The sequence below is a fragment of the Perognathus longimembris genome, chromosome 3, assembly GCF_023159225.1.
Source record: "Perognathus longimembris pacificus isolate PPM17 chromosome 3, ASM2315922v1, whole genome shotgun sequence".
NCBI lineage: Eukaryota > Metazoa > Chordata > Mammalia > Rodentia > Heteromyidae > Perognathus > Perognathus longimembris.
Genome location: NC_063163.1, coordinates 12,948,513 through 13,525,228, shown reverse-complemented (window position 1 = coordinate 13,525,228; position 576,716 = coordinate 12,948,513). Strand labels below are relative to the sequence as shown.

The window sequence follows — 576,716 nt, the reverse complement described above, 5'->3', positions numbered from 1 at the left end:
TCAAACAAAGGTCACCTATCACAAGCTAGAGAGACACTCCAGTTTATTTCCCTTTGGCCTAAAAAAAAATAGGTAGTGTGAAAATTTTTATGTCTTTCCATTGTGCCTTGAGTGTTTCATAATTATGTGCCCAACTAGGAGGAACGGTGCTTTGCAGGAATTCAGAATGAGGAGTTTTCTGTGCAAAGAAATAGAAGTTGGCATTAATGTATTCCTTGGGTGACATTTTTAATCCAATGGCACTATTCAAAGGTAGGGCTTCAGCCTATCATTAAGAGCTGGAAGCAAATACCTGGCATAGAATATAAGCAAGTTTGTGTGGAGGTAACACTGCTTGGCTTCTAGCCTTAGACACTAAATATTTAATACGCACAGCAGTACTTTCGTTCATGACTGTATCTTTTTTTCTCTTTTGCCAGTACTGGGCCTTGGACTCAGGGACTGAGCACTGTCCCTGGCTTCTTTTTGCTCCAGGCAAGCACTCTACGACTTGAGCCACATTGCTACTTCTGGCTTTTTTCTATTTATGTGATGCTAACTAATCAACCCCAGAGCTTCATGCATACTAGGCAAGTACACCACCACTAAGCCGCATTACCAGCCCATGACTGTATCTTTGTTCTTGGTTGGGAAACCCTAATGTCTTCTTTTTTCAATGACCATGTTTCATTGGATTCCACTTGAACTTTGTATCTCTGACCTGGTTGTGAGTGTCTGCAGGTGTTGCATAAAAAATATAGAAAACAGGTTTAGAGAAAGAACTCCAGAATCTTCAGCTATTACCTAAAATTTCCACACCAAGTAAAAATGGCTAGACATTATTTAATGAATACATATTAAAGAAATACTATATATCATATAAGTATATACACATGAATTCCCTGTTAAGAATTTGTTGAATTGCACAATGGCACCATGATTTTTAATACAATTAAAATTTAAGGTGATAATTATGTTCTTTTTTTTTTTTTTTCCCAGTCCTGGGCCTTGGACTCAGGGCCTGAGCACCGTCCTTGGCTTCTTCCCGCTCAAGGCTAGCACTCTGCCACCTGAGCCACAGCGCCCCTTCTGGCCGTTTTCCATATATGTGGTGCTGGGGAATCGAACCGTGAGCTTCAGGTATAGGAGGAGGCAAGCGCTCTTGCCACTAGGCCATATTCCCAGCCCGATAATTATGTTCTTATGCCACTATATTGTACAAAATAATCTAGAACAAATATTCAGATGGGTCTGGTATTCTTGGGTAGAATTCAAATGGAAATGACTGCCCAAATGTTTAGAAAATAGTGATAGTTGATTTTTATTGCTCTTTAATGTAGCTCATCCTTGTAATATTCTTCATTAAGAAAAGAACTTTGTTTTTATTTGATGTAGTAGGTCTAGTAGCAAAAGTATCAATTCGTAACAAAGTTTTAAATGAAACCTTAATACACTAAATATGTAAAGGCAAAGCTGCTGTTTAGAAAGAGAATATTTGAAAAAGAAGTCTTAGAACAGTCTAAGCATAGAATTTAGAAGATATTCAAGGACTAATATTGACAGTAGCATTCTACAAGGTCTGGCCCAAATCAATGAACTCATTGAACAATCTGAAGAAGTGGATGTAACATTTTTCCTCAATGATTCCCATTAAAATTCATCATTTTGTAATTTCCTGTAAAACGAATCTATACCTCACCTTTTCTACTGGTAACTAGCTGACCTGGAGATTCATTGAGGCATTAGTTTAAAGTTCAACTTTTAAAACTGAATTTCAAAAGTCATCAAATTTATTCTCAAATAATAGTCATCAAATGATCACATTTATGACTTATTTTAGTTATAAAAACTTTCCTGCTGTTTAGTTATACAACTGAATGTATTTACTAAATTCTCTTTTATGATAAATAATTTTCCATAGAAATAAGTTGAAGTAAAAATAAATTGCATTAGGTTTTATCTTTCCCTTTAATAACTCTAAAAATAAGTACAAACATTTTAGCCTAGTCCTTTCATTAGGGTTACTTATTTGAGATCACTTAGGCAATGTTCAGGTGACTCCCCATGATTACATGAACGTAGAAGACAAACAGCAATTAGCATGATAATGGCTAGGTTTACTTTTGCATAGTTAATTGAATTAATAGATACATAGTTGTTTGCCTTATATTCAGTTGAACTCCATAATACTTATCCAGATTTAATGTGTAGGCAAAGAATGACACTAACAACACTAAACTGCTTCAAAGTTATAAAAAGCATAGAAAATATTATTTAGAACAAGCATCTTTCTCCTATTTTTCTCCAATAATGAGGAATACCATCTATTTACAATGAGTTCCTTAGGAACTTGCCAATATAAAAGCCCAGCAAAATCACACCCCCTTTTACAAGCTGCCAGTTACCTAGAAGTATTGAAGTATGTCTTAGACTTCATTCCTAAAAAGGGTGAAATATTGTCCATAATAATTAAAAATACTTGCTTTATTTTAACTTACTAAAAAAAATTTAACAGAAGTTACCAAAGATTTTAAACAGATGTAAGTTAGATCTACCATATCCTATGTTTATGAATATGGCCAAGAAACTCTAAGAGAAGCTTTTAAGCAGTAGCAGATAACACAAGTCCATCTGCTTATGTCATCTGCTACTCTTTATGTCACATGGAAAGCTTATAAAAGGAAAATCAAATTCACATAGCATATATCTAAGTAGATTCTAACATCGAATTCTTGAAGGGTTTGTTAAATTTTCTTTTTCTTTCAGTTCTTCTACTTAAAACAGTCATCTGTTTTAATAAATAATCCTTGGCTTAATGCAATTTTTATGTTTTTCATTAATACACTTGTGTGTTCAAATTTAACTTCTATAAATTTTCATTGTCTTTCAGTACTTATAAGTACATACCGGTTGGAATGAGTCTTGTGTTTTCTGCGATTTTAAGCTTAATATTTGCATTCCATGGTACACAGATGATTAAAAGTATAAAGAAAGAATACTCACCACTCTAATTTAGAACCTTATCAACTTGTCTTTTATCCATTGCACTTTCTAACAATTTTCCCAGACTACACCTGTAGTAGTCTCTCCAGCACAAACCATGGCCTACCTAGACACCCCTTACCGTATAGGGTACACTGTGACACCAGAGGTGTCTTTTCCTCTCGTGCCCCACTAAAGGATCTGAGTCATGAGGCAGCAATACAAGGAGATGGTGCATCACACCCCACACTGGAGGAGGTCAGTAGTTTGGAGCCAGTATGGAGTCACCTTGTTTTTCATGAGCCTCGTAAGTGTGTATATCAAACCGATAAGGCATTCTGTGAAACTAGAGGATCTTCCTGATAGAAAGGGGCCTTCCATCTTTTCAAAGTCAAGGGGACCACCCCAATAAAACCAGGTAAAAACAGATGCCTTGCCTAAGTATGCAACAGGCTTTGGGATGTCCTTTTCACCCTTTTTATAGGTTTTCATATATATATATATATATATATATATATATATATATATATGTGTGTGTGTGTGTGTGTGTGTGTGTGTATTTATAAAACATATACATATATATGTAACATACATATATTTTCTTTCTGTCATACGTTTTTCTTCCCTCTCCTCCTCTTTTCTTTTTTCATACATTTTCTTCTATATATTCATCCAACAAATACTCATGCAATGATGCCAATGTTGTATAGGACATTGTGCTAGACACAAGTATAGGTTGATAAACAAGACATGCATAATCCCTTCTCTCTTTCACTTGAAGAACTTTCTATGCATCATTTGTCTGTCATGCAGCTTGTCAAATAACTGCAAAACTAGAAGGAATAAAAATGGAGGAAGGTGAGAATGTGATGGTATCAATAATAAAATCTCTGTTACTGCATGCAAGATCACTTTGCAGAATTGATTCCTGTGCTGAAATCTAAAGATGAAAGCACGTAACCGAATGGTATAGATGGGGGGTGGTGTGTGTGTGTGTGTGTGTGTGTGTGTGTGTGTGTATGTGTGTGAAGGAGTACAAGGGGAAATGTTTCAGGCAAAGGAGTCTGCCAGAAATCATAAGATGGACAAGAAAATGAGCGAGAGAGAGAGAGAGAGAGAGAGAGAGAGAGAGAGAGAGAGAGAGAGAGAGAGAGAGGAATAAGTTGATAGTTACCAAAAACAGAAACAAAATCTTCAACTAGCAAGAAAATAGTGTACACTAAACACAAAATGAACACAGAAGTTCCGGGTAGAGTAGAAAGTAACTAATAGTCGTGACAAGGTCTAAAGGACAACTAATTGACATGACTTTCCAAGAAAGGAACACCTCTGTCAGTGTGACAGGAGTAACAGAGAAAGAAACATTTGTAGATTTGTGAGTGGAGAATGGAAAAGGTATCTCTCTTGGAAACTGTAATTTGTTTAATAAGATGGTGTGAGGTCATTTACTGAGTGAGGGGGTGGAGATTGGAATAATTATTGTGGAATAGAGGTGCCGAAGCCAATTGGGAAATATATTAAAATTTCCAGGCAGTGTTGCGAGCCCAGGTGAGGTGATGACTATAAATTAATAATGGTATAAATCTTCCTGGTTATGTAATTTTCTCTAGCAAGTCTTATCAGGCAGAATAGTGTTGCTGAAGAGACAGAATTTAGATTAATCCAGGAATAATGACTTGCTAAAATAGTGTGATTAAAAAAAAAAGAGGCCAGAACAATTAGTAGGAAAGCAACTGAAGTGATAATCAAGATAATTACATGGAGAAATAAAAAGGGGATGGTGGATCAATTGGCTAAAGAACTAATGTAATTAGATGAGCTGATAATTCTTGTTGCCAAGAGACATACATTCTACCAGACAAGTAATAAAACAAATAAATAAAACCGTGAACAGTGAAAATGTTAATAAGCCCCATGGATTTACAAAGTAAGAAATAAAGAGGAAGAGGCTAGTTACTTTATTGTGAGTTTGCGGTCTCTGTGGAGACATCTTTTAAAGTGAAATTTATAGTGATGATCAGAATGCTAACATTTGAAGAACTTAGATGTAAGTTTAAAGACTATGATAAGTGTGTATGTGTCCTTATGCTCCATGGAAGCATAGGCAAGTTATATTTGTTGGTCAATTACTACCCACCATTTGTTTTTGGAAGTAAAGTTTATTAAAATCCAACCACGTTCTTTTGTGTGCATACTGTCGATGGCCACCTTGACACCACAGTAGCCAAGACAAGTAGTTGTGACAAGAATCACATGGTCTACGGAGCTGGAAAACTTTATTACCTGACACTTTACAGAAAAGGCATTACAATTTCCTTACACATTTTTCCTCTTGGGTTGCTGGATTCCACCAGAAATTAATCATATCTTTACACAAAGAATTCAAAACAAAGTCCCAGATGCTGCCAGCTCTCAGATTCTATGTTGCCTAAGTCCTATGTTGTCACATTTTCAGAAAGAATATAGAGGGAAAAACATTCTTCACCACAATATTCAAGGTCCTCTATAACATAATTTCAACAAATTTTAAGCATGTCTTTAGTTATATTCTACTCCACTTGATCAGAACAGCTACTGTACTCAAAACTTATTATGCATTCTAATCTTTATATTGTCCTTTCAGCAGTCTAACTCAGTTATACTATGCTGTTCATATGACCTCTTCAACTTTATTGCTCTGTGCTTCTGAGAGGTGTTTTTTTAGTACCTCTGAGTGTATTTAATGTCATCATGCAGTCTGAGTTCCCAGAGAATCGTACATTAAGATAAGATGAAACATGCAAAAGTTTCGCTTAGGGGAAATGCCTGCAAAGGAAAAAGGAAACTAGCTGAGGAAACTGGAAGCATCATCCAAAAACAAAGCAAAAAGAACCTGAAAATAAGGGAAGGTTGGGTGGAAGCCTTGTAGACTTCTGTTACTGATGGAGGAAAGCCCACCAATATTCACACACAGGCTACTTCCAGCCCAAATGGATTCTCTTAGAGTGGATCAAGAAAATGTGGTACATAAACACAATGGAATCCTATGCCACTATCAGAAAGAATGACACCACCTCATTCATATGTAAATGGAAAGACTTTGAAAAAATCATACAAAGTGAAGCAAACCAGACCAAAGAAACATGGACTGTATGGTTCCCTTCAGAGGGAATAATTAGTACATGTCTAGGACAGTCCTAGAAGATTACAATAGCTTAAGAGCTATGCCAGTATGAACACATAAGATGATCCTAAGCAAAATGAACTTCAAATTATTTAAAAAAAAGTGTATATCACTGTTGTAGTTATTTTCAACATGCCATGTGAAACCATGCCCTTCTTTTTTTCTTCTTTTTCCATATTCCCTTCATGTGTTTTTACCCCTGATAGCACTGTAACTGATTTTAATACCCTGGATAGTGTATATATGTGTATTGGAATTAGGAAAGGGAAAGGGAACACCAAAATCGAGCAACAAAGGATAAAAAGGCAAACCAATGCAACAGCAATACATATAAAACCTTATGATAAAAACCAATTGTATAACTCATGGAAGGAGAGGGAAATGGAGAGGGGAGGTGGGGAAAATGAGGGAGGAGGTAACAAGTTGGATAAGAAATGTACTCACTGTATTGTGGATGAAATGGTAACCCCTCTCTACTTCACTTTGACAAAATAAATAAATAAGAATTTCAGGCAGCTCAAAATTAGACCTACCTTAGTATCTCAGCTCTGCTAAATTTCTGACTAAGAACAGCTTTCAGGAAGTGTGGACTTGGTGTAAATTTGGCATGACAGACCTCAGAAGCAAGACAGACACATCCTCGTGAAATGTACTGCTTATAGTGGCTGCCATTGAGAAGTTATCCACTTTAAAGATAGAATGTGTACCCGATATGCTTTTTCTTCCAAACAAATCAGCAAATTGCCACATTCAAAAGAACACATAGATATATAAGATAATGTATCTATTGAAATAGTTTACATATCCATAATCCATATATATGATATATATACAATCATATGTATATACATAACTATAAAGAAATAGTTACTAGGTATATTTCAAGGTCTTAGATTTAGGTACAACTTAATTTTATTCTGTTTTGCTAAAATGTTGAAATACTGAAAGTAGGGTTATATTCTCTCTGCTTGTAAAGTTACTTTATTCATCAAGTTTTGTTTCTTGGGTGTCATATCCTAAAATCCCTCCCAATTTCTTTACAGCTAGAAAATCCAGCAAGCAACAAGTATACCATCTATATGAACTAAAAAAGCTGCCTTGATTGTTAGCAAGAATTATTTACTGTGTCAAATGTGTACCCTGAAAGAACAATCAAACTCAAAAGAATGTTATACCTTATTTGAGGTATCTCAGTAAAACACACAATCCTTGAGCATGTATAATATGGCAAGTTTTTCTTATTTCTTTTAAGTTTGTGGTTGTGTGTGTTCCTTCGTTTTACTTAATCTATATGTAGAGGTCATCACAATATCACTTAGATTCTTACTGCCTACTTCCCACACTTTCATTAAACTAATTATCTTAAAATATAATTAGCTAATTACTGAGAAAGGCAGATAATGATTGTGAGTGGAATGTAAGATAAGCATTAATGAACAACAACAGGATCCAAATATTCTACTCAGGGAGAAGACATTCAGTGTTGGCAGAGAAGGGGGAATATTCAATAACCTTTTGATCAGTTACACTTGAATCAGAACTAACAATGCTACACTGTGCTACTGCAACTGGGTAGGAGTCCAAGTCCTCAATTTTTAAATTCTAACAAAGCTCCTTTACATTTCAGCAATGTTGAATAATGTACTAAAGTATCTTAGTTCAGACTGAGTGCAATTTGTCAACTGGACTTCTTCTCTTCTCATTTTGGCCTGCTTAGAATGTAATATGTGGGAAAGACTTGTTTTTATTTGCAGCTATTGTCAAAGCAATGAAATATATTATAATTAAGTTAAAACATGTTTTTGAAGGGCCAATAAAATTTAAATTGTTTACAATATGATTAAAGCATATTTCTTTGAAAAAATTAAAAGAGAAAGTTGGAAATAGATTTTAATTTTCTAGCTCAAGTTCATAACCCATTTTAAATAAAAATACAATAGGATATCTAATCAGACTGGTTATCTGCCCAGAATAATTGATTCCATGCTATTGCAGTCTTTCAAAATGTGATTTTGACTAAAATATGATATAAACTAATGTAACAGGTAGCATAGATATAAAAAAAAATCTCTGTAGAATCAACAGATTCATCTATAGAAGAACAAGCCAAGAACAAGACCCACCAGGAGATCTCACCTCTTCTATCATTACATGAGTACTGGGGTAGTATAGTCCTAAAACTCTCTGCATAGTTGATTTATCAAATTACTCCAGAGAAATCTGCATCTCTCGATTCTCCATTAGAGACTGAATTGCTTCTGAGAGAAGAGATCTAGATGAACTCACATTTCTTCCCACCGCCTAATATCTAGTTGACTATCAATCCATATTAGTTGATTTAAAATGTAAACAGCGCAGAAGAACATTAAGACTAATTTAATTCAGTGCATTATTTATTAATGTCATACACAGCATGAAGCTGGCTACAAATGAAGGAGAAACCATAGGTATCATCTAGTAATAGGTAATCTTCTTGAAATGGATTATCTGAGCATGTATAATCTTGGAAAGAAAAGACAGACCCTTATGTATTATTAATAAACTAAAAAGAAGAGTAGTAAAGTTTCTGTTGTAGTGAGTGTTATACAGAATAAATGCTGATAGAGCTCAGAGAAAGGAGGAATCTGAGCAGGTTTAAGGAACAGCGTATACAAGCACTATACTTATGAGAGACCCAGGAGAAAAGGGGAAGGTACACAATTTTTATGGAAGAAAGTAAGTCTCACACATTAGAAACTGAAATCTTCATCTGTCTGGAGTAGATGATTCATAATTAAGAGTAAGGATGGAGAAATAAGGTTGGAAATAATGGTGAAGACTTCTTAAATCCATTCTGAATAGTATGAACAATATAGTGGGAAAACCACTGAACTGAATCCAAAAGAACTTGCTATGGGCTTTATTTTCCCTAGTTCATTCTGAAATTGAGTCAAGAAGGAAACCTTTCTCACTTCAGTTTCCTAATGCAGAACTTAAACTAGACCGAACAACCATTGTGACTCCAAAGTATGGTGAGACAGGATTTTACGAAGATATGTTAGATAGGAGGAAGTGACAGGAAGGATGGAAGGTTCTCATAACAATCAATGGACAGAAATGGCCAAGTTAAGATTTGCAATAGTTTACCAGATTCTCCAAGGATGAACTGCTGGAATTGTATTTAACAGAGAAAATAGGGGAGAAAATGGGAATGTCAGTTGACCAATCAAGAAAAGATACAAGCACTGACTCAACTATATTTTATTATAGTCTAATTGGGAAAATGTGTAATATAAATCCAGTGTGAATACAAACAAATAAATGTTTGCATTAGCTCTAGCCAACCCCAGTCTTTCTTCCATTGAAAAAACTGTCCTGGAGTTTTAGCCTGAAGTTCAACACTCCAAACTGTCGGATCATGAACTTGCCAGAAATCTTCAATATCTACTCTCGTTGCTGCTCCCTCCCATCTCATCATCACCTCTCCTCTTCCCGTGTCCCTCACATTCCATCTTCTTCCAGATCAGTTTGATTTTCCCAAGAGCAGTTCTTCCTGTGAAGCCTTTCTGCCATCTTAGATCCCCATTCTCAAGGTACTGAAACAAGCTTAAATATATGTTTTCTTGGGGAAATCCTGACTTTATGAGTTATGGATACTTGATTGTCACAACCATCTTTGAGATACCATATTATTTTTCTCTTGCTGAGGAACAAAATACCACAAATGCTTAAAATGAAGAGCTATTACCTTTCCATCTTTAGGTGAAGCTATGGCTTAGTTCTCTATCAGAAGCTCACAAAGTTCAAATCAAGATGTTGACTAAATGGTGTGTTCATCAGAAAGCTATAGGGGGTAATTTTCAATTCCAAAATATGCAGGATTGTTGATTAATTCTTTGTGTTTATAGGAATGAGGTACACATTGCTTTTGTGGTTATCCGCCTAAGGTTACTCTCAGTTCTAACAGACCTTGCCTATTTGTGCCCACATAGCTCTTCAGCTCTTCTCTACCTCAAAACTAGACATGGAGAATCTCTCTCACCATAAATTCCTCCTTACATTGCCACTATTCTGGCTTCTCTATCCCTGATCCCTGAAAGCCTCTATCTAAAGGGCTGATATAATTAGCTTAATTCCATTTGGACAATCTCCTTTGTAGTCACTTACCTGTGTCATACAATGGAACCCAATCCTAGACATGAAATTCTTTGCAGTAATGACCTCCCATTACTTAGAGATGAGACTTTTTCTTTTTAGTAGGGGAGATTAAACTGAGTCTCACAACTACTAGGCAAGTGCTCTGTCACTTCTTGGGCTTTTGTTTGTTTGTCATTTGTTTGTTATATAGTCTACTGAGCTTTCCCTGATATGTTTCAATTTCTTGATTCTCTTGTCTCCACCTACTAGTAGCTCAGATTATAGCTGTACACCACTACGTATGACCGCTGCCTCCTGAATAGTGAAGTTCATAGACATGTATCACCACACAATACCCGGAGGGCATTTTCAGTGAGTCTTCCATGAGAATGTCTCAATCCTCAAATAGTACTGAACACCAAAGACAGTATTATTGTTCTCTATCACCTGCAACATTACCATATAATATCAGAATGATCTATCTATATTTTATACCCTGGTTTCTTCTCTGCAGCATTCCTTTTGTACTTTGAGGCCATAATTAGGCAAGCTAAAGGTCATTTAAACATAAGCACTTTCATACCACAGTAGCTGACCCAAGGACCACTGAGGTTGCTGTGTGATGAGTGTGGACACTATGGATAAAGGGATGATTCATAACCACGTAAGACAGAGGGGAATGCTGCAAGATTTCATCACATTATTCAGAATATGACTAATGTTAAATATCTTAAAAGACTTGAATTGTGTGTTTCTACAAGTTTCTATTTAATATGTTTAGACCACAGTCTACAGAAATCATAGGCAGTGAAATCTTAGCTAAGGGGAGATTACTGTATTCATCATCTCAGAAATAACACCAATTTCCTACTCCAGAGGGCTCTGAATATCAAAAGCAATTGTAGCATTCTGTCTGGCACTAAGATGTAGATGATACTCAAAGTTGTCTTAGACATTTTCAAATATTTCACTGAAGCTCTGCCATACCCATGATGTTCATAAATGAGATTACTTACTTTGGAATGTAAGGACATAGGTAGTGGGATCTACCTTTTCTAAAGCAGAGCTACAGTGTTGTCTCTTATTTCATATATGATTCTAATCAAGGCTCATACCACTCTCTCAAATTCAGTTTACTCATCAGCAAGATATGGAGTAATAAGAATTTGCTTACTTAATATATTATAAAGAGCAAATGAAATAATTCAAAGTAAGATGTATCACAAATGGGCAGATTCCTAGATTACAAATAATGGTCTTTGTTTCTTCTTCTATATGAGATAATTATGTTTCTCTATTCTTTCTAACACATACTATGTGTAGAACATAATGGAAATAATATGAACATTTGTCTTTCATCCAGAAGTAGTCTATTCCACCTGTATTCATAGGTAAATGCTATCTAGGATGAACCAGGTTTGTGCATCATTCCAGGTACAGAATAGAAGGTACACATGGTTCTTGCTTTGCTTTGTTTTGAAGCATAAGAACTAACAAAATATAAAGATATGGAGATCAGCAATAAAAGTTCAATACTCACACTCTCATGTAGGAATTGTGTGGTGCGAGTTAGGAATATGATGGATGGCTTCTCTTTGAAGGCCAAAGAATTGGTCTTACAGAATTGAGGATATATAAGCTAATTTCTGGAAACATTTGTTGATAAGACTGAAAGCATGTTATTAGTAAATATTTATAATAATCTATCCTGGCTATTATAAAACAAGTCAAAGGCTTTTATTGCCTAGAAGGCAAAAAAAGAAGCATTGGATAACTTGAAATCGGAGAAAAGAATAAAAGAAAAGAATAAAAGAATAAAATACTAAAGGTTGGATTGAATTAGCAATTGTATGTAGAAAAGTGATAAAATTCAAATATATTTATTTTAAATGTCACTGAACTTAACTAAATAAATCATGCCCAAATCATTGCCAAAAAACTTATGTATGTTTTAACTTGAAAATCTAGTTGTTGTTATTTTTTCTTTCAGAGTCAACAACACTCAGATATTTTTGCTTACTTTAAAGGTGAACAAAGAAGTGATGTATATTGTAGTTAATTTTTTTCCCTTTTCATCACATAATGTTGTGTGCCTCCAAGTTCATTTCATTAAGTAAATTATGATGGCGCATGTGCCATTCACATCAAGTTGAATATATCAGGATAACCCATGTCTAGTTTTGTGGAGAAGATAAGATCTTTATACAGATAACTAATATACAAAGTGGCAAAGGAAAATTGTACTTTAGAAATAATCCTAAATGTTATGGAAATGGAGACTCAGAACATAACGGATTATTGACAGGCCAATTCAGTTTGCCACATATACAAATAGAGAAAATCTAATTACTAAAACCTTCGTGAATTTAAAAGAAAGTTTAAATGTCTAGGCTCAAGGCAAAAAACAATCTTCAAAGAAGCCAAGAATATAACAAGAGAATTAAGAAAAATGATTACATAAGTGGCTTTGTTTCTTTGCTACTGAGACTGAAGGTAGAATGTCAGTAATGAGGATTAAGAAAAAGATGACTTGTTATATTTTCAGCAAAATTAAGAGGTTATTAATCTTCAGGTGTAACTGTAAAACATAAACCTAGGTTAAAGAGCACTCTGATCTTGCAATACTAAAGCCGATTCATCTGTCTTTGAACATTTTCTGACAAAATGTATGCAGAATACAAAATCATAAAAGAAAACAGACTTGTTTGAGATACTTTTATTGTTAGTTAGCACATTTTAAGGACTCAATTTGTCTATTATCTTTCCTTAACATAGTAATATGAAAATTAGAAACCTGTCCATATTTAATCAAATAAAATATTCATTATACATATGTTCTTCCTCTACAGATTTTAACAAGAAAAATTTCATTTCTAGCAAGTTATATGAAAATGGAAATCAAATCTCAGTCTGATTCTTTATAACATAGTGCCATCTAGAGATTAAAGTTGATGTTGCTACAATCTACACTAACTGCAACTAGCTTCTAAAATATGATGTTATATTTTATAGCTACTAAATCCAGCAGCATAGGTTACATTTTCATTAAAGTACATCTATATGAAGTGCTTTCTATATACATTAATGATTATGAATTTACGTATAGTATACTGAAACCAGATATTCTCAGTGTACAGCTTTTCTTCTGAGTTGGTAGTATTCGTCCATATATAATATCCTGATCTAGCTTATAAAGATAGTGTGTATTTATGTATATATACATATCAATTTTTATATATACATTTTATATTATTGTATTATATATTATATATTCTGTGTATATGCAATATATATGATAATGTATATATGCATTATATATGATATATCATATATGTATAATACACATACACATATAATACATATATAACATATATACATATATGTATTATATATATACGTAACTGTGAAGACTTATATGGAAGTAAAAGAATGTTAATTTTATTAACTTTTATAAAGAAAAATAATTGAATTTCCATGAAGAGGCAAGAGAGTTTTCATCATAAACATGAAATATTTATAATGAAGTATTAAAAGCACATAAAATGATGTAAATGTATCTCAGTTATTTGAAAAGTTCAAATCATGGTTAATTTGAAGTTTAACTTGTCATGAACATCACAGCACCATGAAAAATGCTGTCCATTAAGTCAACTATAGGTAGAACTATCTACCTATAATGACAGTAAGAAAGTGAATACTTATATATCAACAAGATGCCAGACTGATCATTTTAGGGAATAATACCATAACTTGAGAATCTAAAAAACGAGGCACTTAAAAACACTCATTCCAGCTGGGTTCCAGTGGCTCAGGCTTATAATTCTAGCTACTCCAGATGCTGAGATTTGAAGATCACAGTTCAAAACGAGCTGTTGCAAGAAAATCCACAAGACTCCTACCTCCAATTAACCACCAAAAAGCCATACATAGAGCTGCAGCTCAAATAGTAGAGTGAAAAGCTCAAGGATGCACCCAGGGCCTAACTTCAAGCTCCAGGATCAAGACACACACACACACACACACACACACACACACACACACACACACACACACGCATGCTCACTTGCTCACATACACATACATACAAAGGCCACAACCAGAAAGGGTTGAGACTCCATATCTCCTTATGTCTTTAAGGATAGAAACATTATGGGCCATCTTCAAGATTTAAGAAACTCTGGAAATACTACCTTTTATGCCAAATAATCTGACTTTAAAATGTTAACTCAAAAAACTTCCAGAAAGCATCATACAAAGTAGAATAGTTATTACTACTGACTGGGCTGAATTTGTGCCATCTTTCGTAGTTTTTTTTTTGTTTTTTTTTTGTTGTTTTTTTTTTGCCAGTCCTGGGGCTTGGACTCAGGGCCTGAGCACTGTCCCTGGCTTCTTTTTTGCTCAAGGCTAGCACTCTGCCACTTGAGCCACAGCGCCACTTCTGGCCATTTTCTGTATATGTGGTGCTGGGGAATTGAACCCAGGGCCTCATGAATACAAGGCAGGCACTCTAGCCACTAGGCCATATTCCCAGCCCCATCTTTGGTAGTTTTGTTACTGCTGTTTTCTACTTAAATTTTATTTAAAAGTATAAAATATGATTATAATTTCATATGTGAAAAGTTCATATCACTTTTTATATGTAAACAGTATAGCCTTTCTAGGATAGCTGTAAATGAAACTAGTGAAAACTCACAACAAATCTTTGTAGCTGCCATTAAAAAAAATATTGATTGATTCAGCTATTGTGTGCTGAATGTCTGTTATCAACAAGGCTCATCCTAAATGCCTGCTACATACAAATAAAACAATACATGGATCACTGATTTAACCTACAAGATAAAGTGGTAAAATAAGTGGTACTTACATAATTTAATATGTCATAAAAATTAAGAGTATGTTGAAAGTAGCAATGCATGTTCAGAGATATGATTATCTCAAATAGAAGAAAATGTCTTTTAATAGTTTCTTTTAAAACATCTGCTTAGATAACTGATGTACTTAAACATCTAGCAATGGCAGATTTTGAGCACCACATATTTTTACACCATGTTTATACAAAGAAAACTGACATCAAAGAGAAAGAAAATGATACTAGTCTTGAAGCTGTTAAGATTTTTCTGACAACTTTTGTACAACTCATGGAAATAAAGTTTTATTCCAATAGAAAGTTGACATTTCCTTCTGTTTTATCACCTTTCACAAAATCCATGCACATAAAAGACAATGGCAGGATATATCAAATAACTTTGCCTTTCGTAGTGCAGATTAAGTGACTGGAGAAAAGGTAAAGCAATCTCAAACCCTTAAAAGAAGGAGAGTGTGGGGGAGGGGATGTTGACAGTTTTGGACCTCTTACTTGCAAAGGCTACTTAGAAGATTTCTGAAGAGCAATGTTTTTGGTCAAACAGCATTTTATAGCCAGCCAATAGATCCCTCTTGCTTCAATGTTTGAGTAGGACATCTTGCTAAAGAGTTTTAATGTCATATAGATAGGATATTGGCTTGTGTGGCCCCATTTTATACTATGCTTCTTTGGCAAAGTTTAGGATCAGCTCAAGTAATTTGGGGGAAGGAAACTATGGGGTCCTTTAAATATGGAATCATGTCATCTGCGAAGAAGGAATCATTGTACTTCTTCCTCTATATGGCTCCCTCTTATGCTTTTCACTTGTCTTATTGCTCTTGCTAGGCATTCCAGTACTATATTGAAGAGGAAAGGAGAGAGTGGACATCTTTGTCTCATTCCTAATTTTACACAAAATTGTTTTAGACTTTCACCGTTAAGTATAATCCTGGCTCAAGATTTGTCGTATACAAATTCTGTGATGGTTTTTGTTGTTGAGCTCTAATTTTATTCCATGTGGTATGACAGGATACAGGGAATTATTTCAATTTTTTGAATTTGCCAGATTTTCTTTGTGATATAGGATATGATCTATTCCAGAAAACATTCCATGGGCTGCTAAAAAGAATACATATTGTGACATTGCTGGGTGAAGCTGTTGAAGTGATGAAACAGGTCAAGATGTATTATTGCATACATAAACTGCTTTGCTAAATGGCAAAAAATGCATAATGTAAAATTAAGATTAGTATGAGAAGAGATGAGTTGGGAGGGGTGGGTAAGAATGTTGAAAGAGGTGACATTGATCAAGATGCACTGTATTCATAAACCTCAGTTGTGCATGGGACCTCTTTTGTACAACTACTTAAAAATAATAAGAATATTCAAAAAGTCGAATTATAGACTGTGTCAAAGACAGTCCCATTTATTCCACTGAATATTTTCTAGATTATGTGAAAAAGAACTTGAAAGTCCAAAGTTATCAACTCATATCAAAACAGTCTGCTATGCCCACTGGTTCTCACACAGTTCAGTTATCTTAGTTAAAATTGATTAAAATAAATTACAAAGTTCATTGTCACATTTATGAGTGACGAAACCCTGACAGTTTGAAAATATAAATAGTTTTCTGTTCTCTTTATGAAAAAAGAATTTAAAAAACCCAAAATACGTGTAACTCTAAATATAGTCCTTGAGACTCAGTTAAGTTCATTTCAATGATTCTGGGCTTTGAATTAAAAATGAAAAAAAAAGAAAAGAAAAATGTAATGTCATAGAATAAGTTAAACTGAGGTACCAAAATTGAGCTACGTTGGAAAAGACAACATCTCTTAGTAAATCATCATATTCACCTTCGTCATGCCTTATTTGACCCGCTGAATATCAGGCCAGACATGGAAGATGACATTATATAAAATAAACAAGTTTTACTTTCTTAGGATTTTGTTTTGATTTGTTTGTAGGAGGTTGAGACAGGGTCTGATCATTAAGTCCAGCTCATTCGAACTCACTATCCTCTGTTGCTTCTGCCTCTCAAGAGCTGGATTACAGCCTTGAGCCATCATGCCCAGCTCTCTGTAGGTGTTCAAAGAAAATTTGCAGGGAAGATCCACATCTTTTGGCTAAATTACTGTCTTGCTTCACATCTCCTTCAATACCTTATAATCAGTAAGATTATTGCCTATGCATGCTTAATGTGTGACGCCATTGTAAAAAATAACCTTATCAGAAAAATAATGAAAATCACTTTCAATAAGTGTCTCAAAACTATTGATGAGATTATATTCTCAATAGGAGATTCTCTGTTATACAGTAGTCCCTTAATAAATTAGAGCTGTTGGACCATGTGTGGTGTTGTAAGACTATAATCCCATCTACTCAAGAGGCAGAGATCCAGGAAGATTGCACAACACCCTGAGCTCAAACTCCAGCACTGCAAAAGAAAAATAAGATAAAGTAAGTTAAAATTAATTAAAGTAAAACTCAGTCTAGATAATCAAAAACTTCCTACATCAATGGGTAATGATAAACACCAAGTATTCCCTTCGAACTTTGAGAGTAAAAAAGTCTTCTGTCTCGAAATATATATAAAGCCATTTTCATAAACAATGGGTCCAACCAGTCTTTTGTTTAAAAAGGATTCTCTGATAGATTCTCTTCAAACTTCACTTTCTTTCTTTTCTAGCCAGATTTGTATTTGGAAAGCTGGCCTTGAACTTCACTAACTGGATTCCCGGGCTTCTCTGGCTTTTGGTAGGAGTTTGCCCCAATATAAAGCACTAGCAGGAGACAGGAGAATTTAAATAATCAGGGTCCATATTTGTCCCACCTTTCCCCTTGGGCCCTGGTTCAGCAATAGTTCCTCTACCAGTGGCCACATGTCTCGTCACCAGGCTTCTTACAGCTTGAACTCTCTCTGAACTTTTAGTTGGGGCTTCTTCCAATGCCCTGCAGGTAATCACTCTCCTTCATGGCATAAAGATGGATTACAGGTAAAGAAGCAGGAAACAGAGAGAAGTCTGTGAATATACCCACAGTTGGCAAAAAAAAGAAAACGTGGGATGAGACCAATAATGAGTCAGGGGAAACAAAATCAAAACCAGATGAACTTACATAGATGTTCCATATATGATGGGAAAGAAGCAATCACTATGAAATTGGATGAAAGAGTAAAGGAGAGATTAAAAATCCAAAAAAAGAATTTCACTTACCAAAGAAGTACTAATGGCATTTACAAAGATAGGGAAATAATATCAACCTGTCTTTTTCCTTCATCCTGGTTTCTATTCTTACTCATCTGGAAATTGAGTTCTTTGAAGTACTTTTAAAAAAATTGCACCATATTTTCTAGGACGTCACATAGTATTTTAATGAGTTGGGTATAGAAATATATTTTTGAGTAGTCAGTCACTATTTTATGTTTTTGTTCATTTATGTATTTATTTATTAACGTTTTTACAACAATGTTGCATTACGTAGCCTAGATAGGACTGGGAATTGTGATTCCCTTGTCTCACCCTCCAATGTACTGAGAGAGACACCATGCTCATTGAAGCTCTATTTTGAAACTCAAAAAAAAAATCACTAGTGTGGGCTAGGAATATGGCTTAGTGGTAGAGTGCTTGCCTTGCACGCATGAAGCCCGGAGTTCGATTCCTTAGCAACACATAAACAGAAAAGGCCAGAAGTGGTCCTTGGGCTCATGGGGTACAGTGTTAGCCTTGAGCAAACAGAAGCCAGGAACAGTGCTCAGGCTCTGAATCCAAGATCCAGGACTGGCAAGAAAAAAAAAAAGTCGTATTGAGGTAATATTGACATGAAACAACCTATGCTTATTTCTAATGTACAACGTTGAAGTTTTTGTTGGGTCTGCTTTCTCTGCTCCGGCTCAAATGCTTATTTTCTCTCTTATTACCCTCGTATCGTCCTCTCCCCTAACCCTCGGCCTGCAGGTCTGTCAGGGTGAGACGTAGGGGCGTCTCCGTCCTGGCGTGCACGCGACCGGCGTGGCAATGTGACCGCTATCCTACCCTGGGAGCTAACGTACATAGACCACGGAGTAAGCTTCTGAGAGCGAACTAACTTTATTGAGAGAGGGACAAGGGGAGATGATCCGGGGGAAGGGGGTTGGCCAGGATTCCCATAGGCCACGAGCTGTCACGTGACCTCCAAGGGGCTGGTCACTTGACCTCCAAGGGGCTACGTCACTCTGAGCGCGCCAAACCAGGGCGGGGCTGGTAGGCGCCAGGCTGGCTGCCAGCTAAGTCGGGGGTCTGTTTGCCCAACCGGTTTCTCCGGATTCCAATGTAGAGAGGATGGAAGGGCCGCATTCCCCAGCTGGGGGAGGTGCATCAGGCCCCTTCCATCTAGGGGGGAAGATGGACCCCAACAGTTTTGACTTCCAGGCTTGTATGCGTATGACCCCAAGAAGATCATTAACATAAGCATGATCCCTAAACTTTCCCTGGTTTTCTTTAGAACCTCATTTCCCAGATCTTCTTACCCTACCTTTTACCCAGGCAACATCTGATCTGCTTTTTGTCACTGTACACTAGATTTCATTTTCTATAAATTTATACTTTACACATTTACAAAGAAAAGCACATTTGTACTTAAAATTATATAAGTACAGTTATTCTGATTTTCTAGCTTCCTTTAATAAACAAAGCGAGTTTGATATTCACCCATGCTGACGTACACATTCCTTATTATTTATGGATTGTATTATATAAATAACCTATTCTTCTGTAAACATTAATCTGTTCATAAAGTCATCTGTTGATGGAAGGACAATGAAGTTATTTTGAACTCTTATGTATCACAAATATGGTTGCTAGAACATTAACATGCTTTTACTCACTTAATGGCTATGTTGTACATAAGTATACAGGTACACGTTTAGGTGTTTAAGAAACTGACACATGGTTTTCCAAAATGGTTACATAGGTCCCACCTCCTCATCTTCTGTGAATATGGCCATCTGTTAAATATTAACAATTCTAATAAATCTTTAAAGATACCTGAGTCCATACTTATATTTCCTTCCTCCAATGTACAGCAATGCCAAGCATCTTTTATTGTGTTCATTTTTATATCTATATACCTTAATGAGGAGTGCCTTCACACCTCTTGCTCATTAAATTTGTTGTCTTATTGAGTATTCAGAACCCACTAAAATTCCAGGCATGTCTTTATCAGAAATATATGATTTTCAAATATTTTCTGTCAGGACATGGCTTATCTTTACAATCTTTTACAATGTCTTTCAAAAGGCAGAAAAATCTTAATTTGGAACAAGCCCAACTCATCCATGTTTTGTTTTAGTCATGCATTGGCATCATACATAAAAATTATTTCTGTAAATAAAGAAGAGAAGAATTGTATTGAAGGGCACTGGTGACTCGTGCTTGCTCCCTTAGCTTACTTGGAAGGCTGAGATCAGGAGGAACAGAGTATCAAGTGAGCACAGACAGTAAAGTCCAGGAGACTCCATGCCAACAGAAGAAAACTGAGTATGCTGGCATACATCTGCCATCCCAGCCACAGCAAGAAACCTTAGATAGTCAGAAGACAGTCCAGAAATGTTTCAAGGAAAAAAGTTAGACCTTGTTTCAAAAATAACTGGCACAAAATTAGAGGTGGAAGCATGGCTTAGTAGTAAAGCACACGAACCGAAATTCAAAGTTCAGTAGGTGAATAGATAAACAAACAAACAAAATCTTACATTTACTTCTACAAGGTTCACAGGTGTAGACCTTATATTTTAGTCAATGATAAATTTTGACTAAAACCTGGAAGTAACATGAAGTAAAATTTTATTTTATCTGTTTTTCTGCATAAGGATATTGTTGCTGTTTTTTTTCCATTTTTTTAAAAGACTATTTTTTTTTTCTTGGCAAGTCCTGGGTATTGGGACTCAGGGCCTGAGCACTGTCCCTGGCTTCTTTTTGCTCAAGGCTAGCACTCTACCTCTTGAGCCACACCACCACTTCCAGCTTTTTTCTGTATATGTGGTGCTGAGGAATCAAACCCAGAGTTTTATGCCTGCTAAGCAAGCACTCTACCGGAAAGCCACATTCCTATCCCCTGAAAGACTATTTTTTTCTCTACTGAATTTCCTTTATACTTTTTTACACAATCAATTGTCAATGTCATATATTTCTGGATTCTATATTGTGTTATATATCAGTTTTTATATGAGTATTTAAGTTTGAGGATAATAATTTCAGACATACATGGAACTATTAATCTTACCTAGTGGTAGATCGAAACGGCTGGAAGTGGCACTGTGTCTCAAGTGGTAGAGTGTTAGCCTTGAGCAAAAAAACAGAAGCCAAGGACAGTGCTCAGGCCCTGAGTTCAAGCCACAGGACTGGAAAAAAGCAAGGCAAAACCAAACAAGAGTAAGTGAATATATGAAAGTTGGCTGTTCCTTTAGAGGAAACTGAATTTGTGTCACCTGGCACTAAGGTTCATTCTAAACAAAAACTGAAAAAAGTACACCATCACTGTCCTAGTAGCCTAAAAGTACTATCAACTAAAATGAAACTATGTGATTATTGCCTAATCTTTTAAGTTTTACTTCCTCAGTATGGCCTTCCATTCACAAGGAGTTCTATATTTTGTAGGAAAATGTTCTTATGCTTTCAGTCCAATAACATGAAAATAGTACCCCAAAAGACAACAATATCATGAAAAATAGAAAGAAAGCAAAAATGAGAAATATTTTGGCTTAAGATTTACAGGCATATGTAAATGTTTGTAGTATTAAATATTGAGAGATTGTTTAGAGATTACAATTGAATTTCAGTATAATTTCATGTTATACTATATACTTCAACGTCTAGACAGCTCTTGATTTTTTTTTTGTTCAGATTTCAAATTCCAGAAGTAGTTATCTGGAGATTGTTCTGCAAAGAATCCTAGATCTAAGGAAAATTATATCAGCTTTTAAGTATATATTTTCTTCTGGGTAGTTTTCAGAATGATTTTCCTCTTTGCCTGTTGAGGTGAAAGAAAAATTCCCTGAGGAAATTCACCTAACAGGAAGCCTGGAGAAATACCCCATGTAGCTATATGGTCATGTACAGCTTCTTGTTGCATTATGGGAATCACTTTTTGGTGTAAATAGTCATCTTCCAGAGAGCAGGTCATGGCTGCATCTGCCTATCATTGTACACTTGTGAAGCATATGAGCTATTTGTCTAAGAGCTGTTAAATGAATGCTGACATAAGAGAGTTTCTTTGTGCTGAATGGGTCAGATGTTGGCCTAGGTCCTTCAGACTAAAAATTTCAGACAATCAAATTTTCATCTGCGTCTGTGCATTTTACCCAAGGAAAGCATTCTTCAATTGATTGGCTTTACCATATTGAAAAACATGTTCACTAGGGAATTTATGTAAAGCTATTTGATCTTTCTGGCATCTGCCAGACTTAAACACAACAAATAAATTTCTATCTATAAAGATGTACACAGTATCCTATGTTCAGAATATAAGAATATTTTGCTTGAGAAAATGAGACACACTTTTCTAAATAGCACATATTATAGCCAATATTAGTTAGTATTTACATATAAAGATTTAGGCAAAGAGGGAATACAGGGGAAACCAATATAAAAGTTAATTAAATGTTTCTATTTTGTTGTCCAAAGTGAGAACTACTAGCCATGTCTGGGTAGGTATGTCATTAAATAAAATTACTATTCAGTTTCTCAGTCTAACGATGTATATTTCCAGGTCTCAACAACCACATATGGAGAATAGCAAAGATACAGAACGTGCCCAACACCACAGAATTTTTTATCTTGAGTGCTCAAATTATTTTATTTTGATTGAAGTTGAGATGCATACATCACACAAACAGCTTTTCATAGTGTTCACAGGTATATGCCCCACAAACACACATTCTGACAAATTCTCCACTGTGTAATTCTCTCAAATTGGAAACATTATATATGATATATTGCCTACTGTCATGTAGCATTCTTTGTTGTGGTTTTGGTTTTTTTTTTTTTTGTCAGTCATGGAGCTTGAATTCAGGACTTGGGTGCTGTCACTGAGCATTTGTGCTAAGTCTTAATACTCTACCATTTTGAGCCACAGCTCCACTTCCGGTTTTGGGGTGGTTAACTGGAGATAGTTTCATGGACTTTCCTGCCCAGGTTGGCTTAGAACCATGATCCTCAGATCTCAACCTCTTGAATAGCTGGGACTATGGGAATGAGCCACCAGCACTCAGCTTCATATAGCATTCTTGATGTGGGAGAATTCTCTTTTTTTTTTTTTAAGAATCTCCTTCTTTGCTTATAATCATGTACATCTAACAAATGCAAAAATTCTCCATGGATTATTTTCTGAATTATAACTTTTACTAATCACTTTTCCTTGTTTCTAATACAAATTCAGTAGCAAGTACCTCATCTAAAGCTCGTATCATTTTACACTAAAATAGCTCCTTACGGTTGGGTAACTATAAAACATTAAACCATACACTGTGTGTCACAAAAAAAATGTCCATTATATCCATGTATACCCATTAGTTAGCACTCATCTTCCCCTCAGCTCAATTTCCAAAATGCTCGCAGACATCCTACTGCCACTTAGGCAAAAAGGGAAAACATAGCAATGATAACTAATAGTCTGAGAGCAAGGAAAATATCATAATTCTGTGTACTTCATGAAAATATATGGCAATAAAAAATTTTGGAGTACTTCTTATGTGTTTAAAGAGCTTCCACACAACTAAGAACTAAAAAAAGAAACAGCTCTGTTGAAGAAATGCTCAACAACTCTATCTATAGATAATGCACATCAAAACAACACCGAGATTCCACCTCACCCCAGTTAGAACTGCATTGTCAAGAAAACAAACAACAACAAATAATACATTGTTGGTATGAATGTTAAGCTTCTTCACTCACTTTGGAAAGAAACATGGAAGTTCCTTTAAAACAATAACAACAACAACATATAGAACTTCCCTGTGACCCAGCAATTCCACTCCTGGACATTTATCCAATAGACCACAAACAAGGTTATAGTAATGTCACCAGCAGTACTATTTACCATAGCCAAGATGTGGAATCAGCCCAGATGCCTCTCAATGGATGAACAGATCAAGAAAACATGGTATATATACACATAATGGAATTTTACTCTCATCTATTAGCAATTTGTAAGGAAATGAAAAGACTTTAAAAATATCATATTAAGTGAAGTCAGCTAGACCCAGAGAAACAAAGGTTGCACAATTTCCCTCATTTGTGGTAAATAGGAAACATCTATAAATCTGTAAGTAAACAAGCACAATAGATGTATTAACCGAAGTACAATAAACTTTATAAAGAGCTCAAATATAATTTTTAGAATGACTAGGTCAAGGCCAAACAAAATCAGAAAATGGGTACATCAAGAGGCCAAGGGAAGAGGGGTAAATGAAGGAAGAGGAAATGCAGTCAAGAATTCACTGTATCTATGGGCTGGGAAGGTGGCTTAGTGGTAGAGTTCTTGCCTAGAATGCATAAAGCCCTAGGCTCGATTTCTCAGCACCACATACATAGAAAAAAAGCCAGAAGTGGCGCTGTGGCTCAAGTGGTAGAATGCTAGCGTTGAGCAAAAAGAAGCTCAGGGACAGTGCCCAGGCCATGAGTTCAAGCCCCAGGACTGGCAAAAAAAAAAAAAAAATCACTATATCTACTGCAAAATTAAGAAAAGTGCGGGAAGGGATAGGTAAAAGGGAGATTAGAATGTTGAAGGGGGTGACACTGACCAAGATGAATTGTAATCATAAACTTCTGTATTAAATAGCACTTCCTCTTTACAACTACTTAAAGATAATATTTTTAAAAGAAACAATTCTGTTAGTTTCATTATAAATTTCTCTCTTACAAAGGATGCATTCTTCATCAACAACCAAGAACTGGAGCTATCACTGTATCTCATCTGAATACACTGGATACTATATATACTGGTATTAGAACTAGGGAAGTAAAAGGGAATATCAAAATCGAGAGACAAAGGATAAAAAGACAAACGACTCCAAAAGCAATGCTTACAAAACCATTTGGTGTAAACCAACTGAACAACTCATGAGGGGAGAAGGAAAAGGGGAGGGAGAAGGGGGGAATGAGGAAGGAGGTAACAAACAGTACAAGAAATGTACCCAAGGCCTAACGTATGAAACTGCAACCTCTTTGTATATCAATTTACAATAAAATAAAAAAATTTTTTAAAAGAACTGAGAGATTCAATTTTGAATATAGTCACATTAAATGTAAGTCCAAGTCTAGAAATGTTGAAGATGAAAAGTGCAATAAATTCAATTTTAAAAAATGAAATAATATTATCAGCAGACAAGACCCACAAAAAAGCATATCGGGGATGAGGATAAGATTTTTAAATGCTGCACATTCAAACAATAATTCCAGAAAATATGAACAACCATCTTCACAACATTCAGTAATTCTGAGACAATATCAAAAGATCAGACCAAAGTGTCCATGGGATATAAGAAAAAGAAGCAGCTAAAATGCAAAGTGAAGGCATAGAAAACTTGCTCAACAAAATTATAGCAAAAAAAAAAATCACAAACCTTTGGTAAGTTATAGACACCCATGTATAGGAGGCATTTTGAGACCTAAACAGTCATAACCAGAGAAAAAAGCTCATCACATAATATTGTAATTAAAATGCCATGGATAGACAACATAGAAAGGGTATCAAAGGCCTGTACCACAGAAAACATTGAAAGGAATACTACTTATAGAGAAAGAAGAAAACTCATAAGCATGGGAGCCTAGAAAAAAGAATAAAGTTCAAAAGAGAGTAAAAGAACATATGGGAAATACAAAAACATCAAAAATAGCAATTTCAACAATCCAACCAAAATTTCAAGTCAAAGACCACAAAAGAATAAAGAAGGAACACTGGAACTGATCTGGATGCAATTGAATAGATAAATACTTTATTTGTCAGAATTTACTTTTATTGTTTACTTTTATTTATTCTAATAGATTATCTTTTAGAATAAATAAATATCAACAATAGAACCACAGAAGCAATAAATACCTCTTAATCAGAATCATAAATGTAAATAAGTTCAACTCTCCATTCAAAAGTGACAGATTGCCTTAGTGGATTGGATTATATAACAAGACAAAACAATTTGTTTCCTAAAAGAACATACTTCAAAACCAAAGACACATATAAACTGTATGCATAATGTTGGAAAACATAGGCCAAGGAAACTGAAGTCAAAAGCAAGTAGGATTCACATATATGTGAAATGTGAGTGAAATTAAGGTACCATTTCAAGAGATAAGGAGAAGAAAGAACAGAGAATGTTGGAGGGTAAATAATATCAAAATGTACTAGTGTTATATTGATGTATAAAGATGGCATATAAAACTCACTGAAAACAGTTGAAAACAGGCTGGTTAGGAAACAAGACATCAATAATTAAATGTAACAGATGTGTGACAGTTCACAATGAAATCTGTTGGTACTACATATATATATATAATAGATATGCATATATATATATATATTTAAAGCCTTCTTTGATTCTTTAGTTTTATTTAGATGCCTCTCATTTATTTTCCCAAGGAATTATTTGTACATTAAACAGAGGGCATTTATCTTTCCCTTTAAGTTATTCAACTTGATAGATTTTTGAAATAAAAACACAAAACTGGTATTTATCTCAGGTTATATCTGCTGCTTTGCTTCATAGATTCTTCTTGATAAACAATACTGACCCAATGCTTTATCACATGAAATAAACAATTATACCTGTATACAAATAGAGGTGTGACAGAAGATAAAAATTAAAGAGCTATAAACTTGTAATGGGAATGGATTTATGGCAGGCAAATGGTTGAATGCTTTCCTGCCCAGGTGGTACTTTCCTATACAAATTTGAAAGATTAGCTTGGAATAAGACAGGCACAGGTAAGTTTGAAGGAAAGCTTGCTGGTATGTATTAGTATATTCATGATGAGGAAATACTATGTGTAATGGCACGGAAATGAATGACTATGTAACCATTGTGTATGTAACCATTGCCTAAGGGCAATGACCAACACCATAGAAATATCTATCTCAGGACTTAAAGTAGATGATACAGTTACAGCTTCCTTTTGGCCATCACCAATATTAGGTTATGAGGGAGAACCTAGGTTAGGTTAGCATTTCTCTACTTCTCCCTATTCTTTCATTCTTTTCCAGTCCTTCCTTACCTGCCTTTATATTCATCATTCTCTCTTCCTAACTCTCTTCCTCTTCTTAAATTCCTCCTATATCTGAAAGCAATAGTTACGATTACTAGCATTTTTAAATCAAAGCTCTTCTTGACTTACTCCGTTTTATGAAAGAGAAACATACAGCTCAAAATAGATACAATTGGTTTAGTTTCTTACAGTAATCATCCTTAGACTTCAGCAAAAATAGGACCCAGTCTCTTAAATTCTAATATGATTGTTTCAGAGCCTCTGCTCTCAAGTAGTTACAATCTCACTCTTACAGTGTTTTTTAAAATAACCTATGTAGGGGGGCTGGGAATATGGCCTAGTGGCAAGAGTGCTTGCTTCCTATACATGAAGCAGTGGGTTCCATTCCTCAGCACCACATATATAGAAAGTGGCCAGAAGTGGCACTGTGGCTCAAGTGGCAGAGTGCTAGCCTTGAGCAAAAAGAAGCCAGGGGCAGTGCTCAGGCCCTGAGTCCAAGCCCCAAAACTGGCAAAATAAATAAATAAATAAATAAATAAATAAATAAATAAATAAATAACCTATGTAGATCCAAGAGGATAATTTCAAAATACTACTTCCCTACAGCATGGCAACAATTTTTCCTCATATGGACTCTTTGGTTATTGACTTCCTGAGGATTGCAATCATGTGAATAAAGAATATATTTGTTTTAAACAATGTATATGTGGAACATGAACATTTTCTTCTGGCTGAAATATTCTATGTGAAAAATTACTTGATTAATAGCTAGCAAAGACATTCTGCTTAGGAATTTTGTATTTGATAAAGTAGTCCTGTTCATGTGAATTCAGGATATAGTCTTGAATGTTTTGTTAACTATAATCAAATTTCCAAGCGTGAATTCTTTATAAAGCAAACAAGTTCATTCAGCTTGCAGTTTGGGAGCTTTAAGGGAACAATACTTGTATTGGCTCAGCTCTGTTGAAACCCTCATGATAGAACAAGTTGGGTACTAGTGGCTCATGCCTGTAATTCTAGCTACTCAGGAGACTGAGCTCTGAAGAATATGGTTTCAACATCAGCCATGCAGGAAAGTCTGTGAGGCTCTGATAGCCAATGAACTACCAAAAAGCCAGAACTGGAGCTATAGCTCAAGTGGTAGAGTGCTATCCTTGAACAGAAGAACTAAGAGATAGTGCCCATGACTCTAAATTCAAGTCTCAGGACAAGCACACACACACACACACACACACACACACACACACACACACACACACACACACACAGAGAGAGAGAGAGAGAGAGAGAGAGACAGAGAGACAGAGACAAAGACACAGAGAGATAGAGACACAGAGAGAGAAACAGAGAGAGATGGGCAGAGTAGAGGAGAAGAGGAGAAAGAGAATAAATCTCATGATAAGAGAGGAGGCCAAGCTGTTTCTTCATAAAATCCTTCTTGCAAACACTATGCAGGGTCCCAAAAGTATTATAGTAGTTCCTTGTGAAGGCATGCTCACTGTGAAGTGATTACAACCAATTCAAGCCGTCTTTGAAGTGCAGTACTATCTTCCAGTACCCATACACTGAGGTTCAAACTCCCAACAAAAGACCTCATGATTAAGGAAAACCATGCTCAAACCACACAACCAGCATAAAGAAGAGTAACAACTCAGGCTTGCATGACATCTGAGAAGCTGCCTCATTCCTGACTTCACTTCAGTTCGTTCATAACCCTTGGAATATTTGTTGTGGAGTTATCTTGAATGGAAACTGATGAATAACAAACCTAATAGTTTGAGATGGTTTAAGTTTGCAAGAAGGCATGCACTGTGGCAGCCTATAGTAATTCCTTTCTCATATTCCTGCACTTCTGACTGTTATTAACTGAGCCTTATGCCTTTTATCAGAGAGAGAGAGAAAAAGGTGCTCCTAAACCCAGTCCATACCCTTGAGACACAAGTGATGATTGACAGGGATTCTTGTTTCCCAATGTAAGTGCTTCCCCAATTCCTCCTTTGCCATTTCTTTCCTACCAGGAATGACATCAAGAGATTGAATAAAACAGAGAACTTGTACCCAAGAGAATAACAGCAGCAGGATAAGGATTTAGGAATGCAAACCTGAAAAGACCTTGAGGCTATGATAATGTGGTGGAAATGGACCAAAAACAAAACAAAACAAGTGGAAATGGATCAAAGACCTCGAGATAAAAACAGATACTCTGAAAACACTAAAAGAAGGAGCAGGAGAAACACTTGGGCTCCTTGGCACAGGATGAAACTTCCTTAACAAAGACCCAGAAAGGCTACAAATCAAGGAAAGGATGGACAAATGGGACTGCATCAAACTCCAGAGCTTCTGCAGGGCAAAGGACATAGTTCGCAAGATAAACAGAAAGCCCATAGATTGGGAAAAGATCTTTACTGGCCATACAACAGACAAAGGCCTCATATCTAAAATATATGCAGAACTAAAAAAATTAAATTCCTCCAAAACAAAACCGCAAAGAACCAACTGCCCCCTCAACAAGTGGGCTAAAGACTTAAAAGGAGACTTCTCTGATGAGGAAATGAGAATGGCCAAGAGGCATATGAAAAAGTGCTCTACATCACCGACCATAAAAGAAATGCAAATCAAAACAACATTGAGATTCTATCTCACCCCAGTAAGAATGTCCTTTATCAAGAAAACTAACAATAATAAATATTAGAGGGGATGTGGCCAAAAGGAAACCCTACTTCATTGTTGGTGGGAATGTAAACTGGTTCAGCCACTCTGGCAAGCAGTATGGAGATTCCTCAGAAGGCTAAGCATAGAGCTCCCCTATGACCCAGCAGCCCCACTTTTGGGCATCTACCCAAAAGACCACAAGCAAGAACACACTAAAGCCACCAGCACAACAAAGTTCATCGCAGCACAATTTGTCATAGCTAAAATATGGAACCAACCCAGATGCCCCTCAGTAGATGAATGGATCAGGAAAATGTGGTACATATACACAATGGAATTTTATGCCTCTATCAGAAAGAATGACATTGCCCCTTTTGTAAGGAAATGGAAGGACTTGGAAAAAAATGATACTAAGTGAAGTGAGCCAGACCCAAAGAAACAGGGACTCTATGGGAATAATTGGCACAGGTTTAGGCTAGTCACAGCACAGGATCACAAGAGCCTAATAGCTATGCTGTTATGAATGCATACAATAATGCTAAGTGAAATGGACTCCATGTTATGGAAACAACTGTTATACCACTGTTGTAATTACTTTTAACATGCCATGTGAAACTGTAGCTTCTATTGTTGATGAACCTCTTGTATCCCCTTCCTGTGATTGTACCCACACTATCACTGTATCTCATCTGAGTACACTGGATACTGTATATACTGGTATTAGAACTAGGGAAGTGAAAGGAAATATCAAAATCGAGAGACAAAAGATAAAAAGACAAACGACTCCAAAAGCAATACTTACAAAACCATTTGGTATAAACCAACTGAACAACTCGTGAGGGGAGAGGTAAAAGGGAAGAGGGGAGGGGGGAAGAAGGGAGGAGGTAACAAACAGTACAAGAAATGTGCCCAAGGCCTAACACATAAAACTGTAACTTCTCTGTACATCACTTTGACAATAAACAAGGAAAAAAATTTTGATTGCACAGTGTACATTATATTCTATTATGTACTGATAACGCAGATAATGACTAAGCACATACAAAGCTATCAAAAGGGAGGAACAAGCCCATGATATAGTAAACAAACAAGGAGGAAACTTGCAAAAAATCCTAAAGAGAGCAGTGAGTTCTTCCAGACCAAGAATCAGGAAGTTCCAACAAATTACATTCAAAATCAAAGTAAATGGTCATTCCACTGTACATACTTGCAGCATTTACATAGCAATGCTCCAAATTTACATTTGATCAGTACTTCTCCTATAACCTGGGTGTATCTAGGCAAGACAATGTGTGTGTGTGTGTGTGTGTGTGTGTGTATGAGTGTGTGTTTTAATAAGAAGGAATAATGGGATTCTATTTGCATGACACTACTACTACTGTAGTAATGACAAGGCCACTTAAAAGTTACTCTTAGGGGAAAAATACACTTGTGCAGGATATTGGTTCAAAGATAAAAGAGTTGTAATCAGTAACAAACATCACACACTATATTTTGGTGTATAATTGCCTTCGGGCTAAATGCCTAAGGATTCTTCTCTGGGCCAATGAGAAGGAGACTACAGGAGGAAAGGGTAAACCTAAAATTCACTTTTTAAAAATCACTTTCACTGACATGTTTAGTACCTAAATTTTCAATGTTCTTAACATTACAGTATGACTGATAGTGTCACTGCAGTTTTCTCAAATGGATGGGTAGAAGTGACTGGCACTGTAATGTGAACTTCATTGCCCTCATAGGCAAAAGCTTATAAGGTTGCCTCTACACAGCTATACATAATAACTACAGACATAATTCTAAGCAGGTCCTCTTGTCCTAAGATCCTTTTCAGGGAGTTCATACAACAGACCACCCTGAGGTCTTAAAAGCAGTAGAAGAATTAGTGAATTGAGGTAGAAGAAAGGAGAAGATAGGATGTATGAAAAGGATTTGGCCTGTTCTTTCTGGCTGTATCAACTAACAGCGCCATAAACCAGGGGATACAGGTGGTTTTGGAAGCTGAGATTGACCCCAAATGCCATATAGTTTTGAAGAATATTTTCAATGGCCACCTAAAACTAAACATTGCTAACAAGCAAAAAAATAGCTTAGAAGCAAATTCAAAAGCAGAGGTCCTAATATTTACCCTCTCAATACTTTGCTTTAACTCCCAAAGAAGACAATTTGAGGCTATCATGTTGTGAGACAATAAATTGCAACTTAAGCTGATAAATTTGTAGTAATTGATAATATTCAACTAATGACAACAGGAAACCAATACATTGCCCTTTGTCGTTGTATATACTTGTCTGTTTATCTCCTGTACTAAACTATTCTGGTATGACAAGGTGTCTTAGTGATCTTGTTACTGTTTGTTGATTTGCGTGCCTATTTGTTTGTTTTGACCGGGTTCTAGGGCTTGAATTCAGGTTCTGCATGCATTCCCTGACTTTTTGTGCTAGCAATCTACTACTTGAGCCACAGCTCCACTTCGGGCCATTTGGTGGTAAATTGGAGGTGTGAGTCTCATAGAATTTTCTGCCCAGGCAAGCTTTGAACTGTAATCCTTTGATCTCAATCTCCTGACTATCTAGGATGTCACATATGAGCCACTAGGCCTTGACCTGTTATTGTTTTTGTTAGTCTACTTATACTCTATTATTAATTCTTTCTGGTTTGTTTTCTGTTTGATATAAAAAATTTTAGTGCTTTTTCTCTAAAATATTCACAATTTCTCTTGAAATATCTTTGCAAGAAAGATTATTATAATAAATTATCACTAGGTCATTTTACACCAAGTGGAAACCAAGTGGAGCCTTTCTTGCATCTCAGATGAGTTACAATTTAAAGAGGCATGCATATCTATGCTCATCTACTGTCCTGATGATGCTTATGCTAGTAGCATTGGATATCTTTTACAATCATGTTTTGAAGAGGTACAAAGATAGAATGCCTCTTTCAGCCCTAGGTGACATAGACTTGTTATGATACCTTTTCATTACCATTTGTATTTTTTTTTTTTTTTGCCAGTCGTGGGGCTTGAACTCAAGGCCTGAGCAATGTCCCTGGTTTCTTTTTCTTCAAGGCTAGCACTCTGCCACTTGACCCACAGTGCCACTTCCGGCTTTTTCTACATATGTGGTGCTGAGAAATCTAACCCAGGGCTTCATGTATGTGAAGCAAGCACTCTACCACTAGGCCATATTCCTAGGCCACCATTTGTAATTTTATTGCACATACAATTATATTTAATTCTTTCCTCAGTAGAGAAAACCTCTTAAAACTCTTGTTTTGAAAAATAAAACCCACAAAACTGTAAACTGCTTTCAGTTAATTAGTGTATATATATGTAGATGTGTATATTCATGTATATGGGTTTTATTGTGATCTTGCCATACGTGTATGATTTGTACTTTGAACATGTTCACTCTTTATTATGCTCTTCATCTCCCTTTTTCAAACAAGTTTTAGTGAGTTCCATTAGGTTATCTTCCAACACACAGACACACACACGAACACATGCTCACTCATATGCACACAAATGTCCTTTCATTCTCTTATCTTCCCCTCCTCCTCCTTTCTCACTCCTGCTGCTCCTTGCCCCTCATCTCCAATGTGTTGTTGTTGTTGCTGCTGCTGTTCTATACTGAGACTTGAACTAAAGGACTTATGCTCTTTCTTGACTTTTTCAATCAAGGCTCATGTTCTATCACTTGGACCATATCTCATTTCATGCTTTTAACAGGTTTGTTGGTTGACTTTTACCCACAGTCCATAGACCTCAGTTTGCTAAGCAGCAAGGGTTACAGGCATGAGCCGTGTGTGCCCTGCTACCTCCAACAGTTTCTTGAAAGGAAACGGTGGTAGTAGTGGTGGTGTTGGTGGGAATCAAACCCAGGGCATAGAACATGCTGAGCCTGCACTTGACCTTTGAATGACACCCCCAATGCCAAAGAATTTTTCTAAGATAAAATAATGTAGATAAATATAGGCACATATTAAAGATTTTGGCTTAAGTCTCTATTGATGAGAAAATTGCTAAGATGTTAACTCCATTCGAGATCAGAAATAACATGATGGATCAAAAATATTGAAATGAATATGTAGATAAAGCAAAATTACGTTCTGTAATAGGGAGCAGGGATTCTTAAGCATCCACCTGATGGAAGTTGTTTGCATCCTGATGGTTAAGAATTATTTTATATTGCTAGCAGTTATGTGCAATAACTGTGAACTATCTCATAAGTTAGTTCAAAGACTTCAAGAACTGAAATGCTCTCACAGAGGAAGAATTAGTAAGGAATACATACTATGAAAAATGCATTAAATTACAGAGACATACAATTCTACCTCCTTTTTATGCATCTACATTGCAAAACATGATTGAAACAATAGAAATAATAATATGCTTTTGAGCAAAGCTATAGGTGACAAATCCAATACTAAAGGTTTATTCAAAAGATCTATATATTGAAGTAAAAAAGTGTAACGACAGTAGTTGGTGACAATATCTTAAATTCTTTAAAGAGGCTCAAGTACAAAATGGTAACAAATATAACTAGCAATGAAAGTAATAGACAAAAAGATAATCTCACTGAGTAATTAGCCATTTTTGGTCTAGATTAATGAGAGGAACCCCCAAGTCAATGAGTCTGATGAGTGTATAATTAAAAATTAGGGGGCTGGGGATATAGCCTAGTGGCAAGAGTGCCTGCCTCGGATACACGAGGCCCTAGGTTCGATTCCCCAGCACCACATATACAGAAAACGGCCAGAAGTGGCGCTGTGGCTCAAGTGGCAGAGTGCTAGCCTTGAGCGGGTAGAAGCCAGGGACAGTGCTCAGGCCCTGAGTCCAAGGCCCAGGACTGGCAAAAAAAAAAATAAAAAAATTAGGGAACATTTGTGTACTATTCCTAATAATAATAGAGTAGGGTACAGAGTAGGGTAGATCCTTACCAAATGATAAAGAACTTAACTTTTGTTGTTTTTGAGAAAAATATATAATATCCATATTCAAATTTCTTAAGGACAGAAATAATTTGGACCTGGGTTTGTAGAGCTATCTAATCTTATAGCTACAGGTTTGGAATCCCATTTTTACACCCACTTTAATGCATATCTTCTAAAAATTCTCTATCAGTAAAATTGATTTGATGTTTGAGATTTGAATTCTTAATAAGTTTAGATAACTAGGTCAAAAAATTTAGAAGGCTCATTATGAGCTCCTCAGATTAAGCACAAACATTCAAGATAGTGATTTGTTATTTTTAAAATTTAACCATATTTTAAAAGTTTCACTTTTTCATTTCAAATGCCACTTTTGAGGGGAACATAATGCATTTTAGGGTTTATTTGTTTGGGCATACTAAAAAGTTTATTTTATGCTATTTGCATTATCCTATATCTCTATGTATTCAATACCCAATCAGTTAAATCAGACTCGTGTTTTACACTGTATTTTAATATCCATTCTAATATTTAAATTAAGGGATTTCTATTAAGAACATCTAAGTGGCCTCAAGTAAAGCCCTAAAGGTCTCTAAGCATTGTGTTTATGTATCAACAAGATTATATCTGCTTTCTTTCATCTCTTAGATTGTTTATTAGGATCAATGAAGAAGACAGGTTGGTAAACATATTCCTCAAAAGTTATTTTGGCTAAAGATCAGTATGACTGCCCACCTTCTACAATCATCCCCATGTGCCTGGCAGAATGTTCATATGTTCCATTAATGGGAGCTTAGCTGATTCTACTATTTCATTCCAATAAGTTAATATCTAACTTGAATCACCTGTTTAAACCATGTATTAGTATGGACTATCAGAGACTAATATTATATTGCAAAAATTAGTGTTGAGGGGCTGGGAATATGGCCTAATGGTAAAGTGCTTCCCTCATATATATGAATCCCTGGGTTCGATTCCTTAGCACCACCTATATAGAAAACAAAAAAGCTGGAAGTGGCTCTGTGGCTCATGTGGTAGAGTGCTAGTCTTGAGCAAAAAGAAGCCAGGGACAGTGCTCAGGCCCTGAGTTCAAGCAAAAAAAAAAAATAGCATTGAGTACATGAATGATCTAATTACAGTATCAGTAATCTGTGAAGTCCAACTCTCATAAAAGATTCAATGATTCGAAATCCATTTGCTCCAACAATTGCAACCCAATTGCAAAACTCTCAGCTTTATGGATTACAAACAGTATTCAGAAATTAATTTTAAGGGGAAAATTATCTCTGATGCTAGGTACATTTTTAAAGTAAATTCATTTTTTGAGAAGTGAAATGTACCATTATTTATCTCAGACCAAAAAATGTGAAAGTAACCGTTCTATCTTGCCATCTGGTGACCTTCTAATACAAAACATCTAGAAATTCCAAACTGATCCATCAAGTTATATAACCAGCCATTAAATGAATTCACTCTTCACTCCTGAAAACATGGCATAAATACTATTTTTCTTTTTGTCATAGTTAAATTGTTGGTGAAAAAGAATTTCTGTTTTACTGTTTAGTTAACAATTTTTAGCACCTCTTTTGGTTGGGCTCTGAAGTTGTGATTGCCAAAATGAAATTTAATTTTAAAATCACAGAGACAGTTTGTGGGACTCTCTTCTGATAATGCAATCATCTTTTAAGTGGAAAGATAGCACCTTATTTTTTTTTTTGTAAATGGCCAAGTAGCAAAAATGTTAGGCTTCATAGATTGTGAAGTAACTTCTGCCACAGTTACAATTAGACAGCAGAAATGGTATAGTTGTGAGCCAATAAAGCTTTACTTACAAAAACAAGTAATGGATAGAATTAGCTTACATGATGTAGTGTGTAGAGCCTTAATTTAAGCCAAATTGTGTTTCTGAGACTAGCAGCATTAGCACTACCCCTCCCTGGGAGACAGAAAAATATATGTATCCTAAGACCCAACCTCTGATGTACCAATCAGAATCTCTGAGAAAGAGGCCAGAATCTGTATGTTAAGTCTCCCACAAAATTCAAAGCACTAGTAAGTTAAATTATTGGTGTATGTTACCTAGACTTCCACCTATACATGGCTGTTTTGTTTAGATAATATTGATTATAAATTTTCAAAGAAGCAATTTCGGTTTCATAAGAAAATATATAGCAACTTTACATTATTATCATATTGCTTGAACCAAGATATTATACATATAAATAATAAGTTCTACACAAAGATTTTGGCTTATACTTTTTGTAATGCCTAACATATAGTACATGTTCAAGAAAAACATTTTTTTTTTTTTTTGGCCAGTCCTGGGGCTTGGACTCAGGGCCTGAGCACTGTCCCTGGCTTCTTTTTGCTCAAGGCTAGCACCCTACCACTTGAGCCACAGCGCCACTTCTGGCCATTTTCTATATATGTGGTGCTGGGGAATTGAACCCAGGGCCTCATGTATATGAGACAAAGCACTCTTGCCACTAGGCCATATCCCCAGCCCCAAGAAAAACATTTTTGAACAAGCAAAATTTAAAATAAGAAGAAGCATATGTTTATTGATTGTTCTTCAAAGACTACATTGGCAAGGAAAATGATCAAGCATGCTATGGCATTTCGTTTGCTTTCTAAATATTGAATGAATGAATAAATGAATGACTGAAAGAGGAAGTAAGAAAAAAATGATCCTTCTGTGAATCTTAAAATAATATTCTCTATGTTTAAATAAGTTACAAGTAGAATAAAGAGAAATATGTATAACTTCAAGCCCCGGTGGGGGCTTATGGAAATTATTCACAGTCATCCTTTCCATTTGAAAATTAATGGTTCTCTATTTCTAAAAAGTGAAAACAAAGTAGTAGGCAATAAGGGATACTTCCAAAATGTTAGAGTAATGTCAGAACAAAGTTACTGAAGGAAGCCGGGCACCAGTGGCTCTCGGCTATAATCTTAGCTACTCAGGAGGCTGAGATATGAGGATTGTGGTTCAAAGCAAGCAAGGACAGGAAAGTCTGTTAGACCAACAGGAAAATTGGAAGTGGTTCAAGACAAATTCTAAGAGTCCCATAGTGTACCTGTCTCTTGCTTTTGGGAGTGTCCCAACATTAGGAAATTAAATAGGACACTCACGAATGCACTCATTTGGATTCTGATTTGCAAGACTCGTACATTCTTTCAAACATGGGGTAATAAATAAAAGAGACAAAGATGCCAAGCAAAAACGCATACATTCAAATATAATATCATTTTACCTGCAAAAATTTAATACTTTTAAAGAGAACTTGATGAAAAATAAAGCAGTGTAATGATTTTGCCTCACAGTTTTAAAATTGAATTGCAACGAGAAAGATAGCAATGAAACCATACCACTACTCTGCCCAGAAAGTAAATATAACAGTATTCTCTCTGTTCTTTTCTATAGTCTAATTCTAAACAACTGTTTTCTGAGAAAAAGGAAATGAAGTGTTATTTATGGTTTAATTTGAATTTCAGGAGACATGTCAAATAATTTTCAAGAAAATTCTTTTTAATCATGCCTTTTGTCTGCCCTATAGGAAAGTCTGTCATTATTACCAACAAATGCCTGGCACTCTGAGATATCCTCAGACACTACGAGACTGAAGGCCTGGATGATTTCATTGCTTCTTCATATATACAAATGCATTTGTGTGTATTTGAGTGTAAGTGAGTGTGTGCATGGTGTGTGTGTGTGTGCATGTGTGTGTGTGTGTGTGTGTGTGTGTGCCAGACCTACAGCCAAAACCCAGGGCCTCATGCTCTAGCTTGTCTTGTCATTCCTGCTCAAGGGTGCAGCTCTACCACTTGAGCCAAATTCCAGCCAAACATTTTGCTGGTTAATTGGACACTGATTCTCAAAGACTTTTTTTTTCCTATGCTGGCTTTAGACGTCATTCCTCTAGGTCTCTACTTCCTAACTAGGATTACAGAAATAAATCACCAATGCCTGAACTGCACAGGCTTATTCTTTCATTTGACTCTCAAGAGTCAACAAGTTTTGGATGAAGGTAATTGTTTTAGTTCTGCATGTATTTTAGATATGAGGCCTTTGTTCGTTGAATGGCCAGTAAAGATCTTCTCCCAATCTGTGGGCTTTCTGTTTATCTTGCGAGCTATTTCCTTTGCCCTACAGAAGCTCTGCAGTTTCATGCAGTCCCATTTGTCCAACCTTTCTTTGATTTGTAGCCTTTCTGAGTCTTTGTTAAGGAAGTTCCGTCCTGTGCCAAGGAGCCCAAGTGTTTCTCCTACTCCTTCCTTTAGTGTTTTCAGGGTGTCTGTTGGATTTTGAGGTCTTTGATCCATTTGGAATTGATTTTGGTGCAGGGTGATATATAAGGATCTAGTTTTAGTTTGTTGCATGTGTTGAGCCAGTTTTGCCAGCATCATTTGTTAAAGAGGCTATCTTTCTTCCAGACTATTGTTTTAGCTCCTTTATCAAAGATTAAGTAGGCGTAGTTCTGTGGGTTCGTTTCTGGGTCTTCAATTCTGTTCCATTGGTCTTCAGGCCTGTTCCGGTGCCAATACCAAGCTGTTTTTTTTTTATTACTATAGCTTTATAATACAGCTTGAAGTTGGGTATTGTAATTCCTCCAGCACCGTTCTTTCTGCTTAGGATTGTTTTTGCTATTCTAGGTCTTTTATTGTTCTATATGAATTTCAGGATTGCTTCCTCTATATCATTGAAAAATTGTGTTGGTATATTAATGGGTATTGCATTGAATTTGTAGATAGCCTTTGGCAATATTGCCATTTTGATTATATTAATCCTCCCAATCCAGGCGCATGGGAGGTTTTTCCATTTCCTTAATTCTGCCTTAATTTCATTTTTCATGTTTTTAAAGTTGTCATCATAGAGGTCTTTCACTTCTTTGGTTAAGGTTATTTCTAGGTATTTTATGTTTTTTGAGGCTATTGCAAAAGGAGTTGCTTTCCTGATTTCAGCCTCGGAATAAATTGAAGTCGCAACAGCAAAAGGGTAAGGTACCTTTGAAATATGTATTTGCTTTAACACTGGCTCTGAAGGCCATGGGTTAGGTACTGGGAAAAATATTATCATTAAGAATCTGGGAAGTACAGCAGGACAAGAGGAATAAAAAGGGAAAAAATAGTTTTAGAGAAATTATATTCTTGGAGAATATGAATAGTTAGGAATATGGTGGCCAGATAATTAGTGTAATCTTCTTTTGATTTTTCAAGAATTTAACAAAATGTTGTTTTGCCTCATTTTGATCCTCACAGAAACTTATTGTGAGATGAGTTTAGTCACTGTAGTTACCTTCAAGGTAGCTGCAAGAAGTCTGTGGCTAAGTGACATGAAAAGATTTATTCATTGAGTATTAAGAGACTTCCCCAGATTTACCTAGCACCTATCCCCGGAGTCAATGTTCAATTGTTAGAAATGCATGACTAGCACCATGGTACTTAACCTGGCATTGAGCATGAAACTAAAGTAGAGCTGTCTCAGGGTTCCATTACCCAGAAACATATTGCAAATTGCAAATGAACCAATCAGTAAACACTTTTGTATTCTGTGGGTCTAGCCACCTTTGTAATTCACCAAGAAAGCAGCTATTTCTCTCCTCTAATAGTATTTGAGAGATTTCCATTCTTCTTCCAGCACACACACACACACACACACACACACACACACACACACACACACACACCCCAAAACAAACTACCCAGACAGAGATGGAGGTCATTATATAGAAACATTCTAGGTCTAGTTGGAAGCAGTTTTAAACCTTATAGATTAGCCGGTACCTAAAAATTTTAAATTAAAACATTTTTTAGTCTTTTAGTTTGAAATACTTTAAAGCTAAAAAATTAAAATACATAAAACCTAAAAAAATGTTTTGTGAGCATACCATATAAAATTTGACCATTAAACATGGATGATGTTAGCTCATGCCTGGAATCCTAGCTAGTTGGGAGGGTGAGATCTGAGGATAACAGTTCAAAGCCAGCTTAGGCAGGAAAGTCCATGAGACTTTTATCTCCAATTAATCACCACAAAACAGGAAGTGGAGCTGTGTTTCAAAGTGGTAGAGTGCTAGCCCTGAGCAATAAAAGCTCAAGAACAGAGCTCAGGCCCTGACTTCAAGCCCCATGATGGACAAAATAAAAATAAATTTGACCACTCACTAATAATTAGATTTGCTATATGTTAATATGCCTGACATTTTTCCTGACTCAATGACTTGCTTTCTGGTTTAGTAATTTTTACTGCCATGTAGTTAATGCTATATTTGATCCATTTAGTTTTTCAAACTTTCTAAAGTCTTCATTTCTGCTAATAACACACGGCTGTATTTAAATTATGCATGTAAAAGAACACAATAGACTTACAGTAAAAATAAATAAATAAATAAATAAATAAAAATTTGTTTCTGCCTAAAATATCCAGATAATTTATTATTCTCCAGCTGGAGAATAACATCTCCAGGAAGTTATCAAGATACCTTATTCTGCTTTCAAAGTCTCTTTAGATCAGCTCTGAACAATTACCATCCACTGTGGGACTGCTGGATTTTTCAAAGCTTTTGTTGAGTATTTGTGTCACAATTAGACTTCGTCAAGGCAATCGATTTCCAGCTTAAGTGTGAAATGTATCCTATGCCTTTTCTCTCCCTCATTCTCTGGCAGACATTCCATTATTACTAAATATCACCACCAGAGGGTAGGCAGGATAAGGGTAATCAGTGCAAGTTTAAATCGCTACTTGAAAGTATCTGTGGTAAATACTTTAGAAAGCAGTTGAAGACAGGCATGGCAAAAATTCTCTAGTCGAATGAACAAGAGCAGAAACCATTTACAAGTTTAAAATCTTCCTTTATCCAAATGAGTGGAAAGAAGAGGAGGAAGAGAAATGAACAAAGAACATGTTTTCAGTTGTTCCTTCTTTCTCTCTTTATGATTTTTCTTTCCTATCTGTATAAATAGTAAGCATCATATTCAAAGCAAAGTATAATCCTAGCACTATTTATCACAAGTTTTTTTTAAATTAATTTGAAAACCAAATGGCTTTAGAATATCTGGGACTGAACATGAAGGAAGCACTTAGTATGGGATGTAATAGACTTATTTTTTTTTTAATTGTGCTGTTAAACACTTTCAGGACAAATGCAATGTTAGAAACAGGAGGGGTAGGCAGACAGTTAATACGGACAACTGGTTCAGATAATAAAGAATGACACAAATTAGTTTTGTCACGGAAAATATTTTTTGTAAAATAAATGGAACAAAAGTTACTGCCACTACAGTGGAACAAAAACCAACTCTCCAGCTTTTCATACTAAAATCAGAAGACATTTAAAAAACACAAACTCAGCAAGAGAAACCTGAGGGCACCGGTCTGTGTTGTGAAAGATAGCCACTCCATCACCCTCCACTTTGGCTCCTGAGATGCTTTTCAATCTACCCTGAAAAAAAAAAAATGCTATCCTGTTTCTGTTAGATGATATCTCCTTCTTTTAAAACCGGTTTTTAAATCTTTTGTACTATTTTTTTTATCAATACAAACCTTAATTTTATTAAGGCTGCAAACGAAATATTTTCTCCCAAGAAAAAATATAGGGTTTTACGTGAGATAATTTTCTTTCTGTTTTCTGATAAAATATTTGCAACTCCATTGTGTACATTCACACAGTGAGACCAAAGGAGGATATTCTTAGGAGATCATAAAGCCTCAATAGCTATGTGCATAAATAATTTTTATCAAAATGGAGTGAAAGAAATGGAAATGCATTTTTTATTCTTTGTTGCTGTTTTTGTTTTCTTTACTTTTTGTCCTGTTTGTAAGTCTGTCTTTGGGAGGGCAAAGGGGGGGGGGAAGGGTAGGACAAAAGGTCAACAAATCTAGCAACTATACTCACTAGAAATTATGTTGAAAATGAACTATACAATTTGTAGGTGGGGAAGGGAGGGAAAAACTGGGAAAGAGCAAAGGAAGGGGTATTGCTGTTCAAAAAGAAATATGCTATTCTCTGACTTATGTAACTGTAACCCCTCTGTGCATCTTCTTTATCACACACACACACATACACACACACTCTTTGTAACTGATTTAAAAGTGGCCAGAAATACTCAAACAGTCCCTTGACTCTTCCTACAGCATCTATAATTTTAAAGATTACGTATAATTCATGCCATATCTTACATCAGGCAGGGACTACTTTAAAAGTAAAAAGTGCTTAGTTATGTACACTCTCTAGAACTCAGTCATTGCTAATTCTGAGCAATTCTGGACCAAAACCTATTTTCGATTAATGTCTGATTTCATTATTATTACTAGAGAAATTTGAGTAATAATTATTAATGTAAAAAATCGTTAAGTTTACAATTCTCCATACAGGGGAATGCATTGATTTTGTTTCTGAAGACACAGTTTGCTGTAGATAAATGGATCTCACTTTTGCTTGTGTACTTATTACTAATTATTTAGAGTCAGTAAATTTAAAATAATTATTTTACAGTTGTATTTTGTGGATCACCATGAGAATGTAAGCAAAGGAAGCACAAGGAGATTCAGATATAAATACTTGGCGTTATTTTGGTTCTTGAAGAAAATGTAATTTTAAAGGTTTTTTTCGTATACAACTCTAATTTTACAAAGCATTTACATTGAGATTTTAAGCATAATATATCCTATCCTTTTCTTGACTAGTAAAACCACTAATTACCAGATGTTCAGTTTTTCAGTAGTCAAAGGTATGTCTCTACATAGGAACAGAATGTACAAACAAAAGAAAACTAGTAGTAAATCTATTGTTTTCCTTTTAAAAGACAGTTGTTAAATGGGATCATATGTCTTGGTTCACTGTCACAATGTGACTGTGGATCTTGCCACAAAACAGTAAATTCACCAAAACATTTCAAACATAATCATATATTGGCAGTATTAAAATAATTAGAAAAGACCAAAGCTGAATATCCATAATAATGGCTGATTTAGTACCAATTAGTAAATACAAAAATTTCTCCTTCATGGTTAGCATCATTCCAGGTAAAGCTAAACTGTAAAATATGGATTCTTATGTGAATCATTTTATAGGAAATGGTTGAACTGGTTAAGTAATACCTTCATAGCTAGTAAATAATCATTCTTTTCAAATTATTTATCATTTGCTAAATAATTTTAATGGCTATTATATTTGCAAAAATAGTATCATTTGAATATATATGGCAGAAACATCAGTTAAGAATTTATAACTGGAAATGGTTTTTTTCTTTCATTTCCGTTTAGTCAAATAATTTTGTTCACTATTTTGTAAGTTTATTAGAATAACCTTTTATGGTAATATGAAAGTTAAAAATGAAATATCAAGATATAATGGGAACTTGAAAAGTATTTGACAGGACAATTAAACCTAGGCTCTCTGAAATATAACATCACTTTTACATATTTCAATCTATCCCAAATACTTCAAAGATATTTTGTTAATATACTTTGTGATAAGGAAATAAAATTATTTTACATTTAAAATGTAAAACACTTTATTTCCTATGTAAAAAACATCAAAACCAATTCAGAAAATAGAATAAAATTTTTAAAGAAAATTTTACGATAGAAAATGTTTAGGAATCTTAAAAATCCAAAAATAACAATATTTTGGGAGAAAAGTCCCTCTAGTTAGCCCTCAACTTTATTGCAATTCTTGCAAAAGAAAGACAAAATTATATTGGGGAGTATGACCAGGTATAATATATAAAAGATAGCATATCTGTTTAAGAATTTAACCTTTACATTAAGCAATTAAATTCAAAGACTTCATTAAGAAAAACAAGCAAGTGCTGTCCTTTGCTTTTTAAGAGTTATTATTTATCACTTCCCAATTTCACCAACAATTTAAACGAGCATAAACAAAATTACTCCTGGGCTATTATTTTCCAGTGAGATGTAAGATTTAATGGACTGAAAATCAAGACTGTTATATCTAACTATATCTCTTCAGCAGTAATTCAAGACAGAAAAATTTACTAATGTCTATGTCTTGAAACTTAAGTTCAAACATCCACACCACTGGTAACAGAGTAAACTGCTAAAAAAAAATGTGTAAAAAGAGTTTAACTTTACTTGATGAAGATTAATATATGCAAAGCATATAGCCTTCCCTGTGTATAATATTGTTGTCTGGAGAAATTATTTCAGCTATGTACCAGGAGGCTCATCCATTCAAGTGTATAGTGATATTGTTCACAATTTTTAAAAAACTATATGTTTTTATAATAATCAGTCTTGTGTTCAGTGGATAAGAGACTTGTGGAAACTCTATATGCTAAAATGCTTTATGGAAAGTGAAAATTAATGAGTTACATTTATTGACACCAATAAGGAAGTATCTAAAAAGAAAGGTAAATGTTAAATTTAGAAGTAGGTAATAGAGGAAATACAATAATTCAATGGATTTCAATTTTCTACAAACAGCCAAACTAATCAACATATTGTTTAGAAATAAATCTAAATTTGTAAAATTATAAGAAAAAAGAGACAATAACAACACACAGATTCAGATGGAGCCTATTTCTGTGGATGAAGGAAAGAAATGCAAGGTGAGAGGGTTTGCACTTAGCTTCAGAGATTCCTGTGATGTTTTGTTTTCTCAAGCTCTGTTGTGGATAGAACCCACTTCAGTCATTTGTTTGTTTTTTAAATCTGAAACTCTGTTTTTCTCTATAATGATACTTCTTTACAAATTTGTACTATATTTCCCAATATAGAAATAGCAATTTAAAAATTAAATTTAGTCACATAACTGATTAAATTGCTAGTAATCTTGTTGGTTTCAAAACAGCCTATTCCCTTTCTTCTTCTAGTGCGTTAAAGTTTAGAGAAATCCAGGAGAATTATTAATTCAGGTGTACAAGAAACTGAATCTAAACTTGTCAGAAATAAATTACAATATGGATGAAAATTTCAAGGAACAATTTTCAACAAAAATGCAGTAGATCTCAGTCAAAAAACAGAAGTGAAAATCAGAAGTAACAAAACACATGGAGAGTTAAGTATCAGAATGGTTGTAGGAGAGAGTTTGAAAACTCAATCTCACAAGTTGTGCTATGCCTTAATTCACTTTGATTCATTCTTATCCACTTCCAATACCAAAATGCCTTGAAATGACCTGGAGGAAAACATTAAGTATGTCTTTTATCTGCCAAATTAAAGAATATTCAAATATTGATATATTGAGCATCTACCACTCTCAGACATCATTTCAAAATTTTGAATGTTTTCTTAAATGAAGACTATTGAATTAAAACAGGAGTCACATAAGATACGATTAGCACCATTGTTTTAGTCTGTTAGTAGAACACCATATTTTCATGTACTATAAAATACTTAACAGTATATGGTGTAGATGGTAAGCGCATACCTTAGCTGCAGTAGCAAAGGTGAGTAAACTTACCTATGTGAAAGAATCTGCAGCCTATTTCATGAAACAAAAAACATAAATGTTTCTATTTTTTTTCTTTCTGTTGTCGTGCCAGTCCTGGGCTTGCACTCAGGGCCTGATTGCTGTCCATCAGTTTTTGTGCTCAAGGCTAGCTAGCACTCTTACTTGAGCCACAGTTTTACTTCCTGCCTTTAGTGGTTCATTGGAGATAAGGGTCTCATGGACTTTCATGCTTGGCTGGCTTTGATAGGAAGATCTCCGCCTCATGAGTAGCTAGGATTATAGGCATGAGCCACTGGGGGACCCAACAAGAAATTCTTCTGGGGCTGGGAATATGGCCTAGTGGCAAGAGTGCTTGCCTCATATATATGAAGCCCTGGGTTCGATTCCTCAGCACCACAGATATAGAAAAGGCCAGAAGTGGCGCTGTGGCTCAAGTGGCAGAGTGCTAGCCTTGAGCAAAAAGAAGCCAGGGACAGTGCTCAGGCCCTGAGTCCAAGCTCCAGGACTGGCAATAAAAAAAAAAAAAAAAAAAAAAAAAAAGAATTTCTTCTGACCATCAATTAGTAGGCCAGATGTTATAAAGATTATCAAAGTAACAATGATGATAAAAGCAAATAATTTTGAATGAAGGAATTAAAATTATAGAGAATTCCAGTATGAAAGATATTATCCGCTAAGTTTAGGTTAAGGGGGTTTTCAAATTTTAAACTACTTGTATAGGGAAAATAATCCCTGCTATGTTGTATACAATAATAAATAATAACAATAAATTAATAATAATAATAATAATTGAGAAAGGACCTATAAAAGCATAATGACAGTGTATCTGATGGATTCTGAAGGAAGAGTTGATGACTTTTCTTAGCTGCTAAAAATAAGTTCATTTCAATACTATTGGCATTACTCATAGTGTAAAAAGTATGCACTGGAAAATGAAAACTCACATTATTTTTAGTCTTATTCTAACAAAAATTCAGAGTAACCAAAAATTATTAGTTTTATTTCTTCCTTTTTTGTTCTTGGCAGTACTGAGGTATAAGCTCAGAGCCTTACACTTGCTAAGCAGGTGCATCACTACTTTGATATGCTCCCAATTCTTGAGCCTGGAAAAAAAAATTTTTTTTTAAGGTTTTATATTCTCTTCTTACTCCTGGTATCACATGCACACAAAATAACGCATCTCATCCTGTAGACTATTTATCTGAGATTCCTCACGTAACTCTCTAAGATTCATCTTAATTTTTCTTTTTTTCCTTAACCTAGGAGGTTGCAGAGCAATGGTGCTCACCACTGATATAAGGACAATAAATATTACTTACAGGCTATATTGTTATATGTCATTCTAGGACCATGTACACTGGGACCTGGAGTTTCTGTGGCCTCTGCAGACTGTGAAGAGGAAGCTCTAACAGGCCAGTTCAACTCAAATCTAAAGTGGACACTTTGGTACTAATCTGCCATCATATATACACAATAGACTACCATGGTGTGAGTGACCAGTAATTTCCACCTGGAACTTTTAAAAGTTTTAAATAGCACTTTTTAAATTGAAAAAACCATTTAAATAACTTAGTGGAATATCTGGAGACAAATTTGTCTTATAAAAGGAACCTGGCAGGGAGGAATTCAAGGTTTGAAGGCAATATTATACTCAATTCTGTGTATTTGGTTCTCACCACTGTCTTATTTTAGTATTTTAAAGTAAATTTTTGGGGCTTATCAAAAAGCAATATTTTGAAGTATTTTTATTGTGTTAGAGAACTGAGGCTATTAATATTAAAGGTCATTACTGAAAGACATAGATTCATCTTGTATTTTGTTCATTTTCTATTGTTTGATTATCTTCTGTTCCTCATTTATCTACTCCTTTAGTGAGATTGATTTTTTCCCCCTTATTCTCATAGTTGTGTTTGTTTGTCTTTTCTGAATATAGAATTCTCTTGTATATCTTCTACAGTGCTAGTTTAACGGTAATAAATCGCTTTAGTCTTTTGGGGTATCACTGAAAGTTTCTATTCTTCAATTATGAATTATAGCTTTCTTTAGCAAAGGAATGTAGGTTGACATGTTATTTGCTTTCCACAATTGAAATGCATCTTTTCTTTTAAATTTCCTGTTGAGAAATCTGTATTTCTGATGGGTTTGCCTTTCTAGGTTACATGGTTCTCCTTGTCTCATTCAATAGTCTTTCCATGTCCTTGATATTTAAAATCGTAAATAGTAATGTGATGTGGGGTAGGGATCGATTGTAGAATTATCTGTCATGCAGGTTCAAGACATCGTGAACTTGTATGGTGATCTTATTCTCAAGATGTGGGGAATTTTCAATACTACTCTCCTTTTCCTATGCCTATAATTTTTTAACTTGGACTCTTAACAATATCCTCAGAGTTCCTTTTCATTTTATTTTTGCCAAGTAGTTGTACAAAGAAGTTTCAATTCTTTGTCAGGTTATGACAATGCATTTCGATCAATATCACACCTCAGAATTTTTGTATATTCAATTTGTATATCATTTTTTCTTCGTTGTCATATTTTCTTTCTGTTGTATCTATTTTAACTTTGCACTTGGATGCTGAAATTCTATCTTCCATTTGCTACAATTTATTAGGAAATATTTCAACTAATATTTTAATTTAATTTACAGAGCTTTTCATTTACAGAATTTCATTCTGGTTTAATCCACCCTCAACCCCCAGGATTTATATATCTTTATTGAATTATTTTCCTGTTGTGTAATATCTTCTGTACTTCATGTAGCTAGTTGTTCTCTCTTTAATTCAATTAGCTGTATTATGTTTGAATGCACTGGAGCACTTATACATGGTCTATTTCGATTTGCTGATCATTGTTACTATTTTGAGTTTCATATTGGAGATTTCATTCACTTGACTATTATTTAGATTCTTCATGTTATAACTATTTCTTGACAGGACATGTTGCCTTGTCATTTTTTCATATTTTTCTTTTTGTATTGAGATTTGTTCATCTAAACTAACATGGTTGGTTACAGGTTTTAATCACCCGAAGATATTCAGTTGTATTATTTTATATGTTCTGGCCAGACTTGATAAACCTCAGCAGATTGATACACTGAAGGATATAAATCAGCAATAACAAATCCACCAATTTGAAACTAAGCCATTTATATGAAGCCAAAAGGTGATATTAACTATATCATCAATCTTATTGTTAAGAAAGAGAGACCTCCTTAAGTAGGACCATAGGGGATTAGAAAAAGCAAAACTATTTGTACAGGAGTTAAAAATTAAATAGTAGTAAAAAAAATTAAATAGTAAAAATATGACTGTGAGAAAAAAAATAAAGAAGAAGATGTGGACAAGAGAATTAAGTGTGTGAGCCGAACATTAACAAAATAATAGTATGTAGGAATAAAATACAATTAGTATGGAGAAGGACACTATAGCCAGGTATTGAAAAGTGGTAGAAACATTCAGAATAGGAAAGAAAGTACAATAAACTACCAATGGAAAATTAGCAAAAGAGAAATGATAAAAATAAAATTCACTATTTCTTCCTTGAGGAGACAAAGACAGTAAGTATACATGGTGAGACCCAGTACAGTGATAGTCTCCTCAAACTCTGATCCCAGGTTTCTATCTAGGTTTTCCTGTTGTGCTTACTCACACAATCACTCAGGGCCTGGGATCCCCCTCTGGGTACAGCCTAAATGTAGTGTTCTAAGTTGGGTAAGGCTAACAGGAAAGAGCAATAGCTGAAGTTTTATTTTTGGTTTTAGGAGACACAAGATTGTGGTGGTTGTCTGCAATCTGTCACCCCCAATTTTCCCCTTCACCAATAATTATAATTTTATTTAAGTAACAAAAACAAATGCCACTCCTTAAACATTCTCATGGCAATAATATCTAAAACACTAGAATAATTTAAACATTTCCAAAAATCTCTCCTTGCTGTAATGCTTGTCTACTGCTTTTGCTACTGTAAACTTTAGCAGTGAATAGCACCAGTGAGCATGTATATGTGTCATTTCATCTTAGATCTTAGCTCTAGGATATATCTTTTCTTTGCCAGCCCTGGAGCTTGAACTCAGGTCTGAGCACTGTCCCTGGCTTTCCTTTTCAAGGCTAGCACTGTACCACATGCCACAGCATCATTTCCAGCTCTTTTATATTTATGTGATGCTGAGGAATTGAACAGGGCTTCATGCATGCTAGGCAAGCATTCTACCACTAAGCCACATTCCTAGTCCTCTGGGATATATCTTTACCCATTATTCTTTTGTGCAAGCTATCCTCACTGAAGAAAATCTCCCTGTTTTCAATTTTTATAACAAACTACTTGAGGCTAAGTATTGTATAAAGAATAAAAGATTGCTTAGCTCACAATTTGGAGGAGGGGGGGCTGAATTCTCAGACCAGCCCTATTTGCTTAGCTTCCATTGAGCACCCCTAAGCTGATCAAAATTTTGGCAAGATTCACAGAGGAATTACATAAGATAAGAAGCCAGAGAGAATGCAAAGTTAGGTATTATTCTTTTACACCAACCTGGAAAACATCCTGGCATCCCAAGAGTAACTTTGTTAATCCCTTCCCTAGATGGACAGCAATGCTCATGCTCATCATCTAATTACTATAAACTCTACCTCTGAAAGGTTCCACCGTATCTTAGCATGATCACAATGAGAATCAAGCTACCAACACATGAATCTTTGGGAGACACTGTCAAACTGGATCCAAACTGTAGCAGTTCCTTTCTCCTCTTCCTAAATACAGGTATAAGGAGACTCATGGAGGAAAAAAAAAAGAAAAGACTAGAAATTAGGCTGTTTTCAGAAATTGCTTCTTTGTCTATCTTGTCGATGATGAATGATTAAAAGGAAAGACATCTTTAGTAGATGTAACTGACAGGGTGTTGTCACTGCACTGTTTTCCATTAGGAAAAATTTAAAAATGGGATCACTTCAACACTCTGCAAGGCAGCATGACATTTACACAGTGCAAGTGGAAATGAAAAGGACTTGTTAGCAGGACAACTTAAGAGTATTCTATGGATTCAATGAAGAAAGGTGACTATAATATGCATAGAATAAACTATTGCCCTTGCAGCAGGAATACATATAATATTCTTTTTATATGATACGTCTTTATGTATAATGATTCTGTGAACAGATTCATTAACATCAGTAATACCAAAATGGAACTATACAAAGTTTGAGTCTTCTTTCAGTAACTTTTGTGTTGAGACTCAAAATAAATTCTATCATTTCTCCCAGCATGTTAGTAGTCTCTATTTTAGTAAGTCATCATAAGAATTGAAAATGCTAAATGCTATATGAAGGTTATTTCATGAACATAAATATACACTAGGAAATATGTATATATAGATGTAGTAAATTAAATATAAAATTTGTTTATAAAATGAGGAGGAAAGGAATTGTATGCTTATTGTTTGTATATGATATGATGGTATAGCTGGGTTGAGAATAGTGGGAAGTCTTAGAATATGATCTCCCATATCCTTGCCTGAATGTAAGAACTGGGTTCCATATTCTTCCTTGGCTTGAGTCTGAAGAATCAGAAGCCAGAAGAGGAAGTCTCACATATGAAATAAATGGGCCAGCCCATCGATATTAAAAGTAAGTTGAGTTCTTAGCTTACCTTCACGTTTTAGGGGGAAGAATAAGAAAGGAACACTACTGGATACCCACTATGGGAATGATAGTTCCAGAATTTGTGGCCAAATGGCTTGCCCTGGTCAGTGTATATACAAAAGGTGAGCACCTAAGGTCACAGAAGCAATTGGCTTCATGTCTACTAGTGACAACATTACTCACTCAATTCGTTGAAGGCAAGAACATGTTGGTCTCAACAACCATATTTTTTTCCTGCCAGTCCTGTGACCTGAACTCAGGGCCTTTAAGCTTCTTTTGCTCAAGGCTAGCACTCTACTGCTTGAGCTAGAGCTCCATTTGTGGCTTTTTCTGTTTATGTGGTATTAAGGAATCGAACCCAGGGTTTCACGCATGCTAGGCAAGCACTCTACCACTATGCCACACTTCCAGCCCCAGCCACATTCTTTAGAAGAGAAAAGGAACACAGACTCTGTAGGATGACCGCCTGAGAGTGAATATTGGCTCCATCCCTTATGATCCATGTGATCTGATACATGTCAATTTCTCTGTGCCCAGTTGATATATCCATAAAATGAAGCCATGACTTTGAAGAGAGTTCTCTTTTATAGAAACTTTTGTTTCATTCATTAAAGATACTTTACAAATGCTTCTATAGTCTTTTTAATAGGCAATTTAAAAATAAAGGAATATTATACTCAAGAATAAATAATAGAGCAACATGCAATGCAATTAGGATTTTTAAAATAATTACATTATCCTTAGTTTTTCATTCTTTTGTGTTAAGAAATATTATCTGTCCAGAGATCAGAGTAGGAGGCATTGTTGTGGACCATAGTACCTATCATACAGCTCTACCTCTCCTGAGAATTTGTATTTCTTCCCTTCAACTTGCAATATATCAAATCTGACAAAGTGACCTTGATTTTAGGAAACAGCATAAAGAATCTGTCTACTGTTGTATAGATCCCAGTTATTCTAATTTCCTATAGGGCTTAGATATTAGCAAGAACTTCATTAAGAGCTAGGATAATCAATGTTTTATGTTGCCTACTTCATATCAGGTTTCATGAAAATGTGGAACGTGAGTTAGCAAATGAAACAAAATATGTGCAATATCAAGAGAAATGAAAAAATGTCTATCATGTCCGCTAATGTTAGCATTTCATTTAAAAAAAACAGTAACATAAAAAATATATTGTTGTTCAAGAAGAGTTTCACTAATTGTAATTTCATCAATCAGAATGTATCATTCAAATAGACCTAAATCATCCTGTAATTAATTTGCTAATATATTACTTCTTTCAAAAATAACAGCAAAGAGTGTTAGAAAAAGTTTTACAAAGCGTATTAGCGAATCATATGAGAATACTAATAGATATGGAGTTAGCAATAAATCAACCCTATATAGACAAATATTGGCTCCTCCAACTTGCCCTTCATGTTTGACTTTCAGAAGTCACTTTTCTCTTTCTTTCAACCTCATAACAAATTCATTAAGCTGCTTTCTAGCTAGTATGGCATCCTTAATTCTTGATTTTCTACATTATTCACAAAGTTACTGATATCAAAATTTTTGTCCTCACTGTATCAGCCCTTAGTTTCTGCTTTGCTAAACTAGTTAGGAAGGAAGTTAAATTAAAAGTCTTAATGAACCTAAGAACATGAGGGTGTACAATATGCTAATGAGTTGCTGTGGTGCTTTACTAACATAAATTTTAGCAGCAATTTAATGGAGATAACTGCTCACCAAAAAACATGTTGTTAATGGTAGAAGTTTTAGTAGATGGTATGGAAGTCTTAGGAGTTGTGAGAGAATTTTAATATCTCTCATAGTCTTTTAAAAAGTAGTCTTTTAGAGTTTGTTGAATCATTGTAATCATTAAGGATAACTTCTATTATGTTCTATGTGGAATTGTCACACATTTCTATGTTTTTGCTCAAGGCTAGCACTCTACCACATGAGCCGCAGCACCACTTCTGGCCTTTTCTATATATGAGGTGCTGAGGAATCGAACCCAGGGCTTCGGGTATACAGGGAAAGCGCACTCGTGCACTAGCCCATATTCCTAGCATTTTCTTCCTGTTTCTCAAATTATATGAGCTACACTTTTGATCTGTGTATGTGTATGTGGCATGTGCCTGTCTGTGCATCTATTTTTCCCATGCTTGTTAATGTGTAAGTTTCTGATGGAAAAGGGGCTTACTACAAACACACACACACACACATACACATACATAAATATCTTAATATATATGTGTATTTATATGTGTGTATACACACACACACACACATTTCCTAGCAGAGCAGTGATCCCATTTTAGACCTTGCAAATGAGGTTATTCTCAACAAACCAGCTAGAGTGACACATTTATTAACAGGTATCTAGACAGCTATAACCCACAAGCCACTGGCACCATGTTTCTCTCAAAGTTTGTCTGAAGCCCTTCTTCCCCCACCTCTTCCCCAAACTCCATAAATTTAGGGAAGGAAATGATTCATAGGCCATGTCCCTGTATGGGATGTACAGTAGAATCCTTGTTATGTTGGAGATAAAGTCTAGGTTAAGAGAGCATAGGACAGAGATCCCTTAGTTTATGTGGTAATTCTCATACATTTCTACAATTTTCTTCCTTGGTTTTCAAATTATGTAAATTGCACTTTTAATCTTTAAAAATTACTTTGCACAGTCTGACTAGTGAAACAACTTTTTTAAAATAAGTGTGTTATCATTTCCTTTTCAAAGTTGATTTTTTTCAAAAGCTCTTTTTGGGTCTTAAATTATTTCAGAAAAACCTCAGTTCATACCTACCCAATCATGATTTCTTCTTTAAAAGAGGTCTGCCACTTCTCTACCATAAACTTACAATGTAACAAGTATGTAAAAATGCATGTGTATATATTATTGAGTTGCTGTGTTGAAATAAAATAACTGTGATTTTGGTTGTGTTTTCATTTTGTTTATTAGTTTTAAATGTAACTCCTGAATTCACCCTGTTTCTATATTGGTATTCTATATTTGCATGTCCCATGCAAAGAATTAAGCCTCAGTCCTAATAATTAGGGATCTAACAAAGTATACTTTTGAATTGTCTTGTTTTCTACAGTTTTGACATTTTAGAGAAAGATTATATGTTTTCCTCCATGTAAACCACTAAAGGTAATTATAAAATTGGCATTTTTCTAAAGCCTCTTTTAAAATGTATTGACACTGTGGCTGATGGCTTGCTTTCTAATGGTCTAAGGAAGATCTGCAAAGATAGCTGATTATACAACACCGTTCATTTTAGAAGACTATTAAATGCTTCTGGTTGGTAAAAATGCAATGCATTTCTAAAAATACTTAGGAGAGTCAACTAACACAAAAAAGCATGGTTAAGGAGCATCATTGATCCAGAGTCCTACATTCTATCAGAGTTTTTCTTGTCCCTGCTTGTTTCATTGCATAACTAGATTTCCCTTGGAATATCAGAGTCATGGACAATAGGAACAGTGCCACAAGTAATTTTGACAATTAACTGAGGTGTTTTTGTTTTACTTGTAGTGCTATGAGTAATAGTAAATTAACATCTCCCAGAAGGAGGTTAGGATCTTGGAAATAGTTTAGTTTTTTTTTTCTTTTTTTCTTTCGTTCTTTCATGCACCTGCATTAATTTCAGAATAGTTTTAGGAAGTTTAACTAAATAACAGTGTTGTTTCTTTTCTATTTTTTTTTTTACTCTTACCTGCTTTTCCTTGGCTAAGAGAGAGGATCATGTAAAAAATCTTGGGGAGACTGAGAAGAAATGACTTAACAGTAAAACAAAATTGTAAGTGAAAAGATCAATGAACAAGGATCTGGCAGTAAAAGATCTACAAAAAGATGGTGGCCATGGTATGCCATATTTCAAAAGACAAGCAAAAAATAAGTAACAGCCACAATCAGAGTAAATTAAATTTTATGTATGAAATGCCTTGAAATAGAAGAACAAGTACAAAGACCTGAAGAAGATTTATTTAGTTTTAAATGTATTCTACCAAGAATAAAAAAGGAAAAATCGCATTCGGCTCCAGAGAGTCAGGGACAAATCCAGTGAAAGAGCCTCGAGAGATGAATGGATAAGATGGAGCTCTTAAATAAGTGTGGAATGAAATAAGTACTCCCTGTCCTGTTTGTGGCTACCCTCACTCACCCATGGACAAATGCTAGCAACTCTCTCAACCTCAGCTCTTTTTACCAAAAAACACTGAGTGATACAGACAGACCAGTGAAGATTCATTTTCAGTATATTTATTTTAGAATGTATAGAAACATACAAAGAAACCCTGTACCAGCTATCTTCTCACTGGAAGACATTGTGCTGGTTCTCTTCCTATACAATGCTAGCATACATGTCCATTCTATGGATATTTCTCCTTGAAAATAAGCTGTCTGTGTTACACAACTCTGTGCCCTCTCAAGGATTACTTGTTGAATGGATAAATGAATGCATTCATTTACTCATTCATTATTGAACCATTAGATTTGGCCAAAGGAAACAAAACAAAACTAGTGCTATTATGCTCTGAAGAACAATAATATCAAATTCCATCTAGAGCAAGTGTACCCATTTAGAGGTGATTTTGAAGCTTAGTTATCATTCTCATAATTCTATACAAAAAATAAACTTCATGATAAAAGAAAAGTTCTGCTTCCCTTGTGTACTAATTTTATAACTCAGATCATCTACATTGTTCATTTTACTTCATAAAAACACAGCCTTCCTAGTACTACATCTGTTGTACATATACATGTTTATATATTGATACATAGACATTAGTCTAAGTAGGAAGATACTCAAGTATCTTAAAAGTGAAACAGATAGCATGGTGAAATAAATTTCTACATTTTCTAAAAATATAATACACTCTTAAAAATGAATTCCTTGAAACTGTATATGTATATACATATGCATACATACATATATCTGTGTGCGTGTGTATGCACATATGTGTGTGCATGATTTACTTTTCAACAATGAAAAGAACCTAATTGTTGACAAAGAAATTTCATAATAAATTTAACTTTATGTTCATTTAATATTCATTTAGTTTTTTTAAAATTTAATTTTATTGTCAAGGTGATATGTAGAGGAGTTATATACATAAGGTAGTGGGTACATTTCTTGTTGAACATTGTTATCCCCTCCCTCGTTTTTCTCCCACTTTCCCTTCTCCCCACTCCCCAACCCCCAAGTTGTAAAATTCATTTCCAACATATTGTCTTATGTTGCATTGGTTCAACCTTTGTCCTTTGTCTCGCCATTTTGTTGATCCTCTTTCCCTCCTCAGTTCAGATAAATGTATATATAATATACCAGGTACCAAAATCAAATACCATTTTACATACATTAGCTCATCTGATTCTTAAATGCAACCTGATAAAATAGGTATCATTAATGTTCTGACTTTAGAAATGAGGAGCTTGAGAAATCAAAGGTTGTCTGCCATTACAGACCAGTGTGTAAAAAAGGTGTGATCCCGTAGACGTGCTGTGTTAGATTTCTAAGGCTCAAAATCTTATTCCTTAAACACCAGTGCATGTTATTTCTAATTTAATCAGGCAGCTATGTAAATGCCAGATATTTTGCTGAGCAACTAGAAAGATTTGAAGATACAGAAGAACTGGGGAAAAGTTGAAAGATGTTACTCAATCTATGTTGTACTCCCTTCCATTGCCTAGAAATGACAATAAGAGGATAAATATGTCTTCTATTTTTTCTAGCAATCAGAACAATGGAAACTTTTGATTTATTCAATCTCTTTGGAACTGAAAAAAAATGAGATTTTTTTTAATGAATACATTTCTATTATGTCTCTCAAAGATGTACTGAAGGAAGGTTTTGTGCCCTAGAAATGTTAACATCGAAATCATTAAAATATTCTTTAGTACATTCATGCTAATTTCTAATGCTAGCCATTCCATATAAAGCTAACTATATTCTTTCACTTTGCCTGGCAGTTATTAGGTCATCAAAACACAGGATATTCCTAACAAGTGAAAGTGAAAATGAAAAAGACATTGTAAATGTTTTGCAGCTCAAAGTTTTTTTTTTTTTAATGTAGTTTGGTTGGCATTGTTTGAATGTGCTCCAAAATATATCAAATGTGCTAATATGCCTATAAAGATTTAGCAAATTGTGTTTTTTCAATTGTGACTGAGGAGATTAAATAAAAGGTTATTGTGATGATCCTGATTTTAAGATCAGGGAAGAGGATATTTTTGTCTACAGTCCAGACACTCCTAGTTTCTTATCATTCTTCTAGTAAAAACTTTGCTTATTTGATCCTCCTTACTGATTCTTGACTGCCAGTGGTCATAATCTCTGATAGAGACTATGATAAAATAAACAATTTAATATATTCCTAGATGGGACAATCCTACCAGATAGTGTTGTTTTGCATGGACATTTTTTCCCTTCTGAAAGTATTACTGTTTTTCACTGTTCCACAAGAGACACCAGACAGAACTGTCCTAAATCTTTACATTCATTGACATGGTTACGTTCTCAGCATGTGGTTATCATTATCGGTTGTAAATGTTTCCCCGAGAGAACCTAGTCTTAAATATTCAATTGGTCAAGGAGAGTATATCATCTATAATATGTTAAAGTTTTTTCTAAGTTCCAGTCAAGTCTGTCAAGAAACATTCTTATTCCACAACAATTTTGGCTTATATCCCTTAGAAATGGGATACATCAACCTACAAAACACTCATGGCTGAAGTTTCCCCATTTATACACTTGGGGTAAAGAGTACCTGATACCAGAATGCGTTAGTGACTGGTGTTCAATAGGAGAAAGCAATGACCATTGATCTTTACCCAGGGGATTTGTACCTGGGAGTGTCCCACCAGGGACATTTTGGTAGTCACTGACTCATCACACATAAAATGTGTTTCCTAAGGCCCACACAGGATGCGAGCAGCTGATTCCACCCTTCACATTGATTTCTGTCCCCCTGATTCTAAGCCATCTCATTAACTATTATCAGTGTCCCTTGTACAAATTGTCTAACTTTGTGAATGTATGCCCTGCCTCCTACCATTATTAGTATTTCGTCCATTGGTTTCAATTCACTTCTCAGAAAGTCTGGACAGATAAATCTAACAGAACTGGACTATCTGGACCCCCTTGAGCACACTATATACAGACTACTCTATTGTAAATAAAACCAACAAAAGCTGTCACCATTTTCAGATAGATTATAAGACTTATGAACTATGTTATGAAGTATCTAGTACTGTAGTCATGATGCTAGAGAATTTTCACATCCACTTTTTGAGTAATATAATACCATCTGAGCACATACTCTGCAGCTCCCATTTTAGTAAACATACATTAGACTTCACAACAGCTAATTCATTGTGTCAATATGAGGTACTAGTCTCTCTTGAACACCGAATATTGAAATAATCAGCTGCAATAGCTTATGGTCAAAGAGGTTCTGCACTGTACAGCACTGAAGCAGTGTAAGGTATGTCATCTCTTAAATATATAGTGAAAAGGAGAATTCTCATAGCTAATGTTAGAGGCTAGTCTTTTCTTAAATATTTGGTATCATAAAATCCAGTTCTTATGACTGGTAAGCATTAGTCATTTCTTTAATATTACCTGACTGATTTGTGCATTCAGTCCTTCACTGTAATTCCTACTGCCTCATCCATGTACAATCACTAAAAAAAGCACAAACACTAGTAACAGACGAGTTACTTATCCACACTTCCTGTTTGTGTCTCACTAATCCCTAGATTCTATTTCCCTTCAGGTTCTTCTTTTATTGTAAAGATGATGTCCAGAGGGGTTACAGTTACATACATAATAAGGTAGTGAACACATTGCTTGTCAAACTTGCCCCCCCTCATTTTTCTCCCAATCCCCTCATAACCCGCCCCCCAAGTTTCAGTTAATTTTCAACATATTGTTTTGTGAATTTCATTGTTGCATTGCTTCACATACACAATACCCAGGGTATCAAAATCAAATATAGTGACAACAGGGGATAAACTATAGGAAAGAAAAAAAATAAAGAAATAAGTTCACAATGTATATTAAAAATAGCAACAACAATGAAAACCCTCCTGTTTCCTTATCTTAAGAGTTTCCTCATGTTCTTTCACTGAGTCCTTTCTTTCCTCGGGTTGTTGTTACTATTATTCCTGGCCACCATGATAGTCTTGAAATTGAGAAATAATATATAAATAAGGAAGGATATAAATGGAACTAATTTGTGACTACTGGTGATTTTTTTCTTTGCAACCATGTGGTATTATATTCAAATACAGAATATTACCAACATTCACCTTCCCAGGATTTTTGTTTAACATTGGCCCATCCTTTGGGTTACATTTTCCTCTGCTTTGGTATTTATGACTCCTAAACTTCAGCATTCCTCATCCTTTCTTATCTTGTCTTAGATTTACATACTCTATAGGATTAGTTCTGCTTGAGGCTTTAATAATAGCTACCATGAATTCCTCACCAGAGAACAATAAACTATCTAATCTAAATATTTTAAAGCGAATGTTAACACTGGCCAATCAAAGTATGTGTAGCTACACCTATTTTAGATTTGACCTGCTTTTAAATTTATTTTCATATAATTTCAGAAAATTTCTTTAAACAAATATAGCAATTATAGCTATTCTACCAAAACCAATGACACAGGGCATAGTTCTCTCAGAAAAAAGGAAATAATTCACACTGGGTGTGATGACACCCATCTATGATCTCAGCTATTAGGGAGATAAGGGCAGTAGGTCTTCAAATTCCTGGACTATCAGAGGTAAGGAAACCCTATCGCAAAGTCAAGATAGAGGGGAGGGGGGGAATGCAAAATAAAAAGGGCTGGCAGAGAGGCTCAAGTGGAAGAGAGAATACCTTGTAAGCTGGAAGCCACAGGTTCCATCCCAGTACCTCAAACATCAAGGTGATTTTGGAGACTTGGGTGGGTATGGAAAATCATACGGCATAATCGCTACATACTCTCAAATGACATTAACTCATGACAATAATCAATTCAATTTCATCATTTTGGACATTAAAATAAATGTCGCCACATATTCCAGTTCAGTTTTGTGTTTGCCTATTTAACTTTTACAGTTATTTAGATTACAGTTGTTTTGAACACTGGTATATGAAAAATAAACTGGCATATGGAATGTGCTAACTGCATAGGAAAAAGGCTTAACTGCTATTTAGTAAAATTAAAATGCACTCTCAGTAGGGCTATACAAAAATGTATTCCTTAATTATTGTAAGTTTCATGTATACATTGATTTTAATTTATATAATGTACCAGATTATCTTTTCATTATGAACTTTAATAAGTCTAGCAACTGGACTGTTAAAAACATTTGATCTGAACACATCTTTTACTAGACTTCTAAAATGCTCCAGAAAAGGCAAATTACCAAAGACACTAACACTAACATAACATGAAATAAAATTTTACCACTTTGATATACATACAAAAATTTGACTTCAGGGTGAAAATAAGCACAAAATTGTGATTTTCAAAATAACTTAACTATGAAGTTTGTTTTTTTGAAATTTTTAAGAGAAATGATATAATCAATGTCTTAAATTATTCCTGCAATATTAGCTAGTAGAATGCATCTAGATACCAATCTTTATCAATTTATTTCTTCTGATGTACATTGAGGGTTAGTTTCCATATTTGAAAGCATGGATGTAAACAAAACCTAAGAAGCTTATTGAGGAATTGAATATGATTAAACCACTCGGTAATATCTTTTAACTCCAGACTGTTCTTCTTATTCTCTTTTGTTATTTTTAAAAATTTACAAAAGACTCATCGTATCAAATAAGCACATTACAATTTTTTTCCAAGCACAGTTCATGTGAGGAATGATTTTCATGCATAGATTTGTTAGCTAAACTAAACAGCAAATCCAGACAACAAACATATAGAATAGCATTTTCAAGTTACTAGTGTGCCTTAAACACTAAAGTTATGTTTTTCAAAATGATCTTCAAGATTTGTCTTCTTTTTCTCTTAACTTTAGCCCTACAATCCTCGATGAAATGTTTAGAATATTCTAGGTTTTCTTCACTTCTAGGTGTGGATCACAACATACATATGACATTGGCATACATATGATTGCACACCCACCTGTCAAGATTAAACAACTAAAGAGAATTGGTTGCACATTTTTTATGTTATTTTGTTAGTCCTGATTTCACATAAGCATGACTTGAAAATTTCTTAAAAACAAATTTGGAATGGCTTCTGACTAAGTTAGAATATTTAAGTTCTTAGGGCCAGCCATTTTCATGTTTCAATGGTTCCTTGGGTGATTGTATAGTTGAGAAACACTGATATAAGAACAAGAATTTAAAACAAGCCCATTCTAATTTTGATGTTTCATACATTTAGCAAAATTATGCAGAAAACCAATGAAATATTTTTACTATATAATGTACTCTAAAGATACATTTCCTTTGTTTCACTCAAAGTATATTAGGTATTTTCTTTTTGTAAAAGTTGGACACTTTTACATATATTGACAAACATCTGTACATACTTAGTTGTAGCTGTCTCTTTATTGGGATAAATCTTTTTTGGTATGACTGTTTTTCTTAATAAAAACCATCAACACTTACTTCCACCTTGTTCTAATAGTGACAGTTTCAAAGATACAATAAAAAAGGAGGAAAGGAGGGAGGGAGGGAGGCGACAAAGTGAAAGGAGGAAAAAGTAACGAAATTGTTAATTTTGTAACTACATATTTACTCATGCTTCCTTATAAAATTTATAATTTCTTAATTCCCAAATAATAGATGTAATTATAAAGGTAAATGATTAAAGCACTGTAGACTTTGTGTTCACTATAAATTTATTGTCCTTAATAGTGTCTTGGAATATAGCCCATATAGTCATATTAATCATAATTATCAAAAAATACATATAATGTAGCTGTTCTAAATAATTCATTGGAGAAATTATTTGATTCGGCATTGAAAATAATAAATAAAGTAAAACCTTCCAGCAGACATGAACCTTTATGCTTATTTGTAAAAATATATTTGGCAATTATTAATACTCTGTAGTTCTTGAAGTTTTTGTAAGCATTTGCTCTCAAACTCCCTATCACAAACTTGACTAGTATAAGACACTTAAAATTTTAATTCAACTTTATCTTACGTAATAAATTTGAAAGAATTAGTATGACGGGACTAGATTATGCATTTTTAGACATTTACAAACACATAGTGTAAGAATTGCTAAAACGGATCATTCAGTTTGTGTCATTGGTTAGACGTTTGCTACATAACAAAACACATGTTCAAAATTTTTTCATTTCTAAAATTCAGGGTGGTACTTAAAATTGTTTCCCATTCCTATTCAAGTACAAGAAAATAACTTTAGTATAGGCGTCTATGATAAAAATGATAATTTGCCAACATACAAGAGTATTCAAAATTGCTGTTGCTAACTATTCAGACTACCTCTGAATTATATTCAAATTATTTATATATGTACATATATAATGATAATAGGGAGTCTAATTGAAATCTTAGATTCTAATATTCCTAAATTTTCACTTACATGATATAAATGTGATGTTCACCTTTTTAGTTTCTTGAAATTCTATATTCACACTAAAAAGAACACTTTCACTAATCTTATTCAAAAAGTCAACTGAATCAAGTCAACTGATATTGACAAACAGTAAAAGGTATGAAATACAAATCTCATTGTTATTAACAAGAGCAAGAACGCTTCAGATTACCTCAATTTACAATACCTGTATCTATGAGACTCTGAAACACCTGAGTGCAAAATGAAAAACATGCATTTATTTGCAAGTCCGCATATATCATGTGAAGCTGTTTTGAGGATGTTGAGTTGAACTTTGCATTTCATCTGAATAGTTCTGGATTGTGTAAAACTGGACTGTTTTAGCTGACTTGAGAAGGCTATGTTTCTACTTTGGCATTTCAGAGCTTTATTTATATAGTCTTTGGTTGTAGAAGTCATTTTATAGCGGTACAGACATTTTTGTGACTTCCAAGTTATATTCACAACATTTTCCTTTAGTTTTAAAATCTACCTAAATGTGAAATTCAGGAAGATCCCTGAAATTGAAAATAATGAATTCTTAATTACTAGAGATTTCAATGTTTTATATAGGTATATAAATATGTACCTAGCTGATATACCTATATAGAGTTGGATAAGCTGTAACTTCACGGAGATTGAAAGTTTTCAACTCTTCTAATTTTCATTCAAATGATTTGTTAATTTTGAAAGGAAATATGAACTCATTATTAAAATACCTACTAATTCTGAAACTTTCTGGGATTTCCAGGTCAGGAAGTTTAGATGAAATTACATCTCCTAAGATAGTGATTACTGTAAAAAAAAAAAAAAAAGTTACTTGTTAATAAGTAAATCCCTTCTGTATGGAGCACTATTGCTAGTTTACCTAAAACTGCCTTTTTGTTGTTGTTTTTTTTTTTTTTTTGGCCAGTCCTGAGCCTTGGACTCAGGGCCCGAGCACTGTCCCTGGCTTCTTTTTTGCTCAAGGCTAGCACGCTGCCACTTGAGCCAAAGCGCCACTTCTGGTCATTTTCTATATATGTGGTGCTGGGGAATCGAACCCAGGGCTTCACGTGTACGAGGCAAGCACTCTTGCCACTAGGCCATATTCCCAGCCCCTAAAACTGCCTTTTTAAAAGTAGTACTTTATGACTGATTTTAATTGGAAAGTTAACCATGAGATAAATTTCTTCCACCACCCCCCCCAAGAAACCTTGTCTATAGCTGGGATTTCCCATGATTCACAGAATGTGATGAACTTAAAAGGCCACCACACCCCAACCATCCTATTTTAAAGCAGAAGATCAAGTTGTAAAGATAAGTTTTAACAGTACCAGTCAAAAAGCAAGCGAGGCTTTTAATGAAAGGAGCCCTCTATTTTCGCCTTGGGGAAGATTGCATAAATGTGCGTCGCGCAGCAATGTTCAAGTGGGGTAAAACTTCTGCTTTAGCCACGTCTCTAGGTTTATTTAGGAAGGAAGAAGCACCTAGAAGAAGACTCCACAGCATTGCTCCTGACTGAATTCGAGTAAAGGCTCCGGAAGAGAGTAACATGGCAAAGCGGTCACCAGGTCCGCACGTGCACACTCCACGTCTTCGGTGATACCTTATTTATAAAGGCTAGGTGGCTATTACACCCTCGTGGTCCCATAAAGATCACGAAATGGTGTTGTGTACTTTCTCATGAGTACTTACTGGCTGGGGCGATAAACCCAGTGGTAAATGACTGTTGGCAGCCCAGGTTAGGAATCCCCGGTTCTCTTTAGTGGGGTTTCTGAGAATTCCGGAATTTCCTGACCCCGCCGCTCCCCGCTCTCGCGCGCGCGCGCGCACGCGGCAGGAGGGGCTGGGTGGGCTCCGTGGCCGGGCGCTGCGGTTGTTTACGAGGTCGTTTCCAGGGACGAGCGGGAGGGGGGGAATGAGCGCTTCCCCCCCCCACCCCCAAACCCCGCACAGCCCGGCCGCGGAGGCGGCGCAGGTACCGCGGCGGTGGGGCGCGTGGTGAGGAGCGCGCCCTCGCCCCAGTTTCGGGTGGGGAGCGCTTACTTCGGGGGTCTCCACGCCTTTCAGGACGGGCTGATCTGGTTTCCACGTCGGAACTAAGTCACGGGACTTTTTTTTTTTTCTTTGATAAACCCAACCCTGGCTTCCCCCCGCCACTCCCCCGGGGTAGAACGCAGGCCGCTCACGCCCCACGTGGCCCACCCAGGACATGCGAAAGTCAGGAGCCGCGGCCGCGCAAGGGCGCCTCCGTCGAGTCGTGGAGACCGCGCCGGCTGGCGGGGAAGCCTCCGAGCCGCGTGCGCTTCCAGGAGGGTGCGCGGCGCGCGGGGCGCGCGGGGGTCCGCACGCGCGCGGGGCCGGCACCGCGAGGGCGTGCCGGAGGCGTGGCGCGAGGTGTCCCGGCCGAGCGCTCCGCGCGGCGGGCGGCGGTGGGCGGGCCGCGGGGGTGGGGGGGTGGGGGCGCGCGGCCGGGGGTAGGCTGCGCGGCGCCGCCGGCGGCTCCCGGATCCCGCTCTCCCGGCCGCCAAGAACGAGCCGCCGTGGGCGGGGCCTGTGGTGATTGGCGGGCCGGCGGGGAGGTCGGAAGTACTTTGTTTTTTATGCTAATGAGGGAGTGGGGCTTGTCCGTATTTACGTTGAGGCGGGAGCCGCCGCCCTTCATTCACCCACATGGTCCTTCGAGGTGCCGCCGCCGCCGCCGCCTGGCCCGCGCCTTCGCGCCACTTCGCGCCCTCCGGCGAGGCTGAGGGGGTGGGGACGACCCCCGCCGCGCCGCCCGAACCCGCGCGCTCCCCGGGAGAAGCCCCTTGAGCGGGGCGGGCGGGCTGGCTGGCCCGTCGCAACCCCCCCCCCCCTCCCGGCCTGGGGCCTCCGGTCGTAGTAAAGCGGAGGCGGGTGGGGTGGCGGGAGCGTGAGCCCCGCGACGGGCCCGGCGAAGATGGTGGCGGCTGCTCCTCCGGTGAGTGCGCCCGCCCCTCTCCCGCGGAGGGAAACCTGTTGTGTGCGGCCGGGCTGCGGCGGGCGGGGCGCGGTGGCCCGGGGCGGACGGGCGCTGGGCAGCGTGGCCGGGGTGGTCGGGCCGGTCCCGGGCCGTTAGCGGGGGGTGCGTGCGGCATCCGCCCGGGCCTCCCGCACGCGGGCGGGCCGGGGGGGGCGGAGGGGGCCGGGCCGGCGGGGCGGGAGGGGGCGGCGGCCGCGCCCCGGACCCGCGCGGGCTCTGCCCGGGGCCGGCCGTGGAGGGTGGGTGGGCGCGCGGGTCACACAATGGCCCTTCGGGGCGGGACGGGCAAGGCCCGTGCCCCTCCCGGGCTGCGCGGTGCGCGGGCCACGGGGTCCGCGGCGGGGGAAAGTTTCTCCCGGGGGCGAGAGTTAAAGCGCCTCAGAACAAAGCGGCGGCGGCGCGGCACATGGGCCAGGCCGCGGGCCGGGAGGGGGCGCGCCCACGCGGGACCTGCGCGCCGCGCCGGCCGCCCGCACTCCCCCAAACTTTGTGCGCACCGGGGTGGGCGGCGGGGCGCGGGAGCTTCGGGCGGCGCGGCCCGGGCGCCACCCCGGCCCCGCGTGGGCTTTGTTACCCCCGCGTGGGCAGCCCCCGGGGCGGGGCTCACAACTTCCTCCGACCGGGCCCGCCAGGACCCTGCCGCCCTTCTCGCCGGCGGCGTGTAGTTTGTCTGCGCCGCTCCAGTGTTCCGGCCCCCGGGCGCGTGAGGGCCGGGACCGGTTCGGCGGGAGCGGCGTCCCCGCCGCCATGTTCCTGCGGGGCGGGCTGCGCGGGGCTAAGGGCGGGGGACATGGCGGCGACTGCGCGCCGCCGCCGATTGTTCCCGGCTTAGGCCTCTGGCCGCGTGCGACGGGCACCGCGATCGCGGTTCCCCCCCCCCTCGCCCCTCGGGGCCAGGCTGGGGGAGCCGTGGGTACACAAAGGAGGGGGGGTGCGCCCGCGTTCCTGCCGCGCGCGGGCCTCGGCGCCGCCGGTCGCCGCGCGGCTGCCGCCGGGAAACCGGGCGTAGGGAGGGGGGGGAGCGGGGGTTGGCGCGTCCGGCGCAGCCTGGCTCTGACCCATCGCCCCCTGGCGGCCGCGCGGGGACCCGCAGGCCGCGCGCCTCCTTGTGCGACATGTGCTGCCCGGCCTGGGCTCCATGAGCGTGCGTGGCGGGCACTTTGCAGCGTCGAATGTTCCTGCCCGGGTTTTCTGGTCCTTTGCCGGACAAAAGGAAGGAATCGAGACGAGAGAGTATTCTTGTTCCTGCCTTGTCGCCCAAAGCAAGTCGTAGCACCCTGCCAAGAGGACCTAGGCAGTTGGGGAAGCAACTCTTTTATCCAGCCCTGCAGCCACGAGGTCTTGATGGGGGGAGGGGTGGTGAAGAATAGTCACCGGGTCGCCTTCTCCCCACTCACACTGGGGCTGCTGTATGGTCGAGTTAATGATTGCTGCAGTCATGCCCAAGTATTTCAGGAGCTTATTAATTGAGCCGTGTGTCTTGGTACTTAAAGGGCGTCCCCCCCCCCCCCCCTCAACTTTGTTCTCTTCCACCTCTTTCACACACATTGTTGGTTGGGGCTTTTAAATCCTGGTCTTACGAGCCCACGTTTGTTTCCCTTAGTTTTGCAATCGGGCAGAATTGTCGTTAAGGGGGTTGTAGATGAAGAAATTTAAATTGATTTCGCTTGAGTGGCTCTAATTCTGAGCAAATATTTGTATCCTTTTTTTTTTCCCCATCCAACCCCAGTTGTACCACGTGGACCTCAAAGCACCCAAAGCTTTCCTAAGGATACTTGGCTGAGAAGGAACTTTTCCCAAAAGGGTACGTATATCCTAACTTACTAACATAAGTTTTTTTTTTTTTATAGAATATTTCTTTTGCTTTTATATCTGAGTTGATTAAATGCCATAGAGCTGTGCTTTTTAAGTATGACACAGGTGTTTTAGACATCAAGCTTACTTTTTCTGGAGAAATAAGTCATGTAGCATGATTACCTAGTCTTCAGTGTTTTAAAAAGTACATTGCAAGTACTGTTAAGCATCTTTGGAAGTTTAACAGAATGAGAATTTAAGACCTTTTATATTTGATAATGTAAGACATGCAATTTGGAGTAATAAAACTAAGCTTGTAAACGGTATTTTGAAGCTACATAACTAATAAACTTGAAATTTAGTCTATACAGTAATTTCATTAATCATTTCAAGTATTTGCTAATTGGGAGCCAGATGAAAAAAAGAAATGTTTTGCCACGTGGATATGAAGATTTCCTCGAAAAGGTACTTATGAGTCAGACTGTCCTGTAAATGACAGTAACGTTCTAATGTATGTGAAGTGTGATTTTGATTTTACTTCACTATGCTTTTTGTGAAAGGCCAGGTAGGTATAAGGAGAGCCACCACAGAGTGCTAAGATGGTGGCTGGTTATGTCCTTCTGTAGAGAATTACCTATTTGAAGACTGAAAGTATTTCTGAAAGGAACTTGTAGCTCTCTATAGCTTTGAGATAAAGTAAATTTCCTTGGTAGTGGTTGTGCTGATTTTACCTGTTTCACAACATTAAGAGTTCCAGGTGCATACTCTTAATTAATTTCAAATTTAGCAGGAGTAAAGAGGACATCACCTTGTAAATCTGAAGATGGTGACCAGTCAGAATAATGTCAAAGTGCTTACAGTGCAGGTAGTGATATGTGCATCTACTGCAGTGAAGGCACTTGTAGCATTATGGTGACAGCTGCCTCGGGAAGCCAAGGTGGGCTTTTAAAGGGCAGGGCCTGCTGATGTTGAGTGCTTTTTGTTCTAAGGTGCATCTAGTGCAGATAGTGAAGTAGATTAGCATCTACTGCCCTAAGTGCTCCTTCTGGCATAAGAAGTTATGTTTTCATCTAATTCAAATCAAGCAAGTGTATAGGGGTCTTAATAGTTTTTGTTTGCAGTCCTCTGTTAGTTTTGCATAGTTGCACTACAAGAAGAATGTAGTTGTGCAAATCTATGCAAAACTGATGGTGGCCTGCTATTTCCTTCAAGTGATTTTTACTAATTATTGTACTTTTATTGTCGATGTAGAATCTGCCTGGTGTATCTGATGTGACAGCTTCTGTAGCACTAAAGTGCTTATAGTGCAGGTAGTGTCCAGTTATCTACTGCATTACGAGCACTTAAAGTACTGCTGGCTGTAAAACTTCAGCTTCGACCTGTTGCCAAACTGCCCTGTTACTGAACACTGTTCTATGGTTAGTTTTGCAGGTTTGCATCCAGCTGTGTGATATTCTGCTGTGCAAATCCATGCAAAACTGACTGTGGTAGTGAAAAGTCTGTAGAAAAGTGAGGGAAAATCAAACCCCTTTCTACACAGGTTGGGATCAGTTGCAATGCTGTGTTTCTGTGTGGTATTGCACTTGTCCCGGCCTGTTGAGTTTGGTGGGGATTGTGACCAGAAGATGTTGAAAAGTAGTATTCCTGAAGATTCTGATATCTACTGTAAAACACTCGAGATGTGGAGCATGTGGAAAACCTGTACCCTGTAGATTATTTTGTTAGTCAAGCAGATAACTTGCTTTGCTTCTTGAACTGACATGTTGTCTTAATTTTTGTACCATTACGTTTCACTTTGTTGCATGTCAGAGTTAACCAAATTTTTTATTGCTTCTCAGAGATTTTATAATTGTGTCCATACAGAAATTTTAGCATAAAGGCATGGCAATCAGTGAAGTAAGAATGCATATATATGTCCTTTTGCTTTTTATGTTCTCTATGCTGTTTACATTGCTCTAAATGTTTATTTCTTACACTATATAAATGAGTAAAAATGTTACTTATGGTTATGTATGTTTATTATTTAAAGCATGATATTTAGAATGAGGCCTTGTCTAGTATATTATATTCCTAGTATTGGATGTATAACAACTGGTAATACACTAACTTCACTTTGGCTTGTTAATGTGTGTATTCTGTAAGTAATTGGGGATTTCAAATTGATATCTGGAACCTAAAAAATAGGAACTAAGAAGAACAAAAGGACACTTAACACTGAATGGAGTGAGAAGTATGGGGGTCTGTTTATACATTTGCCTACTGCCAACATAGCAATTGTGTTCAAATCTACAATTAATTTTTCTCCTGATTTGTTTTTCTGTTCTCTCCTTTCACAAGCTGGAGTTGGACAACAATAAATTGATATCCAGGCTGGTGACTTATGTCATTGGAGTGAAACCTAAAAAATGCAGTTTAACAACTACAGGTCATGTTTTTTTGCCTTCTTAATTTAGTCTTTGTGTTTAAATAAATGACATACAGGTTACTGTATGACTAATGTGATACAGAAAATCTAGTTAAAATAGCAAAATTGGTACTTGGTAAGTTGACATTGTATTTTTTTTAATTTAACTTTCATAACCTTACCAATCATACCACCTGATAGGATTAGAGAACTTTTCAAAAACACACTGGGTGATACTAAAACAATTTCAACTTTAATTGATCTGCTTGAAAATTTTAAGCTTAAGTCTTGGATTCCTGAATAGAAAGGTAAGAGTTTCAGTTGATGGCATGATAAGCTTTCAGAAGAGAAAATAGCAAGAATTGCAGTGATTTTATATATCATTGTTCTTTACTTGAGTCCTTGTTTGGCATTGAAGATTTAAAATGTCTTTGTTTACTTAAGGGAAATAGTTTTCTGAAGTTATATAGGGTGATTGGGAAACATGCCTGCTTGTCTTATGTCTATCAGAGGATCTTTTTGGTAACTTAAACATACCTGTGTCTTTTACATAGAATTAATGATAGAGCCCTGTCAGATGGTTCTTCTAAAATGTACTTTACAGATTAAAACTTAAAAGGCTTATTTGGTACTACTGTGTACAAAACCTGAATTGAGATTTAATTCTGATGAGCAAGTACATAGCTGCTTTGTAGGGCTGTCAGCTAGTTGATTTGCAAGGTTTAAAAAATGACTTTAAAGTGTGTAGCACATTTTATGCTTGTCCTCAAGATTTTTTTTTTCTTGTACACACAGCTATATAACAGGTATTTTAATGTAGCCATTTTGAGATAGATGAAAATGATTGGGTTGGTTATTGTCACATCTTTAAGGGACCTGGGGGAAAACAGCTTTGACTTTCCCACAGTACAGTTCTCTACTTAGGTTGATCTTACTAGGTTTTAAGAAAAAATGACTTAAGTTTCTCGCATGTTACACTTGTGTAGTTCTCAAGTCTAATGCTATATTTAGAAGAAGAGGACTTAACCTTTTATGAGTTCTTTTTAAATCTGCTTGAGAGTATTGGTGATATTACTGAAAACTTTTTGAGCTCTCCATTTTACAGGTAAACCTAAACGTGACAAGACTTGTTTTCCCTGTTGATAGTTTGAAGAGTTCTACAGATTGATTCCTGATGAAATGCAACCCACAACTACCCGGACGTGCATTGTCACATTAAACTTGTTTTGTTATTGTACATGTAGTCAAAAACTTGTAGTTTCTGTAATTTGTTGTTTATACAGTTTGTCTGGCATTAGAAAAGTAAGAGCTGTATAGTAAACATTAAGGGACAGCTCAGTATATACTTAGATCCATTTCTGCAAGTGTCATGTCTACTTTGAGATTTAACACAACTTGGATTAGAGAGTAGTTTCTGATTTTAGTAAATCACATTAAGAAAATGTATGAGCTTCACCTTAAAGGTTTAGTTTTCTGTCATGACAACACAGATTTTGGAAGTGCCCAACTACATTTTATCATACCAGTTGATCATATCATTTTAGTGTACTTAATGTTAATAAAAATACAGCTTAAATTGTACATGAGCTTAATGAAATAAAATCATTGTAGGTTTTTGGTGGTCTGTTTTGTTAATGTAAATGGTCCCAAAATTTCTGTTTAAGAAATGGAGGAAAGTATCAAGGCTTTGATAATCCGGTCTGTATTGTATCCCAGTTACAGGGGGTGCAAGGATAGAAGGTGGTTAGTGGACTATGAATTCAAACTTGTCAACACCCAGTTCAATAGGCTCTCCCTATTTTATTGAATAGAAAGCTTTTGTGCTTGAATTCATTGGTTTTATTATAGATTTAGTTTCTTTACATGTGCCACTTGGCAATAAGGTGTCAGCATGTGAAGTTTAGCTGGTGGATTTGAATCAATTTTTGTCTGAAATAGTGTGCATCATCTAGCATATTTTATAGTGATGGATAGAAGAGCAGGGACCATTCTGAAGTGTTTTGCTTAATATATATTGAAGACAGTGAGGTTGTGTTAGAGCAAGCTTTCAAGTTCAGTATCAATACTTAAAACAACCTGACATTGGCACTTGACCACTCAGCCTCTTCCATTGGTTATGCAGTTTGGGATGAGAGCTAGGTCCTGCTCTCATTAAGTATGAAGTAATGTGAGGCCCAGACATAGTAGATGTCAATATTCTAGCAGATGTGATTAGAACTTTATTCCGAAGGTCCTAGGGATAATGGTGTTAAGCTGTCAAGTCTTAAGCAACTGTTAATGGCTAGAGAGCATAGCCAAACTGCCCTGTACTATGTGGTGAAATTGTCCTTTGGCACCCTGGGATGGACAAAATAGTACAAGGCAGTATTGATTGGTTAAGTCCAATTAACTGTAAAATGAGTTGGGTACACCAGTGTTAACAAAGTTTTGTGGATACCAGCATCCTCCTTTATACTTTAGGAAAACAAGGCTTGGGTAGCGATTCCTGTCTTGGTGAGATGTTGCAGTTATTTCACCTTGAGATGAAAACAAGCTGCAATTTGACCTAACAAGGTTTCAAGTTAACAAATTTGGGTCTGAGGTACACTTAAGAGCCATCTGAGGGATAAAATTGTGACTGGGCCATGCATTTCTCCCAAGGCACACAGGTTAGGTTACCTAGGCAGGTTGATGCATAGCTAAAAGATGAGAAGTTTAAACATCTGAAGATATGTCATGTTGGCAGTTGAGGGTGGAAAGGGAAGGGACAGCCCTTAAGGCTTACACCAAGAATGTCCTAGACACTGTTGGGCCAGGAGTGAGTGGTGTTTGCCTGCAGTTGCAGTCATCCACGAAGCAGCTGCTTTTGCTGCTGCTGTTTAAAGTGTCACAATTTTGTTGATAAATCTTGTCTGTCACACTACCACTGGTGAGCTAATGCAAGCTCAATGGCTTGAAACTACCTGATTGTCTTACAGTTTTGTATGTTGGGACTCCTGATACATATCAAGTGATTAAGTATTATTAAGTATACATATTAAGATTAAGTGATTAAGGTATCAAGGCTGTGTTTCTGAATGTCCTGGAGGAGAGAACTTTTTCTGTTCTTTTCTACTCTTGACAATGCGTCTTCACCATTAGATCCAGCAGCTGCATTTGTAGTCCTTACATTGTACCTTTCTAATGTCATTTTCTATCCTTGACTCATTTTCAAGGACCCTTGTGATTATGCTAAGCCCACCCAGATTTATTTAAGGCCAATGAACAGCTGCAATTCCTTTTGCCACCTTAATGTCCCTTTGCTATGCCATTATGCTCCAGGAGTAAAACTGCTTTGAAATAATTTAGAAAAAATGTTAAAATTGCCCACAAGACAAAACACAAGAAGAAACATTTTATTGGAAAATAACAGTGGGAGGTGTTTGCTGTTTCTTTCAAATCAATAGTTGGTTTTGGCCTTTGGGAATGTAGGCAATTGGTGATTTGTTCATGATTGAACTCAGTCTTGGCTCTTGTCTTGCTATTCTTTGGCTCTGCAGTAAAAGTCTTCATAAAACCTATTAAATCTTAAATGCTTGAAAGCAAGAGGAGATCTTGTTTTGAATTCTTTAAAATGTCTCCAAGGTTATATATTGGTATGTCTCTTAATATTGCCTTATCATTAGAGTAGTTTTGTGCTAGTCTATTTCTCATCTGATGACATTTTATCCAGGGTTGACTTCAGCGAGAAGATGGCTGGGTCACAGTGAGGTGCAGTGGATGTAAAGAGCTATCTGCATGCTTGTGTGTAATTTGATCTTTACTACTTGGTCTTAATGTTTTAAATATTCAGAACAGATCTCAAGAATTAGCAATCAGGGGCAGCAGTATTTAGCAGTCGTGAAACAGCTTTACATGTTTCTTGCACAAATTATTGAGTAAGTGATAAGGTCAAGAAAAAGAAATTAGTGGAGAACCCGTAAAAACGGTCTACCAGGTAAATGTGAAAATAATACTTTCATGATTCAGTGGGGTTATACTAGCAATAAAATAAACATGTATAATGGCATTTTAAACAGCTGAGAGTGACTACAATGTGACCTTTTCCCACTTAAAAAGATACAATGCTAATGAACAACAGAGTAGTATGATGCTAAAAAAAATTGAGAGTAAGTTGGATTCAACACATTAACCATGATGTCTGTTAATAATAGTCTTAAGTGCTACTGATGCTGTTTTGGCTAATACTCATAGAATAATCACAAGTTTGAGGAAATCAATCTACTAAATAGTTAACTATAAGGTAAGTTTGCATTAGCAAAGAAAGCTTTCAAAATGTTCTACTTTTGAAACTCCATCTTTCATGTTGACCCAGTGACTTTGTTAAGGTAAACTGAAGTAGAGTTAAGCAATTCTTTGGCAGATTTGAACACTGCAAATAACCATACAGGGTAAAATTAATAAAGTGATTTTTAGAAGATTTATTTAATGATGCCAGATCTTAACATCTTTAGGAAGTTTTGTTTATTTGAGTAATCGTTAGAGTTAAATTGTGCATGTTTACTCCCATTTTTCAGTTTTCTTCTTTCTCTTTCCCTTCATTTCTCTTCCCTATTCCTTTCTAACCATCTTCCTGTTTATCCATCTTTCTCCCCATCTGTTTTCATCTTCAATAATATGTTTTTGTTTAAGGAGTTTTTCTAGTAATTATTAACCCTGTCCTCATGCAATTTTAAGTATTTATGAACCTGTCATTGTAATCAAAATATACTTAGTTTTAGTTGGGTATTTTTCATCATATGGAAAGCTCAAGGATGAAAGTATTAAAATAATGATAAATTTTGAAAAAAAAAGTGATGAAAGCAGATTACTTTCTGGCAATAGTGAATTTACAACAACTTGAACTTGGGTGCCTGCTGTTAGCCCTGTAATCACAAATAATTTTTCATATTTTATACATATCTCAACTTCATTGTCTAGAGTTTGCATGTTGTTTGCTGTATCTTGACGCATCTTAACCTGAGAGGTAAATGAGGAACTTTCAGATTCTGTCTCCTGAGCCTGTAGTACAAATAAGGGTGTGTTTAGTCATATATTTAAAACTGGAGAATTTTACTCAGGCACTTCCTTTGGTGTACATTCTTCATTCCATCTAGCTCTTAATCATTCTTACAAACTGAAGAGAAACTCGTTATCTTTGCTTGACTTTTCTAATTTTTACCAAGTATTATCTCTTAGAAGAATGAAAATACATACACAAGAATGTAGAAAATTTAAAGGATTTCTTAGTAATCCCTGTGTAACTGACAGACTTACTCAAAAAGATCTTTAGTCCCGAATAATAAACAGCGTATTAATCCAAAGACCAGAATGTGAAAGGGGCGCGGGGCGGGGGAGACTGCCTGTGTTTGTGGACTGAAATTCAATGTAGCTGTATCTTAAGACATTAAAAATGGAAAATAAATGATTGGAAAAGTTTGGTCTAGAGTCACTTAGTGTGTTAGACAAGAGGTGGTAGCTAGCTAGCTTTAGGAAGAGGGAATAAGATTGGATTAAAAAGCAAGTCTATGTCCAAATAAACTTCATCTTCTGAGCCCACTATCAAGTGAGAGGAAGCCATAGCTGATTGCTAAAAGCAAACAAAATAGTCTAGTGTGGCTCCTTTTCTAGATCCTGACCCTGCAGCATAGGTTCCTTGGCCTTATTCATTTGGTTCCTTTAGCAGGAAAAAAAAAAAGTCAATCTGCTCTGCTGCAGAATTACATTGAGCAGTAGAGTAGCAATGTCTTTCAATAGGAACTGGAAGGATGATTTTACTAAAACTCATATTGGCTTGAGTTTTTTTTTTTTTTTTAATGAATTTAGCCCTCTAACCCTTCATGAAAGACTAGTGTTAACTATTTGAAATTAACCTTGCTAACTAACAGGATCAAGCATTGGAAATTCACTTTAATCCACAAGATCACTAATTACTATAAGGATTATTCCCATGTTATAGATGAGGAATCTGAAGCAGTGGTACAGAAGACAAGACAAAGCTAACAAGGGGAAAATGAAGGCAGGATTTAAATGTAAGTCGTTATAGGGCCAGTTTTCTAAACTATTATGTGGCCTTTAAAGCAATGATAATTGTGTTAGCAAAATTCAAGGAAATGGAAAACATTAGCATAGTTATAACTGAACAGAAAATTTGAGAGGATTTTAATATTTCAGTTTAATCACAAGTGTTATAATAAAATTAAAATTTTACAAATATTTTCACAAAATATCAGAATCTGGGAGACATACACAGTATCTCTAACATTACCTTGGTGGTTGGTATCTTCAGTGATTTATTATCCTCTTTTCTGTAATTTCACTTTATTTTGGGTATTTGGTTTTAAACCTATCCTTTAATTTAAAAGTAAAAATTGCGTGTAGATTTATATACCAAAAAAATTATATCAGTTATTTTCTGAAGAAATTTTATTTCAAAAAAATTTAGAAAATTTGCCGGGCACCGGTGGCTCACGCTTGTAATCCTAGCTATTTAGGAGGCTGAGATCTGAGGATTGCAGTTCAAATCCAGCCTGGGCAGGAAAGTCTGAAACTTTTATCTTCAACAAATTACCAGAAAAGGCACTGTGGTTCAAAGTGGTAGACAGCTAACATTGAGCAGAACAGTTCAGAGACAATGTCCCAGAGTTCAAGCCCCAGTACCTGACAGAGACAGAGAACCTGGACAATATCAATAAGTAAAAATAAGCACATTAATATGTACTGTATTTTTATCAGTCTTAAAGTCTGGAGAATCTGGGCTATTGTGTTATTTTAAGTTTCTAACAATGAACTTGTTCCAGTGCTGTAAAGACAAAAGAAATAGAAAAGTTAACATCTATACAAAAATTAAATGTAGGAGAATAATCTCTGTGCCAGATACAAAAGAGCTACATAAAAGTAACTCAGGTAGTATCACAACAAGGCTAATAGCATTTTAAGATAGCTTCTGTCACCACCATATCTCATTCCCCTTTGGTAAATTAATAAATTTCGTGAAATGGAACACAGAAATAATTGTCATAACTATTACAAAAGTGGAGGCAAAATTGTCAATATTAGTGTTACAATTTGGATACAAAATGTTCCTCAAAGGCTTATGTGTTAAAAGCTTGGTTCCCAGTGTTGAAGTATTTGTAAGTAGGGATGTTGGAAAGTGATTTGCTGCACCACGAAGGCTCTTACTTCATCAGTGGATTAATCTGGTAATGAGTTCATAATCAGATGGTGTTATTAGTATTATTTCCTTGTACCAGCTGTTACTGATTTAAAAAATTAGTAATTAAGGCCTGGTTCAAGGAAATAACATCATGGGTGAGTGAATCCTGAAGGCTGTTTTCTTGCACTGGTTCCTTCCTGTTGGTCTTTCTCAGCTTGCTGGCCACCATGAGGTGAGCAACTATTTCACATACCTATCTACCACATCCAGGACCAGAAACAACAGCCTGCTGAGTATGAAACCATGATTCTGTAAACCATAAACCAAATAAATATTTTCTCCTTTTAAATTGACAAAAGCAATTAGCAATCAAAATAGTAGTCTTCCCAGAAACTTCTGTGTTACTGGTACTTCTTATCTAGAGTTGACTATACAGTTATAATACTTTCACAAAAATGTGAAAGTTTACATCTGTGCATATTTCTATGTGATGGTTACAGTTCAATAAAATTTCTTTAAAACACTAAAAAAAGTTGTCTCCCTTTGAAGACTCTAAAAATAGAATTATTCAAACAGTACAAATAAGAGATTTCAGTGAGGTAATTTAACACAATTAAAATATAAATACCATTTTTCCTAGATACTAACAAATACAATGTAAAAATGATGAAATTGCAAAACAGCAGCATAAATTGTCAAAAAACCATTTAACTTGCAGAGTAAAAGACACCATGCTAAAATGTCTATAAGTAACAGGCTAGGTAGATTTTTATATAAGAAATCAGTCTCGGGCTGGGAATATGGCCTAGTGACAAGAGTGCTTGCCTCCTACACATGAGGCTCTCGGTTTGATTCCCCAGCACCACATATATGGAAAACGGCCAGAAGGGGCGCTGTGGCTCAGGTGGCAGAGTGCTAGCCTTGAGCGGGAAGAAGCCAGGGACAGTGCTCAGGCCCTGAGTCCAAGGTACAGGACTGGCCAAAAAAAAAACAAATCAATCTCTATAAAAGCTCAGAAGAATTTTTTTTATATTTGAAAAAATCTAATTTAGTTTTAGACTTGGAAAAATAATTCTAGTGTACATATGAAAAAGTATTAAGTAAAAGCTGAATAATATGGGAAATGTACTAGATACTAAATGTTCATAAAATAAAATGAATATAACAAACTAATGAAATGAGACAGTGAAAAAATAAATTATTGGGACAAACTAAACAGGCCATTTCTAAGCAAGCCCTATATCACTAAGCCACATTCCCAGCCCTGATAGGCCATTTCTATATAAAAGAACCCTAAAATTCTTAATTAAGAAAACACTAAAACAAAAATTAAAATAAATTGCATGGAAGAATGTGAAAAGTGAGATTTACTGTTCATAGTTTGTAAAGCAATCATAGTAAATGTAATCAAAATTTCTGTAAGAAGTGAGCAGGAAAAAGATAGCTAGTGATAATTTGGAGAAAATGAAAAGTAAATGCCAAATGCAGTATTTAATAGCTGAGAGGAATGGTATAAAGAGTGTCAATCCGGAGCAATGTTGAGATATGACCTGATACCCAAGAAGTTTTACTTAGGAGTGAAGGGAACATTTTTATAACATACTTGAACAGTATTCCTATGTTTTCCATATAGTTTTGTGGAAGAGTCTGCTTGTATTACCCTCATATTTGTCCCATTCCTCATCATAGAACAGAAACAGCCAAGTTTACTCTGGGGAAGTGGCTGGAAATATGGGTGTTTGGGGCTCCTTTGCAGGAAGAGTATGTAAGATGTCAACTGAGAAGTAAAAGAGATATGTGTTACTTTGAGGTTGCTTGCTTTAAAGGAATATACTTTGTTTCATTAACATTTTCTCTCATTCTTTAAGATGAGATGCAGAGCTAATACTTATAAGTATCTTTATCCACTGGCAGAAATCAGCAGTGTGGGAGAAAGCAATAGGGTGAAAGGAAATGAATCCCTAGTTAACCTTTTGAATCACAGTCTTCTTTCATGAATAGAATTGCCTCCACTTCAGAGTACCAGACCAAGATGTACATGTAAGTATGTAGTTGATCTCAGGAACAGCAATGAGAGTGAAACTGGGAAAGAGTCCTAAAATCTGTCACTACAAAAGTTGCCCAGTGTTCCCTTGCACAATCCCCTGAGGATTTAAAAAATTGCAATTATCTAGGGAATTCTTAATGAAATCTTACTTTCACCAACAAGTAAGTACTGTGAACAACTATTGTACATTCTACATACTGGAACTACACTCTATGTTAGCCATTGATTTCCTGCACATTCTTCATACTGGACCATCTCAATATAGTAAGGATTGTATTTGAGCTGGTACTTGTCTGAACTGTAAATAAGTGATCATTGTGTTATTTACTTGTATGTTTGTAGTGAAGAGCAGTATTTAAGGTCCTTGCACAATGTGTCAGTGCCCCAAATCCCTTAACATATAGTGAGTGTGTTAGTTTAAATTATGTGGGATATTGTGCTAAATTGTATAATGTGTAAGTCTACACATGGTGATGAGTTCTTGTGGGAGAAAAACTGAGCAGAGAGAAATTCATTTCTAGTGAAAGTGTCTATAGAAGAAGGGACAAATAAAAAAAGGGACAAAGTATAGTTACTTTCTAAGTTTAAATTTGAAGCAAGATAAGCAATTTATCTCCCAAGTGGTTGGTTAATCTCGGTTTGTGGAAGGTGACTGGTACGCCTACCCTAGACAGACTGACTGCTCTAGACTATAATGTGAGTGAAGAGCAAAGTTATTATTCAAACCACTACTTGATTGCTATAATAAAAACTTAAAATGGGTGGCAATAGCTTATCATCTGCTGGTGGTTCACACCTCTAATCACAGCAACTCAAAAGTCTGAGGTATAGAGGATTATGGTTTGAGGCCAGCCAAGGCAAAGACATTAGCTAGACTCCATCCCTAAATTAATCAGTGAAAAAAACAGGGTTGTAGGTGTGGCTTGAGTGGTAGAGTGCCTGCCTAACAGTGCAAGGCCCTGAGTTTAAACCTCAGTACTAAAAATAAAACAAAATGAATGGAGAGGGGAGAGGGGAGGGGAAGGGAAGGGGAAAGGAAGTAGAAGGGGGAGAGGAGGGCAGAGAGGAGAGGAGAGGGGAGAGGGGAGGGGAAGGGAAGGGGAGAGGAAGTAGAGGGGGCAGGGGAGGGCAGAGAGGTCTGGGGGAAGGAGAGTAAGAGGAATTGATATGACAAGCTAGACAGCTTGTCAAGTTGTCCTAACATTCTGTGCCTATACAGGGAGAGCCACCTCTACAAATAATGGAATAAGGACATTCCATGCACTTCTGCAAGGTAGTTATTCTAAATTAATATTACTAAATATTAACAGATTAAACAGTCTAAAAACTTTTGGAATTGTACCAATGCAAACGTTCACATTGCTTTAACAAGGATGTGACTGGAAATAAGTAGTTAGCAGACTAATAAATTCAGAGACAACTTATTGTTCAAAGAAATAATAATCATGGTACCTATCTCTAGGAATCTACAGCTGGAAAGTACCAGTAGAATGTCTACTACAAAAGTGTGTGCTGAGAGTACATGTAGAACAGAGAGTGACTCTCAGAAGTTACTTCATATCAGTGTCACTTCACTGTAGAGCATTTCATCTCTACCATTATTCTATCATTCCTGGCCAGCTGGCACAATGTTAAGCTTTATCCGCAGATAGTACTAGATTGCAGAAGAGAGATTGCAGGATGAAGATAGTTTGTTTCTTGGTTCTGCTGTACTTACCTGATGGTCTTCTGAAGCCTCTTGTGACTTCACTGACCAATCCTTTAGGGCATAACAGAGCATCAAGAAGCAGCAGTATCACAGTGGTATGTCTATGGTAAGGCACTGCCCCACAAACATAGTTTTAAGGTAAATGTCATTGGTTCAACCCTGAAGGACTTTGCTGTCATGCAGTAATCCAAGTGATGCTCCTTTGAGGACTACATTTCAATCTTTACCCACTTTGTTTCTCCAACATCTCTCTCACCCTAGGGATATTGGCAGCTCCTTATCTGCCTGACCTCTTCCCTAACTAACATTGTCTTCTTTTACATACTTATTTCAAATTAGCATAGCATTTTCTTTTCATCATTTGATTTTTATAGTACTTATTTTCCTGGATTCTATTTTTTCACACCCTCTCTCCCCACTACAGACACACTTTCTCCTCCCCAAAAAGGAGTATTTGCAGAAATCTTTGGCTTCATCTCATTACTTTTTATGCCTGAAGGCAGAGCCTACAATGTAAATGTAAAATTCTGGAAAGCACAGTTCCCTTGAGTATGTAATTATAATGCATTCCAGGGTGCACCTAAATAGGAAGAATCTGCTTCTCCAACCTATGATTGCTTTTGGTGTCAGTCACACAGTATGACATAGACAGAGACAATAGCTGTAGTAACTAACACTAAATGAGGCAGAACACAATATCAAACATTACCCACTTTCATTACTAATGACTGGGGGAGAATCAAGAGAAGGCCCTAAGGGTAGAATGGGAGAATTGTAATATGATTCAGAGATGTGAAAAATATTTTATAACAAAACAGTTTTGTTTGTCTTCAAAAACACCATTGATTTAGTCCTATTTTTCTGCTGAACATGGTGGATGATTAACAAAACATTGCCATTTTCTATTATCATATCATAAAAGCAGAAAAGGTATCCAACTGTTTCAGTTATTTTACAGTCTATGAGAACTGAACATAAATAAAAACATGAAATCTTTTAATCTATATAGATATAGTAAACATTTTAATATAAAACTTTATGTATCTGTAAAACTTTAAGCCATAAAGTAAAAGCAACAACTGTACATGTGATTAGTTGTTGATCAATTTTTATTTGCTACATGAAAATATACTTCAAAAGTCAAATTGTTGAGAAAAGACTATTCTGATTAAATCTTTAAGCACATGACACAAGATTCAAAGTGGTGTAGATCTGGGACATTTGCACAGAAGAAAGTTAGTGAATCAGATAATAAAAAGATCAAGCTATTAAAACTAAATACAGTCAAATAGGCAGCCAGAGAGACACACACCTGTAATCTTAACTATTCAGAAGACCAAAAATCAGTGATCTCAGTTTAAAGCTAGCCTAACCAAGCTTGATAAATCCAAAAAAGACTCTTTATCATCAATTAACCAGCCAAAGGTAGAAGTGTGACTCAAGTGGTAGAGTGCCAACCATGAGCAAAATGTGAATTGCTAACATTAACTGGATGCTTTTTCAAAATATATATTTGGAGAATTTCAGAGATAAAATTAAAACAGAAACTAGTACTCAAATAGAATAAAATATTTAGATATAAAACACTGTTTCCCAAAGTGTAATTACTTTTAAATCACTTTTACAAGTCTTATTATACCCATATAATATCTAATCATTTTATTATATTTCATTCTATTTTTAAATTTATGTTTATTTAAGGTACAGCAGAATAGTCATTCCTTATGAAAATATTATGTCCAACATATGAAATTTTCCTTAAATAGGAGGAATCAGTACATTAAATAATCAACTAATTAGGTAAACATGTTTTTAGATATGCTATGTATAAAATCATCTCATTTACATATTCTTTGTCTAATGATTGATACAACATCTAAAATCTTCTAAAATTTAGTACATAATTAATTTTAAAAACCTTTTGGACCTGAAATCTCCTCATAGCAAAAGTGTATTTATGTCTTTGTTGTTCCTTCTGCCATGAGTGGTAAGGGGTGTTTCTTTCCCATAGTTTTGAGAAACTGAAGAGATATAAGAAATGGGGAAGACCTACTATTTATGATTACATCCCTAACATTAAATTTTGATCAGTAATTACATTAGTTTTAAGAACTTCTATGTGTTATGGCCAAGAATTTAATAATACATAAGAATTTAATAATACAACATACATTTTTTTCTGTAAAAAAATAATATCAGCATGACATTTCACAGTGCTTTTTGGATATTTGTAAAGTGCTAGTTTACAAACAAGAATTCTCAAAATGTTGAAATTTATTAGGAATAAAACAATTATAAATCCTAATTATTGTTAAAAATCAGCTCATTTTCATTAACTATGACAATTGTCATGGAAGTAGTTTGTTACAAAATATCAATGATAGAGTTATTCTACCATCCTGTATCTTTGGCTAAAATATACTAACAAACTTGATTATGGACCAAATAGTGGAGACAGAACTAAGTTTCAAATCCATATAAGTTCTGGAGTTCACCAAGGTCAAGTATGTGCAGTAAATCTGGGTAGTATCCTCATGTTGGTGATGGTCTACGGTGAGTAGAGTAACAACACCTCAATATCCCTAAACCTTAGAGAATGGTGGAGAGTCATAGCACGATTGTGTGGAACACACAAAAGTCACCCCATGTTGTACCACCCCATGTGCAGCCAACATCAGAAAGGGATGTTATGTACACTTCCAATTGGCCAGCACAAATTTTAGCCATTTATAAGAATACTCACAATTCTGTGTATCAAAAGCGTGTCTGGGTTCTTGTCAGCCTAACAGCAGGCTGTTAGCCAGCTGAACTTTCAGGTGTAATCCAGAGTCCTTTCCTGACCTCACTCTTGTGGAAGAGTTGGGCTCCCTGCAGTTTAAAGACTGAGGTCCCTGATTATTTTCTGGCTGTCAGGTGGAAAGAGCTCTAAGCATCTAAGGGACTGTCTCTTGATTGTCTTTACTATGAAATAACCTTGGTCTCAGCAATTGAATTCTGTCCTTTAAATCTCACTAACTTGTCCATCTTTGTGTAGTTGGTACGAATTTTGTTTTAAAGTGCCATTTGAGTTGGGTACCTAGAGCCCCAATACCTGCACATACACAAAAACACATATACTCACCAAAAATGGATAAAATAATTTAAATTTGATAATATTTAAAGAAGTGTTATTATTAGAATTTGTTTTTACTATACTTAAGTGTATCTACCCAACATGAACAAATAATTAAATGTCTATACTCTTAAAAAATCTTTTAAAACTTACATACATTTTTAAAAATAGGGATAATCTGCTTCTTGTGAAAGGAACTATTGGTATCTACTGATTTCTGCTGATTTAAATATGCTTTTTTGATAGACAAATAGCATTAATTTAAAATAGAAATCTGTATATTTTTTTCATGGTACTGTCACTCATTTTCACCTCTAGAACCGTGTTGCTCACACATTGTTATTTCTCATTCTGTACAGGATTCGTTCTGGGTATTGCCACTTTTGAACAGTTGGTGGCTCCAGTGCTTTGCAACTGTCTCAGAAGTGTGGTTAAAAAAAATAAGATGACTGTCTTTAAAAATGTTCAAGACATAATTAGAAAATGATAGTACATCTGAGTAAGTACTAGTACATTTTTAACAGAAACTGAAGAGTTTTATCAGATGTGGGTTCTGGAGATATTTGGGCATTATTTTGACTATACAGTATAATGTGAATACCTATGACTAAACACACTATGTACAATTAAAGATTCTAAAGTATTCCAACCGAAATATAATATGAGCTACATTTGTAAGTTTTCTAGTAGCCACATTAAAGAGATTAATATTAATAATTAATTTTAATCAATATGCCCCAAATTTAAAAATCACTTAAAGAACACATTGTAAAAATGAGTGGTTGGATATTTTGTATGATTTTTGTTTGGTTGTTATTAAGTCTCTAACACTCTGGATATTTTTAGACTAGCACAATTCAACTGCTGTCAGTACCTTTATGTGGTGAGTGGCTACCATAATGGTTAGCTCAGACCTAAAGTAACTAAAGGAATCTTTTCCATTCAGATTAATCGCACTTTATGAATATCTGATGGAATGTAATTTTTATAACATACATTATTAGAGCTATTTTCCACAGAGAATTACCTAGGAGACTTGAATCACGATTTTGATGGTTGTGTAGGATTGAAACATGTGGCTTAGCTAGGTAGTATTGTGCTTAGCTATTTACTATGTTAATACCATGTTACTGGCATTTTTACAGCTTTGCATTACTAAGTAATTCTTAAGTCTCTCTAGAGCCATTTGTCTCTTAGCGATTGGGACTGTACAGTCTCCCTGTGCTTGTTGTCTTCCAGTGCTGACTCTGCCTTTGCATATTCCTAGAATACATAGTCTTTTTTTTGGCATTTACAATGTCTACTATACCCTTGATCTACATTAGGTCTCTTTTTTGAGGAAACTGTAATCTCTCTGTTGTTAGAAGCTTTACCCATGATGTCAAATGGGTTGTATTGCAGTCAGTCCTGGCTGTACCTGTGCCAGTGTGTCATGTAACACCTAAGCATAGAAAACATTATAATAGCTGCTTATGGTGAAAATTACTCTAGATATAATAACACTAGATAAAAACTGTTTTCCATGAACAGTAGTCTACATTGGCCTAAGTGCTGTGTATGGATTCTGTAAAATATACCAGTGTCTTTGTAAGTTTTATACTATTTAATAAAGTGACTGGACATTAGACCTTTATTATATTGTCATGGTGTGAAGCATTTCATTGGAAAGTGTTTGTAATGTACACTGACACCTTAATAAGATACACTCTGAGTCAGTCTTCCTCAGAGTAGAAGGTAAGAGCTTCTGAATCATTTACAAGGGAAATGCTGGGGGAGCACAAAGACTGGGGCGTGATGTTCTGAACAGCATTTTGGAATTGATTACAATGCATAATTATCTCAATTCCCTGTGATGTTAATTATCTCTTATAATACAGAAGGCAGGATATCACCTTTATAGGGTGTAGTTGCTATATGTATCTATGCAATATGTGTGTCTAATATGGTATGCAGGCCTTATGGTTGTGATATTGGAGGACAGAAGTCTGAGTATAGCAAACTATCTGTAGATCTTGTGGAGTAAACTCAAAGTTATTTAAATAGTAGTAAAACTTGCTACCTAATTTCATATAAATAGAATATGTTTTGAAGCAAATTATGGCTGTTTATTACTGTCTCTTGATAGTAAACCAACTTTCACTTAAAGTATCAGTAATATCTAGAAAAACAAGTAACCAGTACCATCTGCTATTCTCTAACTCAGAAACAGTGATATGTGGGTAAAACATGAGAAATGAAAACCACAAGCTGGTAACAATTCCAAAACAACTGCCAAAAAACCCCATCAATAGCTATGAATCTCAACAGATAAAATTTACCAAATATGGCACAGTTGTTAGCTCTACTTCGGAAAGAATATATATATATATATATATATATATATATATATATATATGTATATAAAATTAGAAACTGGAAACATGCCATGAATGATATCATATAGAATAATTTAGAAGGCCATAAAAGAGATGCAAATCAAAACAACATTGAGATTTCACCTCACCCCAGTAAGAATGGCCATTATCAGGAAAACTAACAATAACAAATGCTGGAGGGGATGTGGCCAAAAGGGAACCCTACTACATTGTTGGTGGGAATGTAAACTTGTTCAGCCACTCTGGAAAGCAGTATGGAGATTCTTCAGAATGCTAAACATAGGGCTCCCCTACCACCCAGTAGCCCCACTCTTGGGCATCTACCCAAAAGATTATAAACAAGAACACACTAAAGCCACCAGCACAACAATATTCATCGCAGCACAATTTGTCATTGCTAAAATATGAAACCAATCTAGATGCCCCTCAGTAGACAAATAGATCAAAAAAATGTGGTACATATACACAATGGAATTTTATGCCTCTATCAGAAAGAATGACATTGCCCTATTTGTAACGAAATGGAAGAACTTGGAAAAAGTTATACTAAGTGAAGTGAGCCATGGACTCTATGGCTTCCCTCATAGAGAATAATTAGCACAGTCTTAGGCTAGTCACAGCAGAGGATCACAAGAGCCCAATAGCTATGCCCTTATGAGTACATAAGATGAAGCTAAGTGAAATGAAATATCACTGTTGTAATTACTTTCAATATGCCATGTGAAACCGTAAGTTTTTTGTTGTTGTTGTTGAAGACCTTCTTATATCATCTTCCCATGGTTGTCCTCACGCTATCCCTGTAGCTCATCTGAGTACCCTGGATACTGTATATACTCGTATTAGATATAGGGAAGGGAAAGGGAATATCAAACTCGAGAGACAAAAGATAAAAAGACAAACAACTCCAAAAGCAATACTTACAAAATCATTTGGTGTAAACCAACTGAACAACTCATGGGGGGAGAGGGGAAGGGGGAAGAGAAAGGGGGGAGCGGGAAAAGGAGGGAGGAGGTAACAAATTGTACAAGAAATGTGCCTACTGCCTTATGTATGAAACTGTTACCCCTCAGTACATCACTTTGACAATAAATAAGTAATTACTCAGAAAAAAGGCACAAATATAAATTTCAGAGCTACAGAAAAAAGAATAATTTAAGATATAATTATGTTTTAAATTTCCATTCTGTTAAGCATATGAGTGAAAACACTATATCTACATTCAACAATGTATAGACACTTCTTATTCCTTTCAGAAATCTATGTAGTTATATAGAGGGATTTCAGTTCAACATGTCATTTTGTTAGTACAGTGCGTGTAACCCCTTTCATCATTCTTCCTCATTCTTATCATATTTTTAAGATGTCAGTTATATTCAACCATCATGTTCCTTAGAGGACCAGGTTTCACACTGTAGTTTATATATAGGTCTGTGAAGAATAGATGAGCTTTAAGTACTTGAAATGTGGATTAGTGTGGAGGTAAGAAGACTTATGGAGCATAGATTTCAGAAAGTTTCTGAAGAAAGAATGGATGAAGCACTCTCCTTGAAGGGATATTTTCCAAGAGTCTTCCAGGTGGGTATCTGAAGTTACACATAGGGCCAAATCATATAATTTAATGATTAAAAATCTTAACTAAACATTCAGGCACTATAACTGTATTTTTTACAACTTGTTGTGTGACCCAAAGAAAATATAATGAATTTCTTTTTCTTTTGCACATACCATAGATCTTAGCAACCTCAACATGCAAATTATCTTTTTCTTAATAAATTGAGAACTTAACCTTTTTCTGTAAAGGAAGTATTGATGGTTTCTCTTTGCAGAAGCCAGTTGTCAGTATCACTGCTGGGAGATTTTGAAATCATTGTTAAGTAAAATAAATAACACAAGCACAGTGATGTTACATCAGCACAGGTAGGAAGTAAGAGACTAAAAGGCAGAGAGAGTATACAGTATGGGTACTGTTGGTAAAAAGGGTGAGTTTTAGTCTGGGTAGAATAGTGAGATCTCATCGTACTAATTAGAACGGTATGCAGTTTCAATTATAACTGTATGTGCTTAGAGCTTTCTACTTAACAATTTTAGACCAAGGTTGATCTCAGCTCACTAAAATAATGGAGAGTAAACCACAGGTAAAGAAAGACTAGAAGGCTGATGGATTCAGCTTGAAGAAATTTCTAGGGAAGTGAAGCAGACAGGCAGTTTTAGATGAACAGATGTATTGTAAGCAGGAAATGAAGCCAAGAAACAGTTTGATGACCTACATTTTTTTTTCTTTTTGACACAGAGAGTTGGCTATGAGGCTCTCAATAACAGAGCTCCATAGCCTGTGAGGACAGATAATCCTATAAGCACATTCAAATTTTATTTGATCTATGTTTTTGCTTCTAATGAAAAATCTCATGATATGAAAAAAATTTTAGCTCTCAAGATTATTTCTGTATAGATAGATATTTATACCATATAGGAATTCCTACAGCTTTTATATTAAGTTTTAGAGATTAACCAAAGAAATAAATAAGAATAAAATTATCAAACTGATTTTTTCTTGGATGAAATATTTTTGAGATGCAATATTTTATGCAAGGTATTAGCTATTGTGATAGTCAAGAACACTGAATAAAGAGCTAAGTGGCTCAAACTGACTCTTCCCAAATTGTAATGAAAAGTCACCATGGCCAAGAAATAATATTTTTTTTTCAAATTCCTACATTTACTTATGTAATTTCCTTAAGAATAAGTAAAATGGTGGGTAGCTCATGATATAATTCTAGCTACACAGGAGGTGAAGATTTGGAGATTGGCAGTTCAAGACCAGCCCAAGCCAAAAGTTAACAGGAGTCTATCTCTAACAACAAGCTGGCTATGATGAATCCTGCCTGTAATCCCAGATATGTGGAGACATAGGTAGAAAGGTTTCAGTCTGTGGACATGTCTCAGCAAAATATGTGGCCCTATCCATCAAATAACAACAACAAAAAGCCTGGGGTATTGCTTAAGTGGCTAAACACCTGCGTGCCAAGCACAAGGTCATGAGTTCAAACCCCAGTATTGATATAAACAAACAAACAGACAAATAAATATAATAAATAAATGAAATGAAGAGTATATAAGATTAAGAAGAGAGCGAGGAGGAATGAGTAAGGGAGAGAGATTGGTGAAAATATTGAAAGGGTTGACATTGTATTCATAAACTGTATTGTATTCATAAACTGTTTTGTTTAATGGCATCTCCTTTTACAACTAAAGATGCCATACAAATAAAAATGTCATACATTAACCTAATAACCTATGACTTTGGGTAAGGTACTTAACTTCTATGAGCCTTGCCTTCTTATATGTGTGTAACAGATAGTGTAATTGTATCTATTGGCAGTAATATGGAACAAGTCATTTTTTTTTTTTTTTTTTGGCCAGTCCTGGGCCTTGGACTCAGGGCCTGAGCACTGTCCCTGGCTTCTTCCCGCTCAAGGCTGGCACTCTGCCACTTGAGCCACAGCGCCGCTTCTGGCCGTTTTCTGTATATGTGGTGCTGGGGAATCGAACCTAGGGCCTCGTGTATCCGAGGCAGGCACTCTTGCCACTAGGCTATATCCCCAGCCCCACAAGTCATTTTTTTAAGCTATGGATAATATTAGTGTAGCTAACAACCTAAAAGGATAGTTTTGATTCTTGCTTTATGTGAAATTATTTTAACTTATTAATTATCCAAATCACGAGGCAAAACTACTCATTGCTATTCTATGGCACAGGTAGGCTGATTTCTTGGTACTAAGATGGGAGAATTTCATTGCTTCAAGAGACATAACAGGTCATTTACCTCAACTCCTTCCAGGTAGCCTGGAAGAACTAATGACTGGCTTAAAGTCATGCCTGTGCCAGTAATGAGACGAAAATTTCGATAGTATCCAGGAAATATTGACTTTCTTCATCATTTTCATTTTTTGTTTTGGGGACAGGGAAGGTAATGTGATTAAAAGTGAGTTTTTCTAAGATGCATAACAATACTACAAAGAAGCATAATGGATTTCTGGTCATCTAATAGTAAAATACTTTAATATAATGTAAATTACCATACAAATAACACAAAAATGCGACTAATACTTATCTGGTGGTCTTTTGGTTTTATTAAATAGTTTCTAAGATTTGCTGTTCATATTTCTACCATTATCTGTTCTGAATGACTTGGCATTTTTCACCTCTCTGGCTTCCTGAAGATGAAATTATTGTTGGGGAAGGAGATGCTGAGGACATTTGATAGCCACTGGGGACATTTGCAGCAAAGGAAACCATAGGCAAGATGGGAAGAGGGGAGCGTACCACTCTGTTTATCATCTGAAGGGCCTACTGTATCTCCACATAACTACTGTACACTGACTTAGGCTCCTACAACTGTATTAATGCATGTTAATTGATTGGATATGAAATTCCTATTTGATAAAAATTTGCTAAGCTGCAATGTGAGTATTCTTATGCTTTCATGAAATATCTAGAAATCTCTAAAGCTGGCAGGTAAGGAAAGCACTAGCCATCTTTTTATTCTTCTTCCACTAATCTTCTTGTTTGTTTTCATTCTTTCCTTTAATGTTGGAGAATGTGACTAGAGTATCTTTCTTTTAAGGCGGTGTGGAATTTTATTTGTATTGTTCATTTCCATATCATAACTGTAAATTTGAAAAAAATGTTTGTAATCATAAAAAGGAAATACTTTTATCTTTCCCTTCCCTGTGAAATTTATAATGTAGCTGCTCTCATCTTTGATGTACATTTTCACTTTGAGACAGTCAACAATTCTCAAGCTGTTGAAACTTTTAAAGCATAATTTTTGCTGACTGCATTCCTTTCCATTATAGTGATGATGTGGTATTTGAATTGTTTTTATAAATGCTGTGAGTAACTGAGGATAAGAATGTGAGTCTGTGCTTCCCTTTCCAAACACTGTAACTTTCAATATATCCCTATACCAATGAGTTATTATAAGAAGATATTTATGCTCTGTTTTAAAATTGCTACTGGAATAACTTGTATTTTGAAATAGTAAGGATACATGTTAAGTTACTACTCAAGAAGTATCTTGAGCCTCATGCCTGCTGAAGCCATTGTCATTTTCTTGGAACACTCAGACTAGCATACCCCTATCCTGTTTTTGTGCTTACTTGTTTATATGCTTGCTTGGGCTTCTGAATTATCCATTTTTCTAAGGGCAGGGGTTGCATTTGATTCTATCCCTAGTTCTAATCTTGGAATTCATGTAACTGCTTTGCTGTTTGAATGAATCAATGAAGAGATTCAGGGCATACTGAGAGTTGATAAGGAAGTAGGTGGGCTTTAGTCTGTTGAACGGTTTGTTTTTTTCTGATTTTGAGGAAATGTTTAATATGTAGGGAATGTGTTTAATATGTAGGGAGGCATAGGCATTGGAACAGTGATGTGATTGTCCTCCAGGTTTTCTCTATGTAAAATATGTCAAATGAAAGTAAGGAATATAGAATGTAGGGAATGCGCTTTTCAATTCTGGAACACAGTTTAATATTTGTCTGAAAGAAGGGTAGGTAGAGAAAGCCAAAGAACAATTTAAAGACATATGTTAGTTTATTATTGTAGAGAAGATTTTTAAGGTGTCATTTATATTTACACATATTTGTATTAAAAAGTAAATAATCTGGTGTTATGTGTGTTATATAGATTTTTCTCTACAGAATATTTATGTTTTCTTTCTCACAAAGAGCACTGAAGATAATCTTATGTTTCATTTCTGTGATTAACATCTCATGGCTCCAGTAATTAGCATTTTGATTGGCATAACACATGTAATATTCAGTAGATATGTGTCAAAGGGAATGCAATGATTTATAGTTAAGAATGAGTAATGCATACTAGTATGCTTTTAATTTTAAATTATATTTTAATCAACATAATTATTTTCTTGTTAGTCAAATTTTGTTGTATTGGAATAATTTAGTGGCTGTTAGAATGGTAGACAATATTATTTATAATATGTAGTTTAAGTTAAGTAACTACTCCCAAGTTCTTGAGCATCAATTGGAATATATATTATCTTTGTTATTCTGTGATCAGCTTTCATGTTGTGCTTTAAATGAGCAGGAACACCTGTCCCTACTAATTTACTATCTAATGAGGTAGTATGCATCTTTCTCTATGAGAACCATTGGTGAGCCTTTTAAGATTCTAGCCTCAGCTTTTCTGTCATATATCTACTCAACATCTCTTGAATGTGCACATAGGCTCTTATATCTTGTGGAGAATCTAATATGGGTTAAGATTTTCATAAGGAAACAAAGCGTAACCATTTGGTAATGTAAATAGTAAGACATAATAAGACATAATCAGCAAATAATGGTAACTAACACAATGCCATACTTTGGGAATCCTGAAGTAGAAGAACTATGAATTGCATGGCTAGAGAAGTCCTTATAGTGAATAGGACACTTGAGTGGAGATTTTAAAGAAAGAGAGGTGGAGGGAACCCTACAATAGAGATATTTGAAAGAAGAAATGAATAGGGTATATTTTAAGGAAGGTAAATGGAGTTTTTCACCTATTTAAAAAACAAAATGTTCAAGTAGAAAGGAAAATAGATTCATAGCAAAATAAAGAGGATCTACTAAATCTAAATGTTGAGCTTATACACACATTTTATGAGATGTACTCTGGATCCCAAACCAAGAATACAATTTTCACAATGCTCAGAAATTTGCTGGCATTTCTTAAAGGAGCACAAAGGTTCTCGGGTCTGGTTGGCTACCAGTTGCTGATCTTTTTGAATAGAGTTAAAGCTGGATATGAATGGACTGATGGGGTCCATGAGGGAGAGTTATTTAGATGAGAGATTGAATTGCTCTGTTAGCTAGGAATTTAGTAGGAAAGGGTGGGGAAGTTGGAATGAAAAGGATAGTATGATTGCTAAAAGGGTAAATTTACACTTTTTATATTAAGTAGAAACATTAAGAGAGTACAACACATTCTTGGTGAGCAAGGATACTTTTATTATCCTTTACAATCTCTTTACAAAATCAGAGTGCTAATAACAATCCACACCTGTAATCCCAGTTCCTAGTGGGCTGAGGTACAAAGGATCATGAATTCAAGGCCAGCCTAAACTGGAAAGACCCTGTTAACTTGCTTCCTCCAAAATAGACTTTGAGATAATGGCAGAATACAAGAACTAAAAAGCAGTGTGGTTGGATGAGAAGGCAGATATGGAGAAAAACATCTGTGGTTATTCAGCACAAATGCTTCCAGAGAAGCCATGAATATCAATACACTTTCACTTCATTTACTAGGACTGCCATATATACAAACTAGCCTCAACACAGAGCACTGTTCTCTCACAATACAAGGAACCAGACATCGAGTTGTCATGATTAGTTCATGCTGGATCCTCTGGGGAACACATTCTCCCATATCTCTCTTGGCTTCAGTTGGCTGACTGCAGTCATTGGCCTTCTTTGGGAGGTAGCTGTATGAATCTACTTTCTGCTTCTGTGTACTGTGCTCCTCTTATAAAATCCAGGTATCACCTTAAATTCAGAAATGAGTTCCATTTCCAGAATCATATGTAAAACACAACAAAACAAAACAAAATAGCAATTTCTAAGGCCAAAGTCTTAGGAAACATAGAGGCAGGGATAAATGGGAAACAGGCCAAAATTTAGAAAACATACTGGAGAGTTAGAACTTGGTAATATGCTCTCAGGAAAGCTGAACAAAGGGACCTTAAGAAAGAGTGGTTAGCAATGTCAGGTTCAGTACATCCTTGAAAACAGCTGGTCATATGTTTAGGACTAGTATGACTTAGAATGACAGGAGAGTTGTTTTAAAATCATGTGGAAATAGTGGTAGAAAAAGGGTAGTAAGGAAAACTAGGATGCTCTGTGGAGACCAGGTGAAGACAGTAAAACTGTCCAGTCTTGGTAATACTTGATAGTCTCTACCTTATCAACAAGGATGGTTGTTCTCTCTTCTTTCAAAGGTTGAATAGAGAAGGGGATTCCAAAGTGGTCAAAGCAAGGGATTTCTCCTTTCAATTTGAAATTGCTTGTGCCTTTTCATGTGCAAATAAAAGAATGCACCTGAATACTAATGTGTGAGGACACTTGTAGAATAATATCACATCTAGTGATAATTAATAAGGTCTGAACACGAGCCTTGTTTATAGGTAGCAAAGATTAAATGTGTGAAAAAAGGAATCTTTACATGGGACAATTAAAGATCAATTACGACAATGGTACATAACAGTGAAAGCCTCTGGAAGAACTTCCTTCTCGTTAATCAGAGATAATTATCAACTATAAGGCTTAATCATTAGTAGAGTGTCTACATTTTGCATCTTAAAATGCTGATAATAATTAGTTTCCAAAATTTGCTCTAAGTGCTCATTAGCTCAAAGCAGTGACTTTTTTCTTTCAAAAGCAACTTTTAGCTCGTGACCTTGAAAAATGGTGACAGATATTTCGTACCTCTATTGAGTTGAAATGCAATGCTCATTATTTTCTGTGATTAGAGAAAACTGGGAAGTGGCACTGTGGCTCAAAGTGACAGAGTGCTAGCCTTGAGCAAAGAGCTCAGAGATAGCACCTAGACCCTGAGTTCAAGTTCCACGACTGACAAAAAGAAAACTGATTTGATAGATACATGAATGTTAAATAGTATGAAGAAACCCCATTATGAATGTACTAGTAATGATGAAAAGTTTTGCTTTGGAAGAGAAATTTTATTATTCTAATTATATCTACGATGTTACTAATATGTCATGAACTAATGTCAAGTAGGGAAGAATAATTTCTATTTATTGAGAGGTCATGTGAATGCATGAAACAGTGCCTATAGATTATCCCAGTTAATCCTATCAACAATATTATATGGAGATTGTCTCTCTCTCACTTCATGAAAGACTGTCAGAGTGGATGCAACAGTGTAACCAAAGTAACACAGCTAATGAGTAATTTACTCTGGAGGATTTAACATATATATATATATATGTAGTTGAGATATTGAAATGTCAGTAATTGTAAGAAAATATTAAGAAAAGGATTATTTAACTCTTGTCTCAATACTGTTTTATAACATCTTTGCTATATTTTTGTTGCAAAAAGTAAATGAGTTTTACTGGTCAAATGCTTGATGATGCAATAATCCGTAAATAACTTTAGAGATAAATGACAACCAGATTTTGAAAGTGTTTATTAATACTATTCTATCAGGTAGGTTTTTTTCCCTACTTGAATGTAAATATCTAGGGATTAAGTTGAAGTTGAAAGTTTTACTGCTGCTTAAGAAATATAGAATAGGATGAATAAGAGTGTCAGACATATGTAGTCAAATTCATTCAGTAAATTTAAAGGATGCTCACACTCTCGTTCATAGGGTAGAGGTGGGTTTGTTAAACTCATGGGCCTCATGAACCTTGTTGTCTAGCAGATAAACCTTTTTGACCCCTTAGTTTGAGTTAAATGACAACCAGAAAACAGGTACAAAATGCCATAAAGATAGATTTTGTTTAGATTAATTTCTGGAAAGTTCAACTTAATAAAGAGTACTTTATACTTCCTGTAGGAAACAACTCAATTAATGAATTTTTTCTTGGAAATATTGGTATTGTTCATAATGGAATTAATTTTTTGGTATGAGTTATGCTTTATTTGGAAATAGAAAAATAACTGGTGTCATATTAGTTGGTACAAAATCTACATTTGACTGTGAAAGAAATTTATGTTCATTTTCATGATAACATATGACAATTTGCACATGTAATGTAAACTGTAATTTTGAAGGACTGTTTCCATGTATGTTGTAAACTGAAAGTATGCCATTTGAATATGTTTAGTTTTAAGTCCATTAAGTGCTGTTAATTTCTGTTCATAGTATCTTTTCTAATATATTTTATTCTCTTCTAAAAAGTAAGTTGAATTTTTAGATTTCGGTAAGCTTCTTAAGGAAACAACAATTTTCTTAGAACTTGAAAAACAATAACATGAATATTGTAAAACAAACCCTTGAATTTTCTACATAGGTACAGTCTATACATTGCAAGTTTTATAGCTTTGTTTTATTTTTGAAACAATTATATTATCTTTGCTTGAAGCAAATTATTGTGATATATAGACAAAAATGTGTCTGAAGTATTTCAAGATTGGAAAATTTGCAGCTTAGCAATATCTTCAATTCAATAAAAAAATAGTTGAGTATATGCCTATGATTCTAACTTGAGAGAGTCAGTAGGTTGGAGGATCACAATCTTTTCAGTATTTTGCAGAGACCCAACCTGAAAAAAAGACTAAAGACAGAAAAGACTAGGATTTGTCTCAAGTAATGGAGTGCCTGCCTAGGAAGAGAGATGCCCTTGATTCAACTCTAGGACTGTTGTGTTCATGATTAGAAGATGAGGGTTTTCAAACTGGAAATACAGATGAGCAGTACATACATATATACATACATACATATCCATGAGCACACACGTGTCATACACATATACACAAACACACAACACATACACCCCCACAGGCACACTTTGCATACATGTTTGTGTGACCATAGATAGGCACCTGCACCTGCACATATACACACTCATTCACATCTATGCAACCTGCATACACGTATATAAGTATGTATGCACATGCATGTGTGTACACATATATGTATGTGTATAGTGCCTGTACATCTTCATATGTAGAGAGCATTTCTGAAAAATGTGTTTTCTGAACAAAGTTCCTCACTTCCTGTCATGCTGATTACAAGTTGGTGTGTAGTTTTCAATATTTTATGAAATGTTTTATTTTTTGCCTGTTTTCTTTCTTGGGCAGCCTTACACAACCCCAGCTACCTTGGTCTGAGGAACTTTAGGGGGAGAATTGCTCCATTTTTTTTCTGTTTGCCTGGTGGTAAAAGCTCATTTGGGGTGTTAGCTGTGTCTGACCTCCAATTTGACTGTCTGTATCAGTGTAGTTAAGGGTATAGAGTCGTGTGTGTGTGTGTGTGTGTGTGTGTGTGTGTGTGTGCATGAGAGAAAGGAGGAGAGAGAGATGTTAAAGCAAGACAAAATTCAGCATTGTTTTGAAAAATAACTGAATGGAAGCATGTGTATTGAGAATGTTCTTATTCTGGCAACCTACCGTTCAGCCCATGGATGAGTATTCTTTTCCCTCAGACAATATGATATAAAAAACCCTTCTCTCTGCACATGACAGAATACAGCAGTGTATTAATCACATATGCTCACAGACCAAGTGAGAAGGGCACCTTTGGAGTAAGAAGAACATATCTTGTACCTGCAAGGCTACATGGGGTTGGGCTTGCAGGCAGGGACAACCATCAGGGTCTGTGAGAGACAGATTTTCTAGGACAAGAGGGTAGAGAAATTTGGTTCCTGTGGGAGGATGTGATTGCCTTGTTTTGAGAATTTGCACTGGTAGGGAGATGAAAACACATAGGGTGAAGATAGGGTGGTATGAAAATGGTCAGCTAACAAGGGAGCTAGTAGAAAAGGGATTGTGTTTTCATGAGGGCCATTTGCGAAAAAAATTGCAGGAAAATTCATGGATAGACTTTGGGGGATCTTGTAAGACTTAAAGATGTCATGGCTGTTTTAGAATGTTGGTTCTTATAATATTTATTGTTCAGTGGGAGTAGGAAGTAGGAGCAAATACAATGTTGGCTACCTGAGGGGAGTGAGACATTACCGGGCCATAGTTGGAGCCTTGCAGGCCTCTGGGAAAATATAAGGAAAGCAATAGCTAGTCTGGCTATTCACAGCATCCGGGCTTCTACTTGTATATATTGGGTTAAGTAAAAATATCTGCAAACCAAGTATCCACCTCGTGACACATATCTAAAGGATGTAGATGTTGTTATGCTTGGGCGCTTACCATATATGTGGCTTCTAAAAGGTTAATAATCTCTTTGCACTTCCATTTCTTCATTCCTAGTAGCATAATAGTAACTGTCTCATAAGATTGTTGAAATATTAAGTGAGATAGTCCTTCTAAGTATTTAATAAATATTAGCTGTTTTTATTATTTGGGTATAGAAATGATCCCTTTAACTTCTGAGGGTAAGCTAATCAGTTTAATTCTCATCCTAAAGCAGTTGTCAGAGTGAAGCTTACGTTACCATTAAATGCACCTAAAATGCCCTTGTGAGTCTATTTTTTTCACAAGGTCATGGATTGACAAACTATAAACAGTTAGAACTGGTAAGGAAGCTTTGCATTTAGAGCATTATTAAAGGGTATTTTAAATAATGATCCTTTAAAGATTGTCCTATCTAAGAGTATTGATATTTTGAAAGCAAGGCACAGGGTCTATTACATAAAAGACATTCAATAAGTCCTGATTGAATAGCTTTCAAAAATGAGGCATTGTAACTATCAAATTATGGATATTTCACCATAACCTCATTTGTAATATTTACAAGTAAATTGAACAAAAGATTAATATAGTGTGTAGATGTTTCTGTAGAATCAGAAGTGCTGTAGTATTGTATTCTAGTTGGAAGATGGGAATTTGTCTTAAAATGTCATAGCATATTAAGTGTACTATTTACTTGGGTGGCAAAGGGATGCTGAAAGGAAATGAAGCCCTTCAAAGTAACTTGTTAGCTCCAGCAGGAAGGAATAAGAGTTAGTAACAAAGTGCCTTTATTATTTGTAAATGGAGGTATTTTATACAGACTAAATTTTCATAAGAACGTATTCTGTTTCTGTTAGTTACAATAATTTGTAAAATCTCCATGAACTTGCTGGCAAGTTTCTATGATGCTGAGCATAGTGTGTGTGTGTGTGTGTGTGTGTGTGTGTGTGTGTGTGTGTATGTGTGTTTAGTCAATATTTGTTAATTTATTAGCTTTCACTTCTCACTTGTGTTTATGATCTCCTTAAAACATATTGTTTCAGAGACTTAATTGAAAGTAGTGTAGATTCCTTTTAATGCTAGCCATCTGTGATGATAAACAATCACAAGGAGAGATCTTTTACTTTTTTAACATGTGTGGTGTTTACACAGAATAAAATTAGCTAATATGTATACCACTAGTAAAAAGACTGCCAAATTAAAGAACAGTCTTTGGGGGCATTACTGAGTATAATCTAGATGATGTTTTGTTACAGCATGGTATGGCTAAGGAGCACAGATTCTGGATTTGGTGACTTGGTTTGATTCCTATTGCTATAAAGTAGTGTATACACTCATAGTCTTGTTTCTTTATGGATATAGTTGACTTTCAAGACGTATTTCCATCATATGGGTCAGAACATAACCCATTCATGTGTAAATTTTTTCTGGTATACATATAGGAAGGGTTTTGAAGGTCTAAGATGTAAAAACAACGAATATTTTCTATTCTCATTTATTAAGTGGACTTCTAAGAAAAAAAACTCTTGTATTTGGAGAGAACAGATATCAAAGCCAGACGGGCACTATTTTACTCTGAAGCAGTGTCCAGCTGCCCCACTGGAATGATTTTAAAGCAGGTTATCTCCTGATGTAACTGCTGCCTTTGATATCAAGTGGTCATTAAAAGTCCCATGACACTTTACTAAAACTTAAAATTATCCATAGCTCAGTCTTGGCTCGGGTTCAAATTTGAGATGAGAAAACCTTAAAGTGGTGAAGGTATTTATAGCCCCCCCCCACCCCCACCTTCCAATGCTTTAAAATAGTTTTGTCTGCTGGAGAAGCATTTTCTGGTGGCTGGGATGTAGACTCTTGTCATTCACCCAGGCTTAGTTGCTGAGTCAATCATGTCTCCACACATGCTTGTTTGTGGTTTCTAATGCATTCTTTGGTAAAACATACATTGACAACATTGCTTTGACTTAGAAATTGCTTAAAGTCTTTGTTTTTCTGTCTTTCTCATGCAAAGAAACCTCTGAGCACATTAGTTCTCTGAGAAAAATTCCAAACGTAGGAAAGCTCAGAAAAGCTTCCTCAGATACAAAGGGTTGAAGTAAAATACTCTGCTCAGAGTGATGAGAGAATTATCTGGAGTTCGTTATGAAAATAAGAATGTGATAACATTTGAATTTAATACTATGACTTCTAAGCTCTGCGAAAAATCACAGTTTTGTGGGAAAAGTATTCCAAAGCAGAAACATGAAACAATTTAAAATTAACTTGTCATAGCCACTTGCTTGAAACCTAAATTTTGTTTAGGGTCTCTCACTAATTTTCAATGTTGCCTTTGTATTGTGCCTGGTCTAGTTCATGTAATTGGATACAGATTCCTAAGTAGAGGACCATGATTTATATAAAGAAACGTTTCGTCTTAGTTCCACCCGTGTGTTTCATCTTCTGTCCTCTTTGATCCTCTTCCTGCGCTCTTCGTCAGAGGATGGCTGTTTCCAAGGATGGACTCAGAAGACAAGGTCTGGGTTTCCTATTATGTATTTGGTTCTTCCTTCAATCCAGTCCTACGGCTGTGAGGCTGTGAAATCTCCCCAGCTTCTCCCAACCGGCCGTGCACGAGGGGGCGTGGCGGGGAGGCGGGACAGGGCGTGACCAGCCGCGGAATGGGAGTGGTCAGCCACCGAGGGAGGGGGCGGGGCTTCTCTCCGAGTGGCGGGCGACGCGTCCACCCCAGGTTAGCGGCTGCGAAGCGAGCCCCGAGGCTGCCGCGGCTGCAGTGGCCCGAGCAGATGCTCTACGTCTCTCCACTGCTCCGGTGTTTTCTTGGCCTCCTCAGCGTCAACCTATCTCGACAGGGGAGCGGACCCCTGGGAGTGCTGGTTCTGGAAACTCTATCATCTCAGCCTCCTGGCACCCCAGGAGAAAGCCAAAGGCTCCCAGGTGTAGCGGGAGTCTGAGCCCAGTCCCGCAGCGCCCGCCTTCGGATCGCCTCCCGCTAGACCTCCTCTGCCACTCCTCCTCCAGTGCCTGCGGAGCCGGGCGCTCGGGAAGAGTGGGGTCCACTGCTGGGGCCGGGGCGACCGGACACCGAGGATGGACGCACAGACTTGGAGCGTGAGCTTCGGCTGTCTCTTCCTCCTGGCTCTCCTCGGGTCTACCCCAACCGAGGGCGCAGAGACCTGTGAAGAAGTTCGTAAACTTTTCCAGGGGCGGATTGTAGGAGCTGTCAAGGGGCTGCCAGACTCGCCGCGGGCAGGTAAGGAGCGGCTGGCAGACCTGGGCAATATTTGGGGGCGATGGTCCCCTGATTGCCCACCCCACCCAACGCTTTCAGAGGTGACATTTCGTGGGATAATGACCTTTGGGGGCCCTCCTGTCTGCAAGGTGAATCTCCTTGAGGCCTCCAGGGATGCTGGGTGTGTGAACGAGGAAGGCAGTGCAGCTCCCGGGGCACTCCCTAACTATGCCTGCCTGCAGCCACCCGGAGCTCTGCGCTTTTGCTCCCTCTCGGGTCCCCTTAATCTTGGATGTTGCTTTGGAAAGGTCTAGTAAAGCAGAGCTCTGAGGACAGCGGGTCCTGGCTGTTTTTAGGTTGAGAGAAAAAATTGCACAAACTGCAAGGAGTTGAGTTGATTGCCTCAAGTTGCCTTGCTAATAGGAGATACAAACCTTCCTTGTATTTTGTTGTTGTTTTGGTGGAGAATGAAGCATTAACGGGTCCAGCCCATCTTTAATTTAGCAACGAAGAGGTGTGACCTTTAGCCTCTTTTAGATGTCACCTCTGTGCCCTGGCACTAAACCTTTCTTGTAGGAACCCCGGACTGTCAATGTATCTCTCAGAACCACAACGTAGTTTTTAGCCTGCAAGGCATCGGGGCAACAGGGGATCAAACTCAGAGTACTGCGGTGCAGCTTAACCTGGGTAACATACACCAGAAATTCAGAGTGAAAGAATGTGGTTGATGGGGCTGGAGTGGAGCGTGCTTTCTGCTCTTTCTGCCTGGCAGAGCAGGTATCAGCTGTCCAACACAATAGTAGGTGTCTGGAGCATTCACTTCTTTAGCCCTGACTGTGAAGACAGCATCCAGAGGAATAAATACTGTGGGGCTGTTGTTGAACAAAGAATTTGTGGAGGATGCATGAACCTAAAATCCATCCCCACCTTAGATTCTAATGTGGGCAGACTTGCTTTGAGCAATAACCAGCTTAAGTACATTTGCTTGCTTGTTTTTGTGGTTGTGAACTCAATTCTTATCCATTCCAGTAAAGAAAACTGGCTGTTTGGCAAAGTGAATACATTTGAGTTTAAATGATCAATCTTAGAAATACTTATTTGAATGCCTTTCAGCACTTCTAGATGCTTTTTCAATACTACTGGAAACAATATAGTCAATATTCTCACCTTAGTTTGATTCTTCTCAAATATCTACTTATAAGTATGTATTTTATTTTACTACATTCTTTCATTATGTAATAAATCTCACTTAGCTGCTAATAAAAAAGCTAAAATGTGTGTGTGTGTGTGTGTGTGTGTGTGTGTGTCTGTGTGTTTATGGTGAGATTATTGAGCTGTGAAATCCTTAAATTATTAGATTTTGGCCGCCAAATACCATAGTTTTGGCCGCCAAATACCATAGTTTTGGCTGATATATTCAGCACATGTTGACAGCTACCCAGTAAGGCTTTGATTTCAACCTGTTTCCTTAGCTTAGTGTTTCTGGTGCCTGCTGAATACAACACATTGACTAGTAGCTGTTGCATCTCACTTGTAGAACCCTGTATGTGTCGTTTCTTTCAAAGAAGAACTTTGCAGAGTACTAATTACTGAGACAGAATTTTATCAGGATATAAGGGAAATAGAAGCTCTGCTATACAGTGGAGGACATGGTTTTCACAATAGGTTTTAGCATCAATATTTCCTTTCAAGTCATTCTGGTTCATGTTCCAACTGATAGTGTCATTCTTTACCTGTAACTTAAGAAAAGCACAACAGCTCCCACTAAAGGGGATGGACAGAGTTATACTCTTAGGTGTCAGTGCGAAAAAGACTAAATTCTGTTGATATCTTCTTTAAGAAAAAGTCATGGGAAATATTGTGCTGATTTTGACTCATGCTATAAAAGGAACTAATATGAATTTGGAACTAATATGGATGATTCTGATTGTGTGTGTGTGTGTGTGTGTGTGTGTGTCTGTCTGTCTGTGCTAATCACCCATTTGCTTAAATAGCTATAAATTTAGATGGTAGCTTTCAAAATTAATCAAATCTCTTCTTTCAAGTAAAATGTTTTTCCTTCCCAGCTTCCGTCACAAATACCCTATGTTTCACAAATGTTTATTTTTAGTATTATATATAATAATGGCATTTAACATGATTCATTACAAATTTTGGACATCTTATTTCTTAAAATGTATTCTCAATTTCAAGAAAGAGCATGACTAATATGTAAATATATATTTCTACATGAGAATACAATAGTTTTTTTCTAAATGAATGCTTTATTCAACACAGAGCCTTTCAGTGAGTAAAATTAATGTGTTACACTTGGTGTTGATTTTTTAGTAAAAGTACATTTTAGTACCTTTTTGCTTTTTTTTGTTCTTCATAGTTAATTCCTATGATAGCTCGGCAAAATGCCGTCTTTACAATATAAGGAGGTAGAATAACTTTTTATTGTTTCTTTCTACATGTGTGATTTTTTTATGTCCTGAGAAATATATTATCCAATTTGAAATTGTTAAAATGGTGAGAACAGCCACTTAAGCTGCTTCTGCACTCTCTCCACCTTTGTCTCTGGGTTGCTCCAATTCTTTTAAAGCCTATTGAGCTCTTAAGGATGTTTGGATGAGAAATGTAAAAAAGGGAAGAAGGTGTAAATGTGATTAGAATTACTGATTTCTCTGTGTTCTGATTTTATTTCCTAACTAGTAGTCAAGGTGCCCTTTGCTTTTGTTTATTTTACTCAGAAAAGAATGGTGAGTGGAAGTGTCTTTTAAGGTCCTTTCGTTTTCATTTTATTTATTGGGGAGGGAAGATAATGCTTTCCAATTGAAATTCTGTTCACACAAGTGTTGTTCATACAAGTATCAGAGAGTAATTCAGAGATATAACTAAAATTCTAAGACTGTGAGAGATAGATAGATAGATAGATAGATAGATAGAAAGATTGTGGTACTAGGGCTTGAATACCAGACCTCATGCTTGCCAAGAAGGTGTTTTACCCCTGGACCACAAGTCCTGCCATTTTGCATAATAGTTATTTTGAGAAAGGGTATAACTTTTCACCCATGCTTGTGCCTGGACCATAATCCTATTTTCGACTTCACATTGTAGCTGGAATGACAAATAAATGCCTTGTCACCCAGTCTTTTTTGTTGAGATGGAGTCTTGCTTTTTTTTGTTGTTGTTTTTGTTGTTCTTGAGTTGGCCTGGATCATGAATTTGGATCTTCCTGGTCTCAGCCTTCAGAGTAGCTAGGATTATTGGATTGAGCATCCATGCCTGACCCAACTACTTTTAATGAATGCTTATCAACTGAGAACTATGTATTGTAAAATAGTTTTGAGTGATCCAATTATTAGTCCACTTTCATTACCCAAGTCAATTAACTTGTTAGGGAAATCAGTTTATTGTGATTTATGATTTTAGAGGCTGCAGCCCAAAATCAAGTGACCTATTAATTTATGCCTCTGGGGATGCAGCCAATATGGTCCAAGTGTGTAGCTGAGGAAATACCCCACATCGGGCACCTGGAAGTAAAGAGAGAAGCACCCAAAGGCTCACTTCTTTGAAGATATAAGGACCTTCTCCAAGCCTCCAACTCCAAAGTTCCACTGTACCTCCCAATAGGTTCCTTTGGGCACAAATCCTTTAGCACATATACTTTTGGAGGAGAGTAACATCTGAACTATAACATAACTTTTTTTTTTAGGGTTTAAATGAAGAATAAAAAAATTGATGTGGCAAAAATGAAATTCTATTACTGTAAGGCACTTTTTAGGAGAACTTTGTAGTTTTGTTAAGTTGCTTTAATTATAATGAAATTTTATTATTAGGTCAAAGACAGTTTGTCTTATTCTTATACCCAAGAGGAGAGTCTTGGTTTCATTGGCATCATAGATATCTGGGTTTCAAAACTTGGTTTTGTCAATTTCAGTGCCCTAGATTAATTAGTTATCATTTTTGAACCTCTGTCTTTTCATCTGTAAAAATGAGAGTATTATGGAAAGGTGGATGAAAGGTAATACCCATGTAAAATGACACAGATTCAGGAGGATATATTTTCAAGATGTATGTCTTTTGTTTTGGTAATGAGGTTTAAAGTCAAGGCCTGTGCTTGCTAGGTGGGTACTCTTCCACTTAAAACCCATGCTTCTAGTCCTTTTGTAGTAGTTATATTTTTGGATAGGGTCTTGTGTTTTTTTCCTAGGGCCAGCCTTAGACCCCTGTCCTTTAATCCATGCCTTCCTATCACTGGGACTACAGCTGTGTACACCATCCTTGACTTGTTGGTTGAGATAAGATGTTGAACATTGTTGGCTTGAGTTGGTCTTGAACCATAATGCTCTTTTGTGATGCTGGTAGCTGGGATTACTGTGATGTGCTGCCGTCGCTAGCCTCAAAGTGTCCTCATTCTGCTATTATAAATTTTAACTTACTGGCTTGAGTTTTCTATGATATTTTAGTTTCACAACTCCTGTATATCAGAAAAAAATTGGAATGATTATTTCAGTCTCATGATTATTTCTGAAATTAAGAAATATGTTTCTATCTGAATGCTCATGGCAGTATTTTGTTTGTTGTGAACTATTAAAACTCTAGGAAAAAGCAAGGCTGCAGCTCTGCAGGGAGCAGCCTCCGTAGCCATACCTGTATGGTCTTCCCTTTTCCCCAACCTTCTTCCTCTCATTTCGGCAGGGGAAGAAGTGAGCTTGGAGGGGTTTCAGGAGTCTCACACCGAGGGAGACTGACAGCTCTGGCCACTCTCAATCTGAAATTGGGACTCTTCCAATAAACTATCATTTTTGTGTGCTTGAGCATGATAGTTATGAGTATCAGATTTCCAAAGTTAAGACTGAGACTCACTGTCTGACATTGAGATGCTTTATTATTAGTAGTGATAATACTAACACATATTACTTGTACAAAGTAATGAGCTGTATCATGACATTTTCATGCATGTATATATCATGCTTGATTCATGTCCACCATTCTTTCTACCTATCTGCCCTTTTTGACTTCCAGGTCTTGTTTCTTAGTTTCCATATGTAAGGTAAAGCATATGATCTTTTCTTTCTGTGCCTGGCTTATGTTATTTAGCCTGGTGTTGTCCAGAGCCTCCATTTTTTTTTCTGCAAGATCCATAATTTTGTTCGCATGTATGCCATAATAGTACTCCATAGTGTGTGTGTGTGTGTGTGTGTGTGTGTGTGTGTGTGTACACATGTGCATAAGCACAAAACCTCACAGGAGACAAGGCTGTAGTTAAACATATTGGCTCATTTTGCTTTCTGCAGTAAAGGACATTGCATAACACAGAGTTGTAGACACACTGTTAGTAAACTGTTGGAAGATGTTTAGATATGACCTAGGCATGTGCTAAGTGATTATGAGCAGGGTTTAATGAAGTGGAGCAATTTATTAATGTATCTTAGTAATTTTAATATTAAGAATTTTAATGTTAAGAAGAATAAGTTGGGTAATTATCACTATCAGAGAGGTAGTAGTTTTATAGTTACAGAATAACCTTGGCCATGTTCTATGACACCACAGGTCAATAGTCTTGTCTCATGATCATTTTATTCTGTGCCTGTTAATGTTAAGTAGTGAACAACAACATCCAGTTCCAGATCAAGGAAGTTGGTCAACTACCCATGAAAAGTCCACTGTGAACTTAGATCTCAAGGAGAGAAACATATTTCATTTATATTCAGACCTTTAGTGCAGCTTGATGATGGAGAAATGAAAATCATCTTCTACTGTAGGATACAGAATATACATTGATCACAGTCTAGTCCTTCATAGATCAAACATAAATATTGCCATCAATGATAAATACTACTTGTTATCTATAAATATTGTGTCTTCATTTTTATCCATATCATAATTTCTTTTTATTGCCAATTGTCAATGAACTTGAATTTGTGCAATTGTTTGTTTATAGCTAGTTAAGACATTCCGAATATGGATTTTTATTGCTCCCCTATGTGTGCACAATCTATTTCTTCCATTGTTCTTATGTTTGATAAAGACACCTTCAAAGTCTACAACATCTTTTAATATCATCAGGTAAGGCCAAGAGCAATATTCTAAACTAGGTGTCTCTCCTATGTAAACGTGATATATAAATGAATGATCAGATAGTATAACTGTCCTTTTTGTTCAAATGAAGTCATGAGAGATTTTAAACATATGTTTTGTTGAAACAGATTGTCTAAAGGAGGTATATTATCTATTTAGTTAAGTAATAATAACAATTAATTTTAATAGAGAACAGAAAATTTCCATATCTACCTTTATTGTATAAGTCTGACCAGCTAAACTAAAATATAGTACCAAACTCACTCAACTTTCATTTTAGTAAAATTCAAATTTCACTAGTTATACTACTACAATCAAACTAAAATGGTGACTCATCCTTCTATGAATCACAATAACTAATATTCTTATTAGTTGTGTCAGCTCCATATGTAGATACTATGTAAGTTGAATAAATAATGTGGTTTTTTATAGGAAGAAAATGAGATATTTTTGTTTCTATGATTTTATGAAAGAATACATATTCTCTTAAAAAATTAAAGTACTGAAAAATAAAAAAGAGTGTAGTAATTTTTCATTCAGAAATAGCCACTCAACTTCTGTATCTTTTTCCAGCATCCTTATCAAATCTCTACTTGACCCATATGTACATATAGATATAGATATAGATCTAAGAATGTAAGAGAATGTTATATTTCTTTGTGCTATATTTTCCAAGTTACACATTTATCAGTGATACCTATTTTCCATGACATTAAATAGTTTTAATTATATATTAGCTGTGTTGTACTCTGTTGAAGCACTACAAGTAAATTCTCCCTTGATGTTAGAAATGTATGTTTTCAATATTTATAATATCATAAACCTAAGGAGATAAAAGGTAAGCTATAACCAACTTCCCTCAGAACTTTGTATATATACACAATCTACATTCATTCTACCCTAGAGGTTTTTAGCCTCAACACCATTGCCATTTGGGGCTGGGCAGCTCTCTATTGTTGATGCTAGCCATAGCATTTAGAATCATTTCAGATCTCCTCCACTAGATATCCATAAGAATTCTACCTCTTACCTCTCAAGTTGTGACAATATTTCTAGATAGTTTCTTTCTTTTTTTTTTTTTGCCAGTCCTGGGGCTTGAACTCAGGGCTGAGCACTGTCCCTGGTTTCTTTTTGCTCAAGGCTAGCACTCTGCCACTTGAGTCACAGCACCACTTCCAGCCATGTCTATATATGTGGTGCTGAGGAATCGAACCCAGAAATTCATGTATATGAGGCAAGCACTCTACCAATCGGCCATATTCCCAGTCGCCAGATAGTTTCGTAGGAGAAAAGAGTCCTCATTTAGAGCCACTAGTATGAACTATCTAAATTCACTCATATATGTGAGTGCTCCACATGCATGTATTTATTCACAGATTGGGTAGCTGGCTTGTTTGCATGTTTCAAGCTATTACAATAAAATACTTTCCTTTTTCTACGTCAAATTTATATATCATCATCCTTTTTTTTTTTCTTTTAGCAGTCTTAGTACTTGAACTCAGGGCTTGGTTGCTGTTGATGAGTTACTTTTGCTCAAGGCTAGCACTGTGCACTTGAGTTATAGTGCCACTACTGACCTTTTCTGAGTAGTTTATTGGAGGTAAGAGTCTCATAGATTTTCCTACCCCAGCTGGCTTCAAACTGTGTTCCTCAGATCTTAGTCTCCTAAGTAGCTAGGATTACAGCAGTGCCACTGGCACCTGGCTCCTTTTCTATCTTTTACACTAGTCCTTTCACTAGTAGATTGTGTGCGTGATGAAAATGAAGAACATATTTTTCTCCTGGGGCCATTTTAATGGGCACATGATCAACCTGTATCTCACACAGGATTCAACACTCAGAATTGAATCCACACCTGTTTTATGTTCTGTGGTCACTATGATGAAATTTAAATACATGCATGAGTACCTACAAATGATGTAGCTGGCCCTGTTGTACATATTCATTCAAAATAGATCACCTAGAACACAGCTTGGCACAAAATATGAGCTGAATATTTAATTGAGTAAAGCTACATGAATCATCTTGACATATCTTTAAACTTCTGTGATTCTTAAACACTAAAGTCTATGAGTACTGAGTATCTAGGATTTTGTTATTATTGTGTGTGTGTGTGTGTGTGTATGTGTGTGTGTGTGTGTGTGTGTTTGTTTTTTTTTGCATGGGCAAATGATGAGCTCCTATTAATTCTCCTTCTTCCCAGACCATTAGACCAAACCCCACCAGGGTCAGTTTTGCGTATCCTGTTACTTTATGTACAGCTCAAATAAATGTGTCTTTAACCAGTAAACATTGCCTACAATACTTACATCTTCATTCCATTGGTTAAAAAAAAAAATAACAAACAGCTAATTCCCTGGGCTATCAAAGATCCCCCAAAGCCCCTGCTGTATCTGGAAATTTCTAGGACCCAGGCACTTACCATTTTTCTGCTGAGCCACATCATGGAGGCACAGTAAGCCCCCTCCAAGTCTTTTCCCTCCTGAGTGTTTCCTTAGTTCTTCCTCTGGTACTGGACCAGTCCTGCTGGGCCAGCAAAGTCCCCTGGAGTGAGGTACATCCTCTCCCAGGAAAATTGTCAATCCTTCAGCCAAATAAAGCTCAGTGTACTCCTTTCATCTTGTGGTTTTTCTTGTTCATCTCTGAGATCCTGAAGCTCACCACATATGGGTCAATACTAAGTTATTTATGATATAAAGCAGGGGTTCCAAGTCGTAATACTCATTTTAAATATATTTATTTCCTTTTACCATGAGCTACTTGAGAGCAGGCTTTATAATTGATATTTCCCTGGTTCAGTAATTTAGGCCAACTTTTAAGTGTATATAGATATACAGATGTGTAGAATTAATTTTACTTTTACAGTTACCTCGTCAGTTACAATATATTAGTTATATTCTTTATAATTAATATTAATAGAATGAGCAATATAATAGGTGACATTGCTTAATTGGAGCTTAGTTGTCTTGCTGAATAGTTGCTTCATGAAGTTTTTTTCTTGTGTAAATTTGCCATAAATTCTATAAAGTGGTGCAACCCTTTTAAATTTGAATTTAAATTTTATCTACAGTATCTAACAGTTTTTAAAATAAAGTGAATCAATTTTCAGATAAATGTCTGAAGGAGATTTCCCTCAAATGTTATGCATGGGCAGGAAAAGCATTGAGCATTTGACATTTGCACAGCTGTTACCATTATGTAGCCAGTGTAACTGATCTGTCTTAGAGCTTTCTGTTCCATTCTTGAGATACTGGAAAAAAATAATGATGACCAATATAATTTGTATTTGACTCTATATTAATTGGTTTATGTTTTGTTTGAATATGATTCTTATAAAATTGTATGTTTCATGAGCAATTAATTGTAATAAACTGGAAAATTATCCATACTTTTCATCCTCCACTCTTGTTAATTCTATATTGGGAGTAAAATAGGTATTGCTTATCTGTGGGATTATTTCTGAACCAAGACGAATATTCTTAAAGGATACTGACCTGGTATTTAGACTGCATGCGGATCACAGACTAGAATAAGCAAACAAGTAAATTATATTAAATCACAAAACCTGATCAATGGTAGCATGCCTAATCTGCCTCTTATGTATTTCCAACAATAGCACATTTTGAAATACTTATTTAGTAATAGTCTTTAAAATGTATTTGTTTTAAATTGACAGATGAAATTGCATGCAGTTGTGTACAGAATAATTTATCCATCATGGCTAAATTTAGCTAAATAGATTGTTACCAGTTTTGGTGGTGGAAGTATTTAGTAGCTACTCTCAGTATTTTCCAAGAGCGTAGTATAACATCACCTACCATATTCAGTACGCTGGGCCCGAACTCTCAAATTGCTTCCTTCTATTTATGATTTTTCTATTCTTTCACCAGTATTTCCCTTAAACTAATGCATCTTCTCTAATTACCATTCTACTCTACTTCTATAAGATCAATTCTTGGACATTCCACACATACATCTCACCTGGGCTATTTCACTCAGGGTCCTTCATGTTCATCCATACAGTTGCAAATGACAGAATAATCTTCCTGCTGCTCCTCCTCTTCTTCTTCTTCCTCCTCCTCTTCTTTGTTTTGGTGGGTGAACAGTATTTCATTATGTGTCTGAATTATATTTTCTCCTTCCAGCTATCAGCTGATGGACACTAAGGTTTTTCTGGTTGTTAAGACTTGTCTTTAAAGTTATCTTAGAAAAGTTTATTTTTTTTCAGTGTGATGTATGATACACTATTTGTTTAAAATATCTTTTAAGAAGCATAAAATTTTATTCTAAGTAGGAAAATTATCTAAGTCAGTGCTAATGAAATGAACATACCTGTTTTGATATGGTTCAGTTACTCATTTAAATATGTTTAAAAATAGTCATGATTTAAAAGCTACTAAAATTTCTCATTTTATAATGCAACTTTTTATTACTCAGTAGGACGAGTTTGAATTATGACTTACCTCCCTCTGTGTTATGAGAACCAAACTTGATTTTATTTTTGCAGTTCTGTATGAAATCGGATGTTTTGCAGGTATCTTTTGCAGCTATCTTTTGCAGCTATCTTTTCTTACAGTTCAGGGAGAAGATGCATCTGAGAAGGGAATCAAGTGTAAAGCACACCACACCAAGAGTACTTTTATTGATCAAGTGAAATGAATGAGAAAAAATTGTTTCTGGATGTCCTGTCCAGTGTGTGTGTGTGTGTGTGTGTGTGTGTGTGTGTGTGTGTGTAGTGAATGACTGTCAATATTAAATTACTTGTTCAAATTTATTTGCTTTCTAGATAACTCCCTTATTCAGTAAGGTTATACTATGTTACATTTGGTTCATTTTCTTTTGATCATTGAGATGTCTGTGTTTAATGAGCTGAAACTGAAGTAGGTCAATAAAATGAAGAGATTAACAGCCCGTTCTCACCAGGCTAGGAACACATTTTACTTTGAGTTAAAAAAAAAAGTCATTTTAAAAAAGGTTTTTGATCAACTTAAAAGGTAAAGGAAATAAGAATAACATGGCAAGACTCAAAAGCTGAGAAATCAATGAGGTCTTCAGGGTAGTTTGTCAGCTGTAGTTATGTGGATCTGTGCCTGTGTAGTTAAGAACTTTAGTTTACAAAAGCAAAACAAAATTTTACTTTCTGCTTTTATAAATCCAGGTATATAGAAAACCTTCAGGTTATTAAATATTTAGCATTCAATATGTCTTGCCTACATAGCAAGGAAAAGCAGTAGGTTTAATAAATTACTGAAGTGTCATAGGATAATTAAATGGAGAAAATAGATGTGTTTGACATAATTTGTAATATACTATTACTACATATCATAGTGAACAGAAATGCATTTACATTTTTAAATAGTGTAGGTTTGATTCTGTCATTGTTTAGCTGTGTGACCTTTAGTCAATGTCTCACCCTTTCAGAATATGTTTCTTTGTCTTTACAGAAATAGTGATACTGGCTCATTTTTTTTCCCCCTTTCAGTAATTTTTGAGGCCATGCGACTGGTTGGTGACAGTGATTTGTCCATTTTCTATAAATGTGGCACAATTAATTCTATGCTGCATCCTTCTAAGAACCTTTTAAAAAATTGTGTTCAGTCAGGAACAAGCAGGGAAATCAGAGAAATGTTTTCCTTTCATGTTAACAACATGTAACTGCAACTTGCAACTGCAACTGCTTGACTTCTGTCACTCATCTTTGGAATATCAGTCCTATACTCTTAGGAGAAAGCCCACATTTTCATTATTTAATTTTGTAAATTTATTACTTATGCCTTAATTGTGTATGGAAATCAAATCTATTTTTTCATATGTGTAGTTTAAGAAGAAGAGCCTTGCTCTCTATTCAAACACCACTGTCGATTTAATTAAGATTAAAAGGAAGGTACTTTTACATGGGAATATATGGTAGTTGTGATGCTCCCATGTGTAAGTGGCTGGAGTGGGTGATTTGGAGATAATTGTCTGCTTTGTGTTTTTTATGATCTTGCTTGTCAAAGAATATGTGGAATGTATGGCCCTGTTACTGGATAAGAACTTTTCTTCCATACCAAAAACACAGGATGGACTTTGTTAGCATGTCTTTCCCTTCCAATGGACTCTCCATCTGACTCTGCTTCTGGGCTTTCAGTGGGCATTCTTGTCCCTGGCAGTTAGTGGCAAAACAATGACAGAGCAGGCTGGGATGAATAAAAGGCTTGAGGCAAATGAATGGAAAAACCACAGAGCTTCTCAGATGTTCTCACAATTCTCTCTGGATTTCAATAACTACTCTTCTTTGTTTCCCAAAGCATAGTAGCAGTGCCTCACACATACCTATGAGGCAGGGAGAGCTGTAATGTACTTATAGTTTCCTAGACCTTTGCTTTATAGAAACTTTATTATATAATCTAATATATATGTATCTAATTACATATATCATGTGGTACTAAGAGTGCCAATCTCTTTGTCCTCAGTATTCTGTATGATAAAACTTTATGTAATTTAAATATTTCAACCAAGAAGATAATTAAATTTGCATGTGGAATGTATAGGAACATGAGTCATTTCTAGGGATACTTTATAATTTTTTCTTTACGTGTGTGTGTTTGTGTGTTTGTGTGTGTGTGTGTGTAGGTGTGTATGCATGCTTGATCTCACTTGGCTTCTTCAAGGCTGGAGTTCTACCACTGAGCTATGCTTTCACTTCTGCATTTTTGCTGGCTAATTTAGAGTTTGTCCTACTTGTCTCCCCACACTGGCTTCAAACTTAAGATTCTCAGTTCTCAACCTTCTGAGTGGCTAGGGTTTTATAAATGTTTATGGAAGTCCCAGTCAATGACAATTTAGCTCACACTTTCAGCTACATAATGATTCTGCTTTTGTTAATTGTTTACCTCCCTATCTTTCCCCTTTCTTCTTTCATGAAGAATATCAGTAGCTGTCAACTTTTTAGGCTTCCATTGGAAACATAGGTAACATGACCTAACATTACCGAAGTTAAATTTTTATCTATCCTACACATTCAATTAACTGCCACGTTCTTATGGATCCCGTTCTACAAATGTGTCTGTTCTTTGCCTGCTGCTATTACTGTAACCATGCTTGAACTCAGCTTTGCCTGGCTGAGGGACATGGCCTATATTTACTCAGCCTTTGCAAGTTCATTCACTATAGGAGTCCCAGCTGTGTTCTAAATGAAACTCAAATCTCACCTTTGTTTTTTGGTGTTTAATCCCTTAAGATTTGTCACTGACTTTAAAAATAAGTGATTTTTAAGTATTTGAATACACACATCTTGATCAGTGTTACCCATCCCATCATTCTATACCCTATCTAACTCAATCTCACCAGTCCTCTCAAGTTGCTTAGTTTGTTTTCACATATATACATTGCGCATTAAAGAGTATGACCATGGTTGGGTACTAGCAGCTCATGTCAATCAACCTAGCTACACTGGAGAGTGACATCTGAGGATCACAGTTAGAAGGTAGCCTAGGCAGAAAATTCCTCCAGACTCTTACTTTCAATTAGTCAGAAAATGCAAGATTTCAGGTGTGGTTCAAGTGGTAGAGAGACAGCCATGAGTGGAAAAAGCCAAGCAATGGCACATGGTCTTGAATTCAAGCCTAGTACTATCACAAACACACATACAAACACACACACACACAGACATACACATGAATATAATTGTACTTATATACAACTTTGTACAATAAGATAAAATACCACATTGAACTAAATGATGGAGGGCACTTTTATGTGGAATGCACAAAAATTAAAAAGTTATCTGTAATCATAGATAATCACTTATAAATTGCCAACAGACATTTATATTTTGAGAGAAATGAAAATGGACATAAAGGAAGAAATTCAAGTGCTACAAATGACTAAGGATATATGAAATTGATCAAACCCAGATTAACAAAGAAAAGGAATTAGTATTATATAATTAAAGATATATTATTAGTATTATATAATTAAAGATTAGAAATACAAATATGTAAAGCCCTTAAGATTATAAACATAGTGTGTCATCTATCCTCATCTGAAAGCACTGGGAAAGAATACTGATAAGTATTGCCTTACAATTTAGGGGGAATTCTGAAATCACAACACAACTTAAATTTTGTATACTCCTTGTTCCACTAATTTCAATTCATGGGAAACTATTCTGACATAAACTAACGACATAATTTAAAAATTTTATGCATGTTCATTGAACACAAAATTTCAGAAAATTTAAGTATCTACTAATGACAATTAATAGACAATCATGAAGATATTACACCAAAAAGGAAAGATATACAAAGTATAAATGAGAGCTTGTGGCTCACTAACATGGTTGTAAAAAGGCAAGTCCTATTTTAAAAACAAAAGAAGAAAATAACTTTCATATCAATGCAGGAAGAAGAGAAACAAACCATGTGCACAAGATGACAGTAATGGCAGATAATATTAGGAAACAGAATTTGGGGGGCTGGGAATATGGCCTAGTGGCAAGAGTGCTTGACTCGTATACATGAAGCCCCGGGTTCGATTCCCCAGCACCACATATATAGAAAACAGTCAGAAGTGGTGCTATGGCTCCAGTGGCAGAGTGCTAGCCTTGAGCAAAAAGAAACCAGGGACAGTGCTCAGGCCCTGAGGCAAGCTCCAGAGATGGCAAAAAAATAAAAATAAATAAAAATAAAAAGAATTTGGGGTAGAAAAAGCTCTTAGGAAGTAAAAATATTTTAAGTAATAGTATATCCTTTGATTTCTTGGAAAAGATGATTTTAAAAATTCAATTCAATTAATTTTATTTTTGCTTTACCACCTGAATCACAATTTCACTTCCAGCTTATTGACAGTTAATTGGAGATGAGTCATATAGACTTTCTGCCTGAGCTGGCTTCAAAGTGTGATCCTCAGATCTCATCTTCCTGAGTAGCTAGCAGTAGCTGAGTAGTGTGAGCCACCAATGCCCAACAGAAAACAACAATTTTAAAATCAATCATATCATTAACTTTAAATTTATCCCATGGCCAACTTATAAAAGCTTGTGACTGACACCGAAATATTGAGGTGAAGCCTTTATAACCTTACTGACGTGGAAACTCTGTTTAATAACAACTTGAAGACTCCTGGGTTGATTTCAGTGGAGCACAGAAAACTGCCTGGTTGCTGTTGCTATTCATTGTAAGTCTTGACTTTGACACATCTTATCTGCCTCTTCATGTTCTAGACCCTTATTTAGATTTATTTGATCTGTCTTCTCATTTGGAAGGCTCAATTTCAATTTTTTTTTGAGGTGCTGGGATTGAATTTAGAACCTTGTTTGACTAGGCAAGTGCATCATCACTTAAGCCATCATCCAAGACCTTTTGCTTTGTTTGTTTCTCAGGTAGGTTCTTGCACTTTTATTCAGGCTATCTTTGGTTTGTAATCCTTCTACCTCTGCCTCCTGAGTTGCTGAGATCACAGGTATGAACCACCGTGCCTGCTTGTTTTTATGATAGGATGTTGCTAACATTGCCCAATGTCCTCAGACATGGATCTTCCTGTCTCTGCCTCTGCAGTAGCTAGGACTAACTGTTGGTGTTTGGCAGGACAGTTTTTGATACAGACTACCACGAGTAAGATAACTTTTCACAAATTATCTCTGGAAATGAAATGCTCTGAAATAATTTCAGAGCTAGAGATGACTTCTACAGTCAGAGAATCTAATTCTGGTCATATCTTTAAGGGTATAAACTTTCTGGAGAGAAAAAGCTCATTTCATTTGGGGGCTGGTATGTTAGTGTACGGGTTTTATTCACAGGGTTCTTTTCCTCTTTGCAAACCATTTTCCATATTGAATTGAATATGACATTCCTAAATGATAAATATAAGACCATTGTTCCCTTCAAACACTTTATAATCTCATATTTGTGTGACAGAAGCACAAATAAAGGTATCTTCCAAAGAGGAACACATTGGATGTATATTTCAGTGCCCTGGGCGACTGAAAGGCATAAGAGGGATGAAGATGAGTCAAAGAAATTAGATGGGATTAGCAGGCAACAGCACTGTTACTCTGTGTGACTTTTGAATTACTTTTCCTGCTGCAGAACAGCCTTTACTCACACAGCAGGAAACACAGCCACCACAGCTTCTGCCAAAGGGGAGAAACTAACCCAGTTCTTTTGATGGCAAGTTACAAATTTTTTCAGGAAGGGGAACTGTTCGTCAAATTTTTCATTAAGTATAAAGATAGGTTAAGGGTGGGAGGAGAGAATGTCCTAGAAAAGCTGTGCCAACCATCCGTGCAAATCCAGAGGTGTGTGGCACACATTGTAATTACCTTTGTAATTACCCAGTATTTATGGCAGAACCAAACCCCCTGTTTATTGCATTTTAGGCTCTTAAGTTACATAATTCCTGCTTTCTTTCCAGTTTTGCCTCTCGTGTTCCTTCCTGCCATGTATTCTCCACCCAGAGGTGGTCTGCATTTCCCCCCCCCCCCCCATTTTTCCCACTGGGAATGCCATTAATTTAAGACTTCATGTTCATTTCATGTGGACCATTTCTCAATAGTGTGTTTATAAAAAGGAAAAGAATGATATCTTTGCAGGATAAAGAGCAAGATTGCTTTGGTTCCCTGTAAACTTGGTGATCACCACAAAGTTCAGTGTTCCATCTCTGTAATGTACCCATTTTCTGATCAGGAACCTAAATTGAGGGTGACTGAGAGGTTGTTAATGCACCTTACCTTGATCTAGTCTACTTTCCTTTGCTTCTAACTTTGAAGTTGAAGTCAGCAAGTTGTAAAAACGTCTAGACCTTTTGTAGTCTCAAACAACCTCTGCCAGGCCACAGCCATGCACACACCTGGTGTTCCACCTCAGCTGCACCTGTCAGTAAGTAGGTGAGATGGTGCCGCTCTCCGCCATCATTCCCCTTCCTCTCTCCCTATTCTTGTGTGGTCAATCTGCATTCAAGTTTGTTTTGAAACTTATCAGTTATGTGAGTTGATGGCAATTTAATCACAGTAAGACCAATTTCTTAAACATAGAATATTTTGATATCTTGCAAATTTTATCATCTATATAGTGAAAATATTCAAGATATGATTTCTTTAAAAATTTTTTTCTGACCACTTCTCCCATTTATCTAGGAAGACATAATTTCTTTCTCTAGACCCCTAGCAAACTTATTATACCTTTTATAATATTTTATCACATTATGCTTTTTTTCACAGCACATCTCTCTCTCATCTAAGCCCTGGATAAAACTACATTTTATTCTCCTGTTATCCTTAATAAGCAGCATGGTGTCTCACATAGAACAGGTGTTTAATCAATATTTGATGAATTCATTTGATTTATTAATCAAAATAAAGACCAGGAAATTACTCTGCACTTAATGATGTCTCAATTTATTGAAAAGTCTCCTGAGAAGGAAGTAGGTGTGTGTGTGTGTGTGTGTGTGTGTGTGTGTGTGTATGTGTGCGTGTATGCCTAAGGGTCCAGTTACACTATAGGGTGGCTTATTACTCCTGCACTATAGAAACATCAATTTACCACTCCTTAAGATGCCATTGTTAAGAACTCTGATTAAAATTGACTTCAGAAAGATTAAACAGCAGATTCAAACTGTATTCTGATATATATATATATATATATATATATATATATATTTTTTTTTTTTTTTTTTTTTTTGGCCAGTCCTGGGCTTGGACTCAGAGCCTGAGCACTGTCCCTGGCTTCTTCTTGCTCAAGGCTAGCACTCTGCCACTTGAACCACAGTGCCACTTCTGGCCGTTTTTGGTATATGTGGTGCTGGGGAATCGAACCCAGGGCCTCATGTATACAAGGCAAGCTCTCTTGCCACTAGGCCATATCCCTAGCCCCTATTCTGATATATTTTATATTTATGAGCATTTTAGTAATTTGGGGGTAATATTAAATGCTTAGTACATGTTGCTTAAAGAGTTACAATATAGTAGCATTCCAAAGCCCTGAGAAATGCACAACAATTGACAGAGTCAACTTATTTGACCATTGAGAAAATCAGTTCGTTTGCACAAGGAATGTTTCTGACATAGCTCATCTTCTGTCATTTCTGTCATTCCCTTGAGGTTTTATTATTATTTTTACTTAATACCAGTTAGAAGGCAAAAAAGTAGGTGGAGCAAATTGAGATATTGAGAATTGAAAGTTGCTTAAAATGTTCAATGATAGAGTCAAGTATGATTTCTAGGTTTTGAATCAGTTGGATAGAGTAGGAAATATTCAGGATGAAGGTGGGACTCGGGGCATGCCAGCATGGGGGCAGCTGTGGTGGTAAAGAAGATAGCTGGAAACAGGGGCCAGATGGCACTTGAGAGACGACAGCCAATAAAAATGTGGAGGCCACTGGGTGAAGGTAAAGTATTTTGAGACCTCCCCCCAAAGGATATTTCACAAAAAGCAAAAGAGTGATTAGAACATGAGACATATAACATAGATTTGACAGCTTGTTGGTATGTATACACATTTACCAAGAAGTGCCAGGATCAAAATTTAGACTGTGGAGTAACACAGAATGAAGTAGAGACATGTATTCCAAACCAGAGAAGCTTAGGAAGCTTCTTCTGCAGAGGAGATGTGGCTGTGATTTACCTGTGTTTGTTTCTCCTTGACTATCCTTCATCAACACATCTACACTAAGACAGTGATATGGTGAGAGCAGGGGAAGTAAATGAGAGAGACAGTAGATGGGCACAGAAAATCTTCTTATATTTGTAGGTGAGGAAGACTGGGCTTCATAAGCAATCTTCTAGTGTAGAAGCATGCTTTGAATCACATTTTAAGAAAAATTTTCTTACCTGTAAGACAACTTCTTTGGGAACTGAGAAATCAGAGTGCTCATGAACTCATGAGTTATCAAATGCCTAGAACAGATCATAACTTGAGCTAGAAAGAGATAAGCAACTAAAGCTTATAATGGTTTTCAATTTGCTATAAATTTCTGTTTTTATGTATGTATTTGTATTCCAGTTCTTTCAATATTAGTGTAAATGTATATGCAGAGGTTCATATAGTATGGAAGGTGTCGGGGCCTCTGAGGACCCCTTCTCCTCACTTCTCCGGAGGAGATGCCCAAATGTTGGGGTCTCTAGGACCCCTTCCCTCCCTATCTCCCGGGGGAGAAATGCCTGAACCTCGATTCTATGGAAGAAGCTCCGCCCTACCCCTCATACCGGCAGAAGGAGTAAGGTGTGTCCTTACCGGACTGCTCTAAGCTGAAGTGGGATGTCGAAATCACTTCCTCGGCCCCCCATAATGTGTCAGGAGCCACAGGACAAAGATATTGGGGAGACGGTTGGATGGTTGAATGGGTCTCCGAGGATTTAATTGGGAGGGAGGTTTATATAGTGGTAATGGTGGGAATGGGAAGCACTTGGGCCATTGGCTAAGCTGGGCTGCCCATCAGGTGCTGTCATGTAACTTCCTCTGTGGGCAGGGATCACAATCCCCCAAGGGCTGACACGTGCTCGCCCCAGGGGCTGGGGCTTCTCTTCCTGTTAAAGGCTAAAGCCAGCTGTGGCCTCTTAAAGGCACAGCTGTCCCCAACATCTGCTCCTTTTTTTTTTCTTTAAACTAGCGGGGGATGTTGCAAACATATGGCATATATAGGCATAAGGCAAAATGCTGACATAAGATATATAAGGGGTAGGTAAAGTGGCCATCCGTCTGGCGTTGTCCAGAGAAGCTGGAGTCCTTAGCTGGTCATCGCGCCAAGTGCAGACATTCCTCTTTTGGCAGTGAGGTACAAGTAGGCTTAGCTTCTGGCATCTCTTGTACTCCACCACTGGTGACTTAAACACATGTGATTAGTAAAAAATTCCTCCTTTTGTAAACATTGAGGTGAAGGTGCTAAACCTTTGCGCTTACCTTTTTTAAAAACATTTTTTTGACGGCTGGGAATATGGCCTAGTGGCAAGAGTGCTTGCCTCCTACACATGATGCTCTTGGTTCGATTCCCCAGCACCACATATATGGAAAATGGCCAGAAGGGGCGCTGTGGTTCAGGTGGCAGAGTGCTAGCCTTGAGCAGGAAGAAGCCAGGGATGGTGCTCAGGCCCTGAGTCCAAGGCCCAGGACTGGCAAAAAAAAAAAAAAAAACCAAAAAAAAGAAAAAAAAAAAGAAAAAAACATTTTTTTATCATGAAACATTGAGGTTGCGTGTCAAACCCTCAGCTCCTATTTCCCTCTAACGGGGCTCCCTAACAACAGGGTGAAAGGCAAGGAAGAAACACGGTGCAAAATTTCTTTAATTTTTGTGTGATGCTGTGGGCAGTATCGCCAGGGCAAAACATTGTGCCATGAGACGCTCAAGAAAGATATCCTTAATTAATCCTGGGGGCTACCCACCCCCTCTTTTGTTTTTTTAAAATTATGACACCGGTGGGCACCAGGCAGGGAGTATGGGTGGAGGTCTCTTCTTCTGTAGCTACTTCCTGCTGAAAGGGGGCGACGTAATCAAGGGCCCCTGGTTTTAACCCCGCCTGTAGCTGTAAGTCTGACACAGAGAGAAAACGTGCAGCAGCTGTGCAGTGAGCTCACAGACACAGGCTCTAGCCCTGCCCAGCTGCAGCGAGCCTGGCAGCTCAGCCCCAAAGCAGTTTTTGTCCAAAAGCCGCTGCCGCCATGTCTCCAGAGTCAGGCGCTTGCCACCGCTTGCGAACCCTAGCGGGGGAGCCCGGCCCGGGGCACGCGGACCAGGAACAACCCCAGCCCGAGGCCGCTGCCTTCACGCTCCCACCTCCACCACCTGCTCCCAGAGCCCAGCTGCCAGCCCACGCTCCCCTTGGCCTCGCTGCTTTACTGCCACTCTCGGGTGCCAGGCCGCCCACTGTGTTCTGGCAGCGCTTCCGCCGCACCGCGCTCGGTGGCTCAAAGGTTTTTGCACTAGACGCCCAGTGCCGCCCGAGGCTGCGCGGGCCCCAGCGCACACCGTTGCTTGCAAACCCTGGGCTGCACGGAGCCCAGACTGCACTCCGTGCCGGCCCGTGACCCATTCACAGATTGGGACCCGGAAATGCCAGGCGGGCGAGAGCCCGCGCAGCCATCCCAGCGTTCCCCTGCCGTGTCTCCGCGGTACGCGCGCCTCAACTCTTTCCGGCGCTGCTTCTTGGGACTCACTAGGCCCCGCGAGCCCACCTGCTCTTTATGCGTTTGTCCCCCCATTTGGAGGACATGTCCCACTCCTGAAAACCATGTACTTAGAGCAGCCTGTGGGGGTCGCTGAACCCCGAAATTCCCGGCCGTGCGTTCAAGCCTCACATTGGGCGCCATATGTCGGGGCATCTGAGGACCCATTCTCCTCACTTCTCCGGAGGAGATGCCAAAATGTTGGGGTCTCTAGGACCCCTTCCCCCCCATCTCCCGGGGGAATGCCTGAACCTCGATTCTATGAAAGAAGCTTCGCCCTACCCCTCATACCGGCAGAAGGAGTAAGGCGTGTCCTTACTGGACTGCTCTAGGCTGAAGTGGGATGCCGAAATCCCTTCCTTGGCCCCCCATAATGTGTCAGGAGCCACAGGACAAAGATATCGGGGAGACGGTTGGATGGTTGAATGGGTCTCTGAGGATTTAATTGGGAGGGGGGTTTATATAGCGGTAATGGCGGGAATGGGAAGCACTTGGGCCATTGGCTAAGCTGGGCTGCCCATCAGGTGCTGTCATGTAACTTCCTCTGTGGGCGGGATCACAATCCCCCAAGGGCTGACACGTGCTCACCCCAGGGGCTGGGGCTTCTCTTCTTGTTAAAGGCTAAAGCCAGCTGTGGTCTCTTAAAGGCACAGCTGTCCCCAACAAAAGCAACAATAGTAGGAAAAGAATGTGAACTCAAGGATAAACTCAATGTAAAAACATATTTTAGCTGAAATAGGCAATGACACTGTGAAATGAGTTTTAATTTTTTGCTGTCATCACAAGCATGAACTCTTCTGCTCATCTTGATTAACATGGGCTCTTACTAACTTTTTGTTTGCCTTGGCTCGTTTTGAATCATGATCCTTCCTATCTCTTCCTCGTGAGTGGTTGGAATTATAGGCATGCCACATGTGAAAGCCCTCAAATGTGTTCTTTTTTAAACATATATATTTTTTATTATCAAACTGAATTACAGGGAGGTTACAGTTTCATACATTAGGCATTGGATACATTTCTTTCAGCCAGTCCTGGGCCTTGGACTCAGGGCCCGAGCACTGTCCCTGGCCTCTTCTTGCTCAAGGCTAGCACTCTGCCACTTGAGCCACAGCACCCCCTCTGGCTCTTTTCCAAATATGTGGTGCTGGGGAATCGAACTTCATGTGTAAGCTTCATGTGTAGGAGGCAAGCGTTCTTGCCACTAGGCCATATTCCCAGCCCCATGGATACATTTCTTGTACTGTTTGTTACCTCCTCCCTCATTCCCCTTCCCCCCTCCCCCTTTTCCTTCCCTCTCCTCCCCCATGAGTTCAAATGTATTCTTGTCATCATTGTTTTCAATTTAGTGTCTTGGTTTTAAGTTCCCTGATTTTTAAGATGAAATTTTAGTTTTATACTGACATGTATCAGAAAAAGACTTATAATGAATTTCTAAAATTAGGAAATACATTTTTGTCCAAAATGTATTTTTCTTCTTTTGAACTACTAAAATCTTAAGAAAAACACAAAGCTTTAGCACTACTGGGTGAGCCTCCCAAAGCCACTATGTGCAGTCTCCCTTTAGCTCCCCACTCCTCTGTCTGTAGACAGGAAGAGAAGTAGTGAGCTTGACATGGCTTCAGGCATCAACACTGTTAAATGGCTGGCCACCAAAGCCCCTCACAGACAGTAATCTCATTCCTTCAAGCGGGAATTTAAGAATGGGAACCTACCAATCCGGACACACTTCAAATGCTGCATATAGCGAGGAACTTCTAAGGAGGTGCAAAAAAAAGTAGAAGAGCAACAGGATTTTCAGAATCCTCTGTTTTACTCTAAGAGATGTACAAGAGAAAAAGCACCTCCTTCTTCAATTTATATTTAATTGTTCATGAAGACAAAAACCTCAAAATCTTATAAAGATTATATGGGTATAAAGATTATATGAGGATTGTGGAAGGTAAAAGTCAAAAGGATGCACCAAAGTCTGTAAAAAGGTAGGTTAAGTAGGGACAGAGGTCTCAGAAGTAACCAAGGTGTTGCAACTGTGTCTTCCCTCTCCCCAAGCCCCAGAAATGGGTGCTGTGCTGAAGTGTGGCTTTGGAGACAAGCAGATAGGATTCATGTCATAGCTCTACCTCTATTAGACATTTATGTAATTGTTGTTTGTGTTGATGTTTATTGTTAAATGATGTCTGTTCTTGTAAAACTTATAGATTTGTAAGATTCCAAAAATACTCTGATTGTATTCAGAAGAAAATAGATTACTGAAAGAATGAATAGCCACATCTATGCTGGACTTTATCTTATGGAAAGGTAGAAAATACTAGGGATTTTAGAAGGGAAATTCATGTAATATGTCGGTCATTCAGAAACATATAGATTTAGAAATCCTACTGTAAGTGCATAATTTCCCATTTTATAATCTAAAACTTTCTCAGTCAACTGAAAATAATTACAAATAAAATACTCATTCATAATAAATACACTTAGAACAAAATGCCCAATGACAAGAAAGTTGGGGATACTAAATTGGCCCTGTTGTTAAAAATGGGATAAGCAGCAAGAATATAGTGTACTAGAATTCAAGTATGAATGTAGGTCAAGATTAGCAAAACTGCTAAGATGTTGAACAATTGCTGAGTAGATTTGGAGGACTTTATTAAAGCTCAGTCAAGGAAATCAGTTCCTATCAGAATTAAGAGCAGAATGGAGTCAGCAGGTAAGATAAAGTTGTATGAGATGAATAAAGAACAGGGATATAAATAGATTATTAACCTTAAAATGCACTGTTAGGGTAAGGTTGGACTCAACAAGTTCAGGAATCGTTATTTTTACAAAGCCATTTACCGTCTCCATATCAAAGACTGTCAATGTGAAGGGCAGTGACAGAGGAGAGATAGATTTACTCTTGACAGGTGTAAAAACTATTGTCCATATTTCACTAGGCATTGAGCTGACGATGTAGAATATCTGTCCTTAGATTTTTTTCTTTTTCCATCTTCAGTGAGTGTCCCTGGGAGATTCCGTCGTGGGTTTTGTGTGCTTGGCACTCCACTATACAGTACTGTGCATGTTGGGGCTTCCTCATGAAGAGGAAGCAGTCATTGCACCTGGAGGAATCACTACTATTTTTCCTTTGGCCATCTTCATCAATAAAATAGTTACAAAGTAGTAAAATACCATTGTTTGTCCTTTATTCATTTTTATGTAAAATAGTAATGTCAATGTATTTTGGGAGTCCTGAGATCCTTCCACACAATGTATGTGTCCATCTACTCCTAACTTTATTAGTGTATTAGTTTAGGCACTTTGGTTCTGAGAAGCACATGCTAATTTTCCTTATCTAATACAAAATAATTTTGTTTTTAGGTTAAGCTCATAAAATCTAAAAAATACAAGAAATGGTTCCCAGAAAGGATTAAAAAAAAAAAAAAGAACTATGGAGAGCTCTGTATAATGGTTTTCTTTGCATTTCTTTATTCAATGCTAATTCTTAATGTGGATGTTTTATCTCTATGGTGAAATAGCAAATCACTCCTTAATTATGTAGGAAACAGTTTTGACTGCAAGCAGAGCTTTGTGTTACAATTCTAAATTCCCAGTGAATGAATCCAACTGAATATGTTTGAGTCACATGTTTACCTTGAGATATACTAGTGAGAGATGTGGTTTTACCTGAACAACACATGTGACTAGCAAGTAGCTCAGCCATGAATGAAGGTGTTGAGAGAAACATTGTCAGAGAGACTAGGGCTTATGATGAAGTGAGTGGATACAAAGGAAAGTAGCTAGTAGAGCCACATATGTTATTTTGGTATAGATTCCATATGTGGTTGCAATTTTCTTTTCTGCTCCTACCTTTAATACTAGCAAGATCTTCAGTTCAGTGAAATCCAGGAGACCTTTGAATGGCAAGAAGTAATAACTAATTTTTTTGTGTGTGACAGTTAGTTTGGAAGCTGCAGCTCATCTTGTAGGAGCTCAGCCACATGGGTAGTGTTTCATTTATAGAAATGTTGGATATTGTTGGTTATTGAGATAGTCTGTTTCAGTAAGGTAATTAAAAATGAATCGAATAACTTAGGACTGTTTCATAACCCAGGAGGCGAAATTGCCATCCATTTTTTAATCCCTCTAGGACCAGATTATTACTGTTGCTGCTGCTCCTGTTGCTGCTGCTGCTGCTGCTGTTGCTGCTGCTGCTGCTGCTGCTGCTGCTCTGTGTGTGTGTGTGTGTGTGTGTGTGTGTGTGCACGCGCCTTTGGTCTGCGAAACTGATTAACATGTAGCAGTGTTAACTATCGACTCCAAATTCATGACTTGAAGTTTTAGAAAGTATTGCATTTTGCTTAGCTTTTTCTCTGCTTCGTAGACAGATCCTTTCATATAAGACACATTTATTACTGGTTATATAAATAAGGATTTTAAACATGTGATTCTGTGTGAGCATTAATCGAACATTGCTGGACAAAACAACTCTGAGCACATTAACTATTGAAGGATTAATGATGCCATTAATTTATATGGAGGACAATACCACTATTATATCTGTGAATGTTATGTTGACCTTATTTGTCTAAATTTGTAGAGTTCTGTAAATTACTCATTTTTTATTAAATCTGTAATAGTTGAAACACTAATATACTTCTATTTTTTCATTTTAATGAATTATATATGTATATATATATATATAATTTCATAGGATAATGCTATATTCTGTGCAGTAAAATACATTTATAAATTAGTTATATATTATTACCTCTAACACTTATAAAATGTAAATATAATCATTGTGTATACTATTTCAAGTGATTTCTGATATTTTCAACAGTACATTCTTTCTAAATAATGTACTTGAAGCTATCTCATTAATTTTAAGCTTAATCTATGTCTTAGATTTCTGACAAAATGCTGTTATGTATGAATGAAGAAGGTAAAGAAGAGATTAATATTATGTTGTGCCAGGCACTTACAAAATGCATGGAAACAAAGCAACTGTGGTACTTATCCTATAGTAGCAAGTGGTCTTGTAAGAAAACAGAATCAGTTAAACATACATAAACATATAGACATGAAAGCAAAGAATGAAAGGTGCCATTAGGGATAATGGATAGCTTTCTAAACAAGATAGGCAAGAATTAGAAGGAATGGATATTAGGGCTGGGTGAGGAAGTGCATGCCTGAGATCTCAGCTATTCAGATGGTGGAGGTATATGGATGGTGGTTGTAGGTCAGTCAAGGCAAACCTATTGTGAGGTTTTATTTGAAGTAGAAACAAAAAAAAGGAAACAGGCTACAGGTGTGACTCAAATAGTAGAATACTTCTCTAATGGGCACTAGGCCTGGGGCTCAATACCCACCACCACCACTATCAAGAAAGAGTGAACATTAAAAAAAATTAACAGTACAGTAACATTTAAATGTTTTTAATTGTTCTTTGTACAGAACAGAATAACACGATGAAGTGATTGTTCATGAAGTAGCTGTTTAAAGTTAGAGAAACATCCAAAATGGTGGTCCAGGTGCTTATAGGTCTTTGAAACTAATACTTCTCTTCCTGGGTTAGAATTGGAGAAGGTTTCTATAGTTCTCTTTGATAGCTCCTTTGGTAAAGAACCTACTGTTTGATTGAATTTTAACTCTTTCTTTCCTTCCTTCCTCCCTCCCTCCCTCCCTCCCTCCCTTCCTTTCTTCCTTCCTTCCTTCCTTCCTTCCTTCCTTCCTTCCTTCCTTCCTTCCTTCCTTCCTTCCTTCCTTCTTTTCTTTCTTTTCTCCCTCTCTTATTTCTTTCCTTCCTCTGCTTTCTTTCCTTCCTCTCCCTTCCTTCCTTCCTTCCTTCCCTCCCTCCCTCCCTCCCTCCCTCCCTCCCTCCCTCCCTCCCTCCCTCCCTCCCTCCCTCCCTCCCTCCCTTCCTTCCTTCCTTCCTTCCTTCCTTCCCTTCCTTCCTTCCTTCCTTCCTTCCTTCCTTCCTTCTTTTTCTGTCTCCTTTCCTCCCTCCCTTGCTCCCTCCCACTTCCCCCCCTCCCTCCCTCCTTCACTTTCTTCATCCCTTTCCCCCCTCCCTTCCTTTTTGAACTCACAGCCTTGCAAATTTTAGGTAGCTGTGCCAGCATTGGAACCATACCTCCAAACCTTTCATTAGGTTTTAGTTACTTCTTTCATGGGGTCTTGAACTTTGACTAGGCTGAGCTGGTCTCCAATTATGATCCTCCCAATCTTCACCTCCTGAATTTGAGATCCACTGCCCTTAGCCTCCACTTTTTAATTTAATTTTGTTGTTGATATCTCTTGCTGAGTTAGATTTTACCTTCCAGAGACATGATAGCTATCTGCTAGTTTGGATTCTGGGATTATACTATGTTCCTGGAAGTCAGCTTTGAAATCTTTACAATAATTACTGTATTTCCTGTTACACTGAAGTATGTTTAGAGTTGATTAGCTTTATTTTCTTTGGGTGATAATTTTATTTACAATATAGAAGAATCGCTGCATGATGGGCTTTAAGAAGTTTTAGCAACATGTATTCATAAAGCTCTTGTACTTACTATGGGTAGCATGTAAGATAGCATATTTTTTCCTGAGAATTGTCTGTAGTGCATCCTGTCTTCTTTGGAATACTATGAGAAGATGAGAAATAGGAAATATTTTTTTAAATTTTGTAAATTCTTTTTCCACTAAAATTCAAAACTTTTTAACGAAAAAATTTTGCAGGTCATCCTGATGAAAATATTGTACCAAGTTAATTTCTGAATTAATGATTCATAGCTTTGCTTTTTTTTTTAGGATTTAGTTACGTGTTGTCAAAACACATTTGTAAGTTTATAAATGAAAATCTGAAGCAATGTAGATCCTCATCAACTAGGGAATGTTTGCTAAGTGGTCTAAAATGCTATACATGCTTACTTAGACATGCTTGCTGAGATATATTCTGCTATGTTTTGTCCAATAGAGCCATACAAACAATATTTAGCATCTTTCTAAGTGCATTTCCATCACTTAAAAATGGGCAGAGAAGCAAATGGCAACTCAATTACTATATTTTCCCCTATTTTATTTTGAATAAATCTTTTGGGTCCTCTCAACATAAAATTAGTTCTCTTGCAAATTTCCAAACAGATGCTTTCTCTGTAAATAGGAGAGTAGGTAATGATCAGGTTTGTCTGTAAAGGAACCATTTGCAAACCAAACACTTTTCTCATACTAGAGTAAGAGAAAATGTAGCTTGGGAATTCGTTTGCCTGTTTCTAAATTTCAGCTTTGCCAGTGACACAGCTGTCTTTATCTTTGTTCTTTGGTGGAAATGGGATTTGAACTCAGAGACGTCACTGTTGGAATGTGCTTTAACACTTTGGACATAATTTCAGTCCTGGGAAGATTTTTGTTTTTTTCTTTTTCTTTTCTCTTTTTTCTTTTTTCTGGTCCTGGGTTTGAACTCAGGGCATGGGCCCAGTCCCCAAGCCTATTTTTGTTCAAGGATAGTACTCTAGTTCATGGTTACAGCACTACTTTTGACTTTTTCTGAGTAGTTTATTGGAGGTAAGAGTCTCATGGACTTTCTTGCCTGAGTTGGCTTTGAACCACTGTCCTTATACCTTAGCCTCCTGAGTAGCTAGGATTACAGGAGTGAACACTGGCACCTACTGGGGCCTAGCCATGGGTAGTTTTTAAACTTATGTTTACTTTCATTTGAACCTGGACAAAATGTGACAGCAGTGGTACTATACTTAAGGTTGATCTAAGGATCAGAAGAGATAATTCATATATTAACCTCTGAGGGTTCATGATGTCCTGTGTAATTGGGATATCACAACAAGCGTCTTCTATACCCTTGGAGTTTTACAATTTGTGTGTAAACTAACTGAAAATGAGATCAACAAATATAAAATTGCAACCATGCTAAATGCAGTAGACAGGTGGCCTTTACACAATGTGTTGAGCTGTATTGGAGGTTATGTGCCAGAGAATGTGCCAGATGAAGGTGTGTGCTTGCTGCATATGTGGGTGAGCATACATACAACACAAGTTCTAGGCAGAAGGAAAATCATGGAGGATGGCTCTGGGGTAAGTATGTGTTTCATGAATAAGGCCCAAGTGTATAAAGATTAGTACAATGATCTATGATAATGGATATAAAACTGGAATAGAGGAAGGGAAGATAGATCCATGACTCTCCAAGTCTTTACAGGCCATGTGTGGGAATGTGACTTAGCAAACACATGATAGACATGTGCACTATAGAAACATATTGGTAATGATCTATTATTAGTATATTTGCTTTTAATCTCTAGTGGTTATTAAACATTAATTAAGATTATATGTTTCAATATTTGTTGTTTCTTTCTCCCTATTATTGTAGTTTTCTGAATGCAAATTCCTCAAATCTTTCATTTAAAAATAAAACTGAGAAGACAGCTTTGTTTTCTGTCAATGTTACTATTTGAGGAAAACTTTCTTTGGAATAACTTTAGGCAAGATAAATGAAAAACAATTGCTGACATGTTACCTATTGTGACACATGAGTATTTTGTGCTTATTAGCCTTTGTGAAATGCTGTCATTTGTTATCCAAATTAAATAAACTAAGAACAAAATTGATAGAATTGTTAGTGTCCCATGTTGTTGGGCAGAAAACTCAGAATGATTTCACATGTTTTGGTCTTTATCTAGAACCAACTTTTGGAAATGGAAGATATCAGACTGACTCTATGTGAATGAGTGGAAAGAGCTTGAAAGGTGGCTGTAACATGTGTGCCTTTGTGTGTGTTGTGTGTGTGTACCTGTGTACATCTATTAGTTTTGTCAATCTAAGAAGTATTTGTTAGTTCAGAGCTAATGTGGTAACTTTGGAGTATCCCAAAGTCAAAGAACTGAGACTCTTCTTCATATTGGAGCATAACAGGACAACTATATTAGGCCATGTGAACAAACTCATCATGTCATGAACATTAAGTAAAATCTGGGTAGCCAGAGGATGTTCAATGTGGTCTTCCACCAGGGTTTTCTTCTTTGTACTACATGTTTGAGCAAAGAGTCAATCATTCAAAATTCTTTGTCTTGGTTAATATAAGCTGATATTTTTTCTAATATCAAATGCTTTGAAAACATCAAATTTTTACCTCGAATATGAACCACTTGTGTTCCGGGGTTCTCATAATGCCTGCAGTGTATTGTATAATGCTCATTGAATCATTTGGAAAATACTGTGTGTGTTCCAGGAGCTGATCTTCAGGTTTGCATATCTGAAAAACCAACATGTTGCACCAGAAAGATGGAGGAGAGATACCAAGTTGCTGCTCGTCAAGATCTGCAGCAAGTCCTTCAAGCATCCAGCTCTGCATTAAAAATGCTAATATCTCGAAATGCAGCTGCTTTCCAAGGTAACTGTACTTGAGTTCTGAAATGAACTACTAGCCTTGTGGGGTGATTTGCATCTGATAGAGATACTGCTAAATGTGGCTAGTTTTATTTCCTTATTGTTCCATATTATTTTGGCATAAAATGGGATTTTATGTTTTCTAACCTTCATAACTTATTTATGAAGCTATCAAGGGCATATATTTGAGTTGAATCGAATAAACTTTTATATTACTGAAATAATCCTGGTAAGTATTTGCCCTTTATAGGGTTTTGCTAGGTTCCCCACAACTCTTAAGCATGAGTTTACCTCAAGGCAAACAGACACAATAATTTGATTTCATAAAGAATACATTACATAAAATATCACTGCTTTTAACTGGGAAATTTTATATAAAAATTATGACCTGAACAAATAAATATTTGAGATTTCTTTCTGTAACTTTAGTTGTTTTCATGAGAGTACCAGTTCAATAGAGCAACGTGAAGGCAAGTGTGGCAAATAGTAAACTGTGATATTAATTGAATGTTTAAAGGTAAGCTAAAACCAGAACACAACCTCAGTTCAACCAATATGTTCAGGAATAAAATTAATGAGTTATGAAATTACCTTTTAGCACACTGAAAAATAGATGATCTTTTCCTTATTTTAGTCATCTTTACTATAAAATCGCTTATTGCTATAATAAAATACCTTAATTTATCTTCCTCTTTTATAAAGCATTAGCTATTCTGTATATGATAAGAATGGTAATGTGTAGATTATACTGGTTTTTAAACAAATTTATTGCTTGTGTTCCACATAGAATGTGACTTCTGACAGTATTTTTAATAAGTATATTTATGTCAGTGTGTTTAACTTCCTTTGTTTATATGATATAACTAAATCACAAGGCTGATTAATTTTTAAAAGTATACTTATTAAATAGAATCAGTACAATAACTCAGAATACAATTTATATTGACTGAATATGTAGTCCCAGATGAACTTATATTTTTTCCTAGAAACCAAGAAATGTCAGATTTTTAGGATCTTATTAAGTATATACTATTTCAGATTCTTTAAAATACAACTTCCATGTCATCAAGTTTATTCATGTAAACTATTTCGACAAAAATTTACTGATAGGCATGTTAAGCAAACATTTGTGATTTAAACTGGTTAATTGGAATACTTTAGCCAGGACAAGAAATTATTGATTATTGTAAAGCAATTTTGTTAAATTTTTGGTGATAACCATGTCAGTAGCAAAACATGTATAGTAAAGTCTGAGATTGTCTCTATTTGTCAGAGTGTGATGTAATTTTATACAATATTTTCTTTTCTGTTTAGTAAATTGTACCTCTCTTTTTAATAGATTGAGTTTGACTTTTTATTAAAAATTTAATTTAAAAACTAAAAAAGAATTATTTCTTCCTTCTATCCCCCACCCCTTTTATTTATTTATTTTTTTGGAACTGGGATTTGAAATCAAGACCTCATGCTGTCTTGGCTTGCTTGCTGAGTTTGATTGTTAAATTTGCGCTACCTCTTGAGGCACCCTAGTCCAGGTTTTGGAGATGAAGTCTCATGGAATTTTCTGCTTTGGTTGCCTGGAAAGCCTGATCTTCTCAATCTCATTCCTGGAGTAGCTAGGATAAGAACCATTAATTGCCAATACCTGGCCTTGTGTTGTTTTCTTGTTGATGCTTTTGTATGTTGAGTACCTACCAGTAGCCAAATCTCTCAAGTACTTATATTTGAGGCAGTGTCTACATGTTAAATATATTTTACTTTCATTGGTTCTACCACACTTCTAATATATTAAAATGGGCTTATTAGCTTATTTTAAAACTAGAGTGAGGCACATAGTATTTCTGTCAGTTTCATAATGAAGGCTAGTGTACTTGTCCTTTGCAGTTTTAAGCAGCCTGTGATTTAGTGTGTGTTCTCATACATCAGCTACAAACGTATTTTTCCCTATCAAGCTGTCCTTTATCTCTGAAGTTAAAAGTTGTGTTTGTGTTTTTTCCTTTTCAAATCCCTGCCGGCAGGCTACTACATATTACCTACATTCCAGGTAAAAGTGTGGAGCTAAAATTACTTTTTGACTGGAAATAAAGCTGGATTTGCATTAAACATAATTGAAGGTGGAAAAAAATTAACTATAGATTTAAGATTCATTTTCCTTGAAAATGCAGTCAACTTTTAATTGTTTTAATTCTGATAGATACATCTCTATGACTGTGGTAGTCTGACGTGGCAGGCAGAGTAACTATTTCACAGTAACCTGAACAATCCTTCCTTGATTTTAGTATATGTGCTGCCAAAGTGAGCACGTACCTTGATTTTATACTGAGTACTCTTGCCATTAAATCTTTTCAGTGTAACCATTGTACTTTAATTGCAGAGAAGATGAGTAGACCACCTGCCTGGTTATTTATAATTTATCTCTATATTATGCAAACTATTTATGTTAGTTTTGCACAGGAAGTTAGAGATAATCCTTAAAATTTGCCAATTTATTCAAGGGAAAATATCTATGAGATATTTAACTAGTTAGAGTTTTGAGTATCTATCTATCCCATATCAATCCATTCACTTGTCCCATTTATCTCATCGGTTTAATTTGACTTATAATGTTCTTTTCTTCAGCAAATCAGCAATTTTATCTTATTTTCCTAATTTACTTTGTTGTTGTTTTAGAGTTGATATACAGCAGGGTTACCTTTACATATGTCAGGTAATAAATATTATGTTGGGGATTGAACCCAGAGTTAAACTTCATATATATTATATACACACATATATAGAGAATGTATATATATGTATAGTATCTATGTAGATAGATACATGTCTATGTAGATATATACATATAAGTATGTGTATATACATATTCCTTCTGTTGCTTGGCATTTTAGTAATTTTTAACTTATTTTTAAACTTTATGTCTCAGTGAACATTGTTGATCATGTCTCCATTAGTATATCTTCATATACAAAGGGCAGTTGGGTTTCTTGGTTAGGCAGCCTGTCAAGGTTGCTACAAATTTACCACAATTGTGTTTTTAAGTAGCGAAACCAGTTTATATTCCCTATAATAAACACCTCCTGTGCTTTCTCATTGCCTCACATCCTTGCTAACACAGGATTTTCAGAATTTAAAAATTTTTATGGAACCAATAGATATGGAATGCTATCTTGTTTTCAAAGTTTGGTTCTCTCATTGTTAGGGAGCTTGATTTTTTTTTCACACAAATTTATTTTGTGGGCTATTTTCTCTTATAGACAGTCATTTGTATGTACACTTAGAGGATATGCTATGCATATTTTGGATATATTTACATTTTTATTGGGTGTAGATGCCATCTTGAATTTCTAAGTGTTGAGGTTTTCCCTAAAATAATTCAAACTTCATGTCATATTCTACAGATAATTTGAGGTCTGCATTGCCCAAGGCTAGCAGTTGTGTGGCGATTCCTGCTTCTGTTCCTCTGACTTGCATTTCTCATTCTTTGTTTCTTTCCTATGAAATTCAGTATGACTTTACAACTTTGATTTCTAGCTCACAAACTCATGCATGCACACTTATCTGTTAAATATGTGTGGAATTTCATAAGTTGGTAGCAAGGGAAAGAGAAAATTTATAGGTGACAAATAATTTTAAATTGAGTATTTATTGCTATGTTGCCAAATCTTTTCACCCCTCCACCACTGATTCTCCTCCCTCCTTCTGGCACATTTCCTACTGTGCTGTGACACTGTAGTCTACTCTTATGATGGTGAGGTACCATGACTTCTATTTCCTGACACTATATGAGCAGAGTGTTAAAAAAAACGAAACAAAACACCATTCAACTATTAGGGTAAATGTAAACAGTATGTTTTGATTACTTTATTTTTTCCTAGTCTGTAAAACAATAAATCCACAAGTACAGTTAATTTTTCTATTGTAAAAAGTGAAATTTTTTTATTATTAAATTGACTCCATTATACATTTTTAAGTGCTAGTTTTTGTGGTACTAATCCATTAAAAAACAATTAACAATTAATGTGTGCTTTTAATACAGACTTTATGTTAGGAATATTTACTCCTAAAAAGCAATTATCATTAGTAAGTTTCTTGATGAAACTTACTAAGGAAACTTAGTAGTGTGTGTGTGTATGTGTGTGTGTGTGTGTTTGGGGTTTGAACTCAGGGGTTTGTGATAGCTAGTCAGCCTGTCTACTGCTTTTGCTTTGGTTCGTTTTGAAATCTTTTGCTCTAATTGACCTGGAATATGATCCTCTTATTTATGGCTTTCTGGTTGCTGACATAAAAGTTGTGCACCACTATGCACAACTACTGGATTAGACTGGGTCCTGTTACCTTTTTGCAGAGGCTGTTCTTCAACTGTTATCATCTTGATTTTCACCTTTTGAGGTGTTAGGATTGCAAGTGTAAGCCATTTCCTCTATACAGAAATTTTTATAAACTCTAAATCCACTTATAGTAAATGCTTTTCTTATGACTACATACTTAAGGAAGGAGTAAAAAAAACTATCAAAGGAATTTTTGTAAGTATTGTACAAAAATACATTAAAGAAAATTTGATACTATGTAATATGTTGTTCATTTTATAATTCAAGCTTTATGAATCATTTAAAATATTTTATCCAGTGAAACGAACTTTATTATTAAATTGATAGTGACATTTAAAATTTGTATGTTGTATAATTGAAGATTCATAGTTTTTCCTCTTAGTCCAGTGCTCTTAATATCTAAGTGGGTTCTTTTTGTTGATAGTATCAACTCTTCTATAGAGTAAAAAGTATTATCTGAACATAAGGCATTTTTCTACATATAAAGACGGTGGTAGAAAAAATGTTATTGCCCAAATGTATTTTGTGTGAAGAACAAAATTTTCAGGGGTGACAACTATATTACAAATTATTACTAGTTTATTATTATTATAAATTCTTTATGTGGATATTTTTTTGAGCAGTATCTGGATGGACTAGCTTATTTTCCAGCCTTTTTCATAGGCATTTTTATTGGTCATCTTAATATCAACATGTTTTCTTTTAGGAATGATAATTTACCCCTGTCATGTAGGAATCTAACCAAGTAGTTAAAAAGTATCATTGTTGGGGCTAGGGATATGGCCTAGTGGCAAGAGCTTGCCTCCCATACATGAAGTTCAATTCCCCAGCACCACGTATACAGAAAACGGCCAGAAGGGGCGCTGTGGCTCAAGTGGCAGAGTGCTAGCCTTGAGCAAAAAGAAGCCAGGGACAGTGCTCAGGCCCTGAGTCCAAGCCCCAGGACTGGCCAAAAAAAAAAAAAAAAAAAAAAAAAAAAAATCATTGTTAATATTTGAACAGCTTACAGTTTTACATACTTTAAGACTATATGACATGTTATCTAACACATTGACTTTTAATTTTACAGAAAAGGAAAAACAATAGCACTATGAAATGATTTAAGAAATTACTTTAAATTCAATAATGTATCTGCCATCTGATAGGAGCTCCTCATGAGTTATACATTGTTTTGATAGTCGGTGCCACACGATATTTGTTCTCTCTTCTGCCTTGTCAGAATACCACACTTTTTTGAGAGACCATCTTCAGTAACAATGTGCTTAGGGAACATGAACCCTGATGTAGTTATAGGGAATGATATGAAATGAAATAGGAAGTGTGTGTGTGTGTGTGTGTGTGTGTGTGTGTGTGTGTGTGTGTGTAAGTACCTTTTGTTGGAAATGGGTAAAGCAATGAACCACAAAGCAGTCAGAGGGCTGACCATATAGATAACTAGTTAGTAAATGTGTATATATGATGGTATGAGTATTTTCAATTTTAGCCTTTTTCAGCCTCTAGGGAGAAGGTTCAAGAGAATAGCACCACTATCGATGGTTGAACAGGCAGGCACCATGAAAAGTTATGGGTCATGGGAGTTTCATGCATTAAATGATAATTATTTATGGGTGATCTCTATCTGGCAGCATTGTTGGAAGTTCTTGTGATATAGGAGTGAATGAAGCAAAGTTCTTTGTAGTTTGCAATTAATCCAGTGAAAATTAAAAATAGACAAACCTAATTCAGATGTGGGTTAAAGTATATTAAACTTCTTGGAGAAATAGAGAGAGTAAGACGATGAGAACTGTAAGTACTAAAGAGTTGTAATTTTCAGTTAGATAGTCAGAGGAGAGGTGAAATTATAGCAAAGAGTTGAAGGAAGTTGAGGGCTTAGTTTTATAAGTATCTAGGTGGAACACATTCCAGGAATAGAGGAGACTCTTAAGGTCGCAGCAAGCCTTAGCCATTAGAAGAATATGAACAAGGAGACCAGAATAGGTGGTCTACAACAAGTGCCATAATGGCTGTGATTGGATAAAGCAGAGAAGCAGATCCTGTGGAACTCTTAGGCTTTTGGTTTCTTTTTCTAAAATTGGATGTTTTACCAAATCAGTGGCTTGAGCAAAAAGTAATGTGAATCATTGGACCAGCCTACATAAAGCAGCTATGTGGATCCTGTGCAACTCAGGTAGGGGGTTATTTTTTTTTTATTATCTAGAGATATTATAGTGATTTAGGTGCATATTTGAGATGTGTGATCATCAATGGCCCCTGGCATTACAAAAGAATGAAAGTAGGAGTGGCCTGAGCGTGGTAAAGTATGACAAGGTTTCTGTGTTTGTGTACGGGTACCTTTAGAGTGATGGATTTACAGAAGCATTTCTGTAGGATAGGTTCTACATTGGCTCTAGAGTCTTTCTCTTGCTAGGAGAGTGATAGAAACTGACATGTTTTTCTGAAGTTATCAATGAGAGAAGGATGTGAGTTGGTGTACTAATTTGGCATGTTACTAAGTGTGTACATTATTTGATTATCCAATAATAGCTAATCTTTGATACAGATTTGAAGAATAATGGTATAGAAGAGACATATTTCTAATGATTCTTTACTAACTGGCTCTGTAAAGTGATAAGAATGTTGTTTTTATGAGAAAGTTTAACTGAATATAAAAACAAAATTAATTTTGATAAAATGACCGAAGATTCTATACCATGGAACATTTATCAATGTTTGTTATGATTTAAAAGTGACAGGCAGTATAAAGAAATAAATAATATGCAAATAAACATAGTTAGCAAGTGAAATTTGAAAACAAATAAAACTGAGCATCAATATTTTAAATAATGGTGAACAGTGGTCAATAAATAGTTTTATATTCCTTTAAAAATATTAGCATAAGATAACATTGACTCTATTAGAGAATAATATTTAAGCTGGACAAGTCATGAGTTTCAATGTGAGAAACTTGTTTTAGACAAAAAAGTATAATTGCATAAAAATTAAAAAATACAATTAGGGGGCTGGGGATATAGCCTAGTGGCAAGAGGGCCTGCCTCGGATACACGAGGCCCTAGGTTCAATTCCCCAGCACCACATATACAGAAAACGGCCAGAAGCGGCGCTGTGGCTCAAGTGGCGGAGTGCTAGCCTTGAGCAGGAAGAAGCCAGGGACAGTGCTCAGGCCCGGAGTCCAAGGCCTAGGACTGGCCAAAAAAAGATAAAAAAAAAATACAATTACTTATTAGTGAATAACTCAGCAAGTAAGGTTCTATCTTGAACATTAGGGTCTCAAGACAGAAGTTTGGGGTTTTCCTGGGAACAACAAGAACATATTTGCTATTTAAATATAAAGTGAAAATTACTTAAGTCTTGTTTACCAAGAAATAAAATAGTTATCAATTAATCAAATTTTTTTATTATACCATCCCTTATTGAATCATAGAGACATTTTTGTTTATTATCATTACAATCAAACTAAAAAAATAAATAATGTAATTTACTATCAACTTTTAAATACCTTTACAGTAAAAATTAAATAAATTAAAAAATGTTTAAACTTTAGCCTCGGGAACAGGTTAAGATAAAAATAATAAATTATCATTGATAATATTCAGTTGACAAATTGATAAGTTATAATGGGAAATAAGATACTTCTCTTTCCTCAAATAGAAAATATAAATTATATAACACTTCCTCCCTCCCCCCCATGTCTCTCTTTACATTTAGCATGAAATACATTTAGTAGTCAGTGGTCTATAGCTGTTGTAGCTTTAGGCAAGAGTCAAATGGCTTAACGTGGCATCTCATGATCTAGAGAGTTACAGTAGTAAATAAATAAAGCTGGAGAGCTATGCTTATGCTGTGCTTTTTTAAATTCCAAGATATTTCTGCCTGTGGGTAAACTTTTGTATAAACAAAGATAATTGAACTCTTTTACGTTAAAAGATGTTGTTCTCTTGTACTATTTGTTTGATTTCATCACCTCAGGGTATAAACTTGACTCCAATATTAACTGAGGAAACAGATTCAATATTTTTTTTCCTAAATAAGAATGAATTGAAGATATACTATAAATAAACAAAACTGGTCTTTGGCATGAGAAAATTATTGTGACTGGGAAGGCAATATGTTTAAGGATTTAAAAGCAAGGTTTCTAGAGTCTGAGAGTTCAAATTTGGATTCTATCTTATAAAGGATAATTATAACACTTTGTTCATCTAGGCTGCAATTAATGATTGATTGAGATAATTTCATGTTAGCACTCAGCACAGTTCCTGGTGCCCTTTATCCTATGAGCACTAAATATATGTTAGCTATTCTTTATCCTCTACTTATGGAATATGCCCCTTCTCGTCCCGGCAGCCTTCCTCCCTGCCAATATTTGCTACCTAATAAAACATTTCAGGGAAGAAATGTCTAATGGCTTTTAAAAAAATTGTGTTTGGGGAATTGTATGAAGTCAGTCACCAGATTGTTAGAAGTGCTGCCTTGGTTCAACAAAAGGGCCTCAGGGGTTCATTGTCATTGTACACAGTGGATTTGTGTGTGCTTGGGGTTAGTGCTAAGTATAGTCTACATGGTTGAAAGTGAGTGAAGACAGATTATTTGGTATATAATAATTGGTACCTTCCAAAGCAGGATTTTCTGCTGCTTAGTTGGTAATGAAATGGAACTTCAAATTTCTTTGAATTGCAGTGTTTTGACTCATTATGACTGAAGCTCACATGCATTCTGAAATCTGAGAGCTGACAAACAGAATGCTTCAAAAGGGAAGATCCTACGGGAAGTTATCCAATGACTGGCTTATGAATTCAATAATTTTGTCATTATCCTTCTCAAATTATTCCTTTTCATTGCATCATAGACTAATTTGGAGACAGTGACTATAATAATTTACAAATGCATAGTTTAAGATATATCAACATAGAGACCAAACATCCCTAAATGTAGTCCAAATGAAAATCTGAAAGCCTCATGTATGTGAAAATATTCTTGCATAGAGAAGATCACAAGTGATTAGGTAGGCTTAATGGAACTTCTGTCAAAAAAATCAGAAGATGTTGTGTAGACCCACTCAAGCCTTTTCTTACATTTATTTGTAAAGTCGTAAGACATATAGTAATAAACTATTCTGGAAAAGCCAAAACAAAAACAGAGGAACCACTGTACCTATGATTAGGTGTGCTGTATAGTTATAGGGCAGCTATATAGGAAAAGCTCATATAGTAAAATGATAGATACATAGGAAGATTGGAGAACTCCAATATATACACAAATATAGATGTCAGGTTTTTCCACAGAAGGGCAAACATTCACTGGTGGAGAAAGAAGATCCTTATTAAGATGTTAATGAGTAATTGGATATCCAAAGACAATGAAAGAGGATGAAAACCTAAATGTATAAAAGGGTAAAGTTACACAAAATTAACCAGGTTCCAGTTCTAGAACTGTGAAGCAGTAAATTTCTTTCACTGGAGCCACGCAGTTTGTGGTGCAGTTTGTGTTACAGCAGCCCTAGAAAATGAGAGTAAATGTGTTAACAGTTGCTATGTAAAAACTCAGATTTATGTTTTCAAATAATGCCCTACCTTTTAATGTATGCTTTTCATGAGTGTTTTCACCAATTTGCAGTGACCAGTTTGATTAAAATTATTTATGTTGGGCTGGGGATATGGCCTAGTGGCAAGAGTGCTTGCCTCATATACATGAGGCCCTGGGTTCGATTCCCCAGCACCACATATACAGAAAATGGCCAGAATTGGCGCTGTGGCTCAAGTGGCAGAGTGCTAGCCTTGAGCAAAAAGAAGCCAGGGACAGTGCTCAAGCCCTGAGTTCAAGGCCCAGGACTGGTCAAAAAAAAATTTTTTTTTATGTTAGCCCAAAGCCAGTGACCCACAACCTCTAATATTAGCTACTTAAGAGGCTGAGATCTGAAGATCACAGTTCAAAGACATCCTGGCCAAGAGAGTCCATAAGACTCTTATTTCCAAATAACTAGCAAAACAAACAAACAAACAAAGAAAGGTGGAGCTGGGACTCAAGTGATAGAGCACTAGATGAGTGAAAAAACACAGGAACAATGCCCAAGCCTTGGAGATACAAATATACAAATTATACTGTTGATTATGTTATAAATTATTTCCCTACATTGTCTTCTTATTCTCTTTAGTTCTTATTATTTTGATTATTGTTATTAATTTTGCAGGGTTAAGGTTTGGACACAGGGCATTGAGATTCTTTGACTTGGTTGTTCAGTTGGCACTCTACCACTTGAGACAAGCATCCAGTCCTGCTTTTTTGTTGTTATTGCAGTCTCATACTTGTCTGCTTAGACTGCCTTTGAACCATTCTCTAGATATTAGCCTCCTGAGTAACTGAGATTTACATATGTGAGCTATCAGCTCCTTTTATCATTTATTTATGTACAGCAACAGTCTGATTTCCCTCAGACAGCTGTCTGTCAAAGAGCCTATTAAAATGTTGAAAAAGTGCATATAACCTCTGAAATATCCTTGTACTTATAAATACAGATGGAAGTAGTAGTAAGTTTCACAGTTTAACTGGGAAAATGAGTAGGGCAAAGGAATTTGACAAGAGAAAGAGGATGGAAAGTAATAGATGTTGCTTGGAGATTAATGTTACTTTTTTCCTTGGAAGAATTTAGATATCATTAGATGACATATTGAACTTAAGTGTGTGATTTGGATCCACTAAAATAATTTGTGTTATCCTGAATCATACAGATACTTTATTATGACCTTATCTCAAATCACACGAGACAATCATTCCAGCTTATGTGTTTTGTTCTTTTTATCTCAAGAACTATGATCTCAATGGTTATTTTAACTCACGTATGTATACATGTAAAAGTGTCTAAAGTAATTAATATAACCAATTTTATCTCTTTAAGATTACTGTTTGCAGCAGCAAACAAAGCTCTGTAAGAAACTGGAGCAAGTCTTTCCAGTTGTACTCTATTAGAATTCCATCTACATTTTAATTTGCTTCCTACTGTGTGGATATATTAGACTGAATCTATTACCTGGCTCAATGGTCCTTCCAGACAATTTCCTTTTCTCATTCTGATTTTATTGTAAGTGATCATCAACATACTGTAGAAGTCTGAAAATCCAATTTTGATCACTTCCAGGAGGCATTGATGACTATAACTTTACATAAAGAACAAAACTAAATCCCCAAACAAGAACCAATGGAGTGATATGATATTTAATAGATTGCCTTTTGATTAAAGGAGCTTGTTATAGAGTTTTGTGAGGCTTATGCTTAGACATTTCTTCTTTACTCATTTCTTACTTGGTTGCTGGGCAGAAAACTCTACAGCAATTATTCCCTGGGGATAAGGCCTTTTTTCACATTTTAACATTCGCTTGATGTAAATGTTACTTTGAGTTGCCTCTGTTCCTGATAACCTCAAACCACCTGCTGTTTTTTCGTTGGGGGATAATGTTTCTCTGAGTATTTAATATCATTTCAGTTTTAAATATAGTCTTTTCATGCATTTAACACAGTTAATCCTTACTGTGAAACAGATTAATGGACCTTCAGTGGGAAGTTTGGGAACATTAATTCACTTTGGTTTATTTAATTTTTTTTTTGAAACTTACTGGAGTGTACTTTTCTAGGACAGGTCTTAAAGTTAGCAAGTTGATGTCAGATGGTAAGAAAAGGATGGACACCATTTCATTTTTCTTATGCTACCAAACAGTTTGATGAAGAGAAGTCTTAGTTATCCATTCCATTTGCAGCTGATGTTCTCTTCCCCATTTTCAAAATGGTCCACCTTTCACCTTGTACTGGGTACTTTGTTTTGACTCTTTCCTACCTCTGAGATAATTCATTTTGAGTGCTTCCTCTTTTCTTATTTGGGGATATTTCATCCTTTGTATTTCATTCTCTGTTCTGCTTGACTCTCAACTAGATTAACTCTCAATTTCCAAGTAGGCTTGCTGATGAAGATTTTGTCATGATATTAGTGTGCCATTCTCTAACTTGTAATTCTTCAGAGATCTGCAGTTTCTTTCTGCTTATAATGCTACTTAATATCTGCTAAAATCATGACTAAAATTTAAAAGATAATTCCTACTCATTTCCATTACTTCTTTTCTAATAGCAGGTCCTGATTCCAGAATTTTCTTTTTATTCAATATTGTTACTTTCTTGTGAACAATAGCTTAGTCTGATATTTGTAAACATTAGACTACCATTTTCCTTATCATGGTGTCTAACCCATGGCATATGTTAAATTAATGTGATTTTTTGGCTTAATGTTGTTTTATTTTCACATTATAGTACTCTTTAAATAGATGGAATGATAATTTATCTCAGTCTATATTTTAGGCAGAAAGTGTTTGTTCTCAAGTCATATCACTTGAACAATTTAAATCAGAACTGTAACTCCAATCTCCATTCATAGAGTTAGAAACAAGAGCAATGCTAACATTAAGAGGATGGTGATTTAACCACAAAAGATAATCCATGGACAAAGTTTTAAACACTGACTACCAACCATACAGTTAAGTATCAAGTAGTTATCACAAAGATTTTGTGTATAACTTTCTACATTGTTTGTAATGAAACCATTTTCAGTCATTGAAGAAATTACAGAAAGAATAAAATTCTTAGTTATGGGACTCAATTTTTAATTTTAGTCCTAGTAACACTCAATATATGTGTTCTTTTTATAGTAAGACTATTAGTGATACACAATATTGAATCTGCTTATGAAGATACTATTCTAAGTGTTAATGTTAATAGGAATATTGAATATACTAGATATTTTTCAAGGCTAATAATAATTACTAAGATACTAACAATTTTATTAATGGTAAAACTATTTCTATTATATTTATTACTCATACTACTATTATAATTCTAAATCTCATTTATTGAACATTGAATATATATATATATATATATATATATTTATTTATTTATTTCCAGTCATGGGGCTTGGACTCAAAGCCTGAGCACTGTCCCTGGCTACTTTTTGCTCAACGCTAGAACTCTACCTCTTGAGACACATTGCCACTTCTGGCTTTTTCTGTTTATGTGGTGCTGAGGAATTGAATCCAGGGCTTTGTGCATGGGAGACAAGCACTCCACTACTAAGCCACATTTCCAGCCCCCGATCATGTTATTTTCAAGTAAACTAAAATATATTTACCAGATACTAGATACACATTTGGTACGAAATATTAACACATAGATTATTATTGAAATAGTAAATACACACCAAGTCATAGAGAATTAAAATTATTCTTAAAATATTTTGTCTTAGGGAAGCTCACCAGTTTAGTTTTCTTCTTAAGTTTCTCCATCACCCTTCTATCCATTTTCTAAATGATGTCTATTAGGTGTAGAATTTACTCTGAATTGTCGTTTATAACTTTAGGGATTTATTCTCCCATCACTTTTATCATACGAGAAAAAACTTGAAAGGAATTAAAATGTAAATGGCATTTTCTGGAATCTGGTAATATATTTTAAAATATTTTGAATTGTTTTGAAAATATACTCTTTAATAAGAATATTCAGAGTATTGCTGCTTTGTGGCAGAGTTGATACAGTTTTAGTTAGCATTTTTTTCCTTAGCAAATGGTCGAATGGAGTTGGCAACATGAATTCAAGTGACAAATTCAACTGTGCATGTGTGTGTGTGTGTGTGTGTGTGTGTGTGTGTGTGTAATATTTTCTGGACCTGAGATTTTATTAGTTTGTGTGTTTAGAGATTCCTGAGATAAAAGCATTTTCCTATGATTCCCATATTCTAATAAAAAACATGATGAATAATTAAATTAGGATGGTTAACAGCAATAGAAGTATAGTTAAATAATGGAATGATTAATTTTTTAGTGAGAGAAATATAAACATGGTTCATTTTAGGAAGCCTCAAACTAGGAGTGTTGTATATGGTTCCTATTTTTTCAATTTAATTGCAATTTAGTGAGTCTATTTCCTTTTATTTCTATATATTTGGTATTAAGCATGAATGTGGTTTCTCATCCCTATAAAATTATTGTAACAAATCTTCTTAGCCATGACATGGTCATATACTTTACTGTAAACTTCAGTTTTATCTTCTTCACAGGTGATATTTAGAGCCTGGAATCCATCAGCAAAACTTCCAAACAGAATACTATGGGCAAAGAAAAGAAGCTTAAGCAGTCAGTTCAGAATTTTATTTATACTGCAGGAACAGTAAAGAACCTGTTTATGACAACTATTTCTCTTCTTTCAGGCTAAGCTGCTTCATATTTTAGCTGTGGTAGTTGAGAGCAAGGCTACTATGGAAAAATAGAAGTGGTTTTTTCAGAGTACTCCAAGCTATCAATTTTATAGACTCTGCATAATTCTTGACAACAATGAAGCAAGCTGTTATGATTAATTATTGCTCATTAACTGGATCTTCACTCTGCATGAAAGAATATTGCAGCTTTCTTTCTCATTCTGAAATCCATGTTGTCTATATTAAATTTGAAATGCACTTTGGGATTGTAGGAAGTTGAGATAATGGGGTAGGTTGCAGAGAAGCATTTTGAAAGCTATGCTTTGCATAGTACTGCACCAGTGCCAATGTTCAGTAAAAATAATGTAGATTACTCAGTGAAAAATTTGTACGTAATTTTTGATGAGAGATACTTTTTATCTTATACTTTATAAATCTATTTTCTTCTTTGCAAGAAGTCATTGTGTACATTTATTATATTTACCGTTCATTTGAAAGAATGTACCAAAATTAAAAGTCCTTGAATTCAGATTGGTTCCTTGTCTATAGAGTTTAAAAATAAATTACTAACTTCACTATCTGATGTAAAACATTGTAGGAAATGCAGCTTCTGAAATCTCTCTCTATATCTACCTTTGAGAGTTTGTTACAAACTTATATAAAGATGAAAACAAAACCAGAAAGTTAATGGCTTATTTTCAGATTTGTCTGTATTATGATTAGAATGGTCATGTTTAATTATTCTCATCTTTTAGAACTATTAAGGCCAAAGACAAATTGCTTAGCATCATTCTCTTAGTAAGACTAGTTTTTTCTGGCTACCACAAACATAGTTGATGCAAATTTTTTTAATTCAGCAAGACAATTTTATAACAGCAACATAAAATACAGACAATATATAAGATTTACAAAACTTTTGTTTGATAGTAAAACACACACTGCTTATGTACTTATGAGGACACCTCTACCAAAATATAATGCATATAATACTGTAGAAAGATCATATTCAGATTCTCTGTCATATCATGTGCTCAAGAAATCAAGAACTAAATATATGGGATATACAGTAAAGGATTTTAAATATAAAATGTAACTTGAAAAAATCCTGCGTGGAGTTACTTTTCTTTTCTCTTCTAGAGAAGTTGATCATAATATACATCATTTTTCCTAATTATATATGGTGACAAAAGTATATTTCAGTCGTTGTTGTATTTCATATTCTATTTCTCTTTTAGTCTTCTCTACTTTCTTAATCAAGACTTAAAATTCACTAGTTTTTGAAAGTACTTTCCAGTGGAAAGAAAACGTTTCATACGTATATATTCTTTAACATAAACTGAAGGATTAAATAACATTTGATGGATTATGAGAATGTTATTGCTATGGATTCTTCCATCACATTCAATTCTGGTAAGAAAAATGTCTTCATGTTAATTATTCTTGTTTTTTTTAGTGTGGGAAAATAATGATTAAAAGCATTTGGCTAATTAATCATTTATCACAGCATAACAAACAACCAGAGAACCTCAGAGGCATAGATCCACAAACATTTATTTCCTGATTATCATCTGCAGACCAGTAAAGGTTTGGTCAATCAAGATTTGGTACATAGTAACTCATTGTGGCTTCTGGGTCCATACAGTTCTATGTCAGATTCTAAGCTCGTTTTGGGGGCTAAGATGAAGGAGAAACAACACAAGTGAATTGTTTTTTTTCCCCTAAGTTGCTTGTAAGAGTACAGAAGCACAGTTGCAAGCATAAAGTAATTTGTAATGATTGGATACAGGATTGGCACACTGTCACTTTTGTTTGTATCCCATTAATTAAAGCATATCATGAAAGTGAAGGACCTTTCTTCTGTGGGGTGATAGAGAGCAGGAAATAAAATACTTGCTGAACAATGATCTAATATACCTCAAGTGAAATGTAATAAATAATACAACCAATATAGATTTTATTAAGAAGTTGGAAGTATATGAGTCTTTATTTATTTATTTATTTATTTTTGTTGTCATTGGGCTTGAACTCTGTGCCTGGGCGCTGTCCCTGAGCTCCTCAGCTCAAGGCTAGCACTCCACCACTTGAGCCATAGTGCCACTTCCAGTTTTCTAGTGATTAATTGGACTTTTCTGCTGAGACTGGCTTTGAACCACCATCCTCAGATCTCAGAACTCCTGAGTAGTTTAGGATTACAGGCGTGAACCACAGGCACCTCACTAACTGACTCTTTTAATATTAACAATACAAAAATGAGGATTGAACTACGATAAAAAAATTTTTTTCATTGCTACCACGTTGAGACCAGAGAATTGTTCATTGTGTAGAATTGTCTTCTTTGTTGGGATGGTTAGCACCATCCTGTTATCTACCCACCATATACCAGTAGCACTTTCCTCCTTTCCAGCCATGACAGCCAAACATGTCTTTAGACATTGCCAAATGTCCCCCGGGAAGCAAAAAAAAATATTTCCCCCAGTTCACTTGCTTCATGCTGGCAATCTTTGAATGCTGAAGCACTTGATTCTAAGGACAGAAAAATGGCAGCTTTGAAAAGCTGACTTATCCAATGTTACATACAGGTAAACAGTAACCTATTTTGGATCAATGCTGTGACTCTTAATTCTAAAATGCATAGAATTAACTAGATTGCTAAAGCCAAGAATGAAAGTGTATTTGGAGAGATTTTTTTTTCTCAATCATGGGTCAGAAAGGGAAATTATGAAAAGCAGAAAATAAGATATTTAAAATGTATACTTGGGAAATTATGAGACAACGATGAGAGTGGAGGATTACCCTGGGCACACCAAGTCTGACAATGACAGAATTAGATGTACTACTAAGAGACAAATGTTAATTAGCCAGATGGAGGAAGACAGGGTGGGCCTCATTAAACAGCCAGCAGTATATATAAAGAATCTCACATACAAAGAACTGCTAGAAGATGGAAGGTGTTGAAGCTAAGAAAATATTTGAATGTCAAGAAAATGTCTGGATAGGGAAGAGAGGCAACTCCAATGGTGATTTATGCCATGCTATGGATTCCAAAACTGAATCTTGAAAGAAATGTTGGATCCATACAGTAATTTTATTAGGAGAAAATATGCCTTCATATTTAATACTTCACCTGGAATAGGATCACTCAGTCTTTCTGTGAAAATTAGATTAGAGGGAAGATTATACAGGGAAATGATAATAAAGAAAGAAAATTATGTGAAAGAATATATATTTGAGTATATTTACCATAATATTTTGGTATAAATTTTCTCTTTATTATCTTTGAGCTACATATATGCATATGTACATACATACATATATGTATAATATTTATAATCAGTACTATTTTATTTGTTAGCAATACATTCAGAGCCTCCTAATGGATATCTGAAACTGGGTGGTAGAAAACAAATACAATGATAATCTTACAGTAACACGTGACTTATGGATGAGCTCATATGGTAAATATGATGGACAGAGGGATGATTCATATTCCAGAAAGAACAGAGCAGAATAGCTTAATTTCGTCATCTACTGAAATTGCAATTTAAAATGCACAAGTTGTTTACTTTTGGAATTTTCCATTTTGTATATTTGGACAGTGGTTCATTATAGGAAACTGAGACTATGAAAAATGAAAGTGCAGTTGCAGGTGATTACTGCAAGATTTAATACAGAGTCCAGTGTGGTGAGTCAGCCAAGAAGAGATAAAGCCCTGGGCTCTAACAGTGTTGATGGTGGAGGATGAAGAAGGACTTATCTGAGAATAAGTTAGGGGGTAAACTTTATAGGGCTTGGAGCCATGTTTAGAGACATTGCTGAGAGAAATAAAAGAGTTTAGAGTATTCTTGAGTTTCTGGATTGAACAATTCCTTGCAGAAAGAATTTAAGACAATGTGAACAGTTTCGAGAAGACACATCCTATTGGGACTGTGGTATTCATGAAAGGCTTATGGAGCATCTACATGAAGGAGTCATCCAATTGTCTATTGGGAAGAGAAGTCTAGACTTCAGGACATGTTTGGGTGTAGGCAGAAATTTGGTAGTAGTAGAGTCATTAGGTAAAAAAATGGAAATGTGAAAAGAAAAGGTCTGTTGATGGATTGCTGGTAGTAAAAACAAACAAACAAAAAACACAACAAACATTCAGTTTTTTAGGAATGCATTGACTAGAGAGTGTCCAACCAATAACCAGTCAAGAAACACAGGACAAGAAAAAATTCAGAGGAGAGGAATAGAAAAACATGCAAAATGTTTAGGGGTTACCAGTAAGGGGATACAAGTCTTCATATTTAGCATTTTGTTTTTAGTCATCTTGGCCAAATCCATGGCTACAGGTTGAATAACAATGACCTGTGGTATTAAGATAGATATTATGAGAGAAAATGTTCATTTTGAAAATGAATTGGAAAAGTAGATGGCTATTTGATGCAAAAGAAGACCTTGAGATTTATTAATATTTTAACACTAAAAAATACTTCTAAGAGGACTCTGAGAAAAAATTCATATATGGAATTAAAAAATATTTTGTGATATATTTTAATATCAAAGACAGTTTTAATATGAGAGCACTGTTTTTTCTTTCATTTTGGTTCACTGTTAAATTTATCTACACTTTAAGATTTCATCCAAATTTGAAGAAAGCTAATTTTTGTACCTTTTACTTAACCTTAGGTTGTCGGGGTCTTTAGCACCCCCACGGTCCCCTGACCCACGGGAGAGGGAAGGCACGCCCTGACTGGACGAGCCAAGCAAGGAAAGGGTCAGCAGATTGCCCCCACCCAGCCCTCCCTCACCGGAGGACAATCAGACTGCCTGGGAGTCAAGCCAGCACAAGATCACGTTTATTGGGGAAGTACGTGCCACTAATATAAGGCACAGGAGCCAATCAGGTCTAAGATTGGCAGGAAGGGGAGGGATGAGCTGTCCATCAAGGGTGGAAGAGCCGGGTGTCACAGCCCACAGAACTGCTTCTGGATTATAACCAAAGACACTTGTAGCAGCTGCGCATTGTTATTAGGCGCCACCATCTTAGCCACACATGGCCCCAAGACTGAGAAACAGGCGGGGCCAGCTAGTTGACTTCCAGGTGTGCCCCACATCAGGTGTTTTATTTTTTTTATTTATTTTTTATTTTTTTTGGCCAGTCCTGGGCCTTGGACTCAGGGCCTGAGCACTGTCCCTGGCTTCTTCCCGCTCAGGGCTAGCACTCTGCCACTTGAGCCACAGCGCTGCTTCTGGCCGTTTTCTATATATGTGGTGCTGGGGAATCGAACCTAGGGCCTCGTATATCCGAGGCAGGCACTCTTGCCACTAGGCTATATCCCCAGCCCCCACATCAGGTGTTTTATTAAAGAATGTAATCTACTAAAATTAGAGGAAATATATCATTTACAAATAACAAGGTTAGTCTTTTGACCAATGTATATACTCATAAACCTATTTTGTATCTCAACATAAAATAATGCAAATCCATTCAAATCCATTCCTGTTTTATTTTACTTTATTCTCTCTTCTGGGCCTCTTTTTCATCTTCATCTTTTAATATTTTGACTGTTTATAAAAATCTAAAATAGAGGGCTGGGAATGTGGCTTAGCAGTAGAATGCTTGCCTAGCATGCATGAAGCCCTGGGTTCCATTCCTCAGCACCACATGAACAGAAAAAAATTTAGAAATAACACTCTGGCTCAAGTTGTAGAGTGCTAACCTTCAGCAAAAAGAAGCTAGGGACAGTGCTCAGACCCTGAGGTCAGGCCTCAGGATTGGCAAAAAAAAAAAAAAAAAAATCTAAAATAGAATAAATATATTTTTAAAATTTAAAGTGTATGTATGATTCAAATGTTTATAATATATAATGCATTTCATTATTTACCACAACCTCTACAATCCTTAATTTTAAAGGTTTATTATTACAAAGGCACTTTCCCCTTATCATACTCATATATTTTTGTCCTAATATAATCAAAGCATATATTATTCAGGACATCTAAAATAATATAAGAAATTAGTTATGAATCAAAAGTGAGTTCAACCTCAAGAAATGATAACAAGAGTTTTTTTGTTATTTTGCTTTTTGTCTTTTTTTCTCCTTTCTTGTTATTTTTATTTTCTGTTATTTTTCTTAAATATGTTTATCTGTTTGAGGGGGGATAAGGAAGACTCCACAAATGGTGAGACAAAGGTGAACAAATGCAGCAGTGACACTCACTAGACTATGTTGAAAATGAACTATAAAACTTCTTGAGGGGGTTTGGGAGGGAAAACCTGGGAGAAAACCAGGGAAGAGGTGACATTGTTCAAAAGAAATGTACTCATTACCTGACCTAAATGACTGTAACCCCTCTGCGCATCTGGTTTGCCATAACAATAATTAAAAAACAAAAAAGAAGGGAGTTCAAATCTTGAGTATGCTGACTTAACAATGTGACTTTGGTCATTATTTATCCTTCACTTGAATTAATGTTTATTTGCTAGGGAAATTTTTCAGATTTTAGCAGTGTTAATCACTTACATTTGAGAAAAAAAGTAAATTTTACAACATCATGACAGCACATAAGCTTTTATTAAAAGAATGAATATTAAAATGGGAGAAGGGGTATGTGGCTAGGGGCATAAAGTAATGTACTGAGTAGAGGCATACTTATGCATGGTGCATATTTCTGGGCTGGATTGCATGTCACATCCTTAGGCAGTAACGGGGAGGGAACTTAGGCTTCTTATCAAAAAACAGGAAGAAACAAGTTCTCTCTCTCTCTCTCTCTCTCTCTCTCTCTCTCTCTCTCTCTCTCTCTCTCTCTCTCTCTTTCTCTCTGTCTGTCTTTTTCTTTTTTTGTCAGTCCTGGGGCTTGAACTCAGGGACTGAGCACTGTCCCTGGTTTCTTTTTGCTCAAGGCTAGCACTCTGTCACTTGAGCTACAGTCCCACTTCTGGCCTTTTCTATATTTGTGGTGCTGATGTATATGAGGCAAACACTCTTGCCACTAGGCCATATTCCCAGCCCCAAGTTCTCTTAACAGATAATAAAAATGAAAAAAAATACATGCGTTCTAGTTTATTATAACAATGTAGAATGACAGACATATCCTAAGTGATAGTAGAAAATATGTTCCTCCCTCCCTCCCTCTCTCCCTCCCTCCCTCTTTCCTTCCTTGTCCTTCGGTTTGAACTCAGGGCCTAGGCAATGTCTCTGACCTTAAAAAAAATAATTAATTTACTTATTGTCAAAGTGATGTACAGAGGGGTTACAGTTTCATATGTAAGGCAGTGAGTACATTTTTTTTTTTTTTATCAAACTTCTTACCTCTTCCCTCATTTATCTCCCACCTTCCCCTCTCCCCCTCGCCCCCCAGGAGTTGCACAGTTGGTTTACAATATTGCTGTTGCATTGATTCACCTTTTACCCTCTGGCTCTCCATTTTGATGTTCCCCTTCCTTTCCCTAGTTGCGATAAACATATATACAATACCCTCATTACCCAAATCAGTTACAGTGACATCAGGGGTAAAATCATGGGAAGAAAGACAAAAGAAAAAGGCATAATCTCACATTGTATGTTGAAAATAACAACAGTAATGATAAATCACTTGTTTCCATAACTTGGAGTTCATTTCCCTTAGCATAATTTTAGGTATTAATATGTACATAGTATTGAACTATTGCGATCATCTGCTAGGACTATCCTAGACATATACTAATTATTACCAATGAAGGAAACCATAGAGTCTATGTTTCTTTGGATCTGACTCATTTCATTTAGTATGCTTTTTTCCAAGCCTTTTCATTTCCTTATGAATGGGGCAATGTCATTCTTTCTGATGGAAGCATAGCATTCCATTGTTTATATGTACCATATCTTCTTGATCTACTGAAGTGCATCTGCGTTGGTCCCATGTTTTAGCTACAGTAAATTGGGCTGCAATGAACATAATTGTGCTACTAGCTTTAGTGTGGTCTTATTTAGGTAAAAGCCCAAAAGCAGGGTTGCTGAGTCATAGGGAAGTCTGTGTTGAGCCTTTTGAGGAACCTGCAAACTGCTTTCCAGAGTGGTTGAACAAGTTTACACTTCTCCAACGGTGTAGTAGGGGTTCCTTTTGGCCACATCCCGTCCAGCATCTGTTATTAGTTTTCATAGTAATGGACATTCTTACTAGGGTGGAATCCTTTATCAAAGATTAAGTGGCCCTAGGTCTGTGGATTCATCTCTGGGTCTTCAGTTCTATTTCATTGGCCTTCAGGCCTATTCTTGTGCCAATATCAAGCTGTTTTTATTACTATAGCTTTGTAATAGAGTTTGAAGTTTGGTATTGATATTCCTCCAGCACTATTTTTTCTGCTTAGGATTGTTTTTGCTATTTGAAGTCTTTTATTGTTCCATATGACTTTTTGAATTGCTTCCTCTATTTAATTAAAGAATGGTTTGGGAGACATTGATGGGTATTGCATTGGATTTGTAGATAGCCTTTGGCACTATTGCCGTTTTCATGATGTTAATCCTCCCAATGCAGGAGCATGGGAGGGCTTCACATTTCTTTAGGTCTTCTTTAATTTCCCTTTTCTGGTTTTAAAAGTTTTCATAGTAGAGGTCTTTTATTTCTTTGGTTAAGGTTATTCCTAGGTATTTTATGTTTTTTGAGGCTATTGCAAAAGGAGTTGCTTTCCTGATTTCAGCCTCACTTTGCATTGTTGGTGTACAGAACAGCCATTGATTTTTGAGGATTTATTTTATATCCTGCTACTTTGCCAAAGTTTTGAATCAGCTAAAACAACCTGGGAGTAGAGTCTGTGGGGTTCTTTAAATACAGGATCATGCCATCTACAAAGGAAGAGTTTACACCCTCTTTCCCTATTTGGACCCCCTTTATATTTACCTCTTGCCTTATTGCTCTGGCTAGGAATTCTAGTACTATGTTGAAGAGGAGTAGAGAGGGCAGGCATCCTTGTCTTGATACTGATTTTAAAGGAAATGCCTTAAACTTTTTTCTATTGAGTATAATGCTTACTGAAATAAGTTATGATAAAAGAAGCATATAATTTGGAATATATAAAAGTACAGAACTATACATGAGTATAGATGTCATAGTTCAACTACTGTTGGTAGTGCAGTCTCTGAATATACAGGATACACATGCATACACATACACACACTAAAGATATTTTATGTAAAGTGAAAATATTTTTGTATATCAATTATAATTTATTTTTTGGTAGTACTGGGTTTAATATCAGGGCCTTTTATTTTGTAGGCAGACATACTACCACTTGAGCCAAGATTCAACCCTTGTTTAAAGAAAGTGATTATTTAGATCAGTTTGGCAGACTTTATATATTAAACTATTTTCAGCTCTTCCTATGAGATATGTATATTATATAAAATATAAATATAGCCAAGCACTGCTGGCTCATACCTGTAATTATAGCTACTAAGGAGGCTGAGATCTGAGAACCATGGTTCAAAGTCAGCCTGGGAAAGAAAGTCTGTGAGATACTTATCTCCAATTAACTCCTAGAAAACCAGAAGTGGCGCTGTGACTCAAAGTAGTAGAGTACTAGTCCTGAGTGAAAAATCTCAGGGACAGTACCCAGGCCTTCAATACCCAGGCCTTGAGTTCAACCCTCCCCCCGCCCCCCATACACAAACACATATATGTATACACATGTATATATACATATATATATACATACATAATGTATATGTATATATACACATACATATATTCACATGTACATGTATATGTATATATGTATGTGTGTGTATTTTATAAGATAAATGATATATCTTCATTTGGGGAACCACAAATAGCCCTTCTATGGATAGGGTATTTCTCCTAAAATAGATGATTGCTTCTGTAGAAGGTAGAGAACAATAAAGCACTAACAATGAGCTGACTAAATCTCTCCTTTTGTGGGTTCCATTCAGTATTAAGCGCTTTACCACATGTACACATACTTCTCTATCAAGAGTGATGAGTGGGAAGAGGTACTTGAGCTGCCATTACTTCAGTGAATTCAAAACCACTTTCTAAAACCCATTGCTTACTTACTCCTGAAAGACCCTTTTGTAAAAATTGCTACATAATTCACTGGAGACTCAGTGAATGTTGCAGTTAGATTTCTATTAAGACACACTGAGTAGAATTTCTGCTAAGTTCTTTATTTACAAGACAAGCTGAAGAAGGAAAGCAATATTTTTGAATAAGAAATAATGGAAAAAACTGTATGTATCAAGATTTTAGTGCTGTCAGTTTTTCATTTTTGGAGATGTCATGGGCTAGTATTATCATAATTGTGTTCAGACTGTAGTTTCTGTTGTTTTAAATGAATAAACTTCATTCTTTCTTGCTAAGTGAAAGATGACCCCCGCCCCCCGCCCCCCACCCCGGCCTGTGGCTTGAACTCAGGGTATGGGTGCCGTCTCTGAGCCTCTTTGTGTTCAAGGCTAGCACTAGGGCCACAGCACCACTTTCAGCTTTTTCTGAGTACTTTATTTGAGATAAAAGTCTCATGGAATTTTATGCCTGGACTGGATTCAAGTTACAATCTTCAGATCTCAGTCTCTTGAGTAGCTAGTATTATAAGCTTGAGCCCCTAGTGCCTGACTAAAGGGACTTCTTTTGGGACAGAGGGAGAGATAGTTGAGGGAGCTCGCCTATTGAAAAAACAAGTTTGAAAATTGAACCTCAAAAAAGAAAACAAGGCAACTCCACAGTACCCATTAATCAGACTTTTCCATATCGTGCTAAACATAATAGTTCCAATCATTGCCAGTATCTTAGTAGTTGCGTTTAAGTATCAGAGTCTGAGATAGAATCATGCTGGCTTAGCTTACATATATTAGGTATCTACTACCATGGATACATTTTTTTAGCCAGTGGTTAGAACACACAATATGCATATGTCAACTAAGAGGTATGGACAATTACATATTTTAGATTTATAGTGTTGGAGACAACCTAAGCATTTCAGCTACTCAACTGAATCAGTGTCTGCATCTACTATTCTTTGAATCCAAGGTCTCTTGTGGACTCTTTTTATTTACTAGATACCTTGTGATATATCTTAAATGTCTCTTAGTGCAGAATATGAGAAAGAAAGAAAGAAATGAAAGGGAATTTAAAGTATATAAAAGACACATTATGCCTCTATATCTATATCTGTATCTATATATCTCCATGTATTTCCATGTATCCTCTGAAAATTATACCCACACAGAACTGCATAATATGCATACATATCTATACAAAACAGATGTAGGAAATTAGAATTCTGGAACAGTAACTAAGAACTTATAAGTATAGGCTATATAGTTCAAGTTATATGTAGAAACAGGGATGATAGTTAATTTTAAGAATAGTTTTAAGCTTACCTTATATTTCACTGGTTAACTCCATTATTTTGAGGAAAGAGCTGTTTGTCAATGTTTGTTTCTAAAGTCTCTGTGCCTTTGGTAATTGTTCCTGTGTAGAGCTGCAGAACTGAGGAGCATCAACTAGGTTACTCTCTGCTCCTTCTACCACTCTTTCTAGATGAGTAGGGGCAGTTATTGTAACCAACACTATCCTTGTCTATACTTGTTCCTGGTGGGTAAAATGCTCCAAATATCCAGGACCCATTCACAGTTTGGAGTAATGGGTTATCTTTTATTGTTGTATCTTGGGAGTTACTCTCTTCTCAAAAATCTCTGAATCAACATGATCCGGAGTTTAGGGTTGCTTATACCACCAGAGAATGGGCTTAAGTGAGTCATAGTTCATGCTTATGCCTGAATACCAAGGTTTCTTTCTTCATAATCTAATTGAGATTATAAAGGGAGCATTTGGCTTCCTTTGCCAAGTTAATAATGTCTTCCAAATGTTTTACCCCACTCCTTTGTCACCACCAGTCTTTTCTTCAATGTCTTCATATGAAACACAGGGCACGATTGTTTCAAAGCTATTGTGTTCAGATTTCGAGATAATGCCTTTAGCCTTTTTATTTCATCTCAGGAACCTGGCAGTAAGTTCAAACATTAACCATTGTGCAGATGTCTAATATAAATCCTGACCTCAATCTGATTTTTTCCTCTCTGGCAAAGTAGAAGATCCTAAGTGACTACTCAATATTTTGCAAATAGAAGGTATTTGTTTTCTCTCTTGTTTTTCAGTGTCATCCCCGAGAGGTGCTGTCACTCAAAGTAGTTAACGTTTTGTCTTCTGCCAATATCTTGCAGTTTGGGTTAAGGGATTTCTTTGCTATCACAGGTTTGGGATGGCAAGTTACAGAGATGAACCCGGTGTTAAATTCCTGGTGATGTGAATAATTCTTAGATACTTACTCATAAGGGGGATCTCTTAGTTCTAATTCTATAAATCACTTTTCCTTAAGGCTTTGTAACCCAAACTTTACAGCAAAATTGATCAGACAGTACTTAATTGCTTATGGTGACCTGATTGAATGATATCCTAATATGCCTTCTAGCACTGGAACCAAATATCAAACCAGAAGATGAAACATACCTGTTGATGGTTGCCTGGCCTTAAACTAAAACCCCAACTGTATCTGGCAAATTAGAGGTTGCATAAGTTCTATCCATTACCCACGACTAGGTGTTTGTACTAGAATATGGGCCATTTACAGCCACTTCCTTGGCTTTGTATCTGACTCAAATGTGATGACTTTGGAGGAGATAAGGAAGCATCAGAGCAGAATTCCATCCATTCAGGAGTCCAGTTTTTCAATTGTGCATTTTATGGGGCGATCCTGAGAGCATATCACTTGGAAGCTTGTTAGAAATGAATATGTCAGACCTGCTCTAGGCTTATTAAACCAGGAAGTATGCACACATTACTTAAAGTAGGAAAAAGCACAGGAGTGGCAGCCTTCTTGTTTCCCTTGGATTATCTCTACCACTTGTCATGCTGCTCCCTGGTCTTCAGATCTTATCAGTATGGTACTATTATGCAGTTGGTGCAATTGGATCCTACGGGTATGTGGGAATGTCTGAAACATATTGTTCTCCTTTAGATTATAGATTGCCATTTTTTTGTGATTCCTGTGTGTGGGAATGGAAGGAATTCTTTGAACATACCTGTTATTTAGAGTGCTATGGATATGCTTCAATTAAGAAATCACATCTGGGATTAGATTCAAGTCTAGATATTGTTTGCTAAATTATGGAAGGACTTATTTTTAGACCTGGTAATAGTTTACTACTAACTCTACTTACAGGCATTAGTTTTAACACAGATGTTACCCTCAAATGTGATGTGTTTCTTTTGAGTAAGGCACAGACTCCTAGTTAGAAGTCCCTTTTGGTGAAATTTACAGTAGGCTTCCCAGTAAGTCTGATAGCAGCTACACTGGATACTGGGTTCATTTTCATGTACAGTGTTCTGAATCTGACTTTAGGAGTTAGGTAAGAAGCAGTCAAAGCCTTTGTAAATCCAAGGGTAGTTTTGTTTTACAACAGTTAATGATTTTAGTGATACTTACTGCTTTTCCTTCTAGAATACTCGATTAATAATTATGTCTAGACTATTCCCTGTTCTTGGGTATTAAATACTGTTACTTGACCTTGATCATCCTGGGCTCCTGTGGTTCCTATTGGAATCAGGGTTTATATCAAATAGTCCAATGTGCATTTCTGATTCAAAGGTAGCATCTACTCAAGCACTATATTTTTTCTTTTTTTTTTTATTATCAAACTGAATTACAGGGAGGTTACAGTTTCATACCTTAGGCATTGGATGCATTTCTTGTACTGTTTGTTACCTTGTCCCTCATTCCCCCTCCCCCTCCCCCTTTCCCTTCCCCCCTCATGAGTTGTTCAGTTCATTTATACCAAACAGTTTTGCAAGTATTGCTTTTGTAGTTGTTTCTTTTTTTAACCCTGTGTCTCTTGAATTTGGTATTCCCTTTTAATTTCCTAGTTCTAATACCAGTATACATGGTTTCCAATATACTCAGATAAGATACAGAGTAGTGTAGGTATAACCATAGGAGGGTGATACAAGAACATCATCAATAATTGAAGCTACAGTTACATATGGCACATTGAAAGTAGTTACAACTGTGATATAACAATTGTTTCCATAACATGGAGTTCCTTTCACTTAGCATCATCTTATGTGTTCATAAGGGTATAGCTATTGGGCTCTTGTGATCCTCTGCTGTGACTTGCCTAAACCTGTACTAATTATTCCCAATAAGTGAGGCCATAGAGTCCATGTTTCTTTGGGTCTGGCTCACTTCACTTAGTATAATTTTTTCCAAGTCCTTCCATTTCCTTACAAATGGGGCAATGTCATTGTTTCTGATAGAGGCATAAAATTCCATTGTGTATATGTCCCACATTTTCCTGATCCGTTCGTCTACAGAGGGGCATCTGGGTTGGTTCCAGCTTCTCGCTATGACAAATTGTGCTGTGCTGAACATTGTTGTGCTGGTGGCTTTAGTGTGATTTTGTGTGTGGTCTTTTGGATAGATACCCAAAAGTGGGGCTACTGAGTCATAGGGGAGTTCTATGTTTAGCCTTCCACTCAAGCACTATTGAAAGTTCAGGCATCCAACATTGTTCTCATTTCAATTGAGTAATGGGTACTTGTAAGAGTTAGTATTAAATATCATTAAATATCTATATCATTAAAATATTACCTTCATGTTTGTTGAAATTCCATTGTCAATTAAAGCTAACTTTTATTTGAAAAGTGGCACCTTACCTTTTATTACAATGTTTCTTTCATATAATATACTTTTGGGGCTGGGAGTATGGCCTAGTGGCAAGAGTGCTTGCCTCGTATACATGAGGCCCTGGGTTCGATTCCCCAGCACCACATATACAGAAAATGGCCAGAAGTGGCGCTGTGGCTCAAGTGGCAGAGTGCTAGCCTTGAGTAAAAAAAAAAAAAGAAGCCAGGGACAGTGCTCAGGCCCTGAGTTCACGGCCTAGGACTGGCCAAAAAAACAAACAAACAAACAAACATATAATATACTTTTAATTTAAATGAATACATCTCTAAAATGTGTTGACTTGAGTGTGTGTGTGTGTGTCTGTGTGTGTAGGTGTTCACATAAATACTTCATTTGCTTCACAGGTTATTTTTAAGTGTTTGGCAAAGAAAAACTTGACTTATTGAGGAATAGTATGAAAAAGAAAGAAAATCATCAGGTCAAACCCAAAACTAAAGGCTGTGGCAGAAATGTCTTGATAGATCAGGCATTCTAAAAGGGTTCTCAACCTCTGATACCACAATTTCTTTTCCAAAAAATGAAGAAAATGTTCTGTTTCTCAGAGAAGATTATTGCTCCGCATACTTAAAGTAATTATGAATAACAATTTTTAAATTTTATAGGTGCCCAATAATCTGCTTTATTTATAGTAAAAAGTATTTTATCCATTGGATAAATGGATTTATTTAGGGGCATTTACTGTTTAAAATGACAGAATTATTTGTATTTATCTGTGTATAATATAGCGCGGAAAAAATTATATACGTTTTATGGAAAGTTTAAATTCAGCTAATCAATAGGTTCCATTTTCACAATGAGAATATTTAGCTTTCACACTTAGCATTTTTAAGCATTTTATTGTAGTTGGTAGAGTCACATTTGTTACTGCACAACTGATATATATGTATATATGTATCCGTATGCATGTATATTTATTTACTTTGATGAGCACATACTCTGGGTGAAGCTTCACTCAATACTTTAAAAAGGAATGAGAACTATTTTTCAGTAAGCTTTTCAAGAAAATTAAAAACTTGGCAAATGTCCAAAAAATAAAATTATGCTATAGGCAGTAGTAAGATGGTGTATGTTGTAAGATATAAGTTGTAATATCTAGTAATGCACACATGCATTGGCATGTATTTATTATTATTATTATTTATAATTAATATATACTTGTCCTTGGAGAAGAGTTGAAAAAACAAGGAAAAGAAAGGGCATTTTCTCTTACTTTCGCCTGTGATATTGAGAGGCAAAATCATTTTAGTTTTAAAATAGTGAAGATGTCTTTATGCATGGAGACACATTAAAAGATACTCTCTGAAATTTGGAAACAATAATTTGGGAACATTGTTGAATAAGCGATTATTGAATTCTTGCTTCATCTGAGATGTTCTGTGGATTCCATCACACAGTGTGTATTTTTCCTGTCCTGCCAAAGCTCATCCCAGAAAGTTCCTCTGAAATTGCTATAGTTTGTGCTTAGTACCCAAAGTGTAGTCTGAATAGGTCAGCAAAATGGACATGACCAGAGAGCTTGTTAGTCTAGCGCACGCTTGGGTCTTACCAAGCCCTAGCTCAGAGTTCTCACTTGAATAGGAGAGGCATGTACACATCAGTGCCCAGGAGGCACTTTGCCAGGTCACTTGTACCATCTTAAGTTCTAATTTAAAATATCACAAGTAAATTTGGATGCTAATTTCTTTATTATTGCTGGTTTCCTACCTTCTTTTTTGTCTGCATTATTTTTGCCAGTTCTTTGCCTTTATCAGAAGAGAAAATATCAAAACAAAAGAACTCATAATAAGTAGTAATTATGAATAGCAAACCATTTCTAGTCTTATATTTGCTTTTCTCTTTCTTTCTTCAAAGAGCCTATCAGATGACTTTCCTGCTGTAAATAGTTACCTTAGTTACTGAGATTTCAGTACTATTCTTCCTTTCTCCTCTTCTTGGATTAACCACGGGGCTCATTTTAATTCCTATCCAGACTCTGCTCCTTCAGGATAAATTGGACTTTACTTATGAATTGCGTTTTTGTTTTGTTTTTCTTTAAAAATAAAACTTTTACTTCTTAAATAGACATTGACCTCCTTTTTTCCCTTCACTGAACCTTTTAAAATATATTTGAATAAAACTGAATGTAGCAAAATAGTTTTAACTGTATTCAACTCAGGCATTCTTTTTAGGGATATTATAGAAGCCTTCAAAGAGTATACTATGGTCAGCTGCAAGACTGGTTACATTAATCACCTTGCCAGGTCTAGGGAGGTGAAAAGGTTAACAAAAAGTTCTAAGACTTCTTCCATCCTGGTGCTTGTGTCTTTGAAGTCAAGACAAGGCAAAGCCAGCATCAATCCTATTTAGTTAAGGTTGTCTTTGTGGTTAGAACAGAAAGTCTCCACTCCCTATGTGGTTATAGAATAAATCCCGAGCAAAGGAGATGAAAATTTCTTTAAAGTAGGAGTATGAAAAAGATAGTGTTTGCAATGTCGACAATTGATTCTGAATGTGTAAAAAGAAGGTGATTCTGTTCAACACCGTGTACAGAGAACAGCTGATTGAACAATGGCCCAGAGCTTCTCATAAGCTGCTGGTATGATCCTCTGTGCCCGTGTTACCTTCCTAAAGTACAAAATCTCAGTGTGTTGGGGACTGGCATTTGCAAAGGATAGATTTGAGAAACAGAACGATCCAAACTGTGGCTTGCTTCTGGCTTTGCTATTTTTTATTTAGCATACAATGTTTCAGGGAACAGATGATTTGTGAGGTAAGACATTTAACCTTTATTCCATTCACGGAGAAATCTGTTACCTCCATTTTTTTTCATACATCAGATGTAAACATCTGTTCAATCTTGGCTTTAGTACTCCTTCAACCTCTATTTCCTAACTTTGTTTTTGTTTTCTACCAGGAAATCAGAGGTTAGTATTATTCTACTAAATAATGTCACCAGCAGGTATTTTCTGATTCATCCAGTATAGTAGCACACACCTATATTTCTATATTCCTAGAAGTAGGGGATTGAGCTACATAGTGAGTTCGAAGCCAACCTGGGCTTTATGCCTAGACCATAGCAAACACCATCAACACTACTACCATCACCACCACTAAAACCACCCAGAAAGTATTTGTTGAAAAACTACAATGTATAAAGTCTAATATTGTATTTCCAAAAGAGATTTCTCTGGAGATACCTGAAATATAGCTGGAGATATAGATGTATTTAAAAATTTGCAGGCTAGTATATTGGGAGAAAATGCTTTACATATACATTAAACTCTGCTATATCTTTGAGTGGAGGGAGGAAGCAAAAGAGAGAATTACCTATTAACAAAATGTATTGCTTGATGGTAAATGTAGGACCCAGAGAGTAGAAACAATAGGAGAAATTTATCAGATATTTTAAGTTTTCTTATGCCTGTTATGGCATATAGAGTCATGATAATTTTCTTATTATGAAGAATCTCCCAGAGATGATATGATAACACTGAGATTATTTCACTTATGGGTTGTTTAAATATGTGACAATTAGGCCTAAAATGTTGATTATATATAATGCTTGAGACAGGATATATCTTAGATTTTGGATTTTTTTTTACTTAATGGGGCATGATAGAAGCTTCTACCATTTAGAAGTGTAGAAGTGCAGTTATCCAACAAAAAGGCTATTCACACACTACCAAATATTAAAATACACTAAAAAGTAAATTCAAATAATAATACATGAAGGAGTTAAACTCTGTGTTATGACTCCTTTGAACAATGAACAATAACAAAATGAATATCAGAAAGTTGGAACATGTTTTGAATGGGGGAAGAGATGATGAATGGGAAAGGAAAGAATGGATGAACACAGTCATAATATTTAATATACATATGTACAAAAGGAAGGTGAAACCTTGAAGTGGCTGGTAGGGGAAAGTGTAATTGGAAGGGGGAGAGAGATTGATGGAAAGGATGATTCTGATCAAGATGTACTGTTCAAATAAATGGGCATGTTCGATTTTAACCTTTTGTGTAACTATTTGCATATTAAAAAAATAAAGTGAGGGCTGGGGATATGGCCTAGTGGCAAGAGGGCCTGCCTCGGATACACGAGGCCCTAGGTTCGATTCCCCAGCACCACATATACAGAAAACCGCCAGAAGCGGTGCTGTGGCTCAAGCGGCAGAGTGCTAGCCTTGAGCGAGAAGAAGCCAGGGACAGTGCTCAGGCCCTGAGTCCAAGGCCCAGGACTGGCAAAAAAAAAAAAACAAAAAAAAAAAAAAAAAGTGAAAACAAGAGAGATGCAAGACAGTATTTGCAAATGACAGTCCTCACCAGTTCCATTCAGGACATTTTCAATTGCTAGTTATTCTTGGACCCACTGTAAAATTTTCAGGAATACCAGGTTTGTTTTCAGCACCTTTGAAAGTCATTTGTTGATAGAAGAACATAGTACGAAAAGATTCTTAGCTCTAATAGCAGACCTTTGAAGACCCAAATTAGAACAACAGCAACTGAGAGAAGTTGAGGGAAATCAAACCCTTTACTTCTTCTTTTTGTCTGTCTCAGTCCAAAACAGTCCTGAGTCTTTTTGTGATCCATTGACAGAGAAGTATTAGAATAATTGTTCCCAGTACTTTAATCCCTGTAACCTTTGGCTTCTCCCACAGAATTAAAACAAAAATTGGAGGCATCTTCAGGGAAAGGACATCCTAGCATCATCAGGCTATCCTAATCCAAAGCACCAGTTGAAAACACAAAAGAAAACCATAGGATGCTCTGGACTGTAATGGCACCCATCCTTTGTCAGGTGATAACTACAGGTATGACACAAAGAGTGCTTTCTGAGGAGTGGTCATACAAAAGAGCTTTGTAAAGAGGAGTTGATGTCCCGAGACGATTACCCATCAATTTTGGATTTTTAAAATTTGCCTTACATAGAGAGATATTTGAAAATTAGAACCAAATTCAAACATTAAATTTACTTACGTTTCATAGACACCTTATGTGTGTGCCTAGAAGGTAACTATATATGGCCATAGCTTTAGAGCATTTGTGTTTTTGCTAGAAATTGTCACTAAAGGACAGCTCTGACATTTCCCCTGTACTATTCAAAAAGCTTAAGGTTTGGGAACATTTTAGATGTTGGATGTTTAAATTTGTGATGTTGAACCTGTCCTATGTTTAATTTTCAATTCATATACCAACATTCTTTCAAGGTTCTTCTTCAAAATGCCAACAAATATTTGCTTTGTGAGATTGGAGGAGAGATGTGGTTCCTCAGAGAAATTGGAGGAGCTTCCCTTAGGTCCTAGAAGAAAGACAGCAAGTATAAGTCTTTCTTCTAAAAACTTCTGGTTTGTATTAAGTAAATGGAAAGAAAGACAAGTTAATTAATACATGTGGTTGAGTTAGGCCTGAATTCCTTTTTCTTTAAAATGATTTCATTTTAAATAAGGCGTGTTCATTAAAAATATTCAAGTCAATTTCTGTGATACTTAACTTTGATTTCAAATAAGATCAATTTAAAATGATTTTATTTGCCTCTTACACTGTATGGGAATAAAATCCTCATATTCCTCTTTTTTGTCTCACAACTCTAGGAAAACAGATGTATAGATACATATCCATATAGATACAAAAATACTTGCAAAAATGATTGCCAATTTAATTGGCTATCAATAAGGAAATAGGAAAATAAGGGGATAGATAGAAAATTTACTTTTCACTATTCACTGTTAAGCATCTTTAGCTATTTATACCATATGCTATACTAATTATTAGGAGAGAGAACCATCTAAGTTAGAGACAATCTATAACTTTTGGAGTATTATAGTAATATAGTAAACATGTGCTCAAGTAATTTAGCTTAATGGCAAAAGAATAATACAGACTGATTATTTGATGAGAGAGTATTGACATTATGGTTTGAGATTGTATGTGTAAATGAGAGTATTCATTTTTCCCACAAGTTTGAATGAACAGGGACACATTGGAATCAGGTTTTATGGTGGGATGATAAATGGAATAAGATGGGTGACCTTGAGAAAGTGCTACTGGACAAGTCATTAAGTGTTTTACTTTATGACAAGAAGAAGAAACTTTACTGTTTGAAACTTAGAAAACTGAGAGTGCCAATGGGAAATAAGAATGTTCAGACTTAGCTTTAGGGGAGAGGTAATGATTTGAGGTTTTTGAGTAATAATAGGCAGATGGTATACTAGAATGTGTTAGGTAGCATATTCTTTCAGGGTTTTATTTGTTGTTTGGTACTTATTTAGCTTCTAACTCTTACCAGGGCATTTTAGCCCTAAGGTTCAATTATGTAGACTGAATAGGCATTAGTTAAGCAATACGGTAAGTTAATTATAAGTAAATGTTCACTGACTCTTGGTGTTATTACCCAATTTGCATTTTAAACTCGAGCTAAGTTTCTTAGCAAAATTGAAATTTCTTTTTGTATCCAAAAAGGTAGATACACATTTTACCTATGATCTATCTAGGTCCAGCCCAGACAGCAATGATAAAATTTTCAAAATGTGCCAATAAGAGAAAGTGGTCCAGAAACATTTTTCTGTGCTTCCTCTTCTAGTTTCTTTCATTTACTAAAAGAAAAAGTTCTTAAACCTTCAGTTTATCTTTCACATCTCCCTTCAGCTTTTCTCTTTCCAAGCCACATTTGAATTTCTATGCCTCCCTCAGAAAACATCCTATTTGTTTGCTACTCATTTTCCATAAGTACTTCAGTATTCAGATTGAAAATCATGTTCTGCTTTCTAACCTTTACCCAAACCTCCTCCTCCTCTAAGTGAGAAGCCTCTGTGCTTAGTTTACATTCTATTTCTCCTCTGATAACTAGCATGACATGAAAAGTTATTATTGGTAGCTTATAATAATCTCTTTTCAGCCTGTGGACACTGGTTTATGTTAAGCCATTAGCAACACTGTCCAGTGTGATTCATGGTCTGTATCACTCATCCCCCAGTACCCAGAATTTTGTTCATCAAACCTGTATGCCATATTATCATCATGAATTATAGTTATACTGGTGTTCCCTTCACACAGTTATTACATCACTTCCCTTAAAAATAGAGAATGGGGGGGGGGTTGACACTGTTCAAAAGGAAATATACTCATTACCTGACTTATGTAACTGTAATCCCTCTGTATATCACCTTTATAATAAACTTTAAAAACTCTAAAATAAAAACCCTTAAAATAGCCATCAATTTAGAACAAAATTGCAATCCCTACCCTTGCTATGCAAGTTGTATGCTAGTAGGCCTATGAACCAGCTTTACATCCTACACATGTGTAGAACCATGCCATTGTTCTGTATTGTACATTTTTGCCTGGCATAGTATCTTATGGCATGCTTTAACTTCTTTCCTTTTCAAACTCCTATCCTTTTTAAAAAATCAAGATAAGGTTTAACTCTTTATGAGAATTCCCCCCATTATATTTCTTTCACCATATTTACATCCAAAACAAAATTATATTACTGAATGGCTTGAAATAGACAAAATCTATTTCCCTTACAATTGTGGAGGTCAGAGGTCCAAAATCCAGATATCAACAGGGCTGAATCTTTCCTGAGTCTCCTGGGTGGATGAGAATCCTGTGATTCCCCCAACATCTGCTTTTCCCCACGGAGCCTTGACTTGTGAATGGATTTCTTCAATCTCTGCTAACTACACACCCCTACTCTTTTTATTTTGCTAGAAATTCCAGTCTGGACACAGGTTTGAGATGTGTCATTTTCTCTCATCCTACCTAACATAGAACATTGACTCCAACCTCAGTTTGTCATCCAGCTGACAATATCAAATCAATTTCCCTGCACAAAATAGGCTAAACCATGGCTATCTTTTTCATATAGCTTTGGAGTTTGTTGACTTTTTTCCCCTTCTGTGCTGCCTTCTACAGTATATTTTTCATAATAGCCAGAGAGATCACATGGAAGGATTAAGCCATGTCATTTATCTGCTCAAAGTGGCTGAGGATGGACCATTTCCATGACTTACAGAGCAGCACTTTGGACATCTCTCTCATGACATCCATACCTTCCTTCCCACCTTCTCACTCTCCAGTTTCTCTTGCCTTCTGATTCTAAATATCTTATTGTTTTTCTGTGTATTTCCCTCTCCTTTATGTCTATATGACTAAACAATTGCTGTATTTTTTTTCTTTCCTGTAGGTTTTTTCCTAAAAAATATTTTAAACTGATGATATTCTTTATGGAACAGTGCTTGTTATAAATGTGAAGAAAGATGCATGGCCATTTATAATTGTACTTAACAGTTTTATACATAGATCTAGCTTTGAGTTATTGTAATCATATTTCTGTCCAAACAAACGTGATTTAAAGGATTTTTGTGAGTTATTATTTGTTAGATCTCTTAGTGCAGTCAGATAGTTTATATTTCTTCCTATAATTTCTTTTTAACAGTGAGTCCTCTGCTACAAAGAAAAAAATCCTGGCAATATTGTTAATTCCTGTACTGCTCTATGAATAATGACTTATTATATTTCTACCTATCGAAATTCCTTTAAAAGGGGTAACAACATTTTTATTTATTTTGAATAACTATTCTCGTCTTCATTTTCTCAACTCCTACATTTACTGCCTTTTGCTTGATTTTATAATTGAGGCACGCATTCACCTCTCTTATCATATACAAATTAGTCTACAAGAATTTTGAGGGCTGGTAATATGACCTACTGGCAGGAGTGCTTGCCTCTTATACATGAAGCCCTATATTCGATTCCTCAGTACCACATATATAGAAAATGGCCAGAAGTGGCACTGTGGCTCAAGTAGCAGAGTGCTAGCCTTGAGCAAAAAGAAGCCAGGGACAGTGCTCAGGCCCTGAGTTCAAGCCCCAGGACTGGCAAAAAAGAAAAAGAAGAAGAAGAATAATAATTTTGATTCCCTGGGTATTGTATATATGTTTATCAGAACCAAGGAAGTAAAGGCAAACATCAAAATGGTGAGACAAAGATTAAAAGGTGAACCAGTGCAACAGCAATACTTACAAGACAATATGCAATATGCTGTAAGCCAGCTGTACCACTTGGGTGGGGGGAGGCGCAGTGCTGGGGGAGAAGGAATGGTGGGAGAAAAATGAGGAAGTAAAAAGTTTGATAAGAAATGTACTGCCTTACGTATATAAAACTAACCCCTCTGTACACTACTTTGACAATAAAAAAACTTAGTTCATAAAAATCAAGACCATTCCTCTTAGAACTAACATTCCTCTTAGAAAGCTACCTCTTTAAAGTTAAAAGGAAACTAAGTTGGTATTGCCACTTCTTCCTGTTTTGAACTCAGTGTGAAGACTTATGCCCTGCCTAGTATTCTTGAATACCCAGAGTTTTTTACTCTGACTTCTAGATACCTTTTCAACTCTGCAAATGTTCCTGTTCCTCCAGCTCCCCAGTTTCTATTCTTCAGTCTGGGCTTAATTATCATTTTTTCATAGATCCTTACCAGAATCCATTTTTGTTTGATCTCAGTGTGATTTTCCCATTTAAAAATACTTTAAAAATGGATTACCTTTTAGATTTATTCCTTCCTTCCTCCTCTCTTCCTGTTTTCCTTCCTCTTCTCTCCTTTCCTCTTTTTTCCTTCCTTTATTGAGACAGGGTTGCACACATAGCCCATGTGGAAGATGAACTAGTGCTCCTCATTCCCCAGTTTACTGAGTGCTGAGATTTACTGTGACTGTATCACCACATCAGACTTTCTTGGAATTTTAAGCTGCAAAACTTGTTAAATGGCTGAGCAACGAAATAGAAGAAAAAAATAGAGTTATTTGCTTATGAGCATGGAATTAGTCAAGCAGAGGTTAGATGCATCATTTGGTAGTTTCTGTAATGATTGGTAGGCAAAAAGTACAATGTAAACTAGAGTTGGGACCAGCAAGACTGTGTGTCATCACATAATGAGTAAAAACTTAGGCTGGGAGTTCTGGGCCAACATCATTATTTTAAGTATGATAGCAAAATAATGATTTCTCCCTAACGAAGGTAACTCATAGGAGAGTAGAAGATGTGTGAACAGTGAATAGCATAGCCATAGTGGCCATGAGGAGCTGCTGGAATAACTTAGGGGATCCAGATGAGTGATAGGGAGATGCAGTGGAAATGAAGAGAAAGGGAAGTTAGAATTCTGTTTTGGAGGTAGAATTGGGGACATATATACACTATTTAGCTGTTATCTGACCATAAGGAAGAACGAATTAGCAATGACTTGAGATTCTTCCTCAGGTAACCAAATGCTTGTCATTATCCATTAGGAAGATGTTGAATTTGGTGAATCAGTGTTCTATTATTATGTTCAAATAAAAAATATATTTAGCTCATGGGAAAAACCAAAAGGAGTCTTAAGCAAGGAAGCAAACATTGACCTGAGAGAGTGAGAAGAATGAAAGGTGAAAGTCAAGGGCAAAGCTTAGATAAGGGCAAACAAAACACCATGGTTTTTCTTACGATTCTCTAAAGCTTTTTCTCTGGTCACTTTGCCATGTCTTTTTTACCTAATATGTTCTGAAACTTAAGTATTTTTGGACAATTTGTTTCAGCAGATTTTCTGTCACTTTTTATTTTTTTGCATAAGTTTTATAGTTGCAAAAATTTGTTGATAACGTCTCAGAACCACTCAGCTTTTTGGATAAGGTTTTTGATTAAGTCTTAGAGGCTACCAAGGTTTTAAGCAGTTTCATAGCATTAATGCATTGCTTTATTTTGTTTTCTCTGTGTGAATAAGATTTATTACAAACAAAGAAGTTAATATTTTTGTGTTTTTTTTTCTGCAAGTTGTAAGCTTACAGGAACTCCAGGAAGGAAAATAAAGGATCAGTGAAGGTAGATTTTCTTTCCCTGAGAGTAGTGAATGAGCATATTGCAGTCAAGAAAGCTGACTGGCACTTTCCTGCTTTCATTACATTTTCTTTTTTCCCTTTCCTTTCTCGTTTTTGTTTCCTTTTCTCTTCTTTTTGTTAGTTTTTCATTAAATTTCTTGGGGGAAAGTGAACTTTTTAGTCTTGAAAAGTGTGTATTTTGTTAATTTCAATTTAGTTTCATACATATAATTATAAACAAAACAGATGTATTTATCAGTGAGAAGAAATTGCAAGATACAATAGTTTAATGCTGTTATAATTTTAGTTTCATCTCTATTTATAATGTTCAAGGTTGGTAATTTTTTAAAATAATATTTTATTGTATTACAGATGATGTACTATGGGGTTACTGTTACATAAGTAAGGTAGTTAGTACATTTCTTGTTGAACATTATGACCCTTTCCGGTTTTCACCCCCTCCCCCTCCCCCTTGTTGCATTGGTTTACCCTTTTTCTTTTGTCTCACCATTTTGTTTTACCCTTTCCCTTCCCCAAATCAGATAAACATATAAAAAATACAGGTACTAGAATAAAAAACAGTGACAACCGGGGATAAACCAAAGGGAGGGGGAAAGAAACAAAAGAAAAAAGAAATAACTTCACATAGTACATTAAAAACAAAACAAAACAAAACAAAAACAACCTGGGCTCTGGTGGCTCATGCCTGTAATTCTACTACTTAGGAGGCTGAGATCTGAGGATTGAGGTTCAATGCCAACCCGAAAGGAAAGTCCATCAGACCCTTATCTCCAATTATCTTCTCAAAAAACAGAAGTGGCACTGTGGTTCAAGTGGTAGAGCTCTCGCCTTGAATTGAAGAGCTCAGGGACAGAGCCCAAGTCCAGGCCCAGAATTCAAGCTCCACAACCAAAACAAACAAACAAATAAACAAACAATCCTCTTTTTTCCATATCTTGGAGTTCAATTTGAGTAGCATCATTTCATATGGTCCTATGTACATAGCTATTGAGCTACTGTGATCCTCTGCTAGCACTATCCTAGACATATACTAATTATTACAAATGAGGGAAATCATGGAATCTATGTTTCTTTGGATCTGGCTTACTTCACTTAGTTTGATTTTTTTCCAAGTCAAATCTGACAATTTTACTCTCTATATGATTTAGTAACAAATTTTCCTCATTTACCACAATATATTTTTGTTCCTAGTATTTTATCTTCATTTGCTCTTCCTTTCTCTGTTAACAGGATATTGCTAGATATTAAAATATTACATAAAGTTTTGAAAGCGTGAAAGAGCTTTATGCTAATAAACTCAGTTTGTCGATAGTATTGAAACAAAGGAATTAACAAATGAGTAATTTTTTTCTATGCAATAAAGCTGAAAATACTGCAACCACTACTTTGCTTGAGAAAGACAAAGAGTTACATAAAGTTATAGGAAAAATGACTTTGAATAAATTTATCTTATGGATATTTAAAATAAAAGCACATGAGTATTTAAAAAGCACATGAGTACTTAAAAGCACACAATATTTAAGATAAAAGCACAAGTTACAAGTTTTAAAAGAGCATTGATTAGCTTGTAATCAGTAAATTGAATTGGGGATGTCTCCAATTAACTTAGAAATGACACATTGGAGCTATGACTCAAGTGGTAGAGCACCAGCCATGTCTGAGAAAGCCCCATGAGTTTAAAGCCTGATATTCACACACACACACACACACACACACACACACACACACACACACACACACACGACTGGATTATCGATGGGTAACTCTCTTTTTTTTCTTGGTCAATTTTGGGGCTTTAATTCAGGGTTTGGAAACTGTTCGTAGCTTTTGTGCTCAAGGCTAGTGCTTTAATACTATAAGCAACAGCACCACTTCCAGTTTTCTGGTGGTTAAGTGAAGATAAGGGTCTCACAGACATTTCTGCCTAGGCTGACTTTGAACTGCAATCCTCAGATCTCAGCCTCCTGACTAGCTAGGATCACAGGTGTGAGCCACTGGTGCCTGGCTTCAATGAGTAACTTTTATTAATAATATAGGTAATAGAACATCATGTTTTGTGTATTTTCTACTTATTAGATTTTTAATATTTAATAGTTTAAATATTGTATAGCAAAATAATAACCATGATTCACTTACGGTTATGGGTGAGGAATAAGACAATAGGACTTGCATTCTCTATGTCATTTATTCTCATTTTTCTTTACAGTTGTCATGTTTTTGTTAATTCTTTAAATTTTTTGAGGGGGAGTCAAGGGAAGACAGATAGATGAAGGAAAAGGAGAAGCAGGAGAATTCAGTTAAGAACCTAGTGCATATCCTACAAGAAAGAAAGACTGAGACAACAGGGTAACATGAAATTTTGCCTTGAGACCTTATCTAAACTCAAGCCTGCAGAATCAAGTCCTGTCTGTGTCTCCAGATTACAGGCTGGTTTCGCAGGTTTCAGATTTACCAGACCCCACAATCACATGAGCCAGTGCTTCCAAATAACATTCTCTCCCTGTGTATTACAGCCTATTGGTTTTGCCTCTCTGGAGAATGCTGAGGAATACAATTCAGTTAGCTTCGTTTTAGACAACTGTAAAAGAATCCTGTCAAAGCCGGGTAAAGCAGTGCACTTTTAACAGATCTACAGCAAGTTTTTTTTTTTTTTCTCTGTAGATTTGGGAGTTGGGGGGAACTATCAAAAATAACTCCAAAGTCATTATAATTTACGATTGTTTAGGGATTTAGGCATTTAGGTATTTAAATTGTTTTTAATGATATAATTTCAAATTCCAGTACTAACACTGTATAGTGAAACATGCATTCAAATCGATATATATGTGCAGGTTTGAAATAAGAGCCTGTGATAATTAAGTAATACTTTTTCATATGAGGACCACTCCACTTGTCTGAACTTAATACCTGCCCTGTAATCTCTCTTTTAGTCTTCACAGGATAAGCAAAAGAGGTATGGTTTCTAGTAACAAGTTGGCATTGTTTCATAAGAACTGAAATCCAGAAATGTTAATGTAAAACATGATCATCCTCTATGAGAATCTGGTGTGGTTTCTCCAGTTGTTTTATTAGGTCCACAATATTTGATGTTGTCCTACAAACTGAAATTGAGGGAAGTCCTGGAGCGCAAGACAGAAATATAAGGATGTGCTAAAGACTATTTAGAGTGCCTCTTTAAAGGGACAGCTTAATTAAATGCAAGAGCCACTTTAGATGGATAGAAATGTTGCTCCTTGTCCTTTCCTGCTGAAGTAAAATTTTATTTCTTACCACCAGAGAGTGCTTCAGACATACTTGTGTCTTTAAAATGAGTTTTAACATTTTAAAACTTGTGTCCTTTCACCTGTAAGTCAAGCACATTTTTTTCCTATAGCATAGACTTATTTTGTTGATGACATGACAATCTATTTGACATAAGATAATGTAAAAGAAGAATCACAGAGTGAAGAATGGCTACTGTCAAAGGAACAAGAGATTTAAAAAGTCTTGGTGCAGATATGGAAAAGAATCCTTGCACACTGTTGACAGACTTGTATTTATGTTAGTTGTGGTGCTATTTACAGTAGCCAACTAATGACTTATCTGTTAGCTAATGGCAGATAAAGAAAATATGATGTATATGCAGAAGTATTACTCAGCCAAATAAAAAGAAGAAATTTGGCGATATTCAGCAACATAGGTTATCTTGGAAGACATTAAGATAAATGAAATAAGCCAGGCACAGAAGAAAAAATGTTGAATGATCGCTCTTTATGCAGAACCTAAAAGGTCAAACTCGGAGAAGCATAAAAGAGAATCCGAACAGCTAGTGAGGAGTAGTGGGCTTTGAAATGTGGGATAATTTCAAAGTTTTATTACAAAGGATGAGTAAGTTTTAGAGACAATAATGTTCTGTATGGTGACTGTAGTCAATAATTGTATTTTGCATATTTGACATTTTCTGAGAGACTGGGTCTTAATTGGTCTCATTATACAAGCATGCATATGTAATTAGGTGAAGTAACAATATATTAATTAGTTTCACTACAGTAATAATTTCATAGTGTGTATGTATATCAAACCATCATATTATATAGCTTAAATACATACAATGTTTTTAACTAACGGATAATGATGACAATCAATTTCAAGAAAGGTTTGGAGAACAACTTTAGGCCAAGTTAAATAGAATTTATTTGAAAAGATAAATCACAAAAGCTTTTATTGTTGGAAATCTGGATTATTCTATTTTTGACCATAATAAAATACTAAAATTAATATAAACATTGTTTTAGGATCAAAGAAAACTACAAACAGTTATTCTTTGAAATTATCGAAGTCTGTAAAATGAGCAGTTATAGAGATATAAAAATTTAAAGATTCTTTAAAACTCACATCATTTCTTTAGCCACCAATATCTTCTTAGAAAACTGAGAGCCAGCTATCTTAATACCACGTGAGATTTAGAGTTGTGATTAGAAACTTGTTATTTTGAGACTGCTAGTTTTCTGTGCTGTGTCTGATGCCCTGCATTTGAATTTCTCACAAAAGCTACATTCTAGAAAAGGATGTTAAGAATGTTAGCACTCAGTTCAGTGTGGTAATCTATTTTGGTTCAATAATGTGATTACAGCTAAACATAACCTATCAAAATCTTATTTCAACAAAAGAAAATACTTAGCTATGACATTAAAAAATAGATTAGATCATTTCAGATGTTTCTTTTAAATAAAACCTCTTTTTCCCATAATTGTTGTTAGTGTCAAGTGGGACAACAGGACTCATTGGTGTTATATAACAGGCCCATGGTGTTATATGTATTTCACATCCATCAGGGCCATCTCTTCATCAATCTCTCTCATTTTGTCTCCTCTTCCCAAAACTATCTTAACAAGCTTCATAGTTCTAAGGAATGAATAAAATTTTATTGTACCCTATAAAACCGGATGAACTACCATTAATGTAGACTACTTTATTTTCCAAGAAGAAATAACATCCAATTAATGTGATAAGTATGTCAGAGAATATTATTAATTCTTTTAATATAGAGCTTAATAAGCTCTTGTTTTCCTTAAGATATTTCACCTGCTTTCAGCATTTCCTCCTCCTGGGCTAAACCAGATAGGAGTTAGTTGAGAGATTTTTCCAGCTGATTCAGTAAATAAACTTTGCCTTTGGCTCAGAGAGGCTGAGGACCACTCCATGTGTAGAAAAGAGACAGTTATTCATCCTTCTCCAAGTCTTTCCATAACAGGGGTCTTATGCTTAGAGTAGAATTTATTTTCTTAGTCAATTACTCACTCTCATTTTCCTTAAATAATGGGAAAAGTTGGAAGTATATACGAGTCTATCACATACTCATCTTTAAAAAAATTCTCTTCTTACTGATGAAAGATGAAATTTTATTATTGCTGTCAAAGTCAAGTCAGGTATGCAAATGTAGGCATTGAAGTTCTGGTAGCATAGTACATTGAATGTTAGAGAGATATTTATTAATATTTATGGAAAATATCTCTTGATTTTACATCCTTTTCCCTTCCCTGTAATGTTTACAGCATGTTCTATATCCAAAGTAACTGTGAATCTTTTATATGAAAATGAGAGTCCGCAGTTCTAAAGGGGTTTAGCTTTTTTTGCAAGAAGTATTTTTCCAAAATATCGTACTGAGAGTGAAAATTCCTTTCTTAGGTGTCTTGGGTTAGTGTTTTGTGCAATAAATAAAAATCTCAAGTGGTGTTGGTTATATACTAATATTATATATGACTTAATGAGTATACATATTTTTGGTTCTCAATATTGAAATCTCACTTAGACAATGTGCCATTTGTTAAGTTACATATAATTTTGGGAGCTAATTGTATGTATTAGGACCAGCAAAACTTATTTTTGTTCCTACCAGGAACATTCGTCTCCTATTATCAGAGGTGCAGATTTGAATATTTTGATAATTTCCTGATTTACACTTCGTTGGATAATTATCTTTGTAATTTTTATAGATATGTAGTAAAATGAGCACATTGTGTGCCCTGAAATTCAATCATTGATGCTGTTTCAGCTTATTTTTTTAATTAAGAACAGATATTTATTAAATGATTTGTAGTAAAATATTGAGCCTCCTCTATGGACAATACACAGGCTCCATGTTCTCATAAGAAGTGCAGGGCCTTGACTGAGGGATGCTCGAGGCACAAACAGATACAATTGTGGGGTGCTACACATACAAATGGATCTTCTTGCTGCTCTTTCCTGAAACTGCAATACTCTTTTGCAGAAGTATTTAGACTTCCACCCAAACCTGCAAGTTTCATGACTATTTCACCAAACAGTTATTAATATTATTTCCTTTATGGAAAACATGACAATTTTCTGATGGAAACATCCATTTTAGTACTTAATATCTTCAATAATTGAGAAGAATAATCCTAAGAATTTGATATACCACAAGAAAGTCTTTGGAGTTAGCACAAGGCTTTCTAGCACAAAGTAAATTTCAAGGCAATTTATTAAGGACTAAATATTCTTGAACCACCAAGCTGTTGGTATGGGAAGATGAAATGTCAAGGTTAGCTATTTTTTTTCCAATTTCCAGGATCTAAACAATATCACAGGAAAATAGGATATGGGAGTGAGTGGTCATTGTTGGGTAACCAATAGTTAGAAAACAATGTTAAGATTTGGTATCATTAACTAGCAAAATCTGTATCTTCATTTGTTATTTCAAGATAGTATTTTTACAAATAATACAGGTTCATTTGTTTTTCCAAGGCAATGTGCAAAGAAATTTTGATTCTGAATAATTAGCATTAGTTCTAATAGTTATTTTGATTTGGATTTGTCACTTAGGTATACCTGGAATTTTTAGCCCTGGCTCTTTTTTTTTTTTTTTTTTTTTTTTTTGGCCAGTCCTGGGGCTTGGACTCAGGGCCTGAGCACTGTCTCTGGCTTCTTTTTTTTGCTCAAGGCTAGCACTCTGCCACTTGAGCCACAGCACCACTTCTGGCCGTTTTCTGTATATATGGTGCTGGGGAATTGAACCCAGGGCCTCATGTATACAAGGCAAGCACTCTTGCCACTAGGCCGTATCCCCAGCCCATAGCCCTGGCTCTTGAATATATCATTCCTTGATAAAATATTACTAAAACAACGGACATTTTAAAAAATACTGCCTACCTAGAACTCAGAGTAAGAATCACAACCAATTTAACTAATTCATAGTTCATAGTCCACATATAAACTAGATCCTCTTCTTTTAAATAATTTCTCCAGTACTTTATAAAACAACAATCATTCAGAAAATCACATCATAAGACCTTGTATACAAACTTAGATTGAGAGTTGGGACTGAATGTTTGGTATTTAAGTTTTCCCTTCTAGACATTTGCTTCTACGCATATGACAATGAAAGAACTTAAAAGTAAAAAAAAAATTTAATTTGGATGCAAGTACTTTTGTATTCATATTAATAAAGAAGATCATGCTTTGTAAAGTCAGTTTATTTTTAATATATGTGTTATGGTGGTTTAATATGCACATAGCTCAGAGTTCATTTCTCTTTTTACTGGAATTATTGTAGTATTTTTTCGTACAAGAATATCACAGTTAGAAGTTAGCATAGAATCAGGACCATCAATCAGCAATTTAGGTAAAAAAGAGTAAATGATATCAATGTTCACTTTTTTTTTTTTTTTTTTTTTGCCAGTCCTGGGCCTTGGACTCAGGGCCTGCGCACTGTCCCTGGCTTCTTCCCGCTCAAGGCTAGCACTCTGCCACTTGAGCCACAGCGCCGCTTCTGGCCGTTTCCTGTATATGTGGTGCTGGGGAATCGAACCTAGGGCCTCGTGTATCCGAGGCAGGCACTCTTGCCACTAGGCTATATCCCCAGCCCTCAATGTTCACTTTTTAATCTTTGTTATGCAAAAGAGAGTTAAACTATTGTGGAGATCAGTAGGGGGCACTAATCATTTGTTCCTTCTCAAGATGTAAAAGTTAAATTTATAAATCAATAAGTAAGGTCTTCTGTGGGAGGGTAGTTAATTTAGAATTTGGGAGGTAGTTGTAAAGGTAATGGTAAATGGAGAATGGGAATGGGTAATTGTAAACACATGGAAGTTTTTTCTCTAGTTAACAGAATGCATATGATTTTTTCTAATATCTTAGAAAAATATGCATATCTGAATTTAGTCATCTGTGCAAATGGCTGAGGTAGAAACTGAAGACAGGAAGGCTTTAAGCACATACATCGTTGCCCTTTCCCTACTTAAAGTCCTTAGTAAATTCTCATGGGATGAACCATGCGGGACACTGGGGACAGCAAGGTGAATTTCATTTGTCTTCAGTCATAAAAGGTGGCCCCTTTTGGGAAAAGGGATGACTGATGGGAGGAGGGGCCATCCCTGCCTTGTGATAGAATAACAATGTGGTATTGGTTTCTGTTGAAAGACAGAGAAGGCAACCATGCTTTTCACGATATTTTTTCAAATATAATTTTATTGTTATTATTAAGGTGTGCAGAGGGGCTACCATTTCATAAGTCAGATAATAAGTACAATTCTTTTTGGACAATATCACCCCTTCCTTTTCTGTCCCTCAGCTTTCCTCTTCTTTTCCTGCCCACAAGTTACATAGTTCATTTCCCACATAGTGTATACTGAATGTAATGTTCTAAAAATATATTATATTAAGTAGTAAAATAAGAGTCAAAGGCTGGTGAGAGAAAGCTGCTCTAGAAATTTAAGAGCCCTGAAACCTAGACATAATTGTTATATTTAGTGTAGCTTCATGTGATTGACTAGAAGTTTGACCTTTCTAAAGATCTGAAGCACTTGTCAAACAAATGCAAGTCTCTATGTCAGGGGCTAAGAAACTTGTCAGTTTTAGAGCTGTTTTCCTTTGCTTAATGTGAATGTGTTGAAAATAATGGAGAATGCTTGATTTTATTATTATAGTTTAGTTATGAAACATCAAAACTACTTTGCTGTTTATTGAATGAGACATATTGTGTGTCAATATGTTCAATACTGTTAAATTTTATTCATGATTGTCCCTGGGTATTGTATGTATGTTTATTGGAACTAGGAAAGGGGAACACCAAAATGGAGAGACAATGGGTAAGAGACTAACCAATGCAACAGCAATACTTACAAGACAATGTGCTGTAAATCATCTGTACAACTCGAGATGGGGTGGAGAGGGAACCCGGGAGGGGAGAAAGTGGGAGAAAAATGAAGGAGGAGGTAACAAGTTTGATAAGAAATGTACTCACTGCCTTACGTATGGAACTGTAACCCCTCTGTACGCTACTTGGACAATAAATAAATAAATTTTAAAGAGTCTGCATTGATGGATTTTCCTACTGAAGTCTCTTTGCTGACACTGAATTCCTTTAAGGTGTCCCCACTTAGGAAGACATTTTAGAGCACTCATCTTCAGTTTTTCTGTGACTATTGGATTTAGCTCATAATACCACTTCTCTGACTAAGGTAGGCTTCACAGTACCATCAAGTAATGGTGTGATTTACATCTTAAGTGTAGTTGGAGCACATTGAACTGAAAGCATTTTTTTTGTTTTTTTTCTTAATAATAATTATTGTCAAAGTGATGTACAGAGGGGTTACAGTTTCATATGTAAGGCTTTGGGTACATTTCTTGTACTATTTGTTACCTCGTCCCTCACTTCCCCCTCCCCCTTTTCCTCTCCCTCCATGAGTTGTTCAGTTGATTTACACCAAATGGTTTTGCAAGTATTGCTTTTGGAGTTGTCTTTTTAATCCTTTTTCTCTCGATTTTGATATTCCCTTTCACTTCCCTAGTTCTAATACTAGTATATACAGTATCCAGGGTACTCAGATGAGATACAGAAATGACTTATAAACAGTATTCTGCTGTTTTTCTCTAAGACAGCTTATTGACCAACTACAATTTTCCAAGCCATTTTAAAATCTAATATGACTTTTAAAAAGTCATTGGGAATAAACACATCACATTTTTTTTTTTTGCCCCATATAGTTCTAAACTAGTGACTTTATCTGTGCTGCTACTGAGGGGAAAACAGCAGGTACAGTAAAATCTTAATTCCCTCTTTTAAACGTGCAAACGCCAGATACTTGTTAGTGTAAATGTTGAAAACTGGGCTGTTTGGCTTCTTTAGAAACGTGTCCCTAATCTCATGGAAGAAAACAGAGGAGGTGCCTTGTTACTTCAAAGAATAGCTTTATCTCCTTCCCCTTGCCTTCATGATATAAAGGAGCAGCTTGGATACCAACTGTGGGAAGCTGCTTTAAGTAGGAAGTGGCAAGGGTGATGAAACTTTAGAGGGTAAATATTTTGGACCTGACTATTTTTTAAAAAACAACAACTTAGTTTAACTATATGTAATCATTTAGCTGAATGCTTGAGTCTCTACATTTTGATTGGAACTGGTGGTTGCAATATTGTTTCTTTCCTCAACGCTTAGAAAGACCTGTTTGCTAATAAGATCAAATGTTTTACATGCAGGGACAGGATTTTGTCACACAACATTTACTGTGGAGCTTCAGTGAACTGAGATATTTGAATCTATTCAAGCAATTTCAATATTTAAACTTTTGGTGATTTGGCATGAGAATTAGACAAGTGATTGTAAGAAAGTCAGTTAACTCCTTATTGAAAAAGTAAAGTAATAAGATTAAGGCAATTTACAGAGTGAAGAATTTAATTCAATTATTTATTTTATGTACACTTTTATTAAAATTCCTGCTAATAACAAATTGTAAACTATTTTGAAAGAGGAAATGTCCAGTAGTTTTATAATTGTAGTTTTATAATTCAAATGCAGAAAAATGCTTCAAGTTTGATCAGCCAAATGGTTCTAAATGGAGACTAAGGACCAAAATAAATAACTGCATTGCTTATTACCACATCCATCTATTTTATTGGTATTTGTATCTGCTTTATTAGTTTCTAATAATCAGGAACTTTAAAAATATTTTACATGAAGCTTAGTATGTTTATTTGTATTGGGTCTTTACTGTCGGGAACCCTTTCACCCTCGTGTGTGTTCTGCCCCGTCCCGCCAGGCGGAAAGCTGGAGTGCGGCCCAATGTGCAAACCTTGGCGGTGTGGAGACACGAGAACGGCCCCTCCTGCTCCTGAAATGAAGGATACAGGGCACGCAGGCATCTCGGTGGCTCGGGGCAAACTTCTGGAACTTCCGTCCTTTTACTCAGGGGAGGGGTTTATATGACAGTAATGGCGGCAGGAAGGGGAGGGACTAACTGGATACTAGCAATAGGCTGATGAGCTGTCCATCACAGTGATGTCATGGAACTTCCCCCAGAGGCAGAGATCACAGTCTACAGGACCGCCCACCCCTGCCCAGCACAATTTTGAGACATGTGCTTGGAGATGAGAGGCGGGGCTAGTTTGGGCCTCTTCCGCTTCTGACCTGGAAGGGGGTAAGGGTGGCCAACAGCCACGAAGCCCCAGGGCGGGAGAAAGGGGCGGTCTCTCAGGACCTGCCAAGCTGATGCCTCAACATTTACAATTGAATTTGAATGTTTTATTCACTATTTCTAGATGTTGACAAAACTAATGGATTATAAGACATAAGTTAAAATGATAACCCTTAGTTAAAGATTTTTTCATCTAGTGGAAAAGAATAGAAAATATACACTAGTGAACAAATTTTTCTTGGTGGAAAGAGAAGTACAGAGATGGGAAATTACTTGTGGATGTGAGAAGGAAAGAAACTGCTAATTGGAGGTAGAGGACTAGTCTGTAGATACATTGCAGAGAATAAGATTTCAACTACAATTTGAGTCATGGGGGTAAAAACAAATTAAAATCATATAGGTAGATTCAGAAGTATGAATGGATCTGGTGATTTTAGAGAAGACCTTGATGTACGTTGACTCTGTGGTGAGAGGACCCAGGACTAAGGCACTGTGCTTCCAAATATTTTTTTCTGGTATTTTTCAGAGGCATGTTGTTATTATCGGCCTGGAGAAAACTAATTGAAGGACTATAACTTGTCATTTAGAGTCTTGTTTTCATTTTCTCTATGGGTCAGTTTGTGTTTTCTTAACAAAAGGTCACACATAGTAATCTGGAATTCAAAGTGTGGAGTGTCCATCTGTGAATGAAGGTCTGGGGCTATTGCCAGGAAACAGAACAATGACCTTGCAGAAAAGCTGTCTGTTCTACAAGGTCATTATGTGAAGATAGACAATCAGCTACAGTGAAAAGTGCTGTGCAAGAGAACTTTCAGAGAGCTCTGACTAGGAACACTTGAGATGGCAAATAAGTTTGGTTAGCAAAGGCCCTCTAAGGCAGCAAGTGTTACACTGGTCTATGAATGACCTTGAGTAAGTGCCATCAATTTTCCCCAACACCTGCTCACTACGGTAGATATGAATTTGAAGGTAATTAGGTATTTGATTCTTGTGCCAGGTCCAAGTTCAAGGATTTAGAGGCCTCTACACATGCTCCTTTGTGTTTGAATCAGAATTAGTAACTGAGTCAGATTCTTGACATCTAGAATAGTATAGTTAATTGAAACGAGGAAGGGGATATTTCAGATGAAATATTCACAGTGCTTTATTACATTTAATGAAATAAGTAGCAGCATTTCTTTTCTGCTGCTCCCCTCTGAGAATCTGCATCGAAGCACAATAATACAATTTGTGTGTGTATGTGTGAGAAAAGAATAGTCTGTCCTGCTGAGAAGATGAAGAAGCTTTGGCCCTGAAAGGACATTACAGATTATAAATTGCCCACCAAAAATTGCAATAGTTCGATTATATAGTATGATTTAAACATAAATTAGTTTAAAAGGACAAAAAGTACTTTTCCACTAGTAAAGTTGAACATATTACTCTCTCCATTGCTCATTAGGATTACTAACCATGTATATTCACACATATACAGATGAATTTACAAATTAATTGCACATTTGCATATATTCTCATTGCATTATTTTATCTTTGCTACTTATTTCCTATGCAAACCTTGGCAAACTAAGTATTAATGCCTCGGTTTTTACATATGTTGAATGGATACTGAGGATGGGCAGAGCTAGCATGCATGTAGACTCAGGCTATTTGTGGTTGTTATAACAATTTACCTTAGGAGCATTGGTTTTGTTGAAAGTCATGTTCCAAAACTTTAGCACTCATGGCCTGAGAATTCTTCCATACAGGGAAAAGAATGGAGGATTGATAAAGAATGACTGAGGAGGGCTAGCAAATGTAATCCACTGAAGATTAGGAATTAGGGTGGTGTGTCATCCTTATTTTCTCTGCTACTCTTTTTACCTCTCTTTAACGAATCGTGAATCCTGGCAATAAACAACTGCAGTTTCTCTAAAAAACCCATTTCTCCTTGTCTCAATAGATCAGCATTCCTTCCTGCCCTGGCCTTTCCTATACCCCCTAGACTCTTACCAGAATCTTCTGTTGTCCATTATGTTTCATAGTTCAGTGAAGCTGCTCATTTACAAGTACAATTGGGCATTTATTGATTCTCTCATTAAACACACACAGTGGCCCTCCATTGATTTCATCAGCAAATCCAAAATCCTTTAAATGGCCTACGAAAAGACCATAAGGCCTGCAAACTATGTCTTCCTGGGCTTTATTTTTATCTCTATCCATTTGCTCTCTTTCTTTAGTAGTTTTAAGTTGATCGCATTCTCTTAGATGGAAGGAGAATTCTTAAGATTATTCCATTCTTTTACACAGCAGGAAAAGAAGAGCGCTGAATGTGCTATTCTTCAATTTGTTATTTTCTCTCTTGCTTCTTTGGCATTGGATACTTATGATTTAGGACTTAGTGAAAAACATCTCTTTCATCTGAGAGTCCATTTGTGTCATCCTTACTAAAATTAAATCACTTGCATTTTCTACTCCAAACCTAATTTTGATATCAGTCCCCCAAATACTGCTTAGCTCTGGGAAGTTCTGTCTTGAGTTGTTACAAGAATTAGGAGTGTGCCATGCTGATAACAGTGTTGAATTGTCTTTCCTTTTGTCTGACAAGGGAGCATGTGATCATTTTGCACATTTGCCACACATGCTTTTAACAAGAGCACTACATGTCCATTCCTTCATTTGTTTACTCAGTTCATATTGATAACTCAGATAAATTACTGTAGACTTATAGGGAGATGTTCAAGAAAAATCCCTATATAATTGATGAAAGCAGTAGTAGTATTTTAATTTTCTTGAGATTCTTCTGCTCTACACTGAAAACAAAAAACAAAACAAAAAACAAGCTCATACTCCCAGTACTGAAGGAAAAAAGCGAGATAGAGCTTTAAAGTCTTGTTCCTACATAATTGCCATGCTTTGGCCTGCCAGATGTTTCCTTGGACCCCACAGACAGCTTGTCTCCATGTGTCCTGCCACTGGATGTTTCTCAGTTCTAGAGGCAGTAAGTCCAAATACAAGTAAGTCCAAGTCATCAGGGTTGGTTCCTTTTGAGGGCAGTGAGAGAAGGGTCTGTTCCAGGCTCTTCTTCCAGGCTGGTTCATAGCCATTTTCTCCCCTCTTGTCTTCAGATTATTCTTCAGCTATTATAGTGTCCCTGGAGTTGAGAAAATCTATGGAGGCACAATTTAGGGTGATGAGGGAGTGTTTTTTTGGGCGGGGCTGGCAGGTGACTGTCTTGTCCTGAGAGGACCAAGAACAGCAGTGACCTCCAATGGGATAGGGTGGGTTCATTTATTTATTTACCTATCTGTCTGTCTGCCTATCTATTTATTTATTGTCAAAGTGATGTATAGAGGGGTTACAGCTTTATACATAAGGCAGTAAGTACATTTCTTATCCAACCAAGCTGGGATAGGGTTTATATAAGTCAGAACCATGCACAGGTGGTGATTTTCAGAACCTCAAAGATCATTAGGGGCAGAGATCTTCTTCAGCTGTGGTCAGGACTCAGAAGACAGCATTCTATAGCTCGAGGCTAGAGATAGGACCAGAAATGAGGGTCAACATGAAATGGAAAACTGAGATACCACACTATGTAAGTTTGAATTTAAAGTTTTTTTCTTATATCAGTCATTGACTGGAAAACAATATGATAAGCAATAGAGAAAGTGAACAAAGCAAAATTGGTTATTTGAAATGATCCACAAAACTGGCAAATGTTTTAGCTACACTGAATAAGAAAAAATACATCTTAAATGATAAGTATCAACAGTAACAAAGGATGTATTTGCTTTCTTTACAGAAATAATGCATTATGAAAAATATTATGAACACTGCATGTTCAAGAACAATCTTAGTTATACGAAAGAGGCACACTTCTTGAAAGCTCCAAACTATTAAAACTTATAGGAAGTATAAACTCTGAATAGACCTAGAACAACTAAAGGAATTATGCTATATTTGTCCATAAAGAATAATATAGGATTAGATGGCTTGAATAATCAGTCCTTGAAATATTTATAGAATTTATACCAATCCTACATAAATTCTTCCAAGAAAGAGGTGAGAAAATACTTCATTTATGAATCCAGTATTATAAAACTTCTCTTAAGAAGGAAAACTTTCTGACACGTATTTGTCTTCAAAAAACAATACGAGAAAAAAACACAAGAAAAACACTATCAAATTGAACTTATAACACACAGAGACAGATACCTTCCTATAATGCAAGCTTACCTCAGTATATGAAATTAAGTTAAAATAATTCACCTTACGGAATAAATGGAAAAATAGCACAGAATCCTTTCAGTAAGATACAGACAAATGCTTCAAAAAATCCAACACAGTTACATTTAAGAGATATTCTGCAAACTAGGAATGCAGGGTACGTGTCAACTTCAGAGAAGTTGTTTATGCAACCAACAGCCATACTTATTGTTAACTACTAAAATGTTTCCCCTTAAGATCAGAAAGAAGATAAAGATCCACAGTTTCTACTCCACACCAGATTATTGAAAATTCTACTTAGGGAAAGAAAGATGGAGGGAAGGAAGGAAAGAAGGAAAAAATGAAGAAAGGAAGGAAAACAAGATTAACAAATACTTAATTGTTTGAATCCAGCCTCACAAAACTATTAAAAGAAGCAAATGGAAGGAATGATCACCTAGATAGAAATGGAAACAAAACTATTTCCATTTGTAGATATATGGCCTAATGTGTGTGTGTGTGTGTGTGTGTGTGTGTGTGTGTGTGTGGAGAGAGAGACAGAGACAGAGGCAGAGGCAGAGACCGAAACAGAGACAGAGACAGAGAGAGATAGGATAGCTACATAGGGTAAATCGGTATATATATGTATATTTAGATAGGTATATATATCTAGATAGGTATATATATATATGTCTAGATAAGTATATATATGTATATATTCCTAAGAAATTAAGTATAAGCCTTAAAAATTACAGTAAGAAGACTAAGTATATAATGAATATCGAATTGTTTAGAAGATGCTAAGTAATAATATACTGGTAGTCATGAGTTAATAATAATAATGATTAAAGTGAAGATAAAAATGTAATAGGTTAGGAAACTGGTAAATTATAGAAATTCTATATGCTACCATGAGCAGAGAGAAGAAATATTAGAAATACTTTCTCTAAAATGAGGAGATATCTGTTTCATAAATTACAAGCTGCAAGTCAGTGTTTACATGAAGGTGCTAATTAATATAATAAAGCAAAACATTTAAATATATAAAAAGGCAAACATTTAAATATATATTTTGTAATGGAAAAGAATTTAGAGAAGGTGGGAGAAAATGAGGGAAGAAGTAGCAAGTTTGACAAGAAATGTACTCACTACCTTACTATATAATTGTAACTCCTCTTCCATCACCTTTACAATAAAAAAGAAAAAGAAAAGCACTTTTCTAAATCCTTCCCCCCGCAAAGAATTAAAAAGAAACAAAAACTACATGTGATTGTATATTCAACCCAAGATAATTCCTCATCTCTTGTTAAATACTCGTGGTACTAAGGAAAATGCCATAGCTGCATTTTCCAGGAAATACTTGCTCCTTCAAGAAATACTGTGAAACAGCTAGTTTCCTTATCAAAACTAACAGCTTGTTCTTCAAGACTTGCTTCAAGGATTTCTTACTGGGACAGTCACCAATTGAAATAAATTCTACCTATGCTCAAACACCTCTCTACTTCCTAAGACCTGCTTTAAAATCATACAACCAAGATGCTAAAAGCCTATAAATAGCTTTCTTCTAAAGGCCACACATTGTATGAATTTTATGCAAGATACTCATTTATAGCAATAGAAAATTCATTAGCCATTGAGGAGTTCTGGTAGAGCTGGAGAAAGAGACTATAAGGGGTTTGGGTGGTGGCAAATATATTCTAAATTTGATTATGATGACAGCTATATAATGCTGAGAAAATGATGAAAACTGCTGGGCAGTAAAATCTGAATATATAAACTTTATGCTATGGGCATTATACCTCAAAAATTGGCAATACATAAGAAAAAATAAATTGATAGATTTGGAGTGCTAAACGAAAATAAGGTTTATATGATGAAAAATTCATTTTTGTTATTCACTTATATAGCATGTATTTATGTATCCTTAGTGTATTTTCTTTCTGAGCATAGAAGCAAAAGAAGCAGACTAGTTCCACTTGTGATCAGTGATCATAACCTTAGCATAGAACACAGCATATGGTGTGGACAGCAGCAGGTTTCATGTACGTAACAGATGTCCAGATGTCCTTAGCATCCATGTCAAAAGCTGAAGATATTTAAAAGTTTTTAAAAAGCCAATATAAAAAGTGATAATTTGAAATTAAAGTTAGTTGGTGACCCAATATCTGTAACTCCATTTCTAGTGAGTGATGGGTAGATGATGATTCACATGATGGTGTAGTTTAAAATGTTGATTATAACTGTGTATGAATTTAATCTCAATTAAAATCTAAACACTTATAGTAAGTCATAGTAGCCTTATGTATATTTTGGAAAGCTTTCTCAAGTAGCATAAGTTCTTTTAAAATTCTTCATTTATAATAGGAAATGTCTCTATTTTTTTATCCGAATGGCTACAGACTAATCAAGTTTGAGTTGTATTTCTACTTAAAACAATTTAAATATTTTATAAGTGGTCATCCACATAATGAAAGTTTTATATTTTGAGTTGAAATTGAATTATATTTTAATAAAATTAAATGGTGTTTTAATATTTTTACTTGCCTTTGTCATCTATTTGCATAATTGTCATGCTGCATTCCTAATGTGTATAGTCAGTATTTATTTTTCATTTACTATTCAGATGCAGAGCATTAAAATATGGTTAAATTTTTGCCCCATAATTTTCATTAATCAGTTCTTAAATCATTTCCTCAGTCTATAGGTGTAAAGGATTACTGTATTATAAAATATATTCTCAAATATGTTAGGTATCTTGTTTGAGCCCTCTATAAAATTTGCGAATTATTGTTTATTTATTTCAATTTTCCAATTACTTTGATTGTCTTTAAGATGCTACTAGATGCTATTATTTTCTACTAGTGTTGTGGTTCAAAACTGTGAACAATATGAATTTTTTTGCAATGTATATCTTTGTGTACACCTGTCTTCTTGTGTGTACATGTGGTCTCTGACATATTATAATATTTTACTAATGTGGCATTGACATTAGCAACATTTAAGGTACATATTAGCATATTGCTATTAAATAATTGTCATTAAATTGTTATTAAAAACTTTTAATTCAGCATCTGTATCTAGAATTCTTTTATTTTATTTATTTATTTATTTATTTATTTGTTGTCAAAGTGACATACAAAGGGGTTACAGTTTCATATGCAAGGCAGTGAGTACATTTCTTATCAAACTTGTTACCTCTTTGCTCATTTTTCTCCCACTTCCATCCCTCCCTGATTCCCTCCCCTGCCGAGATGTACAATTGATTTACAACATATTGTCTTGTAGGTATTGCTGTGGCATTGGTTCACCTTTTATTCTTTTGTCTCTCCATTTGGATGTTCCCCTTCCCTTCCCTAGTTCTGATAAATGTATGTACAATACCCACGGTACCAAAATCAGTTACAGTTACATCAGGAGTAAAATCATGGGAAAGAAAGACAAAAGAGAAGGCATAATTTTACATGGTACATTGAAAACAACAACAATAACAACAATGATAAACCATAACTTGGATCCATAACTTGGATCTCATTTTGTTTAGCATCATCTTATGTGTTCATGTGTGCATAGCTATTGAGCTATTGTGATCTTCTGCCAGGACTATCCTAGACATGCACTAATTATTATCAACGAAGAATACCATGGAATTTATGTTTCTTTGGGTCTGGCTCATTTTACTTAGTATGATGTTTTTCCAAGTCCTTCCATTTCCTTACTAATGGGGCAGTGTCATTTTTTCTGAGAAAAGCATAGAATTCCATTGTGTATATGTACTGTATTTTCTTGATCCATTCATCTGCTGAGGGGCATCTGTGTTGGTTCCATGTTTTAGTGTGACAAATTGATTTGTGATAAACATGGTTGTGCTGGTAGCTTTAGTGTGGTCTTGCTTGTAATCCTTTGTGTAAATGCCCAAAATGGGAAGCTCTATGTTTAGCCTTTTGAGGAACGTCCGCACTGTTTCCAGAGTGGTTGAACTTGCAAGATAAATAGAAGAACTTCAGAATGGGAGAAGATCTTTGTTGGCCATACAACAGACAAGGGGCTCATATGTAAAATATACTTGGAACTAAAAAAAATTAAGTTCCCCCAAAACAAATCCTCAAAGAAACAACTGATCCCTTAATAAATGGACTAATGACAAAGAAAATCATCTCTGAAGAGGAAATGAGAACTGTCAAGAGCCACATGAAGAAGTGCTCAGATCATTGCCCATAGAAGAAATACAAATCAAAACAACATTGAGATTCCACCTCATCCCACTAAGAATGTCCATCATCAAGAAAACTACAACAGATGATGGTGGGGATGTGGCCAAAGGGAACCCTACTCCACTTTTGGTGGGAGTGTAAACTTGTTCAGCATCTCTAGAGTCCCTTCCTTCCTTCCTTCCTTCCTTCCTTCCTTCCTTCCTTCCTTCCTTCCTTCCTTCCTTCCTTCCTTCCTTCCTTCCTTCCACTGTCTCTCTTTCTCTGTCTCTCCTTCTTTCCTCTCTATCCCTCCCCACTCCCTCCTTTCCTTTCTTTCCTTCTTTCTGGTATTTTTGTCTACCATATTTCGATATTTTCTTTTGCAGTACTGAACAACTAAGCTGTTACTCTGTAATAAATTACTCTATTAATTAGCATCTAACACCCAAATTCATAAAGTCTCTCTCATACAGCTGCTAATTGCCAGCGTGTTTCTGGCTTTATTAAGTATTTTTCTAGATTTTAGTCTTAATGAATAACTTTTGACAGTGAACAAACATTACACTCTGATTTATGAATTTTACTGTTTCACATATTTTAGGTAAGTAGGATTGTGCATCTCTCTTTATCTGATTGGCTTACTTCACTTAGCATAGAATCATCTAGGTTCATCCAAGTTACATTTCCACTTTCCTTCTTTGTGTAGGGAGCAGAGCGTTCCATTGCTTGTGTATAGACTTCATTTTCTTAATTCTTTAATCTGAGTGGACATTTCATTTTCTTCCACATCTAGATGTTGTAAACAGTGGGACATTTTGAGGCGGCTCCTTCCCACTTCCTAGAGCAGCCCCACATTTTGCATTCACAGATCCCATGTCTAAAGAATTCAACTTCTTCACATCCTTGGCAACATTTGTGTTAGTGTACTTTTTTGGTAAGTATCATCCTGACAAATGTGAGATAGTGCATATCATTTTGGTTTAAATTTACATTTTCCTGATTAATGATCATAACTATTTTTCATATGCCTGCTAGCCATTTTTAGGCTTCTCTTGAAAAGTGTTTCATTCAAATCCTCAGCTTACTTTTGGATCAGCTTATTAGTACATTTTTTCTGATAGTTTGTTTTGTGGCTTCCTTCACCCACTGTATAGACTCTTTGGATATAGAAAATAATTTTAAAATTCTTATTCCTTTACTTAGTTAGAAAGAGATATGACTTAAAAGATTTAAGGTTAGTCGCCCTTTTATTCATTATTACATTGTACTGAAACATTTTAAAATATCCAAGCCAATTCTATAGATATGTAAAGGTATATAATTTATAGCAAAACTTTTATCTCATTTTTGTAGTAAACTAATAGCAATCAGGTTTTACATATGCTTACCTATTTAATTACTATGACTTAAAATAATATTCTTGGTTAATTTTCTAATATCCTTTCATTACCATACTATAATATTTACTTGTTATTTTGCATTTGGATAATGGTTTGGGGTTACTATCTCTAAAATCTCTTGATTTAACATTGAGTTATACAATCCAATATAAGCTATTAAAATTGTTATAGTAATGAAATAATTAATTTTCTTGTAAACAATTGTTTCTGTAGTTAATTAAGATAAACTGATGATCTCAGTACAATGAAAATTATATTTATTACACTTTCCTAGCTACAAATATACAGTAGAAGAAAGTAACTGCTGTATATTTACATTTGAAAGTGTGGTGCAAATTAAGGGTACAACATAAAGAGTACACTATACAAATCAATGTTAAAACTGAAATTTTGATGCCCTAACATGGCACTAACTCATGTTTATGTCTAGTTGAGTTTCAGAAATCAATGAATGTGTATTTTGAATAAAACGAATACTGGGTTAAGATAAATGTTTATTATGCAAAAGGGACTGTTGCAAATAACCAAGTTTTCCTAACTCAATTTGTGCTAAGAAATAGTAATTTTGCAATCTCTAATTTCAATAAGGTAGCATAGTTGCAAATAAAATGTACTGTCATAGTTGCATAATAGTAAAGTAAAAAAATTAAATTTAAGTAAATTTTGGAAAAAGTTCTCTTTTCAATGCTAGGCTTTTTAGAAAACAGACCAAATTTTTGTACACACATTTATGTTTTAGGAATATTTTTTCCTCTCATTTACATGAGTATGGTTCAAGACTATCAGAAAGAACATTATAAGCCAGATTGAAGATTTTAGACTGACATAAAGGTGGTTCAAACCACTGAACATTTAAAATTAAGTGATCACTTTATATTTTGAAAGGTTTTCTTACTTAGAATGAAATATGAATTGGAGTGTTTAAAAGAATACTCAGGTAGATCATGTTGAAGAGTATTTTAAGAGTCACATATAACTATTGAAGAATATTTTAAAAGTCATGTATTATAACTATTAATTAGTCTAAGTCATAAAAAGACATACACAATCCCAATTTTTCTAGCCAATGTACCAGATCTACTACTGGGTAGCTAAACAGCCTCAGTCCTTTAGTCTGGCAAGTAAATAATTCAGGCAAGATAGGAAGATAAGTAAAGGTGACAGGAAAGTTTCTTAGAAAAGAAATATGGCCGAGAGAGCACATGTCATGCCTCCAGGGAAGATGGAAGTTTACCTTTTCTTAGCCATCTTCTTCCATTTCTATAACAGAACTTGGCCTTTGGTTAGATGATGAGAATTGAATGGCTTTCTTATTGGTAGAGCTGGGCCTCTTTTTTTTTTTTTTCTTATAAGGTTGTGACATCAAATATTTGCTGTCTCATCCTCATTTCCTCATTCATCTGTTGTTACTCTCTTATTTGTCTGAAGCTACTTACCAGATGTCATCTCCCAGGGAAGTTTTGGTTTATCAGACTATCCTGCCATCTGCAAGCTGTTATAGGCCACAGTTCCTTTCTCGTTTTTCTACTAACCTATACCTATAGCAATAATCTTGATAGAAATATGAGGAAGTTGAAAATCAGAAGAATATAGACAATCTCAGTTTACCATAATCCCAGATGGATGCATTTTCATGTTGGAACAAGAATGAAGAGCTATTTATTTTTCCTTTGAATAGTCAAATAAAAAGTGGGTTTATTTGTAAGAAAAAAAAAACCTGGAGAAACCAAAATATAGAAAGGCAGCAAAAAGAATGAGCTCAGTACTGGAAAAGTTATTTACCTATATCATATGAAATATTCAACTACAGATGCTTAGGAGATGTTCAGTCATAATGGTCTGGAACTCAAGATATTAGGTAAAAATGGAGAAAATATCTTATTATCTAAGAAACAAAGGAAGAAACAAATTATTGAAAGCAGAACAGATTTCATAGATATTAAGGGAAAATAATGCCATAAACATTCTGTAACCACAAAAACAATAATTTCCTGAAAATTGGAAATTATGTGATCAGTATGAGCCTACATGATTCAATGAAGAGACTTTCCAATACAGAATATACCTGGATCAGATGATTTCTATAAAACATTTAAAAAGAAAAATGTTACCAATCCTGTCCAATACAATTCAGAAGATATTAGCAAAATAAATAATTCTTGGCTCATTCTATGAGGCCAGTCTCACACTCACACAAAAACCAAATAACTCCAAGAAAGGAAACTGTAGATCAATATCTCTCATGAGCATAGGTGCAAAAATCAGTGTAGTATTAAAAAATTGCTTGAAACAAAGTATAAAAAGAATTACACACCATGGATGAATTAGATATATCCAGTTCTTCAAAACTAATTTTGTTAAATTAGTTAAATTAGAATTGAAATTCAATTATAATCCATTCAGCAGCATGTGTAAAACTATTAAACAACAAGAACAGCAAATAAACAAACAAAAAACAGCCAAATAGATGCATACAGGCTGCTCAAGGCTGTAATCCTAATTACTCAGGAGGCTGAGGTTTGATGATTGCAGTTCAAAGCCAAACTGGGCAGCAAAGTCTGTGAGTATCTTACATCCAATTAACCACCAAAAGAGCTGGAAGTGAATCTATGGCATAAATGGTGGGTTTCATCCCCAGGACTGGCAAGATACACACACACACACACACACACACACACACACACACACACACACACACACACGATAGAGAAAGAGAATCCTTTTATAGATGCAAAAAATATTAACAAATTTCAACACCTATATATATAATAAAACTCCCAATAAGCCAAGAATATTGGACAATTTCCAAAAATTGACAAATAATATGTGAAAAATCTACAGCAAATATCATACAACATAAAATACTAGAAAATATCTTAGTAAGATCAGGAACAAGAGTAACTTCCAATCTCCATCTGTAGATCTCAGTTTCTTGAGTAGGTAGGATTACAGGGTTTAGCATTTACACCTTGCTTTAAGTATTATTTTAATGCTGACACATTTTTTGGCTAAGTATGAAATATAAAAAGAAATAGTAAAAAATAGTTTTAGGAAGTGAAGTGGATTTCAAAATCTAATTTTATTTCATTATGTTTATTTAATGGATTATAATTGGTCCATTTGAACCATATGGGCATTATATATTATATTATTTCAGTGTCATTATTTTTGTGGTACTAAGGATTGAACCTAGGGTCTTTTGCATGCTAGATACTCTGCCCATTTAACCACTACTTCAGACCTTAAAAAAATATTGTGTTGTTAAGATAGTCTTATTCCTCTTAACTTTGCCCTGGGTTAGCTTCCAACACTCCCACATTCTTTCAGTACCTTCAGAGTAGCTGAGATTAAGGCATATGCCACAATATTCTTATTTTAGAGATAAAAGTCTTAAGGAGGTTGTTTAATTGTTCTAGTGGTATTGCTGATATTTCATTCCTTGTCTTGATTCCTTATTTTCCCCCCTAAATGAAAAGCTTATGACATAGCTGTGTGAAGAGTGGATGAAGTATTGCAAGCGCTCTTGCCACTAGGCCATATCCCCAGCCCCCTCTTTCTTTTTTTTTTTTTTTTTTTTTTTTTTGCCATTCCTGGGCCTTGGACTCAGGGCCTGAGCACTGTCCCTGGCTTCTTTATGCTCAAGGCCAGCACTCTACCACGTGAGCCACAGCGCCACTTCTGGCCGTTTTCTATATATGTGGTGCTAGGGAATCAAACCCAGGGCTTCATGTATGCGAGGCAAGTGCTCTTGCCTGAAGTATTGCAGATTAACAGATTTTAAAAAGATTTTAAAATGTGCTACCTAATGTAAAGAATGCTGAACGTCATAGAGAACCCTTGGGCCTTCTACTTGCTATGCCATGCATGTTTTGTTTAAAATATTTTGCCATTTCTAAAACCAGAATTCATTAAAAAATTGAGGCATTAGATTAAATTTGATGATGCATCATAATTTTATAAGCAGCATTTTCCCTTTCTAAATAGAACATAAAATAATGATGAATGTTAGGATTGATGGTGTCTTAGATTTGATGAAATATATTACCCATGTGTGTGTTGAAGAGCAGATTTAATTGATTCAGATGATAAATATAAGGGAAATGTGGTAATTTGAATGAGCCTGAGTAAATGGCTCTGAAGTAGATAATATTTGTTCACTTATATCTTTATTTTTACTCTCACAGGTTATGGTATAAATTAAAGCTTTGTTTTAATTCAGGTATCATGACTTGTTTGTTTTCACTTCATAAATGATATGAAGACGAGAATATCCCCAGGCTTGGAAAAAGGGACTCATAGTAATTTATACAAAAGTTTAACTAGTGCTCAGACCATTTGAATAAACAGTGTGTAAAATGTATACAATCTCTCTTCTTAAATACATAGGGTAAATGTTATAAAATGGCACCAAATGCAGTATATGTTCAGGAATCAAAATGAGTTTTCTAGTTCTGTATGTATATGAGGTTAATTGCAGCTAGAAACTCAAGGAACTTTCCCAATTATGTACTAATATGTCTATGAACATGATGCATTAGTTCTGCAGTCAGTATTTTGCAGGGCATTATTTTTATGAGATGGAGCTTATTTTGAAGACTCAAGTGAAAAACTTTTTTGAAATATTTCATTGATTAGGGATTTAAATGGCATTATGTGTCAATAATTATACACTCATTAAAAGAAAAGCATCTCTTACAGAAACTGAAAAACAATAAAATATTTTTTGACAATGCGCAGCAAGTTTTTTAAGAAGAGTAAAATTAAGTAGAGTCAAGAGATTTGAAATGAATGAAAGATGCAATAATTAATTACCATGATGTTGCCATTTTATATAATAAAGGTTTTATTTTGTTTAGAGGCCATATTCAAATGGAGTTTGGAACTTGGGATTTAAAAAATATTCATTAAATTTCTCTCTATTTAAATTCCTTTTGTTTGTCTCTTTGCCAATATTTTTATGTACTAAATAAATTCTTAACCAGAATAAAACTGGGCTTCTTGCTTGTATACTTACACTTATCAAAGAATTTTAAAAAGACAAGAGTTATGCCTGCATTTTTGTGCCGGTATTGGTCCTGAAACTCAGGGCCTATCCTCTTTCTTAGCTTTTTTACACAGGTTGGTGTCTATTTCTTGAGCTAGGAGAGTTGTCTGGCAGGGCTGGTTTTCAGCTATTATCCTATTATCTTCAAACCTCAGCCTCCTGAGAAGCTTGCATTACAAGCAGGAGCCACTACTGCCTGGCTGACAAAGAACTTTTTAAAAAACTATTTTACACTGATTAAAAAAAATCCCTAACAAGTTGAAGAACTACTGTTCTTTTGTAAGGAGGCTGTAGGTGCAATGAAGGTCTGGTGTACATTTATCTCATGTACCACCTTCCTCTCATGTCAGCATGTTAGAATCGGCATTGTGAGGCACAGCGTCCAGTTTTCATCAAATCTATCCATGTTATTTTAATTTAAAACACCCCTGATACATGGTTTCCAAATGTGTAGGAATAATTCTTCAATGATCTTCTTTATATGTTTTTGAGTAGACATAGTTTTCATTTCTCTGACATATATACCTAAGAATGCAATTGCTGAGTCTTACGGTCAGTTGTGCAGTTAGTTGTGTGAGAACCCACTAGATTTTTTTGGAATGCCTGTGCCATTTCATATTCCAACAACAAAATATGAGTTAGATATTTTCTGGCATTTCCTACTGCTACAATTCAACATTCTAGATTTTGTGATTGGTATATACGGTTATTCCATGGTGGCTTTAATTTGTTGATGCTGAATATCTTTTCATGCATTCAATTTTCCTGCCTTTTAATATAAATGAGCTTAACTTGCTTTTTATTCTCCCTTTCATCCATTATCCTGATAAGCAAATTTATCATTCAGCTACATTTTTTTTTTTGGTGTGTGGCCTGGGGTTTCTGAGAGGCAGAGTAATAAACCTTACTCTTTCCACAAGTGCTAGTAGCCATTTCTCTTATCAGCTATGCCAGGGATCTTTATCCTGCTGGCCTTAGTTGCAGAGGTTGCCAGATCAGACTTGCTTTCCTTTTTTATGTAATTGTGACATCTAATATTTACTGAATACTTCATTTAAGTACTGAAAAGCACTATTTGTACCACTATTTTATCATATTCAAGTGCATATCATTTGCTCTCCAAAACTGTATGGACAAGGACCTGACAATAAGTAATTAGTCCAACCATAAATCTATTGCAAGAAAAAGATGTTCTGAGAAGGCAATCATGTATGCAAAGGGGTGTTTCTGTCTTTGACTGGCCCTTTTGGATTATTCCCAGGGATCGATCACAGATTATGTGCTAAAATCTTGGAGACTCACCTTCAGCAGCTTGCAGGTTCTATTTTTGATTGTGTAGCTAATGGAAAACTACCCCCCTCCCCCCAAAAGACCCCCCAAAACAGGAACTAAGACAAGGAAGATTTCTTAGACTTAAATGTGGAAGTTAGTGAGAAAGTACTGCTTTGAGAGGGATGTAGTGGAGCTTTAGAATTTAGACTCAATAGAATTGTGGTGAACTGTACAGAGTAAGAATCTGGTTGGAATGGATAGTTTCTCTGTACTGGCTATAATTTTGGAATTTGTGAGCACAGAGAGATGTGGCTATAGGAACAATTCTTTGTAAGCAGGCTGCTACTTCTGATAAGGAACATGTGTAGTTGCTCAAAGGTTTTATCACAAAAGGTAAGGAAATTCCTCGAACACACAAAATGGTTTTTCCTTAGTTTTCATTTTGGTGAACTTAAAGGTCTCTGTGTAGTTAAAGAGAAAGGGAGTTATGACATTCTTGCATTTCACTACAATAAGTATGCAGCATAAGTAAATCATACCTGTTAATCTATAAGTTTATTTATCATCTCTCAGTTCCAAACCAACCTATCATTGCATTGCTTATGATTGTGGAGCTGGGCCACATGAACATCTTCCATTTGTCAGCTGACACAATGGTAGGCAGCTTTGGAACTGCTGGAGCAATGCTACAGGAAGAAGGGAGTTCTGGCTCCAGTGTGATATCTCTGCTTACTTCTGCAGTGCCTGGTTAGCATTTGAGAATGCAACGAAACTCACCCCCTGCATGCTTCAGTGGCAACTCCACTGCAACAGGCATTTTAGGGACTTTCTTTGGCAAGTCGGAAAACAATGTCTCAGGGAGTCCTGTGGACTTTCATAAATATTTTGGCCACACAATATCATTTTCCTCTTACTAACTCCATCAGGATGATATCCTACCCAGTGTGGCTCACTAGGAGAATACAGACAGTTCTCATATTGTACAGTTCCAATATACACCCATTTGAGATATCACTTTAATTAAATACCTCCAGTTCCACCATACCATGATTCAATTTACAGATATTGTACTATCTGGTACTGACAGGATATTAGCTGTAGGTAATTGCATAAAATGTGAGTTTTCCTAGTAGTGCTTCAGTCCATAAATTCCTGTGCAAACAACAGATGAATACCTGATCAGGGCATAATCTTATAGCCTCTTTCCAAGTCTGGGGGTAAATGGTCACTAAATATCCATTATTCATTACCTGCATAGACAGCAAAATATGTAATTGTGTTTCTGTCTTCCAGTGATAAGCCAATGTGGAATTATACCACACCAATAATTGGAAAAGTGATAGCTGTGACTTAAATACCTGAGGAAACATAAGGGAGGAAGCATATATTCTAGACTATAATTTCAGAGTGCTTAGCCCGTGTTTGCTTGGTCCTATGTAATTGGACAGAGTAACATGATGGTAGTAGTAAGTGATGGAGGAACTCTACCACTTCAAGGCAGAGGGGACACAGATAGTGGGAATTCAGGAAGGACCAGGAAATTTATATATCTATATATAGTCTATACCTGTATCTATTTCCACCCACCTACCCATCCATCCATCCATCTATCTCCTTGGAACATATCTATACTGTCCTACTTTCTCCAGCCAAGCCTTACCTCCCAATATTTCTAGAACCTCTGAATAAAGAGCCCCAAGCTAGGGACCAAGTTGTCAGTTCACAGACCTTTTGAGAAGGCAGACTCATTTTGGACAAATTATAGCATCTTTCCAAAGGCTCATGCCTATCTCAAACGCAAAATGCATCTAGTCTATGTCCTAGAGACTTCATAATCTTAAAAGTTTCAACACTATTTAAAAACCCCAGTTCAATGTCTCACCTGAGACTAAAGGCAACTTTGGTCTGTAAGCCCTGTGTAATAATTTTTAAAAGTTACCTGTTTCTAATACAGTAATTGAGAGTGAGCCCTCTGCACGTAGGAGGAACAGAAGGAGGAAGTATTGGTCCAGAGCAAGCCTGAAATCAGCTAGATGTATCAAGTACGAAATTCTGCGCTGTGATGTGGGATCCAACAGGCTCGGGCAACCCTGCTCCTACATCCTTGCCATTTTACCACCTCGATGTTTCTACTGTTCGCCTGACGCTTCCCCTTGCAGACAGTCCATATTCCTGGTATCTATGACAACTTGAGATGACTTTGAATCTTAGGATTCATCCTCACAGCTTCACACACTGTCCTGTAAGGACTGTCTTCTGGGTATTTGATTTTGCTACATGTTGCACAGATTCCTATGCCTTCCTTTGAAATCTGGGTGGAATCCTCCATGACCCTATCAAACTTGCCCTCCATGTGCCTGCAAGACCACTGTTTTGAGTTTTGGTATGCTGCCAGGTTGAGAAATAACAAGATCCACTTGAGCCACAGATGCAGTGGACTCTGAGTGCCTGGCCTGCTGAGCATTGAGAACTGAAACCAGAAGAAATAACTTCTTAGCCGGGTTTGTGGGTGCAGGGTGTTCTCAGGGTACTCTGTTCCCTGGTGAAAATCTTTCAATTGAGATAACTTTGTCTTACTCTTGAGCCTATTATGGATGGGGTCTGGCAAATTCCAGAGATGCCCTCAAGATATTTTCCTCTTTTCCATGTGAAGCATATGGGTTCTTTTTCATGTTGCTGTACTCTTCAGAAAGCAATAAATAAACTTAATCGAGATTGCTAAAATTATGGACATTTCCCAGTATGTAATATGGAAAGGTCAACATGTCTGGTAGTGACTATGTACCTAATGACCTTGGCTACTGACTTTTTTTTATGTACAATGACTTGGAAATTACCCTAAAAATGATTATACTCAATGCGATCAAATTTATTTTGTAAATAATTCTTAATATATATTTGCTGAATTGTTTGGAAGTCCCATCATCTGACCACTAAAACCAAATATTTATTCAAAAGTATAGTGGTACATGAATAAGAGAGAATTCTCTCTGTATGTAACACACATAAAGGACAACAAAGGTAGCTAAAATATTTGATGATTTACTAACCATTAAAATATGAAAAAATGAATAATTATACCAAGGAGTCATGTAATGATGAGTATAAGGTCATCTCCTTGATTAGATGAGGGGAAATGAATCATAAGCAGCTTGCATTTGCAAAAGCTTGCAGCTTGCATTTCTTGTTAGTTAGTAAGTAAATAAGTACTGGAGAGCAACATAGTTTTGTTCCTGGACATAACTCAGAAACTTTAAAAACTTGTGTATGTGGGACCATGTATATGAAATCAATGTACTCGGCATCAAACTTGTCCCTAAACCACCTTTAATTAAAAATGAAAGTCACATATTTAAAATTCTTGTTAGTAAATATATTATTGATCACTGTAAGGGGAAAATAGTTACTCCTTGGAGCTCATTTTATATATGAACTTCCATTTAGAAACATCACTGTTCTGAATTATGTTTAGGTTTGTTGTTTATTTCCACCAGAAAATAAATAAGAGCTAGCACTAAATTCTTCTGTCAAAGTTTGTTATATTCTTGCGTTTAATTTTATTCTGTGCTAAAAGTTGCAAGTAATGATTTTGAAATTATACACACTGGCAAGTTAATATATGTTGTTTCATAATTTAGGCTACATTTAAAAATCTCCCAACCAACAATTGTATGCTGCAAAAGACAGAGTCACACACAGAGCTTTGTGCTCATGCATAGATTCAGACTGCATGATAATTAAGGTCCAAACATAAAGGGAGAAAATAGAATTTGAATAGCAATTCTTTGTTGTAGCATTTGAAGATGTATTTTTCATCAAACAGTAATGCACATCAGAAAATGAACGTGAATATTTTAATGCTAATATACATTCAATGTCTTATGCATCTTCCAGTAATTAATGTATGTAGTTCTTAAATGAAACTACTAACATCACAGAAATTTAAGCAGTATTTCAGCTTATAAATAAAATAACTTACTTGGTATAAGGAAATTGATATAACAAGGAACATATTCACACATGTTGTTTGATATTTATATTACCAAGTTGTGTGAGACTATTGGATCCTTATTTCTGCTGACAACCTGGCAAATAATTTTTCTTCCTTGCATACTGAATGTTGGTCCCTTTCTGACCAATGCCCTCAGTGTGGTTGTGTGGTTGTTTGCTCATTTCTATGGGCCTCACTAGAATTTCTACAGGCTTTTTCTTCCTGAAATATGCTAATGACTCTATACCTAGAGTTGGAAATGAATATTTTACTTCTAGGCCCTTACCTGATGTAGAAAACTTTTCTTTCAGTGCCATAACAAAACTGCATTGTTTTGAGCACGTCATGAGTATATCTAGAAATGCATCACAAGGACGCTTCTTTCCTTCTCAAGCTTCTTCCTTGATAAAGCTAAATATGTCTCCTAAAATAAATCTTTGTTTTTGTGGCTTTCTATTCATTCTTTGAATGAGAGCAGCTTTTTCTGTTCCCTTACTATCATCTTAATGGTGAGTCCTCTGCGAAGATTCTATCTTTAAGCAACACTATTTTGTGTTACTGAAATATCTAATATGATCTATACCTTATCTTAGATGATGGATCATGACCCACTAGTCTGTCATGAAAATGAGTCTTAGGAAGAAACACATTTGTTCTGATTTGGTTATACATAGACACAAATAACCATGTCTCCTTACTTTTGTAAAAGTAAGTTTAATACTGTATTCTTTAAGGGGCTTATACATCTTACCATTTCAAGTAGCATTTCTAGGATATAGACAGACATGGGTAATGTAGATAAGGATTTAGCAATCTAAGAAAATAATTGGCAGACCTGGATGAATTTTTAGCATATTTGCAAAGCAATCTCATGACATGTAACTCAGAATAGCATGTGGCAGAATAAATTACCTGAAAATGGTTTTCTAATCTTTGCTATCTTAATGGAAGAGTAAATTTGCTTATAAGTATCTTTGAGATGTGGTTGCAAATGGAGATAAATGATATATATGAATTTCCTTCCAGGTTTTAAAAGATGTACTTTTACATCATAAAAATAATCAGATATACTATTGATTTTTGTTTAGTTTAAAGTGATTTATCAATCTTCTCAATACTATGCCTTTAAATTATAACATGTAAAAGTACACAGTAAAGCATAAATAAATTCATGTATATGTACATACACGTATATATATATATATATATGTTAAAGTAATTAAAGTCACAAAGCTAAAAGCAGGTTATCTTTCTAGGTCATAGCCAAATATGATTTTTAAATCTTATATGCCAAAAAGAATTGGAAATTTTACTTTAAGTAAAATATAGTTGACAGGGAAAGTTAATTTTATTTATTTGAATGTTACTTTTATTTTATTTTTATTGTTAAGATGATGTACAGAGGGGTTACAGTTACATGCATAAGATATTCAGTACATTTCGGCATATCAAACTTGTTACCTCCTCCCTCGTTTTTCTCCCATCTTGCCTGCTCCTTAATCCTTCTCCCTCGAATTGTACACTTTACAGCATATTGTCTTGTAAGTATTGCTGTTGCATTGGTTAGCCTTCTTTTTTTTTTTGAATAATAAGTATCCCTTTATTTGTTGACTGCCATTACAAAAACTGATTTCAGTAGCAACAAAAGTGTTTTTCTTGATATCAGGGGCAGTTACTACCCAAAGTGTTAAGTAAAACAGTGTAAAATATCAGTAGTACAATGTTAAGTTTTATGTTGTTTTGATCACTTTGATGTTCTCAACAATTTCACTGAGCAAAATAAGATAAAAATTTACATGTTTATTAGGAATGTAAAGGTCTAATTATTCAAACAATTTTATTATAAAACTAAACTCTGTGTCTACATAGTTGGCTTTTTTTTGGTGATTTACATAAGGCTCAACAGTCTCTAGATGCAGTCAAAAATGGAGAAAGCTACTGGCAACACTACTGTTATTAGTAATAGTGATGTTTCCCAGATAGGGAGTCTTCTGAGAAGGAAACAATGTTTGTAAGTCTTAATCAGACTGTGACACAGTTAAGACAATTTCTTCAGGAAGTAAACCAAACAGCTCATAAAGGAATAACAACACTTACCAGTTCTTGGAGTGATGTTATTCAGAAACTATTCTTCATTCAAGGATAATTGAAGGCATTGTATTATATTTTGTATTGTATTGGTTAGCCTTCTATCCTTTGTCCCACCATTTTGGTGTTCGCTTTCCCTTCTCTAATTCAGACAAACATCTATACAATCCCATGGTACCAAAATACAGTGACAACAGGGGCTAAGTCATAGGGAAGATAAACAAAAGAAAAAAGAAATAATTTCACATAATGTGTTAAAAATAACAACAACCGTGATAAAACACTTGTTTCCATAACTTGGAATATCTTGTGTGATCATATGTACATAGCTATTGAGTTATTGTGGTCTCTTGTTAGGACTATCCTAGACATGTACTAATTATTACCAGTGAGGGAAACTATAGAGTCTATGTTTCTTTGGGACTGGCTCACTTCACTTAGTATGTTTTTTTCTCCAAGTTTTGCATTTCTTTACGAATGGGACAATATCATTCTTTCTGATAGAAACATAGAATTTCATTGTGTATATATACCACATTTTCTTGATCCATTCATCTACTGAGGGGCATCTGAGTTGGTTCTACATTTTATCTATAGATTGTAGTGCTGTAATAAATATGTTTTTTAAAATTTTTTAAAAATTTTATTGCCAAAGTGATGTACAAGGGGTTACAGTATCATATATAAGGCAGTCGGTGTATTTCTTATCCAACTTGTTACCTCCTCCCTCATTTTCCCCTGCCTCGCCCTCTCCCCATTCCCCTTTCCCCTATGAGTTGTACAGGTGGTTTACACCATACAGTTTTGTAACTATTGATGTTATATTGGTTTGTCTTTTTATTCTTTGTCTCTCGATTTTGATATTCCCTTTCCCTTCCCTAGTTCCAATACACGTATGTACAATATCCAGGGTAACAAAATTAGTTATAGGGACATCGGGGTAAAAGCACAGGAAAAAGTGACAAAAGAAAAAGGCATAATTTCACATGGTATGTCAAAAATAACAATAAACCACTTGTTTCCATAACTTGAAGTTCATTTCCTTTAGTGTCATCTTATGTGTTCATATGGACATAGGTATTCAGCTATTGTAATCTTATGCTAGGATTATCGTAGATGTGTACTAATTATTCCCAATGAGGGAGACCATACAGTCTATGTCTTTGGGTCTGGCTCACTTCACTTGGTATGATTTTTTTCAAATCCTTCCATGTCCTTACTAATGGGGAATGTCATTCTTTCTGATAGAGGCATAGAATTCCACTGTGTATATGTATCACATTTTCTTGACCCACTCATTGCTGAGGGGCATCTGGGTGATTCCATATTTTAGTAATGACAAATTGGTTTTGCTGGTGGCTTTAGTATGGTCTTGCTTGTGATCCTTTAGGTAAATGCCTAAAAGTGCGGTTGCTAGGTCATAGAGGAGCTCTATGTTTAGCCTTTTGAGGAAACTCTGTACTGCTTCCAGAGTGATTGAACAACTTTACACTCCCACCAACAATGTAGTAGCTTTCCCTTTTGGCCACATCCCTGCCAGAATCTGTTGTTATTAGTTTTCTTGATAATGGCCATTTTTACTGGGGTGAAGTGGAAACTCAATGTTGTTTTGATTTGTATTCCTTTTATGGCCAGGGATGTTGAGCACTTTTTCCTATGCCTCTTGACAATTCTCATTTCCTATTCAGAGAAGTCTCTCCTTAAGTCTTTAGTCCACTTATTAATGGGGCAGTTGTTCCTTTGAGGATTTGTTTTGGAAAAACTTAATTTATGCATTCTAAGTATATTTTAAATACGAGCCCTTTGTCTGTGGAATGGCCAGTGAAGATCTCCCAATCTGTGGGCTTTCTATTTATCTTGCAAGCTATGTCTTTTGCCACGTAGAAGCTCTGCAGTTTGATCTTATCCTATTTGTCCAAACTTTGTGTTTCTGAGTTTTTATTAAGAAAGTTTTGACCCATGCCCTAGTGTTTCTCCTGTTCCTTCCTTCAATGTTTTCAAGGTAACTGCTTTTACCTTGAGGTCTTTGATGCATTTGGGATTCATTCTGGTTCACAGTGCTATATAAGGATCTAGCTTTATTTATTTATTTTTTTTACCGGTGTTTAACCAATTTTGCCAGCCCCATTTGTTGAAGAGGCTGCTTTTATAAGAATATTTTCTATAGTTATTACTAAATACCTTGAGTTTCTATTCTGTAATTACTACTAACTAGCTATATGTCATTTGGAAATTTCCTTAGCATTGTGGGTTCTTAGTTTTGTTATTTGTAAAAACTGAATGACATAAAACTCTAACTACTTGAGATGATAAGAAGATTAATATAATCAATTAAAATTATGTTGAAACCAGTGTATGTTCAACTAGTGGTATATTTTAGTACACTTTTACAGATGATTAAGGGAATTGTGAAACAATGGTGTATCTCATGTCTAACAAGTTGTTGATGTGGGTTTAATGTCTGGATATCTGCATTTAGTGTCCAAGTTCTTTGAAGTTCCTGTGTCCCCACTAGCGCATTCCAGCCAGAGCAAGTGTTACTCACTTTTTCATTGATTACAATTACAGAAAATGAAAATATAAAAGCTATAAAGTAAAAAGATCCTCTGTACAGTATGAACAAAGCTTTAGATTTAGTTTATTTAATGTTTTAAAGCTGTAGTATTAATATTGTGAATTTATACTTAAAACGTGTCATTGAATTATTTGAAACACAGTTAATAGACCTAACAGATTTCTTTTCTCAAACTATGAATAAAAGTTCCAGGAACATTTCATTCCAAAATTAAAACTATATTCATCTGTTTAGAAGGCAGTTCACTTATAATTTACATGCATGAACAGAGTACATAAAGTCCTTTGGTACAACAAGGAATATCTGTTTAATTTATTATACCTGAGAGAATAACTTTTATTTTTTCATTATTACAAAGTTTATTAAAGTAGGTAGTCGATGAAGGAGAATACTGTAAGAGATTTTCAAGTAGACAAGCAATGATGGAGAACTCCATTATTCAGGCAGAAGAGAGAACTTTATTTGGCTCAACTACTGGCCAGTTGCTAAATCAAAGGTACATGTGGCAAGCTCAGAAGGAACAACTTGTTATAATTAGGAAAGTGATCTATGATAAACTAGGAAACTAGTCAAGGCTCTAAAAATTTTCTCTTGAAAGAGACTGTTAATGTTTAGTGTTTAAAAAAACAAAAATATACTAAGCAATGTTGGTATTCCTAGTCTCTTGTGGATGGCCCATGAAGGCCAAACAAATATTATTGAGTATTGAGTATTTAAGGGAAATTATCTATGTATTTTGAAAGCCTTTGACTCTGCCGGCACAATGACAACAAATATTCAATAATGATTTTCCTTGAAGGGACCATCGTTTTATTTTTCAGTTTATTTTTAGTTTTATTTGTTTTAGTTTTGGAGATAGAAATAAAAAATCAAGCTGTCTGCAGGATTGTTTGTTCCTAAAGGAGCTGAGGGAGAATCTCTTGCCTCTCTTCAACCTTCTAGTGTTGCTGACAATCTTTCACATTTTCTGTGTCTAAACCTGTGATCTCAACCAATTCTCCCTCATCTTCTTGTTGGCTTTTCCTTTGTGCTTGTCTTCTCTTACCTGAATTTTAACTTGGGGACTTATTTGAAATAATTAAGGCCCACAATTTCAACATACAATTTTTTTTTCTAGAACTACTGTGATATAATCTTTAATGATATGAATATAGGTCCCTACAAAGCTATATAGTATCTGTTAAATATTTCAGTTAGATGTTGATTGTAAGAAAATAAGCACATATGTTTTATTGAAACAGTGGAATGAACCTTCAGTGCTTTGTTGTAAAATGAAGTATTAATAGAGTACTTTGAAATATTTTTCAGATAGTATGTAGATTTATTGAAGTTAAGTATAAACTACAAATTACATCAGTGCTTTTAATAAAACTTCCATCTTTACATTGCAGGTCAGGCATAGTATTTTACTTTTGTTTAATTTATAACATGTGAAAGTACACTCGGTAAATATTACTATAATTGATATGAGTAAAAGTTGATATACAATACAAAGAAACTCAGCAAATATACCAAAGTAATGTACCTAAATATAGATAATCATTTAGGATGAAAAATTATGTCAAATTATTAAGGAAAGACATTTTAATTAGAGGACATTGGGGAATATGTAATTGTACTGTCTTCTGTACTTCTAGAGAAATTTATTTTATTTTACTTTTCTTTGATAATTGTTTAAGAGTTCTCAAATGGAATTTATTTTTATTTTTATTTTTTATTATTTATTTATTTATTTATTTGGCCAGTCCTGGGCCTTGAACTCAGGGCCTGAGCACTGTCCCTGGCTTCCTTTTGCTCAAGGCTAGCACTCTGCCACTTGAGCCACAGCGCCACTTCTGGCTGTTTTCTGTATATGTGGTGCTGGGGAATTAAACCCAGGGCCTCATGTATACGAGGCAAGCTCTCTTGCCACTAGGCCATATCCCCAACCCTGGAATTTATTTTTAAAACCTTTTTGATTTTCCCTACTTGTTGGGAATGGAGGAGAACAGAAGGTAATGTATACATTTGTTTTCCTTCCAATATCAAATTTCCATCTTGCCAAGTAAGGATGTTTAAAACCCATAAATAAGAGAACAATTACAAATTATTTTTATTCAACAATATAATTCTATGCCATAAAACAGAATAAAATAAGAAAGGACAGCATAAAGCTATATGCAAACAGCAAAAATTTTACTCTTTTGTAGTGTTCAATACCAGAATTAGTATGTTTCTCTGATTAAAATTTTCAATGTCAAGACCCTTTTTTAAACCCCCAATTGTTTGCTTTTATTATAGTTCTTGCCCTAAATCCATGGTTACTCAGCTAAGTTAAAGCAAGTCTCAACAAAACTTTTTTCTCTGTAGAATATTCTGACAATACGGATAGGAGTTGAGAAACGTGGACTTGACAACATTTTCTTCCAGTAGCTTCCTAACATCTAGGTAAGAAAGTGAATCTTGGTAGGTCAATTTGCTCTAAGCAGATAGTTTAGATTTTATGCATTTAAACTTTAGTAAAGTACACACTGATCTCTTGTTTCCACAGAGAGGATATAGCTGTAAATAAATCATGTGAAAATTATGTAGACTCACAGGTTCCTTCCTTCCTTCCTTCCTTCCTTCCTTCCTTCCTTCCTTCCTTCCTTCCTTCCTTCCGGCCTGCCTTCCTTTCTGTTAAGAGTACAAAGTATCATTAGTCCCTTTGGCTACCCTTAGTATGAAATTTAATCTTAGCCCTTGCAAAACTAGAACAAGTTTATAGTAGTTATAAACAATACTTGTTACAGATATTTTCCCTGATCATAATACCTTAGAGAAGTATCCAAACTGTAGATGACAAACACTTCAGATAGTTGTGGTTAAACTTTCGAAAAACAGTTTTAGCCATTCAAAGAGGTCCTTTTATATTCATTGCATATTTTAAGATACTGATTATGATTGATAGAATTATACCAACAGTATCAAGCTCTCCACTTAACAAATAGGAACACGTGCACATAACACTTTTTTAAAAGACTAGCATCAAGCAGTTTTGATTTAGGTAATTGGCTTGTTTTTCTAAGCTTGGTAATTTAGAAGGTGTATATAGAAACACAAATACATTTAATACTCACAGGAACCAGCTTACTTAGCATTAAAGCCCTAGGCTCCATTTCCAATATTCTCATTTTGGACAGAGGATGGAAGTGAGGTGATGTTGTGGAATTCATTTTTACTAATGAGTTCACTAGTAGTACATCCTTAAGCTTGTACAGAAGACTGAGGAAGAACACTTAATGTACCAAATTTTATACTTGATTATAGGGGAATTTTTTTTCTACAACTAGTGAATATTTCTCCCCCCCCAACCCCCCATGAATGTCCTAATTTTGTTTGCTTCATGGCTGATAACATTTCTTTACCTGTTTAACTACATTGAGCCTGTCGAGTATTCAACTACAACAAAAACCTGTTTCATTTCTCTTTTTTAGAAAAAAAAATACTGGCTAAATTACAGTATATCTATCTCCAAGTATAATCCCAGTTATTGCAATGGATGAAATGCAAATCTGCTTCAGCCGGATTGTAATTGTTTCTTGAGTTTGACGTTATTACTAAATTTGCACTTTACCCACTGAAAGATAGGGTACATCAAAATGCAGTTATTAAAAAGCCATTTGGAAAATAGTGATGTTGAGATAGCAGATCTGTATGAGAAAATACCCCATAGCTAGCCCAGAATCTTCTCCCTGAAGAGTGCATATCCTTTCGTATGCACATTAAAATCCACCCATTTGGTAGAAAAGTTTTACTGAGTAGCTTCCTGATGTGTATTGCCATAGCCTGCAGCATTTTTATTCCTCCATGCATGGCAATTAGTCATTTTTAAAAGAAGTATTTCTTGTTTTGTTGAAATAAAAAGTATATGAGACCAATTAGGTGGCTACAAAAGAGAACATTGTGACTTTTTCTATTATTAATAATTTGAGAATGAGGCTTATTTTCTTTAATAGTGTACTAACAAGTGGCTGTGCCTTTAAAAGCTATTTTTACATTATGTCAATTATCTATTTAGTGATTTCTTGGTACACTATTATTAGTGCCAGAGAGAGTTCTAGAAGAACAAAAAAAGTAACAAAGAACTGAAGAAATATTAACTAAGGTCATTACAGATGACAATAATCTAGTAATATAGACTCAATTTATTAAGTGCAAATCTAATAATATAAATGCTTCAAAAAGAGTAAGCTGAATTTTTGTCTTTTTAGCATTCAGTGTGTACTTGAAGATTTATAGGCCCATTCTAGGTACAACAAATGAGGGAAACCATGAAACCTTTAGATCTGGCTTACATTGTTTAATGTAATATTTTCCAATCTCCTTATGAATGATACAATATCAGTTTTTTCTGATGGAAGCATAGAATTCCATTGTGTATATATATCACATTTTCTTGATCTATATATCCATTGAAGTGCCTCTTGTACTTGATCAATTATATAGGATTCCTAGAACATTCACACAGTGAGACCAAAGGAGGATATTCTTAGAGGATCAGGAAGACTCAATAGCTATGTGTATATGATTATATAAAATAACATTTATCTAAATGAACTCCAAACAATGTAAGCAAGAGGTTTTTTTGTTATTTTGCTTTTTTCTTTCTCCTTTGTTGCTTTTTTCCCTCTGTCTCTTTTTGGCTCATATGCAAATTTATCTGTTTGGGGTAGGGTAAGGGGGAGCACAAAAATGGTAGAACAATTGGTGAACAAATGCACCAGTGATACTACACACTGCATTGAAAATGAACTATACAACTTGTACAGGAAGGGATTGAGAAGGAAAACATGGGATTAAACAAGGGAAGAGATAATATTGCTGAAAAAGAAGTGTACTCATTACCTGACTTATGTAACTGTAACACCTCTCTACGTCACCTTTACCATAACAGTTAATAAATATATAATATAAAAATAGTAAGTAGAAATGTTCTCATATTTGTCAGAAAAGAGCATAGGATTGTGGTTACTAGTGTGAGGGATTTGCAGCAATTGGTCAAAGAATACAAAGATTCCATTGAACAGGAGATAAATTCAAAATATTTAATGTGCCACATGGTAGCTATAGCTAGTAGCAATGTATTATATTCTTAAAAATGAAAAAGTGAGTAGAAGTTGATTGTCCTCATCACAAAAATGAGCAAACATTCTTGAGTGCAGTCAACAAGTCATTATATATACCACAAAATTAAGAAAAATAAGGGAAAGAGTATTTTGAAGGGGGATGAGAATGTTGAAAGATGATACAGTTCACGATGCATTGTATACATAAACTACTTGTTAAATGACAAAATGTTTCAATATATATATCTCCTAAAAAAATAAAACAAAAGTGAAGGAGTAGGTTGGGAAGGGTGGATGAGAATGAAGAAAGGGGTCAATTGATCAAAACCCATTGTATGTATTCAAAAACTACAACTACTGAAGGATAATAAATATATTCAAAAATGATTAAGCAATGCAATGTGAAATATAAACATATTTCAAAATATAATGCTCTACATCATAAATATATACAACCATGTACTTTCCAATTAAAACATAGATTAGCAGCATCAGAATGGCATCACACCCCTAGGGCAAGGGAAACCGATGTCTTACTAGAGCCTGCTGAGTGCTGAAAGAGTAGAGAGAAGTTCCTTCTACTACCAGAAACCAGGTCATAATAGTACACAGCTAAGCCAGAGTGCTACATCAGCAGGGTGAAAGCAGAAGGCTCTGTCATTGCCTTCTGCTGGCTAAACTCAACTGGAAGCCATACCTCAAATAGTGTCCTAGGTGTTTTTAATTTACATATAATTCATCATGTCATACTTAGAAAATATTAGATTCATCTGAAGTAATCAGATGAGCTTAGGCTTCATCTGTATCTTTGTATATTTATGTGTTTCTTTTTCTTGTGTCAGAATTTTTGTACAGATTCTATATTCAAGTCCCCTGTCCATTCATTACTCATTTTCTGCAAGAGGGCTCTACTGTTCAGGCATATGTTTTCTCTAAAAGAGCACGAATAGGTTCTTGATTCTTGTTCCTTCTTACTGTCTTGCTAAGTATTCCATGAATGTTTTCACTGTAAACTGAAAGACTGGATGACATAAGCTCTTTTCAGGCACTTAGCTGAGAGACAGGGCTGTGAAAAAAGTGATTATGACTCAGTTAAACTTTGGAATTGTGGCTCATTTCCCTCTCCCCTTTATTTGTCAAGACAATAAAGCTGAAGCTAAGCTATCCGGTTGGGAGAACTATTTTGTCTCTAAACTGATCTTTTTGTTCCCTCCCACTCCCTACAACAGTATCTTGTTTGCATGAAAAGAAGTTCAAAAGAAAACCTAGACTTTGTCTCTTACAAACTGCTAATATGTTCATTTGCACAGCTAATTTTCAAGTGTGTTATTGGTGCATTCGCTGTAATTAGCTACTCATTTATCATTTTTTGTGTTTTCTCCTCATTTCCTCCATGAGCAAACCTTCAAATCTAGAACTTTAAAATGTTTTGAAATGCTAAGAAGGGCAGTGCATATTTAGAACCTCAGCTACTTGAAAAACAAAGATTGAAAGGATCCTGGTCCCAAGACCTGGGGAAAAAGTTAATATGACTTCATGTCAACAAAACAAGCAAACATGGTGGTGTATTTCTTGAATTCTGGCTATTTGGAAACAAAAAAAAATTAAGTCTGTATTTACCAACAAAGTAAGACACATCATATTTAGATCCTTATATGAATCAATTTTTATAAAGTAAGCAACATACAATGTTGTTTGATTAAGAACTTTCTGTTTCTTAAAAAATTTTTTTTCCAAATTTTTATTATCAAACTGATGTACAGAGAGGTTACAGTTTCATACATTAGGCATTGGATACATTTCTTGTAATGTTTGTTACCTTTCATTATTTTCAAAGTGTTGTACAGAGGGGTTACAGATTCATATGTAAGGCAGTGAGTACATTTCTTGTTCAACTTGTTACCTCCTCCCTCATCCCCCTTCCCTCTTCCCTTCTCCCCCTAAGAGTTGTGTAGTTGATTTACACCAAATGGAAGTATTGCTTTTGGAGTGGTTTGTAGTTTGTCCTGTGTCTCTCAATTTTGATATTCCCTTTCCCTTCCCCAATTCTAATATCTGTATAAACAGTAGCCAGGGTATTTGGATGAGATATGGTGGTAGTGGAGGTACAACCACAGGGAGGGAATACAAGAGAAGCAAAACTAAACAAAGCAGTCAAACAAACAAACAGGCAAGAAAAAAATTTTAAAAAAATACAAAAGGTATGGTTGTGTATGGCATGTTGATAAAAATTACAACTCTTGTCTCTGTAACGTGGAGTTCATTTCACTTGGCATCATCTTATGTGATCATATGGGTGTAGCTATTGGGGTATTTTAATCTTCTACAATGACTAGCCTAATCATGTACTAGCTATTCCCTATGAGGGACACCATAGGGTTTATGTTTCTTCGGGTCTGAGTCACTTCACTTAATATGATTTTTTCCAAGTCCTTCCATTTCCATACAAATGGGGCAGTGTCATTCCTTGTGATGGAGGCATAGAATTCCATTGTGTATATGTACCACATTTTCCTGATCCAATTGTCTACTGAGGGGCATCTAGATTGGTTCCATGTTTTAGCAATGACAAGTTGTGCTGTGATGAACATAGTTGTGCTGGTGGCTTTAGTGTGGTCTTGCTTGCAGTCTTTTGGGTAGATGCCCCAAAGTGGGGATGCTGGGTCGTAGGGGAGCTCTATGTTTAGCCTTCTTAGGAACCTCCACACTGCTTTGTAGAGGGGTTGAACAAGTTTGCATTCCCACCAGCAATGTAGTAGGGTTCTCTTTTGGCCACATCCTCTCCAGCATTTATTATTGGATTTCTTGTTAATGGACATTCTACTGGGATGAGGAAGAATGTCAATGTTGTTTTGATTTGCATTTCTTTTATGGCCAGTGATGTAGACCACTTTTTCATGTGAATCTTGGCCATTCTCATTTCCTCATCAGAGAAGTTTCTTTTTAGGTCTTTAGCCCATTTTTTGAGAGGGCTGTTGGTTATTTGATGGTTTCTTTTGGAGGAATTTAATTTTTTGAGTTTTGTGTATATTTTAGATATCAGGCCTTTGTCCATTGTATGGGTGGTAAGGATCATTTCCCAATCTGTGGGCTTTCTGTTTGTCTTGGAAGCTATGTTCTTTGCCCTGCAGAGCTTCTTTTGTCCAAACTTTCTTTGACTTGTTGAGTTTCTGAGCCTTTGTTGAGGAAGTTTCTTCCAGTGCCAAGGAGTCCTAGAGCTTCTCTTACTCCTTCTTGTAGTGTTTTCAGGGTATCTAATTTTATTTCTAGGTCTTTCATACATTTAGAATTGATTTTGGTGCAGGGTGATGAATAGGGATCTAGTTTTAAGTTTTTACAGGTGTTGACCCAGTTTTGCCAGCACCATTTGTTGAAGGCTGTCTTTGTTACAACCTGTATTTTTATCTACTTTGTCAAAGATTAGGTAGCTATAGGTCTGAGTTCATTTCTGGGTCTTCAGTTCTGTTCCATTGGTTCTCAGGTCTGTTCTTGTGCCAATACCAAGCTGTTTCTATTACTATAGCTCTGTAATACAACTTAAAGTTTTGTATTGATAGTCCTCCTGCACTGTTCTTTCTACTTATGATTGCTTTTGCTATTCAGATTTTCTTATTGTTTCATATGAGTTTCTGAATTGCTTCCTCTAGTTCATTGAAGAATGGTTTTGGGATATTGATGGGTATTGCATTGAATTTATAGATACCTTTTTTACCTTTTTATTTAACCTTCAAGTCCATCTCCCTTCCTTCTTTCCTTTTTTCCTTCCTTCCTTCCTTCTGTTTTTCCCTCCCTCCCTCCCTCCCTCCCTCTTTCCTTCTTTCTTTCTTTCCTTCCTTCCTTCCTTCCTTCCTTCCTTCCTTCCTTCCTTCCTTCCTATCCTCTTCCTTCTTACATTATTCAACAAATATTTTGGAGAACCAGCTTCATTTCCTGCTTTGTGGAACATTTTACAACTTTTTTTATACAATTCATACTTACCCGTGTTTCTTGTGTTAATTGTCATTACATGTTTGAGCTAACACTATTTATTGTTATTTTGTTTCACATTGAGCTACTAGATGGAGGCTCTTTTCTTCTTCTTCTGATGAGGAGGTTGTGAATTCCTGAGAGCTGGTGTTGCTTTTTCTTGTATCAGAGGAGAAATACAGAAAGCAAGCACGACATCCTCATCATGCAAAGCTGTATGGCTCCAGATTTAAGATTGCAGGAATTCAATATTTAGGGAGATCACTGCTTATAAAATTTCTCCTCCATCGTGCATTTATCCCTGCTCTACTGCTATTAAAGTAATGAAATTTCTGGTTCAGTACTCATAATGTGGAACCTTGCAATACGGAATTATAAAGAAGAGCTTCAAATTAGCTTCAGTGTTAGTTTCATAGACAAACTACTACAGATCTTTCATGCTACCTTACTCAATTTAAGTAAATTGAAAGGCTAAATCAACCAGTGGCTGCTAACGATGGCATGATATTCTGTCACTTAGATGTAAAGAAGCATCATTCAACTACATGTGCTTTTTTGGTTAATACTAAACATGCATCTGGGATTTATATGTTCAGCAAAGTAGTAAACATTTGACTTTCAAGTTTGCATGCTATGACCTTTGAAATAGAACAGACTTTATCATTCTGGGTCTGGGCCATTGTAGTAACTATGTATAAATTTGTGAAAAAGGCTAGCTAGAAGAGGTCTATAAATACAAAACTGAGACTTTCTTTACATTTTCCCAGCATGACAAAAATTAGTGATAGATAATGATTGACAAAGGGGACCAGAGTAAAGTTTTCAGTGCCATATAAAGTCAAGTTCAACCTTAGATTTACTCAAGTTTTTCAGATGTGTTATGAGGATCGAGAGATACAGATCTTTTGACAAGAATTGCAACATGAAGTACAGGTTTTCCTAGAGAGGATTCAAGAATTTATGAAACGGAGAATTCCTGAAACTCAGTTTAGGAAACTGTGACTTTGCTTTCTCATCTCTAAGGTAGGGATAAATTACATCTGATCTTAAGAGTATTGTTATAAAGCTTTACATAGCATTACAATATTATATATAAATGTTTCCAGAGGCTATGCCATGATAAACATAATACAAGTTGAAAATATTAGAATTGGAGATATGTTTGAAACATCAAAATTACAAAACATTGCTGCTTAATGAGATAGTACATTACAAAGTTCAAGTGTGGCTAGTATAGGCAGCTTGCTCTTCTTGCCTAATACTCTATATTACTAGCCTAGGAAAAGATAAAAAAAAATCAACCAGACTTTGGATTACAGCTTCCACTACTTTATACATGTGATAAAACCTTATTTTCATTTTTGCTGAGGTTTATGACTCAGATTTTCTCCTATGGAGAGGATATGCTAAATAACCTTTAGTCTTATAGAATTACATTGGAATCTGATTATTTACTTGTAATATAAATCAAACACAAGTCATATAGTTCTTTAGAAAGACTAAGTCAAAGCCCAACAAAATAAATGCCAAGAAATTGGTACAAGGGATGGGGCCAAGAGGAGATGAGATGGTTACAGAGATAAATGAAGAGGTGGAATAGGGAAGAATGAAGTCAAGAATTCATTGTACACAGCACAAAATCAATAAACATAAGGGAAAGTGTGAGTAAAGGAGAGTGTAAATGTTTAAGGGATGATACAGAACAAGATACATTGTGTACATAAAATGCTTGGTTAAATGGCAAAGTCAATACATAGCATGGAAATTAAGAAAAGTGAAGGAATGGGTGACTTGAGAGAAATGGAGAGACATGGTGGAAAATGCTGAAAGGGTATCATTGATCAAGATGTACTGAATTCATAAACTGCTTTGTTGAATGTCAATTCTTTTATGCACCATTTAAAGACAATAAAAATATTTATAAAATTACATTAAATTAAAACACGCTTTAAAAAGTGTTATGTTCTGGGAGCTGGTGGCTCACGCCTGTAATCCTAACTACTCAGGAGGCTGAGATCTGAAGATAATGGTTCAAAGCCAGCCAGAAAATTCATGAGACTCTTATCTCCACTTATCACTAGAAAACTGGAAGTGGTGCTGTGGGTCAAAGTGGTAGAGCAATAGGGTTGAATTCAAGAGCTCAGGGACAGTACCCAGGTCTAAAATTCAAGCCCCATGGCTGACCAAAAGAAAAAAAGTGTTATGTGATATACTTTTGAATTTATATAATTTATTAATACATCTTGATGCTTATATTGTTTTGCACTTTAGATCTGGTAAATTTGTCCTTTCAAATTTATGTCAAGCTATTTTTTTGAAATTTTTTAGTTTTTTCATTTTTATTTTTTCTTTATTGTCAAAGTGAAGTACATAGGGAATATGGTTTATATACACAATGGAATTCTATGCCTCTAATAGAAAGAATGACATTGGCCCATTCATGAGGAAATGGACGAGCTTGGAGAAAAATCATACTAAGTGAAGTGAGCCAGACCCAAAGAAACATGAACTCTATGGTTTCCCTCATAGGGAATAATTAGTACATCTCTAGGATAGTCGTAGAAGAAGATCACGATAGTTCAATAGCTATGCCCGTATGAACATATAAGATGATGCTAAGCGAAATGAACTTCAAGTTATGGAAACAAGTGTTATATCATTGTTGTAATTATTTTCTTTTTCTTTTGAAGTAGCTGTACTAAGTGGTTACTATTTCTTCAAGCTACTCTTTATTCAAGTGATTCACAGGTATACTTAAAAATACAAGAAAATTTTATGATCAGATAAGTTAAATTATCAAATTGTCCTATGCCGGGCTAGATTTACCTTCCCCGGTGTGGGGATACTAAGCTTACTCCCTTATCAGTGCTCCCCTTTTACCCTCTCCCCTGGGCACCTGACCAGCAGGCGGCCAAGGTAGAGTGAAGGGACACGGGCTAGCCTAAGGTGCACGTGGCGGAACGAGATCCCCTTTTCCTCCCTCCTTACCCACCAAGGAAGCCACACATCTTGGAGACGCTTTGGAGAGCAATCCAATTTAATCGGGAGGGACTCACAGTAATATAGTAGTGATGATGAGGATTGAGCATGAGCTGGTGATAGGCTGGCGGGCTTGTCCATCCAAGAGCAGCTCCCAAGGACCTCCCTCATGGGCTTACGTCACTTCCCATAGTACCGCCCTCTGGGCAAAGCTCATGAAAGGGGAGCACACGTGCTTGCTGGCGCAAGGTGGGCGATGGTCTCAAAGCTACCCCTTCTGGTTCCGGACCCAGAAGGAGATAGGTGTGGCTCACTTCCACACTGCCCCAGGGCTGGGGGAAGGGCGGCGTCTCGGGAGCACTATCCTTGCCCTTCCCCCCTTAAGGCCAAGATGAATCCCCAACAGTCCTATTAAATAAATATAAAACAATATATTTTAAATACTTCAAAAGAATATTTGATTTAGTGTTTCCTTTTTTATCATAAGCATATGTCTAAAAATATTTAATTACTAAGAAAATCTTCTAATGATTCTCTTCAGTAACACTTATTTTCTCCTACTTATTTTATTAAGGGTTTAGAACTACTAACTGGAATTAGGAGATACATATTTCTCTCCATTAATGTCCATGCCTATAAAAGTGTGTCTGTTTACTTATGTCACAGCTATGAGAATGTGACATGTATTCTTGTGCTCTTATTTGCAAATACAAAGAGTAAATTATTCTGTTCTTGCTAGTCAGTAAGTTTAGCAGGCGTCTTCTGTAAATAAGTTTAATGAAAAATTGACTTTATGTTCTTCAAAACATTAAAATTTTAGAATAAAAATGTGTGATTTTGCTAGTGTTCGTATGCTATTTATGGCAATATAAGAGTTTATTTTTAATTATACTTTTATTGTTATCAAGGTGTTGTACAGAGGGATTATAATTTTGCAAGTCATGTATAGAGAACATTTTGAATGATGTCATTCCTTCCTTTACTTTTTCCCAGTTTTCACCCTCTTGCCTCTGCCCACAAGTTACATATTTAATTTTCAGCATAGTGTCTACTGAATACCATGACTACATTTTTTTCACCCTTCCCCCTGCCTTATGTTTTAAGAAAAAAAAATCATTTAATGGAGAACTAAGAATGATTATTGTTAAGTGAAATTATTATTTAACTTTTTTGAAAAAACTTTTGTTTGCATTTTAAAGTATCTTAAAGAAAATATGCTGACAGAGCAATATTACATGTCCTCTAAAGCTTTTATTTTGCCTATAAAAAGATGTATTTTGAACTCTTTAAAAAGAAAATGCTATGAGTGCCTATACATTTTTTCTCAAGTTAAGTAGAGTCTATAGTTCAAGCAAAGGTATAAAGTTATACTTACATAATTTTTCTTTACCATTTTGACTTATATAACTGATTATGATGCTGTTTGAGAATTTTTTTTATGTAGGGTCATTTACACTCATTTAAATCTTTGATAATTTTGTAGCAGAAATGTTTTATATCATAGTTCAAAAAGAAATAAAATTTGCTTTACAGTGGCCTGACTTTTGTTATTTATGTTTATTTTAAAAGTGTTATTTAATATTTTATTTTTTTGTTTGCCTGCAATTACAACAGGTTGTTGTGTACATTTTTATTTTGGAAGATTCCTGAATTCTGGATTTGAATTTGAGTAATGCAAAGAAGTTGGGGGGAGTTGGGAAAAATAAAATTTAGATGCTTCCATATTCTGAACTGCTTTGCAGTGTTCCATTTTCTCCCTTCTTTACCTTACTACTCAACTGTGTCCCCTTTTAGGTCTTTGTGTTAATCAATAACCTGGCATTCTTTAGAGCTGTCAGAACTACTCAATACAGGTTTAAATTAAACTGTGATTTAAGCGTTTCTGAAAATGAACTGCTTGTTGTTATAATCACGGATTTGCACACAGATTGCCTGGGATCTGGTTCATGGGGATGCTTTCCTAATCATGTGATTTGCATGCTTTACCAAACTACTGCACCTTTATTTCTTCATCTGTAACAAGAGGATGAAAATCCAACCTATGTGAAAGATTGCTATGAAGATTACATTGTTTGGAAAGCCCTCAGAAGGTCTGTCACAAGGATGACAATAGCTCAGTGATGAGGTACATATGATCACATGAGATGATGATAAGCAAAATGAACTGCAGTATATGTAAACAAGTGCTTTTTCATTGTTGTTGTTATATTGAATGTACTATGTGAAATTATTTCTTTTTCCTTGAGGTTTTTTGTTTTGTTTGGTCCTTTAGTTTAGTTCCTGTTGTTACTGTATTTGATTTTGTTCATCTGATTTTGGGAAGGGAAGGGAATATCAAAATGGTGAGACAATGGATAAAAGGTGAACCAATATAACAGCAATACTTACAAGACAGTACTTCATAACTTAATTGTTCAACTGGGGGAGAAGGAATGAGGCGAGAGGAGGTGGGGGAAAATGAAGGAAGAGGTAACAAGTTTGAGAAGAAATGTATTTACTACCTATGTATGTAACTGTTATCCCTCTGTACATCACCTTGGCAATATTTTTTTAAAGAATGTCACTTTAATTTATATGAGTTTATTTATTTATTTATTTATTTTTTTTTGCCAGTCCTGGACTTGAACTCAGGGCCTGAGCACTCGCCTTGGCTTCTTTTTGCTCAAGGCTGGCACTCTGTCACTTGAGCTACAGCGCCACTTCTGGCCTTTGCTATATATGTGTTGCCGAGGAATCAAACTGAGGGCTTCATGTATAAGAGGCAAGAACTCTTGCCACTAGGCCACATTCCCAGCCCTATATGAGTTTATTTTTTAAAAGTATGTTTTAGGTGCAAACTTCCTATTCTTCCATGCCATTCAAGCATTTTCTTTTTTTCTCTAAGGCTAAATCTTCAAACTGAACTTGGATTCTTCAGTCTCCCACACCTTCTGGGACCTTCTTGTCTTCATAAATCATCTCATCATATTTTCCAGCAATGCATACATCAAACTCCAGAGATATAGAGTATTTGGCTACTTTTTCTTTCTTTCTTTCTTTCTTTCTTTCTTTCTTTCTTTCTTTCTTTCTTTCTTTCTTTCTTTTTCTTTTTCTTTTTTTTTGTTGTTGTTGGTCGTGGAGCTTGAACTCTGGGTCTGGGCACTGTCCCTGAGCTCTTCAGCTCAAGGCTATTGCTCTACCACTTTAGCCACAGCTCCACTTCCCATTTTCTGGTGGTTTCTTGGAGATAAGAGTCTCAAGGGCTTTCCTTCCATGGCTGGCTTTGAACCAGGATCCTCAGATCTCAGCCTACTGAGTAGCTAGGATTAGAGGTGTGAGCATCCGGCTCAGGTATTGTTTAAAAATATATTCTATTGTGACGGGGCTGGGGATATAGCCTAGTGGCAAGAGTGCCTGCCTCGGATACACGAGGCCCTAGGTTCGATTCCCCAGCACCACATATACAGAAAACGGCCAGAAGCGGCGCTGTGGCTCAGGTGGCAGAGCAGCCTTGAGCGGGAAGAAGCCAGGGACAGTGCTCAGGCCCTGAGTCCAAGGACCAGGACTGGCAAAAAAAAAAAAAAAAAAAAAAAAAATATATTCTATTGTGGTAGGATGAAATATTTGGAATAGGATTTTCTTTTAACCTTTGTGTATTACTTTCCCCTTGAATAAAACTGTTTTTTCTCACTTTGTTTTCCAGGCATAACTTGACTTGTTCTAATTGCCTTGATTTTTAACTACTTCAGCCTTATCTGCTAGGTTTTTCAAGAATATAACTCCTTAAGCCACATTGACCTACAAATCATGTTTTATTTATCTGAACCCAGGAGAAATGAGTGCTCTTTGAGAATGATGAAGAGTTCTTCTATTTCCTGATCTCAGAAAGTGGTTGGTCTGGGTTACATGGTTTTCCTTCAGTCAGTGAATAAAATGTAAGTTTGAGTTTTATGAAACTTATTCCTTGTTTACTGTGAGTTTTCTTTAGAAATATAACATGTTACTTCACAAAAAGCAAACAGATTCTCTTTCTTTCAATAATTAACCAGGAGATGTGCTGTTACCAAGACTTAAATAATGAAAGAATGTGACCTGACAGGGTAAATAACAAGAATAACAGCTCTGTTTTTGAGCAAATTCTTAGTGGAAGAATACCATATGTCATTTACTATGCAAATGAATATCCTATGTTTTGGGATGACTGACAAATATATCCTATAGTATGATTTTTTTAAAATTTGTTTTTCATCAGATTTTATTATTATCCCTTGAAGTTCATATAGATTATATTTTCTATTTAATGACAATGCATGAGAAAACAACATTAGGCATCTTACCATAAATAGATTTCTAGGATTATTAGCTTCTGTGATATGTGTGTAGACATATGTCAGTAATGCATGACTTGAAAATGGTCTTTGGAAGTTTTCAGCTATTTGCTGTGTTCCATTTTTGAGATATTGGATCTAAGGTTAGGTGGTTTCATAAACGGAATTTATTGTTCCATTGATCTTGTCTGTTTCTATTTGCCTTTGATAGAAAAAAAAGGGACAGAATTGGCAATATAAGTGGAAACATACTTGAATGGTCTTTTTCTCCTTGGGTTGCTGGCTTGGCCTTTAAAAATTGTTCTTTGGTTGATAAGCCTGTCATGTATGTTCAGTGACTTGGTTTTAGATGACTTTATGTCTTATGTTTGCTACATTCTCCACATACAATAATAAACCTACACAAGAGGTTTTTTTAATTTTTTTTCTTAAATCACAAGGGAGATTTTCATTTATCCATAATTAAACTTTTACATTTTTAATAGATTACTTTTTCATTAGAATGACCCCTTTACTACACCTGCTTTGTCACAAATCATTATCTCTAGCACAACTTTGATTTCTGTTCAGTTTGAAGTATTTTCTAATTTTTATTATGATTTACTCAGTGAGGTGAAAATTTTAGGTATCTGTTTTAGTAGGGAGGGAAGGGGACAATGATGACATAAATCAAGACAAGTTGTATTTGTAAAATTCATGTGCTGAATTATAACCCTTTTGCATGATTATTTGAAGCAGTAAAACCCATCATTTAAAAATTACAAAAATGCCTTTGTCTGACACTAACGTGTTTATTCCAATTTAGTTTGATGAGTAAGAGTAGTATGTCTTTTTAAAAAAGAAATGTATCTTCTTAACATTCCTTCAAAGGTATGCAGAAATTCTTGTCATTTTTACATTGTTTATAGTGTTTTGTTGCTTTCGAATCATCATTTGCTTATCTGCTAATCTATTAGTATAGAGTTTTGCTTTTAATTTTCTGTTATACTTGTCTTCTTTTTCTGTGTGTAGGATTCCTTTGGATTCTGGACTGATTTTTAAGTTGTTGTAAATTGTTTTAGCTTTATGTATTGTTTTTATGGAAGGTTTTCATTTTCCTCTCAGTCATGAATGATAGATTTGTTTGATAGATTAAACTAACCCGGCAGTTGCTTACTTACAGCACTTCAAGTAGATAATTCAACAGAATCATTATAGGCGCTGCTGTTATTCTGATGGGCTTACCTTCATATGTGACTTGGTTCTCTCAGCTTTCATAATTTTTCTCTGTACCATACACTTAATATTTTAAGTATTAGGCAACTTGGGTAATTATATTATGCTTCATCTGTTGAGTGTTCTAAAGACTTCTGTGCCTGAATAGTTGCTTTCTTTCTGGAGAATTTTCTCCTATTATTTTATTAAATTATTTTTCATTTCTTTTTATTCTTCTATGTCCATGGTTCATAGGCTTGTTCCCTTTATAGCATCTCAGGTTTTAACTATATCATTTGTATTTCTTCATTTTTCCTAGTTCATCTCTCTCTCCTAATATATCAATTCATTGAGAACTCATATTCTTTCTTTGCTTTGACTCATTCAAGTAGAGGTGTTTAATAGAGATTTATTTGATTGTTTATTACTTATTTATAGCACTGGTTCTAGGGCTTGAACTCAGGGCCTGGGTGTCAAACTTTTCTGGTCAAGGCTAGTAGTGCTCTACCACTTGGGCCACAACTCCATTCCAAGGTATTTTTAAATTAAATTTTAATGTAAAGGTGATGTCCATAGCAGTTACAGTTACAGAAGTCAGATAAGAGTACCTTTCCTTTTGAACAGTATCTCCCCTTCCTCATCCTCTCCCAGTTTTTATTCTCCTGCCTTCCCTTCCCTTTAAGTTGTATAGTTAATTTCTAACATAGCATCTAGTGGGTTTTACTGCTGAATTGGTTCACCCTTTTCCCACCTTTTATTTGCTTCTCTGTCCCCTCCCCCAAACAGATAAACTTATATACGAGAAAAAGGGTACAGATATCAAAAATGGCAAAAGAAGAGAATAAACCAAAGAAAATAATGAAAGAACTACAAACAGTACAATAAAAAAACTCCCGCCTCCATTTCTTGGAGTTTGTTTAGTATCATTTTAGATGATCATATGTATGTAACTATTGACCCTTGTGATTGTCTCCTAAGAATATTGTCCTTTGTTCTTACTGTGCCAATGCTTAGATTGCTGCTTAATTAATGTCCAAGTGTAATTATTTGGCTTTTACTGTCCATTGGGTTTATTAGAGATTTATAAACACATTCTAATTATTACAAATGAGGGAAACAATGCAGCCTAAATTTCTTTGGTAGTTAATTCCTAGTCTTTTGTTTGTTTGCTTGTTTTTTGAGGCTATTACAAATGCAGTTGCTTTCTTGATTTCAGTCTTGCTCTTCTCATTGTTGGCATATAGAAAAGCTACTCACTTTTGTGGGATTAATTTTATATCCTATTACTTTGCCAAAGTTTCAGATCAGCTCAAGTAATGGGAGAAGAATTTATGGGGCTCTTTAAGTTTAGGATCATGTCATCTGCAAAAAGGGAGAGTATTACTTCTCACTTCCAAGTTTTTGGTACTTCCTCAGAGGTGAGTATCAGAGACTGTTTTGCTTAGAGTTGGCTTTTCAATTTCTAAACTTAGTTTGATCTTTTAAAAAGTGTCTCTATATCTTTATTAAATTATTTTTCCATTTCCCCACTCAGCTGTTATATGTATTCTCTTTGAGTTCTTGCATCTGTTTATTTTTATCATCCTTAAATTAATTTTATCTTTATTCATTCATGTTTTCTTTTATTTCATTGATCATTCATTCTTACAATCATGCTTGTGAGTTCTTTGAGATTTCTTCTTGGTTGGATTTAGCGTCTATTACTTGTATAGTTGTTAACTATTGGAGATGTCATGGTATCTTTTTCAAAGAAGAAATATGGAAATTGAGATTTATGTATATAAGGTCAGTTAATTGGTTGGATGTTTTTGATCCATGGTTAGCTATGAATGTGTAATGGAAGAGTTGTCATGTAGTAGTGTCTCTCTGGGTGGTAGCTTAGTGGGCAAATTAAGTCCACATGCTTAGGATATGAGCTCTTCTCAGATGAAGAACTTGTTGGGTTCTCTTCTGTATCAGTGTGCTTGTGCTGGTGTTTTATGTGACTTGAGGCAGGGCTGAATAATGATCTGTTTTCCATGTCTGTTCTGATTTCATATTGCAAATTTCTTTTTTCCCCCTTAATACTAGAAGGTACTCTGTTGTACAGTGATGTTTAGTTTGTAAGAAGTCTCCCACCTAATGCACGGGTCTTACTGTTGATGCCTAATGGAGCAACAAATGAAATTCCACAAAGTGGTCCCCTAATGAGTCAGATTATGCCAGGTGCAAATAAACTGGGAATTGCACCAATAGTGAAGAACACAGAGACTTAGTCTTTTCTTACTTGGAAAGCTCAGTTCCATAAAATGATTTCACCCTGTGGTAAGGCAAAAACTGAGGACTATCTTGTGAGCCCCGAGTTCAGTTTTCAGTTCTGTCCTCCTCCCTGGTAGAAGCCTCCAAAGCCACTAGAGAGCTCCTAGATGATGCACATTCTGCCACCCACGAGCTTGGTGATGTTTCTGTAGTGATCCTCAGGAAATGCTCAGGAGAGCAAGGTCAGACACTTTACTGTCTGAGTTCCTGTGGCTGCTTTGGGTTCTCACCTTGCCTGTATCTAATCCCGTCTATCTCCACTACCACTTACCTGGCTTTTTCCTGATTGCTGGTGTGGCTCAATCTTTAGGTTGGTTGATTGCTTATGAGGAGGAATATAGACTGAGCTGTCTGGAGGATCCTGAAATAAGAAATAGTTACCAACAGAGGCAAAGTATCTCATTTTTTGAAGTGTCATTCAGACAATGATACTGTTCTTTCCAGTAGAGAGACTGCCAACAGCTTCTCTAACTCTCCCACAGAACCTTCAGCTTACCCCAATCACAACCTCTGCCAACTTCAGCCTCAGATGGAAACTGTCCCTGAGGTACCCAGCCTGGGTGATTCAGTCATCCCTGAACGCCCACTATTTTCTGATCTTTAGATCCACTGACAATTGGGTTGTAGCTCAGTCCTATGGCCTATTTGGCTACAGGCTGCTTTCAATCTGTCTTTGTAAGCTGATCATTCTGGAATCAGAGCTATCTACCAGCTGAGCCTAGATACTTTATTTTTTGAAATGGCCTTTAGGGAATAGACTGGCTGATTGGGGTTGCTGGCTGCTAAAGTCTGAATTAAAACTTTTCTCTCTGTCTGCTTTTGATGGCAGACTTCCACCTGGCTCTTGTTTGACTTCCCAACCATCCCTGATCACCAAATATTCATTTCAAGCCCTTTCTGGTTGTGGCTCATTGCCAAAGTCTAACTGGCTGCAGAGTACCTGCCAGCAATCAAACAAGACTCTGTAACCACAGCTATCCACCAAGCAGAGTTTAGATCCTCCTGTGTTTTCTGAAATAGCTAGCCCTTTGGCTGTGAAGTTACTCTCACTAGGGAGATGGGCAAATCTATCGATATCTACCTCTGATGGCTGTGGTCACTTAGACACTAGCTGGATGCCACAGATTGCTCTGATCATTGATTGTTTCTTTGTTTCAAATCCCCCAGTTCTGTTAGACTCTCAATGCCAGGCTGGCTGCAGACCACTTGCATCAGATAATGTAATGTAATACCTGAATTCCTTAGTCTTAAGCAGGAGCTTCTCCCTGGAAGTACCTTGCTGTCACTCTGAGAGACTTGGTGAATGAAAAGGTGATGCTGACCTGTCATGTTGAGAAAGTCGTGGACCCACTAAATCTCTGAACAGGGACTTGGTGCTTACAAAGAGTGTGGATTATGTCCCAAGTCTGTCTCTTGGTCTGTCAGAGGAAACGCCTGGCTTACCTTACAATGGTACATTTGGCTTCCAGGGTGATGGAGTTAGAGCTGCAAACCATTTCCTAATTTCTCTGTCACTTTCTGTTTTAACACAATTTTCCACCATCCTGTTTTCTTTTGTGGTTCTCAGTACACTTATTACTTTGTTTTTCAGAGTTTCAGAAGTGATACTTAAATGGAGATCAAAGATGATTTGGTCTCTTTGTCTTTTGATGAATTGGTACTCATTTTGATTAAGTTCATCTTACAGAGATTTTCCTTTATGTCCTTAGTTAGCTATCCATCAATTCAGAAAAAAATCAACCCTTGAGATACTCAATTTGTTGTTAAGTTATGTTGTTGTTTTACAGTTATGTTGTGAAATTTCCGTAAGTGTTGAAGATCATCCTTGCACATTTAGTTTTCTAATTTCAATGACCATCAATGTAAAAATCTCTTATGAAATGGTCCATACTTATAATGTTCCTTGCCGAAGTAGTACTCTATAATTGAACTCATTTTCTCGTGTTGATAAATTTCAGTTTTTCTATCTTCTTGCTATGCCTTGAATATTTTATGTAGTTACTTAAAATATAACTATTCATAATATTTTCATGCCCAGAAAATTTAAAACCCTCTTCATTTTACAAATGAAATTTCTGTGTATTTTTATTTTACATGACATTTAGTAAATAATCAGCATAGTTGTTGATCATTTGAACACATTGAAGCCTATCACAATATTGTCATGAAAAAATTTAAATAATTGATACATATTGAGTTTGTTCCTTTGGGGTGGAGTATGAAGGAGTCGTTATTATGTGTTTATTCATGAAAATATCTCATAAATTGGATATGGTATTTGTAAGCAATCTTTATACCACATCTAATGATGATGTGTTCCGTTAAAGAAAAATGTATTGGGAGCCAAATTTGTGGAAATGTTCCAAAATTTGCATGGAAAATTAAGGATATCAAGGGTAAATAGCAAAAGTTCAATGAACATTTCTTTCTTTGAAGGTTGTTTTGTAAAAATTAAATATATTTGCTTGCCTAGTCAAAGTATATGGATTTTTGTTAATACCTTCATAATGTTTATATTTATCAAAACATCATGTATATCATAGTTATATGTAATTTTATTTTCCCATTATTTCAATAAGGTTGGGAGAACATTAAAATAGTATTACAAAAACAAAACCTCCAATTATGTACATTTTGCCAACAATTCCTGGTGCTCACTGATTATAATAAACATTCTACGCAAGGAGTTTTACTTGGTATTACGTATAGACTTTGAGGTTTTGTATTCATTATCTATTTCAGTATTACACCATTGATTTAATGTCTGATTAATTTGACCATAGGAGGGTTGTACCTAATCTTTCCTTCTATAATTATTTCAGGTAACTCATTGGAAAACATATATACAATACCCCCAAGAAGAAAGTTTATCTCTATCATAGACTATAAATAAAATGCACATTTGTTTATGTGTACTGAATGAAACCTGATTTTCTTTAAGGTACTGAGTTAGTTCTTATATGTATCTAAATGTTCTCAACTAAGAAGTTTCTATTCTTAAGAGGTTTTGCTTTGCAGAGATATCCCCAAGATTTGTTTTAAAATTGCCTGAGAAAGAAAAGAATATCTAATCAGTAGTTTGAATAACAGTTCTTAAAAACAACTAATGACCACTTTTCACAGAACTAATGACTATACAGTGTTTGTTACCATGAGGAATCAAATATATGACTCTGCTGTACTGATTGTGTATTTACTCAATCTTGGTCAATATTTTTCTTATGAATTTGGAAGTAGATGTTTAAAATATCTTATTTTCCAGGGCCTAAGTTTGAAGGTTAAGAAGAACTAGGGAAGAAAGAAAGCTATAGGTAGCTAAAGAATTGGGTGAACAAGAAATGCATTATCTTCTTGACCAACCCCTTTTTTCTGTCCAAGCAAGTGGCATGCTATAATAAAAAAGGGAGGAACACAACTTTCCTTTGTTTTGTGTCTCCTTTAGCTTTCTTCTTAAGGTTTAATTTTGAGAGAATGGCACACATGTACTCACCATACTCCTGGAGAAGGACATTTTTGTTTATTCAACCTGGAAATATTTATGTGTCTACACTTAAGAATCTGTAACTTCATGCCCCAGATAAACTGGAGGTCCACGTGCAAGGATACAGTGTGTATTGAACTAATTTTCTATACAAAACAGCTTATCCTCTACACCTAAATCAAAATTGACAATCTTCTGAGTGCATTAACTTTCATTTTCCCATCCTTGTAAGATAATAAGCAATTAATCCAATAATTACAGTGGATAATTTATAATGATGAATGTAATAATAGAATTTAATTAACTTCAAATAAATATTTTAGCAAAGATTCATTTGTATACTCAGATATTTCCATTTTAATATCTTCTCTGTTTTTGTCTTTAACCACTGTACAAAAGTCATGCGGCAATGTTCTTATTTAAAAGGGTTTGTAGGAGTTGTGTCCAAATCAATATGCAGATGACAAAGGCTGTCCATCTGATGTGATTGATGGTACTGTTCTCCAAGTCCTATCCACACTCAGATTCTGTCAGATAGATTTGAATGGGATGGGTGATTTTGTGGATATTTCTTAACTGGTCATTCTTTATCAAAATTAGCTTAAGAAATTTACCCCTTGTAATTATTTTAAAAGTTATTTAGATATACTGGAATATATAGTTAAGACATTTCTTTCAAACTCATCAATGTGTATTTATTGAATCTATCAACTTATTCTGTCTCTGGAAAGGAAGCACTACATTACAAGTCTGAAAAAATTGTGTATCACAGGAGCAGTGGACCAGTGATGCAAAAGAAGGCTTCCAAGAAATCATTACAAGGACAATGACATGTGACAAAGGAGCTTGTCTTGGCTACCTATCATGGCAGCTGGAGGGCAGTCCTAGTTCAGGGCAGAGAGAGGTCATTCTACTTTGAACCAGTTCTCATCCAACCCATCTGGTGATAAAGAAAAGCTTAATGAAATTCTGAAGTGTGGTTTCATAAACAAAATGACCACGATTTCACTATCTAGGCCACTGAGCTTCTTTAAGAGAAGAGTTGCTTTAGTCATGGACAACAGCGCGGCCAGCTCTCTGGGTGAGGGTGAGATATTAGTGTTTCTGAAGTGCCCATCTGTTTCTGATGTCAATAAAAACTGAGTCTGAGATTAGCTTGAGTGGTGATAGAAGTAGTCTGTGGCACATCTTGAGGTGTAGGAAATTACCAATGAGACATACAGTGAGCCTGTGGCTAATAGATATTTTCAAATGCTGCTAAAAGCCAGTATGATGCAAGTGTTTATTACCCCTGAGCTTACTAAAGTTTGTGTGTCCAGGTTAATGTGATTTGATTGGTAAACACAGGCTAATTGTCATTATGATTTTGAATTGATGTAACTATTTTAAGTAAAATTGGAAATCAAACAAAAGTTTATTTTACTTTATATGACCCTTTTTTTTTGCCAGTCCTTCATATATGCTAAAATAGCAACTAGATTGCTAGATTACAATTATTTTAACATGAAGCATTTGATTTGGCAGAACAACTTTATTTTTGTATCATTTTGAGTTAAAGATTGGTATTAAACTATAGATTATAATGATTGAAATTAAACCTTTTATTATGTTGTAAGGAAACTCAATCTCAAGAAAAGAAAAGCCACTTCTTAGAAGGTCAAATTATGAGTCTTTATTGGAGAGCTGGAGGACTACTAGTGGACTCATTTCTCAAAGACCAGCAGCCTGGAATGCAGCTAGAACCATACAAGATGTGTGGAATCAAACCCAACAAAAGTGTTACACAGCCGGGCACTGGTGGCTCATGCCTATAATCCTGCCTATACAGGAAGTACATGAGCAAAGCAAACCAGATGGGGACACTTAACCCTAATAGAAAAGCAAACCATCTAAGGAAACAATCAAGAGAAATCAAGGACCAATTATCTAGGGGAAGCATAAACCCTTACTTCAAATACATCACTTTTTAAAAATTCAATAGTTGAAGTAAGATATCTATCTATGTATCTATGTGTCTGTCTGTCTGTCTCCTCTCTATCTAAACTTTAACTGTGAATATTTTCACAAACTACAGGGACTTTGATATTTTGTATCATTTGCTATTTATGTGTAAAAGTCATCACAAACTCAACAGTTTAAAGTAACAGACAATAAGCCCCAATAAGCCTCTCAAAGGTGAAATCTAAGTGTTAACTGTTTGTTGGCTCTGGATGATCAATTAGCAAAGAATTCCGTTCTTCATTTAGCTTGGCGGCCAAACCATTTGCATGCTGGCAGGTCCTTGTGATTGTAGAGACACAACTTACCACTGTCATCTTAGAGGCCACCCTCAGATCTTAGCTGCTGTCCTTGCCTTCTCAAGGATTTCTGCTATTCCTCCAGTTTTCCTGTGCTTCCTTGACACATAGACTTTCCCTGTATAGCTCCAAATAGCAAGACAAGAAGAAGAAACTTTAGAGTGAATCTTTCTTCAGTACTTACCTCTAAGTAATATATTTTTAATGATTGTTCATACAGAAAAACAATCTTATTTTAAATATTATTAAACAAATATTTCTGTTTTATATGAGTTTCCAATGATATTTCCACTGAAGAAGTGACACAACATAAAAAATAAAAGTTTCCCAAGAAATATATGTGGGGGTAGATGGGAGTAAAGTAGGTAAGTAAAAGTCATTAATTATTAGACTATCATTTATATAACATTAACAGTTTTAATAGTTCCAGGGATAGATTCCAGCAGTGAATAAGAACACTGGTTCCTCCCATTAGAGAACTTTCTAGGAAATAAAAATGCTTCATAGTATTGAAAATATTAATAAAAGTTGAATGATTTTAGATTATTATATGATGCTTATTTTCTTGCATATATTGTATAAAGTTTATTCTCAATAAAACACAGGTACAGTCACACATGCATTCCTGAAGCATTTTATATAAGGTCTATTCTTGATTACAGAGGGAGAATGCGAAAGCACACACACACACACACACACACACACACACACACGACATACATGTGCACACAAACATCCCTCCCCCCACATAGCAGCTTGTCCCAGTTTAAATACTCACATTTATCTATGGCTGTTCAGTGGCCTTGGAATCCCAAGTCAAGAGAAACTTTTTTACTTGAGTTGATGAGGGGTGAAAAAAAACAACAACATATTTTCTAATTTGAATCTATTTTAGTGATGCCTCTTAAGATTGACAAGTTCCAGGCTGGGAATATGGCTCAGTGACAGAGTGCTCGCCTAGCATATATGAAGTGCTGTATTTGATTCCTCAGTACCACATACACAGAAAAAGCCAGAAGTGGCACTTTGGCACAAGAGGTAGAGCGCTAGCTTTGAGCAAAAGAAGCTCAGCGACAGTGCCCAGACCCTGATTTCAAGCCCCATGACTGGCATGCACACACACAAAATATTAGAAGTTCCAGCTGGGCGTGGGTGGCTCACACCAGCAAACCTAGCTACTGAGCTTCTGTTTGCACAAGGCTAGCAAATGCCATTTGAGTCACAGCTCCATTTCTGCATTTTATTTTTTAGTCACTTACTGGAGATAAGAGTCTCATGGACTAACCTTCCTGGGTTGGCTTTGAGCTATGATCCTTGCTCACAGTCTCCTGAGTAGCTAGGATTGATGGTGTGAGGCACCCACGCTCAGGCTCTGAGTTCAAGGCTCAAAATTGGAATATACAGAAAAAATAAATTAGAAATTCCCAATTGGGATGGTGTGAGCTGAGTTAAGTACCCCAGCATATGAATGACTGGACATCAGCTTCTGTACCTTCTTTCCACCTTGGTCTTGTGTGTAGAATTAGATACATTTAAATTTATGCTTAGGATTTGTGTCCAAGTAGGGGACAAGCAGGGGAGATATAATCAGCCTATTAATAAGTAGAGAAAATCAGTGAGACAACTATGTGGGTGTAGGATTTAGATGTTACTGGCCATCTTTAAAAATAAGAGATTTAGTGATGCTGTTCCTGCCAATACAGGATGATTGGTCTTTCTGGCATGGTGTGAGGTAAATATTTTGTTGAAGAGATTCTGACACTGTGATATCAGTTCTCAGAAATGAACAGGCTTATGCTATTCTATGGCTGCCTCTGATTAGATCCAAATACTGTATCCTAGTAGGTGCCACTGGCTAAAGCTCTGAGGGCGGTGATTGCAGACAGCTATTGGCCGGATCAACTGGCTCTTCTTGAGAGTACCTTGGAAGGAAATGATACAGGGACAAACAATCAAACTCTGAAGATGGAGGCAGAAAGGAGGGGAGCCATGAGAATATGAAGGGGCAATGAAATGTTCAAAGTACAGTGCGTGGATGTTATGGAGATACCAAAATGAAGCCCCTTCATTTAAAAAAACAAGTATCCAAACTCAAAAGTAAAATGAAGATCAAAAGAGAGAAAAGAAAGCTTTGTTGGCTAGTCAAAAACTATATGAAAGGCAGAGATAAAAGAAAAACACCACTTCATTTTAAAATTATCTTTGCTTCCAAACCTCCATGTTCTTCAACAGTCCTGTTTGCTTCCTTTGCCATCAGTTTGTTTATAATTCTAGAACATACATCACTGTCTTCTTCCCTCAGCCCTAGTGAGATATTATTTCCATTGGAGTCTAGCTAGGGCAACAAAAATTGTGCTAAGTATTTCAACCAGAGGAAGTTTTGTGTAAAAACTTGGTTCCCCAAGTGTTGAAGGGTAGTGACCTGGAGATGAATATATGTGCCAGCAGTTGCTGTTTTTTTATTTTAGTTGCAAGTGAAAGAGACTCAACCCAAACTCCCTTAAGCACAGGAGGTGTATTAGGTCAGAGACTGGAGAGAACTGACTTAATTTAGCTCGTAGGAATCAAAGGCAGAGGAAATGCTGAGGCAGAGAAAGTAGACAGGAGACTCACTTTCTTCCAGAAGTTTCATTCTTCCAATCTCCCCTTTCCAACATTTTCCTTTCCCTCCTTTTTATTTCCCTCATATCCTCAGTACATTTGATTGGTTTTGTTCCCCAGAGGTAATATCTCTCGAAATGTCAGGAGTGTTGGTGGTCACATTTTCTCATTCTTCCAAAGGAATCATTTAGTAGAAACATAACTATGATATTTAAAAGCTTTGAAGATAGGTGTCTATGTTTTAGGTATACTGTGCAAGTCTTACTCACAAGTCAGATTCCTTTATTTTGTTATTAAATGATACTCAGTGGCTTGGCCTGCTCTGAGTCAAATGCAGATTCTTGAGGTGGGGAGTTAATATGGAATCATCAGGGGAGTGGAGTTTCTAGAAAGAAGAGGTGTTAGTTAGATAAAAACATAATATTCCCACACAATACTACTGTGGTTATACATATGTCTATGGAAAGTTAAGGTGCCCTTTCTTTTAATATTTTAATTAAATATCTCAGTCTCTGTTCTATCTTTTAACACCTTATCTAAGCAAAATGCAACTTTATTCTTCCATGTTGTCTGTGGCCAACTGTCTTCTACGTGTTTACCTTGAGTTCTAGAGTTGCACATGCTCCTTGAGGAGAACTTCTATTTTTGAAATTACAGGCTTATTATTGAAAATACAGGCTTATATATTTTTCAGGCTTTCAAATGATGCATTTTCATATGAAGCTACTTTTATGTCTCCATAGTTCTTATTAAAAATAATGCATGAAAATCATTATATATTATATTCTGTATCTGCAATATTTTAATTTCATCATGTGGAATATTTTTATAATATTACTGTAGTGGACTTTCCTATTTAAAAAAAATTTCCAAACTTTGTTCAGTCTAATATTTCTCTAAATATTTCTCCAATTTCTCCTAAGGTTCCTAGACATCGTAGGTTTTGTGCAAACCAAGCTCCCACAGTGTGAGTTAAATGAAACAGAGCATCAAACAGAACATACTTATTATTCACAGAAGGCATAAAGGATTACCAGAAATAGAGGCCCAAGGTACACAGAGAATCTGTTCCCCAGGCAGCAGAAAGCTTTGCAGAGTGAATAAACTCTTGTATGTGCATGCTCTATGTTGCAGCACACCTGAGTATCTCCCCTCCCCCGCCCCCCGCAAAAAAAACATTCATTCTGGGTTTTATACTGCAGAGAAAATTTTGAACACCTCACAGAACACTGCAGGACTCCCATTTGAAAAGAAATGTGGACAAAACCTAGGCTGCTACACATAGTCCCCAACCTATCTGAAGATACTGCATTCTTAAGACATTCTGACATAGAGCTGCGAATTTGAGTGGGAAGGGGCAATTAAGTCCACCTGGAGTCCTGTCCTTTTGCATCCATGTAATATGTGGAATCCATCCACTTACTTAGCCACTCACAGCTTTATGGAGTACTCTCAGTGTACTCTGTGTGATGTCTGCTCACCATGATTATTATCAAGTGGTCAAGCATTTACCACAAAAGTGTTACTTGGCGTAGTCGAAGTTTATATTTTTTATTCAGCACTTAACGAGAATGGACATCTCTGAATTGTCAGAACAGTAAGAATACAGAGTATACATTTTATTTTTATATTCCATAACTAAAAATTTTATTATTTTTCTACAATTCTAGATTTGTTGCTGGTTGGGGTTCTTGTTTGTTTCCCTGTAAATTCAATATACTTTGTTACTATACACTTTTGTTCCATACATCATTTAATTCATATTCCTTAAATGTCAAGTTCATTTTATTCTTTTAACTTTCAGTTTGAGTAGTGGTGAAAAAGGGACAGACTGGTAGGAGAAGTCACTGTCTTCTTTAAATGTGACAGCCTTCTATAGTTATGTCAGCATCTCACCAGGAGACCTAGGCAAGGATGGCTCTGCCCTTGAAATTCTCACCTTCTGCTTGTCTCTCTTTCCAAATCACATTGCCTTAGATTTAGCTTTACTTGTCGATTTCATTTAATCCTCTAGAGAATTTACCCATGTATTCAAAACAAAAATCTAAGTAGCATTCACCAACTGAAATAAATAGAAAAAAAGTGAAATTTCCAAATTAAAAGAATAATGACACACTTGAGTATTTCCACCTCTGTGACCTGCGGTCCAAAAAATGAGGAAAAGGGAAAATGACAAAAGGTGTGACAATGATCAAGATGCATTTTACTCATCAACTACCATGTTGATTTGAAGCCCTTCAGATAACTGCTTAGACCTGTGAAAATTGAGATGAGGTTATGTTAGATGTGTTTTTTCCAGTGAAGGGTTTTACATTAGGAGCAGGAGATGTTACCCCAACATTGAATCAAGTAAGATTTTTTTCTCAAGTTAAAAGGTAGACTTTACAAAATGTTTTGAGATGTTAATTCTGCTCAATAGCAAATGGGGTTTTATAAGTGACAGTGTTGATAAAACTTTTTTTTTTCTCCTCAATCAGCCTGTCTGTTAGAAATTACAAGGGAGTCTGGATCTCACTGGGTGGTTATGAAAAATTTGTCAGATTAGTTTGAATGCTCAGTAATATAATGACATTAGTTAACTAAATTGCTTCTTTAATGAGGGCATATGACATTGGGTTTTTAAATGATAGCCTAAAGATTTTCGAGATGTGTAGATTAGGAGATTTAACAAATGAAAAATAGTAAGAGTATGAAAATACTCTGCTAAGCAATTATGAAACATCTTTGTTGTATGAATTTCTTATAACAACACCCCAAGTGGTCAAGGCAATTAGGTTTAATTGACAATAGTGTTCTTTGCCCAAGGTCATAATTGAAAATGCTAAAGCTAGAATATGTAGCCTCCTTTACTCTCAATCTCTCAGTCCCACTGGCTGACTTTGGTCTATTCCTCTAGACCCAGCCTGACCTCTGATCATGGACCTAATTTCATTAGAGTTGGAGGAATTTTAAAGTACTTTCAACCATTAGTCTTTGGAAAGTCAGTTTTCTTCACGATGTGTTTCATTCAAGATGTGCCATGATTCTCTGGCACTAAGCTCCTAGTTTATGCTCCAGGCTTTGTGTTACTTCATGAGTGTTTTATTCCACTGTGACTAAGTCTGGTTTGGTTCCTTACCAGTACTGTTAATTCCTTAAGAACTATGGTTTTGACTGTCACAGATGCCCCGAAGTTATATAAATACTATCTTTATTCATTTTTCTTTGAAAATCTTGATGCCTATCACCTCAGCCAGGTTACCTGCTTATTCTTTGTTGCCAGCATCCCTCACCCCATCATGGTCTACATACCATTCCTCATGAGGCAAAGACCTAGAAGCTACTAGGATTTGTGCTGATGGCGATCCACCTGCCTGGCCCTCCTTTCTCTTTCACTGCAGCTGTAACCCTGTCTAATTGCTTCTTCTAAATTAATGTGTTCTGCAGTCTAGCCATGGACGATGCGATGTGTTCAAGTTACCCAAGTGTTTATATTGATGCCAGTAGCTTTGTTGTTATTTAATCATGACTCTTGCTATTTTTTTTGTTTATAATTTGTGAAACTTACCATTTCATACACTGTGAGGAATGATAAGAGATAAACGACAGTCCTGTTTATCTTCAGTATCCAATGCAACACATGGTTAAAACTTTCTCAGATGATGGTGATCCTATACATGATAGATTAGATGATACTTACATAGACCTCACAAGTACTAGCTTCTTACCTATGTGCTTTTCATGCCTTGATGTATACACTAAATTATGGAATCTGGCATTGTTAGAGTTCTGGTAACATTACATTTTAAATTGATTTAAGATTTCCCAAGGTCAATTCCTTTATATTTTACCAAGATTTACATCAGTTAACACTCTTTTTGTATTTTCATATGGCCACAATTCACTACTAGACATTGTGTGGATTCTATAGAGTAAATTTATGAAAAAAATATTCTACTTAACTTATATATGAAAAGTTTAAAAATGGAAGTACAATGTACAAATACACAAGGAATCTAGGATGCAAATGGGAGGTAATATTTATGGAATATAAGGTCCAGAAATTGCTTGATATTCAGAGTTGTAAACATAGCCACCTCTCATTTCAATATGAGAAAGGAAAGATAAATGAAGACCATTCTCATGAAATACGTATAGTATCCTTACCTATCAAGAACATTTTATTTCATGCTATTCATTTTTCTTGATTTTTTCACATCCTTTGAATATGTAATAATAGTTACGAGAGGAAGAAAACTAATGAAGATAATTAACCACATACGCTAGATTAAGTCAACTATGTTTCAGTTGAAGGCTGGGGACAGATCTAGTTTTTCAAGTTTGAGAACTGACTGTAAGATGGAATCACAGGGGGAAATATGGGTATAGCTGTTCCTTCTACAAACTGAGCAGTGAGGAGGGAACCTCCATTGTCCTCGCATGAAGGGCTAGTAGACAATTGAAGGAAAGGAGTGTTGTTTTGTGAGGTTAATAGGAAAGAACTGAGAAAGTCTTGTTTGGGAGTTCCTAGTTCTATATCGGACAAATACTAAGGTCAACTACTGAGAATAAAGAGAAAATAGTGAACACACTATGAAAATAGAAAACTTTTGTGTAGAACTATGGCCCAGTAGAAGTGGAACACACTGTGAATGTTTTATAAGTGTTTACATTATGGATAATGGTCCTGAAAAATTGAAGATTCAGGAGTGTGATACAGAGTTTTAAAACTAATGCTCACATTTTCATCTTTAGTGTCTTTATTGTTGCTGTCTGTTCTTCCCATCTAGGCACTGGGAACTGCTCTATAAATTAAACCATTTGTAACTACTCCTATTATTTTTTTCATATTACTTTAATCTATTTTTATACAAATGAATCCACCTATCCATATGTCCATATATGTATATCCATATGTCTCTCCATCTTAAATCTGTCTAGAAATCTTCCTGCCTTTTTTTTTTTTGCCAGCCCTGGGGCTTGAACTCAGGGCCTGAGCACCGTCCCTGGCTTCTTTTTGCTTAAGGCTAGCACTCTGCCAACTTGAGCCACAGCACCACTTCTGCCCTTTTCTGTCTATGTGGCACTAAGGAATTGAACCTAGGGCTTCCTGTATAAGAGGCAAGCACTCTTGCCACTAGGCCAAATTCCCAGCTAGAAATCTTTCTATTAATCCTATATTTGTTGATTGATTAACTAGGATTTGTGGTGAGGTGCTGAGTATTCAAAAAGTAAGAAGGTGGTCTTTGGTCTCAAAGGTATTTTAATTTAGGTTCAGCTCGGCCATGACAGATGGTTAATTCTGTATTTTTTTAAGCATCTGTGGAAGTAGTTCAAGATTATCTAAGTTCTTCCTATTTCTTTGCCATGTCATATTTCTAGAGTATTGCCTCTTAAATATGACATGAGATAGTTTGTTTCATGTCTACTTGCCCATATCATTTTGACACAAATAGTTTCAAAATAGACTCAAAATGAAGTCTTTAAAAGACACAGGGCCAGATGTCAAATCAACAGAAAGTGGGAGATGATAATTGAAGGATTCCCTTCCCTCCTCAACCTACATACTGGATGGAGCTTCAGGTCATGAATTCACACATGAATTGCAGAAAAGTCACCATGTTTGTATAAAATGAAGGGTTTACAGGGTGTCCCCACCTCCAAAGTTTCTATTGCACAGGACTTTCTGGTGCTTTCGGTATCCAGAGTTATCATTTAGAGCTCCCCATCTCTTAGTGTGCATTTCCTTTACTCAGTCTGTTTCTTATTTTCTCACAGTAATCCCAAAAAATTTGAGAAAAAAGGTTGTCAATCACTTTTTCATTCCTCCTCTGCTTTTTATAATGCTCAATCTGAGAGTAATTATTATTAATATTTGAAGCTTTGAGAGTCTGAGAATCAATTGGAATATTACCAATATCCAAAATAATATTGACAAGTATTGGTGAAAACAAAAAACAAATAAAAACAAACTTGTATTAATGTCTTTGTGAGTAAAAACAAATTAGCAAAGCACCTAATTTTACCTCAGAAAAGAGTAATTTTGGGATAAGCAATTTACTTTCTATGACTCTAATTGCTGATTTTTCATTTATTATGGAGCTGAGTACCTTGACAATCAATACTTCCACTGAATTGGGTTAATTTTAAGGAACCAGAGCCCATATATACTATTTAAAAATACCTTTCTTAAAGCTAAACAGATCAGCCTTGGTAAAATGACTCTAGAAATAGTAGCTATTAGGCTTAGAAGCATAGGAAATAGGAGTGTTTCTACAAAGATATCTCCAGGGTTGATGAACTATGGGAAAGCCTGAGATTAAAAATAAAACCACTAAATGCAGATTATCTCATTAAGAAAGGTAATTCAATTTCTGTCCCACTATATTTACCTGGTTGTTTTGATGTCTCATGCTCATTAAGAATTTTTATGGTTTGTAATTTTCCCTGCTGAATTTAATTGTTTATCTCAGCCCATTTTTCTGTAACAATTTTAAGCATTTCAACTTAATGATTTTGTCAACCCTTCTGTATAAAATTATTCTTACAGCACCAAAAAAACAACAGATATCTTTAATTGATAATAATTTCATTTTTTATTATATGTGACATTTTATAAGATAGTATATAATTTAAAAGCATTAGATTTTAAAACATTATGATTGGCTTAATTTTGGTGACTTTAGGTAATTTCTCTGCATCTTATATTGTGTATTTATTGGCTTTTAACATGCAGATCAGAATTTGATCAGGAATGAAAAATAATCTCCTTTCAGTTTCACATTAGGAGCCTTTAAACTGATTATGATGATATTTTGTTTGCATAAAGTATTTTAGGATGGTGGAATTTTCCAATTAAATGGTAGAGGTTCACAGTTTCTACTGAAGAGACATGGGAGTACCAGCATTTAGGCCTGATAAACCATGTCCCTGTCATCAATATTGATTTTACTTATTGTTCCTATGCAAGTATGAAAATAGAATAGTGCAGATAAAGAAAAGCAATAGAGTGATTTTGGTTAAAATACATTATATGCATGTATGGAAATTTCACAATGAAATCCATTGCACAATACTCACTAACAAACAAAAGTGGTATTATCCAGTATTCAGTGTGGTTTTGAGCTGTACTTGGGAAAAAGTCTATCCAGAAATGAACATCATTCATCTCAGCCCACTCATGTGAACATGGCCTGGTATACTCAAATAAGGGTGTGCAGAATTAGAGTGAATATTATTTATCCAGATGTCTTTGGGTACACAGTGTTTCATAAGACCTTGTCTACACATCTTTTGTTGTTGTTGTTGTTGGTCATGGGACTTGAACTCTGGGCCTGGGTGCTGTCCATGAGCGAGCTCTTCAGCTCAAGGCTACCACTCTGCCACTTGAGCCACAGCACCACTTCAGGTTTTCTAATTGGAGACAAGAGTTTCACAGACTTTCTTGCCAGGTCTGGCTTTGAACTGCGATCCTCTGGCTCTCAACCTCCTAAGTAGCTAGGATTACAGGCATGAGCCAACAGCGTTGGGCAATACATTTTAATAAAATAGTTTTCATCAGCTCACAATATTGTTTTGCTTCCCTTCTTGAATAGCTGAACTCAGTGATGCCTGGAGTCCAAGCCCAAATGTTAATGATGTGAGCTGTGATGTGCACATTACTAAAACTTTGTCAGGCTTGATTCCCTTCTATTAAAATATGAATAATACTCACAAATAACTTATAGGGATTTATTTATAAATGACATATACCAAACACATAGTTGGATGTGATAGAAACTTAAGAAAACATTGTTATTAACTATCATTGAGATTGTAGAAAATAACAAGTAACTGAATATTACTTTCCTAGTAGAGTTTTAGCTACTGTTTTTTTAAGGATGCATAAAAGTCAGAAAGAATTTAGCTACTTCAGAAAAAGCTTGACTTGAATTCCTGAACCTATTGCAGATAGCTAATACAAGAGGAAATTAAGTATGAGTTATATCACTTTGAAATAAAAACCAGATGTTAAACATTTCAAAAATTTAATTTAGGAAAGGTTAATTACCTTTACTATGTCACTCACATTTTAAATGAAAAATTCATAATAAAAAACATACCAAAGACTTGGTCATTTTTAATTTAATACTATGTATACAGTGGACCTTTGACCCCTATATGAATAAGGCAAGCCTCTATAATATTTCTTGACTTGAAGGCTCTTTATGGCCACTGTTGACCTCAGTAGCTGAAATTAGGCTATTCTTTTTGACTGTCTCTGAATTGTATTAGAATTTGCTTTGTCTCACCCAAGTAAGAACCTTCCATTGATAGGAAGGATTCTAATTGGTTCTGTGGTTCTTAGTCAAGCATCATTAAGTTTTTCACCAAATGATTCTGACCTGTAAGGGAACTCTACCATAATTTAATGGGATAAAAATGGAGGAACTGTGAATGTCATACACACAGAAAAAAGTTTCACAATTGATATAATGATGAGCCAATTTTAATAAGATTGTATGAAATGCATATCAATAGTATCTACCCTCCAGCTGTCTCTTTCCTTCTCACATCCATTCCATAAAAATGGTCCCAGATCCCATAGTTACAATCATGATCTATGTCTATATGTAGGTGTGTATATATATATACACATGTTTATAAATGCACATATTTGTGTCTATGTATGTATATACTCATGTATATTTATATTCCATATGTATATACATGTATACATATGTTTATATGTGTATAAGTGAATGCATATAAGTATGTATAGACTTTAGGTCTGTATTTCAAAACTGAGAAAAATCATGCAATATTTGATTTTCCAGTTCCATCCACTTTATAGCATAAAGACTCTCAGGGAAATTGGCTGCATCTCAGTGAAATCTACTAATCAATAGAGGGTTTGGGGGACAGGGAATGAGAAAGCAAAGGAACTTGTTGTAATTAAAATATAACATATGCAGGCCTAAATACTCAGGTGAAACCCCTTGGGATAATTAACACAGTCAAAAATGAGTATCGGGAAAAGGAAACAGGCCCTTGCAGGGGGCGAATATCAGGTGAAATTGTGAGGGAGGACAGGGAGGGTGCACAAGATGAATACAGTCGAAGCACTTTATGTGCATATATGAAAACAGAACAATGAAACCCATTGACATTATTCTAAATAGTGATTGGCATAAGGGAGAGATATAAACAAGATGTGTTTGAAGTATGTACATATAGAAATATAATAAAATTCCCCTTGTCCTATTAATTTATGCTAAAAAATTGAATGAAAGAAAATGTATACAATGCTATGGATTTGTCCTTACAAATTTTATGCATTGAATTTTTTCTTCAACAGAGAATATGAAGTTGATTCTAATATACTTTCATCTCTCATCTGTTTTATGCCCAACAGTGCATATTATACACTATACATTAATATAAATAAAATATATGTAGTCAATATTTAAAAGTTAATGCTCACAGAACTCATTTCCTTCTTTAAATTGTGCTGATTCATAGATGGCTATCAAATCTACTGCCAAGCACGATGCCATTTTCTCATAGGTACGATAAAGATGTTTTCTTGAAAGGACTGAGAAAACAGATTATAATTTCCACTTAATACTTGTGTCAGTAATTGATACTTAATAATGTTTTCCCCATTCTATCTACCCAGATGATATTTTTGGTACTGTTTTATTCACATCAGGCTTTACCTACCATCAAATATTTTATTTCATTTCTAGATTCATTATGGAATGTATTCCCATGTTTAGTCCCATTCAGAAAAAATATCCTACCAAAGGTATTAGTGATTTCGTGATTTTTAATTGGTAAGTATGGAGGGCCATTCTAAAGATACTAGTGAACATAAAAAGAATAATCTGGTTATAAAATGAATATCAGTCTGTAGTCTTTCACTCTGTTTATAGTTGAACATGATAGTGTAGATGTTATGTTTTCCAATAAAGGAAGAGTTTTGATACACTGACAATGAGTCTTTAATTGTTCCTTTGTAGACTATCATGAAGACTTGGGTCATTGGGACCTCTAATGCCACCATCATGAGGAAATTCTTCCACTCTGCCACCATCTCAAGAGAGCTGTTGGCTTCATTTGTCCACATTGACAGCCCCCACACAAAGATTGACTTAGCTACTCACAATTCTTTCCTTTTGAAGATGAAACTCTTATTGCTGTGATGTCTCTTAGTATAGTAACTTCCAAGCCAGGTAGACTTTTCATTACTTTCAAGGTCGTTTTGAGAGTGAGCCTGTTCTGTCACTTCATGTTTAGAATTATTTGTAGCGGTTGCTGATAAAATTGGTATGGAAGGTGGAAGCTGCCTCATATATGCACTATTACTGGACATGGTTATTGCTCTGAAAATTTTTGTTTGCTTGGAGGCTTTTTCTGTATTAGATCCCGAAAGTGGTCTGATGAGTTGCCAGAGGACACAGGATATGATTGAAATTTTGTGACAATAACGCTTTGCAGAAGATGTATCTGAGGAATCTCTAGGCTAATGTCAGGTCTGGAATGAAAGGATTAATATACTAAGATATCTACAACTCAAGTGATCTATGCCCGGTGTGGCAGTAACAACTGTAATAATATGTAATAATAATGTACAAATGTTAATATATAATATATAATTAATATACAGATAATAATGTATAATTATGTATAAGGACACAGTCTTTATCTCTTTACTTCATTCCTTTTACACATAGTTTGTCTAGTTGGCAGGTTATCTAGGCTGAATATAATTTAACTTCTTTGGGGGGGTAGAGGACTTGAACTCAGGGCCTTGAGCTCACTTGGCTTGCTTGCTTGGCTTGAACTCTACATCTTGAGACACTTCTTTAATCTGGAGCTCTTTCTTGATTATTTTAGAGATAGATTCTTGTGAACTTTTCCACCCAGATCGGCTTCAAATTACTCCACTTGGCGTCTCAGTAACATAAGCAGGTAGCATTATAGGTGTGAGATACCAGCATACAACTTTCTTTAATATGTAGAAAAGTCACCAACCTGTTATGTTTGCCTGTCTCAAATCCATATCTTTTTCTCTAGATTAAAAACACACCCATTTTCCATCCACATTGTGTATCCATAGATTTCAAATGAGATTGGCCTTCTTACTGGATGATATGGTCAGGGGAAGAATCCTTAGCTTTTGCTTCTTTCACTGAATGCTTGACAGAAACAATTGACTTCAGGAAAGGTTTATTTTGCTCACAGTTTTAGAGGGTTCAGTCTATCCTGGCAAGGAAGGGCATGAAGGAACATAGAAGCTCACAAATGGATAGGAAGCAGAGAGTAGGCTAGGAATGAGTGACCTACTTCCTCCAGACAGGCCTCACATTCAAGTTTTAACAGCCAGCAAGAATAACACCATGAGTGTGGTAATATCTCATGATATGAGCCTTCTCCGGGGACTCTTCATATCCAAATCAATACTAGCAAAGGTCATGTTCCTTTGGATGAGCCACAGGGAAATGCATTAGATAGAAAGAAGAAAGTCCCAGGATTTCTTTTCAAGAAATAAAAGAATGTAGAATCTCTTTTTCCATGTGCGGCTGGTAGGATTCGAGTGAAAACTTGGAGTTACTGACACTCACTCTGCTATCAGACAGGAAAATCTGCTTGTAAACAAATTCAAGTGAAAAAATCTGGTGCAACCAAACTTAAGAATCTTTCTATGCTTGATGTTTTCCCTCCTAATTAAATGAGTCATGTAACATTCATTTTATTTGGAATATGGTAACTTTCTGTATTCATAAAACATAATTTATCAACCTTTAATTAATTACTTTTGTCTGTAGTGAGCACTCATAGGCATAAAAGTTCAGTACGTTTGTAAAATAGAGAACAGGCATTGTTAAATCAAAGTATGTAATGGCTTATTAAGTTGCTGATACATTAGGCAGGCAATGTATTCAATATCTTCTGGTTTAACACTTTGACTCCCACTTTAAACTATTCATAAACTCTCCAAAAAATGTTTAAATGTAGATCCACTGAATGAATGATTTTTCAAAAGATGTGATAATGAAGATTTTCTCTAACCTGACTTGAAAACAGCTTGAAGTGGAACTTCAAGCAAGTATGTCTCTGTATGTTTAGGCAGCAGAGCAGAGGACAACCTGAACATAGTGTTTTGGGTTCCAGCTATCTGTGATGGAGTGCTGATTTCTCCCCTTTAATTCTGGTACCTCTTAGCTGTCAAGAGTCTAACCAATGCTGTCTTCCATGTGAACCTAAATACTAATATTAAATACTAATATTTCTTTCTTTTAAACTACAAATTTCCTTCCCATGAATCTACTCTCCTTTTGTAATTTTAAACAGATATATAGTCTTTCAAATTCACTTATCATTTATATTTTATTATGTACATTAATTGTACAAAGGGATTTGCACATATACATATAATGTACTTTAAATTCACTCCATTTATTGCTTTCTTGCTCCCAGTGATTTCTTCCTTTCCAGTCAGTTTTGACAGGCTTTAGTAATCTATTTTCATGTATGCATATACTCAATGCTGATCATAATCACTCCTCCCATTGTTCTTTCTCTTCAAGCAAACCCTTCTTACTGGTTTCCCTCTCACAAAATAGTTTTGAAACATCTATGCCTACAGTCACTGCTCAACACCCTACCTACATAAAATAGAATGTATTTGAATGTAACTATATCCTGTTCCTCAAAATAATAACTAGTTTCCTAACAAAAGATTATGGTATTTTGACTTTTCGTTTTCCATCTAAAATTGTAGAGTAGAAGAAACACTAACTTTTCTTTGTGAGAAGGAACCCTTTCAAATTCTGTATGTTGAAGTTGCTGATTTGAAGAGACATTCACTACAGTGAGCAGAAGTCTGCATCATGTTTCAGTTTAGCATATAAATTCAATGTATTTTCACAGAACTACAGGATACCTAGCTCCATTTTTATGAAATTATTTCCTGATCACAGAGCCTAGGACATGTTAGTGAATTTTTCTTAATCTCAGGTAGAACAGTGGTATTATTCCTGCTTAGAAGGTTTGTGGTGAATCACAAATGAATATTTTATGTCAAAAGTTTTTGTTAGCAAGAACTCTATGAATGCACAAAAATCTTTTATTAAGATTTTGTGTTCTCTTGCAGTTTTGCCTTCTGCTCTGGTCCAGTTGGTCTGGTGACCATACTGCCTAAATGACATTGAAAAAAATGTTATTTTCTATATTGATTTCTACATTGTGATTGACTGACTTCTTCCTTCCTTTCTTCCTTAGTTTATGAGAAAAGTTTTATTTTACTATATTTTATTTATTAGCTTTTGCTTATCATTCTTTGGATTTGGAGGCATTTAACCATAGTTCAAAAATTTGAATCTCTAGAGAGGATGCATGCATAAAAATAGAAAAGATTATTTTATCCTTGTCTTTGCTATGAAAAAAGTCCCCTATTAGGAAGATCTACAATTGAGTTGAGTTGAATTTTGGAACAGGTAATTAATTTTGAAATAAAGTTTGTCTACCTGGAACCATTTAAATTCTGTTAGATGTGATTTCATAAAATGCCTAAGGGCACAATATTTATGCAGCAATAGATGCCACATAGCCTTCTGGAGGAGATGATGTAAAGCTGTAATAAAACATTATGTTCCTCCTAATAGTATTGCTCAACATCAATATATTGTATAATTCTACGTAATTACTAAGAGTAGACGTTTACCAATAATAAAGGCATTTTATTTCTTTGGATATAAGGGAAAACACTTCTTTCCAAAACTCTTGAGCACAATGTAGTACTCTTCTCTTAATCACAATATAATCTAAATGAATATTTAGATTAAAGTTATTTGTAGTTTTTCTATAATCCACAAGAGACTACATTAATAAATTGGCAGCTTTCTCTTAAGCAAAGCAGTAGACTATTTTGATAGTGGCTACATGTACATAATCTACAACACTGTATTTTAACATGCAATACTTAGCCATAAGACGATCTGAGTATAATGTAAATTATATGATTGTTTTTAGCCAGTTAAATGACTGGTCCTTGTTAAACATTTATTTATTTTTCTATAAATCATTGTGATAATTTACATTAGTTATATTACTTTTTAATAGAAACAAATGAAAAATGGAATTAGCTGCTCTTTTAATTAGTTTCAAATGGAAGACATTGCAAACTATTTTTGTGTCATACTCACTTATCAAGTAGCTATACCTAAATAGAGCTTCCTACCCCTTCCTGTTATGCATATATTTTTCTGTCAATCAGTCTGTCTACCATCTATCAGTTGAACTGAAATAGGACATAACTACAACTGGAAAATACATGCACTAGAATAAAACATCATAGACTCAAGATTCATGGCTTTTTTCACCCTCATCTTTACTTCCTGTTTAATGGTAGAATTAAAGCCACTGTATGTCTCTGCCTCAATTACTTCATCAGTAAGTAACAGACATTTTCTAAACCTTTTTATTTTAGGAAAACAAATCACTAATGCTTGCCCAAAGTGGATATTTATGGCAACCCTATACAGATCTTGTTCAAATTTACACTCTATTCAGTAGATCTGGACTGAGGCCCAAGGTTCTGCATTTCTAATAAGCAGATGTTCACATTCCCTGGTTTGGAGAGCAAGGTTTATAATGTATACTGGATTGCTGAAGTGTAAATTCTCTACTGAGTTGTTCCCCTACCATCAAAGTAGGGAAGGTAACATTTGCTTCTGTTCGGTAAAGTGGTAACCAAGGAGCACAGACATTAAATAACTCCCCTGGTTTCTGCTATATGAAGGCTGCTCAAGAGGTATCATCATTTTGACCACTTTCTTAGGAACTTAATCTACTTGTATAGGAAGCTTCTTTGAGCAGTTCATTGAGTTAAAGTATTCACCATCAGAGGATGAGAGTAGCTAACGTGGAGAGCACTGTTATAGAAGCTGAACGGATATAGTTCAGGTCTTTTCAATCTACTCTGCTCCTTTGTGGCCAAGTTACCGAGGCAGCTCCATGTAGCTCTGGTTGTCCAGCTTTGGTCAGACCTGGTGGGATGTGCCAAGAAAGTATTAAGTCGATACAACTAGTTAGTTCCCTTAATACTTTCATGCCAATATTGCTTTCATCAGTAATAAGACAAGCATTTCTCTGGGTGCTGATGGCTCATATCTGTAACTCTAGCTGCTCAGGAAGTTGAGATATGGAGATTAACCTTCAAAGCCATCCCAGGCAGTATTGTCCTTGAGACTCTTATCACCAGTTAAACAGATGCGTGCGTGCGCGCGCGCGCGCGCGCGCGCACACACACACACACACACACACACACACACACACACACACACACACACACACACACACACACACACACACACACTGGTAGAGCCACAGCATGGAGGACAAAAGCTCGAGTACAGAAAGGGCCCAAGCCCTGAGTTCAAGCCCCAGGACAGGCACTGAAAATAAAAATAAAAATGACAATCTCACTGCAACAACAACAAAAAAATCCAAGCATTGCTCTCCACCTGCCAGATTGCAATGACTATCAAGTTTGGGTAGGGAGTAAAGACATCATTTACTGCATTCTTGAAACGTCATCCTTGAAAATCATGTTATTCTTCAGCTCAATGCTAGTGCTCTACCACTTGAGTCACAGTGCCACTTCAGGATTCTGGTGGTTAACTAGACATAAGAATCTCACAGACTTTCCTGCCTGGATTATATTTGAACCATGATCCTCAGATCTTAGCTTTCTGAGTAACTAGGATTACAGGTGTGAACCTCTAGCACCCGACTTAGAGTAGAATTCTTACTATTCAATTATAATCTATTTCAAAATCTTGATGATTGATGAGGCATAGGTAAGTTTATTAAAGACAAATATCAGGTAACTATAAAATAATTTTGAATGTGAAGACACATAAACCTATGTAACCATGACTTTGACCCCAAAGTGATCTTTGAAATTATATATATTTAACCTTTTTTTTTTAAATGGTTGAGAAACTAAGATGGATTAAAGAGAGGATACTAAGGATAGCTCATTTGAGAGAGGTAAGTTTCCTCTTCTGTAACCTTGACATGAGCTAAGTCTGTACATGTATTTGAGTTAGAACAAAAATAAATGATTACTAATGCCCTATAAAAATGTAGGACCTGCTTTTAAAACAAATCACCTAATTTAGCTCACTCTTCCAATCAAGTGCACTTTATTGTTTATGGCACTCTCTTTACATTTTTGAGGCTATTTTTCTCCACCTTCTTTATTTTACTTGATAAATACTGATGTCTTTCTGTGTTTCTACTGGAGCTTGAAATTAGCATGGTTTTATGTACCAGTATTACCAATTATGTAAGCATCATGATGGCTACAGGGCTTAACCAATGTTGAAAAGAAGCATAGAAGTAGATTACATTGTTAGGAAACGTGTGGCATTTAATAAATGAATATAATTTAGCTGGAGAGACAGAGAACGATTCAGTTAAAACAGTGTTCTCCCCACTTTTTCCTGTTGAGGTCACCAATGTTTTCTTCAACACTTTCAGGAGCTCACACTAATGGTCCTTTGTCATTTTATTATTCTATCATTGTTGCTGACTGTGTGGCTAATAATTTTAGTCCTAATGTATGCATAGGATGCTACGACTGAAAATTAAATTTTAAAATAGAGTGAGATTATGGAGTAGAATGAAGGGGAGGATACTGAGTCATGGGGAAGCAGTTGGTGAGAATTACACACCCATTATTGGGTGAATTTGGACTATGGCCTTAGACTCTTAATTCTTGTTTCAATTTTCTCTTTATTATTTCATCTGTCTATTTTATGAAAATATTCTTTATTTTGAATGTACACCTAATATAAATCCAGGTAGGAATTTCCTGGAAATAGAGAAAAGAATAAAAATGAAAATACAAAGGAGATGCAGTTCTACAATTCAAAAGTCCTGATGTATTAACTTTTGTTATACATTTCTCCATATTTCTCCCTTAGCTTATTTACACCTCTCGTCCTAAGAATTCACTCATATTAATGGAAGTACCCAAATACTAGTATTAGAAGTAACATAATAGGCCATTTTATTGATATTATATTTTGATATTATATTTAAGCATGTACCTGCTACTGGACATGCTTCCATTAATAATTATTTCCTTTATGTTTTCTATTTATCCTATCAATTGAAATAATTAGTATTTGCTATAATATCTTTTTTATCTCCTTGATATTTTTTCTATAATATTTTTACCACAGTTTTATTGTGTAATATTCTTAAGTTTTCTTGAATTTAGCAGATGATCTGGGATAGAGTTTCTGCCTTATATTTTCCAAGGATAATTAGTTTCTCATCACTACTTATGAAATTACTGTTTTCTCCTCCACTGATATACTGATGCCAGGTATTCATTTGCAGATAAACTTTGGAATTATATCATCAACTTCATATTTTCCTCCCTCTCAAGAGTTTATTGAATTTATGGATTTCATTTAGTGAGGAAACTGACATCTTTAAAATGTAGTTTTCTTATTCAAGAAGAAGATGATCTCTCTACATTAATGTGAGTCTTCCTATATCTCCCTCAGGAGTTTTATAGTTTTCTTCATTATACTTTCTGTATATTCTTTTTTATCTCCTTTTCTAGTTGTTAATGCTTAATCTGTACAGTTCACACACACACACACACACACACACACACACACACACACAAACAGTGTTAGGGATCCTGTATTTTTCTAAGTATTTAGAATTCCCAAATTATACAATAACATAAAAACTCACTTCTGAATAAAAATATTTATGCTTCAATTTAACTGTCCTATACATGTTGTTATCCATCACTTACAATGTGATTGATAACACTATTCATAAATATCTTGGCTTTCTCAATTCCAAAAGGAAAGTTACTGTTGTTTTATCATTTAGCATGATGACTGTATCACACATACAATGAATTCAGTGTATGACTTATAACTCACAATATAGAAGTGTGGTCTTTATAGAATCACACATTATATTCGTGTATTTTTGTATACATTATATTTCTAAATGTTATATCTGAATATATCCCTTTAAAATCAAATTTCCATGCAATATTAAAATTTTTACTAATTGTGGAAAACATACAGTGGAATTTCATAATCATGGTTGTAAAAAAATAAGTGATAATCTGTGGATTGTAGGACGGTGATCTAGTCCAACTTTAAGATTGCTTCTCACGGTCTCACTGAACAAATCTGGTTGAAAGATTTCTTGCTAAATTAATGGATGTGGCTTTGTTCAATGACTTTCATTAATTAAAATGAATAGAGTGAGTTATTCAAGTGCTTTTTGTAACCATATAAGTTGTAACATCATATACTTCTTATGTTATGGAAAAGATGAGCTAGGGCACAGTCCTAAGATATACACAGGCAGTCCTCCTAACCACTTCCATACACAGAGGGATTCAGGAGAGTGTTAGGTTGATAATATTTTACTAATCTTGGATTTGAGATTATTTAGTTATCTTGGTTCATGTTCAAATATCTCTTTCCCTCAGAGAGTGTAAGATAAATTCATGCTAGAGGGTAAAGACATTTTGAGTGTGAATGTGTGGGCTGAAAATAGTATATGTTCTCTAGGAGAATAAATTTTCATGGAACATTGTAACTTTTCTTTTATTATACATACATGTCTGTGGGCATAAGAAAACATAAAAAACATAACATGTATACAGTCAGGCAGGATGGAAGAATCAGATATCCAATAAATTTGTGATTTTGAAGGAATAAGAAATGGTGTTAGTGATTAAAGAAAAGTACAACATCATTAAATACTGAAGATAATAATAGAAGTGATGACGATAAGGCAGTGAGTGCAAGAAAGAGGACATGGAGAAGGACTTAGAGTAAACATCAAAGTTCAGAAGGAATGACACTTTTTCTTTCTGGAGAGTATAGGTTGAGCATGTTAATTCTGACGATAAGGAAGCAGTAGGAAGGAAATTATTGATGAAAGATAAATGCTAGCTTTTTGTGATTGCTAGAGCATGAGCCCTATTAATGTGAGGATGGATCTTAAATAAGCCATCGAATCTAGAACAAGATAAGTTTGCGATATCACATAAACATGTTGATCCTTTAATACAGAAGGCTGCATTGAAGGAAGACAGTAGTTAGCATTCTGGTTCTTACGGTGTTTTCTCTCTCTCCCTCTCTTTTCTTTCCCTAGCAGTATAATGCAATTTGAGGATAGAAATGGAGAGCATCTGTGATTGGATTGAGTTCATGATAGACAAGAGTGGGAGAAAAGCAAAGGATTAAAAGCAAGGGAGATGGTATAAACACAGGCTGGCAAGAGAAAAAGGTAAACCCATGTTGGGTGAACAGAACTGGAGAATGGTTAAGACAATACTAAGTCCAAGATTAATTAACATTTCTATTGTCCAGCATGAGAGTGAAGTTCTTCATAATATAAGTTGTAGTCAGAGTTGTAGCTGAGATATAATTTCAGGGCATGGTTTGAAGCATCACTTGGCAGTCTTTGACCCATTGGTTATAAGTGTTCAGTAGAACACTTGAAATGTAACTAATAGCAATTAGGGTATATTGTAATGTAAATTCACATTAGAGTTTCTTGTATAACACAAATTATGACACATTTTATTCAAATCTACTCTGCAAGGCAACATGCTTTAGGAACATAAAAAAAGAAAACATAGATACCGAATCCAAAACCAGACTAGAAGGAAGTATAAATTCCTTTAAAAAAATGTGTGAATTATGTTTCTCAGTGAGTGTGTGTGTGTGAATTTAATAGTCAATAAGAATTAGGTGGACTTAGTATTTCATATTTTAGTCATTATTAGACACTTTGACAATATTAGCTGTGCATTTTCATATTTTATAGCAGCATAAATATGATCATCTGTTAAAATTAAGAGGATGATAAAGTTATAAAAGAAAACACTGGTGAGAGAAATGGTATAATAAAGAACTTATAGTAAAGAGTGTGCATGCTGGGGGAAGGGGGCTATGATACTCAATTACATGACACTCCAGTGCTTGCCCTTTCCTTTGAGCAGGGCATACATCTGTCAAGCATATCAAGAATAAATACAATAGAATCGCTGAACAAATCATCCATGAGAGATGTTGATTGCTTCATGGAGAGGGTGCATTTCATTTGGGGTCAGGAGCAGGGTCACTGACAGCAGGGTGTAACATTCTGCATTCCACCCCTATTATTATAATTAATATTTCACATCATTCCTTAAAACAAAAGGTTATCGTTGGATGCATTATTTATTGACTCCTTTAGCTTTGAATTCCATTTGCATTCCATCTTTGCAGTCATGGCAATGGCCTTGCTGACCTCCTACTAAAGGAAGCCTATCTGATCAAGAGTCTAGACCAAAGGTCTGGCATCTGTTACTGTGTTTCTGCTGAGGCTGTGTCTCCCACAGGTTTCTCCTTGTCTGGCATGTGTGAGTTGTCAGAGAACTATGGCACGCCCCTCTCTAATGACATAGGAATCCCATAACTACCGAACTTAGTTACAGAGTGTGCTTACAGTTTTGCAGAATATTCTTTCAACTGCAGTGAACTAGGACATTTCCCCCCATCCTTCTCTTTCTATCTCCCGAGTTGATTCATAGTCAGAAAACTCTTCCAGCATTTTCTGACTCCGATTTTTCCTCTCAGAGTATTTTGTAAGAGATATTTGCGAGTTAATCAGTTCAATCTTGGCAACTGTTACAGACTTGCATCTTCTTCCTGCATATTCTAACAGTGATTATTCAATCATCAGCCAAAGGACAAATATATTCTCAACACTTGAAGTCACTAATGAGACCCTGTTATCCTCTTCTCTGAAGATAGCATCCTTCCTGAAACCTGAAAGATCCTTACCTCTGCTGGAGTTGTTAAGCTCTAGGAGTCTTCTCTGTAAACCTTTCCTTAAAATTCTGTTCACTTGATGGTGGTTGTCTGCTTATTGTACTTCTTGGCAAGATTATCTACTGGTGTGGAAGACTATGCAGCACAGTGCTATTTGGATGCTAGGATGCTTCACTATTTTAGCGTTTCCATTCCTTTATCAAGCATTTATTGCAAATTGATTTTATGCTTGGCTTGATCCTGAACAGGAAGTTATATGCAATGTGTTTGGCTTAAAGGTTTATTTAGTAGAGACATGACATAGTCTTCTTTTCTAAAGAAGCAAAATAGATATTGCCTTTAATTGTGCTAATATAGTGTGTGTTTGTGTGTATATGCATGCATGCATTTGTATGTAATGGGGAAGTAAAGTAAGAGCCATTAAAAGCTAGAATAAAATTCATATTTGCCACTCTGCTACATATTAAACAATATAAAAATCAGTACTCTCTGTGTATATGCACATGCATATACATGTCTACATAGAGAGAGCACAGTAATGCAGCAGTTGATAATGATAATAATTATTATTAAATTATAGGATATTTTCTGTTACATTTGCACACACACACAGGCACACACACACACACACACTATCAGGAATCAGGAGTGCTGACTCTGGGAAGCTCCAGTAGAGTGCCATCTCTATCATGTACTGCTCTTTATGATTGTACACACCATATTACACAGTCAGGATTTATTTCCCAGCTTTATAATGGAGTCTTAGCAATACTAATCACACGAGCTTCTAAATACATACTGCTGTCATTACACAACCAGTTGGCCCATCCTGTGCTGATATTATCTAGAGATCAGTAGCTACTATAAAATTCGCTAATCCCCAGTGCTGTGCATGGTGGATTCTGATGCACACTGCACTGTGAGTGCAAACGAGACCCATTTGCAACCACGTCATGTCTTTCTATTGGTAGCCAGTTACTATGCAGGGCATGTCTGTAATGATCAGCAGTCACAGGGGCTGTTTGTTTGCCTGACGTGTAACATCTCTGCAGCCTGACTGTATGAATTTTTATGCACCTATACCCCCAGTCCAGTCCTATCAAATGAATTTAACATAGTCCACATGGCTTATATCATTCAGCTCCTCCCAATCACATCTTCTAAATTGATGAAATGTTCCCAGACAGTAACAAATCACCAGAAGCTTATTTATCACTACTGATGACTCTAGTCAGGTTTATAAAATACACAGGCTTAGTTTAAAAAAAAAGTTTTAAAATAATTGAGGGCCCACAGGTAGTTGTAAAAGTAGCACAGCGTGTGTTATAAATCTCGTTTTCTCCACTTGGTGACATTTCATATACTGTAGTGCAATAGCAAATCCAGAGTAATGACAATGGAGCACTACTACAAACTAGACTACAAACTTTACTTCCTTTCAACAAATGTCATATGCATTCTGTGTGTGGTTGTGTGTTTCTATGCATTTTAATCATTATGTATGATTATAAACACTACCATATCAATATCACTCCATTACCCCAAAGGGACTCTCTCATGCTATGCTATAGATGGACCCATCTCTCACCACTGTCCCTGTCCCCAACTACCAACTTATTTTTCAAGGATGTTTTGCAATTAGAATTTTATATTATGCCATCTTTTGAAGTGAACTCTTTTCCCCTCCCATATGACATATTCTTTCAGTCTGCTTTTATTTTCCCTTGACTGTATTCTATGAATATTGTAACAGTCAGCTTTCTATTACTATAAAAGATTACTTGAGAAAAATAATTTGTAAAAAGAAAAGGTTTTATTTGACTCATAGTTTTATTGGTTCCAGTCTATGATTTATGGACCCCATTTCTTTGGGCCTATGTGAAGGCAGTGCATCATGGCAGGAGCACATAACAAAATACAACATGCTGACATCATGAATCAAGAAGCAAAATGGAGAGCAAGGAGGGCGGGGACCTTACTCTCCCTTTCGTACATCCACCCTCATGGAGTAGGACCCACTGCTTATGGCATCCATAACCTCTCAAAGCTTATACCCTGGAAATCAAATCTTTAACTTATGGACCTTTGAGAGCATTCAAGATCCAAATGTTAGCACATTGCTATGTAGGGCATAGTAATACTTGTTAGAATTGGCTTCTTCTGTGTTATTATATTATGTAGGAAAACAAAGCAAATGAAACCAAACAGAAAAGAATAATACAGCATAACAAACCTAGAACAAAAATAAAATTTCTCGGAGAACATGAAATGTAACAAAGGCATTTGCTTTTCAACTTTTACTTAATCAACACCAATGAAAAGCATTTTGGCTTAGTCTTAAAATGAAAAGTCCTATTTGCTCCAAGTTAGCTCTAACTATATATTAGACTCCAGGGAATGCAAATACAAACAGAAATGTGACCATCTGTGGTACAAATTTCTCATAAACATTTTAACACAGAAGGCTGAAAACTATTTGCTCTTCTCTAGAAAAAATATTTTCTTAATTTTAATGTAATTATAAAATTTTGTGGTTAAATTGGAATGAGCCTTCACTTCCATTGGTGCCCTCTATCCAGCAAGTTTAAGCAAAGACTTTCAAAGTCATTATTAACACCAAGTATATTTCTAACATTGCTGAATATTCAGTAAAGTCATTGATATAAATTCAAGTAATTCAAGTGTCAGCCTGAGTTCTCAGTAGTGATTTACATTGGCAAGGTTTTTATGAGAGTGCATTATTAGTTTGCTGGCTTCTGTCATTTATAAAGGCTATAAAAATATACTTTCCCAATAGTTATGAATTTTAGTATTTCATCAGATAAATGTAAATACTCTAAGAAATCATGTGGCTTTAAACTTGTGTAGAAATGGTCAAAGATTAGTTTACCTTTTCAGATTATGGACACATTTCTTAGTTCCTAATGGCATTTGTAGTGTTCTCACATTCAGTTTGAAATCTTTCTGATAACTGTTCTGACAGTGTTATGTGGTGTTTAAATTCAGACTTATTTATCAGTGTCTCACTTATCTGATTCTCCTCAGCCAGTACTCTGCGTTTAGTCATACATGTACTTCAGGCATTTCGTGTTAATTAAGCCTCTGACATATTTTTAAACTATGAATTGAGGCAACTTTCCATTATAATTACTATTTAGATTGTGTGAGCAGAGTCTGAGAGTATGATTTCCTTAGTCAGCTTTTGTTGGTGAAACAAATTCCTGACAGAAATTGATTTAAATGAGAAGACCAATCTTGGCCTTATAGTTCAGAGGTAGTAGTCCACAGGTACTTGACTTCTTCAGGCAGATTATGAGGGCAGGGGGCAAGAGGCAGAGAAAAGTGGTTCACCTCATCATTGACAAGAAAGAGAAGAGGAGGAGACAAGAAAGGAAGGAAGGAAAGAGGGAATGAGGAAGGGAAGAAAACGAAAGAAGGAAGGAAAATGATCTAGAGAAAAAATGTATTGTTGAAAGGGATATCTTCAGTAGCCCATTTCCTTGAACTATGTTCTACTTGTAACAGCCCATTCAGCCATGACTTCTGAATTAATCAATGGATCAAACCATTGATGATGACAGAACTCTGACAATTCATCCATTTCTCAATAGTTTCGCTTAATAAGAACTGAGCCGCCAATGTATGAACACTTTCTTTTTCTTTTTTTTTTTTTTCTCCCAGTCCTGGGCGTTGGACTCAGGGGCCTGAGCACTGTCCCTAGCTTCCTTTTGTTCAAGGCTAGCACTCTGCCACTTGAGCCACAGTGCCACTTCTGGCCATTTTCCATATATGTGGTAATGGGGAATTGAACCCAGGGCTTCATGTATATGAGGCAAGCTCTCTTGCCACTAGGCCATATTCCCAGCCCTGTATGAACACTTACAAGGACATTTCCTGTCAGAACTGTAACAGTGAATAAATTTGGAGGATTTAAATATATTCAGATATTTGATAATTGTTGTACATGTTGAAGCACAAGAACACATCATTAGTTTCCCTAGAAGCAGACATCTGGGTTCCAGACAAAGGAAATTAATTTATAAAAATAGATGTGATACATTAATTATAGAACTTAACTGTGTTTTCAGCGGGAAGAAATTGTCGTGTAGAAGTCATATAGAATGAATCATGTAGAAGTTTGCTTGTGATCAATGGTTAAAATGAAATATATTTTTCTTCAAATAGTGATCAGTGAACTAGAGAGATACATGATCTTTGATATTACTCAATAGGTTTTAATTTACATGATGTAATTTTTGGTATATAATAAAAGATATACCAAGGGATATAGACTGTTGTATATGTACCGGATTTCTGGATTCTCCATCAATCTGTTGCAGTTTGACTGATCAACACAAAGGAAATGTCTATCAACACAAAGGAAATTCCACCTATCAAAGGATTCTTTCAGGACAAAAGTTTTCCTAAAGTGTGAGTAGTCAGTAGACATGCCAATATTGAACAAACTCAACTGAATTGCTTTAGCAAATAAATTACCAATTATTTGATAGCAGAGTTCTGATTCTCACATGGATGTCTTCTGTTTTTCTTGAGGGGAAAACCCTCTATTCTTTCAAAATTTTCAATATATTTTCAAATATTCGATTTTTATATCATCTCATTCAGATAATTGATTCCTGAGTAGATTTTGTAAAATTTAATTATCCACTCACATTCACCTTTCTTGTGAAATTCTATTTGATTAGCTATATTTGGCTTTTGCTTAATTACAGTATGAGACTAAGCTTAATTATTAAATCTGACTGTTTAATGAGCTCCCATGTTTAATTACTATATCAGACTAATATAATTACTCTTAAGTAGTCTCTAACATGATCAGCTAAGATTCCTTTGCTCCATGGAGTCTGTCCTCAGCCTCACTCTCCAAGCTCAGTTTCTCTACCTCATTGTTCCTCTTATGTAATTTATGCCAAATTCTCTGCATTGTCTCAGGGCCATTTGTGTGCTGACCTGCTTCATATATCAGAGAATTCATAATTCAGATCCCTTTCTTCCTGCTCAGATCTTTGTATCTCTACTCATGATACTAGCTATAAGATAATATCTCTAGCTTTCTAGAATACTTTATTGGTCCCTTTCCTTTTAATGTTGTCATACTGTTGTGCATTTTATGCTATTGCATATGCTGCAGTTTCTTCTTAATCTTACTTAAGTTCCTAGCAGTAACTTACCATTGTATATGCAACAGAATTTGATGAACTATAAATAAAAGAGAATTAATAAAGGATTCAATCACCTGCAAAAATACATATAGGCATTTAATTGACAACAATTTATGGAAATGGGTTTCTAAATCTACTGGTTTCACTTATTGATTAAAAATAAATACATATACAAACCAGAAGGGAATAAGAAGTGATCTAAGTGTCAGGTTTAAGTTGATAGGGACCTTGATAAGGTCTCTCAGGATAACAATAAACTGGATGACTAATGCCCTTGGCATTCTGATAAAAATATTTTATGAGGGGGACCAATGAATATCAACATTAAGCCCATGTGCTCAGAATGTTAGCTCTTGGATTATGGGAGTAGAGACAGCCTCAGGACACTAATTCAGGCAGATGGTTGGTTATGGTCATATAGCACAGCTCTACTTAGCTGTTACTAGGCCAAAATCCAATAATGTGCTTATAAACATTCTAGAATAATCTTTCAGTTTTGATCTTTCTAAGATGTTTATTAAAGTAGTATTATCATATGTGTAAAATAGGACAAGTGTATGAATAATAGCTTTAAGGAATAAAAATATATAAATAACCAATATAGGAAATAACCAATATAGGAATAACCAATATAGGAAAAATATACTTAAGATTCCATATACATTTGATAGTAGCAGGTAAAAGTATTTCTCAGACAAGTAATGCTATGAGCCCCAATAGCCCACAATGGTGTATATATCATGGTAATCAAGGCCTTGTGAAACACCTTCCATTTCAGCATAGGCTGAACTTAATCTCTTATTTCTGAGAGAAGAAAACTACTCAGTGTTTGGAATTTACAAACCTATGTTAATTAGAACAAACAGAAGCTATTTTTCAGAGTTTCCTTAGCAAAATAATTAAGCCTTTATTGCTTATGTTTGCCAATAAATGAAAGACAGGAAGAAAAATGAGAACTCAACATAGAGGGAAGTGTCTACCTATGTCCTTATTCGAGGGTATTGGCCATTGGGAAGATGTTGAACACTAAAGAAAATCAAGGCATTCCATGAGAATGGTTAAGTGAGCATTGATTATCCTTCATGGGAAGTAGGGGGAAAACAAGGATAATCAAGTTCTGGTGATTTGATGGAGATTTATTGCTTACAGAAGTTGTGGTTCCTGGATAGTTTTCTGCAGTAATTGTGGTTTGGTTTCCTGGATTGGTTATGAGGCATTGTGGCTGGATTTATCTTTTTATATATTGTTTGGTCAATGTCTGTTTCTATAGTCCAGTTTTTATGAAACAGCCTTGTGGAGGGGCCCAGCCTGTAAGCAGATGTTTTGAAGCCTACCCAAAGCCACATGCTTGGGCTTGCAAGTAGATCCTTACTAATGATGCTCCAGGATGGCAGCAGCCATCCTTGACCTTGGTTTTGAGACTGAAACTCCTTGGTTCAGGGGCTATCTGAGCAGAAATGGCAGAACAGTTGTAATTCTGAAGGGGACTGCAGCTGAAATGCAGTGTATCTGTGTTCTTGTGAAAGAATACTAACCTTTGTTGATTATCTTATCAGAAAGCATGTGAACAGCTATGTTAGTAGGTACTATTTGACCACCAGAAATATTCAGGCAGAAGTTAGAGCTTTAATTTGGACAACTCACCTACCTCTTACCTGCAAACCCTGGAAAATTTCAGGCCTTGAGTCCCACACAAGTTCCATTATGGCTGTGAATTTTCAGTAGTCTGACATTAGGAGCAGCTCTTTCAGAAAGGATCCCCAATGCATTATCTTGAGCTCCTAGACTCTTCTCTTTATCCATGGCCATGATAAATAAGTTGTTTTTAAAATAAAACTTTATGTAACATATACAATCAAAATATGTAAGCATCATATTATATTAAAAATTGGCAAAGTATATTTAAAAATGACCTACAGAGTAGAACCATTTTCAATGGGTCTGCTCTAAAGAATCTCACTAAGAAGGTCATTGTGAAAAGATTAAAACAGGACATCTACAGGAGAGTAACTGATTGAAAGAGTCAGGAGAACATGTTAGTCCAGAATTTATTTAGTGTGTTGAAGAACCATAAAAATACCAGCACAGCAAGACTGGAATGAGAGAAAGGCAAAGTAAATGAGGAGTGAAAAGGTTGGCTGATCATTTGTGGTCTTGTGGGACATTTTAAGAATCTTGTTTTTATTTTGAATGAAATAAGGAACAATCAGAGTTGTCAGCCATGAATGGCTTCCTTACATTTAGAATTTGTGTGATTCTTTGTTTTGAGCACAGTCTAGACATGTCTGGAGCGTAGTAAAGACGTCTAGGCTGCTGCTATGTGAAGGGAAGTTGTTGGCTCACATATACTCTTTAATCCATGAGATTCCCCAGGGATGAGATCACAACAAAAGGAATGTACGTAGATAAAGAAACTAAGAAAATTGAAATAGGAGCTCTACGCCCTATAGGGAAAAAGTAAAGCAAAGGGGGCTGGGAATACGGTCTAGTCATAGAGTGCTAGCCTCACATACATGAAACTTTGGGTTTGATTCCTCAGCACCACATATGTGAAAAAGTTCAGAAGTGGCGCTGTGGCTCAGGTGGCAGAGTGCTAGCCTTGAGCAAAAAGAAGTCAGAGACAGTGCTCAGGCCCTGAGTCCAAGCCCCAGGACTAGTAAAAAAAAAAAAAAAAAAAGGAAAGCAAAGAAGTATAGTGTACTCAAAAATGAAAAATAATGTATCAAAGAGAAGGAATGAAATACCTTGAGGAGTAAAACTCGTTAGTAGATTTGGTAGCAGATGGAAAGCACCAATGGAGTTTTTAGCCTTGTTTTGTTGAAATAATTGGGATGAACATGTGATAAAATGGGTTCTGTAGAGAAGAAAAAATGGAATTGAGAGGATTATGTTATTGTTAACATGCCATGTGAAACTGTACCCTTTTTTTCCCTCTCGTATTCCCTTCCTGTGGTTTTACCCCCACTATCACTGTATCTCATCTTAGCACCCTGGATACTGTATATATGTGTATTAGAACTAGGCAAGGAAAAGGGAAAACCAACATCGAGAGACATTGATAAAAAGACAAACCATTTTGGATCCATTTGCATATAATGTTTTTGTTCTCTTCCACTTTTTGCATTTATTCCACTTTCCTTGCTATTTTTCTATGCCTTCTAGTATGGCTACCATCTCACTCAGCTTAATATTACCACATTCCCAAGACCTTTATAACATAACATCTCCCCGCTTCCAAAGATATTTATTACATCTACCAGCATGCTCTCTACAATAGGTATCATTTGTGATTTCATTTTTCTGTTTTCTGCAATTTTAAAAACGTTTTCCCAAATACAGATTTGCTATGACTGCCAAGCATGTAGGAACTTCAGCAACACAATAGATGGGTAAACCAAACCCCACAGGCAGGAGCTAGTGTTGTAATATTTGCAGTGCCTGTGAATGCATTGAAAGCATCACTGCTACCCAGGAACTTTTAGCAGCCAAAGGCCTGATTTTTTTTTTTAAGAGAAGAATATGAAAGCTGTTGACATGCTTTCCAATGCACATCACCTTGGGTGTATAATATGTAATGACACATACTTTGAGAATCATAAGACTCAGAATGTTTCACCAAGTTTATTTTTGATTGTTTCAGTTTTCATCTACAGGATGAAGATTTGATGCATTTGGTATCATTCATATATAATAATATATTCTTACACATATTATGAATATACCTAATTTTCTACGTAAGTATATTTGTATAATATGCTTTTAAAAATAATATAGAATCATTAAATTTCTTGACATTACTACAACACAATTTTTTTTACTATTACTGATTACAGTTATGTTTTCATGTGCTTACCTAGCCCTGATTGCATAATTAATATAACTCGATCAAGAAAGTAACCTAGGGGCTGGGGATATAGCCTAGTGGCAAGAGTGCCTGCCTCGGATACACGAGGCCCTAGGTTCGATTCCCCAGCACCACATATACAGAAAACGGCCAGAAGCGGCGCTGTGGCTCAAGAGGCAGAGTGCTAGCCTTGAGCGGGAAGAAGCCAGGGACAGTGCTCAGGCCCTGAGTCCAAGGCCCAGGACTGGCCAAAAAAAAAAAAAAAAAGAAAGTAACCTATTTATTTTTGAGGAAATATATATCTTGAGATAGAAACGACCTAAGTTGATTATATCCTACATTTGAAAGCAATACTGAAAATGACAGTGTAACTAAATGATCATGTATAACCTGTGGTAACATTTGCAAAGATGGCAGAACATTATAGGGTGGCTATCATATTAACAAAGATCTGAGATTCCTGATCAAATTATGAAGACAACTTCTCTATCAGAGGAAGCGAGCTCAGAAATTTCCTGTAAAACCATGTCATTCATGTCTATGTTGGATGATAGATATATTTAAAATATTTATATTTTAGTAATTGTGATATTCAGAGCAAAACAACATAAGAAGGAAAGGTTATTTTAGTTCATAATTTAAAAACTTTTAGCTTATGGTTAGCTAGCTCTATTGCTCCCCAACTGGTGGCAAGCAGAACTTCATGGTGGAAAGGTTGTGGCAGAGCAGAGCAGTTTACATCATTGGAGGTGACCAAGGGGGTGTGGGGGGGAATACACACTTCAAAGGCATAACCCCAGGGATCTATTTCCACTAATTAGGTCCCACCTTTTAATAGTAAACTTACCTACGGATTAATTCACTGATGAGGTGTGTGTCCTCATTATCCAACACCTTCCTCAAACTGCTGCTAGCTGGAGATTAAGCCTCAATACTCGAGTCTTTGGGCCCATTGTATATGCAAATCATAACAGAATTGTAGGGGAGTTGACCCTTGTGTTTTATTCTTCATAGTCACCTCCAAGACTATTTTTAGGACATTTTCTTACCACTCTTACAGGCAAATTTCCATCCCAGTTTCCTCTTTGAAATTTTGAGTGGTGATGGTTTTTAAATTTACACCCTCTTTCCAAATAGATTCATTCATTTTATAGATACATGACCAGCATTGCTAAACATTTCACAGACATTTTTGTGAAAACTGAAACTAACAGTCCATGCTGTGCATTGAGATTATGTTCTGTATATTGCTTCCTGTTTATGACAACCAAGATGTATATTCTTTGGTGTTGTTTATTCTTTTCACTGCTCAAATTTTATATTAGCTCCCTATGCAAAGGTGATGCTAAACTGGGACATTAACCACAGGCTTTGCTTATCATCCTTAACCTGTGGATTCCCTGGGATGCAAACCATGTGCTTCCTATGATTGATGTGCGTTTTCTGAAACTGAGCTGGAAGGTGCCTACTTCCTTCTCATATTATGCATGTAGTTAATTGGTATTTTGATTGAACCAGCAGAAGAATAAAAAATGCCTATGAATCAAAGGAAATTTTTCTCATTAGATATGAAACAAAGAAGGCAGTGGTTTCAAGAACAAATATTATTCAAAAATATTCTCATTAAAAGAAATTGCTCTCTTTGGTGTAATAAAATTCTTCTAAAGAGAAGCATCTGGCAGAATCATATAACTTACTGTAGCATAACATTTGGGATGAATTAAGTTGCTTCATGCCACAAAATGCTTTCAAGGCTTCCCCGTATTTTTGCTTCAGTTTAACTTATCTGTGTCTCACAGTGCTGCAATTAGGTCATTTATTCACTTCATACTTTGTTAAAGGTAACATATTCCGAATATAAGATAGAGGTTACAGTCTCTTGGAGGCTAGAAATAGTGCAAAATGGAATTGGTCCTTGTGTGGAATATGAAAGGCTTTCTGTGTCCAATCAACCTGCACCATGAACTTTCCAAATAATGGGTGACCATGCTGTACTAAGACGAAAGAGGTCTGTGTTGGGGAAGAAGGCAGTCAGTCATGTCAGTTCATGCGCTGGATATATACAATAGAGCTAATTATAACATTGAAATATAAAATTAAACTTACATAGCATCTCAAGTTGGAACATTATCCCTGAATCTCTTTACCATCTATCAATTGTTTAATTTATTCATTGAACAGGGTACTCATCTTTTTACAGGAGCTACTTCCTTCTTATTAAACTGAGTTATGCTTTAAACTTGTATCTGTACTCAGAAATCTCTTTGACTCAATCATCTATAAAAGTACCTTTAGGGCTGGGGATATAGCCTAGTGGCAAGAGTGCCTGCCTCGGATACACGAGGCCCTAGGTTCGATTCCCCAGCACCACATATACAGAAAACGGCCAGAAGTGGCACTGTGGCTCAAGTGGCAGAGTGCTAGCCTTGAGCAGAAAGAAGCCAGGGACAGTGCTCAGGCCCTGAGTCCAAGGCCCAGGACTGGCAAAAAAAAAAAAAAAAAAAAAGTACCTTTAAATCTCGTAAGGCAACCTTTATATGATTATCTCCCTTTATCAGATCCCTAAACATTTAAGCAGTATGTGCAAGCCTTTTAGGTGACCTATGGAGAGTTAATATATTGTCTTTGCCTTTAAAGAAAATGTACTGGGGTAATAAATGTAAATAGTATGATTTTGGCACAAAGGTAGGGCCAGAATTACAGCTTCAAATACATTGTTTATATAATATCTTTAAATATGTATAGTGTTTCCACTAATCTAGTTATTTAGATCAGATTTACTAATTTAGTTCTTTGCTAATAGTACCAGGGAGTTAACATTGCTATCTTATTTCTACAGTTTTCAACATCTGTTCAACATAGCCCTACACTAGTTTGGATAAAAAAAAAATTACACACTATTTAATCATTTCTTTTCCAATTCGCTTAACTAAACCATTCAAAACAATTTCAAGTATATATGCCTATGACAAGCACTATTATTTACACCATTTTAATCACCTAGAATTGTTTTTGAGAATGAGACAGTTGTATGAAAATAGAATACGTCTCTTTACATTTTAGTGATGTATAATGTTTTATATATATGTATATATATATACTAAACTTATCTACATGTGTCATTAATGATGATTCATGATAACAATTTATCACTATCATGTGACATGAAGCCATTATGGTTTAAAATCTTTAGAAATTCCTGCTCCTACTCCTTCTTTTAATATTGGGTTCCTTGGCACAGGAAGAAACTTCCTTAACAAAGACCCAGAAAGGCTACAAATCAAGGAAAGGATGGACAAATGGGACTGCATCAAACTGCAGAGCTTCTGCAGGGCAAAAGACATAGCTCGCAAGATAAACAGAAAGCCCACAGATTGGGAAAAGATCTTTACTGGCCATACAACAAACAAAGGCCTCATATCTAAAATACATGCAGAACTAAAAAAAGTAAATTCCTCCAAAGCAAAATGGCAAAAAACCAATAGCTCCCTCAACAAGTGGGCTAAAGACTTAAAAAGAGACTTCTCTGATGAGGAAATGAGAATGGCCAAGAGACATATGAAAAAGTGCTCTACATCACTGGCCATAAAAGAAATGCAAATCAAAACAACATTGAGATTCCACCTCACCCCAATAAGAATGTCCTTTATCAAGAAAACTAACAATAATAAATGTTGGAGGGATGTGGCCAAAAGGGAATCCTTCTTCATTGTTGGTGGGAATGTAAACTGGTTCAGGCCACTCTGGAAAGTGGTATGGAGATTCCTCAGAAGGCTAAATATAGAGCTCCCCTATGACCCAGCAGCCCCACTTTTGGGTATCTACCCAAAAGACCACAAACAAGAACACACTAAAGCCACCAGCACAGCAATGTTCATCGCAGCACAATTTGTCATAGCTAAAATATGGAACCATCCCAAATGTCCCTCAGTGGATAAGTGGATCAGGAAAACGTGGTACATATAATACACAATGGAATTTTACGCCTCTATCAGAAAGAATGTCATTGCCCCATTCATAAGGAAATGGAAGGACTTGGAAAAAATTATATTAAGTGAAGTGAGCCAGACCCAGAGAAACATGGACTCTATGGTTTCCCTCAAAGGGAATAATTAGCACAGGTCTAGGCTAGTCACAGCAGAGGATTACAAGAGCCTAATAGCTATGCCCTTATGAGTGCATAAGATGATGCTAAGTGAAATGAACTCCATGTTATGGAAACGAGTGTTGTATCACTGTTGTCATTACTTTCACTTTACCATGTGAAACCATAGCTTCTTTTGTTGATGATCCTCTTGAATCCTCTTCCAGTGGTTGTACCCGTGCTATCATGATATCTCATCTGAGTACCCTGGATACTGTATATACTGGTGTTAGAACTAGGGAAGTGAAAGGGAAGATCAAAATCAAGAGACAAAGGATAAAAAGACAAATGACTCCAAAAGCAATACTTGCAAAACCATTTGGTATAAACCAACTGAACAACTCATGGGGGGTAGAAGTAAAGGGGGAGGGGGGAAGGGGGAATGAGGAGGAGGTAACTAATAGTACAAGAAATGTACTCAAGGCCTATCGTATGAAACTGTAACCTCTCTCTACATCACTTTGACAATAAATAAGAAAAAAAATCCTGCTCCTTTGAAATAAGTATTTTCTTTTAATTTGTAACTTATTTTGTATTGGAGTAGTTTGACTTATGAATTATTTAAATTAAATGTAATCAGTTATGCATTTATACTATTATATTTGTGCATATATTCATATCTATCTATCCATCTATCCATCCAATCTTGTATTATAAAGTTTTGGCTTAAAATTTTCTATTTTTACAATGATGATGGGAAAACTATTCAAATTCAATGGATAACAAATTTGAATCTTCAGTTTGAGTCTTTACCTGGTATTGCAATATGCAGAATGATTCATTCTTGCCATGCAATGTACCAACAATGAGTGGTAGCTCTAACCCAGCCCCCACCTCCCCTACGTGAGTTTTGATTCTGTTAGTGTGCATCATTTACTGTGGCACTATATTGTGATGTTGGTAGATTGTGTATCTACAATATATTTTATGATTATAATATTTTCAACTTATATTGGATTGATATCAGCATAATGCCATTGTAACTCAAAGGGTATCTGTGCATTTGCCTTTTGTTTTATCATATTTCTCATTTGATAGGGACTCCTCTTAATTGAAAATTAACCTACAACAGATTCATGAAAGGGAAAATACAAGCATCACTGATAACTTCTAGCTTAGTCTTGGCCAGATTCTTCACATTGTTGTGACTTCAAACTGTAGTTGTCAGATTTCCTTTTTGGAGGAAGGGATGTGGGACTTGATGTTGTAGAGGGAGGGAGTATGATATAATTATTTATTCCTCTTGCAAACAGTAGGAAAAATTTCCTCCTAATCTGCTTGTAACTTATATTCAATGAGGTTTCAATGCGTGTTTGTAGCCAGTATGTATCTATCTATAACATATCCATCTCCTGCTCTGTCAGGCCTTCCACTTACAGATCCATCTCCAGATCTGAGTGCAGGTATAGAACCTGCAGATAGTGGGACACATCCACAGTGAGCTTCGTGAAGTCAGGCTGCTCTTGGTATGATGTAAATCTGGTCCAGTGAGGAATTCAGGACCATGATTCTTAGAGAACAGAGAGATCTCCAGTCCTTGCAGAAGGTAAGGAGCTCTGTCATAATGAAGCCTCCTGTACAGAACTTTGGGGAATTCAGTAAACTGAATGTATTTTTCTCCTTTCTTCCATAGTCTTTTTCACCATGCTGTCTTTGTTAGGTTTGTTACTGATATTAGAGAGCTTTATTAAATTAACTGTGATGGCTTCTGGCTTTACCAGTAAGAATAGAAAGACAGTATACTTAGATGGTAGGTGAAATGTATGGGTGAGGACTTCAGGATCTGGACCTTCTTTGTTTTCTGAATATTCCTAGGAGTGCAGTAAGACTCTGCCCTTATGAACCACATTGCCCAACCTGTATGGTCATGCAATCTGAGCATTGTGGGAGTGAAGTACAGAATCCTCGCAGCTCCCCAGGGCCCTGGAGAGACCAATGTGTACCTTTCCTGTTTCATGTGGAAGCTGCAATATCAGCAGCAATCTGTGGCACTAAAATGAAGTTAGACAATTGCCTTCATCTCCTAAGATTCTTTCCTCATGAGTTAAGTAAGATACATATATGATAACCACTGGAATATTGTCATTATTTTATTGTCCCATTTAATGGTAAGAAATTTCATTGTTCATATCTTAGTTCAGAATATATCAAAATGCTTGTGTTATTTTTAGCCATATATATTGTCTACAATATATACTAGAATGTCAAGAGATTGAAATATTCTTATATACAAAAATAGTCCCAAACTGTAGTAATGACTTAAAAGTTTAGGGTTTTAATGATTTATTTATTGTTTATGGTAAAACCGATAGCATACTGACAATTCCAAATGTAGCAATAAAAGAGGAAAGATTTAACAAATATCCTTTAATCATTGTTCTATTTCTTTGTAACTGAATACAGTAATTCCAATGGCATTTTCTAAACAAGAATTCCACCAAAACAGACATTAGGGTAAAAGAGCACATTGATTAACTATGTAATACTCTATTAGTTTTACAAGGTCTAACAGAGGAGTATTTTCAAATGAATAGTGCTTAAATAAAAAAATAATATTTTGCAATCCTGAATAGTAATTATATGTGCATTAGGAAAGTCAACAGCTGTGCTTGGAATTCAGACTGGGAAAGTTGTTGAGTTATGGTTCCAGAATCATCATTAGAATGTGTTTGCAACTAGTGGAAAACAATTTCATTGTGTAAGTCACTGACAGGCACATTTTGATAGTATAGAAAATGTGCAGAACAAGCACAGTGCAAGTAAGAGAGAGACAATGCGTGGTTGTTCCAGATAACAATAGTGCAGTTCCAAATGAATTGATAATGATTGCAGGAGCAATACAAAATCAGTCAGAATATGATTTCAGTTCCTAGGTAAGTCAGAGAAAACACACCAAAATACATTTGTGCATGTTTTGGGTATTATTAGGCAATAGTGATTGTACACTAATTTTAAATGGGATATTTGGCCAGAATAAAGATTTTAATAGCCCTGTTTGTTTGTCAATATGTCTTCTGTTGACTTTCTAAGAGGATTTTTGTATCTGCTGCAGAGGAAACTAGGGAAGAACTTAGTGTATGATTGAGATATTGGGAGTTAAACATTATGGAATAGGAGAGAAATGCATACAAACTGAAGAACAGATAAGGGACGTGTTAAGACAAAAAAAGAGGGTTACCCATGTCTACATTCCATAGAACTATAACATTTCCATCAAAACTGTAACTGTAGTCTCAAGACCAGCCATTGTCATTGAAGGTTCAATGCCCACTTCACATTTGGAAGGTGTTTGATAAGAAGAGATGCATTTGCCCTTCTCCTCAGTCTGCTTCTTGTCCATTAGTTCTTTTATTGAGCTCAGTAAATCCAGAGTAAAAGAAGGATCATTGTAGGTTTCAAAGAAGAATTGGAATATCAGTTATGTTTTTGAGGGAATGTGAAGAGAGGAGAGAGACAGAGGAAGAGAGAGGAAGTGGGAAAGACAGAGAGAAAGACTGATTTATGAACAAAAGTAGAATGACATAGTGGTACTTCATGAGCATTAAAGTATGGGGGTGAGGGGTTGGGGTTTAGATACGAAGCTGTAAATGCCAGCATTTAATTTTTGTTTGTTCTCTGGCAATAAGAATATTTTTTGTTTTAGGAGGAGGGAATGCTTATAGCAGTATTTGGTGATGATAAATTTATTACTGTTCTGTGGGGATTAGAGTTAGCAGAGACTTGTGTCGAATCTATTTCAAGAAAACACTATAGTGAATAGACTATCGTGGTAACCATACTATGAAAAAATAATGAAATCTGACAAAATGATATAAAACAGGAGAAAGCATCAAAGACAACTTGTTAGTGTGGAATTTGGTGTGTGTGGTAGATAAAATTTAGAAAGGCAGATAATTTTGGAAAGCCAAAGCAAATCAAATCTTATTTCGCCTACAATGAAACATAAATGAAAGGTTTTTGACTAAAGCATTGGTAGTTATAGGACCTCCGGCACCCTATCACTGATCACTGAATTTCTCCCTTGGCTGTATTCCCTATGGTGGTTTGGAATGCTCACAACCTCATTTGCTGAGATAATGTTCATGTAAGCATACTCCTTAAACAGTTCAGAGTTAAGTGTGGAAGATGAAATTGTTTCTAGTACTATTCTTTAGTTCTTACAATCAGATTCATTATGACTGTCTTTTCCAAACTGCAACAATTTTGAAAAATGACCAATCACAGATTGGCATTAAGTTGCCAAAATATTTTCTTCAGCAAAGAAAGTGATAGAATTTTCAATAGAATAATTATTGCTCCCCCAATAGCAAATGCATAATAGGAAGGCAACTTGCATGACAACCAGTATTCACCTCATTTTGTATTACTCTTCATGTATGACATTGATAAGCAATTAAATCCCAGGAAATACTCACGAAGTATAATTAGATGTAATGTAGACCTCTCCATGAGCATTGCTTTTGATATGTAGATATAATTAGTGCATTGAGCACAACTTAACCCTAATTAAGTTGATTAACTTGGGCAATATTTGCTTTCGTTGATGTAATGAACATAGCCTAATTTTTTTTAGCTCACCTTATTTTTCACATCTACTAGTTTCATGACTACATGTTTCTTCAAGTTTAACATGTTTTAGAGTTATGCTCAGTGGTGGACTGGTCTTCATGAGTCTTGAGATAAATGATGCTGTGTTAAAATGGCAACACATTTGACCAAAGGGAAATTTTATTCTTTTTATTTTTAATTAAATTTCATTGTCCAGGTGATCACATATTCTTTATATATATATTCTTTTGTGCCTCCTCCCACCAAAAGATTTTTTCATAGAAGTTGTTTATCTATCTATCTATCTATCTATCTATTTATTTACTTAGGTTGTGGGGTTTGAACTCAGGTGATTAATTGGAGACAAGAGTCTCATACTATCCTGACTGAGCTGACTTTGAACTGTGATCCTCAGATCGCAGACTCCTGAGTAGCTAGGGTTACAGGCATGAGCCACCAATGCCTCCCTGGCATTATTTGTAGTATTTCTCAAAAAGCATTTCCTTAAAAACACTTCAAATGACTGCCTTTATTACTAATGATCAGTTCTGGATTTACTAAGTGATTAGCCATATTGTTGCTAATTCAGTTAAGTCAAAACTGTTTCTTCTAATCTCCTGTGGTTTTAATTCCCTTTGGCTGTGTGCAAGATCCCTACTGAATATGCGCAAATAGTGGCAGTAACATTAACACAAAACAGAAGCCATGTTCCTAGATATTTAAAATCATTCTTGTCCATAGCATTGCAATATCCCTTTCTGGCCTTCCTCAACTTTCTGTGAAGTTTCCAGAAGCCCTGCACTCTACATGTAGCCAGCAGAGGTTTGTTTTCTGTGGAAAACTTTCTAATCTACATTCTTCTGTTTTGTTTTTTCCATCTGTACATGTCTGAGGTACCTTGCATGTCACAGCAGAAAGGACTGTGAAGAGAGTTTTGCTGAACTGAAAGTCTGTAAACATATAATGGTGACTCATGCAATTATTCAGTATCGCCCATTTCCTCAAGAATGTTTCTCTGCTACTTTAAAACTATTTAGGCAGTATTGGACTTGGTGAGCAACTCAGAGAATAAGGTGAGATAAAAGTCTAACTATTCCTCCATTACAAATTAACTTTGCAGTAAGTACAATTATTTTAACATAGAAACTTAGATATACCTTCCCTTTGATCTAATATAATGGCATTGAATATATACTGATGTCTACAAAGATTCAGAGTGATTGGATTTATTTGAAAAACAATCACCATAGGAACATTGAATGTTTTGCTCAGTAAGCAATTATTACATACCTTTTAACTTTAAGATGAGAGCCTGAGTTAGAATCACATGATGAACAACATGGCCTTTTACCACATAAACTGTAGTTATGGTAGATTCAGGCACATTAGCAAGTGCCTATACAATGTTACCTACAACACACAACAATGTCACATACAACACACTGTGTAAGAATCCAGGGTTTGGGGTGGGAATATGGCTTAGCAGTAGAGTGCTCACCTTGCATGCATGAAGCCCTGGGTTCGATTCTTCAGCACCACATAAACAGAAAAAGCTAGAAGTGGCGCTGTGGCTCAAGTGGTTAGAGTACTAGCCTAGAACAAAAGGAAGCCAGGGACAGTGCTCAGGCCTGGAGTCCAAGCCCCAGGACTGGCAAAGAAAGAAAGAAAGAAAGAAAGAAAGAAAGAAAGAAAGAAAGAAAGAAAGAAAGAAAGAAAGAAAGAAAGAAAGAAAGAAAGAAAGAAAGAAAGAAAGAAAGAAAGAAGAAAGAAAGAAAGAAAGAAAGAAGAAAGAAAGAAAGAAAGAAAGAAAGAAAGAAAGAAAGAAAGAAAGAAGAAAGAAAGAAAAGAAAGAAAGAAAGAAAGAAAGAAGAAGAAAGAAAAGAGAAAAAGAAAAAGAAAAAAAGAATCCAGGGTTTGAGCTAGTGGATAAAATGCTTGTCCTTCTCTATCAATGGAGAATTGTTTCTAAGACCTTCCACAAGTAACAGAATGCTCAATTACAGCTTGTAAAATAGTATACTATTCGCCTATAATTTCCAGTGTATTTCAAATCACACTAGGATTACATATCAACCTCCAACATGTAAATCCTGTACAAAAGTTGCTTAGGGAGTGGAAGCAAGGGAGAAAAAGTCTTTCACACATTCAATTCAGACACACATTTTTGCCCAATATTTTGGAATCACAATAGGCTAAATTTCTGCATGTGGAACTTACACATGTATAAAGGTTGATTTGTATGACTCCCATACTGATGAGAAAAACTTCAAAACTTCACACTGAAGGTGTTATTAAAACTGAACCTTAGCATTCCATGTAGGCCAGTACTAGAGAAGAAAAGGACTGCATAAAGTCTAGAAAAAGCAAAAGAGTATCATGTGCTGGCATTTGAAGCACCACCTGTATGTGCTGCAGTGGAGTAGAAATGAGAGATAGAAGGGAGACAAAAATGAGACTGGATAAATAGATTAGCCTCCACCCCCCCCCCCGCTACATCTCTTCCTATCTCCATCCATCTATCCATCCATGCACCCATCCATGTATCCTAGATTCTCATGACTGAACCTACAACTGAGATGATTGGATCTCCAAGTCATGTTTCAGAATTCTACAGTAACTTATGCACATTAGGATTTAAGAGACTTGGCTATATACAATATCTAGAAACCTGTGGCTGTTATAATTTTGCTTATGGTTGGTCATATCTGACTAATTACTGTAATATACATTTCAACTGTATTTAGAAAAATATGCTGAGAAATAATTTTTGAATACCTTGAAATTTGTAGAAAACTCTGGTAACAACTTCAGGTAGTTTAGCTACATGAAATTATATAATAGAGTCACTAAAATACTACTGGTAAAAGTTTACCAAGTGTTTCTTTTTTCTTTTATATTTTCTCTCAAGGACAATAAATCCTTTCTGAATACTTATTGTGAACATTAAAATAGACTTCATGCTTTGAGGATAACTAAAGACTTTCTTAACTGTATTGAAGCTTTTGAAAACATTGCTACACATTATATGTGGGTGAATAGACGACTTTGAGCTAACAGTAATTTCATCTAGAGAATGGTTTTGAAAAGGAGCTGTTTTTGAGTAGGGCAGGGTAGAGCTGGTCTTGCCTGTAATTCCTAAGGGTTAGGTGGGCCAGGTTCTGGGGGCACTGCTGTGAGGCCTTTGATGGATTCAAGAGCACAGTCTGCAGGTCTATCCGGCAGGTGGGTGGGAGAGATCTTACTTCATATTTTATGCCAGCAGTGTGTACATAAAAAGTGAAAATGGGAAGAGCAAAATGAAGTACTTTAATAAAAAGTACAGACTACAGTATGAGAAATACTGAAAAGCGATGAAAGAAATAATACCAATGATTATATTGAAGCCTTTTATGACACTGTGTAAGAGGCATCATGGATAATTCTTGCAAAATGAACATCAACAGTTGGAGTGAAATATAAAACCATAACTTAGTGATTTCATTAGTGATCAGCATTGATCAATACATTTCTAAATTTTTAAACTTTTTAATGATTTTCAAAGGTAAGCTATTCTATTATCATTTTCTAATAAAACAACTTTTAAGAAAGGAAATAAATATTTATACTAGTTTTATGAAATATTTGGGTCGCTAGCTACAAAGCCACTATATTTTTACTTTACTAGGCATGGCAGAGGGTTTGGAGGAAGATTACAAAGTTGGAAGTTTTAATTTTTTGTTTGTTTTGTTTTGTTGGGGCTTGTTCTTAGAACCTGGAAACTGTCCCTGCACCTCTTTATTCTGAAAGCTAACACTCTACGATGAGCCAATTTTGGCCTTTTCTGAGTAGATTATTGGAGAGAAGAGTCTCATAGACTTTCAGCTTGGTCTGGCTTTGAACCATCATCCTCATATCTCAGCCTCTTGATTAGCTGGATTACAGGCATGAGCTACCTGTGTCCGGGTTTATACTTATTTTTTTATTTTATTTATTTTTTTTTTTTTGTCAGTCCTGGGGCTTGGACTCAGGGCCTGAGCACTGTCCCTGGCTTCTTTTTGCTCAAGGCTAGCACTCTGCCACTTGAGCCACAGCGCCACTTCTGGCCATTTTCTGTATATGTGGTGCTGGGGAATTGAACCCAGGGCCTCACGTATACGAGGCAAGCACTCTTGCCACTAGGCCATCCCCAGCCCATTATTTTTATAAATATAAATACAAAGGGAAACTCAAGCCCCTGAATTGATTTTGGGAACATTGGGGAGATGAATTAGTTTATCTCTCAAGCTCATTTTCATTCCTAATAGGCTGATTATTCCGAATACTTTTCTCTTTTACTGAAAAAGTAAAAACAAAAACAAAAAAAAAACCACTGTGTGGTTTTCTATTCTAGTTAAAAAAAAAACACCTCTTAAGGGATGTATCTTATTTTAATTGGAATACATACATAAAGTCTATATTACTTCATATTTTTAAAGTCACAGTTTTAAAATTTGGTTTCCTTAAAGGTTCCATTTCATTGTATTAAAGTTTACATTCCTAGCAAATTTCAAGATGACTGCTAGCATCCTAGAGTTCAATCATGTAATAGTTTCACCCTATTCTTGCTGCTTTTGACGGTGTTGGAGGATTTTCTGGTGGCAACCCTGAGAACAGGGATGGACATTGTAGCATGGAACTATTCTTTGTTTGATTGATTTTTGTGCTTTATAACCCATTTCACTTTCCAGGAGGTATTGCAATTTTTCCTCTTGCTATTTGGAAAGAACGTAATAGTCTAAAAGATTGCCTGCCTCCTGAAGGAGTTTCTTGTCATGGAAGAAAGAGGACATTTATTAAACTGTAACTTTGGAGTGGCTACTTGCAGCTCATTTCTTTCTCTACTTGCTGGCCTCTAACTAAGAAAGCACTCAAGGATGACACTTGCAGTGTGATCCAATGTGAGCTTCACGGAGGAGCGGGATGGAGATGCTCACAAACACCAGAAGCCCCAGATGGCAATTTAAACCATTCTTGAAATTTCTTTAAGTTGAATCATCTGGTGGTTAGAACACACACACAAAAAGAATGGTGAACTTTAGGAAGAATTTATATCATGGCCAAAACAATAGTCTTCTATTTTTCAATAGAGTTCCATTGTTGTCTGTTGATAAAACTAGTGGACACAACACTATACTGTAGGAAACATTTCAATAACAGACATGAGGAAGATGTCACCACTTATGATGCACGTTATTGGGGAGAAAAGTCACCAAAAATATCAACAGCATGCTAATTAATGGTAGTTCTTAAAATGGATATATGATATGTGAATTGTGATGACTTGGTCTCATGAGAGTATTAAATATTATGAGAAATTACTATGTATTTAGAGGATGCTAAGAGGTTTGGCTGGAGATCACTTTCTTTGAATTCTGTGAATTTCTGTGAATTGTGCAAAGCTGACTTTGAAAGAAAAGATGGATGTTGCTTATCATTATGTAGTCAGAGTGTCCATGCATCAATTTATCTCATGTCAGACACATTTTCAGTTAGACTGTTGCATGCTACTTGATAAAATGCCCTTTCAGCATCCAGATATTCTTATAGGTGCGCTTTAGTGTCCATAAGAGAAATAAAATTCACTTTGTTTACTCAAGATTTTGATGTTTGCCTTTGTTTCTGGACTAAACATTGACATTAAATAAATATATGAAAAGAAGTATGAAAACATTTAGAAAGAAAGAAAGAAAGAAAGAAAGAAAGAAAGAAAGAAAGAAAGAAAGAAAGAAAGAAAGGAAGGAAGGAAGGAAGGAAGGAAGGAAGGAAGGAAGGAAGGAAGGAAGGAAGGAAGGAGGAGAAAGAAAGAAAGAAAGAAAGGGAGAAAGAAAGAAAATGTATTAATGATATGGAAATCAGAAAGATACAGCAAAACAAAGAATAACTGATTAAAAAACAAAAAAAAATAGAGTCCAGGTTGTATCTTCCTAAAAAAGTGGTCACATTTTTCAAAATAATATGTTTTTAAAAATAACTAGATTTCAGGTAAAGATGTTTGCTCCAGCTATTCTCAAAACTTGATTTTGAGTCTAGGATTTACAGGATATGATGGTCCAAAAGGCATGGTCCACAAAGATCCTGGGGCTTCTGTCACAAACCAAATTATAGCACTCAACTGCACAAGTTGTCTTTGTGTTTTACAGCAAATCCACACATGTGAAAATCAATTTCATCATTTTTTAATGCAATAGTAATCATTATTCATTTTCTTCAATATAATCCTTTGGTTACACAAACATACAGTTTTAATACGTCAAAGTTATATTTTCTACATATAATACCATAATGCTTTCATCTCAATGCAATGCTTTTGCGACTTTGGAGATGCAGCCAGAACTCTTGTCTCCCCCGTCACCTCATTATTATTTTATTTTTAGGGGGGAAAAAGACAAAAGGTAAATTATGGTGATTCAGATTGTGGTATTGGAAGACATATTCTGAATATCTGTTTTGTTGTTATTGTAGAAGTGATGTACAGAGAGGTTATAGTTACAAGTCAGTTAATGAGTATATATTTTTTTGAATCATGCCTTCCCTCCCCCCTCAATTTTTCCCTCTCATCACCACCCACAACTTGTACCATTTTTTTTTTTTTTTTTTGGCCAGTCCTGGGCCTTGGACTCAGGGCCTGAGCACTGTCCCTGGCTTCTTCCCGCTCAAGGCTAGCACTCCGCCACTTGAGCCACAGCGCCGCTTCTGGCTGTTTTCTGTATATGTGGTGCTGGGGAATCGAACCTAGGGCCTCCTGTATCCGAGGCAGGCACTCTTGCCACTAGGCTACATCCCCAGCCCTGTACCATTCATTTTGAACATACTATCTAGTGAGTACCACTGCTGCGTTTGTTTGCCCTTTGTCCCACCTTTTCTCTGCCCATCACCTTGCCCTCCCAAAGAGAAATAAACTAATAAGCAAGACAACAAAACCACCAGCAGCAGAAACAAAATATCTTGTTCCTTGATGTTTTTTCTTTGGAGTTCATTTCTATAAATATTATTTTATATGATCATATGCAGAGAGCTATTGAGCCTTTGTGATCCACTCCTATGAATATCCTCCTTTGGTCTCACTGTGTGAATGGAAGAAATTTTTTTACAAGTTGAATAAAATGAATCTGTTATTTTAAAGTATATATTTATGCCAGTGATGACCTTATTAGTCACTTTTCTATTCCTATAACAAAATAGATCAGATGACTAACTTATAAAGGAAAAACATTTACTTTGCTAACAATAAGACTACTGGAAAATTTGAAATATTTACAATAATTGATGGAATAATTTATAGTTGTTTGGCAGTGGTTTTATCACTTATACAAGTACTTAATTGAGTTTAAATTTTTACTAAAATCTTTATTATTTTTCAGAACATAAATGATTATAAATTTATATTAGAAATTAATGTAATGCATCATGATGACCAAATTAATGAAGAGCAAAATGAGAGAGAAGGAAAGTTGGGAAAGCACGATGCCATGCAGTCCGTTTCTTGGGAGACTAGATTAATTACCAATATGCTAATACTTGGTGATACAGATTAATGTCCTACTCACTATTTATTTGTATAGGTGACTAATTTCTAAAGTATTATATTATAAATCATACTGCATTACATTAAAGATATGTCATTAAATTAGTATTCCAGAGAACTTTTATTGCATGTTTTACTTTCTGAAAAAAATGAGAAATATGCAAATATAAGGGATAAATTCAGTATAAACATTTCTAGGCTGAAAAAATATTGCTTATTTTATTTAAATATGCACATCTTCAGAACATCTCTAATGGTCTTCAGATGCAATTCTGCTAAACTTACTAGAAGTCATTTTAATTTTTTTAAGTGAGATGGAAATTAAATTCATTTTAACATGTATGTGATAAAAACTGATTGAAAAATTAGTCTTGGAGAGACCTACCTATCTATCCACTTATCTATAATTTAATGTGCAGAGAGATTCATTGTATCAGACACAAAATAACTTTGAAGTAGCAGAGCAGGAATGATATACCAGATGCAGCAACATAATCTGTGCCTTGAGAACTACACTGCACAAAAAATTTAAATTTACTCAGAAAATGTCTCTTTAGCCTAGGTATACATAGTAAAATCATCTGATTATTGATGGTTGATAAGATTCAATCTACTTTTATTGCTGTGGCTATAGACATCTGTGACCTTAAATTACATTTGACACTTTACATTTTATACTTTAACATGCTCCTATATCAAAATACTTTAAAGTGTTTAAGGAGCCATAAAATACTTTTGATGTCACACTAGAGAAATTGTTATAACAGTTACTTCTTGGCCATTACCATTTGAAGTCAATTTTTATCTTTAAACCAATAAAATCCTATAGACATTATTTTTTTCCCTTTGCAAAAGCTACTTGCATCTGTTTACTGACTTTACAATTTATCAAATTTAATTTTATATCAATATCACCTGTTTCTAATATTTTATTTAAATTTAATCCTTGAAGTAATAACTAGACACAATATTTCATACTTAGCCTCTCTTAAATTTATGAGCACTGGTTTTATACATAGAATTTTGTTTTACACAGCAGTGAATATTTTGTTCTTTGACCATTATTATGGGAGCTTATATTTCTATGGATGATTAAGTGTCATTAAAGTGAATATGAGTAGAAAAATTAGGAATAGTTTTCAGTTTAAGTATTTTGTCATGAAATCACAGAATGTTAGTATTTAAAACTGAAATGGATACACATAAACTTAGCAAACTGCAACTGCACCCAGGGAGATTTTTATGTGCAGGTAAACACATTTCCCCAAAACTAAGAGAATAATTATATTTCAAATAAAATAATTAGATAGTGGCCTTTTATTCGGTCTACTACTCAGGAAAGCTGGAAATTATTCTATCATAGCTGATTTTATCTAATATACCTTGAAAGACGAACCAATTGGAATCTTCAGTGACAAAGACAAAATAAAAAGGAGAGGTTTTTGTTTGTATTTTGTTTCTTTAAGCAAACCTAAAAAATAGTTTAAAAGTGATATAATTTAAGTATTTCTTGCAAGCTGCTATTTGTATAGCTTTACATCTAAGATTATCTCATAAGCACTCAAACTCTTTAAAGACATATTTTCTCTTTAATAATTACATAGATTGAGAACCTATTCAGTAGATGTTTAGCTTAGAAACACTGATTTTATAATAGATATTGTTCCTTTCCAAAGCAGTGAATATTTTGTAATATGAAATTTCATGTTTTAATTCGTGCTAATATACCTATTTTAGTCAAATAAGAACAAATTGGTATCATATGTAAAATATACTTAAAGTTCAAAAAATTAAATCCCTCAAAAAAAAATCCTCAAAGAAACAACCACCCTCTTAGCAAGTGGCTAAAGACTTAAAGAGAGAATTCTCTGAAGAGGAAATAAGAATGGCTAATGCACACACAAAAAAAGCTCAACATCTCTGGCCACAAAAGAAATACAAGTCAAAGTAACATTGAGATTCCACCTAACCCCAGTTACAATGGCCAATATCAAGAAATTTAATAACAACAGATGCTAGCAAGGATGTGGCCAAAAGGGAGCACTGTTGGTGAGAGTGTAAACTTGTTCAACTACTCTGGAAAGCAGTATGGAGGTTCTTCAAAAAACTAAGCAGAGAGCTCTCCTATAACCCAGAAATCCCACTTCTGGGCATATCCCAAGTGACCACAAACAGGACCTTTAAGCTACCAGCACAACCATGTTAATTGCAGTATTATTTATCATAGCTAAGATAGAGAGATAGCCCAGATACCTCTCAGTAGAAGAATGGATCAATAAAATGTGCTATCTATATACACAATGGAGTTCTATGCCTCTATCAGAAAGAATGACATTGCCCCATTCCTAAAGAAATGCAAAGACCTGCACAAAATTATATCAAGCAAAGTAATCCAGGCCCAAAGAAGAGTAGATTACATAGTTCCCTTCATTTGTAATAAGTAGAATATATTATGATATTCTTAACAGGGAATCTCAGGCCCAGTTACTAAGTACATAGGATCATGTGTGATGAAGCATATCAACATGAACTCCAAGAACTGGAAACAAGAGTTTCTTATTATTTTCTGTATGCAGTTCCTCCTTCCTTTCTTTCTTTTTCTTTTTTATTTTTCTGTACTCTTTATCTTGTATATAAGCTTACCTGATACATGGAAGGGAAAGGGTATCACAGAAACAGCAGGACAAAGGATGAAATAATGCAACAATGATACTCACTTAACACTGTGTTGGAAAAGAACTTTACAACTTGTCGGGGGGGAGTTCTAGAGAGGACTAAGTGGGAGAAATGAGTGAGAGTGTACCAGTTTTTAAATAGAAAAGTACTCATTAAATTATTTATGTAACTGTAACCCCCTGTTCATCAACTTTACAATAAAGATTTGAAAAAAATGAACAGATTGATAGATTTATCAATTCAGAGTTAATACAAACAACTAGTTTTTGATAATTCAACTAATTTTGCCAACTTTTAATTAAAAAAGATTAAAATCATCCAATGGATTGGCTATGTTTTGATGAGTATTAATGTACTGAAATGTTACCAAGAATTTAGAAAACAACATTCAAAACTAAGTATTAAAAATCAAATGTATTGAGCCAGGTGTGGGGGCCTACATCTGTAATCCTAGGCTGTGATCTGAGGAGTGGAAGTTCAAAGCCAGCCAGGGCAGAAAAGTCTGTAAGACTACTATCTCCAATAAACTACTCAGAAAATGCCAGGAATCACACTGTGGCTCAAGTGGTACAGAGCTAGATTTGAGTCCAAAGAGCTCAGGGAGATCATGCAGGTCCTGAGTTCAAACCTCAGAACCAGAAAAAAAAAGGGCAGGTATAATTACATTTTTCATCAGTTAAACTGGTAAAATATGTATCATCACAAATGTTCATATAATAGAAATACATTTTGTAGCATATGCTTAGTTTATTTCAATTAGATATCAGATTTAATACTGATTGAAAGCAAAAAATCCCTGTTATTAATTAAGAGCAAATTAAAAACGTAAGCTTAACATATCAGTCAATTTAAAAATCTAATGTCTGATTGGACATCTAGAAAATAATCAGAATATTGATCTTTGAAAATACCTTTTTCCTTTTCAGGATAATAAAATCAATACCAAGTTATAAAATCTCATATTTTAGTGATGAAGATATTAAAGGTTTTTAAATTTCAGCATAATAACACTTTAATATTTATCAGATGTTTAGTTATTGTGTTTTAGAAAACAAGAAAACTAGCTGGGCCCTAGTGGCTCATGTCTGTAATCCTAGCTACTTGGAAGGCTGAGATCTTATGATAACTGTATAAAGCCAGACTGGGCAGAAAAGACCATGAGACTCTTATCTCAAAATGCTCAGGAAAAGTCAGATATGGAGCTGAGGCTCATGTGATAAGAGCACTAGCTTTAGCAAAAAGAAGCTCAGGAATAGTGTCCAGAGCCACAGTTCAAGCCCCAGGTCCAACAATAAAAAAGAAAATAAGGAAACTACATCAGAGGAAATGTTTGAAATAAGATACAATTAGAACTATAGGCTTTGTTTAGAATTTTATAAATTACAAACTCAAACAAGAATAGAAATTGGTTAATTGGTAGTAGTTAAGAGTATATTAATAAAGAAGTAAGAATATTTAAAATGCTGGGTGCCAGTGGCTTATACCTTTAATCTTGGCTACTCAGGATTCTGAGATCTGATGATTGAACCCAGTCCCAGCGTTCGAGCCCCAGGACCAACCAAGCAAATAATAATAATAAAAGCAGAATATTTAAAAGATATTTACTCATTTTAATTTAGAACATATATGCCTAAATAGAAATGTGTTTTCATTAATGTTGCTTCCACCAAATAATTTAGTTTTGTAAAACAAAGTTGTGGACACTGGAAGACAAATCACTGCTCTAAGATAATGAAGCTAGAATTAGTATTTTTGACTTTTAAAACCTTGCATATTTGAACATCATTTAGAGTTGGCAGAAATGTGATGGACTATTTGTATAATCAGAGTCAACAACATTCAAATTTTATTCCAGTGAAAGCAATTTAGCTGGTGTAAGGCACACAAATACATACATAGCATGGAGCTTAAAAATCCTAGAAAACATAGAAGAGGAAAGCTGTCCATCAAAGGTGGAGGGCCAAGGGACCAATCTTTTTTTTTTTTTTTTCAAATTTTTATTATCAGACTGATGTACAGAGAGGTTACAGTTTCATACATTAGGCATTGGATACATTTCTTGTACTGTTTGTTACCTTGTCCCTCATACCCTCATACCCCCCTCCCTCCTCCCCCTTTCCCTTTCCCCCCATGAGTTATTCAGTTCACTTATACCAAACAGTTTTGCAAGTATTGGTTTTGTAGTTGTTTATCTTTTTTTTACCCTGTGTCTCTCAATTTTGGTATTCCCTTTCAATTTCCTAGTTCTAATTCTACGTCACAGCCCACAGGACCACCTCCAGGTTCATCACCAGGCGCCATCTTGGCCATATGTGGTCCCAAGGCTGGGAGGTCGGGCCAGCTAGAATGGCCTTTCTGGGTTGTGGCGTTAACAGCCACACGGCCCCATGGCTGGGAAAACAGGCGGGGCCAACTAATTGCCTCTTAATAATGCAAGGCATCTGGGCGGGCGTGCCCCACATCTCCCCCTTTTGTTTTTATTAGCAGGTGGCTACCCTACTAGAGAGTGTGCCTGTCTTAGGTCGCCCCCCTCTGGAGATCTTACCCATCATTGACTACTACTCTAGCTCTTCAGGCAAACCCATCTGCAGGGCTTGCCAGCCCAGTGGAAGAACTCTGGCGGATGCGGGGGAGGAATTGACACTCAAGAGGATGCCCTGTTATTTTTGCCTCACACCTGTACACCCTGGTAGGCTGCACATTCTGGTAGGGGCCATGACCAACCTCATAGGGTTTCCAATCAGCGAAAAGCAACATATTGCTGTCAGACCACCATTAACTGGACAGCTCTCTGTGTCATTCTCATCTCTCCTCTGTAGTAGGTCCTAGAAGCCTCTTTCTATGTAAAATTTAATATGTATTAATGTAAAACTGTTTTAAAACCTTTAAAAAATCCAAAAGAACTAAGGATTTCTTTGAATCCATCTTTACTTAAAATCTGTACTTAAAAATGAATTGAATTTGCCAACACTGCAATTTATTATTGGCAAGTAAAAACACTTGTGACCTATAGCTATAGGCAAACAACTCACAAAAAATGAGCCTATGTTTTGAAAAAAGTAATTCTAAGCTTAAAACTTTCATTTTAGTTCAAATCTTAATATTGAATTTGATTTTTACAGTTGTTCTTGCAAATGTGTGAGAATGGTGTTGGTGGTTAGATGCAGCTATGGGGTTGTGTAGGGCATGCACAGAACTTCATCCTGTGAACGGAACACACTTAGTGATATTTTCAATTGCCTTGTTTCCAGTGCTGGCCAGGTTGAAAGTTGCAATAGCAAAAAGTGTTGTGTTTGATTGCAAGGGAGACACCCCATACATCATAGTAAAGCTTGAAACCAATACGAATGAGGCTGAAAGCAGAACCAGAATATATAGCATTGTAGTGCAATTCACTGCAGTCCTGAAACTGGATGTTTCTTCTTAATTTTTTTTTATAATACATTGTACCAAAGCATATCTCTGTTATAATATTCTATATCATAATATTCCTTACCTATACCTCTGCTTTTTATTTTCTTGCATCTTTTTTCTTTAAAAAATATACTCAAAAAGTGTTTGATTACTGAATTACTGTATGGCCTTAACATCTTAATTAAAATAACTATGAGATGATGGGAGATAATCTTATTGAAGGCATTTTATAATGGATTACATATTGACATAACCTGTTGTCATTATTTAGGTTAATTATAAAATATAATTGCTGTGCATCCAGTGAGGTTTACTGCTCTTCAATGTCATCATTTTGCAGTACCATTCTGACTGCTGAATACTCTTGTCTCCCATTTTAGGCCTTTCTCCTTTCATTTGTAGATAAATTGTTCTTGGTTCTGACCGTGGGTAAACTGATTTGGCAGCATCAATTACTTAAATAAGAATAAAAATGTCCTGCAGTAAAGTCATTGACAATGAGATAGTAACAGCAGAATATAATTGGTTGAGGGGAGGGCTTGTCACCAAATAAAATTGCTTATAATTACCCCCACTGTTTAGCAAGTTGTGATAATTCACACTTTTAGTTACTTTTCAGTTTGAGTATGTTAAAAAGTCTAAGGACTTTAGATGTTGCTTTGTAATTTAGCCTGTCTTTCTAGTTGTTATTATGCAGTTTCCTAGCTTTCTTGCTGAAAGAAGCAGATGAAAAACTACAGAAAAGCATGAGAGATCAACTATTTAATGTGGCATGCTTTATACACAATAAACTCAGGAGACTAAATATACTTACCACTAAGGGGATATGAATGACTGCAGAATAGAATCAATAAGGAACTAGCTGCATGTGTAACTTATTTCTGATTTTCAGGTGTTTTTGGTTCTAGGAGATATGTCCCTATGAAACTTGTACGTTCGTTTTTGTGCCATTGTGATCCTAGAATTATCCTTGGAAAAATAAATTCAGATGAATAGACTGAACATTATGATTTAGCTAAGCTATGTTGCATTGAATTAATTTACTATTTGGAGCAAGTAGACAAATGTGATTTTTTTTTTAACCTGAATACTAAGCATTTTTCATTTTTGGCCTTTGCTGTGTTACAGAAACCCTTGAAAGTCTCATCAAACAAGCAGAAAATTATACAAGCATACTTTTTTGCAACACCTATAGGAACATGGCCTTAGAGGTGGTTGCGTCCATTCAGGAATTCTTCAGTGATGTAGGCCTCTATTTGTTTGGTGCGGATGTCAATCTTGAAGAATTCGTGAACAGGTTTTTCGACAGCCTTTTTCCTCTGGTCTACCATCATCTCATCAACCCAGTGTGACCGAGAGTTCCCTGGAAGACCCTGAATGCCTCCGCATGGCCCGCAGAGAAGTTAGTCCATTCGGGAACATCCCCAAAAGAGTAATAGGGCAGCTGGGAAGGTCGCTGCTGCCCAGTCGCACGTTTCTGCAGGCACTGAATCTGGGCATCGAAGTCATCAACACCACTGACCACCTGCACTTTTCCAAGGAGTGCAGTCGCGCCCTGCTGAGGATGCAGTACTGCCCTCACTGCCTGGGCCTGACTCTCAGCAAACCCTGCATGGGATACTGCCTCAACGTGGCCAGGGGCTGCCTCGCCCACATGGCAGAGCTTAATCCGCACTGGCACGCGTATATCCGGTCCCTGGAAGAGCTGTCAGACGCAATGCACGGAGCCTACGATGTGGAGCACGTTCTGCTGAACTTCCACCTGCTCGTCAATGACGCTGTGCTGCAAGCTCACCTCAATGGGCAGAAGTTATCCGAACAGGTAGGTAGCCTCTCCACACTTCCTGCCCGGTTTTTTGGAAGATTGGTTGTGATATGCATACATAAAATTGATTATTACTACATCCTTATGACTTTAAAATTATAGTAGTCTACTGAGTTTGAGGAAATGGGGGCAGGATTAGCCAGCTTAGGTTGACAGATTTCTAAATGGTAAGTTCATGAGTTAGGGGGCATGCTAAAGTCAAGAACTGGGGTAGAGTTCATTCTGTGATTAGCGATGATTGACTGCATGAAACTAAGTAAATCTCTCAGACTCAGCCTTATTATTTTCATTGCTACAGAAGAGGAATGGCAACATAGAACTTTTGAGGTTTTCTTCTCTTTTGTTGGGGGGGGTGTGGATAAATATCATATATTCAATATTCTAGTGGTATTCTTGTTAGAATTTCAAAGGTATTCAGCTTTACAACTAAAAATTTCACTTATATATCCACCAAGTTAAAACTTGATAGCATGGTATTGAAAATATTTCTTCAGAAACTCTAAATTCTGTCACAGTGATGGTGATGGTTTTTTAAAATCACTGTCTTGCTTTTCATTTCTACTAGACTTTTCTTTTGTTTTGGCAGGTCCTGGGACTGAGAGCCCTCAGTGAGCTTCTTTTGCTCAAGGTTAGAGCTCCACTGCTTGAGCCACAGTGCTACTTTGGGCTTTTTTGAGTAGTTTGTTGGAGATACCAGTTGAACCCAGCCTCCTGAGTAGCTAGGATGACAAACCATGAACCACTCAGCACCTGGATACTAAGATTTTTTTAATTAATATTATTTTAATGAAACAAAGCAAGTGCTGTGTTTTCTCTTTCTCCTATTTTCACAGAGCCATTTACAACATATTCTCAGCATCCTTCAATAAAACTTCTCATGTCTCATTGAGTGAAGGAATTTGTGCTATTGCTGATCCTCTGAAATATTTCTCTTTAAATAAAATTTATATCGTTGTAGTAGAAACAACAACACATTATCTTATTCTGGCACTTCTTTACTGAACTAATAAGAATTGTTATCATAAACTTTACATGTCAGTTACTTTTTTCTTTTGTCATTTCTGATAGTAATTGGACTTGAAAAACTATATATTAACCCTGTACTTTGGACATTTCTGGGTCCATGTGAGAGTATTTGTGGCCTTTCTCCAAGGTGGAATCAGGACCCACTACAGGACAAAATAACCTAGAATGCAGTGTGAGCTGCATTTCAAACCTACTTCCAGCTACACGGAGCTGTGTGGCCCTTTCCAATGTGTAAAGATACCAATTTGATGTAATAGAAAATCAAACATGGGTGAGACCTTGATATAATATAATGAAACAAAATGGGAGCACTATAACTGCTGAGATCCCAAGTGCTCCATAGATAGAAGCACTTAGATCCAAGATATAAAATGACAGTATTAAGATAACAAATATCTCCAAAAAGGAAAATTACCTAAAATCTGAGACAATAACAAGATTTGGTCATTGACTTTGGACATGCTGTTGAATATCTTGAGCAAGAGCTTTCAAATATATGTGAGTAGCTAGCCATTCAAGGTCCTTCATGTTTATTTTGGAGACCTACAGAGGGTTTGTTTAAGTTGAAAAATCCGCTGTGTAGAATTGTCTATTTTTCTATTTAGTCTCACAAATGAAAACAACACGAGACTATAGTAGACAGCCATGTTTTTGAATCTGGAGTTTCCTATTGATTTAGTGGGCCTGGCAATTTACTACAGCTGCTGTAGCCTCTGTTGGCCTGTGAGAAAAGGAAGAGATTTAGGTGAGATATTGTCAGTTAGTTTCTGACATTTTTGAGCATTGAATTCCTGCCAAGACTGTCCTTTCCTTACCTCATTCTAAGGCCAGTCCCATGAAGACTTCAGTGAAGAAGAGTTGATTAATGTCTCTTATTTGAGAGTCTACTTTGTGTTTTGTGAATCAGTTTTACACAAAACTTTTATCATATGGAACTTTTGGTGGATTTTCAAAGAGCATTATTCTTTTTCCTTAGAGCCCACAGTCTGATTTCAGATAATAAATATTCTGATAAGTATCTTGAGAATTATTACTAACAAATTATAGATCTTTTAAAAAAATAAAACAACTGAGTTACTTATTTTTTAACCCATGGGGAAAGAAGAAGCAACTGACTTTAAATTCCTTGAAAACTGACTCATTAATATTTATTTCTGCCAACTTCAAAGTGATTTATAAGTTGTTTATCAAGCTTTGATAACCAGTTCACACATCGATGAATTTAACAAATTCAAAGTAAATTACTAGAGAGCCAGGAAATAATGACTTTCTCACATTCCATAGCAGTTTATGAGATCAAGTCCTTACTTCTAAGTCCAGTTGCCTCAGTAAATAAATATTTCCACTGAGAGAAATCCAGAGAAGCACTTGATAGACCACACTTGTGTTGATTGAATTTCAACTGAAATTTTTTCAAAAAGCTTCCACTTGCTTGAGAAAATCATAAATACCTTATAGTTATAAAACTTTTTAAAAAAAATAGCAATAGGTAATTAACAAGACTATTTTTTAATCCTGTAATTATCCTGTGGATTAAGTCAAAACATAATTAATAAAGCAGAAACAGAATCTGAAAGGACTAGGGATTAAAAACATGAGCTATCCTGTCATAGAAATTTTTACATCAGACTCTACATACTCTACTAGTAATTTTTTGGACATTCTGTTACTTACTCTCTTTGCTTCTCTGTCTGCTTTGGTTAAATGCTGCAAGAATATATATCACAGAGATATCATATGAGAAAAACATGAGATTTTTATGCTTAATGACTGGTGAAAGTAAAACTCATTGGATTGGATCATGTAAAGGTTATCCAGTCCAATTCACCTTGCGATGACAAGATCTTTATTTGCTGGTTTATTTATTTACTTACTCAGTACTCGAATTTTGAATTTGAAGCCTCAGTAAAATATCACTTGAGCCATGTCTCCAGTCCTTTTTGCATTAATTATTTCTCAGAAATGGCCTCAGACTTTATGTCAGAACCAGCCTAGGGCTAATCCTTCCTGTCTACTTCTGAAAGTAGTTTAGATTACAGGTGTGAGCTATCATTCCTGGACTACAGAGATTATTTTAAATACTTTCACTCACTGATTTAACTGGTTAATGATAAGGATCTTATTCCTCAGAAGTGATGGAATTGATAGTCATCATATATTACAGTACATAGAGTTAAGTTTGTATTTCAGGTCTTCATTACTTAGTTTTACTTCACATGCTGGATTGTACCCTTTCTTTTATAGAGATTAGTTCTCTGCACATAAGGATCACAAGGGTGGAGAATTGCTGGTATTATGTAAATTTAATTTGGTACCATGGAACTTCTTCTGAGGTTTAAATGATCAGTAGTCATGAGAAACAGCTAACACTTCCATGAGGACAGTCTAAACTTATTTAGAAACATAGAATAAAATAAAGTAAAACAAGACTGACTTAGGCACTGTTATCTTATACTTACATTTCTAGATATTTGGGAGGTAAAAATGGGAGGACTGTAGTTTGAGGACAGCTCAAGAAAAGAAGTTCCTGAGATCCATCTCAACCAGTTAAAAAAAAGGGGGGGCGGATTGTGTTGAGTGGGCATTATCCCAGTTGTGTGGGAGGCTGAGATCGTAATTCAGGACACCTGATAAATAAATAAGCAAATAAATAGGAAAAGCTAGAGCAAATTTCAAAAATGATAAATAACAAGAATAAAAATGTCTAGATGCATGAGTTGGAGCAATACAGTGCCTGTCTGGTAAGACCAAAGCCTTTGACTCTCTTTCTCTTTGACTCTCTCTCTCTCTCTCTCTCTCTCTCTCTCTCTCTCTCTCTTGCCTAAGTAATTCCCTACTGTACTTCCTGCCAGTTCCTGAGGCTTGAACTCAGGATAGAATGCTGTGCCTTAGCTTTTCTGCTCTTGGCTAGTGCTCCACAATTTAAGCCACAGCTTCACTTTCAGCTCTTTTTGGTATTCAATTGTATATCAAAATCTCATGGACTTTCCAGCCTGGGCTGACTTGGAAACCACAATCTTCAAATCTCACCCTCCTGAGTAACTAGGATTACATTTGTCAGCTATTGACACCCAGCAAGCTTAAGTAATATTAAATAAACCTTTCAGAGAATCCCAAACATTGCATGAATGATGTCTCATTTTAGATTTCTGACTAAGATCGTGATATGCGTTACTTGAGAATTAATATAAGTATTCATAGCTTTATTTATACTTAATTTCTGAAGAGAAAGAGAAGCACATATAGACTTCTCAGAACAGTGGTCATGTGGTGGCAGGAAGCGCTGAGTATTTGTATCCTAAGCCATCATCTCTGGGATCTGAGCATACAATGGTTTGAAGATAGAGCTAGGTTTTGATCACCCTGGCTTTCAAGTATTTGAGGAACATTATTGTGCTCATTTCTCACATCTTCTTTCCTAGCTTCTTACTTGTATTTCATTCCAAATAGAAAAGATAAAATAACCATGTTCTGTCTTTCTCAATTTATGTTTGTGTCCAGGCTTCTTTAAATTTTTCTGGAATAATTTCTGATTGAACTTTATGTGTGCATGTTTCTCCTGAATCTCTGAGGGCTTTTAGCTGTGTAGGAATGTTCTATGCTACTTTTGTGAGGCAAATCTCTCCACATTGGTCATCACATAAAACATGATGTTTCTGTAGTTCATTTAGAAAAATTCTTAACTTATGAAGAATACATGTACATGTATGTGATTCATATATACATATTATATTGAAATGATTCCTTATTTATTGGTTTGTCAATCATGGTCTTGAACCTATGGTCTGAGTGCTGTCCCTGAACTTTTTTGCTCAAGGCAAGTGCTCTACCACTTTCAGCCACAACACTATTTCTGGTTTTCTGGTGGATAATTGGAGACCAGAATCTCATGGATTTTCCTATACCAGCTGGATTTGAACTCAGATCTCAGCCTCCTGAGTGGCTAGGATTGCAGGCATAAGCCACCAGCACCTAGCTTTATTTATTTATTTATTTATTTTTGTAGTGAGAACATTTAACATTTACTATTTTAACACTTGTTAAGTATATACTCATTAATTATAGGCACAATTCTATTCAATAGATTTTCATAAATTATCCCTCTTCTCACACTGGAATTGTACGTTTTGTGGCCAACACTCATACCACCATGCTATTTTCAGCTTTTATGTATTTTACTCTTTTACATTCCACAAGTGAGACTTATGTCAAAGAAAGCTAACCCTGTCTGTCTGTCGGTCTGTGTCTATTTATGTTGCTGTAGTGTCGTTTGGACTCAGGGCCCTGACTTTGCTACCCTCTGCTAGTTCTCTACCACTTGATTAATGCCTATATAGAATTTTATAGATGTATCATTAAAATCATATATCTGAGCTTTCTTTTGGATATGATGTTAGTGTCTTGTATTTATCCTGCAAGCAATATTATTGGCCATTTTCCTTTCATGAAAAAGATAAACTCATTTTTATAGTTACACATTATTTGTATTAGAGGCATTTTTTACCTCTTTGAAAAACAATCATAATCTGAATAATACTCTCAAATAAAGAGTAAAACTATATTGCTTGGGATGGATGTGGTTTCTTTGTTGAGCAAAGACATAAACTGAGTTTCTTTTAACTGCCACACCAACCATGCACGAGTCACCTTTAATGCACATGACTAAAATATCCAAATGTACTGATAACAGGCCTGACTTTATCTAGTTTCTCATAAATGTTATCAGTACTCTTCTTTACTTCTCAATGAAGCTTTTGTCTACCTTGGATTGTTCCCAAGACAAGGTTATTATATTGCTAAGCTTATCATCTTCTACTTTAATGAGACAGAAATAGAACATTTCTTATTGCTGACATCTGGTGAAGGCCCATGGTAAATCTTTGTACCATTTTTTCCAACTTTCTGTAATTTTCTATTATTGTCTTGCCATTTGAATATGGATTTTTTCAAAAGTTTATTATTTTTGAAATAACTTAATGTTATAGTACACTCTAACCAGCACTACACTTACAAAATATAGTTGCAAGATTCAAAGGCTGAGGCCAAAAAAAAGGCAGAGACTGAGCCTACCTGGGTTGAAGGCCAGAATGATTACCTGAAAGATGTATTTGTGTGGTTCTATATTGGTGAGTTATAACAAGAAGAGGAAATTGGTCATGTATGTAAGGAATACTGCACAGGACTAGGCATGAGACATAGTAGATTAAGATGGGAGAGGCAGGGAATATACTTCAGCGTAAGGGCTAAGGAAGAAACTGGGGACTTATTCTTCCCTGGGGAAGGGAGGGCTTCCTTGTCAGCTCTTCAGTGCAGATGCTCATAGGCAGAATTTATGTGGGCTGTTTAATGTTAATTTACCAACATTGGTTTGAAGACCTCAGATATTTAAGTGTAGTTGACTGCCTGGAATAACCTCTCTATCTAAAAGTCTATTGTTATTATTTTGATGTAGTAGATATACGGTATTGTTAAACTCAGAAATATCACTTATCATTTTTTACATTCACATTTAGTCGACTACAAAATGAAAAATAAATTATACCTATGGCCCTTCCTTTACTAAAAGTTTATCAGGCCCAGGTAAGTCATTTGAAAAGTATAAAACAATAAAAATAAGATCTTCATGTCAATATCTGAATTTTTTCTTTTTTCTGTGTGGAGTACTATGGTTTGAACTCTTGCCTTCAAGTTTGGTAGGCAGATGCCAAACCTCCAACTCTTTTTGCTACAGTTATTTTTTGTGATGGAATCTTGCTTTTGCCTGGGCTTTCCTGGATCCTCAATCCTCCTATTTAGGTTTCTTATTTTATTTTTTAAATGTGTTGTTATTGTAAATGTGACATACAGAGGAGTTACAGTTACATAAGTCAGATAAATAGTACATTTCCTTTTTAATAATGTCACCACTTCCTTCACTCTCTCCCAGTTTTTCCCTCCCATTCCTACCCACAGCTTGTATTTTAGGCTTCTTGATGGATGGTAGGAACATGATCATGCCCAGAGTTTTCTGTTGAGATAGGGTTTTGCATATTATTTTTAAGGCTCTATTCCAGTCTCAAGTCTTCTGTAGATAGGATGAAATCACACACTACTGCATGCAGCTACTAGCTGAATTTGGTAGGAGGGTGGAGGGAGTCTCACAAACTTTCTGCCTGGGGTAGGCTTGAACTATGATCCTCTTGGTCTCTGCCCCCTAAGTAGCTAGGATTACTAGCTACAAGTCACCACACTTGTCTAAAGGAAGTCTTGGTGTCAACTTTTAGGTTATAAATTAAACAGATTTCCAAGTAAGTCTTACTAGAAAACACTATCATATGTTACAATTATAGCATTCCAGAGGGGATAATGATTATAGATATAAAATAGAATTTTTATGATTTGCAAGCAGAAGATAGAGAAAAGGAACTAAAAAGATTTTAAGTCAACACATATGTTTTAGATGATGAGAAGCTGGTTTATTGCATGAGATATTCAGACAATATGATTTTCATAACACAGGATGCATGCAAGTTCTAAACTATTTTCGTAATTGTTAAGTTTGTTTTTGCATAATGTTTTCCTCTGCGTAGCCTGAGTTACTTACTAACAATTATTTTATATCCAATAAAAGAAGAAGACATTTCCTGTGTTCTAACTCACAGCCCTAGTTGTGGGCCTTCACCTCTGCCTGCAGCATCTTGTGCATTGATTTGCTGCTCCTGTGTCATCTTCATTCTCTCCAGCCACCTAAGGACTCACTTGTGCCAGTGTATCAACAGTACAGAGTGACTATCCCCAGAGGAAGAATAAAAGAAAAAACCAATACCAAAGAAACCAGAAAATGGAAGAAAAAGAAAGCCAGGAACCAGTGGCTCCCACCTGTACATCCGGGCATGATGGTGTGCTTGTCTTCCAGCGATGGAAGACAGGGATGGCCAGCCTGAACAGAAGGACAGATCCTGTCACCCCCAAGTTATTACATCCCCCCCTCCACCACATCATCCCAAGATACTTTACCCCAAGCTACATGGGAAACCGCGGGTGGGAAGATTGCAGTTCTAAAAAAACCCAGGTCAGAAAGTTAGTGAGACTTCGTCTCCATGAGGGAGGCTGATCTCAGGGGTGCATGCTTGCGAGTGATCTTAGCAATGGTGGGAAGAATAACATAGCTGAACCGTGGCTCAGATTCAGATAAACAACAACAACAAAGTTACCAATGAAGCATGGTTCAAGCCATAGAGTTACAGCCAAGCAAGCATGAAGCCCCGACTCTAACAATAACACTATCAAAACAGAAAAATGAAAGAACAAAAGGTGAAGTATTTCAATTTCTATCAATGGATAATACAATGGATAAATAATATTTATTAGTTAAATGATTTGTTAATTAAAATACATGTAGCAATAGAACATAAATAAAAACAAATATTGAAGATAAAACACAGATATACTAGAAACATTGCTTTAAATATCAGACCTACAACATTCTTGTCATATATGGCACCAGATCTTTATATGATGATGCACTGATTGGTACAAACAGACAATTCTTGCAAGGTAAAACAACATGACCAACTGTTGGGATCCTAGCTAAATATGAGGCTGCGATCTGGAGGATAACTAGCAGAAAAGTCCTTGAAGCTCAACCTCAAAATGACCAGTAAAAATATCCAGGTTGGAAGTGTGGCTTAAGTGGTTGAGTGCTAGCTAAGCAAGCCTGAACAAATGCAAGGCTGAGTTCAAACAAAAGTATTGGTAAAAAAAATACATAAAAATTTTGAACAAACATTTTCCAATAAATAACCACAAATAGCCAGCAAGCATCAGAACATTATGCACTAAGTCCATGCAATCAAAACTACCATGAAACAATGAAAAAATACTGTACATGCTTTAGGATGTCTATAATATAAATAGAGAGCCAATGTTGAGCTGTGGAAAAAAATCAGAGCATTCCTCCATTGCTAGAGGGAGTGCAAAATGGTAGAGGCACTTTGGAAAATGGCTTGGAATTTTCTCAAAATGTTAAATTTAGAATTACCATATGGCTCAAGAATTTCATGCCAATACAATATATATGTCCCTAAAGGATATTACTGGGGATCATAGCAGAATATTTTTTAAATAAATGGCTGAAAAATGCCAACTAGCTAATGTCCATTAGTTGCTGAATAGATAAATGTCTTATGATTATACAATGGTTTATTATCAGCAATAATGTGGAATAAAACACCAACATATGTTTCTATGTGATTGGACCTTGAGGATATGCATGATCAGATGAATTTAGCACTGTAGAATTATAAATGGTTTATTTTAGCAGCTGAGGATCAATGATGGATCTCAGTGGAAAGCTTCTGTAGGTGATGAACACAGAAACAAGGCTATGAAATTATTGACTGATTAAGATTAAACAATGATCATAAATGTTCTTGGCATTTTTTTTTCATGCATTGGTTTAGCTTTAGTTTTGTTTCCTGTACATAGAAACTGAGATAGTTGGTGACTTCTTGAACTAGTGGCCTTGTAATTGATTACATATGGAACTGGTCACTTTCAAAGGACCACGTAGTGGATTATATGAAAAGTCAAGAGTTGCAAATCTACTGCTATATAAAAAGTAGTTTAGTGGGGCTGGGGATATAGCCTAGGGGCAAGAGTGCCTGCCTCGGATACACGAGGCCCTAGGTTTGATTCCCCAGCACCACATATACAGAAAACGGCCAGAAGCGGCGCTGTGGCTCAAGTGGCAGAGTGCTAGCCTTGAGCGGGAAGAAGCCAGGGACGGTGCTCCGGGCCCTGAGTCCAAGGCCCAGGACTGGCCAAAAAAAAAAAAAAAAAAAAAAGTAGTTTAGTGATTCCTCAGGTCTGAAGAGAGAGATTGGGAGAAAGGAAATGGGAACTTATTTTTAATTCAAAATAGAGATTGAGGAGTGGGTGTGACAAAAACACTATGAAATTGGACACTGGTGACGCATGCCTAGCTGGGAATTTACTAATATTTACATTTCAGAAAGGTAAATTTTATGGCACATGAAATATATCCTAACATAACTTATAAAAGCAATAAAGTTAAGAGTAAATTTGCAATACATTGCAATATAGTTTTGAAAATTGGAAAAAAAACAGCATTTCAGTAAATAATTTTAATTTCCTTGAAAAAGTATATTGTTTTCTTAAAGTTTTAGAACTCTAGAGAAATAATGTGTTTTTTTCATTTGTCTTTCACTGTAACACAGTAAAAACATTATAGAAACATTTATTTTTTAATACTGCAAAGTCCTTTAGGGAAAAATAATATTCCCATATATTAAAAGTTTTGTTTCCTCAAAGATAGTAAAATTTCAGGCCTTGAAAAACTAACGATTTTTGTCATGTTAAGTACTTTTGGGGTCAGATAAAAATAGAATGCTCTCATGCAAGCAGTTGACAAATTTACATTGAGTGCTTTCTATCTTTGAGCCACACTGAGACATGAATGTTTTCTCCCTGGGCATGTAGCCTCACTGTAGGAATTTGTATATGATTGCTATTCCATAATGGCTCTGCTATTTCTAGTCCATTGTCCATAGGGAAGTCAGAATGATCTTCCCAAAATATAAAATTGATTACACCCAACGTCTTTCCTATATCTCATGAGAGCACAGCTAGACAACTCCAATAATATAGCCGCATGAGCTGGGCATAAAAGCCAAATGCTTTGTGTTTCCTTCAGTGATTTGTCTAGTCTGAACTCTACAGCTATTTTGCCCTCTTAATTCTTTGTTCACTTCATACTGGATTTATGGTTGCCTAAAAAGGTAGTTCTCTTTCTTGAAGTTTGCTGGTTATGTTTTTCTGAATGAGATAGACTGTTCTCTGACCATCCCCCAACCTTACACATTTATCTAGGTAATGCTAATATTATTCATTTTTGGTCTCATCTTAGATATGAAGAATTACAAAAACTTTCCTTAACTTTAAAAGGAAAAACTAGGTAACTTTGTAATATGTTAGTAACACTACATTTTTCTTAAGTATTTTGTATACATGCAATTGTTATTTATTTATATTTAAAGGGAGTTATAGGTTCCAGGATGAATGAATCTGTTAATTGTACTTAACGTGATTTCTCAAGTTTAAATCATGGCATTTGAGTTCTTTAACTCATATCCATGCATCAAGTAAATAATCTATTATGTACCATGTATTATCTGAAGTGTCCTCTAATTTGTCTTTTGTCTCCACCTTCATCTTAGAAGTTTCTGGGTAGTGATCTCCCTCATCTAGTCTCAGTTACATCATTTCATGTCTCCTGACCTGCACTCTATCTCATGCATGTTGCAGACAGGCCTTTTAAAATCTATGTGGTAATGTCTCCATTGCGTTTAACTACAGTGCTTTGAAGAGTCAGTGTCCATCTTAGCAGTAAGACTAAAAGACCAGAGAAGTTATTTTTCTTTTCTCCATTCTCAGTGCCTATTTAAATGTATGAAAACATTTGTTGAACTGAGAAGACCACAAACTTAGCAGTAGAAACTTTCTGATTTAATGCATTGAAATTGACTTAATTTCAGTCATTAGTAGATTTTCAATAAAATTTAAATTGCAAACATTTCATATCTTTCATAAGAACACAGTAAGACAACTGTGATAATCTATTTCTTTTAAAGAATGCATAATTTGCATTTAAACTCTCACAAAAATAAAAAAAACATTGGCATCATTAATATTATATATGCATTTATCTTAAACCTAGGCAGAAACCTGATCTATCTCTTTATTGCAAATAAGGGCAAGAGAAAAATAATGAAGCACTAAGAGCAAATCCTGGTGGTGCATACAATTTACTGGAAACAGTTCCTGGAGAACCTACACCAGGCCTTGCTCCTGGTTCTTAGCCCAGGAATGTCACCAGCAGGCATTTGGGTGTCTCCATTTCACAGGCTAACTGGCTTCTAGAGCAACCAGAGCTCCCCTCAGGCTGGAACACCAGGGAGCCTGTTAATTTAAATGTTGGCTAGATTCTGGAAATAATTTTCTCATTTACAGAATCCCTAGAGAATATTGAAGGACTTCTTTTAGTTATTAGAATACTAGTTTTTCAAAGCAAATTCACTGTAGTATATCTATACAGATACATAGTATGCTTCAATCAAATTCAACCCTTTTTCTAACTCTTTAATATTTTCCCACCTTGTGCACTCTATTTTTTTAAAAAGCATAATTTATTTTATACTTGGATGATGTTCTTTTATATGTTAGCAGGTATTCTTTGAAAAGCAAAACTCCATATGTTTTAATTTAAAAATAAATTATCTAGTCTAGTATATACTTATATACTTCCTAGAGCGTATTACAGATTGTCTCTGTGGATAGTGTCAAAAATTCTAATGAGGGGCTGGGAATATGGCCTAGTGGCAAGAGCGCTTGCCTCGTATACATGAAGCCCTGGGTTCGATTCCCCAGCACCACATATATAGAAAATGGCCAGAAGTGGCGCTGTGGCTCAAGTGGCAGAGTGCTAGCCTTGAGCAAAAAGAAGCCAGGGACAGTGCTCAGGCCCTGAGTCCAAGGCCCGGGACTGGAGAAAAAAAAAATTCTAATGATCTGTTATTCAAAACTCGTGTGTGTGTGCATGTGTGTAAAATAGGGGTATATGTTGGTAAAAATAGGGTATCTGCATCTATAGAGGTAGATGTTTTCTTATAATACTTTGGGAAGTGATTCTTAGAGATATATTTCTTGATTTTCTGAAGCAGAGATCTTAACAATTAGGATTTATTTGGGGCTTTGGTCAGAAGGAAATTACTGTTGGGAGAAGTTGGAGTTGCCATTGTTGAGTGTTTGGCCTCTTGCCGTCAAGTGTGGCTAGAGCATAGGCAGCTTTGATCTTCCCAACTTAGGGTTCTTGAGTCAATATAAACATTCCTATGGGGCCAGGAATGCACTCAAGAAATTGAATTCTTTTGAAAACTTCATGTTCACTCAGTTGAGCTATATTTTTCCCAGGTGGAACAATGTGGGAAGAGAAGATTGAAGATTGTCTTGACCTTTAAAAACTGGTCTATTTCTATAGAGAGGTTAGAGTAATTATGTCTGAGATAAGATTTGTCTAGATGTTTTTTCTCCTGGTTTACACTCATCATTTTTATGTTTTTCTTATTCAGAGTCCATTAAGAAGTTCTTTATTATAACCACACTCATGTCCTCTGTTTGGAATCTCACTTTGCTTCCACGTCTTCACTATTAAAGTAGGATTGCCAAAGTTTTTCTTTCCACAATGATTTAAAGTTTTAGTGAAAACCTGTCCTTGCACACCTGGCACACAGCAATTTTATGGGGGTTCTTATCAATTCATGACTTGTAACCCACTTTTGGCATATCTTTTAGACTATATGAAGACATTGTTTTTACACTACTCAATTTAACTTTATACATATGTCAATTTGTATTGGAAATTATGTGCTCTAACTAGATTACAAGCTTCTTAAAGATAAGAAATTAGACACTTGGTAGAATAACTTTCAGATTAGGTTTTATAGTATTAATGATTCTTCATACAGCTCAGTAGGAAGACATACCTACAGTTAAGGGTTCTCTTTCATCTTTGACACAGTTCTCACAGCTGTGTTCTAAGAGAATATTTACTTAGCAAATAACAAAAGATGAACAAAGTTTATAAATGAAATTCCTCACAGGCAGGTAGTACTTTTAGCAAAATATGCCACTACCCTAATAGATCAATCCCATTAGGCTTAGCTAAGACAATGACTGTTTTCATTGGCTGACTCTCAGGCCTCCAAGATTGCTTGATTATGTAAGACTACTACTCTACCCTGTACACATGGCAATTTTACCCAATTCCTATTTTCCCAAACCCATCCAATATGTGAACTAACACCTGAATGTGAAAACCAAATGTCTCACATTATAGTCACCATTCCCTTTCTGCTTTTCATTTTTTCTTCCTTCCCTTACCCCTAGCCACTTTTGTTTTCAGTTTGTTTTCCATAAAGGGTCTCATGCTTTCGTCTAGGCTTGCCTCAAACCATAATCCTCCTAGCTTGTTCTGCCAAATATCTTGGATTATACATGTGTACAACCACACTGGCTCATTTTGATATATGGTTGTGCTATTTTTTTTTTCACACACTGGCTTTGAAACCACAATCTTCCTCTCTGCCACCCAAGTATCTGGAATTAAAGATATGAGCCAATGTATTTATTTTTGTAATAAAAATATTTTGGATCCAAATATCTGAAAGAGTCTATACTACTAAACACATAAGTGAGCTGTAATACTTTCTGCTTTAAAAAAACATGCACAAAGTGCAACAAAGAGAAAACTTACTTGTCTTCATGTGTTTTCTAGGAGCACAAATAGGTCTTTCATGAATGAGGACCTATTTCCTCAGTATCTTCTTTCTGATTTACCTCTTATACCTAAGCTGATTATGATGCATTCTTTCTTTTTCTCTACCCAAATTGCACATTGCTCTTCTCTGAAACCTTCCTCTTCAGTCTTAGTATATTGAAATATCAGATGGTCAAGAATCAGCAACTCTTTCATCTGTTCTCACACTAACCACATTTGGTTGGTCATCTCATTTAGAGGATATGTCTGCTCTCTTTCCTGAGTTTTCATTCACATAACTGATAGAGAGGAAGTGAAGAAGTGAGGAAGGAAAGAGGGAAGGGGAATGAGAGAAAGAGGAAATAATTGAAATCATGAGTCAATTTTCAGATTCCATATTGCTGAGTACAAAAAAGCTCAGTCCAGATAAATTAACCCAGGAGTGTTTGATTTTTATTTCCCTTTTGGTGCCATTAACTTTACCACACTAGTCTAGTATTTTTGATAAAAGATTGCATTTTAAAAGTTCATGTATCTGAATGTATATCACTTAAGGAAAATTGACTTCTTCTTTAAAAGCCCTACTCCAAATGATTTTTTAATAGAGTCATACCTAAGTTTAATTAATGATGATACATATGACCGAAATGCAGAAGCTCCCTCTGGTGGCTTAATTTAAAGGAATACCAAAATTAACTTGGCAGAATGAAGTTTTATTTCTCCTTTTTTTTTTTTTTTACTATGAGCTCAGTATAACTAATTGAAACATTCTTGGGCTTGCCTTTGCCCTTCCCTTTTTTCTCTCCTCACCTACCTTTTTAATTAGAAAGGAATATGAATTACGGTGCAACCCCCTATGATAATGGGTAACAGAAACCCATGAGTGAAACCAACTTCTGAAAAATTGAAACCAAATGACAAAGACAAAGATAAGCCCTCCACTCGAGCCTAGGTCTACTGTGTCTATAAGTAAACATGTCTACAAAAGGCCTTCTGTATCTGTGCTATTGACAGGGTAAATGTATCTATCACATTTACAAACGAAAGTCAGTGGCTGCTCTCCTTTATCTAACTTCATCATTGCTTTGTTTGCTTGCACCCAAGAAGTTGGTTGGTACCATGTAAAAGTTCTGAATTTCCTTATGGATAATTTATGTTTAATGGTTATGATTTATACATTATGAGTTTTTGATTATATATTCCTTCTTACATTTTTTAATGTTCCTAGGATTTAAAATGTGGCATTTTGTTTATAACTTTTATATATTTACCATACATGGCTTCTGAATTTCCCCGTATCTTGAACTATAAATTTATTATTTGGAGGGTGATACTATAGTTTTGTTTTATTTTATTTTATTGTTTTTGCCAGTCCTGGGCCTTGAACTCAGGGCCTGAACACTGTCCCTGGCTTCCTTTTGCTCAAGGCTAGCACTCTGCCACTTGAGCCACAGCGCCCCTTCTGGCCATTTTCTATATATGTGGTGCTGAGGAATCGAACCTAGGACTTCATGTATACCAGGCAAGCACTCTTGCCACTAGGCCATATTCCCAGCCCCCGATTCTATAGATTTAGGACAGGATTCTAAATACTAATTTCCCCTTATTCGTACAAAAAATCCCCAACAAATGTTACTTCTTTTTTTCCTTTCACTTGGGTTGCCTTCTGCCTCTGAAAAGGTTTTACATTTTGTACTTCTTTACATTTTTTACAGATTTAAGGGTTAGCTCCTTGTAGTTAATACTGGGTATCAATTTGACTTTTATTTCCAATCATCCCTGTAGAGTTGCTTCTTAGAAAGTAATAAAAGATAGTTAATCATGGAATATACACATCAAAAACAGAACTCATTCTACCATACTATTAAACTCACCCTCCTCTGGCCATCTGTCTGTTCATCCATCCATCCATTCATCTATCCCTCCCTCCCTCCCTTCATCCATCATCCCTCCCTCCCTTCATCCATCCATCATCTCAACTATGGGCTCTATGTTCCCTGTGTTTATCATATTTAAACCTGGCAACAGCTTTAGTATTGCTTTCTTTTTTTTTTTTTTTTTTTTTTTTTGGCCAGTCCTGGGGCTTGGACTCAGGGCCTGAGCACTGTCCCTGGCTTCTTTTTGCTCAAGGCTAGCACTCTGCCACTTGAGCCGCAGCGCCACTTCTGGCCATTTTCTGTATATGTGGTACTGGGGAATCGAACCGAGGGCCTCATGTATACGAGGCAAGTGCTCTTGCCACTAGGCCATATCCCCAGCCCCTAGTATTGCTTTCTTTGCACATGGAGTCAGTCCTAATCATCCTGCCTACCTGAAAGTGGTGCCTTCTTTTCCCCTTAAATTTAACTGCTAATTTCTCAGTTTGTATTTTTAATAATATCTTATCTTTGAGAACAGTTTCTTTTATGCTTGCAATTACCCTGTTAAGTCTTTCTGGGAAAAGGCTATGATAATCACATTCCTTTACTAATTAGTCATTAATATACTGCCTTGGTCTGCAAAATTGAGTCTAAATATGATGAACCTGGCACTTGGATTATATTGTCTTACCTCTCTGCCTTGCCCTAATATCTAGCCGACCTTACTTTTATTTCCACAGATTTCATCTCTATCTGAAAAATTAGTCTCCCTTTGATTTTTTATTATTGATTTCGTTCCCATAACAAATTAGATATGCAAATTATAAAAGCATGAGGCATGAATAAATACTATCACACTTTTGTTATGACCAGAAAAATGACCAATATATTTCTTCCTGATGGATTAAAAAAGCTTTTAATATAATGTAGCACAGTATATTTTATCTAACAATACCTGCTTTCTAATTTCAAATTTACTTAATTTTTATTTTAATCCTAATTTAGTATTTTAACGTATACTTCCCGATATCCTTTATGTGATTTCTCTAATCACAATCTATTAACAAGAAACATTCTAGATGAGACCTGAAGTAAAGCAATCAGTCCCCTCCTTCACATGCGAGATGCGATGGAGTATACGTTTACCCCATTCCCCAGATGAAAGCATCACACATGTAATACCTTTGCAGTCCTCAATTTTAACCAGTCCATTCTGCATATTTCCAACTTGAAGCATAATTTAAAAGTGTTTTTTACAAGAAAAACTAGGCTCTATTGGGAGTAATGCAATGAAAATAAATAATGTGGTTGCTGTTTACAAGACTTGAAAGTTTTGACTATTAGCAAACATATAACTAGTGAACAGAGGGGGGAGCACTAGCTAAAGACAAATTCATATGTGGTGCCAGCTTAATGAAAAAGAGTGGCTGAAACAAATATTGAATCTGAATGGAAGAAGTGATAGGGGTTAGAAGCAACTATGAGAGTCATTTCAAGGTGAGATGGGAACTTGAAAAATCAGTGGGAAGCCAGAAATGGAACTCAAAGCAGGAATTGATAAGCATTATGGAAGGAAACAATTTTTTTTTTCCAGAGGCACTTCAGACTGATTGCAGGGGAGAACGGTAGAGACCAGGGAGGAGAAAAAGGAGGAAATTGCAGTATAAGTCAAAGATGAAAATTGTCAACATACGTGTGAGAGTTTTTTCAATAGCAAGAAGGTACTGGTATTGAAATGTGCTACCCAAATTGGCTCACCTCAGGGGAGCTAAGGTGACAGGCTAATGTCCTGGTAACAGATGGGTTTCTATTCCCTTTCAATAAGTGTGAAGCCGCGCTCCCTGATAGCATGCCAACCAATACATGGGCTTTGAAATGCACTTGTTTTTTTTTTGCAATTTGCTAGTCATGCTTGGATCTCTGACTCACGCATACCCTGTGTAGTCTTGGCTAGTGCATTTTCTTGTGTATTTGCGAACCTGATAATGAGTCTAGAGATTTCATCAAGCCTAATACTTTTCCGAACTCTATGTTCCAGCTTAGGAAATATGTTCTGAAGGACATGTGTTTTTCAATGCAACAGGAGAGGGATAGAGTGAGATAAGATTTTTTCTTAACTCATTTTTCTTAAAGTATACTTAAGTGCAATGTATTTATTATTATTATTATTATTATTATTATTATTATTATTATTATTTTGCCATTCCTGGGGCTTTAACTCAGGGCCTGAACACTGTCCTGGCTTCTTTTTGCTCACGGCTAGCACTCTACCACAGGAGCCATAGTGCCACTTCTGGCTTTTCCTATATATGTGGTGCTGAGGAATCAACCAGGGCTTCATGTGTATGAGGCAGGCCTCTAATATCAAGGATGTAATAATGGAGATTCATAAGAGTTTTTTAATTTGCCATGACTCAAGCCCTACCACAAATCTCATTGGATCATGATTGAATGTTCTATTTTCTTTTCTTTCTGCTCTTGTGTTTGAAAATGTACCATAGTGTCTCCAAATAATTTTGCTCTTGAAATTCCTACTGTCACACTATTCTATCTTTTCTTGGGTCTTAGGGTTGTTGAGAATGAAGATACTCTTTTTTTTCTTGAACATTTAGCATCTTTGTAATATATTTTTACTCGATTATCACTGTTTTTTAAGTTTTAGACTCAATGATTGGAAATTTATTTTGATTCTTTTAAAACATTTGCCTTACAAGTGCCCATGGGTCTCACTTTGGATCATCTGCTAAATTTTGTTGATTTTTTTTCTGTCTATCTGTACTGCAGGGACATTGTCATTATGGTAGGTCAGAATAAAAAATTCCTTCTTAAGAATACTGGAAGAGGGGCTGGGGATATAGCCTAGTGGCAAGAGTGCCTGCCTCGGTATACCCGAGGCCCTAGGTTCGATTCCCCAGCACCACATATACAGAAAACGGCCAGAAGCCGCGCTGTGGCTCAAGTGGCAGAGTGCTAGCCTTGAGCGGGAAGAAGCCAGGGACAGTGCTTAGGCCCTGAGTCCAAGGCCCAGGACTGGCCAAAAAAAAAAAAAAAAAAAAAAGAATACTGGAAGAGACTGGGAATATTTCACCTGCTGTTAAGAGATGCATTTTCTTGTATCAGCTTTTGTAGTTTACTTTCACATTCAACAAGAATGGGATATTCTCTAATAAATGAGCTTTCTTAGACTAGTGTTTTATACCATCCAAGGTCTTCATCCAACTATTGTTCAATCATAAAGCTGTCTTATTACTACTTGTAATGACATCTTCTTTACAGGTGAACAAAATTTGTAGCCATCTCTATGTCAAACCTATGCTTTCTTGCACCTCTCTCTTTCAGGACTTTTATTTGCCTCTGTAATTACTCTTTGCACTGAGAAGATTACTTATGGATACAGTGGCCAATAGTTAACTAACCTTTCCTGCTCCTTTTTGCATTTATGTGCATACCACTGGGCCCTCTTTCCCTTCCTCCACTGATGTAATGATACTTTTTCTCTTGCAATAATCTTAAACTATCATATAACTTGGAAACTTGTCTTGCACTGTATTTGTGAGAGCAAGTTCTTTATCTTGGTATCCAATCATAGGGCACTATTAAGTCTTTCCTTCATGCTGTACTACTCCCTTGTAGTATGTTCTTTTGTTATATTTTGCATTTGTACCGTACTTTTCTTTGATAGTTTGTTGTTCTCTGCAATGCAATGTTAGCCCCTGCTTTTTCTTTCTTTCAAATTCCTAGTTCATCTTTTAAATTGTTATTCTTTCATGACTTCCTGAGCACACCAAAGAGATCTAACATGCCCCTTTTATATGTAAGCATTGTAGATTTGCTAACTTCCATGTGACTTACTTCATCTGTGTGACTACGGACCATGTCGTATTCATATTTCTATCTCTAGCATTTAATACAATGGTGTGCAATAAATATTTATTTACTAATTGACTGAACTAAAATGAACCTCAACATATCCTGACCTAATAAATGCTTCAGGTTTCATCCTGTTTTAGTGTTCTTTCCAAAGTGGTCTCCGCATGTGTCTCCTATGCTCTAGCCACTGGGAAAACCTTTTCTTCCTCTGACACCCAGAGCACATTACTCATGCTACAATGACAAATACAAGCTCTATTTTGATGAATGGTGGAATGTTTTTCTTTTTGTTTGAATTGTAAACTCTGTCAGGAACAGAAATTCACTTTTTACCTCATATTATTTAGTGTGTGTGCTTCATAGTGTGAAAGGTTGAAAAAATATGGGTAAAATAAATTTGTACATAACTCTTTGGATACACATGGCATGGAAAATCAAAAATGTTGAAAACTTTAAGAGAACTTTGGGATAATCTGTCTTTTTCATCTTACATATTAGGCAATCAAGTTGAAGGAGGTTCTGTCATATTTTCAAGGTCTTTGAACTAAACAAAGAAAAATTACATCAGAAACAAGGTTTCTTGAACCCAAGATAATGTTCTTGTATATTTTCAGTGATACTACTCTGTGTTTTCAAGTATCATATGAATTTTTATGTTACATTTGAAAGAAATGTCTTAATGTTTCCAGTAGAAATTATGTTGAATTTGCAAATATAATTGTTAGACAAGAACTTAAAATAAAACAAATTTTCCTTTCGGATAATATTTTTCAACACGCTCTGATAACACGCTGGAAACCATACCAGCTTAAGAAACATAATGTAAAATAAATATAACAGTAGATTGTTGCTTTAAACATACACTGTTACTTTTAAGAAGAAAACTACAAAGTGTTTGCTTTTGCATTTAGAATTTATTCAGAAAAGGAGAGCATATTTGATAACACATTATTTTATTTTAAAATTAGTAAAGGCTGGTGATAATTCACACATATGAATGCAGACCATAAATGATACCTATTTTTCAAAAGCAGCCATATTTCTACAAACAGGTCATCTTTTTGTTTCATTCTCTGGTTCTGTATATTGTACATGTGTCAACAGCCACCTATATGAATTCATATGGCATCAGTTTATGATTGCTGCTATTTTCTTTGACAAAATGACCAGCATTGTAAATATTAAAAGTTAATACCAAGCCCTAAAGAAGAACATCACCCTTTCTTGGCCACTACAAAACATTGCATTTTCAGAAGAGCTGAAGCAGGCTTATAACATTCTTTTCATGTTTTCTGCTTAAAAGGTGAACAAGATTTGTGGCCGCCCAATAACCATGCCAACACAAAGTCAGCGGTGTTCTTTTGATCCCAGCAAAGAGAAGCACGGGATGAAGATTTCTGCAACGAATGGTGAAGACACTCTTGCCAACAGAAGAAAGTAAGACATTTGTTTTACAGCCAGAAAGAGAAAGAAAGTAAGCCATTCATTTTACAACAGCATAGAATATTTTCATTAACAGTGGAAGGAAAACCAATAAAGATCAACATGGTTGGCCAACCTTTAACATGGCTTATTTCCTACCAAGACTAAGCCAGGTGAAGTGTCACACAGTGGTTCAGGAACAATGAGGGAAAGTGCTAGAAATTAAGCTGGCTGTTAATTAGACCCCTCAGGTTATGCATTTTGCAAAATATTTTGTTCTACGTCTGTGACACTGGTTATATGTCAAGAATGAGCTGTTTTTTCTTACCTCAAATTATTCAACATAGTTTTAAAACACCATTTGTTCTGTTTTCACTGGGTTCCCTTTCTTTATTTATTGGGTTAAGAGAAACTCTGACTCACATGCACAAGAGACTTTCTTGAATATTTGTGACCGCTCAAGGTTAGGGGCAAGCAGTATGTGCATTATTAGGGAAAAAAAATAGAAAAATAGAATGTAATACTTTGAAACATTATGATGTCATCATAAGTAATATGTACATTTTAATACGGAAAATCTACTGTTGTGATTAGAGACAGAAATCACTACTAAATAGAGTCATAGCAACAAAAACATTTCATTGATGAATCCCATTAAACTGATTAGATCTATAACTAAATTTCTTATGATTGTATCTCCTTGCAATATTTTTCAAGGGTATCATATTTTAAAATAATTGCACCCATTGTAATGGGCATTTATAGAAACAAGGCAACATAGGGTATGCGACATAAAGAAAATAATTAAGATAAAATAACTGATTAGATTACTCAAGGATAAATAATGATTAATTTAATTATGTGGCAGAAATTGAGGAATATGCTTTTCCAAAAAAAAAAATCTCTTTTTAAGAAAATACACAATCTGGGTACCAATGATTTATCCTTACAATCCCAGCTATTCAAAACTCCGAGATCCAAAGAATAGTGGTTAATTGTCTGTCTAGGTAGAAGAGTATTTAAGACCGTATCTCCAAAACAAGCAGCAAAAATTTTAGGCTGGAGAGGTGGCTCAACTGATACATTGTTAACTGAGAGCAAACAAGCTTCATAAGTATGAAGCTTGCAGTTCAAGCTCCACACTGCCCAACAATAGATAGGTAGGTAAATATGTATGTATGTAGGTAGGTAGGTAGGTAGGTAGGTAGACAGACAGACAGACTGACCGAAAGATGAGGTAGAAAATGATGTTTGGATCAAATTATTTTAAGAATCAGAGTGATCATGTTGAAAAGAATGACATTGATCAAGATGCATGGGGTTCATAAACTGCTTTGTTGAATGGCAACCACTTTGTACAATTTCTTACAGATAATAAAACCATTTAAAAAAAGAAAAAAGTTCCAAAGAACTTCACTTCCCCAAGTAATATTTTCCTAATTACAAAAATGTTCCTTAGTCAATTTTGAAAATATTATTTCATGTAATTATTGAAGTTTGTATAGATTTTACAGTTTATATGGTTATAGTATTTAAAATCACTATTCACAGAGAGATAAAGTACAATTGCTCAAGTATTGTTTGAGTTTCCTAGTGCTCATTAATTAAAATAGAAAGTAAAATTATTTTAAACAATTGCAAGTAATAAAAAGAATTTCTAAATAATGTGTCCACATCATAAATAAAAAACTGCTCAGTGTAATTCATAATAGGTAATCTTAAAAATAAGTTCCTATTTCCTGAGTTTGCGTTATAAAAATAAGTTCCTATTTCCTGAGTTTGCGTTATAAATTAGTATTATACCCATGACAGTTTTTCTTAGATATTCATTTCTTATTTGCTTTGAAAAAGTCTCATGAGAATATCACTAGAAAAAACCATTTTCTATAATTCAAGCCCAATCAAAACTGTTAAAGGAAAGTCACAGACAAAATAAATCATCAGCCTCTGCAGCTCAATATAGTTTCTGTGGCAACTGAAGATGTAAATTATTAAATACGCCAATGACTTTACCAATGTAAATGAAAATAAAGCTAATTTTATGTTTCCTAAAAATTTATAATATATTCATATAAACAAATCATTGTCTTTTAAAGTTACACTGCCATAGTTCACTTTAGAATCAGTACATTATAAAAAAATTACTATGAAATTGGTAACCCAACTGAAAAAAAATCATTTTTGGTGTTTGTGACAGATAAATAATTTAGTTTCAATAGTAGTCCAACTTATAAATACTTTTTCAGAAGTTATGTTAATGTAACAGGAGGAGCAGGGAAATGGCCTCCTTCCATCCTCCTAGGTTCTTTGGCTGGAGTGAGCAAAATTGACCAAAAGCTTGATTTCCTAATATATATGAGGAAATATATATATATATATATATATATATATATATGCATGGCTTTCTTTAAACGTATGCACCATAGAATGATGCTTGCATAGATAACATCGTGAAGGACCAAAAAGAAAAGTGGCTTGTAGCTGCTGGAAGTTTAGAAATAAGTTATTAGAAGGTGATGGGAGAAAATGCATACTGAATGTTTGCTAATGAAAAGTTATTTCATATACAGAAGGATAAATTTTCAAAGCTACCATGTCTGCAGTTTCTCACAATAAAATTGAAGAAACCAGTAGCAAAAGGGTCAGTTTGGATGGCATGTTACGATCTCCTATATTCATATTTAGAAATGCTGTATAGCCCAATTTGTTTCTTTTATGTTTCATTTCTTCTCCCTTTCTCTTTTGGTCTCTCTCTGTCTCTCTCTGTTGCTGTCTCTCTCAACTCTCTCTTTCTCTCTGTTTCCTCTTTTTGTTGGGAAGGTCTGGAAACCAGTATTACGTTATGACTCTTTTAAAGTTTTAGCTGAAATTGTAATATAACAGTTTACTTAGGGAGAAATGGAGAATAGAAACATTTTCATATAGTAATTGAAAATTAAAGACTTTTGTTTTCTGCTTTTTAATTGAAATATTTGTTCTACCATATAGAATGATATCTCTCTGGCTCTCTACCTAATGTCTTGATGTAATTAAGGTTGTCATCTTGCTCTTGGTTTTCTCTCTACTCAATACCTTTGCTTCTCTCATTTTCTTGCTTTCCTTTCAATTAAACATGTATTTATTACTTTAACCTCTTATAGCTGTTTGCATTTGTTCTTATTATTCTCCTAATGATTATCATAAAGATCACAATGATGCATTTTAAACTTTTGCTATTTTAAGTTAGACCATTTACCACTTCATTGAACAATGCTAAGAACTTAGAACAGATTCACTCCATTACTCTCTTCTCATTTTCATATTATTATATAAACATATTTTCTACCAGCATTTCACAAGTCCTAAGATATTACTGTTGTTTTTGTATTTAGTTAACATTTACTTATAATTTCTCACAGTTCACTCTTTCTATTACTGCCCCCTTTCTATCCTCCTGGTTTTCATATCTGTTTAGAATTATTTTGTCCTCTCTCTCTCTCTCTCTCTCTCTCTCTCTCTCTCTCTCTCTCTCTCTCTCTCTCTCTCTCTCTCTCAGGCTGAACTCAGGGCTTTATGCATGCTTGGTGAGGAAATCCCCACTGAAGTATTTCCCTATCTCATATTGCTTATTATTAGTGATGAATTCTTTCAGCTTTTGTTTGTCTGTGTAATTATTTATTTTGAAGAACATTCATCTGCATTGTTGTCATACTATGCAGAATCTATGAAGATCCAAGTCAGAATTAAGCTCATGACATGAGTCTATGAAAGTGCATGAAAAGTTCAGTGGACCTCATTTAACATGAGTGGTTCCTAGGGTAGACACCTCTTTCTTCAACTCAAAGCCTCTTCCTGCCCATTTGTCAGCCTCTGGACTATTGTGTCCTGGAAGCTGATAAGCTAGGCTTCTGTTATCTGGAGAATTTCCTCTCAACAACCAAGCATAGTTAGCATTCTTTATCTGATGCTACCTAACAAATCATCCTAAACCTTAGTGATAAGGCAACAATAAGAATGTGTTGTTGATTTCCTGTGGTATTGGAATGTAGGAGTGGATTAGCAGCACAGTGTAGGCTCAGTGTCTCCTGGGAGACAGCTATGAAGAAGTCTGCTGGCCCGTCAGCCCTCTGAAACATGAGTGGCACTGAAGTTTCATCTCCCAAGATGGCTTTCTGACATGGCTGTTGGCAGGGCCTACAGTTTCTCTTCAAGATGGCATGGGCAGAGCTGTTTTCACTACAGCCCTAGGAAAGGGGCCATCATGTGATCTAGCCTCAGAAATCACACCCTGCCAGTAGGTCATTTGGCTGAGATCTTTCTGTGTAGACTAGCACTGGCCCGCCCTGCTTGTCAGTGGTTCCTGGACAATGAGTACCGGAGGAGACCTGCTGGTGTAAGAGAAGAATGGTGTAAGACCCATTCTTCAAGGTGGCAGAGTCAAAAACATGGCCCAGTACCTGCTTCTGTACTCCTGTGGTCTCTGGAAGAAAGTAAGACCTTAACTCCTTCCTCTTCACCTTCTCCTGCTTATCTTCTTTTTTCTCCAGAGCACTCCTCAGTGTATCATCTCTGCATCTACCCACCTGTTTTAAGGTCCCTCTGCTAGGGAATCTGACCTAGAGTTGTCTGCATAAAAAGAACATGAACCAAGGCAAAATAATGTCTGGTCCAAGTGTGAATATTTCTCCTCATTGTCCCAAATTATGATTTTATTTTTCTTTTCTGCAAGAGAAATGCCTTTTCTTGGCTCTATGATTTGAAATGGTGTATTTCACTTATTAAAATGTGTCTATGTGTAAGAGTTGTGCTATGTTTCTTCATGCACTGCGAAATCTTTCAGTTAGAAAGAAGGGAGCTAATCTTCAGTGTAGCACTACTTTAATTTTATTTTACAGATGTAATTGCACTGGTTCAGTCAAGCTTTTTTCTTCATAAAGAAAGTACTAACAATGGAGGAATTGAACTTGCACGGTTGACACACATCAATTGTAGAGGTCTTCCTTGCATAGCAAGGAAAAGCTATCACAATCAGTTAGTCTTTCACACAGCTGGCAGGCAAACCATCATTATTCCCCCCCTTTGGGGGCAGAAACCAAGTCAGAGCAGCTCTACAGGACACTGCCTTCATTGGGTTGCCTAAACAAGCCAGGCAGAGTGATTTCCCTGTGGCAGTTCCGGTTCCTGTCTTGATTTCTTGAAGTTAGCTGGTAAGAATAAGCTATTAGCAAGCTTAAATCGGCAATAATTAGCTGTACATTATTATTTCAAAGTGATGTGGCTGTGCCAATTAAGTGGGTAATTAGGAAAACCCCAGGACAGTAAATTCAGACAGAGCCTCAACACCAGAGCCCCATCTGTTCTCCAGCAAGCATTCCAATTAGCCAGCTCTCTCATTTAAGAATGTAGGTGAAAGGCAATTGGCTGCTTTCAGGGGTGTGGATTTGAGTAATAGAGATGGTCTTAGGTGCTATGGAAAAGTAAGATACTAAAAGTATGCAACATTTTAATAGCAAGTTGACAATAGGAAAGAAACTTTTCAACATTGGATTTTCATGTTTTATTTAAAAAAGATGTTGAATCATTTATTTTTTTTAAATTTTCTCTTCAGAACTTAATTGGAGCAGTATATCAACAGACATTTCCATTTTATTCTGCTGTGTTTATTAAATTGTGATTTGTGTGAGAATCTTGTCACTTGGAATATTAACACTTTTATTTATTGAGACTGGAAATAAGAGGGTTAGAGACTTCACAGGGAAAAAAGGCAGAGTATAATGCTGGCTCAGGGTGTTACTGTCAACTGAAGCAAATTCATATCCTGTTCAATACTACAAAGCACCATTAAGTGACTAAAATAATTGATTAAATGTAGAAAAAATATCTGCACATTGAATAAAATCACTTAATCTTATTTAGTATTGTTAGCAATATAGGTGAAATTGATTTACATTAAAAAGGATCAGTAAAGTTAAATGATCTTATAGGTTCATAATCAAATCCTGTCTATCACTGTTTCATTAAGGAAAACAAGTCATGATTACAGTTCTGGATATAGTCTATCAGGTATCTGTGTTTGATTACATGGTTAATCAGTACTTAGATATAGTGGGATGAATAATATTTGGGGAAATGTTTTGTTAATATTTTATCAATGAATCCTTAGGCCACAAAAAGTCAACTCAGAAAAAAACTTAATATTACAAAACAATTTACAATGTACTTCTAAAAAGGAAGTTAGTGTTTCTTTGTGGTGTCATTATTATTTATTACCTGAAATTTTAATTTATTAAATAAAGGTCATGTTTCCTTAAACGATAAGATTTCTGTTTAATTTAAAACAGTGCTTAGTAAGTGAGAGTAGTAAGTGCTTCTAGGACAGGGAAGGGGGGAGGGCGACCAGCTAAGACCAAGCTTTAGATAGAGTGGCAGAGGTGAGACCAGAGCGAACTCTGAGGGAATATGAGCTACAGGGCAGGCCACAACCAAGACCTCCATGAATAATAAAGATCAGGACCCCAGGGGGTCAAAAACCAGACCCACAGGAAACACAAATGCCAGAAGGCAGAACAAACATATGGCAAAAGTTTAGGCTAGTGGTTCTTCACCTTTGGGGATCATGTGTCCCACTGAGAATCTGATAAAGCATTTCCAGAAAAAGCTCATAAACAAATACATGCAGAATTGTGTTGTAATGAAGAGCAATTTGCTCCACTGGAAGCCTAGGTGGAAAGTGAGCTTAGCTTTCTTTTTAAAAATGGGTTTACTCTTACTTGCCACATGTTCATGGAGAAAGTAGCCACCATTTCATGAAATAAGTTAAAGTAAAACAAACAATGGAGAATGAAAAGAGAACTTTTCTTGAAAGAAGAGATAGCTTCAACAACTTGCTGTGAATTTGAAGTTGAAGCTGAAGTTGTGATAGATTTTAAATTTGACCATAGACACATATATTTGGTAGCTGACGGATTCTTGGATTCTTGACTTTTTGTTTTAACAGTGGGAATTATTAAAAATTAAAAACAACAACAACAACACAAAACAAACTTACACTGATCACTAGCTGCAATTAGAAGTCTTACAGATTGTTTGTTTTAGTAAGGATAAGCTTACATCAGGGAACATAAGATTTGTTACACATTTTTCAATGCCCATTTGTTTTTCCGTAAGTATTTGGTCCTCTGATTTGTGACATCTTAGGTTATTCAAATTAGGATAATGTGAATAGAAATAATTCTCTAAAAATAAGGAATAAGGAATAAGAAAATAGGTATTTTTCTAACAAGAGGAAGGATGACTTTTAGACTGGACAGTTTTCAAACTAGTTCTCCAAAGACCTATTTCCACATTACAGCTTGGTCAGATACTGGAAACTTTCAATAGTGTTTACGTGGGTGAATGTAGAGTTATCTCCCTTATATGACTTAAAATAAACCAAAGAAACCAAACTGTGAAAAAATTCTCCTTGAAAAACACACTTAAAAGAGAAAGTGTATTTGTGTGTATACATTAATATAGACATTACATATGCATTCACACATTTATAATATATCCATAATTTTAACCTCACAAAAATGGAATATTTTATCTTTTATTATTTGAAAAATAATAAGCATCTGCAGGGCTAAAGTGAATTACAAATTCAACCCCGATTTTTTTCCACTAAACTTATATTTTCATTGGTGTATAATTTTTCAAAGGGGTTTCATTGTGCTACTATATATAAATATGATATTGGGTTATATATGCCCCCTCTGTTATTCCCACATTCTTAATAATTTTAATTGGTATAACTATTCTATTTTCATATGTAAGTATAATATCTGGATTTTATTCACTCGCATTTATAATTCCTGAAAAAGGAGAAGGATTCATCTCACTGGGGGTAAAATCAAGACAATAAGGAAAGCTTCTCCTTTTTCCAGTGTAGAAGAATGAATTGTTTTTATAAGCATCATGGGTTCCAATTTATATAGCGAGAGCATCAAGCCATACCTTCTATTTTGCTTTGTGTGGCAAAGAATATTTCCAGTATTTAAATTATGTTCAATACAGCGAAACTCCATTCATGTAATAGGTAAAATGGAGATCCAAAATTATCAAGAGGTACCAATATTATACTCATTTATGTGTTGGATGTAAACGACAAAGATGCAAATTCCCATATAATTTCCCTCAAAATTGTAAAAGAAATGTGTGCCTATGGTGGGATTTCCTTCTTCACAGTCTCAAAATACATAGCTGCACCTGGTCTCTAACCCTAGCATTCTGTTGGGTTTCTTTTGCTTAGAAATACAACAAAAGGGACATGGGGATTTAGCTAAGTGAAAGAGCATTTGCCAAAAGGCCCTGAGTTTGGTTCTCAGTTCTGAAGAAAAAAAAAATGCAACAAATGAAGGTTCAAGAGTTCTGAGATCATTCTTGTGGTTTAAGTTTACATTGTTAAATATTTGTAAATTCTCGGGTCAAGCTTCTAGCTCTTAACGGTGATTCCTGCTGCCTGATAATTTAGAAGTGTATAGGAATAATCTTCTCCTTTGGCTGTAGAGGAGAGATAACTGAAACTTTGGGGTCTCATAAATCAGATAAACTCAAGGCCAGAAATGATGACTCCTGCCTCTAATCTCAGCTATCCCAGAAACAGAAATAAGGAGATCAGAGATCAAGACCAATTCTGAGGAAAATATGAGCAAAAATATGTTTCTAGATGTGTCTAATCAACAGTTGGCTGTTGGTTATGAACCACCATTTAAATCTAAGACTTTAAAATAAAATTTTTAAATAATTTTAATAATTTTAAACAAATAAAAATTAAATAATTTTAAATAAATATAAAATAAAAATAGTATGCCTCCCTGAGCTAACAAAATTAATTATAATAACTATATTTTAGTGAAAAATAAAGGGTTTGAAGTACAGAAATTATATTATACTTCTATTTTTTAATGAATTGAATGATTCAATGGATTATCGATTCATCATTATAATATGATTAAAAAAAAACAACAAAGCACCTCAGACACGTGGTTAAATGTTCAATGGAGGGTCAGTCCTTGTTTAAAGTTGTTTCCTTAAAAAAGACTACTACTGGACTCATTCCTCCAGTCGTTGCTGAACTTACTTTATCAGTGGCTGTGCTGGAACAGAGATTCTTCCAGTCTCCTCGCTCAGCTTAAAAAGCACTGTTGTTTATTTTTTTGTTTTGTTTTGTTTTATTTTCTTTCTTTTAATAAGGAACACAGTTGTTGCTGTTTAAGGTACATCTGTCCAAAGTGGTAACATCACTTTAAGTTGGTTTGGAGCTTGGTTTTGACATGGTTCACATCAGTCCACGGGAAGATGTTTGCAGAGTGCTTTTTAGTAGGATATCGTCTGGTGTTTGGAATGCCAGTAAGAAACAGCCAGAAACATTGCTGTCCCAAATCTGTACATGGCTAGGAAGTTCCCTGTCAGGATAAGCTCACACTATAAGAGAATGCTCTAGGAGGTGAAACACCGACCCAACCAGAGCCCCGGAGGGAAGTGTAGAAGGACATTAGTGAATTGTCTAGACTTCTTAACCTACCAACCCATTCTTAACTTCATGTAGTGGTGGTGAGGCGTCAGTCTTCTACTGTCATGTGAACAAGCCTTCCTACGAGCAGAGGAAAACCTGGAAACACTTACCCAGAAAAAAAGTCTGAAGGTGGTGCTGAAACCTTAGGTCACAGTTCCCAGGAGGAGCAGTGAGTTCAGGTGGGGTTCAGAGAGCAGACTTCCTAAGCTTCTCTTTTAGAACAAATACATTAAAAGAATAAAATATGGATGTACTGTGTTTGAAACACATTTGCGTTTGTGATAAATGTGCCCATGCATACATCGCATTGCTTCTCAATGATGCATTCACCCTCTGTCTCTCTGGGGCCAAGAAACTAGATTTCAACTCTCCTTTTTCCCATCTAATGACATCAGTTTAATTATTTCCAAACATTTACAATGGGAACAGTTACTGCTGTAGAGCAGAAATCTAAAAATACTTTGTCAAAGAGAATGACTTGGGTGAGAATAAAGTTAAGTGATTAAATATAGATTCTGAACAGCAAGAGAAAATAGTTCTTATCTTGAAACATGTAATTATATATTTCCTCTGCTGAGCTGGAGACTGACATTTTAAATGTCTGCTGCTTGACAGCCACGGTCAGACATCTCTACAGGGTTGAGCCTGCTCATTAGTGCCACATTAACCTTAACTTTGCCTCAGGCCATTAACTACCAAACTGCACATTTGACCTTTGTTCTACAGATATTTTCAAACAGTGTGCAAGGCACTGCTTTTAATTTGGGTTCTGTATTACGTGTGGACTGACTCTAGCAGTAGAAAAGAAATCAATAGATGTCATTAAATAAAGAAACATGTGGTTGGAGACATTCCACAGAGGAAAGCTTCATTTGAAAATATTCTTCTTCAATACTTTTTCAGAGAATTAGTTAGGGTCAAAATTAGAAAAAGTTTCTTTTGTATTGCATTTGATGGGAAAAGAAGAATTAATAATATGTGACAATTTATAAATCTTTTAAGTGAAATAAATTGTCTCTAGAGGCAATAATGGAGAGGTGTGCCTTTGAACACTTTTAGGTTTCCAGAAATGTTTAATTAAGTAAAATTTAAAACAACCACAACAACAACTATGGATTAGAGCGACTGACTTAAGGCAGAGGACTTCCTAGAAGATCCCTAAAAGTTTGAAATTTACCTGGTGGCTGATTTCAAAACATAGTTATGAGAAATCCACTGGCTTTATAAATAAGCATTCATTATCTTAGTGTAGTATTTTGCTAGACTGTGGCAGTGGCTATATAAACTTTATGTAGTAATGCAGGTATGTAAAATAAGAAAGACCCATATTAATTAATTGGGAAGGAGTTCATGATTTACTATCAAGTTAGAAATTTCTGTTCATGTGAACAACTTGTTACCAATCTGTAAAATCAAACAATATTTCTATCTCTTTATCTCTGTGTATATCTACCAGCCACTTCCATCTGTGTGTATGTAGAGAAAGCTAAGGAAGGATAGATATCAGGTCATTAACTTTATGGAGGGAGAGATAGAACTATTATAAAAGGTATATGTTAATTTGCTCTTCTTAAATCTTTTAATAATTTTACTACTTAACAAAGAATTTATTACTTTTATAATTGAAAATGAATTAAATTATAGTATTTCTAGATAAAAGTGTTGTTCTACTTCTTAGCATTGACTGGACATTGCTACGTTAAGATCCCAGAAATTTTTAGGGAGAGCTGTATTTGAGCGCATGCGCACCCCCGCCCCCCCCCCACACCTTTTTTTAACCACATGACATACTAGGAGACCTTTCTGGAACTGTTGGCCTCCAGGGCCTGGGAAGCAATGAAGCAATAACTATGCTAGTCCATGTTCCTCCTTTGCCTTCAGTAAGCTCAGGGCAAATAAAGCTGCAGGCTATGAATGAGCAATTGTGCTGCAGCCTTTTTCTTCTTTATTCTGCTAGCAAAGGGCATAAAGCTGGTCATTAGCCAGTGATTAGCATTTCCCCCATTCCCTACTTCCTGCACTGGATATTTTAGACTGGTCAAAATGTAGAGAGATCTTCCTTATCTGAACACATCACCTTCTATATAAAGATTTGGGCAACATTTTCTGGTATAACAAACACAGGCGTGTTTTTAAAAGTGTGATAATTTTTTTTCTGAAAATTTTAAAACTTGTGAAAAATTTAAAACTGTCTGACAATTCTTTCAACATTGATTGACCAGACATTTGCTATTAGCCAGATATTGCTAAATTAAGTGTTGAAATGGTCTTTTCACTTTTTTGACATTTATTTTTCTTAGTTTTACAATGAGATGGTTCTTAATGTCAGCTGTACATTAAGGTCATATTGCATGTTTTGTTTTGTGTTTTAAACAAAGCTACAGTCCTACCGCAAATTAGTGAATCTCAATGTTTGGGGGAGAAAGTTTATTGTATAGTTTAAAACACTTCCTAAGGATGCTGTTGTGTGACAGGGAAGAAGGCTACTGAAGTGAATGCTCTTTCTAACCCACAATACAGTGTACTAGATGCACTGAATACTATAATTCTATTGCATGGCATTGTGACTAAATATTAATGTTAACTTCAACATTAGATGTGCACAGACACTGTCTCCAGCCTGTTTAGTAGAGTCTGGTGCATTTTACAGCCCTGTCCTGTAGATTTCTTTCATTTGAGAATTCATGATATGCCAGCAACTTCTAGTGTAACCCGATAACTTTAGATTAGGTCTTTTGCTCTTTAAGAATGTAATCATTAGCAAAATGTCCTGCAGGAATTCATAATTCTAGATCAAAAAAATAAGATGAAATACGGGGCTAATGTGGCATTAATTTGAGTGCAATATTGAGTACAAATCCAAAGGTTACAAAGAACTGGCGCTTGATGTTAGTGAAAACTGTCTCTGTTAGAGATAGAATCACAAAAGGAGATATAACAATCACAAGGACTGTGGCAGATGCAAACAGATACTGAAGGAATGATAAGGATGAGCCAAGAAATGCTACACTGTTGAAGAAAGGAATTAAGAGAGGTGGTTAGGGTTCAGCAAGATCTTGAAAATTGCCTAGAAAGATAAAGTTAGATAAGAAGAGAAGGCTGTCCTAAGTAGAGAAAACTGAATGTGGCAAGATTGGAAACCTGTCAATAAATATTGAGAGATTTTATGAAAGGGTGTGTGTGTGTGTGTGTGTGTGTGTGTGTGTGTGTGTGTAGATTTTAGACTGGAGTGTTTGAGAAAAGGGAAGGTCAGCTGTCAGGGAATAGGAATTCAGGGTCAAAGGTGGAGAGATCCTGGCCATTGTAAGCCATTCTGACTTAATTGGGTGGTATTTTAAATCAGGGAAATTGGTATCTTTAATGCTGCTTCTGTTTTTAGCTTAGAGAAGAATTCATTGAAAGGAAAGTGAAAGAACAAACCTAGAGGCAAGTTGGGTAATTTGGGGATTAGATTTGTAACCTAAGTAAAAAATTACAAATTTCCATATGAACTAGACTTCTAGGCTTCTAGTAAAAATTCCAAAAGGAAGAATTTCTGATTTTCTTTTAAATGTTTTCAAACCACTGCTCTTATTATATCTGATTTTTAAGATATATATGTAATGTGTGTGTGTGTATATGTGTGACATTAGGAACACAGTTTCTGAAGGATGATTAACAGCAACTTCTAGCATCTCCCTGCATTTGTGTGTTCTTATATTTAATTGAGTGATGATTATAGTAAAATAATTACATAGACCTTGTCTTTCCCAGCAAATGAAATTTAGAGTCATGTAAAGAATATTTTATTCATTGAAACATTCCAGTCTTCTGGGAAGAAGGTGCAGATTTTTGTAACAGGACCAGCATTAATTGCATTTGTGGCAGTAGATAAGTCTTTGATTTCATGATGGCTACTAGTGATCTTCTTCCTACCAATTCAATTACTTTTTTTCAATGTCTCCTGTGAATTTCCTTGTCCTTCAGTGAAAGTGCATTTTGCAACAATACTCTCAATTCTGAGAACTGAAAAAATTGTCCAAATGAATACAAGTTTCCATGGTAGGGTTTCTACTCCTTTCTATATTTACAAATCAAACATGGCATTCACATAGTTCTTCCTCCTTTACATAAATCTCAGTGAAATTTTCTCTAGAGCTAATTTTAGTATTTGAGGTTTATAATCTCTTTTCCTCTCTTTACAGAATTTGTGATTCTTCCCTTTTTTTCATTTCCTATTTGTTTCTGTCATCAACAGAACTCAGTCCTGATGCAGAGGCAAAGTCCTTCAATAAATCCTTAGTTTAGAATACTTAAACCATGCTCTCGCAAGTCTGTGCTCTTTCCTGGAAGCTGGTGTTCTGGTTGGAGTCGCTTGTGTTTTAAGACTCAGAAAGAACCAGCCTTCATCCAAGACATTGTCAGTTACTATGGTACAGGGAAACAGACATCAGCAACTCAGCCTACAGGGGAAAAAACAAACAAGTAGCACTTCTGCACTCATTTTATAGGCTCTAAAGAAGCCAAAGGACTCAAGCTAACTTCAAAGGTTCAGAGATGTGCCCAGAAAGTAAGACAATGGGCTATTTGTGAACAAACTAATAGTGCTAATTATCTAGTCTTCTCTACAGAAAACCACATTCAAATAAATATACACAAAAAAATCTACTGCAGTGTCCCTTTGGGGATTGTTCAATTCTAATTCTAAGTCTAGTTCTAGTGATCCTTATTATACAAATCTGAAGTATGTATCTATTTCCAGTGCTTTAGTTATTACTTCATTCTGGTAGCCTTCCTTAACTAATACCATAGCCTAGGCAACTTAACAAGTAAAATTTTCTTATATTTCTGGAGGGTGACGTTCAAGATGTCTTCATGATTGATTCTTTGCTGAGACTACACGGCCCTTTCTCTGTGTGCACATCTCTTAATTGCTTTCTCTTCTGAAAATGACTCTAGTCACATTGGCTTAGTCACATCGGCCCTCTCATGTGACCTTATTTAAGCCTTAATTCCCTCTTTGTCTCTGTCTATATTTCTGTCTCTCTCTAGCAGTACTGGGGTATAAACTCAGGATCTTGCCCTAGTAACACAGGCACTCAACTAAGCCATTGCACAATCATTTTTGGCTTCTTAGGTTAGCTTCTTATTTTTGGATTCCTATCTGGACTTTTACTTGCATCACAATCCCCCTAATTTAGGCTTCCATCATAACTAGGGTAACAATCGAGTGTACCTACATGCAGCGTCTTTCCACTGAGGTAGAGTCCAGTGGACTTTTCTTTCTGAGCTGGCCTAGAATGGTGATCCTCTCAGTCTCAGCCTCCTATGTATCTTCAGTGTGTGGTATTGCTCCTGCCAGAGAGAGTCTCATGAACTTTGATAGCTAGGCTGGCCAAGAACGTTGATCCTCCTATTCTCAGCCTTCACAGTGATGGGATTACAGTTGTAACTCATTGGTGCCTGGCTTTAAGGTCTGATTTCCAAACTAAGTCCTGTTCAGGGTCAAGGGTTAGTATAAATACTGTTCAGAATCTTCCTAAGTCCACATTCACTTACTTTGTAGTTTTCCTAGCTTTTTCACTTTGAAGACTCTTTTCTTTCACTTATTCTGAGTCCCTATGACTAGTCTCATTGCCTATTATTAATCTGAAAGTTTTTTTCCATACGCATGACCATTGCTAGGGATGATGATTCCCACACCACATCCAGTGCATTCGATTTCCAAAATTGAACAGAAAACTCCCACAATATTCATGGTGTGTACCAGTAATATTAGTGGATTTTTAAAATATTGAATATTGGTCCCTACCTTAGAACTATTAAACCTGGATTTGCCTGTTGGCTGGGTTTCTAGATGGTATTTATACATATTGGGTTTGATGAGAGGTGTTCTCCTTACATGGAACACATGGGGAGCAGGAAATTAATCCCTTAAACTTAACTCACTTATCAAGTTGACAACTTTAATGGGATATGTTGTGCACAGCCACCATCATTGCTATAGGATATATACCAATAGACAAAACCAACCAACAAAAACCACCTGCTACCTTCTTGGATCTTTATTCTAGAGCAGGGAAGGAGAAAGGAAACCATGAAGCATATGGGGCATATGTATGATGAGAGGTGGGAAGGTGCTAGAAAAAAGATGATAAGATTGAAAAGGATGGGGACAATGAAGGGTGGTGTGGGATACTAGAATTGTGGTATTTCACTTTTCCTCATTTTTGATCTCAGAAAAGGAGGTAACCTCAGTGATCCAAGGGGAAAAAGAAAAACAAAGTCTTTAGGCTGTTACTCTGCAGTCCATTCTGGATTCCTAATACTGACCAAACTAGCTGCTCACTGGCAAAATGGCGCCTCCCCCATCTATTCTCAGTTTTTCTTACCATGGATTTTGTTTCAGTTCTTATTACTGACCATACTGCTTTTCTATCTACTTCCTCATGGCTATTTTGATGGTGATGTCACCTGCTCCCTAGAAAACCCTTATTGGCTCCAAATTCTAAATGCCTCCAAATGGCACAACAGTGATTAATAGGGCTGAGGGTAGCTTGATCTCTTCCTACTTATTATCATATTTCATTCTCATAAGTGCTTAACCCCCTAGCTAAACTGCATTATTTTCTGTCATATTTTTGCTCTGTTGTTTTTGTTTGTTTGTACAGGGAACTTTAAAATGCTATCTTATTTGGAAATGTTTTCTGATTTCTGTATCTTCAAATGTGGCATTATAAACACTGCTTTCTTCTGTGGTTTTTCACCAAAAAAATGTGCATTCATAGAAAGCAGGGACTTTATGGTTTGATTGTGATGACATTGTGTCAATACAAAGCATGGTATTCACTGAAGCTTAGTGCATTGTGATGGATAATAATAACCTTACTGTCCATAGGATGAGTGGAAATCCGGGTAATGAGCCTTCAGAGATAGCACATGCAAAGTATGAAGGTATTTTTGGGGAAGAGCAAGTACCTCACTTGATTGGGCCCTGCAGTATGTCTTCTGTTACTACAGCTGAAGCGAGAAAAGTGTCTTGTACACCTTTTTAAGAAGTTCATGCGTTCATGAATTCATGTGTAAGAGAACAGTCATTGCTACAGCTTAAGCAAGTTACGGCTATATTTGTTGGAACATCAGATTTGGATTTTAGGAGGGTTCTTATCATGAAAGGGATGGGGCTATGAAAAGAAGAAATTGGAAGTATGCAGTCCTAGTGGGCTGCATGCAGAGAAATGTGCCAGTGCCTAGACTAAGGACGTGTAGTTCATCATTAGCAAAGAACAATTGAAAGGAATGGAAAGCCCTTTCCATTAGCATCTACTGGATGAGAAAGGAAAAATGAAAGTAGCTTCAGTCACCCAGTTTGCAGTTTGTAGGTAGTTTGAAGTCCATAAAAATGTCTTTTCATTTTTATACCATCAACAGTGAGGTCTCAGCATCATATTCCCCCCAACTCAGTTTCTTCATTTCTAGACAATGTATCAACTCCATAAGAGCGATCATTGATTTAGAATTGAATTAAACATGAGCCACTCCTCTTTTCACTCCTGAATCCCACAATTCTAGGATGAAATGGATTTATTCTGTAATTATGTAGCTGTGATGTAGGAATTTATATTTGCTCATGTATTCCAGTTACGGGGAATATAACCATCTTGGAGGGACTTACCTCCTACTAGAGGAAAATTTGTAGTAAGTATGAACTATAATTACTCTGATAGAAAGAAAACAAAGGGTATTTTATGCTCATACTTGATCAGACCTATTTATCCATCCATGAAAATAGAACTTTCTTATCAATCATAAGTTCTATGTGAGTCAACTATACATATCTTACATTACTTGCCTAGTAATATTTTTTAAAACCAAATACTTGCTGTTATATTTTCTAATTGTATGATTACATGATTTCTTTTGTTACATTTTTGAAAGTCATATTTATCCTATAATCAACAGCAGTTTCTGTTTTAAATAGGTCTTTAATAATTTATAAGAAACAATTATAAATAGATGCAATTTATCAACACTCCTGTTAAATTCAGGTTTAACTTTAAAAAACATGGCTAATCAAGGCATAATTTCATGTAGTCCTTTTTATTTCATTTTAACACTATGTTCTTTTAACATTCATGAGGGAATATGATTTTAAATTGCTATATTTCAGCTGTTCATACAATGAAGAACTGTTTGCATTTTTTTCAACATTTAATCTCCTTTTCTTTTGTTCTGTTCTAGAGGACTTCACTGTATCAGGCTAGCATTGTTTAATTCTTTATCCAGAATTTGCCTTTATGTCAAAGAATTCGTAATCGTCTTTTGGACTTGATGGTTTGAAATGCTCAAACCAAAGCTTTTGTATTTAAAAAAAGCCTAGGTCCTGAAACTCAAAAATCTTGACCTTATACATTAAAAATAGAAATTCTGCATTTTTACTGAGTTTTCACAACCATAATTGATAGGGAAAGAAAAGCAGTGTGGCAGGAAAAAAAGCCTTGATTAAAGTATTAAGTACACATTACTTATTTTCATGTTTTTGAAAAATCTTACATATCTGGTGTATGTAGTGATATTTATTAAAGACTAATGACTCTATATACTTTAAAAGAAAAGAGAAGACCCAAGAAGGAAAATAACCAATCTACTAAGCTTTTACTCAGTAGGCAACAAATTAACATATAAGGCCCTGGGATTTTTTTTTTAACATACAAATGAATATAATTAGAATCACTGAAATTTAGATTCCAGAATCTACTGAAGATATTAGAGGGGCTAAATGAAGTGTAATGTGTGTGTGTGTGTGTATGTGTGTGTGTGTGTGTGTATGTGTAGATTCACAACCACACTCTTGATCTAGAACAGTATAAAATTATAAATAGTGTAAAGGCTTATTCAAAGAACAAATTAGTTATTAGTATTCCTTTCTGAAAAATATATTCTCCTGGTTATTAGTACTTAAATATATGAAAATAAGTATTTTCCAAGCATTATACATAGTAATATCTGCAATTAGTGTTGGCCTGTACGATGAATTTTTGGTTTTAATGAGTTTCTTTGTTCTTCCCTTCAGAGAATTTATCAACAGCCTTCGACTGTACAGGTCATTCTATGGTAGCCTGGCTGATCAGCTTTGCATTAATGAATTAGCTGCAGTGGATGGACTTGCCTGTTGGAATGGAGAAGCTGTGCAAAGGTATGTCCTGTGGCCTGGTGTGCGGAAATGTGATAACTTCTCTTTATCCGTTCTTGCTCTCCTTTCTTGAATGCTCAATGGATTACTTCAGTTTTAACTTTTTCACACATGAAAAAGTTGTGAGTAACTCTTTTTCATTATTTCCTTAAAATAGATTCTAATCCTTTTGTTTAAAAAATAACCTCCTATGATGTTTTGAAAGATTTTCATCTTCTCAACCTATCATTATAAAATAATCTTAGCTCTTTTAAGAATCTTGCCTGTTTTGTCTAGTTGGTTTTATTTTTCAAGTTTGTTTTTGAACTTCATGGATTCTGAAGCAGGAGGAAAGTCAGTTAAACATAAATACTCATACAAACATGTACTGCTACATGGATGTTTCTGAGACGTACTAGCAAATACATCCTGTAGTCATTTGCTCTTGATAGAAAAAAAGAAGGACAAGTCAAGGGGAGAGAGAGGAAAAAAGAGAGAAAGGAAAGGAGAAAGACAAAGTGCATGAAACAGAAGGGAGAGAAATAAAATATATAATTATAAAATCGTAGGAACTTTGTGTATGCTTGAATCCTTATTTGCATGTTGTCAAATATAATGGAATGTAAAAGGAAGACTTCACTTTTACCTTGTTCCTCTTTGCCTGGTGTTTCTGTAATAGCTTGTCTTTTATTTCTTGTAACTGTACTCTCAATTACTCTTCTATGCTTGCCAAACTCATCAATACTCCTTGGGTCATAAAATTGATTAGGAATACGTCTTGTCTTTGCTGATGATTATGTATAAGATAATGAAGCTCTGTGTCATGGATTTGAATTTTTAAGTGCAAAATTACTGTTAGGCTTTAAAACATATATTTTTGGATTTGAATTTATCAAAAAATACATTTTGTTTAAACAATCTACAAAAAGGAAAGATCAGATGTAATGCTTTCTTATATACCAACACATGTACTCCATATCGAGTCAGTTTGCTTAGTTATTACAAAAGTGATGAGTTTATTTAATGTGTTATTCAGCAAATAAATTTACTATGAGGAACATATACTATAAAAATTTCAGAATGAATGAGACAATAAGAGCTAGTTACACATTTCTGGCTGATTATACTCATAATATTTCAAAGTTACATTCCTGAAATTTTAAATTATTACTTTAAAGATAATATGTGGATATATCATAGAGATTATTAAAATATTATTGAAGATGATATCCATGATTAAATTTAAATACAATATTTAATACTCACGGGCTGGGGATATGGCCTAGTGGCAAGAGTGCTTGCCCCATATACATGAGGCCCTGGGTTCAATTCCCCAGCACCACATATATAGAAAATGGCCAGAAGTGGCGCTGTGACTCAAGTGGCAGAGTGCTAGCCTTGAACAAAAAGAAGCCAGGGACAGTGCTCAGGCCCTGAGTCCAAGCCCCAGGACTGGCCACAAAAAAAAAAAAATAATAATAATACTCACGATTGATCTGCTTTTCTTTCCTGTTTGTTCGTTGGATTATAATAAATCTTTTGCTGTGCCTGAGAGAAGTGACAGCATATGTTGTTTTCACTACTTTTTCTTTTATTTTATTTTCTTCCTCTCTTCTCTTTTCTTCCTTTCCTGCTGCCCGCCCCCCTTTCTTTTTTAATTCTGGTACTGGGACTTGAGTTCAGAGCCTTGTTCTCTCACTAGACTTTTTCCATATACAGATGATGCTCTAACATTTGAATCATACCTCCAGTGTCTGCTTTTTGCTTCTCCAGCTGAGAAAAGATTCTCTCAGGTTAATTTGCTTTTGTTTTTGAACCAAGATTCTCAGGTAGGGGCTTCTGGAGCAGCTCACAATTGTAGTCATGAGCCATCGGTCAGCCCAGCTTGAATCATTCAACTAGTCATGTTAATAGGATTTCTGCTTTCTAAGTTCTATTGTTAATTTCTACTTTAACTTACAATTTCCTTTGTATATTTTTCAAACTGAAATTGAAATCTGGTGTATTGGTGATTTTTTACAAGGGCTAATGAAGATCAAATGATGATCAATTAAACTTAGTGTATAATAAAAATACATTTAACATACATAGTATGATAGATTGCATCACAGCATCTAAATCCAGAGCTATAGAAAAAATAGTTTCAGTTTGCTCCATTCATCTCTTGACTGCTTGACGTGAAGTTTGCATAACAGGAAAAATAAATGATTTGAAAAAGCCCTATGAGGTATTTTCAACTTAAATGATTTATTTTCTTTATATAATACAGACTTTTAAGATCATGTTCTTTATTTATGAATGAAGAAAGCACAAGAATAGTATGCTTTCTTTATGAAAAGTGCCAGCAGTTTCCCTGCTGGTTTACAGGGTCAGCAGAGAGGCTCACATACTTTATGTACCTGAATTTACTGTTAGCCATCTTAAAAGTGATTCCATTTAATTTCTAAGTGATTTGTAGTAGTGAACTAAAAGTTTCCCAAGTACCTGTCAGTAAAATGTCATGACAATTTATTCCTTAATGACTTAAAGTATGTCAATTGGCTCACCAGATTCTCTTTGTAAGTGGAGAATGTGATTTTTTTTTCCAGTGCATTAAAAACCTAAATATTTGTGAAATGGAATTGATTGATTATTGTATATTCATCATGAATAGTATGTACAAAGAAAAGTATGCATATTTGCATGTGCTATTATAAAATAATTTTAAGAAATTCAGTAAAAATGGCTGTAGGTAATATTGTATATATTCTACAAGTAGATTTAAGTTCATAAAACATATACTAGTATTTCTTCTGAGTAATACTTTTGGTGGGTTAATAGGAAAAGTGTTAATATGTCTAGCTTTAGAAGAAAACACTAGGAATTGTCTATGTTTTTGAAAGTGTATGTAATTAGTCAATGAATTAATTAGTTGGTTTATTTTAGTGACCCTGGGGTTTGAACTCAGAGCCTTACGTTTGCTAGTCATATGCTCTACCACTTAAGCCAGACCTTCGACCCTTTATGCTTTATTTATTTTTCAAATGGGGTCTTGCAATTTTGTCTCTACAGTACTGACTACAGTTCTCTTGCTTATCTTAGATTTCAGGCATACATCCTTATGCATAGCTGATTAAGAGTTGGGATTGCAGCTGTGAATCACCATGTCCCTGCACATTTATTTTAGACAACATGATTGTATCATAGAATCATGGGGCTCTTTTTGAGGACCATTGTTGTTTTCTTTTTAAAACAATGGTTTTTGCAAAAAAAATTAAAATATTACCTTTCAAGAAATTAAGAATAAAATTAGTCAAAGAAACATGGACTCTATGGTCTCCCTTATAGGGAATAATTAGCACAGGTTTAGGCAAGTCACAGCAGAGGATCACAGGAGCCCAATAGCTATACCCTTATGAACACATAAGATGATGCTAAGTGAAATGAACTCCATGTTATGGAAACGATTGTTGTAACTACTTTCAATGTGCCATATGTAATTGTAGCCTCTATTATTGATGATCTTCTTGAATCACCTTCCTGTGGTTGTACCTACACTATCTCAGTATTTTATCTGAGTATATTGGAAACCGGGTCTACTGGTATTAGAACTAGGAAATTGAAAGGGAATACCAAAATCGAGAGACACAGGGTAAAAAAAGACAAACAACTACAAAAGCAATACTTGCAAAACTGTTTGGTGTAAATGAACTGAACAACTCATGAGGGGGGAAAGGGAAAGGAGGAGGGGGAGGGGGGAATGAGGGACGAGGTAACAAAAAGTACAAGAAATGTATCCAATGCTTAATGTATGAAACTGTAACCTCTCTGTAATTCAGTTTGATTATATATATTATATATATCATATTATATATGATATATATAATATATATATATATATAATGAAATTAGTGACTCATGTCTTTAATCCCAGAGATTCCGGAGGTAGAAGTCTAGAGCATTACAATTCAAGGATAGCTTGAATGAATTGTAAGATGCTTCCTCAATCAATAGCTACATAGAGGGACATGCATCTGTCATCCTAGCCTCACAAAGAACAAAATAGTAGAAGGGTTGAAGTTCAGGCAATCCTAGGTATGAGCACAAGAACCTATCACAATGTTATAAAGTGGATCAGCTTCGCCTATGGCTCTGGTGTTATAGTGTTTACCTAGTAAGTACTGAGCCCTCAAGTTCAAATCACACTAGTGCCAAAAAGAAACCTCTTTATAATGCTATTTATTTATACGCATATTTTCTTTTTTTATTCCACAGTTTTGTTAGCATAAATTAGTTGTACAGAGGGGATTTAGTTTTGCAAGTCCATATACATCTACAAATGCAAACATTTTCCTCAATTAGACAGCTTCTGTAATACTATCATTCATTCCCTCTTTTCCCATCCCAAACAATCTCAACAGCTTTCATTGTTCCAATTTCATACATGTATATAAAGTATTTCAGCCATATTTATCCTTTTTTTGTCTCTCCATTCATACATGCTCACTAGAATCCATACTCTGTACAGTACCCATTTTACATTTTTGTCTCCATTTTAAGTGAATGTTAATTGCTGATACTGTACTTTAATGATATTGACTCCTTCACTTACTCTCACTTTCCCAATTTCTCTAATTCAGATTTTCATTGTAATGTGACATTGTTTTGTCAAACCCTTTAGGGATCCATTTAAGTGCTGAGATACTGAATTTCACTTAGAGAATTCCTATAAAGAGTTGAGATTACTGTTATGATAAGAAATGCTAATCACTATCTCTTTGATAAAGAAATGGAAACATAGCAGTAATCATATTCAAATCCTCATATAAGTATTCATTTCTGAGACCTATAGATAATTTCACCTGAAAAACAATGGATAATGAGTGTATGTATATCACATTTGGGATTGAACCCTAATTTTATTTATTACGGTCGGTTATAATCATCAGGTTCATCTTGGAGAAATTATGACAGGCCCATTGATAGGTTTAATTGGTTGCCGACATTTAATTTATCCTTTGTTATAAGACCAGAATGATTGGTTTGGCAAGATTTCTCCTCTAGTAGGCATTTTTACAGAGGTTATTTATGTCCACAGATGTGCTGCTTCAAAGGAAGAAACATCCAGACTCTTTCAGTAGCATTTCAGTCCTGAAACACTAGGTGAAACTATGTGCATACCTTTCAGATGATGTAGAATTAAGTGTCTCAAATACCTGTAGTACAGAACGGGAGTTGAATTTCTAAAATAAAATTGTATTAACTCAAATGACTTTAAATATGTACTTCTACCATCTGCTGCAACATTGAGATCAAGAGTTTAATAATTCTGATGGAAGATGAAAATGTGTTACTGAAATATATGTGCTCTCTACCTCTTGAGGTATCCTCTTATCTCTCCTCTCTTCATCTTGAAACAAAATTGTTCTCTGGAAGGCTCGTCAGTCCCTATGCTGATCTGAGGTCTTTGTGATCGCAAATTGATTGCTTATGATCTGTGCTCAGTGTTCTGGGCATTGAAGCTCAGGTGACTGATCCTTAATTATCAGGGCTTCTTGTCTGCTTCTGATTAATAGAGAGATAATCTAGTAACATTCCCTCAATCTGCAGGAAGTTATGGCCTTTACAACCACTCTTTAAATTAGTCATTGGCTGTTAAGTACCCTAGTAAAATTAATAAACCACATTATTTCTACTTTCATTTTGATTTAGTTACTGTTCCCGATGCTTCTTTCATAATTCAAAATTCTCTAGCTCTATGACAAAGTGAACTTTTTTCTTAAAAGAATTAAAATAGAATTTTAAAAAAAAACAGATACAAGTAGGAAACCTATTTACCAATTATGTTTCTGCTCTACCCAAATATTAACTTTATTCCTCACGATGATTAGTTTTTCCCTTAGCATCTCCATCCTAACCCAACCCTCTTACTCTTTATTTATTTGGAAAGCTACCTTATTTTCAATTTAAATGTTTTACTTCCCAGTCTTAGAATGTCCTACTATATAGAGATAGAGATCTATCTGTCTGTCTGTCTGACTGACTGACTATCCATCTATATCTCTTTGCTTTGCGTAAGGGGCTTGAAACCAGGACCTGGCTGTATCATTGAGATCTTTTTGCTCAAGGCTAATATTCTACCACTGTGAGCCAGAGATCCACTTTGAGCTTCACCTCCACTTCTGGTTTTCTGGTGGTTAGGTGGACATAAATTTCATGGACTTTCCTGCCTGTGCTTGCTTTGAACCGTGATCCTCAGATGTCAGGCTTCTTAGCAGCTAGGATTACAGGTATGAGCCACCAGCAACCAGCACCCACCCCAGTTATATTTTTCTTAAGAAACAAAACCACAATTTCTCTAGTTTTGCAATGGTAGGACCTACTTTATTAAAAAAATAGTCTGTGTCTGAAATTTATTACGTAACAATAAGATGGTGTTTTTCTCTGTTTCCTGTTCAGACGCTGTATGTTTGGTCTTCATGACTAAAAATACACTCTTTTAGTTTCCTTCTTTCACAATATGCATATCTAATCAGGTCTCCAATACTGTTGAACTATGTATTTTCCCAAATCACCATTCTTTTCTTACCTACACCTGTCATGTTTCATTCAGAATTAGAAGTTGCTCAAAATGCAGAGAATTATTTTCTCCATATAACTGCATTAAATCCATTAGAAGATTTTTCTCACCTTTCCAGATGAACAAAATCATGACCAGTATTTAAGAAATTTTTAGTTATGGTTAGTATTTTAAAGATCTTTGGTTGTTTAGTCCTATCGAAAAGTTGAAAGACTATAGTGAAAACACCCAGTCTAAATTAATACTTGGAGGTTTGAAATTTGCTTAGCAACTTTGCTTATCCTTATACCTCATTAGTTTGTATTTGATTCTAGAATACCTATAGTGTGTGTGTGTGTGTGTGTGTGTGTGTGTGTGTGTGTGTGTGTGTGTGAAGTTTCCATTCCATATGTCAACCTTAAATTCCTTAAACTGTCTTCATTCTGCAACCAATGTTTCTTTCTCCTCTGTGTTTCACATTGGTAGATTAGGAACTGTAGATTAGGAACTTCATTAAGGAAATGACTGGGAAAGGACACAGATAATTGAAGAGTTTCTCCTTCATGCTCCCATCTTGGTAAAAGTTATTAGTACACACACACACACACACACACACACACACACACACTGCATGAGAAAACATAACAGCTTAGATGTGGAAGTTTCATTTTCTTTCACATAATGTGCTTTTTAGATCACAGAAAATGTGACCCCCTACCCACAACGACTGATGTGAGTGGTCTTACAGTCTGCACCTAGGAAAGCTGTCTCTACTCTGATACCGACAAGCCATCTGCTGCCATATTGAGGGGCATGAGGGTAGGGGCAGGCCTTTCGTTCTCACACTTATCTTAAGGTTCCTTCGATGTACCCTTGACTTAAGGTTAATAAATTGAGTCATATACTAGCTTCTTCTGAAGGAATTCTGTCAGCCTTTCCGTCTCAGTTGTTTTGTGTAATTAAGGTTAATGTCAAGTCTTTAGGGATCAAGTCTTTAGGGATCATGTGTGTTTCACTACTGGCACCTCACTTTGAGGGGGTTGGGAGATTGCACTATCGTTGACTTGTTTTGAGTTGCAATGGAAACAGAAAGGGTAGGACATTAGCATCCTTTCACATGAATGAAGAAATGGTGGACCTAATTTAGAAAACTAGGTTTCATGTTTAAGATACTACGATAGATCATGAATAGAATATCAAGTTACATAAGAAATCATTGCAGTACTTGAGGATTTTGAAATTTAAATATGTACAGAGGCATGTCCAGTATGGATAGTAGCAAAGCAAACTGTAAAGTATAAGAGTCATATAACCTCACAACTTTTCAAATAAGAAAGATATCCTGATTGACTGAGGTATTTAATGAGTGTCATCATGTGTGACATGGATCTCCATCCATTCTTTTAAAATAACCCCTCTGCAATATTTATGGAATATATGAGATGCTGTCTGGGAATCCTTTTCAATAATTCAGTGAATGGGGGAAGGAGGGTCCTGTTCTCTATGAAAGAAGGTTTGCTGAGTGGGTAATCATCACTGAAGCGTTATGATATTAGGTGTTACTGCTAGACTATTTCCTTTCTATTGGTCATGTGTTTGATAACTCCACAGCAAAGCATAGTAAATGTAAATTTATGGGAAGACATAATCAACTTTTTTAGGTGTCTAATCTGTCACAAACACTGTCTGTGATACTGGATGGAGCCTTGCAGGATCCCATTTCCCGTGTATATTAGAAAATAGAGGAAATGGACCTTGAGTACATGTATGACTGGTCTATGAAATCCTTAAAGTTGGCTGGCATTGTTTTAAATCAACAGACTTAAACATCAAAAACAGACTGGTAAAAAAAAAAAGATTTTGAATGAAATATCCCATGTGGGGCCACCTCTGTTCTGTGTTATTTCTTCTGTGGACACTCTTTCAACTTGTCTTTTCTCATCATTCTCTCAGCTTTGTGGGCGTGACAGGAAACCTTCTCCCATTCATTATAAGGTACCTATTCTTTCAGAAAGCTGGAGGAATTCTAGTGGCTAAGGACTTAGGTTCTGGAGCTAGTTTACCAAGGTCCACATTTGTAGCTTTTTTTGTTATTTGCAAATAACACTTATCAAATATAAGAAAAATAACTTAATTACTCACTTAAATAATTCAGAATAGTAGTTATTATACAGTAAGCCCTGACAGTACTTGAAACAGGAAAAAGTGGAAAATTCACAACTAACTAAATAGATGATTAGACAAGATTTGCTTGTTTTCTTCCATCACAGGGAGGGTCTTGTGAATGGTGACTCTCTCTTTTTTTGGAATGGTTCTGTCTTGGGCCCAAAGAATCCCATTAGAAAGCTACAAAAAAATATTATCAAAGAATTAGAGTTGGGAGAAGAGAATAGTCCCTTATCAAGTAAAATTATTAATTAATCCTTAAAAGTTATTTCATTGCAGCCAGATGTAAAGAAGTTTTAAAGTCAGTAGACAGAAGATCCCACTGTAGGGAGGTGATTTGTCTTGTACTCATGCAATGTCTCTATTTTCTCAAGGGAGCACTAACAGTAAAATACAAAGACTCAACATTACAGCGACAAAAGGGGAAAAAACCCTATTACTAAGCAGTAGTTTGGGAATAGTCAATCACTGGCTATGCTTAGAGTTGATCATAATGAACACCCAGTGGACTGGAAATAAATCTCTAAAGCTGTGCTACTTTTCAGTATATCACCCGGCAGATTGTTTGAGGTGTCATGGCAATTCGAAGGCTGCTTCACTTCTAGTCATTTCCCTTCATCTTTTGAATTCCCAAAGGAAATATATACTGTAAACAGAATTCCCAGAACAAAGCCTAGGTTGAACACCAACTATTAGCATGTGTCAACCCTGTTTATTGCAATGCTGACACAGCACAAGACTGTTTTCCACTTGTTAGATACCTCCATCAAAGGTTGAGAGTAGAAAAAGGGTGTTTTTTTTAAAAGAAAATCAAGAAAAGAAGTTCATTGAAGTGGAAGCCCGAAGGACCTTTCCCATCTGTTTAGCACAGAAGTTGTTATCTCTAGAGGCGCAGATTTCATCACAGTTCTATATACTTGTGATTTCCAGATTGTGTGTGGCAAAAAGCAGCAGTCTAAAAGGGCCACAGATCCTCCCTTCACTGGAGCAATTTCTGATTTAGCCTTCGTTTTCAGGCTAGGCAGACACTTAAAAAGCTAGTCTGTTTTATGTAAAATGGATCTAAATATTTTTCTTACTCTGGTATTGTTCATATATTTTACATTATACTGTGTAAATTTTAGTGACTGATTTATTATCCTTTAAAACGGTAGAAGAGAGATCAAAAGTGAAGAGTCACTCTGTCATACTTTTTGTTTTAATCAAGCAGATGCCACTGTAGTCTCATTTAATTTATGAGAATAGCTCATCAGTTATCACCATGTTTGATCATCTAACAAACCCAATTCTAGGATGGGATGTATCTAAGTGGCAAAGCACTTGCTTATTAAGGGCCTTGTCAAGTTTTGATCATCAGGAACAACCAGAACAAGAAAAGACAACAATAACAACAACAACAAATCCAATTAAAATAAAACCAAATTCTTTTTCTGACATATTTATCACAACAAATAAACTTGGTTAGATATTGTTAAATTGTTTCACAGAATTAGATTTGAAATAGCTTCCAAAGAAATAAAGGCTACAATGTATATTACCTTTTATATTTTGACTTGAACAATTGACATAATTATATATTGTTTTCCTGAAGATTTTATTTTCTCAGGACTACTCAGAAATAAGAAAATACATTTTTTTAATTTATCTGTGGAGACATGTGAATAGTTTTTGTGTGTTTGTATAATAAGGATGCACGTTACAAGTCTTTGATTTAGTAAACACAAAACTCAAGAGTGAGAATCACAAGGAAAATCATGAAGAAAATGGGAAATAGCCTAAATATCAGCCCACCCTACAGTGATCAAGATTGTAAATAATGGTTGGGAGAAGAGGGAAGATGCTTAACAGCACTTTGCTGTCTGTACACTTGAAGATAGTGCACTATTATTTTTCATAACATGGACAATTTATTATCATTATAAAATCAGTTTTCTACTTTACATAGTACAATGTGACTACCGAGCACTTTATCAATATCAAGCTTCCTGAACGTGGACAAAGTCCTCCATTTCTGGGCCCCATTTAATACAAGTATATTGCAAGAAAGCTTTTATGCTTAGTATCCTGAACACTTACTGTTGCTCCATCAGGCAATAATATAAGATATGTGATGCTATAAATATAATTATGTCAATTTTGTGTGAATTAAGAATGAAAGTATAACTAATTATCTCTAAATCAATTATTGGTTATGTTTATTCTTTCTGAATTAGTAAATCAGTGAGTTTAGAGTAAATAATTACTGTCATTTCTAAATCAACATGACATATACAATGTTGTGGTACATAATAAAAATTAAAAGGTTCTTTGGTGTGGAACTGAATCATAGCTAAGATGACACCATGCTTCTCAAATTATAATATTTGTTTCTTGAGCAGGAAAGAAATGATGCTATGTAGGGTGAAAAAGGCAGAGAATAGACATGACACCAAAGGCAGAAGATTTATAATCAGTAAAATGTACTAATGGTATTAATAGGCTTTCCAGAAAAGTAAAGCCAATATCTTTCTTTATCTGAAATAGAAAGAGCTTGATTCTTGTTCTGAAATTATGTATGTGTAAGTCTGTGTGTGTATCGGTGATGATTAATTTTTTGTTGATCATAAATTGAGAGACTCCATTTCCCAAGTCATGGAAATGAAGGAAGCTGAACATTCTAAAATCTAATATTGTTTTAGACTTCCCACAGACAAATCCTTATCTGGAGCTGAAGGAGATTTTTCTTACAGGAACTTGGGATGCTCCTATCATTAGGAAAATTTCCAGAGATTTAGGAGTATGTGTCAGAGATTGCTATGACTCAGAAAGTCACTGCAAGAAGCTCTGTGTTAGGAATTAGGACAAAAGATCAAAGGTTGGGAAGATTCTTCTATAGCTCCCATTAGTTTTTATGTTGCTGTTACATAATGCAGCATTTTATTTCTTTTTCATAGTTCTGGAGTCTAGAGGGTCTTAAGTCTAAGCATTCTTCATTATCACATGGCAGAAAAGCAAACAGACGAAAGGGCGCCAGATATGTTGTCTTAACATTGATCTTATCCATGAGCCAGAGTCCTAATGGCCTCAAAAGTCTTAGTCTCTAATTCAGCAAATAAACTTAACATGAGTTTTGGAGAAGACAAACATGATACCATAGCAACCCCTATTTATGTGATTTGTTAATCAGCTTTCCATTGCCATAACAAAACGACCAATAAAATCAACTTAAAGGAAGATTTATTTTAGCTCACAATTTGAGAGGTTTTAGTCAATGGTCACTTGGTCCACATATTCTTCATCTGTCAAAAGGCAAAACATCATGTTGGAAGGAGTGGGAGAAAGAAAGCTTCTCACTTAATGATGGCAAGTGAGAGGAGGGAGAAGGACAGGAAGGAAGGAAGGAAGGAAAGAAAGAAAGAATTCTCCAGTTATCTACCTGCACCACCCCTTAATAGCCTATCAAGTTCTGAACTAACTAGAAGCTGTGCGTGACTCCACGGATGTGTAGAGGGCCTTCAGAACCCAGTCCTCTGCAATGGTCTGCTTCTGAATCCTTTACCAGAGGACTCTGGAGAAGCCATTGTGACCAAACCCTACCATAAAATTCTAAAACAACTTGTTGGCAGAAATTGATCAGAAAAACACCAGGTTGCAGATAGACAGACAGACAGATTCAAGTTTTTTACCTAGATGGATTACTTGACCACCACATTTTGCTATTTGGTCTCATTCAGTTTTCCAAGGAAAAAGGTTTACAAGCCACTGTCTTTTCTGTGGGGCAAATGGACTTTGTTCAAGCCATCATGTGTTTTCCAAGGCTTTGAATTACCAAAAAGCCCTTACTATTTCCCTAAAAATGGACTACATTCATCCACATTTTTGTTCTCTTTTATATAAGAAATATTATTCATGATGGAACCTAGTGTATTATTACATTTTGTAATGACATTAATACAAGTAATAAATCTTTATGTACCTTTTCTCAAACTCAACTCTGTCAGTGCATTCAATAAATATTCAGAAGGAAGAGTGGAAATTTCCCGTACACCTCTACACAAAGCAAATTAAAGTTTTCACAACACAAATCAAATACACGCAAATTGCTAGAAAAAAATGGTTACTTTTGCACACATAATATCAAAGATCATTAAAGTTGCTCATTTGTAGAGTTGCCCAAGTGTGGAGCAAAGGAATTGCAGAGAAACTGGATAACATGAATTGATCTTTCAAAGGCACATAACAGTTGACTGCTCAATGTAGGGCTTCTACTTTAAGAGCAATGGTTCTGAGGGTATGGTTCTCAGATTCTGTTTACTAAATCAGACCTCTTGTAAATCGGAAGCTGTTGAGTAGAGTCCCACACTCAGTGTTTTGAATTTTCTAGATTATTCCAGTAGACATTCAAGTCTGAGGATTGGTGCTTTTGAGCATCGCAAGTTTATTTTTGCTTGCATTTGAGAAATTACCTTTTGATTTCTAAGATTGTGTGTGTGTGTGTGTGTGTGTGTGTGTGTGTGTTGTGCGTGAATGTGCTGGTCCTGGTGCTTGAACTCAAGGGCTGGGTGCTGTTTCTGAGTTTCTTTTGCTCAAGACTAGTACTCTACCACTTGAGCCACAGTACCATTTTTTCTTAATAGTACTTTTTAAAGTAGTTTATTGGACATCAGCATCTATAGATTTAAACCTGGATCCTCAGATCTCAGCCTCCTAAGTAGCTAGGATGATAGGCATGAGCCGCCACCAGAGCCCAACTTAGAATTTTTTTTAATATAATTTAAAAAAAAATTTGTATATCACTATACAGCAAATCTTAGAGTAGAAGTAACATGTGATTTTTGAGTGAATGAAGATTTCAGATCAGTTTTTGGTATCTAATAGGATTCTATTTGGATATATAGAACACCTTCTATATAATTAATTTTACATTTCAAATGAATGAAGCCTTTGGTCCAGACAGAATTTTAATTATTGTGTATTTTTTGAAGAAAAGGGTTGATCACATCCTTCCTAGATAGTTACTAACACTGATGAAGTTTAATTTTTTAAACTTCATTTGAATCTATAACTGTGACTCATCATAGTATAATTTTGTAAAATAAAACTTGTTTGGAGATTTCTCAATACAGATTGTTGTAGGCTACTGGGTAACTAAAAATGAATATAAGGTAATGGTCAAACCTAACTAAACACTATGGAATCTCCAGGATAAAAGCCAAGATAGAAAAATGATGGTTCATTAATGATAGTTTCTTTAAATTTAAAGGAAATGAATTAGGTTTTTAATAAAGATTGTCTCTAAAGACAGTTAAATAATTATATATAATTTTGAATGTAGGCATTTGGCATAAATATTTCTATTTTGAACATGATGTTTTCAGTATAGTCTGTATTTTAAAGAAGTATTTAAAAATACCTCTTCCCAGTGCAGACAAGCCCATCAAGTTATTTCTACAATGTAAAAGCTTCAGGATTGAGCGGCTAATTAGAAATTTATTCATGCAGACATGCAATTCAGCTTCTCTTTGGGCCTCCATCCAAATCAACACAAAGCTCCAAGATGCTTATACAGACTAGATCCACTAGTGCATACATTGCTGTAATTTATCATGATTCTCCTATGTTGCTATTAGGGACTATTCACCCACAAGCTTTATTATTATTTTTATTTGTTACTTATTATTAAAAAAAATTAACGTTATTCCCGGGAAAACACAATGTTGTTTTGGGATTCCTCATTAGCAGTTTCCTGTTCATTTTACTTGCAAATGCATTGCTTTTCCCTCTAGAAGTTGTGCAACAATCCAGATGACAAACTGTTCAGCTTAATGAAGATTTTACCAGCTAAACAAATGTTTAGTTTTTAATTGAAAAGAAACTGATGAAGAACTTAGCGGTGGTACAGTAGAATGTGAAATCACCTGTCCAGAGGTTTCTGACAAAAACCATATGTCTGCCAACAATCTTTCTGTCTTTTGTCCACCTGGATAAACAGATGAGTTTTTTTTTTAAGCTGCATAAAAATGAGTGCAAATAACTCAACATTTTGAGGACCATAAGCTACTTCAATTTTTTTTTTCTTACAGAAGTATTTTTGTGATGGGATTTTAGGTTTCTCTCAGATAATCATTAACCAACCTTTACCGGATGCCTGCTGTGTACAAAGCTCTGAATTTCAGCATGAATAATGCATCGCAATGATGCCTTTACCTTGCAAATCTCAGCACCGGGCACTACCTGTCAGGGAAGACGTGCAGCGCCGTGGGGTGTGATGCTGTTGCGTCGGAGAGATTTCTGTAAGTCAGAGATTAAAGAAAGTTGCAATGTACTCTGTGGTCCTCATTTTCCCATTGTCCTCACACCCATCATCCGGTTCTGCTGTACTACCGGAAGCATTGTTTCCGAACCGCATACTCCATAGAAACAACCTGGCCCACAGTCGGTGATCTTCCTGTCACACCTCCAACCGTCCCTACTGATCAGGCAATGACTGACGACCACAGAACAGCCCTCTGGCTTCAAGACTGCATCAGCGCCATGCTCCCAATTGTGATTCTTTGCTTTCTGGAGGGATCAGAGGGCGCTGGACTCAAGCTGGGAGCACCCCTTTGCTTTGTATACCTTTGTCGGGTCTCCTAATATTTCCCTTTCCTGGGAGTCCTACTTCTGTAAATCTTCTGAAAAAACATATCCTGGGGATTTATACTCCTATTTCTGAGTGGCTTTCATAGGGATCTACAGGGTTAGTTGGGGGTAGCTGGAAAAGAGAGAGGAGTGGAGGAGTTAGTATTCCAAGGAGGGAAGACATCAGGTAGATAGTGGGAAGTACTGCACATGCATTAGAGACTTCAGTGAAGAGTAGTGCCTTTGGGTATCAGGCCTAGTTTGAGGGGTGGCAGGAAGTAGAGGGAAATAGTTGTAAGAAAATGAGGTTAAAACCTTGTAAAGCAAGTATCATCTTCATGTACCTAGCGACAAGAGGGGAAAACCCAGACTTTCACCTGACTTCTTTCTGCTCAACAAAAAGTCATGTTATAATTGAAATAATTTATGTATTTGAAGTACTTGGGAATGTTATTCTAAAATTAAATCTTTATGATAGACTACAGGAAAGAGATGGCTCTGATGGAATTACTTCACAACGTATCTGAGTTCAACTTAGCTGCTCTTAGCTTTCAAATAAGGACACAACAAACCTTCAGTAGACAGTATTGTCAACTTGAGGAAATTCACTTTCTTATTCTCTTTTGCAAATGTATATCATCACAGATATATCATGAAGAGCATATTTTAATTCTTTAAATCTTATTTTGTGACAAGTATATCAACTTCTGATTCTTAAAATGTGTAACTTTGGATTTAGCAAACTATTTCACATGTTTCTTATTGTGACATAAGTTTTGTAAAATACTTTTTATTATCTTTATGTAGTTACACAAAGGAATTCCCATTTGACAAAATCTATATAAAATGTATTTAAAATGTAGGCATTATATCTGACAAACCTGGAATTTAATAAATGGTTTTATCACAACTTTGATACTTCTCTACCATTTGGGCTATAACTCTTTTCTGTTAGTTTGGATTACAGATAACAATAATTGTGACTCTACATCTACTGTGATCTGAAAACATGTAGAGGCAGAGAATGCTCACTGTGAGATGAACTTGCAGTTGTATTCCCCCATTTATTCTTTGGCATTTCCATTTTGTCCCCATTCCTGATTCACTCACACCCTCCTTTGCCACTATCTGGATTTGCTGAAAGATTTATCTGTTCATCTGCCACTTCCCTTGAAAATTATTTCCCTTCACAGGTAATTTTCATTGAAAAATCATCAGTGCAATTCAGTGCATAGGAGTCCCCTCATAGTAGGATCATTTCCTGTACCTCTAAACCAAATGATTTCTGCTCTCAACTTCATCTCTGCAGTGCACGCAGAACAAATGAATTCTCACATCTCTGTTGCTTGCAAGTATTTCAGTTTAGTTGAAAATTTCTCTTCCCAATATTTCAAAATATTACCTTTCTTTTCAATATGACTCAGTCAATTTGCCATTTTCTTCTCTGGGTCTCTTAAACTTGGTCAATGTTTCTATTGTAGTATTGCCTAAGATATACTTCACTTGATTGTTTTGTGGTCAATTCTCATCATAAAAATCTCATGTAGAGCCAGGCACAGGTAGTTTGTGCCTGTAATCCTAGCTATTTAGGAGGTTGAGATCTGAAGATCACAGTTCAGAACCAACCAAGGCAGGAAAGACTGTGAGACCTTATCTCCAATTAACTACCAGAGAAGCTGGAAGTGGACCTGGGGTGCAAATGGTAGAGTACTAACCCTGATCAAAGATCTCAAGGAAAATGCCCAGGCTCCGAGTGTAAGATCCACAAACAGCACCTGCCCCTCCCCCCCGCCCTGCTTTAAAATGTTTTAGGTTACACCTAAATAAGAACTGAAACTTAAATAACTAGAACCATCCAGATATGTGAAGAAACTAGAGCAATGATCTAAAAATGAAGTTAATTTTGCTTTGTTATAACAAACAGGTTTGTTGAGGTTTGAGAACAGGTTTGTAGGGTGCCTGGAATACTTTCCTTCTCTGCTATCCTTTGGCAGTCCAACAATGACTTGACAGATGGGTGATATGGATGGAGGAGCACTAGAGAAAATGACACTTGGGACTCGGTGCTTGTAGCTCACCCATGTAATCCTAGCTATTCTGGAGGCTGAGATCTGAGGACAAAGCAGTCTAGGCAATAATATTCAGACAATAGCTAGTTTGCCAGGATACATAAGTACTTATCTGTAAGCTAGCCATAGGTAACTACTTACAATAACCCTTACAGCAACCCTGGAAAGGAGTTATTATTATAGCCTGAGGACAAGTAATATGAGGGGCATAAAGCTACTAACTCAAAATTCTATCAGCAGTAAGTTCAGAGCTAAGACTGGAAATCGGACTCTCAAGTTCATGTTATTTCCATGGCTGCACTCTAGCCCCCGTTCCTCACAAATTACACGTGTCAGGGATGAGCAACCAGGTCGAGGATATGAAAATAACTTTTTTTCTTTCAAAAACAGAAAAGATATATACACCATAAATATAAATATTCTTTCAAATGTTTGGTGCTATGGCCTATGTCAGTCATTCAGACAGGGTTGAAGATTGCTCAAACCCCAATCCCTTCTTGCCACCATCAGAAAATAATTAAATCTCCCTCCATAACCCTTTAAAAGCTCTTTTTAGTTCTACCAACACACACCTACTCTAACATTGTAATGTGTAACAACCCAATAAAATTGCTTTTAAAGCCCTTCCTGCTAACCTTTAACCCTGAGGACTGTGCCTAATTTATTATCCTCTAAATAATCAAATCCTTGCTTGGTTTTTTTTGGGGGGGGGGGGATTTCCTTTCTTCCACTTCCCCTATCAACATTGTTTGTTTTACTGGATTATATTGAATCAAGACATTCTTATTATTCGTCATTTTCATTTAAAGAGGTATTCTCTTTGCTCCTAATTAACATTTAATGAAAATTGTGTACAACATAATTCTTGCTTAGGTTTGTTTTTCTTTTATTCTTTGTTGATCTTCTTTTGTTGCACTAGTGTTCATTGTAGGGAAAAGAACTTGCCTTCTGCTTTTACCTTTGCTTGTGTGCTTTAGAAGTGTGTTCAGAAACAAAACAAATTAACTCTTTTTCTTCGTATATTGGTGAAGAGCCATTCAGCTCGAAGCCACTTGAACATGTGAATTATGCTCTTTAGAAATTAAAGAACATTGTAAAAGATCAACTCTCAGTCCTAGAACTAATTCCATTAACTCATTACTGAGATGTTAGGAAAACTTTCCCAAGTTGGATAAGAAATGTACTCACTCCCTTACATAGGAAGCTGTAACCCCTCTGTACTTCACTTTGACAATAAAAATAACTTTAAAATAAATAAGTATACTCTTACGACAGCAAAAATACCCCAAAACTTGTGAAGGTGTTGATATATTCCCTACATTTCCAGAATTTATATCAAATAACTTGAATGTTAAATTTTAAAAAAGCATACAATGCATCTGGATATTGAGTGAATTTAGATATGAATTTGAACAAATGCTTTGCCTCCATTCAATCCTTGTAGCTACATTTTTTCACCATTTTATTTTGCCCAGTGTTTTCACCTAGCTTCCCATGGTTTAAAAAACTTCTAAAAAATCTCATTTCTCCCCAGACAATTCAAGAGTATGGTCAGAATACTTTCAAATAGCATCTTGCAGTAGTATGTGTTTACTTACCAAGGGCTCAGAGGATAAGCTTGCCTCTACTGAAGAATGGACTGCCTTTGCTAAGTAGCTCTCTAAGCCAGCAAAAGCTCACCCACCAACTGCACTTCAGGATGTAAAGATTACCCAAGTGCGCTTCAAATGCTAAAGACATCTGAGGGATCTTTACAGATACCTTCTTCATTTCACAGAGGTCCATAAACCTTACACACAAAATGTTTGTAGTGGATTTTCAGTGTTCTTCAAGAAAAATATAAACCCCAGTAGCATCAAAAAGGAAAAATAGCAAATGTGCCTTAGCTATGGAAACGATCACTAGCTGTCTAAATTGGTGCTTTTGTTATTTTCACAAGCTATGGGGAAAATTAGAACAAAATCCACAGGAATTCAGACAATGTTTAAGGTTACTATGTTCAGAAGAATAGCAAGTTTGATGAAGTATTCAAATCAAGGCTCTGGAATTGGTTTCCATCTTCTGGGTATACTTACTTAAATAATATGCAGGTCACTTCTTCCTCTCTCTTCTTCATTTCTTTTGTACTAGAATGGAATTTAATTTTTTTCATGGCCTCTCCATTCCATAACTGTCTAATTGTTCTAACTAAAACATTCTGTCATGCCTGTCACTGCTTTTCAGATAAATATTAGGGCTCCCTTACTTGACCCTCAAGCCTATCCAACATCTCGAATCGAGCATATATTTTTCTTATATTTAACCCAATATCCATGCTTAACTACTCTCATACATTCCTCACAATTAATCCATAACTGATTATGTTTTCATGTGTTACCTCTGGTCTTCATATCATGGACTTGGAGTTTGGTCTTCTCTTTGCAAAGGCATATGTATCTATTCCTCTCTTATCTGTTTCAAATAAAGATTTCCTCTTCTCCTTCAACAATTGCCTTACAAATGCATCCTGCAGAGAATCTTCCCAGATTCCCATTTAATCAATGAAGTGCCTTTTACATTTGTACAATTTTAGATTTAAGTGATAGCTTAAAATTTTTATGGATTTTTTTTTTTGTCGGTTATAGGACTTGAACTTAGGGCCTGGGAGCTGTCCCTGAGCAAGACTGTTCAAGGCTAGCACTCCACCATTTTGAGCCACAGTTCCAATTCTGGTGTTTGAATGGTTAGTTGGAGATAAAAGTCTTACAGGTACTTTTCTGCCAAGGCTGGTGTTGAAACTTGGTCCTCAGATCTCAGACACCTAAGAAGCTAGGATTATAGGCATGAGCCTCCAGCACCCAGCGTGGCCTTTCCTTTATTTTCTTACATTTCTCTCATGTCTGTCTTTTTGCTATTTTAATCTTTGTACTTTTTGCGTCAGAAATTTGATCATCTGTGTCATTCAGGAGTTAGAGTGCCTGCTTATGCAACTGCGGTCCTTAGTTCAACTCCCAGTACCACAAAACCCAAAACAAAACACCTTGTTAATTTGGGAAATTTCTAATAAGGTTCATGTCTGTTATTGAAAACAGTAAATTCATCAAGCTATTTATCTCCTTGAGTAATTTTTATTTGTATGACTATCTTTTAATTTGACCCGGTTTATAACTCAGAATTTAATTTTAAGTGTCAATGCCACAAATCAAGGTTAGAATAAAAGACAAAAACAAAACTTTCATTTTTTTAAAAAGAGAGACATACATACAAGTTTTATGTATTGCAGATACAACCATAATAAATCACCTTATTGTTATTAAATATACCTCACTCTTGGTATCTTCTATCACTCCCACACTTAAGAGCTAGTCACCATTTTAACATCAAAAGAGTAGAAGATGGAAATAACAGGCGGAGTGAGAGAGGGCTAACTTTAATGATTGAGAACGTTTATACAATCTCAACTAACCTCCCTCCCTTCTCTGCAGTGACTTTTTTTTTTTTTTTTTGGCCAGTCCTGGGGCTTGGACTCAGGGCCTGAGCACTGTCCCTGGCTTCTTTTTGCTCAAGGCTAGCACTCTGCCACTTGAGCCACAGCGCCCCTTCTGGCCATTTTCTGTATATGTGGTGCTGGGGAATCGAACCCAGGGCCTCATGTATATGAGGCAGGCACTCTTGCCACTAGGCCATACCCCCAGCCCCTCTGCAGCGACTTTTAAGTGGCCTAGAAACTTAGAGATTTGTGTAACAGCTTAACAAAATATCCTTAGTGATTCCATGATCATTGTTGGCCTGATCCTGTGTGCCTTGTTCTGGTCTGCCACTAACATGCACAAAGAAGTACCCCTATCAAAATAGGATGTTACTTGTCACTTTGATGCTAGACTTACATATGTAACCCAGACTCCTAATTTAAAATGAGAGCACCTAAAAGATTAATCTAACAAAGATTCATCATTTGGTGATAGTGTGTATGTTACACTCAATTAGCAAGAGGATACTCAAAGTCCAAACTCTAAAGAAGATCATCAGGAAAGCAATGCACTGAATAAGTAATAAATGAATACTTTTGTAATGGATAGAGACAAATATAAATACTTTTTGGACCATAAGAATAGCTTTTCATTGTATATCCCTAAATTAATTCATTTTTGCGCTTTTATCAGTCCTACGAAGTATTATATTTTCTCGTTTTATATATAATCCTATCGAGCTAGAATAAATGCTTGAGTTCAAACTTTAGTACCAGAAACTAAAAGAATAATATTACCCTGCTTCCTAGAATTATTAAGTTTATGGGCTAGGGGTAAGTTCTATGTATTCCTAAAGCCTATGATTTTTAACCTTGGCAATCACACATCTCATAATGTACTGAAAACACCTTAAAGATCCTTACATTAAATAAAGGTTGCATGAAAGAATAACTTGGAAGATGAACTTTAAAAAAAAAAAAACAGCTGGTTCTGTTGTATAAGAAACTAACTATGATGAATACAGGTACTTTTTCTCAAAACACACCAAAATATGTTTTCCTGAAAATTGATATGTTGTAATGAACCAATTGCCATTTAGTTCAGAAGTGACTTTATAACTACATATCTATTTACATGTAGGATGCATTTTTTGTGTATATAAGATCCGTTTAATGCTTTTCCAATGCGTGTTCTTCCCTCCGTGTGTAAAGTCTTCCTGCTGTTTCTGTATCTTGGTTGCCATCCAGTGGTTCACTTGTGGAATGGAGGAAAACGTTGGCTTTCCAAGCACACTGTGTTTTATAATTCAAACCCAAAAGGCAGGTGCTAATTTATAATTGCTAATTTATAAAAAGTTTAGCCATAGCTCCTCTCAAGTCCCATAGGAAAAAAATGTATTTAGATCTTGCCTGGAAAGGAGTAAAAGAGCTCTTTCTTTTCATTAGAATACTATATACAACATCTCCCCTATCAGAATTTTATTTAAAACAAAGTATTTGTGCTAAAATTCTTGCCAAAGAAGTGGAGCGTGTGACTGAAAGTGGTAGTAGAGTACTAGCATTGAGCAAAGAGCCTGAGTTCACGCCCCACACCGACCTAAATGAATAAATAAATAAATAAACAAAAAACCCTTCCAAACAAACTTGATAATTGGCAAATTTATATAGCAATGATTATTGCACTCAAATCAAAAGTTACCTTTCTGTGTTTATGTTAAGAATGATACCCCACCCAGAAGAAGAGTAAAATTCTGAATAGAATATATGCCTGTGTCTACTTTTGCTTTCAAAATCGCATCATGACACTTAAAGTTTTTGAAAAAATATAGTGGCCGAGAAAGCATATGATGAGGGATTCACATCTAGTAAATTGATAAAACTCACTTAATTGTAAGTCATTGCCCTGCAGGGATTAAATGTTACCATCTTTGCAGAATCCTTTTCTAAACTAACAGTATTTCAGATTTTATTTTAGTAACTAAAAAATTCAGGGATATTTTTTAAAGTTCAATTTTCTTCTATAATATTAAATAGAATTTTCATTAGCTGAGGATTTCCAATGTGACTGTAGATTTGTTATTATCAAGTTTGCCATAGAACCAAGCTTTGCATGCATTTCAAATAGCTGACTTCCTGGATAACTGTGGAGATCTTCTGAATTCAGCTGAAGAGCAAGAGCACTAATCTGTGCCATAAGATTTTTAGACAATGGAGTTTCTAAACTTAAAAATTCCTATTTTAGTGAAATGTGATATTGGAGTATTCAAGTTTTGCTGAAGTGACAATGGGGTTTATACATTTTCAAAAGTGGCTCATATTTATGCCTGGGGTTTAAGTAGTTTGTTTTGGTACTTTGGAAATTTTCCCCACAGATTTCACCTTTGGGTATTGAAAAAAATACCACAGGTTGAGCCTTATGGTGGTTAAAAACAGAATCACAGAGTTTACTAATTAATATTCCCTCTATTTGCATTAGCAAATGTTTGGGCAGCACCACCTGCCTGTGAAAATTTACTTTCATGACACATAATATACAGAAAATGTGCTCTTACGAGAGGATCATGACCCTTTGTATATTATATATAGATGATAATGTTTTAATTATAAATTTTAGTTTTCATTAATGGTGTGAGCTTCTCTGCAGCCTCTTGTGAATACCTTGATTTTGTTTAATAGAACCATTTTGTATATAATACTGAAATGCCAGTACAGAGAGTGCTTCATGGGCTTGCTGCAGAAATGTGTAGGATTCTATATGTACAAATAATGAGCAAATAAGATCGTATATAATTAAAATACAAATTTATTTTGACTTTTCAAAATGGGTAAAATTATTGGAATGAGAAAATTGCTTCATGACAGCTTTGCTATTCATGCTTTTACCTTGTTTTTCTTTTGGTTTGGAAAAAGATGCCAGCCAGTAGAAAGTGTGCCTCATTACATTTCTTCTTAATGGAGAGTTAGTCTGGATATTTATTTACAAGTTGTATTATAAGAAGTCTAGAGAGTATCTGTTATTCATAATTACACCTAAAAGTAAACTTGAAAGAAATTTGAAACATGTAATACGCATATTATATATATATGTTTTGTTCTGGTTTATAAATGGGCTGTATAATGAAAATGTGCAAAATTTACCAGTTAGTTTTAGTGCCCGACTTCCCATATTTCTTTTTAAATGAGAATGTGTCCCACTTGTTTCAATAGGTAAGTGATGCTCGTTTCACACTTAATTTAAGCCCAACTTTGAATGATGTACTTCTTTATCAAGTCAGAAATTTAAATCATGTCTAGTTTAAGCTCTCCTGTATTTGGCCAGTTAGATACCTCCTACCAGCCTCTAAGAAAGTTGTTATCTTTTTCATAATCCATCATCATGTATATTTCTCAATATAAATGTTATATTTATATGCCAAGAGTGGTCTTAAAAAGAAATTCTGGGATTGTTGAATCAAGAATGTACTTTGAAGGCATAACCAATAAAGGAAAGAAAAACTTCTGGTTTTTCAAAACAATTAAAAAAATTCTGAATAGAGAGTTTAAAATAAGAATTGATGAAGATAATTTCTTTCCCAATAGGCAAGTTGTTACCTATGAAAGGACTATCATACATGGGAAGTATTTTAAAGCAGTAACTTCCAGAGACATTTTAGAAATCCTTGTAAACAGAGATGAGGATCTATATTTCCATCAACCAAAAATGGGTCTTATTTAGGGAAGTTAATGTAAGGAAATACTTATGAATACTCATGCTAATTAGTTAAGAAATACAGTGTTTATCTTTTTAAAATACTTGTCTTTTAATAAATATTATACACATCAAACATATGTTTTAGAAACATTTCCATTTGTGGCTTAAATGTTTAATTTGTGTGTGGGGGGGTGTGGTCTGTTTTGCCTTTTATATCATAATGAACAATTTCTTTTTTTTAATGAACAATTTCTTTGTCTAATGAAAGAAACATATTTCTTAGAGATCTTGTTTAGATATTTTATATTTTAATTCTTTCGTATGAGTGGCAAAATACTTACATTTGTTTTCATGTGTGGTTTTTGCTCAGTTGGAGTAACAATGCTGTTGTTCCTCAGTCCATAACTGTCTTTCCATTTCTGTTGGTCCTTATCCGCTCACAGCACTCTGTGTTGGTCTCTAGATCACCATTTTACCCAGATTTTAGCTATCCCTACTTCTTGTCTTCTTTTGTTTACTTTTTTGCATATAACCTAGTTCTTTCCATGTTACTTTCCAACTATTCATTACACTAGCAAAGAATACAACTGTTTTTGTACAACTATTTTTAAATCATATTAAACCTTCAAAGTTGCCAGTGTTTCTAATTAATTTTAATGTCTCTTTTAAGATTCTGCAGAAAGTTACAGGTAATTATGTTGTCTGTGAATAGACAGTTTTACTCTTCTGTCTAACCTGAATATCATTTATTGGTTTTGCAATAATTGATTATATCCCTTACTAAGTGCTGAACAGAAATGGCTAGAATTTTTGCCTGGCTCTTGATTTTCTTGGGGTGGGGAGAAGGAAAGCTTTTCATTGTTAGACATGCAGTGTAGTTCTACATATTTTCCATATAAGGCTTTTAACAGATTCTGACAAAAATAATTATGATGAATAGATGCTGTTTTTTTATTTTCTCAAGGGCTTCTTCTGTACCTGTGTTGATCATATAATGCACACACACACACACACATATTTGTAATTTGGAGAATTACCCTGATTTGTTCATGAATAAACAAATTTTCAATCGCTGTGTCAAATAACACTCTGTTGAATGTTAAAATTTAACTAATATATAGTAATCAGTGCTGAAGAAAGTGGGGAAGAAAGTGTAAAGTGCCAAAATTTTTTTGTAAGACAGTTCACCTGAGTAGCAACATATTTATATGACTTCATCCAGTAATCTGCTTCAAAAATTGCAAGAGAATAAGACAAACAGTATGAACAAAGATTTCTACACTTGTAAAAATTAATATGGCAGATTTTTTTTTTTTTTTGCCAGTACTGGGGCTTGAACTCAAGGCCTAAGCACTGTCCCTGGCTTCTTTTTGCTCAAGACTAGTACTCGATCACTTGAGCCACAGTGCTACTTCTGGCTTTTTATGCTTACCTGGTGCTGAGGAATCGAACACAGGGCTTCATGTATGTGAGGCAAGCACTCTACCACTAGGCCATATTCCCAGCCCTAATATGGCAGAATTAAAACAGTTTGAAATCACATGTATAATATGATCCATTTCATACATTTAATGTGCACATGTATGTGCTTATGGAAACAGTTCACTGAAAAATTTGCTGAATTTTATCAACTATTTTTATCTCTTGCATATGAAAGCTTTATTTCAAGTTCTACCTACTCATGTATATTTCATATGCTTCAACTCTCCGATAAGTATGTATGTCTCATTCTGCTCAAGATGCTATAACAAAATATTATTGATTGGTTTCGTAGTTTAAATAACAAATGTTTGTCTTCCACAGTTTTGAAGGCCAGGGATAGGATACAAGATTGAGGATAATAAGTGCTTGGTATAGGCACTTTTCCCAGTTGGGGAAGGCCACATTCTCTTGGTAGAGGAGAGAGCAATGGAGAGAGCTCTTTACATAAGATGAACAATACTATCAAAGAGGTCTCCATTTTCTGTTTGAGGACTCCATTTTGATGACCTGAGCTATCTCTAGTTACATCCCAAAGGTCTTCCCCTCCAGAAAGCTTCACAAAAGCAGTCATATATGAATATAGAGTGGGTATAGAAAGGATGCAAGGGGAGGAGGTAAGTGCCTTTTTTTGCCTTAGAAAAGAACTAAAACAACAAGTATCTTTCTATTTGGGGAATTCCTGAGCATTTTTAATAATGCCTTGGTGCATAAGGAATCCAGAATTAACATTATTTTATTTTGTCATGCCACCTGTTAAAACAGTAAAAAGTAAGTAATATTAATTTACATATAACTTGACTAGCCCTTATCCTAATGTTTTAGAGTCAAGTAAATATGCATCTTTTAAATTTTTTTTGAATATTTGCATGTATATCAGAAGATGAAACTCAAAACTTAACATATGCATTATATACATCTTATAAATATAAACTAAAACTTTCACTTTTTTTTTTCTTTTTGGTTTGTTTGTTATTGAAAACAAGGTCTTACAATGTAACCCAGGCTGGTCTTAAACTCATGATCTCCCTGCCTCAGCCTCCTCAGTGCTTGGATTACAGGTATGAGCCAATGGGCCAAGTTCCTAAGGTAATTTTCTAAGTATTTTTAGTGCAACTATAATTTGATTGCCATGTATTCCAAAAGATCAGATGTAACAAATTTTGCTTTACATAACATTTCACTACTCAAAATGTTTCTGAAACATTTAAATTTTTCCCCTGCCTCATTTTCCCCACCTCCTCCCCTCTGCTCATTTCCCTCTGTCCCCTATGAGTTATACAATTGGTTTATACCATATAGTTTTGTAAGTATTGGTGTTGCATTGGTTTGTCTTTTTATCCTTTGTCTCTCAATTTTGGCATTCCCTTTCCCTTCCTTAGTTCCAATACACATATATACAATATCCAGGGTACTAAAATCAGTTACAGTGATATCAGGGGTAAAACCCCTGGAAGGGAATATGAAAAATACAAGGCACAGTTTCACATGGCATGTTGAAAATAACTTCAACAATGATAGACCATTTGTTTTTATAACTTGAAGTTCATTTTGCTTAGCATCATCTTAGGGGTTCATACAGACATAGCTATTGAGTTATTGTGATCTTCAGCTAGGACTATCATACTCGTGTACTAATTATTCCCTATGAGGGAAATCATAGAGTCCATGTTTCTTTGGGTCTGGCTCACTTTACTTAGTATGATTCTTTGCAAGTCCTTCCATTTCCTTACGAATGGGGCAACGTCATTCTCTTTGATAGAGGCATAGAATTTCATTGTGTATATGTACCACATTTTCCTGATCCACTCATCTACTGAGGGGCATTTGAGATGGTTCCATATTTTAGCAATGACAGATTGTGTTGCGATGATCATAGTTGTGCTGATGGCTTTAGTGTGGTCTTGCTTTGACACACAGTCATTGTATGTTAAGGCATTTCATTATGATATTTCCATCCATGCAAATAATATACTTTGATCATACTTACTTCTGCATTGTTTTATTCTAACCATTGTTTTATTCTGATTTCCCTATTTCCTTTCCCTTCCATCACTCTGTGTCCCCACTCTGTGTTCATGACCTTGTTTTCATGTTCTTTTCTCCTGCCCTGTATCTTCGGGCTATATTATTTCATGTAACATGACAATTGACAGTTCTTTACATTTTTTTTCCAGGAAATGGAATACTTTCATTTTTCTTTGTGACTAGGAAACACTCCATTGTGTATATATACCACATTTTCTAACTGATTCTGTCACCATATCTAAGTCACTATGATGTGAATGGAGCTGTGAAAAAGAAAGGAAATATGACTCTGCAAATCTCTATACTGATGTGATATTCTGTTGTTGATCTTGCTGTATTTTGGCAGTTCTGGGATTAAAACTCAGGACCTTATCCTTGCTAGACTGATACTCTCCCATAGTCACACCTCCAACCTGATTTACAGGCTGCTTATTTTGGAGAAGAAAACTTGGTGATTACTTGTTTTTCTTTTAAAAAAAATTCCTGGGCTGTCAATGAAGCATAATCCTCCAGAGCTCAGCCTCTTCTGTAGCTATGACTATAGGTATGAGCTTCTAACAACCACCTAGTTTGCTGATTTTTTTTTGGTTATGTTGCTCCAAAGAAGTAAGACTTGGCTCGCACAGGAATTCTTTCCTTACATTTAAAAATTTATTTATTCCTATTATGAAGATGATGTACAGAGGGGTTATTTAAGTTAGATAAAGAGTACCTTTCTCTTTGGACCACTTCCCTTGTGCTCTCCAAGTTTTTCCTTTCCATCCCCACCTACAAGTTATATAGTTCCTTTCAACTTAGTGGCTAGTGAGTACCACTGCTGCCTATAAATTATCTCTAGATTATAAAACCTCTCTAATATAATGGAAGTGTTATGCAAATTGATTTTGTACTGCCTGCTTTAGAAAATAAGGACAACAAAGTGTCCGTAAATATTCAATACAGGTATAATTCTGAATTTTCTATACTTATAGGTGACTGATACTACAGATTTGAAGCCTGTATCTACAGAGGGCTAACTTTATCCAAGATTTGGAGTAATATACCAAAGGCATAGGTGGTATTCTTCCTTTCCATGACTTGTCCTCTGATTTAATATCCATTTTCTTCCAGAACATTTCTGAAACAGTTTCTGTAAAATGTAAATCTCTTGTACAAAATTTCTTTTCATTTCATACCCAAAGACTTTTCTTAGGGCACAGTTCTGATTTTCAGAGTTAGAAATGGAAACCTTTATCTGAGATTGTAAACCTTTTATTCATTTTGTTTGTCTTTTATTCTTTGAAGACTCTTCGATGAGTGTTGATCCCTCTGTTCTGCAGACAGAGCCAGAGGGCTCTTTATGCCTTCACTGTAGGCAGATATTCCTTTGTTTATTAGATTATTCTCATACTTGTAAACCTAAGACGGGGAGGGGGCAGGCTCCCTGTCACTCCCCCGGGAAGCTTCCCTTCTTCAGGAGGCTTGTAGGGCTCTCTGTAATGGTTTTTCCCTTTTCCTGAAAGTAAGATATTTTAGAAATGTCAGCCTGGAAAGATATCCTATGCTAAAATTTAATACAAGTAAGTAACTGCTTGTTAAGACTAATATTTAAATATCTGAGAAAATAGGATTTAAGAAATGATTCTTTCCTGGATCTATAAACTCTACATCAAGCTTAATTTCTAAGTACATGAACAGAAAATGATATTTTCTATTTAACATAGTTGCTTTCATAATAAATGTATAGGTATGCTGTCTTTGTATTCTTCTTTGTATATGGATAGGTGGTTTGTAGTTATACATATTTTCATGTTCTAGAATATACTAAGAATAGTGACTACTGAGTATTGAATAGATTATCCACAAAAAAACATGTAAACAGAAGGGAAAGGAGGGAGATATAAAAAGAAGGATAGAAACAAAAGAGGGACTGAGGAACAAAGGAAGGAAGGAAAGACAAGGAAGGAAGGAAGGAAGGAAGGACAGAATGAAGGAAGGAAGGAGAAAGGAAGATAATAAGGAAGGAATAGAGAGAGGGAAGAGGGAGGGAGGAAAGGAGTAAGAAAGGAGACAGTTAACACACTAGAACTATTTTGTAAACCTAAATCTAAAAACCACTGTCTCTATGGATGATGCCCAGATGTTTGCTTAGATTAACTTAGAGTGAGAATGATTTTATGACAGTTCTGCAAATGTATATGTGTATGTCTGTGGATTTTTATTGTCATCTCAATGAACACTTACTGAATAACAATTTGGCTTACATATTAACTGCTCGTACATCTGGATATTTAAGCAACAGATTTTATTTCTCTTAAAAATACACATGGGTTCATAATGTTTATTTATTACCTCATTATTTTCAAATAAGCCATGAACATTTGTGTGTGTGGGGGGGGGGTTACCAGTCCCAGGGCTTGAACTAAATAAAGGCCTAGGCACTGTCTCTGGGCTTTTTTGCTCAAGAATAGCACTCTACCACTTGAGTCGCAGCTCCAATTCCAGCTTTTTTGGTGAATAACTGGAAATAAGGTTCTCCTAGACTTGCCTGCCCCATCTGGCTTCAAACTGAGATGCTCAGATCTCAGCATCCTGAATAGCTAGGATAACAGGCAAGAGCTACCAGCACCCAGCTAAGCATGGACTTAAAAAAATGAAATATCAGCAAAGAGATTATCAGGAAGTTTACGTGACTCATCTTGTCCTAGACCCAAAGGCAACGAACTATTACTTCTTGAAGAATTGTTGTGCCTTACTATCATTAGAAAGATGGTTGTAGTGCTATTTCTTGGCATATCAGTTTTAGATGATTTATGATGCCTTTTGGTGAACCATTGAACAAACAGTTCTTCTCATTTGACCTTCCTATGTTTTCCCTGTAGATATTATAGTAAATGGAACACTCCAAGGGGATATCTCAGGGACTTTAAGCAGTGTTTTTCTTGTCCTCGTTTTCTGCATTGCCTACTATGTACTCTGTATCCCTGGCTAACACCAATGCTCTCCCTGTCCATTTTTCTTCTCCCTGAATGCTAAGTGATGAGTACATACCTGCCCTGCCAGGCTCCTACCTCAAACATGCCAGCTTCCTCTCTGGCTTTGCTGGGTACTACCTCATCCGATGCTGTCAATTAGGACTTCATTGAAATATTGTGATTACTCTTGGGATCCCTGCATTGGTGGTCCTGAACCACTAACAGCTAGAGAGGAGGGGCGACATGTTCTCACCATGAAGAATAGTCAAATATATTAGGTGAAAGGTTTTTCTAAACACTCTGATGTATTATGCAATGTACTCACATATTAAAACATTATAATGAGTCCATGTATATATAAGATAATTAAATGCAAATACAAGTATGTCCTGTGCATAAACAAAATTATTACATGTCAATTAAACTAAAGAAATACAAGTATTAAATTCCCTGTTGAGTAAGAAGTAACTAAGTGCACACTATGAGATTCCTTCTTTATTTATTGTAAATTTGAGGTACAGAGATAAAATTATATGAGTCAGGGATTGAGTACATCGCTTTTTGAACAGTGTCATCTCTTCTTTCCTCTTTCTTCCAGGTTTCCCCCCCTGAACCCATCATCTCCCACAGGTTGCAGAGTTCATTTTCAACATAGTATGTAGTGAATGTCACTACTGAGGTAGTTCACCCTTGTTTTCCCAAAACAAAGCACAGAAATGGTTCCTTCTGTTTTGTAGGTGGTTGACCATAATCATAATGGTTCAGCAGAAAATATGTTATGTTTCGTATGTCTTTCACCGTGTCTCTAAATAGACAATAAGCTTTCAAATTATAATTAATCTAACTTATATATTTACTTCCATTGTAGTAATATATCAGAGAAATAAATGAGAGAAATAATGCCAAACAAGTGATTTTTAAAGTTTACTTTGTTTTTATTTTTTATTGGTTTGTATTGTATTTCTGATTCTTTGCTTTTATGTGTTTTGCTTTATTAGAATCTCCCTTTTTTATTCTGGGCATTACCTAGTTCTCAAGCACTCCAGATAAACGTTCTATCATTGAGCCCTATTCCGCACCCCAGCCTGATTTAGATTTGATTTCTAGTTTCATCCAAGGATAAAAATTCATACAAATTCTCTCCCAGTGGCATGCCAGGTTGTAAAATTATCCGTCCTTTGCATTTATTATCTGTCCTTATTAGGCTTCAAGTACATTCTTCATTTTTTCTAATATATTGAATCATATCCTACCAACAATGGTAAATTTGTAATTTTCATAATTGTTCATAGGGCCATAAAATGATCTCACAGGTAAGCACTCTTGCCACTAGGCCATATTCCCAGCCCGATCTTACAGGGAGGAGTGACACTGATCAAGATACACTATGCTAAAAACCTGACTTATATAATTAAAACTGTTTTGTACAGCTACTTAAAAAAAAGAGGGAAAAGGTATTAAAGTAAATTTTGGTATTTGCCCAAAGAAATAATTGTATGTTGTTTCTTCTGTGCAAAATCAATCCCTCTTAATCCCTGTTTCCTTTCTACATGTGTGTGCACTCATTTTAATATTAGATCCTTCAGAGGCCTTTATAACTCATTTGGAGTTGGGTCAAATGCTGTGTTTAAGTTAATGGACATCAGTGCTCTAAAAAGTGGTGGGACTTTTTTTTTTTGATTGTTGAACTGTCATGGTTAAATGTAAAGAGGAAAGAAATAAATAAAAACATTAATTTGGGGAACAAACCTCCTTTGTCCATAATTGGTATTAATGAAAGGAAATAAAATTCCCTTTTTTTTTCTTTCTCCTCATTTTCCTTCCAATATGAAGAAATATCTGGTGTGTAGGGACTACACAGATAAGGTAGACATATAGAAAAAAAAGATATTTCACTCGCAAGTTATACATAAGAAAACAGATTATTGAGGGGGCAAACTTAACTCCCTTACCTGTCCCTAATGATCAGTAAGATATTTGAACCTTCCATTTTCATTTGATGAAGACATTGTTTTCTCTGCTAGTTTAGCCTCACAAAACCCAAGGAAAATCATGATTGTGAAGCAAAGCAGGCGATGTCAACAGTTGAGTGGCTTGCAGTACCTCTCCTGGCCCTGTGCGCAGTGGATTGGTTGGCCTGACAGCAAAAGAGTGCCGGTGAGATTACTAGATTGGCATCTTGGTTGACATAGCTACAGTTTCTGGAAACATTTATTTTAGGCACCAGAAGGATAGGGAATTGACAGAAAACAGGGTATACAGGGAAATGTCATAGCAAATATCTTCTGTGTGATGCAGATTGTCTCATGTACTTACATGAACAGAAAAGTAGTTGGTTTGCAAAGTGATTGTAGGACAGAGGAGACTATAAAAATGCAAGGAGCACATTTTATCTGGGACTGACAATTGTGGTTTTAGAATCTTGACATTTTATTTTCATATGCATTTTCTTGGATATTTCCTGAGCCTTTGCACCTCTAAATACAAGTAGCTTTTTCAAAGTTATACTTTACAATTCTAAAATATTTTATAGAAGAATCTGTACTTTCTGAAGGTCTGAGATTTTAGAGATTCTACGTTGTTCATGATACATCTACATTATATACATATATAGAGAAAGAATGATGATATGTTATAATAGTAATGTCATAATAACGATTCTACAGTGATCATTACAATATCTACATTTTACAAATAATATAAATATCATAGTGTGTGTGTGTGTGTGTGTGTGTGTGTGTGTATGTATGTATGTGGTATGGAGAGCAAAGGCAGGCAAAAGATGAAAAAGAGAGTCTTATCATTGGATTTAGTCTCCTTTCCTCCAGAAGTATTTGTGGAATAAACTTATTGAAGACAGCAGATATTTGGCAAGCATAGCAACACAATTTCAGTTAAGAATAAATTCTTTTATATTTTGAAAAATGTGTGGTTCAATACAAGGTAAAGAAATAAATAATATTTATTAATATTTAAAGATTTTTCTGATATTTTACTATTTAGAAGATTATCTGAATAACTTAATAGTTTGATGTAAAAAGTATAGAAGAAGTCTTTTAACAGTGACATGAAAACATTACTCCTAGTCTTTTTTTATTGTAATGGTTATATACAAAGGTGTTACAGTCACATCAATAAGGTAATGAGTATATTTCTTGTTGAACATTGTTACCCCCTCCCTCATTTTCTTCCACTTTCCCTCTCTCTCCCCCAGACTCTCCTTCCCTGCCAAGTTGTAAAGTTCATTTCCAACATAGTGTGTTGTGTGTATCACTGTTGCATTGGTTCGCCCTGTGTCTCACCATTTTGTTATTTTCCTTTTCTTCCAAAAGTCAGATAAAAATATATAAGACACAGGGTACCAAAATCAAAAACAGTGACAACTGGGGATAAACCAAAGGGGGAAAAAGAACAAACAAAAAACACACAAAAAAAAAAATCAAAGGAGGGCTGGGGATATAGCCTAGTGGCAAGAGTGCCTGCCTCGGATACACGAGGCCCTAGGTTCGATTTCCCAGCACCACATATACAGAAAAAATGGCCAGAAGCGGCGCTGTGGCTCACGTGGCAGAGTGCTAGCCTTGAGCGGGAAGAAGCCAGGGACAGTGCTCAGGCCCTGAGTCCAAGGCCCAGGACTGGCCAAAAAAAAAAAAAAAAAACAAACAAAAAAAAAAAAATCAAAGGAAAAAAGAAATACCTTCACACAGAACCTTATAAAAGAAGAAAAAATAGAAAACTAAAATAAAAAAAATACTCTTGTTTCCATATCTTGGAGTTCATTTTGATTAGCATCATTTTATATGCTTATATGTACATAGCTACTGAGCAATTGTGATCCTCTGCTAGTGCAATCCTAGAAATATGCACATTATTATATATGAGGTGAATCATGGAACCTATTTCTTTGAGTCTGGCTTACTTCACTTAATATGATTTTTTTAAATATGATTTTTTCCAACTCTTTCCATGTCCTTATGAATGGGACAATGTTATTCTCTCTGATGTAAGCATCGAATCACATTGTGTATATATCCCACATTTTCTTTAACTCTTCTGTATCTAATTGATGATTATTTCAGAATATTTAACATTGATTCATTAAATGACTGAGTTAGGTCTTTAAAATAAAGGTAGTTCATATTTTTATGTACAATTTCTTTGCAGATGATCTTAGGCGAACCAATGCAACAGCAATACTTACAAGACAATATGCTGTAAGCAATATGCTGTACAACTCAGGAGGGGGGCAAGGAAGGGGAGGGGGAAGTTGGGAGAAAATGAGGGAAGAAATACAAGTTTGATAAGAAATGTATGCATTGCCTAATGTAGGAAACTGTAACCCTTCTTTACATCTCTGAAATAAATAAATTAATAAAATTTTAATTAATAAAAATTAATAAATAATTAATAAACTTTATGTGAAAAACATTTCAATGTATGCACCTTGTTATTATGTGTGAAAAATAGACATGTAACTTTTGTAAATTTATGAACATGAAAGAGAATAACATTAATTTTTGATACATCACAGATAGGATCTGCCCCTTTATTAGCCCTAACTCTTCAAGTACCTCACTCACTTAGCATTCCTATTGCTTAGTCTTTCTATGTAAGGAAACCAACACTCAAGTTTCAAAGGTCACAAGTTTAACAGAGTAAACATATATCAGTCAAATTCATGACTCTCCTGAGACTAAAAGAAAGTTTAGCGACCCCTTAGATCATCCCCTTCAGCCTTCATCATTAGCTGAGCATTCCAATTTCCTTTTAGAATAACTCGATGGAATATATTTCCTCTCCTCTAATCACAACAGGGTGAATTTCCTGTGGAGTATAGGGTATGTTTAATCTCTTTGGTTAATAGAGATTTTTGAAAAAGAACACTGTATCTTTCACTGAGGGATAGAAAGAATATGAGCCAAATGAGAAACATTCTCTCAAGAGAAATTTTTGATACTAAATTGGTCTTAAAAGAGGTTATACAATTCTTTTCTATACGTTTTTAAATTTGTAATTTTAAATCTTTCAATTATTTTTATGTAGTTATACAAAAGGTTTTCAGTCCACCATGTCAACATATCAATTTATGAGTACAAGCATCTTGAAACAATATATACACAAACATATATATTTTTATATTTATACATATGGTTGAATATATATATTCAATATTCCCTTATTATTTATCATGATTTTGAGATTTCTAGACATCTATTTATAAAGCCATATATTGGTTTAATATTTTCATTCTTATATATTTGTACTATATATGATCTTCATATATTTCTATATATTTACCTCATGTCCTTATATAAAGTCATTATAAGATAAAATATATGAGTATATTTTGGGCTCTTAACTCTAATGCTTAGTGGCATTAGAAATTTTACAAAAAAGACATTAACTTTTTGTAACTCTACATATTTATTTTCAGGCCTGAGAAAAATCTACATACCTGTTAGGTGTTGGTATAGAAACCAATCTTTTTGTTACTTTTTTATTTTTTTCAATGTTTTTCTTTATTGTCAAAATGAAGTACAGAGGGATTACAGTTTCATATGTAAGGCAGTGAGTACATTTTACTTTTAAATTTCCATTAAACTGAAATATTGAGGCAAGATTATTTTGGGGGAGGTCAGTTATGAGGCTTGGTCTCAGAGCTTGGGTGCTGTCTCTGAGCTCTTTGTGCTCAGGGCTACTACTGCTCTGCCACTTGAGCCATAATTCCATGGAGGCAAGACATACATTTATTTATTTATTTATTTATTTACTTACTTACTTACTTACTTATTTATTTTCTTTTAAAGTTCAGGAATCGAAGGAAGCAAGATTTTTGATAGCATGGCCATAAGATATAAAATGTCAAATCCATAAATATTGGAGAAGCAGTTGCATATTTTCATCATCACTCTCATATGACTTTATCTGAATCCAATCCAGATGTTGAGTAGAACTAAGTTTCTATGATCTTCATGCTGCCTCCCAGTGTGTGCGTGTGTGTGTGTGTGTTTGATTTGGAAATCTGAGTGCTTTGCTTGGTTGTTTATTTTCTTTCTGAAATCTCACCAGCCTAACACTGGGAGCACATTTTAGAGTTTACAATTGTTTGTTAGCCTTAATTGGAACAAATTTTACCCAGCATTAATCTTTACCCATAATGTGACTCTTTTTTCTTTATTCCTTACTCTACTGTTAACTGATTCTCCAGCTGTCCCAAAGAAATGTGTCTTTCAAATTATGAATTGTATCATACAGAGAATTTATAAAGAAAACCAAACGGATAGTCCACAAGCAATAGAAGCAGAGGTAAAGTGGTACATATTTTTAATATTACAATTCCTAAATTGAGCTACAACTCAATATTGGAAATGTGTCTAAACACTCTAATTTCTTGAGTGCTTTGTATGGTTTAGGGATTGTGGTAATATTTTTGTGGTGGGAATTATTATTATTACACTATTTGTGCCTTGCAGAAGATGATGTGTTTAATGTAACATAATTAGTTCTTTGACAGAGAAAGATTTGAGTCCAACTATTCCTGCGCTTTCTGGAGCATTCCAAAGCCTCAGATACTGCAAGGCTGCAGAGAGGAGATGGCTGACTTCTTCATACCATATTTGCAAACAAGAAGACTCTTGGATAGTACTTCTGAATTGGACCCAAAAGAATGGATAAGACAGAGGACATATTACCCTAAAAATATAAAATTTTTGCCCCAAAATGTTTATTTACATATCAGATGTAACCAAGCAGTATTTAATTATCATAAGACCTAATAGATAATATCAAATATCGACATGACATATGATATTATATTATGGTCTCTGTCTCTTCTATTGATTGAAATGGTTTAGGTAAGTCACCTGAACGCTATTGAATCAGTCTCCTCATTCATAAAAGAGGAACAATAATACATTTTAAAAATGCATTGTTGAGGTTTCATAAACTAATTAATGCAACACTAAGAGCAAAAAAATGTGGTGGGAAATATATGTTATTTGCATCTTTGTTGTTGTTTTGTTTGTTTGTTTGTTTGTTTTTGGCCAGTCCTGGGCCTTGGACTCAGGGCCTGAGCACTGTCCCTGGCTTCTTCCCGCTCAAGGCTAGCACTTCACCACTTGAGCCACAGCGCCGCTTCTGGCCGTTTTCTGTATATGTGGTGCTGGGGAATCGAACCTAGGGCCTCGTGTATCCGAGGCAGGCACTCTTGCCACTAGGCTATATCCCCAGCCCATCTTTGTTGTTTTTAAGACAGTATGGTTTAAAATAATTTAAATGATCTGTTAGAACAATCCACCAGCTGAAAATATTATTAACTGATATGTTTGTTTTATTTCTATTTGGATTTATACACACAGGTATATATACACAGGCTCTGTATATGTATGTATGTGTGTAGGTGTACATGTATGTGTGTCTATGTAGATACATAGACGTGTGTACTGTTTTAAGGTACAAATGTCATTTAGTACTGTAAGTATCAGTATTTGAAAAGTCACTCCTTGGGATCTTTCCTCTGAACAGTGTGACTGTCACTTATTTTCCCCACAAAGACATGTGGATAGCATCTGCATTATCCACACTCAGACATTTGCTCCTACATTGCTACTCCAAAGTGTCAACTCCTCCTTTGCAAGGATGACATTCATTATTCAGTGTTCAACAACCTGCTGTCATGACAAGTCATTTAGAAGAGTTTCCTGACATCTCTTGCTTAAGGTTAATGTTTTATTTAACAGATGCAATTTTGGGACAACTTGCTGTTTGTCATCCAAAGAAGCTTGTTAAATTAGAAAGCAAAACAACCAAAAAGATGAATCCTCCTTCCTCCTCCTCCTCGTCCTCCTCCTCCTCCTCGTCCTCCTCCTCCTTCTCGTCTTCGTCCTCGTCCTCCTCCTCCTCGTCCTCGTCCTCGTCCTCCTCCTCCTCGTCCTCCTCCTCATCCTCGTCCTCCTCCTCCTCTTCTTCTTCTCCTTTTTTTCCTGTTCTTCCTCTTCCTCCTCCTCCTTCTTATTATATTATTACTATCATTATTATTTTCAGTCCTGGGCCTTGAACTCAGGCCTGAGCATTGTCCCTGAGCCTCTTTGTGTCCAAGGCTAGCACTCTACCATTCAAGTCACAGCACCACTTCTAGCCTTTTCTGAGTAGTTTTTTGGAGATAAGAGTTTCACTGTCTTTTCTACCTGGGCTGGCATTGAACTGAATTCCTTAGATCTCAGATTCTTGAGAAGTTAGGATTACAGGCCTGAGCCACCAGCTCCTGGCTTATTCTTTCTCTTATATCCACTCCCCCTCCCCTTGCTGAGAATTCTTGCTAATATTAATGGGTTTCAATATGCTGAAATGATCTTATGAGGATAGTTTGGTAATTGTGTAGCACATTCATCTAACAAGGCCTCATCTTGAGTCTTTGATAGGCAGATTTAGTAGAGCAAAAGTACAAGAAAGACATGTGATACAGTGAGAGGTTACTGGAAATGTGTGAATATGAGCCTTCACTTAGGCACAAGCAATGTGAGGGAACGAGATAGAATTTCTTGGTTGACATGAAGGGAAGGCATCTGTATCTCCTCCTACCTGTCAAGCAGCAGAATGAGCAGAGAGTGAAAAACATGGCTCCATTCTGTTTCCTTGTGGATTGCTTTTAATCCTGGGACAATATTGGCTCTGCTCATGAGCAGAATCTTGCCTACACCTATTTTTTCCTCTACCTTTACCGAAACAAATAATGAAGTTGGTTGCTTGAAAATGAAAATAAGTAAATAAGAAAGGGACTGCACTGTATTTGACTTTACTTTTAGACACATTTTATAAATACTTTTACTCCACCCTCACCAATTACAGCCTATACCCCTAATATAAAATTTAGCTGAGAGTTACTTAATCTATAACTGAAATGAAACACAAGGAGAAATTCTGAACATAAACTATAGCTAAAGGAGCTTTGCTATTTCTTTGAATTCCCCAATAGTTATTTTTAAACACATGAGCTATTACTGGAGGAAATACAAACCTATGTTTTCCAAATTAAAGAGCTGTATTTTGCTGCCATTAAGATACCCTCAGCTTTGCTTCATCGCATCATTAATTAGCACTCCAATGGTCAAAGGAACTTACTCAGTAAACATGTATCTTGCAACACACAAGCGGCAGCTACTAATGAAAGACTAAAACAGACCCAGGAGTCTCTTATTGCCATATTAAAGCATTTGTACATGGGACTTTAAAGTGTGCTAAAATGAAAATAAAACACTATATTGATTCTCAGGCTAGATTCTCTTTAGCAAATGAAATGTGTATTATTATTCCCACTGCAAATTATAACTTCAAAACTAACCTGGACATACACAAATATTATCTGGAGATCAGAAGTGGAATGTAGGACAATTAAAGTAAATCATTCAGATTCTGTGGGATGACTTTTGTACACTAGGTGGCAGAGATTTCTAAGGATACTTCTCTTGATCAAGGGCTATAATTTTAACTTTGCAAACTGCAAAGAAAAAATTCAACAAATTTTATTCCTGAATGGTTGACTAAGATTCTCCTTTTCCCTCAAGTACAGAAGTTTGAATTGAACTTTAAACTATGTGTTTGTTTTGTGTGAATCTTTAACAAAAGCAAGGCTAGCATTTGAGGCATTGGGCCACTTCTGGCCTTTTCTGTGATTGAGGAGATTAAAATGTCAGGGACTTTCCTGCCTAGGCCGGCTTCAAACTGTGATTCCCAGAGCTCAGCTTTCTGAGTAGTTAGGATTACAGATGTGAGCCACTGGTGCCTGGCCAGGTAACTACTTTATTATGCCCATTTTACAGAAGTTTAGTTTCAGACAAGTTGAGTAATTTCTCCAAGTGTAAGTAATAAAGGGTTACTTGTTTTTAATTTCTGATTGAGCAGAAGAAAATGAAATAGAACTTTAACCAAAAAGCGCTAAAAGGATTTAATTAGCAGAATTTGAAGCATATTTTTGAGAAAGACACATATAAATAATATATAAAGTAAAATATATAATATAAATAATAATAATATATATTATAAATAATATTAATTGGAAGGAGAAGCTAGATAAATGAACTGACTTATTAGGAAATAGTCATCAACTTTATTCTGAAATATCCAAGATTGTATTTTATATCAGTGTTTTTATTTGAACTATTTCCATAATGTCAAGATGGTTTCAATGTAGTCAGTGCATGTTTCCTTTAAGATGTTCAGATGAAAGGGCAAGTTTTGCAACAGATCAGTCAGTTCTCTTCAGACCTGCTTCTCTAACCAGCTAATATCAGATTCTGTTAGATTTTTTTTCATTAAAATTACACTTCTGTATCCCTTTTGAAACTCAGTCAGTCGTATGAGAATAGGCCACTGAGTTGAGAATCAACAGATTTTTCTTTCTTGATGTAACACAGACATTCAGGTAGAGATTTACCAACCTAAACAGATTTTTGAACACAAATCTCTGACCAGTAAAATTGTGTATTGTAGGAAAAGAGATTATGCAATAAGTTAATTATTAGTTTGGAATTATAAATGAAAGAAGTAGGCAGGAGCCTTGACTCACACAGAGATATAGAGATGTTGGCAGCAAGATGATGTATCTGTAATCGATAATTGTTAATAACTTCAATCACAGCACTTTTCTTCAGAAAATAGTGTGGGAAGTGTCAAGAACTTTGTTTCTGTTACTTTTACCTGTGATTCCCCCAAACCACTCACTTTACACCGCTGTGTTTTTTAGTGTAAATATGGAAGATTTCATTGCTAGTGCAAATATCACCATTACAGAGGGATGGCAAATGGATGGACAATTTTCTGAATAATTATCAAAGCACTGGTTAAATAGGTCAATCAACTTAACAATATTGGCAAAATTGTACTTTCAGATCAATAAAATCAAAGATAAATCATACATGGCAATATTCTGCAACTTTTGTTTTAGGAGATATGCAGAGAAACCTATAAGGAAAATAAATTTCAAATAATTTTGACAGTACTTAATTTTAAAAATACTAAATATGTAGCTGGGCATGGTGGCATATGCATTTAAGTGTTTCTCAGGCTGAAATTGTACAGCCCAGCCTCGACTGCAGACTGTCTTTAGAAAGTTAAGAATATTTTTTCTTTGTTTTGAACTGTAGTTTTCTTTAAGTAACTGCCTGGCCAATGTGTAGTGAATTTCTTCTAAGTAATGGCTTAGTTTGCTGTTTTCTGAACCAGTATATGATAAAATATTTCCAGAGCTGTGTCTTGTGACACTGGTAAAGGGTAACATGAAGTTCAGGAAACATGAATTGAATCATACACAGGCCACCTTACCTATTTCTAGAGAACAAGTGAATTCTGTAGATGATTTGAATTTGGTTAATTGTAAAAAATAAAATAAAACCTCCCCAACTCCTTTGTCCTATATGAACATATATATATATATAACTGTAAGCAAGAATAATGCTTTTGAATGATTTCACATATACTGTAATAATACACAAAGCCACAAACTCAATAAAAGGACACCATTCACAATTTTATGCCATCCCATTGTTATGATTCTAGCTACATCCCATCTATTGAGAACCCAACCCTGTGTCATTGAACTAACACATCATATGGATCCTGAGTAGTTCTCAGCTGTCGAGGTTATTCTCTTTAGCTGCCTTTCAGAAATTTCATAACTTCTTGAAGTTTTCTTTAAACTACGCTTGTCTTGAGGAGAGAGAGACCCAATGGGAAGTTTAAGTCAACTAACTAATATTGTTAAAGTGGAAGCAACAGTATTACATTTATTTACTCTTCCTCAGGAGATTGTATTCCAGCTATCCTTTCTAATAGCATCCTTGACTTCTAATTGTTCCCTAGACCTAAATTTTGAAGAACATAGCATGTCTTTGGTAGAACAAGACTCAACCCTTCCTCCATATAAATGCTGTTTGATATGGAGCAAACTAAGAATTTCAGCGACCCCTTACACTAATTTTGAGAAATACTGTCTGTCTGTCTGTCTGTCTGTCTACTCTATCTATCTATCTATCTATCTATCTATCTATCTATCTATCTATCTATCTATCCTAAAATTCATCATTACAGCTCCTGCCAAACCTGAAGAAGGCCCTCAGTATCTTTGTGCCTAAGGAATGACTGAAAGATATACATAGAAATGTAAATGTGGTTAAATTGTAATGGGATAAATTATATAACTGGGGCTTGTCGACAATCAAAATCATACCTTGAAGAACATGCTTAAGGATTTAAACTATTATATATAAAAATGATTAATCTCTTTCCTATACATGAATAAATCCTCAACAGTTTTCATCCATGCTGTTTAATGTATGCCATACTTGTGCATCTCAAGATATTTATACTTTGGGCTGGGGATATAGCCTAGTGGCAAGAGTGCCTGCCTCGGATACACGAGGCCCTAGGTTCGATTCCCCAGCACCACATATACAGAAAACGGCCAGAAGCGGTGCTGTGGCTCAAGTGGCAGAGTGCTAGCCTTGAGCGGGAAGAAGCCAGGGACAGTGCTCAGGCCCTGAGTCCAAGGCCCAGGACTGGCCAAAAAAAAAAAAAAAAAAAAAGATATTTATACTTTGGATACTAGTTCTATGCCTTTTACCTGGCACATTGCCATTAACATTTGATGGTTGTTTTAGCCACTACTACAATATTTTAAATTCACTGCTCTTTAATCCCAGCAATTATCCTGTCTGTAGAAATTTCCAATGATGGAATTATCCAATGACTGACAGCTAATGATGAATACAGTTTCTTTAGATACTAAAGTTGGCTAACAACTAAGTGGGAATCCTTTCACATGTTCTTTGACTTTCCTTGGCAAGTGTCAAAACTGTAAGTAACTTACTCAATGGATGACATTCAACTTGATGAAACTGTAATTGTCTTGTTGGATGTGGCTCTATGGGAGTGCATATATATGTGTATATATATACATTCAAACCGTATGTCAGCTTACATGAGTTTCCTCAGCTGACTGATGTTTTCAAGAGAATTAACTGGAAGTTCAGAATTTTCTGGCAACTTATCTGAGAATATGTTCCAGTAAGCAAGTGCCTTTTTCACACATGAATTTCTCTAATTTCTTTTTTAATGAAGAGTAATATTAAACAGAGTATGCAAAACTCTATCATGATAAAACATACTGAGTATACTAAATCAGTTTTAATATATATGTACAGGGAAAATTCTTATGGATATGTAACATGAAAACAGAGAGTAAGCCAGGCCACAAAGTCTCAGACCTGTAGTCCTAGCTACTGGGGAGACTGAGATAAGGAGGATAACAGTTTGAGGCCAGTCTAGGAAAACATTCATGAGACGCCCCCCCTCCCCATCTTAACCAACACAATGTGGCACATGCCTGAATCAAGGTGAAACTGCACAAGCCTGTACAAAACAAACAAAAACAAGACTTTATTCAATGCCCAAACAAGACCCTATTCAAAAATTAAGAAAAGCAAAGGAGGTGCGATTAAGCTTGTAGAGCCACTGCCTTGGCAATCCAATTCCCTAAGTTCAAAACCCAGTACTCCAAAAAAAATCTTAGGAAACAAAAACAACTTTTTCTACAATGAGCGTCAGAAAGTGGTTCACTACATTTTTTCGATGCATATGGCACTAGTCAGCCTTTACAGAGGGTTGTGGTGTGAAGTCTAAGATTTAGGAATACACATTCTTAAGGCAATTTATGCAATTAACAGATTGCCCTTTACTTAATCAGTGGTGGCAGGTAATTGGTCTAAATCATATCATTTTTTGCATTAAAATAACTTAGTGCGTCACCCTCCTTAGATACTGTAGAAGAATAGCACAGTGGAGCTACAGGGAGGTTCCATGAAAGGTGGCTGAACTTTGTGATGCACTTTCCTCTGCTTCTGAAAAGAAAGAAAGCAATTGGGGATTGTTTCTGTTCTAGAATTTCCATTAGCTAAATAATGTAAATTGTACAATGTCTCCTATAAGCCAAAGAAATATTTAACTTTTCTCTTACAGATAGGGAAATTTTGAAGGAAATACTGAAAAACCTAATGTTATGGAGTCTGTTATGGCCATGTTAGGCTTGTTTTCATTTATTTTTTTTTCAAATTATGTTATGTAATGTTATACATTGTCTTGTTAATAAGTAAGCATAAATATTTCTTCAGAGACTGTAGATGTAACAATAGTCTACTTATATCTGATATTACCTGATACAGTGCCTTATGACATTCAGAAGCTATTTAATTTTACTAACCTAATCACATAAACATAGATTCTTTAGATTATTTTTTAATGTAATGTAATGTTTAGTGGGTTTCAAATCCAGTGTTTCACAAATACTAGGCACATTCTCTACCACCCCAGCTACATACCCACCCATCCGTATATTTAGACTACGTTTGAAAGACACTTTGAATTTGAGCAATAAAATAATAAATCATTTATTTTGACACAAATTATTCTGAAGAGAATTCTACTGTGAGCAAAAAAAATCATTGTTCACCTCAACTAACTTATGAATTATGTTAAATAATCAAAATCCAAACAAGAGATCACTAAATATTGGTTTGTAATTTGAGAATCCAAACAAATTAGGCTTTGACAGTACACCTTTTTAAGTGGCAATACTGTATGTAGAATACCAGAGATCTCAGTACACAGGAGGAAATTTCACTCACGGAACATTTTCTAAATCTATCCACAATGTGGAGCTACGATATAACTGAGTCACATCCCTTTTGCTGAAACAGTGAGGCGGCAGCAAAGCAGCCCAAGTGACACAGGCTGCCTGCGATGTGGAGGCAGTAACACAAGCTTGCTTTACGCTGGACTAAAAGATCTATGACTTGTAATGCAGAAACTGTTTGTCAGTGTGCTACTCGAGAGTAACCAGCGTGAATCTAGACTAATGCTTGCTGAACTTTACATTGTCTATTAAAATAACAATGTTATCAAGTCTACTACATCTCCCTGTTCTATTTATTGGAACTGAGAAAGTTTGCCATTCTATTATTTATATGTCTTTTCCTATGCATGACTTTTCTTTTGCTATTTTCAAACTGTAGCCTACAGGAACACTGTACATTGAAAACTAGGGAAACCCAAATGTGGATTATAAGAAAAATATTTATAAAGCAGTTACACATGCTAGTTTGTTTATACTGTGTAACAAAGATTTGATGTGAAAACAGGCCAGTGCTTATTTTTTCTAAATAAAGAAAATAGAAAATAAAAAAGTTAAATAGTGCACCCAAATTAAAACTCCTGACTGAAGTGATGTTAATACCAAATCTGTCCTCTGCTAATTCAGGCATTTTATCTAAGACATGTTCGCAATTGTGTGTGTGTGTGTGTGTGCTCCCGCGCGTGCATGCATGCACACATATGTATTTATACCAGTTATCCCATACTCCATGGTTGTCCATGTAGCTTGAGCTCCTGTTCTGAACTTATGTCACCCTTTCAACATGAGAGAAGACATGGGAGAGATCGCTCCCTTTCTTTCAATCTTGCATTAGTGGCTACTTAGTCATTGAAGAATGAGTAACCACAATAGCATAAAGAAAGTCAGAGATTGAAAAGTGATAAAAAGTCTTGCCTTTCCTTCTCTTCCAGTTTCTAGTAGTCTATTGGCAAACAAAATCATGGTCTCTTTGGATTACTGTCTAGGAACAAAGTCCAAATGAAATCATATTGTCCCACACATATTTTGACCACTAAAATTATATTTACTCAGTTAAAGCCAAAGTGAGAGACAGCTCCAATATTGCCAAAGTGGAAGCAAAAAGTCCACACTGTGGAATTTCAAAATGCAGCCACATGTATTTATTGTTTAGACCATTTTAACAAACGTTTGGTGCTGTCTACTTTATACTCCTTTGGGCATTGGCAAGATATTACAAGAGGACATTTTGACTCATATAAAACAGTATTTACATATGCATGCTTATTTTTACAATTTTTATTTGCTATTATGTCCAAGAGGCCTCTGTTATTTCTGTTGATGCACCTGTTAGAAATAGGCTGAAAGCGCTCTTGCTTCCCAGAGCTCTGAGAGCATCTTTGTACCTTTGAGATTTTCATTAGCTCTTGACTAGCTGCCAAGGTTCCTGCTATTGTGGTGCAGTACAGAGGCAGCCATGTATTGGGCTGCCAAGTCTCCTACACTTGAGTAGCACTAGAAGGCACCATTCACCGAGAATTCACACAACAGAACCTTATTCTTTCACTAGGTAGTTGGTGCCAACGTGGGTTAGTCCCAGGCAAAGCAGAATCCAGTAGGGTCGGTGTCAAGGGTGTCCTTACCTGTGTTTCTCAGGTAATGAGTGCGTATGTAAGTTTGGGTTTGCCAAGTGTTAGCTATAATGGAGGATATGTAAAGAAAGGTACCGATTACTGATGTGACTTGAATTTAACCCTTGAAATTTAATTCAATTTAACTTGAATTTAATCTGCTCCTTTTGGGAAAGCAAGAAAGTTTCAGTTAGGAAAAATGCAATATAAAAGTAATACTGCAATGGATTTAGGAAATCAAGTAAACAGCAGCAATAATTTCTTTTAGGCAATTTAGCATTTAGAATAACAGGAATATCATGTGTATCTACTAAAATAGTAAAATAAAACATACTAAACTTATCAAACAAATGGATCTGGTGAAAGAGGATAAGGAAAAGTAACACAGAGGTATTAACTATAAGAATAAAACTATAATAAACTATAATAACTATAAACTAGAATAAACTATAAGAATAAAACTACTTTGATTTATGCAAGTCTGAGTACTCTAAGGTGTGTCCTCTGTTTTCTGTGCATGCATCACACATCTGGGGTCCAGATCTAGCAATGCACCCTGAGAGACCCAGTGGCTTAATCGGAACTAAAACAGTTCCATATCTAGCTCTGTGTTTAGCCACCATAAGTTTGATACTATGTCCATGGAATTATTTCCATGAGGTCAGAAATATCTCCCCTAGAATCACTTTCCCCTCTTTTCTTCTTTTTTTCCCTCTACACCTTTGTATTGATTACTTCATTCCTCCCTCCCACTTCCTCCAGCACATCGGTCAAGCACTTGTTGAGTTCCTACTTGAGTGTATCAAGATAGCCACGGAATGTAATCCATTGTCCCATTTCTAGGGAAACTTACTTAGCTAAACGATGTTACAAAACGTAAGTGCTCTCCTCCTCAGAAAGATCAAAGGAGAGATCAATAAGGGCTAAGTTAGCCACAAAGGCTTCATTTAATAAATATTTAATGATGATTTACTGACTGAGCATAATTTATTTGCTTATTGATTGCATTGTCTCCCGGCATGCATCCTTCTTCCACTGTAAGCCCTTCATGGCAAACATTGTGTTGGTCTTGCTCCCATTTGTGTCCACACTTCTTGTGACAATCGGGTGAACATTGGAAGTGTTTGTTGAGTGAATGATAAATATAAATGGCTGTCCGAGAATTGTAGGACTTGCTTTTTCCTTTCAATGAGATGATACACCAACGGAAAAAAAATATATAATGTAAAAAATGTGATGGACTGAGTTCTAGAATGGAATAAGTAACCCTTGATTGATACCATCTATAGCTGATTCTTATCTGACCAGTTTAATAGAAGGTGAATTGAACACAATTGAAATCAAAGGAAGCATAATTACCGGTCCTCATCCCAGCAGTCATCTGTTTCCTGCATCATATTTTGTTACAATGTTTTATTGTATAAATAATACTTTCCTGTAAGGAAACATCCTGTGCAGCAGAAATGCGATGTCAAACACATATTGAATGCCACAAGGAAAGGGAGAAGGCAGATCTTCTGATCCCTTTATAAAGCTGTGGGGCATTTTTTTTTTTCTGGAGTTTTCAGATTTTCTAGAATGAGAAGAGGGTTGATGTGTTTTGAGGTTAGAAACTATGGGTCTGAAACTTCACCAAGCACTTAGTGTTAGGTGTTGCATTGGAAAATGAATTTACCCGGGAGTGGCTCAATTTCAACTTGACCCCACAAGGTGAGGAGGTACATGACGGAGGAGGAATATACCAAGGATCTCTATTCTGGAACAACATACACACACACACACACACACACACACACACACACACACACACACATTTTTTTTTCTGTCTCTGCCTTTACAATATAGTAAATGTTGTGTTGGAAGTCTAGCATTCAGTTTAGCTAGTAATTCAAATAGAGTTGTTTCACAGGTATTCATTTGGTAGTTTAGTTTTTAATCACTTGTGGAAAAATTCATCCCACATCCATTTTTAATTTTATGATTTTCCTACCAGCTCCAAAATACAATGTTAGCCTTCAACATGTTTTATTTTTAGGCAGAGGATTAAACTCCTTTGGACTGTAAATAAATATATTGCCTAAATCATGTGTAAGGTAATCTAACTGGCATAAATGATTTTTAAAATTTACCGAAATCCAAAAAAAAAAAATGCTACAGAATACCAGAAATCACACAAAAACTCCATCGTTTGGACCTTTCTTTGGTTGAATTCTTCCCCGTGTCTGGCGGAAATGCACAGTCGTGTCTGCAGATGGCATGCTTGCACCAGATGGAAGAAGGCAGTAATTAAGTATGCAAGATCTGTCCCAGGACCCTGAGCCCGTGCAGTGTCAAGTGCATGCTTGAGAACTCAGAATATTAGTTTTTGGAATGGGGGTGTAACATGTGAGAAGTTGATAAGCATTTTTCAGAAGAAAATATGGAAAATCACATGTACCTGATTGGTTCTGTATTCATTGTGTTAAATAAGTAATATGTTGTTGAGGGAAAGAGAAGTTGAAGAAAGATCTAGATAAAGGACCACATCTTTATTTCTGGAGACACTTAATTAAGCTACAAAGGACTACAAGTAATTAGATTTACACTGATCCATCAGTCCTATTCTACCCCAAATAATTGTCTCAAATTTTCTCCACTCATTTAACCTACCTTTAGTGACAGAAATATTTAAAATGTATTCTTCTATCTTTTCTTTCCTATCTTCTTTCCTTGTATTTTATATTTCCTCTTTATTCCTTCATTTATCTCCTGTCTGTCTTCCTTTCTTTCCTTTCTTTTGAACTAAAGGCCTCACATTTGCTAGGCATGTGCTGGACCATTGGATTTATATTCCTGTATGTTTTTGTTTCCTTATCTTTTAAAGCAAGGTGGAGCATTTTTGGTCCAGACAACATGAACATAATCTTTCTATTTACTCTCCCACATCACTGAGGTTATAGGAGAGAACATCAGACCAGGGTTACTGATTGGAATGGAGAGGACTCTTACTTTTTGCCCAGACCGGCTTCAAACTGTAATCCTTCTTATTATTGCCATCTGAATAGGAGAAACTACCGATATGGACTCCCAGGCTTAATTCATATTTTTATTTTCTTCTGGCTAGTTTTTTTCTGGTATATGCAAGTTATTTCTATATTATTTTTCTTTCTTTTTCTATTTTGAAATCTATTACGGAAGTCTGTGTTTTTAATCCCGGTCAGGGTACTAACATTTCCTTATTTTATATATTTTGATGGTTTATAAATTATTAATGAACATTTACTACAGGATATTTTTAAAGTTGACCATTATGATAAATTACTGTAGTGTATTTTGTAGTCAGATCTTGGAAGTTAGCATTATGTGACACACTGATGTATTCCACTTGAATGTTTTTGGTATTAATAATAAATTATAGTTAGTGGAGTGAGATTAAAAACAAACATCACATTCTCTTCTCCAATGAACTACAAATTCTTTGTGCATCATTATTGTTTATTGGACTGGATGTACAAATGTTTGCCCATGTCTGATTTCCCTTAATTATACTGAGACACATAGTATGTCAGTCTTCTTTCACCTTTACATTTTTCTATTTATTGTGAACTAAGGTGTTTATTAAATACATCTGATATTATTGCAGAGACCTTTTTATGAGAGCCACTAGAGTAGTAATTATTACACAAATTGATCAAACCTAAATGTAGTAAATGCTATACTCCTCAATCATTATAATTTGTCTTTTGGTAAAGAAACTATGTAATCTGTCATTGCAATATTTTAGAACTAATGTTAAGTAATTTGTATATAATACCCGGGATTATAGTTCTGAAATTCCTTTTCCAATGGTCTGAAATACTTTGAAGTACTTATATAGCAAATCTTATGTGTTATACAGTGCCCTAATGGAGATAATTTTTTTATGAACTGCCTGTATCCATGGACTGGTGCAGAATATCTTTTCTAGGTAAACAATAAGAAGTCACATATTATATAATGAAAAATACATTTAGATTCTTTAAGGAAGGGGTAAGGCTGTGGAAATTGAATTCATTCTTCTTGATGCCTAAAGCAGTGTAATATGTAATTATGTACCATATGAAAGGTTTTTGACCATCATAAAACTAAGTTTTTGGAATCAATACAATAAAAAAAAATGAGTAAAGAGAAAGACAGAAGAATCGGATTGTAATCAGATTACCGTGGCATGAGATTTTGAAGGAAGGGCAATTAAGGCACCAAACTGAGGGGGATGGTAGAGACACTGAGAAAAGAAAGTCCAAAATGCATTTAAACATGGGCAGTGCTTTGATAATAAGTTTTGAGGATGGCTCAGCAGTCATAATAGATTTAGAGTAACCCAATTTTTGCAGCAGGAGATGTGGTAGGAGATGTGCAGTAGGAGATGAGGTAGATTATAATTCTACTGACTGAAATACTTTTTCATGATGTTGGGTTACTAAGCATAAGTCTTCAAAAATTTAGGCTCTTTTTCTCTAAAAATGAAATTCTTATTTGCTGTACAATTTTACATAAATAAAACATAAATAAATATTGAAAATGTTTCAGCTCTTTTTGCATGGTATACATCCAGTAAATTTGTGTTAGTTTTTTACTTCTCATTTTATGTTATTGGAATCTGTCTAGCTGTGATAGGTGTCTGGTGTAAGTGTACCATAAACAACTTTTCTTAATTTTATTGCAAGAAGCTTAAACTATTATTATCTTTGAGTAAAACTATTTAATACTTGCAGTAAAATGTCATTTCTGTCACGCAGATTCTGTGTACATCCGTTACAATGCTCAGGATACCACATTTAATTCTCACAGAAATTTTGTGTTATTACAGACATGCCGTGTTTACAGATTTGAGCAATTTCATTATAAGGAGTAAACCAAAAGACTACATATATCCCATTCTGAAGCCCATGACCATAACGACTAAGCTATGCTTACTAATTGATACCCATCAGCAGGATGCAGTTGCAGGAGGCAGACTTCAGACATACTTGTTTTTCATAGAAAGAGTGAGAGAGGGAGGACAAAGGAGAAACAACAGACAGACAGTGATGGAGAATATCAATAGATTACGGTGAGTACAAAAGAGTTTTGTACTCTTTCTCACTTTTTTTTTTAACTTCTCTAAAACAGCAGCGTCTCTCCCAGTACTCCATTTGCAGGGGCAAATTTGATAAAAAATGCCTATCTGAAATGTTGTTTTTAGGACTAATTGAGAAGTTTCTGGGTGGTGTCTAAGCACATTTGTGTGAATAGAGTATAGCAAAGAACTATTCTTGGCAGAGTAAGAAATGAGCTGCCAGTTTTTATAGATCGAAAATATTTGAATCATAATGCCTCATGATGATGGAAATAAAAAGTGAAGCACTTTATTCCAATTCCAATAATAGAAGCAGAGTTGGAAGTGATAATAATAAACTCTGGAGGCAAATATGAAAATGCTTATTTGAAGGCATGGGAAAATGACCCCCAAAAGCAGAAACTGGAAGGGATTTTCTCCCTAATGAAATGTAACTGGGTAAGATTCATGGTTCCAGGGCTTTTTGTCAAAAGGCACTTCCAGGTTCACATGACAGCAGATGGCTAGAATTCAAGACAAAAGCCACAGCCTTAGTGGTTTAGGGAATCAGAGGATGAGGTTTGAGTCCCCAAGAAGGGCTTAAAAGTGTGAGAGCAATAAAGTAGGAAAACACGTAGAAAGGGAACCTGGGCTCTGCATATGGGTTCTTCTGAAACCCTGGCTTACTCCTCAGCAATATTTATGGAAGCCAGGCCCCATTCATCCTCAAAGGGCATAACTTCTGTGAGACTGAAGAAGTGAGCAGGAACCTTAGCAGCTTTCCTCACAAAGGAGACAGACCATAGTTTCTCTCTAGCTTACTTAAGTGAGAGGAGTAAAAATAACATTGTCCAGAGGAAAACAACATTATATAGATTTAATTATATCCACAAATGTCCATTTAAAATTAAAAGAAATAGCCAGGTGCCCATATCTCACCTGTAATTTTAGCTATTTGGGATGTTAACATCTGATGGTTGATCTTTTTAAGCCAACCCAAGCTGGAAAGTCCATAAGACTCTTATCTCCAAGTAGCCACCTAAGAGCAGGAACTAGAGCCATGGTTCATGTGGTAGAGAACTAGCCTTGAATACATTAGATTAGGGACATTGTCCAGGTTCCAAGGTTACCGGCACAAAACAACAATGAAACAACACACCTTTGAAGAAATATCATGTGAACTAAGTATCATGAGAAGTAGGATCTAAAGACAAAAAAGCAGTCAGAAAACTATAAACCTGAGGTGTCCACATGTTGTGATAATCAGATAAAGAAAACAGAGCAGTCTATATAAAATATGTTCAAGGACCTGAAGGAAAATATGTTTATATTAAGATGACAGGCATGGAATATCACTGTCTATTCATTGAGAGAACTAAATAGGGATTATAGAACTGAAAAGCAATAATAGAACTATAATTAAACTTTTGCTAGAATAATTTTAAAAAGGAACTGGAGAAAGGTGGCAAAAGTTTAGATAAAATTGAATTCAAAAAGCAACAATTACACTAACTAAATGAAGAATAATGAGTTGAAAACCTAGAAATTCTTGAACAAGTGGGGTTATATAACAGTTCTTGCCAATTGGGGATATAGAAAGAGAAGAATATTTGGCATAGAAGTATATTTTGAAAATAGGAAAAAAGAAATATTCAAATTTTAGTAAAATCAAAAAACTTAAATCATTAAAATTGAGGCAGTAGGAAAAAAAGCAATGAACTAGCTTGCTAAAGCCAAATGTTTAAAAAAAAGAGATATAGAAAATTTGAAAGCAACCAGATTTGTAAAAGATTTGCATTTTATACTGGTTGAAAGTAGCTACTTTTATTCACAAAGACTAAAACAGAAGACAATGGAAATATTCTCAAAAAGTCTGTTTACTGAAAATTTTATAGTTAAAAACAAATCTAAATGACTGAAGAAATAGAGCACATTCCACATTTTTAGTAACTTATCTGCCCCATATGTATGTATGTATGTGTGTGTGTATATATATATATATGTTTCAAACTCCTATGTGTAAGTACTTTGTCAACATGTCATTCAACGGGAAAGCAAAGTTCACTAAAACTTTTGATCTAATTGCCTTTCCTGCATGAAATTCAATTATGTTTCCATTATTGGGAATCCAGAATTTAGTCCCTGAATGACAATATGGGTCAAGATCACCTTTATGCTTGTTAGAGGAGATGCTCATCAAGAGACTTTTAGCTTAATGACCCAGCTTCTTCTGCATGAGTTACTGTCTGGGACCATGGCAGAAACTTTTGAAGCTTCATTAGTCTTTAATCCACAAGGGGAACATTAAATTACAAAGAAACCAGAAAGGAAAAATAAATGCAATCAGTGATCGTAGAGATGCGAGCATGTTGGCTTTCTAGAATTCCTCCATTTTGCAGAACTGTGTTTTTGTCAATTATTTTTTATAATTTACACTACGATTTAATTGAACATATCTAAGTTTGTTGAACAGTATCACATGATGATAGCTTTTATTCTAGGCAGTTCACACTGTGAACTGAAAATGTCTTCAGTATAAAATGGAAATGGACCCTAATGAAGCTGCAAAGGTACTTGAGGACCAATGGTCTGAATCTCCAGAGAGAACTGAGAAGAAAGCATGAATTTAGATGTTGTGGGGATCTGTAAAAGAATAGCATGGGCAAACTCATCCAGGTAGTATTTAGAATCAGAAATCCAGGACAATGAAGATAAGACTTTTGACTCTTCGAGGCAGAGCAGCGAGAAACATAGTGGATCAACTTGGGAGAATAACATACAGAAACTAAGGAAGACAAATCCAGTATTATAGTGACAAACAGAGAATAATAATGAGAACTGACAAGCAGAATTGCATCAAGTTTGAAAAGTATATGAACAGTATAAGAAACAATGAATAGACTGAAGAGGCATTAGATGATGGATGAGAATCTTTGCCAGCTATTCATCCAATAGTGGATTCATACCCAGAATATATTTAAAAAACTTAATGTCCCATGTGCTGCCAAGATGAATGTATATTCTGGTGTTTCTGAGTGTAATATTCTATAGATGTAGGTTAAGTCTAGTTGATGTATGCAATTGTTTAGTTCTGAGGTATCTTTGTTGAGTTTTTGGTGTGTCGATCTGTCCAGATGTGACAGTGGTGTGTTAAAGTCTCCAACAGTCAATGTGTTTGTATCTATGAGTGTTTTGAGTCAGTAGTGTTTATTTCATGAAGTTGAGTGCTCCAGAATTTGGTGTATAGATATTTAGGATGGTTATATCCTTCAGTATGAGAGATTCCTTTATTAGTATATAATAACCTTCGTTGTCCCTTCTTACTGATTTTAATTTGAAGTCAATTTTATCTGATACTAGGATTGCAAATCCAGTCTATTTATGGGGGCTGTTTGCTTGGTAGATATTACTTTATTTTTTATACTTATTTATTGTCAAATTGATGTACAGAGAGGTTACAGTTTCTTACGTTAGGCCTTGGGTACATTTCTTGTACTGTTTGTTACCTCCTCCTCATTTCCCCTCCCCCTCTCCTTTTCCCTCTCCCCTCATGAGTTGTTCAGTTGGTTTTGCAAGTATTGCTTTTGGAGTCATTTGTCTTTTTATCCTTTGTCTCTTGATTTTGATATTCCTTTTCACTTCCCTAGTTCTAATACCAGTATATACAGTATCCAGGGTACTCAGATGAGATACAGTGATAGTGCAGGGACAACCACAGGAAGGGGATACAAGAGAATCATCAACAATAGTTTCAATGGTTTCACATGGCATGTTTAAAGTAATTACAACAGTGATATAACAGTCATTTCCATAACATGGAGCTCATTTCACTTAGCATCATCTTCTGCATTCATAAGGGCTTAGCTATTAGTCTCTTGTGATCCTATGTTGTAACTAGTCTAAACTTGTGCTAATTATTCCCTATGAGGGAAACCATAGAGTCCATGTTTGTTTGGGTCTGACTTGCTTCACTTAGTATAATTTTTTCTAAGTTCTGCCATTTCCTTACGAATGGGGCAATGTCATTCTTTCTGATAGACACATAAAATTCCATTGTGTATATGTACCACATTTTCCTGATCCATTCATCTACGGAGGGCTCCATATTTTAGCTATGACAAATTGTGCTGTGATGAACATTGTTGTTCTGGTGGCTTTAGTGTGTTCTTGTTTGTGGTCTTTAGGGTAGACTTAAAAAGGCAGAAATGTGGCCCCTCCTGGAGAAGGCGAGCAGCAGGGTCCCTTGGTGGTAGATGCCAGTCCTTGAATGAAGCCTGGAAGAAGTCTCATGAGGCAGGGGCTGGGCAAAAAAAATATTAAGGCAAAAGGAAGGGTTTAGGGCACAAAATTAAAAATTGGATGACTTGGACAGTTCTTATACTCAGGCATGGACATTAGATGGACAAACTACTATCTCTTGTTCCCCCGGCTCTGATTAATTTTCAAAGGGTGAGATAAAGTGACTCCATTTTGGATGCGATCATTTTCCTCTTACTCCACTCCATGATACTTGTTCCTGGAACTGGCTGAGTCCCAGTGGTCTAGGTGCTTGTTGCTGGGATGGCTTGCCCCCATTGGCATTCACGGGGTTTGAACTCAGGGCCTGGGAACTGTCCCTGAGCACTTCTGCTCAAGGCTAGTACTCTACCACTTGAGCCACAGCTCCACTTCCAGCATTTGGCTGGTTAGAGATCGGTCTCTTCAGCCATGCTTCCAGCCTGGCTCTTCGCTGGTTAGTTGGGAGATGGAGTTTGAGAGATTTTCTGGCCGGGCTGGCTTCGAACTGCAATCTAAGGGGTCTTTGCCACAAAAGCCCATTTTTATTTCCAATTAAAACAACAAGGAGAACAAGGGGACTAGAGCTTACCTGTATCTTGTCAAGAACTGACCAATTACTTGCCAGAATTCTGCAATGACAAAACTCAGTAGATGTGATGAGTTTTAGCACAGATATATAGCTAGATGGATATATAAAGAATGGCATACTGGCTTTACATCAGTGTTTAAGTCACAGCCAACAATTGTACACCAATTTAACAATTTTTGTCTTATATGAATTTAAGACATACCCATACCATCTTCTTCCTACACTGTTTCTTCAGTTCCCTTTTCTGAGACTTCACTAACAAATGACATTTACACAGACATACACACCTGGAACACACATACACACTGTGCACATAGGTTTTACAGCATGCAAAAATGAATTTCAGCAGTAGACTCTTTTAGAATTCCAATAGTAAATGACATTTATTTTTTGCCCAATATTTTAGAACCATGTAGTTGGTTAGAAAAACAATTTTTCTAGCAAACAACAATTTTCAGATTATCAAATGGAGAAACCATATTTTGATCAACTCCAGTGGGATGCCATGTTGAGGGGGGTGGCAGGACACAAACACACTAACAGAGAACACTTGGCATGGCATAATGGTGCCTGAGCTGATGCCTGTTAAACCCAATATCCACCACGTGGTCAATGCTAGAGAAAAGAACTTTTAGATATCTTTGCTGACAAAGCACATTGGTGGTCAAGCCTCAGTATCGGAGGTCTGTGAAAAGAGGCAGCTTTGTGAGCAAGGCACGTTATCAGGATGGTACAACTTGGAGTTTTTATAAAGTAAGCAAGTAAGCAGGCAGATGAGAGAGGGAGAAAAAGGAAGAGAGAGAGGAAAAGAGAGAGAGAGAGCCTGAATATAAGTGACTTCTGACTATTTACCATTGCAGTGCCAAAAACTGTATCTGTTTGAGTATTTCGAGCAGGCCTCATTGCACTGTCAAGAGGCGTGCTAGCAGTGTCCCGGCTCTGGTGTGACTGTGATGCAAAACCCAAAAAGCATGGGAGGGAGGCGCCTGGTGAGTGGATGAGCTTACCGGGCAGAAACGGCAGAAGCGGCGGACGTAGTTGCAGAGAACTGGAGCAGCAGCAGTTTCACTCACCAGGGTAGACAAGTGGTGTGGAGGTGGAGATGGATGTGGAGGCCAGAAATGGTATTAGTGAAAAGTGCCCTGTGGCGACTCGCAGCAGTTCAGTTCGCGGAAGAAGGGCCTTCAGGACTGGGGATACTCCCAGAAAAAGAAGAAAAATAGATGGGAATTCCACCTGTCCTGACTCTTAAGCTCCATCTGAGTCACAGCAGCATATATGTTAGGTTTTTTAAAGTAGGTAGTCGGTAAAGGAGAACACCATGCAGCATTCAGGCAGGAGAGAAAGTTTATTACCAAACTGCTGGCCTGTGGCCAAGATGATCCATGGCCGGAGAAAAGAGAGAGAAAGAGCTACCCCCACCCAGCCCTGCCTTATATCTAGGGCAAGGGCAAGGGGTGTGGCCAGGTGGATTAGGATGTGACCTCAGGGAAAGGAGAGGTAACTGCCTCCAGGTTTGCAGGTTACCTAGGTAACTGGGTGGAGACTTAATGAGGTGGGGGCATCTACATGGAGCTCTCAGGGAGAGGACCTAACAAATAACCTATGTAGATCCAAGAGGGTAATTGCAAAATACTACTTCCCTACAGCATGGCAACAATTTTTCCTCATATGGACTCTTTGGTTATTGACTTCCTGGGGATTGAAATCATGTGAATAAAGAATATATTTGTTTTAAACAATGTATATGTGGAACATGAACATTTTCTTCTGGCTGAAATATTCTATGTGAAAAATTACTTGATTAATAGCTAGCAAAGACATTCTGCTTAGGAATTTTGTATTTGATAAAGTAGTCCTGTTCATGTGAATTCAGGATATAGTCTTGAATGTTTTGTTAACTATAATCAAATTTCCAAGCTTGAATTCTTTATAAAGCAAACAAATTCATTCAGCTTGCAGTTTGGGAGCTTTAAGGGAACAATACTTGTATTGGCTCAGCTCTGTTGAAACCCTCATGGTAGAACAAGTTGGGTACTAGTGGTTCATGCCTGTAATTCTAGCTAATCAGGAGACTGAGCTCTGAAGAATATGGTTCAACATCAGCCATGCAGGAAAGTCTGTGAGGCTCTGATAGCCAATGAACTACCAAAAAGCCAGAACTGGAGCTATAGCTCAAGTGGTAGAGTGCTATCCTTGAACAAAAGAACTAAGAGATAGTGCCCAAGACTCTAAATTCAAGTCTCAGGACCAGCACACACACACACACACACAGACAAAGACACAGAGAGAGACAGAGAGATAGAGACACAGAGAGAGAAACAGAGAGAGATGGGCAGAGTAGAGGAGAAGAGGAGAAAGAGAATAAATCTCATGATAAGAGAGGAGGCCAAGCTGTTTCTTCATAAAATCCTTCTTGCAAACACTACGCAGGGTCCCAAAAGTATTATAGTAGTTCCTTGTGAAGGCCATGCTCACTGTGAAGTGATTACAACCAATTCAAGCCGTCCTTGAAGTGCAATACTATCTTCCAGTACCCATACACTGAGGATCAAACTCCCAACAAAAGACCTCATGATTAAGGAAAACCATACTCAAATCACACAACCAGCATAAAGAAGAGTAACAACTCAGGCTAGCATGACATCTGAGAAGCTGCCTCATTCCTGACTTCACTTCAGTTCTTTCATAACCCTTGGAATATTTGTTGTGGAGTTATCTTGAATGGAACTGATGAATAACAAACCTAATAGTGTGAGATGGTTTAAGTTTGCAAGAAGGCATGCACTGTGGTAGCCTCTAGTAATTCCTGTCTCATATTCCTGCACTTCTGACTGTTATTAACTGAGCCTTATACCTTTTATCAGAGAGAGAGAAAAAAAGGTGCTCCTAAATCCAGTCCATACCCTTGAGACACAAGTGATGATTGACAGGGATTCTTGTTTCCCAATGTAAGTGCTTCCCCAATTCCTCCTTTGCCATTTCTTTCCTACCAGGAATGACATCAAGAGATTGAGTAAAACAGAGAACTTGCACCTAAGAGAATAACAGCAGCAGGATAAGGATTTAGGAATGCAAACCTGAAAAGACCTTGAGGCTATGATAATGTGGTGGAAATGGACCAAAAACAAAACAAAACAAGTCCAAATGGATCAAAGACCTCGAGATAAAAACAGATACTCTGAAAACACTAAAAGAAGGAGCAGGAGAAACACTTGGGCTCCTTGGCACAGGATGAAACTTCCTTAACAAAGACCCAGAAAGGCTACAAATCAAGGAAAGGATGGACAAATGGGACTGCATCAAACTGCAGAGCTTCTGCACGGCAAAGGACATAGCTCGCAAGATAAACAGAAAGCCCACAGATTGGGAAAAGATCTTTACTGGCCATACAACAGACAAAGGCCTCATATCTAAAATATATGCAGAACTGAAAAAATTAAATTCCTCCAAAACAAAACCGCAAAGAACCAACTGCCCCCTCAACAAGTGGGCTAAAGACTTAAAAGGAGACTTCTCTGATGAGGAAATGAGAATGGCCAAGAGGCATATGAAAAAGTGCTCTACATCACTGGCCATAAAAGAAATGCAAATCAAAACAACATTGAGATTCCATCTCACCCCAGTAAGAATGTCCTTTATCAAGAAAACTAACAGTAACAAATGTTGGAGGGGATGTGGCCAAAAGGGAACCCTACTTCATTGTTGGTGGGAATGTAAACTGGTTCAGCCACTCTGGAAAGCAGTATGGAGATTCCTCAGAAGGCTAAACACAAAGAGCTCCCCTATGACCCAGCAGCCCCACTTTTGGGCATCTACCCAAAAGACCACAAACAAGAACACCCTAAAGCTTGGTAGATTTTATTCCAGCCTTTAACTTTCAGAATATGTTTGCTTTGGTGAGCATGCTGTGTCTCTTGAAGAGAGCAGAAAGATGAATCTTGCTTTTTGATCCAAAGTGTCAGTAAATGTTGTTTAATTGGAGAGTTAAGTCCATTGCTATTGAGAGTTAGAATTGAGAGGTGTTTGTTAGTTCCTTTCATTATTTCCAACTTTTTAAGAGGTGCGCTTTTGTAGTTCTTGCTCTAGTAATCTGGTTTAGGGTCCATTTCTCTGCCAGGATTATGTTCTTGTTGATTTTCAACAAGCATCTTTGAGGATTTTCTGTAATGCTGGTTTGGTGGAGATATATTGTTTCAATTTTCCCTTGCTTTAGAAGATTTTTATTTGACCCTTGGCTATGAATGAGAGCCTAGCTGGGTACAGTACTCTTGGATAGTAGTTATTTTTCTTTTGGGTGTGGCATACCTCATTGGAGGTTCTCCTTGCTTTCATGGTCTCTGCTGAGAAATCTGGAGTCATTCTGATTGTTTTTTTCCCTTTTTGTGTGATTGTTCTCTTCTCCCTGGTAACTTTAAGGATTCTTTCCTTGGTCTCTATTGATCTGGTCTGGATTATTTTGTGTCAATGGGATGTCCTATTCTGGTCTGGTCTGTTTGGGGTTCTAAAAATTTCTTGTATCTGGATGGGCTTATCCTTCTGGATATTTGGGATGTTCTCTGCCAGTATTCGCAGCACAATTTACCATCACTAAAATATGGAACAAACCCAGATGCCCTTCAGTAGATGAATGGGTCAAGAAAATGTTGTACATATACACAATCGAATTCTATGCTTCTATCAGAAAGAATAACATGGACCCATTTGTAAGGAAATGGAAAGTCTTGGGGGAAAATCATACTAAATGAAGTGAGCCAGTCCCAAAGAAACACAGACTCTATGGTTTCCCGCACTGGAAATAATTAGTACTTGACTAGGAGAGTCCTAGCAGAGGATCACAATAGTGCAATACATAGCTATTGAAATTAAGTGAAATGAACTCCACGTTTTGGAAATAAGTATTTTATCTTTGTTGTTATTTTCATTGTACCATACAAAGTTATGCCTTTTTTGTCTTTCTTCCTCATGGTTTTACCCCTGATGTCACTATAACTGATTTTTATACCCTGGGTATTATATGTGCCTTTATCAGAGCTAGAGAAGGGCAACACCAAAATGGAACGACAAAGAGTAAAAAGTGAACCATTGCAACAACAATACTTCCAAGACAATATGCTGTAAGCCAACTGTTCATCTCATGGGGTGGAAGGAATTTGGGAGTGGGAGAAAGCAAGGGAGGAGATAACAAGTTGGATAAGAAATATATCCACTGCCTTATGTATGACACTGTAACCTCTCTGTATATTACTTTGACAATAAAAAAAAACTTAAACACAAAAGAGCACATAATCTAATCCAGATAGTCGAATGAATTGAATAGAATCAAAACTAAATTACAAAAATAGAAAATGCATGAAACTGGTCGTCATCAAATTAAGCAAAATAAGAAATTTTATAAAGGCATATTAAATAAATTTTTCTCTCATATGTAGAATTCAGGATGGAAAAATGACATGAAAATACATGGGAGACAATTAGGGACACAGAAATAGAGAAGGAGAAATAAGAGATAAGAAATGGTAGTAGACCAGGCGACATGATTCACAGCACATTATGTGTATCTATGTAATGTCATAGCAAAATTCTTTACATTATACAGCTGCTATTTGCTAATAAAGGCAACAGTAGAGCAGAGAGGTCAATAATTATACTTAAGTATGTAATTTATTCTCAGGAATGCAATTTGTAGATGTCTGAAAGGAAATATTTCAATGATTAAATCATGGATTAAGTTTGGTAGCTTATCTGATAAGCAGCATTGAACAAAATATTGTAGCTATAATATGATGGAATTGCATTTTCCACATTTTATTGTAAAAGGAAAGCAAGATATGGGGTGCTAAATAAGGTGAGATTATCAGGTAGATGACTTGATGGCCCAAATTTTGAAATCTTATCTTTCCAAATTGGACATAGCAGTAGAAAATATAGAAGAAATATAGAAGAGCCAGGGCTGTAACAGTAGCCCCCTTGGCTATCTGACATGCCACAAGGACAAAGTGACTCCTCAGGGTCCACCAATTTGAGACCTCCAGTCCCGACTCCTTGTGTTGTATAAATAGTGGCATATAGATCACTCTGTCATTTTCATATGCCCCCAATGGAGGAGCTCAAAGTCAAAGGACTTTATATTTTTGCTTTCTTTTCTTTAAGAAGAGAGGCATGCATCTTTACAGAACCAAGGGAAGGCTGGATAAAGTTGTTATTGTGAACTCAAGAGGAGAGGAAGTAGACACTGGCTTTGGGTTGAGAAGATAATCATTACTAGCAGATGGATTGGAACTGGGTACAGACAACACTGTACTTTGGTTGGTGGAAAAATGATACATTTCTTAATGCAGGAATTTCTTTTTTGTGTAAACTAGGAGACAGAGGAATCACTATGCAAAGTGGCCCTGGGTGAGGAAGGTTGGAAGAAATCGATAACATTTTCTGTAAATAATATGAGCTAGAGGCTTCAGGGGTCTCCTACAATTGAATAGATTTGGGGCTAGTGATAAAATTCTGGTTTATGTTACATTCTTTCATTTTAAATATGTATCTCATGAAAGAACAGTAATGCTTATACATAAAATGTAACCCTCCACCAGTTTTCTGTGCTCCTGCATAAATACATACTCATAATAAAGATGTTAGCAATAAAGCTTATAAAAATGCTATTGCTACATAGGTTACATGTAGTAAACTAATTTTTCTCACTTTGACTTTTCAGGGACTATCTAATTTATGTGTTAAGCAATTGTGTAGTGTTCATTAATATCCTTTTTTTGAAGTTAATTCTGGAATTTTTCTCTTGATGGGCCTTTATGTTATTAATTCTCTTCTCCACCAAAATAAGTAAATATGAGCGGTCGTCTTTGAAAATATGATGACTTCTATAAGAATTGCTCAGATTTTTGTACTTCTATTGCTTGTCATTTGGAATTTTGGTAGAGATTTCCAAAAGGGCTCTATCAGATTACACCTCACAGACAACCAATGAAAATGGTTTTTAATGCCTCTGCAATAACACTGAATATTAGTTCTGACTGCTTTGTAGGGAAGTGTAGACATGTGTACCAGTACTCTATATTTATTTATTATAGAAAATTCAAAATATACAACTTGAACAAATTTTCCTAAATATAACCAAGTGAATAATGTGGAAAGAACTTCCTGATTCCACATAAAAGAAGCAGTTCAACAATCTATTATGCTATAACACTCTGGGAGGATCGTCTACATTTCTTGTTTAGAAAATCCTGCAGAGAGAGGAGCCTTCTTTGTCTGGGCTGAAATAAGAACTCTATAAACGCTTGAGGACATGATCATCTCAGGCCATGGTGAAGGCATCATTGCTTCAGTGAGTTTGCATTGTAAATCATCCTAAGAGGGGAGACAGTGATTTCTTTTTAGGTAATCTGTATTCAGTACATGTGAGGCTTATAATTTGCTGATGCAGAAAGTTCCTACATGAGTCCAATAACAATGAATACACTGTAAGTTAGAGATGGTTAGCACAAATGCCTTTTAATAGCCTGGAGTTTGCTTTTCATAATTACTCCTGTCGATTCTTTTTTTCTAATTGTATTTTTAAGTAGTTGTACAAAGGAGTTACCATTCAACAAATTCATTTACAAGGATAAGGCATCTTGATCAGTGGCAGTCTTTTCATCCCTCGCTCCATCCCTTCCAACTCAATGCCCCCCTCACCTCAATTTTCTTTGTGCTACCAGAAGTGAATTTTTTTCCTTTCCTGAGATCTCCTATACAACATGCCTTTTCACAGTAGTTCAAGATATTGGAATGAAATCCAATTGCTTCCCACCATGTTGGCCAGGAAATGTCCTATTCCACTGACAGGTCTCAGCTTTTCTTCTGTTTATTCTCATTGTTTCCAACAAAATATTAAAAATACTTTTAGAATTATGGCTACACAGAGTAGTCTCACTGACTAAATTTTAAAAGTTTGGAAACAAGGGAATTTGTCTTACTCATCCTTCTATTTATCAACCATTTGTTTTGTCTGACACCTAGCTTAATGTCTCACACAATGGAGGTACTCAATAACAGTTGAATGAGCGGAAGTCTGTGTGGATGATGGAGTAGGCTTGCTAAAGGAGGTAGGGGAAGGTGCAGCTGTCACTGCCCATAGGTGATTATAAATCCTGGGAAAACTATATAACAGGCTTCAGGACATAACAAAGTTTGCAGTGAATCAGGATGCCCTTTCATAAAACCTTCTGAGAATGAAATAGGCCAACAGATCACAGAAACATTTTAGAGTACAGGGTAAATAGCCTTGTTTTTGTTCCCAGCCTTAAAAAAGAACCACTTTTCAATGTATGTTTTCCTTTACAGTATTCACCCCAAATCCAGATAAGCAGCTGAAGAATTGTACATATTTGTTTCTAAAGCTAGAACATAATGATTGTAGGTTTCTTTGAATGTTTTTAAAAATATGTTCAGATAAGTTTTCATACATCAATTTTAACCACTTAGGATATATTCTTCAATTAAGAATAACCATATTGATTAAGAAATAGCTATTGGTAAGAGCAAAATGTGAGCCAAGAATAATGTATCTCATCTTTTCAAATTCTGAGATTCTACTTTGTACTGTATTATTGCAATTCTTTCATCTCATACCTATGGATATAATCCCTGGGACCCAGAAAAATGCTACCCTAATAATTTGAATTGATTATTATCTACTCCTCCTGGAATTGTAATGTGTGTGTGTGTGTGTGTGTGTGTGTGTGTGTGTGTGCAGAAATGGGAAAGCTAGTATGTCTGTCAACAGATGCTAATACACACAGAGCCGTCTCTACATGAATTGTAAAGGAGCCTAGAGGGAAGAGCTTTTTCACATAGACAGATGAATTAGGATATTTAGCTGACAGGGTCATCACTACATTTCTTATCAGATAAATGGATTTCTACTGCAGGGCTAGAAGATACTAAAAAAAAAATAATTAATTAAATACAAATTTCCAAGTAGGTTGTAGCATTCAATGAATCATGTCATAAATTGAATGGGAAGGGAATCTGAGCCTAGTTTGCAGAATATGGAGGGAGAAAGGGTCCCACAACATCAGGCATGCTAGATAAAGAAAAATACTTTATATCAGCAAAGAGAGCTTTTGGGCTAAGGTAGAAAATTGAATGGTTATGTTTAAGTGAATGCTCCAGTAGTCTTTTAAGTGAAAAAAATACATCTATTTTCAAATAATACACTGTTTTTACAAATTATTTTTCTCCACATAAAAGTTAGGAAAAGAAATGTAAGTGTCATAGAAGTAATTAACAAGGTGTCCAGTGAAAAATACTAATGGCATTCATTCTCTTCAGAAATATCCTAGAATGTACTAGAGTTTTTCCCCCTTTACTAGTAATTTAGACTAACTTAGAAAATCAATTGAACAGGGCAGAGAGAAGAAAGGACAGATACACACACCATCAGAGCCCAGACAAACATAAAACACAATGACAAACTTAGATTTTTAATACATGTGCAACCTGATGTCCTGTTTAATTTATTAAGATATGCTAAATTTTAGACATGTTACACTTGTACCTGAACTTATTCTTGACATCCCAGGTATCTTATATTTCAGTTGGTGCCAGAGAAACTATTTTGAAGGAATCATTTGAATTTCCATTCTATCTTTTAGCCATGTATTTGTGGAAATAGCCTAATTGTGGAATTCTTTGTAACATAAATTTTGACACTTTTTTATTTTTTCCAGATTATGCATCTCTAAGTCTCAAATCATCAGTCCATGTTCTAAGATTCAAAAAGAATTTCTTTATGGTTCAAATACTTGGGTGTATAGTATACAATGGTAACATATTTAAAATATGTAATTCTCTTGGTATTTTGTTGATGATATCCATGATATATAGAGAAAGAAAAACACTAGAAGAATAAAGCAATTCATATATTTATTTCATAGTATTATAATTTAAAGCATTTGACTTAAATGTTCAAGAGTCTGTAATTTGAATGAATTTCTGCCAATAGTCAAGAATGATTCTTCCCCAAATGAACTTAAGACAAACTTGACATAAGAATGATATTTAAGTTTCATTAAAGTTTCATTCTTGTTCAAGACTTTAATGAGACAGGATAGAGGTTTTGTTGGTGTTCACTTTGTTTGTGGGGAGGTTACTAAAAAGCTTTTCAGTATTCATTTTAACCTCTCCACTCAAAATGACCTCTACCTTCATGTCTGCCCTTTCCAGCTTATTTGTCCCAGAATTCACTCTATAGTCACTGTTTTTCCTAACAACACAGCTTTAGAAAAGAGTAAGTGAGAATGTACACACTGCAGTGAAACAAAGAGTATAACATTTCATACATGTGTAATTTGAAAGAAAATACATTCTAGTGCTTTCCATAACCAGCCAAAATTTATGTTTTTTAAAGAGCTTTTATGCCCCTCAAACTTTGAATGAAATTAATAAACTCTGTAGCCTATTGAAGGTTGGAGGGCTCTGGAGCAGTAATGACTCTTCTATTGCTTGCACTTCATGATCTATGGAACATAGTTGCTGGTGAAAATGAAATAAGTATGAATTACTAAGAGAAGCAATTCTGGTATATGATGTTATGTGCGGGTCTCTTACAAGATAGGTAGGCATTGTACCACTGAGCTACACACATCTGCACGATTACTTCAGTAGTGTATATGCTAAAACTAGCTAACTATAGTCTGCCCCAGGTTTCAGGTACTTAGTGTCATGAGGTTTAAACTGAGGGCTCAACTTACCATGCCCTCCAGTCATTTTTGGTTGAGTTGTTTGGACAAGGTCTTGTAACAGCTTATTTGTTGAGATGAAACCTTGCCAACCTTTGCCACCAACTAGACTGAAACCTTGGTTTTCTAGGTCTCCAGATTCTGAATATTAAGCGAATGAGCCATGCCACCAGCCACAGGGACTTTTATTTGAGACAAATATCTTTTAATGGAAAGCAAAGAAGCATAGTTATATAATGCAAAAAATACTTTTTGTGTTTATAGAATATGCAGTGCATTTTTATCATTAATCAAAGTATTTTTTCTTCTTTTTCTTCTCTCCCTTTCTCTTTCTTTCATTCTTTCTTTGCTTTGGCAATTTCATGCTTACTTTGGTTGAAAATTTTCCCCTTGGCCTGACTTTTTCTTCCCTTCTCAGGTAAAATATCTTAGTTGAGTTGGAAGAACATAGCCACTACAGAGGGTGATGTTTGACTCAACAAGTACAATTAAAAACAGCTCTTGGAGAAGTGATTAGTTAGTGCTTAAAATGAGACATACCAAGAGCTTATCCTAGCACTGTACCATAGAGAGGTGGACGACAGTTTTCATTAAGTCAGGTAGGGATAAAAATTAACAAGAAAATGACTTAGTAGCATTCAAGATATTTAAGGAAATTCTAGAACAAAACAATGGTGTGAATTATCATCTCTAAAAGATGAGTTATTACCAACATATATCAAGTTAACTTGAAAAATTTAAAAAGAATTCTAGAATCTTTTGAAGTTGTTTCCAATGACTTGATTTCAGCTTAGTCATGTCAGAATAAAAATGAAGTAATTCAAGAAACATACTAGAGATAGATATTTCTAGGTCATAACATTTTATTGGATACAATCAGAATATGTGGTGTGGCTGGAAAACCCTACAATGGGCTTTGAAATTACTGTGCTACCAGTACGTTCCAATCAATGAGAACCTTTCAGCCATGAACTTTTATTGATTTGTATTCTTCAGAGTAACATAAATAGCTTTCCTTAAGTCTTCCAATTTTACTATCATTATTTTTTTTCTCTGAAATCTCTCCTGTGAGAAGGTTATTTATATATAGATTCTGTGGCTTTTCAAGTTTGTCATGGTTTGAACCAATAAAAGACACCATGGTTTATAAGCAATTACATGATTGTATGATGTCTCTCTATTAAGAATTACACTTTAGCTTTCAAACAAAAAATAAAATACTGAACACTTGAAGTAATAAAGGAAAAAGAGAAAGTATTTTCACATATCATTCTAGGAACTAAATCAATTTTAGTGAAGCACTAGGACATTTTGAGAATTGCTTTTCATATTTGTGAAAGCTTATTCTCAAATTTATTCTCTTGACAAGCACATTTTTATATGTTAATTATACAATTCCATGGTATAGCATTTGAAATTTTGTTTGAAGCACAAGTTTGCTTCCTGGAATTACTACAGAATGGTGACTGGACACTTTTAACACACAGTTCTTCTAATGTGTAAGGTGGTTTCTACTTGATGTTACCTAGCTGTGACCATATAAAATTGTCTTTTAACTGCACATACATATTAGAGAAATCATTCTATCAAAACATTTCAAAATATAAAAATTGTTATCCTAGTCCTGTTTTCAAACTTTATACTTTGAATTTTGGAAATTATTACTAGAGTTAATAAGTAGCATGAATAATGATGTTGATTTGATCTTCCTTGCATAAATATTTTACATATTTTAACTATCTTCAACTTATTACAAAAGAAATAGAATTCCAGTGTCAAATGTCATGACTTTTTACCTCTTAGTATATTCCTAGGCCTGAGCAATATCTTGTTTAATCATCTTAAAAGTTCTACTAAATGTTGACAGTTTCAGTAGCCAGTACGACAACTGTAATCTGTATTCAAACATACATGTGAGATTAGTTGCTTGATATAATAGAGGCATGGAAAACTGTAATAAGGACATCTTACTTTATTAAAATAAAGGGTTTTTCTTACAGAAAATGAGTGCTGTCTTTCAATCTGGACTAAACATTTCTGTGCCTCAGTTTCCACATATGTAAAATGTGATTGATAAAGTGTTCCATATTCCTATGTTCTCCTATGGATCAAATGAGGATAAATACACAAAATAGGAAAAGCATGTCTAGAACAAGATAAATATACAATAAATAGTCTATGTGTATTGTTTTTCATACATTATGTCATTGTGTAAACATTGAATTTCATGAATTTTACGTTATTTGCATTTTAAAGTTAAACTTTGAAATCATACTAATAAATTTTAAAAGCTGAGGTAGTATATAAATGGTTTTAATTATACGTTTTACATCTTTACATAATGCAGTCAGAACTTGACAATGTTAATCAATTTTTTATAATGATTTTTAATACTTGTTTTTCTCTTTAGAATGGGTACTCCACACATCACCATGATATGCAGTACTTACATTATTTTAAAGTTTTGCTTATCACAATGACTTGGTAAGAGTTACCATGGGAAAAATCAAACTATTGAATTTCAAGTCAAGTATATTTGGCAGGGTTCTAATAATTCATTTTGGAGAGCCCCAAAATATAGACTAGTCAAGAAAAACAGAAAGGTGACCAAAAACACTTAGTACAGGGTTTGGCTGGAATAAAATTCAGTGTTCACATTCCATAGAAACTTAGTTTGATTCTCTGATTTGACTTTTGCTGCTAAATTCCCCTTTTATCTTGTGTCGGTAATTATACTTGAATTTCTCATCTGCTTGGTATTCCTATGCCATATTCCAGCTGTCCTTTTGGGCTAATTTTCCATAAATTATTTAGCAAAAACAAACCACTCAATAACAAAGAATGAATGGAGTGTTTGGCCCCTTTGCCTTACGGTTGCTGGAGCTAGAGCTCTCTGGTGGCTGGAGGAAAATATTCAACATGTCAGGGTTGTGTCAAACATCAGTTCTGAAATTATCAGGTAAACTCAAATCTCCAAGGCTATACTCTGGGTTCCAAGAGATTTGCAGTATTGTTTGAAAGGAAATAGAAAATGTCAGCCTTGTATCTCTAAGGTTTGGTGTCTTGAGAAATGGCTTGTATTTGTCCTTTCTTAGATGCCCTTCAGTCTACATGAAACAGAAATGTTCAATCTGCTTGAAATTTGAGTTCTTTCTGTGATTCTCATTAAGTTTGACAATCCCATATCTTTCCTTTTCTCCATTTTCCCCAATGGAATATCCTCCGTTTGCAAAGCTACCCTTACACATATAAAGGTGCCTTTTAATAGTAATTAATACTTTAATGTACCAAACATGGTGCTATGTTAAAAGGGATGTGTTTTCATTTTAACAAAGAAATATGGTAAGAACTTAGGTATTTTAAAAGAAATTTTAGATGCAGTTGATTTATTACTGACAGGAGAGTCCCTGCTGTTTAACAGGAACTTTTCAAGGATGTTTGGATTTTATGCAATCACATTGTTTAAAAATATTTCCTCAGTTATGATTTCTTGCGTATTTCTCAGTTTTAAAGAATGAAATCCAACATTATTAAGATATTGTGACCTTTGTTTCACAACTCATTTTTATCATTTTTTTAGGAGTTAAAAAAACAAATAATAGTTTTAAATGAAATTGCAAAGCAAATGCATGGAAACTGCATTTGTCTATCATTTTAAGGGTAATAGTTATTTAACAACTGTAGGATAGTACATAAAACAAGAAATTGGTGTTTTCATAATTCAGTTAACTACATTAGGTTAGGTACATGATGTTTTAGAGTGAGTTGAAGTAGTCTGTGTAATAATATGAACTACCTAAAAGAAATGTTCATATAACGAGTAAGAAACATTTTATATCAGCAGGATTACTCTGTTTTTTTTTTTTAACTTTAACTTATTATATGTTAACTGGAAAAGAGTTTTTACTGTGATATTTTCGTAACTGCATATAATGCACTTTGATCGAATTAACCACCTCTGTTGCTTTCTCCTGTTCCTCTCACCCTGATTTTAGTCAAATTAAGTAGGTTTCCTTATTCTATTTTCACATATGCATATACAGCACTCAGATCATAATAGTCTCTCTTTTACCCTCTTCTCTAGTCCTCCTCCTAGTGGTTGTTGTCCCCAAACCATTCTTGTTTTATACCCATGCCAGTTTTGTTGTTGGTATTGTTGGGTGTTTGTGTTTGTTTGCTTGCTAATTATAATTGACTAATTATTGTGTCATTATTTACCATTTACTTTTCTTATTTTGGATAGAAACTCTCATTTGAATTTCCATCTTGTGGTTTTCACTAATAAAATCCTGATACAATTAAGGAATGTTATAAGATACTCAAATTGGAGTGAAAATATATCTTGTAACTACTTCATTCAATGTTATTATTCATGCTATTGTTAAGCAAGCTTCTCAGTCAGTCTGGGCTGCTCTAACAAAATATATCTGACCAGAACATAAAAAAATGAACTATTTTTTCATAATTTTAGACTTTGGGGAATCTAAGACTAAGTATTATAAAGCACCTTACTGTCTGGTGAAGACCAGAGTCTTTCTTTATCGATGTGAGGAGAACTGGATATCATCTCACAGTGACCTCAAGTGGCATGTGGGGAAAGGCATTTGGGTGAGATCAGTTCAACAGGGTGCTATTTGCATGGCCTAACAAACTGCTAAAGGTTCCCTTTCCATTACAATCACAAAGGGGTTAAAGACTTCAGTATATAAATTTGGAGAGGCCCTACCAGTGTATAGTACTAAACGCGTAATTTACATAAAAACTACATAAACTTTATCATTGAATTGCATTATATTATCTTATATTTCTTAGTATTCAATCATCCTTTTATGACTAAATTTTGATACCCAAATTTAGATGATTTCTGAGAAAGCACAGAATTCAACCTGTTTCATTTTGTTGACTATTTTGACTATATTTATGTTTATTTTGTTTTTTTTCTATTTTACTATATCAAGCATTGCATTAATTACATTAAGTGGAAGCCTTTTGTTATTTTGAGTTATATGTCTTGGGCTCCATATATATATATATATATATATATTTTTTTTTTTGCCAGTCCTGGGGCTTGAACTCAGGGCCTGAGCATTGTCCCTGGCTTCTTTTTGCTCAAGGCTAGCACTCTGTTGGGCTCCATATTAATAGATTAATTTTTCCCTAAGTAAAGCTGATAGTGGAGCATTGGATTCCAAATATTTTTAAAAATTTCTGAAAATTGAAATTGTTAATCAATGTACCATTTAAAAATTAATACAAGTTTCATTTACTAAACATGTTTTATCTTACTAAAACATCTAATCAGGTTTATAGAATATTATTCTCTGCATTAAGAATAACATTTGCTGGGACTACTACAAAATTAAAAGGTTCTGCACAGCTAACGACATAGCCACTAAACTAGGAAGACAGCCAACCATATGGGAAAAGTTTTCACCAGCAAAGCAACAAAGGCCTAATATCTATCATCTACAGAGAACTCAAGAAACTAACCCCCTCCAAACCCAGCAAACCAATAATTAAATGGGCAAGGGAGCTAAAGAGATACTTCACAGGAGAAGAAATAAAAATGGCAAATAAAGATGAGGAAATGATCAACATCCCTGGCAGTAAAGTAAATGCAAATAAAAACAGCCTTGAGATGCCACCTCACTCCAGCTAGAATGGCCTATACACTGAACTCAGGCAACAACAAATGCTGGAGGAGATGCGGGGAAAGAGGAACCCTTCTCCACTGTTGATGGGAGTATAAACTAGTACAACCACTCTGGAGAACACTATGGAGGTAAAAACCTCAGCATAGACATACGCAATGACCCAACCACACCATTCCTAGGCATCTATCATGAACAACAGGATCCAGGATACCACAAACACACCTTCACATCAATGTTTATCACTGCACAATTCACAATAGCCAAAATATGGACATAACTCAGATGCCCACTACACAAGAATGGATCCCAAAAATCTGGTACCTGTACACAATGGAATTCTACACAGAGATTAGAAATGATAAAATAATGGCATTTGCAAGGAAATGGTCAGGTCTTGAACAAATAATGTTGAGAAAGACAAGCCTAGAACACAGAAATCAAAGGAGCTTGGTCTCCCTGATATGTGGATGTTAGGGAGGAGGAGAACAGTAAAGATCATGTCTGTAAAATAACAAACTTCTTTTCAAATGGTATTTCCACATGCTTTGTTCAGCGACCTTACATTATGTCTCTAAAACCAAACAATTACTAAATAAGCATAAAAAAAGATCTAGGATAGACCTACCAGAGAATCACAATAGGTCAGCAGCTATGTGTGATTATACAAGATGAGGCTAAGAAAAATGAACTCCAAGAGATGAAAACAGGAGGATTTTGTTGTTGTTGTTGTTAGGTTTAATATACTAGGTGAATTTCCTTTCCCGTACCCCCTGTGGTCACTGTATATGATTTTGGTACACAGGATATTGTATATATGCATATCTGAATGAGGGAAGAAAAATAAAAATGAGGGAGGGTGTACCAAATATGACAAGAAATGTATTCACTACCTTATTATGTAACTGTAACCCCTCTGTAAATCACCTTGTCAATAAATTTTTTTAAAAGACTAACATTTGCAATTTTGTTATGGATTTTCCACTTAAAATCATATATTTTTGCTCAGTTGTTTTTGGTCATGTTTTACCATATTTTTCTATTCTGTGCATTGTCTGTTAAGGAATAACCTCAGGTGTATGCTTATAAAATTTTACTTAATTTGGTTTAACATTAATTTCCTTTTTTTATTTGCTATTTAAGTAGTATATGTTATGGTTTGATTGTACAAGTTTTATTGATCTATTCCTAATTTCAAGTTAGGTAATCATTTAGAATTTTTTTATTTGAAAATAATTTATTTTCATTTTTACCATGCATTTAGTTTCAGTTTGCAATGATTTTTCCAATAATGTTTGGATTAATTCATTTTTTAAAAGAATAATATAAAAGAGTATACTTGAAATGTTATTAGGAGAGTGATAGTGGTGGTAGTACACACTGATATTATAGTAGCTTTCTCTTGCAATTTAGTTGAATTTTGTATAGTTAATATAATATATATATATATAAATCTTTTTTTTTCAAATTTTTATTATCAAACTGATGTACAGAGAGGTTACAGTTTCATATGTTAGGCATTGGATACATTTCTTTATATAAATCTTATTTTAGAAATAAGTGACTGTTCTTTTTATGGTCATTTATGTTTTATATATACATAATAATAAATATATATAATGTAAACATATGTGTTTCCTTTTCAATCAAACTGTGAAAAACGTTGTTTCATATATTTATACATATATACACACTAAAATATAAAATTATAATGCTGAAAATGTATCTTACACAAGCTTTAGCTATTTAGTTATAATTGAGAGACATGCTAATTCTGTCACAATCTAATATTATCTAATGTAATTTTATCTTGAATAAATCATGTATCATGATCACGAATACATAAGCAGGTTTCCAAAATACATTTTGATTAATTGAGGTGATAGTATGTACGTGAGACCTTGAGAAAGCTGATATACATTCTTTACATATTTAATACCTTCCATGTGGCACTTTTATTGTTTCCCGTGTGAAATAATTTCCCTATCTCTTATTTATCTGAAATCATTGTTGTTAATTAGTCTTTTGATTTTTACTTTCATATTATCATGTTATTTTATATTGATCAACTTTCAGGAGCAGATCATACATTTTGCAGAAATAGAATGGAGCTCCATTTTATTCAGTTTTTGTCTTTCAGTCAGTTTTGTAATTATTCTTTTATTTTTTATTATTTTATTATTCTTGTAATTATTCTGAGATCATTTTGTTTTTACTTCAGTGAGCTTGTGCACAGTTTCTTTATTAATAGCACTATATGTGTTCATTTATGGTCTCATAAACCTGAGCACCTTCCTGAAAAGTTATTTTGGTTGTTGTTTTTTTTTCTCTCAAGGATAATGATCTGTCACTTGATTTACAGTTCCACTTTGGCTTTATGGTGTTTAGTTGGAGATAAGAGATTCAATGATTTTCAGGCTCCTGAATAGCTGGGATTATGGACATGAGCCTCCTGTGCTCAGCTGCAGTATGATAAAAGGAAATATGTAATCATGTTACTATCTCATATTATTGCATCAGCATTCAGCAGATATTTAATAAGCAACAACTATGGGACAATAGATTTTTACACTAGTGAGTGAAATGTACACAAACTTATTGTATAATAGAGGCCAACATAAATTAAGTACCCTTTTTAAAAAAATTAAGCGATAGTAATTTGTCTTTTATCTTTGTCTCTCCATTTTGATGTTCCCCTTCCCTTTCCTAGTTCCAATAAACACATATCCGATACCCAGGGTACTGAAATTAATTACCCCTGATGGGGTAAAACCATGGGGAAGAAAGATAAAAGAAAAAGGCATAATTTCACATGGTATGTTGAAAAAACAATCATAATAATAAACCAATTGTTTCCATAACTTGGAGTTTATTTCACTTAGAATCATTTTATATTGAAAGGATATGCCCCAGCCATCCAGGGACCATGCAGAGATAGTCACAGACAGGAGAAGAAGGTTTATAAGGGGTTTATTAGTGAGGCCATATCTCCCATGGGAGAGGGAGCAACATGACAGCTGTACCTTATCCAGGTGGCAGCTTCTCTCTGGGGCTAAAGTGGAAGTAGGTAGATCTTAAAGGTGAGTAGGAGTGGCCCATTTTAGTTCTAGGACAGGGAGTTTAGGTATGGGTGGATCGGGGGGCTCATAGGAGGAGCTGAGGACCTGAGGCAGGGGAAATGCTAACATTCCCCCACTTGTTGTTTATTAATAACTGAGGAAGGGTACCAGTCCAGGAGTACGGGCAGAAGTTGTTTTTTCTGGAGGTACTTCCTGCTGTAAAGGGGCGAAGCAGTCAGGGGTCCCTGATTCGTCATTTGGCCTGGTACCATCCAAGAATTATTAGGTTGACAGTTTGGTTGGTAAAGGTCCTCATCATTTCCATGACAATGGTTATCAGGGCCAATGCATGTCATGGCCTCCTCTGGCTACCTCCTGCAGCTTGAGCACATCAAGGAGTCACTGGCGCTGGGGTCTTCAGGATCCAGATCTGTGCTGGGCAGAGCAGTGTAAGTGAAGCCTTCAGTTGCTTGTAGTAAGAGGATGGCCTTGAACCACAAGTTCCCAGGTGGTATCCTGGGTGAGGGATGTTATTCTGTTAAGAGACTTTTGAAAAGGTCAGGCAAAAGTCTGATAAGTTCACAGGATCAGTTAACATGAATGACATGGGAGAACACACCCTGGCCACAAACCAGAACAGTTCCATTTGGAACATAAACCCAATTATGGCCCATTACAAGGAAGGAGGAATAACTGGACTGGGGGCAGGAAGGGAGTGTTTAGGGGTATTTTTTTGGCAATTGGGTAGTGGACTGGTTGGGAGTAACCAGTCAAAGGCTAATATATATACAAGTAGCAAGTAACAAAGGCTAGAATGAAAGTTCCTGTCCAGATGGAAAGTGGACAAATGTGGACATTAGGTGGGCAAGCAACTATTCCTCTTGATCTCCCAGCTCTGAGTAATTTTGAAAGCACAAATTTAAAGTGACTCCATTTAGGATGTGACTTCACCTCCTCTTACTCCTCTCCATGGTTCCTCGTTGTCAGGATTGACCTCGTCCTGAAGGTCTAGGTGCTCATTGCTTGGGTAGCTTGTCCCAGTTGACATTCACTGGGTTTGAACTCAAGGCCTGGGCACTGTCCCTGAGCACTTCTGCTTGAGGCTACTGCTCTACCCCTTGATCCACAGTACTGCTTCCAGCATTTGGCTGGTTAGTAGGAGTCTCTTGAGCCATGCTTCTACTCTGGCACTTTGCTGGTTAGTTGGGCGATGGAGCTTTAGAGGGATTTTTCTTCCCAGGCTGGCTTCAAACTGCAATCCAAATAGTCTTCACCATAAAAAAGGCCTTTTTTATTCCCAATTAAAGCAGCAAGGAGATCAAGGGGACTAGAGCTTACCTGCACCTTTTCAAGAAATGACCAACAAATACTTGCCAGAATTCTGCAATGACAAACTCAGTAGATGTGATGAGAGTTTTCAAACAGCAACTGATTAGCACTTTAGCGTTCCTTGGGCTGTTTTCTGTGTTCTGAATTAACTCTAAGAAAACCTTTGAACTCAAACAACATTTTCTTAATTCAAGAATTATAAGCACTAGCATTTTGCCAAGAATCCAAACTTGGCATCTTTTTTTTTTTTGTATTTACCAAAATGCATCTAACTGCAAAATAGCATAGAAATCAAATCTTTGCCTATATACCCCTTGTTGTCTAAGTTGTGGGGATTAACATTACCAGCAGGTGGAAGAGAGCACAAATAAATAACAGTCAAGAGGGCAAAGGGTCAGGACAATGTAAAAATCTCAGCTGCAGTGGATCCAAAGTGGCTTTTGTCTTCCCTCCCGAATCAGCAGACTTAGGCATATGTGATGGAGGCAGGCAGGAGAGATGGGTTGGATCTGGGCAAGGCTGTAGTAGCATCTCTCAGAGTCCCTTGGATAGATTGTCACCCCTCCTTCTGGGTTGCCTGCAAATTTCTACACAGACTAAAGACATTTGAAATCTCCCAGTATTCCCTGGTTGCTTACTCTGAATACTCTGGCTTTTGCAGCCTGGTGCCCTACTGGCTTAAGCAGGGTGACAACTTTAAAAAGATTTTAGAAGGCTTGGGCCTGTAACCATTTCTTGCAAGTTCATACCTTTTCACAGTCACAAAATTCACACAGACCAAAGGCCAACCAAGTCTGCCCTCTGCAGCAGCCACAACAGTTTCTGAGACATGGAGGGGGAAGACACCAATGCTACACCAATGCAAACCAGTGGCCGCCAAACAAAACTCTGATGCTTTTAACCTTGGAGTAAGAGTCACAGACATGCGTTTTAACTTGCTGCACACTTGAAGTCTCGGCTGCAACTCTGTCATGACGGGCCTGCTATAAACCCTACTCTAATCTTGGAAGTATACACAATACTGAGATTTTCAGAACTGAGCTACTTGAGGCAGAAAGAGCCAGGGAAAGAGCCCTCTACACCTGTCAAAATCTTCACAGGAAAACCACCAGTGATTCCTAGATATGGCTAGACTGGACAGGCACAGGGAGACACCCATGCTGAGGAGGGTGCGAAATATACTTCATTAAGCAATCTCCCATGCAAGAGAGACAGAATAAGGAATCACTAGTAGTGAAACCAGGCAGTTTAAGAACAGACTGTGGAGGCAGCTTCCTGTAGCCATGGACTGTCACAGTCCACACAACTAGCATGTTGACCAGCGTCCTGACTCACTACTAACTCCATCCTCTAAAGCAAAATATCAATCCTGGGTCAGGAAAATCAAGGTCAACACCCACATTTGCACACTTTTTCCAAAATGGCTCTCATCCCTTGATCTTAGTTTATGAGAGTACCGTGTGATGCATATTTGAACTCTTAGACACATTTGCTTGCCCCCAAACCAGTTTTAAACCAGTTTTGTTGTGTTTTTCTCTTTTGGCTTGGACTCAGGTGATTGGAGTCAGGATGGCCTCCAGGCTTTTTCCTGTGACTCCACCCACAGGCTGCAAGGATCAGTTTAACACAAGACCTAAGTTAAAATGGTAGTCAAAAGCAAGTAATTTTGAAACCATAATGTCAGTTTTTACATATTTTACACAGAGACAGACAGGTAGACTTGTGCACAAGCTTTGAGGCTCACTTAGATTTTTTTTTAAATTGGTCATGTAAATTTTCTGGAATTCCAGTGGAAAAATGACATTTTTAACAAACAAAAATTTTCACAGATTATACGATGAGGAAATGGAGAAGCCACATTTTGAGAAACCAATTCAGCTCCAATGGGGAGCTGAAGTGGGATGCTATGACCAGAGAAGGTCCAGGAGATGGGAGACAGGACACGAACAGAACACAGACACTTGGCATGGTGTAATGGCGGCAGAGCAGGTCAGAGCTTCAACAGGGCAACAGCAAGACACCTTCACCTATGAATGTTTGAATTGTAAGGTAACAGTTACAGAGTTCAGGGGGGCAGGGTTACAGTGAGCTTGAGTTTCCACATCCCCACTCTGCCTCTAAGAATTTGGCAAACCCATTGCCTGGAGGGAGGAGAGAGACTCCATGTCCAAGAATTTTTTTTTGGGGGGGGGGAATTTACCTTGATGGAACCAAGATGGAGCTTGTTAAAACCAATTCTATTGTACATCACATGGTCAATGGTAGAGAAAACTTATGATTTAGCCAACAACAAGGAGAATTTAACAGAATCTCCAAGCTTACCAAACATGCGTAACCAGAATCAAAAACCTTTCCTTTGTGTCTTTTTAGGCAGATGTTAAACAAATATTGGTACCTTTGGAAGCTGGTACCAGCCCATCCTATATCACAGGCAGGCAGGCAGGCAGGTAGAATTTAGACAGAGGCAAAAAGAGAAAGAGAATTCCATCTGCCTGAGAGCTCACAGAAGTTATGTTAAGTCCTGTAAAATATCAGGGGTCCAGTGTCCCATGAAGGAGCCACACAGAGTTCCAAGTTTGGGGCCAAATTTGATTACGATTGGGCTCGACTTGAACAGCTTTCCTGAAGCATTTTAGACTGGCCCTGCAGCCTTACAGAAAATCAGATCCGAGGCCCTGGTTAATGGTCACTCATCCTGGTTGGAGGTTTAAATCCGTCCTTGTTTGGTGGATGGAAGTAGAGCACTTGGTAAGAAGAAAGTTACCTCAGTGGTTGTCTGAGTGGGCTTAGGACAGTAGAATAGGTCCCAGGGGAAGCTTCGGACCCCCCAGAAATGGGGGAACAAATATACCGGGGAACCTATCCTTGGTTTTGGCACCAATGAAAGGATATGTCCCAGCCATCCAGGGACCATGCAGAGATAGTCATGTACAGAAGAAGAAGGTTTATAAGAGGATTTATTAGTGGGACCAAGGGATGAGGTTTGCACCTTATCCATGTGGCAGCTTCTCGGGGTCTAGAGGGGAAGTAGGTAGGTCTTAATGGTGAATAGGAGTGGCCCATTACAGTTCTAGGACAGGGAGCTCAGGAATGGGTGGATCTGGGGGCTAATGAAAGAAGTTGAGGACCTGAGGCAGGGGAAATGTTAACAATATGCTCATATACTTACAAAAGTATATGCTGTAAACCAACTGTACAACTCAGGCAAAGGTTGGGGAGAGAAGTGGGGAGGGAGAAGGTTGGAGAAAATGAAGGAGGAGGTAACAAACGGGATAAGAAATGTACTCATTGCCTTACATATGATACTATAACCTCTCTGTACATAACTTTGACAATAAGGAAAAATTTTAAAAGACAGTAATTATTGTAAGACTAGTGAGTTTAAAAATGAGGACAGAGATTGGCTACCACAGAAGTAGGGTGGTGTTTTTCTCACTATTCTTGTTTTTGTTTAAGAAAGGGCCACAATTTAATAATTGACAACAATTCTGTCATGTGGACTTTATAAGGTGAGAAGTTCTAGTACAGTTCCCCTGTGGTAGTGTTTTCCATGTCATTCATTAAGCAGGGGAAGCAGTGCTAAGCTGGTAAACACTCAGCTTCCAGGATCTACAGTCTTTACGTTCAGTGTTCTGGATTAGAGCAGGGTGGAAGGGCAGGAGGGAACCTGTAATGGCTTCTCCTTCATGGTGATTTAAAGATAGTTGGATACTTAACATCTGAAAGAACAGTTATTGCATAAGAATGGTACAGAATCTGCCTTATCTTTTACTATCTGGTCTTATAAGTCACAAAGAATTATTCATAATATTCGGTTTTAACAATCATAGCATGTCCAAAGTTGAAGAGAAATAAGTCTATCTTTTTCATCACTATCTTTTTGAACATGGGAATCCATGCTTGCTAGACAAATGCTCGACCAGTTGCACCACAACTCTTGCTTTTTCTAAAGTAAGGTTGTTATATCTGAATGTTAGTTATATCATATTTGGTGATATTCTTATTCTGCCAGGCAGAATGGAGGCTCATACTTATAATCCTAGCTACCTAGGAAACTGCAATCTAAGCCAGCTTGGGCAGGCAAGTCCGTGAGATTCTTATATTCAATAAACCATCAAAAAGTTGGAAGTAGATGATAGGACATGAGATAAAAAAGCTCAAGGTCAGTGAACAGGCCCTCATTTCAAGGCTTGAGGTTGTAACAACAGCTTAAAAAATGCACCATCTCTTTCTATCTGTCTATGGATCTATCTACTATGTATGTATGTGTGTACGTATGTGTATATGTATGTATGTATGAGTGTAAGTATTTATGTATGTATGCACTGTGCCTGAAGGTCTGCTCTTGGATTTTAGGTTTCCTAAGCACTGAAACTTGAGTATCTCCCACTTTGCCATAATTTGTAATCACAACATTCTCCTTTCGTACTCTCAATGACCCAACTTTCCACATGCTGTTCAGTGTGAGTTCAAAGCAACATTATAAGTGTATCTTCTGATTAATCACAATTGTTTAAGGATGTCATTTTCCTGAGGTTGCCTGAGAGGATTTATTTTCCCTTTTTTTTGTGGGATAATATTTTTATTATTCTGCCTTTCTCATTCTTCTCTCTCTGTCTCTCATTTCTCCCATTGTTTCCTTACTTGGAGGATAATAACATTTATCCAATGCTAGAGTTTGATTTCAAAAAGAAAGATCATTTTTTTGGGGGGGGTAGGTCATTGAGTTCCTTTCTCTGCTCTATGTTGGAGATGAGATTGAGATACACAGCTCCCTGGGTAGCCAACAAGAACTAAGGGGAATACCCACCTGGACCCAGGTGGACACCTGCTGTATGCTGTCTGCCACCAGGTGGAAGGCACATTACAACTCTCAGCATGCATGTACAGTGAGAGCTGGGGGTGGTAGCGGGAATGAGTGTTGTTTTGTAAATTATAGATGTTACTGCTTTCTGAGAGAGGATTCTGGGGAAGGCTGTATTTTGCATAGAAATTCATTTCAAATGCCTGCTTGGTATGGCACAGATGGCTTGTTTATCAGCAATTTTTGTGTTGCTTTGTAGTGTCTCCATTTCCCCGCCCCCCCCCCCAACTTCATTAAAAGTACTATACTAGATAGCAGCGGGGAGGATAGGGACAGACGGGAAGGGAAGGGAAGAATAGAGGTTGAATTTGTAACTGATGGAATGGGTTAGCATCCTGATTAATGCAAACACAAAACAAGCACAGCCATGGAACAAAAGCATGGGCAAAGACTTATGACCTGCAGTAGGTATTGAGAATATAACTTTCCAAAGTAACATCCTCCTGGAACAAAGGAACATATTCCAGGAGCTCTTACATATTCATATAGTACTGTTCTTTAGTATAGACATATTGTAGAGCATGCTCAGTTAAAGATAGCAATTTAAGAAGGTGGACTCATTTTGGGACACACTAATGAAGGACATGAAAGTCATATTCCAGAGGTTAAAATGGTGCACAAGTGTCCCTAGGCATGCTTAGTTATAGCCAAAAAGAAAAGAAAGGACACTGATAGTGAGTTCATATAGGAGTTTGTTCCGAAATATGCTTGGTACATTTAACAGCTAACAATATCAGATTTGCAGGTAAGGTGTGGGGGTTGGGGTGGGGAGGAAGCCAGAAAACCCACATGACCAAGATCTGATGACCCAGTCATCAGGTCTTCATTGCCAGTACCAAGTGCCTAGCCCACTATACCCCTCATGCATCTGTTTCTCTTACTGTAGGTGCTACCTAAAGTTGGCTGGTGTGTAAGGTATGTGGTAACAAGCAGTATCTGATCCTTCCAGAACCCTCCTGAACTTCAAGAAACAGCTTTCCATTGTCTGAGTCACCCCAGGAATCTCACTCATGAGACACCTGGAACAATTGGCATTCCTAATGATTTCCATGCCAGGAAACTATCATGACTCACAAAACAAACTACAGATAGAACAGTTTAACTTGGTAATTTTTATAGACATTTCTAAAATAAGCCATGTTACATATTGTAAAGTCTAGTAATTAGCCTTAAGTCCTTCCTTCCTTCCTTCCTTCCTTCCTTCCTTCCTTCCTTCCTTCCTTCCTTCCTTCCTTCCTTCCTTCCTTCTTTTCCTTCCTTCCTGTCATAGGAAGTACATGGGACTTCTTCACAGGCTACTATTCTAATGCTATTTATGGGGCTAGGAATATGGCCTAGTGGTAAAGTGCTTGCCTCGTATACATGAAGCCCTGGCTTCGATTCCTCAGCACCACATATATAGAAAAAAGCCAGAAGTGGCACTGTGCTCAAGAGGTAGAGTGCTAGCCTTGAACAAAAAGAAGCCAGGGACAATGCTCAGGCCCTGAGTCCACACTCCAGGACTGGCAACAAGAACAAAACAAATAAACTAATGCTATTTATAACTAGCCTCAATCAGCATTAAAATACAATTTCTCACTCATAAGATTTGCTACTAGAATCAGCGATATTTAGATGTGCCATGCAACAGGGTGAAAACAGTACCATTTTCAACACCAATCTCTAATTTATGATTTATCTCAAATCATTTCAATCCTCAAAATCCTTTCCTATAGTTTATTCATCACATTAGATTATATTCTCTATGAGAGATGACATAAAGTATCAATTGAGGCAAAAGTAAATTCAGGAAATTAATAACCATTTGTTCTAAGTTATTAAAAGCAATTTAATACCATTTATTTTAATGTGTAGTTTTAAATAATGTAACTTAATATATTATAGGTAACTGTTAATAAAACATCTTATGCAAGAAGTTAAAATTATTGAAATGGCTATTGAAAATTATTTCCCCCATATTGTTTATTGTCTGTTATGTATAGGCTCATAAATTCTCTTTAAGACTTTCGACCTTTACCAAAAGTATGGCTGCTGACTTATGCAAATACTCCTTTTGTTAGATAATAAGAATTACATGAATTCTATTTTCCTTTTTTGGCCTTCACAAGCAAGACACTTAGCACTAAGTTTTGGACTGAAGGATGTTTCTCTTTTCCCATTTCTTCTTATATACTGTCACCTCCTTTCTTTCATTATTCTTTCATTTGCCCTTGTTTTATACAGCTTGTCTTTTTTTATAATCTGTTTCAGAGGCTTTTCTAGAAATATGCAGTGCATGCTTACAAAATAATGAAATAAACATACTTCCTCATTTTGTGTTAAAACATGCTTCGATTGAACTAAATGACCTCTAAGGTCCCTTCCACCTCTAAATTTATGTTGCTGTCACCAAAGACAGACAAAAAAATCTATTAGCCTGTAGGCCAGGAGATGAATGCCAAGTACTCAATTCCTGTTATAGATATATTTCTTCTTGAAGGCACAGTGCTAGATTCAATAGCCTGCTGAAAAACCATTTCTGAAAAAAAATAAAATCTCAGTTAAAATATTATTTTATTGTTAAGCATCCACAGTGAATAAAAATGAGGAGACAATAATTATTTCTTGTGAGTTATTTATAAAATTCGAAAATAATTCAGCTGAGCCTAATGAGTGTAACTAATTTCATTAAATTAGTTACACTGGAATATTTTCAGACTCTTGCTGCCTAACACATTAGTATTAAGCATTATTAAAATGTATTTTATGTGCCTACATGGATGCATCTCCAATGAATCAACTGTCAACACTTTTCTAATAACTATCCCTTCAATGCTCTCTGGAACAGATTCAGAGCAGGTGGTTGACTTTGCTTTAGAAAGCAAATTCTCTTTCTCTCTCTCTCTCTCTCTCTCTCTCTCTCTCTCTCTCTCTCTCTCTCTCTCTCTCTCTCATCAGTGAGAAGGAACCCAAAGCCTTCCATATTTTTAGCAAATGTTCTGCCATTAAGCATTCCCAGTCCAGCAATTTCCCTTTCATAATATCCCTCCTGTTTGTATATACAAGTATATTGAGATTGTCCTCAAATTGTTTGTAGCAGTTAGAGATCACTGAAAAATACAGAAAATACTAGATTGTTTGTTTTCATACATTCTAATTTTGCTTTTATTATTATTATTTCTGTCCAACTGAATTAAAATGGAAGAATACATAAACCAAGTTGTAATTGAAGAGATATGCTTGAACACATTAGCTATATATGTATGTATATACATATATGTGTGTTATATTGCTATTGTTTTATATACATTATATATTACTTTATAGCAACAAAGTATCTTTTTCATAACCATGATATGACTTTGATGAGGATCGAGGGACAATACCTTTTTATCTAGAAAATTTCCAGACTTTTGTTTCTATATTCTCCATAAAATGAACTGAACACAATAGCGTAGAGTTTATACTCCCTAAGAGTTGTGGCTTTATATGGAAATAGGTCCTTCTAGATATGGTTACAGTATGGACAAAGATGAACACATTTTAGAGAAAGTTGCCTTAAATGACACTAAGTGTTCTTGTGAGAAACAGGAAAAAACAATTAAATAGAGGAAAGTGATGAAAATATGGAGACAGAACTTGGTATGATGTATATGCCAAAGAATGCCGAGAATTTCTGGTTTCCAGAAGTCTCCAGAATGAGGAAGGAGACCAGGGAATGTCCCTGAATAAACCCAGAAGACACCCTTATTTCAGATGTATAGACTTCAAAACTATGAGAAAATGTATTTTGGTTCTCAAAACTGACATTTTGGTGATAATTTTTGTTATGGACTAAGGAAACTACATTATTCTATAATCTAGAAGTCTTTTTCTCTATGATTTTGTTATATTGTGAATTGTATATTTATTTACATAGCTTGCTGGTAATGTTAGAAATACTGTGTCTTGTAACTTATTTTAAAGAATTTTATGAAGTTAGTATATTTTTGTCTAGCAATTACTGCCATCACTAATATTCGTAAATGTACAAAAATGATAAATGATCCTAAGAGTATTTAACATCTGTCAGAAAATATTAGTTAAATGAAATTTATACACTGAACCATTTTGCATTGTTTCTTAGCTTGGAATAGCCTTTGTTACTACTCAGATAAAAATCTCCTAAGTAGGATTTTACTTTTACATATTGAACTAAATTGTGAAGTGAAAGAGAAAATCAGTGCAAAGTTATGTTTACTAATCACCATAAATGCATGAAAGAGACCCTTTTGTCTTACTGAGAAGGGATGAATATTGAAATATGAATCTGTCAAAATGAAAGTGAGTACATTGTATCAAAACTTAGTAAACATAATTAATTACAATTAGAGCTGATCATTTTAAATTTGGACCATCATTCTGAATGCAAAAGGAGAAACTGTAGCATTACACAATTGCTAACTTATTTTGATTATTCATTTAAACAACTGAAATACCAAAGCAGATAATCGATTAAATAAAGCTATTTATCTTTTCCTGATGAGATTGGGCAGAGTAAGAAGGCTAAGAAAAGTACTATTTTTACCCAGATGAAAGTTCATTCACAAAGGTTTTTATCAGGTATGCAGAATTTTTAAAATGGCAGCTTCTGAAACTTTACAGGCTTTATATGTGTAGCCACTAGTTTCTCCTGTGAAAGTCCCATCTTTTGGGTTCACACACCTGCTCATTATAAAAAGGTCAGGGATTTGCTTACCTGCGATTCTCCTGGAAAAATTGGCAAACAAATATTCATGCCTTGCCAAATACAGTGTGTGGTAGTTGGGGGGGGGAGATGATGTTTATTACCTATTCTCTAATGAGTTCTTATTTATAAAATCTTTCTCTGATTTATCTTATTTTATTATTGCTGTGGTAGCTTAGGAGCTACTTGTTCATTATTATGTGAAGCATGAAAATACCTTGTTTAAACAATAGTATTGACTTTTATAGCACATTTCTCTTCAATAGAAAATTATTTATAAATAAAGGTAAATTCCAAATATGGTCTCTCTTATTTGTATTTATTTTGGTATCATTTAGGATTAGAAATAATTTTCATATTTAGACACTACCTTTGTATTATTATAAAGCTAAATAGATAGTAGAGATTCCCTTAAAATTGTTCTTTGACTCCACAGCTGAATCGAGATAGTGAAATGATGCAAGTTGTAATCATTTTGAACTGATTCTACAGTTGTCTTTATTCTTCAAAATTCCTGCATGCCTCACATCTATCATGAAATGCTATTCCTAGAAAACAAGCCCACAAGTCAGAGCACTTTTTTTTTTCCATCTGAGATTTCAAATATAAGGAAAAAGGTTATCTAGGTACTGACTGTGCATAAGACAAGACTCAGCAGTGATATTTAGTGCCTCCCCAAAACATGAGGAAAACACAATCCAGATGGTCAGTAAGTACTCACTTTTACATGTAACAAGAGAAGGGAGGCCCTGTAATGAAGAAAAAGTTGGAAAGAAAATAGAAGGGAAATTTTCTCCTTGCAGAATGGCTCACTGCTGAATACCTCTTTATAATTTCCAGACCTTCTTGGACCAAGACAGCAACATATTTATCCGAGTCAAAGATAGCCCAATGTATTGTCACCTAGAATTTAGGAGGCTCAAGATTGAAAAAAAAAAGGGGGGGGGGGTGGCTGGGAATGTGGCCTAGTGGTAGAGTGCTTGCCCGGCATGGATGAAGCCATGGGTTCAATTTCTCAGTACCACATATACAGAAAATAAAACAAAACAAAACAAAAACAAAAACTGAAGTGGCTCTGTGGCTCAAGTGGTAGAGTGCTAGCCTTGAGCAAAAGAAGCCAGGGAGGCAGTGTGAAGGCCTTGAGTTCAAGCCCCAGGACTGGCCAAAAAAAAAAAAAAAATAGATTGCAGGAATGGAAAGAATTTTCATACCAGCCACATAACTATTCATATAAAAAGTAATAAATTAACAAATAAATGAACAAAACCAACCACAACAGCATTAATTAGTGTCTATTCTTGACCTTATTTGGTTTGATTTGGTTTGGTTGTTTGGCTTCTTTATGCTCCTGTGTCAGCCTAAGGGGTGGGCTTTTGTGTCTGTGCTACCGTCACCCGCACCCGTTGCTCTTCATCAGGAGTCAGACTTCCTGTTCTTATATCCTGTCCCAGCTTCTACAGAATCCTTTCGCATATTAAAATCCCAGGGACAGATTCCTGGTTATTGTCTCTCTTGAAATTGCATGAGTAGACACCAAAATACTATAATTGTGTTGAGAATTTGAACTGCCTTCAAGAGAAAGTAACATTAATATCGGTAGAGCATGGTACGACTTTCAAACAGGAAACGTGAGTCAAGCCTGGAAAGATGTCTTCCTGGTGAGGCAGGATACGTAAATCACTTGGCAGTACGCTTAATATTATCTATGTTCAACACAGAGAAAACTGAAACCTTCATCTTAAGACTTTTGAAAAATGTAGACACTTCCCTCCTTGCTTTTTCCTTGTTAATGATAAACAAGTGGTGTTTTGGAGAGCTGATCCTTTTCACTTGCTGTCATCCATTACCAGCTCTACTGAGAGACAATTAGGATGGATAGTGTGGCTCTTCTGTCTGGAAATGAAAACTTACTTATCTCTTTTTTGTGTGTTTTGTTCACTTCCCCCCCTCTCTCTGTCTCTCTCTCTGTCTCTCTACCCCCCTCTTCCCCTTTAAAATGGGAACAATAATTTTAATCAACAAGCCTTTATAGGAATCATTGAAATGTTTTTTAGTTATTACACATGCATTTAGAAGCAAAGAGAATAATTAATGAAGTACTAACATTTAATAATGAGAAAAAGACAAAAACTGTTTGGTAGAACAAGTTTAATTTAGAAGCCCTACCATTGCATGCATATTAAAGTATGTAGAAAGTAGGTTTTCTTAGGAAACTAGAATTCTGAATTACTTATTTAGTGTTGACAGAAGTGTGTTTTCTAATGTTAAAATGCCTAAGTGAGCTTTTATTTAAATGTGTTTAAAAATTGTCTACTATAAATAAATGCTAAAGCAAACAGCACAGGGAGTTTAGAATGTAAATATTTATTTAAGCTGAAAATACACATGATAACAATTGTATTAAATGTAAGCTCAGTGCTACTTAAGGAAAATGTACATTGTTGTCTAACAAAGATGCAAATCAAAAAGTATTATGTAATTCATTTCCCTACATAGTCTCTCTGAAGGTGTTACAGTGATTTGTGACATTATTGATTAGTTAGGTTTTCAAAGTTTAAGGAATGAATTGTGGCGTACTTACTCTATTTTCCTTCATGTTCACCAATAGTTGTGTCATTCTTTTTGATGGGATGTATTCATCCATTCACATTACTGTACAATAGTTTACTAAGTAAATATTCAATTTTCATGATGATGCGTAAGGACTCTTGGATTCACAGGCCTGGGACTGTTTTGAGAGGTACATCTCTGAACATTCTTGTGCTTGCTCTTTGGTCAACACTGTTAGTTAAACGGATTCATCAAGTAGATTTCCCCTGGGTATAAATTTTAAATAAGGGATATGATCAGCTCACATATCCACTAATTTTTCAAAACTAGTCCTACTTAAGACTCCTAGGGCTCCTTCAAGTTTAATTTCTCTTTTATATTTTTTTCCAAGTCCTAATGGACCTCTTCATATTTGGCATTTTCAAGGGCTATATTATGAGTTGAAATTAGTTCAAATAGTGGTGACAGATAAAGCTGTGTACTGTGACAGTTACTAAGTCATGTATCTTTCACTTGTCCCTTTGCTAGCTATACTCAGCGTGTGGTTGGAGGTGGAGTGAAAGCCCAGTCTGGAAATCCTGAAGTGAAAGTTAAAGGAACAGATCCTTTGATAAATCAGATAATTGACAAGCTGAGACATGTAATTCAGGTAAGTTCTGATCTTCTACGTATTGATCCACTGTGTGGCAAATGAAAAGTAGTGTTTCTATTATACTTGATGATTTCAATAACAGCGTCTAATAACCCTCCATCATATTGAATATTAGAATAATTTGTAGGTAGGCTTTCAGAAATGCTTTGTTCAATGATTGTTTTATAAGGTCAATGGGCAATGACATTTTAATGTGTGGGTGATCTGTAACTGGGCATTGCAAGATATGGCCTCAACATTTCAATAATGACAACTTCATGGTATAGTTTATCCTCAATGATTAATATAGAAGAATTATTTTGACCATTAAAGAAAATATATCAGAGTAAAAAAGCTTCCAGAATATCTTCAAGGTAAGTCAGCTTTACTAAAAATCTTTGCCTATGCTCACACAAAACCTTGCCATCAAAAAGCATTTCATTGAAATAGTCTATTAATAAGAACAAAATATATTATATGGTGCAAATACTATTCCACCTCAGTTCTATATTCACAGATGTTTCAGGGTAAGAATAATTTTTCCGTGTTAGTAATTTGTAAAGCAATTTTTTGTGTGCATGTATGTTCGTTTTAAACAAGATTTTGTAAAGAAAATAGACATGTAGTATTTTATTTTAATTTATTTTATTTCTTTCTTTTTTTTTTTTTTTTTTGGCCAGTCCTGGGCCTTGGACTCAGGGCCTGAGCACTGTCCCTGGCTTCTTTTTGCTCAAGGCTAGCACTCTACCACCTGAGCCACAGCGCCCCTTCTGGCCGTTTTCCATATATGTGGTGCTGGGGAATCAAACCTAGAGCTTCATGTGTAGGAGGCAAGCGCTCTTGCCACTAGGCCATATTCCCAGCCCCACATGTAGTATTTTATGTCAGGAATTAATTTAAACAGTGTTGAATTTTTTATTGCCTTCAAAATAACCCATAGTCATTGACCTGTTTGTAATATTTTTCTTTGAACTTTGTCTTTGAGTAGAGCTAATTATTAGGACAATATTTTCATGAGAAAATAGAAAATGTAACATAAGAAAAGCATATGTAAGAAAGATATCCTGCCTATAAGCCATATTCATCTTTCTAGAAGGCAATAATGGCTTTGCATGTGTTGAGAAAACATCACTATGATATAAGGTGCATGTTGTTTTAACCCATACTGCACAGCTGACAGTAACACCAAAGTAGCTTCCCCAATATCCACAAGCTCCTCTGACTGAGACACAGCAAAATCTTAGTTGCTTCCAAAGTTGGTTAAAATTCTCTGGCGTGTTCAAACTGTTGTGGGGGGAAAAAAGTAATGCACCTCAGTATATATTTTATCTCATTGTTTTCCAAACCATATTTTGATTGTAGAAAGACATAGTAATACGTGTTAAAATAAAAATTCTTTCATTTTATAAATAAAATATCTGGTATAGTACTGTAATGACACGTATGATTCCATCTATATCACACTGCTTTATGGGAAACATACAGGGATGTGACCGTACTATAATTGCATTGGAAGTCTTGTCTAAATTCAATTTGATCATATTAATCAATATATTTATACATATCACATGTACACACGATGAAAACAGAATGAAATCTGTTATATGTAGTGACCTATTTAAAAGAAAGTGATATATATAAGAACAGATCCACTAGGAATATATACATACATACCCCCAAACGGAGATGTTTATGAAAGTCTTTGGCAAAGGGCTCCCTGATTTGTTGCCTGATCAGTCTCAACTGCCACCACTCTCCTCTCATAGGTTGTAAAGTCAGTCTTTTTTAGGATGGCAGAGAAAAGTAATCCCACTTTCCTTTTTAGCTCCTCTGTTAGATTGAGTTCCATTCTTTCATCTTTATAAGAGTGTGCAGATCTCCGATTATTCATGCTTAAGTTTTATCTCAGGGTTACAAGAGAATATCAAATACAATTCCCCCTTTGAGGTCGAGCTTTTTAAAGCCTACTGGGAAGATTGAAAATTAGATTGGTGGAGGGGTTCACAGAAAGTCTTATCTTCAACAGGTGTCATGAAAATATTAACCTTTAATGCTTTTGAATATACTCTTTCATAAAATGACTTGCCTGGAGATGAAGGAACGTTTAGATCTTTCCAGAATTCTTAGGGCTGGCAAGGTGTGTGTGCCTGATTTCACAAGCATGGCTGGTGTGCCTGGCAGTATCAACGGCGGTCACAGAGTCCTCACGGTGTTATCTCAGAAAAAAGGTTCAAAAAGGTGTCTTCTGTTAGTGCGAATTTTTTACTTTCTTTGTTTTTTTTTCAGTTCAGTGCATCTTTATTTTTTATATTTTAAAAATAATTACTTATTTATTGTCAAAGTAATGTACAGAGGGGTTACAGTTTCATACATAAGGCCATGGGTACATTTCTTGTACTATTTGTTACCTCCTCCCTCATTTCTCCCTCCCTCCCCCTTCTCCTCTCCTCCCATGAGTTGTTCAGTTGGTTTAGACAGAATGGTTTTGCAAGTATTGCTTATGGAGTAGTTTGTCTTTTTATCCTTTGTCTCTCAATTTTGATATTCCCTTTCCCTTCCCTAGCTCTAATACCAGTATATACAGTATCCAGGGTACTCAGATGAGATACAGTGATAGTGCAGGGACAACCACAGGAAGGGGATACAAGAGGATCATCAACAAAAGAAGCTACATTTCACATGGCATGTTGAAAGTAATTACAACAGTTATATAACAGTCGTTTCCACAACATGGAGTTCATTTCACTTAGCATCATCTTATGTGTTCATAAGGGTATAGCTATTGGGCTCTTGTGATCCTCTCCTGTAACTAGCCTAAATCTGTGCTAATTATTCCCTCTGAATAGAGGAAAACAGGGAGATTGATCATGTATGGACATATTTCACTATGTAATATAGATTTAGATGGTCAATTAGTGTTTGGATAAAATTTATTTTTATTGTAATGATATGAAGTGAATCGCTTAGCTGTGTGCTATGAAAAATATTTTATCTTTCATAATAGAAATAAAGATTCCCTTGCCCTTTTAGTCCATACACAAGTAGATGGAAATAAGCCATCTGTGTAGCAAAAAATATAAGCAAAATTTTCTTTCATATGTTACCTGAAAACACCTGCCTTCTCAGCCTGCTGCTGATCTGACCTCATCTTCTAACCTGTAAACTCTGCAATTAATCACTAAGCCAGTGTGGAAAGATCTTACTTTAAAATCCAGCTTTTTAGGTATCTTAATAATTACCTGATTAACAATATACAATACATATTTAATAAGTTAATATATGTGGCTATTTCTGTGCTGTATGAAAAAAATAGATGCTCTCTGATTTCATAGGATTCTGTTAGATTTTCATTCTAAGAAAAATAAGTGAATGCATACTTTAACAAGCTAGCATAAGTTACAAAGAAATCAAAATGTTTATTAGTGGACACCACTCAATATGGGATGCTTCAGTTGATAGTGAGTAAAGAATTGAAAATTGTTTTAGGAAAATCTGTGAGAACTGTGTTTGGGACAAAGAAAATCAAATGTAGAAATGACTTGTGGCAGGAGACACATATCTGAGGCAATGTAGCAGGTACCAGTGAATTAAGCATGCTGTTTAATACTAAGTGGAATAGAAAATTATTTAAGATGAAAGGCAAGAGATATCTTATTACAATAATTTTGTCTTCATTGTGGAAAATAGACCCTCTGGAGAAAGAATAGAAGGAAATGGCATGGTAGAAGCCATGATAATTGGGAATAATAGGATCATAATAAATACTATGTGAAGTGGATAGATTTGGATAAATATTAGAAGTGAAGTTACCAGAAGTAGCTGGTGAATTGGAAACTGGATAAGACAGAGAACAAAGATGACTAGCAGGGGATACAGTCACTAAGTAAAAACAGAAATTCTAGAAGAGAAAGAAGAGTGAAGGGTTTCTGCTTGGAAATCAGTACTTCTGTCATTATGCTCTGTTCTTAATGCCAGTAAACACCCAAGAGAAATTCTCAGTCACCATGGAACCCAGATCTGGAGTTGTGTTTCTACAAGTATTGGCATACATAGAAGGTTTACACCATGATACTATAGGATTCTACTTCCCTGGAGTGCAGATTCATACTCTAAGAGGAGACAGCAGGATCACATAAAATGTGTATTATGAAAAATCTATGCATGCAGGAAGCATTTGCTTTTATTTGGTATCTGTAGACAGGTAGAAGTTTCAACTAGGACAGACAAGATATTTCTTCATTTTATTTATTCATTTATTTTTTGCCAGTCCTGGGCTTGAACTCAGGGCCTGAGCACTGTCCCTGACTAGTTTTTGCTCAAGGCTAGCACTCTACCTCTTGAGCGACAGTGCCACTTCTGGCTTTTCCGGTTCATGTGGTGATGAGGAATCGAACCCAGGGCTTTATGTATGCAAGGCAAGCACTCTACCACTAGGTCTCATTTCTTAATGGTAAAATAGTCATTGCCCATTGTAAGAAATGGCAGTTTATCATTATAAGAATTTCACTGAAAGAATAGTATACCATAGAAACAGCAACAAAAATGAAATAAATCTGGTATATTTTTTCTGTACTGGGTACAATATAAAGACACCGGTACTTCAACAATTTTACAAAATGCAGTTGAGGGCATAGGATATGTCTGGATTCCTAACTTAACCTATTCACTCAAAAACACATAATGAATACATTTTAATAAAATTATGTAGTCTGCCAAATGGTTGTTAGTGCCTCCATATATTCTACATGTACAGGTTTTATAATTGTACCTAATTCTATGGCCTAAAGCTGGATATTGAAATTGTTAGCAGGTATATGTACAGATTTTTTTTGTGTTTCTTTTCCCCTTATGTATTCTGAATATTAAAATTCTAAGAGTATTTGCTAATAACTTTAAGTATTTTAATAAATATTGTCAAAAGCCTTTGAAAAACCATACCGATTTTCACATGAAGCAAATGCATGTGCAATTACACAAGTTACCAGGAGATCTTTGGTGTATAGAAAATCATGGGCTACTGGAGCTCAAAGTAGAAGTCCTGTATCCTTGCAAGGATGGCCAAAATATAGATTTTTTTAGTTAGAAGATAATTTATGAAATATTCCAATAGCCTCTTTAAAAAGACCATATATACCATGCACAACTTTATTTGATCATCTAGAGCAACCTCTGTGTTCTGTCACTGAAAATCATTGCTGAGCAGATGTGACAGAGACTGTAGGTCGCAGTGTGTCTCATGGTGTGTTCTCATGGTAAATCTCAAGTGCTTGAAGATACTTCCTAGTTTGCACCCTTGGGGGAAGAGGGAAGTATGCACACTCCTGCCTGCTGAGATTCTCAACTCTCTCAGAGCTACTTTTCATTTCCAACATAGTGTCCTGCAAGCATCGGTGTTGCACTGGTTCACCCTTTGTGCTTGCCTCACTCCTCTTCTTGAAGGGGACAATCCCTAGGTCTCCTGTGTTAAATCTGTTGGAGACTAGGGACAGGGAAGAACTTCATTAAAGTGTAATAGGAACTTTCTTTGATGTTTGCATCAGATAGATTTACTCTTAGATCAGATAGATCAAAACTGTGCTTCATTCTCTTAGTACATCTGAGTGAGGACATGTACAAAACTTTTGAATTCAAATTTGTTTTCCCAGCACACTTACATTGAATCATCTTATTCATATTGATTATATTTATTTAAAGCAAAACTGGTAGCAAAAAAACTAATAGGTATATAGCAGTTTATCTTCAAACATTAAATAACATCTATCATTTTTCTAAGAAAATTATGGGGTTTTTTTGTTTGCTTTTTTTGCCAGTCCTGGATCTTGGACTCAGGGCCTGAGCACTGTCCCTGGCTTCTTTTGGCTCAAGGCTAGCACTCTGCCAGTTGAGCCACAGCGCCACTTCTGGCTGTTTTCTATATATGTGGTGCTGAGGAATCTAACCCAGGTCTTCATGTACATGAGGCAAGCACTCTTGCCACTAGGCCATATCCCCAGCTCAAAGAAATACAAAAAGTAAATATCATATAGTCCTCTAATTTTTTGCTGAAAAATGAATAAGCATTCTGTTAAAAAAAGAAACATTTTATTTCCTCAATGTTATCTATCTCAATACATTTAAAAATATTAAGTTCCTATTAAATATTCATTTTGTAGAGAATGAAACATTTTTACAAACATGCCCTTATATAGAAATATACTTTTTAAAAACTAGAGATAATAAATTATGATAACAATCACTTAAAACCACAAAGTAAGTAGACATTTTATAATATATAGCCCAATAATCACAATATACTATATTCAGGCAAAAATGGCTTTCCTTTTATGTAAGAAACAACTGTGGTAAATAAAGTGCTCTTTTTTTTTCTTTGCTCTGTTCCCTATCAACATGACAAATAGTCACTTTAGAACACTGACAGACTAAAAATAAGTTCTAATTTAAATCTCAATGAATAGTTATAAGGGCAGTATTTGCATATATGTAAACAAGTTTCTCAAGATGTTGATATCTCAGAATTTCTGAGTGCTGAAAAATATTACAGCTTTGTTCATTATGAAACACAGTATGAAACACAGTGAAAATGAAGGCTATTCAACCTAAAAGTAATGGTGTTAGGGTTATCCATTGGTATTTTATTATTTAGGAGTATGCAGTTGTTTAATGTTGAATACAAGTTTGACCTAATATCCTTCTGACTTCATTCATCTTACTTGCTGTCATTACCATGATGACTTAAGCCATTGATAACCTATATTTCCTGTTTGTAAAAGCTGAAAGAACTTTAAGAATTACAAAGTTAATTCTTTTTATTTAGGGAATTAGGGAAATTATGTAGAAATTTATAGGATAAAATTTTTATGCATTCCTGTCAAATAATGTAGATATAGTTTATTTTTAAGACAATGATACATACTATAGTCAGCACCTACTTGATTCAGATTTATTTTTATACATTTTATACATTTAAATGGTATATGGCTTCTTTCAGAAATTATTAAAAATAAAGATAATTATGTCATATTACAAAGAAGGTTAGTATTAATTGGCAATTTTATTGAGCTGAGAAATACCTCAGAGATTAGTTAACTAAATCTCTAGATGTGTCTGTGAGGACATTCCCAGAGAGGATTAGATATATGTGGCTCTTACCTAAGAACTTCTTTAGTCCTTTGCTTGAAGAAAAATGTGGGTGAGACTCTTGGGAGGCAGTGGAACTAGGAAGAACATCAGTAGGTGTGTGTCCTTGGTTACTCTAACTTGCTCTTGTCCTTCCTGTTACTTTTCTGATTCAAAAAAAATTTTTTTTCCAGTTCTGGGGCTTGAAGTCAGGGCCTGAGCACTGCCCCTGGCTTCCTTTTGCTCAAAGCTAGCACTCTACCTCTTGAGTGACAGTGCCACTTCTGGCTTTTTGTTTATGTGGTGCTGAGGAATCAAACCCAGGGCTTCATGCATGCTAGGCAAGCACTCTACCTCTAAGCCACATTCCCAGTCTGATTCAAATAATTTTTAAAGAACAGAGGCAAGTGTGGTTGTGGACACCTGTAATCACAGCACCTAGGAGGGTACGGGAAAAAGAGCTGAAAGGTTGAAGCCAATCTAATCCAGTTAAAGCTTTTTTCAAAAATAAAAATAAAAATAAAATACACATACAGTCCCAACCCTTTTCTTCTATCACTGTAAAATAGATTGGCCACACTAGAGCAATATTCTAACAGGCATGGTTTTTTATGTTCCAAGATTATTCACCTCTTCTGATTCTGATTTTCTTGTAGTGTTTTCATGTTTTCTGGAGCTGAATGGACTTGGGGTGGGGGGAAGAAAGGGACTCTATTAGGAAGGTTCATGGCTCAAAATTTCCAGCCAGAATATAGAGCAGAAAGAACCACAATTCAGTAAATACAGAAAATCTGTGAAAAGTCACACTGTTGTTCTGTTTTCAGAATGCTAGGATTCAAGTGCACACTGCACAGGTTAAAAACGAGTAAATAGATACAAGATATTTCCTTCAACAAACTGATCCAATATGAAAAAATACATCCACAAATTGTACCTCCATTGATCACAAAGGTAATTTACCATCTAATTAATTGATGCTGCGATATGTTCATGTCCTATCCACATATAATAACTTTCTGGTTGCTTTGTTGCCAATTACCACTGGTCAATCAGTGATCACTACACATTTAAAGAAAACCTGAAAGAATGTAAAACTAAAAGAAGCAAATAAGTTTTTTTGAGACTTACAGGAGTTAAATATAGATAACAGAGTTTAAAACATTTCATATCCATCTAAATATTTCCTCACAATGATACAACAGATTTCTTTGTTAAAATAATATTAAGTAGCTTTCACAGGACCAATACAAGATTAAAAATAACTGTAGAAATAAAAGTGATTAAAATATAAATTAAAAATTCAATAAGATTATTTGAAGATAAAGTCAGAAACATGCTTATGTTGCTGATAGCATAATAAAAGGGAGAGAAATAAGATGTGAAGGGATGAAACATTAGAATTTTACTCTGGGATATCTGAATGACAATGGGAAATGGAATTTATCAAAAAGGTAGCATATCAACTTTTTGCATAAATGAAATCATCTTTCCAAATTGAGTTTAATGAGTGAACAAACACACGTACATTCAGCCTCACAAGACAATTATTGAGTGACTTCTAAACATTGATCATTCCATAATATTGGGGTTTTCTTTTTCACAACAAAAGAACACAAAGAACAATGAGTGGGGACCATAAATGCACTCAATCTCTGTATCCACCTATTTATATACTGTTCTGCGGTTACTATTAGCATTGCTATTATCATAGTCAAACTATAGTTTCTGACTATCAAATTTTATTTATCTTGTCTGATTTTAATGTTGAGTCATATCTCACTTAGTTAGCTAATTTTCCACTCTGACCCTGGCTGATCCCTCTGCCTCAGCGACAGTGAGAGCTTCCCTTAGCCTTTTCTGGGTGTTAAAGTTTATTGACATCTGGGTTTCTCGAGTCCTTATGGCCCTCAATCATGCCATCCAGATTTTCTCGTTATTTTATCTCTGATTTTTTTCTGGAACAGATACAGATCTCTGCTGGGAAAAGTGACAACTTGCCTCAAGGTGTGGCATGCAGAAAGAATTCCTCAAGTGATCTCTTGCAACATGCCTTTGCAGTTTGCAGTTGGAGACTGGCATCATCTCAGCTTTCTACAGCTGTATGACAAGTGCATAATGCTTTTCAGAGGCTATAAATGTACTCCAATCACTTTAGTGCCATTTTATGAATACATTCTGAAGAATTACTTCTTCAGAGCACAACCATATCCGGGTAGATTTCTTGCCTTGTTGCAGCACTCGCTCAAATGGCCCTCCATAGTTTTGAGACGTTAATGCACCTAGAAAGCAGTCTGACTTATGTTAGGAAGATGGATGTGGAAAGTGGGAGCTTCTGCAGCACAGAATTTTAGAGATATGAAATATACATGGTATAAAGAAAGGTTTATTAACAGTAAACCAATTAAAAGTAGAATAATATTAACATATGCATTATACTGATCTTATAAAGTGTGATGTCTTTTAAATGTACATTTTGCATTTATTATGTCTTTTACATGGAGCAAATTGATCAGTTTCATTAAAAATAAAGCAAGCCATAGTAATGAGTATGAATAGGAATTCATATACATATCTTCAGTGCAGGTCAGTTACTATTTCAGAAAAGGATCATATTAAAATTTTATGTTTTGAAGTGTATTACCAAACCAGTTCTGAAACTCATTAAACAGATAGTAAAATCTAATTTAACTTCACTTAATGCTTCTTTTCTTTAATCTTATAAAAGCAAATGAGCTTGTCAGTCTTTCCCTATAAAAGTCTAATACTCGTTTATTAGATATTACAAAGCCAAGCATGAGAGTAGTTATCTTTACTTTATCCTAGTAACTTCCTATTGTATACATTGACTTTTAATTTAGTGAGAAAATCTCTCTGAGGCTTTTGTCAAAGTGGCACATCACCAGAGAAATTAGATAAGGTTTCTAGAAAACAGATACTTTCGTCTAAATGATTTTAGTAGTTCTTGAACACTTTATTCTTAAGGAATAAAAATGCTTATTTGTGCCTGCTAGAATTCAGGGTTGAGGATTTACTATCATTAGGAGGTAAAGCATATAGCAAACATATTGGTGCATGTTATTCATACTTAATTTTGATTTTAGTAACTATACTTCATATTTTCATTGAGAAGGATTGACCAGGACAATTCCCTACATTATCCAAAAGCATATTAGACTTACTAAAACATTAATTTCAGTGTCCCGATCACAAATATGCCTTTAACTAGTGGATTTTGTTACTTTCCTACATGACTTCATTGAAGGAATAGATTTTGTCTACTGTTTGAAAAAGAATGCTTTGTCCAAAATTTTCAAATGCAATCCTAATCTATGCATTATTGTATTTGTAAGAGAAGAGTTCAAGGTGTTATGCATCATGCCTATGATATATTTAAATACAGTATCCAAGTTCATGAGACATAAAACTTATTTGAAATAGTTCTACTGAAGGAAATAAGCTTTTTTTCCCCCAGGTCTGTGGTGTATGTGTGTCAACTAACACACAAGTCACAATATCTCATGAGTGTTCTTGTAGAAGTAAGAGGCAGTAGTGCAAGCCTACCCATGCAAACACATGCCAAATTCGGGCTGCGTGCTAAACTCACATACCTTCCTGCCCAAAGCAAAGTCACACAGTGAAGACCCAAAGCAGGCAGCAGGAAACAGCTTGTCCCTGACAGAGGTGTGGATAGTCCACACAACTGTGAAACAGGACCAATATCTTCCTAAAGATTTTAAAATAATAAAGTCAGCACTGGTTTTTCAGTTTAAAGATGGTTTTGCACAAAATGTATGTAACATAAAGACATTACTCTTCCTCTATATTCATAAACTTGCTACACATTGTCGACAATTATACTTTACATGTGCCATTTTGTATACAAATGTAAAACACTTGGCACTTAAAATATATTAAATCAGAAAACTTAGAGCTTATTAAATAATCATAGAAGAAATACTTCCTCAATACTTGTGATGCTAAGATCAATTTGAGTAGAAAATGTTAAGAATTACAGAAGTAAATTTCTCAGTCAGATAGTAGTTTATTTTAACATATTATAAAAACAGACTAAATACTAACAGAAAAATTATATGTCAAACTATTATGAGCTACAAATGAGATTTTTTGCATTTTTGTGCAAAATATTTAGACTATTTTGTTTGGACTACATTATAATTATAACATTATCAACATTAAAACATGTGGCATAATTACATCACTTAAATAGTCATTTTTGAGGTCTTACATTTCAGTGGAGTAGATAAGATTTCTTTGTAAATATAATTCATTATCAGGACTTTGCTTTCCTAATAATATTGGAAGATTAAAAATCCCTTGTTAACAGTTCATAAAGGAAATGCTTGGAGATAGGGATATATTATGCTTATTTACAAACATGCAAAAACACTGAAATATGAGACCGTAGGAACACTTTTAGCTTATGGCAATTATCAGCAGCAACTTATCCTTAGAAAAAATATTGGTGATTTTGGAAATGTTCTAGTTGCAGTTTTAATCTAAGAAGAGCTATTTATATTCTGAAGTTTTGTTTATCAGTGTTTCCAAACCTCGTGAATTATTAGTTTCCTTTTTCTATTCTAGACTTAAATTTGTTCAAACAGGCTATTAAAGCTAGCACTGTACAAAAATTAGCATAGACTTACAGACTTTTCACTGGTTTTGAAAATGGAGCAATTGGGCAAATGGTTTCCTCAGTAATAATCCTTTCTGTTTAAAGAGATCTTTCAATAGGGAAGAATATATAAGCATCTTGGGATTTATTTTTGAGATTTCTAAAGCACATACTCTCCTTATGAAAATTAATAAATAGGTCTGAGGAAGTGATCCTAGGGAAACTTACCTTTTTGTAAGTATGCAATCAAGCTTAAACATGTATTCACAATCTATTTTGGGATGAAATTGTTAGACTGAACTGAGTGGTCAGGGTATCAGACTTGCATCAGACTTGCTAGGCAAGCAATCCACCACTTGCAATACACCACATTCCTTTTCTTTAACAGATTCTTCAGACAGGATCTCAAGCCTCTGCTTGGGCTAGCATTAGAAAATGATTCTCCTACCTTGGCCTTCCCAGTAGCCAGGAAGGAATTTGCAATTGCACCTAGTGTGTGTGTGTGTGTGTGTGTGTGTGTGTGTGTGTGTGTGTGTGTGTGTGCACATATAGTATATATTATACATACATAATACTATATATTTTATAAAGTATAGAAAAAACATATCAATGGCAATTTTATTTTCTTGGAGAATCTAAGGGTTCATTGTAGTCTCGTTATTGGATGAATGTGCCTGGACTGTTTTACCAATATCTCTTTTTCCTGAATAATTACTTAATTATTGTCAAAGTGATGTACAGAGAGGTTACAGTTTCATACGTAAGACAGTGGGTACATTTAATTAGCAGCATAAACTTTTAGCAGAATCATTCACTTCACCAGGATGGAAAGCAGTATTATTTCTTACTCTTTTTCCTTTGAATTAGTTACCTCATTTGAGATTATTCATTTGATTGAATACATGGTTGGTATAGACATCTGTTGCTAGGTGTATCTGGTTGTCATTTTTTTTTTTTTTTTTTTTTTTTTTTTTTTGCCAGTCCTGGGCCTTGGACTCAGGGCCTGAGCACTGTCCCTGGCTTCTTCCCGCTCAAGGCTAGCACTCTGCCACTTGAGCCACAGCGCCGCTTCTGGCCGTTTTCTGTATATGTGGTGCTGGGGAATCGAACCTAGGGCCTCGTGTATCCGAGGCTGGCACTCGTGCCGCTAGGCTATATCCCCAGCCCTCTGGTTGTCATTTTAATAATGGTTTGCCTAGAAGAAACAACCACAATAATGGTATATTTTTCTGCTTTTCTTTTAATCTTTCTTTTTCCAATATAACTTTTCAATAAATTGAATGTGTATTTTACCACAGGGTATTTTCACCTTTCTCAGAGTGTATTTATACTTACTTTTCATTTTTGCTTTTGGAAATATTTAATGACCAACTGATAGAGAATAAACTTTTAAGGAAGCATCTTTTTAAAAATTTTCAGTATTTCCTAAATCCTCTTTGTTGTAGATTACTTAATGGTTCTTAGAATAGGCTGTATAAAGCAATAAATTTTGTCCTTCTAGTCATCTCACACTATAATTTATAAGTTATATGCTAGCTTTTATTGATCTAGAATGAATATGATTTTTGTTACTTTAATCTTTACAGAATTCTAAGAAAATTATCTACTCAGGATTGGCTACACAATTTTTGAGGCCTAACACAAAATAAACATGTAGGGCCTCTGGGAATTTCAAACAATTTCCAGGTGAGCCCAGTAGGTAAAGTATGAAGTAAAATTAAATTTTAAAAAGTTACAGAATATTCAAGTATTAGTGGAATATATAACTAAACATTATACATGTAACCTCACTTAAAGAACAGTATTTTTTATATCTTTGTTGTAAAGATGATGCTGGAGGGGTACACTTACATAAGTAATGTAATGAGTACATGTCTTTTTAAACACTGTTACCCAAGCCCTTATTTTCTTCTATATACCCCTCCCTGCTCCCCTTACCCCAACATAGTGTCAAGTGAGAATCATTGTAAAGCAGTGTTTTTAATGAACTCAAAATTTAGACTCACAGTTTCATTCACATCTTTATTTTTGAATATTTATAGATATAATTTTAATCTAAAGTCTAACTTCTGGACATTCTAACCAGTCTCAGATTCTACTCCATATAAACCATTTAGAGAGAATACAATTTTTCTCTGCTATTAGAAGGAACATGTGGAATTGTCTATTCATAGACTTTTGCTGTTGTACAACTACAATTTGATGCGTTTCTACTTAATACATGGCAGCCTATTAAAAATATAAAGTCAGAAACCACACACTCTGTGCCCTAAGCAATTCTGAACACACACACACAGCCTTGCTAACAGTCCCAGCGGTAATTCTCTTCTATGAAGCAATCACTTTTTTTACTTTTCACTCTTTATTCATGAAAAAAAAATCCAGACCCAGTAACATGTCAATTGAGTGGCTGTAACAATTCAATTTATTAATTTCTCTCTCACAACTTGACAACCTTTAGTGAAAAGAATGATGCAAATGTTGACCAAGAGGCTCCATAGAAATTCAGGGTTTGTGCCAGCAGTGTTATACTCAGAATTTCCTACAATAGGCTTGGTGGATATCCCTTGAGCTATTCCAGCCCAAGCTGTAAAACTTAAAGTGAATATGCAATTTAACATAAAAAGTGTGATTCAAACAATCGTAAGCTATGTAAGGCACTCAAATATCAATGCTTTCTAAGATTATATTAATTGTGGGGAAAATTAGAGGTGAAAAGAAAGGTTGGCAGTGACCTAGAGGCAGATACTTCTAAATAGTTAAATGAAAGCTTTTTAAAAAAAATACATGTCTTTCTCTGGAAGCAAAGATAAGTAATTTAAACAAAGGGTTAAACATCAAACAAGATTCATTGATATTTTCTTTGATTAGTTGAGGCATGACCTGGGGCAATTATGCATTACAGCCAGTTCCCTAGATTATCACCTTGATATTTGCTTTTAAATATATATTTAATATAGTTATATTCTAGGACTAGTGTTTGCTGCCAGATAATCACCAAGAATAAGAATGGTTCATTTTTATCTTAAAAATAAAATACTAGCTGTTTCCAAGTCAAGCTTGAAGTTTAAGTTTTATTTCAGAACAAACTAGCTGGCAACCGATGTATGTATACTGCTTTAGGCTAAGCACTAGCTCCTTTATAGTGAGTAAACACTGAGAGTTTCTTCTCAGTGATTTCGATTATTGAATGGCATATTTTATCCTGTTTTCTTAGTAGGGAAAAATGAAGATATACAGACAACAGTCTCCATATTTTTTTCCCAGTGACCAAAGGAACTCAGATGTTCTTAATTCTGTCAGATGTCAGAGGTTGTGGCTCACTCCATGCTAACAGAGCAATAGTCTGAAATACACCAGCGCTGACCACAAGACTGAGCTTTCCATCAGGATTTTATCCTCAGTTATTTTATGGGAAACCTTGGGAAATACACCACTGGATTAATGTATGTTCTCATTGCTTTTGGTCTGTCATGATGACCTTGTCACAGAAGAATGCTTTATTCTTTGGGTCAGTTTTTCTACCACAAATCTGACTTTTCTAAAATGCTCTGCTCCATCTTTCTGGCTTTTTTTTTTTCCAAGCAAAAACAAAGGACTTTGTCTTAATTCCTCAACGAAGATTTGATGCTAAAGTGTAACATTGCTATTACTTCTCCTAGATTTAAGCATGGTTGCACATTCAATTCCCAAAGTATATTATTTCACTTCTAAAACTGATTTAATCTGTAACTATCAAAAGGAAACAAAGTTTCACCACAAATATTGTAGAGTTACCTTATTTGTTATCGGGCAGAGGAATATCACTTTTGGTCTCAAAAAATTCATTTCTTAATCAGACACATAACATTTTTATTCTGATATTAATTGGTCTTTTTTTTTTCAAAATAAAGCAAAAATGCTATATCTTTCTTTCCATCACATACTTTCAGTTCAATTAAAAAAGTATGGAAACACTCCTTTGACCAATATTGACAGAACTTCAATGCATATGAAACCATTCCTTTATGAAGCTTACTTTAGAAAAAAGGATTTGAACCAAATATTAGTAGGTACTACAAATAGATTATAAAATATAAAAAGGGAATATGCTACTAATAAGAATCCAGTAGAGTGAGAATATCCTGATAGCTGAAAGGTAATTTGGAGTTTAGAGGACAAAATTTCGTATAGTATGCAAAGTATAGTATCAGAAGGCAAAGAGCCCCAAAATGAGAACAGGAGAGAAAATGTATGTGGTACCAAGAAATCTGGGGCATCCACGATTGAAAGAAAACTAATATGCCTGAGCTCAGCTAGCAGAGAAGGAAAAATAATGGAAGTAAGCGAATGGGAGACCACATAGTTCATAGTAGCAGACACGTGGGTTGGATCTATATCAGAATTGAAAGTCAAACAAGGCTTTAAGATGAGGCATCTGGTAGATAAGTTGCCTTTGGTAAAAACAATCACTTTTGACTCCAGTCTATAGAATGGATTGACTAAAGTCTGAACGGATATGGGAGGATGATTCAATGGATTAAAGCAGCAGTTCTTAAGAATATTGTGGATTAGGATAGGAAAAATAATAAAAGGATATGTGGATAGACATATCAACAATGTAACAAATAACTTACTGTGAAATGCTGGTAATTTGTCCTCATGACTTGGAAGCAGCAGTCTTCATGAGTGATTGCCCACAGGGCGGCCAGTGCCCTCTGTCATGTGAGGACACAGAACCAGCCTGTAGCCCTCACCAGACATCCTGATATAGGGCTTCCCCTCTTTCTATTCTGTGAAAATAAAGTTTCCCTGATCTATAAACCACTTGGTTTATGGAGTTTTGTTATAGCACTGAATAGACTAAGATACGTGGGATCAGAAACAGCTAATAGGTTTCAGGCTTTTACAGTGAGATCGTGATGGGATTTCCCATGATTGAAATTGCTGAGTAGAACTAATATGGGATGGGGATCATTAGTTTATGCTTACATATGCTAAGGTCAGAATGATATTTGAGAGTTTATGTCAAGTAAAGGATTAATTTTGCCTGATTTGCCAGATTTCGTAATAGAAATAGCAGTATCATAAATCAACAGGAAAACAAATAGTCTTTGTAGGTATAAAAATAACACAATGAATGAGTCTAGCATTAAAGACTGAAGAAGAAATCCAAGGTGCAATGTTTTGCAATTAAAGAAAGTGAAACTTTGTAAGTAGCAGAAGGACTGGCTAAGTATTTGGGTGAATTTTTAACTTTTCAGTTCAAGAAAATTACTATCTTATCTATTGTAGTTATCTATCTAAGCAAATACTTCCAGGTGATTATAATCTTCGATGTGCTGCTTTAAGTCCATTAAAACTACTTTTTGGTTTAAAATAACATGTCTCCTCTTTCTTACTCTTATGTTCCCTAAACCTACTTCCTCTTTCCTACTCTTACCTTCCCTATGCCAAAGAGATTTGGCTAACTAGGAAATACATATAACAATGGTTGTATTAATTAGAATATAAGAATTACTATAATGAGTGCCCATCTTGGACTGGAATGTAGCTCAGCCAGTGCCAAAGCACTAACAAGGGCCATGTCCTGGGTTCAGTCCCCGGTACGAAAAAAAAGTACAAGATAAAAAGGTAGAGTTAAAAATAAAATCCAAATCTCTATGTCTTATCATCATGACATCACGTTTCACTCTGTCCCGAGAGTTCTAGGAATTTCCTGTAACATGCCATTCAGGTGTGTCAGATTCTTTCATCGTGCCGGCCCTCACTCTTTATGTTAGTGGAGTCGCCTTCATTTGCTGATGGACAAGGACTTGGCAAGCTGGTTTACACAGGCGGTTTTAATAGAAAATAGTTGGAATGATTATGTAGTTTTGGCCACTTTCCTATTGACAAACAGCAATATGGACATCGACATACAAGAGAACCGGGATAATTACGTTTACTCAATGTTCAGGAGGTAAAGGAAATAACTTCAGCTAAGCCATTGTTTTTGCTGCAGAAATGGAACCTAAATTAAATAACTTACACCCAAAGTATGGTTATTTGTTTATATTTTTCTTACAGTACCAAGTTTGATTATAGAATTTATTCTACTACATAAAGAGATGCATTCAGCATGTTACCCGATCTGGAGAAAATAAAGGTCACTTTCCATCGCACTGCTGTAAGAATATCTTTGTTCTTGTATCCCAAATAATACCATAGATATCTCTATTCAAATGAGCTCCGGATCTTAGAAAATAGATTGGAACAAACTTTAGATGGAAGTCCATTTGTTTGCACATCTGCTTGCTCCTCCTATGAGGTCTTAGAAACTGGCTGAAAACTCATCTCAGGCACAGTGGTAGAGACTGCATCACACAGTATTCTACTAAGCAGATGCAAATGCAATCCTGTTTATTTCTTGCTCATTTCTACCCACATGTACCCACAATAGAAAATAAAATACATCTTATTTTTTTCCCTAATATAATTGCAACTCATCAGTGGTGCAACTTTCTATACCCATGTACTTAAAAAAACAAAACAAAACCGATTCATGGTTAACTATCATGTGAGGACCGCATTACATAAAGAAACCCTACTCATTGGTTGACTAGAATTTCCCCTGAGATCTTTTTATTTGGATATCCTTCCATTAAAAAACAAATAAACATGAGCACATTTTGTTTGATGATGGGAAAATGTATGACCATATTTTTTCAAGTGTTAAAATAATTGTTGAAATAAAACTTTATCTTAACATGTGGTTTATGATTTGAATGAGCTGTGCTTCTGTAGAAGAATGGGTTAGAGATTCGAAACTGAGCCAGCAAGTTAAAATCTATGGCACAATGTTGAAATCTCCACAGGTAACTGCCTTAATATTGATCTTTTATATGGGCTGGAAGATCTGTCATGATGATCTATTGACTTATGGGGCTGGAGATGAAGGTTACAGATGCATTCTCTGGATTGTATTTCTCCTCACAAGGCTTTATAAAAATATAGCCAGACTTATTTTGAAAGACATTAGGAAAGTGAAAATGTGTTTTCCAAGAATTGATATACTGACACACTAGGTTCAATTTTTGACTTCATTTCTGAAAAGTATATAGGTTTATTTGGAACTGATCGAGACCGAAAATGAATGTAGGTGGAGGCTGGAAAGACAAACCTGAAGACCTACAGCCATGACTCAGGCTCCTTGATACAGTGTTATCTATGAAAGCCCAAAGTTAAATACCTTTCATCATGTGAGAATGAAGAATTATCAATAGGTTCATAACCCTCATTTTCTAATATTGACCAGGAGTCAGATATGTTTTATGGGGAGACTCTATGGCTGGGGAATTCTTGTGACTCTTAGAAGTGTAATAGGAGACTCTTTTTTAATCTTTGGAGACCTTTAGAAAAAGCTCAGTTTGGATTTGCTTTGCTGGAGATCAGTTATTTCTGGTAAGATTGGTTTCATGTAAAATCTCCAGAGATTAGTGTCAGCATACAGAATAGAGGCCCAGACCATTGCTTACTGTCCAGTGTTCAATGAGGTCCTAGTCCCAGAAAGTTGAGCGATAGCAAGTAAAGATGTAAAACATTATGTTTAATCTTTCTGTAAAATATCTATACAAAGATAGCCTAAGTTTCACTTATAACCAAGAAAGACTATCTGTGTATTGTGTTCAGTTTTTACAAATATGCAAAAATGTAGTCCCTTCTATGGCTAATGCCACTGATTATTTACCATGATTATTATGACTGTTTGGGGAATTCATTTTTATGACTTAAGTAAAAATATTAATAATAGAAAAATTATGATTTAATTCTTGACCTTCTAATAGTACCAATCAATACATACCTGTAGAAGAAGAGATTATATGATGAAAAAAATACAAAAAATTATAATGCCATCATTTATGTTTATGTATTTTTGTCTATTTGTACACTGTAAAATGATCACCACACTCAAACTCTCATATTCATTAATATGTCTATCGCCTCTTATAATTCCTTATTGTCTACATATACTTATTGGTGGCTAGGAAATTTAATATCTACCTTTATTTAGATAATTTCACTTATATAATACAGTATGTTAAGTTTTCAGGAAGTTGTTTTATTAATGTTTTATATGCCATTTGGCTTATTATCTTTTATAAAAATTTAGTATTTAACTGGAAAAATAGTCACTATTTCTACGCAGAATTCTATGAGGCGAAATCCAGTCTACTTTTAACTTAAGAATAGGTTTAATTCTTATATATTTTTACTTACTACTTTGCTGGCGATTCTCATTTTATCATGCAGCCTGGTGCAAGGAGTGCATCAGGTCTCTTAACAAGAGAACAATGACACAAAAAATGGAAATCCATACTATGAACAGGTCTTACATCAACCATTTCTGATTAATTCTCCCTCTGTTTTCAACATCTAACTCATCCTGACTGAATCAATCAAAAAGCTATTACTTTTTTACTTGGAAGTGTTGCTTTCAAAATCAATAAAAACACAACTCATTTTTAATATGCAGTATATTACAAGAATGAAAATTCCCATTTACTTGAGGTAAAAAGCTCAGAAAAGAATGTAGTAGTTGAAAAACTCTCTCTCTCTCTCGTGTGTATGTGTGTGCACACACGTACACGTGTAAATTCATCATAGGCTTTATATTGCAGACCACATTTTCATCATGAATAACTTTTATGAGTTTGTGTAGCTAGATAATTTCAAAGAAAATAGCGAATTTCTAACTGTATGGTGAATAGTTGCCTACATCATAGATCTGAATTAAGGCACTGAGATAATAATCGTCCTTACTGGAGTGTTAACTACAATTTGTAATTCTATTTTGAAACTTGTACTAACCATCCAGACAAAGTCTAGCAAAAATATTATTTAGGTTATTGTTAGAGGAACTAAGAACATCAAGCTGTATAATTATTAAATAAACAGCATTCATTAATAGGAAAGAAAAATAAATAGAAGCTCTGCTTCCTATTTGAAAATGATTAATTTAACTGAAGATTTATAAGCAGGAATGTCTGTTTACTGGTATGTCTTAATCACCCCTCTTCTGTACTCCCATCATAATTATGCATGCTTCTCTTATTGAACTTGAGACAATGATTAAAATCAATTTGCATTTGTAATTCAGTTATGCTTCTTAGCTTATGTCATTTTAAATTTATGATACCATATGAAATAAGCTATTTTCTATGAGAATATCTTGGCATTGGTTTATGCCATTCAGTATTGTATTATGCAATGAACCTTATTATTTTGGCATATTGATGAAAGTTCATTGTTTTACTGAAATTTTTTATAACTGATAATCCATGAACTTTCAGTACTATGTCTTTGAATCTTATCACTTGGTCACAGGAGAGAAGTTTTAGATCATTAGAACTTGACAGTTTTCAGTAGAGTGTGTGCTTAGTTATGAGATAGAATTGAGTTTGGTACATAGGTGATGGATGAATTTTTGCTGAATGATGGATAGGTGTTCATTCTGTTAATGACATTTCATCTATCAACTACTTTTGATGTGGTTGATCACAAGATGTTGCTGACTCAATTTTTGTGGATTAACTGATGTGAGAGTTGTACCTGTTTGAAGTTTCAGGGATACATATTTTCTCCTGTTGGGAGTATTATTTGTTGAAAAATTTTCTACATGAGTCTTTTACTGACCACTTTTTTCCATATCATGGAAAATTTATGACTCTAACCCTTCTATTCTTCCAGAATGTTACAAATAGGAAATTTTTATATATTTTAAAGAAAATAAAATGAATTTTTGTCTTATACAGTAGAGTAAGCTCCAAAAATACCATCTCAATTAAGTAATTAAAAATAGAAGTGCAATGAAAATAATATAGGAAACTGAAAAGTAAGCAAAAGTATAAGAATTATGAAGAGTAGTTAAAATCAAACCATTCAAGGAAAATTGAAAGATAAATAGAATAAAAACAGCAGGGATGAGAAACAGAACCAGGAGGTTAAGATGTCAGAAAAATAATAGAAAATGGGATTTTTTTTAACATTTAAAGAAAAATAAAAGGACAATGAAACAAAGCAAAGAAAATATAATAAGACAGACTGATTATTTGTTTGAATTTGTCAGTACTTTGAACATTTTTATCCTTTCATTACTTTCATTTTTATATATTTCCTATGTACATCATGAAATCAAGAATTACATACTAGTGTTACTCGATAATACATTATCAAAAATCATTTCTTTTAGCTTATGGACCAGACATATTGCATTGTTTTTGTTTTTTTATGATTTATTTCGATTTCAATTTTATTTCAATTTCCTATCGTTTTCCCCAATTTCATGCTTTATTATTGTTTTTCTGCTGGTCCCCAGGCTTGAACTCTGGGCCTGGGTCCTGTCTCTGAGCTTCTTTTTCTTAAGGCGAGTGCTCCGAATTTCTCCAGTTTCAATTAGCTTTAATAAAGTAGATGCATAAGGGTGTTGCTATTCAACATGGCAGCTCATGAGTGTGGTTTGTCTTGATCGTCAATCTCCCAGCATACCCCTCTTCTCTACCTACCCCACCATCCCAGCTAGTTTCTTACTCTACTGGCAATAAAATTAGAGGCTGTGATGTTTCTGTTTTCTCCATTCCTACTGTATTGTGTGGTTTTTAGAATAGTATTTTTTTAAATAGTTGCATTTACACTATTTAATATGTTAATATTATTATGGGTGAACTGTAAAAAATAAGTTACTCTTAGCTATGATTGATAAGGCCATCAGGGAGTTACTTCCTACTTTCTACTTTTGTTACTTGAAAAATATATATTTGTATTATTTGTTTCTTGATAGAATAATGAGAAAATAAGCTTTTACATTTTCCTATACCATGCTTCTCTTAAATCTACAGATAAAAGTTTCACATGGTCATTTCTTATCTTATTTGCAGTATGGTATCTATTCAGCCAAGTTTATTAGTGTGTCCTCTGGTAGATTTCTCCAGAAGACTTTGCTATCAATGGAGCTCCCCTTGATCATGGATGTTTGTAGGGACTCACCTTTTATAGTTGACATCATGTGTCAGTAAAAATAGAGCTAATGGCTTTATCTTTCTTATCTTGATTAAGTATAGATATGTCTCTGCTTTCTGATTTTAATGTGTGACTGTGTAAAATTGATGCCAAATTGTTTTTCTTTTATTTTAAAATAAATAATTCATTCTTTCTGTTTTGAAATAACCAACTCAGTTTTTCTTTTTATGATTCTTAAAGTTCTCAATTTTATACAAGGATGCACTTTATAATTGTTTATTTTAATAATATATACATCAGCACTATATATATATGCTTTTTTCCCACATGTTTTAAAATAAACACTCATGCCTATGATACTCTACCTTGATTCAGAATAGAAAATAACAATTTTTCTATTGGTAGAACTGGGGTTTGAACTTAGTGCCTTGTGCTTGCTAGATACAATGCTTTTAGTTCCTTTAACACTGTATTTTTGTCGTTCGTTTGATTTTGGAGAGATAGAATCTGAGTTTCTTCTCATGCATCGACCTGGGATCCAGGTGATCTGCCTACTTAAGGCTTCCAATGAGATCATAGTTCATACTCCCCATCCAGAATCCTCCCATTGAGATGAGTCTTGTCAACTTCTCTGCCCAAGTTGGCTTCAAACAGTGATCCTCTCCATCTCTGCCTTCCACAGTAATTAGGATGACAAGTGCGTGCCAGTGCATTCCATTGAAATATGGCTTGGTACTCTTCTGCCTGGGCTGCCCTTGATTGTCAATCCTCCCAGTGTCAGCCTCACAAATTGTTAAGATTACCGGTCTGAGTCATCAATCACACACCCCTTTTTTTGTTCTCTAATTCCCTTTTATCTTTTATAATTCTGTTTTTAAACATAAGAAAGAATTTGTTTTCTTTTCTTTTGTCATTTATTGCTTTGATTCTTCTCATTTTTCTTTTATAATTTTATTTTTATCTTTAAGTAGTTGTATAAGTTGCTATTCAACAAAAGAAAATGAGCACACACGCGCACACACACACACACACACACACACACACACACACACACACACACACTGATTCTTTTTTTTGGCCAGTCCTGGGCCTTGGACTCAGGTCCTGAGCACTGTCCCTGGCTTCTTCCCGCTCAAGGCTAGCACTCCGCCACCTGAGCCACAGCGCCCCTTCTGCCGTTTTCTATATATGTGGTGCTGTGGAATCGAACCCAGGGCTTCATGTGTTGGAGGCAAGCTCTCTTGCCACTAAGCCATATTCCCAGCCCCACACAATGATTCTTGATCAATGTCCCCTCTTTCAGCATTCTCCCATGTCCCACTAACCCCACTTCTTCTCTAAATTTTCTTGATTTTGTAGAGTATGAATCATTCTTTGTTCATCTTCTTGTTCTCTTTATGGCTTAGTTTTCATTTTCTTTTATTATTTAGTTTTTTAAAATTTTTGCCTTTAAGTCCTATTTAATTTCTTTCCTTTAAGTCTTATTTCTGTAATCAATTGTGCTATTTTCACTATCTGGCTTATCCAAGTTCTTATATTTTAATTTATGGTCTGTTTATGGTTTACTCTATTCTGAAATTTTATGTCTATATACAATGAATCTACATTTCTTCTCCCCCACCCATCTATTTCACAACCACACATTTTTGGGGGCATAAGGTTTGTTAACTTCCCTTTCATCTTCATGTGTTTACCTAGAAGTCAATGTCCCCTTTCGTGTTTGTCATGTGTGAACACTAGGTCTTCTTATCTGAAGAGAAAGAGATTACAGAAATTATAGCAGTATCACAGTTCAAAGGCCTCCTCCCTTCTTGAAATACTGGTTCATATTTAGATTGTATTGGAGTCCTTACTGTCCTACTTCCCAAGCTGATCATGGGACAGTTTTCCTCAAATGTCTGTGCTTCCTGTTTACCTCTGTGATGTGTTCCCATAGTAGAACATTTGCCTTCTGAAAGGAGTGTTTCCCTCCCTGTTAGCAATTGTGGTTTGCAGGTACTCTCTTCCATTTCTGAGCACCAAAGAGCATGTTGTGGAATATTGTTTTTTTCACCTCTTTGAAGAACTACTATCCTGGCAGCAGTGAGTTCTGTCCACCTTGCCTGACTCTGCATGGAGTTTTCTTCTCTGCTGTCATGTATTCAACAGTTTCTGATGTTCAACAACCACCTCACCTCCTTCCTTCTCAGTCTCCGTTACTAATATTTGCTCAGTTCTCTCTATTGTTTGCGTCAGCATGTGATATCACTTGAAGTTATCGATCTTCCTTTGTATTAGGTTTTTGAGGAAAACAACATTTACAGTATATTTTTCTGTGTATGGTTGTTCATTTTTCCTTCTTAGAAAAAAAGTTACACAGAATAAAGGCTGTTACCCTGAAGATCTTTGAATATGTTTAAACATATGGAAATGCAGTATTTATTTTTTACCATAACTTCATTTGCTTTTCTACATTCACCTCTTTTCAGAATCCTTAGTTTGCTATCTCTCTTTAATAGAATTATGTAAAAAAACAACAACAACAAGACAATTGTAAAATAATCTAGGCTCTTTCTTTAGGGAAGTAGTGACGACCCACAACTTCAGAAGCTTATTTTTCTTCCTCATGCTGGAGTACTTTTCTGTAAATTGTCCTACATAGATGCCAGGTTCTTAGTCGTCATTCAAAGTGTGTTTGGTGGGCACTCTGTCAGCCTACAGAACGGACAGCAGATGTCACTGTTGGATGAAATGAACCATTGTGTTAATCCCACGTCTCTCATCGGAAAGTGTATTTCCAGATTCCAAATCCTGGGGTTTACTGATAAAGGGAGAGAGAAAAATAAAATAAAATAAAGCTCAAAACCTTAAGTCAGTTTCACAGCTTGGCCTGGTACCTCAGGGTATGGGATATAAGCCAGCTTTGCAATTAACTGAACTTTTTAGTTGAAACTAAAGCATATTTCTCGGAGCTTACTCTGTATGATAGAAATGAGTTGTAATTCTAGGTTTGCGAATCCTCGGGTCTATTTAAGCTACTGTTTCCCGTTTCCCACATAGAGAGGTTTAGATGTGGTGGCACTTCTTCATTTCCCACACTACTTTTCAAACTAATTTGATGTTGGTAATTATGGTCTGGGAAAGAGCCATTTAGTGGAAAACTGTACTATTAAGCAAAGTCAAACTAATTCACTTCCTAATATATTCTACTACACACTCTTATATTTTAGGTGTCTATAGCTCAATATTCACAGAGGATTAAAATACACATCCGCAAAGACTTTTGCCTATGTAAGGAAAAGGAAGGCAAATCCAAAGTTGAACAAAATAAACACTGGGAAATGGGTACCTGAAAGGTGTGGTGGAAGGTCAAGGGAAGAGGCCTTAATAAATGAAAAGAAGAAGGGGCATGCAGTCAAAAATTCAATGTATACCCTACACAATTAAGAAAAGTGAGGAAAGAGGTAAATTGGAAGGAATGGTTGAGAATGATGAAAAGGGTGTCTTCGATCAAGAAGCGTTGTATTCATGAACTCCTTTGTTGAATGGCAGCTCCTTTTAGACAACTAAGATAATTTGAAATGAATTTCCTATATTATGTCACTATTCATTTTCTCAGTTATACATTTACTTCTTTCTAGCTAGGAGTGGAATGTTAGGAATGGAGCTTTCTTCTACACTCCTAATACTGGATAAAGTGCCAGCTACCCAACAGATTTGGATGAATGAAAGGATGATTAAATTAATAGTAAGGTAGTTGTAAAGTTGATTCCTGACATTTCTAATTTAAGATAATAATACATACCTAGTGAAAGAATTTCTAAAAATCAAATTTATACTGCTTGAGATCATCAAATGAGCATTTATTAAGAGTTTACTATGTTCTAGGTATATGTTGTGTTGTTGGTACCTCCATGAATCTCTCATTAGCTTGTGGTATCCACAATTTCCTTTTTAAACTCAGTTGGTGACTATTTTTGATTGTATTGCTTTGGGACAATGTAAAAATCAGAGAACTAAATTATTTCTATAAGATTGAGATAACATTTTTAATGATGACAAACATCTCATGAAATTATAAAAGGTAGTATAAAGTGACAGAATCATTGCCCTCTTAAAGTTATAAGTATTTAAACCTTATAAAATTTCTCTGGTGCTGGTGCTTAATTAGTTTTTTTTTTCTGACATCATCAGCCTACATGGAAAGGTAGGTATTATACTGCAATCCATTTTATAACAAACTATAAGACATATTTGATGAAAGGAAGGCTATAAAGCTGCAAAATCAGTACCAATGACCCACGCAGAGGCACAAATGCAATTTTTGTTTATCTTTTTAGTACACATGTCAGCTTTGTTTCTGTTTTTTCTTTTCTTCTCGTGCTTGGACATCACTCACAGTGGATGTGTGAGCAACATTCTAAATACTGCAGTGATAGCTTTGAACGTCCTTTGTACGTGTGTCTGTGCATTTGCTTGATGTTGAGTGACTGTCCTAATTACTCTCCGCAATAGCCATCCCTGTAGGGCTATAAGAAGGGAAATCTCATCTTCACGAACTTCAGTATTTACGTTAAAAAGTACATGGCACTACCTGAAAGTTTAACCTATGGCCCCACTCTTTCGTATATACTTATTTAATGTAAAAATCTACTCCTGGATTATTATTACTATTACAAATATATTTAGTTATAACTATAAAAATCAAGTCAAGGAAAACAAAATTAAAATTCAAAAATACAAATGTTTCAAGACTTACAAACTCAAAAGAAAAAAATGTCATGTTTTGACTCAGATGTGGAATCTAGACCTAAAGAGATGATGATGAAGATGATGATGGTGATGGTGACGATGATGATATTGATGACAATAATAATGATAGAATATGTGTCTAAAAGGGGGTCTCTGGGTGAATATCAGTGAAGGGAAGGAGAAAATAGAGGATAATAGGGTAGAAAAAAAACAAAATAATCTGATATGTATGAATAAGAGAGAGATTTTCATATATAATACATGAAGATCACTTAATGGAGCATATAAAATATTGTTTGGAAAATGGTGGGAGAAAGATGGAGTAACAGAGATAGGGTTCAGACATTGTAATAGAGATAATGAACTTATTTAAAGTATATTGCATCCATCTGTAGAATTATTACAGAGAAATTTCCTTGTACTATTAATGAATTTTAATAAAATAAATAAAAAGCCTGCATAGAGAAATGCCCAGTAAGAAGTGCAAATGATAAGAGAAAAAAGTACATGTTGGCTAGGTTTATGATTTGGGAAACTGCTCCATATGAGGCAAGCAATCTGAAAATATGCTAACATCGGTTTGTTTTGGTGGGTGGCTTAAGAAGTTAACATAGTAATAATCCCATTTTGTGTTAGTGAACAGACACTAAATGAAAAATGGGAAGCCAATAAAAAGTTTAGCATGGAGATTTAATTCAGCTTCTAAAAACTAAAATTCTAATGCCCTGAGTCTAGCTGCAGGCACAAAAACAATGAAATCATAGGTCAATAATGATGTTTTTAACTTTTTATTTTTCTCTTTACATGGCTGTATAAAGAGTTGCCATTCTCCAAAGAGTTTATAAATACAATGCATCTTGAACCATGCCACCTCTTTCTTTTATTCTCTCCATCCCTCTCAATCCACCCCTTCCCTCAGTTTTCTTTATTTTGTTAAATAGGCATTGAATCTTATGATTCATTTTTCTCCCTTCCTTTTCATTTGTCTCTTCCCCTAATTTTAATCACATCCCTACTTTTGAGATCCCTGGTGTTTATTTGGCTGGACTATGAGTTAATCTTTCTAATGAATAACATGGTTTAAATTCTCCCCTGAATCTGCCATATTTCAGTTAACACACCGATGTAAAATCAACGTAACTACATAATAGATGTATTGTATTCATTTTATGAGTAAAGATTCATTCATTGGATTTTTCACTAGAAATATTTACTTCTTTACTGTAACAATTTCATGTCAGTCTAGGCTTTTGTGCATCTTTAATCCCAGCTACTGCAAAGGCAGACATAAGAGGATCACAGACTCAGGCTTGTTTATTGACATGGCAAAGGGGACATGATGTAATATAAGAACAATAGCTATAGATAAAAGAGTAATGATATGCTCAGGTACTAAGGACCTGAGTTCAACACCCTAATAATACCAATAAAATTCTGATATTACCCTTAATTTTTACTTGGAAAATAAGAAACACTTTGATTTGGCATGTGAATGATATATCAGAGGAATAAAACTAAGAAAAGAGTATACCCTACATGATGAGTCAGAATAGCCTCATCAGAAGATCTATCTATCTATCCATCTGTCTATCATCTCTCTATCTTCTACATATCCATATGTTTCATCTCTAAACATGAGTTGCCTGAGTAGAGAGAGATTCAGAATTAGAGCACAGCAGGTTCAGAGTTTGGCCACATTAACTTCATAGAAGTTATTTAGATTTTCATTTATGAAATGTAAATAGAAAATGCAAACAACTAGCCTACACCACAATTGATGGTTTTCAGCCATTTAACTAAGACAGTTTATTTAGCTTTGGCATGTCTGAAAGTAATGTCAGAATATTTAAGCCCTTTGAATTCCTAAATAGAATTTTGATGACATGTTTAAAGCTTTCATGTCAGAAAAGCAGAGGCTTCTTCCAGGTATTAATTTTCTGGCAAGGAACAACATTTTCACAAACATCAGGACTAATTTTGATACTGTGGCCACATAATAGATGACACAGAATTAAAAGATAAAATTAGAGGAATATCTCCAAGTAATAGAAAGGAAAACATAAAAACTAGTCATAATGGTAGAAAAATAGTTCAATTTTAATCTTAGAAATAATTTTCTCAGTGAATTGTCATGTGGTAGTAACATTTTATTTATCTCGATGAGAATCTAGGTAGATTTACCGCTTCCAATGGCATAGATTTATGTGTAAATCTCTCTCAGTATGAAATTCCGAGTTCTGGAAGATGACCAGGGTAAAAGTTGTGATTCCAAAGAGGAGCATACTTCTGTATTTAAAAATTATGACTTAATAAAAATTTGAGTTGAATAACATTAAGCAAAACATAGGCAGTTATAAAATTGAAAACAACAACTCTTTTGAGGGTTTACTCTTGGCATGTGCTCTACTAAATATTATCCAATTTGTTGTTTTCTTATTTACATGAATTAGTACTTATCTTTCTTTGATTTGCATGGGTGTATCATTGTGTGTATGGGTATGTACTTTAAGCACTATGATAAGCATGTGGATTCCTCGAAACAAATGTGCCTTAAACTATATCACAATTTTAAAGTTGAAAAACTTAGAGGGTAGTGGTGTTAAATACTCTACCATCATTTATATAGCAATTAAATCTTAAAACCAGAGTTTAGTATCAGATCTTCTTGCTTTCCAGGGCTGTGCTTTTTGTGTCAGACTACAAGTGCTGTAGAATTCATAGAAGTATCTATGTTGGGCAACAAATGAAAATACTAGCAGTAAAACACTGTGTCCTTCTAGAAATCTGGAAGTCATCAGACATTTCAAGTTGTTAAAAAAAAAAATGAGGATCTTGAGAGCACAGCAACAGGGATGAGCTAATGAGAATATATTACCACACATCTGTAAGAGAAGATTTTAAGACAAGGTAGAAGGAGATGATATTTTCTTAGTCTAGTGAAGATCACAAACAAAACAAGAACTCATTGTTTCAGGCAGCTGTGACCATGGCCTCCACATCTGGTGATGTCCAACAGAGGATACATGAGAGAGGAGATAGAAACCCAGAAGAAAGCTAAGATAGGATCATAAATGCTATGCTGAATGTACTCTTACAGAGTATTTTACAATTCCTATGGGAGATGGAGAGATGATAGTGCTACCCTTTGTTTTATATTTAATACCCTAGTCTAGATAATCAATTGGATCAGAGAGATTAAGTCATTATTAAATGAAAATGTAAGGGGCTTAGTACAATAAAGAGATATTATGAAGTACTAGCCATGCAAAATAAGAAATGAATAATAAGAGATTTTCAAAATGAGAATAAAAATTTCAGACTGCCACTAGTTGAATGTGGGTTGAGGAAAGTTAAATGTTCAAAAATGGAACCAAAATTATGGTATAGGGTTATTTTTCATTTTTTATTTATTAATTTTTCTTTATTGGCAAATGAAGTACAGAGGGGTTACAGTTTCATATGTAAGGCAGTGAGTTCTTAACAGTAAAACAACAACAACAACAACAAAACAGAACAGAAAGCAAATTTGTGCTGCAGTAATTGGTTCATTTCCTTTTAGATATGCTTAATTTAATGCTTTTGAAAGGTACCTTAAAATTTTAGAATGCTGAGTAGCTGGATTTAAAAGTTGTGATTCTGATGGATTCTCTTTATTTAATATCACTCATTGTATTGGAGAGTGTGATACTCTGAGAAATCTATTTCCAAGAATTTCTTGCGGGAACGTAGTTTATATTTCTAAATCTGAGCTAGTTCTTGAGGTAAATTGGACACTGGTTGTGTCTTTGAAAATAAAGCCAGTTGAGTAGTAGCTATTCTGAGAATATTTGATACATCTCTACGAGAACTCTCTTAAAAGAATATGATAGATGTACCAATTAGCAATGTAAGAATAAAGAAGGTATATTATAAAAATAGATCATAATCACAGAAGAATTGGTTTACATTGTTAATTATTTATATCAAACTACAAAGTCTGTCTTCTTAGGATGAACAGCAGAAGTTTATTTTTTCATGATTTGGATAGCGGGAAAAATCCAAGAGAAAAAGGCCTCACATGGAAAAATAGCTAGAGTACAAGGGGTAAAGCACTAGCTAATAAATGTGAATCAGGAAGCTCTCAGTTCTACTCCCCAAGTTGAAAATTGAGTTTACATGAGATGATTGCTTCCGTAAGCTCTTAAAACCAGAAATTAAATACTTGAATGAAGGTATCTGCCCTTATCTCGAGGTCTTTGATCTATTTGGAGTTGATTCTGGTGCAGGGTGACACATGAAGATCTAACTTCAGTTTTCGACATGTATATAGCCTATTCTGCCAGCACCATTTGTTGAAGAGACAGCCTTTCTTCCATCTGCTGAGCTGATCTTGGATCCCGTATCCAAGATTTGGTGGCCATAAGCAGAGTTTCTGCATGGCAAAGGACAAACCTAGCAAGATAAAGAGAAAGCCCACAGACTGGAAGAAGATCTTCACTAGCTATACAACAGACAAGGGCCTCATATCAAAAGTATACTTAAGCTCAAAAAAATTAAACCACCCCCAATAAAAAAATTCTCAGTGAAACAACCACCCCTGTAATATGTTGGCTAAATAATTAAAAAGTGATTTCTCTAGAAAGGAAATAAGAATAGCCATTAGACACATCAAGAAATAGGCAACATCTCTGGCCATTCTTCCTCCTCCTCCTCCTCCTCCTCCTCCTCCTCCTCCTCCTCCTCCTCCTCCTCCGCCTCCTCCTCCTCCTCCTCTTCCTCCTCCTCCTCCTCCTCCTCTTCCTCCTCCTCCTCCTCCTCCTCCCTCCTCTTCCTTCCTCCTCCTCCTCCTTCCTCCCTCCTCTTCCTTCCTCCTCCTCCTCCTTCCTCCTCCTCCTCCTCCTTCCTCCCTCCTCCTCCTTCCTCCTCCTCCTCCTCCTCCTCCCTCCTCCTCCTTCCTCCCTCTTCCTTCCTCCTCCTTCCTCCTCCTCCTCCTCCTCCTTCCTCCTCCCCCTCCTTCCTCCTCCTCCCCCCCTCCCCCTCCTCCCCCTCCTACACCTCCACAGGCTGGCACTCTATCACTGAGGCTCCATTTTCTTCTTTGTGTTGGTTAACTGGAGATAAGTGCCTCATGGATTTGTCTGCCCTGTTTGACTTTGAACTGGGACCCTCAGATCACAGCCTTCTGCAGAGCTGAGATTGCAAGTTTAAACCACTAGTGCTGGCTCTATAACTGGCTTTCTTTATCTTTTTATTGCTATCATTAAGTAGATGTAGAAGGGAGTTTCCAATGAACAAAACAGCTTATGGAGATAGTATACTTTGATCAATGTCACCCCTTTCAACATTCTCATCCATCCCTCTCCTACTTAGACCATTCCTCACGCTTTTTAATTTTGTAGGATATACTCTGGTTTCTTGACTGCTTTCTCCTTCCCTTTCCTCCCCTTCATTCCTTTACCTTTTTCCCTTGACCCCGCCCCATCCCTTTTGAGTATCTGCTTCCTAGTGCTTTATTTGCTGAACTTTGGTTTGGCCTGTCTAAGGAATTAAACTATTTAAGATCTCCCTCAAATCTGTCATATTTCCATTAATACATTTCTACCATTCTCTTTTCCAAAATGGTGGAACATTATTGGTTGAACAATGACAGTTTTACAATAGTGTATTCATTACTCCCCAAGACATGAAAAACTTTCCTTTTAATTTTACTTTCTACCCCTCCAGCTTGTGGTGCTATTTTTTAATATATTTTATTTCTACATATGTTATAAACCATACAAGGGAAAAACAGCTTGCAATGACTAAAAAAAGCAGGTATTATAACTCCTTCAGATAACTTAGTGAAATTGCACGTTGAAATTCCTAGGAAGTACAACCCTGAGCCAAAAGCAAAAATATAAGTGTCTCTGCAGCAAGGTCCCAGAACAAACAGAAAGAAGGAACTCATCACCTAGTGGTCATGGGCTAGAAAAATATATTCTCCTGATTTACTCTCAGCCAAAAGACTGATGTTATTGTCCCACATTGAAACATTTTTGTTGCGCTTATTTATGACTATTCTTTTTGGTGAAACGCAGCCCTCAACTTTTCCATCTTTGGGCTGTTTGCCATACAGCATTGTATTTTCACATAGTTCAACCATATCGTTATTCACATCTCAAATCCTGTTCTATTCTCTCCAGCAACCTTTACGTATATTCTCTCCCAATTATAGTGTATTTATATATTCTCAGTATCATCTATTTCAGTGCCTTATGTAAAGTATAATAACTTGAATGATCAATTGGTACACTAACACTACCCACAGGATGTATATATTAGTAAAAACATTAGTTTGGGGACAGCAGTTTTAAGTCAAAGCTAATTTACCAGACTCCTCTTTGTCAATGGATTCTTATATAGGCTTGGGGGTGACTGTACCTGAATGCTTCATTAAGCAGTGTGGGTTATGTGCCACTGGCAGTATATCAGGGATTAATTGTCAGTTGGTAAGCAAATTAGATAGCAATCAAGGTTACACAAAAATAACACTGTCTTAAGAATAAATATGAGCTGGAAAGTCATAAATGAACTGATAATCAGGAGGCAAGACATTAGAGAAAAGGAATGTCTTTCCTTAGACAACTTTGGTAACTAAGAGAATTTTAATAAGATATTACTCCACACCTTAGTCAATAAAATTCCACTGAAAAGTGTTGAAACCTGCAAAGATGATTGTTGCAATTCTGCAGATACCCACAGAGGCTCAGTGGGAGGCCCACACATGCCCCTTACCTGTCTCTCTATTTACAAACATAATTAAAAAGAAATGAATATAAACTTTGACTCCTACTGTTCCTGCAAGGAGTATGAGATAAATGTTGTTTTAGTTTATCTGTCATGGTGACCTTTATGAAATCCACTGTTCTAGAAAACTCAGGCAACTTGCATAACATTTATATGTCTCCAAGGAATATTTACTGATGTATAGGTTCCTTTTCAACATTTGTGGAGACACATTGCAATTTCAGTTTTCTTTAGGTAGATTATTTTTAGTTGGATTTATTTTAGTTTTGATTGTGTTTGTGATACTTCTTAGTGTTTAAAATTCTACAATGGTTTTATGTATATAACAAATGAAGACATAACATGGGCAATGATTATAATTTCCCAACAATTGTTCACTGAAATTCAGGTCTACTTATTGCTTAGTTGTTGCTTCATGTGATCATTTACCATCCACTTTAGTTTTTCTACATAGCATTAAAAGCAGCTCTACAACACATTTAGGTGCATATTTTCCATTCCTTTGTTAGCTAGTGTTTTGATAGAGAGCTAGAAGCCTTCACATTTTAACCCATGTAAAAATACTCTTCTTCTTTTAAAATAAGCATTATAGAAGCCTCAGATTTCCTAACACATATAATGAACATTTGGTTTGGAATGCTATGAATCTTTATGTATGTGAGATATTCAGAAGTTCAAGGAGACACTAGAGAAAGAACCGAACCCTTTAATGTGTTTATTTGGGGCTCAGTGCAGGCGTTTTCCAAAGTTCCCTACAGAGGAAAGTCAGAAAGCCTCTTTCCTGAACAATTTGTTAAAGAGAAGTAAAGACCTCGTCAACCCACACCACATCCACACCCTCCTCCCCTCCCCACCACGATTCTAAACCTACTGGCTGTATAGGATTCCAGATCAGACACAAATCTCATCAAAAGCAATATGGAAGGGAACTATGAGAGGCATACTTGTGTTGAGGAAGTCAAATCCAGGCTCAGGGTAACTTTCAGCACAATTATTCATGGCCATAATGAAGATTTTAGTCATCAATAGTATCTTAAGATACATCCAGTACACCAGACAAATTAAAAATGTGGAATTATAAACAGTAGTTTATTTAAAAAGATACTCTCACACAAGGCTTAAACTATTTTATTTTTAGAATCCATTATGCGGAATATTCCAGTGTACTGAAACGCCATTTTCTTTTTTTGCCTGACCAGCTCTTAGTCAACGTCTTGATGCGGGAGTGCTTCACAAGATGGCAGTGGTCTCCCATGCATTCCTCTTTTTTAATATCTTTAATAACCAAGCATAGACATGATGAGTATTATTATTCCCGTTCTATAGATAAGATTAATCAGTTCAGAATAGGAAAGGACATCCTTCATGTCAGAAAACCACAGAAAGAAATGCACGAAGACGTAGACAAGGCTATTGCATGCTGGCCATTCCACTTCTCTCCCCTGCCTGGCTGTCTCCAGTGGAAATTTGTTAGTTAGAGCACAAATGCCATGTGGCTTTTATCTGAATAACAATGCCTGGCTCTTCCAGAAGGTTTTAGAAAATAGGTTTTCAAAAGAGTTCTTTCAGAATTAGCATGTGTAAGAAACCATTTGAGCTTGTTAAATAAACATTATACAAATAATTTAACTACAATCTGAACTATGGATATTGTTTCTGTAATTTTCACATCCGTACACTTGGAGGCTGAATGTGATAGCATTTTACTTATACTCTGAAGATTAGGAAACTTTATCAAAAGGAGAAATTGAATTGATGCCACTCTCATAGGACAATATAATTTTAACATAAATTGTCTAATATTGATAAATGAATAGTAATTTTTAAATTGTATCATTGAAACCTTGAGATATATTTTAAATAAATATATGGTTCAGTGAAAACTCTTGTGAGTACCCATGAATTCCCATTAAATGCTAGATAAACCAGAAAGAAAAATATGAAAGGAATGTCATATGTCATGTTAGAGTACTCTGGCTCATTAGCCAAGTGTTAGTAACAATTTCCATGAACAAATAATAGTATGCAATTATCACAATGTACAATCATTATTTGACATTTTCTTAATATTAAACTGGTAGTAATATTGCTAATATTCAATTATTATTACAAAATTTAAATAATCTATGTACTGAGTTAGTTTGACAATGGTCACTAAAGTGAATATAAAAAGAAGCAGACAAAAGAGAAACACCTACTATTCTACTTTCTTTGTACAAAACACAATGTTGGAATGCCTATTACAATCACATACTTAACTGTAGTCATTAACAAAGTTCCAATTATACCCACCGCCTTTGATTTCAAAGAAATATCAACATACTAGGAAAGTGAAAGGGAATACCAAAATCGAGAGACACAGGATAAAAAGACAACTACAAAAGCCATGCTTAAAAAACTGTTTGGTGGGCTGGGGATATGGCCTAGTGGCAAGAGTGCCTGCCTCGGATACACGAGGCCCTGGGTTCGATTCCCCAGCACCACATATATAGAAAACGGCCAGAAGTGGCGCTGTGGCTCAAGTGGCAGAGTGCTAGCCTTGAGCGGGAAGAAGCCAGGGACAGTACTCAGGCCCTGAGTCCAAGGCCCAGGACTGGCCAAAAACAAAACAAAACAAAACAAAAAAAACTGTTTGGTATAAACCAACTGAACAACTCATGGGGGGAGAGGGAAAAGGGGAGTGGGAGGTGGGAATGAGGGAGGAGGAAACAAACAGTACAAGAAATGAATCCAATGCCTAACGTATGAAACTGTAACCTCTCTGTACATCACGTTGACAATAAAAATTTTTTTTAAAAAGAAATAAATTGGAAATGAGAATGGCCAAGAGACATACGAAAAAGTGCTCTACATCACTGGCCATAAAAGAAACGCAAATCATCCATCTCACTCCAGTAAGAATGTCCTATATCAAGAAAACTAACAATAACAATTGTGGGAGGGGATGTGGCCAAAAGGGAACCCTACTTCATTGTTGGTGGGAATATAAATTGGTTCAGCCACTCTGGCAAGCAGTATGGAGATTCCTCAGAAGGCTCAATATAGAACTCCCCTATGACCCAGCAGCCCCACTTTTGGGGATCTATCCAAAAGACCACAAACAAAGTCACAGTAAAGCTACCAGTACAACAATGTTCATTGCAGAACAATTTGTCATAGCTAGAATCTGGAACCAACCCAGATGCCCCTCAGTAGACGAATGGATCAGGAAAATGTGGTACATATACACAATGGAATTTTATGCCTCTATCAGAAAGAATGACATTGCCCCATTTGTAAGGAAATGAAAGGACTTGGAAAAAATTATACTAAGTGAAGTGAGCCAGACCCAAAGAAACATGGACTCTATGGTCTCCCTTATTGGGAATAATTAGTACAGGTTTAGGCAAGTCATAGCAGAGGGTCACAAGAGCCCAACAGATATACCCTTATGAACACATAAGATGATGCTAAGTGAAATGAACTTCATGTTATGGAAACAATTATTATATCACAGTTGTAACTACTTTCAACGTCCCATGTGTATCTGTAGCTTCTATTATTGATGATGTTCTTGTATCACCTTCCTGTGATTGTATATACACTATCTCTGTAATCTTATCTGAGTATACTGGAAACTGTATACTGATATTAGAACTAGGAAATTGAAAGGGAATACCAAAATTGAGAGATACAGGGTTAAAAAAAGACAAACAACTACAAAAGCAATACTTGCAAAACTGTTTGGTGTAAGTGAACTGAACACCTCATGGGGGGAATGGGAAAGGGGGAGGAGGGAGGGGGGTATGAGGGACAAGGTAACAAACAGTACAAGAAATATATCCAATGCCTAACGTATGAAGCTGTAACCTCTCTGTTTATCAGTTTGATAATAAAAATTTGAAAAAAAAGAAATAAATTGGAAAAAAAGAAATATCAACATAATATCAGTTTCTATTTATTATGTGACTGTATAGATAAATAATATTTTGGTGCTTCAATTTTTTTATGATTTGCATTTAAGTAACTATACCTATTTCTTTGTAGCAATGTGCTCACCAATAACAAAAACCTACCAAACCGATAAGTTAAACTCCATTTGTTTCCAGAATAATCACAATTCTTAAACATCAGTGGAAGGGAACAAAGGATCAGGAGATACAGCATTGCCTTTCAAAGCATCAGAGACATGGAATTGATACAACCTCAACGTCACCAGGCATATAGGCAATTTAATTATCCTCTCTAAACCTTGGTGCTCTCATTTGTAAAAGGATGAGAAGTGGAAATGTCTATAATGATTGCAGTGCAGTGTATGGCTCACAGTGAGCTCTCCAGTGGCAATAGCATCACAAAGGCCTTTCAAATGGGAGTGGGTATTTTCTTGTTTCGCTAACAGATATATATTGTCTAGTACATAGATTCTTGTTATGAGTGAAACACATTCATGTGGCATTTCGGTGAGTGCTGTGGAGTGGAAGTGTTCAAAGAGATGTAGGAAAATTAGTACTGTGCTCATGTTCTCAGAGCTCTGACCACAGGGTATTTGATTTTGCCAATCAACAACCCACACACTTCCACTTGGGCAAAAGTTCAACACAATGATAACATAGAATGAATTTCAAATTTCCAACTATCAAATTGGCAGCCCACGACTTATGACTTATTGTGGTCTTACCCCAAAAGTACCTTGCTTAATATGACTTACGTTTTTCAGAATTACAACAATCTCTATAGATATATATATGCTTTTATAAAAGAAAAATTCTAACACTTTGGTTGTGGTAGCATTCATTGTGGGTAACAATACAAGCAAGGCAACCAGCCTGATGATATTAATAGGCAGTTACTAAGGTTCATAATGACAATATCTTTCATTGGCTATTTGCCTTATATATATATTTGCCTTATATGTTTAAAAATCCTGCCACATTTCACAATGTCCTCCTGGAAATTATATCTTTTCCTTGTTTCTGAATGTAAGAGGCTACTCAAGGAAATTTCCACATTATCCCAAACCAGTTCCTACGCTATCAGAAGCAAAGCATGTTTTACTTATCTTTGAACATTTTATGTTGTTCAGTAAGTGAGCAATGAATTGCAATGAAAATACATTATTTTATTTCATAAAGGTGATTACATTTAGTGAGAAGTATTTCTAGACCTGAGTGAGAAATGTCTTTGGTATTTTCATAAACATAATGTTTCTTCCTACTAATTAAAAAATTAAAGATAAATGAATCTATACTCATGTGTTCAGAGAAAGATAAAGACAGTCTCTTTATTAGCATACAAAAACAATGCTTTCATGACTATATAAAGATAACAGCTACATTTATATTTATTTATCCAGAGAGCCTATTTGAAGGATATTACAATTGGGTCTAATCACTATTAAGAATGGAAAATAAGGGGAAAGATAAACAGATTAAGAAAGAAATTCTCTGTGTCTCTCAATAAATACTTTTCCTAGCTTCACATTGTGTAATAATTATATTTGTGTGTATATGTATTTATAAAGATTTTTGAATTCTCAGAAGAATTTTTTCATGTACTGTAGCAAAAATGCTAATGATTTTGATACACGGTTGTTCTGGTTAGAATTGGTTCAGTCATTCTATTATTTTTGTCTTCAATGCTGTTCGCATTAATGTCAACCAAAGATAGGTACTCTATCTAAATCTTATTTTCTCAAAGATCTTATTAAACTTCTATGAATTTAGGTGTATTACTAAGAAATAAACTTTATTTATTTTCTGATAAAGAGACATATATATATAATCACATGTGAAGTTACTGTGTTCACAATAAGCATATGTATATTTATATCTAGAATGATATCTATGGGCTGTATTTACCATTCTTCCAGTAGCTAGTAGAAACCATTATTGCTTTCACAAAAAAATAAGTCAATTAGATTCATATAAAAATATTGGTTCTCCTAGGAGCTCATGCTTCATTCCTGCATTCCTAGATAACCAGAAGGCTGAGATCTAAGGATTATGGTTTGAAAACAAGGGAAGAAAAGTGTCTCTGAATCTCTATATCCAATTAACCAATCAAAAAATAAAAAAAATAGAAGTAGCACTGTGGCTTAAAGTGGTAGAGTGCTAGCCTTGAGCAAAAGATCTCAAGGTCAGAGCCCAACCCTGAGTTCAAGCCCCATTACTAAATATTATACATATATATGTATAATATATATATAAATATACATAAAACCTTTATATATATTAAGCCTTTTTATAAACTGTGTTTTAGTAAAGTTCAATGCCATTACTCATATTAAAACATCAATATGCATGTCACTGCTTGTTCAGTTTCATTAAAGGTAGTGCAGTAAACCTTTCAGAACAAGACTTGAAGTTGTAGTTCTAAGAAGATGTTTCTTACTTAGTCACCTGGTCTTCTGAAGTGGTAAAATTATCTCTGACCTGGCAGGAGAAATGAACAGTCCTGACACAAAAGGACAGAATTGAGAATATTTATTCAGTTTTAAAGCCTATGTCATGATGAAGACTTAGCCTCAGAGTGATTAGCATTCCATGTCAGTATCTACTTACTTTTACTGTTAGTTTCCTGGAATTTTCTTTTTGCTTTGCATACTATAATTCAACTTTGATAAGTAATAGGATATTTGGTGAAAGGTTAAACCATTGCACATATATCTGTGCTGATTTTCCTCTTCAATAAAGGGCTTGTCTGTAGTATATTTCAATATTTTCTTTCAAACAGCTCACATTGCTTATTGGCTCTCTCCATGTATCTTTTTCTGTATGAGAAATTCACATATTGTCCATTGGCCTTTGCTCTTTACAACTAGCACCAAAACATTCATTTGAAGTAAACAATTTTCACTGAAGGACACATCTCTTCTTGATGCTTTAATTTCTATATGAAATCATGGCCTACGTTGTTCAGCCTTTCCCTGTGCCAAATCCTTTTAGTTTTAGTTCAAACTATCCCAATGCTAGTCTCCATCTTAAATGTGCCATGTGTTATGTATGCCACCATCCTTCAAAAATAAACACTTTTCTCTGCACGAGTCTGCCCTGCATTATTATTGTTGCTCGATTCTCTGGGAATTGATTTGAGAATGCAGATTTCAAAGGGAACATATAGCACACACAGATTTTTCATGGCCTCAAATGAAAGAATAAAAACTAAAATGATAATTCCATTTAAGTGCATCAGAATATCAATAGAAACCCGTTTTCTCAGATACCTTGTCCTTTCATCTTGATAAATTTGTCTGAATTTACTCTGTGTATGTGTCTATGTGTGTATGTGTATGTGTATGTGTATGTGTATGTGTATTTGCAAATGTTAATATAGTTCAGGGTTTATATCAATATCCACATTGAATATTCTTTTTGTGAATGTGAAATAACCTTTTTTCATAGTGAACGCCTTGTTCCTTTTGCTTCAACTTTATTTCAAAGCATCTCATGTGTTTAATAGAAAGTCTTCATCTCGGTTGAAAGTGTCAGTTGCAGTGCAAGAACTAACAATCCAGTCACCTTAGTTCTCAGGTAGGAAATAAGAAAATGACTAGAATGTCAGTAACAATAATATATCAAGTGATAGTTGATACTGTGTGAAGTCCAAGCACAGTCAGGAATGAGCAGAGAAAGCAAGCCAATTTAATAAAAGAGGAGGGGAATGCAATGACATAAATCCCTGAAGCAATTTTAGAGTTGGTGTGGTTTTTACACAGAATCCGGGGAAATGTCTGTAAGCTGAGAATGTTTTCCTGAATTTCTCAACAGTGTGAGTCACTGGTTCTATTATCAAGATGCTGCCCATGAATTTGTGGTAGATGCAAACACATAAAAGGCAATATAGGAAAAGGCTAGTGCCTTCCAAATGCATAGAGAAAATGTATAGGCATTTACACCTTAAAGGAGAGCAAAACTTATTTATCCAATGAGAAAGCCCTGAAAATAAAGTTTATCATACTATACAACACATGTATTTTCCTCTCCCCTTTTCTTTTCTCTGTAAATGTCTTTGCCACAGTACTAATCCATTAATTAAGCTGTAAACAAATATGTCATTCAGGGGAAAGACTTTCAAAATTCAACAAATCTTTATTGAATGCCTCATATACATTAAGCTAAATTTAAAAAAATGGGGGGTTGGAGGTGTGGCTCAGTTGGTAGAGCACTAGCCAATGAATAAAACTGGTATGAAGTACAAGTAAGTTCAAGTTCTGGTCTCAGCCTAAAACAAAACAAAACAAAACAAAAACACAAAGAAGGAATCCTACAATGGTAATTGAGAATTGTCATTTGTTCATGGTAAGTAAACTGAGCACAATCTTCAATCACGTAAACCCATCTAATGCTCTGTCATCAAGCCCAGTCTGTGGGCTCTACCTGAAGGGACACAGTGAAGTCTTGCTTTGCCCAAATCCTGAAGCATGTTCTATTCTAGTCTTTTTTTTTTTTTTTTTAAATCTGGGCTTCCTTAAAGTTTCCAAAGCAATCAAACAGGGTACTTAGCATACTACAGCTCACTAGTTCCATTTTTACTTACATGAAAGTCATCTGCTTAACAATCTGTTCTAGAATTCTGTCTGGAATCAACCTGGATTTTGTTTTAGTTACTGTCTTCAATATCTATATTTAACTTGAATACTTTTGTGGCTTCTAGATTTTTTTCATTCCACTAAAACTTTAGATTTATACACTTACTTGTTATTTGTCTGTTTGATTACTTAACAGTATTTCATGTTGGAAATGTACCTTCCTATATATGACTTATCAGACAGGGTGTAATATTTTTATCTACTTTAAGGTTCGTTTGTTTTTAGTTATCATCTGGCTATGTTTGAAAGTAGTTGTTCTAGACAAAATTATTTTTTAAAAAAGTGAAGAGTCAACTTTTGGGTCCTATTGCTTTAATCATCAGGACATTTCACAAGTTTAAAAAGAGCTCCTGGTGGCACTGGTGGCTCACTCCTATTATCTTACCTACTCAAGAGGCTGATATCTCAGATTTGTGGTTCAAAGCCTGCCCAGGAAGAAAAGTCCCTGAGACTCTTAACTCCGGTTAACCACCTGAAAACCAAAAATTGAGCTGTGGCTTAGAGTGGTGACTCACTAGCATTGAGCAGAAGAGTTCAGAGACAGTGCCCAGGCTTTGAATTTGAGTCCCAGGACCAAAACGCAAAAACAGAAGCTCCTGCTCTTGTTGTTCTCTAATCTGCGTAAAGGGAAAAAACAATGCTTGAAGGCTGAGATAGAAGAATAGTAAACTCTAGGGCTGGGGATATAGCCTAGTGGCAAGAGTGCCTGCCTCGGATACACGAGGCCCTAGGTTCGATTCCCCAGCACCACATATACAGAAAACGGCCAGAAGCGGCGCTGTGGCTCAAGTGGCAGAGTGCTAGCCTTGAGCGGGAAGAAGCCAGGGACAGCGCTCAGGCCCTGAGTCCAAGGCCCAGGACTGGCAAAAAAAAAAAAATAATAAAAATAAAAAGAATAGTAAGCTCTAGACCAACCTGGAATATATGTAGATAAGAATATAAATAAGGAGGCTGGGAATATGGCCTAGTGGTAAAGTGTTTGCTTCTTATACATGAAGCCCTGGGTTTGATTCCTCAGCAACACATATATGGAAAAGGCCAGAAGGGGCGCTGTGGTTCAAGTGGTAGAGTACTAGGCTTGAGCAAAAAGAAGCCAGGGACAGTGCTCAGGCTTTGAGTCCCAAGTGCCAGCACTGGCAAAAATAAATAAATAAATAAATAAATAAATAAATAAATAAATAAATAAATAAATAAATAAATAAATAAATAAATAAATAAATAAATTGTATATATATGGATGCTTCCACACAACCTACTGTTGTGAGAATATATGTTGCCTACTGTGTTGACACTTAGGACCAAAAAAAAAAATCCTTCGAAAAATGGTGAAATCCAAGTCAGTGTTTAACACAAATTCAAAATTTCTGAAAAAAAATAAATAAGACATTAAAAATTATCACTATGTATTCCAATATGCAGAACATAGAAAGTTGCAATCCAGTACAGACTTTTTTTTTCAAGTGCAGAAATCCTTATTTTTTTAAATAAAAAGAGAGAATCAAATAGTCTATTAGAGATTTGAGCCTAAGTTAATATTTGACAAATTATAAATTGCATTTATCTGTGTGGTAAGGCTATGTGGACATGAAATGAATGCATACAATTTGTTTGCAATTGGTTTAAGTAGTTATTTCTTGACTTTAACAGTGAATAACAAATCTGTTGGTTTTTTTTTTTGCCATCTTATTGTAACTCAATTTCCTTTTCCCTTGGTTATTAAACAAGCCGAAAATAAAGAAATAACAGCTTTTTTGCATTTACTTGAACAATAAAGCGTTAAGTCGTGAGCAGTCCTGATCCATATTGATGAAATGTTACAGCTTAGAATGCCGGGACTACAACCACAGAATGAGAGAAAATGAGAATCACTAAAGCCGATCTGTGAGAAGATTACAAAAAAGCCTCTTGTAATCTCTCCTTGAGGCTAAAAGTGGATTCGAAAATTAAAAGGTCCTCCCACCACCTCTCTACCAGGATTTTCACCCAAGGTATACCAAGATCATCTCTGAAATTTTGAACAAACAACTGACAAGACAATTTAGCTGAATCTGTTTTCCCTTCAGAGTATCTGCTTCTCAGAATTCCATTAATACAAGAGCAGCTTGGATTTTTTTCCACCAAATCTTTGTTTTCTCTTATTTGCTTAGTAATGATAGTGTTGCTTGTCATGCAAATCTGAATGCCTATCTAAAAAAACGTGTATTTGCCTTTATCCATACCAACATAGATTCATAGAATCCAAATCGTTGATATTAAAAAGAACTGTGTCAAATGCTTGGCATCAAAACAGTCTCCAGGCTTTGGGGATTTAACCTTTCCTGGCTTACATGCCTCCATAAAGGGAAATGAAGAAAAAAACCTGAGAATATTATTGTCATTCACAAAATACTGACAAATTCCTACCTCCTGTGTCTTCACTTGTGTAAAACTACGTTAGAAGTAGAAACTAAAATCTCACTCTTGTCCAAACTATGACTCCTAACCCAGATTTGCCGACCTATACAGTATTTTCTTGATTTCTCTTTCCTTTCTGCCTAGAATATTCCTCATTCTGTATTAACTGTGTGTCAGTTCTCAGCCTCTTCCCTTGCTCCATCCCTTCTCCTTTCAAAGTTTGTTATTTCTCCATCCTCTACTCTTAATTGTATATTTTCTCATTATGTTCACATATATAAATTATATATTTACATACATACCTTCACAAATTACTTCATCACCTATGTTCACATGCTAGAATGCAGCAAGAAGAGAGCAGGCTCATTGTCAATTGTATTCATCACTCTAAGTATTGTACATAAATCAAGGCCTGATCTATTATTAGTGATCAACAAATACTTGTTGAATATACAAGTGAGTTAATGATGCTGGGGATATTTCCCGAGTTTTCTTTACTATAGGAAAGGAAGATTTTTTTTCATTACATGAAAAAAATACCAATAGGCAGTGGAAAAATGCCTACAAATAGTGGAGATAACTTTTGTATTTGCTGTGCATCACACCAGTGTAAAAATAATAAAGAAATTTGAATGGGTAGATTATAAGTATATAGAAATGATGGAAGTATTAATTTACAACATTCTTGCTGGTAAAACTATTTCTGTGAAATGTGTGAAATGTTTCTTATACAAATTCTGCTTGGTTTATCTGGAAATGTTATTTATCATTGATTAACAATCAACGCTCTGTGTGGTTAAGAAATAGTGTGCTTCTGAAAGAGCAAATAAATATGGATTTAAATTCGGCTCAAGAAGTTTTAAGACTCTATCTCCTACTTTTGTGTTACCCAGAGCTGTGTTTTTTCTTAACATAGATCCAAAGCCAAGCAAACTCTTCTGTCAAATATAAGGGAAACATTTTATCTAAGATATTTCCAGAGAGAAAAGCCTTGATTTTTATTATGAAGAATGACCGTATATTTCAGCAAAATTTTCATTATTCCAGATTATGAAAAAGAAGACACACACAAATGAATACACACTCACAGATTTAGCAGATGTAAATTAATTAATTTTGTGTTTCATCTTACAGACATGGAAAGAAATCTTATCTGATTTTTCATGATCTTCCCACTTGTTAATTAACTTTGTTTTATTACATGGTTTATATTATACTCTACAGAATTTTGGATGTTATGAACTGTGTTGTAACAAAATGAATTTTATCTTATTGCTAAATAAAGTACTGATAGTTAAATTTCTATATATATGACTTTTTTAAGGTAGATGGTATATTTTCGAGAGGCATTTATTCTCTTCCCTACTTACACTTTTGAGATTTGAGACTCAAAAGGAATCTATCTGTCTTTTCAAGTTCAGACATTAGAGGAATTCTTACCAATGGTTTAGATTTTTGTTTTCAGGAAAGCATTTATCTCCGTAAGCGGAAAAACTTTTCTGGAATGCTATCAAATTATTGAGTAGTAATGTCTACCTACCTCTATCCCATGTTCAGAATCTATTTAAGGCTCACTCACTCTATCTATCGATCTATCTACTGATCACCTATCTATCTATCTATTTATCATCTATCTATCTATCCATATTTGCCAAGTATTGTGATGATCAAATGAGTAAATGAGAGAAAAAATAAAAGTATTGTTTGGAGACACTGGTGAAGTACATATGAATAAACATACCAATAATTCAATTACTTTCAAGGCATATGCATGAATAGCGTGCTATTTGCTCCTATAAAATCACATTGCAATCGTTTGGCTGATTGGCAGTTTTTTCCATGTAGCAACTCTGCAGTGCAGGGAAAGATGTGGGAAATACACAATGAATCCAAAATTATCTGTCCTGATGCACAACACTTCCCTTTCTGTCTGAATTGGAAATAATGAAAACAAAACCACTATAGATAGAATAGTGCTAAGAAGCAAGTTACAGGGTGGGCACCTATCTACCTCCAACGTTGAATCCACCTATGGAACATGGATGCCAGTGGAGAAGATAGTGAAAGAAAAATAAATAAATAAATAAATAATTCCCAAACTCTATTACCCACAATGCAATAGCCAGTAGCTTTTTCTATATGAGAGACATTACATTTTGAGTTATGCTAATAATTCCCCAAATATGTCAATGAAACAAGCATCAGAATCTTTATTGTACAGATAAAAACTAGGTTCTTAAAACATAATATCCTTTTATAAATAATATACAATTAGCTGGGTATAATGGCTCAAATTATCTAGCTACTTGGAAAGAAGTGATTGGGGATCATCATTTGAGGAAAGCCTCTTGCATAAAAAACAGATGAAACTCTTCACAAAATCTTAAATAGTTGGGCATTGTGGTGCACAACTCTTATTTCAGTTATGAGGAAAAGAATATAGTTAGCTACAGTGTATACATGATCGTTATACCCAGAAACACAAAAGAATGACAAATTGGAGAACCACAGCTCAAGCTGACCAAGCATAAAGAGAAACTCCACCTCAAACATAGCCAATACAAAAAGGACCTGGAAGCCTGACTGAAGAGAACCAGCTGAGCAAGTAGAAGAACCTCTATTCCATCCCTCAACAACTTGCCCACTATAAGCATTAGAAAAATATAGAAGCACAAAACTAGATGACAGAAATTTTGTGTTTTCTTTTATCTAAATCTTAACTAGTTGTTCTAACCTTGAATTTTTTAAAGGTGGATGTTTATTTATTATTTAGTTGTTTCTTCGTGTTGGTCACGAGGCTTCAACTCAGAGCCTAGGTGCTGTCGCTGAGCTCCTCTGCTCTTAATAATACACATATTACACATGTATCCTCTAGATTTTTTTCCTTTGTTAGTATTTCTAGATATGTGCTAATCTGATTTCCTTTAAAGAAAAATATTTGTTTTCTTTTATCCCGCTTTAATTTTTATCATAATTTATTTCTGCTGTCTTTGGTTCATTTTACTAATCTTTTCTGGGGTCCTTTAAATGGGACTTTAGATTGGTTTGAAACATTTTCTCTTTTTAGTGTAGCTATTTACTGCTATAAGATTTTATCTCACTATTGGTTTGACCCTTTTCCATTTTCCCATTTTGGCATAGTTTTATTTCCATTTTATGTGCAAACATTTTTATTTTTTCCTTTTAGTACTTTATTTCTGTTTAAGCCAGCTGATAAATTCTGTGTGTTTTTAGTTATCTATAAGACTTCTTTATTTTACAAATGTGTCTCTAGACATTGGTTGCTTAGTTTCTAAATTTTTGAACTTTTTCTTATTTCTGTCTAGTTCATTATCAGTGGTTGAGAGGAGTAATGAAGTCTCCAGCTGTTGTGAACTTGACTATTTGTTCTTTTCAGTTCTATCAGGATCTATTTCAGGTATTTATTGAATTGTTATTGAAATATCATATTAAAATGATAAAGAAAGAATATGGTTCCATAGATGGCATAAAACCTGTGAGCAAAGACTTTTGGATACCATATTTATTACCTAGCAAATCAGTCTACTGAAAACGCTAGAACTGCCAAATATAGTGCTAATGAAATGCAACAGATTTTTGGAAATTTATCACACATTTATTTTTACTATAAATAAGACTTACTTTTTAGGTTGTTTCAGTATTTTATTACATGCTTTGGATTCTGCAATATTCCATACAGTAAATTTACTATTTTATGTGAATATTTTAAAAAGAAGTTTCCAACTATTACTCTATTAATTCAGAATTTTTAAAATTGTGATTTGTAAAGTATTAAGAAAACTGGAGGAGTTTTCTGGTATCCCTACTACAGAACAAAATGTAAACTGTGAATAGATCATAAAATTACATCTAATTGTACTGAGAAAAATGGCTTGTGTTTTATTACTTTATATAACCTCTGCATTTGTGCTTGTGCCTATTATTTAAAAAAAAGAAATGCAGAGACATCTTGAGGAGTTAGGGTTCTACAAATCCTAAAATGTTTTCTGAGGAGTTTCTTGGAGATAATTCCCTAATATCCATTCCTGCCTGGCTGGCTTCAAACTGTGATGCTCAGATCTCAGCCTCTGAGTAGCTAGGATTACAGGCAAGAGCCACCAGTGCCAGGCTTGATTTTATTTATTTTTACTACTACCCTATAAATATTATGATGAAGATACTCACCTAGGTTAAATTATTCCAGTTACATTAAAATATGTATATAGCAAAAATAAATCTATACAAAATGTCAAAAAAGAAATGCAAAACAAGATAATAAAATTCAAATGTTTTGTGTTTTCAATGATCATGAAGCACTGAGGAGGGGTGATTTTTTGCCATTATACATGTCAGTGAAATTTTAAGAAAAAAAGGTGGAATATTGAGAAATTCAAAAGATAGGATTAAAAATGTGTGAGTAAATATCCAAGTTTTTCAGTTCCTTAATATCTTTAGGACATATTTTATTCACATGCATAATTATAGTAACTATTAATTGTAATCATAAATAATTAAGAATTCAAGCCATCGGGGTGTGGGAATACGGCCTAGTGGTAGGGTGCTTGCCTTGTATATGTGAAGCCCTGGATTCAATTCCTCAGTACAACATATATAGAAAAAGCTGGAAGTGGCACTGTGGCTCAAGTGGTAGAGTGCTAGCCTTGAACAAAAAGAAGTCAGGGACAGCGCTTATGCCCTGAATTCAAGCAAAAAAAAACAAAAAACAGGACTGGCAAAAAAGAAAACAAAAGGAAATAAAAGGAAAAGAAGAACAAAGAAAAGAAAAGAATTCAAGCTATCTTTTTAACAGTGTATGTCTATGGATATAAAAATACATTCTGTAGAAAAATCATTTTTATGACAATAATTTCTACTTTGAAACCCAATAGAAATACTGCAGTATGGAAAGCACCCTTGGGGTTTCACAGAGCTTCAAGCTTCAACTGAAATTATCGAGGACATATTAATTATCCCAGTAGCAATTTTCTAAATAATGTTAGATTCTTTTGGAACATAGCTATAGTTCTATTTTCATTGAGATGTGAAGCATATTATATGAAATACACACTAATTTTACTAGAATATACACATATTCTAATAAAACAAATGCATTTTAGGAGTTGTAGGATTCATATGAGTATGTAAATTAAAATGTCTCATTATTATCTCTATAATAAATATGTCAATAATATTGACCTCTTTTATAGAAGACAGTTTATGTTATGTCAATAGCTTCTTGAATATTCAATAGGTGTTTCCATATAAATTAAAGAGAAAATTATGTTAACTCTGTTTATTAAACCTTACCTTACCATTAGGAAAACAAAAATAGAATATAATGTATAAGTTTGATGTTTTATGTTTACAGAATAGTCTTAAATGTCTATTAGGGACTTAGAATTGATTAAAGCCCAAAGAAATTTTTATATATAACATAGTTGTAGGTGGCACTTTGAGTGAGTCTTTGTTTGTACTCTATAAGCAGTTGACTGAATCCCATTTATACAATGGCATATCTTGCCAGCATGAAAAGTACTTCATTTTCTGTTGCTGCTATAATGAGTTACCACAAATATGGTGAATTAAAGGAAGACATTTATTATTGTGTACTTCTGTGGGGCAGAATTTGACATGGGTGCTATATTTAGGTCTATAGGTTTTAGGGAAAGATTCATTCCCTAACTCTTGCACACAGAAAATTATAAATGTATTCATGGATTTTAGTCAAATCTACTACCAGCACAAATATGTGTTGAAATGGCTACAGCCCAGGACAACCTAATATATTTTTTAAATATGCTATATTTATTTAGTATCCTCAGACCATGTTAGTAACCCAGGAGAATAGCTCTTGTTTTAAATAAAGTATTTGAAAATTATTCCCAAGACATAATTTGTTAAGTGGGTGAAGCATTCATTGAAAGCAAGTTCCAGCACCTTGGAATTTGCTTCTAAAATTTACGAGAGCGATTTCTCATTCTTAATGAGTGTGTATTTAATTTTAGAAAGACGGTCACACGGGTTGTGTTTGCTTGAGTCATCTATTTTCATTTCTATTCATCCATCGAACTTTTGTACAAGGACTTTGTTTTTTCCTGAATAATTACTTATTTATTGTCCAAGTATGTACAGAGGGATTACAGTTTCATAAGTAAGGCAGTGGGTACATTTCTTGTACAATTTGTTACCTCCTCCCTTCTTCCTTCCTCCCCCTTTCCCCCTCTCCCCACAAGTTGTTCCGTTGGTATACACCAAATGGTTTTGTAGGTATTGCTGTGTCTCTAGCATATGCCATCTGCACACATTCTCTCTATACAAGGACTTTGTTTTGTCTCACACGTTTCAGGTGTTAGAAGTCATCGTTGGTCGTTAGGTAGCATGTGAATCAAAAAAAAAAAAAAGCCACTGTGATTTCTGGTTGTACGTATAGTAACTGACCTCCAACCACAATGTGATTAATTCATTGTAACTGTTGCTGATATCCTTCTAAGTTATCATTCTTGACACATTTGCCTGTGTAAAGATTCTATCCCAGAAACAAAAAGAAAAGGCAAAACAGCAATAAAAACTTAATCAGATAATTCACACTTTTATAAAAGGAGCTTCTAAAAACTCAGCATAATCTAAAATGAATTTTTACATGTAAAACTTTTTTTATTGTAAAGGTGATGTACAGAGGGGTTACAGTTACATACATCATGTAATGAGTATGTTTTTGAGCCCTGTCCCTCTTTCCCACCCGCATTCTCTCCTATTTTTTTCCCTTCTAATCACCTTTCTCCCCCAAGTATTACAGTTTGTTTCCAACATGATGTCTAGTAAGTATCACTGCTGAATCGGTTAACTCTTTGTTCCACCATTTCTGTGCTTCCCCTACCCTTCCTCAAATCAGATAAGCTTACATATAAGACAAAGGATACAGAAACGTTTACCTTAGAATTGCTTAAGATTTCCTCAGTATTTAATAGTACCATGAGTCTTTGCAGGCTGGTTTTTATTATAGTAGTAGTTTCAGATAAAACATCCCTTTTCCCAAGTGATGTTTATCTCCTTAATACTTCCAAGATGGAACTGTGCAAGCATATTTCAAATGGCCAAATGCATACTTACTGGTGTTTTATTCTTTCTTTCTCAAATGATTTAATCTGCTGTGGTATACACAAATCATACATTTATTGCAATAGAAAATAACCTAATACTTGTATATATCTCTTGGCTGTTGAGTATAAAAATTATAATTGTGTACATTAGCATTTCATTTTCACAAAGCAGGTGCCAGTTTATGGTCCTTTAGGATTTTCTGAAATTTGTGACTGAGGCTGCAAGCTATCTGGCTTACTCAGATCTATTTCCTGTCATCATATATCACATGCTTCCTTTTTACAATAAAACCTTCAGGTGCAGAGCTATTCAGGACCCAGTCACTAGCCCTCCCTCTAATAATGGCTCCACATATTCTTCCCGTTTTGTATTTATTCCTTTTTCCTCTTAGAATCTCACCTGTTGACAGACTCTTGCTTCTTTCTTTGATTATTGAGTGAATGTCATTTAACGACTATGTAGTATTTGTAAAATTCTTATTAATGCATTTAATTGCTTTTGAATATTACTAATTTTGAACATTTTCCCCAAGAAAATAAGAGAGCCCCAAAATAGGTGAAAGTAAAACTTCCAAAAGTCATTGTTATGTTCTTATCTTCTGTCCTTAAACCTTTCAAATACTTCTGCGTACCAGTGGACTAATGACAAACTTCTAAGGAAGGAACAACAAAATTTAAAAGTATTTCAATGACTTTCTATTCCCTTCTTTATCTCATTCCTAGCTGAAAAATACCAGTTTGTTCAAACGCAAAAGTGAATTGCTGAAGACTTTTACCGGAAGTCAGCTTTGGAGGCCAGCTGACTTCTAGATACAAAATGACAGAACTGTGAACTTGCATAATGGAAATCAGGGCAGTATATCAATATGTCAATATATACCTATGTCTGCACAGGGAGTGATACTTTGTTGAATATTAGAGAGAATTATCTCATTATGTACAATCACAGGCCCATATGATGCTTCACATTTCAGCTTATTCATAGTTAAACTAGGAGCTTTGTAATGACCATAGGCAGTTTACGAAGGCTATACACACATTTGTACATACAATGTGGAAAGAGTTCATCATCTCTGTTTAAAAAATTCTTGGTCATTGCATTAATGAGGATCAAATTGGTTCCAATGATTATACCAAGGAAATTTTTGCAATAATATCTAGATTCCTGGGAAGATTTGAATGATTCACATTATTATGAAAATTTGAAGGATTTTGTACTTCAACATTTGAGCTAGAATCATAATAAAACTTATTGTTTGTAAGAAAAGTATCCACAGACTTGAGGCCATTTTCCCAATGTACTTGTTTTCTGTTTGTTTGTTTTTTTTTTCCATCCAGTTATAGAACTTGAACTCTGGATTGGCTGCTGTCCCTGAGCTCTTTTACTCAATGCTAGCGCTCTATCATTTTGAGCGAAAGCTCAACTTCTGGTGTGCTCTTGCTTAATTGCAGATTTCTAACAGGCTTTTCCAGCCTGGATTGAATTTGAACAATGATGCTCATATCTCAGTCTACTGAGTAGCTAGGATTGCAGGCATGAGTCACCAGTGCCCTGTGGTGTTTTCCTCTCCTAATGTGCCTTAAATATCTCTTTTTTCTTAAAAAGTAATACAAAATATTGAGTGACTACGTCATGTAGAAAAAAAACCAGACTACCATATAAAATTTCATTTACTCCCTTTCACTATTTTAATATTGAGTTGTATTGTTATTTTATGTTCCATAATGATTCCAGCTCTGTGGGTAGCCAAAATTAAGATGTGAAGAGAATATAGTATTTTGGAAACTTCTTGAGGCTATCAGGATTAATAAAATATACTTTCTGGTGAAAACTGATGTAACTGACCTACATCGATATATATATATATATATGCATTAGTATTTTCTTTTCAGACCTAAACAAGTAAACCCCTCTGGCTTCAAATGAAAGGACCCTTCTAGTAAACAATTTCAAAACGATGTGACCAAGAGATTCATATGACTACATTTTATTTGTTTCGGTTCCATGCACATGTAGTAATTTTCACAGAACTTGGTGAGAATTTAAATTCTTTGAGTAGTAATTGAAACTATCAGTGCATAGCTTGGCGCACTTCACAGCTGGTCCTAAGCATTTCAGTAACTTGAGTGGAAGTGAATTAAATTTTAGAATAGGTCTTTGTTGAAATCACAAAGGATTCATGTGAAAATGATTGATAGTCACATATGGCATTCTATTTCCAGTTCTAATAAGTACACAACTCCCTTTCAAGGGAAAAGTGAAACAAAAGAATTTTAAAGCTATAAATAAAGGAGTAAACTTTTGGGTAGATTTATTTATTGATCGATTAATTGCTTGATTTGATTGCCAGTCCTGGGTCTTGAACTCAAAGCCTGAGCACTGCCCCTGCCTGCCTTTTTTTTTTTTTTCTCAAGACTAGCACTCTACCCCTTGAGCCAGAGCACCACTTCTGGCTTTTTCTATACATTTAGTGCTGAGGAATCGAACCCAGGGCTTCATGTATATGAGGTAAGCACTGCACCACTAGGCCATATTCCCAACTAGTTTTATTTTCTATATATGCCATTTTCCTAATAAAAGGTAAATCGGATGATAATCCTTCAGAAACTGGCTGACAATGTATTAATGCCACATACTACACAGTATTTGAAATATTTGGATGATTTCCCAAACATGCAGTATGATTTTCATCCTCAAATTTCTCTATAATGCTAGGGTAGGAATGGCAATAATTGTTTTAACTATTTAATAGATTGGCTCTCAATACCTGTACTTATTCTATCTTTATTCTGTTCTCAAAGGGATTGTCACAATGTTCTAATAGTATGGGCATGAAAGTCACCCAGTCACTTAGCAACCTACTGGATATATGAAAGCAGTGAATGGATGTACCTGAAATATCCACAGAGTAGTAGGTGTGCGACAGTAGAGCCACAAATTCAGAGAAAAATCTACCTTCCTTCCTCATCACAAATCCTCATGTTCCTTATCTACTCTTACTTAAAACATGGGTACTCCAAACATGTTTCCTCAAAATGGCTCCAGTTGATTAAAGAGGTATGAGCTAATTCTCCAGATTGTCTTCAAAACTTATGACAATATGGAGGGAAAAGAAGAGCAGTGATAATACATTCAAAATGATAATTAAAGGTCAGGATCCGATTTTCATCCCCCACATTTCAAAACCAAGCAATATTTGATGACTAATATTGTACAAAGAGTTTTTCTGGTTATACTGTGCACAGTAATTTCCTAAGGAAAAACTAAACTACTGTGACTCATTAAATCAGTAGCACTACTATAAATCATAAACCTGTTCAAAGAAAATAGTGTAATGTATATAGACCAGGTCCAGCTGTTTAAATATCATATAGCATATGGGGTTTAGTAATTGGACTCAAATGCTAACAGCTAAATCATTTACACTTTCATTAAGTGTTATAATTCAATAGAAAATGACAAAGTAACTTCTGATTTGCTACTTGACTGAATAGTGTGGCTTTCACTTCAGGTGAATATCTCTCAAATTGATGTATAATTGTTGAAAACAGTGGTTTCTCTTAAAATAGAATCAAAAACATAATCTTTATGAATATTTGTGATAAGGGCAAGATAAAGGAAAAGCAGTAAAAAAACAAGTCAAAGTCCTTTGGATTTTGCATGCATATCACAGAACCAGAAAGAGCTCTGTATGTATTTTCCATGATGTTGGTTCAAGAAACTCAAGTACAGTAGTATTTGTCCCAGGATGTTTACATGTATGCTCCTAGAACACATGTTCTCAGTACAACTGCCTATCAAATGCTTTTGTGTGTTCTGTTTAAATTCACACTAGTGGACCTCAACCCAAACTTCCTATATGAACTAGAAACCTATATACTAATCTAACTTTTACATAAGACATACAGAATTAGCATTGTGAAATGATCATAGATGTGGTGCTGGTCTGATCTGTGGGTCCAGTTCAACAAAGTTACCTTCAGGAGAAAAGAGAGAGAGAATATATCATTGGTTGAGCTTCTCTACCAGGAGGGATATGCTCCATGTATATAATTTGCCATTCAAGTTCTCAAAACCAAGGTTGGATGGAATTTTGCACAAAGTTATAAAGTACTTAAGTATGGCAGGGCTTGCTTTTGGATTCTTTGCTTGAGTATGTTCCACATGTCAAGTGATGGCAGTCATGGCCATGTGCATCAGTTCCTGGTACAGGCTTATTCAGAATGGAAAAAGGGCAAGAGCTCAAACTTGCAATAGGTTTAAGAGTTTGGAACGCTGCCTTGCCTCGACAACACTCAGACCCTTAAGTGCTGGCCATGGAAAGGTTAAAACGGACATGGACAGCTCTGCTAGAGTTAAGAGAGTGGATTGCTTGCGGCTCCCTCCCTCTTTCCTTAGGCTAGGTGCTATGCTGGGTGCTTCACAGATTAACCTTGGGCTAGATAGGTGGACATCTAGTGTGGATTGTCCCTGGGCTGCAGTCTCCTGTCTCAAAAGAATAAGGGAGCCAGTGACTCTCACAAACTCTGAAACAGTGATATAAATACTTTGTTTTTTTGCAAGGATCCAGGGCAACTTTCCCTGTGTAAACTCAAATATGCTTGTTTGTGGGGACTGGGAGCTCAAATGCCAGAGAGCCTTGCGACCTCTGGCCCTTGCTGATACTCTCTGTCTCAGTCGGTCTCTGTCTCTGCCTTTTCTAATTTTCTTCGGCGGGGTACCTCATCGTGTGGCCTCCGATTGTGGTTAACAACAGAGAAACCAGACTCTTTGTCTCATTTCTGGATGGGACATCTCTGCATGCAGGGGTTCGGCTTCATTTAGAGTGGCCCAACTTTTCCAACGTCCTAGAGAAACTTTCCTTCCCCAAATCCAGTACCCTACCCCTCCCCTCATTTGTTTCGCAGTTTTGAAGAGAGAGTGGTTTCTCTTGCTGCTAAACTGTAAGTTGATTTACTGTCTGCTGTTTGGCTTCCTAGTTTTACTTTGTGTAACCAAATCCCTGAGCTAAATTCTCTTCATTTCAGAGTAGTTTCTGTTTTTTGTATGGTTTCGCCTGATATCATCTCAAACTTCTTCCTGATGTTTCCACGGGGATATAGTAAAGCAGATGAGGTATGTCAGTTTCTTCACATTACATATCAAATGTGACAGCTTAGACATCCTAATAGTCTGTAGAAAATTAACTGTAGATCTATTGCTTACTGAAGGAAATTGAACGAAAAACTACTAGGAAAATTGGTTAGAATTGTAAAGACTATCAGGCATGCCAGACAACAGGAAATGGACCAGAGCTCCAGAGAATTTTCTCTGAAACTAGAAATTCCTCCAGTTTAAACGTTGTATGGTCAGCATACAATATAATTGTGCACTTTAAGCAGCAAGACACAGGAATGCTATCAAACAGACAAGGAGGGGAGATAGAGGCAGAGGGTTAATTAAATGAAAGAAAAATGTTTCAGTAATTCCTGCCCATCTTAATGCCAGAGAATAATGAAATTTAATAGGTCTTTAGACTTCTGGCTAATTTTCTTCTCCTACCTTTGTCTACACTATGGTCTACTGATTTACTTTCTACTTCCCAGGGCATTTATTTATGTACCTTGCTCAGTTACTAAATGAGTAGCTGACACTATATGAGACTTAGAATTAAAGATTCTTCTCCTTTAGGTATTCTCTTTTGGAGGAATCTTAGGCTTCTTTACCATTTGGGATGATTTTAATTCCAAACATTTTAATCTAACTCTGACTTTGCCATTCAGTCCCAAACAGAAGACATAAAGGTGTAGAAAGGCCATCTTCCTACCATCCTGGCTGCAGGTGAAAGTTCTATCACTGTTCAACACTGAGAAGTTCTTTCCCTCATGCAGCTTCATATGACTGAAGAACTTAAGCCATTGCTTCCCTTGATCACCTATGTCAATTCATCATCAATGTCTGTTAGCCCATTTTCTTAACACCAAGGATTCTGTGCCTGTGTTCCTTACTGTAACCACAGGAAATGAATTGCTATCCATCATCTACCTATTTCAACAGTTCAATGACTACTTTTACCTTTTCACAGACAGCAGTAGTAGTCAACCTGACCAGAGATGCTCATATTGTTTGTTTCTCCAAGCTCCATAATCCACAATTTCCTCCCTAGCCTCTACTCAGTCATCACACCACAAGAATCCATCCCTGCATCATGCCAGATCTCTGTCAGATATGTCTGCCTGTGCCTTGTATCAGCACTGGACCTATGCTTGCTGCTTACCTGTTTTTAGTTAAAGTCATTCTTTGAGCTGACTCCAACACTGTCTCCTCTACATACCAATCCTATGTGCTTTGACCTACTCTAGTTATTTATCTCTTGTTTTATTTGAATGATATCGCTTTATTTATTAGTAGAAATAGTATTTCTTTGTGGATATTGGATACTTATATTAATAATATTAGGTACTTATTAGTGACTATATATTTATTAATGAGATTACATATTTTCTATATCATTACCCCTAAATCCTGCATATTTCATAGAAAATAATTGCTTTATGGAATTTGTCCAAACGTCATATCCAGGTCATTTGCAAAGCATCTGATATATAATAGAACTTGAATAAATATTGGAAAAATGAAAGAATGAACATGAGACTTATAAAACATTTTTAGTAAAAGCTTGAATCCTGAAATCATGGGGTTCAATAAACACCAGATATCCAAATCACTGGTGAAATCCTCTTATTATACTATACTCTTCATAAGTAAAATAAGCATGTTTTTGAACTCAATAAAAACATATTTACCATGTCTATTTCCACTGAACTGAGACAATTTCTGACTATCAGTTTCTGTTTAAGGGTACAAGTGTGAGTAGTTGATATACTCAACCTCATTGTCAGAGGAGGATATTTACTTCTGCTCAAATTTTACTCCTCTTGTTTTTCTTCCTTCTCCCCAAATGTTTCTATGACAGTACACACACATAAAAAGAAGATTCTTAGTAGTAAATTTAATTAAAGTAAACTTGTATAAGTTTGGTACTCTCTGATGCTTAAGTTGGAAGAGATTTCATTCATTAGAATGGTGTACTTGGTCATGGTAGCTTGAATTTATGTTTACTTCAGCAGGAGTTGCCAATGATACAAATGAGGTGGATAGAAAGAACATTAAGTCATGAGACATGAGACAAGGGAATTTTACCTTAATACTACTACAAATGTTTGTGACTGTTGGCCTTAATTTCTTCATTTGGAGAATAAGAAGACTCTTGCAATAACTCAAAATTACAACCCATATAAACATCCATTAACATATTCATGAATAAGTATGGTAAAGTCAGTCATAAAATGATATGCTGTAAGAGATGAAGAGATTATAGCTAAAAGGACACCTTAGCTAACTCTAGTATTGGAACTACTAAGCTAGCAAAACAAGAAACAAAAACATTACATATGATATAACCTCATGTATATATTTTGTATTACAAGACATGTGATTACTATATTAATGAAAGATGTGCATGTTTATACAAAATAAAAGGAATGCACAGAAATTGGTATAAAGTTTTGATAAAGTGAAGGGGACAAGAGAAGGGATTTTGATAAGGAATGACTAAATTTAGGGGCCCTGGTAGTAGAGATAAAGAGATAGTTGCATATATACTCAGTTTGTACTATCCTGTAAACTGTGTGTGTTTATGGATTCTCCTATTGGCATACATTATTTGTGCTCACATGTGAAACTCTTAGTTCTTCTCAGCTCTAAATCTTCATGTAATACTTGTTACTGACAGTTCCAATTATGTTCAGCATTTTGTGTGTGTATGTATGTGATGTATGTGTTTGTGTCTCTGTGTGTGTTGTGTATCTGTGTGTTTTGCAGGCCATATTTAATTGTAATTTCTCTCAATTGTTTTTTTTTTTTTTTGCCAGTTCTGGGCCCTGGACTCATGGCCTGAGCACTGTCCCTGACTTCTTTTTGCTCAAGGCTAGCACTCTGCCACTTGAGCCACAGCGCCACTCCTGGCCGTTTTCTATATATGTGGTGCTGGGGAATTGAACCCAGGGCTTCATGTATAAGAGGCAAGCACTCTTGCCACTAGGCCATATTCCCAGCCCTCAATCGTTTGTTTTTAAACAAGCTGCTTTGACATTGAGTAACCACTTTGTCCCAATAAGAGCTTTTTGTTAGTTAAGATCACTCTTCTAAACCTCAGTTTGTGCCAATTTGCCACTGATGTTAACTGGTGTTATTCATATTCTGCTTTTGGAGAATACAATTTTGGATAAATGATTTCATCCCCAAAATAAGATTAGCCAGTTTTGGACTAGAAAAAATCCATTTATTTAGAGTTGTCTTTTCAGTAGATAGGAGAAAATAAATAAAAGACTAAATGTCTAAGCCTTCTTGAATTTTTTTCTTAAATATGCCCTCTTCACCGCAAATATTTCCTTTGGAGGAAATGTTAAAATGAAATCTTCTCTGGAGCTACCTGCTTTAGTGAGAAGCTTTTTTCTTCCCTGCAGAGATCTGAGCTTAAGTCCTCCATTCAATTTTTAATCTTACAGCATTTATTCTCTTTCAAGACTTTCCAATTTGCCAATTCATTGGATTTTGTTTATCACCTTTTCTACAAAAGCTCATTTGTTCATTGACAGTTACATTCTAAGTTAAATCCAAAGTAGGGCAGTTTAATGAATATTCACACCAGCCCCAAGGGTTGTTGTTAGTTTGATAGTTCTATCACATCAACCATATGTAAAATCTATCTTCCAGTGAAATGAGGTTGCTTTTGTTATGTCAAAGATTATTTATTACTGTGTCCTCCATTAATCTTGATTAACAGGAAGTTTTTGATCAAGCAGGGCCTTCTCATCTTGGACAGCTTATACATCAAACACTTTTTTGTTATGAATTGACATATTAATGGTTTTAGATCACTGCTACTTGTTTCATGTTCCTTCTAAATTTTTTTTTTTTGAAAAATAAATGTAATAGAGCTAAGCAGAGACCTCATTTTACAGGACAGTGTTACAAGAAAGGTACTTTGATGTCTGTTTTTTGGGGGGTAAATAAACAGCATCATTTTAAATATATTTTTATTATCCTTAAGTAGTTGTATGAAGAAGTTGTCATTCAACAAAGTTCTTGCTGGGTGTCTATCCTTTCACCATCCTCTCCTATCCCTCCCAACCCCACCACTTCCCTCAATTTTCTTCAATTTTGTAGGACACACGTAGAATTTTATAACTGTGTTTCCCCATCTTCTGATCAAATACAGCAAATATTATAAAATTAACACGTCTTAAGGAGCTGTCTTTGATCCTCACCATGTCCATTTATTAGGGCCAACTACTTTTGAAACTGAATTGAATTCATGCTGTTTGAATCAAGGCATGAAAAGAAAATTTAGATAAGCATTACTCTTGCTGTGAAATAGATTTTGTTTCTAACTCCATTCCATTTTCCACATTTAATATGTTCTTTCAGCTGAGTTTCTCTCTCAACTTGAGTGTCAAAATAGCTCAAACATAAGTGTCTTAAACAAAACCCTTCCTTCCCCTGGTCCTAGAGCTTGAACTAAGGGATTGGCACTGTCCTTCAGCTTCTTATGTTAAGGCCTAGTGCACTACCATTTGATCCGCAGCTACAATTTCAGTTATTTGGTGGTTTATTGTAAATAACAGTCTCACAAACTTTCCTTCCCAGGGTGGCTTTGAAGTATTATCCTCAGATATTAGCCTCCTGAGTAGCTAGGATTACATGCATCTATATCTATCTTCTATCTAACTCTATCTTCTTTTGAGTCTTCACTATCTCTGCTCCTGCTCTAGTTTGAAACATCTGACATTTGTTAGATATAGATTTATTACACTTTTCTCTTTTTATTATCCACCAATCTGTCATTTAGTAAGTGATAATCACTTAATGGTTCTCTCCAAGTAAATGATAATCATTTAACTGTTCGCTCACACTCTTCCAGCAATGATTAGACCAGTGTCCCCTAACTTACTAGACCAACCTAATCATCTCCAAAGTCTTTTCCTCATAAATTGCTCATCTTTTTATAGGCATTTTTTTCAAGATGAGACAAAAATTTCTTTATATCTTCTCAGTGAAATGTAAACTCCCTAAGTTATAACTGTTAGCTACTTCAATAAATTTCTAGTGTCTAGAACAGGGCTTGGCTGACACAAAGAGATTTTTTAATCAATTTTCATCTTGTAAATGATTACTTACTCTCTTGAAACCTTTTAACTAGTTATTTAAGAAATCTTTGGTAAGCCTACATGAAACTTGAATAAAAATAGAATCTCTCTTTCTTTACATGATTTAAAATTTCCATTTGTTAATGCACAGTTAAAGGCTCACCTTAGAATTTTCATAACAAATATGTGCATATCTGGAATTTTGTTTTTATGTGTGAAATTAATTTTAAATTCAATATTTTTTCATAATAAGTTTTAAAAATAATACCTGGGATATAATAAAGTCTTAGCCTTTTCTAATCACCATTAAGATCATTGTATTTAGATGTACTTGAATATTTAATTGAGTTATTGTGAATTTCTTACCCATATAATATCACTTAATTCTTAAATATCAATGAAATAGATACAGTGCTTATCACTATTTTTGTGTGAAAAAACACTCGTATGAATGTGTAAGTTTTTTTCCCCTGGAGGCAGAACAGTGATAAAGCACAGGCTAATGTATCCAGCATTCAGAAGGTATTAACTGTTCCCAACAACTTTGTATACAAAATAATCAAGGAAATAATTAGCCAAATGATTTATCTGTAGCATTTTGAGACTTTTTTCTATTTGCTGATCAGTATCACCTTTCTCTTTTAAAGTATCAGCAGATGAATACATTTCTATGACTTAAATCACTTGTTTTGGCTATGGTTTTAACAAGATAGTGGCTTTCATGAAATTCGAAGCCATAAAACTATAAAATGTTGTCTTAATCCTCAAAGAACCAACAGCCCTCTCAATAAGTGGGCTAAAGACCTAGAAAGAGACTTCTCTGAAGAGGCAGTGAGAGTGGCCAAGAGACACATCACTACATCACTGGCCGTAAAAGAAATACAAATCCAAACAACATTGAGATTCCACCTCACTCCAGTAAGATTGTCCATTATCAGGAAAACTAACAATAACAAATGCAATAACAACCAACCCAGATGCCCCTCAGTAGATGAATGGATTAGGAAAATGTGGTACATATAGACAATGGAATTTTATGCATCTATCAGAAAGAATGACATTGCCCCATTCATAAGGAAATAGAAGGACTTGGAAAATATTATCCTAAGTGAAGGAACTGAGCCAGACCAAAAGAAACATGGTTTCCCTCATAGGGGATATTTAGTACAGATTTAGGCTAGTCACAGCAGAGGATCACAAGCTATGCCCTTATGAACAAATAAGATGATGCAAAATGAAATGAACTCCATGTTATGGAAACAAGTATTATATCACGGTTGTAATTATTTTCAACATGACATGTGAAACCATAGCTTTTTTTGTTGGTGATCTTCTTGTATCCCCTTCCTGTTGTTGCACCCGCACTATCACTGTATCTCATCTGAGTATCCTGGATACTGTATATACTGGTATTAGAACTAGAGAAGGTCACGGGAATATCAAAATCGAGAAACAAAGAATAAAAAGACAAATGACTCCAAAAGCAATACTTGTAAAACCATTTGGTGTAAACCAACTGAACAACTCACAGGGGGAGAGGAACATGGGGAGAGGGGGAGAGGTGCCTTATGTATGAAACTGTAACCCCTCTGCACATCAGTTTGACAGTAAATAAGAAATTATTCAGAAAAAAGAAATGTACTCACTACCTTATGTAACTGTAACCTATCTGTATATCACCTTGAAAATAAAAATTAAATGAAAAATAAACAAATTTTTAAAAACACAAAAAATCCTATAGAATGTTTTCCTTACTGATAATTTAATCAACTGTTGGATTGTTTAATAAAATATTTTAAAAAGGAAGATCTACATAACAAAATCATTTGTCAGTCATCCAATAAGCCTTTAACCTACTGTGTCTTAGTCTCAGGAGATAAAATGGCAAATGAGATACAAGCATTCTATGAATGAATGTATTGTCTAGTAATAGGAAGAAAAAAGTCAATAGGAAATTCCAAATAAGCTAAGTGTAATTAAAAGCATATTGGAATTGAGATCACAGAAAACCCTGGAAATTATGCCAAGGACAAAGCTTGTCTTTACTTCAGGACTGTCTAAAGTGTGAGTGTTTGTAGGGACCCAGGTACATATATTTAAGGAGAGTTATCAGGAAATCACAAGACAGTGCTAGAATTACAGTATTGTTGTAAATTATTTTTATATTATTATTTTAATATCTGTTTTTTATTGTTTTATCAGATACAGATACATCACTTAGCAATAAGATATAGCTTCTAAACAATGTTGCCAGGCTGTTGGGGATTCTCACTGCCCTTCAACCAGCCCTGGGGCCCGGCCTGTGGGGGGTCTGTAGTCCCAGCCCACAGAGGAAGGTTCATGACATCACCTGATCCATCCAATCAGTTAATCACCCCAAGTCCCTCCCCTTCCGCCTTTGTCATGGTAATAAATCCTTCTCCCAGCCCTCTGGGTGGCTGAGACCCATTCAACCACCAAGGTCTCTCCCCATGTCTCTCTTCCCGCTGCTGCTCCTGACACGTGAGGGGAGGTGGGGGGAGGGGAGGCTTTGGCAACCTTTCCTCAATTTAGCGTAATCCATGAGAGTAGGCTTTAGCCTTCTGCTGCCGGAAGACAAGGCCTAGTGCTCTTTCATAGTTAGAATTCAGGCATTTTCCTGGGAGATAGGGGAAAAGGGATCCTTGAGGTCCCAACACCAGGCATTTTAGTCACTGTGGGTACACCACATTGCTTGCTTTCTTCCTTGACTCTGCCTCTGAATTTGATGTGGGTGAGGTTATGTAAATTGTGTAGATGATGATGTCAAAAGAGCCAGGGATGGCAATATTATTTATTTCATTGGAGCTCAGTGTGGCTCCAGTGACCATGATACCACTCTATCCAAACCCATTTACTCTGGCCCTCATCATCTTGCCTTAGACTCAGTTGTCATTGCAGAACAAGATCCACTGCCTGAGAAACTACAAGAATAGACGAGAGGGGGGAGAACCCCAAAAACTTTAATGTGAGTGTTCGAAATTCATTTTAGATTAAAATGATGTTGGATTGCCATAGGAATGTTCCCTTAAGGTTGTCTGTAATTTAGAAAGTGTGTTTTACAGATGCATAGATATGGAAAAAGATTTATCTATATATATTGCAAACTTAAAATGATTTATAATTAATACCAATGGAAAACATAAATAAATGGGAAGAATAGAGTTGAAGGAAGTATATGTATATAAGAGATTCACAAGCACTAAGGCAATTCGGATAATTAATAAAGGCTTCATCGAGCTTCCTCCATGGATGTCATATTTAGGTCTTGGCAGTAATATTGAAGCAGGGACTTAGAGTGCAGTTCGACTGAACATATGATTGATGAGAAAAATCATGATTTACCTCATACTAGAGTCTGAGTAAATTTAGTTAAAATTTCATCATTTCAAAAAATGAGATCGATTTGGCAAGAGAGGGAAACTCCTAATTACCTACTTATGAGTGTAATAGTTGATAATTAATCTTACTAAACTCTCCTCTTCTTAGAACTTCTTTTTTTTTTTTTTTTTTTTTTTTTTTTTTTTTTTTTTTGGCCAGTCCTGGGCCTTGGACTCAGGGCCTGAGCACTGTCCCTGGCTTCTTCCCGCTCAAGGCTAGCACTCTGCCACTTGAGCCACAGCGCCGCTTCTGGCCGTTTTCTGTATATGTGGTGCTGGGGAATCGAACCTAGGGCCTCATGTATCCGAGGCAGGCACTCTTGCCACTAGGCTATATCCCCAGCCTTCTTAGAACTTCTTTATGCCACTGTGTTTTATCAAAAATATTTCATCACTCTGTTAAAAATTTGAGCAAGACGTCATTCTTTTTTCACATTGCTCAAGCTAAACTTAACCATCCAGACTTGTTACATTGAGTTTTTGTTCTTGGGTTTGCTTTTGAGAAAGCCATGTTAGAAGTTTTAATTCCATGCTTAGGATATTTCATAATTCCAGGCAATCTTGGAGATCAGTTATATGTATTTTTTCTAGGATTCTCAAATTTAGGAGCACAGCATAGTAGTTATGCATTAGGTGAGTAATTTTTAATACACAAATATGTAGATAAAGTCAATAGGCATTGATTTAAATACTTGGACCACAACAAAAGCAGGACTTATAGGTGTTTGTGTGATTCACACACACACACACACACACACACACACACACACACAAAGCAGCTGTGTGATCCAGCTATTTTACCATATTCTCATTTCTGTTTAGTTGTTTTCTTGGAAGATTATCTGTAACAATATTTAGTAGTTTCTTTATAAAGTGACAGCTGGAGAATATAACCCAAATAGCTCCAACTACTAGTTCTACTAGTAATATATAGAATCATATTTTATAATATTTAATCATTGACTGTCTCTACAGCTGTTGAATACATGAAGTGATTATAATTTGGGATGCTAGATATGATACAATTACTTTTATTACAATTTAGAATTGATTGTATAACAATAGGAAACAATCTATATGGTGAAAATGTGAAAAAATAAGAAAACTGAAAATATGGTTATGTTTTTCTTCTTAATCCAGAAAATTGTATGTCCTGAAGGATTTTGAAAACATGTTTGACAGAGCCTTGGTTTTGGATAAAAATGATAAATGGACCTTAATTCCAAAAGTCTACCAGATTTCTTCCCAATGAAATTCACAGAAACAATTTTTGATACATTGTATTTGAATTGTAACAACATACGTAATTCTTTCATTTGGGCATAAGGAATTTTAAAACCTAGGAATTTTATATTTTGAAAAGTTTTATGGAATGACTAGGTGTTGCTTATTTTAAAAAGGGCTTTCATAGGTAGGTCTTCTGTCCTTACCTATCTCAAGAGGCATTTGATACATAGACTTATTTTGAGAAGGGGCAAGCAAAGGAGAAATCTTGAGTTTCATTATTCCAAGGATGTTTAGATTCAACTGAGTGTCTAATACTTATCCCAGCAATTAAATAGGAGTAATTGATATAAGGACAGTAGTTGGAAGACAGGGCAAACATCACCTTTGAACTTTGAACAAGCATTTTTCCTGATGTCTTGATGAGGATTTGCAAAATTGAATTGGATCATTTTTTTCATAAATTTAAACATTAAGTGCATAGTTTTTCAAGAAATATTTACATATGGTCCACAGAAAGCAGCTTCAAGATAAATCAGAGACTAACAGTGTTTAATTGGACTCTTAGAATCCCACCCAAAGCAATCATGTTTGATGTAATATTTGAATAACATATTTGATAGTAAAACCTGTTAATCCAGAATATTTGGGGGGGGGGGATTATACACTTTCTATAGAGCATAATGTGAAAAGGGATTGTGAAACCATTATCATTTTACATACCCTACCCAAATGCTTCTCAAACTTTAAAATCATGGGCAGCTCCAGGGAGCTTAGTGAAATGTGGATTCTGATTCCATCTCTGTCTGAGTCATGGATGAGATGCTCCATTTCTAACTAGGTCTCAGGTGGTGTCCAGACTGTGGTCTGGAATCCATGGTGTGAAAAGAACAGATAGGAAGCACTGGAGTTTCCAGTTCCAGCGAAGTCAATGAGGTGTGAACTGAAAAGTACTGTTAGATCTGTAGCTTAGGCTGATGATGTGAGACAAATAGACTAGGTGTGATCCATGCTAGGACCTATTCTATGCTTATTAAAATCAACCTGTATTCCTGAGATCTGTTGGCATGAGAAATATGAATATTTCCTAATGATCTGGTGTGATGCTCATGGAAGAAAACATCAAACAAGATCATTTGGGATCATGTCTAATCAGAGTTGCTATAGTCATAGAACAAAGAGACCTCAGTAAAAAGAGCCAGGTTATATATCATTAGTCTGCAGGGAAGGGAGCTGCTGTGTGGGCTACTGGCAGTGAAGGAACACAGCCCTTCTTGAATGAAAGTAGCACAGACTCAAAAGGCGAGGTAGGATCCCACGAAGTTTAACTTTTCCTGGTTTCCAGGATAAAGACTGATATAAAGGAACATATTGATTATAACTTGAGATTTTAAAAAGTCACCTTGAATCTCTGGATTTAAATGTTAACTACAACTGCATTTAAACTGGTATTTAAAATGATTGCAGAATGGTCTCTTACATGGTCATCAGAGTCCATTCAGGAATGTGGAAAATGGGGACAGCATGGTTTTAATTCTAAGACTGTGGAAGAAAAAGTTGAGCTGTCTTTTTTTTTTTTTTTTTTAGGTCAGGAATTAGGAATTTTCCCTACACTAGGTAGAGCAGAGTGGCACAAATCCTTTGTCCCTGACCCAAGTCAGAGTTCACCTCTCCCTGTGCTCAGCACCGCTAGGCTTCAGCTCTAATTGGCTGCATTTTATATTAGCACAGGTGATCAGAATGTAGGGGCTACTGAGCAAACCCAAAAGGCATACTTTTGCCAAAGGTGTAAGAATTTCAATACAGCTTTTATTCATCTTTATGGTCAGGAATTGTTTCTGTTTTCCCTTCTTATTTTTTTGTTACTTTCCCTTGTTCTCTCTGTAACTGTTTTGATATGTCAAATTAGAGGATACTACTCTTAGTGGGGAAAAAAGTGCAATGAGAACATATACGGAAATAAGTAATATATACTTTCTGTACATTATATTAATATAAATGTAGGACTCCTCTTGTAATTGTAAACTACTTTATTTAATTAAAATATTAGGGTTATCTTAAAGAAAGAGGAGTGGTGACAGCAGCAGATGTTGCAGAAAACTTCAGTAGAATTCCTTGCACATGTAAATGTTCATTGAGCTACTAAGTCCTGGCATTAATACTAACACACATGATTAAGCAGAAACAAAAATAAACAGAAGTCATATGTCTGTTTTTTTTGGTCAGTGAAATCCTTCTTTTATTTAGCTCTGGTGAGGCAACTTTCCACTTCCAGAACCTTACTATTTGTGCATTGAAATAATGCTATTTTTTTTGCTACTCTTAATATAAGCAAACACATATAAGTGAATAATTTATTGTAAATCAGAAACCCTGGTTATTTTATATATTGTATCTGATGCATTATTTTTAAATATAATTCATTAGTAAAATGACTCTCATAGGCTATCAATAAATCAAGCCAGAACTCAGATCACAGAATATAGGGAAAGAGGCTTTGAAGCCTGTGAAAAAATTGTGCACTTAATCAGATAACAAAGTAAAATACAAATGTGACATCTAAAGAAGTCTGCTTTGTTCTACAAGTGAAATTTAAATTTAGTGAGGATTTTTCTCTATTTATTTATTGTGCTATAACAAAGGTTATACTATAGGTTTTCCCTTGTCAGTTATTTACCATGAATGAAATTTAGTACCTCCAAAATAACATTAAACTATTCAGACTACTGAAGATTAAAAAATATGCTCTGGTTTTTTTTCTAATTCTTTTTAGGGGAATAAAAACTTGAATTATTCTGAGTTTTATGGCTATTTCATATATGTGCATAAAGTTAATTCTCTGTCTCAAGAGTAACATGACATAAAAAGGCCAATTACAATTTTATGAGTAGGAAATATAAGATCTGGAGCTTTTTCAATTGCTCAATTGCTGTGTTCTAAATAACAGCCCTATTTCTAGAGAATACTTACATCCCTTTTAACACAAAACAGCTAACAACTTTCATTAGAGAAAAGTCAAACCACATGCAGTGTGTAGCCTTATATATTGCAAAAAAAAATGCTAAAATAGATTCCAAACTGGTGTCTTGTTTTGATGAATACTCAGAAGACAATTTGGAGACTGTTTCTCAGACTCTAGAGACCAAGGCACAGATGGAGGGCTGAATTAAGAGACTTCATACTTTGAGATTTGAAATGAGCTCTAGTCCCAATTGTATATTCAATAATGATAGACTAATTGGATATGGTAATTGATTATTAAAGAATTTACATGCTTAACATTTTAAAGTTCATAAATTATAGCTTAAATTGGTAATAAAATTCAAAGTGTAGACTTTATTTTCACATTATTATATATGGCCATAACTGCATTAACCATATTTTTTTTTAGTTTGGTAAGCATTGTTCTAAAGCCAGAGAAAAAGTCCTTTATATGTCAGAAATTTACATAGTTGAACTAATGTAGCTTATAAAACAACAAACCTTAGTACTTAATTTTCTATCACATCAAAATATATGTGTATATGTGCACATACGTACAATACTACATATGACTTCAATGGGCTAAACGCTAATAAATAACCTGAAATTGATTATTTATGTTTATTGGTCAATTTATTTTTACTGGTCAATTTAATTTTTATTGGTCAATTTCCTCGGGTAGAAAAATACTGAAGTTTTAAGAAAATTCTTTCATGTCTTTCACATAGGTCAAAAATATTCAAATATATTTAACTTATTATTGGTAGTTTCATTTTCAAAGTTTTATTCAGTATCACATGTTGTACTTCAGAACTTTATTATGTTCTTGTATTGAGTTTGGTGGAAGGCATTATATGGCCTGGAATTCAGGGCTTCTTGCTTTCTAGGCAGGATGTCTACTACTACCATTTGAGCTATACTTCAGACATTTTTTTTTCTATTTTCTAAAATATTTTTGTTCTTTAAGAAGTCATACAAAGGAGATGCCACTCAACAAAGCAGTTTATGGATATAACAGATCTTGATCAATACATTACCTTATATTTTGTTGATTTGTTTTACTAAATAGGGTTTTGCTTTTATTTTTTTTCCAGTCCTGGGCTTTAACTCTGTCTGGACCTGGATGCTGCCCCTGAACTTCTTTTACTCAAGGCTAGCACTCTACTACTTGAGCCACAGTGCTACTTGGGGCTTTTTCTGAGTAGTTTCTAGGAGACAAGAGTCTCATGGATTTTTCTGCCAAGACTGGCTTCAAACTGCCATCCTCAGATCTCAGCTTCCTGAGTAGCTGGCATTGCAGGCGTGAGCCACCAGCACCTAGCTAGTATCTTGCTAACATCTGAGCTGTTGTGGACTATAATCATCCGATTTACCTTTCCTATGTAGCTAGGATGGCAAGAGTATGCCACAGAACCCAACATTTTAATGGTCAAGGTGAGTTCCCAAAAACTTTTTTATCTAGGCTGCCCTTGCATTATGATCTAACTAATCTCATTGCTGTCAGTAGCTAGGAAGACAGCTAGCTGTACTAGTGGTGATGAGCTAGTACTTCATTTCCTTAATCTCTCTGTCACTCTGTCTATCATCTATCTTTTGCATGCATTCAGTAAATAGTAAACTTTATCACTGTTCCTGAATCTTAGATTCCACAATACTTAAATTGTACTTGCCTATAGATATTTGTTTATATTCATACCTCTGAGGTAAATAATGGTACACTCATTTTCAAAGTGTTTAATGATTACTTTCGTATTGCTCTTATAGCCAATGACCATACATTTGTTGACAATGTAGTATTATTTTACAGTTCTTTGAGTGAAATAGGTTGAAATAGGTTGTATGGGAGTGAAATCAAAGTTGATTCTTTCTGCAGGTCCTGGGAGGGTATCTTGCCTTTACCTTTGCCCAGCTTTTAATGGCTTCCTGCTTTTTTGATTTCTGATCAGTGAACAGTGGAGTCATCACCCCCCTTGAATCCGAGAACTCATGGGTTGGGGTTTTTCAAATTGAATGGAGTGAAAATGAAGCCAAATGGCCACATGTTTGGAATGTTGGTGTCAGGAGATTTGTGACTTCCTTTCCCCCTTCATGGACCATTCTGTCTTGGAAACAATTTGCTATGTAGAAAGTCCAAGTCTCTTGAGACCTCCATTCAAACAGAAAGCTCAAGATAACATAACTGAGAGAAGTGATATATGAAGAGAGACCTGATAAAGCCTTTGGCATAAGACACTTCCCATCTGGCTGTTTCAATCACGTACCTACCTACATAGACAATGGAAAAACTTGTCTGCTTATGCCTGGAACCAGAATAACAAACCAAGACGAGCTCTACCCACATTCTCCATAGGAACATGTGTACTTGCTGTGCTTTAAATCCACCAAGGTTAAAAGTGGTTTATTACTCTTGCTCATTAATTACAAAAGCAAATCCTCTCTCTCTTTAGTAAACTGAATTTCATAATGTGTCATGCCTTTTGGTGTTTTGAGTTGTACACAGAAATAAATTTGTTTTTAAACTGTTTGAATTAGCTATATTATACTCATCTAATAACACAAGAGCTCTATGTCTAGACATGTATACTTGCCATTATCTGGTGAAATCTATAAATTGCTTACTATAGAATGGATCCTAGATGTTGATATGAGGGTTTGAATATTTTGTTGAATAATAATAATGATGATGAACACATTCGTCATGTAGGTAAAGGGACATACATTACTGGGCCAACATTTAAAATTGTAATTGATCACTAATTCATAAACTTATTTATTTATTATTTGTGTTCTGGTCTGGGCACTTAAAAAACAAGGGCTTAAAAGATATCCCTAAACTTCTTTTGCTAAAGGTTAGTGCCCTACTAATTGAGCCACACCTTCACATCTGGCCTTTTGGTAGTTATTGGAGATAAGGCTCTCACTAACTTTCCTGCCAGGGATAGCTTTGAACAGCAATTCTCAAATCTAGGTCTTCTGAGTAGCTAGGATTACAAGTGTAAGCTCCCAGTGCCTGACTGTACAGACATTTTAAAGTAATTACACTATACTATAATTCATCTGCTATATAAACTGACTTATTTAAAGTATACAATCCAATGGTTGTTAATTTTTCATACTTATGCTCCCATCACCACAATTTTCACATATTTTGATCACATAAGCAATAAATTTTATATCTACAATTTATCATTACCCATTTATCCACCCTGTCAAGACCTATGCTCTTTTCCCTGCCTCACCAAAAGAAGCCTCTAATGTACTTTCTGCCTCTGTACATTTGCCTTTTCTGGAATTAAAAAAAATTCCTATCTAAATGTAATTGCATACCAAAATTTCCTGCTCTGTTCTCCTATACTCTGTATTCTAAAACAAATAAAATTTTGTACTTTTCATATGTATGTCTGAAATGTATTTTTATAAGGATATAGGAAAAAAAAGAGATGAATTCATCTGTTATCATCTTTGGCTATACTTCTGAAATACCTAATTAATCCTGGATGTAGGGATGTTGTGTCAAATGTCCTTTCAATAGGGATAATCGTAGATTTGATCAGATAGGATCTTACTGCTTTACTTCAGCCTCTGGCAATCATAGAAATGCAGAAAGGGAAGGCCTGTATCAGTTGGATCCTCTCGAGCAGTCAGAAGACATTCATGTCCATGGGTTTAGCAGCTTATTTAGTGCCTACATCTTTCTTTTTCTTTTCCTTTCTAAGTTAGCATCAACATCTCATGCCTGCATGGTACATTTGTTACAGTAGATGGTCCAGTGACCTACTAGTACCACGCAAAGTGCAAAGTTTACATTTGGATTAAATCTTTGATTCTGATTTTTATTCATTTACTAAAAAAATGAAGGAAAATGTTCAAGCCTCCAGCATCACAATTAGAAAAATCATTGACTCTGGATTTTTGTAACTTATCTGTACTCTGTCATGTTTTCTGACTATCTTGCTTGTCTTACTTTTTGCTCATTAGGAACTTGAATTGTCTATGTCTTGTCTCATAATGCCATACATATGTGTAATGAGACTTGGCCTTTAATGTGTGTGTTTGTTACTAAACTAGATTCTACTGTTTTCTTAAAAGAAACTAACAATAGAACACTAACACTAACACTAGTTAGGAACACTAACAATAGTTATTTATTATATGTCTATAACTGCTCAGGTTGTGTCATCTTAAAATGTCTCAGATGTCATGGACCACAAATAGTCTCAGCAATGGAAAAAAAAAATCTCTAGGGTAAATAAAAACATTCAGAGGTATTGCGGGAAAATCATTAGTTTAATTAGCATATTGGCTAATATGAGGTAAATATCATTACAAATCTATTTTTCCTGAAGCAACTAACCATTGCTAGTCAATTAAAAACATATACACATATCTCTCTGTATTAATTTGAGATTGTTCTTTAAATAAAATAAACATATATATTAATATAATCTTCTTTATTCACACAATTGTGTACTACTGAGATCCTGCTATGCCAGTGTGTATCAGCTATAATATCATTTATTTGTTCTCTTATGTAATGCTATTACTCTATTTGATGAACTCTATTACTAAAATGTTTCATTTTTTCATTATTGTAAATAATAATACTTAGATGAACATCCTCTAGGTATGAATTTATCACTGAGATATATGAAAATACAGACATATGCAAAATACTTTCCCTTGGCTGAGAAACTTACTTTTGTACATAAAAACATATAAATTCCTCATTTTATATTAAGGAGTTCTTCATATTTATGTCAGACTCCATTTTATTTCAATATTAAAGACATTGGATTTATATATGTAAATAGAACTACAATGTGATTTTCCATTATAATTTATATTATTCAATTTTGTCATTTATTTCCCACTTAAATCTCAAAGCTTGGGGGCTGGGAATGTGTTCTAGAGGCAGAGTGCTTGCCTAGCATGCATGAAGCCCTGGGTTTGATTCCTCAGCACCACATACACAGAAAAAGCGAGAAGTGGCTCTGTGGTCAAGTAGTAGAGTGCTACCCTTGAACATAAAGAAGCCAGGGACAGTGCTCAGGCCCTGTGCTTGGCTAATATCATTTTTACTCATCCTACAATATGTCATTTTGTCCTTATATATGATATAAAATGATAATGTTCTTTATCATAATTCTCATCTTTTCCATTTGTATCTAAGGAAAGTTATGTACAACTGAAGGTACAACTTTAATTCTTTTCAATATCAATGAAGAAAATAATTTTGTCATTTTTTTTACACTTGGCAATAACATTGAAAAGAAAACACACATATGGAAATAACTTGCTCAGACAGCTTTGACCAGGATACCCAAGAGAGCAGGGCTAATAGCCTTTCTGTAAACCACTATGACTTCATTACAGAGGTTTGTCAAATTACTTTTTGAGAAAATGGAATTACTAGTGAAAAACTAAAACTATATTGTTGTCTGCATATAGTCTAAATCACCACTAAGTCCACTTAGATATTTAATATATTCTTGAAACCTTTAGGAAGTCTATGACACTTAGGCTATGCTTTGCGATTCTTCTCACAGTAGAAACAAACTACAAATCATACAGAAATTGGCTGTAAATTCTAAAATATTGAACATAAAACACAGAAAGGTAAAAGTACATTTCTTTGTTCTTAGAATTAATTCAAGCTTTGGAAGAGAGCAATATGTATAGTCCCTCTTATAATGGGGTTGATATTCAGATAATGGGCAACAATATAGCTGGTTTTTAAATGGCAGAATCTTTTGTTTGAGAATATGATTTCTTCAGAAAGCAGATGATAAATCACAATTATATAAACTGAAGGAAGACATAACATACCTATAGGCTTCATCATAATAATCATGGTGAGAGGAACCTATTGCATTTGCAAGATTAGAGCTAATCGGTTTTGTAGAGAGTGTAATAAATCAATTTTGAAAATGTCAAGTCAAATCAGGTGGGCTATTCTATTAACTAGTATGTGGTTTACAACAAAACCAGAAATTGAGTTACAGAATTTATTTTAGACACCTTCATTTGCAAAACACATAAGAAATGCCAAGTAAGATGTATGTTGCATTTGCATAAGCAACAAATTTATTCACAGATAGAAAGAGAAATTCAAACTTCAAAGCAAAATAATTCTCTTCCTGTGATATGGAAAATATGTCAAATTATGAAATTAAGTTTTAGTAGTTAATGATGATTTCTATAAAGAACGTTTTCTTTATTAAGATCTAGAAATATTGGATAAAAACAATTAAATCATTGAGCATGTAAAATGCTTTACTATAAATAAACTCTGAGACCAGAAAACAATGAGGACCTTCTGGGGAAATGGGCATTTTTGCTGTGTATGTGAAAATAAAATGTGTTTACTGAAGTTTAACTTTCCTATAAATATCCCCTAGGATCTACTACTAAATGTGAATGAATAACCGAAATCAAGACTATTCATGCAATCCTATTTCTACTATTTTTCATATTTTCTATATGGTGATATATTAAAATCATTTTGTTAAAGAAAACTCTCTTAACAATACAAATGAAATTCTATTCTGGATCTTTAGTTTTAATCTCTAACGTTCTTTTTTATTGTTAGATGTTTTACAAGTAATTTACCATTCAACCTATAAGTTACCATGTTTTTAAGTTTTGATATCAGGTAAAACGTGATTCTGTTCCCAAGTTTGGAAAGGAAATACAGTTTGAAAACTTTCTTTTGTATTAATGATCTAATAATGCTAGCAAAGAAGAGAGAATGTTAAGATGAATAGAAAAGAATAAAGACCAATGAATATTTTGGTGAGGGATTTATACTTATTTTGGATTACATGTTTAACCTGATAACATAAATTATAAGAAACATTGGTATTCTTGATAAAACTTAATTAGGTTTATGGCTAAGAAATTATTTCTATAATTATTTAAATTTTTTTTCATGCCTGCTCGTATTTAATTACATATATATATCTGCATATATATATAACTTTTTGACGTTTTGTAACTACTTTTAAAAATGAAACAGACTTTTGTTCCTACAAAATACAAAATATTTTGTCACTTTTTAGTGTAGCAGCAACCAGGTTTGTCAAATACCACAAAACACTTACTATAAAATATTCCTATTTTATTCTAATAAAGCTGGTGGTATTTATTGCCATTGAACTTGTCTTGGACGGCTGAACATTGGTTAAATATCCAAACTGGTGCCAACTTTGGTGATGAATTTGCTTTGTAACATAGTAAAATAAATGTTTGCGTCCAGTAAGGATGAAATAGAACAACAAGCCTTTGTCATGAGTTGATGGCTCAGATTTCAAATTACTGAAGCATAGATGCCAAGTTTCATGAAAGAAAATATTTTGGCAATGTTGAGACAAAACAAATAGCTCTATTTTGCAAACATAAATTGTTCATGGGTGTCATTTTGCCATTTGTAATATGTTAGACAGTTTAGAAAGGCATAGGATAGTTTTAGGTCATTTCTCATTCTGAATGCAGTTTTTCAACTATAGATGAACTTCAACACCCCTTGGGAGTTTTAGAAATAAAGTTTTGGATGTAATTGATATGGAAAACAGGCTGGATATTAGGACTCTGCCACCAAGAGTGTGAGTGAATCATTGCTCCAAAGAAACTGAACTGTGAAATGCTTGGACATTTTCAAGAAGATCTGGAAGCAAATGAACTGCAAAGCTCTCAGAATACATCAGACAAGAGAGAGACACAGGAGAGCATTCCTTTAAGTACATAATGAATTTACTATGAACTGAAGGTAAACATACTGCTCTGAGTAAAAACAATTATCAAAGTATTTCTTTTTTTAATTATTTTCCTTAAGTAGTTTTAAAAAGGAGTTGCCATTTAACAAAGCAGTTTATGGATATAATATGTCTTGACCAATGCCACCTTCTTTAATACTGTCACCCATTCTTTATCCCCCCCCACCCCTTCCTTCTCCACCTCTTTTTAAGGATGTCCATTGGAATCTATGAAAATAATCAAAATAATTTTAATAAACCAATTTGAATTCATAATTTTGGTTTGATAATTCAAAAAAAGCTCCTCAATTCACGGTTGATAAAAATTCATGTAATACTGGATGAATATGAAAGTTTAGATTAAATTAAATTGCTCAGTTTTATGTGAATTTTATCAATGCTTTGATTTTGCTCTAATTAGACAAATATATCATTGAAAGAATAATAAGTCAGTCTATCCAGTGTTCTTTTTTTTTTTTTTTTTTTTTTTTTTACAAAATACGTGGAGCCACAAAATCTTTACCCCAGTTTCTGTGAAGACCACAAATAATTGCTTTCAATGTATGCTTAGATGAAATTGTTTCCCTGACTTCAGGGGTTTGGGAGTGGTAAAGATTTGTCCTTTGTGAGTAATGATAAGAGTGGATTTGGATGTAAAAATAGCAAATAATTAGTTTATAAAAATCTAAATTCCATGTTTAGCAAAGTTAATGAGTCCCTAAACTCCAAAAGCTAAAACCTAAAATGTAAATGAGAGCTTCAAACCAACAGAGAATAACCTTACTATGTGCAGTTATTTAGCTAACTAATTTCTTTTGTACTCCTACAGATGTTATAATTCCTAATAGCCTCAAAACAAATTTTACTCTTCTGAAAATCCCTTTATTATTATGTCACTTTTTCAGAGATGACTTATTAAAGAAGAATTAAACTTATATTTTCAAGATTATATGTTTTGTGTTCTAGTTAAGTAGATTGGTTTGTGATGTAAAGATATTCAAAATGTTTGTTGAAATCACAAATATTAGACTTTGACTTCTTGAGGAGAAGAAGGTGGGCTAGCTACTTTTTAAGTTCCTTTGTGACATTTTGCATGTTCAAATTATCATTACAAAGTACAAAATTTGAAAGAATGTGCCTCAGCAATCATTTAATTAGTAGGAATTGGAATGCAGGAGTTGAATAGAGATGGTTTTAAACACGAGATGAGAAAGTTGAAGTTGGAGTCACTAGAAGACACAACTGCTAGACACAAAGGTTACCATTTTTTTTTTCTTATCATTTATATAGGACAAACAGAAATTCAAAGAAGCACATAGACTGTGAAAGGCTCAGGTAGGAGGATACCAGCAGGAATGGGGGATGAACAAGGTCAGGGTAGCAGAATGTGGCTAATTGGGTTTATTTGCATTTATGAAAATAAAAACTGAAAAAACAACAACTCTTGAAACTGTTTTAGGAGAGAGGGAGAAGGTGGAGAAAGAGACAGGACTGGGGGATTGATCCTAGTATAGTTTTTACATGTGTAGGACTATCACAACAATCCCTCCCCTCCATTGTACAATGAATATATGCTGAAAGAGGAAATTAAAATAATTAAAAAGTTGACTAGGTCATCATGGTTGGCTTTTAAATCTGAAGTGAGCATAGTAATGTTTTTGTTTGTTTGTTTTGTTTGTGTTGTTGTTTCCAAAACAAGGCTATGGGCTGGAAACTAAAGAGAAGGACTGTCATATGGAAGTCCCTCTCTTTTTCACCAGTCCATAAAGTAATTGGTGCAAGGAGGGGTTCTGTATATATTTACAGAATGAAGGTGGACAGTGGAAAGAAAGTATTGTGGTTGAAGGAAAGCTTAGTGAAAATTGGGAAATTACGTAAAGAAGTTTTTAATTCACTAAGATTTTTAACATTAGATTTCTGTAGAACAAACATACAGAAAAATAAAGGAAGGAGCTAGGCCGAGGATCTATGGCTCACAACTGTAATCTTAGCTACTCAAGAGGCTGAGATTTGCGGATCATGATTTGAAGCCAGCCCAGGCAGAAAAGTCCCTTTGAGAATCTGATCTCCAATTAATCACTCAAAAGCCCAAAGTGGGACTGTGGCTCAAGTGGCAGAGTGCTAGCCTTGAGCAAAAAGAGCTCAGAGACAGCACCAGGGTCCTGAGTTAAAGCCCCACAGCCAACCAAAACACAACAAATCAAAAATCTATAGAGTACCACATAGGTAGCATTCTTCAATCCAGTTATTGTAACTAGAAACATCCATTGTCTCTTTTGTTGCAAAAATGAACAACTATTCAAGAGGTTTATTTTTAGAGTGAAGGTGTTAGTCCTCTGCACTCCAATTTTCCAATCCACACCCAGAGGGGCAGGAGAGGGAAATCCATTGAGCATCCTTAAGCAGGGAGGCCAATTTTGGAAGCTTTTTTTTTCTGTTATCTTTCAGATTACATATTTTTACAAATGTTGACTGTGGAATTAAGGTGAGAAAATAGAATGCAAACCAGCAGGCTTGGTAGGGAGGATGTGTTATGTAAGTTGTTTCCAAAGGCAAATGCATCCTTTCAAACATGCAAGAGCTTGCTGCTAATGAAAATAAATACAATGTGTTTTACTGGAAAAATTTAGATATATTAAAGTAATATGACAGCAAGTGCAAAGAATGCTGTCAAGACATTTCCTTTGTTTTTACATTCATGAATAATTCCTCTTTGAATGCAAGAGAGTTGAATGCCAGTCTTACTTTAAATACATTTTGTGTCAGCTTCCCTATATGGAGTTAAAATAATTTGAAGTGGGAAGAGAGAACATTAATTCCAGATGGCTTTAAACAAATATTAGAAAGGTGAACATTCATAGGCTCCCAAATATCCTTTGGCTAGTTGACATTTACAAACATTGAGCCAGGTAAGCTTTTTCTGTTAGCAATATTAAGGATCATGCAGCAAGTAAAAGATGTGTGAAATGAAATCCACCAGTCAGGTCTAGAAAAGGGGAAAAAATAAAAGAAAGCTGTAACTACCATCAATAAAACCATGAGGAACATTTTTAATTGTTGTATTAAGTATCCTGTAGAAGCACTAAAAAGAAGTATTATATTGTCTGTCACTTACAATATTTGGAAGAATTTGTTTAATTTTAACTACTATACTGTATGGTCCACACATTTTTTTTTTTTTTTTTTTTTTTTTTTTTTTTTTTTTGCCAGTCCTGGGCCTTGGACTCAGGGCCTGAGCACTGTCCCTGGCTTCTTCCCGCTCAAGGCTAGCACTCTGCCACTTGAGCCACAGCGCCGCTTCTGGCCATTTTCTGTATATGTGGTGCTGGGGAATCGAACCTAGGGCCTCGTGTATCTGAGGCAGGCACTCTTGCCGCTAGGCTATATCCCCAGCCCAGGTCCACACATTTTTGAGTGAGAAATTATCTATTTAAATGAGGGGACAATAGGTTTGAAGTTTGTGACAGTACCCTATTGAAAATTAATGAGAACAAAAGACAGTGTTAATAAGAAAAGAAGTGTTTAATAAGATTGCTGAAGGATGTAAACTGGGCAATATCTAGTTGCAATGCTCTAATTTTGGTAGGTATGCACAAACACAGTTGTGTGAGAACACAATTTGTATTTCCAAGATGTATGTTTCCAATTTAGAAAATACTAGTTATTACACAATGGAATTTTATGCCTCTATCAGAAAGAATGACATTGCCCCATTTGTAAGGAAATGGAAGAACTTCGAAAAAAAATTATACTAAATGAAGTGAGCCAGACCCAAACAAACATGGGCTCCATGGTTTCCCTCATAGGGAATAATTAGCACAGGTTTAGGCTAGTCACAGCAGAGGATCACAAGAGCCTAATAGCTATGCCCTTATGAATGCATAAAATGATGCTAAGTGAAATGACCTCCATGTTATGGAAACGAGTGTTATATCACTGTTGAAATTACTTTCTATATGCCATGTGAAACCGTAGCTTCTTTTGTTGATGATCCTCTTGTATCCCCTTCCTGTGGTTGTACCCGCACTATCACTGTACCTCATCTGAGTACCCTGGATATTGTATATCCTGGCATTAGAACTAGGGACGTGAAAGGGAATATCAAAATCGAGAAACAAAGGATAAAAGGACAAATGACTCCAAAAGCAATACTTGCAAAACCATTTGGTGTACACCAACTGAACAACTCATGGGTGGAGAAGGGAAGGGGGAGGTGGGAGGGGGTATGAGAGAGGAGGTAACAAACAGTTCAAGAAATGTACCCATGGCCTAACGTATGTAACTGTAACTCCTCTGTACACCACTTTGACAATAAATAAGTAATTATATTTTTTTAAAAAAGAAAAAAAGTCAGTCATTATGTATTAATATTGTAGCTGAAATAAACAAGTCCAAGAAACATGTCTATGCGATTATGGTTAATGTTTATCAGTATACAGAAAAACTTCATTTCCAAAGTGTGCAAATATGCAAATCACTAGGAAGGTATAATCTTTAAAAGTCATTTCTTTAAAAAGTTTTAATTCCAGTAAAATGCAAATAGCAAGGTATTTATATTCCTAGTCAGTTTAACAATGTAACTCAGGAGGGGTAATTTCCATTACTGTGCCCCTAAGAGACAGATTTGTTTGGGAGTATGGTATATTATTATATGTTAGGAAAAGTTTACTGGGTTATCTTCATTTTCTATTTTCCCAATGACTTTGATTATATTAATTTTTAAGGAATGAAAAACATGTTGTTTTGCATTATTGAAGTTTTCTATAAATTCTTAAGAAACGATGTCATTCCAAAACGCATATTATTTATATCTAAATCCATTCCTTGATTAATAGATGACCAGGAAACATTATAGAAAGCCATAATTATGTCTCATTTTGTTTTTGTTTTAATGGTTAGAAATCTTTGTTGTTGTTTAATAGATTGCAAGAATTCTCCAGCTTGTTGAGAATATATTTAAATAGTAAAAATTTCAATTTAGCTTTACAAAGCTAAGAAAGCATCAATCCTAAGCAGTATATCTACAAAAGTTTGTTCTCTAGTTAATTATTACTAAAATAACAAAGCAAGTTAGATATCTATATGCTTGTATTGGAACCATTGAATTTATTTTATTTTAAATATTCTAAAAATGTAATAAGCCACTTGCAAATAATTATAATAATCATATTTTTGACAGTGTAAATGACTAAGGAGTTTTGTCTTTATGTCAAAAGGATATTTTTATTTTTTCATTTGTTGGGATAGTGTCTGGGCCCTGAGTACTGGGCTCCAGTACCGCCACACAAAAAGCAAAAGAAATGGGATATTGGCATACAGTTTTGTTTTTTTTTAATAGATGACTTTTGTTATCTGAGACATACTACTCTCAGAATGAGCTCAAAGTGTTCTCCCTGGTCTAGGTTTTTGGGGGACTGTAGAGGATTATTGATAATCTTTTTTCAAACTCTTTAAAACATAACCAGTGAAATCATGGCTGCTTTATATTCCAGATTTTTTTTCAATTTTATTTTATGTTAAGTACTTTATTGCATATTAAAGATCTATTTACATTTTCCATTTTTCTTCTCTCAATTATTGTAATTCTTACCTTTGTAAGTGTTGGTACATTTCATCTAGCTAATCTAATTTGCTAATATATAATATTTTAGAATATTCTTTCCACGTCTATTTTATTTCTATAATAATATAAAAGTGATAGGACCATGTTCCATGGATCATTTTAAAAGTTTAAGTCTTTTTATTCTTGCTAAGTGTAATCAATATTCTTGATCCCTTGAAATGCATCCTTGATTTACTTGTGACTGTCAAGTTTATCACTATCCAATGTCCATCTACTTGTATCACAATGGACTACAATTCCTTTTTAACCCCTACAAGTTTGTGAACAGCTTTGATGTGCTTACCCTGAGGCTAAGACATAATTACAGATATTGAACATTGAAAGTCGGTGAACAGTGAGACCAGGAGTCAATTGCTGTAGACTGAGGGGAACAGCAAGAGCAGAACATTTTCAAGAAATTGAGCTCCATGGACACAATGTAAGAAGGCCCAGGACTGAAAATGAATGGGAGTAGGGCTGTATAAAAATATTAAGATATGAGAGATAACATATGCTTACAGGCTATTTAATATCATTGAAGAATGTGAAATTGATAGAAATATAGAAAAAGTGCACTCGAAGAATCATCAATATCTTTCACTTAAGAACATATACACACACTCACACACATGGCATTAAGAGTGGAAAAATTGAATATCCCATTATGACTAGATCTTTTAGCTGGCTAGAATTTATATTGACTCTAGGGAGCTTTATTTGTGTCACATTATGCTAGAGAAATGTGTATTTAATTAGCTTATCTCCATTGCAGTTCTTGACTCCCAAGTATTATTGAATATCATATGAAAATGGCCATCCTTAAGAATCTGACAAGGTGGGAAGTTCACATGGGAAAGTACTTGTAATGCCAGAAACACTTCAACTATCTAATTTGCTTACTGACACTAGATAGAATAATAAGAATCTAAGCAATAATTTCTAAGGCACTACCTAGCCTTTTCAGTTTGTTTCCTGTGTCGTCTACCCTGGAAGGAACAATTTCTTCCTAATAATCCATATCTATATTAGATTATCAACATATAATTTTTGATACTATGTGAAAGTAATTTTTGTTTTACATTTTGCTTCTGTTCATTGTATTTGATTTGCTTTGCTATTTATTTTTAATTTAGGTCATATTTCTTATATAATTTGGGGGTAGAGGCCTGTTTTCCCCTGCTAAATTTATAATCCAAAGAGTTTGCCTTCTTTCTTTGCCTGTCAAGAAAATATACTTGATATGTTCTGCTAATAACTCCTCTCATAGCATTGGGTATTCAAGTGATAATATTCTACCATATGATGCACTTTGTGTGAAAAGAAGGGAAGAAAAGAAGGAGGCAAGAAGGAAAGTAAGAAGATAAATAGTGAGGGAGAAAAAGGAAGAAGAGAGGAAGAACAAATCACTCCACTGTCTTATCTTACATTCATTTCTGTATCACTATACTCAAATTACATGAATTATTTTCTTTGTTTAAGTATTGTGATTTATATTCCTTAGCACTGTAGAATTTTGAACTATAAACTCCCTCATAATTGATTTTCCTGCTATTACTCAGACTCAGTTTCAGACTCTCAATGACTAAGGTGATGTCATAAAATACAATCACAGTTGATACTCATTTGAAAAAAATTGTATTCTGTGTGAGTCTTGGATATGATCTCTGATCTTTGTAGTGTAGGATACAAATAATTTCTCACCACTTCTCAAGGGTCATCCATCCACTTGCCACATCCTCTCACTATATCAAACATCCTGCAGTGCCCTATGGCATGTTTCCTGATACCATGGCACATGTGCACAATTGTCTTTGAAGGATAACTTCCCTGCCCTTGACTGTGAGGTATTGCAATTGTTTAACATACTATTTAATTACTCTCTTCTTTCTATTCACAGAGCTATATCTAGATTTCTATTTGACCAATCTTACCCTCTAGACTATTTTTCATTTTTGTTCTTTTTAATTTTTTTTATACAGGTGATTTCTCCCAACACACAAGTTGTATAGTTCATTTTCAGTGTAATGTCATTGTTACATTCATTTGTTCACCCTTCCAGAACATAACAAAGGATGAGATGTAGTAATTGCTGAACAGTGAGAAAGGATTGGATTCCTAAAAAGTAAGTCAGAACAGGAAGACTTCTGTTTTCTCTGAAATAAATAACCAGGAATGTGGGGATGCACAAAGACACTAACAGTTGAGCCAGATAAGGATGAACTATCCCAGTTATTTGCATTTCTTTTTTTTTTTGATATTGTAAAATTCATTTAATATTCAAATTTAAGAACTTAGGTGTATTGAATTTTTTCTCCATCATCTTTCTTTTTTTTTTTTTTTTTTTGCCAGTCCTGGGTCTTGGACTTAGGGCCTGAGCACCTTCCCTGGCTTCTTTTTGCTCAAGGCCAGCACTCTGCCACTTGAACCACAGCGCCCCTTCTGGCCGTTTTCCATATATGTGTTGCTGGGGAATTGAACCCAGGGCCTCATGTGTAGGAGGCAAGCACTCTTGCCACTAGGCCATATTCCCAGCCGCTCTCCATCATCTTTCTTTTTTATTTTATTTTTATTTTTTATTTCAAACTTATCTTTATTTTATTAATTAAATTTTGTTGACAAGGTGTTGTGCAAAAGGGGGTACAGTTACATAATAGGGCTGTGAGTACATTTCTTGTGATATCTTACACTCTCATTTTTCTTTATTTGCATTTCTATCGCCTCAGATATAGGAAAGGATATTGAAAACTACATATTTCCTCTGTATGCTGTATAGAACACTGACATTTTATGTATTACTCATGTGTTATATGCCAAAGCATAATTTCATGTAAAGCATATAGGAAAAGTATGAAAGTTGAGTTCTTACATTTACTGACTAAATTAAATCATCTACATCAAAATAACCTTGTTCCATAGAAAATTCTTAAAGTTTTTTCAAAATGTATCATAGCTATATAATTTTCCAAGATATTATAAAGCAAGGTCAGCAATGTAAAAATAAGTAAATAGAATTTGACATATAAATGCAAACTTAGGGAAATTCTAAATAGATGGTAAATCTAAACCCAAGTTAAGAGAAACATTAAATACTCAGTTCAAAAGAACCTAGTTAAATAGTTGTAGGTTTACTTACAGTTTTCTAGTAGCCACATGCAAATAAAAGTAGCACTTTCTCTAGTAATTACATATGACCTTTCCTGTCAAGGAGAAATTTCCACTCAGTATATACTGAGTATAGTTATATCCACTGAGAGTCTATATATAAATGCATTCCCTGCATTTGTATGTGTACATATTAAGAAATGATATTTTTCAATAATTATTTTAAAATAATACTTTTGAATTGAAGGAAAATGGATTATATCTGATTAGATTCTGTGTATGTGGTTTTTTTTTATCAAAACAGTGGGAAAACCTCAAAACTTGAAAGAAGAAATTCTGTTAGAAGCTAAACAATATAGTTCAATGTTGTAGAATTTTTATGATCTAATTTGGTCAATGTTAAGCTTTAGAATACTTACAAGAATAATTGTCTTCAAGTTCTTTTCCATAACTTTTATAGATGATGTATTTATTAAATATCCAATCCTGTTTGGCAACACATGAAGAACTCTCTAATTATTTTGAATATAAATTTATAATCAAATATAGTTTTTTCTGAAGTAAATAAATTGAATATAATTGGTAATATCTTAGAACTATAGTGAATATATTCTGACCTGAATGATTGCCAATTAATAAACACAAGTTTATAAAGTTTTCCCTAAAACATTCTATGAGTCATTCTTTCCTCATGAGAAAGTGGTCAGTTAAAAAATTTTGCAAATGCAGATTTAAACCTTCTAAAGAGACCCATATCCAGTATTGAAATAGAGATGGCAATAAGTGATCTCCCATCCAAGAAAAGCCCAAGTCCAGATGGATTCACAGCACAATTCTACAGGCCTTCAAAACAGAACTCACACCAATATTTCTCAAACTCTTCAATGAAATTGAAAGAGAACGTTCATTACCAGACACATTCTATGAAGCCAGTATAACCCTCATCCCAAAACCAGTCAGGGACTCATCACAGAAAGAGGACTATAGACCGATTTCCCTGATGAACATAGACGCAAAAATTCTCAACAAAATTCTGGCCAGTCGACTTCAACAGGTCATCAAAAAAAAATCATACACCACAATCAAACTGGATTCATCGCAGGGATGCAAAGTTGGTTCAATATACGCAAGTCAGTTAATGTAATCCACCACATCAACTGGAGCAAGGTAAAGAACCACATGGTTATATCACTGGATGCGGAGAAAACGTTCGATAAAATCCACCACCCATTTATGCTAAAAGACCTGGAAAAACTGGGATTCCAGGGAACATTCCTGAATATAATCAAGGCAGTTTATGACCAACCAACAGCAAGCATAATTCTAAATGGTGAAAAACTAAAGCCATTCCCTTTAAAAGAAGGAACAAGATAGGGATGCCCACTCTCTCCCCTTCTCTTCAACATAGTACTAGAATTCCTAACCAGAGCAATTAGGCAAGAAGAAAATATAAAGGGGATCCGAATAGGAAAAGATAAAGTTAACTTTCTCTCTTTGCAAATGACATGATCCTATACCTAAAGAACCCCATATACTCTACCCCCAAGCTACTAGAGCTGATCCAAAACTTTGGCAAAGTTGCAGGATATAAAATAAACCCTCAACAATCAACAGCCTTTCTCTGTGCTAACGACCTGAAGACCAAGGCTGAAATCAGGAAAGCAACTCCTTTTACAATAGCCTCAAAAACACAAAATACCTAGGAATAACCTTAATTAAAGAAGTGAAAGACCTATATGATAAGAACTTTAAAAACATGAAAAATGAAATTAAGGCAGAACTAAGGAAATGGAAAAACCTCCCATGCTCCTGGATTGGGAGGATTAATATAATCAAAATGGCAATATTGCTAAAGGCTATCTACAAATTCAATGCAATACCCATTAATATCCCATCACCATTTTTTAATGAAATAGAGGAAGCAATCCAGAAATTCATATGGAGCAATAAAAGACCCAGAACAGCAAAAACAATCCTAAGCAGAAAGAACAGTGCTGGAGGAATTACAATACCCAACTTCAAGCTGTATTATAAAGCTATAGTAATAAAAACAGCTTGGTATTGGCAGTGGAACAGGCCTGAAGACCAAGGAACAGAATTGAAGACCCAGAAATGAACCCACAGAACTATGCCTACTTAATCTTTGATAAAGGAGCTAAAAAGATAGGCTGGAAGAAAGATAGCCTCTTTAACAAATGGTGCTGGCAAAACTGGTTCAATAAATGCAACAAACTAAAACTAGGTCCAAAGACCTTGAAATCAAAACAGACACCCTGAAAACACTAAAGGAAGGAATAGGAGAAACACTTGGACACCTTGGCACAGGATGGAACTTTCTTAACAAAGACCCAGAAAGGCTACAAATCAAGGAAAGGTTGGACAAATGGGACTGCATCAAACTGCAGAACTTCTGCAGGGCACAGGACATAGCTCGCAAGATAAACAGAAAGCCCACAGACTGGGAGAAGATCTTTACTGGCCATACAATGGACAAAGGCCTCATATCTAAAATATATGCAGAACTAAAAAAATTACATTCATCCAAAACAAAACTGCAAAGAACCAATAGCCCCCTCGTCAAGTGGGCTAAAGACTTAAAAAGAGACTGCTCTGATGAGGAAATGAGAATGGCCAAGAGACATATGAAAAAATGCACTACATCACTGGCCATAAAAGAAATGGAAATCAAAACAACATTGAGATTCCATCTCACCCCAGTAAGAATGTATATCAAGAAATCTAACAATAACAATTGTTGGAGGCGATGCGGCCAAAGGGAACCCTACTTCATTGTTGATGGGAATGTAAACTGGTTCAGCCACTCTGGCAAGCAGTATGGCAATTCCTCAGAAGGCTAAACATACAGCTCCCCTATGACCCAGCAGTCCCACTTTTGTGTATCTATACAAAAGACCACAAACAAAATCACACTAAAGCCACCAGCACAACATTTTTCATCGCAGCACAATTTGTCATAGCTAGAATATGGAACCAATCCAGATGCCCCTAAGTAGACAAATGGATCAGGAAAATGTGGTACATATACACAATGGAATTTTATGCCTCTATCAGAAAGAATGACAATGCCCCATTCATAAGGAAATGGAAGGACTTGGAAAAAATTATACTAAGTGAAGTGAGCCAGACCCAAAGAAATATGGACTCTATGGTCTCCCTTATAGGGAATAATTAGCACAGGTTTAGGCTAGTCACAGCAGAGGATCACAAGAACCCAATAGCTATACCCTTATGAACACATAAGATGATGCTAAGTGAAATGAACTCCATGTTATGGAAACGATTGTTATATCACTGTTGTAACTACTTTCTACGTGCCATGTACAAATGTAGCTTCTATTATTGATGATCTTCTTATATCCTCCTGTGGTTGTACCTACACTCTCTCTGTATCTTATCTGAGTATATTGGAAACCGTGTATACTGGTATTAGAAGTAGGAAATTGAAAGGAAATACCAAAATCGAGAGGCACAGGGTAAAAAAAGACAAACAACTATACAAAAGCAATACTTGCAAAACTCTTTGGTGTAAATGAATTGAACAATTCATGGGAGGGGGAAAGGGAAAGGGGGAAAATAAGGGACAAGGTAACAAACAGTACAAGAAATGTATCCAATGCCTAACATATGAAACTGTAACCTCTCTGTACATCAGTTTGATAATGGAAATTAAAAAAAATCTTCCAAATGCTATTGTTGCCAAGTTCTTTTAAATAGTTTATAACGTTAAATATTACAATTAATCTTGTAAAATATCAAGGTTGACTAAAACTCATCGTGTAATTTTTTGAACTTACTGAAATACAATGTAGAGAGTTTCCTACGTGAGATCATGTAATCAAACATTCAAGACAAATCTATTTTTCAACATTTCTGAAATTATTGGATAAAACTGTAAGAAATAATATAAACATTTATAAATTGACTTGATAAGTTTGTTCTACTGAGGGTATATTGTGGATCTATTGGTGTTATAAGGTATTTATATACATGTAATGCATTTTATAGGGAATTTCCCTTTGAAGAATAAAAATTATGAATATAATGGTTTATTAGGAACTCCCTCTCTCTGCTTGGTAATTGAACTTCTGGCTTTGCGTGCTTTATTTTATTCCTATTGCTGTCCTCATAACAGATAGCTATTAGTAAACCGTTGATTTGCTAGTTTCCTAGGAGGTGATTTGAGCATGAATATGGAGCCCTCATAAATGGGCTTCATGCCCTGAGAAAAGCACTGAAGAGAGATCACTGCTGCCTTTAACTATGGGAGACCACAGTGCCCAGATGGCACACTAGAAACCAAGAAGTGGCTCCTCACCAGGAACAGGCCTGCTACTGCTTTGGTTTACAAATCTCCAGTTTTCAGAACTTTAGAAAACAAATCCAAGAACTGAAGTCATTTTATTTTAAATGTCCAAATACAGGTCTCACATAAACTCTTAATGCTAAGGTGATTTTTTTTCTCCCCCAAACTGCTTATTACATTCAGAATAGTTAGGGAGTGGTACTTACATGCAGTTCTGTTTTTACATAAATTTGCCTGACTCAATTCATAATTACCCAAGTTTAGTTTCTGCCTCCATTTATATAAACAAGATGTATTTGAATCTACGGAAATGCTTTAGCACTTCAGACATCTGAAAAAGTATAGGTATAGGTGATGAGGAGATCTATGATGGGATTAGCATCTTTAGAGGAAGAAGCATTCTCTCTGTCACTGTCTATGCCAGCTGAGACCCCACTAAGACTGGCTTTCTCAAATCGAATGGAGGCCCCTCATGAAGAACTGTTCTTTGCTGGGACCTCACTTTTTACCCTTCCAGGTCTTTAGAATGCTGACGAGTGCATCCTGTGGTTTCAGTGGTACTTTTCTCATGCAATTTCAAATGGTTTCAAATATTATGATTATAAACAACCACAACAAATTGTCAATGAATTGGCAATCTTAATCCATATAATTAAAAATGATTACTTTAAGCCGTAAATATGATTCTAATATTTCTACTATAAAACCAGTGATATTTATTTATTTATTTATTTATTTATTTATTTATTTATTTATATTTTTTATTATCAAACTGAATTACAGAGAGGTTACAGTTTCATACGTTAGACATTGGATACATTTCTTGTACTATTTGTTACCTTGTCCCTCATTCCCCTCCTCCTTCTTTCCCTCCTCCCTCCCCCCATGAGTTGTTCCATTTTTCAGTTCATTTTCACCAAACAGTTTGTAAGTATTGCTTTTGTAGTTGTTTGTCTTTTTTTACCCTGTGTCTCTCGATTTTGGTTAAAACCAGTGATTTTGAGGATACTGTTTTCTTTAACAAATCTATATTTATGGACAGGCATGTATTTATCCAGTAGCCATTCATCTTCATTTCGTCAGTTCTCTTATTCTGACTTTCAGTTACTAAAGGGATGTTACACTTATTTTTAAAATTAATAGTACACGTATTATTCTATTCTAACTCATACTGCTACCTACATAACTGATCTTTATTTAAATATTTGTATATAGAAAAGGTTAAGAGTTGTCATTTGATGTTTAGTAATTATCCTTATATTTAGCAATATAATTTGAGTAATTTTAATTTTACTTGTTTCTGGAACGCTATACATTACTTGACTTTTTGCATATGGTCCATTATACTTCCTAAAAGATCAGTTAAAACTGGATGCTGGTGGTTCATTCATGTAATCCTAGCTTCTCCTGGGGTTGAAACCTGAGGATTGCAACTTGAAGCCCACCTGAGCAGAACAGTCCATGAGACTCTTATCTCCAATTAAGCAGCAAACAAGCCAGAAGTGAGGCCGTGGTTCAAGTGGTAGAGAACTAGCCTTGAGCAAAATAGTTCAAAAACAGCACCTCTGCCCAGAGTTCAAGCCCCATTATTGGCACACATGAGCACACACACACACACACACACACACACACACACACAAACACACATGATCAGTTTAATAATCATAATAACATTTAGTCTAATTTTGTCTATTGTTATCAAAGAGTGATATTTAATAGCATAATTAGTTGTACACATGTCTTGATCAGTATTTCAGCTCTACCTGCACTATCCTCAGTAATGAAAAATTTTGATTCAAAATTTCTATAACACAACATAAAGTGTCTGCTTTAAGTTATATCCCCATAAACATATTTAAACAGGAAATTAAGTAAGCATTAAAAGTATGATGTAAAATACTAACTTTCAAGCCTTTGCATATCTCTGGAAATGTGCTTCATTTTTTTACACACTCTGAATTTTTATTACTGTACAAAGCTGTAGATGAAATATCTAACATGTTATATTTAAATTAAGATTGTAAAAATTATACACAAAATTCTGTAGAGCATATTGAATACATAAAACATTTTGCTATTACATTCTTCATGTTGAAGGTAGCAAGGACTAGAGTTTGTGGATCCTTGGTTTCATAGGCTTTTATAGCTACTTAGCTTAAATATATTATAATATATCCAACCATGTTGGCTTGGAACGACTTGCAGTTTCAAGAAGCTGCAGAGCAATAGAATATCACACTCCTAACACCAAGCAAAATAGAATCAATGTACCATGAATAATACTAAGTATTTTCTGCAGTGTCACAGAGAGTCCTGCTGTATTTTGTCAATTTGCGTAGTAAATTCAAAAGTTCCTAACTCATGATTCAGTCAAGTGTTCCAACTCCCACTGTGAAAATGGAGTTTGGGAAACAGTCAGATGCAAGTCACTGTAAATCAGCATTCCAATTTCAGTCTGTCCAAAGAGATATTTACGTTTTCTCATCCTGAGTACACACAGAAGGACTGAAGGGGAAAATCTCAATGTCTCAAAATCTGACTGATTTGCATTTTGTTATTTTCTGTCATAAATAGTATACTTTGTGATTAAAGAAATCTAAATTAATCCATTTGAAGTACATATCTACATATACCAATGTCTAAAATACAATGAAAGGTCAGTGTTGTTCGCCTAGGTATTAACTCATCTCTCATAAAAACTTATCAATATCATTGCTATTAACCTTTTAAATGGTAGTTATTTGACCCCATCTTTTTCCTGTAAAAACAACCATGGGACTGGAAAGAATGCAATTTTCTCTCTGAATATTTCTTAGGATGGATGATTTTATGTTAATAACCAATTACCTAGTGGAACACTTCTAGCACTATCAAGAATTACTTTCTTAACCAATTTGATGACGTTTTATTTGAAAACCCTTTAAAACCATACCAATAGAAACCTATTATCTGCCGTAGAAAGACTCATATTCTATCAGACAAATTTAACAGGTAAAATGTTCTAATGCAACAGCGTTAACATATAGCAGTCTACTTGATATTCTTGTAATTAGGAGTAACTAAGTAGGTGAAATAATAAATAAGATAATACTTGGTATTTCATTAAAAACTTTCCCAGATCAATATACATTTTCTTCATCTAATATTCATCTAATATTCAGAAGCAAAAATATTCCACTATTGATAGATGATTGAGACACATTTCACCCTCCATTTCTAATGTCTAAAAACTGAACCTCAAAGAATAATAATTAAGAAGGAAAATCATAATTGATAGTAATGTAAATGAGACAGGTTGAAGATTTTATCTAACTCTTTAGTTAGAGTACAAGTGAGAGGTAAGTGGTTCAAAGAGGACCCATGCAGAGGCTCTAGCCCTTCAGACATTACTCTACTTGTTGCTGTTGTGGTTTTGTTATTGTTGTTTAAGTACTTTTCTGAGGGTTAGGTTTGGACTCAGTGACTTGTATTTGCCATGAATGCTTTCATCCAAAAGGTATTATATAGGCAGACTGAACAGGAATGACAAAATAAATTTGCAAAATTTATAAAATTGGCAAGTCTCAATTGGTGATAAAAACTCAGAGGACTTTTTTATTTCTGTAGTCAAGAATCATTTGTAAATTATTAAGTTAAAAAGTATATGAAAGAAAATTAAAAAGAAAGATAAAAACGGTCACACACTCAAAAGAAACAGCTAAATCAATAGCGTTGAGTTTTGCATGCAAAACTGTGTAGTCTTGTTTGCAAATTGTTTGCAAACATTGCAGGGACTTTTGCTTTTGTGAGTTAGTCTTGTAAAAATAAATTACAAAAGGAGAGAGAACATAATCCCCAAGTTAATTGTGTAAGTAGGTGAACTTAAAACCAACCAATGAGTATCTTTAGTGAATACTGCTACTATTTGAATTCTGATTCACTTTAATGTCAGTAAACTACTTTCACTAATCTTTTTAATATCTATTTTGGTAGCACTGCTTTGGAACCTAGGCTTTCTGCTTGCTTGGCAGGGGCTTTACTGATTGATCTATGCCTCCAACTTTTTTACTGTGGTTATTTTGACATAAGATCTTGCTTTTTGCTTAGGCCAGCTTGGGTGGTACATTGCTTGTTCACATTTCCCCTGTCGTTGCAATAACAGGTTTTTTTAAAAATCTCTTTACTCAGTTATTTGTTGCTGAGATGGTGCTTCATAATTTTCTTTGTTCAAATCCAGCGTGGTTTGGAGCAGTGATCCTCTTGATCTCAGATTATTGCATAGCTGATAATGCACCACCATATTCAGATACTAGTTAAGAAGGGGTTATTTGAACTTTTTGCTTCCATTGGCCTCAAAGGAGAGCCGTTCTGATCTAGGTTTACAGATATGAGTCACCAGCACCCAGCCTAACTAGATAATTTTTGTATAATCAGCAATTATACCAATCATTCATGTATTTTAGGCTGGGTGTTTAATTTAATTTTGGAAGTTGTATGGCATATTGTCATCCTAACAAATTTCTTAACAATATAATTTAATGTTGATTATCCTGAATTTGCCGATAGGTAAGAAAGTTTAGGCAAACAAATTATTCAAAAATGTATTTAAATCATCTTCAAGGAAGGGCGCTTAAATTGATTCTTCAAAACAATAGTGTATCCATCTAGTAAACTCTGTATTGTTTACACCCCATTCATGTTTCAAAGTCACTTTTCTGTTGATATCCATACTCTGATATTATGAACAATGATTTCAGGAATATTACAATTCACTTTTAGTTTGTTTTCAGCAGAATGGTTTGCTTCAAATTCTATTATTTTATCACATTTTCTTTGTTCATATTCTTTCTTGGTAGTGCTGTTCACTTTTTTAAAATATTGGCATAGTATATATAATGATATGTATTTCCATGTCTCTTTTAATGTTTTATTTTGTTCTATATCCTTTAGCTTTTCCCTTTTTTCCATCTTCCCATTTATAGACAAAGTTTTCAAAGATGCTTTTGTTATTTATACAAAGTCAAGACTTTTGAACCAAATACTATGAATGTGATCAAAGTCAAGGTTCAACCATTTTTAGAAAATGAGATTTTTCTGAGTTGGGAATCAGAGCTATCTATGTCTGATGCAATTTGAGAAAAGAACTTGTTACAATCTTCTATGCATGAACAATAGGAAGAAGAAATGAGACAATCTGGAAGCAAATAATATACATTGAAAGACTAAGAAGAAATACTGAGAGACAAACATGACTTGGGTATACTGTAATAAATGTACCCGACAATGATATCAATTCTCCATTTCCTTTCACTTCATGGGAGACTTCTAACTGCTCCCAATTCTTTTATTCTCTATAATAACTTCCCAAATCTATTATTTTGTAAATCTATGGATAGATTTCACTATTTAATATGATCTCCCATACATCCTATTATTACTACAGCTCTACACATTGAGCATGCTACTCATTGAGCATGCATATGCTCATGATATGGAGAAAAGGCATCACTGAGAGCAAGGCTGACCTTCTGAAGGTTATTGGACTTACCGGTGGCAGTTTCAGATTTACAACCTATCTTGTTTTACAATTACTATGCCACCTCTGCAGCTCTTGAACTTAGAGTCTGCATGTTGAAACAGGCAAAGACCTTATTAGAGCAGCAGCATGTGGTTTAACACATTTAGGCATTTGTAGGTTATTTGTGGTGCTGGGAATCAGACCCAGGGCCTCACATATGCTAACCATTATTGGTCCAGGACTCTGACTCCACTAACTCCTGTCCCCCCAACCCCCAGTATCATCCTGCCTCCCCAGTTACAAATTTGGAATTCATGTCTGTTTTCTTGCCAAGTATCCAGACTTGTTTATTCAGCTACCAGCTGGATATATCTATTGGGAAGTTTCAATGCAATTCTTACTCAACAATGTCCTAAATTGAACTTTTGAATATTTTTTCAAGTTTTTGTGGTAGGTAGAATAATTAATTGACTTTATCCCTAAAATGTCTGTGCTAATCCCTGAAAACTGTGAATGGGATGCTATGGTCTGAATGTCCTCACAAAATACGTGCTGAAATGCAATCTCTCTTAAGAATTTGCCTCTCTGGCTTAGGAAATTCCTTGACGTCTCATGTGTACCATGTTTGAACAAAAGTATCTCTGTTAATTCAAACTTACACTAATTAGTGTTTTAGAAGTAATTTGAGACTCTTAAACTGATTAGATTTAGATGAAATATATCTTAACTTGGTACTTTAATGAGATAAGACCATTTGGGGACCTGGAGTGGCATTAAAGTATTTTCTATGAAATGAATGGGTATCTTTGGCCATCTGAGACAAGATCATGGAGAACAGATCAAGCTGCCTTATCTGTGACAGCCATTTCTCATTTCTGAAACATATGGAGATACTAAATCAGCAAAGGGAAATTAGGATTGTGGATGAAATTGCCATTGATAAACAGTGGACTTCAACATAGGAACATTGTCTGGATTGCCAAATTGGGTCAAAATTTACCACAGCCCTTAAGTTGGAAGAGGGAGAGATGTGAGGTACCTCCTCATAGTTCTCAGAAAGGCTTGAACTCAAACCAGTGAGACTAGTCTTAGATATGTATCTTTCAGAGCTCTAATATTAAGCCATTAAAATGGTAACAAGTTGTTACAGCCACAGAAGGAAACTCTGTTATTGCCTCTTTATGTATTATTTCAACATAACAGATTCCTATTCAGCTCTTCCTTAAGAAACATGCTGGATAACATTTTCACTTCCCCTTCTCTCTGTTAGATGCTGCATCTGATCAATTATGGAGTGTTGTTATCTGAGCTCCCAAGTTTTCCTAAAATAAATATTCTCTTTACACCAATTATCACATCCCTTGACAAGTCTCATTATTTTAACCAGAGTATCAATACTTTTTTCTTAACTGCACCATCCCAGGACTTAAACTTGGGGTCTGTGCTCAGTCCATGAGCTTGTTGGCTCAAGATCAGCACTCTACCACATGATCCACAGTTCTACATCCTGTATTTTTAGTGTTTAATTAAAGATAAGAGTCCTGAACTGGCTTCAAACCCTGATGCTCAGATCTCAGCCTCCTTAGTAGCTAGGATTAAGATACCAGTGCTTGGAAATTAATATTATTAAAAGTACTGTTATGTCACCACTCAAAAATCTTTTTAATCACTTTCATTGAGTTCTTATCACCCGTCCTAGATTGCTTTCAAATTGCCTACAAATGATTCTGCCTCTATTTACGTAGAAGTTAATGCTAAGACAATCCTGTCACCTCTTGGTTTGACTTACGAGGATCATCAATGTTTCTTGGTCGTTGCTCATGAAATTCTATTCCCGGAAATGCTCCTTATTCTTGCTGCACAATACTTTCACACCTCTCAAATCCCACTTTATTCAAGAATCTGACTCTTAATTGCAGATTTGTTTCTATAATTTATTTCTGCATATTTATTTCTACTTTGTGTTCTATTCTATGCCTGAACATATTTTTTATACGATGGCTTGATAAAAATGAAACTACAGTTATTTTACAAGTCAGTAAAAATGTAAGTGCATAAGTTGGTCAAAAATTGACTAGGTAATCTGAATTACACTGCTCTCCCATTGGGTTAGACTCAACCGAAAGTGATCACCCTACCCACAGCAAGTTCTGTCCTTCTACACATCCCTCTGTGAAATAAAGCAGAACTTATGGTTAGCTTTTAAGTAATAGGAGGTCAAAGTGAAGGGAATATTCAGGTAGATACTAATTTGGTTTATTTGAAGTTAATCAAAATGGAAATTAACAGCTACAGATCTGAATTGATCAGGGTGAGATCCTGTAGCAAAGATTGAGGCTCTGTTTGACATGGTAGACACTTAACATTGACTTTGAAGAAGAAAACCATCATGTGGTAAAATGCCTGTAAGGAGACCATATTTCATGGAACTATGGAGCAGACTGGTATTTGCTGTATTATCTTATTTTGCAAAAAAAAAAAAAGTCATTTGAAATTGACTGTGACAAGTATTTGGAGCACTGTGATTGGAAGATAAGAAAGGCAAAACCACAGGTTTGGAACTATAATTAAAAGTCAGATGGACATGAAACTATAAACACGTATTCTCCAAACGTAGGCAAGGTATATTCTTAGGAGATTCTTATTATCATTGCTTATTAACTTTTGAGACACAAATAAGATTAATCTTACACCTCAGTGACTTGTGTTACTTTTAGATTTCAAAACTCATAGTTATTACTAGGTAGCTTTGAGTATACTAGCACAATACATGTGTATTCAGCACATTGTGTGTGTATTTATCTTTTAATTAAGCTACTGCCAAGATACATTTATTTTTAATGGCGTGGCAAGTTAAATTCTTTGTGCTTAATACTAATCTGATGATGATGATCATGATGATGATGATGATAACACTAATAATTGTAACAGTAATAATATTATTCCTTAAATCTCATGCAATCTTTAATTCAATCTTATTCAATGAAAGGAATATAAACTGTCTTATTAGAGCATCAAATATTAAACTTATGAAATGCTGGCTAATAAATACCAAGAAAATTAAATCATCTAAGTAGAATCTTACCACAGTAATCACTTTCCTCCCTTTAAATTTTCTTCTACTTTTTCACATCGCTTTTCTTTTCTTTTCTTTTTTTTTTTTTTTTTTTTGGCTGATAGGAAATTTATACAACTTAATATGCAAAGTTACCAATAAGCTGCTCACTTGCAAAATGAGATTTTGTTTTAGTTTTCAATGAAAGGTGACAAATACAGGGCTTGGCAACCCCCACTCCTTGGGGATATAATTAGCTAGCTTGTTTACAGGAACCTGGTTGAGCTCCTAAGTGTCTACACACAGATTTTGTTGGTTAGCAAGGACTCACTAGGTCCACAGTGGGTTCCCAATGTGTTTTTATGCATGCATTCACCCTTTCCAGAGCTCTTTCTGCTATCTCTTAATTAGGATGCCAACAAACTGGAGGAAATGAATTTAAATTTAATTTTCTGCAATTAGGATAAAAGTGTTTAAACATGGATGACTTGCAGTTTGTAACATCAAATTAATTTATGCACACTACCCCAAGTCATTTATAGCAGGGATATTTAGAATTAGTAATTATAGCCTCAGAATATGCCCTTGCTCCTAGGAAATAAAATGATGTGATCCAAAAAGCCTGTTGGTTAAAATTTGCCTTTGAAGGTTTAATAACTATTTCCCACCTTGGAGAATGTCTTGAGAAGCTATATTTGTGCCTCTGGCATATGATGCAACAGTTAAGAATATGTGATTTGATAGGTAAAAATAAACCTAAATCAACAACTTTCATATATTAGGTAACTTTCCAGTGCCAAACTGAAATGTATATGCACTCTCCAGAAACTTTCAATCAGTGATGTTTTTTTTGTGCCGGTGGGATGTCCAGAAGGCATAATTTACAAGCTGAACTGGTGAAGTTTCACTAAAGGTCCAGTTAGTCTCTACAGACTCAGAATTCACAAATATACAGCATTGTTCTTGCATAGGAAAGATCACAGAGTAAGAGGACACAGAGAAAAATGCAGAAAAATATCATTTTAAAAAAATAGGCAGAGAAAACAGTGATACAAATAGGGGATTAAAAAATAGAAAACCCAAGAGGAATTATTAACTGAAAAGCAGAGTTACTGGGATTTAAGAGGCCTACTTTACCATATCAAATACCATAGAGCTGTCACAGATTAGCTTGTCCTCTATTGAGCACTCCACAACAAGTCTTTATTCAATTTCTTATTCCAACAACAGAGGCTGCCCAAGCTGGGCTAAGATTCAAGAGAACCAAGAACAAAATTGATGATGGAAAGTAGCTCTTTTCTCTAAGGTCTCACCTGTGAATGTAAATAAGAAAAAGGAAAGGCAATGCCTGGATTATGATTCAGAATAAAAATCTGTTTTCCTCTGGAGGCTGAAAAATAATAAAATGTATCATCATTTATTATGACCACTACTTTCATTAGTAATGTTACAATTGATGGTGAAAAGACCCTTTCAAAAATGATAAGGAATGGCTTCCTCCACTCAGTGGGAGAATTAACTTAAAACTCTAGAAGGAAGACATTTTCTCCAGAAGCCTCCACAAGGAAAGAACTTGAACATTTGCAAGGTATAAGATAGTGTTATTATCATTATTACTATTATTATTTTTTTTTTTTTTGCCAGTCCTGGGCTTGGACTCTGGGCCTGAGCACTGTCCCTGGCTTCTTTTTGCTCAAGGATAGCACTTTACCACTTGAGCCACAACGCCACTTCTGGCCGTTTTCTATATATGTGGTGCTGGGGAATCGAACCCAGGGCTTCATGTATAGGAGGCACTCTTGCCACTAGGCCATATTCCCAGCAGATAGTGTTATTTGGAAAACATCTATGTAATATACAGTAATGTACAGTTGCTTTTTCCTCTGAAAATGAAACAGGCATGAATTTTCAATGGTGAATTTAAGTGAAGAAAAGGGTATGAAGGTATAAAAAAGTTTGATTTAAAAAAATGAGAAATTGCATATAATGAATTGCTGCAGATAGCTGTGAACTTAACTGACGTAAAAAAATCACTTTTGAAAAACAGCATCCTATAGTATTGTTTTAGGATATTAGCTATTTAATTTTATTTTTGATTACCATACATTAATAATTTGAGGGGTGTTAGTTGTAATAAACCCACAGATTCACACAGAGTGCATTGAACATGGTCAGTACCTCCATTATATTCCTATATATACCCTTCTTTTTTCCCCTTTTTCAAAGTGTACTTGGAGTATGTTGTCTTCATATATAAATATATAACTTCACCTCTTCACCACCTCTTAACCAGTTTGTATATTTTATTCCATCCCCCATACTTTCTCTGCCCTGACAAACCCCATTTAAATTCATGTCCTATCATCATCATCATCTTCTTCATTATCATCATCTTCACATTATCATCAACATCATCTTTGTCTTCTGGGTTCCACAAATGAGTGAAAGCATGCAGAATTCTGTGTGTGTGTGTGTGTGTGAGAGAGAGAGAGAGAGAGAGAGAGAGAGAGAGACAGAGACAGAGACAGAGAGACAGAGACAGAGAGACAGAGAGATAGAGACAAGAGAGATAGAGACAGTGAAAGACAGAGAGAGACTCATAGTCTTGAACTCAGGGCATGGCCACAGTCTCTGCTTTTGTTCAGGGCTATCACTCTACCACTTGACTCACAGATCTACATCCAGAATTTCTAATTGGAGATAAGATTCTCATGAAATTTTCTGCCCCAGTGGGCTTCAAACTGAGGTACTCAGATCTCGGCTTCCTGTGTAGCTAGGATTACAGGTGTGAGCCACAAGCACTTGGATCAGAATTGCTTTATGAACTCGCTTTATCTTGTTTAACACTATGATATCCAGCTCCATCTATTTTTGTACAAATGGCTAAATTTTATTATTATTTAATGGCTGCATAATATTCCATCATGTACCCATTCATTCATTGTTGGGTTGCTTCCACAACTTAGCTGTTACAAATGGAATGTCAATAAGCTTGCGTAACAATCCTAATCTGTGTGTTTGGAGAAATTTTCTTTAATGGCCTATAACTATAGAATATTCACTATTGGCCAAGCATCTCTGTGTGCTTAGGTGGCACAATGTTAGCATTCCTAAAGCACTTAAGAAAGTCTCATGGAGATTCACTGTCAGCCAACAATGCGAAACTGTGGTCTTCTTAGTTTTTCTGGACATGTATCTAGCCCTGTGTGTGTGTATGCTCTTCTGGGTTCTTAGAAACAAGCGGGGGGTTTTCATAGCTCCATAAAGATATGTCACTTCTCATTCTCCAGAATTTAGAAATTTATTGTAATTGCTTGTTTACTCTAAACATTATCATCATTGTAGCTAGCTAAAATATCAAAGCATTATTAAAGAAAAAAAAAATATCCTGGAGCTGAAAGGCTACTTGGATTGAGTGTGATCTGAGTCAGCTCAAGTAAGAAAAGAGTCTGTGAGTAGGATTTTGAGGATCCAGTAATGACAAAACTCTGAATACTGAGCTCTGAAGATGGAGTTTCAAAGATGGAGATCCCATCCATTCCATTCACCCCATGTAACTATTAAGCTGGTTCCTTGCATTGTAATTTTAGAGCTGTTCATTTTTATAGCTGGCATTAAGCCTGCAAGACAAGGATGGAAATAGAGCAAACACAAATGTCATTAAGTTTACTGACTTTGAGCAATTCACTTTACTTAAAGACACATTTCTAAATTGGTAACCTGGAATAACTTCCAGAGTTCTGAAAAGTTGACTCTGATGATTGGTTATGTTTTATGAAGTAGGTATGAAAAGGCTTTGTCATTTGGAAGCCAGAGTCTTGTTGTATGTATAAAATCACATTCTCAGAGGTACCCTTTAGAAATGGGTGATATACATTCATTTATCATACACTCATTTATCAAAGGATATCATGAGACATTATGAATTAAGCAATTATTTTGTGGCTGACACCAGCTGAGAAGTGAGAGTCTAAATTGGAGACTTTCTCCTCCTTGAAAGGGTAGATGAAGTGCTAAGACAGAAAGGTGAAAGTTTGGGAATGAACTCAAACGGTGTGCCAAAGTGGGTCACTGAGAGGTTATGTTGTTTCTGTGAATTATTGAAGTAAAGTGTTAATCCCAACAGTTGGACAAATTTGGGGATTGGAGATAATGATCATATGAAATTTAGAATTTTTTTTAACTCTGTGAGTCCTGTATGCTGTCATTTTAGGTGACAACCCTGTCATCTTGAAATATATGACTGTGTCAGAATATATTGAATTAATTCAGCTATTGATCTGACCCAAAGTCTCATACTTCTGCTCATGTTTTTTTTTATTTAAAGAACTCATGAGGATAAGGACTTAAAGATTCTGTAGAAAGAAGTTTGTTTTTTGCTTTAGTGTTCAATCACCAATGGATTAAAATATTTCTAACTTTTTAATAGATTTTTTTTCTATTAGGCCATGATCATTAAAATAATTTTCTCTGATGTGAGAAAGAATTTCTTCTCATAAGTGCCCTTGTGAAGGGAAGTCACAATTATGGACCATTTAATTTAATTATATCCTCAGAGGATGTGTTTTGAGTTGTGGATCCACAATCTTCAATTTTCAAGTAGTCAATAGTATGTATTCAACTTCTCTTGAGTAAATATAACGTGAATACAGAAAGGTGATTGTTTCTAGCATAAAATTGTTTATTCAGCAAAATAAGCAATCGTTATGAAATTAAGTGTTGAAATGTAATCTTTACTTAACGCTTTTATGTACATTATTTGAGTATATGTAATTTAGATCAATTATTGATAAAATATAAGAGTTGTCTTTCAAAGGGATCACACTTGCCTTTTTAATATTTAGTAGGTATAGACATTCATCATCTAATATAAAATAATACTATGTATTATAGAAACAATGCGCTCAGGAAAGGTGATTGTAAGGCATAGGAGAGCATAACTTAAACACTGATAAAATGTACAATTTACCATGTACAAACTGAGACACAGACTAAAATAGGTCAGAAGATAAATTTCTTCGTTTTAATCTTAAGCACTTTAGCATGTCAGTGCTGAGACTCCTTAAACTTAAATACAGGAATGTATTAACTACTTGACAAGAAAATTTTACTCAAAAATCAGTTGGGTCATATTTTCCAAAAATGAATGTGAAGTGGCTCTTCTGTGGCTTCCTGAATTATCCTGTCTATCGAGTGTATTTAGGATACTCAGTTATTGACAGATGGGTAGCTATTTCCTCTTGCTAAAAATGAACAAGTGTAACACACTCAAAAAAAAATAAAAAAGCCCATAGACATCTTTCAAATGATCAGAATTTGAAACAGAAAGTTATTACCTCCCATTTAATAGTTTGTAATTTAAGGGAAAAGCCAACAATTTAGCCATGTTAATTGGAACTAAGCAGTACTAGAATCATATCGTTTTCTCAAGCTCAAGGGAAATCTTAAAATTTTTTAATTCTTGAATTTATCTCAATATTCTAACAGATAATGTATCAATTTCTTCTCATATTTGTAAACACTTTTCCCAAATAAGGAGATAGAAATTTCTAAGTGTATGAATGAGTTTTGCTATTCACAGTCAGATTTTAACAATTTACTTCAGTGACCTAAAGAAAGGACCGGATACCTTCATAGAGAATTCTTTGTGATGCTGTAACTAATTTTGGTATCTTGGGTATTGTATATACATTTATTGGAACTAAGGAAGGGAAGAGTAACATCAAAATGGAGACACAGTGGGCTGGGAATTTGGCTTAGTGGTAAAGTGATTGCCTAGCAGGCACGAAGCCCTGGGTTCCATTCCTCAGCACCACATAAACAGAAAAAGCCAGAAGTGGCGCTGTGCTCAAGAGGTAGAGTGCTAGCCTTGAGCAAAAAGAAACCAGTGACAGTGCTCAGGCCCTGAGTTCAAGCCCCAGGTCTAGCAAAAGAAAACAAAACAAAACAAAACCAAAAGAAATCCAAACACACACACACAAAATGTAGAGACAAAGGATAAAAAATGAAGCAATGCAACAGCAATACTTACAAAACCATATGCTGTAAACCAACTGTCCAACTGAGGGGGGAGGGGAGATGTGAAGGTGGGAAAAAAATGAGGGAGGAGATAACAAGTTTGATAGGAAATGTACTCACTGCCTTAAGTATGAAACTGTAACCTTTCTGTACATGACTTTGACAATAAATAAGTAAATTAATTAATTAAAAAATAATTATTTTGATGTTTAATCATTCAATCAATCATGTGTATTATTATCATTCAAACTGGTAGGCTGTTTCCCTGAGGAATGTGACTTTTATTTGTCTTGAACTTAGGTATCGACCTGTGTAAGGAGTCAGAGTGGTAAATCCAGTTCTAGTTCTTCATGGTACCATCTAACAACTATCACTCTTTTTCTTTCTACTCTTTGGCTTTTAGCATGATCATACTTGCTGTTAGTCACAGATGTGAGTGTATTCATTTCCCTATATTGTTCCTGTGATCCAAATAAGAAAGAGGGAGAATTTCATGTGACTCCTTGGGCTTAAGGGTATTTTCCTACACACTCAAAATACGTCTTTCCATAACTTCCTCTCTTTGAGTATTTCTGTTAAGAAATCTGCTGTCATTCTGGTTTGATTATCTACACAGGTACCTTGTCACTTCTACCTTGTAGCTTTCAATATTCTTTTCTTAGATATGCCTCGTGTTTAATCTATGACATGGGGAGGATTTGTTTGTTCTTGTCTGTTTGGAATCACAAATGTCTTCTCTTTCTGAATGACCATGAATTTCTCAAGATTTTGAAAGTTTTCTGTCCGTTTATATTCTGTCAATCTCTTGAGGAGCTATGGTTATAAGTGCCAGCCCCTAGTTTCCTGTTTCAAATCTATACCTTTATTGAAAGTTATTTTATGATTTTCATTAACTTTATTATTTGAGTTAGTTCTCTTTTTTGTCAGTCATTGGGCTTGAACTCTAGGCTTGGGCTCTGTCCCTTAGCTCTTTAGTTCAAGGCTAGTGCTCTACCACTTAGGCCATGGCTCCACTTCCAGTTTTTTGGTGGTTAATTGGAGATGAGTCTCATGGACTTCTGTTTGGCTTTGGGCCATGATCCTCATATCACAGTCTCCTGATTAGCTAAGATTACAGGCATGAGCTACTGGTGCCCAACTCAGTTCTTTACTTGGCTTTTCTTGGAAATGATTCAGGAGTTAATTCTTGTCCTCTTCACCGATCATTTTTATTTTTAAATGTTTTGCCTTAGATTTCACTTGGTTTACAGCTAGTAATATTTGCTACTGAGGAGTTGTTGACTTTCATAGATGCTATGTTTGCTTACATTTTCATATTCTTGCCTTTGTGTTCTATAACTTGTACATCTGAGGCTATGTCACTGATTTGAAGCTTTAATCACATACAATCTTTTGGTTGAAATGGTCCCAATGTTCAACAAGAAAGTGAATGAGTCAGCAAATTTAAGTTCTTTCACTTTCCACAAAACTTAGTGTTGGCTTACTAGCCAAGTATTCACCCACATGTTTGAGGCACTAGGCCCAATTTTCATCACTTCTAGCCATTAGAGAAAACTTGCTGAAGTCTCCAGGGTATTGTATGTACGTTTATTGGAACTGGGGAACACCACACACTAAAATGGAGAGACAGAGGATAAAAGACAAACCAATGCAACAATACTTATAAGACAATATGCTGTAAACCAACTGTACAACTCAGGGATGGTAGGGAGGGATCTAGGGAGAGGGGAAGGTGAGAGAAAAATGAAGGAGGAGGTAACAAGTTTGATAAAATGTACTCACTGCCTTACATACAAAACTGTTACCTCTCTGTACATTACTTTGACGATAAATTAATTACATTTTAAAAAAAGAAATATCAAATGTCTGCTTGCAGCTTGTTTTCACTATAGATATCTCACTTGTTTGTGTATCGGGAAACATTGCTGGATGCAAGTTTTATAGTATACAGGACAGAGTGGTCCTCAGTTGATCCACATCTCCCTGAATTTACATGCCCAGATTCAGAAAATGTTCAAGCCTAAGGTTCACTACTGAATGCAACAGAGTGAGAGGATCAAATGTAGTACTGAGTGATGCACCACCAGTGGTGGGCAGAGGTACTTTATGAACCTTATTTGGAAGATCACTTCCCTATGAGGATAAGGCTAGGAAAGTCATATGGTTTTGAAGGGTTGGACTTAGGAAGACAGCAGTAAATCCAAGCTGGGATGCAGTTACCAGAAGTGAGCCTTAATGTTTTCAGACCCAGCCCACCCAGCAGTTCCCTTTCCTGTTAGAGAGAGGAATCATAACAATCATATGACTTGGGAGGTCTGTGATCCAGGGGAAAGTAAGTTGAGGCAATTCACTGGCTGAGGAGGCACATCCTGTAAACTAATACTGTATCAGCTACAAATGTGGAGGTCAGCTTCTGACATGATGCTCAGGCACTGGGGCTTTCTCCTAGATGGGGAAGTTAAGGACTCTGACAACTACACCATTTGCTGTAGGATCTGCTCATTACTTGGGCTTCTGAGTCCATGTCAGGTCTCTCTCTGTCTAGTGCCATCTCTTGTGGCCACTTTCCACTGAGACACCATGTCAAAGTCTTCCAAGCTTACATCAGTTGTAATTTTTCTTGCCTTCAAGGCTTAGGTGCAGCTCCATCTCCAACATCAGACCCACTTTCAGGTTAGCATCATATTATATTTTAGCATTGAGGGGAGCAAAAGAATGCATTTCCTCACTAAGTCTAGCTTTCTGAAATGAAACAGCAACTGTTTTGGCAAACCCCATCGCATCCTGTATTGGAGATTAGAATCAGGTTGATTATCTGTTTTAGTACTTCAGGAGAGTCGTGGGATTTTTCCAGAGGTTAGCCTCAGGCAGTGTTCCCTGGGTAGATAAGGTCTCCCACATACATGTAAGTCCTGCTAACATTTTGATGACTAACTGCAATCTTTCCAGCTTTTCCTTCTGAGTAACTGGAATTACAACATAGTCTACCATGCCCAGCCTTTTAATAATAGGATTTTTATATGGTTATCCATGCATGCATGTTGAATAGAGAGGGATGTATATTGATTTGAACATTTTTTCCTACTGGGAGGAATTAGAGTACTTACAGGTTAAGGAGAAGTACAGCACAAACATTGTATGAGGGGTGATAGGAACACTTTTTTAAATGCCATTTATGCCTGTTTATATTGTAGATCTCAAGCAACTGCCTTTTCCTTCCACTAGTTGTTAATTTGTTCTTCGCAAAAACTCCACAACCCAAATATTGGGTCATTTTTTCATCCATCTAAGACAAAATGTATAAAACATCTATTTAAAGGTGCAGATTAAAGAAGTTTGTTATTGTGGAATGGTAACCACAATATTTTAATTTTCACTTCAAATAATTTTTGTATTTATTTCTTCATGGATATCCTTACTTTATTTATACATGGATGTATAAAGTATAAGAAGACCCTATATGTAGTTCTTTTAGTAGCATTTAAGATTTTGATATGAATATAGTCTTAGAGTCACAAAGTTTTATATCTCTCATCAATGTTTGCATATAGTTCATCCATCACCTGTTTCAAACTTGAAAAAAGGGGAAAATAAGTCTATGTGTGTGTACATATATTATATATAGAGTTTTGTAATTGTGTAACTTAAAGAATATGATTCTTTTTAAATAAATAATTTTATAAATAGTTCTAAAGCTAATGTTAGTATATCTTTGCTCCAAAGCATGTTTCAGATGTGACTTCATTAGTCAATTAGTGTGACTTTCCTCCTATCTTTTAACCTTCGACATTTTTTCACGAGCACAATTTAAGACAGACCAATGGAGGTAAAAATGAAGTTAAAAATTTGCTTTTCTCTTGTGAACTCTGCAAACTTTTGAACCCACTATCCCAGTTTGAAATGATAGGGACATATTAAAGGACTATAAATACCATGTATAACTAATCAAAGGAAATTTTACAGTGGTGGTAAGCCTGTAAAATATAACTCCTAGACATGTGTTTATTACAATGTTTGACCAGAGAAATGGAGGTTACACTTCAGATCAATTCAGTAAATTTCTTGAAATAAATGAACACTATGGGAAAGCATTCAGAAAATGTCTGCTGAAAAGTTTTGAAATAGTCAAGAAAACTAGATATGAATTATCTTTGAGATAACATTTGAAAAAAATTTGTTCTTCTCTAGTGAATAAAAATTAAGGGCCATAGGAATAAAAGAGCTTCCATAGTGTTTACTATTTGGTTCTGAGCTGATTGTTTCTATTGGATTACGTGGGAAAGACAAAGGCCAAATTGTGTGAGAGTATTTTTGATTTTTGATTTTCAGTAGAAATCATTGGTCTCCATTCACTCCTGGGAAGGCGAAGTATTGCTAATTTAGTGATTCTTTCCTATTTCAAAAGTAAAAGTAGAAAGAAAGCATTGTCACTCCTGTTGTTTTCTCAGCTTTGATACCTGAGGAATTGTCCATAACAGACCCTCAGTTCCCATCCACCTATCACAGTTCCCATCCACTATCACAGATGTATCCATGTATATGTACACACAGTTACATTCACACACATTCACAAATGCACACACAACCTTAGTTCTTCACTAAATATGATTTTTTTCCCGTATGATCTCCACACTAACTTAATGGGAGCATTAAATTCAGGCTGTCTTTCTGTATTCATCTTTCCCTTTCCTACTACATCCCGGAACAAGATGGAAGTTATAGAAGTCAGACTTGACATGCATGACAGCAAATAAATTGTTTCTAGAGTAATTAGAAGATGAAAGGGTAAACGCTCTGGAATGTTATAAATAATCCCTTGTAATATATCTCTTGTGAAATGAAACTGACATGTCATTATTGAACAGTTAAATATCTCTCTCTATCTCTGACCAACCCCTTGACCCTTGTATATCCTGATAGACAAAGGTTTGCTCCCAGCTTTCAGAAACAAAAGCTAAATAAATCAATAAATATTAGCCTTCCATGAGACATTGTGTAGTATATAATCACAGAAACGCATTTCAGACTATAGGTAGATCAGTTTTCCTTAGCTTAAGTTTCTCTTAGTCTGTTGTTGTGTTTCCTAATTAATTCAGAGAAAGTGTGGAAAAGACAACCAAGTAATGAGTAATAAATTTTAAAATGCAAAAGCAATCAGAATACTTCTTTTATTACCTATCATTATGATCTTTGAATTTTAAGATAAGTAAATAATTTTAGTGGTATCCATATGAGGTAAGGGGCCACGTTTTTCTTTAAAATCAATTTTTTTTTTTTTTTTTTTTTTTTTTTGGCCAGTCCTGGGCCTTGGACTCAGGGCCTGAGCACTGTCCCTGGCTTCTTCCCACTCAAGGCTAGCACTCTGCCACTTGAGCCACAGCGCCGCTTCTGGCCGTTTTCTGTATATGTGGTGCTGGGGAATAGAACCTAGGGCCTCGTGTATCCGAGGCAGGCACTCTTGCCACTTAAAATCTATTTTTGAAAGTGCTTTTATTCACATTCATTGCCATTTCTTGCTTATACACACACACTTTCCTGTGTCTGGATCTTGTCCTTAAATATTTTTGAAAAATCATTACTTTAATAGAAGACTGAGCTTCTACCATCTTTATCATTGTCTTTCTAAAATGGACTACAAAGTTTTTGGTACATTAGCTACAGTACAATTCAGAACAAGTTGGAAATAAAGCATTTCTTTTTTTTTATTATTAATGTTTGATTTTTTTTTTTTTTTTTTTTTTGCCAGTCCTGGTCCCTGTCTTGTTTGCTCAAGGCCACTTGAGCCACAGCGCCACATCTGGCCGTTTTCTATATATGTGGTGCTGGGGAATCGAACCCAGGGCTTCATGTATACGAGGCAAGCTCTCTAGCCACTAGGCCATATTCCCAGCCAAAGCACTTATGTTTTTGCCTACATATATCCACATTATTTTACAGGTAGAGGTAGTTTCATGTTCCTATATTAATTCCTTCTCCAGAACCTTGGGAGTAAAAACAACCCCTTTACTGAATTTCAATTTCAGATAAATATTGTGTAATTTAGCTTCACTTATTCAATAAGTAAATTCTAAAGTTTAGTACATTCAGAGTGATTATTTGCACATCCATCTAAGCATAAATTCTCTCAAAACAAATAGTGAAAAATAGACAAGCACTATAATTATGTTTCACAAAGTATGTTCCATCAGATGTTATTGGGAGTGGCCATTGTATAATCAGGAGGGTTATATCCACAAATTGTATAATTGCATATCAGAAGAGGGTTTAAATATATCAAAGATTAGAACCATTGACAAGTAAAATAAGTTGAAACACTGAACAGAAAGTTTTCTTTTTAAGTTTGTTATGAAAGCAAGGTAAGTGGTCATTTTTTTCCAACTACATTTCTGTCTAAAAATACATCTTTTCTTGTTCATTTATTTTTATTTTAAATGAATTGTCTTATTCTTCCCACATAAATAATATATTTATACCATTGGCTACAATACTATAAATGTGTTATTGTAAATGCAATATATTTATGGTCATATTTGATTTGACTGTTAAATATATCATCGTTAATAGGAAAACAGAAATTTGATTGATCAACAAACTTCTATGGTTTCTATCTCGGGCTCAAGTTAATACTACTTTGCTTCAACTTGTATTCAAATGAATTTTAAATTCCAGTTTTAACATTTTTGGTAAAGTTGTTAATTCACACAAGCAAAAAAAAATTCTATTGAACTTGGGATAGGCTTACACCCTCATTTATACAAGGTAAACAATCTACCACCTAGCTATTTCCCCAGCCCAAGCAAACTTTCAAAACCCAATAGTAATCTTTTTCTAAAAGGACTAATTGAGTCTACGGCCATACCACCCTGAATGCGTGAGATCTTGTCTGATCTCGGAAACTAAGCAGGGTCAGGACTGGTTAGTACTTGAATGGGACACCACCTGGGAATACCGGGTACTGTAGGCTTAAAACTTAAAAAGAAAAAAAAAAGAAAGGAATAAAGATAAAAAAGAAAAGTAAAAAATAACATAAAAGGACTAATTGATACATCTATTGAGTATGACCCAGATATTTTGCTTGGAAGGGGAAGAAAGGAAAGCCCCCACACTTGGCATAGAATTCTATCCTTATAGAATTCCATTGGTCATTCTCTTTAAAACCATTCTCCAAGCCATTTCTATTATGACTGCATTCCACTTTAAGAGGTGTTCCAGTTTCTATCTTAATGTGGTGACGTTGGTGGTCTCACTCATGCTTACCTTAGAGACTTTTCCTGAGCCCAAGGACCTTCTCATATGGTAGAAACATCGAATGTCTTGGGCCAGGTGGGCACTCTTATTCAAACCCCATGTCGTCTATAATGATATGGTAGTCTTTCCTATTTACTGAGAATTCACAAAAGGGAATACAAACTAGACCTGTCCAGGGTACCGTTCATGCAACTACACTTCATCACCACTCTCACACAACACAGGACATCACGAGAGGATTTCTTTGCCTTTCTCTTTGTGCAAAGGCTCGACCTCAAGGAAGCAATAATAAGAGGCACATAGGAAGATGACCTACATAGCAGTTTCCATAGGTAACAGCTTTATTCTTCTTGATTCATATTCCTCATCTTCCCACGCATGGGGATTTTACGTTAAAAAATGCTAAAAATATGACATTGAGCATCTGGGCTCCTTCTCATCTGTTAAGCTACCACAATAATCGTATCTTCCCTCAGACTTTCAGATACTTAGCCCAATTGTGTGGTGCCTGGTCTCTGTCGCTTTCATTCATCAGATATTTATGGCTGCTCTTTCAGTGGGAGGATGGCCAAATGAAAGTACATCTTTTCTAGAAAGATTATTAATGTGATACATGTGCCAAATTCATTTGCTTATAAAATTATAATGTGGAGTAAAATATAGAATGGGAATTAAATTATACTTGCATCAGATTACTTCAATTTTTGATCATATTGAGGTCAGGAAAGAAATGGATCCCACTTCAAGCATTGGCAATAGTGTGCAACAGATTTTATACCTAGGAACTCTGTTATTGTTCAGATGACAGAAACATTGTTATTAGTATCATGTGGTCTAGAAAAATGCAACTTACAAAATGGTTTCAAAAATGCAGACGAAACACTAATTATTTACTTGTCCATAATAGTTTTAAAAGGAAAAAAAATGATAATAGGAAGCTTGGCCATTGTGAGGTGTTTTTAGGGCAACCATGAGTGTTGGGCCCATGGTGAGATATTTTCAGTGTTAATAGCAGCAGTTTCTTGATTTATCACCTTTTGGTTTTTAACATCCTTGGCCTTCTTGACCTTTTAGATGCCTAGAAGCCCAAAATGTCTGAAGACAAGCTGCTTTCAGCTTCTTCTCAATAACACTGAGATGTGAAAATGAAGATACAATTCTGCCTCTGCTGGCTTCAGCCTGCTGATGCTTAATGAAGTGCTTTTCCTAACACCTTAAAGCACTATATGGCATGATTCCCAAATCATCATATTTGCTTTTTCTTTCAACTTCTCAAAATCACTCTACAGCAAAGGCCATGTACTTACTTTTCGCCTTGTGACCCACCTTTCATTCAGAACACACACAGTAGGGTCAATTGCTTCTGGTATGTTTTGCTACCTTTCATGTAACTGACATACTCTGCTACTAACCTTCTCTTAATCGAAAAGGACCACTAAGTTGGTGCTCCCTTTTAGCCATTCAATCTTTTTTTTTTTTTTTTGGCCAGTCCTGGGCCTTGGACTCAGGGCCTGAGCACTGTCCCTGGCTTCTTCCCGCTCAAGGCTAGCACTCTGCCACGTGAGCCACAGCGCCGCTTCTGGCCGTTTTCTGTATATGTGGTGCTGGGGAATCGAACCTAGGGCCTCGTGTATCCGAGGCAGGCACTCTTGCCACTAGGCTATATCCCCAGCCCACCAATCTTATGATTGTTGCAAACAGTCCAAATCTGTATTTCCTACTGTCCAATTTTCAGAATGCTAAAAAATGTATTGGTAATAAGAAAAAATTAATGTCTCATAGAATACAAATTTTTTCCTAATTATTCCCCTACACATTGAAAGTGAAAGTACAAAGGAATTGTACAGTTCTTTATAAATACTGTATATAACAAACCCAGCATTACCATTCTCAAGGTGATAATGCTGAAAGTATTTTCTCTCACATCAAGAAGATAATCTAGAAGATATTCACTCTAACCTTTCTCATTCAACTTAGTCCTGGAATTTTAGCCAAAGTAATTAGTCACAAGAAGGAAGTAGAATGGCGGGTTAGGGAGCTTTTTATCATCTATCTGCCCAAAGATTGAACCCAAAGATTACCAGAACCCACTAACCAATCCAGTGAAGATTTAAGATTTAGTCAATATTGTAAGCATACTAACAAATTTTTGAAAAAGAAATCCATGCACACAAGCTGCAAAAGTAATTTTTTAATTTAAGTATAAAGTTTGACAAAGGAGGTGAATAACCACTGCTGAAAGAAATGGAAAAAGAAACAAACATACTCTCTCCTTCCCCCTCCCTCTCCTCTCTCTCTCTCTCTCTCTTTCTCTCTCTTGCTTGCTCTCTCTTGCTCTCTCTCTTGCTCTCGCTGTCTCTCTTTCTCAAACACACACACACAGATCTATCTTGCTTGTGAATGTGCAATCAGAGAATGAATATTGTTGAAAATATTCATTTTACCTAAAGCAACTTACAAAACACTTCAATGTCCATCAAATAACTGGTGCTTTTGTTTACAGAACTTTTAAAAAAAAACCCACATTCAGAAGTCCATCAGAAATTACAAATAACCTCAGGTAATCTAAAAAAGTCTTCAATAAACAAAACAAAGCTTCAGACTTTATTAATCACTGATTTCTAGACCATACTATAGAGTGATAAGAACCAAACGGCCATCCTACTTGCATAGAAACATAGACCACAGGAATAAAGCAGAGATTACACAAATAAATCTAAATCTCTATACTTTATTTATTGTTGACAATAACGATATCCAATGGGGAATGACAAACTCTTTGACAAATGGCACTAATGGTGAGGATGTATAAAAGAATATATATATATTATATATATATATATATATGCTGATGGTGAGCATGCCCTGGAAAATGTTTTTAAAAATAGGCATAATTTATGATCTACCTTATTTCTGAGTATATGCCTAAGGGACATGAAAGCAGCATAGCAAAACATATCTACATGTTTCTTTTTATCACAGTACTATTCAAAATCACCCATGTATGGAATTGACTTCATTGCATCATGATGGCTGAATTAAAACTATGGACTGCATACACAATGACATATAATCAGACATAAATCCCATCACTGGTAGCAAAATAGATCTGAAAGATATTATGTTTAGCAAAATAAGCCAGACAAAGACAAAAATCACATTTCTCCTTCAAAGTGGAAGCTGTAAAAGTCAATCAAGATGAATACTAGGGATGACGAGACTGGGAAGACAAAATTGAGACAGGGAAGGGATATTGCACAATGGAGACTAAAACCTAGAAGGAGAAAAAATGTATTGTTGTACAGCCAAGTGTGAATTTTACAGGTGGAAATAAACTATTGGGTATTTCATGAAGAAGCAGAAGAAAGGATCACAAAGGCTCCAAATACACAGAAGTGATAAAGAGATGAGAATACTGATATGCTGAAAAGATTAGTTCATTCTGCATACATACATTAGTATGTCACATTGTGTCCCATACATAAATATATATATATAAAACATGTTAATCAAAAATTGAAAAATAAAATAAACAAAACCTACTAGTAGACAATTAAAGAAAATAGATAGATCAAGTTGAATACACAAAAATAAAATATCCTCTGATCTATGTTTTATTCCTTTTAAATTAGCATGCATCATTACTACAAGTAGGATTTTATTGTGGTATATATATAACTGGAGCTAATTCCATAGGACTTTGAAAAAGTTTACCCTTCTATTGTATCTCCTCAAGATACTGGTCTCATTTAGATCATACATAGAAATTATGATGACATCATGCTCAATTTTAAATTATAATCATCATTCAGTTATAAATAGTTAATAAATAAAATGGATAATTACTGTAATAAAATATTAACATCGGGGCTGGGGATATGGCCTAGTGGCAAGAGTGCTTGCCTCATATACATGAGGCCCTGGGTTCAATTCTCCAGCACCACATATACAGAAAATGGCCAGAAGTGTCGCTGTGGCTCAAGTGGCAGAGTGCTAGCCTTGAGCAAAAAGAAGCCAGGGACAGTGCTCAGGCCCTGAGTCCTAGCCCCAGGACTGGCAAATAAATAAATAAATAAATAAATAAATAAATAAATAAAAATAAAATATTAACATCTAAATTTTTCAAAATATCTACATGTCCTAAGTTATAAATATGAAGAAGTTCTTCAAATTTTCAGCTTTGGAAACATTTAAGTTTGTTATTTTCATAACATCCATAACTGGATCAGTTTTTATTTCCAACTTGTTAAAATTTTGTACTGACTTTAATATATGAAAATAACAAACAAAAAGACAGTTAATTGGACTCATTTCTCCTTTTTATTACAAGATTTATCAGAAGCAAGAGTCTCATTATGTCACCATGAATTTATTTTACAAGAGTGGGCTTGAAAAACTGTGCCAAATTTGAATGCCTTATACATTTTTTGGAAAGCAGCTCTAATATGTAATGCACTGACCTTTTAGTGTTTGTTTTCATTGGTTGGTGGTAACACCTTTAGAGCTCAGTCAAATTGTAAACAGAAAGAAGACTGAAAACATAAAGGTCAGGAAAGTTTACTTACAAAATTTATGAAGCTTTATAGTTTAGATATGTCTAAAAAGAAATTGAATTTATACACTTGCTTGTTAAGTATATATGTTAAAAAAGAGAAGAAAGCTTAAATTATTTTGAACTATAGACTAGTAATATAGTAATTTCTTTGTAAACAAACTTTGAACGCATTTTTTGGTCATATTTCTCCTTCGATATCTTACAGATTTTTATGTTTAAAAGTGAATAGCAGAGGCTGGGGATATAGCCTAGTGGCAAGAGTGCCTGCCTCGGATACACGAGCCCCTAGGTTCGATTCCCCAGCACCACATATACAGAAAAAACGGCCAGAAGCGGAGCTGTGGCTCACGTGGCAGAGTGCTAGCCTTGAGCGGGAAGAAGCCAGGGACAGTGCTCAGGCCCTGAGTCCAAGGCCCAGGACTGGCCAAAAAAAAACAAAAAACAAAAAACAAAAGTGACTAGCAGCTGGGCACTGGTGGCTCACAGCTGTAATCCTAGTTACTCAGGATGATGAGATCTGAGGGTCATGGTTCACAGTCCATGGGACTTTTATTTCTGATAAATTACTAAGAAAAAGTCAAAAGGGTATTGTGGCTCAAGTGGTAGAACACTATCCTTGAGAAATAGTGGCTCAGCGACAGTGTCTAGGCCCAGAGTTCAAGCCCCAGGACTGGAAAAGGAAAAACAATGCAACGCATTGGGCATCCACATAGTTAAAACGTTGACAATGGAAAACCTTCAACATTTCGTGCTTTCATTGCTTTTATCGTTGTTTCTCTGGTTCCCAGCACATAATGGCTTAATAAATACTGTATAAATAATAAATAAATTAACAAAATAGAAATCTAATTGGTACATATGAATAAATAATACAAGTAGCCAAACAAAGAAATATTCATGTCACTGAATCTTAGAATTATCAACACTCCTACCTCTCTAGCAAACATGGAAAAGAAAGTTCTCTGGTTTAGAATTGTTCTTAGAGATCTAATTAAGGAAAAGTAGCTGAAAAAATGTTGAATATTACAAATAAATTGAGCAATAAACCATACTATTTAAGAGCATTTCTGTGTAGTTCCTGTATATAAAACACTTTTACTGCCCAAAATTACACAAGAATGGAGTATATGTCATTGTGAAAAATGAAAGTATAAGTGTGGTATTACATCAATGTAGCAAGCATGTAGTGATAAGTTCAAGCCCAATACTACAACAAAGAGAAGATGCAAGTATTTATTGTATCAAATGAAGTTATATAGGAAAAAAAAAGTCTGTATTTTAAAGTAATTTTGTTGAAATTCTGTACTAATGGAGCCAAAAAAGGTTTTACTAAATAGAGGGGCAATGCCCAGAAACTGAAGGTTCAAAAGAATATAAGACTACTTGTATTCTTAAAAGAAGCATAAGCAATCTGTAGTATAGACTTCAGCAGGTTACAATTAGCAAAGTGCACCTTCCCAGTATTCGGATATAGACAACATGATACCTAAACAATGATGAAGGTTCTGTGATAGACATTTACCATGGATATGTATAATTTTTATTCAGTAATAGATAGTTTTCTCTAGTTTCTAAACTGTTCCTGAGAATGAATTTTGTATTTATAGATAAGAATCTACTTTTGTCATTTTAAAAAAAAGATAAACACAAATACATCGAAAACCACAAAAGTTACCAATATTCAGCAGACCATGAAATCACTGGGCTAATTTGAAGGCCCTACATATTTTCATTCTATGTTGGAAAAGGGCAGAATGCCAGAGGCACTAGACCTTAATTTGTTCCATCCATCTCGAGGCTTCTCTACTATTCTAGTTGAAGGCGTATCCCTGACAACAAGTATTCCTCTAATATTACTGTCATGAAAAACTAACCAAATATTGAATCACTCATCTTTTTCTGACTCTTCCCTGTTCCCTACGGGAGCTTGGATAATAGATGCTAATATCCAGCGGAGTGGCTGATATTTCTTCCTCTGTTACCCTGTGCCTGACAGGCCCAAGTCCATTATTCTATCAGTATCATTTCCAAGAACGTTTTCTTGTATTGTTTATGGCAATTTAACCAGTCATACCTTGGTCTTTACACATTTCTCTTCCTGGAACCCCCCCCCCCCCAAGGTTATGTCTCACATATTTCAGTCATCTTAGAAGGCAGATTCTTCCTTTTTCTGAGTGGAATGGTATATACTTATAAGGCAGTTTCTCAATAATATACTCAAGATTGGTCACGAAATCAAAAGGGCATTTACATGTCTGTCTATATTTTTTAGCATGAGTACAGCCTCAAGCTCTTGCTTGGCATTTTCTTGTATGGGTGGAGCTCTAATACCTGACCAATATTTCCAGTTCCAGATTTTCATTGAGTAATTAGAGGTAAGATTCTTGCAGATTTGTCTATCTGGGCTGGAACTTAATCCCTGTCTTTAAATCTCAGTCTCCTGAGTAAATAGAATTATAAGTGTGAGCCACTTGTATCTAGCTTGTTTATTTAGAGACCCACCAGTGAAATCTTTCTGGAATTATATTAAATCCTTAGGGGAAGTGCAGGTGTAATTGTAGTTTAAGGTGAAATCTTGTTAATGTCACCCTTTCAACATTCTCACCCATCCTTCCCAACCAATGCCATTTCTCAATTTCCTTAATTTTGTAGGCTATGTACTGAACTTTTTTTTGCTATTTAACAAAGCATTTTATGTATATAATGCATCCTGATCTGTACCATTCCTTCAAGATTTTCATCCCCCTTCAGCTCACTCTTTCTCTTATGTTTCTTAATTTTGTGGCATATACAATGAGTTGTTGATTGCATTGATCAGGGTGCAGTGTATTCAGAAGCTCTTTGTTGAATAGCATTATTTAGTACATCTAATAATGATAATAGAATTGTTTTGAAAAAGATGAAACCGGAGCTAGCACATTACATTCCAACATGAGCCTAAAAATAAGATAACCTGTTTTTATAGTCCTTTTATATTTTTCAGTTTTTCTTAAAAAAAAACCATAACAAACAAACAAAATTTACATTTGTTTTAATAGCCAGTAGGCAGATAAATGATAAAATTCAAAATTTTAAACTAAGAAAAACAGGTCAGAGAGAATAAAGAAAAAGGAATATTTGAAGGGCACTGGCCAAGCACCTTGAAAATTGAAAAAGGAACCAAAGTGATGACACATGCCAGTGATACGATCATTTTAGAGGCCATGGTTAGGCAGCCAGGGAGTGAGTGCCAAGCCTGGGAGAACTACCTAGAAAATTCCAGGCCAGGCTAGTCTACATAGTAAGGCCCTGTATCAAAATTCAAAATAAAACACAACACTACATAAAAATATCAGTTGCTTTCAAGAATCTAGATAAAAATAAGTCAACATACTACAAAGAAAGTCAAACCAAATTAACCTAGTGAGTCAAAACAAAATGGAAATAGAGCAAACAAAGTATACACAAAATGAAATTTTTTAATAAAATTAATGGAAAATTTAAAAAATCTATAAACATAATTAAATAGTGAGGTGTTGGTTTTGTGTTTTCTTTCAGTAGTACAGGGGTTTAAAATGGGAGTACACATTGAAAGGCAGACACTCTGTCACTTGAGCCACACCACAGCCCTTTAGATTACCTACTGTTCCAATAGAGTTTCACATTATTTTTGACCAGAACAGAACAACCTAGACAGCAATCTTTTTACCTATGAGGTTTTGTTTTGTTCTGGCTTTTAACATGCTGATGGGAAAACTATATAAGCATAGTTATCTAGCCAGTAAAAACATACACAAAATGAAGCATAGCAAAATATACTTAGATAATTATTCAGTGAATGTTTGACAAGAAGTATAGATCTATGAGACATACTAACGAAGGATCTAGTGACTAAGAAAAAAGTATCCCAACTAAAGCTCAAAACTATAGAAAGTGATACATTTCACCATAATAAAACAGCCTGTGAATATTGACCCAAGAATATTTTTAACCTGAGATCTGTATATATTATAAAAAACATATCTACTAATAGCACCTTTCTTACAAGCCAAAAATAATCCATCCACACAGGTGATGAATGTATCTCGACATCTATAGAATAAATATGACTACTCTAACATAGCGTTTTTCAGGAAAGAAATACACCAAGTCATCTATAAGGTTCTTATAGAAGCATCATTTATATTCAGGTCTGCAAAATAGTAAAATTATCAGCTAATTTTCATTAATACATTATAAAAAGATGGCAATAACAGTTATATATATTTTTATATAATGACACTAGTCTTTCATTTTGACATTTTCCCCCATGAAAATCTTGTTTTCAGGTCACATTATGAAATATTTTGAACTAGGAATTAAACATATGTTTTGGAGGAACCATAAGTTAACATGTAACTACTTTTACTTCAGTTTTTTAAACGTCCTCATATTACATTTATAGAAAAAGAAATTGAATTAAAATAAATCACTAAATTCTGCAGTAAATCTTGAAGAGATAATTATTTTCTAAGTCAAATAGTAGAATGAAGTAGAATAAAATTTTTGAGATATAAAAAACAGGTGGAAATTTTCACCTTTTCGGGTTTTTTTTCGGAAAAAAAAACACTTAATTGAAAATAGATTAAATATTTATTTAACATATCATATGTAAATAGTTAGTAGGAGAATTTTGCTTAAAATCTTAATCAAAAATGCCTCCACCCAACAAGGCAACTAAAGTCTCAAATTTTGCACATTTTCACTCAAATTACTTACAGAGTTGTTATAATGAAATATCACCTTTGTTGCGTATAGCTTTGTTCATGGTTTTATAGCACAGGTAAGGAGAGGGAGATTAGGGGAAATTCCACTGAAAATAGGGATCTTGGAAAGGACATTTAGAAAGCCCTAATGCTTGCTACCATCTGGCATACACAAAGGTGCCATACTCCCTAGGATCAGAAAGATCTCTTCTCAGAAGTAAACCTTTAAAAGACAGGGGCCTTTGAAGTGAATCTGTCTATGTTAATAGGGCATCTGAGAAAGAAACCTGCACAGCTGGTCAATCAAGGAAATACAGGTTGGTTGTCAAGGACCAATTTTAAATTGACTTAAAATTTTCTGCATCTCTTTCCAGAAGACAATGGAATTTTCAAGCATGTTGAAAAAAAAATTCTAGGCAGATAACCTTTATCCTGTAGTATGTCATGTTTCTGTTCTGTTTGTTCTTTTATAACTTTATTTTTCTAGCTTTCAGTGAAATAAGTCAGATGGAGGTAAAATGACAATGATTTCTAAGTATACATTATAGTGACATAAATATCATAAATCTGTTAATATATTAGTATATTTATATCATTAAAATTGATGTGATCAGCACTTCTGTCAGTAGAATCTGTCTATGGACATGAGTGAGATAATTGTATAGCCAGTTTTTTTCCTGATGACTCAGCCAAGGGACACAAAATTTATCAGATGATTGAAGTAAGCCACAATCTGTCAATGTGTTTAAAAATAATTCTATCTGCAACATAAACTAGGAAATTAAAACACTTTTGGAAATAGGAATCATACTACTTTTAATATGAGTGTGGCCAATTAAAAAATATGATTCACCAGATGATGTTCACTGGGTTAGAATTTACCTTAAATCAAAGAATACATCCATGCTTTGGAATATATTCACTTGTTTATCAAGTAATATCAGCAAGATTATAATGTCTCAGTGGTCAATTGCTAGTGTAAAGCAGTTTATATTACTTAATTGGCCATTTCATTTGTTTTCAATGGACAGATGCATATGTTTTGGACGAAATATATGTCTTAAAACTTTGAAAAAGTTAGTTTTCAACTTTGTGGAACTTTAACTATTCCATATGCACACAAACTAGTTAAAGAACATGCAGGTTGTTGGCACAATCATTGAAAATGACTCATTAATGACAAACCACACCACACAATGAATAGTATATATTTAATTTGAACTTAGGAAATGGAAAATACTGAAATTGTTGAATAACTGATGGTTCTTGCTTGGAATGCCCTTTTATTTCAATCACACACCAGATGGTATTCGTTCATTTTCTTATTTGTCATGTTTATATTTGCATGGGAATATATGTGTATGTACTTTGCATTGTGTGTATATAAGTGCATATGCAGTGATGATTTAGGAAATGAATAAGTTCACCTAGAAATGAGATGATAACTAGCACGAGAAAGTAAGTTTTACCACTTCGATCTGGAGAATTGTAGTTGTTATATTTTATATCTTGTGTAATAAAACTGTGCACTGTTAAGAAATTTGCATCTCACAACTGCCTTTTTAAATATTTTAACCCTATTTTATATACTTATTGCTCCATTTTTCTTCTCTCTCTCCTCCTCATCTCCTACTTGCTATCATGGTACAGTGCTAATACAAATACTAGTCATTCCTTCACTCCTGCTTTTGAACTTCTGTGCCTTTTTGGTCAATTTATTATAGATGTTTTAATAGAAAACTCCAACATTAGCTCTGGATTTCTTTTGTAAGAAAAAAATTGTTTTCATCGCAGCCAATTATTTTCAGATTTGTAGAGTAATTTCATATAAATGTTTTATAATATCATTTTCAAATGATAAAATTTAATCTGTACTATCCTCATTTTTTATAATTGTATGAGATCTATTTCATTTTTTCTCTATTTCTACCTTATTACTGTATTTAGCATTAGCCTTTGACATTTTGAAACTCTCCTGTGATATTTTGAGTTAGGACTAGGATATAAAATCACAATAAACTTTCCGGGTACATTTTGTTATAATGACTCTGGGGATGAAAATGGCCAGATTTTGAGTTGTAATTAAGAATCGGGCCTAAGAATAAGGGTGAGATGCATAATTTTCCTGTGGGAGTAAGATCAAATAACTCAAGTGCAGTATTACAACTGAGAGACTAAATCTAGTAAACCTTTTCTAATTCCACCATTCTATTTACAAAATCACAAGACTTTTGTAAATTGCCAGACTATGTTACATAAGCTAATGCCAACAACACAGTGACCTTTCAAATTACTGGTGCAACTGAAGCCCGGTTCTGAAAGCTCTAACTTTAGGCAAACAATGACAAGAAATCCCAGAGAAATGAATGCTATGTCTGGTCATCCTAACATAACATGACATATTCTAAAATGTGTTTGGCTTTTTCAATAGACAGGCTGTAAAGGTTTATCTGCTGTAGAAAATTTAATTCTGGAGTTTTGTGCTATTCAGGTTGGTGGATAAGACATTTCCTAAGTTTGAAAGAGCAACAAGAATATTGGATAAAAGTCAGATTTGTAAAATATGATTTTAATCATGTTAATAAGGGAGAAAATACCATGTGGATTTCGGGAATGTATAGATGAGAATAGACTAACTTCTGGTGAAAAGGAATATATTTGGGAAGGAAATAATGAGAGCATGTTATATAAAAAATGTTTTTATATCCCCCTGCAGATACTCTATAGAGATAAGCAAAAATAAATCATGAGGGATTTTGAATCTGTTTTCTAATTTTAAAATATTATGAGCTTCTGTTGTTTTCCTTTTCCATATAAATTTCTATGCTGGTTTCAGTTAAAATACATGAAATTAAAAATACTAATTCTTTTATGACAAAATTAAATTCATATATGTACATTTTTGCATATACATTCATCTACACAGACTTGCTTTCAGTCTATTCTTAAGATGTACTTTTTAAAGATTTTTGTCAATGGTGAAGTTAAAGTACAATTTTTTCTATATCTTCAGTCTTCTGGTTTGATATTTGTCCAGCAACAATTAAATTTTCATCTACATATTCTTAGCAGCAGAATAAACTCATAAATGGCAGATTTTCCCATGCTTGCATTTGAATATAAGCTAAGGTGGTATATAATGACTCATGCTTCCTGAACACATGCTTACTTCTCACACATCTGCCTGAATGGCTGTGAGAGAAAAGGGGAAGATTTTAGGGGTGCATCTTTTAGAATACTGTGTTAAAAACCATTTAGCTGTTCTTATGTTTGGAAGTTTTTGAAAGCCAGGAATATATTGCTTTCATATCAAACATGTTGCCTATATGAACCACCTACAGCCAGATTTTATTGCAAGTCTTTGAAAAGCTACTACAGCTATGGGATCTTGCCAGACAGTTGGTTAACAAAACAACAACAACCACCCCCCCAACACAAACACAAACACACACACACACACACACACACACACACACACATACACACACACACTGAGCCTATTGAGAGGCTGATTCACCAGCTGAAAGAACTACATTTGCCTTAGAGGCATCAGATATTCTACCCACAAAATTTTTTCTCCAAGAGCATTCCTAATAAGCTTCCTAAACCAATTAAAAATAACCAGAAAGCATCCATCATCAAAACTGGCTATTTTCAGCTAATCAGCTGCCTGTATAATCTGCACAGCATTGAGGAAAGGATGAACATCTGAAATGGTGATTGCGTGGTTCTGTAATTCCACGCTGCCCGTACTTTGTCTCGTTCTCCAATTTATGGGTACATTGTCATGTGCAGGAACCTCTAAAAGATTATAGTGCTTTATAGAACATAAAGTGTTTTTCCATGCATTATTTTTCAGTAGAATAAAATGATTTTTAATTGGCTTAAGTGATTTGCCTAAGGCACACAATTAATGTGTGCCTGGGACTCAAAATCATGTCCTTTGTTCTAATTCTTATATAAATATGTATGTATTTATTTTCTACGCTCTTTGACAAGGAATAGATTCAAATTTTAAAACATCATCATTTTTACCTTTGGATAGACGTGGCTGACAAATCTAAAGCAGAATGGTCTTTACATAGTGAATTTTCCTAAGTGTTTCCTCCTTCAAAGAAAGGAGAGGCAATGTTACTCTCTACAGGTTACAAAGGTAACAATAATCGAGTTAACTAATCACCACTCAGCACTTAAAATGTGCTAATGCTTCTATTATGTAATCCAAAAAATACTCAGACAAACTTCCTATAGGATAATCTTATCCTGTTTTGCAAATGAAGACAGTGTGTAAGCTTGGAGAAATAATGTCAAATTCATTTTGGATTTTAAGTTTAAAAAAATACTTATATACTTTATGAGTATTTATAAATGTGGCAAAAATGAAGAGATTTATCACAATACGTGGCGTGAGTATATGACAACCTCTCACGTGTCACATACAGAAATTGCATTGTCCTTCTATAGATTCGTATTACTTGTGGTTGTTCTATTAAATGAGCACATCCAGACAATCGTGGTTTCATTAAGAATCTGAGAATTTGGTGGAAGGAGAGAATAATCCACTGTGAACTAATAAGAATATAGGTAGCCATATGATGATCCAGGACATGAATCTCAACTGCATTTCTACTCTTGAGAAAACAAAAACAAAAACAAAAAAAAACAAAACAGACTTTGTGTATAAATCATTTATGTAAAACTTCCATGTTTATGTGTATGATAAAACACTTTTTTACACATTTATTTAAAAGGTAATAGGACTTGAAAAGAAGTGAAGCTTCTATAGGAAAAGCAGCCCAGAAAGGGACAACCGGGGCATTTAAATTACAGTCAGTTTGCCTCAGTCATTTGAATTATATAAATAAGAGTGCAGGATGTGTAAGAGGGTTTCCATACAGCTAGATATAGTTTTTAAATAACAAATTTTAATTTTGGAACATAAACACAGTAAGTCAAATAAAAAAACACACAGTTGAAAGCCTCTTTACCAAACCTAATCAAATTGCAGACAGAATATCAGAGCTTTAAGATATGGTGGATGTGCTAGAATATGCAAATGAAGATAGAGTAAAACATTTAGGAATTATAAATAAGAAATTCATAGTCTCTAAGGTGTTGTTTGAAAGACAAAATGTAAAGATAAGCATAGAAGATATGTAAAATAAAGGCAGTGAAAAACATATTTAATAAAATAATTCCAAAAATTTCTCAAATTTTGAGAATTAGGTATTCACCAAGGTACAAAAGGCTTGCTTGTAAGACTCCAAAGACATTAGACTAGATGTGATCCTTGTAATGTCATATTATAGTTAAAACATTGTACATATAAAACATGGAGATGATATTGAAAACTTTAAGAAAGAAATGCCAAATTACTTATGAAGATAACCCCATCAGAAGAGCAGAAGATTTCTCACCAGAAATGATAAAATATGGGGCCAGAAAACTTTTCATTCTTGCAAAGAGACATTTGTGTTTTATAATATTATTCATAGGCCATACAAAATTATCCACACCAGAAGACACCATAGGGAGCCAACAAGAAACATATGAGAAGCACATATGTCTCTCCTATCGTGTACTAAATGATTTCATAGGTGGTACATGGCCTGCAGGATAACTTTTCCCATCTCTGCTTTCAGTGCAAGAAGGCCATTATATGATTTAATTCATGACTTGAAAGAAAATAACTATTATGCTAAATTATTATATCCAGCAAAGTTGTTTTTGCTAATACAAGGAAAAATTAAAATTCCCATAATAAACAATAATTAACTCAATTTATATCCACTAAGCCACTACTGGAAAAAAAAACAAACTTACTAAATGAGTAGATAAGCAAAGGAGAAATAAGGAAGACTCAATCACTACAAAATCATGAAAAATAACTCTGAATGTTAATGGCCTCAATTTTCCTATCAAAAGACACAGACAGACAGATTGGATTTTGAAAATACAAGGTTTGAATATTTATTAGCTATTATGAATCCATCTCACTGAAAAAGACAAACATAAGCTTGGAATAAAAGAATGGAAAAATAATTTCTCCTAATGGAACCTGAATGCCAGAGGAATAGCTGTACTTATATATGACAAGACAAAATTCAAACCAAAATTTGAAAGGACAAAGGAGTTATATCATTTTAATAAAGGGAAATTATAAAAGGAAGAAATAACAGTTGTAAATGTATAGGCACTTCATAGTGGTGCACCCCCTTTATAAAGCCAATACTACCAGATATATAAACACAGCTACCTCAACACAGTAGTAATGGGCAGATTTAATGACTCACTAAACAGAAAATCTAGACAGAAAATCAATAATAAAGTATTAGAATTAAGCAAAATTCTAGATCACATGGACTTAATGGCTATCTACATAATATTCTGCCTAAGAGCTTCAGAGTGCACATTGTTCTTACAAGCTTGTAGAAAATTCTTCATAGTTGACATTATTTTGGATATACGCAAATTGAACAAAGTGTAACAAAATTCACCAAACACTGTGTGGAAAAGGAAGGAAGAAGAAAATGCAAATATAATGGAGGGGATGAATTTCTTTAGACAGTATTATGTATGGAATTAACAGAATGGAAAACATGTGTACAATTAATATACATTAATGAAAAAGAAAAAGTAAGCAAACAGATAATTGAAACCTCCTCTTTCTTTCCAGTTAACAGTAACTAGAATAATGAACAGACACATATTTTGTGGATACTTTTTGCATGGAATGTCAAGTGTTTGTTCAAAAAACTTGTTAGGATTCTCTACTTTACCAGAAATAAGGGCATTTTAAGTATTCTTTATTTAAAACGGTGAAAAATGTTATTTAGTATGCTCACAATCTAAAAATGTAGACTATTTCTCCATTTTCCATATTATTTCATATATTTGAGCTATCTGTTATTCAATATTGATCTTTAGTATGTCATCTTTGATGTCAAGTACATCCTGAATACTTTTTAGAATAATAGATATTTACCTCTCAAAATCCCAGCTATTTACTCTATTCTCTATATACTCTATTTTCAACCAAATGTTTTCCAAATTTTTACAGTTACATAAATCAGGTAATGAGTACATTTATTTTTGAAGACTGTCACCTTTTCTCCTGTTTTCTTTCAGTTTTTTCCCTCCAAACCCTTCTCCCCCAAATGTGTATACTTCATTTTCAACATAATGTCTAGTGAGTATAGCACTGCTGTACTAATTCACCCTTTTTACCATCATTTTTGTGTCCCCCGTTACCCTCCCCAAATCAGATAAACCTATAAAGACAGAAAGTACAGAAGTCTGTCGGGATCTCTAGGATCCCTTCCCCTTGCTTCCCCGGAGGAGATGTTGAAATGTGGGGGTCTCGAGGACCCCTTCCCCCCCCCCCATCTCCAGGGGGGAATGCCTGAACCTCGATTTTATGGAATAAACTCCACCCTACCTCTCATACCGGCAGAAGGAGTAAGGCGTGTCCTTTCTGGACTGCTCTAGGCTGAAGTGGGATGCCGAAATCCCTTCCTCGGCTCCCCATAATGTGTCAGGAACCTCAGGACAAAGATAACGGGGAGACAGCTGGATGGTTGAATGAGTCTCAAAGGATTTAATTGGGAGGGGGGTTTATATAGCGGTAATGGCGGGAAAGGGAAGGACTTGGGCCTTTGGCTAAGCTGGGCTGCCCATCAGGTGATGTCATGAAACTTCCTTTGTGGGCTGGACAACCCTATCATGGTGGCACACACGTGTTCGCCCCCCAGGGGTGGGGGGCTTCTTTTCCGTTTGAGGCCGGAAGGTGGGAGGGACTCGCTATTACACTGTCCCAGGGCTGGGGGAAGGGCAGCGTCTCGCTCTTGGCGCCCTTCCCCCACCAAGGCCAAAACTGAGTCCCCAACAGAAGTCAAAAACTGTACTCTTTTTTTTCTTTTTTTTTCTTCTCATGGTCCCTTCCCATGGTTTTATCCCTGCTATCACTGTATCTGATCTTAGAACCCTGGATACTGTATATACGTGTATTAGAACTAGGGAAGGGAAAGAGAATAGCAAAATTGAGAGACAAAGGATAAAAAGACAAACCATTCCAAAACCATTTACAAAACCATTTGGTGTAAACCAACTGAACAACTCATGGGGAGCAGAGGGAAAAGAGGAAGGGGACAGTGGGGGAAAATGAGGGAGGAGGGTAACAAGTTGGATAAGAAATATACCTACTGCCTTACGTATGAAACTGTAACACCTCTGTACTTCACTTTGATAATAAAGAAAAAAAAAGGAAAACAAAATCTATTATATGAGAACTTGACTGTCTGGCGACCTTTGAACAATAGGACTTCACTTCTATAAGTGTATTGTTGTGTGTTGACAGGCAATTCACTTACATGAATTTGGAAAATATGAGATGAATCTCCAGTAGACAAGGCTGCTTTACATGAGGTTATTCATTTGCTTTTTGTTTGGGACAAATTAAGATGGGAAACAACATGTCTTTATCAAGTGCCTTATCCTATTCTTGCACTAACCTTTCTGGACTGATAGCTATCCCCTCTAGACTCATGATGCGAAACACTAGGGCAGATAACATAACATGAGCAAGAAACAGATTTGGAAAAAGTAATGTGGTAGCTGTAGGTAAAAGCCCGATACAGGTGAAAGCCCGATCTGTTTGAAGGAATTCCATTAAAGGTACTAAAAATAGATGTGTTATAGTTTTAACTGAAATATACTTCAAGTAGACTAGCTAGATTCAATTAGCTGTAGTTAGTTTAGTCAAAAGAGAAAATGAGTAAAGTTTTTACTGCAATGTCCATTGTTTTTGCTGACTACAAGTTCATTAGAATTTTGACAAATGATGTGTGTTACCATTCTGAGAAAGAAAATGAAAGTGAGCACTTGTTAGCATGTAGTTGCAGATGTATAAATAATGCAAAATCATTTTATGAGAAAATAAATTTGGCAGAACTACCATGTGTAGTAGAGAATAACTTACATTAAGATCCTCTTCCTTACTATCAGAGGAAGATGAGAATATTAGAAGTCCAAGAATAATGGTTCAAATAATACCTAACTGGATTAGCTGACTTTAAGAAATACTACAGATATATCTCTTGTTCAGAGATGTGGAAAACAGGAATTTAAAGAAGTAGAGAAAAAGCCAGGTGCCATGGCTTACGTCTGTAATCCAATCTACTCAGGAGGCTGAGATCCGAGAATCACGGTTCAAAACCAGCCCAGGCAAGAAAGTCCATGAGACACTTATCTCCATTTAAGCACTGGAAAACTGGAAGTGGTACTGTGACTCAAGTGCTAGAGTACTAGCCTTGAGCTGAAGAGCTCAGGGACAGTGCCCAGGCCAAGCCCTAGGACCTACAAGAAAAAAAAAGTAGAGAAAAGTGGAAAAGATGCAGAACCTAATAATTCTTTTTGAAGTGTACCATCTTTTGTGGTAAGGTGTGGTGTCTTATGGAAATTTTGACCTCTTGTACTGAGGAATGTGATAGAGATTCAAAAATATCATACAAGAAGTGTGCAATTAGGGATAAGAGAACATATTTCTGCTTCCTTTTGGCATAGCAAATGACCACACATTTAGTAGCTCAAAATAACATCCATTTGCTGGTTCCACAGACCAGAAAGCTGGCTGGACTCATTGGTCAGAGTTACACACAGTGAAAATTAAGTGGTAAGTTGCACTTAACTGAATTTGAAGATCCTAAGAAAGAATCACTAACAGGTCCACTTAGGCTCATGAGAGCACTCAGGTGAAGGACTCAGGTCTGCAACTTCTTGCTGAGTAAAGCCAAGCACTCTATTCTTGGGTTGCAGCTCAATCCCATGTCACTTGGACTTCGATGGCCTTGGACAACAGTTCAGTTTATACCCTAAAGGCCAGTACTGCAACTTGCTTAATCTAGTTTCCTTTAAATCCTGTTTTCAGTGTCTCTGAATCTGTCAGCCAGGGACTTTATTTTCGGTTACAAAAGTCAAGTGATTATTTTAATCCATCCCAGATATCGTAAATACAAGGTCATATAAGTAATGACATTTGTTACCTTTGCAAGTTTGTATTACTTTGTAAAGGAGTACCTATGAAAAGGGCATTATATTCACAATCCAATGGGGGTAGGGGGAGGCTGGAAATTCCCATGACTCAATATTCAGCTCCACTCATAGTTAAATTAAATTAAAATATTATTTTACCTAATTTGTTCCCTTAAATTTGCCTTAGCTGTCTCTTAAAGTGTCAATGACATAATAAAGGAATACAGAAATCATTATATGTATTTTAATATTATTTTTCCAATTGTTATAAATAAAATCTATACAACAGATAATATGTTCAATTACTTTCAACAAGCACCCACTTATTAAAATGTTAAGCATTGTTTTACATGGACTCTCTGTTTGCATTTTTTCATCCCAGTTATTTGAGTTGGGTCTGGGCGATTTATACAGTGTTCCTTCTATCCCAAGGGATTCCATCTGTGCTCTGGCCTAAATCCCAGAAAAATCCTGAAAAAAAATCTTAGGGAAATAAAAGTGAAGTAAAGTTGTGTAAGAAAATACTGGTAAACAACATCAGGGTGAAAAGAGGGAGCAAATTCATCATCAGAGTGTGACATTTGACCTTGTCAGATAGTACTTCAAAAATTGTATTGGAAGTCATGTAGTTGGATTCTTTATGAAATAATTGTTGCCATTGCAATAGAATTGATGATAAAATAGGTAATAATATTCAAAATATTTTAATCTGTAATATATTGGAAGAATAAGTGTTTGTAAAGTCCTTCACATGTTTTTCTTTCAATATGAACAGTGGTACACATAAATAGTCCTTATTTTAGATGAGAAGGCCAAGTTAGTCAAATAGATTTCTCAATATCTCATGGTTAATGCGTGTCAGAAATAGGATTCGTATCAAAATACATTGGAGTCTGGAGTCCAAGTCCTTTGTGATTGTACTAAATATACAATAGATTTCATATTTCTCAGTAGCAAATGATAACGAGTATACAATGAAACCATTTGTCCTCACCCTATTTTTTGTTTTGATTCTTTATATGATTTGTTTCACATCTGCCATCTGAGTTGCTTCATCGCAGAAGCCTTGCGTGCCTGTCCAGACAATTAAAAACACACCACCATTTTAAACAAACAGCATGTTTTAGTGTTAGCATCAAATCCAGTAAATTCATTTCATCTTGAAAGAAACTTTCTTTTTAAATTTAACATACTAGTAAGGCACTAGTGGCTCATGCCTGTCATCCTACTCAACTAGGAGGCTGGGATCAGAAGAGCATAGCCTAGACAGAAAAGTCTGCCAAGTTTCATCTTTGAAGTGACCAGAAATTAAACAGGTCTAGAGTGTGGCTCAAGTAGTAGAGTACCATCCAAGGAAACAAGCAACTAGAAGGGTGTGAGTTCAAACTTTCTTTCACAAAAAGGAAAGGAAAATGTATGTATTCTTTGAGAAATTCTAGCAAACACAAATAAGAATTTAAAAGTTATTGTCAGGTGACTAGCACTGCTTTTTGTTAGAAAGTAGTCCATTTAAACAAGTATATTTTTGAAATTTATGAACTTCAAAATTTAACTGATTGATAGAAGAATTCTTTATATAAGTGCACTTATCTTAGATGTACTGAGATTGTATTCCTCTATGTTCTTCAATATGAAATGCTGTTATTGGATTGTGTATTCCACTAACATCTGTGATATAATCATACATGTTCAGAAAATCACAGAAGTTACAACTATTAACTTTTCAAAAACCACTGTGTTAAGTTAAATATTGACAAAGCAGGCAACAGTGGTACAATTCATTTACATTACAGGGGAAGCTTTTGGTCACTTGTTCCCCAAAACTGCCTTAGGGATGTGACAGCACATATTAGATTACCTTACTTAATCTTAGCTTTAGATAAAGTTTCTATTATCCCTAAAGTCACCTCTTTAGAAAGAAGTTCAGACATTTACAATATTTTTCAAAAAGTATTACCAGTACTTTACGCTGTAGGGAAAATGGCTGTTCCATTCACTTTATTCATATAGGCAAATGGAATTCTTGACAACCAAGACCCAGGAATTACTTAAATTTTTAATGACTTTTTAGAAATAAATAGAAGTAAGGCCTAAAGTTTTTGTCCCAAGGTTGAATTCTGAGCCATTTCACATTGTACCATATATTTTATCTATAAAAGAATAAATGAAACTATGTTTGAAGTTCTTGATTTTTTTTTTTTTTGGCCAGTCCTGGGCCTTGAACTCAGGGCCTGAGCACTGTCCCTGGCTTCCTTTTGCTCAAGGCTAGCACTCTGCCACTTGAGCCACAGCGCCACTTCTGTCCGTTTTCTGTATATGTGGTGCTGAGGAATTGAACCCAGGGCCTCATGTATACGAGGCAAGCTCTCTTGCCACTAGGCCATATCCCCAGCCCTGTTCTTGATTATTTTGATGAGTGCTTTTTCTACTAAGATAGTGCTTTATTTCTCTTTGGGAATGTGTGGATGGTTGGTTGGTTGCAAAGGAATTCAACATACTCAGCCAATATAATTTCAGTTGAATTTCTACTATATTGAAATTTGGTTTATCATACCGAAACATTTTTTTTTCAGACATCATATTCCTCTGCCAGACTACCCATAAACTGGGTGGCTGCTTTTATTTGCTTCCAAACTGTCATTCAAAGCCCTATCACAAAGTTAATAGGGAAATGGTGGCTCTTCCATGGCATGAGACTGAACCCATTAGTTATCACTATTGTAGTATGTTTATTTATTTAGTATATATATGCATATATATGTGATGATTTGATTTGGTAAGGTAGCTACAGCAAAACTGTATTACCATGACAGAGAATCATTCTATTTTCTACCTAAGTTTTATGATACAGAGCACTTAGAACTGTGAATTTGCTGTTAATAATTACGTGTGTGTGTGTGTGTGTGTGTGTGTGTGTGTGTGTGTGTATCTAGTTGTTGCAGGGTCGATCACCCAAACCTGACAAGTGGGAAGTTCTTCAGCTGGGCAGCGGTGGCGGCACGGTAGAGCAAGTCAGTGGGGATTGCGACGATGAGGATGGTTGCGGGGGCTCGGGGAGCGGAGAAGTCAAGAGAACGCTGCAAATCACAAACTGTAAGTGAGCCACCACTTTGAAACTTTGACTTTGAAATACCTTTAAGGATGAGTATGATCAACACAGAGAACTGTGGACAATCGGTTCAGAAGTGGGCAAGAGGAATTGGAAATGAAGAGAAGCTGGCTTGTTTGTACTCAGAACATTTATTTGGGGGGAGGGTCTTTATTTTTAGTTAATGGGTTACAATAGAAATGACTTTTTTTCTGAGGAAAAGTAATGTGTGATTGCCATCCTGAGGCTCACAAACATTTTCAAGAAGCACGGTTCATTGAACATGGATGAGTAATAAAGGAATATTGATAAAAAAAAATGTGGAACTAGAAGGCATACTATTAAGTATTTAAATTGTAAAATGCTTAAAATAGGAGTATGCTGCTTGCAGTGTTTTTACTCTGCAGCGTAGCCACATTGTAGCAGCGCTAGGTGGGTTGCATGTGTTGTAGGCAGTGCTAGGTGGGTAGCACGTGCTGGTGATCAGCTCTTCAGGAAGCTCAGGTAGGAGCCTCAGACAACAAAAGCCAATGTTGGACACCCAAAATGTGAGGACTCATTTGAGAAACAAAAGTAAAACAATGCTTGCTATATGCTTCACATGTCCCACAAGCAATTAATGAACAGATAATGAATCAGTGGTCAAAACTATTTGAATTCAATTCTTATGCATTTGCTCTCTTGGAAGAAAAATCTTACCAAACACTGAATTGAATTATGTAGCTTTGAAATCATCTCTAGTGTTACTATTTGGGTCACTATCACAAAAATATAAATTCTCAATTATAAAAAGGGAAAATAAATCTATCAAGTGGTTATCTCTTCTGGGTTGTCACTGAGGGAAGACTATTGGTCCTGTGTTTTCCAATTTTTGTACATGTATTTGTTCATATAAGAAAAAGGCCAAAGTAATCGAGAGAGTAATATAACAGTTAATGTAGTTAACATCCCCAGAGAAACTGACTTTCAACTACTCATTTACTTCTTGTTCTACTGAAAGCAAAGCTAAAACAGTCCAGACATGACAGCTTTTCTTGAAGATTGACCTGACTCTAAATCACCTAAACACATTTGGTCTGCTGGTATGATATACCTTCTCATAAAAGTAAAACTCTGCTTTGAATTTTTCTGTAGTAGTAAGTGAAAGACATTCAAATATTTCATGCACCAGTCTTCCATTTCTTCAAGGTCTAGTTTTATAAAACACATTTGTTGATTAAAGGAGCTGAGGCCAATAAAAATGCAAAGTTGGAAGACAATTCACATGAAGAAATGTGTTTTTCTAATAGACATAATCATATTTTTAATTTAATGCTGAAGATCAACTCACAAGAGTGTGAGCAGGCTTAAACAGCAATGGATTAAAAGTTACAATGATTCTGCTGCAAACTGAGGTTTCTTCTTACTAGCAGAAATAAGAATATGCGTTCTTCTAAGTGGTGTGAATGCAGTTTATCAGATTCATTATCTCTATCTTACTCTCTCTCTGTATGTGGACAAAAAAGAAAAAAGAGTGAAAAGTAAAGTGTTTCACCAAGCCAGTAAAATCACAACACTTATTTATTAGAATAATATGCAATTCAAACTCTTATTTTCTATGTAATGTTTAATATTTACTATACTTCAATTTAGGTTTAAATGTTAACAAGATTTTAAGATATTATAATGATTGCCAAGAAAGAAATATAAGTTGAAATAAAATTCATCTGGTATGTGTGCATGTGTGTATACACATGTGTGTATGTGTGTTGGGTGTGCATATACATGTGTGTATGTGTGTTGTGCATGTGCATATACGTGTGTATGTGTGTGTGTATGTGTAGTAGGTTACATTATCAGATTTTCTGCTTCTGAACATTCTTATAAGCTCAAAAACTTGTTAGCTTTGGGTTTGTTTCATGACAAAAACGAACCAGTGAAGGATATTCAGCTAGTGTTTTCTCACAAATCTAAGTGTCAGGAAGGTAAAATGATTTTTTTTTTTACTTCAAAACCTTGGTTCAAATTACTGCTTAAGTGGTAAGGTATTGTACATGCAAGTATCCACTAGAACTGAAAAGAGTATCTAATGATTGATGACTGTGGTCTTTTAATTTTTAATAAGTGTTTAGGAAACCACTGACCATAGTATGCTGAAATAAAGATGGGTAATGAAAGTAGCAAAGTATAAGTAACATTTCTAATTTTAAGAAACATTGTAATATTTTACCTGTGCTAAACTTGTTTGAGACTTGTAAAACAACTAAAGAAATAATTTTGGATCATCTTAATAATCTAAAAGTACTGTAGTTCTGAAACGTTTACTAGGATATTGCTTGTGTTAAGATCTTGAAATAAATCATAATTAGCCCTATTCCCAATTCTATTTGAAAACTTTTTTTTTTTTTTTGGCCAGTCCTGGGCCTTGGACTCAGGGCCTGAGCATTGTCCCTGGCTTCTTTTTGCTCAAGGCTAGCACTCTGCCACTTGAGCCACAGCACCACTTCTGGCCGTTTTCTGTATATGTGGTGCTGGGGAATTGAACCCAGGGCCTCATGTATACGAGGCAAGTACTCTTGCCACTAGGCCATATCCCCAGCCCTGAAAACTATTTTAAGTGTTATTATATGTCTCTTTTGAAAAAGCTATCTATGCCACATAATTTTCACTCAAAATAATTCCTCTATTACATTGGAATGGTTTCAAATTTCTGATATGAAATAAATATTTTCTATGTTTTTGTTGCACTTAAAATTTGACTCTTCTATTCACTGCTTGCTCTTTCACTAATAACCTGAAATTACGGGATTGACATGGCATTTAATCTTCATTTTTTTCCATCCCTACCCACACGAACTGCCACCTGGGTCTTTTCACGGTAGAAAACAGTGATGCTGTTTACAAACACCAATGGGAAAACACAAGTTTTCTTCTAGGCATGCCGATCAAAGCTCATGTTACTGAAACCAATGACTCATCAACACTTTCCCTACATTTCTAATATCTCTAAGTCCAAATAGCTTAAAATATTAAAGAAATGAATCAGAGAGCTGCTAAGGACAGGCTATAAGAAAATCACTCCCTGTGCAGTTTCTAAAATCTGTTGCAGTGTTGCTTATAATTCTTTTCATTTTTCCTTAAATTTTTTATTATTATTATATTTAGTTATACAAAGAAGTTGCCAACTAATAAAACAGTGAAGGAATACAAAATACCTTGATCAATGTCAGCCCTTCAGCATTTTCATCAATCCTTCCCCACCCTTACCTCCCACACCCTTCTTAATTTTGTAGGGTATATATTGGAAGCTCATCTGAATTTCTCTCCATTTTATCTGCCTTACCTTTTCTCCTTGACCCCATCCCACTTCCTAGTACCCACTTCCTGAGATGTATTTTGCTGAACTTTGATTTTGGCCTTCTAACGAATGACACTATTTGAGATCGCCCTTGAATCTACGTTATGTCAGTTAATTCATTTGTAGACAATTCTTATGTAATAATATATTTTATATTGCAATGCCTCTGCTTCTAATTTTTTGAGTTTTCACAAGTATTTATTTTAGAGAAACGAATTATACAGGAAGAAATAGAAGAGAAAGAGTGAGACAGGGACTGTCCTGTTCTTCCCTCAGGAAATGGGGGAAATAGAAGTTAAAGATTCCCTAGTTCTGTTTTAAAATTTAAAATATATATTGTCCACAAACTAATTCAATTTGACAAGATGGTTCACAGTAACAATCTCAGGCAAAACGTGTTTGACCCTAAGTTGAAGCCAATAACAGACATGGAAAGGTAGGGTGATTATAAATCTTAAACATCTTAACATCAGCAAATTCTTCTCTTGTTATTTATCTATGAATTTTCTGGGTTATGTAGCAGCTCTATATTGTGCAGCATGTTTAGCAATTTTTAAGTGTTTTGCTTTCATCAAAAGCCTTGTAAATGACATCAATCTTGGTGGTGGTGTGTGCCAGTGTTGTCTTGGTGATGTCAGTCTGCAGAACAGGCATGAAAGGTGTTCAAACAGATGGGCCCATTCCATCAGGCAAGGCAACACTGCTGCTGAGGCCTTCCTGTTAGCCACCAACTCACCAATTCAAAATTTTATTAAAAAATAGATGCTTATATATTATTCTCATTTCATATGCTGTCATTTTTATCTTTTATAAGTTTCTCATCATCACATTCTAAATATTCGAGAAATCAGTTTTTGGTTCTCTACTCTTTTATCAACCCTATTTACAACTATCTATTGTTAGTGTTCTTTGTCATAGTAACAACAATCACGAGGTATTCTCACTATAACGAAACTATTGAGTTTCTGAAGCATTTCCCAAAGGGATATCTCAGGAGAGGTGTTTACTAAAACATAAAGTATCCAATTCAAATAAGGTTACTTTAGAAGAGTAATATATTTGGAATATTAAGTTCCTAGATCTAGGTGTAATTTTTAGTTAATGTTCTATAGTCTGGAATGAATAGACCAATTGTTTATACTTTGCTTTGGATTTCTGAGTTAGAAACTCCATATCAGCCTCTAGCAGATGAATCTAAATTGTAATACAAAGGATGACTTTGAGAGTGAATATTGTGCTTCATGTACACAGTGGAAAAAAAAAACACATGAACTTTTATTTGGTACTACAGAGAGTCTGATTTATTTAGTAAAGCAGTGCTATAGACTGAATCGACATGTTTCTACATTGATACTTTCACCATAAATTAATTATCTATAGCTCAAAATTACCTAGGCATGGAGATTAACAAGAGCTCTAAAAGTACAACTTTTCATTTCCACAACTATAAAAATATGCATTTGTTCATATTATATAATTTATTTCATGTTATTTTCCATTGTCTAGGGGATATTTTATTTCCTCTTTCTAATCTAAATGTCAGATAACATGTACATGTAGGTACACATATCATAGAAATAGTTTTGAATATTTATATTGAGAATATGTGTAGGGAAGGGGAAAGCTATGAGTACTTGGAGTTACAGTGCATCAAAGTAAATCACAAAGGTATGGAGATAATAAAGTGAAAAGTCATAAAATATTGTTTTTAAAAAAAACGGGAAAAAGTTTAAGAGAATATAATATAAGGGGTACATTTGCTCCAAGCATACAATGGACATTGATGGAATTTTCATATGAAACTCCTCTGTATTAATATGTAATTCAGAGGATTCAAAGACAGGCTGTGCAATACTTTCCCAGACTAAGATGGAGATACTTATGTGACATCTATCATTAGGACAGTGAAAGAAGAAATTAACAACATAAATTTTTCTCCTTTACACTTATTCCAGACCAATTGACAACAACCCTAAAATTCTCAAGAAATCCTTTGGGACAGGCCACCATGAAAACGGAACCCAGTTCTTGCTATTCTTTTCTACCATACTACCAAGAGAAACAATTTCCCTTGGCAACCACATGTGTGAAATATTTAACTATATTTCAATACAATAAACTACACAGATACAAACATGTAAAAGTGAAGATTTAAAAAAAAAGAATATGGAAATGGGTATATAGCCATGTGTTTGATTTCTCAGCACCAAACAAATGGGGAAATAAAAGTTCATGCATTCTTTCTAAAGTAAAGCATGAAAATTTTTAATTAAAATGCATTAATCTTATTTGGCAAAGTATTAAATAAATCATTTACTAGTTATGACAAAACTAAGATAAATGTAACAAAAATAATTAAATTGCTTATTATGTTTTCACTTAATAAATATATGCAAAATAAATCATTATTTAGGTTTACTTAGATGAAAAGATCATGAACATATTGATAATTCATATAATCTTGAATAATCTTTGGACATTGATCTTCATAGTACAAGTACCTAATAAAACCACAGAAAAGTATAACAATTACTTCATGATCTTGTTCAATATTCAGACATATAAATACTTGAAATAACTAAACAACTCTCATGTAATGATGAAAATTACAATGAAGAGAAGTGAAATACATGTCTAAACTAAATACGTTTTAATTAATGTGTGAGCACTATGAATATTATTCTTGTACCTTTCCAGTTTGGTTAATAAATAATTGAGACTCATTCTAGCTGCTTGCTACTTTGTTAACAAGATTCCAAGTAATATGATACGGATGCCTAATGAATCACAGAAAATCATTTTCCGTCTTCTTTAAAAGTTATGTATAGCATTCACAGCTTTTAATAATAGAATTTGGGGGCTGGGGATATGGCCTAGTGGCAGGAGAGCTTGCCTCCCATACATGAAGCCCTAGGTTCGATTCCCCAGCACCACATATATGGAAAACGGCCAGAAGGGGCGCTGTGGCTCAGGTGGCAGAGTGGCCTTGAGCGGGAAGAAGCCAGGGACAGTGCTCAGTCCCTGAGTGCAAGGCCCAGGACTGGCCAAAAAAAAAAAAATAATAGAATTTGAACAAAGCGCACTTTCATGAATACATAAGTAATGGTTTTCATTGAGTAGATTGATGTTACATTGATGAGAAAAATGATGAAAGACTTATTAATTAAACTTTAAGGAACCCTCCTAGCTTGTAAATCAGATTAAACAGCTCTTCTGTAATATTTCATAAGTGAATTTATATCAAATCAATGAAAGAAAATAAGAAACCATAGTGAAAAATGTGATGCTATGATCAACAGAAGAAATAAATTTTTAAAATTCAATGAAATACCAGTAGATAGAAGTTGTCCCAGTTTAAGATTATATAGCACTTTACTAAACCAGAAATAAACCCATATCTACATAATTCTGCTGCAAAAGCCAATAAATTGTTGAGATTACATATATATACAATACACATATTGTATGTACATAAATATGTATGTTGGCATATATAAATATGTGTATGATAAATTCACACAAGTTTCGGTGAGACTTCAATTTTGAAACCATAGATTGGATGTGTCAGCAGATACAATCCCCGTTTATCACCCCTTCTTCTTTGTGATAAATACTGAAGGAAAACTTTGCACAGTGTCCCATATCACATTAAATGCCAGGCAAAATAATGAAAGGTTTGTGTGCACACAGAGAAAAGAAAGACTATCCAAATGGGGAAATCATAAAATACTTCATGGAGGAGACAGATGAAGTGCAAACCTGTAAACAAACAAATATTTGGCTGCAATATTTATGAGAAAGTGACATTTGAGAGAAGGGATTTCTGACCTGCTTTCAGCAACTGACAGCAGGGAAGAAAAGTATCACATAAGGAGGGAACATCATGAACAAAGCAATGGTTGTATTTCCAGAGGAGAGAACTCGTAATATTTCTTGAAACAAATTACTGGAAGTATAAAAATGAGGAAAATAACTACAATGGACTTTACATACTCGAGGGAAGAATTTGCATTTTATTTGAAAGGCAATGAGTTATTTTATGAGCGGCATAATGAATGGGTTAGGAGAACTAATGTGCACAAAAATTAAGTAAATCTTGTGCAAATAACTTACTACCTGCCTGATTAAAGTAACTGGTGTGTTCCTGTATTGTCTGAAAAGCTAATCACAGCTTTAGTTCATATAGAATTCATAGCACCGTGGAAGACCTATCTTACCCCACCCATTGTAAAGAACAATAAAATAAAACAACAACAACAAAATCCTGAGTAAAATATGTAAATCCTAAGAAGTGCCAGTGACTATTATTTGTATAACCTAGCTATTCTACTCTAGAGACTGAGATCTGAAAACCACAGCTTGAACTGGACCTGGTATATAAGTCAGGGAGATACAATACAATTCCAAATGTTCCAAACGGACATTTTAAACCATCAGTATGCACTTCCTTAAACAACATTTCACTTGTTCTTTCCATTTTATAATTTAATTTTATTGGCAAGGCGGGGTACAGATGGATTACAGTTACATATGTAAGGTAATGAGCACATTTTTTGTCAAATATTATTACCCCCTCCTTCATTTTTCTCCCACTTTCCTCCCCCCAGGCTCCCCCCAAGTTGTAAAGTTCTTTTCCAACATATTTTCCTGTAAATATTGCTATTACATTGGTTTGTCCTTTGTCCTTTGTCTCACCATTTTGTTGTTCCACTTTCTTTTTCTAATTCAAATAAACAATATATATATATATATATATCACTTATAAGTACATACAGCCACTTCTTTATTCCATTTGTTCTTTTTTTTTTTTCTTAGTGTCAAAGTGATGTACAGAGAGGTTACAGTTTCTTATGTTAGGCCTTGGGTACATTTCTTGTACTCTTTGTTACCTCCTCCCTCATTCCCCCCTCCTTCTCCCCCTTTCCCTCTCTCCCCATGAGTTCAGTTGGTTTATACCAAATGGTTTTGCAAGTATTGCTTTTGGAGTCGTTTGTCTTTTTATCCTTTGTCTCTCAATTTTGATATTCCCTTTCACTTCCCTAGTTCTAATACCAGTGAGTATGGCAACTGAAATCAGGTTTTCAACATTGGAAACAATGTTATTATAAAACAAACCTGGACATCCCTATAGTCCTAGCTACTCAGGAGGTTGAGATCTGAGAATCACGGGTTGAATCCAGTCTGGGCATGAAAGACAATAAAACTCTTATCTCCAATTAACCACCCCCCCAAAATGGAAGTGGCATTGTGGCTCTAAGTGGTTGAGGAAAGCCTTTATCAAAAGAATGCTCAGGCCCTGAGTTTAAGCTTCATGACCAACAATAACAAGTAATTGATTTCTTATTGAAATAAGTGGTGGACTTAAACTGTCTTTCTTAATACACATACTTAAAAAACATGAGAGAACTGCTCCCAGAAACTCAGAAGATTTCCAATGGAGCCTCTGTTGCCATCACTGTCCACAGAACCAGATCCATAGCCCTAACTGCTCAGTTTCTCTTGTAATGATGTTATTTCTTGCCTATTCCCCTACATTTCCCAAACTTGTTTCCTATTCACTCTGCCACAATCTTAGGATCTTAGCCTACCTGTGTAACTTCTCTCTCTAAATTGTAATTATAAAACCATGTTGGACTCTCAGCTCTGTACTGTCCATTGCTGCATTCCTGTTGAAATAATACTCTTAAACTGAAGGTCTAGTTCTATACACCAATATGAGAATCCAAGATACCATGTAATATTAGTTAGGGAAATATCTCTAAAGAGAGGTCAGTTGAGCAATGGAAACATATAACCAGTTAAACAATAATTTTGTTAACTTCATACCACAAATTTGAATTCTTCTAATAACTAAAAACATACTTTTGGAAAAATTTAGTTTCGTCAGTGAAATAAGTTGTAAGTAGTTCTACCTTATTCTTTATTTACTTCCCCATTTCTTTATTGTTAAAGTGATGTAAAGAGGGGTTACAATTTCATATGTAAGGCAGTTGCATACATTTCTTATCCAACTTATTACCTCCTCCCTCATTTTCCCCTGCCTCCTCCCTCCCCATTTCCTTCCTCGCTTATTCTAAGACACATATTTACTTATCACAATGTTTCTAGAGCTTTCATATAGGTTATCCAAACCCACTCTTCTGTAAATTGTAATGAGAAAAGCTAAAATTTCCAAACTCTTCAACTAAATTTCACTACTAAATCTATAAATTATATTTCCCAAACTATTTTGCCAGATAGCCTATTACTAGCTTTGCTGCCCAGAGAGAAAGAAAAGAAGGGAAATGGTAATTTTTTACTGTTTACAGTTGTATTGCCATTGTATCTCTAAGAGCAGAAGATCATTCCCCCCTCCAGACACATTTAGCTTTTATAATAAAGTATGCATTATACCCATGGACATTACCTGTATTAAGTAACTTTGCCTCCTCGCTATTCTGACTAACAACAATGTGGTGTCTCCTAGATTCAGGACATCATTCAAAAAAGACTAAATGATCATTGTCCATCCCACAACATATCCTCCTCTAGTAAGAGCCGAGAATCAGCTTGCCTTATTGTCAGTTAGGGAATCTAAGGACTTCTACCCTGGGCATGATGACTGTTCCCATGAATTTCTAATAACTGTTCCTCAACATATATTTTTAAATTTTACCTTATGCTTTAATATCTATATATCATCTATCTATCTTATCTACCTATCTATCTATCTATCTATGTACATAGCTACCTACCTACCTAACTCCCTCCCTACCTATCTGTATTACTCTATCCTTTCAGTACAGGACACATCTGGGGTTATCAGTATGATTAAAATTAAAGCATAATTACTAGCTGACTTCTTGAATGCTTTTAGAAGTATCAAACTACTTCAAGTTTCTGTGGTTGTATAGTCTACTGTGATGCTATCCAACATCTGTTGTCGAATTGCCTCCCAAAATACAGAAGAAAATAATCATGCAGAAAACGAGATGAAATAATTCATTCATGCTTGGAGATATTGCACAAAGGGAAAGAGGAAATAGCCGTCTTCTGGGTGAGAAGTACCCTGGGGAATTAGTTCTGTAACCAACCGAGTCTTTGATTTAATATGGCCCTTTGCCAAGCACTGTCAATGGAACTAGTGTGTAAAATTGTCTCTCTGAAGGCTGATTGCTGCTGAGACTGTTCATCTTTCCCAGAGACAACCACACAGAGCTGGGAAAAGATTGAAGCCGGGTAATTAATTCACAAACAAATAAAAATCAAACAGAAAGAAGGTAGAAGGTATGAAGTATCATTTGATACCAAAAGTAGATTTCCAGTATGTTATCTAAACTTTCCAAATTCCCATTTCTCCTAAAACATGAATTAACCCTCTATGATATAGTCAAATACTTCTCCAACATACTATATTTATGAGACATATAATATTTCTAAAATGTATTTTCATTTCCACATGTACTTTATTAGTTCTTATGGCTCTGTTATGAGTTGTAATAACCATAATGGTTTGAGAGACCTTTGAGAGCAAGTCATCCATCCTTTTTGGCTTTTCTAGATATGACAATACTAATTGTTATGATGTTGTATACAACCTGCTTACGAATTATATCAGCTAGGTGGCGGTGGCTCACCTCAGTAATCCTAGCTTCTCAGGAGGCTGAGATCTAAGGATGGAAGAGGCTGCAGCCAGCTCAGGCAGAAAAAGTCTGAGAATCTTATGTCTAATTTACTCCAAAAACCCAATGTGGTGGTGTGATTCAAGTAGTAGGATGTGTGCTTTGATTAAAAAAGAAAAAGTCAAAGGATACTGTGAGGCTCTGATTTCAAGCTTCAGTAGTGGCAACCGCCCCCCACCCCTCCCTGCACACACATACACAGAATATAGTTATATTTGCTTAAAATACAGATCACATAATTATACATAAAATACTACATCAATATTTTCTGTGGAAAAAACTAGAAACTTGTGCTTAATATGCATACTAAGTCATTGTTATTTACAACAAAACATAAGAACAACTGCCTTACAGTCCTTACCACAATGCCTCAAAACATAAAACATTTAGTGGATGTGTTTTCAAATGCATGAGTGGATATGAATACAATCTACATGTCTTTAAGATACATCTTAATTAACATCAAAAACAGCTTGTCTAGTGAGTGAAAATATTGACATTAATTTTAGTCAACAATATTATGCAGCAAGTAAAATAGTATATACATGTTTATATGTAAAATCAATACAGGCTTATAAGTAAAAAACAAGTCTGAGTTAGAATGTACTGTTCATTTGATAAGAATAGTTTTCTTCAACAGTTATGAGTATTTGTGAATTACATGACTTTCATATTTTCACCATGTGTTTATTAGCATAATGTGCTATTTTGAGTGTAAATTAATAAGCCAAAAGTAATTATTAAGTGATAATTGTTAAACATCTAACTGAAAAGTGTAATTTTCTTGATTCATGTGTATGTAACATCTTAATTTTGAAGGAAATACTTAAACACAGTATTTATTATTTAAAAATTACTTTTTATTGTGTTTGACCTCCTTTAATTGACTTATAAGCCTGTTCCATAGCACATAGATACTTACATTGGCTTATTAAGTAACATATTAGGTAAATTCCAGTTCTCTGAATTTACCTTTGTAAAGTTAATATAAGTTTTAAGTCATAAGTTTTTTCAGAGTAATTATTAACAGCCCTTCGGTGTTACAGGTATATTCTGTAGAATCCTGTTTCTTCTGAAATCTAAACTACATCATAAAACTCAAAAAATATCATGACACTACTTTCATACACATTCTGAACTCTGAATTAAATCTGCATTCCTCTTTGTGGTCCTAAGTCCATAATTTTATTTTCTTGGAAGTTAACCTCTTATTCACACATCATTCATTAACTTATGCTCTAATCAACAAACACTTTCTTGACACTTATTTCATGTTAGTCACCATGAAAATTTATGTCTTTGAAAAACAAAGCTGAATAATCAGAGTTCAGTTTAAGGAAATTTACTGGGGACAAGCAAATCTTATGACAGCATATACAAAGGATATATATTCCAGTTAGGAGATAATTAAAAAGCTTCTCAAAAGAACTGCACTACACCCACACACTGGAAAGAACAGTCATTGGTAATATCATTAGGGAGCATTCACTATAGGGTGAGGAAGAGGAAGCAGAAATAGAAACGTGATAATTACAGAAGACAGAGCATTCTTAGAAAACTGTGTAAAATTGTGGCATGCTATGTACAATATTGTCATCAGCCAACTCATAAATCACATACTACCATTGTGCCAAGTCAATATTCAGATCAGATCAAGGAGCGGATCCATTTTCTGCTATCAAAAATTTAAAATTTCACTGGTAATAATAAAGCTACAGCTGGCATCTCCAAGCATATCATAGTAATCAAGGCACAATGTGTTGTTGAAATATATGAATGCCAACCTTATTTTTTTGTCCTATGGTGATTTCTCTACCACTTTAAGAGTACCAGCCTTCCTGTCTCTCATCTGTTAACTGGTTGTCACAACAGAATTGCCATGAGCAATTAAATTGTTTATTTGCTTTTTATTTTCTCACAGACCAAAAACTCTTAAAAATGGTCTCAGTTTCTTGTTCATCTTTATATCCATGGAATCAGTAATACATGAAATTTTTATTACGTTAACATATGAAGACAATTTTGAATGCCTAAAATCTTTGCATGGAGAAGAGGGTAAACATTGATTTTTTTTTTTTTTTTTTTTTTTTTTTTTAGTATTAGTGAAATCCAAAAACTAGGGGCACAAAGCAATTCTCCTGGGAATTTGGGAGTGTCCTTTGACTCACTGGCTTTACAGAGATGCGATCCATTTCCCAAGAGACTCTCTTGTGCAGTTTGAGGATTCCACTACCATGGCTTCCAAAACATGACTAGCATAGGATTTATTTATCAAAATTTAAATGCCATTTCTCTTACTTTATGACAGATTTTGAATTTTGTGTATTACTAGTAAAATTTTAGTACTTTTAGCTTTAAGATATACCTCAGTACTTTATAAATATTGAAAAAATGGATGAAGGCATATATTATTGAGTAGATTGTTGATATATGGATGGATGAATCAATCAATAGGAGGAATAATTTTTAATTTCAGGATAGATCTAATAAAATATTTACAGTTTTGAGTATTGGGGTCCTAGGATACCTAAAGGTGATCATTATAACTCAGACCACAGAAATCATAACAATGTATGAATGATTATAGTAAGTGTTCCAAGATGGAAACTTTAAAAGGACTTTTAAATATATATAATAGCTTCCAGTACTGAAAACAGCAATCAAAACATAACCTTTTCAATGTACTCAGAGATGAAACTTTAAATTCAGCTTTGAAAGATCAGAGAAGTAGAATCAATTTTGAAAGAGTTCTATAGGGTAAAATAAGATAAGAAAAAGGAGGGTATTCCTTGGCATATGTGAAAGTTTTCACATGTTTTATAGTCATAGTAAATTTTATGTCTCCCTTGTTCATCTAATGCACCTTGCATTGAACTGACATGTCACCTTGAAAATGTTTCCTGAGAAAGACCCTTTTATAAAAGATGGCTCTCTTTGTTACTTAGAAGCAGTACTATCCTACATGGTGCCTGAAAAGATTCACTCACTGTTATTTTCATGGAAATACAAAATGCCCAACATTTCTAAAACTAATTTTTCAAATTCAAGAGTTTAGCATCATGTTATTAAATAATCCTGAAGCAAGTGAGACCCACCTCTGTGCTTTTATCCATAGTTTTATAAACCTCTAATAGATGTAGAATATTTAAGGGAAAAAATTAAGCAATTATTTTAATTGGACTATCCTTGTTAATAATATGGGCAACAGGGTAGTACTCTAAGCAGTATTATTAGATTCTGATGACATGACATCTGTATCATCATTGAGGCTTATCCTGTCAAAATTAATTCATAGTTATGAATGGGATGTGAAACTGGTGGAAAGGGAAAATCCTTGATCAGGCTGTGCTGTGATCTGTGAACTCTGTGTAAATAGTTAACTGCTGATTAGTTAGGAAGTGGGATTACTTACCTATTAGTGACCAAGCTATGCCATCAACGTCAAGGTTGGTAACCTTGTTTTGTTGACGATTTTTCTTTTGCCTAAATACCTGCCCGGTCAGGTCAGACTTGAGGATTGTGTGGTTTTCTGCTTGTGATCTTTGTGTTCTGATTTCATCCCTCAGTGCCATGTTGCTTCTGTTCCTGTACAATATGTCCTGAGCATACTGGAGACTGGTGGCCATAGCGTGAGACCTGAAAAATCCTTCTGCTTAGCTTCCTCTTACTGAAATGTCTTCCACCATGTTTTTTTCTTTTTCTTTTTTTAAGAACGAGTATGATAGTCTTCCTTTCAAATTCCAACAGAAAGTCACTTCTGCCATGGAAATATAAACAGTTAAAATTCAGAGCCACTCACATGTCACTTCCTAGCTCCTACAGTACATTGTAATTACTCACTTAAATATTCATCCCTTATTGGTAAAATTCTTGATGTAATTAATAGTATTTTTTTGAAAAAAATTAAATCTTATAGAATGCAGAGAATCAGGCAAAGACATCACTAGAAACTCATATAGTTGCTGATATGATTTCTTTACATTGTCTTAAGAGAATCAACCAGGTGCCAGTGGGTCACAGCTATAATCTTAGCTACTGGGGACATAGACACAGAGAAGAGAGATCTGATGCCCATCCTGGTGCAATTACCCATGAGACTCATCTTTAAAATAGCCAGGACAAAGACAACATATGTAATATATGTCTATGTGAATTTATATTTATATGCATAACAACATATATCTGAAACACAACATAAATACTTAATCATCTCTTACTTCATTCATGCATTTATATACCCATAAATTTTATTTACTTATTATTAAGCTATTCATTGAGTGCCACACTGGGGATCAAGAATAACAGAGTATTACAGAAACCTTTTTATTTCTTAGAAAGGTGAAAATAGTATGCAAAGGCAAAAGAACTCAGCAATGCCATTCAATGAAAACCTACTATAGTAGATATAAACACTGATACTAAAAATAATATACTGTAGGGTTGTTTTTTTTAAAGAAGTCAAACCATTCCAAAACAATGCTTAGAAAACCATTGGTGTAAATCAACTGCACAACTCTTGGGGGGTGAGGGACGGGGGAGGGGAAGGAGGAGAATGGGAGAGAAGGTAACAAGTTGAACAAGAAATGTACTGACTGCCTTACATATGAATCTGTAACCCCTCTGTACCACATTTTCACAATAAAGAAAAAAGTTTAATAAAAGAAAACCTCTTTGAGCTATCTCTGAGTATCCTAGACATGGAAATATAATTTTTGTTATGTGCTGGAATATTGCTGAAATATTTGCTTACCTGTTTCAAAATTTAATCCTCAATTCTATGTCTATGTCTGTATTTATCTTCGTTTATATTAGAGATTACATTTTGATCTATTCTGCATCTATGTCTAACTTCATGCTATATACTATATCTAGAACTCTATAATAGCATTTAAATAGGGCCTGGCACATAATGGCACCTTGACATGTCCTTCCTTTCTTGTTGTAGATTATTAGGAAGTGATTGTAGAAATTGGGAAGTGATTTCTCTTTGAAATAAAAAACACATTGTTTGATCTTATGCTTAAATACTGCTCCTCTGTAACCCGGTTATCTAAGTACTAAAGTGCTCTCATTTTAGTCTGATTTGATAGGTGCTGACACCCTTCAGAAATCTGAATTGAACTCTTGGTAAAAAGGCCACTAGATGGGGCTTGTGTGCTTAGTTAAATGCTTTTCCTTTTGTAGTTTTTCTTTTAACCTAGAAATACTTATCTTTAACTTGTGCTGTTCTTTATTAACTGTAATACTATGAAATAATATTACCAGAAACCTATATATTAGCAATTGTGCATAATAATGATTGTGCTTGCAAACATGGTATTCCTTAAAGTAAGGGAAAAAAATCTCTTTGCAACCAGCCATATTTGTTGTTTAGAATCAAAATGATTGATCCCATTGCCAACCAAGCTTTGTAAAGCTAGAAGCATGCTTTCTCGTTAATCATGAAGTTTGCTCCTTTAACATGGCCTATGTCTGCTTTCCTATGTGAGACACAGTGGTTCTCCATCTAGTCATGCATCATCATCACCCAGGCAACTACACAGTGAGCTGGCCACACAATTTCCAGTGGTTTAGGGTGGAAAGCCTTAATGGCGTACATCTGATGGTGAGAGTCTAGTCTGGAGCTACACTTGAGAACCTCTGACTATACTGAGCTCCTGCAGAAAGAAATGCATGCCATCCACAATGTCTCTCGTGTGTCAAGGTAGATTGGCATCACAGTCATCTCTCCTGGCAGGAGACAAGGACCAGAAATAAGTGCTGGTTTGTACTTCCTTTGCTTTTATGCTCCTAGCAATTAAGCAGTCAGCACTCTACTTTAGAGAAGGTTCAACTTCAACAGGCTACTCTATATCTTCTTCAATGTGTTCTACTGAATTTTAGCTAGTACATACTTGGAAAAAGAAATAAAGTTTGTTACAAGACATCAAACTATGGATTTTGAAAAGCTCTGTCCTGTAAGATTCTTTAGGCTCATGGACTTTGGGATTTCCAATTTTCCCTTCTCTCTAGAAGAAATGTTCTCTGGGGAGAGAAATGTTTTACCCTCATCTTTGTCTTGTAGACGATCTCCAGCTCCAAAGCCATTTTTTCAGCCTTCCCCCAAATGCCTAAAACCAAGCCCAGGGCTCCCCTCTCCCCGTAGCCTCACCCCCTAACTTCTCAGTACTTATGTTTCAGATTTTGACCATTCTACAAAGCATTGTTTTTTATCTCCATGTTCTGTGTATAGAGGACCTGCCTGTATACTCCTCTGCATGTAGACAATTCTTCTCTTTATTCCTTTATTAGTTCTTAGCTGCTGTGCGATGCCAAGCCCTGCTTCCTTCAGATATTACGGCTACCGTGGGAGGTGATTGCATTGATAGGTGGTGATTCTACCTAACAGTGTTTGGATGGATATCAGCTTTGAGATTTTTGAATACTTGTTTTGGTCATCAGCTTAATATCTTTTTTTTCCACCTATTGACCGCTGGCCTCTATATGTGTGATATATGCAAGACACTCAGCTTCTATCAGAACTTTCTGGTTTCTAGATTGTAAAGTTACCATAGTCTCTGATTTTCCAAATGTCTTCCTCTTGCCTAAAGTTGGTCACTCCTGCTAAGCTTCTGCATTTTTATTGTCAATGTTATGATAAAGCCTGAAAAATGAAGCGTGTAGTTGAAAAGGTGTGTTAGCATTTCCATTTTCATTTGCTTTCCTCTTAAATGACTAAATTGTATTTATGAAAAACCTATCTTTCATATGATTCAAATTACTTTCCTTTCATGTACTTTTTATATTTTACAAATTTCTACATGTTCTCCCCTGGCTTCTGTTTGTTCTATCCTATTACATGCTTACCTACACCTTCAGGACAGCGGGATGATGGCATGCTACTTGTCTTCTCCACTGTTATCTCCCTATGTTTACATTACTTTCTTTAGAAACAGAGAACAACCATTGGTTGAAATTATCTTTTATAGTATTGCCAGCAAAGTGATGATTTCATCATTCCCTGTCTAAAATGATTTTCCTGCATTCCACATGATCATCCTGAACAGTTCCTGAGCTCTGTCTTCCTGTACATCTTCATATCTTGAAAAGAATAGTAACAAAGTAGTCTCTACACCAACCAGTTAGTTTACAATACAAATTGACCTTAACATATAATAATTTCCCTTATTACTTTTCCCTTGGCTTATACATTAATTACAATTAGAATTAATCCACCATTTTATATTCAGAAGCCATTTGTTAATGAACAAGATGGCTGGAAATAGCATAAAATATTCAAGCAACCAAAGAGAAAAAAACAACAACATTTCTGGAGGCTTGAAATTGAAAATGTTAAACTATTTTGGCACCAAGAATTTTTATCAAACTCATAACCTAATTATATTTGCATTAGAAAATAGGCTCACTTTATACCCCAGGGAAAGAAAGTGAAGCTTCACATGAACAGGAAGAGTAATAGAAACACTTGCTGACAAGCCCAAGAGTATGGCAGCCACCACGACAGGACAGATGGCTCTGCATTTATTCCAGTCTAGGGATTCAAACTGGCAGTAGTCAAACAAAAATCCTGAAAAGTATGTCAGCAGTAGTAGAAATGAAATTTCTTTATCTAAAAATATATTCATAACTGAGAATGTATGGAAAATTGGAGGCACTTGCCACTTTAATATATGCAGTCAACGTTTTCATATATATTAATATCAACAGGCATATTATACACATACAGGCTATCAGTATAGCAACTTGTGATACATATAACATATATACATATATACATATATACACATATACATACACATATACATATACATATATATATACATATACATATGATATATGTATACATATACTAGCAACCTAGAGGTAACCTATAGCTATATGTTATGAGTACATTGTTATACAGGATGTCCTATATATTTTATATGTCAGGACATTGTTGGAATAAATGACAATTTCAGCCAAGAACAGTGGTTCATGCCTGCAATTTTAGGCTAATGAAGAAGAATTGTGAGTTTCAGACCAATCTCAGCAACATAACTAGACCCTCTCTAAATATTAGAAGAAAATAAAGAAAAAAATATCTATCATACTATACATGTCAATAGTTTTAGATTTCTGACATTAATAAATGGTAGTTTAACCTTACACATGTAACTGTAACCCATCTGTACATCACCTTAGCAATATAGTTAAATTTAAAAAATTAAAATAAATAATAAATGGTGGGTTGTATTTTTAAATTTATAATGTGAATAGCATAAGAATTTTAAGATTTTCTTTAGATATAAATTACTTGGCCAGTCTTTAAAAAAAATCTTCCCAGAGACTATTTGAATGTTTTACTATACCTAGTGCAATATTGTCAAATAACTGTCCTGTTCTCATCTTATTCTCCTCACACAATGAATAATTAACATTCCTTTGGAAGTTAACATTGTTTATATTTCCAGTGGGATTTTTTAATTCTATGCTTCTAAAACTCTGATTCTGATGATTTCAGTGTTCATAG

At 35.4% G+C, this 576,716-nt stretch overlaps 1 protein-coding gene, 1 long non-coding RNA gene and 1 pseudogene across 2 annotated transcripts; 2 read left to right on the top strand and 1 right to left on the bottom strand.

Moving 5' to 3' along the window:
- Window positions 1-68,372: 68,372 nt before the first annotated feature.
- Window positions 68,373-88,781, bottom strand: LOC125348174. The gene is made up of 3 exons (XR_007210314.1): window positions 88,771-88,781; window positions 75,981-75,990; window positions 68,373-70,043 (listed from the first exon to the last, which is right to left on the bottom strand). It is a non-coding gene; the product is annotated as an uncharacterized LOC125348174 (long non-coding RNA).
- Window positions 88,782-102,058: 13,277 nt separating this feature from the next.
- Gpc5 (glypican 5) lies at window positions 102,059-557,309 on the top strand. The gene is given in 8 exon segments (XM_048341183.1): window positions 102,059-102,221; window positions 132,600-132,761; window positions 290,554-290,769; window positions 290,772-291,247; window positions 312,624-312,757; window positions 331,327-331,449; window positions 422,037-422,157; window positions 557,055-557,309. Coding segments are annotated over 8 exon segments (1,563 nt in total). The 3' UTR covers window positions 557,223-557,309.
- Window positions 534,411-534,529, top strand: LOC125349744 (annotated as a pseudogene).
- Window positions 557,310-576,716: the final 19,407 nt, after the last annotated feature.